Source organism: Pinus tabuliformis, chromosome 1_1 (genome assembly GCF_031772625.1).
Source record: "Pinus tabuliformis cultivar Carrire ecotype Pingquan chromosome 1_1, CPIR1, whole genome shotgun sequence".
Lineage (NCBI taxonomy): Eukaryota > Viridiplantae > Streptophyta > Pinopsida > Pinales > Pinaceae > Pinus > Pinus tabuliformis.
This window is the reverse complement of record NC_142297.1, coordinates 665,573,791-666,150,506: the sequence shown is the minus strand read 5'-3', so window position 1 is coordinate 666,150,506 and position 576,716 is coordinate 665,573,791. Positions and strand designations below refer to the sequence as shown.

Sequence of the window (576,716 nt, the reverse complement as noted above, 5' to 3'; positions counted from 1 at the left end):
TCTAGGTTCAAGTTTGCCAAGCTGTTCATCATTATTCTTAATATATCATTTGCTTCCAAAAATTTTGAAATGCTTTACCGAAGGAGTCTCACCATACCAGAGCTCATGAGGAGTTTGAGTGCTGTTCACTCGGACATTTGTTTTGTTGAGAATAACAACCGCAGCAAATGCAGCTTCACCCCAGAAGGTTGCAGGTGTTCCAGACTCATCAAGCATAGCACGAGCCATTTGTTGAACTGTTCTGTTCATCCTTTCCACCACTCCATTTTGCTGAGGAGTGCTAGCTGTAGAGAATTCCCTTCCTATTCCATGTTCTTCACATAAATAAAAAAATTAATTTGAGGTAAACTCCCCACCTCTGTCAGACCTGAGGGACTTAATTTTGTGATCTGATTCGTTTTCAGCCAAGGCTTTGAAAGATTTGAATTTTTCGAATGCTTCGTCTTTGTGTTTCATAAGTCCTAACCAAACCATCCTGGAGAAGTCGTCAATGAATAATATAAAGTACTCTTCTCCTCGAGGTGACCTTGTACTAAATGGACCACATACATCTGTATGGACTAGTTCAAGAGGCTTGCTGGCTGATCCTTCCTTCTCAGGGAAGTTAGTTCTAGTTTGCTTACCAAACTGACATGATTTGCATATGGTGTTGTCTAGAATTTTGATATCTGGAAGACCACGAACTGCCTGGTATTTGCATGCTTTCCTTATTTATGAAAAGCTTAGATGCCCCAACCTTCGGTGCCATAACAAGTGTTCATCATCCTTGCTCAAATAGCATTGTTGTTGTCCTTCTTCAAATATGTATAAATTATTTGGAGTTCTTCTGCCTTTGATCACTGTTTTTCCTGTATCAAGATCACGAACACTACATCCATTTGATCGAAATATTACCTCGGTTCCTTGATCGCACATCTGAATGACACTCAGTAGGTTATGCTTCAAGCCATCAACATACAAAACATTTCCAGCTTTGACCTTTTCTTTCAACTGAGCAGTGCCTCTTCCTTTTATGACTGCAGGGGTATCATTTCCAAAAGAAACTTTCTTTCCCTTTTCTAAAACACTATATGATTCAAGTTTTTCTTTATCACCTGTCATATGCTTCGAACATCCGCTGTCGATGTACCATTGATTTTCCTGTCCTTCTGCATAAAAAGCTATCCCACATCTTTCTGGTTGTGGTTCCTTTATTCTCCATGTTCTGGTACTTGAGGCTTGTTCCTTTGTCTGCCAAAACCTGCTCCTGCATTCAGAATCTTCATGACCAAAGTTATTACAAATAGAACATTCAATTTCATTTTCAAGGGCCGAAAAGTTGTTATAGGTCCTTTTCGTGATCCCAGTCATACTTCTTTGTTTTTGAGCTTCTCTAGTCATGATTGTTTTATAGGCAACACATTGAGCTGCTTTGTGGCCAAAGTTATGGCAAGAGAAACATTGGCCATTGAAGAAACTTCTGCGATTATCAAATCTACCTGCCAAATGATTGTAGTTTCTATTGTCATCCATTCTTGAGGCAAATTGAGAAGATTTTACCTGTGGCTGGTTGTAGCTTTTGTTCATCCTTAAGGTGGATTGCCCCTGATTTACCTGGTAGTCTTTGTTTATTCTTGATGTAATTCATCCCTGTTTTACCTGGTGATCTCCATTGGGCTTTTGCTCATTCCTCCTTGCTGCATCGAGATAACTCTTTGAGGTGGATGCTTGAGATGCTTCTCCATTATACCCCAGACCTGTCTTGATTAGTGGAGAACGCTATACATTGATAATCTCATCCAGAGTTTCAGATCCTTTAACAAATTTAAGATTAAGAGCCTTTGTTTTCTCAATTTCTTTTCTAAGGCCAACAATTTCACATTCTAACTTCTCAAGAAATTTTTCTTTTTCATCAAGTTGGAATTGTAGAGTATCAATGATCACATTCTTTTCTTGTAAACATGTTTTGAGTCTAGAAATCTCTTCATAAAAGCCATCCACATCTATAGCATCCATGTAATCATCATCTTCAAAAGCCATTAAAATTTTATAGTTATTACCTCGTTCATCTTCATCACTATTTGAAAGACCATCACTATCTTCATGAGTGTAGTAACTTTTCTTAGTTGCATTCTGTTTCTTGTTCCATCTAACAGGTTCCTTCCCTTTGTCATTTTATCCTTATGAGGACATTTGGCAGCATAGTGACCGACTCTCCCACAAGCAAAGCATTTGAAAGGTAACTTACCTCTGAATCTTCCAGTACCCCGTTGAAGGTTTTTGACAAAATTTGATTCTTCTTCCTCTTCTGACGCATGTCCTAACTCATAGTAGTCTCCTTTGCCTGAAGCCTTGAAAGCTGCTTCTCTCCTGTCTGATGGTCCTCCTTTCCTCATTTCATAAGCAGTTAGAATCCCGTGTAGCTGTGACATGGTAAGGTTTCGAAGATTCTCCTTTTCTTCTATTGCAGAAACTTTAGATTCAAACCTAGGGGACAAAGATCTTAGAACTTTTTCAACCACAACAACCTCTTTTATTTCTTCACCCAAGTTTTTCATACAATTAACAATCTCATCTACATGAAGGAAATAGTTAGCCACACTTTCATCATTGTGCATTCTGAGATTTTCATACTGAATCCTGAGGGTTTGAAGTTTTGCTCGTTTTACCTGTTCATCTCCTTCATAGCTCAGAACAATCTTGTCCCATATTTCTTTTGCAGATTTATACTGCATAACCTTGACGAATTCTGATTGAGATAGGCATCCTAATAAGGTATTGACTGCTTTTGCATTTGTTTCATATTTCTTCTTCTTGGCCGGATCTTTAGGAGTTGCTGAAGGAAAAGTGTACCCTGTATCTATGATATCCCAGACTTCTGTACCAAGTGATTGAAGATAGGCAGTAACTCTTACCTTCCAATATACAAAGTTTGTCCCATCAAAAATCGGTGGCCTGATAGATGCTTCTCTCTCGTAGTTGCTCATGATGATGGATCTTCCTCCAAGTGATCAAGCTTCTTCAGAAGGACCTGCTATGATACAAATTGTTGGAAATAATACTGAGAGGGGGGGTGAATCAGTATTATCAAGCCAAATATTCCCTTTTAAAAATCAGAGGATATACGCTACTTTAGTTAGTAAAACCCGCGTATACAATGCAAACTTATGATTTACTTTATCTTTCAGATGTTGATTATTAATCTGTGTATCTGAGTGAAATAAATAGTAACCAGACCAGTAAAATAGAACATAAGACAGTCACACACAAGAACACAAGATATAAGGTGGAAACCCAATGTGGGTGAAAACCACCTGCTGCAATTCGTCTCTATCTTTCTTTAATTAGAAACTTCCTTTTACAATGTATTGGTGCAGTCCTTTACCAGTACGCAGGCTACAACCTGCAGAGAGCTACAACCCTCTCTCGTTTTCCATCTTCTCCTGGAAGGGAGCTACAACCCCCTTAGCTCTTGTACTAGCCAAGATACTAGTACGTAGGTGCTGGCCTACTGAAGGCTACAACCTTCTCTTTCTTCCAGGGACCACGTTTCATAAATTTTCAGACTGGATCCATGAACATCAATCAATCATCAAGATTTCTGCTTCAACCAATCTCCTTTCCACCGAACAAAACTGATTCACAATAAACACTTCTCTGACAGCTGTACCCCGACCACAGTAACAGTAACCATATACCAAATTCTGAACCCAGAACACTGCAGCAACAAACAGAGGCAGCTAGATCACAATAAAATATGTATACGCTACTTAAACAACCTGAAACATGCGTGCATACGCTCTTGTGTGTGGAGCAACCTGCGTATACGTAGTTTTCCTTTACTGAACCTGCGTGTATACGCGTCTTCGCTTCACTGAACCTGTATACAGATCTATAAAGGAGAATTTACTCTTTCAAACAGTCAAATGCTAAATAACCCAGATTATCATATTTATAGATCAAGCATGCGCCACATATAATAGATCAAAATCATGCAAAGATATTATCATTCAAGCCAAAAGATTATGACCCATCAATAGAACTTATCCTTCTTTGCGCTAAGGTTCCTCCTTCATTCAGATCCAGATCTGCACCATAACCCCAATCACCAGTATTTCAGATCTCACACTTATTAGATATTCAATTAATTCCGATGATTCTTTGCCAAATGATCTCCTTCCTCTTTTATAGTCTTAGGCCTTTCTCAATACCATGGTCCAAAACCATAATAACACAATACCAAGGACCCAATACTTGGGATCAACACTTCTGATGAGATACCATGGTCCAAACCGTAGGTTCAAATACCAAGGACTAACTACCACGGACCAAAGGTAAGTTTTCAAACATATACGTGCTTTTCTTTGCATGAAAGTGCGTGTATACGCATACGCGCCTTCGAAATGTCTAACCTGCGTGTATACGCGCCTTCGAAATGTCTAACCTGCGTGTATGAGTTTTTCCTCATTCTGAAAGCTTGAACTGAGATCTGTCACTAGATAGAGTTTCCATCAAGGACAACACTTGTGCCATAATGCCAACAAGGACTATTGCAGATCTAGGGAATTGAAAGATGAAATATTCCAGATGATAGAAAGACCAAGTGAAACATTAGAAGAATATGTGGAATGATTTCAATATAACCTCCAGCAGTCTCCCTATGCAACTCTGCCTTTACCTGATAATGTGCTGAAAACTATACTAATTAAAGGGATGAAGGAACAATGGGCAGAAACATTAAATATTATTGGTAAAGGTGATTTATATATCAGGAGAATTATGCTGACATCATCAATTTGTATATTAGGTGTTCAAGAGGCAACACGAGATTGAAGCCAGCGAAACGCGACATGACCACAAGGGACAACAAAATCTCTGGTGGAGGCATAACTTGTGCAGAAATTGGCAATCTACTAGAGGATTTCAAAACTGATATTTTAGGGACTCTGACAACACAATTGGACATTATGCAAGCCAAACAAAAGCAGGCAGAAGCAGAACAAAACTTGGTGATATTCTGTCCTAGATGCAGAAAGAAGCATAGTCACAAAGAGTGCCCGTTGGATATGGTGCAAACCTACACTATATGTACAAAAGATCACGCTACAGAAAGCTGCCCATCACTCCCAGGGCTAAAAGCAGTCTATAAGGAGGTAGAAGAAGATACAGAACCAGTCTACCTATTAAATCAGTGTTGCTAATGGCAACCACGACAAACAGGTACGTTGACTGATCCATCCTCTTTTTTTCAAATGATGCAATATAATTCACAACAATACCCGGGAACCATGTGGCAGAACTAGCCATCTTTTTCCAACTGGTCACAACAGCCATTCCCTATGCCACCTTGGCCCAACCAATCAAATCAAAATAACAACTGGTCAATTTCCTCTCACTTCCCACCATTTTGGCAAAATAATGCATATCAATCCCAATGGCCACCCCAACTTCACAGAACCAGAACTGGCAGTCAAGATGGCAGAGACTTACAAATTAGCCAGTAGGAACAATCCCCCTACCCCAACCCACACTGCTAGCACCCTACACATTGCAACAGAACCCTCAGAACAACTTAAGATCGCAGCTCCCAGCCAAACCCAACCTGAACCCCACCAACAGACCGGTTCAATTTGTGCAAATTATTGAAGGACCAGAACGAAAAACCTAGTTAACGGAGTGCAATGACCTTCAATTAAGATCTGGGCAGATAATAGAATTAGAGGGGGATAAAATTGTTCAAATTGAAGATTCGTTACCTATAGAACAAGCACCACCAGATGAGAACATAGTTAGACAGAAAACTCATGATCAAGAAACCACCTCTTCTCCTCCATTCCTAGAAAGATTAATCATACCTCGTCCAATTGAACATCCTGATTTCGATCTTCTGGGAGAATTGAAAATTTTGTGTATAAAAATACCACTCCTCTAGGCTATTCAAGACATCCCAATTTATGAAAAAACTATTAAGGAATTATGTATGAAAAAGCCAAAGAGGAAAATACAAACAAATCCAACTGTCCATGTTGTCGGTACCTTATCTGATTTACTATCAGGAAGAGAAACAACTGTAAAATATGAGGACCTAGGAAATCCTATAGTCACGGTGCAAATAAATGGATGCTCCTTCCCCAATGCCTTAGTCGATTTAGGAGCAGCAATCAATATTCTTACAACCACAACTTGTCAAAATCTTGGCATTACATCCTTGGACCCAACCACGACCTTGTTGGAATTGGCTGACCGATTGGTAGTCAAACCAGAAGGCACATTATAGGATGTAATGGTGTTTGTAGAATCTTGGGAATACCCTGCAGACTTTTTGATCATCAATCCTAGAAACCGACTCGATGGAAATCCCTTAATTCTAGGTAGACCTTGGCTAGCAACTACGGATGCTTACATAAGCTGTCGAATAGGCAGCATGACTATAGCAAGAGGAAGCAATGTAAAGAATTTAGCCTTATATCCTCCAGCTCAGCCAAGTTTAACAATAATCAAAACCAAAAAAAACCTGTATCATATCTAACTGAAAATATTAGATCACCACTAACCATAGAAGATGCTCTCAAATTTAAAGATCAAATAGAAGATGACATCATTAACACCTACATTAACCAACCAGATGCCGGATCCCATCTAAAATGTCACATGATCGAAGCAGCATTCAATAGCGAAATAGAAGAAGATCCCCTAAAAGATATTAATGATCAATCAATACCAACTACCTTTGTTTATAACAACGAAACAATAGAAATTGAGCTAGGAAAAACTTTGAATATTAACAAAAACCTGACTGTTGACCAGGAGCAGAAGCTTGTCCAACTTCTGAGAAAATATAAAAAGGCCTTTGCATGGGATTACCCGGACACGAAAGGGATTGATCCCAAATTATGCATGCACCACATTTATACAGAGAAGGATACCAGGCCCGTTCGACAACCTCAACGGAGGTTAAATCCTCATCTTAAAGATATTGTTAAATCTGAACTACAAAAATTGCTAGATGTAAACTTTATCTACCCAACATCTGACAACAAATGGGTCTCTTGTTAGGGTCTAACCCTAAATCCCTTATTTATGTAATAGGATCGAGTCATATTTATAGTTAAGTAAAGAGTTAATAAAGCCCATATTAATAATTGTAAGTGGTTGACCAGCATTTAAAGAAGGGACTACAGTTGTAAATGGGCCATGGTATTAGATAGATGGTATTAATAAGAACCATGGTATTGACCCATGGTATTGCATGTATGAATCCTATATAAAGGATAGAGACTCCCCTCGAGGAGCATCATGTCTTATTTTGTAATTGAGCCCAGCTCTATTAGAGGTTGCCCCCTCGAAGAGGCAAGTGAACATTACTTTCTGAATAATAAAATACTTGCTATTATTTCTTATTGTTCTATGTTCTGGGTATATTTCTTCGCATATTTTGTATTCTGGTATCTTCTCACAGGTCAAGAGCATAACAAGTGGTATCAGAGCACTTTCCAGGGCCGGTGGAATCTCCAATTTTAGCAAATTGTTTTTGGTTAGAGACGTGTTCTGGCATCTTTAAACCATGGGATCTGTCATTGAGCGCATAAACTTACGGATTTGGGGAGGCATGCATGCAGGAAATACAAGAGTTGGTCACGCTGGTTGGACTCCCTTGTAACCCCTGTGGGTACCCCTTTGAGTAGTAGCACATTAGAAAGAACCGCACATGGACTGTCTTCCAAGTACCCTCTAGGTATATCGGAAGCCCCATAGGCTCTCTTGAAACCTTGCCATAGATAAACCATCAGCCGTCTTGCTGCTACCGTACACCAAGAACAACACTCAGGGAGATTACTCGCGTGTACGATAGGGTAGTCGAGTTGTATGGCTAAGGGTACAGTTGATCCTCCTTGGTTAGTGCCCTAAAAGATTGGGCTGAGTACTACTGTCAGACACTTACGTATATTGTGATCTGTAGCACCTGACACTCCTTGAGACCATAGTTGCCGTGTCTCTCTGGATCACACATAATCTTTACTAGATTAGATCTAGTAGGTGGGGTTTTGTCACAGCAGCAATAATCAGTTCCGCCATTCAGATCTATCAAATCCGCCATTCAGATCCATCAGATCCGCAAATCAGATCTATCAGATCTGCCATCCCAATCTAGCAGTTTGGGTTCTGTAGCAGTCGCAACAATCAGATCTGCCATTCAGATCTAGGAGAATGGGTTCGATCACTGCCATTTTCCTACTCATACTCTGCAGTCGAGGGTTTGCCGACAGGTCTGACTATTTGTGTGGCCTCATATACGTGGGTGTGATTCTCATAGGACTTTGAGCAGCATTGACTTTTCTGGGATTTGACTACTACAGTATTCCTAAGAGAGGAGTAAAACTTCTTTTGGATGCTTATAGGAGACTTAGCCCATAAGAATGAGGTCGACGAGCTAACAAAGGTGGTACCATTCAATTATTAGCATCAAAAAAATTTCAAGCGGTCCCAAATTTTAAGTGCATCGGATCGGTGGATGGTACAAACTAGAGCTCAAGCTATGGCCAATGAGAAGATTGATAGCATTGAATCAAAGTTGAAAGAAGTACTGTCATTGTTGAAGACCTTAACTGACACACTCCCAAAGGGCAAGATGGAGGAATGCGTGAAGGCATATATTTTCAATGAAAACATTGAGGGAGAGTCTAGCCATTCTCTTCACCTCTTTGGCAACCACCAACAATCCCAAACATGACCACCCAAGCTGGATATGTATAAATTTGATGGCTCTCATCCGGCCACATGGATAGCACAAATGGGGTAATATTTCACACTGAATCACATCAGAGATGGTGCGACTCAACTTAGTGTGGGTAGCATATACTTGGACAATGAAAGATGGCAATGGTGGCAGTGGCATTAATGTTGCTATGGAAGGCCCGTGACTTGGCAGACTTTCACAAAAAATCTTACGGATCGCTTTGATCATGAATCTAACTTTTTGGGTCATCTCACTAAGCTCCGATAGATAGGAATAGTGAACAAATATATTACAGCCTTTGAAGCCTTAGCTTTCTGCACAGGAGGTCTACAAGATTAGTTCTACTTGGAATGTTTTGTCAGTGGTCTCAGAGAAGCCATACAAGCCCACGTCCGACTGCAACACCCTATCTCATGGCTAGATGCTTGCAAGATAGCTCGTGAAGTAGAATGTGCATTAGCAGCCCAATCCAATTACCCAAATTTCATAGCCAAGAGTCACCCCACCCAAGCTCAAAGCACTACCCAAACACTCAAGGTTGAAAAGGTGTCACCAGCAAAAATGGCGGAAAGAAGAAAGCAAGGATTGTGTTACTACTGTGATGAGAAATACTCCCCCGGGCATAAATGCAAGGAGCCCAAATTCTTTCAAATTGATGCTACTGATCACAGTTCATCAGAGGAAGCCCCACCACTTGAGGAACCAGAGGAGGAAGACGAGGACAACCAGCCGGACAATGTACCTGAAGAACCAGTTATCTCATTGCATTCTTTGGCAGGGATTTATTCTCCCCAAACTCTCAAAATCAGAGGTTTTATTAAGCATCGCCTGGTAGTAGTCTTGATTGATAGTGGTAGTACACATAACTTTATCCATCAAAGAGTATTAGAAGTAGTGCATTGTTTTGTCAGAGCAAGCTCTAACTTCCAAGTCCAAATTGACGATGGGGGTACAATGAAATGTGAAGGCCGCTGTGAAAATGTCAAACTTCAAATGGGGGATTATCAGTTAAAGACCCACATGTTTTCCATACACATGGGAGGGTGCGACATTGTCCTGGGTGTTGAATGGCTTCGCACACTTGGCCCAATCACAATGGATTTCCAGGAGTTATATATGAGCTTTAAGCAGAACAACCACACATACCTTCTGCGGACTCCAGGTGGGTGATCCCTCTGTCATCAGCTCACATAGGATGGAAAAATTATTAAAAAAGGGCCACCATGGAGTTATAGCCCAATTTAATGCCATCCAGGCCTTCGAACCCACTTCTCTTCATATTCATCCTAAGATGCAACAAATCTTAAACAACCATCTGCTAGTATTTGACAAGCCTCATGAGCTTCCACCCTCGAGATGGGAACATGATCGTAGCATTACTTTGATTCCAGGGCCCAACCACCAAATGTGCACCCATATAGATATCCGTTCACCCAAAAGAATGAAATTGAAAAGATCATCAAGGAACTCTTGGAAGCAGGCATCATTCATCCCAATATTAGTCCTTATTCATCGTCTGTGGTCATGGTGCTCAAGAAAGATGGGGAATGGTGTATGTGTCCAAAATTCAGGGCCCTTAACAAGTTGACGATCAAAGATAAATTTCCCATCCTGGTTTTTGATGATTTGCTGGATGAACTAAATGGGGCTCAATTCTTTACTAAGTTTGACCTTCGCTCGGGCTATCACCAAATTGGCATGAAAGAAGTAGACATTCAAAAGACTGCTTTCTGAACTCATGAAGGCCATTATGAGTTCCCGGTCATGCCATTTGGTCTTTGTAATGCCCCATCCACTCTTCAGATCCTTATGAACCACCTACTCAAACCATATCTCAGAAAATTTGTCCTTGATTTCTTTGATGACATCCTCATCTATAGCCGCACCTGGGCCACACATCTTCAGCATGTAGATTTGCTCTTGCAAGTGCTCCGGAAGCATAAATTATTTGTCAAGATGTCTAAGTGCTCTTTTGGCATGGAAGAAGCTGAGTATTTGGGCCACAATGTGGGGCGTGAAGGTGTCAGGGTGGACCCCAAAAAGATCCAGGCAATGCAGGATTGGCCTCAACCAAGACCTTGAAGAGCTTGAGAGGATTTTTGGGTTTCACAGGTTACTATTGCAAATTTGTCCACAATTATGGTTGCATTGCTAGATCCCTCACTCAACTCCTTAAGAAAAATTCATTTATTTGGAATGATGAATCACAACAAGCCTTTATAGCTCTCAAACATGCCATGTGTTCCACTCCCGTATTAGCACTACCCGACCTCACCAAATCTTTTATGATTGAATGTGATGCTTTGGGTACGGGTATTGGGGCAGTCTTAATGCAGGAAGGTCGACCCTTGGCCTTCACTAGCCAACAACTAAGTGGTAAAAATCTGGGAAAATCTACCTATGAGAAGGAGATGATGGCCATCTTACATGTAGTGGATACCTGGCGACCATACTTATTGGGGCGAAATTCCCAAATCCGCACAGACCATCAAAGCCTTAAATATTTTTTGGAGCAACGCCTATCCTCGCCACAACAAAATAAATGGCTCGCCAAAATGCTGGGATATGATTATGAGATAATTTACAAGAAAGGGCATGAAAATATCGTAGCAGATGCATTATCACACCAATTTGAGGAGGAAAGCACCCTACTCACAATCTCCCTTCCCATTCTAGAATGGATTGAAGAGGCTCCTAAGGAATGGTTTTCACATCCCTAGCTCTCCCAACTCATTCATCAATTGCAGGTAGATCCAAATTCCACAGCAGGCTACTCTTGGTAGTATGAGATTCTTCGCTACAAGGATAGAGTCGTGATATCACCAACATCCACCCTCAAAAGCTGTATTTTGGCGAAGTTGCACTCGTCTCCCACTGCAGGAATTCAGGCTTTTAGAAGACTTATGCTCGCACTCAATGATCATTCTTTTGGACAAGCATGAAAAAGGACATTCTTTCTTTTGTAGCTGAGTGCGACGTATGTCAGCGCCACAAAGGAGAAACAATCAAATCCCCAAGCACATTACAACCATTGCCCATCCTGGCCTCAATCTAGATGGAGGTTTCTATGGATTTCATTATGGGTCTTCTGAAGTCAAGAAACAAGTCAGTCATCATGGTGGTTATGGACAGACTTTCTAAGTATGCTCATTTTTGTGCCCTACCCCACCCTTTTACACCAGCTTTGGTCGCTCAATCTTTCATGGACCAGATCTTCAAATTGCATGGCATGCCCACTTCCATTGTGTCTGATCGTGACTCGATCTTCACCAGTGACTTTTGGCAAGAACTCTTCAGGTTACAAGGTACCCAACTACAACTCATTACTTCCTATCTTCCACAAATTGATGGTCAAACTGAAGCAGTCAACAAATGTCTGGAGACCTACCTTAGGTGTTTCACTTCAGAAAAGCAACATCTATGGGTATAGTGGTTACCTCTAGCTGAATGGTGGTATAACACCAACTATCATGCCACCACCAAAATGACTCCATATGAAGTAGTTTATGGTCAACTCCCTCCTTCACCTACTTCTTATATCAAGGGATGCTTGAAAGTACAAGCAGTGGATCAACTCCTACAAAACCACACAACCATGCTATCCCACCTTAGAGAGAATCTTCATCAAGCCCAAAACCACATGAAGCAACAGGCAGATCAACATCGCTCAGAATGCCAATTTCAAGAAGGGGATGAAGTATTTTTGAGGCTGCAACCATATAAGCAAACATCACTCAAAGAAAAGGGTTGTCAAAAATTATCTCCAAAATTCTATAGACCGTATTAAGTACTTTAGCGCATTGGAGAAGTCGCCACCCACTACAAAAATCCATCCAGTCTTCCATATCTCATGCCTCAAGAAAGTGATTGGGAACCATTGTCGAATTCAAACTAGTCTACCTGAATTGGATGAAGAAGGGTCAATCTGGATCCAACCTGAATAGGTTCTTCACACACGAGAATGGCACCTACGTGGCCACACGATCAAGGAAGTCCTCGTCAAGTGGAGAGACACCTCTCCGGAAGATGCAACCTGGGAACCAGCCACTATCGTTCAGAAGTTTCCGCAGCTTCAGCCTTGAGGACAAGGCTATTCTTATAGGCAGGGGCATGTTAGGGTCCAACCCTAACCCCCTTATTTATGTAATAGGATCGAGTCATAGTTATAGTTAAGTAAAGAGTCAATAAAGCCCATATTAATAATTGTAAATGGTTGACCGACATTTAAAGAAGGGACCACAGTTAGTTGTAAATGGGCCATGGTATTAGATAGATGGTATTAATAAGAACCATGGTATTGACCCATGATATTGCATGTATGAATCCTAGATAAAGGATAGAGACTCCCCTCAAGGAGCATTGTGTCTTATTTTGTAACTGAGCCCAGCTCTATTGGAGGTTGCCCCTCAAAGAGGCAAGTGAACATTACTTTCTGAATAATAAAATACTTGCTGTTATTTCTTATTGTTCGATGTTCTAGGTATATTTCTTCACATATTTTGTATTCTAGTATCTTCTCGCAGATCAAGAGCATAACATCTCTCCATTAATAGTGGTGCCGAACAAGAATGGAAAGTGGCGTATGTGTGTTGACTATAGAGAGCTTAATAAAGCAACCCAAAAAGACCATTTTCCCCTTCCGTTCATTGACCAGGTCTTGGACATATTTGCAGGAAAAAAATTCTTTTCTTTCCTAGATGGCTTCAGTGGATACAATCAAATTTAGATTGCCCCTGAAGATCAGGATAATACTACCTTTACTTGCCCTTGGGGAACATTTGCTTACAGGGTCCTACCTTTTGGGCTATGCAATGCACCTACCACATTTAAGAGGGCTATATTCAACATTTTTTCAGATCTAATAAATGAAGGGCTTGAGGTGTACATGGATGACTTTACAATTTACGGAGATGACTTCGAGCCAGCATTACAAACATTAGAGAAATTGCTGCAAAGATGCATTGCCACCAGACTCTGTTTAAGCAATGAAAAATGCCACATGATGATGATCAAGGGCCTCATCCTGGGTCACTATATCTTAGCTGCTGGAATCCAATTAGATCCAACAAAAATTCAGATAATTCTTTTAATACCTACTCCTTCCACAAAAACAGAGGTATGCAGTTTTTTGGGATTTTTCTGGTTATTATAGAAGGTTTATAAAGAATTTTTCTCAGATTGCTGCACCGTTATATGCACTAACAGGAAATATTGATTTCATTTGGACAGATAAATGTGACAGCGCTTTTGAAGATTTAAAACGGCTTGTATCAACAGCCCCAGTATTAAGGGGCCCAAACTGGGATTTTCCATTCCAGATTTCATCCAACGCTTCAGACACAGCCATAGGAGCAGTTCTCAATCGGGAAGAAGATAAAAAACCATATGCAATATACTATATTAGCAAAAATCTATCTCCTGCTGAATTAAATTATACTGTTACTGAAAAAGAATTTTTGGCTATAATCTATGCTATCAATAAATTCAGACATTATATAACAGGATACCCTGTGGTTTTATACACTGATCACTCTGCTATTAAATATCTAGCCAATAAACCAGTTACAAATGGAAGAGTGACAAGATGGTTGATTCTTTTGCAGGAATTCGATATAAAAATTAAAGATCAGTCAGGAAAAGAAAATCCAGTAGCAGAATTCCTTTCATGAATGTCAAAGACAGATGACTCGGCAGCAGTAGAAGACCAGTTTCCATATGAACATTTATTTGCTGTAACAGTGAAAACACCGTGGTACGTGGATGTTGCAAATTATTTGTCAATGGAAAAATTACCCAAGCACCTGATGCCTAATGAAAGAAAACAAATAGTACAGTGCAACACATGATTCTCTTGGATCAAGGGCTATTTATTTCATACAGGATATGATATGCACATTAGAAGATGCGTCACGGAAGATGAAGTTTTTGACATTCTGAAAGTGTGCCATGACGGGCCGTGTGGCGGACATTTTGCAGATCGTAGAACTGGTCACAAAGTTTTATAGATGGGCTATTATTGGCCCACCATTTTTAAAGATGCCAAGAAGTTTGTCTAGGCATGTGACAGTTGCTAGAGAATGGGACATCCCGGGCAGTCGGATGAGATGCCCCTGCACCTGCAAATAGTCATTGAACCTTTTGAGCGATGGGCATTAGACTTCATTGGACCAATAAATCCATCCTCTAATCAAAATACATATATATTAGTTGCAACAGAGTATGTGACTAAATGGGTGGAGGCAGAGGCACTACCCAGGGCAACAGAGGATTCGGTAATCCACTTTCTTTTCCAACTATTCGTGCAATATGGCTTGCCTAGAGAGGTAATTATGGATGGAGGGCCACAATTCATAGGCCATAAGTTCGCTGCAACATTAAAGAATTATCATATCATGCACAAGATCATGAATCCATACCACCCACAGACAAATGGCTAGGTAGAAAGCACAAATAAAGTGATTGAGGCAATACTCACAAAGACAATTGCATCACATAGACATAACTGGGCTACCCGATTGCCAGAAGCCCTGTGGGCATACCATACGACATGGAGAAATACCACGAGATATTCCCCATACCAATTAGTGTTTGGTAAAGAACCTATCTTCCTAATTGAATTTGAAATCCAGACATTTAGAATAGCTCAGGAGGTAGGCTTGGACTTAAACAAGGCACAAATTAATAGGCTACATCAAATCAATGAATTGGATGAAATCCGGCTATCAACTCTTCAGCACACTGCATTGATCCAACAGCAAAGAGCGAAATGGCATGATGCCCTTATTAAAAAGAAGATCTTCCATGAAGGAGATTGGGCACTCCTGTATGATTCTAGGTTCCAGGATTTCCCCGGAAAACTCTAGACCAGATGGTTAGGACCTTATGAGATACAAAAGGTGCATGATAATGGCACCATCACATTAGCCACCATCGATGGATCTAGCTATTCTTTTAAAGCGAATGGACATCGAGTACGACTTTATCACAAACTGCTTATCATGGAGTCCTTTTACCAACAGTTACGGGAAGATTCCACCATACAAATTCTCACTGAGGAGGACAACCCATCCTTAGCATTGACCCAGTAAATAATTCATTTATTTTTTGAATTTTGTACATAGTTTTTTCTTTCTATTTTGATTGAATTTGCTTGTATAAACTGTAAATAAACTCTTTTTTTCCTTTTTTGTTCACTCTAAGGAACAACTATTGTTCCCTCCAAAGAACAACTGTTGTTCCCTCTAAGGAACAACAATTTTGTGTACAGATTTTCAAGCTATTCCCTTAAAGGAACAACTGTTATTCCATTTAAGGAACAACTACCATTCCATTTAAGGAACAACAATCTCCTGTCTATTTAATTTTCATGTTGTTCCATTTAAGGAACAGCTGTTGTTCCCTCCAAGGAACAACTACCATTCCATCTAAGGAACAACAGTTCCCTGTATATTCGATTTTCGTGCTGTTCCATTTAAGGAACAGTGGCTGTTCCCTATAAGAACAATGTTCGTTCCCTCTAAGGAACAACAGTTTTGCATGCGTTTGTTTTTTGCTGTTCCCTTTAAGGAACAGTTGTTGTTCCCTCTAAGGAACATCAGCCATTCCCTCTAAGGAACTGTAGTGTCGCATGCATTTTCTTTTCGTTGTTCCCTTTAAGGAACAGTTGTTGTTCCCTCTAAGGAACAATAGTGGTTCCCTCTAAGGAAAAATAGCTATTCCCTCTAAGAAACAACAGTGTTGCATGCATTTTCTTTTTGATGTTCCCTCTAAGGAACAACAGCCATTCCCTCTAAGGAACAACGGTGTCGTGTGCGTTTGTTTTTTTTTGTTGTTCCCTTTAAGGGACAGCTATTGTTCCCTCTAAGGCACAACAGTGGTTCCCTCTAAGGAATAACAGTTTTGCGTGTGTTTGCTTTTTGTTGTTCCCTTTAAGGGACAATTGTTGTTCCGTCTAAGGAACAACAACCATCCCTTCTAAGTAACAACAGTTCCGTGTGTATTTGCTTTTTGCTGTTCCCTTTAAGGAACAATTGTTGTTCCCTCTAAGGAACTGCAGTTTCTTTTGGGTTTGTTTTAATACTATTCCCTCTAAGGAAAAACAGTTTCGTTTGCATCTGTTTTTCCACTGTTCCATCTAAGAAACAACTTTTGTTCCCTTTAAGGAACAACAATTTTGCGTCCAATTATTTTTCTTTCTTTTCACTGTTCCTTATAAGGAACAACTGCTATTCCTTCTAAGTAACAACTACTGTCCCCTCTAAGGAACAATAGTTTTGGTGTGTAGTTTTTTTTGTTGTTGTTCCTCCTAAGGAACAGCTGCGGTTCCCCTTAAGGAACGACACCTTTTTGTGTGTTTTTCTTGCTGTTCCCTACAAGGAACAACACTTTTTGTGAAAGATTTTATTTAGAAAATAAGTACCTTGTGAATATTATTTCACTCTTTATGATCCTCTATAGGGCAAGAATACAAACATATATATAAGGATACAAATTTGAAGATTACTGGAACAAGAAAATCGAATATTATCATATTTAATGAGATTTATTTGTATTGATTAAAAAATGGAAGGACACAACCATCTATATCACTTTGTTGTCCCTATCTTTACTATAAATCCAATATTTGTACCATGCTGGTTCATATATAACCCCTCTAATTCTCTCTGCTCATTATCATTGAATAAGAGTAAGGGCATATTTTTTTTCTATTGGTATGATCAGACTTCTTCCACCATCCCTACTCTTAAGGAGTGTTGAGCCACCCTCTACATATAAATAGGAAGTGCTATCTAAAAAAATAAAAATATACATATGTTTACTAACAATTTTATGATTTGTCAGATGGAGGATAGGGGGTCTCATTGTGAGCCAGCCTACCATAATCATAAGAAAGAAACAAAGTGGCATTCCCACTAAGGCCACCACACCAGGGATATGATCCAATGGATGCATTAGAAAAATAAAGTCCTTGGAACAGGAGGTCTTATCATGAGCTGGCCTGCCTGGTTTTTGCTCCTCCCCAGTGAATGGCATTGTGATTCATCTGGTCATCAAGCTAGCTCAATGGCCTCCATTCTGACATCATAAGGCACTTTCCTAATTATACATAAAGGATCATGGTTCCAAAGGGTGAAAAAAGCAACTATGTCAAGGTTATAAACACATGTGGGAAACAAAAGCTCTGTGGATGGTATTGGAGTCATATTTTCAACATCAATAGTGATTATAACTCCCTTTTCTTATTCTTTATCTTTATTACAGAAATCTTATATTCCTAATTCATTTTTGAACCTCTATGCATGAGATATCTTTTAAGAAGTCAATCATGGTGGTTTAAGTGAAATAATGACCACAAAGCATCTTTTCCACGTCATATGTCCTTTCTCCCTTTTTGAATCACTCCACGACATCTCCACATTTATTCATAATTCTCGTTTTATGCATCGATTTCAATACCCCAATATTTTTGTGATCCTATCATAAATATGTATACCTTGCCATTTTTGCCACTTCTTTACGCCGCCGCCAGTACGTCATTCCTTCATTTAACTGGTCGAAGGTGAACTATCATTTTAAGGGGGGCAAGGGTGACTCCCAAAGCACTCATTCATGTGTGTTAGTCCCTTATTTGGTTATACCGGACTATATGACATTCCATAATAGCAAGTCTTTAATGGTATCTATGCTGAAAAGTTTCATTCAATATTAACAACTTCTTGTTCCATTGCTGGCTCTGTCTATTGTTGTGTTACCTGTGTTAAGCTAATAGTGTGTAGAATTTAGGCAAAATGGGAGGAAGAACAGTGCGTAGGGAGCCGTTGATACTAGTTATTTCCAATACTGCCAGAGAAATTCTAGTCCGAGCCGGATGGGTTGCATATTTCACATGAATACATCAACCAAATGAAGCCATTTCTATCGAATTCTTATAGAATTTACATAATGAACATTATACGATAAGAGGAAGGAAAATTACAGTGATAGATGCAGTAATAGCTGAAGTGTCCAAATTACCAGCAGTCGAACCCATATGGACTCATAAAAAATTGAGGTTGCAGGATGCTATTGCAGTCTTTCGGGATGAGGGACAGGACCTAATTGTCAAAGGCAAAGGAGTTCAACCTTCATCCCTTGGAGAACCGTGGACAGAACTAGCTAGAATCGTTCAGAGCTATATCACATGCGATGGAAGAAAAGATGTGGTAAGGCCATGTCACCTTAAATTATTAGTAGTTCTGAAACAGAAATGTTTTGTAAACTTGCCTGTGTATTTGAATTTCTTATTGCATGACACTGCTCGAAGCATAAAAAAATCCTAGCATATAGAGACTATCGTGAGTCATCATTGCTTAATTAGGCTAATAGTAAGCTATAACCTTGCCCAGCAGCAAACTTGTTGGGAAGAATTAGTATTTACATAGAACGGGGGTTAGCTTTACCTGCTCCAAAAAGGAAAAGGACTACCAGCACAGCAAGCATTCCAAAAAAATGTAGACACTCTGCCAGATTAGAGACAAGCTTGGGAACAACTGAAAATCCCCAGGGTAGCAGTAGCCAACCCATAGAACTATCTAGTCTAGAAAATGAGCAACATTTACAGCTGGAAGGACGGGATGACCGGGAGTTAGAACTTGAGGAGGAAACAGAGCACTCTAGTGAAGAGGAGAGGAATGAAACATAACTCCCCTTAACACCCAACGCAAGTACCCCACAAGACTTATTTGATATTGAATTGGCCCAGATTTTGGCCAATATGAATGAATTTATACAGCTCGAAAGCCCGCTCAACTTTAATGTTGAGGCAACACAATCAGAAGAAAACTCTGCCCACAATAAAAGCATATCAGAAAATGTAATCGATGAAGAAGAAGCAGGGCAGAAGTCACTTAGGAAGAGGTGGACCAAACTAGTAATATACCCCCAACAGAACCCAGTCGAGTCTGTTTAAATACATAGGATGTGGGACAGACAGGAGAAATAGGAACAAGTCAGGGTAAGGACACAGCTCTTGTAGAACAAAACCCAGATGAGAAATTGAGCTCGCTAAGAGTAGGAATGATTAGTAGAACAGTTGTTCCTTCCAAAAAGAAGAAAAACAAAATTAAAAGGCTTTGAAAGGAATAGTAGAGGCTACAGAAATTAGTAAAAAGACTCAGGCAAAAGATAAGGACATTGACAAGGGGAAAATTTCAGGTAGAACCTCAGAAGCAATAGATGCAGCCATTCAAACTAAATTTCATGATACAAAGGTTATTGGGACTCAAACTAAGCCCATATTCACTCAAATTGATAAGGAACAACATGCAATTGTTGCAGAAGCAGCTGCCCAAACAGAGAGTGTACATTTTCGTAACCTAGCTATTCAAACGGAAGTGGTACCCTCCGACAATGCGGCCACACAGACAGAAAGATAGACTATCCATAATAAAAGTACATAGACTATAAGCATTCAGTCCCATAATAAGAACACGCAGACAATAAAAATCCACTCTCACAGCAAGAATACACAGACAGATATTCAAGCCGAAGACATTATGACAAGCAGCGACCCTAGTATAGCAAATCTTCAAGAAAATCTAGCACAAGCTCGGCTTACCATAGAACACCTTGAACTAGAAACAGTCCCACAGCAGAAATACCAGGAATTACAAAAGCAGCTTCGAGACATGAATATCTCAGAAAGTGAGGCATTTGATAAATACATAAAGGAAGAAGAGAGGACTGAGAAAATAAAGCTTAGATTGGAAAAGGTCAGGAGTCAAATGGATACTATTTGCTCCTTATATACTGACATATTGGCATGTATATCTCCTACCAATAACTATGCCCTATTTTTGATGGAAAGATACGTACAATTAAAGATCAAAGCTGTTAACACTGGAAAACCGATAGAGTTATAAACAATTGATGATTTTATAAACTGTTGTAAGCATCATAGGATAAAAGTACAAAGGCTGCTATATGAATTTTATTAATACAATTTTATATTAGAAGAAGAAATTGAAAAGAACCCTAGTCCTTTTATAGGAGATGTGCAGTTCCAGGCTTTCATTTCATTCGCTGTTAATCAATTGAAATGGTTCAAGGCCCATAACACTTTCCAGAGGCAGGAAAATGGACTGGACCTATGGGTCAGAGGTGAACCAAAGCACCCATTACAAATGCTGGCCAGACACAAAAGTCTGATGAAGAGGGAAGGAGTAATCCAAATCCTGGGGCCCATTCACAAAGAGATTGTCCATAAGGGAGTAGAATACTTCCTTTCTATTCAGGAAAGCTCCTTGGCTACAACCAAGTTGAGGTGGACAGTTTCTAATAGCAATGTAAAAAACAAGGAGCCATTCAATTATAAAAACTTTAAGCTTGCTGCAGAATGCTTTGTTACTTAAAGCAACCTCATGTTAAGGGAAGGACCTTATTGGCTGGGCTGTAGGTTTTGTAGCCCTATTGTTTGGTACCCTGCCGAAGGTTATAAAGCCATATTTGAACTACCTGAAGGGCAGACAGGGCCTATCCTTGAGCTCTTGGCCAAAAATCATGGTTTCAGACTGCTTTATGACATTCCTTCTCCAGCTTATTCCTTGACTGCTCTACACACGAACTACATGGTTTTCATGAGGACATGAAAAATGGTAAATAGGGGAGTATGTTGAGTCATGGAGAACTTATGCATATGTTATTTATTTCATCATTCTTTTCCTTTAGTTCTATCCCTTTTATATCCTAAAATGTAAATAAATCAAAGGATTATGGTAAGAATGAGGAAATTATCTGTAATCACAATTTGGCTGACCATTATCCTTCTTTATGCAGGAAAAATATGAAAAGGGACAACTGCTGTTCCCTAACCAAGGAACAACAAAATAGCAGCAAGCCAATGAAGGAGCATGATAGTTACAGATAAAGACAAAACAAATCACAGGGATAAGTGCAAGAAGGAAAAATGAATGAAGTTGGAAAATTACGCGAATCCCTCAAGATCTCTTGATCCTGAGGGATCGCTTTTATTAGTAATTTTTTTACCTCTTTCCCTTATAAAAAGCAACAATTGTAAGTAGAACGGGAGGAGAATTACTATTGAGAAATTGTAAATTTTATCACTGACTCTTGTTGTTGAGCAGAGCACAAACTTATTGTAACACTTATGCAATGATTAATATATAAAATAGTTGTTGTTCCTTCGCATCTCCTGAAGTAATCCGGTGGTGTTCACTGGTGGCTAAGGGCCCGGCCCTGGTGGATTCACTTGCTATTCCTGTATCATGCATTTATGATTCTTGCAGTGTGATGGTTTGATTGAATTTCTACTTTCTGCAATTGTATCGCTTTGCTATTTCCTATTTTCCAATCTCAACGGAATTGTTCTATTTATATATTTTGCAGTAATATAATTGATTCAGTTTATTGTTATTTCAGATCTAGTTATTTAGTTAAGCATTCTGTTTTGAGATCATCTACTGTAAAGAGCATTGACTACTATTGTCGAAGCTCTCAGATTGAGGTCATCTGCTACTTATATTAAGAATTGTGTTTGATTGAGAATAAATGAGTTATTACTACTGGATTCTCGATTGATGATTGTTGTTACTTTGATGAATGTCTGATTTAGTTTCATTAGAGGATTGAGTTTTCTTTTAATTGCAATTAGAATTTACTTGCTGCATCTATTTACTCTTATATTTGAAAGAACTATACTGCAATTTAGAACATTACTCTATGAGTTAAATAGCCGCCACATACTGTGTACACTCTTGAAATAGAAAGACTTGCTCGGATTGATAATTAATGTGAAGATAATTAGGAGTTAAAAAGGCACCTTTTGTCACTCAACACGTGGACCGAAGTATCACCCGAAGCAGTATGGGGGGATGTTGGAACCAAGTTTATGCACCCTAAGATGTTTGTGATGTCGTTTGATTCCCTCTATCCCTGCCTTCGCGTAGGTCGCTTCACTCTAGGGCTTGCAAGATGAGCCCACTATTCCATCCTTCAATACTTCCATGAAAGGGTATGATCCACATTCGTGTAGCCCTAGCCTGTTGCTCAGGTACTTTCGTGCTGCTATGGTAGCATGTCGTGCAGATTTCGAAATTAATCCAAGAGACTTGCTTATCTTATTAAACAATTATAGTTAACACCGCGTAAACAAATATTCGTAAATTCGTTCAATTATTCAATGTAATTGCACTCATTCACGCATCATATAGGCATAATAAAGGAAATTCATACATAACATATCAAGATGCATCAACAAAACAAAGACACAAAAATTGCCGAATATTTCCCTTTATTGATAACTTCCAAGTGATTACAGACTTTATCCACCCTACACACACAACTACAGGGGTCTGCACACTCAGCTGCAAACTTCTACCCTAGGCCTCTGTACACTCAGCTGCAGAGCCTCTACCTACGCTATGACCCAAGACTTAGACTTCTTACTTTAGAGCTATGACTCCCTTACATCATTGATCATTGTCTCTCTAAAACTACTTAGAGTTTAGCTCTTTTTATACAATCCCATGGTCCGCGGATCATGGGTAGATCTCTTACAACCAACTTTACTTCACAAAACTAAGGGCGGACTACCCTTTTTGACACATGACACCTTCGCGCTTTGTGACCAAAAAATGCGGAGTCTTTATAATCTTATTACAAAATTTGACTCAAACATGGGCTTTTAGCCCCAAATATTCCCTTGGGGGATCCCGCTCCCAACAATATAACATTAAGATATTCAATGCAATGAACATAACCATCACGCATATGACCAATCCAATTCACAACATCAAGATCTCAATGAAATAACCCTAATCCTTAGGTTAATAACATAAAACAACAATAGCAATGCATACAACTACAAGTTACTATCATTCTTGACTATTTGACACATGTGCATATAACCACATTATTCATCTAACATCTATCATGAATATAACCATAACATCAAATACATGTTCATAAATCTAATGTATATATCCCTAATGCATATTACAATCCTTAACTTACATACCTGCATGCTGAACATACAATACATGTATGACGATTTGCTCTTACCCAAAAGTCCAATGTTGCAACCTCATTATGATGATCTACATCTCCTACTCTATCTCAACCAACACATTAGAATCATAAAAACCAATATCATCATGATGACCTAAATTGCATACAATGACTTCACAAGGCATGTTTGACCTACTATACATGCATAATCATAGCCACGACCGTACATGCATAACAACAACCATTACTCCATTGTACACATTGCCACATGCAACCATCAACATGCATAAGCAATGCCTAATCAACTACCAATACGCATAACTGCATGTAGTCGAACATAATTGATCAGTTATTGTAATCAACCTACAAGACTGATGCATGTAATCAAAATATTCAAAAATGTAACCTAACATACAAGGATGTAAGTAGGTATCATGAAATCAACATGTAAGCGACATATAATTCATACACAATCAGTCACATGTTCCAAAAATCAAGACATCATGTCTATTAATTTGAAATCAGCATTCACCAATACTAACAACCTATAAGCATACCCCCTTACTATCCATGGTCCACACTAAGGTAGAAGGAGGAAGCTACTATAATGGCCCAATCTCCAATGTCCAATTATGGAAATGGGATCTCCAAAGCTCTACTAAATTTAACCACACTTGAAAATAAATTTGATTTTATTTCTCATACATTTGTATGAGACTAAGTCAAAACATTGCACTTATTCCACTTGTAACATAATAACTAAAAAATGCCACTTTTCCATTTCCTTACATGCAACTTTTCAAATTCCTTGCATGCAACCTTTCAAATTCCCTACATGCAACTCTTCAAATTATTTGCATGAAAATAGGCATTGATCAACTACATCCATATTATCATACTATAATACTGTCCCATCCAAAAAAATGACATTTTCTTCAAACAATTACCATACTTTTACATTTTTCTTCAAACAACTACTATACTATTACATTTGCATGTAAGCATTTCTTGAAACACTTTACATGCAAACTACTATAGAAAACTATTTGCATACAAGTAAGCATATATAAACTACAAGAATACTATTACACATCAATACTATCCCCAACCATAGACATCATACTCATTGGGGCATTTTATCAAACAGTGTGTATGAAATTAATCATTGAACCATTTAAGCATTTCATCAAACACTTTGCATGCAAACTAATATAGAGAATGATTCAATGCATATATCCTAACATGTAGTAGTACAACTTATGGAAACTGAACCATATGATCAGTGATATTTTTCCTCACTATGGTTCAATTTTCAACTTCTGAGATTTCATAGATGAAACGTTATAACAAAAATACCAACACAATCATATTTGGTGCACAATTCTAGGAGTATCCATAAATCTCGACTTTAATTGATCATATCTCCTAAAATATAGCGAATAAATGTCTGAATTTTTTATCAAAATATCAGTGGGATTTCCCCTCATTGTGGAAATTTTTTTAGCTCCTGAGAGTGCCCAGAAGAAAAATTATAAAAAAATATCAGCATGACCTGTTTGAGGTCTGATTTTAGGAGCATTCAGAAGGCTCGACTCCCTCTACTCATATCTCCTAAACTATTGCGACCTAGTATCTGAAATTGCTACTACATAATCATTGGTATTTCCCCTCAATGTGGACAATTTTTTATCTTCTGAAAGCCTACATAAGAAAAGTTATTGTAGAAATTCCAACGTGGCTTGTTTAAAGGTGTATTTAGGAAGGTCATCTTCCTTAGATCATAATCCCTAAAGTATTGTGAACCAATATATAAAATTTTTACCACATTATCAGTGGGATTTAGCTTCAGTATGGAAATTTTTTTGACTTCTAATATTCCCCAGAAGAAAATTTGTAACATATATGACAGAAAGGGCTAAAATTTAGCCTTTGTTCTTCATCTCACCTATGATAGAACGCATCCAGTCCAAGTGTTTGAACCTGGCTCTGATACAAATATGTAGCAACCTCCGTGGTAAATGTGAATATTAAAAAGAAACATAATAGGAACAAAAATACAATAAACATATCAGCCATCAAAATCCATATATACATCAATACATTTGCACATGAAAATCAAGGGAATGAATGTTTCATTAATAAATGCAATGAACCAACCGGTGATGGGACTACCATGTTCCACTCGACCATAGATTGGCTGAGCCAAGTATCTCTTTACCTAATCACCCTTGTGCCATATTCCAAGCATGAATGTGGGATCTCATAGAACAAATCAATCAGAACTCATCCAGGGCTTCTAGAGGCAACCCACCTCAACCCATCAAACAGTGATTCCACCTCACGGTTGGACATCACCAAAAACCATCATCAGATTGGTCTCTATCCAAGCCTTCCAGGGCTTCCAAAGTGTTTGTCCAACCAAGGCTTCTAGAACTAGTAACTCAACCCACAACTTATACAGGGCTTCCAGAGTGTTTGTCCAACCAAGGCTTCCAGGACTAGTAACTCAACCTGCCAAGGGCTTCCAGAGCGGTTGTCCAATCAAGACTTACAAAACTAGTAACTCAACCCAATTTTTTATAGGGCTTCCAAAGCATTTGTTCAACCAGGTCTTTCAGGACTAATAACTCAACCCAAGCTAAGGAAACATGAGAACTAACAAAAACAAAGCAATAAAAGTAAACCCACAAGCACCATGGCTATCTAGGAAATGGCAAGGCTAGGCAATCCACTATCGATGTAAGCAATCCTCCATGCGAATGATAGATCACAACCAAGAAACCACATGCATGTGCCATGCATGCCAAAACTAGTGAATAAATCATACATGCAACTCGATACCTGCAAGGAAATCTAATGTAGTTGTTGATGTCGATGCCTTCTTGCTCTTTCATGTTCTTCCTTTGCATTCTTGCTTCAAGAATCCAAGTATGCCACACCCTCCAAGAGTTTTCCAATAAAAATCGAAGTCTCCAAGAGTATGAGAGAGAGAGAGAATAATGATAGAGCTCCAAAGCTAAACTGACCAAGTCCTACCCTCTAATCCTCATAAGCCTTTTTATTAATGAGGCCTATATTTTATTCATTTTCCATTATTTTCCTTCAATTTCCTCCTCACATGCAAAATGTGACCTTTCATCTTCCTTTTCTTTTAATATCCATTATTTTCATGAATCAATATGCCAAAATACCTTTTTGCCTCTTTAATGCCTTAGCCATTTCCTTTGCCAATTTCCTTAGCCATAAATAACCAAATGAACATACACCAAGATGTCTTTCCCACCATTCAGCTTGGAATACATGTCCCATCATCCGTGGTATTTATATATTTTTACATGGAATTTTCACAAGGGTTGTTACAGCTGGACACCCAGGGTAGCGTCATTCTTTGGCATTGTTGGAGAGGGCATACTTTTGGGAGAAGATGAGGGAGGATGTAGAGGACTATGTACATACATGCATCATTTGTTAGGAGGAAAAATTGGATAACCAGAGACAAGGAGGATTTTTGCAGCCTTTACCGATTCTAGAGAAACGATGGATGAGTGTTTCGATGGACTTCATCACTCAGTTATCACAGGTGCAGGGGTATAATGGAGTTATGGTCATTGTTGATTATTTCTCTAAGTATGTCGTATTCATTTTTATGAAGATACCATGTGGGTGACAAGAAAACTCCTGAGCTATTCTTCAAGAATTTTGTGAAGTATTGGGGAATGCCATTGAGTATTTTGTATGACCAAGATCCATGATTTATAGGTAGATTTTGGACCACTTTGTTCAAGTTGGTCGGGATGGAGTTCCTGTAGAGTTTGAGTTACCATCCATAGATAGGTGGGCAGACTGAACTAATTAATGCACTGCTGGAGGACTGCTTGAGACATTACATGAGGGATGATTAAAAGAATTGGCTTGAACTCTTGGATGTGGCTCAATTTAGCTACAATATGTAGAAGATTTCCACAATCAGGTATATTCCATTTAAGTTGGTCAATGGATAGGTGCAAGTTGCTCCACACATTATGCTACTAAGAGGATTTTTTAGGAGTCCACATGCGAAGAGATTCTTGATAGTATGGGAGGAGTCTTTGGAGTTAGCATGGGTGCACTTGCATGATGTTGCAAGGAGAATGAATAAATGGGCATATAAAGATAGGTGGGACACACATTTCGATGTTGGGGTATGTATTTTCTAAGGATCACCAGAGATCAGTTTCAACCATCGAAAGTGATTGCGAGGTATTTGAAGAGGGAGTTTTAAGGGCCATTCTAGGTGAAGAAGTGAGTTGGGGAAGTTGCTTATGAGTTGGAGCTTCCGAACCACATGTGTTTGAAACATACTTTGTTCCATATGAGTCAGCTCAAGAGATGTAGACTTAATGCACATCATCCTAAGAGGAAAAAACCACTGAGAGGACCAGCCATGATTATGGATAGGCCACATTTGATTTTGGATAAGATCTTGGATCTTAGGACTATAGGTGTTGGGTGTGGTGCACAAAGGGAGTTATTCGTTCGATGGAAGGATGCACTAGAGGAGAGTGGTTGGGAAATAGACGATTCATTGTGGAGAATTAAGAAGGAGATTGCAAAGTTTGATGATGAGCTAATGTGGTCGATAGGATTGTCGGGGACGACAATGACTCATGGTGGGGGAGGATGTCATGACCTCGAGTCTACATCACTGGCCTTGGGTGAGTCAGGCACCCAACATGGGCGCACATAACCAAAAATGTGAATTGGGAAGTCATACGATGAGTGGGCATGACCAGGTGACCCAACATGGGCCTATGCCTAGGCGAGTCAACACGGGCGACTTGGTGGAGCAATTGGCGATGTGCGACGGGGTTGCATACCCAGCACACACAAAACCAAAGTGCAATGAACCAAAAATCGGTTAAGTGTTGGATAAGTGTGATGGAGCCGACTTATATGATGTAGAGGACAAGCTTGGGAACATGCCAATCTACATTACATGGGTGTGTCATGTTTGATGGGCAGGTCGACTTGGTGGGCCGATGCCCCAAGTGACATGAGCCTTTAGATTTCCAAAGCAAGGGCAACGTATATATGAGTTGGCTGAGTAGAGGAGAAGGACACTCGGACTTCCAACATAGTTCGTAGTGTAAAGCTTGGGAGTTCGGAAAAAATGCAAAACTATAGAAGTGAAGTTCAGGGATGAGGCCGCAGGGTGGGCATATCGGTTTATAGCATTTTAGAGTTTGGCAGGTCGGGTGGTGGCTGTAGGGAAGTTGGATCATGGACCTATGCAGTGGTAGGCATGGTGGTGGCATTCAGTACAACGTGTTGGCACGACAAGGTGCCGAGAGTAACTTGCAACGGAAAGTCACGACGGTCAGCATTGTGGGTGATGTGACACGACAATGATTGTGCATGGTGGATGGTGTAGGTTGTTGGGTGTGTGTTATATTCTTTCCATGACTAGCCCCACACATAGGGGGTCATAGGGCGGACGATAGCCCCATTTTTTTGTTGCGTGGGACACAACAGTGGGGTCACAGGGGGGGTGATAGCCACCCTGTCGAGGAGTTTGCAGGGGGCAGTAGCCCCTGTGCACGGGATCTGAGGAAACACCCCAAGAATTTTTTTTGGACCCTATATTAGGTGGGAAAACCTACCTATTATTTTGTGCATGGGGTGTGCACATGGTTTTGGGCATGATGGTTTTTTTCCCATGGTATTTTATAGATCAAGTCAAGGGAACTATAGTTATGTTCTAATCCAGGGTTAATGAATTGGGGTTTATGAATGCTTTGACATGTATATATATGTATTGTAACATTGAAAGGAATATAATGAAAAATCAATCTAGTAGTGCGGGTTCGGGATCCAGGGGAAAATCTTTGTGTATTTGTTTTGTGTTTCTCGCCATTGTATATTTTCTATGTTTTAAGAATTTGTTTGTAGGTAATTTTTGTACAAGGTTAAAACCTACATCTGGTATCAAAGTTGTTTCAGCTTCAAGGGGATGCTTTTATTGCTTAGGGGCTTTGCTTGTAGGTTTTAACCTCGTACAGAAATTACCTACATATGAATTCTAAAACACAGAAAATAAACAATGCGAGAGCATAACACATAAAACACATATACACAGAGATTTTCCCCTGGATCGCAAAATTGAGACTACCAGCTTGATTTTTTCATTATGTTCCTTTCAATGTTATAATACATATTTATACATGATGAAGCATCCAATACCATGGACTGAAAACCATCATGTCCAATACCATGGACCGAAAACCATCGCATCCAAAAAAAATGTGTGAAAATCATGCAAAAAACCATAGGTGGGTCTGCCCAACCTAACATAGGTTCCAAAACCAAAATTTTCCAAGGCACTGCCCCGGACCCCATAAAGTGGGGTTATGGGTACCCCTCAAACGCCCTGTGAGCCCCCCTCTAACACCCCGGTTAACTACGTGGGCTAGTCATGGAAAGAATATAACACAACCCAACATTCTCCCACTTGTTGTTTTCTTTCCACAAGGGGCCACAAGAGAGCTTAGTCATTTTTCTAGCCCTGAAACACCCATTGTCTCTCTATACCAAGAGAACTTCTCAGAGCTCATAGATTTTGTCAATGCATCTGTAGTATTCTTCAAAGTGTCCACCTTTACCAGCAACACGTTTTTGTCTTCTATCATATCCCTCACAAAGTGATACTGAACATCAATGTTCTTTGTCTTTGAATGATATGTGGGGTTCTTTTCTAAGAAAATTACACTTTGGCTATCACAATCTATCCTTATAGCTTCCTGTACTAACCCCATACTTGAACAAAATCTCTACAACCAAACTACTTCCTTGCTTGCATGAGTGGCTGCCATGTATTCTGCCTCTGTAGTTGATAGTGCCACCATAGATTGTTTCTTACTCATCCAACTGATTGCACCTCCAAATAGGTTAAACACATACCCACTTGTAGATCTTCTCTGATCCAAATCTCCAGCCCAGTCTGCATCAACAAAGCCATGAATATCCAACACTATGTCCAATCCTAGCCTTCCTTGGTAGCACAAACCATAATCACTAGTGCCACACAAATACCTAAAAACCCGCTTCACTACTGTCCAATGCTCCTTTCCTGGTTTTGACATAAACCTGCTCAATACTCCCACTGCATGTGCAATGTCTGGTCTAGTACAGACCATTGCATACATCAGGTTACTAACTGCACTTGCATATGGAACACGGGACATTTCCTCTTCCTCTTCTTGTGTCTTGGGACACTGTTCAGCAGATAACCTCACACCTATAGGAATAGGAACCTTCACCGGTTTACTATCCTGCATATTAAACCTCTGCAGTATTGTCTCGACATACTTCCTCTAGTTTAACCAGAGCTTCCTCTTTGCCCAATCTCTTTTAATTTCCATGCCCAAAATATAGTTTGTAGCACCAAGATCTTTCATGTCGAATTTGGAGGACAATTGGGTCTTCAAATCCTGGATAATTTCTTTGTCATTTCCAACCAGCAACATATCATCCACATACAAGACTAGATAAATAACACGGTCACCAATTAATTTAAAATACACACAGTGATCTGCTTTGCTTCTGGTGAAGCCAAGTCCCCATGTAAATGTATCAAATTTCTGATACCACATCCTTGGTGACTGTTTTAACCCATACAGAGACTTGTTTAACTTGCATACTAGTTCTTTCTTACCCTTCACCGCAAAGCCTTCAGGTTGCTTCATGTAGATCTCCTCTTCCAGATCCCCGTGAAGAAACGCTGTCTTCACATCCATCTGTTCTACCTCAAAATCCAAAGCAGCAGCAATAAATAAAAGTAATCTAATAGAGTTTACCTTGGCAACAGGAGAAAAAATATCACCAAAATCAATTCCCAGCACTTGGGAATAACCTTTTGCTACCAACCGAGCTTTGTATTTCTCCACCTTTCCTTCTGCATTTGTCTTCTTCTTGAACACCCATTTGCTGCCAATGGGTTTCCTTCCAGCCGATAACTACACCAGATCCCAAGCCTCATTTTTGTGCAAAGATGCCATTCATCAGCCATGGCCTCTTTCTAGAGTTTTCCGTCCTTTGAATCTACTGCTTCCTTCACAATTCTGGGATCATCATCTGTAATAGATAAAGAAAAATTTGAATAGAAAGCAAATGGACTATACCTTTTTGGCTGCCTTCTTTCTCGAACTGATCTTCTCATAGCTGGAGTTTGTGGCTCTTCATCTTCTGATTCCTCCTCCGTTGTAGAGTTTGATTCTTCCTCCTTTAGCTCAAACTCTATCTTTTCCGGTTCCTTTGGTTGAAATTCATGTTCAATAACATCTTTCAGCTCTCTGAACACCACATCTCCGTTGTACACAACCTTCCTTGTTACTGGGTTCCAAAGCTTATAACCCTTTAAACCATCCTTATACCCAATAAAGATGCACTTTTCAAATTTACTATCCAACTTGGTTCGTTTCTCCTTTGGACATGTACATATGCATCACATCCAAATACCCTGAGATGTGAAAGAGAGGGTCTCTTACCAGTCCATACCTCTTGTGGAGTCTTATCCTCCAATGCTGATGAATGTGACCTATTGATCAGGTAACATGTAGTATCCACCACCTCTGCCCAGAATTCTTGTCCTAACCCGGCACCACTAGCATACTTCTTGCCCTTTCCATCAACGTCTTGTTCATTCTTTCTGCTACTCCATTTCGCTGAGGTGTATATGGAGTAGTATTCTGCTGTGCTATACCACACTTCTTACAGAATTCTTCAAATTCCTTGCTGCAAAACTCTCCACCATTATCTGTCCTCAACACCTTTATCTTCTTCTTTGTCTGATTTTCCACAAGAGCCTTAAATTCTTTAAACCTGTCAAAGGCTTCGGATTTCTTCTTAAGGAAATATATCCATGTATTCCTTCAGAAGTCATCTATAAATGATACATAGTACATAGACTTACCCAGTGATGGAACCTTCATTGGTCCAAACACATCACTGTGCATAAGTTTTAATATCTGTTTCGCCCTCTTACTACCAGAGGGGAAACTCACTCGATTCTGCTTCCCATATACACAATTTTCACAAAAATCAAAATCCATAGAGCTATTACTCATAACTTCTACCATACCTTTACCATGAAATATTCGAAGGCCTTTCTCTCGAATATGTCCAAGCCTTTGATGCCACAGTGTGAGTCACAATATAACCCAACCGACCTAACAATAACAATATAAAGCCACAAAAATAACAATAGAGGGATTCTATGGGGCACAGTAATAACAATATGGGGAAAATAGGGGCACATCAATATTAATATGGGATACAACTACAATAGTAATGGGGTAATCACTAGTATTATAGGGACCTAACACACAACATGGTCTTCTCTCCAGAGACCACTAGATTTTCTGCTCCACTTTCAGGAACCACAGAACTGTTGCACCCATCAACAACCGTGCTACCTTGCAGCTTGTACAGAGTTTCAATCCGAACTCCCTGCATCAATACCAGTGCTCCTTAAACCATCTTGCAGGTATCCTTCTCGAACACTGTTTTTACACCTGCATCATCCAGCTTGCTTACAGAAATTAGATTTCTGGCTAATGCAGGAATATGCAGAACACCCGGAAGTGTTTGAACCCTTCGACCTTGGAACTTCAACTTTACTTTTCCACGACCAATGATTCTAGCCTTCCTATCATCCCCTAAGAAGACATCACCACCATCGTATTTCTCATACTCGGAGAACCACTCTCTATGGGGAGTGAAGTGAAAGGATGCACCTGAGTCAATCAACCATGCCTCATGATCTACATGTGTACTTGAAGAAGCCAAGTACACATCCCCACCTTCATCTGAGGTGGTTTCTGCCTCTGCAGAAGGAGCATCATAAAATCCCTTTCCTTTGTTAGGAGCTTTAGATTTACAGTCCCTTTTGTAGTGCCCTTCCTTTTTGCATTTCCAGCACAACACCTTTATAGGTTTTCCTGGAGATTTAGATCTCCCTCTAGATTTAGATCTCCCAATCGATGACTTATTTTTGTTTCTGTTCTGGGACTATCCTCGTACAGACAAGGCATCACCATTCTGGCTCTCCATATTTTTCCATCTCATCTCCTCCATCAGCAAAGCTGAGACTATTTCATCAAACTGAAAGGCAGTTGCATTGCTACCTATTGCAATAACTAGACTATCCCATGAATCTGGTAGAGAACACAACAAACTGATGCACTTATCTTCATCTGAAATTTTAATATCAACGGATGCTAACTGGCTTACCACAGTATTAAATGCATTTAGATGCTTTGTCACCGAGTCTCCATCTTTCATCCTCAGGTTATACAGCTTTTTCCGTAGGAACAGTTTATTCACGAGAGACTTAGATTGGTACAAAGTCCCTAACTTGTCCCACAAAGCCTTCGTCGTAGCTTCCCTTGATACATTCAACAATACTGAATCTGAGACACACAATCGTATTGTGCTCTTTGCCTTCCGATCCAACTTCTTCCATTCTTCATCAGACACTCCCGTTGGTTTAATACCCGGATCTACCGTGATCCATTGATATTTATCCACCAACAGATCCTCCATCTTGAGTTTCCAGAACTCAAAAATTTGACCATGAAATTTCTCGATCTCTATCTTTCCACTGCTCACCATCTTCTTTCAAAACTAGAATCGATCTCACAGATCTCCCACTGAATAGGGTCTACCACAGGCCTGAGCGAAACCCCTCAGCAACAAAGGTGTCCCCTTGAAGCCAAAACAGCTCTGATACCAAATGTAGGTTTTAACCCCATACAGAAATTACCTGCATATGAATTATAAAACAAAGAAAATAAACAATGCGAGAGCATAACACATAAAACACATATACACAGAGATTTTCTCATGGAACCCAAAATCAAGACTACTAGCTTAATTTTTTCATTATGTTCCTTCCAATGCTATAATACATATTTATACATGCCGAAGCATCCAATACCATAGACCGAAAACCATCGCATCCAATACCATGGACTGAAAACCATCGCGTCCAAAAAACATGTGTGAAAATCATGCATAAAACCATAGGTGGGTCTGCCCAACCTAACATAGGTTTCAAAACCAAAATTTTCCGCGGCGCTGCCCCAGACCCCATAAAGTGGGGTTGCGGGTACCCCTCAAATCCCTTGTGACCCCCCCTCTAAACCCCCGATTAACTACATGGGCTAGTCGTGGAAAGAATATAACACAACCCAACATTGGTCGTTCCTATGGTAAACCCTGTTCAGTGGGAGATTTGCAGGATCGATTCTTACGGTGAAGGAATATGGCAAGTAATGAAAATATATAGATCAAAAAATTTAATGGTCATAGCTTTCAGTTGTGGAAACTCAAGATGGAGGATCTACTGGTGGATAAAGATAAGTGGATCACATTAGATCCAGGTACTAAACCAACGACAATGTCAGTAGAAGATTGGGAGAAGTTGGATCGGAAGGCAAAGAGCACAATACGGTTGTGTATCTCAGATTCAGTATTGTTGAATGTATTAGGGGAAGCTACAATGGAGGCTTTATGGGGCCAGTTAGGGACTTTGTACCAATCTAAGTCTCTGGTGAACAAACTATTCCTATGGAAAAACATGTATAACCAGAGGATCTAGGATGGAGATTTGGTGACAGAGCATATAAACACCTTCAATACTGTTGTAAGCCAATTGTTATCTATTGATATAAAATTTCAAATGAAGATAAGTGCATCAATTTGTTGTGTTCTCTACTAGATTCATAGGATAATCTGGTTGTCACAATAGGTAGCAATGCAACTACCTTGAATTTTGATGAAATAGTCTCATCGTTATTGTCGAAGGAGATGAGAGGAAAAAATATGGAGAGCCAGAATGGACAAGATTTGTCTATATGATGACAGTCTTAGAAAAAAAAAGTCCTTGAGTGGGATATCTAAATCTAGAGGGAAATCTAAATCTTTAGGAAAACCTTTAGAGGTGTGCTGGAAATGCAGAAAGGAAGAGAACTTCAAAAAGGATTGTATATCTAAAGCTCCTAAGAAAGGAAAGGGATCTGATGATGGTCCTTCCGTAGAGGCAAAAACCACCTCAGATGAAGGTGGGGAAGTGTACTTGGCTTCTTCTTCAAGTACACATGTAGATCATGAGGCATGGTTGATTGACTGAGGTGCATCCTTTCACTTCACTCCCCATAGGAAGTGGTTCCGCAAGTATGAGAAATATGATGGTGGTTATGTCTTCTCAGGGGATGAAGGCAGGCTAGAATCATTGAACGTAGAAAAGCCAAGCTAAAGTTGCAAGGTGGAAGGATTATAACACTTCTGGGTGTTTTGTATATTCCTGAATTGGTAGGAAATATGATTTCTATAAGAAAGATGGATGATGCAGGTGTAAAGACAATGTTTGAGAAAGATACCTACAGAATGGTTCAGGGAGCACTGGTATTGATGTGGGGAGTTTGGATTGGAACTCTGTACAAGCTTTTGGGTAGCATTGTTATTGATGGGGAAAATAGTTCTGTGGTTCTTGAAAGTGGAGCAGAAAATCTTGTGGTCTTTGGAGAAAAGACGATGCTATGGAATAAAAGGGTTGGACATATTGGAGATAAGGACCTTCGAATACTTCATGGTAACGGTATGGTGGAAGGTATATCTAATTGCTCTCTGGATTTCTATTTTTGTGAACATTGTGTATATGGGAAGAAGAATCAGGTGAGTTTCCCCCTCTAATGATAAGAGGGTGAAAGGGATATTAGAGCTTGTGCACAATGATGTGTCTGGGTCTGTGTCAGTTCCATCAATGGGCAAGTCTACATACTACGTTTCATTTATAGATGACTTTGTTGAGAAATGGAAACAAGAAATTCCAGTTTAATTTGTCCTTGAATTAAATTGAGAATTAAAATCGAATTCTATTTTCATAGCAACTTGTAAATAGTTAATTAAGTTTAATTAACTTAATTAGTTTAGGAATTTCAAGTTGGAATTTGTTTATGTAGTCATGTATATGTTTTAGGGGTCTAGTATGAGTTTAAATTGAGTTGTAAATTATATCACTCAGTTTACTGAGTTAAGTTCAGTTAAATCAGTTCCAAACTATTTGAGGAACTAATAGAGAGTTAAGAGTTAGTTGGTGCACTAGTGCATCCACAGGTGTCACCCTAGTTAACTGAATATTCCCTCATTAGAAAATCATGCACGTCAATTCTAACAATGAACTAGTTGAGACTAGAGTCCAGGGACAATGTATTATCAGTTGTATTATTTACTGGAGTGTAAATATCATGCACACATCAGAGATTGATCTTATGTTTGGATTGCATATTTTTAGAAGAATGGATTCCCTTTAAATACAGGCTATTCATCCTAGGAATTACGCAAGATATTGGGGGCTTGGAGACCTACATAATTGGTTAAATGTTGGCCAAGAGCTAACTTGCGAGCTGAGAGAGTTGAGCATACTTATGCAGAATTGTTCTAGTGAGAACAAGATTTGTATCTTCACTCATATTTATGATATATGTGTTAGGATCCCATATTGTCTATTTTTGACCTTATATTTTGTCATAATATTACCCTCTTCAACCCATAATTGAAAGCCTTTGTTAGTATTTTGACTTAATCATTCCAAAGGTATACAGTAACTCTCCTCATTGCTATATGTTTAATTATTCAACACATAATCATGCTATCTTTATAATTGATCCTTGAAGTTGACTAAGTTGCTGAACAATTGTTGAAACTGCCTAAAGCTGGCAGGACCATATTTTGCAGTTGCTGAAACAGTGGAAACAACACGAACCGTGAAGCTGAAACAGCAAGAACAGCACGAACCTCGAAGCTGAAACAACAAGGACAACATGCGAACCTCGAGGAGACAGTTGAGATTTGTGTATCAGATCTGCAATAGCAAAGGAATCCAATCGATTATTACATTGGTCGTAACGATCATGATCCACATTACTGTAACAGCATTCTGTTAACGGGAACTGATTTCCCTATTTTTGGTACAAAGGGTCGAACTAGAATGTATAATGAAAATCTTTTGTAATAGATGTCTCCTCTATAAAGAGGAGACATCTACATTAGAGGGGGGATAGATAGATGTATGGAGAGAAGGTGAACAAGTTGTGACACAGGAATTGTAGTGAAAGAACGAGACTGAATCTTTCTTGTAATATGGTATATTGATAGATGAATAAAGTTTTGTTCTGAGTATTTCATCTTAATTTCCATGTCCTGGGGAATCTTCTGAGAAGGACAAGGCCCACCTTCATCACAAGACTCACCCATCTTCTTTCTCTTGTGTGTTGTGTGTGATTTCTGTTTATACCTTATTCACGAGTACTCCTTCTAATGATATTTTACTTTTGCTGAGACTCTGTTTTCCTTTTAACTGATTGATGCTGTATATGAGTGCCTCACCGGTGATTAGGATTTACAGAGTGTATTGGCGAACTGGATAACAGAGGTAGGTGCTGAATGTTCCTACTCTTGCGATAGGGTCCTGATCCTTTGTTACAGGACAGCCATCACTTCCTTTTGCAGATTTATTTTCTTTAATTAATCATCTGTTCTTATTCCATTCCTGCAATAGACTATAACTGCTGTAACACAGAGTAGGGGTTTAACAGAGAGTGAATTGTTTATACTACAGCTTTTAATACTATTAAAATCGAGTACATACAGTACGTAGTCACCTTTGAAATAATCAGACTTTCCTGGGTTGACAATCTATGTGGCACTCGACTGTTTAATTAATAAACAATTAAAGTGACCAACATTTTGGTGTCGTTTCCGGGGAAGGCGACCGAAGATTTTAAAAGTATTAACGATTTTCTTTTAGAGATGCAGGATGCATGAGAGGACACAGGAAGGCTAACCTTACAGGTGGCAAGGGCAAAGGAGGAGGAAGAAAAACTTTCATTGACGATATTATTTCAAAAGCTGAGACATCCCAGAGGTTAAGCTCTCGAAGGCCACAGACCCAACACTCTTTCCAAACAGACTATCAGATAGAGGAAGTAGTGGGACCAGAGAGGGTTATAGAACCATCAGAATATACTGAGGAATCGGTGGAAGAAGTCGAAGGACCAATAGAGGAGCCAATAGAGGAGATTAAAGTGGAGGAACCAGTGCAGGACATTGAAAGTCCAACAGAAAACTCCGAAGACCGGGCAAGCGCATCAGGAAAACAACCAATGGAGGATAACAATGAAGGACTTTTCGGTGGAGGTCGCAGAGTAGAAGGAAGGGGAGAAAATTCTCTCTCCACCCTGGAATTCCCTATTGGGGATCTCCCCAGAGGAGCAACTCCTATGAAGAATATCCCACTTTCAGCATTACCCAATTTCCATGGTTTATCCTCAGAAGATCCTGATGAATTTCTTTTTGAATTTGATATATTGTGTAGAAGCTATGACTATGTTAATGCTGCTCAGAAATTGAAGTTGTTTCTAGCTACACTAAAAGGGAATGCACTAAAATGGTTTATGAGCTTGGGAGCTCATGTAATTACGACATGGGACCAGATGAAGGAGAAATTTCTGGCCAAATACCAAGATTATTGCCGAACAAGAGAAAGGAAGGAGGAATTATTTAAGATGACTCAGAAGGAGGACGAAAGTCTGGAGGATTTCGTGGAAAGACTACAGTATAATTTGCAGCGATCTGATCATCCGGATATGAGTAAGGATATTCTTAAGTCAATACTGCTAAAAGGGGTACGAGATGATTGTTTAGATATGTTGAATATGCTTGGAAAAGGGGACATATCTAAGGAATCATATGATGAGATTGTCAACCTCTGTAAAAGATGTTCAAGAGGAGCAGCAAGCAGACCAAAAAGCAAAGATAGTACATACTCAAGAGTCCAGAAATCAGCAAGTGGAGGAGCAACACGGGCCGAAATAGGTAACTTACTTGAAGAATTTAAAACTGAAATGTTAAGCTCTTTTGCTTCACAAATTGATACCTTGCAGGTTAAAAAGAAGCAGGCAGAAGCAGAAGCTGCTCTGGCTATTTTCTGCTCTAAATGCAGAGAAAAACACCCACTAAGGGAATGCCCACTGGACAAGGTACCAATTTGCACTATCTGTGAAAAGGACCATGAGACTCAACAATGCCCTTCTTTGCCAGGAATAAAAGCAGCACTGCAGCCAACTGAAGAAGAAGCTGAAGCAGTGTACCTGCTGACACAGAGGAGGCAATGGCAACCACGAGGACAAGGTACGAATTCTAACATGCCATTTAATCGTTGGAATAATCATCCTCCTTTTCAAGCAAATTACCCGCCCTTCAATCAAATGCAGTACCCACCCTTTAATCAAATGAATTTCCCACCCATGCAGCAACCAAATCCTCCTTTTGTTGATCCTACGATATGGAATCCCTGGGCTCTACAGCAATCCTATTTTAATCAATGGAACCCAAATTGGACAACTCAACAAATCCCATTTCCAAACCAATTTCCTCAGTATCAGCAATCTCTCTCCTTGCCATCAAATGATCCACCCAATAATTAGAGAATGAGACCCCAGCTGCCTGTACAACCTAACCCCAACCCAAATAACAATAAAGCTCTGCAGGTAATTGATATTCAAAACCAACCTGTTTCCCCTATGCAATGTAATGATATTCATTTATGCTCTAGGAGAATAGTTGAACCCATTATTGATGACATTACTTCTTCCGATTCTGATAAAGAAGAAACTGGAAAAGAAAAGTCATCTAATAACAATGCTAAAACAATTGAATCATCCTCTAATAGGAATGCTGAAACAGTTGAATCATCTTCTAATAAGACTGCTGAAGTAGTAGAGCCACCATTCCCTGAATGTCTGGCTCTTACCAAAACACTTGAGCCACCTACTTTTAATCTTTTAGGAGAACTGCAGAATTTATATGTTAAAATTCCACTCTTACAAGCACAGAGAGATGTACCAATTTATGCTAGAACTGTCAGAGATATTTCTATTAAGAAACCTGGAAGAAAAGCTAAAGATCCCCTCACAGTTCATGTGATGGGTGATCTAGCTACTCTAATGTCAGAAAAAAACCCTCCTGTGAAATATGGTGACCCTGGTCATCCTACGGTCACAGTACAGGTTGGAAAAACTTTTGTTTCTAGAGTTCTAGTAGATCTGGGTGCTGCAATAAACATCATGACACTTGAAACCGCACAATTACTACAGTTAAAGAATGTAACTAGGGAAACCCCAACCATTCTAGAGCTAGCTGACCGCTCCACAATCAAACTTGAAGGAGTAATTGAAGACTTGATAATTTCAGTCAAATCTTGGAATTACCCAGCTGATTTTGTTGTATTACAGACCAGAACAAAGTTGGGGGGTCATCCATTGATTTTAGGGAGACCTTGGCTGGCTACAGCAGATGCCTTCATCAGCTGTAGGTCAGGTTCAATGACAATTTCTAATGGATTGTGAAACCAAACAACTTACTCTTTACCCTCATGCTACACCTATGATTAATAATGATAACTCTGTATGGTTAGATTATGAGGATGATGAGACCCAACCCATCTTGACTGTCGGACAAGCTTTAACTTTTAAAGATTCAACCGAAGATGAATTAATTAGCAACTTTATTTCTAAACCTTCTTCGGTTAACTCTGAATTACATGATCACTTGACTACAATCTTGGAATCTGAATCCCAGCAAAACCTTAGAACTGAAGATTTATCTCAGACATCAGCTGGTATCTCCTCCAAAAGTATAGCAGTAGAAATCGAGCCTGGCAAAACATTAAATATAAACCCTAACCTAACAGATGCTGAAACACAACAGTTAATGAAGCTACTCCGTGAGAATAAAGAAGCATTCGCATGGGATTACACATATATGAAGGGAATCTCTCCTGAATTATGTACTCATCGTATTTATATTAAAGAAGGATCTCGTCCAGTCTGTCAACCCCAACGACGAATGAATCCCAATTTAAGGGAAATTGTGAAGGAAGAACTTCAAAAATTGTTGAATGCAGGATTTATATATCCTATATCTGATAGTGAATGGGTTTCACCATTAGTAATTGTACCCAAGAAAAATGGGAAATGGAGAGTGTGTGTAGATTATAGAGCTCTAAATAAGGCCACTCAGAAAGACCATTTCCCTTTACCATTTATTGATCAGGTACTAGACAATTTGGCAGGTAAGAGATTCTTTTCCTTTTTGGATGGATTTAGTGGATATAATCAGATCAAGATTGCACCCCAAGATCAGGACAATGCCACTTTCACTAGTCCATGGGGGACTTTTGCCTATAGAGTTCTTCCATTTGGACTATGTAATGCCCCAGCAACATTTCAAAGAGCAGTGATAGGAATTTTTTCTGATATGCTTAATGATTCCTTAGAGATATTTATGGATGACTTTACTCCTTATGGTGTGACTTTTGAAGATGCATTACAGAACCTTGAAAAAGTACTTAAACGATGTATAGAAGCACATCTTGCCTTAAGTACTGAAAAATTCCATATGATGATGAATCAAGGTATTGTATTGGGACACTTCATCTCATTCCTAGGAATTCAAGTTGATCCGGCTAAAGTACAAGTAATTCAGACTCTTCCTATCCCTAAAACACAAACTGATGTAAGAAGCTTTTTAGGACATGCTGGATATTATAGAAGATTTATTAAGGATTTTTCTAAAATAGCTTCTCCTTTGTTTGTGTTACTTATGAAAAATGCTGAATTTAAGTGGACTGATGGTTGTCAAAAAGCATTTAATGAACTTAAACATCAATTGTCTACAGCTCCCATTTTAAGAGGACCTGACTGGGCACTCCCCTTTCATATATCCTCTGATGCTTCAGATACTGCAATTGGAGCTGTCTTGGGTCAAGAAGAAAACAATATTCCCTATGCTATCTATTTTATTAGTGAAAATATGACCCCTGCTGAACTTAATTATACAGTCACCGAGAAAGAATTCTTAGCAGTCATTTATGCTATTAATAAGTTTCGACATTATATTACCGGTTACACTACTTTTGTTCATACTGATCACTCGGCCATTAAATATTTAATGAACAAATCAGTTACAAATGCTCGAGTTACCAGATGGTTATTATTATTACAAGAATTTGATATCACAATTGTAGATCGACCAGGTAAAGAAAATGTAGTTGCTGATTTCCTTTCTCGGTTAAAAACTGATGAAAATATTCCAGTAGATGATTCTTTTCCTGACGAATATTTATTTGCAGTATTTGCTCACTCACCTTGGTATGCAGACATTGCCAATTATTTAGTTGCAGGGAAACTACCATCACACCTATCGCATAGAGAGAAAAGAAAGATCGTTCAGCAAAGTGCTAGGTACAGCTGGATAAGCGGGTGTCTTTTTCACACAAGACTCGATCAGGAAATTCGGAGATGCATCAGAGAAGATGAAGTTTATGATATCTTGAAGGCTTGTCATGATGGCCCTTGTGGAGGGAATTTTGCGGATAAAAGAACAGCACACAAAGTTATTAGAATGGGTTATTATTGGCCCCCACAAAGTTCAAAGAATGGGCCAGCCTAATCATAGGGATGAAATGCCACTCAACCCCTAGGTAGTACTTGAACCTTTTGAAAGATGGGCACTAGATTTTATAGGTCCCATCAATCCTCCATCCAATCAAAGAGTTTATATACTGGTTTGCACAGATTATATGACTAAATGGGTAGAAGCTAAGGCACTCATCAAAGCTAATGAAGAATCAGTGTTAACCTTTTTGTTTGAAGAAATCTTTGTTAGGTTTGGTTTGCCTAGAGAGATAGTTACAGATGGAGGACCTACCTTTAACTCTCATGGCTTCAAAGATACACTCCAGAAATATCACATTAAGCATAAAATGACTACACTTTATCACCCCCAGGCAAATGGGCAGGTGGAAAGTATGAATAAAGTCATAGAAGCCATTTTAACAAAAACAGTAAAGGAAAATAGAAGGGACTGGTTTCAAAGGTTGCCTGAAGCATTATGGGCTTACAGAACTACTTGGAGGAACACTACGGGTTTTTCACCTTATGAATTAGTTTATGGTAAAAGTGTTGTTTTTCCTGTGGAATTTGAAATCAAAACCTTAAGGACTGCTTTAGCTGTTAACCTTGACTTGACTGATGCACAGACAACTAGGTTGCAGCAGCTTCAGGAATTGGATGAAAAGAGGTTGGATGCCATCCATCAAACAACCATGATACAACAAAAAAGAACCAGGTGGCATGACAAAACTATTAAGCATAAGAAGTTCCAAAAAGGTAATTGGGCTCTACTGTATGACTCCCGTTTTGAAAATTTTCAAGGTAAATTAAGAACAAGGTGGCTAGGACCTTATGAAGTAGATATTGTTTTTCCAAATGGAACAGTCAGACTCCTAACGATTGATGATAGTAGAACACCATTATTAGTGAATGGGTATCGACTCCGATTGTATCAAAAGCCTATTTCTAAAGAGGATTTCAAAGCTACTTGCATGACAGACATACACTATGTCTTTTTGGGGGAACCTGCTATCCCTCAATGCACTTAATTTTCTGTTTATGTATTTATTTTTAGATTAGATTTCTTAACCAATAATCCCTGTCGAGGGTTGCCATGTTACAGTTAATTATTTTGCAGATCTTAGCTTCGAAGGGTGGCTGAAAAGAAAAATTCCAATATAGGGAGAACTAATTTGCGGCTTGGGAAGCATTTCCATGTCACTTCAGATCATAATTCATTCCCTCTTACATTTTTCTCCACCATTTCCCGTTGCTGAAACACCATTTCCCGTTGCTGAAACACCAAATCCCAGTGCTTAAACACCAATCTTTTCCATTTTTCCTAAAAAAAGCACCAATTTCCCCATTTTTGTTCCCGAGAATGAACTATTACTCCGATAGAAACATATCATTCTTTATTAAAGGAATCAGCCAATCATCCTGTTAATTACGTTCCTTCACTACTACTTCCTGTGAATAATGAAAACCTTGTGTATAAAAACCCTCATACTTTACAGACCCTTTCTATAATGATCATCGAACTATTAAGGATGAGATAACACTTTTTGGCGCAACAACCAAAGGTAAATGTAAAGGTATGCGTGTTTAAGTGTGAATATTAAATTGTAGTTAATGAGGAGATAATTGATACGACTGCCAGAAGCGTCGTACCACCAACCATATCATTTAGCCGCAGTTGGGGGGGATTACCGAAATATTGTAATCATTATATGACACGCCAATCACCGCCATCTCTATTTCTCGCGGTAGTATCTAAGCCACCTCGTCTGTACCTTATCATGTCATAATTTCATTTGTAACGTTCTGCTCTGTTTCGACCTCGGCAACTCGGCTCTACACTTTGTATTTTGTCTGAACCAGTAACTATGGGAGGAGATGCTATTAGACATGAACCTGGCTCGACGACATTACTGGAACTCTACCAGGAGGCATACCAAATATTTCTACAAGCAGGATGGGTGGATTACTTCAGAAGACTTCCGGATTTTGATTCACAGCAGGTTCTGCAATTTGCATGCAATTTGAGGGAAGGATACTCCACTGTCCAAGGGGTGTGAATTCCAGTAACAGAGGAGGACATAGCACAAGTTTCGGGACTTCCAACCAATGGTACTCGCTGGTTCAGCAGGAAACACCTCATTCTCAATGCACAGCAAGATTTTCTGTTACCAGGGGAGCACGTTGAAACCAAAGGCAGGGGTGTTGCACTTCGATCACTACCACCACCATGGCCAAAGGTTGCAAAATTTGTTAAGCATTATTTCACCTGCGAGGGTCGTTATCAGGTAGTCTACCAACACGACTTTGTTTTATTAAATCATTTGCGGCATGGTCATCTAATAAATATGCCCTATTATCTGCTTGGCTGTCTAAAAAATATGGCACACTATACCGTGAACGCAAGGCACCAACTCCTCTCCCTCACGCACCATCGTTTGGTCCAGCTCTTAATAAATAGAGGCTTTGCCCTGCACAATCCACCTCCCCTCAATAACCCCCCTCAGCAAGCTGAAGAAAATCCTCAGCAAGACGAAGAAAATTCCCAGCAATCCGAGGAAAACTCCCACCAAGCTGCCAAAACTCAGCAACTAGCAGCAGAAACACCCCAATTGAGCACTAAAAATCTTCAGCAGACCCCACCCCTTAATAAAGCCGAACCATCCACTCCCATAGTCCATATCCTTACCGATGATTCAGATGATAATACCCCCATCATTTTCCTTAAGAGGAAAAAGCAACAGAAAGCTGCAACCCCACTAAAAAGAAGAACCAGGGCCTTAGTTAAGGAAGCCACCATTTCTGATAATTCCCCTACCCTGAGGAAAAGTGCTCGTAAGAGAAAAACTACTGTTTCTCCTGATTCTTTACCACGGCAATGAACAAGGTCGTCTGCAGCAACTGAGGCCATTATCCCAAATTCCCCACCTATCATTCTAAATCCCCGTATCTCGCCTAGCCCTGAACCTTCACCTTCCTCACCCTCGAGTGCCGAAATGCAGAGCGTTCACGATTTTGTGACATCATTTTTTTCAAATGAGGCAGCTGCTCCACAAGAACCAGCTGCCGATATATCTAAAGTAGACACCCAAGATGATATAGGGCATGTGGCTGTTACACAAGAACCAGCCACTGACCCAATAGGTGCCACACAAGAACCACTTGTTGGAGAACAAAAAGAAGATGACCTGCATGTGGCTGTTACACAAGAACCAGCCACTGACCCAACAGGTGATACACAAGAACCACCTGTTGGCGAACAAAAAGAAGATGACCGAGATGTGGCTGTTACACAAGAACCAACCACTGACCCAACAGGTGATACACAAGAACCACCTGTTGTGGACGCAAATGATGAAGTTGATGCCGAACAACAATTCTCTCCTCCATTGGAACCTGCAATTACAGAAGCCCCGGTTACTTTAGCTTCCCTGCAGGAAGAAAATGAGTTTTTGAAATCGGAAATTAAGGCTTATCAGCAAGAGTTAACAATGGCTAGGGAAACCTATGAAAAGGAACTCAATCTGTACATGTTAGCTCATGTAGCATCTACAGCTGAAAAGAGTGCAGAAAAGGATCAATACAGTGAATACATGTGCAGTGAATGTGGTGATCTCTATACTCGAGCAGGTTATAAGATAGTTGAAGTTCCGTTGTCTGGAGCCAGTCCAGTACCTTCTCCTGTTATAGTAAAAAAGGAACACCCTGCTGTTACACAAGAACCAGCAGGGTCTTCAAGAATTTTAGAGGAAGAAACAAAACCACCCCAGCCTACCCAAGTTGTTACAGAACAGAAACCAGTACCAAAGTCTTTTACAACTATGTATACACAGACTGAACCTTCCTGTGTCAGCAATGCTCACACACAGACTTCCAGTTTTCAAGAACTAAGTGACACATGGAAGACAGAATATGAGCTCTCACAAGGAAAGGCATTTTAGCAACATAAGTCATTATGGCTCAACTATGCATACAGAAATTGGGAAGTGCTTGAACAGTCTCGTGCACAACATAAGGAGAATAAGAAATTAAAAGCCAGACTGTCCCTCATCTTTGACTTGGTCCAGCGGTTACTCGCTACAAGGAAGCCCTCTTTTAACTATTCTGTATTTTTGAGAGAACGCTTAGCGTTCCTCCAATTAAAAGCAATCAAGGATGGAAGACCCCACCAGGTCTCTACACCACAACAATTTATTGAGACCTTTGCAGAAGCACCAAATAGTGACCAGAACTTGCTGTGTGAACTCTATCTTCACAATGAGGCTATGCCTGAAGATAGAAAGATTAGTTTACTTCCTCTTGTTGGTGATATCCAAATAAGAGCCTTTATTTCCTTCTTGGCCAATCAGCTTACTTGGCAGAATGCTTTTATGTCTGCAGCACACAATGAGGAGAACTGTCTTCTCTGGATACGTTCTGAACCACAGAATGCAACTATCTTCATTGCAGAACATCAACGAATCCTACGAGAACCAGGGATGACTGATCATATTAGGAAACTGCAAGCAGCAGTCTTGGAAGACTGCCAACATTATGTGAAAACTAAAGGAGCTCTGGCTATAAAAGCAAATAATCTATTCTGGGAACATTGTCCTAAAGAAAGACGGGAATATCATCCTTACAATCCTCTCAATCTTCAGGCGGCAATCTCACGCATACCTGAATATGTTAAATGCATTAGATAGTGCGCTGAACAATGGATTGGTTACCACTTTCATTTCCCTCTCTTATGGCTTCCTGGAGAACAATATAAGGCTCAATTTAAATTAACCAAACAGGAAGAGTTGGCAGCATGGAAGAAACTTCAGAGTGTCCATGGGTTTAGAGACATGGTTGACAGCACCTTCTACAGTTACTGCATAAGAAATTTACACTATTCATCCTAGTATTCCGACTCAGATTCAGAGTAGGCGTTGCATGCGGACATGCAACATTTTCAGTTGGGGGGGATGTTAGGATCCCATATTGTTTATTTTTGACCTTATATTTTGTCATAATATTACCCTCTTCAACCCATAATTGAAAGCCTTTGTTAGTATTTTGACTTAATCATTCCAAAGGTATACAGTAACTCTCCTCATTGCTATATGTTTAATTATTCAACACATAATCATGCTATCTTTATAACTGATCCTTGAAGTTGACTAAGTTGCTGAACAATTGTTGAAACTGCCTAAAGCTAGCAGGACCATATTTTGCAGTTGCTGAAACAGCGGAAACAACACGAACCATGAAGCTAAAACAGCAAGAACAACATGAACCTTGAAGCTGAAACAGCAAGGACAGCATGCGAACCTCGAGGAGACAGTTGAGATTTGCATATCAGATCTGCAATAGCAAAGGAATCCAATCGATTATTACATTGGTCGTAACGATCATGATCCACATTACTGTAACAGCATTCTATTAACGGGAACTGATTTCCCTATTTTTGGTACAAAGGGTCGAACTAGAATGTATAATGAAAATCTTTTGTAATAGATGTCTCCTCTATAAATAGGAGACATCTACATTAGAGGGGGGATAGATAGATGTATGGAGAGAAGGTGAACAAGCTGTAACACAGGAATTGTAGTGAAAGGACGAGACTGAATCTTTCTTGTAATATGGTATATTGACAGATGAATAAAGTTCTGTTCTGAGTATTTCATCTTAATTTCTGTGTCCTGGGGAATCTTGTGAGAAGGACAGGGCCCACCTTCATCACAAGATTCACCCATCTTCTTTTTGTTGTGTGTGATTTCTGTTTATACCTTATTCACGAGTACTGCTTCTAATGATATTTTACTTTTGCTGAGACTCTGTTTTCCTTTTAACTGATTGATGTTGTATATGAGTGCCTCACTGGTGATTAGGATTTACAGAGTGTATTGGCGAACTGGATAATAGAGGCAGGTGCTGAATGTTCCTACTCTTGGGATAGGGTCCTGATCCTTTGTTACAGGACAGCCATCACTTCCTTTTGCAGATTTATTTTCTTTAATTAATCATCTGTTCTTATTCCATTCCTGCAATAGACTATAATTGTTGTAACACAGAGTAGGGGTTTAACAGAGAGTGAATTGTTTATACTACAGCTTTTAATACTATTAAAATCGAGTACATACAGTACGTAGTCACCTTTGAAATAATCAGACTTTCCCGGGTTGACAATCTATGTGGCACTCGACTGTTTAATTAATAAACAATTAAAGTGACCAGCAATATGCAATAAAAATAACAGGGTTTTTAGCAGTGGCTTTCCCTAGATACACCGTGTTTTATGTGCCATTAATTTATCTTCTCCTTGTTCATATTGTTTTCATCGATCTATTCGCTTTTTTGCCGGTTGAAAGTAGTAGATTCTTGCCCTATGATTTAGTACATTGCACGAGCTTATGAATCTACAAGATTTTCTACATGGTATCAGAGCTGAGAATAATATACTAGAGGAGATTTCAATGTTTTCAGTTTTGGGTTATAGGAGAAATTCAAATTTGCAATACATACTTCAGGATTGATAGATGTCATTTTACGATTTGCGGCTCGAGTATGCCTCAAAAGGAAACTTGAATTTTATAGCCTGGAAGGATACAATGGAGGTTGTGCTAGAGGATAATGACTTGAAGGAATTCATTGATCAAGAAATTCCTAAGCCAACAACAACGAATGCACAAAATTTGGCCGAATGGAAGAAGTGTGTGGCACAGGCAAGATGGATAAACCTTGAGGGAGTTTGAGACCACATTGTCTCTAGTATCCATGGAAAGGAACTCCATATGCTATGTGGAAAACATTGATGGACTTGTATCAGAACAAAATTGACCAAAGGAAATTGGCACTGAAGGACAAACCTCAAAAATCAAAATGGAGAAGGGCGAGACGATTCCAAAATACTTGACCAAGTTCACTTAGTGTCGTGATGAACTTGGATGTGTTGGAATCATGGTTACTGAGGATGATATGGTGAGTATTTCTCTTCTAAGACTCCCAAAGAGTTGGCATAGTTATCAGGGCTCTGTCAATGGTCAGGAGAAACTGCCAGATTGGGAACAACTGTGGTCAGATTTGATGCAGGAGGAGATTAGGAGGAACACCAAGGATGGCTCTTCATTAAAGACTGATGATGGAGAGAATAATGCCTTAGAAATTAAGGAAAAGAAGGGGAAATGGAAAGCTTCCCATTCCAAGTTTGATTCTTATCATGGAGGTACAAAGAAATACATGACGAAAGTTAAGTGTTTTCATTGCCATGAGCTGGGTCATTTTGCTACAAATTGTCCACTGAAGAAGTCTAAGAAGAAGTCCTCAGGAGGAGCGACGGGTGAGGCTTTGGCCTCTCAATTTGAATTGGAATTTTCCTTCATTGCATGCATGGCATCATCAATGATGGGAAGTGTATGGTGCTTAGACTGGTGACAAAGATTTATTCAGTGACTTGGAGGAGAAATATCTCCAGATGCATATCGAGATGGGTGACGACGGGAAGTATAATGTTGCTGGATTGGGCACAATTAATTTTTAGAGGTAGCATGGGGCTCCACTCACCTTGAATACTGTTATGTATGTGTCGAGCTGAAGAATAAATTGGTATCTATTGCCATGCTTTACGATAGAGGCTATGATGTGATATTCTCGAAATGAAAGGCGTTCCTTCGACACATAGCCATGAGTCAAGTAAAGAAGATACAGATTTAGGTGAAGAATCTCTATAAGCTGGAGGTAGAGGAGTGTGTTGCTTTGAAAAAAAAAGTAGAAAGGGTGCAGAGCCAAGATGTTGGCGATTTGTGGCAAAGGCGATTGGGCCACTTGCATCACGGGGCTTTAAAGATATTGTAGTTGATCTCTAACGATATTCCCAAAGGTACGCTTGAGTAAGCTGATACATGAAAGGGGTGTACTTTGCGAAAATACACCAAATATTCCTTTCATGGCAGAGATAGTCGAACATAGGCTATTCTAGAGTGAATCCATTCAGATGTGCGTGGACCATTATCGAGAACATCCATGGCCAAACACAAGTATTATGTTATATTTGTTGATGACTATTCTCATAAATGCTGGATATTTTTCATGTAGAAAATGATCAAACCTTCACAAAGTTTTGTGAGTTTAAATCATTGTTGGAGAAAGAGTTAGGCAAGAAGGTTAAATCTCTATGGAGTGATAATGGCAGTGAGTATGTCTCAAACGAGTTTAAGAACTTCTATCCATCAAAACGGATTAAATGGGAGTTGACAACACTGCATAACCCTTAGCAAAATGGGGTAGTCAAGAAGAAGAACAAAAGCATAATAGGGGCAACGAGGGTGATGTTGCGTGATCAAGGCCTACCACTACACTTGTGGGTTGAGGCATGCAACACATTGGTTTATGTTCAGAATGGTAACCCACATCGGATACTTGAGATGAAGACATAAGAGGAGGCTTATTCCGGGAAGAGGTCAGATGTTGGTCACTTCAAGATATTTCCATGTGACCAAAGATACATGGAAGAAGCTTGAGTCTATAGTAGAGTTGGGGATATTTGTGGGGTACATTGATACACCTCAAAACTATCGGTTGTACTTTCCGACCAACAGGATGACAGTGGTCCACAGGGATGTTAGATTCGATGAGGAGAAGGCCATGCGAGTTTCCCTTGAGAGGGAGATTGAGCTACATACAGATGAGGATATTTTAGCTCCTAAGGTTAAGGAGTTGTTGTACTATGAAACAACCCCCCCATTTCTAAATAACAATAGCTAAGGTTGGAGATATAAATGGGGACCCTTTTTAAATTTTTAGTCTTAGGATAATAAAACCTAACTCTAAGAAATTACCTTAAGAAATCTTGCAAAACAACCCAAGGATGTGATCCTCATCGCAAAACACAAATTGCACTTTTCCATGTAATGATCATAAAACACCTTTAAAAAACTGCAATGCGCAATCAAACCTCCCGTTGCGATATCTTGAGCAAAAGCACCTTGTTATTTCACAAATAGCACTTCACAAAAAATCACAAGTAATTAAGCTATGGCACTACGACATCCATTAACGATTCGCAAAACGTGATATTGCAACAATCGCAATTGCATTTCACCTTATTAAGCAGGCAACACTATATTGGATCCTTTTAAACATTGCGATGTGCAAATAAGAGTGGTAAGTGTGTGAAATAATTGCATTTTAATATAAAAATGAATAGATTGACAGGTTAATAAATGTTTAGCAGCTTGAGGAGAGGGAATGATTTTCCAAGTTATGGGTAGTTAACATTGAGTATCTCATTTAAACCTTTCTCATGATCCAAAGTAATTTGATAAAAGCTTTCAGTCTTAGTTGCCCGACACTACCTGCGCTGATATATCTTCTCCATTTCAGGCAAGCTACAAAAGACATGTTATTGAGGAAGGTGATGCTGAAATAGAAAAAGCAGAGTAAATCCAAGTTTACAGAGATGGCTCCTATATTCTCTAATATAGTCTACAACGCTGATAGAGGAGCAACAACTTGGGAGGTCATATACAATAGGCTTGAGGATGAGCATCCCAAGATTACTATCACAAGAGCAACAACTGACTCAACAAGACCTTTGAGACTTTAATTTAAGGATGCTGCCTGTTCTTTCCTTCATAGGATAGGAGCGAGGGCTAAAATCCTCCCATACACTAATATGATCAGGTGGGTGGTAAAAAACCTCACCATTGAAGATAGGAAATTCAAGAATTCAAGAATGGAACTCATGGGGTCATTCAGAGCAGAGGACTTGAAGAAAATGTACCATATACCTAACCCTTAGGATATATATGACAAGACATACGTGGCCAACTTCGCAAAGAAGAACCCATACCCATTCAAGCTGATTCAGGGATGGGGAGTATTAGAGAACAAATTCAAATTTGAAAAATTGGGTATGTATGCTATAGCCTCTTTGGCAAACCCCTACAACTATGCCACTGCTACGTTATGTAGATTATATGGGTTACCCAATAATTCTAAGTTTTCGATAAAATGGATTCCTCTGATTGATGCTTGCATTAATTCCTACATCACGAATTGGGCCTCCATCGTATCTGATAACCTAGCCACCATCATTATTGAATATCGACAGAAGAGATCCTCCTCTCCAGAGAACCTTCCTCCATTCTATTTTAGTGCCTACATTATGGACGCCATCTGTTTCTGCACTACATTTCCAACCATGGCTTGGAAATGGACCGTATAGGACCCCTACCCTATCCATCTCAATCATAAGAAAATATGAGAATCCCATTATATACCCCATTTCTATAAAATATGTCATGTTGTTAGTTTTCCCCGGCATCAAATAATTTTCAATAAGAAAGCCCCCAGGTTTTCCCAAGAAGTCGCTATAGAATTTTAGTAGTCGGAAAATATTTTATTGAAGAATGGTTTGCTTATATTAGGGTTTTTGGTAGCACAACTGACCCACATGTCCTTGCTTTGTATGTTTCTGATAAAATGTTGGCAAGGGAAATCGCCCACTAGACCGTGGGAAGAGGCCTAACTAAAGTTCTCAAAGAAAGCTAAAAGTTATTATGGCCCTCTTTTCTTGTCAAGTGCGGTTATCTTTCTTTAGAAAATTTTAATCATGTGATTACGGAGTCAGTAAGCATGGAAGCCCTTAGGCTTCATACTTTTCCCAAGAGGCAATTTGATCTAGACCAGGTAACATATAACATCACTACTACGACAAAGCTTAAGCCATACAACCATGAGGATAATGATTTTGAAGACCTGTTTCAGTCATCTAAATCCTTCGAACAAGCGTTTGAATGGGCTAACACCAACCTGAGTCCTGAAGATTTTGGAAAATTTTGAGAATTCTGAAATGAAAGGATCGAGGTAATCCCAATGCACTTGTTGAAGATCGAAAATAAGCCTACCCCTAGTGTGACAATGGTGAAGGACCTAGTTCTCACATAGAATCTCATGTTAATACTGATAAAACACTAGGTACAGGGAAGGCCCAAGACATAGATAATACAAAAGAGTCCAACGGGAAATCAGCTGAGAAACAGTTTATGAGCACCCCACCTAAAGAAATTAGTTCAGAGGTCAAAAGCAATAGTTTGGAGCAAGAGTGGGATTAGTTTAATCAAAAACTGCAAGACACTCCCAAAATGACAAATACCCAAGAAACAATGGAGTGTCGAACTCCTCTACATATTCAGGAGAATACAGAGTCCATGTCTATGGACGAGCATTCCAAATCCATGGATGAGCAGTCGAAGCCTATCGATGAACAGGCGACAACATCCCAATAGACTGAGATTATCCCTGCTCTTCCCACATCAGAGATCATCTTGAAAGTAACTAAAATCCCTCCACTTAATGTTTTCTATAGCCCGCTCCACAAGGTTGCAGTAAGAAGACATAGGAAAAGGAAAAGGGAAGAAACACCCGAGCTCCCACCTAGATATGAGCCAATGGACATAGTTTGGAGGGATATTCCTTTCAACCTAGCTGAGAACTTGACTAGATTGTCATAGTTCATGGGAGAAAATGCAACAACCACCATGGAAAAAGCTACTGAAGTCTCTACTTTGTTGAGAGAAAATGAGGAGAGGATTGCACAGCTCGAGTAGTAGCTCGAAACAGAGAAAGAAAGTGTGAACAAGCAAGCAGCTAAGCAACTTTCCTAATTGAAACAGAGCATGGAGGTCTTGAAGATAGGCCATGAAGCTAATATATCGGCCAAAAACATGCAACTCCAAGAATTGCAGCAAGCCATAGAAAGATATAAGGAAGTTCCTACTACTGAGGAATTCATTAAAGAGGTATTGGAATTGAATTCCCTCCTGATGAAACAAGAAGAGCACTTTTGTCAAAAGATGTCACACATTACTCCTTATCTGATCACTAGTGACCAGCTAACAGATAAGGCGATCGACCAGAGAATCGAGTTTACTGATCTAAACCCAACCGAGTTTACTGATCTAAACACCATAATCTTAGAGTTCATCGAATGGCAAGAAACAGAAGATGGAAGGAAAGCCATTCTGCCTGAGATTGAGGAGACACACAAAGACATTCTTTTCATGGATTGGGATGCGAGAATCAAGCAAGATGAGCTAGTAGTGGCAAGGGCAAGTAGGGTATCGAATAATATAATCAAGGTGGTGAACCATGCTCTGTTTGTCACCAACTTGGTAAAGGGAGGCAATCTAAAATAAATGCCCGATTTAGGTGCTTTGCATAAAGGCTAGCAGAATAAAGGCAGAGACTCAAAGGGAAGCAATCACAAAATTGACTAAGACTGACTGGGATTCATATTGGAAATACCTCGTCAAGCCGCACAGTAAAATCATGATCCTTAACTGCTCACTTCATTTGACTCAGTGGATGCTGCCACCTCTTACTGATGCGATTTTCGAAGGACAACTCAGGATACATGTTAGGGCACCTCCTTAACTCAAACCAATGACTGATATATGCGATTTGAAGGACAAGCTGGAAGACAACAAATAATCATCTTAGCCACTGCTCATCAAGCCACTATTTATTTTTAGAGTTAGTTAACTAGTTAGGAGGAAGGTTGTCTGAAACCTCCTCAAATTTTTGTATAATCTATTTTTGCACATTAGTTAGAATAGTATTTATACCCTTCTCATGCATTTAGAGAAGGGTCCAGAATTTTATCAAAAACATTTGCAAAGAATGCACTTTAGTAAGTTTGTGAATGCTTTGGTGAAATTATGGAACATGATCATTTCTTTTAGATATCAGACTACTTTTCTTGATTGATGCACTATTGTGTTCTTGGGAGATAATTTGATTTGAAGAAAGGAGTTGATCCATGTCATTAGTCAAATGAGAAGAACTTCACACACATGGTACTATTATCTTGTATGATTGATTCTGTTTTTGTTTAATTAGTGACAACGGTTTACTTTCGTGAATTGTATGTGAGATTTATCCTTTCTGTTAAGTGTTAATTGCACTATTGTATGATGCCTAGCTGAAATTGTTGATTTTAATATATAACTTATCATATATGCGATATATTTTATAAATTTCTTTGACTAACTATTTAGTCAAAGAAATTATCTTTATACGTTATCATCTCTGTTTATGCATGATGGATCTTTATTATCACATGTTAAGAAGATATCTTTATAGATCGCATACAACACAAAAATACCCGAGTTTATATTAGAATAAGTCAGTTTAGAGATTTGCATGATAGAATAGGTCATTTAGATTATCATTATTCTATTGCAACTATTCGTGAACCACCCACTCTCATCTTAAAATCCACACTGGGAAACTGGTCCCATTATCCCCAGTCGGAGCCATCACTTTAAATGGTAGAGCTATCTTAAGGTCTGGACAGTGTGGTTATCCCCCATGTTGGGGTAGCAGAATTCTGAGGTCACAACATTTTGGTGCTAGAAGGAGGGCCATGTGACTATGAATGGCATATAAACCTAAATATCAATAGATAAACATTCATAAGAGTCAAAACCCCTCCACAACTTCTACACCTTCTATAGCTCATTCAGAATCTCCTGATCAAAAATTTGAAGTTATAGAAACATCTCCCTTGTCTCCCCAAGTAATAAGACAACCACCTTCCCTAGATTACATTCCCAAGTCTCCCGAAGTCCATTATTTGATATAGAAATTGGAACAAATATCCATTTCTACTAAGAAATTAGAGAGGCTCGAAGTTTCCAAAGAAAGTGTTACTTCCTTATTACAATAAACAGGTGTGTTAACTAGATTTCAAAGTGAAAGGCTTGGAGTAACCCCTTTTGAGTTCCCCATCCCTCCATGATGTAGGAAATTTACCTCACCAAGATCTGAATCGGGTACTAGCGATATCAAATCACCTTTCCATCCATTCACTTCCCCATTCACTTCTACTCAATCCACAACTTCTAGATTATCCACTTCTCCAATTAATACTACCACTAGTAGTACTAACCCAGTAGTAATTTCTTCACCATCTATACCTACTTCTAGACTGACCTTCCCATATTCTTAGTATCCAACTCAAGTTATGGCCAATCAACCCGCTCAACCTTGGACAAACCCTAGTGCTGTCCTCGTCACAAATCCAAATGCACTCTTAGCAAACCCAGAAAAATGGCTACCAAAGTACAATCCCAATGATGGTCTTCCAGCCAAAGAACATCTAAATAAATTTATGTTAGCCATGAATCTTAATGGAGTTACACATGAAGATGTTGTAATAATACTGTTCCCTTATACCTTCCAAGGATCTGCTGGATCTTATTATTTTTCCCTTCCAGCAGGTTCAATTAGGGACTGGTATACTTTTCATGAGGTATTTCTTGAAAAATTTTGTGATGACAAGACCATAGCATCCCTTATCAATGATCTTTCTAACTTAAAAGCTAATTCAAATGAAAGGATCAAAGACTTCAACTCCAATTTTAACAAATTCCTAAATAAATTCCTAGCTGCCTCAAAACCGGTAGTAGATGTACAAATAGAATGGTACATATTGTCTCTTCCTTCTAATATTGCAATTTTTGTAAATAGAGCCAATTGTTGGGTTGTGTTATATTCTTTCCATGACTAGCCCACGTAGTTAATTGGGGGGTTAGATGGGGGATGGAGCCCCCCCTTCGTTGCGTCGATTGCGTAGCGAGGGGGGGAGGGGAGTCACAGGGGGTTTAGGGGTGTAGGTAACCCCACTCTATGGGGTCCGTGGCAGCGCCCTAGAAAATTTTGTTTTTGGACCATATATTAGGTTCAGTGGACCTACCTATGGTTTTGTGCATGATTTTTCGCACATGGTTTTGGATGCGATGGTTTTCGGTCCATGGTATTGGATGCTTCGGCATGTATAAATATGTATTGTAACATTGAAAGGAACACAATGAAAAATCAAGCTGGTAGTCTGAGTTTTGGGATCCAGGGGAAAATATCTATGTATGTGTTTTATATCTTATGCTCTCGTATTGTTTATTTTCTGTGTTTTAGAATTCGTATGCAGGTAATTTCTGTACGAGGTTAAAACCTACATTTGGTATCAGAGTTGTTTTGGCTTCAAGGGGATGCATTTGTCGCTGAGGGGTTTTGCTCGGACCTATGGTAGACCCTGTTCAGTGGGAGATCTGCAGGATTGATTCTGGTAGTGAAAGAGGATGGTGAGTAGTGGAAAGATAGAGATCGAGAAATTTAATGGTAAGAGTTTTGAGTTATGGAAACTCAAGATGGAGGATCTGTTGGTGGATAAAGATCAGTGGGTCACGGTAGATCTAGGTACTAAACCAACAGGAGTGCCCGACGAAGAATGGAAGAAGTTGGATCAGAAGGCTAAGAGCACAATACGATTGTGTGTCTCAGATTTAGTATTGCTAAATGTATCAGAGGAAGCTATGGTGAAGGATTTGTGGGACAAGTTAGGGACTTTGTACCAATCTAAGTCTCTGGTGGATAAACTGTTCCTACGGAAAAAGCTGTATAACCTGAGGATGAAAGATGGAGACTCAGTGACATAACATCTGAATGCATTTAATACTGTGGTAAGTCAGTTATTATCTGTTGATATTAAAATTTCAGATGAAGATAAGTGCATCAGTTTCTTGTGTTCTCTACTAGATTCGTGGGATAGTCTGGTTATTGCAATAGGTAGCAATGCAACTGCCTTGCAGTTTGATGAAATAGTCTCATCCTTGTTGACAGAGGAGATGAGACAGAAAAATATGGAGAGTCAGAATGGTGATGCCTTGTCTGTATGAGGACAGTCCCAGAATAGAAACAAAAATAAGTCATCGAGTGGGAGATCTAAATCTCCATGATAACCTGTAAAAGTGGTGTGCTGGAAATGCGAAAAGGAAGGGCACTACAAAAGGGATTGTAAATCTAAAGCTCCTGACAAAGGAAATGGATCTGATGATGCTCCTTCTGTAGAGGTGAAAACCACCTCAGATCAAGGTGGGGATGTGTACTTGGCTTCTTCAAGTACACATGTAGATCATGACGCATGATTGATTGACTCAGGTGCATCCTTTCACTTCACTCCCCATAGAGAGTGGTTCTGCGAGTATGAGAAATATGATGGTGGTGATGTATTCTTGGGGGATGACAGGAAGGCTAGAATCGTTGGTTGCGGAAAAGTAAAGTTGAAGTTTCAAGGTGGAAGGGTTAGAACACTTCCGGGTGTTCTGCATATTCTTGCATTGGCCAGAAATCTGATTTCCATAAGCAAGCTAGATGATGCAGGTGTAAAAACAGTGTTCGAGAAGGATACCTACAAAATGGTTACGGGAGAACTAGTATTGATGAGAGGAGTTTGGATTGGAACTCTATCCAAGTTGCAAGGTAGCACTGTTATTGATGGGTGCAACAATTCTGTGCTTCTTGAAAGTGGAGCAGAAAATCTAGTGGTCTATGGAGAGAAGACCATGCTGTGGCATCAAAGGCTTGGACATATTGGAGAGAAGGGCCTTCAAATAATTCATGGTAAAGGTATGGTAGAAGGTATGAGTAATAGCTCTCTGGATTTTGATTTCTGTGAAAATTGTGCATATGGGAAGTAGAATCGAGTGAGTTTCCCCTCTGGTGGTAAGAGGGTGAAACATATATTAGATATTGTGCACAGTGATGTGTGTTGGACCTATGAATGTTCCATCACTGGGTAAGTTTGTGTACTATGTATCATTTATAGATGGCTTCTCAAGGAATACATGGATATATTTCTTTAAGAAGAAATCTGAAGTCTTTGACAGGTTTAAAGAATTTAAGGCTCTGGTGGAAAACCAGACAGAGAAGAAGATAAAGGTGCTGAGGACAGATAACAGTGGAGAGTTTTGCAGTAAGGAATTTGAAGAATTCTGTAAGAAGTGTGCTATATCACAACAGAAGACTACTCCATATACACCTTAGCAAAATGGAGTTGCAAAAAGAATGAACAAGACATTGATGGAAAGGGAAAGAAGCATGCTCAGTGGTGCCAGGTTAGGACAAGAATTCTGGGTAGAGGTGGTGGAGACTACATGTTACCTGGTCAATAGATCACCTTTATCAGCATTGGAAGATAAGACTCCACAAGAGGTATGGACTGGTAAGAAACCTTCTCTTTCACATCTCAGGGTATTTGGATGTGATGCATATGTACATGTTCCGAAGGAGAAAAGAACCAAGTTGGATAGTAAATCTGAAAAGTGTATCTTTATTGGGTATAAGAATGGTTTAAAGGGTTATAAGCTTTGGAACCTAGTAACAAGGAAGGTTGTGTACATCTGAGATGTGTTGTTCAGAGAGGTGAAAAATGTTATTAAACATGAAGTCCAACCAAAGGAACCTGAGAAGAGAGAGTTTGGGCTAAAGGAGGAAGAATCAGACTCTACAACAGAGGAGGAATCAGAAGATGAAGAGCCACAAACTCCGGGTGTGAGAAAATCAGTTTGAGAAAGAAGGCAGCCAGAAAGGTATAGTCCATCTACTTCTGTTCAAATTTTTCTTTATCTATTACTGATGATGATCCCAGAACTCTGAAGGAAGTAGTAGTTTCGGAGGATGGAAAACTATGGAAAGAGGCCATGGTTGATGAAATGGCATCTTTGCACAAAAATGAGACTTGGTATCTAGTGGAGTTGCCGGCTGGAAGGAAACCCATTGGCAGCAAATGAGTGTTCAAGAAGAAGACAAATGTAGAAGGAAAGGTGGAGAAATACAAAGCTCGGTTGGTAGAAAAAGGTTATTCCCAAGTGTTGGGAATTGATTTTGGTGATATTTTTTCTCCTGTTGCCAAGGTAACTTTTATTAGATTACTTTTATATGTTGTTGTTTCTTTTGATTTTTAGGTAGAACAGATGGATGTGAATACAACATTTCTTCACGGGGATCTGGAAGAGGAGATCTACATGAAGTGACCTAAAGGTTTTGCGGTGAAGGGTAACAAAGAACTGGTATGCAAGTTAAAGAAGTCTTTGTATGGGTTAAAATAGTCACCAAGGATGTGGTATCAGAAATTTGATACATTTATACAGGGACTTGGCTTCACCAGAAGCAAAGCAGATCACTGTGTGCATTTTAAATTAATTGGTGACTGTGTTATTAATCTGGTCTTTTATGTGGATGATATGTTGCTGGTTGGAAATGAAAAAGAAATTATCTAAGATTTGAAGACCCACTTGTCCCCCAAATTTGACATGAAAGATCTTGGTGCTACAAACTATATTTTGTGCATGGAAATTAAAAGAGATCGGACAAAGAGCAAGCTTTGGTTAAACCAGAAGAAGTATGTCGAGACAATATTGCAGAGGTTTATTATGCAGGATCGTAAACTGGTGAAGGTTCCTATTCCTTTAGGTGTAAAGTTATCTGCTGAATAGTGTCCCGAGACACAAGAAGAGGAAGAGGACATGTCCCGTGTTCCATATGCAAGTGTAGTCAGTAGCCTGATGTATGCGATGGTCTGTACTAGACCAAGCATTGCACATGTAGTGGGAGTATTGAGTAGGTTTATGTCAAAACCAGGGGAGGAGCACTAGACAACAGTGAAGCGGGTTTTCAGGTATTTACATGGCACTAGTGATTATCGTTTGTGCTACCAAGGAAGACCAGGATTGGACATAGTCTTGGATATTCGTGGCTTTGTTGATGCAGACTGGGCTGGAGATCTGGATCAAAGAAGATCTACAAGTGCATACGTGTTTAACCTATTTGGAGGTGTAGTCAGTTGGATGAGTAAGAAACAATATGTAGTGGCACTATCAACTACAGAGGTAGAATACATGGCAGCCACTCATGCAAGAAAGGAAGTAGTTTGGTTGTAGAGATTGTGTTCAAGTATGGGGTTAGTACAGGGAGATATAAGGATATAGTATGACAGCTAAAGTGAAATTTTTTTAGCAAAGAACCCTGCATATCATTCAAAGACAAAGCACATTGATGTTCAGTATCACTTTGTGAGGGATATTATAGAAGACAAAAAGGTGTTGCTGGTAAAGGTGGACACTTTGAAGAATACTGCAGATGTGTCAACAAAATCTGTGAGCTCTGAGAAGTTATCTTGGTGTAGAGAAACAATGGGCACTGCAGGGCTAGATAAATGACTAAGTTCTCTTGTGGCCCCCTGTGGAAAGAAAAAGACAAGTGGGAGAATGTTGGGTTGTGTTATATTCTTTCCATGACTAGCCCATGTAGTTAATCGGGGGGCTAGAAGGGGGACAGAGCCCCCCCTTTGTTGCGTCAATTGCGTAGCAGGGGTGGTCACTGGGGGTTTAAGTGGTGCAAGTAACCCCACTCTATGGGGTCCGGGGCAGCGCCCTGGAAGATTTTGTTTTTGGACCCTATATTAGGTTCGGTGGACCTACCTAAGGTTTTGTGCATGATTTCTCGCACATGGTTTTGGACGCTGTGATTTTCAGTCCATGGTTTTGGATGCGATGGCTTTTGGTCCATGGTATTGGATGCTTCGGCATGTATAAATATGTGTTGTAACATTGAAAGGAACATAATGAAAAATCAAGCTGGTAGTCCCAGTTTTGGGATCTAGGGGAAAATCTCTGTGTATATGTGTTTTATGTGTTATGCTCTCGCATTGTTTATTTTCTGTGTTTTAGATTTGATATGCAGGTAATTTCTGTACGAGGTTAAAACCTACAGCAATAAGGCTACCCTTGTAGAAAACATGAAAGAAGCCCTGTCTGTAGAAAGAAGGATTATAGATTTGGAAAAGAGATCACAAATAGATGAGAGGAAGTCAAAGAAAGTAACATTTAAGGATGATTCTAAAAAGAAAGCTTCAAAGGACCCTTTCGATCTTGAAGGCCTTCAGAAAGTGTTAAAAACAATGTCTAATGAAATGGTCGAAATCAAGAAATAGGTTATAGAATCCTCTGCTCCCAAGAAACCTTTTCACTCGTTTAAAAGGAATCCTTCTTCTACATCACAACCCCCAAACACCATTTCAAATGCTGAGTCTGATCAAGAAGCAGAAGAAGACTCACCAGCCGAAGAGGAAGCTAAAATGAAAGAAGAAGTTGAATTAAATGGAATGTGGGATTTCATCCTCCCAACTAAAGAAGAGGCACAAGCTATGCCAGTGACTACAAGAAGAAAAAACTCTCCTGACATGTCTATCATAAATCAAAAACAAAAAACTGCTACTCCTGTAAAGGAGAAAACAGTAAGTAATAAATCTAAGACTACTCAAACCGATCCTATTCCTCTAGATCCTCCAAATACTTCCAAAACATTGGTAATCTCAGACACAATGGAATACAATATAGTCGAAGACATGAAAAAGACTAGAGCAAACATTTCATTGCATGAACTCACTAAACTTAAGCAACAACAGAAAATTTTATTAAGAGAGTTAAAAGCAGTTCCTGTATCCCCTCTGCCATCTGTTGTAGTTACCCAAGCTGCCTGCGATATGGGAAAACCTCCATCATCTTCCAACAAAGTAGATCCTTCAGATTTAGTCCTAATTGGTGATAGATCTATTTCTCATATTCCTCCATTTCTGCTCACTTACGAAATTTTCAACAGAAATGTTCATAACTGCCTTGTTGATTCAGGAGCCTCTTCAAATATTATGCCAAGAGATGTGTGCACCAAATTGAATATTACACGTAAAAAATATGCAGTAGACAGAGTTCAATTAGACATGACAAAAGTATAGGTACTTGGAGAAATAACATCAGTTTCAATTAGGCTTTCCTCTAATCCAAAAGTTTCCCAAATAATTGATATTTTAGTGGCTGATATCCCTGAATTTTATGGTTTAATCTTAAGTAGGGATTGGTCTAAAAAGTTGCATGGTTACTTCACAACTAATTGGTCTCACATGTGGTTGCCACATAATGGTAAACTAAACCAAATCACGGTAGATCAAGAAAAGTTCATGAAATATACAACTGTTGACCTTAAGGGAAGCAATGAACCTATTGCCTTCACTAATAACATCATTGGAAATTACTCGACTAAATCATTTTTGGGATCCTTTAATGCTTAGAGGTCTCCCTTTCCAGATAACGCCGTAGTGTCTCAAATATAATTTTTTTCACAAACAAATGCTTCCAAGTGTGTAAATTTACTAGATAAAATTTCAAATAATTCTTTGTTCTAGACTCTCTATTTTGACGGTTCCAAATCTGAAGATGGTGCATGCGCAAGATGCATTCTGATCAATCCACAAGGAGAGAAAACCATGTTAGCATGCAAAATTGAATTTCAGTGCACCAATAATATCGTTGAATATGAAGCATTGATCTAAGGACTGTATAAAGCCATTGGCCTTAATGTCAAATATATGCAACTCTATGGTGATTCTGAAATAATTGTGAAGCAGGCAAGACTTAAAATTCATTGTGTCTCTAGGCACCTTAAACATTATCAATCATTAGCCCAGAATTTGACTTCTCACTTCTCTCCCTTTAACATTTCTTCAGTTCCTAGACTGAAAAACACAAGTGTTGACTTACTTTCTAATGTGGCATCCAAGATTTTACCCTCAGAAGATATCAGTCCAGATAGATTTTCAATAGAGTTGATATTTAGGCCATCTATTCCCGATAATGTAACAAATTGAAGAGTATTCAATAATGATGCAGATATAGTTAATTTCCTTACATCAGAAGGGTCCTGTGAGGAACAGATCATAGATGAACAAGAGCATGATCAACAAATTAAAAATGATCAGAATCAAACCCAATCCCGAAGTCTGTAGTTAAGATGGAAGATCTCTATGATCTAAAGGATAGATTCAAGAAAGTTACTAACTCCAAATCTCAAAGTTCTACTTTTAGATTTGAAGTAGTAAACTTAGGGTCAACTGAAAAACCTCAAAATGTCAAACTAAGTCTTGGCCTATCATTAGAAGAAAGAATATCATTTATTAGGCTGTTGAAAACATACAAAAATGTCTTTTCCTGGGATTATGCAGATCTCAAAACCTATGATATCTCTATGATTCAACATACCATACTTATGACTTCAAATTGAAAGCTAGTTCAACAAAAGCTTCACAAAATTCACCCAAACCTTGAGAGTCAAATCAAATCCGAATTGAACAAGCTTCTGAAAGCCAAAATAATCTTCCCTGTTAGACACTCTAAGTGGGTATCAAATATGGTGCTTGTAAGGAAAAAGAATGGTGATATTAGGATTTGTATTGATTTTAGGAACCTGAATAAAGCTTGTCAAAAAGATAACTTTCCTTTGCCTACCATGGAGCAGATATTGCAATCAGTTGCAAGTTCCAAATTAATGTCTTTTCTAGATGGATTCTTAGGATATAATCAAATTCTTGTACATCCTGATGACAGATTAAAAACAACATTCAAGATCAAGTGGGGAACATACACCTATCAGAAGATTCCTTTCAGACTCATTAACACAGGTTCTACATTTCAACATGCTATGGATATTACTTTTAAAGGTCTAATTAATAAATCATTTGTTATTTACTTAGATGAAATCACAGTCTATTCTAAGGATAGGAACAATCATTTAAGTGACTTGAAGCACATTTTTGAAAGATGCAAGAAATATGGCATTTCCTTAAATCCCAAAAAATCTTATTTTTCTTTACCAGAAGGCAAACTCCTTGGGTTTATAGTGTCCAAAAAAGGGATTTACATTGATCCCGATAGAGTCCTAGAGATCAAAAATATTCCTCTCCCACATAGCAAGAAAAATTTGCAATCATTCTTAGGCCAAATTAGTTTTGTAAAAAGATTTGTTCCAGATTTTTCTCAGATCGTCTTACCCCTTCAGACAATGATATGAAAAAAACGCAATTTTCAAATGGGGCAAACATGAAAGGGAGTCATTTGAGTTGATTAAGAAAACCATTATTAATGCTCCTTTGCTGACAACTCCCGACTTTCTCAAACCTTTTTTATTATATACTTTTTCATTCGATACATCATATGCAACAGTTTTAACACAACTAAATGATGAAAATATCAAGGCACCCATCTCTTTTTTCAGTTGTAATTTGCAAGGTGCCGAGTTAAATTATTCAGTTATTGAGAAACAAGCATTTTTTGTTTTTAAAACCTTTAAACATTTCAGACCTTTTCTTCTCAAAGCCCATACAAAGATAGTAGTATCGTACCCTGCAGTAAGACAGTGACTAATCCAAAGAGCAGTAGGGGAGAAAAGAGCCAATTGGGTTACTGCGCTTCAAGACTATGATGTAGAAATCCGGCCAGCGAAAATTGTTAGGGGCCAAGGTTTTTGCAGGATGTTAATAGGAGCTTCCCAGTTGTCAGCAGAAGAAGATCAAGGTAATGAAGTGAAAATATCAGAGGTAATCCTCAATGATACACAATCATAATATGCTGATTTGAAATTTTATTTGAAGAACCGATATGCTCTTATGCATCTTAATTATAAAAAAAAACGTGCCTTAAGGTTGAAATCAAATCAGTATGAATTACTCAATGATATATTGTTTAGAAAAAATTATGATTTAGTATTTCTAATATTCTTGGAGAAACCTGAAGCTGAAAAGGTCATGCAGGAATTACATGATGGAACAACTAGAGGACATTTTGAAGGAAATACCACAACTCACAAAATCCTACATGCAGGATATTATTGGCCAATGATATTTAAGGATGCACATGAATATGCAAGAAAGTGTAAAACTTGTCAAATAATAGTGAGAAGAGAAAGGAAGCCAGCATTCTCTTTGCAACCAGTAAACATCCAACAACCATTCGAACAATGGGTATTAGACATAATTGGTGAGATTGTTCCTAACTCTTCCAAACAACATAGATTCATCCTTACAGCTACTGATTATTTTACAAAATGGGTAGAAGCTATCCCCTTAAAGATAGCTAATACAAAAAGAATTATGGACTTCATTGATCAGTACATAATTACTAGGTTTGGGTTACCCTCAGCTTTAATGTTTGACAATGCATCTTACTTTTATGGAAATGAAATGGTAGAATTTTCTCTAAAGCGAGGTTTTAAATTAAAATATTTAGCCAACTATTATCCATAAGGTAATGGATTAGCAGAATCAATGAACAAAAACCTCATCAAAATTATCAAAAGGACTATTGACCAAAATCATAGGAATTGGCACAAAGCATTGACATTTGCTCTATGGGCAGACAAAATTACATAGAAGGCCTCTATCGGTTCTTCTCCTTTTGCTTTAGTTTATGGAAAAGAATTTGTTCTTCCCATAAACATAACAATCCCATCCATTGCCCTAGTGCAATTCATCGATGAAAACCCTTTTTCCTCTCTCCAAGCTAGACAGTTTCATATAGTTAAGCTTGAAGAAGAATCAGAAAACGCCAAAGAAACCCACTTCCATCATCAACAATTAGTCAAAGCCTCTTTTGATACAACCTCTTCCAGTCAAAAAAAATTTCAAGTAGGTGATCTGGTTTTGAAATGGGACAAAGCACACGAGGAAAAAGGTAAACATACCAAATTCCAAAGACTATGGCTTGGTCCTTTTCAAATCATTGAGAAAATTGGATAATCAACATTTCTTCTACAAGACTTGTCCGGTAAGATGGATTATTTGCCCGTTAATGGGAAAATCATGAAAAAATACTTTTCTTAGAAGATAGCCTCTTCCAATTTTGTATCATATAGCCTTTAAGATTCTTAGGTAAATAAAGGTTAAGTAGTATTTACTTTTGGCTTCTCAAAATAAAATCTTTGATCATATTTCTGGTTTTTCGCTTCTATAAGTAAGTAAAGGTTAAAAGAAATAATTAGGACATTTGAGTACCAAATTAAACCTGATTTCTTTGGAAAAACTTGATCTTACTAAAAACATTTATTCTATGAACAAACTCTTATCTTTTTAGAGTATAAATGTTTTGTTATCAGTCAAGAAAATAATCTTTAACCTAGTAGGGACTTTTTGCAGATGAGTATCTTAAAACTCTATCATTATCATCCAAAACTCCTGAAAGAGCCAATGATTCAACACATCTGATAAAATTTCCCTTTTTCAGAGTGTAATTCTAAAATGTACAAAACTTAGAAGATAAAAAGTCTAATTACGAGCTTGTTTACCATGGTCATAGGGGAATAATTAAATTGATATTACCAATACTGCATATCAACACAAGGTAATAGCCAACGATTCAATTGATTAGAAGACAAAGGGTCTCATCAAGAGCTAGCTTGTTCAGTTCAGTTACAACCAACGAATGGCATTGTCATTATTAGGTTACCAAGCCTAGACGATGTCTTTTAAGAAATCTAAAAGAAAAAATTATATTAAAAAGGAAAAAGGGACAAGATCCAAGTGAGATTCAAAGCAAGTGAATATCATTTTGAAATTTGAAAATTGCTTCAGATGGGACAATGAATCATTGTTGGTTAAAAGATAACCCTGTCGAGGCTATGAATTCCTACTATAAGCGAAGGCTCTATCAATGATAAATGAGTAAACACCAAAAAATAATCTATAGAAAACACTTGCCATATCACTTTAAATCTTATTATCGAGTGATGTAAACATTTGTATTTTTATCATTACAAGAGTAAAGTAGTTCAATAAATAGATTAAGTGATTACAATTCTAAAGAAATGTTGTTTACTTTATAACTCATGTAATTATTATTTCTATAACTCTAATTACTTTGAAAGTACTAGAAATTTCAAAAAACTACTTAGAGATCACTAGTTCTCCCAAGTGAATCATCGATTGTTGTACTATGAAACAACCCCCCCATGTATGAATAACAATAGCTAAGGTTAGAGATATAAATGGGGACCCTTTTTAAATTTTTAGTCTTAGGATAATAAAACCTAACTCTAAGAAATTACCTTAAGAAATCTTGCAAAACAACCCAAGGATGTGATCCTCATCACAAATCGCAAATCACACTTTTCCATGTGATGATCATAAAACACCTTTAAAAAGCTGCGATGCATGATGAAACCTCCTACTACGATATCCCGATCAAAAGCACCTTGTTATTTCGCAAATCATACTTCGCAAAAATCGCAAGTAATTAAGTTATGCCACTATGACATCGATTAACGATTTGCGAAATGCAATATTGTGACAATCACAATTGCATTTCTCCTTATTAAGCAGGCAACACTATATTGCATCCTTTTAAAGATTATGATGTGCGAATAAGAGTGGCAAGCGTGTGAAATAATTGTGTTTTAATATAAAAACGAACAGATTGACAGGTTAATAAATGTTTAGCGGCCCGAGGAAGGTAATGATTTTCCAAGTTATGGGTAGTTAACATTGACTATCTCATTTAAACCTTTTTTATGATCCAAAGTCATTTCAGAAAAGCTTTCAGTCTTAATTGCCCGACACTGTCTGCGTTGATATATCTTTTCCATTTCAGACAAGCTACAAAAGACATGTCATTGAGGAAGGTGATGCTGAAATATAAAAAATAGAGTATCGCTGAATCCGAGTTTACAGAGATGGCTCCTATATTCTCTGATACAGTTTGTAGCACTGACGGAGGAGAAACAACTTGGGAGGTCATATACAATAGGCTTGAGGACGAGTGTCCCAAGATTACTGTCACAAGAGCAATAGCTAACTTGACAAAAACTTTGGGACTTAAATTTAAGGATGATGCCTATTCTTTACTTCATAGGATAGGAGAGAGTGCTAAAATCCTCCCATACACTGATATGATCAGGTGGGTGGTCGAAAACCTCACCATTGAAGATAGGAAATTCAAGAATTCAAGAATGGAACTCATGGGGTCATTCAGAGCAGAGGACCTAAAGAAAATGTACCATATACCTGACCCTTAGGATATATATGACAAGACATACGTGGCCAACTTCACAAAGAAGAACCTAGACCCCTTCAAGATGATTCAGGGTGAGAGAGTATTGGAGAAAAAATTCAAATTTGAAAAATCAGGTATGTATGCTACAACCTCTTTGGCAAAACCCTACAACTATGTAGTTACTATGTTATGTGGATTATATGGGTTACCCAATAATTCTAAGTTTTCCATAGAATGGATTCCTTTTATTGATGCTTGCGTTTATTCCCACATCATGAATTGGGCCTCCATCATATCTGATAACCTAGCCACTATCATTACTGAATATCGACAAAAGGGATCCTCCTCTCTAGAGAACCTTCCTCTGTTCTATTTTAGTGCCTACATTATGGACGCCATCTATTTATGCACTACATTTCCGACCATGGGTTGGAAATGGACCTTACAGGACCCCTACCCTATCCATATCAGTCATAAGAAAATATGGGAATCCCATTATATACCCCATTTCTATAAAATATGTCATGTTGTTATTTTGCCCCTGCATCAAATAATTTTCAATAAGAAAGCCCCCAGGTTTTCCCAAGAAGCCGCTACAGACCTTCTAGCTGTCAGAAAATATTTTATTGAAGAATGGTTCACCTATATTAGGGTTTTTGGTAGCACAACCGACCCACATGTCCTTCCTTTGTATGTTTTTGATAAATTGTTGGCAAGGGAAATCACCCACCAGACCGTGGGAAAAGGCCTAACTAAAGTTCTCAAAGAAAGCAAGAAGTTATTATGGCCCTCTTTTCCTGTCAAGTGTGGTTCTTTTTCTTTAGAAAATTTTAATCATGTGATTAAGGAGTCAGTAAGCATGGAAGCCCTCAGGCTTCATACTTTTCCGAAAAGGCAATTTGATCCAGACCAGGTAGCATATAACATCACTACTGCGGTAAAGCTCAAGCCATACAACCATGAGGATAATGATTTTGAAGACCTGTTACAGTTGGCTGAATCCTTTAAACAAGTGTTCGAATGGGCTAAATCCAACTTGAATCCTCAAGATTTTGAAAAATTTCAAGAATTCAGAAATGAAAGGCTTGAAGTAATCCCAATGCACTTGTTGAAGATCGAAAATAAGCCTACATCCAGTGTGACTGTTAACAGTGAAGGACCTAGTTCTCACATAGAATCTCAGGTTAATATTGAGAAAACACTAGGTACAGGGAAGGACCAAGACACAGATAATACAACAAAGTCCAGCAGGAAGTCAACTGAGAAATAGGTTATGAGCACCCACCTAAATAAATCAGTTCAGAGGTCAAAAGCAATGGTTTGGAGCAAGAGTGGGATCATTTCAATAAAAAAATCCAAGACACTCCCAAAATGATAGATACCCAAGAAACAATGGAGTGTCGAACTCCTCTGCATATTCACTAGAATACAGAGTCTAAGTCTATGGACAAGCAATCCAAATCCATGGATCAGTAGTCCAAGCCTATCGATGAGCAGGTGACAACATCCCAGTAGACTGAGATTATCCCTGATTTGCCAACATCAGAGATCATCTTGAAAGTAACTAAAATCCCTCCACTTGATGTTTTCTACAGCCGCTCCACAAGGCTGTAGCAAGAAGACAGAGGAAAAGGAAAAGGGAAGAAACACTCGAGCTCCCACCTAGAAATGAGCCAATGGACATAGTTTGGAGGGAAATTCATTTCAACCAAGCTGAGAAATTGACTAGATTGTCACAGTTCATGGGAGAATATGAAACGGCCACCATGGACAAAGCTAGTGAAGTCTCTACTTTGTTGAGAGAAAAGGAGGAGAGGATTGCACAGCTAGAGCAACAGATCAAAACGGAGAAAGCAAGTGTGAACATGAAAGTAGCTGAGCAGTTTTCCCAATTTCAACAGAGCATGGAAGTCCTAAAGATAAGCCATGAAGCCGATATATCGGCCAAAAACATGCAACTCCAAGAATTGCAGCAAGCCATGGAAATATATAAGGAAGTTCCTACTATCGAGGAATTCATTAAAGATGCGTTGGAACTGAATTCCCTCATGATGAAACAACAAGACCAATTCTGCCAAAAGATATCACACATTACTCCTTATCTAATCACTAGCAACCAACTAACAGATAAGGTGATCGACCAAAGAACCGAGTTTACTGATCTGAACACCAGAATCTCAGAGTTCATCGAATGGCAGGAAACAAAAGACAGAAGGAAAGCCAATTTGCCTGAGATTGAGGAGACACACAAAGACATTCTTTTCACAGATTGGGACACGAGAATCAAGCAAGATGAGCTAGCAGTGGCAAGGGCAGCTAGGGTATCGAAGAATATAATCAAGGTGGTGAACCACACTCTGTTTGTCACCAACCTGGTAAAGGAAGGCAATCTAAAAGAAATGCCCGATTTAGGTGCTTTGCATAAAAGCTGGAAGAAAAAGCAGAGACTCAAAGGGAAGCAGTAAAAAAATTGACCAAGACTGACTGGGAATCATATTGGAAATACCTCGTTAAGCCGCACAATCAAATCATGACCCTTAACTGCTCACTTCGTTCTACTCAACAGATGTTTCCACCTCTCACCGATGTGATTTTCGAAGGACAACTCAGGACACATTTTGGGGCACCTCGTCAACTCAAACTAATGACCGATATATGTGATTTGAAGGACAACCTAGCCGAAAACAAATCATCATCTTAGCCTCTGCTCATCAAGCCATTGTTTATTTTTAGAATTATTTAACTAGTTAGGAGGAAGGTTGTTTGAAACCTCCTCAAATTTTTGTATAATCTATTTTTGCACATTAGTTAGAATAATATTTATACCGTTCTCATGCATTTAGATAATGGTCCATAATTATCAAAAACATTTTCAAAGAATTCACTTTTGTAAGTTTGTGAATGCTTTGGTGAAATTATGGAACATGATCGTTTCTTTTAGATATCAGACTACTTTCCTTTGTTGATGCACTATTGTGTTCTTGGGAGATAATTTGATTTGAAGAAAGGAGTTGATCCATGTCATTAGTCAAATGAGTAGAACTTCACACATATGGTACTATTATCTTGTATGATTGATTTCGTTTTTGTCTAATTAGTGAGAAGACTTTACTTTCATGAATTGTATGCGAGATTTATCCTTTCTGTTAAGCGTTAATTGCACTATTGTATGATGCCTAGCTGAAATTGTTGATTTTCATATATAACTCATCATATATGCGATATATTTTATAAATTTCTTTGACTAACTATTTAGTCAAATAAATTATCTTTATATGTTATCATCTTTGTTTATGCGTGATTGATCTTTATTATCACATGTTAAGCATATATCTTTGTAGATCACGTACAACACAGAAATACCCAGGTTTATATTAGAATAAGTTAGTTTAGATATTTTCATGATAGAATAGGTCATTTAGATTATCATTATTCTATTGCAATCACTCGTGAACCACCCACTGTCATATTAAAACCCACACTGGGAAACTGGTCCCATTATCCCTAGTCAAAGCCACCACTTTAAATGGAAAAGGAGTTTTCTTAAGGTCTAGACCGGGTGGTTATCCCCAATGTTGGGGCAACATAATTCTAAGGCTGCAACAGGATCCTCAAATTGATGTGGAGCAACCACATGTAGAGGATCTGGGAGTGGAGACATCCACTCAAGAAGAGTCTTCCAGAGAGGGAAGAAAGCGCACTAGAGAGACTGACAAATTTTTGGATGATGTACGGGAGAATGAGGGAGCACCCACTTCTCAGCATAGGTAGAGGAGGTCACCTGAGAGGTACACTGGATACATGACTCTTATGGGAAAATGTGTTGTGACAGAACCATCTTCCTTTAAGGGAGCAGTGCAATAAACTCTACATTAGAACATGATTCAGAAGATGAAGAGCCACAAACTTGAGTTGTGAGAAGATATGTTCGAGGAAGAAGGTAGCCAGAAAGGTATAGTCCATCTACTTTCTATTCAAAATTTTCTTTATCGATTATTGATGATGACCCCAAAACTATCAGGAAGGCAGTGGATTCAGAGGATGGTGAACTCTGGAAAGAGGCCATGGCTGATGAAATGGAGTCTTTGTACAAAAATGAGGCTTGGGATCTTGTGGAGTTTCCAGCTGAAAGAGCAAATGGGTGTTTAAGAAGAAGATGAATGAAGAAGGCAAGGTGAAGAAATACAAAGCTCAGTTGGTAACTAAAGGTTATTCCCAGGTGCTAGGAATTGATTTTGGTGATATATTTTCTATTGTTTCCAAGGTAGCTTCTATTAGATTACTTTTATCTGTTGTTGCTGCTTTTGATTTTTAGGTAGAACAAATGGATGCAGAGAGAACATTTCTTCACGAGGATATGGAAGAAGAGATCTACATGAAGCAACCTGAACTCTTTGCGGTGAAGGGTAAGAAATAACTCGTATGTAGGTTAAAAAAGTCTCTGTATGGGTTAAAATAGTCACCAAGCTATGGTATCAGAAATTCGATACATATATATAGGGACTTGGCTTCACCATAAGAAAAGAAGATCACTATGTGTATTTTAAATTAATTGGTTACTGTGTTATTTATTTGGTCTTGTATGTGGATGATATGTTGTTGATTGGAAATAACAAAGAAACTATCCAGGATTTGAAGACCTAATTGTCATCTAAATTCGACATGAAGGATCTTTGTGTTGTAAACTATATTTTGGGCATGGAGATTAAATGAGATCATGCAAAGAGGAAGCTTTGGCTAAACCAGAGGTTGTATGTCGAGACAATATTGCAAAGGTTTAATATGTAGGATAGTAAACCCATGAAGATTCCTATTCATGTAGGTGTAAAGTTATCTGCTGAACAGTGTCCCAAGACAAAAGAAGAGGAAGAGGACATGTCCCATCTTCCATATGCAAGTGCAGTTGGTATCTTGATGTATGGAATGGTTTGTACTGGACCATACATTTCACATGTAATGGGAGTATTGAGCAGGTTTATGTCAAAACAGGGAAGGAGCATTGGATAACAATGAAGCGGGTTTTCAGGTATTTGCGTGGAACTAGTTATTATGGTCTATGCTACTAAGGAAGACCGAGATTAGATAGAGTTTTGGACATCCGTGGCTTTGTTTATGCAGACTGGGATGGAGATCTAGATCAAAGAAGATCTACAAGTGGGTATGTATTTAACATGTTGTTGGGTTGTGTTATATTCTTTCCATGACTAGCCCACGTAGTGAACCAGGGGGTTAGAGGGGGGGGAGGAGCCCCCCCCCCCTTCGTTTTGCTGATTGGGCAGTGGGGGGGTCACAAGGAGGGTGGGTAGCCCCCCTCTACGGGGTCTGGGGCAGTGCCCCAGGAAATTTTTTTTAGACCCTATATTAGGTTGGGCAGACCTACCTATGGTTTTGTGCATGGTTTTCACACATGGTTTTGGACGTGATGGTTTTCGGTCCATGGTTTTGGACGCGATGGTTTTTGATCCATGGTATTGGATGCTTCGGCATGTATAAATATGTATTATAACATTGAAAGGAAAATAATGAAAAATCAATATGGTAGTCCTGGTTTTGGGAGCCAGGGGAGAATACCTGTGTATATGTGTTTTATGTTTTATGCTCTCACATTTTTTATTTTTTGTTTTTTAGAATTCGTATGCAGGTAATTTGTGTACGGAGTTAAAACCTACATTTGGTATCAGAGCTATTTTTGCTTCCAGGGGATGCATTTATCGCTAAGGGGTTTTGCTCAGGCCTGTGGTAGACCCTTTCAGTGGGAGATCTGTGGGATCGATTCTGGTGGTGAAAGAAGATGGCGAGCAGTGGAAAGATAGAGATCGAGAAATTTAATGGTTAGAGTTTTGAGTTGTGGAAATTCAAGATGGAGGATCTGTTGGTGGATAAAGACCAGTGGATCATGGTAGATCCATGTACTAAACCAATGGGAGTGTTCGATGAAGAATGGAAGAAGTTAGATCGGAAGGCAAAGAGCATGTTGAAAATAATACTTTGGGGGGGGGGGGGGGTGAATCAACATTAGCAAGTCAATATTTCATTTCCATAATCAGATTTATATACGCTACTTCAGTTAATTAAACTTGCATGTATACGCAACTGTATGTAAGGCAACTAACGTATACTCTTCAAACTTATAACTTAGTTAATTCATCATATGTTGATCTTTAATCTGTGCATTAGAACCATATAAACAGTAAATAGGTGCAGTAAAAACAAAACAGACAATCACACACATGAACACAAGATATATGGTGGAAACCCAATGTGGGTGAAAACCACCTACTGCAATCGTCTCTATCTTCTTTTAATAAGAAACTTCTTTTTACAATTTTTGTACTGGTGTAGTCTTATACCAATATGCAGGCTTCTACCTGCAGAAGGCTACAACCTTCTCTCGTTCTCCAGCTTCTCCTGGAAGGGAGCTACAACCCCCTAGCTCTTGTACTAGCTGTTGTGTTTACTAGTATGTAGGTGCAGGCCTACAGAAGGCTACAACCTTCTCTTTTCTTCTAGGGACCATGTTTCATAAATTTTTAGACTAGATCCATAAATAACTTCAATCAACCATCTGATATATCTGCATCAACCAGTCTCCTTTGCATTAACCAAAACTGAATCAATCAATCACTTCTTAGAATGTTGTAACCAGAATACAGTAATAGTAACCAAAACCCAAGCCATAACTTAGAACACTGCAACAGCAAACAGAAGTAGCTAAAGCATATTTTATTAGGTATATGCTACTTCAATGTGTCAAACCTGCATAGATACGCTGTTTTCTCAAGGCTAACCTGCGTATACGTAATTTTGATATGTAGAATTAGGGTGTATACACACCTTTGCTAAAGTGAAGCTGCGTACAGATCTATAAATGATAATTTAAACTTTACAACAATTTCAGATGTCAGTTATACCCAGATCATCATATTTTCAGATTACAACATGCGTTAGTTATTAAGATAAAAGATCAAAACCACAGAAAGATACTTCTCTTCAAGCCTTAAGATATTGACCCATCAATAGAACTTATCCTTCATCAAGCGCTCAGGTTCATCCTTGATTCAGATCCAGTTGTGCACCATAACCCAATAACCTGTATTCTAGATCTTGCTCTTCATTAGATATTCAATTCATGAGTGTCTTTGCCTAATGATCTTCTCCTCCTTTTATAGTCTTAGGCCTTACTCAATACCATGGTCCAAAACCACTTAGAACCAATACCTTGGACCAAATACCTAGGGTCAACACTTTGGACAAGATACCTTGGACCAATACCATGGATCAAAATACCATGGACCAAATACCACGGACCAAAACTAAGTTTTCAAACATGTATGCGCCTTTCATTCCGTGAAAGTGTGTGTGTACGCTATACGCGCCTTTTGGTCTGCGAACCCATGTGTACACGCGGCTTGGTCAATGGGTAACCTGTGTATACCTCTCTTTCTTCATTCTGTGAGTTTGAACTAAGATCTGTCATCTAAGTGAGTTTCCATCAAGGACAACACCTGTGTCATAGTGCCAAATCTGTATCATAATGCCAACAATCTCCCCCTTGGACTTGATGGCAACCCCAAGTCACTCTTCCCCTTTGTCATCAAGGGCAAAGGGTTATGCTCCCCCTGAGTACATGCTGAATTCTCTGATATGCTGAAGTGTGCTGATTGAGTTTCATGCTCGAGTTCATGCTCCCCCTAAATATAAGCAAGGTCTGCAAAAATATGACTTTATACATACATCATAAATGACCTTCCTATCACCAATGACTCATACATACATCCATCTACCAACCAAGTGGAGATATAACAAGTTTGACTCATCCACCCAACCAAGTGGGTAGATACCAAATGTTTATACATGTCAAAACAAGAACATTACGTCATCCATCCCATGCATAGTGGGGAAACAAAATAGGTCGTTTTATGACCTTGACATTAAAAGATATACATGACATAGAGACCAAATATCTAAAACAAGACTATGATAGTTATCAGCAATTGTCATCAACAACATCTGTCAATCACCATCCAGACCAACAACCATGATCTCCCCCTAAACCCGTTCCACTTGAATAAAAAACAACTGTGAATTTGTACCAAGATCTTCTAAGATAATGCCAACAATGCATTACTGTAAGTATACACTCCCCCTAAACATGTGCCAGATGATCACTGTCAGACCCATATCAGACACCTTTCATCCACTGTTTTTCTTCAAACCAACATATACGCAACTGTATACACATGAGCTGGTGTATGTACATGGATACGCTTCATGAAACTCGCATACAACCACTTTTCTCTAAAATAGATAAGTTTTAACAGCAATATGATGCATCAACTACTCTTAGCTTCTGTCTGAGATATTCAAATGTCTCTCTGGGCAGTGGTTTGGTGAATATATCAGCAACTTGTTCTTTGGAGGGAACATAGTCCAATTTGACCTTTTATTCAAGCACTTGTTCACATCGAAAATGATATTTGATGGGTATGTGCTTGGTCTTGGAATGCATGACTGGATTCTTTGAAATACTGATTGCACTTAATTATCACATAGAATGGAGATGGGTGGAGTACATGTGATTTGAATGTCTTGCAATGTTTGCATCATCCAAAGAAATTGTGTGTAGCAAGATGCAGCAGCCACATATTTTCTTCAGCTATAGATAATGCAATTAAACTTTGTTTCTTACTGAACCAAGACACTAATCTAGAACCCATATAGAATGCACCACCACTAGTGCTCTTTCTGTCATCCACACTTCCTGCCCAATCTACATCTGTATATGCATGAAGTGTAAGATCTATATCCCTAGGATACCATAAACCAAAATTCTGAGTTCCTTGAAGATATTTGAAGATCCTTTTGACTGCCTAAAGGTGGGATTCCTTTGGATTTGCTTGAAATCTTCCAACTATTCCTACTTCATGCATGATGTCTAGTCAGGTATCTGCTAGATAAAGCAAACTGCCAATCATGGATCTGTAGTTTGGTTGATGTACTGCTGCTGATTCATCATTTGAGCTGAGACTGCATCCTGTTACCATGGGGGTACATACTAGTTTAGAATCTTCCATGCCATATTTTTTCAAGATCTGCTTGAGATACTTGGTTTGTGATAGAAAAATACCATCTTTATTTTGTTGACCTTGTAGGCTGAGAAAATATGTGAGCTCACCAAGCAGGGACATTTCAAATTCTTACTGCATAACCAAAGCAAAGTTTCATCTCATGGCTTCTTCATTGCTACCAAAAATGATATCATCAAAATATACTACAAGTATTAGCAATTTATCATTATCAATCTTTGTATATAGATTTCTATCTGCTGATCCTTTAGAGAAACCTTGTTGATGGAGGTATTTGTTAAGATGGTAATACCAAGCCCTTGGAGCTTGTTTTAGACCATAGAGAGCCTTTCTGAGTTGGCATACAAGTTTTGGATCATTTCCAAGGATGAATCCATCTGGTTGCTCAATATATACATCTTCTTCTAAGTCTCCACTAAGAAAGGCAAATTTTACATCCATTTGGTATACTTTGAATTTCTGAAAGCTAGAAAGAGCAAAGAACATTCTTATCGCTTCAAGTCTAGCAACAAGTGCAAAAGTTTCTTCAAAATCTATACCTTCTTGTTGAGCATATCCTTTACAAACAAGTCTGGCCTTGTTTACGATAACTTCACCATTTTCATTCATCTTGTTTTTAAATATCCATTTGGTCCTTGTGATATTCTTATCATGAGGTCTAGGAACTAATTCCCAAGTATTATTCTTTTCAATTTGCTCAAGTTCTTCATTCATGGCCTTGACCCAACATTCATATTTGCATGCTTCATTTACATTTTTAGGTTCGATGGAGGAAAGCAATGCTAGATAGCTTGAAGCTTCTATAATAGTTCTTCTTATCTGCACAACTGCCTCTTTCTGTCCCAAAATTTGAGTCTCTGGATGATTTTTCTGAACATACCTGGATGGAGTCTTTTCTTCTGCCGTTATCTATTCTTTTGGTGCTTCATTGGTTTCTTCTTCTTTAGAATTAGTCTGATTTGATGTGGAAGGATAATCCTCATCTTCTTCACACTCTTCGGTTTTTACCTACTTTGGATTTTTGCCTGCTTCATCAACCACAACATCAATACTTTCAATAATTTTCCCAAGTCTTTTATTATAACACTTATATCCTTTACTTCGAGAAGAGTAACCAAGGAGAATGCCTTCATCTGCTCTAGGTTCAAACTTGCCAAGTTTTTCATCAGTCCTTTTGATGTAACATTTGCTTCCAAAAATTTTGAAGTATTTTACAGTAGGAGTCTTACCATACCAAAGTTCATGTGGAGTTTGAGTGCTGTTTACCCGAACATTTGCTTTATTGAGGATAGTGACAGTACAAAATGCAGCTTCACCCCAGAAGGTTGCAGGAGTTCCAGACTCATCTAACGTGGCACGAGCCAGTTGTTGAATAGTTTTGTTCATCCTTTCTTTTGTTGAGGAGTCCTTGCGGTGGAGAATTCTATTTTTATTCCATGTTCTTCACAAAAGTTGAAGAATTAATACGAGGTAAATTCCCCTCCTCGATCAGATATGAGGCATTTGATTTTGCGATCTGATTCATTTTCAACCAAAGCTTTGAAGGTTTTGAACTTTTCAAATGCTTCATCTTTATGCTTTAGAAGTCCTATCCAACACATTCCGGAAAAATCGTCAATGAACAATATAAATTATTCTTCTCCACGAGGTGACTTTTTCCTTGATGGACCACATAAATCAGTGTGGACAAGTTCAAGAGGCTTACTAGATGATCCTTCCTTCTCTGGGAAATGTGCTCTGGTTTGCTTACCAATTTGACATGATTTGCATATTGTATTTTATTGAATGCTGATATCAGGAAGATCACGAACAACCTGGAATTTGCATGCTTTCCTTATTTGAGGGAAGCTTAGATGCCCCAATATTCTGTGCCATAGCCAGTGTTCATCACTTTTGCTTAGATAGCAATGTTGTTTTCCTCCCTTGAGTTGTTGGAAATAATACCGGGGGGGGGGGGGGTGAATCAGTATTATCAAGTCAAACAATTTTTCATTTTCAAACACACACACACACACACACACACATATATATATACGCTACTTCAGATATGGGAACCTGCATATACACGCAACTGTGTCTAAAGAAACTAGCATATATCCAGTAAACTTAAGATTTAGTTAATCCATTAAATTTTGATCTTTAATTAGTGCACCAGAACTTCATTAACCATAAGAATAGTAAACAAGTGTAGTAAACAGAATAGATCGTCGCACACATGAACACAAGATATAAGGTGGAAACCCAATGTGGGCGAAAACCACCTGCTGCAATGCGTCTCTATCTTCTTGTTAATAAGAAACTTACTTTTACAATATTTTTGTACTGGTGCAGTCTTATACCAGTACGCAAGCTTCTACCTGTAGAAGGCTACAACCTTCTCTCGTTCCCCAGCTTCTCCTGGAAGGGAGCTACAACCCCCTTAGCTCTTGTACTAGCTAATGTACTAGTATGGAGGTGCTAACCTACAGAAAGGCTACAACCTTCTCTTTTCTTTCAGGGACCACGTTTCATAAATTTTCAAACTAGATCCATAAATAACATCAATTGTATCTACATCAACCAATCCCCTTTGCACCAACCAAAACTAAATCAATCAATCACTTCTCTAAATGCTGTAACCATAATACAGTAATAGTAACCAGACACCAATCCTAAGCCCAGAATACTGCAGCAATAAACAGAAGTAGCTAAAACATATTTGATGAGATGTATGCTACTTCAAGATGAAGAACTTGCATGCATACACCTCTGTATTAAGGAAAACCTGTGTATACACTGTTTTGAATTATCAAACCAGCGTGCATACGCGCCTTTGCTATGCTGAACCTGCGTACAGATCTATAAAAGATAATTTACCCTTTTCAATTATTCAGACATCAGTTATACCCATATTATCATATTTATAGATCAAGTCATGCACCAAATATAACAGATCAAAATCACACAAAGATACTTCTATTCAAGCCTTAAGATATTGACCCATCAATAGAACTTATCCTTCTTCTAGCGCTCAGGTTCCTCTTTGGTTCAAATGTAGCTATGCACCATAACCCAATGACCAGTATTCTAGATCTTGCTCTTCATAAGATATTCAATCCTTGAGTGCCTTTGCCTAATGATCTCCTTCCCCTTTTATAGTCTCAGGCCTTACTCAATACCATGGTCCAAAACCACTTAGAACCAATACTTGGGTCCCAATACCTGGGTTCAACACTTCGGACAAGATACCATGGACTAAAACAAGTTTTAGCACATGTATGTGCTTTTCCTTGCATAGAAGTGCGTGTATACACATATGCGGCTTTGAATCGGTGATCCTGCATGTACATGCGTCTTTGTTAAGTGGTACCTATGTGTATCTCATTTTCCTTCATTCTGAGAGCCTAAACTATGATCTGTCATCTGAGTGAGTTGCCATAAAGGACAACACCTGTGTCATAGTGCCAAACCTGTGTCATAATGCCAACAATCTCCCCCTTTGGACTTGATGGCAAACCCCAAGTCACTTAAAGTCATTCTCCCCCTTTGTCATCAAGGGAAAAGGGTTATGCTCCCCCTGAGTACATGCTGAAATTTCTGCTCTGCTGTGTTGTCCATGCTCCCCCTGACTGTAGGCAAGGTCTGCAAAAAAGATGTTCTACAAGAAAGAACAGGACTCTATACCTCATTAATGACCTTCCTATCATCAAAAACTTATACATACATCCATCTCCCAACCAAGTGGGGATGTACCAAGATTGACTCATCCACCCAACCAAGTGGGGATACAAAATAAGTCGTTACATGACCTTGATGATAAAAGATATACATAACATAGAGACAAAATATCTAAAACAAGACTATGATAGTCATCAACAACTATCATCAACAGCATCTGTCAATCATCATTTAGACCAGTAACCATGTTCTCCCTCTGCACCTGTTCCACCTGAGACCAAAAATAACTGTGAAATTGAACCAAGATCTTCTAAGATAATGCCCACAATGCATTATTAGAAGTATATGCTCCCCATGAACTTGTGCTAGATGGTCTCTATTAGACCCATATCAGACTCTTTTCATCCTGAGTCTGGCCCACTGTTTGTCTTCAAACCAACATATACGCAACTATATCCACAGAAGAAAGCGTGTGTATGCGGATGCTCCTTATGAAACTCGCATACAACCACTTTTCTTTGAAACAGATAAGTTTCAACAGCAAGATGACGCATCAACTACTCCCAGCTTCTGTCTGAGGTATTCAAATGTCTCTCTGGGCAGTGGTTTGGTGAATATATCAGCAACCTGTTCCTTGGAGGGTACATACTCCAATTTAACTTTTTGTTCAAGCACTTGTCCCTGGAGAAAATGATATTTGATAGGTATGAGCTTGGTCTTTAAATGCATGACTGGATTCTTTGAAATACTGATTGCACTTGTATTATCACATAAAATGGAGATAGTTGGAGTACAAGTGATTTGAAAGTCTTGCAAATTTTGCATCATCCAAAGGAGTTGTGTGTAGCAAGATGCAGCAGCCACATATTTTGCTTCAGCTATAGATAATGCAATTGAACTTTGTTTCTTGCTGAACCAAGACACTAATTTGGAACCCATAAAGAATGCACCACCACTAGTGCTTTTTCTGTCATCCACGCTTCCTGCCCAATCTGCATCTGTATATGCATGAAGTGTGAAATCTGTATCTCTAGGATGCCATAAGCCATGGTTTTGTGTTCCTTGAAGATCTTTGAAAATCCTTTTAACTGCCTGAAGGTGTGCTTCTTTTGGATTTGCCTGGAATATTCCAACTATTCCCACTGCATGCATGATGTCTGGTTGGGGACTTGTCAGATAGAGCAAACTACCAATTATGGATCTATAGGTTGGTTGATGTACTGCTGCTGAATCATCATTTGTGCTGAGGTTGCATCCTGTTACCATAGGGGTACATACTAGTTTCGAATCTTCCATGCCATATTTCTTCAAGATCTACTTGAGGTACTAGGTTTGTGATAGAAAGATACCATCTTTGTTTTGTCGGACTTGTAAACCAAGAAAATATGTGAGCTCACCAAGCAGGGACATTTCAAATTCTTTCTGCATCGCCAAGGAAAAGTTTTGACTCATGGCTTCTTCATTGCTACCAAAGATTATATCATCAACATACACAACAAGTATTAGTAATTTATCATTGTCAATTTTTATATATAGATTGCTATCTGCTGATCCTTTTGAAAAACCTTGTTTATGGAGGTATTTGTCTAGATGATAATACCAAGCTCTTGGAGCCTGTTTAAGACCATAGAGATCCTTTTGGAGTTTGTATACAAGTTTTGGATCATTTCCAAGGATTAATCCATCTGGTTGCTTAATATACACTTCTTCTTCTAAGTCTCCATTTAGAAGGGCATATTTCACATCCATTTGATATACTTTGAACTTCTGAAAGCTAGAAAGAGAAAGGAGCATTCTTATGGCTTCAAGTCTAGCAACTGATGCAAAAGTTTCTTCAAAGTATATACCTTCTTGTTGACCATGCCCTTTACAAACACGTCTGGCCTTGTTTCTAATAACATCTCCATTTTCATTCAGCTTGTTTTTGAATATCCATTTGGTCCCTATGACATTCTTATCATTAGGTTTAGGAACCAATTCCAAAGTGTTATTCTTTTCAATCTACTCAAGTTCTTCATTCATGGCCTTGACCTAGCATTCATCTTTGCATGCTTCACTTACATTTTGTGGTTCGACGGAGGAGAGCAATGCTAGATAGCTTGAAGCTTCTGTTATAGTTCTTCTTGTTTGAACACCTGCCTCTTTCTGCCCCAAAATTTGAGTCTATGGATGATTCTTCTGTACGTACCTGGATGGAGTCTTTTCTTCTACCCTTATCTGTTCTTCTGGTGCCTCATAGGTTTCTTCTTCATCATTAGTCTGATTTGATGTTGAAGGATAGTCCTCTTCATCTTCAAAATCTTCAGTTTTTATCTGCTTTGGATTGTTGCCTGCTTCATCAACCACCACATCAATACTTTCAACAATTTTTCCAAGTCTTTTATTGTAACACTTATATCCTTTACTTCGGGAAGATTAACCAATGAGAATGCCTTCTTCTGCTCTAGGTTCAAATTTGCCAAGATTTTCATCAGTCCTTTTGATGTAACATTTGCTTCCAAAAAATTTGAAGTATTTTACCATAGGATTCTTACCATCCCAAAGTTCATGAGAAGTTTGAGTGCTGTTTACCCAAACATTTTTTTTGTTGAGAATAGTAAGGGCAGCAAATGCAGCTTCACCCCAGAAGGTTGTAGGAGTTCCAGACTCATCAAGCATAGCACGAGCCATTTGTTGAACTGTTCCATTCATCCTTTCCACTACTCCATTTTGCTGAGGAGTCCTTGCAGTAGAGAATTCCCTTCTTATTCCATGTTCTTCACAAAAGTCAAAAAATTCATCCGAGGTAAATTCCCCTCCTCAATCAGACCTGAGGCATTTGATTCTGTGATCTGATTCATTTTTAGCCAAGGCTTTGAAAGCTTTGAACTTTTTGAAAGCTTTATCTTTATGCTTTAGAAGTCCTATCCAACACATCCTAGAAAGTTGTCAATGAACAATATAAAGTATTCTTCTCTTCGAGGTGACTTTTTCCTTGATGGACCACATAAATCAGTATGGACAAGTTCAAGAGGCTTACTAGCTGATCCTTCCTTCTCAGGGAAATTAGTTTTGGTTTTCTTACTAAACTGACATGATTTTCATATTGTATTGTCTGGAATTCTGATGTCAGGGAGATCATGAAATGCCTGATATTTGCATGCTTTCCTTATCTGAGGGAAGCTTAGATGCCCCAATCTTCTGTGCCATAGCCAGTGTTCATCATTCTTGCTTAGATAGCATTGTTGTTGTCCTCCCTTGAGTATGTATAAATTATTTGGAGTTCTTATGCCTTTGATCACTGTTTCTCCTATATCAAGCTCACGAACAATACATCCATTTGATTGAAATATTACCTCATTTCCTTGATCACACATTTGGCTAACACTCAATAGATTATGCTTTAAGCCATCAACATACATAACATTTCCAGCTTTGACTTTTTCCTTCAAAAGAACAAAACCTTTACCTTTTATGAGTGCAGGGGTGTCATTTCCAAATGAGACCTTCCTTTCCTTTTCTAAGGCACTATATGACTGAAGTTTTTCTTTATCACCTGTCATATGTTTCGAGCATCCACTGTCGATGTACCACTGATTTTCCTGTCCTTCCGCATATAAGGCTATACCACATCTTTCTGGTTGCGGTTCTTTCTTTCTCCATGTTTTGGGACCCAATGGAGCTTGCTCCTTCTGAGATGTTTGCTAAAACTTACTCCTACATTCAGAATCTTCATGACTGAAGTTGTTACAAATAAAGCATTCTATTTCATTTTCAAGAGCAGAAAAGTTATTGTAGGTCCTCTTCATGATCCCAGTCACACTCCTTTGATTTTGTGCTTCTCGAGTCATGATGGTCTTGTAGGCAACACATTGAGCATATTTGTGTCTAAAGTTATGACATGAAAAATATTGGCCATTAAAGAAATTCCTGTGATTATCAAATATGCTGACCAGGTGATTGTGGTTTCCATTGTCATTCATTCTTGAGGCAAATTGCGAATGATTTACTTGCAGTTGGTTGTAGCTTCTGTTCAACCTTGAAGTAGATTGACCACGATTTACTTGGTGATATCTATTCATCCTTGATGTAGATTGACACTGATTTACCTGGTGATCTGCTTTATGCCTCTACTGACGATTGTCAACCTGTTCACTTCTCCTTGTTGCATCAAGATAACTTTTGGAGGTGGATGGTTTCTATGCTTGAGATGCTTCTTCAGTATATCCAAGACCTATCTTGATTAGAGGAGAACGCTGCACTTTGATAATCTCATCTAAAGTTTCAGATCCTTTAGCAAATATAAGATTAAGAGCTTTTGTTTTCTCAATATCTTTTCTAAGTCCCATAATTTCACATTCTAACTTTTCATTGTGTTTTTTCCTTTCAGCAAGTTGGAATGTCAGAGTATTTATGATCATACTCTTTTCTTCTAAACATATTTTAAGTTTAGAAATTTCTTCATAGAGATCATCTTCATCTATAGCATCTAGGAAATCATCATCTTCAAAAGCCATCAAAAGTCTATAATCATTACCATGTTCATCTTCATCACTATTTGAAAGTCCATCGCTGTCTTCATGTGTATAATAAATCTTCTTACTTACGTTCTATTTTCTGTTCCATTTAATTGGTTCCTTACCTTTATCAAGCTTATCTTTATGAGAACATTTGGTTGCATAATGACCGACTCTTCCACAAGCAAAGCATTTGAAAGGTAGCTTACCTCTGAATCTTCTAGAACCCCGTTGAAGATTCTTGAAAAAGTTTGATTCTTCCTCTCCTTATGACGTATTCCCTGACTCATTGTATTCTCATTTTCCTGAAGCTTTGAATGCAACTTCTCTCCTATCTGATGGACACCCTTTTCTCATTTCGAAAGCAGTTAGGATTCCGTGTAGCTGTGACATGGTGATACTCTGAATATTCTACTTTTCTGCTATGGCTGAAACTTTTGATTCAAACTTAGAAGACAAAGATCTTAAAACTTTTTCAACTAAAGTAACTTCTTTTATCTCTTCACCCAAGTTTTTCATGCGATTAACAATCTCATCTATACATAAGAAATAATTAGCCACACTTTCATCATTATGCATTCTGAGAGTTTCATATTGAATTCTGAGAGATTGTAGTTTTGCACGTTTTACCTGATCGTCTCCTTCATAGCTTAGAATGATCTTGTCCCATATTTCTTTGGTGGTTTTGAGTTGCATAACCTTGACGAATTCTGATTGAGATAGACTCCCCAATAGAGTATTGACAGCCTTTGCATTTGTTTCATACTGCTTTTTACCAGCCATATCTATAGGAGTTGCTGATGGAAATGTGTATCCTCCTTCCACGATATCCCAAACTTCTGTACCAAGAGATTGCAGATAGGCTGTGGTTCTTACCTTCCAATAAATGAAGTTGCTCCCATCAAAGATTAGTGGCCTGATGAATGCCTCTTTTTTGTAGTTGCTCATGATGATAAATCTTCCTTCAAGCGATCAAGCTTCTTTTGAAGGACCTGCTCTGATACCAATTGTTGGAAATAATACTGAGAGGGGGGGTGAATCAGTATTATCAAGTCAAACAATTTTTCATTTTCAAACTTATATATATATATGCTACTTCAGATATGGGAACCCGCGTATACACGCAACTGTGTCTAAAGCAACTAGCGTATATCTAGTAAACTTAAGATTTAGTTAATCCATTAAATGTTGATCTTTAATCAGTGCATCAGAACTTCATTAACCATAAGAACAGTAAACAAGTGCAGTAAACAGAACAGATCATCACACACATGAACACAAGATATAAGGTGGAAACCCAATGTGGGTGAAAACCACTTGCTGCAATGCGTCTCTATCTTCTTGTTAATAAGAAACTTATTTTTACAATATTTCTGTATTGGTGCAGTCTTATACCAGTACACAGGCTTCTACCTGTAGAAGGCTACAACCTTTTCTCGTTCTCCAGCTTCTCCTGGAAGGGATCTACAACCCCCTTAGCTCTTGTACTAGCTAATGTACTAGTACGTAGGTGCTAACCTACAGAATGCTACAACCTTCCCTTTTCTTCTAGGGACCATGTTTCATAAATTTTCAGACTGGATCCATAAATAACATCAATCAAACATCAAATGTATCTACATCAACCAATCCCCTTTGCACCAACCAAAACTGAATCAATCAATCACTTCTCTGAATACTGTAACCATAATACAGTAACAGTAACCAGACACCAATCCTGAACCCAGAATACTGCAGTAATAAACAGAAGTAGCTAAAACATATTTTATGAGATGTAAGCTACTTCAAGATGAAGAACCTACGTGCATACGCTTCTGTATTAAGGAAAACCTACGTATACGCTGTTTTGAATTGCCGAACCAGCGTTTATACGCTCCTTTGCTATGTTGAACTTGTGTACAGATCTATAAAAGATAATTTACCCTTTTCAATTAATCAAACATTAGTTATACCCAGATTATCAGATTTATAGATCAAGTCATGTGCCAAATATAATAGATCAAAATCACACAAAGATACTTCTATTCAAGCCTTAAGATCTTGACCCATCAATAGAACTTATCCTTCTTCTAGTGCTCAAGTTCCTCCTTGGTTCAAATCCAGCTATGCACCATAACCCAACGACCAGTATTCTAGATCTTGCTCTTCATAAGATATTCAATCCTTGAGTGCCTTTGTCTAATGATCTCCTTCCCCTTTTATAGTCTTAGCCCTTACTCAATACCATGGTCCAAAACCACTTAGAACCAATACTTGGGTTCAACACTTCGGACAAGATACCATGGTCCAAAACCATAGGTCCAAATACCAAGGACTAGATACCATGGACTAAAACAAGTCTTCCCACATGTATGCGCTTTTCCTTGCATAAAAGTGCGTGCATACGCATATGCGGCTTTGGATCGGTGATCCCGCATGTACACGCGACTTTGTTAAGTGGAACCTGCATATATCTCTTTTTCCTTCATTCTGAGAGCCTGAACTGTGATCTGTCATTTGAATGAGTTGCCATCAAGGACAACACCTGTGTCATAGTGCCAAACCTGTGTCATAATGCCAACAATCTCCCCCTTTGGACTTGATGGCAACCCCAAGTCATTTAAAGTCATTCTCCCCCTTTGTCATCAAGGGCAAAGGGTTATGCTCCCCTTGAGTACATGCTGAAATTTCTGCTCTGTTGTGCTGTCAATGCTCCCCCTGACTGTAGGCAAGGTATGCAAAAAAGATGTTCTACAAGAAAGAACATGACTCTATACCTCATAAATGACCTTCCTATCATCAAAGACTTATACATACATCGATCTCCCAACCAAGTGTGGATGTATCAAGATTGACTCATCCACCCAACCAAGTGGGGATACAAAATAGGTCGTTACATGACCTTGATGATAAAAGATATACATAACATAGAGACAAAATATCTAAAACAAGACTATGATAGTCATCAACAACTATTATCAGTAGCATCTGTCAATCATCATTCAGACCAGTAACCATGTTCGCCCTCTGCACATGTTCCACCTGAGACCAAAAATAACTGTGAAATTGAACCAAGATCTTCTAAGATAATGCCAACAATGCATTATTAGAAGTATATGCTCCCCCTGAACCTGTGCCAGATGGTTTCTATCAGACCCATATCAGAATCTTTTAATCCTGAGTCTGGCCCACTGTTTGTCTTCAAACCAACATATACGCGACTGTATCCACAGAAACAGGCGTATGTATGCGGATGCTCCTTATGAAACTCGTGTACAACCACTTTTCTCTGAAACAGATAAGTTTCAACAGCAAGATGATGCATCAACTACTCCCAGCTTCTGTCTGAGGTATTCAAATGTCTCTCTGGGCAGTGGTTTGGTGAATATATCAGCAACTTGTTCCTTGGAGGGTACATACTCCAATTTGACTTTTTGTTCAAGCACTTGTTCCTGGAGAAAATGATATTTGATAGGCATGTGCTTTGTCTTTAAATGCATGACTGGATTCTTTGAAATACTGATTACACTTGTATTATCACATAAAATGGAGATAGGTGGAGTATAAGTGATTTGAAAGTCTTGCAAAGTTTGCATCATCCAAAGGAGTTGTGTGCAGCAAGATGCAGCAGCCACATATTCTGCTTCAGCTATAGATAATGCAATTGAACTTTGTTTCTTGCTGAACCAAGATACTAATCTAGAACCCATAAAGAATGCACCACCACTAGTGCTTTTTCTGTCATCCACGCTTCCTGCCCAATCTGCATCTGTATATGCATGAAGTGTGAGATCTGTATCTCTAGGATACCATAAGCCATAGTTTTGTGTTCCTTGAAGATATTTGAAAATCCTTTTAACTACTTGAAGGTGTGCTTCTTTTGGATTTGCCTAGAATCTTCCAACTATTCCCACTGCATGCATGATGTCTGGTCGGGTACCTATTAGATAGAGCAGATTACCAATCATGGATCTATAGGTTGGTTGATGTACTACTGCTGAATCATCATTTGCGTTGAAGCTGCATCCTGTTACCATAGTGGTACATACTGGTTTCGAATCTTCCATGCCATATTTCTTCAAGATCTGCTTGAGGTACTTGGTTTGTGATAGAAAGATACCATCTTTGTTTTGTTGGACTTGTAAACCAAGAAAATATGTTAGCTCACCAATAACACATCCATTTGATTGAAATACTACTTCATTTCCTTGATCACACATTTGACTGACACTCAATAGGTTATGCTTTAGACCATCAATATACATAACATTCCCAGTTTTAACCTTTTCTTTTAAGAGAACAAAACATTTACCTTTTATTACAATAGGAGTGTCATTTCCAAATGAGACCTTCTTTTCCTTTTCTAAGGCATTGTAAGACTGAAGTTTTTCTTTATCACGTGTCATGTGTTTTGAGCATCCACTATCGATGTACCACTAATTTTCTTGTCCTTCTGCATACAAGGCTATATCACATCTTTTTGTTTGTGGTTCTTTCTTTCTCCACTCAATGAAGTTTGCTCCTTCTGAGATGTTTGCTGAAATTTACTCCTGCATTCAGAATCTTCATGACCAAAGTTGTTACAGATAGAGCATTCTATTTCATTTTCAAGAAGCGAAAAGTTATTGTAGGTCCTTTTAATGATCCCTGTCACATTCTTTTGATTTCGTGCTTCTCTAGTCATGATGGTCTTGTAAGCAACTTTGTGTCCAAATTTATGACATGAAAAACATTGGCCATTAAAGAAGTTCCTACGATTATCGAATCTACTGACCTGGTGATTGTAGTTTCCATTGATATTCATTATTGAAGCAAATTGAGTATGATTTACCTGAGGTTGGTTGTAACTTCTATTCATCCTTGAAGTAGATTGAAACCGATTTACTTGGTGAACTGCTTTATGCCTTTGCTGATGATTGTCAAACTGTTCACTGCTCTTTGCTGCATCAAGACAGGTTTTAGTGGAGGTTGATGACTTTTGAGCTTGAGATGCTTCTTCAGTATATCCAAGACCTGTCTTTATCAGAGGAGAATGCTGCACCTTGATAATTTCATCTAAAGTTTTTGATCCTTTAGCGAATCTGAGATTGAGAGCTTTTGTTTTCTCAATATCTTTCCTTAGACCCACAATTTCACATTCTAGTTTTTCATTATGTTTTTCTCTTTCAGCTAGTTGGAATGTCAGAGTATCTATAATCATATTCTTTTCTTCTAAACAAATTTTGAGTTTAGAGATTTCTTCATAAAGACTTTCTCATCTAAAGCATCGAAGAAATCATCATCTTCAAAAGAGATCATAAGTCTATAGTTATTATTATCTTCATCACTATTTGATAAACCATTGCTATCTTCATGTGTATAGTAGCTCTTCTTACTTACACTTTGTCTTCTATTGCATTTTGCTGATTCCTTACCTTTATCAAGCTTATCTTTATGAGAACATTTGGCAGCATAGTGACCAACTCTTCCACAAGAAAAACATTTGAAAGGTAGTTTACCTCTGAATCTTCCAGAACCCCGTTGAAGGTTTTTGACAAAGTTTGCTTCTTCCTCTTCTTGAAATATGTCCTGATTTATTGAGTTCTTCTCTTCCTGAAGCTTTGAATGCGGCTTCTCTCATGTATGATGGACCTCCTTTTCTCATTTCGAAAGCAGTTAAGATTCCGTGCAGCTGTGTCATAGTGATACTCTGAAGATCCTGCTTTTCTTCTATGGCAGAAACTTTTGATTCAAACTTAGTAGACAAGGATCTTAAAACCTTTTCAACTAAAGTAACTTCTTTTATCTCTTCACCCAAGTTCTTCATGCAATTAACAATCTTATCTATATGTAAGAAGTAATTAGCAATGCTTTCATCATTGTGCATTTTGAGAGTTTCATATTGAATTCTGAGATATCATAGCTTTGCACGTTTTACCTGATTGTCTCATTCATAGCTTGGGTCCGAATTATCCTTTAAAGACTCTATGAACACATCAATCCTATGCTCCTCTGGAATATCTTTTACCCCTATGTTCAATTTTTGGAACTCCTCAATGTGCTCCATTACTGAACCCTTTTGTTTGAGACTTATCAGTTGGCTAAAAAAAGTGTTGCTTTTTGTATCTTCATAATGTGCTATCAGTTCTTCCGTAAAAATTGCCCAAGTGATAAATTGTTTACGAGAGCAAAGCCATTGATACCATACAAACTGATTTGGTTCCAAATATACAGTTGCCATACGTACCTTTTGTGCATTTTGCACATTATTGAGATCGAAGAATTGCTCCATCTGTAATATCCATGTGGCGGGATCCTTGCCATCAAACTTCCTCATATCGATTTTTGGAATATGGTGATTCTTCAATCCAACATTAGCGTCTATGGAATCATGATTAACATTTCTTTTGTTCTCATCATGAGTTTCCTTTACTACCTTTTCACCATTAGTGACCCTTTCTTGTAGCAACTTCTTCAATTCTTCCATGTCTGTCTTCAAATCTATCTTCAAATTTGCCATCGAATCCTCCATCTTATCTTCCATGCCCTTTATCTTAGATTCCACGCCACTTATCTTAGCTTATGTTAGCTTTTGTGAGCGTGACATTTGTTGCACTTGTTCTTGTAATTTTGATATATCATGTAGCATTTCTTCCTCTTCTTCATGAGTCATGCTAGAGCTTTCAAGTTCCTTACTAGGTGTTTGCATTTTCTTTCCTTGGGGCATCAGTTACTGATAATAATTCTTTACTATGCCCTTTGAATTCCATTAAACCAAGCTTACACAAAAATTTAAAAAAAAACTACACACCTTTTTTCACTTTATAGAAGCCTGATATTGAATCTGATGTATCTCTATAATTTCGGATCATCCAGTTCTGAAATTGCTACCTGTAGTAGCCTTCTACGTCCTCTTTCCAATGCCACAAGTCTGAGCCAAATTGGATTCTTCAGGGAAGAGTTATGTGAAATCTCCCACAGTAACTTTCTTTTAGAGTGGTTCAATAGAGCGAACTTGTACGACGTGCCACGAGTCACTGTTTCAACCTTTGAACCTGAAACAAACACACAAGAAACTAAAGTCCATCCTCTTTCTCTACCTTCTTACGAAATTTCAATCCGATCCCCAGAGAGAAAGTTATGACGATTTTCCCCAGGTCACCTATTTTGAATGTAATTCAGGAGTTTGCAAAAAGACCAACTTCCTCAGATCATATCTCCACAAATATCGCGCGAACAGCTTTGAAATTTGGACCCAAGGTTCAGCGCGATTTCTTCTCAAATGGGTTTTTTTTGTGACTTTTGAAACGTCACAGAAAAAAAGTTATAGAGAAAATTCCACGATGACCTGTTTGGAGCAGCGAAACCCTAGAATCCAAAGCTCTAATACCAAATGTTATGGAACCAGCTCAAGAAAAGATAGAAAAGATAGATCAACGCCTTAGAATTCAGCCTCTTCGAGGGGGCAACCTCCTTTACATTACATAAATGAACAATTCTTGGATGATATAAATGACAAAACCTCCTTTCTATATATAGGAGTCTAAGGAGTCACAATATAATCCAGCCGACCTAACAATAATAATATAAAGCCACAAAAATAACAATAGAGGGATTCTATGGGGCACATAAATAACAATATGGGGGTAATAGGGGCACAACAATATAAATAAGGGGTATAACTACAATAGTAATGGGGTAATCACTAGTATTATAGGGACCCAACAGACAAGTTAGGGACTTTGTACCAATCTAAGTCTCTGGTGAATAAACTGTTCTTATGGAAAAAGCTGTATAATCTGAGGATGAAAGATGGAGACTCAGTGACAGAACATCTGAATGGATTTAATACTGTGGTAAGTTAGTTATTATTTGTTGATATTAAAATTTCAGATGAAGATAAGTGCATCAGTTTATTGTGTTCTCTACCATATTTGTGGGATATTTTTGTTATTGCAATAGGTAGCAATGTAACTACCTTGCAGTTTGATGAAATAGTCTGATCCTTGCTGACGGAGGGGATGAGACAGAAAAATATGGAGAGCCAGAATGGTGATGCCTTGTCTATACGAGGACGGTCCTAGAATAGAAACAAAAATAAGTCATCGAGTGGGAGATCTAAATCTAGAGGGAGATCTAAATCTCCAGGAAAACCTGTAAAGGTGGTGTGCTGGAAATGCAGAAAGGAAGGGCACTACAAAAGGGACTATAAATCTAAAGCTCCCGACAAAGGAAAGGGATCTGATGATGCTGCTTCTGCAGAGGCAAAAACCACCTCAGATGAAGGTGGGGATGTGTACTTGGCTTCTTCAAGTACACATGTACATCATGAGGCATGGTTGATTGACTCAGGTGCATCCTTTTACTTCACTCCCCATAGATAGTGGTTCTACGAGTATGAGAAATACGATGGTGGTGATGTCTTCTTAGGGGATGATAGGAAGGCTAGAATCGTTGGTCGTGGAAAAGTAAATTTGAAGTTGCAAGGTGGAAGGGATAGAATACTTCCATGTGTTCTACACATTCTTGCATTGGCCAAAAATCTGATTTTTGTAAGCAAGCTAGATGATGCAGGTGTAAAAATAGTGTTCGAGAAGGATACCTGCAAGATGGTTCTGGGAGCATTGGTATTGATGTGGGGAGTTATGATTGGAAATCTATACAAGCTGCAAGGTATCACTGTTGTTAATGGGTGCAATAGTTCTGTGGTTCCTGAAAGTGAAGAAGAAAATCTAGTGGTCTCTGGAGAGACCACCATGCTATGGCATCAAAGGCTTGGACATATTTGAAAGAAGGGCCTTCGAATACTTCATGGTAAAGGTATGGTAGAAGGTATGAGTAATAGTTCTCTAGATTTTGATTTCTGTGAAAATTGTGTATATGGGAAGAAGAATCGGGTGAGTTTCCTCTTTGGTGGTAAAAGGGCGAAACATATATTAGAGCTTGTGCATAGTGATGTGTTTGGACCTATGAAGATTCCATCACTGGGTAAGTCTGTGTACTATGTATCATTTATATATGATTTCTCAAGGAATACGTGGATATATATCCTTAAGAAGAAATCTGAAGTCTTTGACAGGTTTTAAGAATTTAAGGCTCTGGTGGAAAACTAGACAGAGAAGAAGATAGAGGTGTTGAGGTCAGATAACGGTGGTGAGTTTTGCCACAAGGAATTTGAAGACTTCTGTAAGAAGTGTGGTATAGCACGACAAAAGACTACTCAATACACGCCTGAGCAAAATGGAGTTGCAGAAAGAATGAACAAGACATTGATGGAAAGGGCAAGAAGCATGCTTAGTGGTGTCGGGTTAGGACATGAATTCTGGGCAGAGACAGTGGAGACAGCATGTTACTTGGTCAACAGATCACCTTCATCAGTGTTGGAGGATAAGACTCCATAAGATGTATGGAATGGTAAAAAACCTCTCTTTCACATTTGAGGGTTTTGGATGTGATGCATATGTACATGTTCCAAAGGAGAAAAGAAACAAGTTGGATAGTAAATCTGAAAAGTGCATCTTTATTGGGTATAAGGATGGTTTAAAGGGTTATAAGATTTGGAAACCAGTAACAAGGAAGGTTGTGTAGAGCCGAGATGTGGTGTTCAGAGAGGTGAAAGATGTTATTAAACATGAAGTCCAACCAAAGGAATCTGAGAAGATAGAGTTTGAGCTTAAGGAGGAAGATTCAGATTCTACAATAGAGGAGGAATTAGAAGATGAAGAGCCATAAACTCCGAGTGTAAGAAGATCAGTTCGAGAAAGAAGGCAACCGGAAAGTTATAGTCCATCTGCTTTTTGTTCAAATTTTGCTTTATATGTTACTGATGATGATCCCAGAACTGTGAAGGAAGCAGTAGATTCAGAGGATGGAAAACTTTGGAAAGAGGTCATGGTTGATGAAATAACATCTTTGCACAAAAATGAGGCTTGGGATCTGGTGGAGTTGCCGGCTGGAAGGAAACCCATTGGTAGCAAATGGGTGTTCAAGAAGAAGACAAATGCAGAAGGAAAGGTGGAGAAATATAAAGCTCGATTGGTAGAAAAAGGTTATTCCCAAGTGCTAGGAATTGATTTTGGTGATATTTTTTCTCTTGTTGCCAAGGTAGCTTCTATTAGATTACTTTTATATGTTGCTGCTGCTTCTGATTTTTAGGTAGAATAGATGGATGCGAAGACAAGATTTCTTCACAGGGATCTAGAAGAGGAGATCTACATGAAGCAACCTGAAGGCTTTGTGGTGAAGGGTAAGAAAGAAATGGTATGCAAGTTAAATAAGTCTCTGCATGGGTTAAAATAATCAGCAAGGATATGGTATCAGAAATTTGATACATTTATACGGGGACTTGACTTCACTAGAAGCAAAGCAAATCACTGTTTGTATTTTAAATTAATTGGTGACCGTGTTATTTATCTGGTCTTATATGTGGATGATATGTTGCTGGTTGGATGATAAAGAAATTATCCAGGATTTGAAGACCCAATTGTCCTCCAAATTTGACATGAAAGATCTTGGTGCTACAAACTATATTTTGGGCATGCAAATTAAAAGAGATTGGGCAAAGAGGAAGCTTTGGTTAAACCAGAGGAAGTATGTTGAGACAATATTGCAGAGGTTTAATATGCAGGATAGTAAATTGGTGAAGGTTCCTATTCCTGTAGGTGTAAAGTTATCTGCTGAACAGTGCCCCAAGACACAAGAAGAGGAAGAGGACATGTCCCATGTTCCATATGCAAGTGCAGTCAGTAGCTTGATGTATGCGATGGTCTATACTAGACCAGACATTGCACATGTAGTGGGAGTATTGAGCAGGTTTATGTCAAAACTAGGAAAGGAGCATTGGACAACAATGAAGTGGGTTTTCAGGTATTTTTGTGGCACTAGTGATTATTGTTTGTGCTACCAAGGAAGACCAGAATTGGAAAGAGTTTTGGATCTACATGGCTTTGTTGATGTAGACTAGGCTGGAGATCTGGATCAGAGAAGATCTACAAGTGGGTATGTGTTTAACCTATTTGGAGGCGCAGTCAGCTGGATGAGTAAGAAACAATATGTAGTGGCATTATCAACTACAAAGGCAGAATACATGGCATCCACTCATGCAAGCAAGGAAGTAGTTTGGTTGCAGAGATTGTGTTCAAGTATGGGGTTAGTACACGGAGTTGTAAGGATAGACTGTGACAGCCAAAGTGAAATTTTCTTGGCAAAGAACCCTGATTATCATTCAAAGACAAAGCACATTGATGTTTATTATCACTTTGTGAGGGATATGATAGAAGACAAAAAGATGTTGTTGGTAAAGGTGGAAACTTTGAAGAATACTGCAGATGCATTGACAAAATCTGTGAGCTATGAGAAGTTCTCTTGGTGTAGAAAAACAATGGGCATTTTAGGGCTGGATAAATGACTAAGCTCTCCTATGGCCCCCTATGGAAGGAAAACAAAAAGTGGGAGAATGTTGGGTTGTGTTATATTCTTTCCACGACTAGCCCACATAGTGAACCGCGGGGTTAGAGGTGGGGTGGAGCCCCCCCTTCGTTGCATCGATTACGTAGTGGTGGGGTCATAGAGGGCCCGGCAGGCCCCCCTGTCCGGGGGGTTCGAGGGGAGTGGGCAGCCCCCCCATATGGGGTCCAGGGTAGTGCCCCTGGGAAATTCTTTTTTGGACCCTATATTAGGTTGGGTGGCCTACCTATGGTTTTGTGCATGGTTTTCGCACATGGTTTTGGACGCGATGGTTTTCGGTCCATGGTTTTCGAAGCAATGGTTTTCATTCCATGGTATTGGATGTTTCAACATGTATAAATATGTATTCTAACATTGAAAGGAAAATAATGAAAAATCAATCTAGTAGTCCCAGTTTTAAGATCTAGGGGAAAATCTCTATTTATATGTGTTTTATGTATTATGCTCTTGCATTGTTTATTTTTTGTGTTTTAGAATTCGTATGCAGGTAATTTTTGTATGGGGTTAAAACTTGCACCTGTTTGGAGGTGCAATCAATTGGATGAGAAAGAGACAATTTGTAGTGGCACTTTCAACTACAAAGGAAAAATACTTGGCAGCCACTCATGCAAGTAAGGAAGTCGTTTGGTTCTAGAGATTATGTTCAAGTATGGGGTTGGTACAGTGAGATATAAGGATAGATCGTGACAGCCAAAGTGAAATTATCTTGGAAAAGAAACCTACTTATCATTCAAAGACAAAGCACATTGATGTTCAGTATCACTTTGTGAGGGATATGGTTTTGGACAAAAAGGTGTTGCTGGTAAAGGTGGACACTTTGAAGAATGTTACAGATGCATTCACGAAGTTTGTGAGCGCTGAGAAGTTTTTTTGGTGTAGGCAATCAATGGGCATTGCAGGGCTAGATCAATGACTAAGTTATCACGTGGAAAGAAAAAAACAAGTGGGAGAATGTTGGGTGTGTGTTATATTCTTTCCACGACTAGCCCCATGCGCGAGGGGGGCCATAGGGGGGCGATAGGCCCACCCGTTCATTGCGTTGGTCACAGTACGGGGGAAGCAACCCCCTTGTCGGGGAGTTTGTAGGGGGGTGGTAGCCCCCCTACACGGAGTTCGGAGCAGTAGCCCAGGAAATTTTTTTTTGGTGCTCCCCTACATGGAGTCTGGAGTAGCGCCCTAGGAAATTTTTTTTGGGCCGTATATTAGGTGGGCGGACCTACCTATGGTTTTGTGCATGGGTTTCACACATGGTTTTGGGCATGATGGTTTTCTGCCCATGGTATTTTGTAGATCCAGTCAAGGGAACTACGATTATGTTCTAATCCAGGGTTAATGGATTGGGGTTTATGAATTAGGGAGAATTTTAAGAAACTCCCCAAATTTATATGTATAATAAATGGGTGAATCCCCATGGTATATAGAAAAATGTATAGGCTATTTTTCATTGATATAATATACATATATAATTTTTTGGCGAATCTTTCACTAAATTATAAAATTTTGTTAAATCTTAGCGAATTTTTCACTAGGTTATATGGTATTGCAAATTCTTTGCTAATCTTCTAAAAAAATAGAAAACATTGTAAAATATTGGTGATTCCTTGATAATGTATACAAATATATATAATAATAAGAAAAATATTTAGTTAAATTATAATATACTAATTTTCCATGTTTTGGAAAAGAAAAATCATGAGTAATGTTGCTCTAGGTTCTTATTATACACTATTGCAAATCTTTTTTCATGTTTTACCACAAAGGTCTTATCACATCCCAAGGGGAAACTAGTTGGAAAGGCACCCCCAAAGGCATGTGATGTTGAACTAAAGAAATTATTTTGCTCAAACTTGGTCTTGATGCATCTAGATAACTCAATCATATTTAATGTAATTCATATTTTGTAGGCTTCACATGAAAATAAGGTCTATGAATAGCTATATCAAAATCATGAATATTTACATCAAATTATTTTGTTTTCTCATACATCGCTTTTCTAAAAGGTAGATACTTCTCCAATTCCTCGAGTTCAAATAAACCAACAAATTTAAAATATGGTGCTTCCTCGTCATATGTAGGTTTTTCACCTAATTTTTGGATCATAACTATTGTAGTAGTTGTTGCACTTTATTCTACAATTGAAAACTCTAATAATGTTGAATTGGTAAACAATTATTTGAAATTGCACAAAATGAAAAATGAAAATGAATGGAAGATAAATATGTATTGAAACTTAATTTCCTACACGATGAAAAAAGAAATAAGGTAATAACACAAACTCATTAAAATACTATAGTTGGTGAGTTAAAAAATATAACACAAATATAAACAATAGTCTCTGCATGTTCATTATTTGGAAAAATATGTCACAAAATAATCATCATCAAGGAATTTTTCACTTCAAGAATGGTAGTGCACTAAATAGTCTATCATTCTCATCTAATAACATGTGATGCTTTTTTTATATTGGTATCAAAGTATAATTTCATTAGATGAATGTTAGTCTCATGATAATAGGACTCCTATGATGAACACATAGGATCCTAGTGCATATAGCATTTTTCTCTTCAGTTAACTAAGCAGATCTCATTTTCCTTTCTTAAAAAACAATAAGTATTTTCAAATAAAATATAAAATAAACATAGTAGATTCTAAAAGGCGAAGATTATTTTGTGACACCACAAAGTGAAAGGGAAAAAAAACTTTCCTTAAATAATCAAATATATAAAGAAAATAATTTATCTTTTATGGCTCAAATTTCTCATAATATCTACATTATTCTTTATATGATTTAAAGATATTTTCCATTCCTTGGAACCCATTTTCTTCTTTCATGGTTAACTCCTTTCCGTTACCTTTATATTCTCTTTTCATTACTAAACTCACTTCATATTTTATTTCTTTCTTTTTCCTTGACGATGGGTGGAGTGTCCACTCGAATATTGGACATTTTGAATATCGACACACAATTTATTCCAAAAAAAATACCAACAATGGTTGAAAATGTTGATGATGAAGTGGCCTATGATAGAAAAACTTGTGAAAAGGATAAATATGACAAGATTATTTTCAATAGGTTGGTTAAGGCATCATGTGAGTTCCCACAAGACATCAACTCATCAAGTAACATCACGAATGATGAAGGAAACTATCCAAGTATGAAAATTAATTGTGCCAATATATATGACTTGAAATGATTGGAGTAAGGATTCCTTTAAGTATACTTTATATATTCATTTAGTTTTTTTATGATGGAATTCATGTATGATAATGATACCTAGGTGGGATATAATGAAGGAAGAAGTTTTATGAATGACAAGATTGTTATAATCCTTTTGATTCAATCATGAATTAGTATCTCACGATTAAGTCACATGACAATGAGTTAATGGGTAACATAATCATATTATGAATTTGTATAACACATGAAAGTGAATGCTAATAGAGATAATGTGTGAGACCATATTGTTGATGGATACGGCAGGATATAATACCACACAAGTGTCCAATTATCTCCCTGTTGGCATGAAAGAGTCATTAGGGGAAAATACCATGGGTTCAGGTGCAAAGGGCCAACAATGGTCTGGTGTAGGACAACGCCAACATTTTCACTTTACCCAAAGGGTAAGGAGTCTCAACCAAGGCGTGTCATGACCGGAAATAAGAAAGGTTCAACATAGGGTCAAGGGAGCACTAACCGAGGCATCATCCAACAACAAAAGTATATCCATTACATGTGAAACAAAGATAACATCATAACAACGATTACACAAGAACTACTAAATACATGCATTTGATGGAACATTTAAATTTCTTAGAAACTCATCACACCAAGGGATCCATATATATCATGATTTACAACTAGTCTAGCTTTTGATGTATTAACTTAGCAATAAAATAGTACAACATATATTTGGAATTCGCCATAAGAAACTACAAGGAATACCCTGATCAGATCCATGAATTCGATCTCGACCTCAAGGGCCCAGTTTGCATGGACTCCTGCATCCTGCTACCCATCTACCACAACCAAATATCTGCCTGCTAGCTCCAATAACCTTGCCGATTATCCCATTCACTAGCCAACCTCTCTTGTTTTCTAGCCCTCTCCTTTTATATTCCTTTCTACCACCTAAACTGACAGTTCCTACTCAGCTACTCTTTCACCTTCCTACCCACTCGGCTGCCTTTGCCTTCTGCTGCCACCTTGCCGCAACTCTTGCACAACTGCATGTTCCTTCCTTGCTGTCCAGCTGACTCTTTCGCAAGCTAACCGTTGCTGCCACCCACTTCCTTCTCATCCTTCGGTCAGCCAAAATTGGTCAAAACCTTTTCAAAATTAAACGAAGGCCCCAATAGGCCTTGACCACAATCCTTTGACTCATCCTTGAGTCAATTCATTTCGACCTTGGTCATTTCTACTGGTATTTCGATTGGCTCTACATGTGGTGGTCGTACTGTCAACTATGCTGGTTCTATTGATGGATAGTTTGGTGCTTCTTTTTCCTCGGTCATTTCTCGTGAAGTGGCATTTGTCTCTACTATAGTTTCCTGCCTCTGAGGGTTCCTCGTTCCAATAGAAGGCTCCAACTCTAGAATAGTGGCGGTGGTTTGCTACCTGAAATCTCAGTATCATTGAATGCTAGTGTCCCATCGGGTGAGGATTGAGTCAACACATTGAGTGAATGCCTCAGCCAATTTTGACATTAGCTGTGTGGGTCGTTGGTTTTGTAGGTCTCTCCATTATTGTTCGTTGGAGTCACACACCTCCTTTAGGGTCAGAACCTGCATCCAAACCAATGGTTGCAGATCTATGATTACCTTTTTCGTCTTTGTAGACTCCTCCTCAATATGATCAACTTGGACCTGAATGGTGTCAATCTGATCGTTGATCTACTGTAGTTGGGAAGGGTCTGTACAGTCCTTTGTGCTGGAAAATAGGGTCTGTATTTTCTCTCTCATCGGATAGACCGAGTGATTCTTTAGCATGAGGCTTCCTAGCCAATCATGGACTTTGTTCATTAGAGTGTAGCCGTTAGCGAGGGCATCTTCTAAGGCTTGTTTCTTTGCTTCTCCTTCGGTAATTTTTCCCTCGACCGTTCTCGTGTAGATCTCCACTGGGTCTGGCAGTGTGGACCTCACCATCTCTAGCTTCTTCTTCATGTCATTATTGGTAGCTACCAGGTTCGAGCATGCCACCTGGATGTGATCGCAACATTTTACCAGCATGCATGTCGTGATGTTCTCCAGCACCTCTGTGTTTGCCTCAATGATTGCTAGCCACAATGTCTGAAACCGCTGCATGATTTGATCAACCTGGGCTTGCAAATCTAAATTTGCTTGCCGCAGGTGATCACACTCTTTTGTTACTTCCTACAACTACCTTGCTTTCTGTTCATGTTCCTTGGCCAGATCCTCATGGATCCTTTCAGCCCTGTGTGCTGCTTGTTGTATAAATGTAAATAACTGGGCCAACAACTAGTGCTGGAGTGTGTCGGCCTGCATTGTCTTGGGTTTAGGGAACTGTTGTTGGATGTGTAGGCCGCTGGCGATGGATTTGTCAGAGTGGGATCCGGGCTATTAGGTGCTAAAAGGTGTCTTTTAAAAATCCTAATTTCCTCACATTAATTATCAACTTGGGTAAGTCCTCTTATTTCAAGAGTGTACACAATATGTGCACGCTATAATCCCAGAGAGTAATGTTTCTTAAAATGTAGTATAGATCTTTGATACAAGAATAAACGGATGCATCTAATAAACTCAAATTGCAATTATTAAAGGAAATATGACATCTAAGCTTCAAAACTCAATCCTCTACTGAAATCGTAATCAAATCTCACACAAGCAATTTAATCAACAATAACATTAGCTGAGAGCATAGTAGCAATAACTCATCTCTTCCTAGCTGATTCAATCTAAATCATACTCAATCTCTACGAAGCAATCCAGATGGAAATGATATCAATTTGAGAGTTCAATAGCAATAACCAAACTCTTTACAGTTGATTAAATCAATCCAAATAATTATCTAAGTAACTTAATCTACAATGAATGTAAACGGAATCAAACGATAGTGCTGTAAATCATATAAAGCAAAGATATTCCTTCAATACAGGAAAACAGTAAAAAGCGCATAAGATGGGAAAATTAACAAATTAATCAAACTTGCAGAAATCAAAAAGATATAATACAGAGAAGTAGCTTAATCCACCAGAGGCCGGGCCCTTATTCGCTAGCAAACATTGCTGAGCTACTTCAGATAAGGCGAATGAACAACAACCTCAAATTATATATTAATCATTGAACTTGAGTAACATTACAATATGATCGCGTTCTCTTGACAACACAAGTCTGTAAATTAAAATTATAGTTTGAAATAACAAGGATTGATCCATCCCCTTTCCTCCTATCCTATCCTATCCTATCTCTAATAATCCCTATAATAATCTCTCCCTCTCTTTGATCTCTGTTCTGATTTAAATACACAGAGAGAAAAGAGAAGTTACAACCGAGATGATTACAATATGATTCCCATTACAAAATTGGATTGTTCACAACAAATTGATCAACAAGATCATATCTGAAATATCTTTCCATCAGCATTCAATAGGAACAGGTCGAATTTGGTATTGCAACTGAGATAATTTGGAAATCGGCCGCAATAATGAATCTAAGAAAAACACCTTTAGAGAACCTTCCATTTCTCTTAATACGGATTGAATTTGGGGAAAATGCTCCTTATAAAACTCATTCGGTCAGTTCTAAACAAAACCCATGTTTTAGATTTTCCAGAGTCTTCTCCATTTGCCCGAAATGTCCAATGCAAAATTGTCACTTCTTATTCCAACAAATTTCTGAGTTGGCACATTTAATGATGAACTAGAGATCAAATCTGCAATATGGAAAATATCTTGGAGGCTAAAATGGTAAGTGATGTTACAACAAATTTATTAATAAATCATCATTGGTAAAATCATGCATAATAATCATCAATTTATTAAAAATAAAGGAGAAGAAATAATATTTATCCATAAAAGCATAAATAATTATATAACAGAATTATATGATAAATCATGATAAATGATGTGATAAAGAAGGGTATAAATGGATGAAATAGGCATTAAAGAGTGATAATAATAATGACAAACTAGCAGCCCAACATACCCCCAAACTGAATATATTGCATGTCCTCATGCAACCCAAAGACTCTGTATTAACCAAGCAATAATACAAAAATTGTTCATCCCAACTCATGAAATGGATGGAACAAATGAATTCTTCCTCAAATAATGAATATTCAATTTTAGCAATGTTGATGAAAGCGTAACAATTTTTACATTGACGTTCAACTATATGTATATGAAGTTGCAGCAAAATATGATATAGGTAACAACAAACTCCATTAACCATTTTCTCAAAAACTACAAACCAGATTTTGCTGAAATTTTGCAAGTAGATTTCTACTATATTAATGCTTCTATGATCCAAAAATCAGATCGTTTTGATGCATGGATCATGAGATATAAGCAAAATGGTTGTAGGTGATAGTGCATGATATCTTAAATTTGACAAACTAATTTAACTTGAAATTTTCTGGGTTTGTGTATTTTAATGATACCTCTTTGTTATCCAAAAATCACAAGAATTCAATTCATAGTTTTAAAGATATACGCCAATCAATTTCTGCACTGTATAAAAATGAAATTGTATGCCTTAAATGAGAAATAAAGTAGAAAAAATTCATCATGTGTAGCAATTCCTCCCCCAAACTGGAGAATTAGCATGCCCTCATGCAATGCTAGAAAAAAAATTGAGGTGGTCGCTACCATCTGTTGAAATCTATGCTTGGTGTAAAACAACATGGAATAAGGGAGGTGTTGAGAATGAATAAGAAGATCAATGGATGATAAAGAATATGAATGGCATGGTCATAATAAATAAATAAATGAAAGGTGGAATGAGAAGGCACCACGGAAATTGGAGAAAATACTGAGAAGGAGAGCTAGGGTTTGCAGCAGGAGTTAAGCATTGGTCACCATGGAGGGGAGTAAGGGGGGGAGTTCCACTCCCTCCTACAGTTAGGAAGTCTCCAATCAAAGCAAGAAACCTTTTGAGGCTAAAACAGGTATTTTAAGCAGAGGGAAACAAAACAACAAAAGTTCACAGGAACAGGAAGACAAGCGGGAAGAAGTCAAAAGAGAAAAAAAACAGAAGAAGAAAACCAAAAGGTAGACAATAGAAATCGAACAGGACCATGTAAGCCTAGGACGACTATCACACCCAGAGTGGCGTTAAGTGATCTAGCGCTACAGGCGCATAGGGAACACATGGCGACGTACGCAGTCATTTGTAAATTTATGGGGTTATGGCCCACGAAGAGAGCTTTATAGGCATGGATAAAGAATCACTGGAAACCTAAAGGGGGTATAGACCTACACCTTGGTTCAAAGGGTTTCTTCACTATGGTCTTCAATAACATTGAGGATAAAGACAGGGTGTTTGAAGGAGGGCCGTACTTCTATGCTGCGGCGGGCCTCTATATGCGGCCTTGGGTGATGAATTTTGTCCCGGAGTGCGAGACATTCACCTCGGTCCCAATTTGGGTAAGACTTTACTCCTTACCTTTGGATTATTGGCAACTAGAATCATTAACAACAATAGGAAACAAACTAGGGCACTTTGTAAAAATATCAGAGGCCACTAGGCGGGGAAAGTACACATCCTTTGCCCACATATGCGTAGAGATGGATCTCTCGGGAGCTCTACTAGATGAAGTCATCTTGGAAGTTTTAGATGAAGAATGGGTACAAGTGGTGGATTATGAGCATTTTCCTTTTAGATGTTGCAGATGCCATGAACATGGGCATCTATTCAGGGACTGTCGCTTAAACAAAATGGAAACCAAAACTAAAGCTACCTCAGGGAAAGGTACCAATAGCTTTAATAAAGTGGAAAATAGAGGCAAATGAGGGAAAAAGTATCAGAAAAAAACAATGAGGAAAAGCAGATAAATCAGAATAGGTACAAGGTTCTAGAAGAAGATGAGGAGCTAGATAAAACAAAACAAACTATGGACGGTGGCTCTAGAGAGAAGGATAAGGAAGAAAGCATGGAGGTTAACCATAACAACACCCAACACAAGGAGGATCTGTTGAATACCATGGACCTCGATAGGGACCAAGAGATGACACTGAGCGAGGTGGAAACAGAGGATCATGAACTGTAGGATATTCTTTATAGGGAGCATCTAGATCTGGAAAAATTCCTAGAGCAGGGAAACACCAAAGGAATGGACTTGCTACCACAAGAGGAGTTCAATAGAGTGCAACAGTTTTTTCTATGGAGAACTAAGGCAAAAGGGTCGGGAGTCAAAAGAAACCATGATAGTCAGGATAACGAAGGGGTAACAACTTTGAAGGCCACATCAGGACTAGCTCCTCAAAACCTAGGCAGGAAAAGAGGTAGGAAAAAATAGAATGAGTTGCTGAGAGAATGTGGAAAACTGATGATAAATTCCAGTAAGATGAAAGATCTAACTAGTTACTCATTTACAAATCTTTCTTAATGAAGCTCACAACATGGAATATAAGGGGTCTAGGGAGTAAAAGAAAACAAAGGAATCTTAGCAACATAATGAAGGAAGAAAAACCAGACATGATTTTCATCCAGGAAATAAAATGTTCAGTAGAAAAAATAAGGGAAATTCATAGTAAATGGATAAGTAGGTATGAATATCTAGAAGTCAAAGAAGACAAAACAACTCGGGGTATACTCACGCTTTGGAGCCCTCAGAAACTAGGTATCCTGGATGCTAAAGAATCTAGGAACTACTTATTAGTGGTTATTCAACCATTGGGGGATAAGGAAGTTTATTTAATCACAAATGTTTATGGCCCATAGAAGCCTGAAGACAAGCTTAGATTGCTTACTTCATTGGAGGATTTAAGAGACAGACATATGGGTGTCCCATGGATTCTAGGAGGGGACTTTAACATGATTAGGTCCCTGTTAGAAAAAAAAGGTGGAACCAGATCACTTGGCAGAGAGTCCATAGCATTTCAGAATTTTATAAACAATATGAGGCTAGTAGATACAAAGACAAGTAATGGCATCTTTACCTGGAATAACAAAAGGGGAGGAGAGTCTCAGGTGGCATCAAAGCTTGACAGATTCATTCTCTTGGAGGACCTTATCCTCACAGGCCTGGAAATGTCAGCAATGATACTCCCTTTTGGTGGTTCAGATCATTGGCCTGTGCAACTTGAAGCGTCCTGTATAGGCACTCCAAAAAACAGACCTTTCAGGTTTGAAAATATCTGGCTCACCCATCCAGAATTTAACAGCAATATAGAAAAATGGTGGAATGAGGATATACAGGTTCAGGGGATGAAAATGTTCCTCCTGCATAAGAGATTGAAACATGTCAAAATCAGGCTCAAAGATTGGAATAAGAATGAGTTTGGCAATATTTTTGAAGCCAAAAAAGTAGTGGAAAGGAAGCTACAGGAAATTAATCAGATCCTCATCATAGATGGCTTCAACAAAAGAAGTAAGGAACAAGCCAACAACCATCAACAAGAATGGGAAGAGTTATGCAAACAAGAGGAAATATTCTGGAAATAGAAATCAAGGGTACAATGGTTAAAAGAAGGGGAAAGGAATACAAGGTTTTTTTCATAAATCAACCATGGATCACAAGTCCCATAACAGGATCTCAAAAATCAAGGATCAACATGGAAATCAACTCAATACCCACAAAGATATAGAAACAACTCTAGTTCAACATTTCCAGGGCATAGCAGAGGAACTTCTCTTTGACAGATCATAATTAATTAATGACTTCACTAAGCACATTCCTAAGCTTGTGACAAGAGTTGATAACTACAATCTAAATAGGCCTATGAATGAAGAGGAGGTTAGAAAAGTTATCAAAGAAATGCAAAATGGTAAGGTGCCAGGTCTGGATGGTTTCAATGTGGACTTCTTTAAAGCATGTTGGGGCATAGTCAAGCAGGATATCCTTGATGTGGTGGAGGATTCCAGGAAAAACAAAACTGTTTTGAAAGCGCTCAACACATATTTCTTATCCTTAATACCAAAATAGGATAATGCTATGACACCAGACAGATTCAGGCCTATAGCATTATGCAATGTGATGTATAAAATTATATCCAAAATAATAGCAAACAGGCTTAAACCCCTTCTACCAACCCTTGTTTCTGAGGTGGAACAGGGTATGTGGAAGGTAGACAAATTCTCAACAACATCATACAAGCTCATGAGGTGGTTCACTCTCTTATAAGCAATAGGCAAGTAGGTATGATCATGCAACTTGACCTTGAAAAGGCTTATGATAAGCTCAATTGGGCCCACATAAGGAAAGTCCTTTTAACTTATGGTTTTTATCATAACTGGGTAAGATGGGTAATGGCCCTTGTCACTTCTTCTATTTTTTCAATCCTCTTAAATGGCTCACCATCCAAGACCTTTAATCCTTCGAGAGGTCTCATGCAAGGAGATCCCCTCTCTCCCTTCCTCTTCATACTCATGATGGAAGGTCTAGGCCTAGCTATCAAAGACGCCAAAGCAGAAGGAAAAATCTAGGGACTCAGATTAACCGGGAATGGTAATGCTTTAACTCATCAATAGTTTGTGGATGACACTATGCTATAGGGCATACCTACAGTCAAGGAAGCTCTACCATACAAACAAATCCTGAAAGACTTTGCAATGGCGACAAGAATAGAGGTAAGCCTCTCCAAATCAAAGATTTTTCTTTTCAATACTAATATTGTTATTCAAAGAAATATATCCAAAATTCTTGGCTTCCAAAGAGAAATTCTACCTTCCAAATATTTGGGAGTTCTGCTAACAAACAAACCTCTGAGCAAGAGAATTTGGGAGCCGGTGAATAATAAGCTGCAGGACAAAACTCGGAAATGGACAAGTAGGTCTCTAAACTTAGCAAGATGGCTAGTGCTCACTAAAGCTGTACTTCAAACTATACCCATATTTTTGTTTTCAGCCCTTCCAGCCCCTAAAGGAGTCTTGCAAATATGCAGAAATATCCAAAGAGATTTTCTTTGGGGTAAAGGTGAAGAGAAGAAAAAATGGGCCTTGGTAGCCTGGGAAAAGATATGCAAACCTAAATCACATGGAGGTTTGGGACTGGATGATCCTACAGTACTAATCAAAGTTTTGGGGGAAAAATTATGGTGGAGATGGATAAAAGACTCGGCTTCCCCTTGGGCACAAATTTGGAAATAGAAATATGAAAATAATTGGCAAGATAGGGATCACATTAGAATGTTTGGGATTATCAAAGGCTCCCACATCTAGAATAAAGCTTGGGAAAACAGAACCATTATTCAAAAACACAGTTTCTGGGAAATAAGAGATGGAAACCTTGCCTAGTTTTGGGAGGATATGTGGCAACAGGAACCTAAGTTTTCAAGAGAAGAATTGGCATATCTAAAGAATGATACGGACAACAAAGGGTTACTCAGAGTAAATGAATTTTGGGATCATGCAAACAGTGGAGGAAAATGGAGGATATGGAAGAAACTAGTTTATAGGGATAACTCCCCCTTGAAGGCACAGGCAGAAGCTCTAACAGCTATCCTAGAACAAAAGAAAATCCTGGTATCAGAAGATTCTGACCAGCTGAGATGGGGTAATAACAATGAAGGCACCTTTAACCTTAAAGAGGCTAAACGTATAGCCCTTGGGCTTGACTTCACAAACCCTGATTGGGTTTGGAAGGACCTATGGCAGAACCAAGGCTAGATGAAGATCAAACTGTTCATGTGGCTTGTGCAACATAAGAAAATTCTCACCTGGGACAACCTATGGAAAAGAGGGGTTTCGGGTCCTTCCAAGTGCCAGCTATGTGAATCACAAGAAGAAACTATGGAGCATCTTCTCAACCTCTGCCCTTTTACCTCCACATTGTGGAGTGTGATTGCTTCAATATTCAGACAAATAGATAAGGACAAGGGCAGCATAACCAGCACCTTAAAGAAATGGAGGAAAAAGTTCTCTGATTATGAAACAGTCAACAAAGCTTGGGCTTTAGCTCCAAGCTTCCTTATCTAGGATGTCTGGAAAGAACGCAACAATAGAATTTTCAATAATAGGAAAGGTTCTACCCAGGGCATCATGGATCAGATTTTAAAACAGATCAAGGAGACAATCGGAACCCTCATCAAATCACCCCCTATGAATAACCCTTCAGATACTGATGTTCAGATACTACTAAAGTTGGGTCTGCAGGGGCTCATTCCTCAGGGAAATATCAAAAAGTCTCATCAAATTTCTGCTGTTAAAGACTTTTGGCATCCTCCCCCTCAAGGTTTTAGGAAATGCAACATAGATGGGGCCTCAAAAGGGAACCCGGGCATGGCTGGTTATGGTGGAGTGATAAGGGACGAGAAGGGTTGCATAGAAATCATTTTCCATAGCAATTTGGGGAAAGCCACTAACAACATGGTAGAGCTCATGGCCCTTGAGAAATGCTTAGAAATCCTAAGAGATTCAAATTTTCATAACATTATTATAGAGGCAGACTCGGAGTTGGTGATCAATTCGGTCAAGAAAATCAGCTATGGCTCTGCTCCGGAAAAGGTTTCGAGGCATTGGAGGCTTATTCAAGTGTATCATAGGATCCAATCCCACCTGCAAAATATGAGAACCATTTGATTCATGCATGTAGGCTGGACAACCAATAAATTAGTCGGCATCTTAGCTAACGAAGGAGCACACTGTGCTGTTAACAATGGTAAATATAATTGGACAGAGGTCCCCCAGGGCAGATTGAGGGATGTGTGTCTCAAACAGGCGAATGAGGACTGTGAGCTCTATCAGAACAGGGGTTCCTGACAGAGCGCAGAATTGGGGAAAGAGTGGCTTTTTAGTCCACATGAAAAAGCAGACCAGGGATTGCGAACCAGAACACTACAAACCCAGAAGGCTCAGGCGAGGGGGGACTGATAGCATAAGGAATGCCATAAATTTCTTATCAAAGCGGCGTGGCAATTTACACAGGTGGGTCTTGCAGCTGGCAGGATGGAATTGGGTAAAGACAAATCACGCTAATATGAGTGTGGCTACAGGTAAAGTGGTTTTCAGAAGCCCTCAAAACCCGAAGCAGTTTTATATGAATGCGCTCGAAGCCATTAAGCATTCAACATGTGGATCTTGGAGGAGTGAGAATACTATCCTCATCGGGCAGGTAAGCCTCATACTTCTTTTCCACTCGATATTCATTATAGCCGTCGGATATTATGGAAGCAGATCAACGGCTAGGGTTCTTTGTGCAAGTTGGGTTAACTTCCTCGCTAGTTTCTCCTTAGGGCTGGGTTTGGAGGAGCTTGGGTGGACTACTTGCTTGAAGGTTACCCCCTGGCGGATTTCACTTTTGTTTATGCAGTCTCTATTTCCTTGTCGGGTCTGCCTTTTAACTTTTAGAGGTCACTTGTTTTCTTTCTGCTTTTTTCCTCTGCCTTTTGTATTCGAAAGCCGGCTCGAAAAGTTTAGGCAGTGTTTTGTGATGGGCGGGCCCTTAGCCAGGCTCTGGAACCATCGGCTCAGTTCCCAAAGTTCAGGGTGATAGGTGCTTTATGGTGCTCTTCTCCTCTGACTTTGTTGTATTTTATCTAACCTATTTTCAGCTTTAATTGATTAGAAGGACCGACTCTTACTTAAGCAAAAAAAAAAAAAATTAAATGAAAGGAACACTCCTCCAAACTAAAAGAATCTATGTCTTTGAAAAATGGGAAGTGGTAAAGATGTGGAATGAATGATAGTAAATAGTGCTTAATGGATTTTCATAAAATTCTCCTAAATTCATAATAAATCAGAAAATTATGCTATTTTACCTCAAGTTTCACCTCCGAAAAAAAAAATTGTGGAATGACATGTATGGACTGGCATTTGTTGAAGCTAATGTAGGCTGAGCGGATACTGAAAGTGATGCAAAAGGTGGAATCCAGGCAAACACATCATGTTTGATCAATTGTTTGCATTCGTGGGTTTCTCGAGCCTCTTCTGTTAGTTGCAATAGTGTGGTTGTGCTACAAATAGAATTCTGCCTGTACTTGTTGTTCTCCTGTAAACAATTCACTATTTGAAATGCAATTTTCTTGAATCCACTGTGTTAGTTTTGAATAGAAACAGATAAGATGCATGCAAGAATTTCAATCAGAATAACTTTTGTATAAATGAAATACTAATATTTCTTCAAATCATCAAGTTATGGCAGAGTTCAGTAATTATATCGCATGCTATTCCATAATGCATACATTCCCCCCTCCAATTGGAAAAGGGATTCCATGACCATAAAGAATATGAAAGGTGTTGTGCTGACGGCAAGGCAAGGGAATGAACAATATGACAGTTAATGAAGTAGAGTACACATATCAATGATAGGACGGCGAGAGGTATGGTTATAATGAGAGCAGAGTGTGTAAACATAGTTATGAATAAGAGATAGGACACTTTGGATTGATGATAAGTTATGTGAAAAAGAAAAAGGACAGCAATATGGCAAAAAGATGCTTTGTTGATGGTATTCTAGCTGAAAGTGATGCGATTGATTAGAAAACAATTTCTCATGCGTAAAGGTTCAAAACAGAGAAAAATTAAGGAAATAACTTCTCCAATAAAAAGAGAGAAATAAGAAAAGGGTATTATAGTAATAATTGATGATAAGATATAACTTCAATACCATAAGCAGAACCTCTGTTTCCAGCAAGAATCCATAGCCTCGGCAAAGTTGCTTTTTAACCCATATGACCTAGGATCCTCAATTTATAAATGGAGAGTTCCAGTGTTGTTCTACAGAAGAGATCAGTGTGCTGGCGTGGTAACCAGATAACCACACTGCCATTCACTAGGATGTAGCAAAAGTGATCAGGACAACTCGTGATGAGATCTTTTGTTCCAAGGATATTTTGGCTATCCAATGGATCATAACCCTGGTGTGGTGGCCATAGTGGAAATGTCACTTCGCTACATCCTTATGAACATGGTAGGCTGACTCTTAATGAGACCCCCTATCCTCTATCTGTAGGCAAAATTTTGTTCTTATTACACATTTTTATGATAAATAGAGGGAGGCTGAGTACTCCTTAAGAGTAGGGATGGTGGAAGAAGTTGAATCATGTCAATAGAAAAAAATAGACCCATAATCTCATTTATTACAGACAGAGAAGATTATAAGCAGGAATGGTGGAACCAACATGGTATTAAGATGATCAATCAGTATCATGTACAGTAGAAAACAATGCAGTAAAGTAGTATATAAATAACTGTGTTCCTTTTGAAAAGAATCTATAATCAAGGAGTTGTCTTGTTAAAGATCATAACGTGAATGATATTAAATCGCTTCAATAGAATCCATAATTCTTATCCTCATAAAAGTAGAGTACTTCATTCCATGAAAGGGAATCAGTAAAATGTGGTTGAGATGAACTAGGAGTAATTCTACAAGAGGAAGCAAGGGTTGTTCTCGAAAATACTCCCAAAGTGTTGTTCCCTTGAAGGAACAACAAAAACACTCGAAAAAGTGTTGTTCCCTTGAACAGCAAAAACACTCAAAAAAGTATTGTTCTTTGTAGGGAATAGCAAAGGAAATGAACGCCAATAAGTGTTGTTCCCTATAGGGAACAACAAAAAATGCATACGAAAAAGTGCCATTCCCTATAGGGAACAACAAAGAAAATGCACACGAAAAGTGTTGTTCCCTGTAGGGAACAAAAAAAAAATGCATGCGAAAAAGTGTTGTTCCCTATAGGGAACAACAAAAAAATGCACACAAAAAAGTGTTGTTCTCAAAAGGGAACAGCAAAAATATACACACGAAAAAGTGTTGTTCCCTGTAGGGAACAACAAAAAATGCACGCGAAAAAGTGATGTTCCCTATAGGGAACAACAAAAAAATGCACACGAAAAAGTGTTGTTCCCTATAGGGAACAACAAAAAAGTGTTGTTCCCTATAGGGAACATCACAGGGAACAATAGTTGTTCCCTATAGGGAACAGCAGTTGTTCCCTGTAGAGAACAGCAGCTGTTCCCTATAGGGAACAACAAAAAAATGCACGCAAAAAAGTGTTGCTCCCTATAGGGAAGACCAAAAAAATACACGCAAAAAAAGTGTTGTTCCTTATAGGGAACAGCAGCTGTTCCCTATAGGGAACAACAAAAAATACATGCAAAAAAAGTGTTGTTCCTTATAGGGAACAATAGTTGTTCCCTATAGGGAACAACAAAAAAATACACACAAAAAAAGTGTTGTTCCTTATAGGGAACAATAAAAAATACACACAAAAAAGAATTGCTCCTTATGGGGAACAACAGTTGTTCTCTATAGGGAACATCAAAGAAAAATAGGAAAAAAACGACAAACAATAATCTCTACTGCTTTATGTAAATACAATCGAATAGGGAAAAAGGAAAAATAATTGTATGTACAAGTTTCAAAAATAAATTCTTTACAAGACTAGTGCTGTCAAAGAGTGACCTTCTGCAGTGAGAATTTGCATGGTGGGGTCCTCATCGTTCAATCGCCAATGGAGTAGAAACTACAATTTGAAGTAAGCAACACCTGAAACACAAAAACATAAGAAAAATCAGAAAAGAAACAACACTTTATTTAAAAACAGTATGCAAATAAATAAATTAAGTTACCACAGCTATGATGTTATCTCCTAAGGGAATATCAATCTGTCAATGGCAAAAAATGATATCTTGGAAAAATGTATTGGCAGCAGTGACATGAATATTCGAATGGAAATCAATTCCTTATTTCTTCTATATGAATCCGTTAGGTAATGAATTGGATGAAATGCCCTTGTTTCATTAAAATTTCTTTCAAGAATCGCTCGTCCATAAATTGACCTTCTTTATTCTCCTAAGACCTGCAAAAAACGAGTGTCTACGTGCAATAAAACATTAAATCATGGAGAAAGAGAGGTGATAAAGATTCCCTAATCCAAGAATTATGCAACAAACTAACAAGTAGTTACTCTGTAAAACAAATCTACGGAAAAAAATAGCAAAGTAAAATTTATTTGTCACCTGCGGGAGAGTAGTGGTTGACCATACTAACCAGCAGTGTTTCGATCACAACTCCTTTGTTTTTGGTCCGATTCGAGTGATTCAAAAGCCAAATGAGAGATAATTCAAGGTTATATCACCAATAGAAACAGGTTTTGAAAATTCCATGATATGATATGTCAATTTTACTTAGAACAACCTACATAACAAAGTCATTTTCAATTTCCCCACTTAGAACAACAATGGATATTTTAAGCACAGATTTTTCGTTTGATGACGGATTCGAATGATTTATATTGGAAATGAAAGTAGATTCATTTATTTATCTCCAATAAAAATAGCTTTTGGAAACAAGAAGAATTGATGGGTCAAATACACAAGAGAACAACTAGAAAAACAGATTTTTAAGAGTGCTGATTTACAATAAACAGTCAGTATTTTGGTCATAACTTTCTCATATGATATCGAAAATGAGTGATTCAAATTGCCTTGTAAACTAGATTCATAGGGAAATATACCATAGGTACAGGTTTTCAAAATATAGTTATTTAGGCCTCCAAAAACTGACTGTCCCAACTTTGTTCCTGAGCTGCATACTAGACATCCTCTCAATGCTTTGGTTATAAATTTTTCGTTTCAAATCAAAATTGAGTCATTCAAATTTTTTTGGAAAGTAGAAATCGAGGGATACTTAGGATAGAAATATGTTTTAAAAATATAGTCATTTAGGCCTCCAAAAACTAACTGTCCCAACTCTGTTCCTAAGCTTCCTACTAGACACTTTGTCAATGTTTTGGTTATAACGTTATCGTTTCAAATCCAAATTGAGTGATCCAAATTGGGTTGGAAAGTAGACATCAAGGGAAACTTAAGATAGAAACAAGTTTTAAAAATTTTCCCTTTTGGTCCCTCAAAACATGATTGTCTTGGCGGTGTTTTCAGAAATTTCATCAAGCCCACAAGCCAAAAAATATGATATTCAAGCATTTTTTTCAAATCGGTGATAAAAATGAATATGAGTGTTTGTAGAACTGTTATTTCCATTATATTTCATTTACATACACAAATGAATTAAAAAATTTTATCACCGATGTTGATTTCCACAGTGTGTTGCAACAAAAAGCAACTATTTTTACATAAAATGTATTTATGTCCTTATTTATTTTATTTTTCTACTAACTCACTTTGATTTGAAAAATGAATATAATTACGTATAAGAGTACTTCAAGTGGAACCATTTTCAAAATAAAGCTTCAAGTATGTACATACCCAAATTTGAAAAATGCGTGTTAATAAATATTAGGGTATAAGAAGCCAACTTCCCTTGAAAAGATGGTGTCAAAAATTGTTGAAGTATGGAGTGATGTTGCAAACAAATGATGAAGTGAAACCAATCTTCAATATATCCTTTACTTTCTTGATTTCCCATAGCCATCATATCATGAAGTTCTTGAGCTTTTAAAATGGTTTGTTGATGCAAACTAGAAGAAACCTCATTTTTTTTCCATAACCTCTACAATTTTTGGATTTGAAACATTCTGAATCTCAGTATAAATTTTATCCAATGGTGCATGTGAGATAGAATGGTTGGGATGGGTGGCTAAATTTTGTAGTTCAACAATGTAAGCATGTTGTACTGGTTTATTATGGTGAGTGTGTGGAATGAGTTGAGTAGAAAACTGTGTAGGGAATGGAGCATTTTGATGATGTAGTTGATTGGGTTGAGTGGATGATTTTGATAGGCAAGCAAGATGTTGTGGAAGAGCTAGTGAAGAATATGGAGGATGTGTTTGTGCTACAAGATGAGGAAGAGTAGTCATGAAATCATAAGATGAGCCATGCCAAACTTGTAGACAAGATTTGTGGGGGTTATATTGAGATTGACATGGCTGCCCTAACACATGAGTATTCCATAATGGATTATGCAAGTAAGAAGATGGAGAGGAGGTGTTTTGAACCATACCTGTAGGCCATGGTTTCCATGGTTTTGAGCTTGTTGCAGCTTCCCCATCTCTTTGATATGCTACTTCCATCCTAGATAAGGAAAGACAACTATCTATGGGATGCTCCTTTCAGTAATGAGGGAAAAACACTTCATCAAATTCTTGATTTTTCTGAACTTGCAAAACATCCAATTTTGAATTTAGAGAGCTAATAAAATCAACTTTAAAATTTTCAAATAAAACATTGATTTCAGCTCTTATGTCTCCTGTTCTTGTAGCAGATTTGGAAAAAAAAGAAGAAAATTCTCTAGAATTCTTATCGGCCTTAGAGATTCCTCTTGAATACCTTATGCACAATTCACAAATATCATCAATGACAACTGAAAAGCATCACCTTTTCCTATCAGATTTAAGAGTTCTAAAAATTCATCTTTGATTGCTTTAATGAGTGTTTTTAAGATCTCTTTTTCCAAATACTTATGCTTTGATTTTTGAATGTTATATTGAAATCACTCCACATAGTCCTCCAAGCTTTCATCTTCCCCTTGTATCATATCAAAAATATATTCATTGGATTTGCGGTAGTCTTGGTACTTCTTCAAGAATATGTTCTTCATGTCCTCCCATATTTGGATTCAGTTCCCACCTAGGCTCTTGAACCATTAGAGAGCTGCTTCTTTTAGAGTAAGAGAAAACATTTTCAACCTTTGAACATTAGTACAATAATCATATCCTCTAGAAAGTATTTCGAACTCAAATAAGAATGTATCTGGATCTTCATTTGTCAAACCATGAAAATTTGGTAGAGAAGATGGGGGAATTGTGCGCATTTGTGTCACTCCTCCTAGAGCTTTGATAGGGAATTCAAAAGTTGCAATGTGAGTCATTTCTTACCATAATAGAAGATGTTCTTCAAGTGTTTCTTTGAGGCTCCTCCTTCAAATGTTCATGTCAATTGGTTAGTGAAATGGGTGGTGCTTACATCACCACTCGAGTGGAATTATGAGATTTTTTTCAAAAAATCTACCTCTGAAATTCCTACGAAATTCTACTGAAAAGCGGGCGGAGGAGAAAGCACTTTACTTGCTCGTTACGTAGGTTCTTACCTTTCCTTCTTAATACCCAATTCTATCACAACAGACAAACATCAAACACCTACTTCAACTTCTATGCAATTGTGCTGAAAAGCGGGCGAAGGAGCAAGCACTTTACTTGCTCGTTACGTAGGTTCTTACCTTATGTTTTAAATACCCAATTCTTTCCGAGCAGTAAATATCAAACATACATTACTCTCTGTGAAATGGCAACACTCTCCTCGAAAATGATGCCAAAATGTTGAGTGCTAAAAGATGTCTTTTAAAACTCCTAATTGCCTCACATTAATTATCAACGTAGGTAAGTCCTTTTATTTCAAGAATGTACACAATATGTGCATGCTATAATCCTAGAGAATAATGTTTCTTAAAATGTAGTATAGATTTTTGATACAAGAATAAACGGATGCATCTAATAAACTCAAATTGTAATTGTTAAAGGAAATATGACATCTAAGCTTCAAAACTCAATCATCTACTGAAATTGTAATCATATCTCACACAAGCAATTTAATCAACAATAACAATAGCTGAGAGCATAGTAGCAATAACTCATCTCTTCCTAGCTGATTCAATCTAAATCATACTCAATCTCTACGAAGCAATCTAGATGGAAATGATATCAATCTGAGAGTTCAATAGGAATAACCAAACTCTTTACAGTTGATTAAATCAATCCGAATAATTATCTAAGTAACTTAATCTACAATGAATGTAAACGGAATCAAACGACAATGTTGTAAAGCATATAAAGAAATGATATTCCTTTAATACAGGAAAACAGTAAAAAGCACATAAGATGGGAAAATTAACAAATTAATCAAACTTGGGGAAATTAGAAAGATATAATACAGAGAAGTAGCTTAATCCACCAGAGGCCGGGCCCTTAGCCGCTAGCGAACATTACTGAGCTACTTCAGATAAGGCGAATGAACATCAACCTCAAATTATATATTAATCATTGAACTTGAGCAACATTACAATATGATCGCGTTTTCTTGACAACACAAGTCTGTAAATTAAAATTACAATTTGAAATAACAAGGACTGATCCATCCCCTTTTCTCCTATCCTATCCTATCCTATCTCTAATAATCCCTATAATAATATCTCCCTCTTAGATCTCTATTCTGATTTAAATACACAGAGAGAAAACAGAAGTTACAACTGAGATGATTACAATATGATTCCCATTACAAAATTGGATTGTTCACAACAAATTGATCAGCAAGATCATATCTAAAATATCTTTCCATCAGCATTCAATAGGAACAGGTCGAATTTGGTATTGCAACTGGGATAATTTGGAAACCGGCCGCAACAACGAATCTGAGAAAAACGTCTTCAGAGAACCTTCTGTTTCTCTTAATACGAACCAAATTTGGGAAAATTGCTCATTTCAAAACTAACTCAGTCCGTTCTGAACAAAACCCATGTTTCGGATTTTCCAGATTCTTCTCCATTTGCCCGAAAGGTCCAATGCAAAACTCACTTCTTATTCCAACGAATTTCTGAGTTGGCACATTTAATGATGAGTTGGAGATCAAATTTGCAATATGGAAAATATCTTGGAGGCTAAAATGGTGAGTGATGTTACAAAAAATTTATTAATAAACCATCATTGGTAAAATCATGCATAATAATCATCAATTTATTAAAAATAAAGGAGAAGAAATAATATTTATCCATAAGAGCATAAATAATTATAAAATGGAATTATATGATAAATGACGTGATAAAGAAGGGTAGAAATGGATGAAACCATATTAAAGAGTGATAATAATAATGACAAACTAGTGGCCCAATACAGATGAATGAGCTTGTTGTGACTGTGGGGTGAATTGTGGAGTGAGTGGAATGATGCTAAGGTTTGGGACTACTATGAGCTTTATAGGGAAAGGTGGCATGTATGGTTCAATTCTTGCTTCCTGCAAAATAGTATCTAGGCTTACCCCTTGTGGTGGGTTTGACCCAAGCATTGGTGATGCAAGTGATGTTGGTTGCATTCCATTTGCAGGAGTGGTTCTCTCTGTCTGCCCGACTGATTGAACTTCCATTTACACAATTGTCTTTCGCCAGCCTGCCAGGAGGGTCTCTGACAGGGTTGCGGAGGTGGAGGTTGTTTGTGGGGAAGACTCCCATGACTGAGGTAAAGTAGTGGAAATGGAGGGGATCTCCTCAACTATGGGGGTTGCGGAGACTGAATGCTTGGTCTCGCCAGTAAGGTCGACAATCAGGGTTGGTGCGACAATTTTCGGCTTTTTGGTAGTCGGACTGCAGACAACTTGTTTTTTCTTTTTCTTAGGGACTGTTGGATGGGAGGGAGCCTAAGCTACTTCGGTGGGGAGTTTCATGGCCAGCGGGGTTGTTATAATAGGAGAAAAGATGGTAGAGCCCTAAAATTAGGTAGGATAATTTCTCTCACCTAATTCAAAACTGATAATTGTTTGTCTGAGTTCAAACATCTTCTCCTCCATCTGAAGCGCCATTGGTTGGATTTCATCATCGGCTTGCCGCTTCCTACTGCTCTCCACCACATCTCCCCCTTGCACTTTTTTCTTCAAGGCTCTGAAAATATGGTTGTATTTCCCGTTTGTGATTTCGCAAGCCACTCCCGACCATGATCCCACCTCTTTGTGCAACGCTTCTGCCATTAGTACAAACCTTTGTGGCCTCATCTTAAATGTCTTTGGGTGGACACACCGCGGCCTCAGGTAGGTGTGTGCATGTGAGGCCTCGAACTAGAGCTCTTCTGAGAATTCATCTAATAGAGTCTTTGGTATCCTCTCCATCAACCTTATCGTCACCAACATCTGCTCGTACCAATCCTTGAAAGCTATTTCATTTATCTCCTTTGTGATGGGGTCTCCCGATGGCCCCCATGGGTCATAACAAAGTGCTATTGGTTGGCCTTCGATGACGGTTTCCAATTCCCTCTCCTTTAGTGGCCTCCACTTCCACATTGCCAACGACATCAAAATGTACCCAAATACGAAATTGGTACCTCGCCTGTACACGTATTCAAAATCTTCAAATAGCTTGTTGAGAACAAATGCATACCAGTTCAGTACCTCTCCCCGGCAACAATGTTCCACCACCGAAATGGCATCCATTGTGCATTCGTTCTTCATAAAGTGATGCATTGTTTTTCCTTCTATGAGGTAGCAAGCAAACCTGATGTCAACCTTGTTGATTATATTCAGCTTCGCTCCTCTCCCACCCCGCTCAGTCGCATATCTAGCATAGATATTATCCTTAGACTACTTCTTGGCTCTCTTAGCCTCTGTATGGAATGTTAAGCTAACTGCACTCCCTCCCATAGACAACCCTGTCAGTCGACTAATATCCTCCACATGGATGGGATACTCCTTGTCCAACCACAGTGATCCTCCATGCATCCTTCTCGTCAAAAGTTTGGTACACTGCACTACAGCGAATTGGGTGTCAAACACAAGCAAATTCCTTAAATTGAGTAACACCAATATCTGTAGCCCTTTAAACTCCTCCCTGACCCTAGAGCTCTTGGTGCCATCCTCCTTCTAGAAATCCTCTGCATAAACTTCTCTTTTCATGGCTAGGAACTCGAAACAATCTGTAAAATCATTGTCGACCAAATTCGCCTTGTCATATTTTCCATACAGGTTATCGACCATTGCAATTCTTTCATCTAATGTGTCCTTCAGGACGGATACAATTCCTTTCACCATCTCCTTTCACATGTGATAAATAATATGCACCGGAGGTTTCCTACTTCTCTGTCTCTGTAACTGTTTTTCAGAGCGGCCTTGTAATTCTTCTGCGATTGAACTTTTGGAATGCCCTTCATTATCCTGCGAATTTAAGTAGCCAGGAATGACACGACGTTTCCTGACTGACTGGTCCTTAGCAACTAATTACTCTGGAAACTTTCCCATGTGTTCTAGCTATACCTTGCCACCATCATTCGACCTAGATGTGACAACCATGACATGGACTAGGAAAGTACAGAGTGGGCTGCATGGTGTATTTATTTTTCCGTGATGGGGTTATTTATTAACTAATTTTGTACTTAATGGGAAAATATTTTGCGGCTCCTAATTTGATAGTTGCATTATTAGTTACTTAATATGGAAATGGCAATCGATACGATGGAAAGAACGGGTACATCGTGTGATCATAATGTCTGGAAAAAGTGCATGCCCACATGTACCTTGCTAACAGGGATTACATGTGTGACTACTAACTCTACCTCTTTCTTCCCCCCCCCCCCCCCCCCCCCCCCTGACCACAAATGGGTTGTGGCATGCTGAAGTTGTTGTTGCAACCTTATTGTCCTTCTGCTCATTTTTATGACATGACTAGACTGAACCTAGTGGCTTTTTTTTTTTTTAATTATGCGTTGCGGAAGGGCTTCAGGTGTGTGCCATTCACCCATCCATGTAGTAGGACTCCATCTAGTTGTGCGAGCCTTACTTCTCCCAAATCTTTGATTTCTATGACTATAAACGAGCCTAACCAGTGCATCTGCAGTTTCCTTGGGAACTTCTGGAACTTGCTGTCATATAGGAGTACCTGTTCCCCTATTTCAAAAGACTTCTTCTTGATATGATTATCATGCCAAGCTTTTTTCCTTCTCTACTCCACTGACTGATGAAACTTGGCCAAGAAGAGGGTTTCGTCAAGTTTCAACAGATTAACCCAGTCTGTCCTGCAAGGATATGTTGTCTGTCATTCCTCTGGCTTCAGATATGAACAGACTTGGTAATATAAATTTCGCTGGAGCCATAGCTTCCCTTATGTATACTAGATGAAACAGAGTTTTCTTATGAAGTCTCTTTACTGTTGTCTTGTATGCCCATAGAGTTTCGAGTATTCTTTCATCCTAGTCATCCCTGTTGGCCAACACGACCTTTGTTAGCCCTTTCTCTAGGATTTTGTTGAATGCTTCCACTGCGCCATTGGCCTATGGGTGATAGGGGCTACTCTTGTTAGTTTGAATCATGAAGGTCGTCTGCAGAGTCTCTATGGTTTCACTCAGAAATTTTGTTTCCTGGTCGCTTGTGAGGCTCCTCAGGCATCCAAACCTTGAGACTATTTTCTCAAAAATAAATTGTGTAGTTGTTTCTGCTGTACAGTCTTTGACGGCTGCTGCTTCTACCCACAGGGTGAGGTATTCTGTTGCTGTTATTATGTATCTTGCTTGCGAGTGCCTCGCCGGTGGTGTACTATTTCCCATTTATCAAAGATTTTCATTGTGTGGGCATGGTATAGGGGAAACTCATCCCGTCGCAAAGGCTTTCCGACCCTTTGATAGACGTCGCAGCTCCTAGCAAATTCTTTAAAATCTTTATGAATAGTTGGCCACTAGAGTTCTGCATGTAGTGTCTTTCTTGCGGTGGCTTTACCTCCCACATGGCTTCCTGTAACCCTTGCCTAGCATTCCCATAACACATCATTTCTTTCATGCTGGAGAATGCAACGCTTCAGTATCTAATCTAAGCCCATCTCCTAGAGGTGTCCTACGATGAACTGGTAATCTGCTGCCCTTACTACCAAGCGTCATCTTTGTGCTACTATATATCCTTCTGGGAAATGAACTATTTTTAATAATGTGGTGATCTCTTCCAGGTGGTCTAGGATTCCCTCTATTCTGAATAAGTCAGTGTCAGGCAACTGATCATCCAGTTCTCCTTCATTCTCCCCTATCTCAATTAGCGAGAGGTGGTTTGGTCCCACATTCAGTCTGCTGAGTTTTATGACCACCTCGAAAGTGAATTCCTGGAACATCAATAGCCATCAGCATATTATCCCTTCTAGTAATGGCTTTTTACCAAGTATTTGAGTGCGGAATGGTCTGTAAAGAATTTGAATGGTGCGCCTGATAAATAATGCTTGAACTTTTGGAGAGAATAAACCATTACTAGGGCTTCTCTCTCGGTTGTTGTGTAGTTTCTCTCCGCAGTTGACAGCTTTCTACTAGCATAGTACACTGGGTGGTCCATATTCTTCTCCCCTGGCTGCGCTAAGACCGCTCCCAGTGCTATACCTGACGCTTCGATGTGCACATGGAAAATTTTGTTGCAATTGGGATATATGAGTATCAGTGCGCTTACCAGTCTTTCCTTTAACTTATTCAAAGTTGTCTAAAAATCCTCATTCCAAATGAACTCCTCTGTTCTCTTCAGTAATTTTTCCAGTGGGGCTATGATTGATGCGTAGTTCCTGCTGAATCGTCGGTAGTACCCTGAGTGACCTAGAGTTGATTTTAGTTGTTTTATGTTCCGCGGTAGTTCCATGAGGACAATTGCCGCAACCTTCGTTGGGTCTACACATACTCCATCCTTGCAGACCATATGGCCTAGTAGTGTTCCAAACGAGACTGTGAAGATACATTTCTTGAGGTTTAAAGAAATATGCAATTTCCTGCACCTTTCAAACATTACTCTTAATAAGTTGGTGTGTTGTTTTAACAAACTATACATTGTCTAGTCATCCATGTACACCTCTAGAAATTTGTGAATATAGTCTCAGATTGCAACTATGACAATCCTTGAGAAGACTATTGGTGCATTCTTTAGTATGAATGGCATCACATTGTATGCATATGACTCCCACTCAGTAGTGAATGTGGTTTTTATTTTATCCTCCTCAGCTATTCTAACTTGGTGGTACCCTGAAAAGCCATCTATGAATGAATATGCTTCTTTCTCTGCCACATTGTCTAGGACTTCATCACTGAAAGCCATTGGGAATGGGTCATGCACACATGCATTGTTAAGGCTTCTATAATCAACACATACTCTAATCTCAGTTGCTTCCTTCTTGTTCTATATGACTATCGGGCTTATCCACTCAGTTTCATTTACCAGGAATATAATTCCTGCTTCTAACATTTTTTCGATCTCTTTCTTAACTCTCTCCTTCACCCTTGGGTTTAATCTGTATGGTCTGTGCTTTACTGACCATGCATCCGGTCTCAATACAATCTTCATCTCCCATATATTTCCTTTTATCCCCTTCAACTCTGCTACTAAGGCTGGGAACAGGTCCTAATATTCCTATAGTAGGTCAAAAATCTCTTTTTGTTAGAAAAATATTATATATGATAGAGAAATGCAAGACATATAATATGCGGAAAAACACAAACACATAAAACTAGAGAGACACAGATATACGTGGTTCACCAAGTTTGGGCTACGTCCACCCCGAATGGCCAGTCCTTCCTTTCTATTATCCAGCAAAATGAAGAGACACAACCTACAACAGATCCACTGTAATATCCTTTGTTTTCTCTCACAATCTCACCTCTTTGTTTCTCACTCGGAGGATACACATTTATAACATAGCCTCAATACAATGCCATCATACAAAGAGAGAGGTTGCCTTCTAGGGCAAAAAACCATAAACTAAACATAAGTTCTACCGTCAGATCATCTGCCTAATGAACGGCCCAGATTGACTAGAAATTACTATACTTTTACAAGGCAATTTTACATTTGTTTTTATCTTGCCGGGGGATCCCTGGCCCCTGGACCCCCTAGCCGGGGGGGATTAGCCCCCCCGGACCCCCTTGGGGAGGACAAGTCCCCTCGGCACCCCCCCGCGTGGAGGGTTATACAATCTTCCTGGGGTATACATCCGGTTGAAACAAAGACCTCTAAATAATCATGCTCCACACCCAACACTTTTGTGGTCTATTCGTCCCAATAGTCTCCCACATATGCTATTTTTGGCTTATCCTCCATCCCAACATTTTGTTTCCTTAGTTTCACTGGTATAAGGTGGGCACCTCCTATTGAGGGGCTTTCCCGGATGTCCCTCTCTCCTTCTGTTTCCCTAAAGGTTAGGTGTCTCATTCCATCCAACCCATCCTCCTCTGGCTCTACATCCACCTTGTCGCAAGTCGCATATCCTGGTGACTCCATTCCATATAGATATTGCAAAAAAATTTCCTCGGGCCCTCCTTCAACCAATGGCTCTCGGGTGAATAGAACCCTCTTTATCACTTGAAGTGCCTCTATCATGTGTGCCTCATTACCTCTGAATGAAAATTTTCTAACAAATTGTGCCTCCAAAGCATCCCAATCTGTCGTCTGTCGACGGAGCTCCTCTTATACATACCAAGCTCTGGGGACAATTTTGAGGGTATGTATGAATGTGTGTACCCATCAATCCTTCAACATTCATTGGCTCTTCCAATTGGTTATGCAATCTTTGATGTGCTTCTCAGGACTTGAATCCTCGTGGTAGTTTGCCTTATCCTGTGGCGGATCTTCCTCTTAGGAAAATATTTCCTTCATGGCTTGCTTGATGCTCATCCAGTCTCTTAGTGCATTGCGGTGCGTCTTCCACCATCTTGTTGGTGTTTCCATGAGGGTGATATCAAGAAAGGAAATCTTTTGATCCTCCATTATTTCCTAGTCTATCATGTTCAAGAAGGGGACCACTGGTTCAAGGACATAATATTTGGGATAGTTGCCCATCTCCGTTCCTATCCAATTTACTCATGTTACCATTGCACAACACCTAGTTTTTAATCCATACCTCCCTTGCTGCCATGCATCCCATGCAGCTTCTGAGCCAGTCTCTAATCTTTGGATACTTCTCCAGCTGACGAAGCCTCTTACCGTGGGATTTATATAATCTTCCGTCTTCCCCGCTGCGAGCATGTAAAGTTCGTCTAGCATTCTTGGTTCATCACTATCATCAACTAGCTCTGTGAACCTAGGTCCTTCATAGAGTTCCAAGGGTTGGATCACCCTCAATCCTTCTGCATAAAAAATCATTAGTTCTTTCTTTAGGTCGATGACAACATAGTTTTCGTAGGCCCAATCGATCCCAAGGAGCATCTAGTATGGGTCCTTATCCCCCATGATGTCAATCACCTCGAATTCAGTGTGCGTCTTCACCCCCGCTACATTGACTTTCACGTTCTCCAACCTCCCATTGGGCAGTATACAATATTGATTTTCCATCCTTAGTTAAATTGGAGACTATTTTAGTTGTGGCTTCCTCATTGCCTCCCATGTTTTTATAGGTATGATGTTTACATCCGACCCCAATTCTAACATTATGTCTCTTATCTAGAACCCTGCAACCTGCGCATTGATTCAGAACTCCTTCCCACTTCTCCTTTTGTTTCATTTCACTCTTCTGGAGTTCTTTTTTGGCAAATTTGTGAGTGATTTCTCCACTTCCCCTTCTTCTATGGATACCGCAGCCTTCAAACTTTTTCGCAACTCCTTCAACATGCCTTCATCCTCAACAATCTTCAGGAATAGTTTAAACCATTCTTCAATTGTCTGGTCGTGCTCAAGCAAGTGATCCTACAATTTCTGGTTGTCTCTCTTCTTGGTCACCTCCTCGAATAGCTTAGCTGCCTCATGATAATACTGCTTTTGGCGTTCGAGCTGATGTACTTTCTGTGGAGACACTTCTTTAACAATCGAGGGTGGGTCCATTGTGCTACGATCCTCCCCTATCCTCTTTCCTCCTCGGGTGACTATATTAATATTGGTTGCGGGAAGACCGTCATCAGTTTGTGGTTCGACATTAACCAGGTTAGCCCCCCTCTGCCTGGTCCTTTCTTCCCACTTTGCAATGAGTTCCGGAAAATCCTCTGTGGTGTGGGTATTAATCCTACACTGTGAGCACCAAGGTCTCCTCGGGAGTGGGCATTCCCTGGCGACATGCCCTTCCTGGTTGCAGTTGTAACACCTCACGGGCCCTCTTCCTCCAATTCTCCCTCCTTGCCCGTTTCCTCCTCATCCTCCCCGATTTGACTTATTAATTCCGAACATAGACCTGACTAGCCATTCTGATAGAGCATCCAGTGCTCTACACTGATCAGTGTGATGCATTGTAGATGCGCAGAACTCATAGTAGTTGTTATTGGGGATGTTGGAGTATTTATGTAGTATTGGGCACATCTGTGGTAGGTGTCTGTATGCTCTACAAATTTCACAAAAGTCTTGGCTATTCCTTCCCGGGAAAGCTCCTTGCACTCCTATTGCCGCAACTCCTACAGTTGGTGAGGCCCCTAACGACCTCGTGACTCCCCCTAGATGATTAATCCCTTGCAACCTGGGGCATTTTGTCGCAACGTGCCCTTCCACCATGTAGTGGGTGCACCATACATTGGGCCTGGCTAGTCGTACCAGTTGAAGATCCTCCAGCTTCTCCATTACGTTGCAATCTGGTTCTAAAGACCCATGATTGACGGGTCTTGCAAGCTCATCCCTCCCTTGTATTCATGAGGATACCCAGCCATGGCCTCTATTGATGATGCTTGCTCCAACGCATCTTGGAGGGTTCCTGTTGGGTCCCTATAATAATAGTGATTACCCCATTACTATTGTAGTTGTATCCCTTATTAATATTGGTGTGCCCCTATTGTCCCCATATTGTTATTACTGTGCCCCATATTGTTATTACTGTGCCCCATAAAATCCCTCTATTGTTATTTTTGTGGCTTTATATTATTATTGTTAGGTCGGCTGGGTTATATTGTGACTCCTTAGACTCCTATATATAGAAAGGAGGTTTTGTCATTTGAATCATCCAAGAATTGTTCATTTATGTAATGTAAAGGAGGTTTCCCCCTCGAAGAGGCTGAATTCTAAGGCGTGGATCTATCTTTTCTATCTTTTTCTTGAGCTGGTTCATAACATTTGGTATCAGAGCTTTGGATTCTAGGGTTTCGCTGCTCCAAATAGGTCATCGTGGCATTTTCACTATAAATTTTTTTCTGTGACGTTTCAGAAGCTAAAAGAAAAACCCATTTGAGAAGACATCGCACTGAATCTTGGATCTAAATTTCAAATCTTTTTGCACTATATTTGCGGAGATATGATCTGAGGAAGTTGGTCTTTTTGCAGACTCCTGAATTACATTCCAAACAGGTGACTTGGGGAAAATCATCATAACTTTCTCTCTGAGCATCAGATTGAAATTTCGTAAGAAGGTATAGAAAGATGACGGACTGTAGTTTCTTGTATATCTTTTTTAGAGCCAAAGGTCAAAACAGGGACACGTGGCACGTCGTACAAGTTCGCTCTACTGAACTAGTCTATAATCAGGTCACTATGGGAGATTTGACATAACTCTTCCTTGGAGAATCCAATTGGGATAAAACTGGTGGCATTGGAAAGAGGAGATAGAGGGATACTACAGGATGCAATTTCAGAACTTGATGATCCGAAATTACAGAGAGACATCAGAGGCAATATCGAGCTCCTACAAAGTGAAAAAAGGTAATGCGTTGGTGGGAATTACCACTCCTCAAACCATCAAGATAGAAGGACAAATCAAGAAGAAAAAGGTAATAGTGTTGATTGATTCAGGAAGTACCCACAATTTTATTCATTTTAAGATAGCAAAATAATTGAATTGCTTCTTATATCCAGCACCAGAGTGTCAAGTGATAGTTGCAAATGGAGGAACGATAAATTGCTCAGGAAAGTGCCATAATATCAAGCTATCCATGGGAGAATATGTATTGACTAGCCCAATGCTTTCCATTCCAATGGGAGGTGCTGATGTTGTACTAGGAGTCCAATGGCTAGAATCCTTGGGTACAATAGCTTTTAATTTTCAAGAACTTTTCATGAAATTTTCTGTGGAAGGAAAGGAAGTTGAATTAAGGGGTGTTGCAGGGAAACTGGGAAAGATAATCAGCTCTAATGGTATGACAAAGCTTCTAAAAAAGGAACAAAGAGGTGTAATTGCACAATTATGTTCGCTAGATGTTTCCACATTGGAATCATCTATTTCTCTAGATCTCCAGAAAGTCTTGGACAATCATTCCAAGGTATTTGAGACTCCTAAAGGTCTCCCACCTATTCGTGATCATGATCATGCTATTCATCTGATTCCAGGAAGTGTTCCTCCAAACATTAGGCCGTACAGATATCCCTATGCCCAAAAGAGTGAAATTGAATGTATGGTTGCAGAAATGCTAGAGGCTGGTATAATTCAATCGAGTCAAAGTTCTTTCTCTGCTCCAGTAGTATTGGTGCACAAGAAGGATGGATCATGGTGCATGTGTCCGGATTATAGGGAGCTCAACAAGCTCACTATTAAAGATAAGTTTCCCATTCCTGTCATTGATGAATTACTGGATGAATTGCATGGATCAATTTACTTCACCAAGTTGGATCTTCATTCAGGATATCATCAAATCAGAATGAAGACTGAAGACATTCCGAAAACAGCATTTAGAACTCATGAGGGTCATTATGAATTTTTGGTCATGCCTTTTGGCCTTACCAATGCACCTGCAACATTTCAAGGGTTGATGAATTCCATTTTCAAACCATTCCTTAGAAATTTTGTGTTAGTATTTTTTGATGATATACTAATCTATCGCAAGTCTTGGAAGGATCATGTTGAACATATTGACAGCGTGCTACAACTATTGGAAGAGAAACAATTATATGCAAAAAGATCCAAATGTTTCTTTGGAGTACAAGAGGTGGAATATCTGGGTCATATTGTATCTCATGAAGGAGTTAAGGTAGACCCTAGCAAAATTAAATCCATTAAGGAATGGAAAATCCCCGCATCCATAAAGCATCTGTGAGGATTTCTCAGGTTGACAGGGTATTATCGCAAGTTTGTTAAGAATTATGGGAGAATAACAGCACCTCTGACAACATTATTGAAGAAAGATGCATTTTCATGGACTCCAGTAGCAACAAAGGCCTTCGAACATCTTAAAGAGGCAATGTGCCAAGCACCGGTCTTAGGTACACCAGACTTCACAAAAACCTTTATTGTGGGATGTGATGCTTCAGGAAATGGAATTGGTGTTGTTTTAATGCAAGATGAAAGACCCATTGCTTTTGAAAGTCGTCCAATCAAAGGAAAGCTTTTACACAAAGATATTTATGAGAAGGAAATGTTGGCAATGCTCCATGCACTTAAGAAATAGCGACCCTACCAAATGGGAAGACACTTCAAGGTAAAAACGGATCATGATAGCCTTAAATACTTTTTAGAACAAAGATTATCCTCTAAAGAGCAACAAAAGTGGATCACAAAGATGTTGGCTTATGACCTTGAAATCATCTACAAAAAAGGGAAGCAAAATGTGGTGGCTAATGCACTCTCAAGAAAGGATGAGGATGTGGAAGCATTGTTAAGCACCATTTCTATTATCCAACCAGATTGGATAAACGAAGCAAGGGAGGAATGGAAGAATGACGAAGAAGTGTGGGTACTTATTCGAAAGTTACAACAAGATTCTAGTACGTCTAATACATTTAGCTGGAAAAATGATTCGTTATGGTACAAAGATCGCTTATACCTCTGTAAGAATTCCCAGCTAAAACAAAAGATTCTTATGGAACTGCACACTTCTCCCTTAGGAGGGCACTCAGGATTTTTAAAAACTTACCACAGGGTTAAGAAGGAATTTTTTTTGGGATGGCCTTAAATCAGATATTCAAAAGTTTGTGGCGGAATGTTTGGTATGCCAACAAAATAAAGTTGAAACAATTAAGACACCGGGTCTATTACAACCTTTATCCATTCTAAGCCAACGTTGAGAGGAGGTTTCAATGGATTTTATCACAGGTTTACCCAAGTCTGAGGGAAAGAGTGTCATCATGGTGGTAGTTGACAGACTTACCAAGTATGCACACTTTTGTGCATTATCACATCCATTTAAAGCCAGTACAGTTTCTTCTGCATTTATAGAAACAATTCAAAAGCTACATGGAAACCCAAAGATTATTGTAAGCGACAGAGATCCAATTTTCACTGGAAATTTTTGGACAGAATTATTTTCTTGTCTTGGTACTCAGTTAGCTCATAGCTCATCTTATCATCCTCAATCTAATGGGAAAACTGAGATAGTAAACAAATGTTTGGAAGCATATCTTCGTTGCTTTGTATCTGATAAACAAACACAATGGGTCAAATGGTTGCCTCTGGCTGAATGGTGGTATAACACTTCCTTCCATACAGCAACAAAAATGACCCCATTTATGGCACTTTACGGATATCAACCACCATCCATCACATCATATTTAAGAGAAAATTCTAAGGTTCAAGCAATGGAACATCACATCGAACATCAACAACAAGTCCTCCAACTCTTAAAGGATAACCTTGTGTTGGCATGGAATAGTATGAAACAACAGGCAGATCAACATCGCAGCGAAAGAAGTTTTGATGTAGGTGATTGGGTATTCCTACGGCTACAACCATATAAGCAAATGTCCCTCAAGCAAGCTAAGAAGGATAATAAATTATCACCAAAGTATTATGGTCCGTACAAGGTATTGCAAAAGATTGGTACCATGGCATACAAATTGGAGCTTCCTGCAGCTTCTCGATTGCACCTAGTTTTCCATGTTTCATGTTTAAAGAAGGTTATAGGTGACAAGCTCCCAGTTCAAACAATATTGCCAGAACTTGACGAGGAAGGAAAAATTATATTGGAACCAGAAGCAGTCACAGAAACAAGAACTCGACAGCTACGAAATCAATCAATTTCGGAGTATCTTATCAAGTGGAAGAACTTATCCATTGAAGATTCCACATGGGAGGATTAGAATTTTATACAGAAGCATCCAGAACTACTCAAGCATTGAGGACAACACTTTTTTGAAGGAGAGGGGCATGTTGGGTCCCTATAATACTAGTGATTACCCCATTACTATTGTAGTTGTATCCCTTATTAATATTGTTGTGCCCCTATTGTCCCCATATTGTTATTACTATGCCCCATAGAATCCCTCTATTGTTATTTTTGTGGCTTTATATTATTATTGTTAGGTCAGTTGGGTTATATTGTGACTCCTTAGACTCTATATAGAAAGGAGGTTTTGTCATTTGAATCATCCAAGAATTGTTCATTTATGTAATGTAAAGGAGGTTTCCCCCTCGAAGAGGTTGAATTCTAAGGCGTGGATCTATCTTTTCTATCTTTTTCTTGAGCTGGTTTATAACAGTTCCAATTTTCTGTTGCATCAGTGACACTCTAATTAGGGGCAAGAGTGCCTTGATAAACTAGTCTCGCTGGTGATTTGGGTCCAGGGTGTAACTCAATTTTGCAATGGCATCCATAAACCTTTGCATGAGCTCCCAGGCCATCTCACCCTTCTTTTTCTTAATTTCCCACATCTCTGACAACCCCTGTTGGTCCATTTGTGGTACTTTGAATTCCTGCACAAATCCTCTTTTGATATCATCTATCGTGGGGTTCTAGTTTTGCTCCACCCATTTTATAATCCAGCGCAAAGTCCTCTCCCTCAGCGTGGTCTGGAATTCCATTGTCTTGACATTGTTTGGAGTCTGACATGCTCTCCAAATAGCCTCACAGAGATACCAGTGTTGCTCCACATCCTCGTTTCCCCTTCTCGCAAATTTTAGATATCTGGTAAAAGACCCCGCCATACTCACTTGGGTGTAAGCTAATAGCACAAACCCTTTATTCCTAGGCTGGTGGGATCCCTGCAATCCTAATTTACTAATACTGTTGGCTCCTTTGTTGCTCCAAATATTAAAACTGGCTTTGTATTTTTCACACACACTATGTACCTGTACTGCCTTGCCTAAGCTAATAACAAATTCCTCCGGATTGTAATAAGGTACCAAGGGAAGATTGGGTGAAACGCCACCGGTGTCTTAGGGGTATTGTTTTTGATTCTTAAACGATGCTTCTCTTTCATTAAATAATCTCCTTATCGCGTCACCCATTTCTTCTTCTCTTTCGTCTCCATGCCCACTCGACCTTTGCTCTTGCGATCCACCTTCCACAACCTATAGGGAAGCTACCTCTTCATTCCTTTGACTCCTACATCTCCCGTCACCACTTTGGCTCTTCCCAACATCTTCCTCTCCTCCCTTCTCGACTCAGGGTTTTCCCATCACCACTCCTACTTGGTGGGGGCCCATCCTCCTCTTCCCAAGAGTCTTAATCACTCTCGTCTACCACTTATCCTCTAGCAGTGCTCTCCTCTATGCTCTGAGATTTATTGCTTTCTTCAATTCTTCTGCATCCATCCCTTCAACAGAATCTCTATTACTCAAATGGTGGCATTCCCCCCTCTACATCCTTCCCCCGGTAATGAGGTTTTACGCTGCCATCCCCACGGTGGGGGAGGGCAATAATCCTTCTTCTACCATAAACATCTTAATCCACTTTGGTACTTCCTTCATCAACCTTCCTCTTAATCCGGAGCCGAATACAACTTCTTCCCTTGAGAAAGACTGATAACTCTTCGCAGCAAATTTGACTATATATCCTTCCACCATAGTATTTATCCAAAGATCGACTACTCTAGTCAGATCGTTGTCCAATTGTTGGGGCAGTGCAATATCCAACAAAGTCTAGTTGCGGCTAACTGCCATCGATCCCCCTGACTGGTTCTGCCCCTTCAGCCTTCTTAACGAATTGTACAGGTCTTCTGAAAACTTGCACTAGAAAATATCATACTGATCATTGGTACCATCGACATATAAAATCCCCTCACATATCTTTCCCGTCGTTTGATTTCTACGGGAATCTTGAACATGATCTACTTTATGATACCACCAATCCCTGATCTCTCTCTAGAATATCCTTGACACCATGTTCCGAACCAATTCTCGTAACTTCAGGTCCTGGCAATGGAACCATTTGTTGGCATGAAAGAGTCATCAGGGGGAAATGACCCTGAGTTTGGGCGCAGAGGGCCAACAGTGGTCTGGTGTAGTCTAGGACAATGTTGGCATTTTCACCTTATCCAAAGGGTAAGGAGTCTCACCCGAGGCGTGTTGTGACCGGAAATAAGAAAGGCTCAGCATGGGGTCAAGGGAGAACCAATCGAGGCATCGTCCAACAAAAAATGTATATCCATTACATGCAAAACAGAGATAACAACATAACAATGATTACAAAAGAACTACTACATACATGCATTTGATGGAACATTTAAATTTTTTAGAAACTCATCACACCAGGGGATCCATACATATTATGATTTGCAACCAGTCTAGCTTTCTCTCTATTAACTTAGCAATAAAACAATACAACATATCTTTGGAATTCGCCACAAGAAACTACAACGAATACTCGGATTAGATCCATGAGTTCAATCTCGACCGTAAGGGCCCAATTTGTATGGACTCCTGCGTCCTGCTACCAGTCTACCGCAACCAAATATCTGCCCGCGAGCTCCAACAGCCTTGTTGATTATCCCATTCACCAGCCAACCTCTCTTTGTTTCTAGCCCTCTCCTTTTATATTCCTTTCTGTCACCTGAACTAACAGTTCTTGCTTGGCTGCTCTTTCACCTTCCTACCCACTTGGCTACCTTTGTCTTTTGGTGCCACCTTGCCACAACTCTTGCACAACTGCCTATTCCTGACTTGCTGTCCAACTGACTCTTCCACAAGCTAACCATTGTTTCCACCCATTTCCTTCTCATCCTTTGTGATGAGCCCCAATTTTGGTACAATTTGGGCTCATTTTTGGCCTATTTTGCTTGCTCAAACCATTCATTTTTATTGTTTATGCATACACTTCTTAGTTTATTCATGTTGTTTGTAGGAGAAAGGATAGGCACTTTATCTACGTAGCTAATGCATTGTGATTCCAGGTTTTGGCATTAAAAGGGAGCAAAAGACAACGAAAAGGTGGCAAGGAGACAACGAGTTGGCATTGCTGACGTAAGGAGAGGTTGTCCACGGTCTTGGGGGACATTCCTCGTGATCCTCACCAAGAACTCCGAGCCCCACTCCATCCTCCCTCCGAGCTTAATACACGGCCAGCTGTTCTACAGGAACAGCAGTTCAAAACTGCTCTACAGGAAACAGCATTTATGATCATCCTACAGGATCAGCAGTTAAACTATAGATTGAACAGCCGAGCTCCTAGAATCATGGATACTTGTTGGAGCATCGTTTTGTATAAGTATAGAGGCCTTAGCCTTGGTTAGGTTGTTGAAACTCTCGTATTACTATTGTAATTTTGGAGCACAGCTCAAGTTTCGTTCTCTTTTGTAAGCCAATTTGGCATGTTATCTGATCATGAATAAAGAAGGCCACTTTTGAGTTAGTTCTGAGTTTTCTCAAGGAGCTATAGCTCTCAGGTTAGGGCCCAACCTGAGAGCCATAGACCTCCTCAGTGTTGTAATGCATTTACCATTAGTTCCAGCACCTGAGTTTGTTTAGTTTCCTATGCAATTCGGATTTCCAGCTTGTTAGTTTAATTGTTTTCATTAGCATAGATAGGACTGGTATGATGCTTTGCTTTCAGTATTCAAGTTTGATAGGTTGGTAGAATAAATCTCTTGGAGCTCCAACAAAAACAGGTTGTAAAGGCTCACTGCCATCTCACTGTTTGGGATTGGGGTGTAGACCATGATCAGCCACCAAAAAGAACAGCAGTCATTTCATCTCCACGCAAGCTGCAACATGAACGTTTTTATTGAAGATCCATTCATACATTCTCGACATTGATCCATACTGCACTCTCACGCATTAGTTTCATTTCTTGTTTTCCATTTCGGATTTATAGGTCTCATGGCATAATAGGTTAATGAATTTCTTGTTTTGATGCACAGGTCATTTGTTTTATTTACACTGCTTTTGCTCAAGCGATTTCCTTCGTCGTTTTCTTCATCCACCTGCAAGTTCTATTCACCCTCTATCTCACTCACTTGCCCTCCAACTCTCTCATTTCACGTACAGCTCCATCTCCTTCACTCTCGTTGATTCCACCCTTCCAAAACATCAACCCATTGCATGCACCCTTCCTTCGTCTGACTTGCCATTTCCTAAGACATCATTAGGTCCATCTCCATCTCCCTTAGCCTCCCACACCACTCCAACACTCCATCAACTCCTAAAAACCTCCATGGCCAACCATCCTATAGACGTGCACAGCCATCCTGTAGAAAACAGAGTATCCTGTAGGATCCCCTGCAGCCTTCCTGTAGGAGGCCATTCACTTCGTTGCCGAGCTTCTGAACGTGAGGGACCTCTGTGGATGGGTGCTAAGGATCCTTAGGAACCTTTCCTAGCCTCCCCAACCTGTCCCACACTTTCCTTCCTTCTACATCCCACCTGCACAATCAACCCTAATTAGGTCAAGTTCGCACTCATTCCACACACCTAAAGAAAAAACACAAAAACACATTTCTCATGATGCAAGTAGCTTAGACCCATGCATTTACACTTGTTAGAGGTAATGACAGCATTCATGGGAGTTGCATCCACATTCTTTGCATTATAGAGGGTAGACTAGTTAAATTAGGGTTTCATAGATTTACATGCTTTAGATTGCCTTTGATTCAGTTTGTCAAGTAGAGTAGCCTTCCTTTGAGTTAGCTTTCGTCCATCATTGATAAAGCTTCTTCTGTGAGCCTATAGAAGTTGGCTTAAGCCCTAGTGGACTTGTGCCAGCTGACCAAGTGACAGCTGCGACAAGGGCTAGTACTTGTGCATACAGCGCCGTCGCTTCCAAGTTTGTACGAACTACCGGGTTGATAAAATTAAGAGACAGGAAGCCCCAGGAGTGGTAGCATTATTGCTACAATACTGGAGCTCACCACTTTGGTCAGCCAAAATTGGTCAAAACATTTTCAAAATTAAATGAAGGCCCAACACTCCTTGCTTATATTAGTGTTTTACACATTAACCTTCTTGCAAATAGTGAGAAGCACCTATAAAGGAGAGGGTTACTAAGGTAATATAGAGTAGAGAAGGAGAGTTCCTTGTAGTATTCCTAAGGTATGGATGGGAGGTGACTAGATGATGTGTTGAGGTGTTGGCTAGAATTTCCAACTAATGATGGTGGAATACATGGTACAGAAATGTAGTATTTTGATATCAAGTGAAAAAGATAGATTGAGTAGATGTGATCATGAGAATTGAGACATGGTTTATTGGAATAAATATTTAGTATCATCTTGTAATGGTAGGTATGTTAATTACCCTGTATATTGAATCATAGTTTTGTTTAATTGAGTATGATTAACAACTAAAAACGATTGAATTATTACTTTGTCAATATTATTTTGAGAACATCTCATGGATGGTAGTAAATATTGAAAGAAAGGATTATATGCATAGATACTCATTTTTACTTGGTTGATTGAAAAGTTTAGGTTGTAGGTAGAAAGGTCTCAAATATGAAAATGAGTATAATTCTGTAAGAAAGATTAGGTGCTACAACAAATAAGAGGCAAACACTATGAGAATGAATCTCATACTTATGAAATATGATATTCTTTATGAATTAGACTTAGAATTTATAAGTTGTATTATTATGAATATATCTATGTTAATTGTATGTGTATGATCCATGGTCAATGATGGCTATTGAAGATGGAAACCCTCGAAGAAAGGCCATTGTTAGGACAAAGGAACCCTGTGATTGCCACACATTATATACCACTGGTGGATGTCCAGTGGTAAGTTAGTGCTCTTCTTACATGAGAATTCCATGACAAGATGGATCACCTAAGGGAATTTTTAGTAGATAAGGGGACATTTAAGCCTATACGGTGAGTGTATCAGGGAGGAGGAAACTTAAAAGTTCATGTGGAATGGTGGCTAGAATCTTGTGGGTGAGTTAGAAAGGATAATGAAATTAATTATTTCCTATGGAAGCCATTATATGGGATATATTTTAATATATGTTTACATCATGGAATTGATAAATCTTGTGCATAAGATAAGTGTTTCTTGATAAGTTCTATAATATGTATGCTTAATTGATTACTATTGTAGGCATATGTTGGAATGTTGAAGTCTGGTGGTATACTAAGATAGTGAATAGGATGGCATTGCAAATACAATTGAAGAATGAGGAAAATAAGTGTTGTTGATGTGAAGAGAATATTTATGATTGTGTTATGTGAAGGGGTATATGATAGAATGTTCTAGTATTAGATCCCATTGATTAACTATACTTAATTATGATTAAATGTTTGATTTTGTTTAGCATGTATATTTTTATTACCATGCTTTATTTACACCATGAGAAGAAATTTTATGGTACATTGAATAATGTAAGTATTATCTTTCTTGAATTTAATAAAATAATAGAACTACATGAGATAGGAGGACGTAAAAAAGGGGTTATGATAGCAAGAGATGGGAAGGATGAGAGGGTCCTAGTGGGTTCTACATACTGAATAATCCTTAGTTTTCCATTTTTCCAAACTTTACTTTGTTTCCTTCATCACCATGTGCATTACTAAAAATATAGAAACCTTAGCTACCAATCATGGAACACATGTGGTGGTTGTGGATATGTACACCTTCCATAATTACAAAATCAAGGCGATAAGTACCTTCATCATGGGAATTGAGAGAGGAGTGATAAAACCTAGATTTTCTCCCATTTTCTTTGAAACAAATCATGTCCCCACAATCAGGGGAAAATGATGTCTCATGGGGTGTTGGGGACGAGGTAATTATTTTATTCATTCATTCATCATTATTCCCCCCACACATGTGGTTGATAGGGAGGGAACAAAAGGACGATTGTATGTAGGTAAGTGACTATAGAGAGGCAATGATTCATGTAGTCTTAGAGGCATGTATGTGAATAGTTGTAGGGAAGAAATAATGATTCATTATTGGTCATTATTGGACTAAGACAAGCAACATAGTACAATACAATGATCACCTAAATGACATAATTAATTTTGGTTCTAAGGTGAATGGTGGAGGCCATTTCACATTCACATGAATGGTGTGTGACCATTATGAACTCATGCAAAGAATATTGAAGAGAGATGCATGGGGCTAGACACAATAGAGAAGGAAAATCAAATGGAAGAGAAGTAGGTTATAAGAGAGAAATAAATAGAGGGAGAGGTAAATTCATTCTCTCTTGGTTGATGCTAACATCCATGAAAGTAGTTTTAGAGGTATTGATTCATACTAGGAGGTTGATCAAGGAATGATAGAGACCATTTTGAATTCATGTGATGAGAACTACAAAAATATGTATAGATTATGAAAATAGATAAGGAAGATATTCAAATGGTTAGAAGCTAATTCCTTGGAAAAGAAGCGAATTCTAGAGAGGGAGAACATAGAGAGATTCAAAAATTGGGTTGGAAAGGGATCCAGGAAAGATATCAAGCTATGTGATGGAGAATCCATGGATATAATCTAAGGAGGAAATCATAGTGTGGGTTGAATGACCAAGCAAGGAAGCCTTTAACACTTGAAAAAGTTCAAGAACTAAGTAAATGTTGTTGGAGTTAATGGATAGTATCTAAACTCTTTATGCACACATAGAGGGAGAGATCAGAGATTTTTGAGGGAATTTTGAGTAGATAAGGAAGGTATTCTCCTTTTGCTATGTAAGGAAAGCAATGTGTCACCAAAATTGTTGTGTTGTTCCAAGAAAAAAATTAGTGGTGAGACAATGGGATAGGAAATTTTTTGTCCTAAGATAAAAGGATTTCCATAAAAATGTTCTAATTTTCGTCAGTGGTATCATAGCCTCAATTGGGGTGGCCTAGTATAAAAAGAATAAGCGCAATAGAGTGTATGGCTGTGTGGAGCATTTATCTACCTAAGTTAGTGTTGGCCTTCAACTTTCAAATAGATAAGTTTTTCCTTTAGTTTGTTTATTCAAATGATTAATACAATTCACTTTGTTGGAGTATTTTAGTATTTTCATGTTGAATATTGAATATTGCTATAGTTTTACTATTTCTTCATAAGGGGAAATCGATGTTATATGTGCCAATGTAATTCTTGTAAATGGAATTTTGATGGTACACCATTTTTACTAAGTATCATTATTTCTATTTATTTTTCGATGTGAGTGTGCTAGCAAAATTCCATAACATTATAGCGTGTGATGAACATATGTGAATCGATATTATGGTTATAGGATACCATTAGGGAATACAGAATTGTAGATGGAATATATGCTTTCTTTGCTAATGTTATGCATGAAACTAGAGGTATATATTCTGCCTCGTCTACTTAATCATATTCATTTAACTTGTAATCTTTTTTTATTAAAATAAGAACTCACTTATTATGCACTAAACTAAAGGTAAAACAAAATATAGACCATTTTCAATAATTTTTTGATTAAAAATAATGTAACAAATATTTAGATATAAAATATAATTGTGTAAGGGAAGATTCCAAAAGGCATAATTCCTCTATACCCCAAGGTTTTGAAAACTAGGCTATCAATAAAGATTTTTATTTCTCTAAGTGCTTCTTGAGCATTTTAGATAAAAATCCATATGTACAATGCCTCAAATTCTTATTGAGCGATCACGGTAATTTTTTTGTTTCCACGTATGTTTTCATCCGTGGGATATGAGGACCAACTCTTTAATTAGAAACTTAACTATAATACTTGGAACTAATAGCAAATTTGTGAACACATGATCAAATCAGTGTACACATACATGTTTGTATTGGTTTAGATTGGATTTCAATCTTGCAGAGAGAGTATATAGGATTTTTTTGGGGGAGCAAGACAATTTTGTAGCTCCAAGGAAAATCTCTTTTACAGAGAAAATTTTGACTAAAAAATATGGAAATCCAATATATATATATATCTATATCTATATATATATATATATATATATATATATATATATATATAGTTCAATGTCTTCAAAAATTACTTGACAACTTGGATTGTGTAAACTACATAGCTTAAACTTGCAATTCTAACACATCTTTACTTGATTTCAAACAAAATTGACCAAAAAATATTCTTAAAAAAGGGCCACAATGAGACTACTTAAAATGTTTTAGCTATAAAAAAATATTTTTTTCAATTGCTTTATATAATGAATATATAGTTTTTTTAATCATATATAATAGATGGATATTTAAATATTTTTCTTGAAATATTTTATCTATGGAATATATTTTCCACATTAAAATGAGTTTTATGTTCCTAATATATATTTTTAATACATTTGAATATTTTATTTATTAGTAGTAGTGAATATTTTATTATTAATTATATATTTTTGAATGTTTCATTTTAATTTGATATTAATAATTAAATAAAATACATGGCTCCGTAACATTTTTACTTTTAATTACTCCCCTTAGAGCATTGAAATATTTTATTTTTGATCAACATTAAAATAATTAGTCATTTACACTCTGTCCATATACATATGCATGAAGTTGGGATTCAAATAAATTGTTCGACATGCATATTTAAAAACATTATTTGTTTTTTATGGTAGGTAAGCACCCATAGAGGATTTGAACCAGTGACCTATCGTAAGGGGACTCTTAACAATGCACCCATTCACAATCAATCCAAAGCCACGTGGACTTAACATATTTAAAAACATTATTTGAGTCATGTACTAAAAGATTTTTTAAGTCAGGTACTAAAATATTTTTTTAGAAAGCATAGGAATTATACAATTTGTTGTACTCAAAAGTATAACATTTTTTTATTACTTTTAGTTACTTTATTTCTCTATAAAATTGGTATGAGAGTATGATAGTTCATATGGACATTGAAATATTTTATTTATGGTTGAGAGTAAGAGTACAGCATGTATATTCTTTTTTTTATAGCCAACATTTTTTATTTACAACGAAAAATTTGACTAAATAATTTGCACACAACAGATCTAATCCCTCTAAAAACAATATATATATATATACACACACACACACACACACACACACACTACATGTAATTTTTCATTGTTTAAATTATATTTTTGAATGAATAAAATGGATTCAATGTTTACAAAATCGACTGTGAAAAAAATGACTTTGCATAGAACATATTTAATCCCTATAGAAACCTAATAGATCTGTAACTAATATATAAATATATATATATACCACTTGTACCATTTTTAATATCTTCAATTTTTTTTTTTAATGTCTTCAAAATGTTAAATCTCAATGATTGTTGATGTTTATAGGCACCTAGTAAATAAAAATTGCAATGCATCTATGCATAAAAAAACACTCAAAATCTCTCCTCCATCTTCATCTTTCTAACAAAGTTTATTTGAAATAAATAGTTTCAAATTTATTATTCATTTTCTTAAATTCTCATTTTAATATAACTTTTTTCATTTCAATCTTAAAATTTTGGATGACATGTTTTGATAATACATCTATTTTAAATATATTTTCTTATCTTTTTTTAATAAGATGTCTTCATACATCTATGAATTTTTGAAACAGCCAACACCTTACTATTCCAAGAAGAACAACTACTTTATCAATTCCTAGTAGAAACATAATTGATAAAATTTAAACAATTTTAGCGAAATTTGATTTTTAATAGGGTGTCTTCCAACAAATGATTTTCTCATGAAGTTTTAAAATTGTCAACACCTTGGCATTCAAATAGTAACAATTACTTTGTCTTCTGGTAGAGTTTTTCAAACTGTCAACACTTTGGTATTCAAATAGTAACAACTACTTTATCATTTCTTCGTAAAAACATAACTTACATAGAATGTACTTTGAAGATAAAACATATGCAAACTTAGAATATGGAAAGAGAACTATTCAATATTTAATTATGACTAAATAGATGCAAACTTGGAAGATGGAAAGAGAACTATTAAATATTTAAATAGACATGACAATAAGAGACTTGAATTTTTAAATAAAAATGAATTATTCTTTTGTGACCATTTTGGTGACCATCTTTTCCAAAAAACGAGGGTCATTTTCTCCAAATTAATTCCAATACCATGAAATAAAGACGAAACATTTTTTACACCAAATGGGGAAGGGAGGGCGAAATAACTATCATAAATACCTATTCTTGAAAATTAGGGCAAATAGAATAAAAGGTTGTAACTCCTAATTTCAAGTGATAAATTTACTTTTTTTTACCCTCTCCCTTAAAATAAGGTGGGCTAACCTTCATACCTAATTTTTTTATAAAATAAATTTGAGGCGATTTGTAACACTGTACTCTAATACAAAATATTCACCCAATAAAAATTTAAAACCCCTTAATTTCGCCCAAGGGCCAAAATTCACCCCTAAAATTTTCCTTGTTATGAATGTTTCGACACGTATATATGTGTATTGTAACATTGAAAGGAATATAATGAAAAATCAATTTGGTAATCCTGGGTTTGGGATCTAGGGTAGGGAAAATATCTGTATATTTGTTTTGCGTTTCTTGCCATTGTATATTTTCTATGTTTTAAGAATTTGTTTGTAGGTAATTTTTGTACAGGGTTAAAACCTACATAGGGACGACATAGCGTGCATGCCGAGACACAGTGGACAGGTCACTGATTTATTGTATAAATGGGTAGAGGCCAGTGAACCATCCTCCCCTATAAAACTGTAAATTATGAAAAGTTTAATTTTATAAATGAAGTTATAAAATTTGTCTATCTCAGGTTGGTTTCATTGCACATTGTTGTTATCGCTATAAGTTTATGATATTTTTACACATAACTATAACTAGCATTTGCACCTAATGTTGCAAAGGAAACGCCGTAAGGCATAGTGTGTGGAAGAATATTGAAATGTGAATGGGCTTTTTTGAAAGCAAGGGTCGATGATAATGAGTTTGAATTGAGGAAGCCATGCCGAAAACCCTATTCGGGGGTTAAAGTGGCTATGAAATAGAATAAAAGTAGTCATAAATATCCATTGAACTTGTTTAGATACCTTAAAGATTGCCTAGTTGAAGGTGAAGTTAAACAAATGAATTCACGTGAACAACAACTAGGTATCCATATCGATATACAAGGCCACCAGACATGCTTTGAAACACGGGGATAAAGAATGGGACCAGGTAAAACTTTCTATTTCCCTTTTCCTTTTAGTTTCATTTTTTAATATAGCCTCTCCTCTGGATATGTAGAGAAGTCTTATTCACTGAAATGCTATAAACCACCTTAACTCAGGGTTTCGGAATGCCAGACATGCTCTGAAACACAGGGATAAAGAATGGGACCAGGTAAAACTTTCTATTTCCCTTTTCCTTTTAGTTTCATTGTTTAATATAGCCTCTCCTCTGGATATGTAGAGAAGTCTTATTCACTGCAATGCTATAAACCACCTTAACTCAGGGTTTCGGAATGCCAGGGTCTTGGGCATTATGGGCTGCAACAGAGTTGTTTACAACGGTGGTCCCCTAATCCATAGTTTTTGTTGAATGTTGTTGAACAAATATACTTGGCAGATTATAGTCATGACAAGGCAGAGCAGTCTGTTCTGTGGACCTTAAGTGCAGATGTTGGAAATAGGTATCAATGTCTGAGGCCTATGAACAACATTAATTTGAATATGGATGCGAAAGCTGCAGATAGCCATGTTGGAGGAATACGTGATGGAAATCAACTCATCCTCTTTGAGTGGAAGAAACAGAGCAACTAGAAATGAAGCTCCAGCCCAATCTATTGTAAGCAATCTAACAATAACAAGTTGTCTTTCAAGCTCTTTATTGAAATTAGCATCATTTCTGTAAGTTTATCAATAGAAAGGACGGAGGGTTCATGCTACTTGAAAGTTTATCATTTCTGACATTTTCTGTAAGTTTTTCTGGCATCATTTTCCACATTCTTTTGTTTGCAGGTTTGGGTGTTCATCATAAGTTTGCTTGGCCTTGCACCTCTTGCTGAACGTATAGACTTTGTCACCGAGTAAGTGAAAAATTGCATGGTATATGTACATAGGTTATGTGTAATCTATACCTTGTACTGCAATTGTTTATACACTTGGAATGGTCACTGCAGTGCAGTGACTTCATAAAATATTATGTTTGTTGGTTTTACAATCTGATGTTTTGCTGTAAATTGTTGCAGACAAATTGCATTCTACACTGGACCAACAAGTGAGATTCTTATATGGCAATGGACTATGTACTCATATTTGTGGATACAAAATATGAGCTAATTGATATATATGAGAAAGTGTTTGACATTTCAAAGTAACTGATGCAAATATATTGTTAATTAATTCTCCTATAGTTAGCGGGCTGCTCAACGCCACATGTGGAAATGCAACAGAGATGCTCATTGCAGTGTTCGCACTTTACCATGGCAAGACCAATGTGGTCAAGTATTCTCTACTAGGCTCTATGCTTTCCAACTTACTTTTTGTGCTTGGCACATCTATCTTTTGTGGAGGAATTGCCAACATGAAAAAAGAACAACGGTTTGACAAAAACTCACCTTTTCCCAGTTATGGTTAAAGAATATATCTCCTACCAAAGCCGCTTCCACTAAAATGAGGAGGACTATGAAGGTGGAATACTATGTTCAAGTGAAGGACAACAAACATTACAATTTAGACCAAAATCAAAATGAAGTATTCAGCATCAGCCATCCTGACCTCTTAGACTTAGTTTTCTGTTACAACAGTATGAATAGAAATATCTTGAGGCTTAAGTGATAAAATATAAAGGATTTGTTTAGAAGTAAATGTTTTCTAATTTTTGGGGCTGAAACCAATTTTTTCAGTATGCACCAAGATGAAAATATTCCACACAGATTGAAAACACAGGATACACAGCAAAGACAGAAGCCATTGGTAATCTCCGCAGCAACATGACCAATACAAGTAATCACACACACAATAATGCCGATTCCAAGAAATGTGTAGATAAACCTGCCACAAAACAGTGGAGTACATCAGTTTTAACCTGGGTAGCAATTTGATATCTTATTATCAGCATACTGACAAACAACTTTTCTCTGCCATGTTTCAACATGGATAACAAAATAAAATTAGTATATTGTACAGCAGGGATAGTTTTTAAACAAATGGTAAATTAAAATGATAATACAGAGAAAGGCTCATGATAAACTTTTCATATGCGAGATAGCAAACAAATAGTAGAAAATTCACAACAAAACCTAGTCATGCAGAGTCCTTATGTGAGCTTAGAATAAAAATAAATTCCAAGGAAAACCTTGCAGGAAAATCCAGGGAAATTCCCGACATTACACAGATGGCACTGACTGTAAACACATTGGCACTGATTACAGCCCCTTACACAGTAGGGACATCAATTGAGACATGCAATACAGGCAGCCAGCCTGGGGAATCAACCACAAGACCTCCTACATTGAAGCTCAAAGCACTAAACCACTCATGCTATCCCACCATGCTACAAGTCTGCATACTTACGATCTCTAAAGGAAGATTAGCATCCTACAAATTCATTAATTTTTATCAAAAATATAGAAGTAGAACTTCATTTTCATTTTCAGAAGTCAATTTTAAAGCATTTCATCCCACCAATGTGAGGTCTACCCACAAGCAACAAGGTGTTCAAGCTCATATTAATGAAAAGAACCATGTTCAAAACCACCAAAGTGTGTTGCAGACATGGCCAGATGCAAGTCCTGTGTAATTTGACAGCCTAGAAACACCCCCAATGCATAGCCGCTCAGTCAAAAGGCAGTTGTAAGCTAAGTTGCACTGAAACGGATATGGATACAGGGTTTGAAACGGATATGGCAAATTTTCAAAAAATCCAGATACGATACGGCAAGGAAACAACGCATATATATATATATATATATATATATATATATATATATATATATATATATATATATATATATATATATATATATATATATATATAACAATTTCGTATTGCCATTCATGTTTTAGAATCTAGATTCACAAAAATCATCTAGCATATCATTCACAAAAAATAAGTGTTGGAGAGTGAATCTTTCTTAAATTTTAAATTTTATTTACTCGTGGATTCCGAAATTCACTCGTGTCATAAGTAAACTTTTAGGTTTGTTGAAAACTTAAAAGTCCGACAAAAATAAACCTAAACACCATTTCATGCACTCTGACAAATTCACATTTTTGCTCCTGCATAACACTAGGTTGCTTTTCTTTTTGAAAGAATGTTGGACATGTGGAACAAACTTCACATGCAACAATACATTGCATTTGACATTTTTTCTTCAAAAATAGTTGGATCCAACCAGTGGAGATAAAAACCGTAGCTATTATTTGACCTAATTCACTAACATGTTAAGATCCTTGTGAGCACACCTGTAGAATAACAAGCAAATATTCTTGATTCAAATATAGAAAAAATCTTGGGACGTCACCCAAGTATATTCCATCAAATAAATTCTCTCCTTTGCAGCTTATGAAATGAAAAACAAATTGTACTGAACAGTGGAAGTATGCAGAACAACAAAGTAATGCAGTCTAATCATGGTCAGCAAAACACATTGGAGATGGCTGAAAATCTGATAAGGATACAGGTTAAGGGTTAACCGTTATTGACTAATTTTTAAATTATTTGGCAAAAGACATTCAATTTCACTATATTCACAGAAATTAGTTTGGTTTGATCCTATATAAATACACCATATAGCTCAGCAGGAATTAGGCAGTAGACATTTCTCCACTAATAGCCTAAAAGTGGCCCACAATCCTATACTGACAATTTTCAATGTAGATTAAACTTTGCACATGAATACAAAAGCCTTCTTCCCTTGCCCTTAGGCTCAACCATTTTTTTTGGTTTCCTCAGTTATAGTTGTAGGTCCGATCTATTTGTTACTCCACACCCTTTCGTGCAATTTCAACAGAGCTGTAGACAAGTACATCCAAGTCAAAAGATCCCAAGGCAGTCAACCACGTTTCCCATACAACCATGACAAACTTGGAGCAAACAGGATGGAACATGTATACCATGAATCCTACCAACTTCTAGTTTAACCAAATCAAAATTATATGTCACATTCAAAATCAATTAGACTGAAGGCAATGATCCAGAAGAGAAGAAAGCACTGAAACCATCATTTATGCAATGAGCCAAGGCCCAGGTCTAGGACATGCCGTCTTTTCAAGATGCAACAAGGTGCGCTTACAGGCTTTTACAGGTTAAACAATAAAATTCAATTCAGGTAGGAGTCAGGACAGGTACATCCAAGGCATTGGATCATGTGACACTCAACCCAGGTTTGAATATAACCACAACAAAATGGGGCAGCCAAGAATAAAAACATGTCACATGCATGATTCCTACAACTTGCAGTAAACGTTTTAAAATAAGGCAATGATTTTGTAAAAAAAAGGATGAGAAGTCCCTATCAAAATCATTTTAACCTTAAGGCAATTATTCCAAGGAGAAAAAAGAACAAGTAATTACTTACTAAATAAACTTGCACAGACTAGAGAATGTCCTCTGTTTCAAAGCACGTACAGGAAGACAAATAGTCATTTTATGCTTCAAACCATTCCCCCTAGCCCACTCTTTCAAGCAGCATATAGCTGGATCCTTTCAAGAAAAGTGATTTGGAGGCTGCACCAGTTCACCGGCACTGTTATCTCTTTTTATGCCTAAATCATCCCCCTCCCCCCTCTTTCAAGCAGCACTTTTGGATCCTTCTAAGAAAAGTGATTTGGAGGGTGAGAGTTTCCCAGGACTGACATCATTTTGTAAAAAAAAAGGATGAGAAGTCCCTATCAAAATCATTTTAACCTTAAGGCAATTATTCCAAGGAGAAAAAAGAACAAGTAATTACTTACTAAATAAACTTGCACAGGCTAGAGAATGTCCTCTGTTTCAAAGCACGTACAGGAAGACAAATAGGCTTTTTATGCTTCAAACCATTCCCCCTAGCCCACTCTTTCAAGCAGCATATAGCTGGATCCTTTCAAGAAAAGTGATTTGGAGGCTGCACCAGTTCACCGGCATTGTTATCTCTTTTTATGCCTAAATCATCCCCCTCCCCCCTCTTTCAAGCAGCACTTTTGGATCCTTCTAAGAAAAGTGATTTGGAGGGCGAGAGTTTCCCAGGACTGACATCGCTTTCTACGGTTCAAACTATCTCACTCCCCCTCTTTCAAGCAGCACAGTTGGATCCTTCTAACCCCAGTTCACCAGACTGCTATCAACGACATCATACAAAGATAAAATGTGATGATTCTAAATGTGTAAAGTGCTAGCGAGGGCCTTCTAGGCCACAATGGCGAGATGGGTGCCTAAAATAATTATGGAGTTACGCTTGAGCCCTGAGCTTTGTCAGGGAAAAGCCAAAAAAGAAAATATATGACACCTTAGACACAAGAAAACTGTGACAATACCTAATGAGTACCGCTCTTAATGGCTCGCCTTCAAGGTAAGGGAGAATGCAGCATGCAGGTGTGCACACACCACAACACCTCTAATTTGAAACCTTTACTAAGTAATTTTTCACAAACATGGACACCTATCCCGTTTTATTATTTTTAAAACAGAAATTTTAAATGAAACAACAAAAAAACAAACAAACGACTTACCAGGGAGCAGGAAGGCTCATAGCATCAAGATCCACTCCAGCCACTATACCAAAAGAGTGTTGTCCAAGTTTCCGAAACTGAGTTTGATCTGCCCTCGAGATCGTTTGAGGATTTGAAAACGGAACATCCAGTTGTTGCCCCACTGAGGAATGAAGGGACATTAATTCTGCTGGTAAATTATACCATCAACATTGTTGGGTGTAGGTGCAATCGGAGGAGGGCGAACATGAGAATTCCAGTGGTTGAGCATCCATACTGCATACAGAATCATCGACGCTCCAATAAAAGCTTGAATGAAATTCAAAAACTTCAGCAGAAATGCCACGAATACTCGGCATCCCAGGCACCCCATTTTCAAGAATCCTTTCTCCTACAAACCCACTTCAGAAAACAAACTCAATTTCGCAGAAACGGGATCGGAGTTCGCAACACGAATGCAGGATTGGTAAATCGCAGACCCAATTCAGAGAGGACCTAACTGGGCAGAAATCGAACCAGAATTCACAGCCCAAGCGAGAATTTCCTTGGAGTTATGCCCGTCCCATTCTTTATCCCGCCTGGAGAACTCGAAGAGTCCATGGCCATCCCACACCATTGGAGAAACCCTACCTCTGGAATGGCGATTGGCACTCTGCGCTCTTCATTACCCGGACCGTCTGAGTGACATTTTTGATCGACGGTTCTGGTGCTTGCAATCGTCTAACATCTCATCGTACAGCGTCAGAGGAGGACTTGCAGTAAACGTTTTAAAATAAGGCAATGATTTTGTAAAAAAAAGGATGAGAAGTCCCTATCAAAATCATTTTAACCTTAAGGCAATTATTCCAAGGAGAAAAAAGAACAAGTAATTACTTACTAAATAAACTTGCACAGGCTAGAGAATGTCCTCTGTTTCAAAGCACGTACAGGAAGACAAATAGGCATTTTATGCTTCAAACCATTCCCCCTAGCCCACTCTTTCAAGCAGCATATAGCTGGATCCTTTCAAGAAAAGTGATTTGGAGGCTGCACCAGTTCACCGGCACTGTTATCTCTTTTTATGCCTAAATCATCCCCCTCCCCCCTCTTTCAAGCAGCACTTTTGGATCCTTCTAAGAAAAGTGATTTGGAGGGTGAGAGTTTCCCAGGACTGACATCATTTTGTAAAAAAAAAGGATGAGAAGTCCCTATCAAAATCATTTTAACCTTAAGGCAATTATTCCAAGGAGAAAAAAGAGCAAGTAATTACTTACTAAATAAACTTGCACAGGCTAGAGAATGTCCTCTGTTTCAAAGCACGTACAGGAAGACAAATACGCTTTTTATGCTTCAAACCATTCCCCCTAGCCCACTCTTTCAAGCAGCATATAGCTGGATCCTTTCAAGAAAAGTGATTTGGAGGCTGCACCAGTTCACCGGCACTGTTATCTCTTTTTATGCCTAAATCATCCCCCTCCCCCCTCTTTCAAGCAGCACTTTTGGATCCTTCTAAGAAAAGTGATTTGGAGGGTGAGAGTTTCCCAGGACTGACATCGCTTTCTACGGTTCAAACTATCTCACTCCCCCTCTTTCAAGCAGCACAGTTGGATCCTTCTAACCCCAGTTCACCAGACTGCTATCAACGACATCATACAAAGATAAAATGTGATGATTCTAAATGTGTAAAGTGCTAGCGAGGGCCTTCTAGGCCACAATGGCGAGATGGGTGCCTAAAATAATTATGGAGTTACGCTTGAGCCCTGAGCTTTGTCAGGGAAAAGCCAAAAAAGAAAATATATGACACCTTAGACACAAGAAAACTGTGACAATACCTAATGAGTACCGCTCTTAATGGCTTGCCTTCAAGGTAAGGGAGAATGCAGCATGCAGGTGTGCACACACCACAACACCTCTAATTTGAAACCTTTACTAAGTAATTTTTCACAAACATGGACACCTATCCCGTTTTATTATTTTTAAAACAGAAATTTTAAATGAAACAACAAAAAAACAAACAAACGACTTACCAGGGAGCAGGAAGGCTCACATCATCAAGATCCGCTCCAGCCACTATACCAAAAGAGTGTTGTCCAAGTTTCCGAAACTGAGTTTGATCTGCCCTCGAGATCGTTTGAGGATTTGAAAACGGAACATCCAGTTGTTGCCCCACTGAGGAATGAAGGGACATTAATTCTGCTGGTAAATTATACCCATCAACATTGTTGGGTGCAGGTGCAATCGGAGGAGGGCGAACATGAGAATTCCAGTGGTTGAGCATCCATACTGCATACAGAATCATCGACGCTCCAATAAAAGCTTGAATGAAATTCAAAAACTTCAGCAGAAATGCCACGAATACTCGGCATCCCAGGCACCCCATTTTCAAGAATCCTTTCTCCTACAAACCCACTTCAGAAAACAAACTCAATTTCACAGAAACAGGATCGGAGTTCGCAACACGAATGCAGGATTGGTAAATCGCAGACCCAATTCAGAGAGGACCTAACTGGGCAGAAATCGAACCAGAATTCACAGCCCAAGCGGGGATTTCCTTGGAGTTATGCTCGTCCCATTCTTTATCCCGCCTGGAGAACTCGAAGAGTCCATGGCCATCCCACACCATTGGAGAAACCCTACCTCTGGAATGGCGATTGGCACTCCGCGCTCTTCATTACCCGGACCGCCTGAGTGACATTTTTGATCGACGGTTCTGGTGTTTGCAATCGTCTAACATCTCATCGTACGGCGTCAGAGGAGGACTTGCAGTAAACGTTTTAAAATAAGGCAATGATTTTGTAAAAAAAAGGATGAGAAGTCCCTATCAAAATCATTTTAACCTTAAGGCAATTATTCCAAGGAGAAAAAAGAACAAGTAATTACTTACTAAATAAACTTGCACAGGCTAGAGAATGTCCTCTGTTTCAAAGCACGTACAGGAAGACAAATAGGCATTTTATGCTTCAAACCATTCCCCCTAGCCCACTATTTCAAGCAGCATATAGCTGGATCCTTTCAAGAAAAGTGATTTGGAGGCTGCACCAGTTCACCGGCACTGTTATCTCTTTTTATGCCTAAATCATCCCCCTCCTTCCTCTTTCAAGCAGCACTTTTGGATCCTTCTAAGAAAAGTGATTTGGAGGGTGAGAGTTTCCCAGGACTGACATCATTTTGTAAAAAAAAAGGATGAGAAGTCCCTATCAAAATCATTTTAACCTTAAGGCAATTATTCCAAGGAGAAAAAAGAACAAGTAATTACTTACTAAATAAACTTGCACAGGCTAGAGAATGTCCTCTGTTTCAAAGCACGTACAGGAAGACAAATAGGCTTTTTATGCTTCAAACCATTCCCCCTAGCCCACTCTTTCAAGCAGCATATAGCTGGATCCTTTCAAGAAAAGTGATTTGGAGGCTGCACCAGTTCACCGGCACTGTTATCTCTTTTTATGCCTAAATCATCCCCCTCCCCCCTCTTTCAAGCAGCACTTTTGGATCCTTCTAAGAAAAGTGATTTGGAGGGTGAGAGTTTCCCAGGACTGACATCGCTTTCTACGGTTCAAACTATCTCACTCCCCCTCTTTCAAGCAGCACAGTTGGATCCTTCTAACCCCAGTTCACCAGACTGCTATCAACGACATCATACAAAGATAAAATGTGATGATTCTAAATGTGTAAAGTGCTAGCGAGGGCCTTCTAGGCCACAATGGCGAGATGGGTGCCTAAAATAATTATGGAGTTACGCTTGAGCCCTGAGCTTTGTCAGGGAAAAGCCAAAAAAGAAAATATTTGACACCTTAGACACAAGAAAACTGTGACAATACCTAATGAGTACCGCTCTTAATGGCTCGCCTTCAAGGTAAGGGAGAATGCAGCATGCAGGTGTGCACACACCACAACACCTCTAATTTGAAACCTTTACTAAGTAATTTTTCACAAACCTGGACACCTATCCCGTTTTATTATTTTTAAAACAGAAATTTTAAATGAAACAACAAAAAAACAAACAAACGACTTACCAGGGAGCAGTAAGGCTCACAGCATCAAGATCCGCTCCAGCCACTATACCAAAAGAGTGTTGTCCAAGTTTCCGAAACTGAGTTTGATCTGCCCTCGAGATCGTTTGAGGATTTGAAAACGGAACATCCAGTTGTTGCCCCACTGAGGAATGAAGGGACATTAATTCTGCTGGTAAATTATACCCATCAACATTGTTGGGTGCAGGTGCAATCGGAGGAGGGCGAACATGAGAATTCCAGTGGTTGAGCATCCATACTGCATACAGAATCATCGACGCTCCAATGAAAGCTTGAATGAAATTCAAAAACTTCAGCAGAAATGCCACGAATACTCGGCATCCCAGGCACCCCATTTTCAAGAATCCTTTCTCCTACAAACCCACTTCAGAAAACAAACTCAATTTCGCAGAAACAGGATCGGAGTTCGCAACACGAATGCAGGATTGGTAAATCGCAGACCCAATTCAGAGAGGACCTAACTGGGCAGAAATCGAACCAGAATTCACAGCCCAAGCGGGGATTTCCTTGGAGTTATGCCCGTCCCATTCTTTATCTCGCCTGGAGAACTCGAAGAGTCCATGGCCATCCCACACCATTGGAGAAACCCTACCTCTGGAATGGCGATTGGCACTCCGCGCTCTTCATTACCCGGACCGCCTGAGTGACATTTTTGATCGACGGTTCTGGTGTTTGCAATCGTCTAACATCTCATCGTACGGCGTCAGAGGAGGACACGTAGGCAAAAAGGGGGATGGATCTCAGAGGGAAACGCCTTACGGCGTAATAAAGAAAGATAAAGATAAAGATGATGTTTATAAGCGTTGTCCGCGAAACATGAAAAAAAATAAAAAAATTATGAATGTTTAGCTAGTAATGCACGACACTCCAAACAAGAAAACCAATTTAGGGCCGTGACAATGTATGTATCACCCTGCATCACGTCAACTACAAAAAGTCGCTAGACTACTCCGTAACCAAGTCACGTTAGGACCGTATACCCATTTAAATGAACAATCATTGCATACATACGTCGCCTGGCCCTCGGTTAACAATCCTTTTCCCTGATTTGTGAAGAGACAGGTTGCATTCAATTATTCGTAGTTTTGGGCACTGCGAGATTTACTCCTACGTTCAGGTTCAGATTCGTGTTAGTAAAAAAGTAGAACACTCTCCGTTGTTCCAAGTAAAAATCCTATTACACCACACTGCATTTAAACTTATTTTAAAGTTTCATGTGAGCACACATCAAAATAGCTAAATTAACTATACGGGCTTTGCCAAAGGGTTCTAACAGTTTTAGAAATGGCATTTAAAACTAGGATACCTTGGAGGAGGTAGGGAACAAATAAGTGAATCAAGATGTTTTTCTAAAGATAAGAAAAGTATGTTGATGGTTAATGCATAATTAATAGATAATTTATTTAATAGAGTCCATGAATAATGTGTTTAATAATATTTTAGATAGTTAAATATTGTCATATTTGAATGGATATTAAAAGATTTTCTCGGAGAAACCATGTTTTTATTTGCAATTGATTTCCATTAAAAGTTAAACAATGAAACTGGAAGTGAATCAAGACATTTCTCTAAATATAAGAAAAATATGTTGATGGTTCATGCATAATTAATAAGAATTTATTTAATAGAGTACATAAATAATGTGTCTAATAATTTTTAGATCATCAAGAATTTTAATAGTTGAATGCATATTAAATGATTTTCTAGGAGAAACCATGTTTTTTATTTGCAATTAATATCAATTAAAGGTTAAATATTGATGATAGTCATGTGCAAGTAGTTCTTATATGAGAAAATGGCTAAGAACTTGGTGTGGGTCTTCCAAATGGACATATGACCATAAAGAATATTACACATGTTGATCATTTTATGAAAAACAATTTTCCAAGAGAATAATGATTCCTTGATCACCATTGGATTACTTGACAATGTATGATAAATTTAAAAAAAAAATGAGTAGCCTTCACCAAGTTTCCATTTAATTTTTCTACATTCTAGTAGTTCGAGGAGATGGAGCAATGGATTGTTGGATTATGAATAAATAGGTAGTGATGATACTTTGTGATGAACATAAATGAATACTTGTGTTTACCATATATGTGATGTCTATGTTTTTTCCATATGGGTCTACCATGTGAATTCCATGTCACCTCGTAGTCCACATTTTTGACGAGTGTGGGCTAGAATGAACTTATCTACTTCAATTTTGATTAGTTTAGGAAAATGAATTGTTTTCTCTCTATGTATAATTAATACATTTGAAATATAGAAGGAGGACTCTTGATCATCTTTCACATTAATATTTTCCCTTATACTATCACTACTCCAAAATTCTTGCTTGCTTATGTGGGAAATTACTGTGCTACTTAGCCTGTAACATATACAAGAAAACTTGGGCAAGATCTAGATTAAACTTGTTATAATATGGCATGAGATGATACATCAAGAGGGTGTGAATCCTAAAACAACTTGAAACATGATATAAAATGCATGAAATAACCAAAATCATAAGAAACGAGACATATCTATGTGAAATGTGAAAATTGAAAAGGGCATTGATCATACAAAGCAAAACTATGTTGAAAAATGCATGAAATTTAACATTTGTGATGGAAGATAAAGTAATTTTTCACATGCATCCCTTATTCAATTACTTGGGCCAACATATTAGGATGTATTACTAATGGATGTTCTTCCTTCTATTATCTTCGTTTATAACAGATTTTGCAATACCCTTTATCTAACAAAATAGAAACATTCGTAAGTTTTAAAATTAAACAATTAAAAAAAAGTAACGTAATCATGAGTACATAAAAGAAACCATTCAAAAAAAGTAAAAGAGTAGAAAACCACAGAGAAAAAGTAGTTGAAAACTGAAAATAAATCATTAAAATAAATTGTAGAGCATAAAGTCACAACCTGAAGAAGGGAAATTCATAAAAGAACACATGGTAAAATAAAATGAAAAAAACTAATTTATATTGTATTTTTGGTATTGACGAGGCATGGAATGCTAACAGGCTAATGCAACTTCAACTTCCATCACAGACATAATATCCAATATCAGCAGCACACGCCATCTTTTGGAGTGCAATGTAGATGAAATTTTCGATCCTTTAATTCTATTGCACATTGGTACTAGGAAATGAAAGTTCTTTGAGTAGGCCATAATCAGGATAAAGAACTCATAGTTTTCAAATTGGCTAAAATAGCACTTGTACTGAATCCCCATTTAAGGCTTGGTTTGGTAGTGTTTTATGTGTTCTTACTTGTACCAAATGTTAAGTATGACATGGCCACTATCTGCTTTGGATTATGAAACCTTCCAGCAATCAAAAGCTCAAAACCGAGAAAAATCCCATCACACCATGACTATCTGAAAATGGAAAGGCTAGGCTAAAATCTATTATCGAATCCCAAAAAAACCCATGCCAATGACATCAAAAGAACCATATACCAACATGAACATACCATGCATGTAGAACCAGCTAGGAAATCACACATGAAATTTGTTACCTACAAGTATCCTCGCTGAAGCTGATTGATCCATGCCTTCCTTTGCTTTCCTTGTCCTTCTTTTCCTTTCCTTTCCTTTCCTTTCCTTGCTTGCATACTTTCTTTCTCCTCTTGGTGCTCTTCTCCTATTTGAAGCTAATTCCAAAACTAAACTAACAAAAAGCCATCAATTCCTACTCTGAGGTATTTTTATTGATGAAGCCTCTAATTTCTTCAATTTTCCATTATTTTCCTTCATTTTCCTCCTCACATGAAACCTGTGACCTTTTACCTTCCTTTTCTCATAATTTCCATTATTTTCATAAATAATGTGCCAAAATACCTTTTTTCCTTTCCAAAGCCTTAGCCATTGCCTTTGCCAAATTCCCTTTAGCCATAAACACATCAAGTGATGCCCACTAGGTTATTTTACCCAAGATTCAGCTTGGAATATGTGTCCCTTTCTTGTGGCCTTATTTTACCTTTATTAACTTTTATTACATGAAATTTTTACCTGAGGCTATTAAAATTATTTTCATAGGGTCCACCAATTAATGGAAGGGCATACCTTCATGGCTCAATCCCTTTAGGACAATGAAGAAAAGTGCCTCAAGCTTCACTAATGGCTCAATCACCGAGAAAAATAGTCATCCTTGTTGGTCACCATATTCACCTAACTCGGTGAAAAAACATGGTAGAATTTTGGTTTCTGCTACTATTGGATCTTAAAGGAAAACCTCATAAATGTTACTAGTTTGGATTTTTTCTTAGCTATTAATGTTTGACATTGGTAAGACTAACCTTCACTTATATTTTAGTATCAAAATTCTATTTTGATATTAAAATTTTACTATTAGGCGTAGTTTCCTTATGAATAGGAACCCATCATTTTTCATGCCTCATAAGTTATAAGTATGATGACAACTCTAGAGGATTTCTTATTAAATTGTATAGAAATGTTGTGATAACATTAGCATCGTGAGATTTTCTTGAGAATATATATGTACTCTTATATATTTTATTCTCTAATATAATAGAATAGAATTATAAATAGTTACCCATAGACAAAATATATGAGCATATACGAAAATTACACATATACAAAAGTTTTGCGCATATACAAAAGTTGTGTATATATGGTGGTTGCCATATATGCATATTACGAAATTTGCACATTACTTCTTTATATCCGCAAGTTTTGTATATGTGCATATACAAAATTTGCACATATATGGAAAAGATGTGCATCTATGGAAGATATGTGCATATATGAAAGTTGCACATATACAGAAGATCTGTGCATATACTGAAGTTTCACATATACAAAAAATATGTGCATATACGAAAGTTATGCATAACTTCAACCTCTTTATAGGTGAAACTTATGTATATGTGCATCTTCTATATATTTTCATATCTTCTATATATGCTCAAATGGATATGTGCATGTACTGAAGTTGCGCATATACGGAAGCTGCGAATATACAATGACTGAAGTTGCACATAAGTTATGTATATGCACATTTTTCATATATGCGCATCTACCATGTATGCGTAACTTCCATATATGTACATATACAAAAGCTACACATATGCAAAATATGTGCACAACTTCAACCTCCATATATACGTAACCTTCGTATATGCAATGTTGGAAACAATCTTGATAATAAGATGGGGGTGAATCAGTATTAAGGCTAATTCAATTTTTTCTACCAGTTATATTTAACATTTGGACTTGGAAACCATCCATATAACCATCAAAAACATACCATGTGGAAAAAATATGAAATCAGCACATGAACACACACCATGAGCATCATACATATTGGACACAAATGTTTAACGTGGAAACCCTTCTGGGAGAAAAACCACCAAATATTATTTTTTATTATGATGTAAATAAGAGAACCTACTCTATTACATCAATTTTTTCTTGAGATCCACCTCTCACAGGAAGCACCAACTCCCTTTGATTGTTTGCTAACACCCACTAGCATGAAGCACCAACTCCCTCATTTTGCAGATACTTGATCAACTTACCAGAAGCACTATATGAAGCACCTAATTCATGGATTTGTTTCAATTACCCACTTGCAACTCCTTGGATTTATACCAGAACCAACTTGTAGGATGCACCAACCCCCAAGCCTTCCTCAAATGCCCACTAGATATGGAAGCACCAACTTCGTTTATGTAGGCTCCAACCCACACTCAGTTAGGAACTAATGTTATCTATAGATGGAAACCAATCTGCCTGATATCAACTATGTTCTCCTTTGCATTCGTCTCTCTGTTCTGCTCAATAACAATCACCCATCACAAACCTCACAACACTCTGTCTCTACTCTACACACTTTGCAACAACACATTGTACTCAACCCTCTGCTCTCAATAATATACACTCAACTCTCATACTTCTTCTTCTACTCAGACACTTTCAGCCTCTTTCCTCTGCATAGGAACTCTTAGCCTCTTCTTCACAACACATGATCACTCAACCTCTCTTCAACAGTGCACACACACAAAGATATCCTCACAACATTATCAACAATGTTACATTACTCCAGTTTCAAAATTACAATCCTAAGTTTTGTTCCATTGTTGCACACTTATCGATGTTGTCTCTGATGTCATCCACACAAGCCAAGTAACTCCATGCATGGCTTCCCATACTTCATAGGACAAATATTCCTGATCAATCTCATCTTTCTATTATATCAAAATTAGTTGGCCATTACAGCTGAATTAACTCAAGGAATGAGCACTTCAGTGTTATTCCAAAATCCATACTAAGAATTAATTCTTAGTTTGCAAGATACAACAAGGCTCTACATGCTTCTTGATTGCCCACATAGACCAAAATTTAATTCAGCATGGCTTCTCTAAGCATGGCCTGATATCATTCATTTCCATGAAGTGTGCAAGAAATACCAAGTATAAATGTTCTGGAGTCAACTATCGGGCCTCTGCAAATCATGGTCCTCTCAGTCTTAGTCTCCTGCCTTTGATGGTGATGATTGAATCCATTACAACATCTATGCAATTGTAGTCTTCACTTCCTTGACTCAGTGCTCTTTGCAGTTTCCATTACACCAACTACCAACTCATCCATGCCTACATAATAACCTGTAGAGGTCCTCCAAATAAGGAATAAGTGCTAAGCTTGGCCCAAGGCACTAAAGCGGTGCAAAATATAACTTTGCAGTTGTTTTTTATTATAGCCCTTTTTTCTTAGGCCCATTAACCATTTTCTACCATAGAACCAAGTCTCCACGACCATTGGCTAGGCCTTTGGACGCTAAGTCACTCTACATCCTTTGTGGGATAAATTCCCTTTTCTAATGGCTCCACGCCATTGGTCTCATTTCTATGCGAAATGGCCAAGGGTCAGGGCTTAGCTCGTAGCCCTTTCTATCCCAACACATTAAGCATGTGCCTCTTTATACCCCCGCCAAGGTCATGCCGCTAGGTCGACATGTCCCATGGGGACTGCCCAACCTCATTCTCATTTGTTGTCGCTTTGACACAAATCTTCCTATTAGTCCTCCATGTACCGATGCTTTATATTCAATCATTTAATTTAGTTTCAAATATTTTAGCTAGAATGACATAATCTTATCTAAACACTTTTACACCTAACACACTTCATTCATATATGAGATCTTTAGCATGTGTTCAACTTCTGTATATTCTCATATATGGAAGTTGTGCTTATACAAAAGATATTCACATATACATAAATTTTGTACATATATCCCTTAGGGATACAAGACAATTAGGGGCCAAAGGACCACCCCAGGTGACCAAACCCTGAGCTAGGGCTATTTTTCATTGACCTAGGCTCCCAACCACACGCATGAAAATCCCTGAGTGAGGTTGAATGCCTCCAACCACATTCACAACACTATATGAGTGCGGTTGTGACCCAACTTGCTTAGTTCAAAAGGTGCAATCCCGAAATCTGAGCCAAATTATAAGCCAACCTCCAGACCACTACCCATAAATTCCCAATACTTTTTGGAATCATAAATGACATAATGACAGTCTTTTTCATACAAAACTTGAACAATAACATGATATAACCAGGCCTAACCATGACAATCATTTTGTCAAGCATATGGGAAACATGTAAGCTACAGGTCATGAATGCATATCTGATCATATGAGTTTGAAACTTATCTGAGAATCACCAAGAAGGTCTAATTCCCTCTCATAATAGTTGAAATAACATTTTTTAGTCCATGCATTCATCAACCATTCATACATTCACCAAAACATGTCAAAATGCATAAGTAATTTATATCACATAACCAACAAATAACTAGAAAATAAACCATGACAACTCAACCATAATATCTCCAACATAATTGCTACAAATGCTCATAGATCACAATAAGAAAATGTCTCATATTAACATATAAAAATACCAACCAAGTTAGGGACTTCCAAGAATGAATGTGGGATTATAGAAATTGCAAGAAACTTGTTATTGCTAATGAAATCGAACTAAAATTAAGAGACATAAATTTCTTCTACTATTATGTGGAAAGGAAAACACATGATAGAAACACATGTAATAAGATGAAACCATTGAAACACAAGGAACATAATGATTTTACAAGGGAACCCAACTTGGAAAACTCCTCGCTTCTTTTCATTAATTTAGATGAGAATATGGATCAATTTCAATGTCTTGCTTCAATCCTGAAGCACACCCTGCACTGCAATTCTAATCTCATTCTCACTGACCTTCTCTAACCAACACAGCCAAAATAGGCCTAAAAATTCTTCCTATTTCCTTGTGCAATCCTTGAGGAAATTATCCCCTAAAAGATAGGATAATTCCTTATTTCCTTCTACAAATTCTGAAGGAATTGATCACCTGTTGTGATGGAAAACTTGTACGCTCAGCTAATATCTAATTAACAATTAAAATGTGCCTTTTCCTTCACTCAACTTAAGAATTTTGAATTCCAAGCATGACCAGGACTAATTTTAGTAAATTGACCAGTTAATTGAGAGATCAGTGAGTTAATAATGGTTGTTATTGCTCCATTGAACTCTTATTGAATCTACTAATGACTAGATCTCATATAACTGAGTTTAACTAACAATAACTCCACTATATTGTTATATTTTAGAATTCAACCCATGCACAGCTCTACTTCTAGCCTACAAACCCAAATTTACTAATTTAACTCGGAGACAAGGTCATGCCACTCCAGCTAACTACTATCCAAGTCATCCTACTGATGTGGAAAATTAAATTTCTCCATTTGAATAAGGCACAAGTCAAATTGAGCCTTTTCTTGCTACAACTTTAAAACTCCCTCTTAGCAAGAAAAGGGGCCTGTAATACCCCAATCCTATTCCTATGGAGGTATTTATTGTAACAAAAATCCCTCTGAATGTTGTTGAGGCCTCTATTTTCTTCATTTTTCTCTATTTTTCCTTCAATTTCTCTCTCATGTAAATTTTTGTCTCTTCACCTTCCTTTTCTCCTATTTTCCTTCATTTAATAAATAAGTGCTAATTATTGCCTCTTTTTCTTTTCCAATGCCTTTGCCAATTTCCTTAGCCATTAATAATCTAAAAGTGACACCCACGAGGATGCTTTTCCCAACATTCATATTGGAATACATGTCCCATGACCTTGGTCTTATATTTTATTTACATAGAAAATCAAACAAGGGATGTTACAGAGGGAGAGTATAATGTTGCTAGCTTGAAGTGAATTAATGGCACAATGAACAACCATGATCATCGTAGAGCCCCAAGACACCAACCAATGAACTATTATATATACTTGTATGATCCAGGTCTTAGGAGGCTAAGATATAGGTACCATGAATGCAACGAGAATGCTATATATTTATACCAAACATTGAACCGAAAACACACATTGAATGCCTTCAAACACATGAAAGAAAGTACCTCAAGAAAATATCTCTTTATTAAAACAAAGGAATCATTTAATACTACATTTCCCTCCCCCCTCGGCTTCCCCCCCAGCTTCCCCCACTCACCCCTTGTTACAAATGAGGCACATTATTTATAGTTTTTGTGTTACAATACCATGAGTAAATACCATGGGTGGATGCCACTTTCCATTTGGATCATTCCCTCCCCCTTATGAAGTAATTGTCCCCATTGCATAGAGTTACTCCTAAGAAGTCATTGTTGAACATGAAAAAATGAGTGATGCAGGAGCATTTAGACCTAGTCAGCAATGTGATGGAATGATCACATGTTGTGACTAACAAGGGGTTGGAAGATAAGAGATTAGTTAATTTTATTTATTTAAATGTGTGAGAGTGTTTATTTATTGTCAAATATGAGAAAAGGGCATAGTGGCTAATTGATCCTCCTTGTGTGGAGATCAGGCCAAGCAGTTAGATTTATTTGGTTTTGAATAGGATATGAGGGATTTGAAAGCTTAATTTAGCATTTGTTTTAGAAAAGAGTGGAGTTGAAGAGATTCCTTAGGAGAGAGCGAGAGATTTCTGGATCTAAACCAAAATTGGTTCATGAATCCACTTTTGTATAAATATAGTCTTTTTGTATAATTCAAGGGTTAGCTAGGTTAGCTGAAGAGATCAGCTAAAGGTTAGGAGAAAGAGGTTAGCTAGGTTGGAGTCAAGTAAGAGAGAGCGAGGATTTCAAGATAGACAAAGGGGTTTTTTTTATTGTTGTAATCGAGCCAAAGGGTCGAGACCCTGTAGCTTTATTGTATTGAATAAATAATTCTGTGTGCATAAATGTGTTATTCTCTTGAAACCCTTCGCTTGTCTCTGTATATTTTCTTGAGGAACAATTTGAGCATTCTTCTCTGTTTTTATGTCTTAAGTTATAAATCACAGCATTCAAGCATAATTGGGGTCCTTAGTGTTAATAACAGTGTTTGAACCGCTTTAAAACCCAGTCATCGATCAAAGATATCACAGAGAGTTTATATATGGAGTTGTGGTTGCGAAACAAAGAATGGCAGAGAAACTGTGTTAAAGCATAAATTCACCAAATACAAGCAAGATCGAGTCCAAGAGGCATAGATGGATCAATGCAAAATGATCGTTGGATCTTGGAGATCAATGGACGAGGTCAAAGGAATTGAGCGGCTAAGATAAAGTCGCGTAGGATTGAGTTAAAAGATGAATGGTGGAGATGAGTTTAAGACTTAGTGGAAGAGGAATCCAGAGGAACCGTCGATGGTAGAAGATCTACAGTCATCGGGCATTAACAAGCTCAGATGTTAGACACAAGAAGGACAGATTTAAAATTATGAGCGGGTTATCGGGTGGAGCAAAAGTGGTAAGTGGTATTAAAGATTAATCACCCGATCCCACTCTTCGGTTGACACGTAGCACAAGGGTGGAAATAGAAAACCGCTTTATCGGGCTGGTTTTCTCCATGCTTGTGTCTCATCGGACGTTGTCGTGGACCCTCAGATCCATTAAGTGCAAATCCACGGTGGAGGATTGTCGCACAAGTTTGATTGATCAGTGATTGGATATCAGAGAAGTGAAGGACGGTGGAAGGTCGGCATGTGATGTGTCAAAACTCCGATATAGCGATAGGTGATTTATGATGAAGCATCGATCGGAGATCAGAGATAACAAAGGTAAAGAGGAATAAAGCAGAAAGTTTTGGTATTAGCGAACCCGAGAGATTTTTATATGCAGTTTTAATGAATTTGAAGTCCTGTTTATGTGTTCAGAGTGGCTTTCCCATGTATTCCTTTGTATTCCAAGTTTTTGTATGGTTCAGGTTTTTAATGTAAATACACACATAAACACTTCCGATAGGTGATTGTGGCATAACCACAAGGTCCAGGTCCGATAGTTGCTTGTATATGGAGGGAAGTTGCCTTGGTGATTGGAACCCGCCATCAAGTGGTATCAGAGCTAGATCAATGCTCTGTAGAGATTGGTTGAGAGACTGAATTTTAATTCCAGCATATGTATAATTGCACTGAAGTGAATTTGATACAGATGGGGATCAGACTACAAAGGACACTGAGATCAGAATGGGGAAGCAGTGAACTTCTGATGAAGGTTTGGTAAGAATGTTTATTTTGATAATTTTGCAGAGATGTGTTTTGAATGTCTAAAGAACAACAAGGGATTGAAATTTCAAAGGAGAAGATGTTTTCCTTTCAGGAAAATGAAATTTCCATGTAAGTTGATTGAATGATTGGTTTGATTTAAAAGGTAAATTGAAATGAAAGGTTTAGAAGTTAAAGCTAAATAGAAGAGTGGTTTGCTATGGCATTGAAGTCATTTAAATGATTTGAAGAATTTTGTGAAAACTGAGAATGATTGAGGATTGCTTAAAGAATTGTTGAAGACAATGATATCGATAGATAAAGGAACAGTTAGACTGAAGGTTGGATTCAATAGATCTGAAAAGAGAGTCATTACAAGGAATGAATTTTGGAATTTGTAGAAGCAAAACAGGATTTGCTTATAAATAGGTTATCAGAAGGAATTGATAGTGTCTATCATGAATTGGTAAAAATAATTGAAATTCAGATCTAATCTTAATTGATCTTGAAAGCTGAAGAGTCCATTATGAAAAGTAAAATGGGAAATAGTTGTTGGCTGTATGGAGCCTTTTGAATGCAAAGTCTAAATGAAATAGTGAACAGACGAATATTTTGGCAAATATTTAACTGATGGAATGTTAATTAGTTTTAAGACATATTTGAAGGAAAAGTTGCAGGTTTAAAAGGTTACTTTGATGTATCTTGAGATAAGATTGTGCAGGTCAATAGAAGCAATGGAATTGATGAAAGGTAGAATGAGTTGTACCAACATCATAGCATATGAGCTATGTTAAAGAAGATAAAGCAAGAAGAACTCTCATATGAGTAAAGGTGACAGTACCCAACAGTGAATGAACTTACTGAATGAAAGAAGGAAGTGAGTAATTGAAGATGGAGAGCCTAGAGTAAGGAGTGTTCAAGAGGAGATGAGAACAACTTCCAACTGTGGTTGGGTAGAAGTTGTTGAGGAAGCTCCACTATTGTGATTGTGGGTAGAGTTGTCTTAAAGATAACAATTCCAACAAGAGGAGTGCTGGGTAGAATTTTTAGTCAGTGAAAGGTTCGAGGAAAGAACCAATAGGTGCCAAAAGGTTGAACTCAGAAAAGTTTGGTGAGGCATGAAGGAGACTTGTTACCGATGAAAAAGGCTAGTTGCAGCTCACTAGTGAACAAGGAAAGTTCACCAAAGGAAGAAATGGAACTGACTATTGGTAGTTATGATAGGGGTATAGAGGAAAGTCAGAAGCAGAGGAAAAAGAGTGCTGAAGCAGTTGGAGTCAAAGGAATGAGTAAAGAAAAAAGGAACATAGCATTGGCTAAGATGAAGATAGAACTCAGTCATTTGAAGAAGTTGGTATTGAAAGGAATTAGAGAAAAATGGAAACAAAGATTTTATGTGGGAAAAAGAGTTAAATGGCCTGTCAGAGAATTGTTTACTGATAAATTAATACTCCGAACAGTTGAGGATGAAGGAGTAGAATACATCTATGAACTAGAGAAAGGATCTCTCCTTGGGGAAAGAGACAATGATGACAGTGATGAAGAATTGATCTATGTAGATCAGAATGAGAGGAATGTGTTGGTAACATCTTCACAGACAAGAGAATCTCATATTTTTGGGATTAATTATTTTTGTGAATGTAAAATTGCAGGTATGTATCCTAATGAAACTGAACCTGTGTATGAAAAGGTGAAAGAGGTAGAGGCAAGAAAACCACAAAAGGAGATGCATAAAGACTTTAAAGACTTCAATTGGTGGAAGAAATTAAAAGGTATGGCTGAATGGTTGTGTATTCTCTTAGTCAAAACTTATTGGATCATGTTAGAAGGAATTTTAGCAGGGATAGAAGACCAAGGGGAAATGGAAAAAGGAAAGGAAATAAATGCATTACAGATTTGTGAAATGAAGAGAAGAAGAGCTGACACAGAGAACTCAGCTGAAGAAGTTAAGTTAAGGAAATATTTGAAAGATCAAAGTCTTATCATAGAAGAGGAGAATACATTGTTATCTTATTTGGATAAACCGAGTGTTGGAAGAAATTGTGTAGAATAGGAAGGTATTCTACAAACTTATGATGAAGTTGCCAAGCATAGTCAAGAAGTTGTAGTCCTAGAAGTTTTCTTTGATGAGGAAGGAATCAAAGATGTTGAGGAAGAATTTCTCAATAACTTAGTGAACTATCAGAACAGTTTAGAGAAGCATGAGGAACTGATCATTGAGGCTTCAAATGAAGAGCCTTGTATTTTTGAAAATGACATGTTGTGTATATTTTCAGGTTTGATAGGTAATGAACAACAATTGGACAACATGCTTATGCATGTTGATGAAGAAGTGAGATTACTGGAAGAAATGGCTAAAACAGAAAGATATTTTGAGCATGTATTTAATAATTTTGAGAATGATGGTATTGATAAGGAAATTGTCATGATTAAAGAAGCTGAAGATAAGAAAATGAAAATTTGTGATGATAACTAGAATGAAGTATTTGCAGTCAAGAATCAAAATGAAAGTTACCATGGAAATTATGAAGGAATATAAGATGATGTTGACAGATACAGAAGTTCATGAATTCTGTGATTTTAAAGTGGATTATTTTTATGAATGTGTAAACCATGAATAAGTCTTAGAAAACCAAAATTTTGTTTAAGATGTAGGAGAATATGAAAGAACATCATCTTGTTGCAATAGTATAAGTATAGAAGAGGAAAGGGTACTTCATAATGATATGCTCCAAGAAATCCTAGCTATTGAACTGTTGAATGATAGTCTTGTGTCAGAACAAGGAACACTGTGTAATGCAGAGGAAAGTATTGGAATGAGAATTGATGACAATTTCATAACTTTTGTAGAAGGACAGTATAAAGATTTGATGGCAGAATTATCTATGAAGATTGAAAACTATAGTTATTTTGAATCTGACAATTGTGATGGAAATACTATCTTATACAGGAAGGAGGAGTCATATGCAAATGACATGCTTATTGAATATGAAGGAAATGGCATTTTGTTAGAAAAGTTATTAGATGAACCTGATAACATAGAGGAAAAGATTATCTTTAATGATAGTGAAAGGGAAGCTGTAGAGTACAAACAACAATTTGTAAATGACAGGGGCGAAGAAGAATTGGACAAAAATTTCATAATTTCTATGGTGAGGAGAAATGTACAGCAGGCAGATGTTAGTGGAGTTCAGTTGAGAACAAATTGTAAAGAGGAAGTTGAGAAATTGTGGAAGATGAAGACAGTTAAAAAGAGGGACAGCAAGGAAGAGAAATTAACAAAAGGAATTTGTATCAGCAAGGAAAGAGGACAACAACAAAATAAGATTTGGAAACCTGGAGGAACAAAAGTGACAGTGGCAGAAGAATTGAATCAACAACATGATGAAAGTGATGACCAATTACAAAGTAAAGTTTGGGATACTGGATGATCAACAGAAGAAACACATGACTAGGAGGTCATGAAAACTTTCAACTTTGGGAGTCTGATGCAGGAGCATTTAGACCTAGTCAGCAATGTGATGGAATGATCACATGTTGTGACTAACAAGGGGTTGGAAGATAAGAGATTAGTTAATTTTATTTATTTAAATGTGTGGAAGTGTTTATTTATTATCAAGTATGAGAAAAGGGCATAGTGGCTGATTGATCCTCCCTGTGTGGAGATCAGGTCAAGCAATTAGATTTATTTGGTTTTGAATAGGATATGAGGGATTTGAAAGCTTAATTTAGCATTTGTTTTAGAAAAGAGTGGAGTTGAAGACATTCCTTAGGAGAGAGAGAGAGATTTCTGGATCTAAACCAAAATTGGTTCATGAATCCACTTTTGTATAAATATAGTCTTTTGTATAATTTAGGGGTTAGCTAGGTTAGTTGAAGAGATCAGCTAAAGGTTAGGAGAAATAGGTTAGCTAGGTTGGAGTCGAGTAAGAGAGAGCGAGGATTTCAAGATAGACACAGGGGTTTTTTTTATTGTTGTAATCGAGCCAGAGGGCTGAGACCCTGTAGCTTTATTGTATTGAATAAATAATTCTATGTGCATAAATGTGTTATTCTCTTGAAACCCTTCGCTTGTCTCTGTATATTTTCCTGAGGAACAATTTGAGCATTCTTCTCTGTTTTTATGTCTTAAGTTATAAATCGCAGCATTCAAGCATAATTGGGGTCCTTAGTGTTAATAACAGTGTTTGAACCGCTTTAAAACCCAACCGTCAATCAAATATATCACCAAGAGTTTATATATGGAGTTGTGGTTGTAACAAAGAGAATGGCAGAGAAACTGTTTTAAAGCGTAAATTCACCAAATACAAGCGAGATCAAGTCCAAGAGGCATAGATGGATCAATGCACAGTGACCGTTGGATCTTGGAGATCAATGGACGAGGTCGAAGGAATTGAGCAGCTAAGATTAAGTTGCATAGGACTGAGTTAAGAGATGAACGGTGGAGATGAGTTTAAGCTTTAGCGGAAGAGGAATCCAGAGGAGCCATTGATGGTAGAAGATCTATGGTCATCGGGCACTAACAAGCTCGGGCTTTAGACACAAGAAGGGCAGATTTAAAATTATGAGCGGGTTATCGGGTGGAGCAAAAGTGGTAAGTGGTATTAAAGATTAATCACCCGATCCCACTCTTCGGTTTACATGTAGCACAAGGGTGGAGAGAGAAAATGTTATGAAACCAGCTCAAGAAAAAGATAGAAAAGAGAGATCAACGCCTTAGAATTCAGCCTCTTCGAGGGGGCAACCTCCTTTACATTACATAAATGAACAATTCTTGGATGATTCAAATGAAAAAACCTCCTTTCTATATATAGGAGTCTAAGGAGTCACAATATAACCCAGCTGACCTAACAATAATAATATAAAGCCACAAAAATAACAATAGAGGGATTCTATGGGGCATATTAATAACAATATGGGGATAATAGGGGCACAACAATATTAATAAGGGATACAACTACAATAGTAATGGTGTAATCACTAGTATTATAGGGACCCAACATGCCCCTCTCCTTCAAAAAAGTGTTGTCCTCAACGCTTGAGTAGTTCTTGATGCTTCTGTATAAAATTCTCATCCTCCCATGTGGAATCTTCAGCGGATAAGTTCTTCCACTTGATAAGATACTCTGAAATTGATCGATTTCGTAGCTGTCGAGTTCTTGTTTCTGTGACTGCTTCTGGTTCCAATATAATTTTTCCTTCCTCGTCAAGTTCTGGCAATATTGTTTGAACTGGGAGCTTGTCGCCTATAACCTTCTTTAAACATGAAACATGGAAAACTGGGTGCAATCGAGAAGCTGCAGGAAGCTCCAATTTGTATGCCATAATACCAATCTTTTGCAACACCTTGTACAGACCATAATACTTTGGTGATAATTTATTATCCTTCTTAGCTTGCTTGAGGGACATTTTCTTATATGGTTGTAGCCGTAGGAATACCCAATCACCTACATCAAAACTTCTTTCACTGCGATGTTGATCTACCTGTTGTTTCATTCTATTTTGTGCCAACACGAGGTTATCCTTTAAGAGTTGGATGACTTGTTGTTGATGTTCGATGTGATGTTCCACTGCTTGAACCTTAGAATTTTCTCTTAAATATGATGTGATGGATGGTGGCTGATATCCATAAAGTTCCATAAATGGGGTCATTTTTGTTGTTGTATGGAAGGAAGTGTTATACCACCATTCAGCCAGAGGCAACCATTTGACCCATTGTGTCTGTTTATCAGATACAAAGCAATGAAGATATCCTTCCAAACATTTGTTTACTATCTCAGTTTACCCATCAGATTGAGGATGATAAGATGAGCTATGAGCTAACTGAGTACCAAGACAAGAAAATAATTTTGTCCAAAAATTTCCAGTGAAAATGGGATCTCTGTCACTTACAATAATCTTTGGGTTTCCATGTAGCTTTTGAATTGTTTCCATAAATGCAGAAGAAACTGTACTGGCTTTAAATGGATGTGATAATGCACAAAAGTGTGCATACTTGGTAAGTCTGTCAACTACCACCATGATGACACTTTTTCCCTCAGACTTGGGTAAACCTGTGATAAAATCCATTGAAACCTCCTCCCAACATTGGCTTGGAATGGATAAAGGTTGTAATAGACCCAATGTCTTAATTGTTTCAACTTTATTTTGTTGGAAAACCAAACATTCCGCCACAAACTTTTGAATATCTGATTTAAGGCCATCCCAAAAAAATTCCTTCTTAACCCTGTGGTAAGTTTTTAAAAATCCTGAGTGCCCTCCTAAGGGAGAAGTGTGCAATTCCATAAGAATCTTTTGTTTTAGCTGGGAATTCTTACAGAGGTATAAGCGATCTTTGTACCATAACGAATCATTTTGCCAGCTAAATGTATCAGATGTACTGGAATCTTGTTGTAACTTTCGAATAAGTGCCCACACTTCTTCGTCATTCTTCCATTCCTCCCTTGCTTCGTTTATCCAATCTGGTTGGATAATAGAAATGGCGCACAACAATGCTTCCACATCCTCATCCTTTCTTGAGAGTGCATCTGCCACCACATTTTGCTTCCCTTTTTTGTAGATGATTTCAAAGTCATAACCCAACATCTTTGTGACCCACTTTTGTTGCTCTTCAGAGGATAATCTTTGTTCTAAAAAGTATTTAAGGCTATCATGATCCGTTTTTACCTTGAAGTGTCTTCCCATTAGGTAGGGTCGCCATTTCTTAAGTGCATGGAGTATTGCCAACATTTCCTTCTCATAAATAGCTTTGTGTAAAAACTTTCCCTTGATTGGACGACTTTCAAAAGCAATGGGTCTTTCATCTTGCATTAAAACAGCACCAATTCCATTTCCTGAAGCATCACATTCCACAATAAAGGTTTTTGTGAAGTCCGGTGTAGCTAAGACCGGTGCTTGGCACATTGCCTCTTTAAGATGTTCGAAGGCCTTTGTTGCTTCTGGAGTCCATGAAAATGCATCTTTCTTCAATAATGTTGTTAGAGGTGCTGCTATTCTCCCATAATTCTTAACAAACTTGCGATAATACCCTGTCAACCTGAGAAATCCTCGCAGATGCTTTATGGATGTGGGGATTTTCCATTCCTTAATGGCTTTAATTTTGCTAGGGTCTACCTTAACTCCTTCATGAGATACAATATGACCCAGATATTCCACCTCTTGTACTCCAAAGAAACATTTGGATCTTTTTGCATATAATTGTTTCTCCTCCAATAGTTGTAGCACCTTGTCAACATGTTCAACATGATCCTTCCAAGACTTGTTGTAGATTAGTATATCATCAAAAAATACTAACACAAATTTTCTAAGGAATGGTTTGAAAATGGAATTCATCAAACCTTGAAATGTTGAAGGTGCATTGGTAAGGCCAAAAGGCATGACCAAAAATTCATAATGACCCTCATGAGTTCTAAATGCTGTTTTCGGAATGTCTTCAGTCTTCATTCTGATTTGATGATATCCTAAACGAAGATCCAACTTGGTGAAGTAAATTGATCCATGCAATTCATCCAGTAATTCATCAATGACAGGAATGGGAAACTTATCTTTAATAGTGAGCTTGTTGAGCTCCCTATAATCTGGACACATGCGCCATGATCCATCCTTCTTGTGCACCAATACTACTGGAGCAGAGAAAGAACTTTGACTCGGTTGAATTATACCAGCCTCTAGCATTTCTGCAACCATACGTTCAATTTCACTCTTTTGGGCATAGGGATATCTGTACGGCCTGATGTTTGGAGGAACACTTCCTAGAATCAGATGAATAGCATGATCATGATCACGAATAGGTGGGAGACCTTTTGGAGTCTCAAATACCTTGGAATGATTGTCCAAGACTTTTTGGAGATCTGGAGAAATAGATGATTCCAATGTGGAAACATCTAGCAAACATAATTGTGCAATTACACCTCTTTGTTCCTTTTTTAGAAGCTTTGTCATACCATTAGAGCTGATTATCTTTCCCGATTTCCCTGCAATACCCCTTAATTCAACTTCCTTTCCTTCTACAGAAAATTTCATGAAAAGTTCTTGAAAATTAAAAGCTATTGTACCCAAGGATTGTAGCCATTGGACTCCTAGTACAACATCAGCACCTCCCATTGGAATGGAAAGCATTGGGCTAGTCAATACATATTCTCCCATGGATAGCTTGATATTATGGCACTTTCCTGAGCAATTTATTGTTCCTCCATTTGCAACCATCACTTGACACTCTGGTGCTGGATATAAGAAGCAATTCAATTCTTTTGCTACCTTACAATGAATAAAATTGTGGGTACTTCCTGAATCAATCAACACTATTACCTTTTTCTTTTTGATTTGTCCTTCTATCTTGATGGTTTGAGGAGTGGTAATTCCCGCCAATGCATTACAAGATATGGTTGGATTCATTTCTTCTTTATCTAGGCTTTGTTCTTGGAGTATATCCTCTTCTTTTGACTTTTCTTGCTCCTTTTCTTCTTCCTCTTCACAATCTATGTAGAATAATTTCTTCTCAGCACACTTATGACCTTTGGTGTATTTGCTATCACAACTGTAACAAATCCCTTTTGGTCTTTTTTCTTCCAATTGTTGTGGTGTCAACCTTATAGGTTGTGGAAGACTAGGGGCAACAACACTTCCATCTTTATAGTTGTGAGTGGTATGCTTCCTGGTTGCCATAATTTTGCTTTCCATTTTTCTTGCTAACCTGAATGCCTTCTCTAATGAATCAGGTTCCCAAAGGCGAACATCATGTTGGATATTATCCTTTAAAGTCCCTATGAACACATCAATCGTATGCTCCTCTGGAATATTTTTTACCCTTATGTTCAATTTTTGGAACTCCTCAATGTGCTCCATTATTGAACCCTTTTGTTTGAGACTTATCAATTGGCTAAAAAAATTGTTGCTTTTTGTATCCTCATAATGTGTTGTCAATTCTTCCGTAAAAATTGCCCAAGTGATAATTTGTTTACGAGAGCAAAGCCATTGATACCATACAAACTGATTTGGTTCCAAATATAAAGTTGCAATACGTACCTTTTGTGTGTTTTGCACATTATTGAGATCGAAAAATTGCTCCATCTGTAATATCCATGTTGCGGGATCCTTGCCATCAAACTTCCTCATATCAATTTTTGGAATATGGTGGGTCTTCGATCCCACATTAGAGTCTATGAAATCATGATTAACATTTCTTTTGTTAGCATCATGAGTTTCCTTTACTACCTTTTCACCATTAGTAAGTATTTCTTGTAGAAAATTTGTCAAATCTGTCTTCAAATCTGCCATGTCTCTCTTCAAATCTGTCTTCAAATCATCAATATTAGCTTCCACGCCCTTTATCTTAGATTCCACGCCATTTATCTTAGCTTCTATTAGCTTTTGTGAGAGTGAAATTTGTTGCACTTGGTCTTGTAATTTTGATATATCATGTAGCATTTCTTCCTCTTCTTCATGAGTCATGCTAGGGCTTTCAAGTTGCTTACTAGGTGTTTGCATTTTCTTTCCTCGGGGCATCAGTTACCGATAACAATGCTCTACTATGCCCTTTGAATTCCTTCAAAATAATTTTTCAAACCAAGCTTAAGCAAATTTAAAAAAATCTACACACCTTTTTTCACTTTGTAGGAGCTCGATATTGCCTCTGATGTCTCTCTATAATTTCGGATCATCTAGTTCTGAAATTGCAACCTGTAGTATCCTTCTGTGTCCTCTTTCCAATGCCACCAGTCTGATCCCAATTGGCTTCTCCAAGGAAGAGTTATGTCAAATCTCCCATAGTGACCTGAGTATAGACTAGTTCAGAAGAGCAAACTTGTACGACGTGCCACATGTCCTTGTTTCGACCTTTGGCTCTGAAAAAGATATAAAAGAAACTACAGTCCGTCCTCTTTCTACACCTTCTTATGAAATTTCAATCCGATGCTCAGAGAGAAAGTTATGATGATTTTCCCCAGGTCACCTATTTGGAATGTAATTCAAGAGTCTGCAAAAAGACCAACTTCCTCAGATCATATCTCCGCAAATATAGAGCGAAAAGATCTGAAATTTAGATCTGAGATTCAGCACGATGTCTTCTTAAATGGGTTTTTTTTAGCTTCTGAAACATCGCAGAAAAAAAGTTATAGTGAAAATGCCACAATGACCTGTTTGGAGCAGCGAAACCCTAGAATTCAAAGCTCTGATACCAAATGTTATGAAAGCAGCTCAAGAAAAAGATAGAAAAGATAGATCAACGCCTTAGAATTCAGCCTCTTTGAGGGGACAACCTCCTTTACATTACATAAATGAACAATTCTTGGATGGTTCAAATGACAAAACCTCGTTTCTATATATAGGAGTCTAAGGAGTCACAATATAACCCAGTCGACCTAACAATAATAATATAAAGCCACAAAAATAACAATAGAGGGATTCTATGGGGCACAATAATAACAATATGGGGACAATAGGGGCACAAAAATATTAATAAGGGATACAACTACAATAGTAATGGTGTAATCACTAGTATTATAGGGACCCAATAGAAAACTGCTTTATCGTGCGGGTTTTCTCCGTGCTTGTGTCTCACTCGACGTCGTCGTGGACCGTCAGATCCGTTAAGTGCAGATCCATGGTGGAGGATTGTCGCGCAAGTTTGATTGATCGATGATCGGATATCAGAGAAGTGAAGGATGGTGGAAGGTCGACATGCGATGTGCCGAAACTCCGATATAGCGATAGGCGATTTATGATGAAGCATCGATCAGAGATTGGAGATAACAAAGGTAAAGAGGAATAAAGTGGAAAGGTTTGGTATTAGCGGACCCTAGAGATTTGTATATGTGGTTTTAATGCATTTGAAGTATGGCTTAGGTGTTCGGAGCGGATTTCTCGTGTATTCCTTTGTATTCCGAGTTTTTGTATGGTTCGGGTTTTTAAATTAAATACACACATAAACGCTTCTGATAGGTGATTGTGGCATAACCACAAGGTCCGGGTTCGATAGTTGCTTGTATATGGAGGGAAGTTACCTTGGTGATCGGAACCTTCCATCAATGAGGAGAAGGGTTTTGTGAGGTTGACTGATAACCATGTTGAACAAATATCCAAGGATAGAGATACCCTGTAATGCTTGTGGTCCAACTGTGGTACTGACAGTATCCGACCTAACAAATGGATTTCGATCGAAAGGGTTTTGTGTGGTTAACGCATAACCATGGGTTTGTAGATGACCCAAAAATCATGACAAATGAAGATCTGAATATAGAGATACCCTGTAGTGCTTGTCGACTAACTGTGATACTAATAGTGTGTGGCCTAGAAAATGGACTTTGATGGCAAGGGTTTTGTGTGGTTGACCAATAAATGTGGGTTTTTGGATGACTCATAACCATGATTGGTTTGAGGATAGAGATACCATGTAATGCTTGCAGGGCAATTGTGAGACTAACAGTGCATGGCCTAGAAAATAGACCCCTAGATAGTTCACTTGCTCGTCTGCTTGGTACAAATCTAGTGGCTTGTTTGGTGGTATACTTTCGTAAATTTTCACAAAACCCTTTGCAATAAATGTATTAAGAAATCCAAGCACCTCTACTATGCTTAAATGGAACAAAATTTCTAGGTAATCCATACAAGATGAAGTTGGGTCCCCTCCATTTTTTGATGCTCATGAAGCTAGCATGAGATCACCATATGAATGCTCTGTTTGTAAAAATTTCTGATGCTCATGAAGCTAGCATGAGATCACCATATGAATGCTCTATTTGTAAAAACTTCAAGGCCCTGACTTTCTTGTCAAGATGAATTGGAGTATCCTTCTTCTCTTTCAATGGAAATATAACAAAAAAATATTCAACCTCCATAAAATTGTGGAAATGGGAAAACATGCGACACATGTGCTTCAATAGATATATTGTTCCCCATGGTTGATCATAGTGTACATGGGGTACTACATGATAACTGGCTGAACTAAACTATGAATAAAAACACCAAGTTTCCATTAATTGTTGTACCCTATGAAAATAATAATGGAGCATTTCTATTTATATTAGCCATGGCATGCTTGCATGACACTAGTGAAAATCTATCCACATAAATAACTTGTATGTGTTGAATGTGTATAGGAAGCTCTCCAAGCATCTAGACTGTGAAGCAACTTGACTTATTCCTACCCATGACTCTTTGATTGCATTGTAGTAGTTCATGCTCACAATTTTTTAAGTCTTCTATCAAAACACCATAATAAATTTTGTAAGGTGAAATAGAGGATAAGTGTTGAAAGTGCCCGTAATAAGCAAAACCAAGCAGCTAACATTCCACCATAAGATTCACTGGGAATGATGATAGGGTAGTTCTTTTTAGAAACTTTTTTCTTCAGTTTAATAATTACTACTAGGTAATCAACCGGTGCTTGTGTAGAAGTGAAGTAATCGAGTGTAGAGACATCCCTAAAATAATATTCTAAACTCCCAGGGGGCATCAAAGATCCATATACCCAACGAGTGCTTGGAACTGAGGAGAAATATCAATAACAAAAGCACCCATTAATAGAAGAAGGAGAAGCACTATGCAAACAATTCCCCAAAGAGTCATAGCTACTTGTCGATGTAGGTGATCACGAATTGTGGCATGACCACATACTTCATATGGTCTTTTCCATGCTGGCGACAGAACTCCACATTGTTCCTATAGTTGGACTCTAATGGTGATAGGACCTAAGGCATTGAAATCCATGAGAACCTTGTCAGCTATCATCTTAAGCCCTATCTCTAATTCCACCTCAAATAAGGTGTCCACAACTTCCATGTGTGACAAACCAAAAATGAGCATCATTGTCATGCCATTACGTAGAAGCTCTTTAAGAAAATGACTAGCCATAGTAGAGTCGTGGGCACAGTCAATGAAACAAGCCTCAATAAGAAAGAAGTTGTTTTGGATCCAATCTAGGAGCTGGTGGTCATATGAGGACACAAATTCAAGCCGTGGGAAGTAAACGTGGGCCACAAGGGGTTTCATTGGGGGAGGAATACCATACCACATGCATTCATATTGGGGGATACATATTAAGGAAAAAAAGACACAATATATTGAGCATATAAAGGGGGGTAAATGGTTTTTGTATTGGTAGGTATAAAAAATGGAGCTCAAATTTAATGAAAAAATATAAAGGAGTATAAAAAATTTTAATGAAAAAATGGATGCCTACAATAGCTAGTGATAGTAAGGGATTTTTAAACTGGGAAGGTGTATTTGGTTCGTATTGGTAAGGGGTTACATAATGTGATTTTAGAGGTATTTTCCTATATGTATTCAAATTAAGGGTATTGTTTAAAATGCCATGAACAAACATGATATGTCAGAAGTTCATTGAGTGAAGCCCCCATCATGTGGGCATCAAGGGAGTCCTTGTAATCTATTTCTTTGGTTCCATTTCGCAAGCTAGGAAGTAGATCGTGGGCATGGCCTGGGCCTTGTATTTTCGCGTCAGAGTCCACAAGGAGGTTTTCTTCGTAGTGCCCATTCGGAGGACACATTTGAGGAGTCCCATGGTAACCAATGCTATAGTAGTTTGGAATTTTAGAGGCATCACTAGCACTCTTTCAAGAAATGACTTGCCCGTCACTGCCCCTGACGCTAAGTGCTATCAGGCAACTGTTCCAAAGATCTATGAGGCACCTGACCATCCGACAATCCCTAGTGTCTCCCACAACACTGATACTCAATGGGAAGCTATAGCTATCCATAAGACTCACATTGTAGAAATTATTCTTGCTACCAACATTGTTTATGAACCTTGCCATGGATATTGGTGATAGTCAACCAATGTTATGACACTCTTGACACAGGAATCAATGCCCAATGCATTGAAGGCACCACTTGTGTGGTCCCATAAGCAGCCAGACCAGCTGGTCGAGACCTGTAGCAGCGTGGACTAGTCCGCCGGGAAGGAAAATCCACCTCCAACGAGGGACAACCCACCGCTCCCCGTTAGGACTCCCAACCAGATCATCTCCGCGCATCAATTTACCAATGTGATCACCGTTCCACTAACTCCACCACCCCTAAGTAAGAGTGCCATTGTTAGCATTGTGATTCGTCCCTTAGAAGCCATGTGAGTAGAAACTAACTGATCTGAGCTTCTTTGGAAATATATTGTTGTAGGATCAAAGCTCAACAATGATTATATATACTTTCTTGACCTATCCTTGTCGAAACCTGGTGTTTGCAAGAAGGACTGGGAAGTCAAAGACAATGCAAATTATAGTAGAGTAATATTATCCACACTTAAAGGGGAAGTGTTTGCCTTGTTCATGATCAAGGATTAGTAGGTTTGTACTCTGTTATTGCATGCCATTTCATTCGAACAATTTATCTACTTCTTTTCTGGCAATTAAAAAAACTGTTTCTTGTTCCTACTGGGGTGAGCCACCTAAAAAGCGAGCATAGTCGTAGCAGGGCCTCTGAACTTCATCGGTTATGCAATGGTTAGATTTATTATGGTTGTTTAGTTCCTATATGAGATGATTGTGTTATTGATTCAATACTCGAAGAGAATGGCTAATAAAACCTTGATTTTCATGAAGTTGTTACTTGTTATGATACCACTAATCTGGGTCTTAGGATGCTAAGATCTTAACAACATGAATGTAGAGAGAAGTCATATAGATTTGTCCCAAACATCGAGCCAAAAACACAAAGTGAATGCCTCCAAACATATGAAAGAAAGTAACTCAAGAAAATAACTTTTGATTAAAACGAAGGAATCATTTAATACTATATTTCCTTCTGTCCTCCCCCTTATTACAAATGAGGCTCATTATTTATAGCCCTTTTTGTGTTACAATACCATGGGTGGATTCCACTTTCCATTTGAATCAGTGTAGCAAACTGTTTAAGTCCCCTACCATCAAGGTAACACAATGTTAAATGTCAATTTGGAAAGCACCTCATAGAAGAAAACTTGCAATATTTGTTTGATAAATTAAAAAATACAATTTTTTTTTACAATTCCTCTATTTGAAAAAAAAAATATTTTTATTAAAAACATTTTAATTTTTAATTAAAAAAAACACAATGAATAAATTATAACTCATAAGTCAATTGATTAGGTACCATCATAACTAGCAATTGCACCACATGTTGCAATGGAAATGCCGTAAGGCAAGAGCCTAGGAAAGAGAGAAGATGGAAGTCAAAATTATATGCAATTTTTCCCAACACCGCTTGTAAAACTGTTGCTTCCTATTGAGAGAGAATATGTGAAGGGGGACAAATATTGTAGGGCAAAAGCTAGTTACACATTTTAATTGATTAATACTGGTTTTTAATTTTATGGTAGATAATAATTCAATAGTCTAACACCAAAATCAACGGTTCAAAATGGGACAAGTAACATAAGAGGGGAGTTTTCAAAATGGGACAAGTAGCATAAGGGGGGAGTTTTCAAAATGGGACAAGTAGCATTAGAGGGGAGTTGTTCTCAGAGGGAATGCCTTATGGAGTAATTATTATTATTATTATTATTTTATCTAGAGGAATATGCAAGTGGGACGACTAGAGCCTATAAGAGAAAAATCTTATGAGTAAGTAGGTAGAAAAATCACATTTATGAGAACATAGGTAGAAAAATCTGAAAAATCTTGAATCTTATGAGTAAGTAGGTAGAAAAATCACATTTATGAGAACATAGGTAGAAAAATCTTGAATCAATTGGTAGTCAAAGGGTACAAGGGTATGAGTATGGTAGAAATGTTGTAATGTAATGTTTAACATTCTCACTAAGTCAAAATACTTAAAATAAAATAAAACAAAATTATTAATGTAATGTAAATTTTTTAACTCAAGTCAAAATAAAATAAAAATAAATAAAAACAAAAGTAACCCTATAAAACTAAAATAGTAATAAAAAATAAAAATGACCCATAGTATTTGTTGTACATGTTTCCCATAGGTAGTCCTTGGTTGCAAAAACTACGGCAGGAAACCAACTCAACCAGCCTTTAGGTTCAAGTTGGCCCTTGGACTAGAGGGGGCTCCCTCAATTGTTAAAGGCTTTGTTTAACGTTGTTCAGTGAATGGCCAGATTTATGGTTTTAATTGGGGGTGGTAGACGATCAATGAAAATTCTTATTTATGATTTAAAGGCTCTCTCACAGGGTTCCCTTTGAAAGTGTCAGCTTCCAGCCTAATAGAATGACTTGATTTGTATAAGAATTTGGCAAAAGAATGTAAGGAGATTCCTAATAATTGAGTAGCCAGACTAATTACTTGACCACTAGGAAGATTTGGATGCATGTAGAAGATTTCTACAACCCAACAAAATAGATTTAAAGGGAAACAGAATGGCCAGACTGAAACCAATTCTAAGAGGAGCTATTTTAGACAAATAACCTAATAAGTTAATCTCTATTAATGGTTGTCAGAAAGCACAAAACAAAAACCAGTTAAAGAGGAGTTATGATAAACAAACAGTCCAATAAACAAATCTCTTTTTAAAGATAATGATTTTGCAGACCTTCCTATAAACACTTTTATCATGTGTAGAAATAAGATATGAAAGACTAGAAAAACATATTTGAAGCACAAAATTTTGTCAAAACTAGAATCGTAAGGCTTTCATTAGAAAAACCACAATAGAAGATTTATTACAGAGTCAAGATTTTTGGCATCAAAAGTCCACAACAATTACTTCAATTGATGAAGTATTTATACAAATTCTAAACTAAAATATCTTGAAAAAATATCAAGATTTGTTTACAAATATCTTAAACTGTTTTACACAAATAGAACTGAAATATAGGACATTAAAAACTAATGTATCTATTTGGCACTATCATTATGCATTGATGTTTACAAAAAAGAGAAATTCGAATTGAACTGCAACTCTTAGTTGATGAGGTGGCCTAAATTTCTTTTAGCATTTCCCTCCTGAAACTATGCAAAATAGGGTCCCGTCATTCCTTTGTACATCTCAATCTGAGATATTTCTGTACAAATTGAGAGAGGTTATTGTAGATAAACATGTTTTTGAGATAAAACTCTCTCTGTTTCTCAAAATTCGGCTCCCTCTGTTCACAATACGTTCTGAAAAAAGATGTCTAAAAATGAATTTACATAGTCCGAAAAATAAGTTGTGAATATGTACTTTTATCCTTGGTTATGTAATAGATGTGTAAAATATGAAGTATATTATTGTACTTTAGAATCTTAGAACAAAAACCTCCTTCAGTTTCTCAAGAATCATCTTTTATTGGCCACAATTTGTTTTGCACAAAGGTGACTGAAACAGGAAATTTCTAGAAAATATGCCTCTAAAGATGCATTTGTATCTCCCAAACCATAATAGCTATTAGAAAAATGAGAGAGGTTTTTGTACAAGAGGAGGTCATAAAAAAAAAAACCTCTTTCAGTTTTGGAAAATCCATTCTCAGCTATTGGTAAACCATGTTTGAATTTACTTTATTACATCATTTAATCATGTTTAAATGCATGATTAACTAAATCAACCATCTAATGAAACTTAAGTTTACATTTCGAGGGTGCATTTACTCTTGTAGGCCCATTTATTATTTATAAACTAATAAAACATATTATATCATAAAATTTAAATTATCAAAGCTAATCATGTTACAACATCGGCTCTAATGGGGACTGCTTCCCCTTGTGGGATGCAAAGAACTAGTAGACCAGTTGTCTTTAGTGCTAGGCATGGAGTCATACCATAAAACCATCAATCACTGATCTGCCATCATGTAATTTATAACCAATCCCCATCATATAGCTACTACATATTAAACCTGCATCAGTGAATGGAAACCATATGCCTGCACTAATTCAGATACTCTTTCATACTGAAATATGAAATTTGAAAACTACTAAAGTGAAACAACTGACACTGTAATTGGAAATAAGCACAAGAGTGCCTAATTCATGGGCTATGGATTTAATAAATTAATCCCTTGGAAGTCATTGCACTCAAACAAACCAAACTTAATACTGCAATCTTGAAATATAACTGAAACAATTGTAAATCTACTGCACCTTGAATCTGAAAGTAGCTAATCAATCCCACGCCTCTATCTAACTGAACTGAAAAACTTTACAGTGTTAGGTGTAATCTTCTTTACAATGTAACCAAGTGCAGAGTGGATTTATTGACAAACCACGTTGCCAATAGCTGAAAATATGAAGAATATATACAATATGAACATAAACTCCATTGGAAAACCTATACTCATAGGTGTACTTTAAAAGATGCATCCTCTGTAGACATTGTAGATTTCTGATCAAGGCTGAGAGGAAGATACATATACTACTTACTGCAAGAATCAACAAACCTCGCATAGCAGTAAAGGCAGCTGAAATTTAAAAACAAGAATGGGATCGGTAATCGAGTGGAATCGCCATCTGACAAAGTGGAGTCGCCAGGTGAAAATAATGAAACCAATACAAATGCCTATTGTTGGGCTGTGCAATAGGTATCCATTTACCCTTGATTACACTATCTTTTGCCTCCTTTTTTATGCATTTGTAGCATGATGTAATAAGGTTTTGATAAGATTTCGATAGAAAATGAATGAAACTGCATTTGGTGCGATTGGCTGTAAAAACTAACTTTCGTTGCTTTTTATGTAGAAATTAGTGAATGGAATAGTCGTTGTTGAAACTATTGAACAACAAAGGCTAAACAGAGAAAAAAACACGTGTCTTGTGCGGTCAAATTGAGAAGTGAATCAGGAGGATCAGCGAAAGATAGAAGACCGTCTGATAATAACATTTAATTGTGAATTCCTCAGGATCTCCTGATCCCGAGGAATCACATTTATCTCTTTTCCTCTTTGAATATATGAGGGGAAAGATGAATAGAATAAGGGACTTAACTTTTCTCCTTTTTACTTCAGTTGTAATTTTAATATACAGAGTGTTATTCTGAAGGATACATCGTGCTATAATGACATTTGGATTTGATGAATAATATGTAATTCGCGTTGTTGTTCATTCGTGATATTCTAAAGTAATCAAGAAGTAATCACTGGCGGCTTGGGCCCGGTCACTGGTGGATTTCACTGTTGTTCCCTGTTTTATAGTTTATCTTTCTTTTACTGCAAGTTTAATTACTCTGTTTTATAGCTTTGTGATTGATTTACATTCACTAGTGTTGAGTTTGTGTATTCATTGCATTAATTCTTATTTCAGTTGATTGGCTTCATTTATTTATGTCGTGGATTGATTTGATTGTTAGATAAGAAGCATTTCTTGTTAATTGAAAGCTAGAGTTTTATTGATTATATCAGGTGTATTACTTTCATGCATAAGTCTTGATTCAGTTGAAATAGCTTTGTTATCGTTACAGTGCACTCGGTTGATGTAATCGCAGTTAGATTAAGATTGAATTTGGTTTTGATTAATATTGAGTTTTGATGTGTGAATAAGTTAATTTTCTTGAAGTTACAAGTTGGTGGTTTATGGTTTGATCCGTTTACTCTTGTATTGAAATCAATAAGTTATTTTAAAGCATTACTCGCTATAGATTGAATGATTTACATCACTTTCACATATTGTGTACACTCTTGAAACAAAAAGACTTACCCAGGTTGATAATTAATGTGAGGCATTTAAGAGTTCTAAAAGACACCTTATTTGCGCCCAACATTTTGGCATCGTTGCCGGGGAGAGTGTTTCCATTTCACAGAAGAAGATGTGTTTTTTATGTTTGTGTGCTGTGAAAGAATTGGGTATTAAAAATGGAAGGTAAGAACTTGCGTATGAGTAAGTAAAGTGCTTGCTCCCTCGCCTACTTTTAAGCACAATTATGTAGGAATAGATGTTTGATGTTTGTTTGTTGTGAAAGAACTAGGCATTAAAAATAGAAGGTAAGAATCTGCATACGAGTAAGTAAAGTGCTTGCTCCCTCGCCTGCTTTTCAGCAAAATTGCGTAGGAATTAAAGTAGAAATAAATGTTTGAATTTATGAGTGAATGACTAAGAAGAAAAGAGTAGAAAAATATTTAATTCCTCTGCCTAGATCTGAAAAATCTAAGGGATCGGTGCCCCTTGGACGATCAACCTTCATCGACGAAATCATAAGGAAAGCTGAGTCTCAGTCATCAGTAGGACCCCGAATCGTTTCTACAAGAAATCCTACTATAACCCTTCAGGCTGCAGGATCACCATTTGCAGCTGACGCTGAGATTCACATCAAGACTAAGGGGTCTGAATAGAGTTTTCAAAACAATGAAAATTTGCAGTTTAGCCCTTTACAAGAAGGGAATTCTTGCAACCTCCATGAAGGAGAAGGAGAAACAGGTAGTGCTGAAAAGATTAATTCATCAAAACCCAAATCTCCTGAAGTAGTAGTTGAACAAAGGATACCTAGTATTCCAGACCAAGGTAATGCTATTAAAATAATTTTAAAAGTCTCTTCTAGCTCCCCTAGAAATAGAGTTCCCACTCTAGAAATCCCTGAAGAATATTGGCATAGTTTTGACCAAATGACCAATAATCCGTGACAGCCTTAAACCTCTACATTACAATACCCTATTGTTGATACAGTTTTCAATGCTCCCATGAAAGCCATTCCATTACAGAATATTCCTACCTTCCATGGGATAACTTCAGAGGATCCGCATTCCTTTTCGAATTCGATGTTTTATGTAGGGGATATGATTACACTACCAACCCCCAGAAGCTAAAATTGTTCCCCTCTACTCTGAAGGGAGCAGCTCTGTGTTGGTTTATAAGGCTAGGTGAAGGTACTATTAATGACTGGGACCAAATGAAAACAACTTTTTTAAAAAAATACCAAGATTATTTCCGAACTAGAGAACTGAAGGATGAAATATTTCAAAGGGTAGCTAAGACTAATGAGACTCTTGAAGAATATGTAGAACGTTTTCAATATAATATGTAAAGATCTCCTTATGCAAATTTGCCTACTGAAGTTCTTAAAACTACGATGATCAAAGGTATGAAAGACAAATGGGTAGAAACATTAAATTGAATGGGGAAAGGTGATATTTATCAAGAGGATTATGAAAATATTATACAGTTGTGCATCAGGTGTTCCGGAGGTGGTATAAGGCTGAAACCAACCAGACATGATGTGATCACCAGAGACAACAAAGCCTCAGGAGGAAGCATTATAGGAGGTGAAATCAACAATCTATTGGAAGATTTCAAGATTGATATCCTAGGGACCCTAACCACACAATTGGATATCATGCAAGCCAAACAAAAGCAGGCCGAAGCAGAAAAAAATCTGGCTACTTTTTTTCCACACTGCAGAAAGAAACAAAATCATATAGAATGTCCGTTATATACGATTCAAACATGTGCCATTTGCACTAAGGATCACACTATGGAAAGCTGCCCGTCGCTTCTTGGATTAAAGGCCATCTTCAAGGAAGCAGAAGAGGAAGTGGAACCAGTATATCTGATGAACCAACATTGTCAATGGAAAACACATTCGACATGTGTGCCTACAGAACCATCTACATTCTTTCCTTCTTCACAATTTAATTCTCAGTAGTATTCAGGAGCAGCATGGCAAAACTAGCCACCTTTCTCTACTTTGCCACATCAAGAATTTTCTATGCCACCATGGCCTAACCAATCAAATCCAAATAATAATTGGCCAAATTCCTCTTACCCTCCACCTTTCTGGTAGAACACCCCCTATTCCTCTCAATGGTCTCCTTTTACCTTGCAAAATCAATACTGGAAACCAAATTAGCAACGATCCTCACACCAGCCTATGGGAACAGTTCCTCTACCTCAACCAACCTTACCAGCACCTTACATGTTGCAACAAAATCCTCAACCTAATATACGACTGCAACTCCCAGCTCAACCCAACCCAAATCCTAACAACAAACCAATCCAGTCAATCCAAATTATTGAGAGTCTAGACCCTGAAGTTGAGATGAGAGAATGTAATGAACTTAAGTTAAGATCTGGACGCGTAATTGCTCCAGATGAGGACAAAAATCTACAACCTGAAGTTAAAGAAACATATTTGAATAAGCCTTCAACTGTAGATGACCAACAAATAAAACAGGGAAGAGATACAATCAAGCAGAAAGATCCCGAGCAAGTTATAATTACTTCTCCCCCATTCCCAAAAAGATTGATAATACCTCGACCTATTGAATATCTTGACTTTGATCTTCTGGTTGAACTCAAAAATATATCTATAAAAATAATCCTCCTCCAGGCCATTCAAGACATTCTGATATATACTAAAACCATTAAAGAATTGTGTGCAAATAAGTCTGTGAGGAAAACAAAAATAACATCAACTGTCCATGTCATTGAAACTATGTTTGATTTATTACTAGGCAAAGAGACACCTGTAAAATGCAAAGACTCGGGAAATCCCATTGTAATACTACAAATAAATGGTCGCTCTTTTCCCAATGCTTTAGTTGACTTAGGGGCAACCATTAATATTCTTACAATAGAAACTTGCGAAGTGCTTGGTATCACAACCTTAGAACCAACCACTACCTTACTGGAGTTGGCTGACTGTTTAGTAATTACGCCAGAAGGAACATTACAAGTTGTGATGGTTTCTGTGGACTCATGGGAATGTCTGGCATATTTTTTGATTATTAACCCCAAAAATTAGCTAGATGGACATCCCTTAATACTAGGAAGGCCTTGGCTAGGACCAGCCGATGCTTATATAGGCTACCAAACAAGAAGTATGACCATAACCAGAGGGAATGATGTAAAGAATATAGCTTTATACCCTCCTGCTCAGCCAAGCCTAACCATTGCAAAAGCTAGGAAACAACCAGCAACATATTTAAAAGAAAATATTCATTCACCATTGACTATGGAAGATGTGCTTGAATTCAAAAACCAAACAGAAGACAATGTCATTAGCACCTTTATCAATCACCTTGCTACAGTGTCTAATTTGAGATGTCACATGATTGAAGCAGTCTTTGATAATGAGATTGAAGAATATTCCTTAAGAGACATTAATGACCAACCGATACCAACAACCACTGTCTATAATAGCAAGCCTATTGAAATCGAGCAAGGGAAAATCCTGAACATTAACAGTAATTTGAGTAATGACTAGCAACAAAAACATATCCAAGTCCTTAGGAAATATAAAGGGGCTTTTGCATGGGATTACCCAGACATGAAAGGGATTGACCCTCAGTTGTGCATGCACCACATCTACACTGAAAAAGATGCAAGACCCATTTGACAACCACAACATAGATTAAATCCTCATTTAAAGGATATTGTGAAAGAAGAGCTTCAAAAACTGTTAGATGTGGATTTTATTTATCATATATCTGATAGTAAATGGTTTTCTCCATTAGTAGTTGTCCCCGAAAAGAATGGAAAATGGTGGATATGCTTTGACTACAGAGAACTCAACAAAGCAATGCAAAAAGAACATTTTCCCCTTCCATTTATCGACCAGGTCCTAGACACACTAGCATGGAAGAAATTCTTCTATTTTCTAGATGGCTTCAATGGCTACAACCAAATTCAAATTGCCCCTGAAGACCATGATAAAACTACTTTCACCTACCCTTGGGGAACATTTGCTTATAGGGCATTTCCTTTCGGATTGTGCAACGCACCTGCTATATTCCAAAGAGCTATACTCATTATTTTTGCAGACTTGATAAATGAAGGACTGGAGGTGTAAATGGATGGTTTCACACCCTATGGAGATGACTCTGATCAGGCATTACAAACATTGGAGAAAGTACTAGATCGATGTATTGATACTAAACTATGCTTAAGTCATGAGAAATGTCATATGATGATGAAAAAATGTCTGATTCTGGGTCATTACATTTTAGTAGCTGGATTTTAGGTAGATCCAGCAAAGATAAAGGTAATCCTCTTATTAGCTACTCCCTAAACTCAAACAGAGGTACGTAGTTTTATGGGATTTGCTGGATATTATCGCAGATTTATAAAGAACTTTTCACAAATTGGTGCACCATTATATGCCTTGACACGAAATGTTGATTTTATATGGACTGATAAATGTGACATTTCCTTTACAGATTTGAAACGGTTAGTATGGACAACACCAATATTACGAGGCTCGAATTGGGATATACCTTTCTAGATTTCATCAGATGCATCAGATACAGCTATCGTAGCTGTTCTTGGCCAAGAAGAAGACAAGAAACCCTACGCTATATATTACATTAGCAAAAACTTAACTCCTACTAAGTTGAATTACACAGTAACAGAAAAGGAGTTTCTAGTTGTTATTTATGCTATCAACAAATTTAGACACTATATAACTGGATACCCTATATTTTTGTATACTAATCACTCTGCTATTAAATATTTAGCCAATAAACCTAATTACAAATGGAAGAGTGACTCGTTGGTTACTACTTTTGTAGGAATTTGACATAACTATAAGGGATCAACTAGGGATGGATAACCTCGTGGCAGAATTCCTCTCCTAAGTGCCAAGAATAGATGATACCATGGTGGTAGAGGATCAGTTCCCAGATGAACATTTGTTTGCTGTGGCCGTAAAAAAGCCATGGTATGCAGACGTAGCGAATTACTTAGCAGCGGGAAAATTGCCCAAACATCTGACATCCAGAGAAAGGAAATTGATTGTGCAGCGTAGCACTCATTTCTCCTATATTGGAGGATACCTTTTCCACACGAGAGTTGATATGCACATCTGCATGTGCATCAGGGATAATGAAATTTATGATATCTTAAAAGCCTACCATGATGGACCTTGAGGTGGACACTTTGCAGACTGCAGAACTGGACATAAAATTTTACAATTGGGCTACTACTGGCCCACTATTTTTAAAGATGCTAAGAAATTTTTCCAAGCATGTGATAGTTTCCAAAGGATGGGTCACCCTGGCCAATCTGATGAAATGCCCCTGCATCCACAGCTGGTGATAAAACCCTTTGAGCGTTGGGCATTAGATTTCATTGGGCCGTTCAAACCACCATCCAACTAGAAAAAGTATATATTGGTTGCAACAAATTACGTAACTAAGTGGGTGGAAGCAATAGCGTTACCAAGAACAACAGAGGAAAATGTTATTTTCTTTTCGAAATTTTTGTGTGGTAAGGCTTACCCAGAGAAGTAATTACTGATGGGGGACCACAATTCGTGGGTCACAAGATTGTTGCTACACTGAAAAATCATCACATCACACACAAAATTATTTCTTCGTATCACCCGTAGGCGAACGGGCAGGTGGAGAGCACCAACAAAGTTATCGAAGCTATTCTAACAAAGATAGTCTCATCACATTGACGAGACTAGACTAATCGACTACCAAAGGCCTTGTGGGCATATCGTACAACTTGGAGAAACACTACTGGATACTCACCTTATCAACTGGTATTTGGTAAGGAACCCATTTTTCCCATTAAATTTGAGATACAAACACTAAAGATAGCCTAGGAAATAGGACTGGATTTAACTGAAGCCTAGGTTAATAGATTACAGCAGATGAACGAATTAGATGAAATTTTGCTACCGGCTCTACAACATACAACACTTATTCTACAGCAAAGAGCCAAATGGCATGATGCCCTGATTAAGAAAAAGACATTTCATGAGGGCGACTGGGCACTTCTTTACGATTTCAGGTTCCAAGACTTCCCTGGAAAACTACAAACTAGATGGTTAGGCCCTTATGAAAAAAAGCAAGTACACGATAATGGCACTCTTACGCTGGTCACCATTGATGGGTCTGGTTATTCTTTTAAAGAAAATGGGCATCAGGTGCGCCTCTACCAAAATCTAGTTACCAAAGAATATTTATATCAACAGATATGTGAGGACCCCACCATGCAAGTTTTCGCTGCAGAAGGAAATCCTTCGGCAGCTTCATCTTTATAAATTTTATTTCTTCTCTGTAAAATATGTAAATATGATTACTGATTTGATTTGATTTTCTTTTATTTTATTTCTTTTTCTCTACTTGTTTTGCTGTTCAATTTATTGAACAACTTTTGTTCAATCTATTGAACAACATTTTCTCTCTTTTCTTTGTTTTGTTGTTCAGATAATTGAACAGTTGCTGTTCAATCCATTGAATAACCGCCGTTCAATCTATTGAACATCACTTTCTTTTCTTTGCACTGTTTTGTTGTTCAATCTATTGAACAGCTACTATTCAATCTATTGAACAACTGCCATTCAATCTATTGAACAACACTTTCTTCTCTTTGCGCTATTTTTCTGTTCAATCTATTGAACAATTGCCATTCAATCTATTGAACATTATTTTCCTTCTATTCATTGTTTTGTTGTTCAATTTATTGAACAACACTTCTTTTCTTTTTACGTGGTTTTGTTGTTCATTTAATTGAACAGCTGCTATTCAATCTATTGAACAACATTTTCTTTCTATTCGTTGCTTTGTTGTTCAATTTAGTGAACAGCTACTGCTCAATCTATTGAACAACAATTTTCTTCGTTTGCTTTGCTGTTCAGTGAATTGAACAACTACTGTTCAATCTATTGAGCAACACTTTCTTTCTTTTTGATTATTTTGTTGTTCAATCTATTGAACATCACCTCTTTTCTTTTGCATTGTTTCGCTGTTCATTTAATTGAACAGCGGTTGTTCAATCTATTGAAAAACTACTATTTAATCTATTGAACAACACCTCTTTTCTTTTGTGTTGTTTTGTTGTTCATTTAATTGAACAACTATTGTTCAATCTTTTGAATAGCCACGGTCCAACCCAATTGAACAACAAAATCTTTCTTTTGTGTGATTACTCTTTGCTTATCTCAACCCCATTTTTCTTTTGTTTTTCATTTTGTTTTCTTTTCATGGCATGAAGTACACTGCTTTTATGAGGACAAAGAATTTATGGATTCTATTGAAAGGAGTTAATACCATTAACATTATGATATTTAATAGAACAACTTATTGATGATAGATTCTTTTCAAGAAAAGGGACACAGTTATTTATATATTACTTTACTGCATCGTTTTCTGCTGTACATGATACTAATTGATAATCTTAAAAACCATGTTGGTTCCACCCTTCCTGGTTATAATCTTCTCTTTCTATAACAAATAAGACTATGGGTATACTTTTTCTATTGACATGTTCAACTTCTTCCACCATCCCTGCTCTTAAGGAGTATTGAGCCTCCCTCTATTTATCATAAAAATATGTAATAACAACAAAATTTTGTTTTCAGATGGAGGATAGGGGGTTTTCATTATGAGTCAGCCTACCATGTTGATAAGGCTGTAGGAAAGTGACATTCCCACTATGGCCACCATACCAGGTTTATGATCCATTGGATAGCTAAAATATCCTTGGAGCAGGAGGTCTCATCACGAGCCGACCTAATCACTTTTGCTACATTCCTGTGAATGGCAGTGTGGTTATCTGCTTACCACGCCAGCACACTGAACTCTTCTGTAGAACAACACTGGAACTCTCCATTTATAAATTGAAGATCCTGGCTCATATGTGTTAAAAAGCAACCCTGCCGAGGCTATGGACGCCTACTGGCAGCAGAGGCTCTGCTTATGGTATTGAAGTTATATCTTATCATCAATTACTACTATAATACCCTCTTCTTATTCTTTCTTTTTATTGGAGAAATTATTTCCTTAATTTTCCCCTGTTTAGAACCTTTATGCATGAGATAATGTCTTTCAATCAATCATATCATTCTCAGCTAGAATACCGTCAGCAGAGTACCTTTTTGGCATATTTCTGTCCTTTTCTTTTTTGCATAACTTATCATCAATCCAAAGCGTCCTATCTCTTATTCATAACTATCGTTACACACTCCGCTCTCATTATAACCATACCTCTTGCCATCCTATCATTGATATGTGTACTCTGCTTCATTTACTGTCGTACTATTCATTCCCTTGCCTTGCCGTCAGAACATCACTTTCCCTGTCTACTTGGTCGTAGGCGACCTCTCTTTTTAAGGAGGGGGAAGGATTTCCATTATGCCTTTGCATGTGCTATATTTATTCCGCTTATTGAACTTGATATGTTGCTATGATATCCCATGATCAAATGACATGTGGTAGTATGATAGTCCGAGAATTAATATTATTAATTATCATGGACATTTCGCTTGACATTATGGAATTTAGTTGTTACGTCTACTTGCTATTCCATTTTTACCAAAGCAATTTTTGTTCTCTGTTACATCTTTCTGTTGTGTTAATCTTTGAAATTGTAGGGCGAATATAGGAAGAATTCGAGCATTATGGGTGGAAAATCAGTTTGCCGAGAACCCTTAGTGTTGGAGATTTCTGCCAGAGCTAGGGAAATTCTGGTGCGTGTAGGATGGATATCATATTTCACCAGACTTCAGGCCCCTAGCGAAGAAATCGCTATCGAGTTTTTACAGCACTTACAAAATGGGAAGTCCATAGTAAAAGGCATAAGAATAACAGTATCAGAGGTTGTGATAGTTGAATTTTCCGGGCTGTCGGTAGAAGGAGCAGTATGGCCTAAAAAGCACATAATGTTGCATGACGCGGTGGAGATTTTCAGAGATGCAGGTGAGGAATTAACACGAAAAGGCAAGGGCATTCAACCATCCTCTTTGGGAGAACCATGGCGCGAATTGGCAAGTGTCATCCAGAAGTACATCACTTGTGATGGTCGACGGGATGTGGTAAAACCACGACAACTTAAACTCTTAGCCATTTTAAAGCAGAAGCTTACTGTCAATTTACCATTTTTCTTAAATTCATTATTGCATGACACAGCTGATAGAATAAGATGGGCTAGACATCCTGAGACTGTAGTTAGTCATCATGGTTTGATCAGACTAATTGTTAGTCACAATCTTGCCCAACAAAATTTAATTTGGGACAATTTTATAGCACTGCTAGAGATAGGGACAAACCCTATAGTCCAAACCCCTGCAACCATGGAAATTGAACAGCAGAACCCTGTTCCAAAGAGGAAACGAACTGCTCATACAACAATAGGACCCCATAAGTGCAGGTGTTCAACGAGGATCAACCCAGTTCAAAGGACTTTCGTAGATCCTCAAGGTAGCGTCGAATGGCCAACAGAACCATCTAGTCCAATTACTATGCAGGAATTTGAACTAGAACCAGAGGAAGAAGGTAATTCTGAAGCAGAACAAGAGGAAGAACCTAATTCTGAACAGGAATAGGAGGAGGAACCCAACTCTGAACCTGAACAGGAGAAGGAATCCAATTCTGAACCGGAATAGGAGGAAGAACCTAATTCTGAATCAGAACCTGAGGAAGAATGTAATTTTGACCCAGAACAAGGGGAAACACAAGATTCTTTTCAAAATGATGATGAACTAGAAAATGAAGCAGGGCCTTCTCAAACACCACCAATGAGCCCCCAAGATAATTTCTTGTAGGACTTTGAGGAAGGGATGGCCCAGGTTCTTGCAAATTTGAATGCATATATGCAACCTAGAGAATCACTTGACCAGAATCTGAACAAAGCTCAATCCTCAGAAGATTTTGGTCACATAGAAATTTTTCCTTCCCCAAAAGCTACACACCCAGAAGAGGAAGTGGACATAGAAATAATGCATGAATCCGATAGCCAGTCAGGTGACACGGTTATATTGGAGCATAGCCAAGATGAGCACCAGGAACCTTTATATACAGAGGTTGTTGATAAACCTGTTTCTATATAGGATGCTCCTCAGAAGAAGCGAGTAGCCGAAACAAAGTTAAGGAAGTTGAGAAAGAAATACAGAAAGCTCCAGAAGACAGTTAAGCGGCTACATCAAAAATTGAAAGAGACTACAAATAGGGAAGCTCAGAGCACTACTACTGAGTTAGTCACCGTCGCCACACAAATAGAAATATGTGAAGGTAAGGCAATAGGAACTCTGACCGAATCCATTTCTACTCAGACGATGGTCACACAAACAAGCTTTCACATAGAGTTGATAGATAAGTCTACTCAGACCAAGGGTTTACCCTCTCACAATAAAATCACCCAGACAGAAGAAATAATCAATAACGCTCCATCATGCAGTGAGCATATTCTTTCAGAGTTACAAGAGAAGCTAGCACAAGCCTAGCTTGCTTTAGAGAAAAATATGAAGGAGACAGTTCCTCTGCAAAAGTATCAGGAGTTGTAGAGGCAATGCAGAGAATTGACCATAACTGAGAATGAAACTTTTGATAAGTTCAGGAAGGAGGAAGAAAAGCAGAGGAAAGTAAAAGCCAAGCTAGATAAGGTCGTGGGCTAGATCGATGTTATTTGCTCTTTATACTCTGATGTCTTATCTTGCAGGTTTCCTGCTACAAATTATGCTATGTTTTTATTAGAAAGATATTTGCTGTTGAAGATTAAAGCTATTAAGGCCGGAAAGTCAGTTGAATTGAAGACAACTGATGAATTCATAAATTGTTGTAAGGAGCATGGGATAAAAGTCCAACATCTCCTCTATGATTTACTCAATTTTGTATTAGAAAGGGAGGTGGATAATTATCTTAGCCCTTTTGTTGGGGATATTCAGTTCCAGACCTTTATTTCTTTTGGAGCAAACCAAATCAAGTGGTCTATGGGTTATAACACCTTTCAAAGAAAAGAAAATGGACTATATTTGTGGGTAAGGAGTGAACCTACGCACCCCTTGCAACTTTTTGTTAGACACAAAAGGCTCATGATAGAGGAGGGTGTAACTAAGATTTTGTGGCCTATACATAAAGAAATCGTGCAAATGGGAAGGGCGTATTTCTTATCCATTTAGGAAAGATCCTTGCTTGCATCCAAACAGAGATGGAAAGTCTCAACCAATAGTGTCAAGGACAGAGAACCGTTTAATTACAAGAATTTTAAAGCTACTGAGGGCATTTTGTCACTTACAGCAATATTATCTTGAGGGAAGGACCATATTGGCTAGGATGTCGATTTAGGAGTCATATTATTTGGTACCCACTTGAAGGATACCATTCTGATTATGAGTTGCCTGAAGGTCATGAAGGGATAGCCTTTGCAAATTTAATACAAAAGCGCGGTTTTAGGTTAGATACAGAAGAAGTCTTTCTTGCTTACTCTTTAACTACATTACATAATAACTACTTATGTTCTCGAGGACATGAAACAAGGTAAGCAAGGGAGTATGTTGGGCCATACAACAGGAATAAATTTACCCTTGATTACAATATCTTTTTCCTCCTTTTTTATGCATTCGTGCCATGATGTAATAAGGTTCTGATAATATTTCGATAGAAAATGAATGAAACTGCTTTTGATGTGATTGGCTGTCAAAACTAACTTTTTGTTGTTTTTTATGTTGAAATTAGTGAATGGAACAACTGTTGTTCAAACTATTGAACAACAAAGGCTAAACAGAGAAAACAGTCTGCGTCTTGTGCGGTCAAATCAAGAAGTGAATAAGGAGGATCAGCGAGAAGACTCTATGATAATAGCATTTAGTTGCGAATTCCTCAGGATCTCCTAATCCTGAGGAATCACATTTATCTCTTTTCCTCTTTGACTATAAGAGGGGAAAGATGAATAGAATAGGGGACTTAACTTTTCACCTTTTTACTTCAGTTGTAATTTTAATATACAGAATGTTATTCTGAAGGATACATCGTGCTATAATGACATTTGGATTTGATGAATAATATATAATTTGCGTTGTTGTTCATTCGTGATATTCTGAAGTAATCAAGCAGTAATCACTAGTGGCTTGGGCCCGGTCACTAGTGGATTTCACTACTGCACGTTTAATTACTCTGTTTTATAGCTTTACGATTGATTTACTTTCACTAGTGTTGAGTTTGTGTATTCACTGCATTAATTTTTATTTCTATTGATTGGATTCATTTATTTATGTCGTGGATTGATTTGATTGTTAGATAAGAATCATTTCTTGTTAATTGGAAGCTAGAGTATTATTGATTATATCAGGTGTATTACTTTTATGCATAAGTCTAGATTCAACTGAAAGAGCTTTGTTATCGTTACAGTGCACTCAATTGATGTAACTGCAGTTAGATCAATATTAAATTTGGTTTTGATTAAGATTGAGTTCTGATGTGTGAATAAGTTAATTTTCTTGAAGTTACAAGTTGGTAGTTTATGGTTTGAACCATTTACTCTTTTATTGAAATCAATAAGTTATTTTAAAGCATTAATCACTATAGATTCAATGATTTACATCACTTGCACATATTGTGTACACTCTTGAAACAAAAATACTTACCCAGATTGATAATTAATGTGAGGCATTTCAGAGTTCTAAAAGACACCTTATTTGTCCCCAAAACCTATTCCTTGTTCACCAGCAAGAAATAGATCTAAACTTTATCGTTCCTCAGAGAAATATTTTTACTTTGCTCCCCGACAATGGCACCAAATGTTGTACATGTTTCCCATAGGTAGTCCTTGGCTGCAAAAACTACGTCAGGAAACCAACTCAACCAGCCTTTAGGTTCAAACTGGTCCTTGAACCAGAGGGGACTCCCTCAGTTGTTACGAGCCTTTGTTTAACGCTATTCACCTATCACTAAACAATAACCTTTGAAGCACAATGGCCAGATTTATGGTTTTAATTTAGGGTGGTAGACGATCAATGACAATTCTTATTTATGATTTAAAAGCTCTCTCGCAGGGTTCCCTTTGAAAGTGTCAGCTTCCAGCCTGACAGAATGACTTGATTTGTATAAGAATTTGGCAGAAGAATGTAAGGATATTCCTAATAATTGAGTAGCTAGACTAATTAATTGACCACTAGGAAGATTTGGGTGCGTGTAGAAGATTTCTACAACCCAAAAAAACAGATTTAAAGGGAAACATAATGGCCAGACTGAAACCAATTCTAAGAGGAGCTATTTTAGACAAATAGCCTAATAAGCTAATCTCTTTTAATGGCTGTCAGAAAGCACAAAACAAAAATCAGTTAAAGAGGATTTATGATGAACAAACAGTCCAATAAACAAATATCTTTCTAATGATAATGATTTTGCAGACCTTCCTATAAACACTTTTATCATGTGTAGAAATAAGATATGAAAAACTAGAAAAAACATATTTGAAGCACAAAATTCTGTCAAAACTAGAGCCATAAGGCCTTCATTAGAAAAACTACAATAGAAGTTTTATTATAGAGTTAAGAGTTTTGGCATCAAAATCCTACACTAATTACTTCAATTGATGAAGTATTTATACAAATTCTAAACTAAAATATCTTGAAAAAATATCAAGATTTGTTTACAAATATCTTAAATTTTTTTACACAAATAGAACTGAGATATAGGACATTAAAAACTAATGTATCTACTTGGCACTATCATTATGCATTGTTGTTCACAAAAAAAAAGAAATTCGAATTGAATTGCAACTCTTAGTTGATGAGGTGGCCTAACTGTCTTTGAGCATTTTCCTCCCGAAATTATGCAAAATAGGGTCCCGTAATGCCTTTGTATATTTCAATCCCAGATAGTTATATACAAATTGAGAGATGTTATTGTAGATGAATATGTTCTTGAGGTAAACCTCTATCAGTTTCTCAAAATTCGGCTCCCGCTATTCACAATACCTTTTGAAAAACATGTCTAAAAAAGAATTTACATAGTCCGAAACATAGGCTGTGAATATGTACTTGTACCTCTGGTTATGTAATAGATATGTAAAATCTGAAGTAGATTATTGTAATTTAGAATCTTAGGAACACAAACCTCCTTCAGTTTCTCAAGAATCATCTTTTATTGTTCACAATCTCTTCTGTACAAAGGTGACTGAAACAAGAAATTTCTAGAAAATATGCCTTTAAAGATGCATTTGTATCTCCCAAACCATAATAGCTGTTAGAAAACTGAGAGAGGTTTTTGTACATGAGGAGGTTATCAACAAAAAACTCTTTTAGTTTTGGAAAATCCATTCTCTATTTGTAAACCATGTTTGAATTTACTTTATTACATCATTTAATCATGTTTAAATGCACGATTAGCTAAATCAGCCAACTAATGAAATTTAAATTTACATTTTGAGGGTGCATTTACTCTTGCAGGCCCATTTATTATTTCTAAACTACTAAAACATATTATATCAAAAAATTTAAATTATCAAAACTAATCATGTTACAACATCGACTCCAATGGGGACTGCTTCCCCTTGTGGGATGTAGAGAACTAGTAGACTAGTTGCCTTTAGTGTTGGGCATGGAGTCATACCATAAAACCATCAATCACTGATTTGCCATCATGTAATTTATAACCAATCCCCATCATCCAGCTACTGCATATTAAACCTGCAACTGTGAATGGAAACCATATGCCTGCACTAATTCAGATACTCTTTCATACTGAAATCTGAAACTTGAAAACTGCTGAAGTGAAACAACTAACACTGTAAGTGGAAATAAGCACAAGAGTGCCTAATTCATGGGCTATGGAGTTAATCAGTTAATCCCTTGGAATTCATTGCACTCAACCAAACCAAACTTAATACTGCAATCTTGAAATATAACTGAAACAATTGTAGATCTACTGCACCCTGAATCTGAAAGTAGCTAATCAATCCCACACCTCTATCTAACTGAACTAAAAAACTTTACACTGTTAGGTGTAATCTGCTTTCCAATGTAACCAAGTGCGGAGTGGATTTATTGACAAACCACATTGCCAACAGCTGAAAATATGAAGAATATATACAATATGAACATAAAATCCAATGGAAAACCTATACTCATAGGTGTACTTTAAAAGCCACATCCTCTGTCGACATTTTAGATTTATGATCAAGGCTAAGAGGAAGATACATATACTACTTGATGCAAGTATCAACAAACCTCATGTAGCAGTAAAGTTCAAAACAGGAGTGGGATTGGTAATCTAGTGGAATCGCCATCTGACAAAGTGGAGTCGCTAGGTGAAAATAATGAAACCAATACAAATGCCTATTCCTTGTTCACCAGCAAGAAATAGATCTAAACTTTATCATTCCCCAGAGAAAGATTTTTACTTTTCTCCCTGGCAATGGTGCCAAATGTTGTACATGTTTCCCGTAGGCAGTCCTTGGCTGCAAAAACTATGCCAGGAAACCAACTCAACCAGCCTTTAGGTTCAAGCTGGCCCTTGAACCAGAGGGGGCTCCCTTAGTTGTTACGAGGAATTGTTTAACATTGTTCAAATGTCACTGAATAGCAGCCTTTGATGCACAATGGCCAGATTTGTGGTTTTAATTGGGGGTGGTAGACGATCAATGACAATTCTTATTTATGATTTAAAGGCTCTCTCACTGCTATAGGATAAAATGCACGGTGTATGGAGAATGAAGATACCCTCAGACCCATTGCCCTGTGCAATGTGGTCTACAAGATAATATCCAAAGTTGTGGCCAATAGACTCAAACTTCTTCTCCCCACCCTGGTGTCGGGGGAACAATCTGGATATGTGGAAGGTAGGCAAATCCTCGACAACATAATTCAAGCTCATGAGGTGGTGCATTCACTAACAAGCAAGAGGAAAGATGGAATGATCATGCAGTTGGATATAGCCAAAGCTTATGATAAGCTGAATTGGAACTATATCAGAAAAGTTCTCATGGATTTTGGGTTTGATCACAATTGGATCAGATGGGTAATGGCCCTTGTAACTTCTCCTAGCTTTTCAATCCTTGTTAATGGTTCTCCTTCCGAGATTTTTATTCCTTCAAGAGGCCTCAGGTAGGGATATCCTCTCTCTCCCTTTCTCTTCATTCTCATGATGGAAGGGTTGGGTAGATCTATCAGGCATGCTAAAGAAGTTGGTAAAGTCAAAGGTCTCAACCTTACTGAAGATGGTCAAGCCTTAACACATCAACAATTTGTGGATGATACCATGCTACAGGGCATCCCCACGGTCAAAGAAGCTCTAGCTTATAAGCAAATCTTGAGAGACTTTGCCATGGCTTTAGGTATGGAAGTTAATCTCTCCAAATCTAAGATTTTTTTTCTTTAATACTCACATTGCTATTTAGAGAAATATTTCAAGAATTTTGGGCTTTCAAAGGGAGATCCTCCCTTCAAAATATTTGGGAGTCCCTCTAATGGCCAAGCCTTTTCACAAGAGCATCTGGGAGCCAGTGATTAGCAAACTGCAAGATAAGATTAGGAAATGGACTTTCAGATCTTTAAATTTGGCTGGTAGGTTGGTGCTAACCAAGGCTGTCCTTCAATCAATCCCAGTCTTCATGCTATCAGCTCTCCTAGCCCCCAAAGGTGTTCTGCAGCAATTTAGAAACGTGCAACGAGACATTCCTTGGGGCAAGGGGGAAGAAAGAATGAAATGGGCCTTGGTAGCATGGGAAAAAATCTACAAACCCAAAAACTATGGAGGACTCGGTCTGGATGATCCTGAGATTCTAAGTAAGGCTTTAGGAGCTAAATTATGGTGGCGATGGGTTAAAGATATTGAGGCACAATGGGCAAAGATATGGAAAGAAAAATATGCACACATGTGGCAAAACAATGATCTAATAAGAATGTCAGGATATAATAAGGGATCTCACATATGGAATAATGCCTGGGACAACAGGGGCTTAGTCCAAGGAAACAGCTTCTGGGAAATCAGAGAAGGAGACCTTGCCCTATTCTGGGAGGACAGATGGCAACAAGAATCTATTTTGTTAAAAGAAGACTTGAGGGATCTCAAGGAAGATACAGATACTAAAGGGTTATCTAAAGTAAAAGGCTTTTGGGTCGAAACCAACAGTATCGGAAAATGGAGAAACTAGAGGAACTTTGAGTTCAGGGATGAAAGCCCCTTGAAGGCTAAAGTAGAGACTCTAAAAAATATGTTAGAGGAAAGGAAGATTTTGAAATTAGGGGAGCAAGATCAGCAAAGATGGGGCAACAAAAGTGAGGGTACCTTTAATCTCAAAGAAGCAAAACTCATTCTCCTTGACCTTAACTCACAAGCTCCAGATAAGACTTGGCAAGACCTATGGAGACATCAAGGATGGATGAAGATTAAACTCTTCATGTGGCTGGTTCAGCATAAGAAAATCCTGACTTGGGATAACATCAAGAAGAGGGGTGTCTTGGGGCCTTCCAAATGTCAGCTTTGTGAAGCCCAAGAGGAAACTATGGAGCACCTTCTCAACAATTACATCTTCACCTCCAGTTTGTGGGATTCTTTTGCCACCATTTTCCAACAGATTGACAGGGACAAAGGGAGCATCATCAATACCCTAAACAGATGGAGAAGAACCTTTTCAGACAATGAGATTCTTAGCTCAGCATGGGCCATCATGCCAAGTTTCATTATTTGGAATGTCTGGAAAGAAAGGAACAACAGAATTTTCAAGAATGAAAAGAGGCCATCCCAAAGCCTTTTTGAGCAGATCTTAAAACAAATCAAGGAAACGGTTGGCACTATTGTGTGAAATCTCCCCAAGAACCCTCCTTTAGCTGCGGATTTGAAAACTCTTGATGATCTGGGTTTGCAGGGACTTATACCTCAGGGATGGGATAGGAAAGTTATCTCCTTGGATTCTAAGCAAGATTTCTGGCATCCTCCCCCCAAGGGCTTTTTGAAATTCAACATTGATGGGGCTTCAAAGGGAAACCCGGGCTCTGTGGGTTATGGAGGTGTGTTAAGGGATGAGAATGGTGGAGTACTTTTCATCTTCTACTGTCATTTAGGAAGAGCCACTAATAACATGGCGGAATTGATGGCTATGGAGCAGTGCTTAGATTTCCTGAAACAGGATAATTGGCAAAATGTGATTGTTGAAGCTGATTCAGAGTTAATCATCGAATCAGTCAAGAGGATCAGCTAGGGCACAAGGCCGGAAAAAGTCTCAAGGAACTGGCGTCTGATCCAAGGCTTTCAATGGATTCAGCAGCACCTCTAGAGCCTTTGGACTGTTAGCTTTAAACATGTAAGAAGATCGACAAATAAATTGGCTGATCTTCTTGCCAATCAAGGGGTGATCAGCACAGAGAACAGGGTTGCATTTGGCTGGCAAGAAATGCCTCAGAGTAGGTTAAAAGCGAAATGTTATGACCAGGCAGATGAAGACAGGATTGTGTTTCAGAGTAGGGCCATGGAGATGGAATCCAGTTGATTCAGGTGTTCTATGTTTCTTATTTTTTCTACTTTCAGGTCTTCAGGGGGTTGCAGTTCTTTTTTGACCATAGTAAAACAAGTCAGCATTGTTTTTGAGATTCCAATGGATACTCAGTCGGGCAGCCCTGGTTCATCTAAGAAAGACCAGTTGGTAGGAGTTTCATCCTTCCTGGTTTCTGGCAGAGAAAACAAAACGATAGGTAGGATCCTGAGAACTCTCGGCAACCGCAAAACCAGGGGTTTTCCATCTGGGATCGGTTTACCGGGCTGGGAGAGGTTTTTAGGTGATCGCGGCCCTCACAAGCAGGAAATGGTTTTGCTGAATTTGAAGCGATTCCATACAAAGGGCTACACGTGGCGGTGGGGTCGGCTAAAATACCGCCCTCATCGCACACTAATGTTCAGTGAAATTAGTCAGTGCGAAATGATCCTCAACCGTCAGATCATGCAAAGCGTTTCAACGATAGGGATTGATCGTGCAGGTTATCGGTCTAGTTGGTGGGAAGCGCTAATGTTCAGTGATATTAGGTAGTGCGAAATGATCCTCAGCCGTCAGATCATGTGAAGCGATTCGACGGCTAGGATTGATCGTGTTGTTCATCAGTCTAGATTGGCGGGATTTCCGGTAGCGACAATCTCCCTTCAATCCACTTTCAAAATGGAAAACCATGTACAAAGCAGTTTCCAAGTGATCACATGGCTCCTGAGTGGTAAATGGTATTGGATTTTTGGAAGCGATCCCATTAGGCTTCCTACACGTGGTAGGGGAGTGGTAAGGAATACCGCCCCCCATCGCACAGTAACGTTAGGTCATCATGGCAGCGCGATATTGATCTGGCTATTGGATCTAGCCGTCCGGATCTATGGTCAGAAATGACCGTGCTGTTTTTGTGGGGCAAGGTCTTTTTCTCCACAAGTCTTATTAGGGCGCTTTTTTCCTCAGCTAGTGGTTGGCGCGCGAAGTATGGTTAGTGGCGACTGTTGCTGATTTTCCGGGCAGTGGGGGTGGAAGGCACTGGAGTTTTCCACGTGGTTGGAGAATCATTTAGTCCAAATTTTTGTGTAATTTGAGAGTTTGATAATAACTGTTGTAGGGGGGGTCATGCCTATGGCAGGATGCCCTTTGTTTTTCCTGAGTCCATGAAGATGGACGGTTTTTTGTATATTTTGTAACATTATTTCTGTTTTAATGAAATAGAAGGATTGTCTCTTGCTTCAGCAAAAAAAGAAGAAGATACCATCAAAGTTCTTCCCGAGACCTTCGGCAGACTATAAGATTATCTGCAACCGTCACAAAGTTACATGCATGTTCATAAACAATAACTAACTATCAAAGTAGGAGAAGTAGATTACCTCAAGCCTCCATGTAGATTTTTTGGAGAGCACAATGCATCTAGGTGGAAGTCCCCTGAGCTGACTCTAGATCAAGTCCTGCACATAGAAGAGACAAGCGTAATCACAACATACAACTCTGATAACTAATACATGAATACATAAAAGAACATCTAGTTACACATAACTAAGCTACTCATGCTAAAAGGTATTGGAAAAACAACTAAATGAATGATAGTACCAACACCACGAAGTAGACAGTACAACTACAATTCTATATTAATGTTGGAAGAGTGATTACAACCATCTGTTGCATCAGCCTTCCTTTACCCCTCCAACTTCTCTCTCTCTCTCCCTTCTTGCCAACTTCTTATGATTTGAGACAATGCTCAACAGTCAAGTATGCTATCCTTTCAAATGCTCTGACCTCTATCACCATAGCCCTAGCTTTGCTTATGTAGCAATTGAGTTAGGGTTGCCAAGTTCCTCCTTGAGTTCCCTAGGGTAAAAGCAATGAAGTTGCCATGCTTTTCAGCTCTTTCCCATTTGCCTCCAAATAGGTCGAATTTGGATGTTTCCTTGCTTTTCTTGAGTAATTTTAGGAAAAATATCTAGATATTTATGAGTAAATTCGTTCCTTTGACCCTTAGAACTTCACTAGGATTCACTAACGTTGTTCTCATTCTAGAAACTTGAGTTAGTAGGGCCACTAACACACACTTAGGCTTGCAGAGAAGCTTTATAAAGCAGGTTGTCAGTGCATAGCCAACGTTAGTGTGGAAACAAGGCATGTGATTTTGGTATTTGCTTCAGCTATCATGTCTTTCCCCTCTAAGTTGGTGAGGAGGTCAATTTGTTGTATAACATATGCTCCCTAAAGTATGAGATCAGAGGCTGCGACGATGGTCAAAATACATTACTTAACTGTAATTTTACTTCAAAAAGAGAGAGAGGATCAGAGCTTCGGGTGGTATGGAAAAATGATACAACACATATATATAAAACTACTAAAATCATGTCCGGAGTCGGGCACTCCCGTGCTCAGTAGCTATGTTAGAGTGATTTTCTCCAAAGAGATATGACGATGTTGGCCGCCGATAAGAACAATGCGAATCCGGTGTCATAATAGGATCATCCTGATAAGATGTCTCCAAAAAACAATATATGCAACTTGGGAGAGGAAACAAGGCTAAGTGATGCAAGCCTCTAACCAAGGTCTTGATTTTCGCTTCACCGAACAGCATAGATCGATACATGTGAATATATGCATTGATGTCAAACATGCATGAAATCATCTGATTACTAGTCAATAATGGAGACCATTAACAGATGCGAGGAAGGCCACCAATAATGGTGATGGTCTCCAAGATGCACAATACAATCTAATGAGTGTGAAAGATGTTTTTGTCGTCGAACACCTGTAGAACCGTTTAACCAGGAGCCAATAATGAGAACCCTTGATCAAACAGAAGGCAACCTGCCACTAATGTCTACAAGTACCAAGGCACTGAATGTGTTTCTGGGTTGTCTTCCTAGATAGAGCGTTGAAGTCGATAGGAAGACACTTGTCGAAAGGTAGGCAATAATGTGTCCTACATCAAGCGACACGAAACGGGACAAGAATGATTTTTTTTTTGAGGAATCTTTGAGCATTGGGTCTAAACAATAGAGGGCATAATGAAAGGATATGCTTGATGGGTTGATGGAGGAAACAAAAGGTTAATCCTTTGAACAAAATAAGGCATGACAACGATTTTAACCATGGAGCACTAGACTCATGAACACGAAAGAGTGTTAGGATACAGAGATGCAAGAACATCGGTGTATATAGGCTAAACTCATAGGATGGTAGGATTCATATTGAGAGGCCGTCACAAGGAAGGTTTATCTGAGGGAGTTCTATGTTCAAGGGAATGACTGCTGCCAAACCACGCTTTCTAATACTGAATGCAGTTGTATTGTCCACTTTCCCCGTTTGATTAGTTTAGCGAGTCTAGACGGGTAAACTTGTCGATATTTTCATATTTTAAGACTCTAAAAAGGACTGCAAAAAGAGCGACTCTGTGCCATATCTAATTAGTTTAATGAGTCCAGATAGGCAAACTCGTCGATTTTTTCATGTTTTGAGAGTCTGAAAAGGATTTTAAAAAGAGCGACTCTATATCTTGTCTGTGTAATTTAAAGAGTCTAGACTAGACAACTCGGTGGTCTTTTCATATTTAGAGAGTCTGAAAAGATCATAAAGAATGACTCCATGGTGGTCCCTTTGTCATAGTTGTTAACCAGGTGCGACAAAAGGTTAATAGTATACCCGGATCAGTTACTTTTCCATGAGTTAATCTATTGAATCCGGATAAAGAGAAACCTACGTTCAATAGATGTCAACCTCGTTTTGTTATGAGTACGAGGAGACAGACTAAACTCATTTTTTGTTGTGAATTTTTAATGAGTCATGCGATGACAAACTCAATACCTTCATCAAATTTTAATGAGTCAAATGAAGAAAACTCAAGGTATCTTTTTCAGTTTAGTAAGCGAGGAAAAAGAGGTAAAAGAATTGCTCATTCCTTCTTCGTAGATTTAATGAGCCCGAAGGAAGGGAAAAACTTGGTGATTTTTCGATTTCTAAGAGCAAGAAATGGTCCCAAAAAAGCAAGTGCTCTTGTTGCTGCCATATATTTTTAACGATCCAGGTGACAAAAACTCGAGATTTTTCAGTTTAGCGAGTGAGAAAAGTACCTAAAAGAATGCTCGGGTCATCTCTATAATTTTTTAAGGAGCCTAGGGACAAAACTCAGGATTTTGTCAGTTTTATGAGCAAAAGAAAAGCACCTAAAAAGAATACTCTAATAGTATTTTTCAGTTTAATGAGCTAGAAAAAGAGCGAAAAAGAGTTGCTCAAACCATCATCGTATATGTTTAACGAGCCCAACAATGACAGACTCGGGGATTTTTCAGTCTTTAGAGTGAGAAAACATCCAATAAAAGAAAAGTGCTCATATCTTTGGAGTAGTTTAACGAGCCCAAAGAAGGAGACTCGAGGATTTTTCAATTTTTTTAGAGCAAGAAAATATCCCATAAAAGAAAAGTGGTCTTTGATAATTGCATGCAACTTTTACTTCTTTTCATTCCTGAAGGTACTTTCATCAAAAGTAGAAAAAGTATAAAAGGTAGCAATTCCTATCATATGGGTTCATGCATGATAAAAAATCATGGAAAATGGACTACTTCCTCTTTAAGGATTTCAAAAAATCATGTCTCCAAAAATAAATATAAGGAAATGTTTTGAGCTTTCACATTCACCATTTTCACTATTTGAGATTTGTGAAGGCATTTTGGAGCTAAAGAGGAGCAGATTTTCCGTCGACCATTGTAGGAGATTCGGGTGACCATTCAATGTGCCATTAGTCCCAGGTAGAGGCTGAAACCATCCTCTATGCATTTCTTAACCTTTCTTGATAGTTTCAGGGGTAGAATTTTGTAGATCTGATGTTCCCTAAAGCCCTGTTTGTGCACTAACACCCTCCAGATGGCCTGTAGGGAGCGTTAAATGCTCTGTATGAGCTACTGGAGGGCGTTAATCCTCCTTGTGTATCACTAGGGGTAGCATTAGAGCTAAAGGGCATAGTTAAAACCCTCATGCAAGGATTCCTGAAGCTATTTTCCCCATTTTGACTGTTTTTGGGTTATTTTGTGCAGGTTTCAGGCCATAATGACTAGCCTATGGATAGAACGGGCCCATGATAGCCAAGACTTACTGATGCGAAATGATCCAGCATGCATACTTCCATTGCACTTTTGCGGTTTACTGAAGTATGCAAAGCTGGAGCTGATGAAAGGGCAGGAGGATTTATTGAGATGGATTATCTAGTGCTGGGATGAATATGAGAAAGTGTTCAAGATTGGAGATCAGGTTCTGGTTATTGACCGTGATGACATATATTTTTTGACTAGTTTGTCGTGCCGTGGGGCACAAGCAAACCTCACCAGTGGTACGCCAGATCCACGATCTACCCTAGAGCTGGTGTAATCCTACTGCATCCCTAAGAGCGGACTAGTCAGCAACAGAGTCCGCATATAGAGGATAAGGTCCAGGTCTATGAGGGCAATTTTATGGTTGATTGTGCATTTGGTGGGGTCAAAGAGTCCCCACGTTGCGACAAAGGTCCAAAAGCTGCTTGCAATTGATTGTGTCTAGCCACAAATGTTCAATTGGTGTGAAGTAGTGCTTCTCCAGTTGAAGGCAAAGTTAACGACATGCAAGACTCATACCCAACATAGTTTTGGGTATGGTACTATCATAGTTTCATTCTTTCTTGAGAGGGTACCTGTTATGCACCCAAGGATGAGCTTAGGTCCCCTTGATCTGAGGGAGCCGAGGCAGGGTCGTTGGTCATCACTCAATCCTCGCACAAGAGAAGGACTGATCCGACATTTCTTCAAGGAAGATTTCTTCCAGTGGCTTCATCGCCAAATTGTGATGATTAATGACTATGCTTATGAGGGCATGGACTTTACTGGTGACCCGGACTTGATGCTACTACTTAGGACCAACTGGGGTCCTCAAGGTGAGAATGATTTTTTACAGTACTTCAAGTATTTTTTAGCTTTTGAATGTTTATGTAATGTTTTTATAGGTGAAATAAGAACTGACATGAAGTTTTATGCTTAACACAGATGTGGCACCATTACGATGTGAAGGCAAACCCCGCCATTGCGACGAGGAGGCCAACTACCTGCTGGAGGGGGCAATTTCGACAGGCTCTGCGAGGTTCTTAGGAACTTGGAGGGTTTGACCATGGGTGTCCCCCCCCCCTTACTATGAGGGAGATTCCCGTTCATATGCAGTGACACACAGTTGGTGTACTTGAACGGTTTCTTGTTCCTCTTCGGAGGATAGCTAGAACAGTTTTAGCATTTCAGGAGTAATAGCCTCTTTTTAGCAGGTGTTTTGGAGTAGCCAATGAGTGCTTGTAGCTGGGCTTAGTAGCCATTTTGTACTTAAATCATCCAAGTTTTGGAATATTTTGATGTAAAAGAATAGATTTTGATCTATATATATATATATATATATATATATATATATATATATATATATATATATATATATCTATATATATATATATATATATAGATATACAAACATTTTGGTATTTTGATGGTGTAAATGTTTTTTGTAAAATTTTTAACTTAGTAAATTTTTACTTTTCATGCATGCTTCTATAAAGAATGAGACAGATGCCAATCTAATACATAGTTAGCTAATGAATCAGCAACCGCATTAAATTCTCAAGGAATGTGTTCATATGTGATTATTTCAAATTGACGTTCCAGGAGTCGTACCCTTAGATAATGATGTAACAAGGTTGGATTACGAATGTGATAACGATTTGTCAATTTCATAACGACTAGCTGGGAGTCTAACCTAACCACCAGATTAGAGATGTCCCTTAATGATGCTTTCGTGAGAAGTGAAATTACGGACATGTACTCGGAAATATTGTTGGTGGCAGTACCAAGAAAGACTCCTTTGGAACAAAATATCTTCGACTGGGGTGTGTAGATGACCCAAGCAGCTGATGCAATGTGCCGTGTGTGACAATTGGCACCATCCACATATCCTACGTATGTTAAGGGTAACAAAGACATCTGCGTTGTGAGAAGAATGTATGAGACAAATACTCCACTAAATATCAAAAAAATCCAATCACACCAAAAAGAGAAACAAAACTTATGAATACATAAAATTACAAAGCACATGCCTAGTGTAATATTAGGCATAATTTTTTTTTCAGATAGAGCCCATTTCTGGGCTCCACGAGCGGGACTCCTTCCCAGTCCTATAGTTCATATGCCCCTTTTGAGAGGACTTTCTTGATGACATAGGGACCTAGCCATAAGGGTTGAAGTGTTCCTGCCCCCAAGAGGTCATGTTTTTTATCATAAAGCAAAACAAGGTCTCCCTCTTGGTAAGAATGAAGCTTAACCTTTTTGTCGTATTGGGATTTTACTCGACGCTTGTGAGCCTTGAGTGCCAATTCGGCATCTCGACGGGTTTCATCCAGCTGATTAAGGTATAGTAAGCGTTCTTCTTCGGCAGTAGTGCCAGGCAGGAGTTCAACAACTATTTGCAGGGATGGGATCTAACACTCGATGGGTTTTGCATTGTAGTAAAGCTTGATATCATGCTCGACAATGGATAGATCTATGTCGGGCATTTCCTCATAAGACCAGGTGAATACATCACAGAATTCCTTAAATAGGTAGGTGAAGCTTGCAATTTCCTCAAGATTGCAATCGGCTCAAATCTGGATATTTTCCACGATGCTTGTCTTGACAGAAATATCGATGAGCAATGTATTTGAAATATTTCCCATGTTTCCTTCCGCCTCCAAAGTTTGGATGGTCGTATAGGGTTAGGAAACGATTTCTGGTATATAAGGGGCTAGGATTTGAAGAGGCATCGTGTCCAAATCAGATATCGAAACACGATGGTGCCAATCCTCCTAAGGTCGCTCTTCTAAACTCATGATTTCTCGAATAGCTTTGTCCCTAGGTAGGACTTGATTAAGTAGATCAAAAGAAGGAGCGTTTATGGGAGGGGAAATGGTACCGTTGGCAGTAACCAATATGACTGGAGATGCGGATGCAGATTGAATGGCTTGGTAGGCCAATTCAACTAGTGACAATGGAATTTGTTCTCCACATGTGTCAAGGTCTGAAGGAGCCGGTAGGATCCATGGATCAGTCTATTCATGAGGAATAGATGAAAGCATGTTGACCGTCTATGAAACCTTCGGCGGTTGAAGAGGAAAACAAACCATGAGGGAAGAAGCCTTCAATAGACTAGTACGGAGACTGACGTAAGAGTCAGGTACACCACCTACTAGGGGTACGGAGCCACTTGGTAACATGGAATAATCAGGGGTATAGAAAGACAACTGATCTACTATAACTACCTTTCTAACCAATGGAAATAGGATGATGCAAAAGATAGTAGATACGATGGTCGTCATGGCATATGTCCAACTGCAACCCAGCAAGAGATTATAGTCGAGTTTTTTATCTACAACTTCTATGTCCACCGTCACCATACAAAGTGATGGGGTAGCTAGCTAGGTAACCTTTTGGGATGAAAGTGTGGCCATCGAAATATTTAAGGGAGTTCGACAGTGGGGATAGGGTTGGAGAACCCAGGGCGAGCCAACATGAAGCCAACATGACGCAGGTAGAAGCACCTTCGCCAATGACAGTTCTGTGTATACTTTTACCTTTCGAAAAAATTTGCACTTGAAATGCAATCTGGTGAGAAAGAGGAGGTTTGCACTTTTCCATGTCAAAAATTGCAGGAATGGAATCCTATGGGTCGATACCACCAATAGCCGAAAGCAAAGCTTTCCTTTGTGTTGGGCATGTTTTTAATACATCGAGCGCCGACACAGCCGATGACGCTTGCGCCAAGTCTTCCACAATGTTGTAGTTTTGGGTGGCACATGCAGATGTATTGTGCATTGTGCGTCGAAGTGCGCCTTTGGGGGGGTGAATTACAAGGTCAGTAACCGGCCTCTCGATATGCATATCGTTGGGTGGCGGTGGGTTTTGACTTGAGGAAGGTTCCTCTGCATGAGCAATAGGAGCTCCATAAGATTTGGCTCTTGTTTGTAGATCTACCATTTTAAAGGTGTAAACGGTAGAAGATCCTTCACCAGCTCAAGGATGTTGTGAACCATCGTTTCCCCCTTGTGGAGGTTGGGGTTGGTTTGCAATAAGGTTTTGTTGTTGCTGAGAGGGAAAAGGATTTTTGAGGATAGCGGGGATCTGGCCAGTATCCTTTTTAGCAATTTATTCTGCACATTCTTGAAGACGCAGATAGCGATAGGTCATGTGGTCTTCAACACAGATTTTGTAGGGAAATTTGGTGGGTTTATCCTTTTCATCATCAGGAGGCGCAACGGCCTTCTATTTTAGGTTTGGTTGCTTTGTTGACTGCTCCTTAAAAGGAGCGGTCTTTTTCTTATTCTTCTTGTTCTTACCATCGGGTTTTTGCATAGACTGCACTGAGTTTATCATGGTGATAGGAAGAGTAGTCAATTTGGTAGAGGGGTCCACTATCATCTGGGCAATGTGATCACTGAGTTGTTTTACATCGGCCCCAGAGGTTATGCCGACAATCCTGACAGCGTGCGCTCTAGGGTGCTAAGTAGCAGAGACATTGGAGTTACGAGGGGCATTGGGGATTACATCGTAAAGAGTGCCAGACTGTGAATATATCATATCTAAGTGCTGGGCATGACGTATGGATTGGTCTTCTGTGACCACACCACCTAAAGTGACATCTTTAGTGATTTGCGGGAGTAAGGACTTGCAGAACCAGTCCGCTAAGAGATAGTCTAGGAGGGGAGCTTTGACTAACCTCCACCTATGTCTCCATTCATGTATATGATCGGAGATGTGGGTGGCGGTATCTTGACATAATGTGGTGAGGGGCTCTGTCCCAGTCTCATAGCGGATGGGTAGCTGGAAGTGCTTTAGGAATTCCATCGCTAAAGCATCAAAGGTGTTTACTAACATGCATGGTAACTAAATGTACCATTTGGCTGCGTCGTCAGTGAGGGTGCGGAGAAAAAGACGTAACCGGACACTATCATCCACCATGGAGTTTGAAACACACCAAAGATGGTAGGTGGTGATATGGGTGCTCGAATCCTCCCCTTGCTTTCCTTCGAACTTGGGGATGTCCGTTGGTATCTTATACGGGATCGGCAGCCAAAGTAAGTTGTGGTAGATGGGGTCGTTTGTGAGTTTGTATAAGTCGGGTATATCCAACTTTGCCAAGAAAGGCAAAGAGTGTGGTGCCCCCGACTCAGACCAAGGTGATGACATATGACTTAAGGAGCCTTGTGCTCCTACCATTGTTTGAGTCCCAATATTATACATGGGCTACATGGTATAGTAGTTGCCTTGAGGTATGGCATTGTAGTGTGAATTTCCATGGGTATTTTGATACTGGGGTATAGAATTGCCCCTAGGATAAGCGGTTCCCCCTTGACTCATTTGAATTTGTGAGTAGGGTGCCCCCATGGATTGGTTGGGACCTCCTTGAGGATTCCCGCCTGTCACAGAATTAACCATTTGTCCTTGGTTTACATAAGGAACGCTCATGTCAATCAGCAACTGACCGTGCATGCCTGAGAACAGAGGGGGAACTGTTATGTTCCCTACAGGCATGTGCATATTGGGAATGCCCCTAGATACTTGAATCTGGGGGTTTGCACTGTACAATGGTGGCTGACCATATTGTTGGTGGATGGGAACCGCACCCATATTGCTATATTGAGCGTTATAGGGAGCGTTGTATGTAGTGTTGGCATTATGAGACAAGTGTTGTCCTTGATGGCAACTCACACAGATGACAGATCATAGTGCAGCAGATCAGTAGCAAAGAATTGATGATCAGACGACAAATAATGAAGAAAGAAGAGCATATATGCAGACTCGGAGTCACTATATACCAAGTAGGGTATACACGCAGGTTATACGCAGGTTCACTATGTACCAAGTCGCGTATATACGCAGGTTCACTATATACCAAGTAGGGTATACACACAGGTTATACACGTAGGTTATCTACATACAAAGACGCGTATACACGTGGGATTGTTGATCAAAAGTCGCGTATGTGTATGCACGCACTTTCATGCACGGAAAAGCGCGTACATGTGGGATAGCTTATTTTTAGGTCCGTGGTATTTAGACCTATGGTTTTGGTCCTTGGTATTGTGTCCGAAGTGTTGAACCCAGGTATTGGGTCCCTAGTATTGGTTCTCAATGGTTTTGGACCATGGTATTGAGTAAGGCCTAAGACTATAAAAGGAGAAGAAGATCATTAGGCAAAGGCATGGAAAAAGTCTTGAATATCTAATGAAGCATGAGATCCAGTATGTACGTTATGGGTTTATGATACATTGCTTGATCTAAGCTAAGGAGGAATCTCAACGGTTGATGGAGAACAAGATCCAAGGATAGATCGGGATCAAATGGTTTGAAATGAACTATCTCTATATGGTTGATTATGCTTATTCTAGATATGCATACTGACGCATGTAATGTTCTATAAATGTTATGGGTATGACTGATGTCTGGTACAGCTACAAAGTTATGAGAAAATATTTGTAGATCTGTATGCGGGTTGGCTTTGGCGAAAGCGCGTATGTACGCGGGTTTGATTCATCATAGTAGCGTATACTTTATGAAGTATGATGTTTGAAGTTTTAGTTGGGTCTGATTGCTATTGCAGAGTTCTGTTGTCTGCTCTATGTTCTGGTGACTGTGTTGTTGATAGGGTTTCAGTGTTTTAGTGATTCAGAAATTGATGATGCTAGTATTGATTGTTTTGTGCTTCAATGATATTGATGGGTCTAGTATTAAAATTGGATGAAACATGGCCTTCAGATTATAGTGTTGTGCTTCAGGAGTATCCAGTCTGAAAATGTATGAAATGTGGTCCCTGGAGGATGAAAGGAGATTGTCGGCCAGCGCCTACGTACTAGTACATCAGCTAGTACAAGAGAAAAGGGGGTGGTAGCTCCCTTCCAGTAGCAGCTAGAGAATAAGTGAAGATTGGAGCATTCAGTAGGCAGGCACCTACGTACTAGTAAATGGATCAGCTAGTACAAGAGCTAAGGGGGTTGTAGCTCCTAGCCAGGAGAGTCTGGAAAACGAGAGAGGGTTGTAGCCCTCTGCAGGTAGAAGCTTGCATACTGATATAAGACTGCACCAGTACAGAACTATTGTAAAATGAAGTTTCTTATTAAAAGAAGATAGAGACGACTTGCAGCAGGTGGTTTTCACCCACATTGGGTTTCCACCTTATATCATGGTGTTCATGCGTGCTTCTTGTGTGATGATCTATTCTGTTTTACTGCACCTGCTTATTGTACATATGGTTAATGAAGTTCTGATGCACTAACTAAAGATCAACATTTAATGGATTAACTGAATCATAAGTATTCTGGATATACGCTAGTTGCATTAGATACAGTTGCGTATACACGTGAGTTCCCTTAATTGAAGTAGCGTATATGTATCTAAGTATGGAAATGAAAAAGTTTTATTGATTTGATAATACTGATTCACCCCCCCCCCCCTCAGTATTATTTCCAACAATTAGTATCAGAGTAGGTCCTTTGGTAGAAGCTTGATTGCTTGAAGGAGATCCGTGGAACTATGGGAAAGAAGCTTAAGAAGAAAGCACCTAAGAAGAAGAAGGCATCTCAGAAGAACTATGACAGTGGGTGTATCGATTGGGGAATATGTGGAAGGAGCACATCCGATTCAGAATCACTTCATAATGAAGATGAACAAGATCTATCAGGTATGAATTTGTTATCCTCTGGTGATACATCTATTTATCCTCTTAAAGATGATGAATGTGATAGCGAAACAACTGAATTTGCACTTATGGGTGAGCAAGAAAGATATCAAATAGAGGCAGAATTTAAAAGGCTTACAGAGAAAATTAGAGATCAACAAGATCTATTGGACAAAAGGGAATGTGCTTTCAAAGAAGAAGCTACCAAACTAAAAGCTCAACTAGAGGAAGGAAACAAGGTAAGGAAGTTATTCAAGAACAAGGAAGACCAATGTCAAAAGTTGTAGGATGAAGTGACATCATTAATAAATGAAGTCAATGAAAGGAGCTCAATCATCAAGAAACTCAGAGATAGATCTAGTTATTATGAAAGGCTTGAAGCTATGATCCACTCACTAAAGGAAGATCTTGAAGAATCAAAGAAGCAGAATGAAGATCTACTCCAAAAACAAGAAAACGAAGTTCTTGAATTGAGGCATCAGTTGGAAGAAGGAAGGAAAGTTGAAGAAGACATGAAGAAGCACTATCGTGAAAAGGAAGAGCATCTTCAGGTTGAGGTAAATATTCTAAATGATAAATTAGAAGAAAAGGATAAGCTCTTACGATTTCACGATAGTACTAAGATCTTGGATGATATTCTTAGTAGTCAAAGGTCTCCTGCTATCAAAACTGGTCTTGGTTTTTATGAATCCACTAAAAGTGAATCTAGCTCACAAGGAGAGGCAAGAAACTCTAATGAGAAATCTGAAATGCACAACAAAGAGATGAGAAGAAAACCCCATCAACAGCCAAGGAAAGAAATTCTTCAAAGGAAATCTTTTACTCCTCCAATGCATAATGTTGAATGTTATATATGTCATAATCTTGGACATGTTGCAACTAGATGTAGAAGAAGAATGGTTAAAGATCATCGCACAGAAAGATCATCACATTCCAGGTACTTTCAGGGATATTGTTTTTCTTGCAATATGTTTGGTCACAAAGCTGTTGATTTCTACAGAAGGAATATGAAACATGTAAGATGCTATGCATGTAACAAGCTTGGACATAGAGCAAAGGAATGCAGGAACAAAGTACAGGGACCATACCAAAAGGAGAAAACATCATCACGCTTGAAGATATGGAAGAAGAAGGAAGTACAGTCAGAAAGATGTGGCATAGCACAATATACTTAGACACAGCACATCACAGACATAATAGACTCAGGGGGAGCTGAAAGTGTAAAACTTCAGTGTCCTAAATCTCATATGCAAGTTTCATAAAGGGAAGTCGCGTATATATGCAAGTTAGACACTGCACAGTCGCATATATGTCAGTCTGAGGAAAAGCAGTGGGGACAGGCTCAGAAAAAGGGTCTGATATGATTCAGTCCATTATTTGCTCTATTGGTTAATAGTTACAGTCTGCTGAGGATGTGTGGAAATGTCTTGATACTTGTAAGATGTTTAGAAGTGTTTTGATCCTAACTTGATGATGATGATGTCTTGATGCTTATTGCTGATATATGCATGATCAGATCTAACAGTAATCAGATGGCACAGGTTGAGGGGGAGAATATGCCTTTAATAATGCATTGTTGGCATTATGGTTAATAGTCCTTGGTGATGATGCTTATATGGCTAAATGATATATCTTGCTATGATGTGGTTATGAGTTGTCCATGATAAAATCTCATATGATTCTTGGGGTTACATAGTTGATGTTCAGATCATATTTGTGGATTGATTCTTAGATGGTGCATATATGATGCTTACATGGTGATCTTCATAAGGATAAGGAGAAGTACAAAGCTTGAATACACAACTTCATTACTTGATGATGAGTCACTCATATGCTGCTGTCGTCATATGCATAAAGATCATATAATACAGTTATGATGCAGGATTCCTATAGTTCTTGGTGCTCATGTGGATGAGGATTGTTGAAGTTTATGATTTAAAGAAGCCTTGACAAAAGATCTTGAGCTCAAGATACATAGTGCTGGATACATGAATGATTACTCAAAGTTGCATTGTTGGAGACATGATGATGATGAGTTCTTACCTATATATTGATAGGTTGATACTTACATATGTTGATTGATGCAGATATTCCCAAGTGATGATACATGGATGATCTTGTTGATAAGATGACTATGGTGTTTTACACATAATGATTTCTTGATGATGTTTAAAATGATGAGTTGATATCTATATGCAGACATACCTTGTCATAGGACATTTACAGGTTGCTGATCTGGAAATGGTTGTACGCGAGTTTCATAAGGAGTATCCGCGTATATACGCTTGTTTATGTGGATACAGTCGCGTATATGTTAATTTGAAGGAAATCAGTGGGCCAAACTCAGAATGAGAAGAGTCTGATATGGGCCTGACAGAAACCATCTGGCACAGATGGAACAGGTACAGAGGGAGAACATGATTGCTGGTCTAGATGTTGTTGAAAGATGCTTATGGAGCAGATCATACATTATGTATGATAGTTGCTAATGACTATCATGGTCTTATTTAGATGTTTGGTCTCATGTAAAGGTCATATCAAGACTCATGATGTAATAGTGTGTCTCTATATATTGTAGTCATTTGATGAAATCTCTTCTAGTCACATGATGTAATTTGTAACCCCTCTATGCATAAGAAGGATGATGAAATATTTCAATCATGTATCAAGGTCATGTAACGGCCTATGTTGGTTTCCCCACTATGCCTGGGATGAATGATGTTTGGTTGGGAGATGGATGTGTGTATGAGTCTTTGGTGCTAGGAAGGTCACTTATGATGTATAGAGTCATATTCTTCTTGTAGAACATCTTTTTGTAGACCTTGCTTACAGTCAGGGGGAGCATGAATGACACACTTTAGCAGAGCAAAAATTTCAGCAAGTACTCAAGGGGAGTATGGACAGTGAAATGTTTATCAAGGAAAGAGAATATCTTGGTCCGCCCTTTGCCCTTGATGTCAAAGGGGGAGAGTGATTTGGTGTTGTTGCCATCAAGTCCAAAGGGGGAGATTGTTGGAATTATGATGCATGTGTTGTACTTGATGGCAACCCACTCATAGAAGAACAACTCACTTATATACATATAGATGAATCTACAGAAGAGATATCAGATGTGACTGAATGCATGGGATGCAGGACAACTCAAAGGAATCAGATGACAATTCTCAGTATGACAAGTTAGCTTTGCCATCAAGTCCAAAGGGGGAGATTGTTGGCATTATGAGACAAGTGTTGTCCTTGATGGCAACTCACACAGATGACAGATCATAGTGCAGCAGATCAGTAGCAAAGAATTGATGATCAGACTACAAATAATGAAGAAAGAAGAGTATATATGCAGACTCAGAGTATATACGCAGGTTCACTATATACCAAGTAGGGTATACACACAGGTTATACGCAGGTTCACTATGTACCAAGTCGCGTATATACGCAGGTTCACTATATACCAAGTAGGGTATAGACGCAGGTTATCTACATACAAAGATGCGTATACATGCGGGATTGCTGATCAAAATTTGCGTATGCGTATGCACGCACTTTCATGCATGGAAAAGCGTGTACATGTGGGATAGCTTATTTTTGGGTTCGTGGTATTTAGACCTATGGTTTTGGTCCTTGGTATTGTGTCCGAAGTGTTGAACCCAGGTATTGGGTCCCTAGTATTGGTTCTCAATGGTTTTGGACCATGGTATTGAGTAAGGCCTAAGACTATAAAAGGAGAAGAAGATCATTAGGCAAAGGCATGGAAAAAGTATTGAATAGCTGATGAAGTATGAGATCCAGTATGTAGGTTATGGGTTTATGATGCATTGCTTGATCTAAGCTAAGGAGGAATCTCAACGGTTGATGGAGAACAAGATCCAAGGATAGATCGGGATCAAATGGTTTGAAATGAACTATCTCTATATGGTTGATTATGCTTATTCTAGATCTGCATACTGACGCATGTAATGTTCTGTAAATGTTATGGGTATGACTGATGTCTGGTACAGCTACAAAGTTATGAGAAAATATTTGTAGATCTGTACGCGGGTTGGCTTTGGCGAAAGCGCGTATGTACGCAGGTTTGATTCATCGTAGTAGCATATACATTATGAAGTATGATGTTTGAAGTTTCAGTTGGGTCTGATTGTTATTGCAGAGTTCTGTTGTCTGCTCTGTGTTCTGGTGACTGTGTTGTTGACAGGGTTTCAGTGTTTCAGTGATTCAGAAATTGATGATGCTAGTATTGATTGTTTTGTGCTTCAATGATATTGATGGGTCCAGTATGAAAATTGGATGAAACGTGGCCTTCAGATTATAGTGTTGTGCTTCAGGAGTATCCAGTCTGAAAATGTATGAAATGTGGTCCTTGGAGGATGAAAGGAGATTGTAGGCCGGCGCCTACGTACTAGTACATCAGCTAGTACAAGAGCAAAGGGGTGGTAGCTCCCTTCCAGTAGCAACTAGAGAACGAGTGAAGATTGGAGCATTCGGTAGGCAGGCACCTACATACTAGTAAATGGATCAGCTAGTACAAGAGCTAAGGGGGTTGTAGCTCCAATCCAGGAGAGTCTGGAAAACGAGAGAGGGTTGTAGCCTTCTGTAGGTAGAAGCTTGCGTACTGGTATAAGACTGCACAAGTACAAAACTATTGTAAAATGAAGTTTCTTATTAAAAGAAGATAGAGACAACTTGCAGCAGGTGGTTTTCACCCACATTGGGTTTCCACCTTATATCATGGTGTTCATGTGTGCTTCTTGTGTGATGATCTGTTTTGTTTTACTGCACCTGCTTACTGTACATATGGTTAATGAAGTTCTGATGCACTAACTAAAGATCAACATTTAATGGATTAACTGAATCATAAGTATTCTGGATATACGCTAGTTGCATTAGCTACAGTTGTGTATACATGCGAGTTCCCTTAATTGAAGTAGCGTATATGTATCTCAGTATGGAAATGAAAAAGTTTTATTGATTTGATAATACTGATTCACCCCCCCTCTCAATATTATTTCCAACATGTAGCACTTGTCGAAGGTATGCAGTTTGACACTAAAGCGGTGGAACCTGGCACCGGCTAGGTACCACTCGTATAGGGTGCCATGTGAGTGGTTGTAGTTGGGACAAATGGGATAGCGGGGTTCGACATCGATGGTGTTGTGGTGGCTGTCGACTAGGGAAGTGGCGGAGGACCAAAAGTGTCCACAAAATTCCACGACCTGTTTGTCGTCGACGTGATGGATGGAAATGTTCCACCTATAGAAACAGGAAGTACAGGTGCCGCTGGAATCAAAAGTGGGTCCAATGGATTCATGAGCAGAGGGTTAAAGTGAGGAAGAAATCCTTCGATAAAGAAATCCTCCAGCAAACTTGAATCGTCGGTTGTCCAAACAGATTCCATGTGAGATCTGGGAGATTGATTCCCCGAAGATGGGGAATCTGGTTCACTGGAGCTCGACGGATCTTCCAAAATGAGAGGAGGAAGTCCTATCAATCATCTAGATTGATGATGAGGGTCGAATGTAGCCATGGTGACCATTGATTTTTATCAATAAATTTTATCGTGATATTTGTTAAAGTCTCAAATGATAACATGTGGGTGCCTAAAAAATATAAAAAATACACTAAGTTGATCAACCAGCAAATAGAGGGAAATGACCCTGTCTGGTGAGCACTGATCACTGGAGATGAAACCCAGTATCTCAATGAATAATAGAGAAGGTTGGCCAGATGTACAATTACGATTACTCTAGAGCTTTGCCTAAACCTCAGCTTGAGGGGCCAAGTACTCTCGTGAAGACGAGCACCCTCTCAAAAATTGAAGACAGAGTAGATATATCTGTGTTAGGTACCAAGGCAGCCCGCCCTAGTCACTTTGTGTAAGTCCCTAAATGTTTGGCCACTAAGGATACCTCGGATCACAGACACCACCGGGGGGGACATAGTCGCAGATAGCACCCTGTGTGGGCAGGATACCTGAGTCCCTGACTCAGCTCGGAAATCCTCGAAGGCATCCCCAATACACAGAATACCCAAAGGAGTTGTAAGAGAAGGAGAGCTACCTTCACTTACAGTCCGATGTTGTCTCTTATTTAGCTTTGCTTTTACTAGAGTGGTCCCAGTAGTATGAGTGTAGAAGGAATTTTCTCTTTTTTAATGACACTAGTTTGGTGTTCGATCTTGGATAGTTTACTCATACTACCCATCCCAAGATCCTAGCCTGAACTAATATTTGTTTACTCAATAAAGAGTTACTGATTGATTTTAGGTAAATTTTATGTGTACTTTTTTATTGTCCTCGGTAGGGGAGTTGATGTATGAAATGTGATGAGACTCTGACTAAAAAATCATGCACAAGACAATGCTTTAAAAAAATTTCAATTTGATGAAAACAAGTTGTATTCTACAGGTGAGAGTTTTTCACATATTCATATTCTTTCCATGCATCTTAGTCATTTAACACATGCATAACCAATGGAAATATTTCCAATGTTTTCTTAACAACTACTTGAAACCAAAAATAGAGTAGCTTTTAACTAGCTAAATAGAAGAGTGAATAAAAAATGTGGATCTTTCTTTCATAAAAAATGCTTTTAGGAAAGAAAAACAAAACTTATTTCCCAAAAATAAACTTTTAGGACACCTATTTTGCTAACAAAATGTAGTAACAAATCCTCTTTCAGTCCATGAGCAGGTTTCCTATCCCTTTTGGTTTGCAGACACAGCTGGAAATCAAGTTATTGGGAGACTAACGCTCTGTAACAGTGGCCACAGAGAGTTAATAGGTCTACTAACGCTGTCTGTATGTAGACATAGTGCTTTATAAAGCACTGTGTAGTCTGCTAACCTACGTTAGTGTGGAAAAACAATAAAAAATAGGGCTTCTTAGATCAGATTCAGTGATGAATAAATGTAGGCAAGATGCAACAAGGTTTTTGGTGCGTCAGAAAGGGAATGCAGAAGTATAGAGAGCTCTTAAAAGGAGGAGAAAATTGAGAACTGTCCGGGTAAACCGAGAACTAGATGTATAATCCCAAGCGGAGTTGCCAATTCTGCTATAGGATAAAATGCACGGTGTATGGAGAATGAAGATACTATCAAAGGTCTTCCCGGGACCTTCAGTAGACTGTAAGATTATCTGCAACCGTCACAAAGTTACATGCATGTTCATAAACAATAGATAACTATCAAAGTAGGAGAAGTAGATTACCTCAAGCCTCCATGTAGATTTGTTGGAGAGCACAATGCATCTAGGCAGAAGTCCCCTGAGCCGGCTCCAAATCAAGTCTTGTACATAGAAGAGACAAGCGTAATCATAGCATACAACTCTGATAACTAATACATGAATACATAAAAGAACATCTAGTTACACATAACTAAGCTACTCATGCTAAAAGGTATTGGACAAACAACTGAATGAATGATAGTACCAACACCACGAAGTAGACAATACAACTACAGTTCTATATTAATGTTGGAAGAGTGATTATAACCATTTATTGCATCAGCCTTCCTTTACCCCTCCAGCTTCTCTCTCTCTCTCCCTTCTTGCCAACTTCTTATGATTTGAGACAATGCTCAACAGTCAAGTATGTTATCCTTTCAAATGCTCTGACCTCCATCACCATAGCCCTAACTTTGCTTATGTAGCAATTGAGTTAGGGTTTCCAAGTTCCTCCTTGAGTTCCCTAGGGTAAAAGCAATGAAGTTGCCATGATTTTCAGCTCTTTCCCATTTGCCTCCTTCGTTAGGATTAGAAATCCTCCAAATAGGTCGAATTTGGATGTTTCCTTTCTTTTCTTGAGTAATTTTAAGAGCAAATATCTAGATATTTATGAGTTTCCTTTGACCCTTAGAACTTCACCCATGCTAGAAACTTGTGTTAGTAGGGTCGCTAACGCACCCTTAGGCTTGCAAAGAAGCTTTATAAAGTAGGTTGTCAGTGCATAGCTAGCGTTACTGTGGAAACAAGGCATGTGATTTTGGTCTTTGCTTCAGCTATCATGTCTTTCCCCTCTGAGTTGATGAGGAGGTCAATTTTCTATATAACACTCACAGGGTTCCCTTTGGAAGTGTCAGCTTCCAGCATGATAGAACGACTTGATTTGTATAAGATTTTGGCAGAAGAATTTAAGGAGATTCCTAATAATTGAGTAGCCAGATTGATTACTTAACAACTAGGAAGATTTGGATGCATGTAGAAGATTTCTACAGCCCAAAAAAACAGATTTAAAGGAAACGGAATGGCCAGACTGAAACCAATTCTAAGAGGAGCTATTTCAGACAAATAGCCTAATAAGCTAATCTCTTTTAATGGCTGTCAAAAAGCATAAAACAAAAACTAGTTAAAGAGGATTTATGATGAAAAAACAATCCAATAAACAAATCTCTTTCTAAAGATAATGATTTTGCAGTCCTTCCTATAAACACTTTTAATATGAAAAACTTGAAAAACATACTCGAAGCACAAAATTCTGTCAAAACTAGAGCTGTAAGGATTTCATTACAATAGAAGCTTTATTACAGAGTTAAGGGTTTTAGCATCAAAATCCCACACCAATTACTTCAATTGATGAAGTAATTATACAAATTATAAACTAAAGTATCTTGAGAAAATATCAAGATTTGTTTACAAATATCTTAAATTGTTTTACACAAATAGAACTGAAATATAGGACATTAAAAACTAATGTATCTACTTGGCACTATCATTATGCATTGCTGTTTACAAAAAACAGAAATTCAAATTGAATTGCAACTCTTAGTTAATGAGGTGGCCTAACTATTTTTGAGCATTTTCCTCCTGAAATTTTGCAAAATAGGGTCCAGTCATGCCTTTGTTTGTATATCTCAATCCAAGATAGTTCTATAAAAATTGAGAGAAGTTATTGTAGATGAATATGTTCTTGAGATAAACCTCTCTCAGTTTCCCAAAATTCGCCTCCAAATGTTCACAATACTTTCTACAAAAATATGTCTAAAAAGGAATTTACACAGTCTGAAAAAAAATAAGCTGTGAAGATGTACTTGTATCTCTGGTTATGTAGAAGATGTCTAAAAAGGAATTTACACAGTCCGAAAAATACGCTGTGAATTGAAGTAGGTTATTGAACTTTAGCATCTTAGGAACACAAACCTTCTTCAGTTTCATTTTTTATTGGCCACAATTTGTTATGCAAAAAGGTAAACAGGGAATTTCTGGAAAATATGCCTTTAAAGATGCATTTGTATCTCCCAAACCATAATTTGTTCTGAGCTGTTTGTAAACCATGTTTGAATTTACTTTATTACATCATTTAATTATGTTTAAATACATGATTAACTAAATCAACCATCTAATGAAACTTAAATTTACATTTTTAGGGTGCATTTACTCTTGCAAGCCCATTTATTATTTCTAATCTACTAAAAAATATTATATCAACAAATTTAAATTAACAAAACTAATCATGTTACAACAGTATTGACACATGGTATTGAGAACCCATGGTATTAACCCATGGTATTCATGTAGAATTCTATTTAAAGGGGGGAATTAATCCAACCTATTCCATCTTAACTTTGGATCTACCAAAGCCATGAGAGCGATCAAATCTCTTTATCTCTTTAGGTTTTGCATATGAGGGGAGGTTTGCATATTTGATCTCTCTAGGGGCTTCATATATCCAGAGTTAAGATGGATCTAGGCTAGTGGCTATAAATTGGAGAAATGTGGCCATTTAAGATGGCATCTAATCATTTTTTTCTCATCAACTTTTCACATTAACATTTTTCTTTCTATTACCTCATAAGAAACAAATAACCTCATTAATATCAAAATTGATCTATCATGCTCTTTCTCATCATCCACTTTTCACATTAACATTTTTCTTACTATTGCCTCATAGGAAACAAATAACCTCATACATATCAAGAAAGTCGAAAAACAAATAGCAAGAGGATTTAACTGGTTTAACTAACTAAGAGAGATGAGTAGGATTGAAATAGTGGTGATAAAAAAAGTGAAAAATATGAGTAGGATTGAAATAGTGGTGATAAAAAAAGTGAAAAATGATGACAGTTGAAGAACGAATAGCAAGTTGATTTAACTAACGAAGATGAGTAAATCAAGAAAGTCGAAGAACGAATAGCAAGAGGATTTAACTAACGAAGATCACATTAACATTTTCCTTTCTATTGCCTCATAGGAAACAAATAACCTCATACATATCAAGAGAGTCGAAAAACGAATAGCAAGAGGATCAAGAAAGTCGAAAAATGAATAGCAGGAGGATTTAACTGATTTAATTAACGGAGATGAGTAGGATTGAAATAGCGGTGATAAAAAAAAAGGATTTAACTAACAAAGATGAGTAAATCAAGGAAGATTTAACTAACGAAGATGAGTAAATCAAGAAAGTCGAAAAACGAATAGCAAGAGGATTTAAACTGATTTAACTAACGGAGATGAGTAGGATTGAAATAGTGGTGATAAAAAAAGAGTTTAACTAACGAAGATGAGTAAATCAAGAAAGTAGAAAAACGAAAAAGTGAAAAATGATGACAAATAAAGAACGAACAGCAAGATGATTTAACTAACGAAGATGAATAAATCAAGAAAGTTGAAAAATGAATAGCAGGAGGGTTTAACTGATTTAACTAATCAGAGATGAGTAGGATTGAAATAGTGGTGATAAGTTTTTATTTCAATATTATCTATTTTCTATATAATTTAAATCTTAATTTATAAAATTTGATATTACAATTTTTTTAATAAAATATATATGAGTTTAAAGATCATTAAACTTTTATGTATTCTGACATACATAGAAAGAATTGGGCTTTTATGATATTTGTTCTAATATAATAGTGAAAAGGAAAACTATAAAACTATACATCAAATATTTTTGATGTAACACAAAATGAAATATTTAAATCTATTAATAGAGAGTATAATCTTTTTAGTACAGTGGTGAAGCAATATAATAAATATTTTTTTAATGAAAAAACATTTACTCGGTCTATTTTAATAACTTTTTTTTATCAATTTAATATATTTTCTGAAAAAAACAAAGGTTGTCTTACAAAAGTGTTGCTACCAGTTTTAATTTATGGGACATTGAATGCGTGTGATTTGTAAGTTTCACTACCACTTTTTTCCGAAAATTATGATGTAATAAAATATTTCCGAAAATTATGATGTAATTAGGCCGATAGGCTTTCCTTTGAAAGAGCTTTTCGTCGTCCTTTTGATTCTCAGATAGACATCTCGCGCATCTGGTTTAATTGACATCTGGCCTGTGTTTATGTGCTCTGATTAACATCTGTTCAAGTTAAATATCTCATATCTTTGTGACATCTGTACACAGATTTCTTTCTGACATCTATACACAAATTTCTATTGACATTTGTGCGCACCGCCGGACTTCCGAATCAGTTTGAATTCATTATAGAGTTTGTTTTTGCTATGAGTGCTTCTTGGTCAAGAAAATAACAGGATCGCTTTAAAATGATATCCTGGTGCCGAGAATAGCGGGTAATCTGTTTTTTTTGCAGAGCTTTAATCTCCAGCAATTTCGATTAGGGAAACTTAATACAGATCCTGGGAGATTTTTAGTCAAATTCAAGCCAGACTTAAGCCACAAGATCGGTGGGCGATTTTTAGTCAAATTCAAGCCAGACTTAAGCCACAAGATCGGTGGGTGAGGAAATAAATCAATGCCTATATTTGCCACTCAAATGCAAACGGCATAAAGTTTTCACAATCTGGTAAAGGAAACAGACCCGTTTTTAAAGCCACTGTAAATAACCCTCATTTGCTTTAGAATGGAAATTTTCTTTTTTTTGGTCGGTAGATTGATTAAACTCTTGGGTTTTCTACCGTAAATAACTATGTTTTCCTTTGGAAGGAAATTCCTTGTCCGTGGATTGCTTGAACTCTATTGCTTTTCCTGGTGTAAATAAGTTTCTGTAGGTTTAGAAGATAATCCTCTTTTTCCTCCTTTTCTTTTGGAAGAAGCATCCTCTTTTGATAGGTTGAACAAATTTGATCTGAGAAAAAAAGACATCTTATCAGTCGGCTCTGATATTTAGTAGCTTTCTTCTTCTTTTTCTGAGAGTCTTCAATTAGGGAGCATTCTCAAGGGTTCGCCCGCTATAGCTGGATCATTATTATTTAAGAAATATTTTCAGCGCCAGAGCAATTTTAAATCCGGCGAACTGTAGTTTATCTTCATTATTTTCCGCAGATTTTGAGAAAAAATTTCAGATACATATTTCAATATAGTGTTTTCAATCTTTAAAGAACAATGGATATCGTTGATAATTTTTTTAGATTTGCCGATTTCATTTTGATTCTTGAAAGTAAACTAAATGTGATATTTACAGATTTCGTTTTCTTTACGCAGATGTAAGAGATTCAATACTCTAGGCCGTCAAAGCTTCCAGCTGGTCAAGAGGTGCGCACAATTTTATGAAATGATGGGCCGAAGTAGGAAACATCAAAGCCTACTACACTCTGGGCATGGTAAGCGCACCGATTCTTTAATAAAAGTCCGCGTAGTAGCCCATGAGATTACTTTATTTAAACTTTTACGATTCCAGAGAGCCGCCTTAATTTAATCCCCCTTCATGTGCAGATCTGATTCTACTGTCTTGAAAATCGAGGTGGCGGAGCATCATTGATGGCCAAGGCCGCCATTTCATTACACGCCGCAGCCCTATACTCCCTATCCATCATTCAATTCAACGGCAATGGAGGCACAAAGAAAGACAAGGATTTCAAAGCCGGGGAAGCCCTGTGCACCAGGTCAGCATTTCTTGGCCACGTGAACACCTTGCGAGAACTCGGCCACTGCCTGCAGGATGGTTACGGCGTTACCAAGAACATGGCCGAAGGAAGGAGCTTTCTCGTCCAGGCCAATGCTTGGGAGCTCACCTCAATCTTGCCCGCCCATTACTTCAGAACACATCAAGATACACGGTTCCAACCTTTTGAACCATGGCTCAAGAACCTAAATGGCGGCAACAGACGGCAAAATCATCTCAATCCTATTGATTTATTTTGGTCCTAAGTTGAATGCAAACAGAGATGGATCCACCAAATTTTTTGACAAGTTTGGATCTGAATATGGGGAAACAATTTATGAGAAACCTAAATATTAAGAAAAATAGACACTTGGACCAAGAACATAGAGAATTCATATTTCTTTTATCTCTTTTGCTCCGAATCACTCTCACAAATCTAAAAAATGCGAACTGCAATGAGAAACATTGATTGTGTACTTTAGGATGGGGAGGGGGGTACTTTATACGCAAAAGATAGTGTTTTAAGGTCCCACACTTTGACTATTTTATTTTTTATTTTATGTTTTTTCATGTGATTTTAACCTAAATGATTTTCTTTGGAGGATCAGCCAACCCAATGTTTCTAGCAAGTTGAAAAAAGGACTCCAGCAGAGCCTTCAATGCTTCAGTTCAATGCTTCAGTTCAGAAACATATCTAAGTTAGGGCTTCATTATCTTTTTTGCATAAATAGTGGTTTTTGTAAATTATATTTCAGATGTTTAATCAACAAAGTTTCTCTCAGATATCTCTTCCTCCATTAGAATCGGATTTGCAGGTGCAATCTACTTGGTTGTGACTTGTGAGAGTGTTCCCAATACTTATTTTATGCTTTTAGCTCTTACTTTTGATATTTTGAGCTTCATGTCTATTATATTTCTGCTTTTACTTTTAGGTCAAATCAGTATTGAAGTATTTCGCCATTTGCTTTTAGGTACATTACAGTCCTAACAACAAACGACTGGTAGCAGAGAAATTACACAAGGTTTATCCAGGCCTTCTATGTCTGCCATACTTCTAAAGCATACATAAAAAACATTACTCTTTTCACATAGCAAAAAAGCTAAAGAAATCTAATAAACCTTTTCGGCCAGTACCAGCACACAGGATCTCACAAGACCAGAGGTTTTGGGAAGATTCTGTCATCACCTGGAATAATCAATATCCAAGCTCTCTCAAGGAAAAATCTTTCATTTCCAAATTATGGAATCTGATTCCAAAGTTTGTCACTTGGAAAATTTGGAATAAGATCATCTTCCATTAAGGCAAGGGAAGCCATGAAAGCAACGGTGTTCATTAGTGAAAAAAATAGGGCCTGCTACAAAAGATCAAAATGAGGCAATCAATTATACAGACAAGTAATTGCAATGGGTGAAAGGTTGGGGTCTTGAAGAGTGGACTCAATTTTCAGACTCCCCACCTGAGATTCTTTCCCCAGTTCAGCCCACTCTCTCATGTATATGGTAATATATTCTTCCTTGATGGGAGAGCAAAATGAAACCCAGGCAGAGCATGGGGAGGTTGCTCAAAGGACCCATGAGAAAAGACAAGACTAAAATTTGCTCAAGCATGAGCATGTGACCAAACCACAAATAATATTGCAGGACACATTTTATGCAAAGGCCTAAAACTAACATCCAAATTAGAGATTTGAGACATCAAAATTGCAGAGGACTCCAAAATTATCATTGATATTATGAATGGGGTGGCCTTCCCCACTAGCATTAACTTGTCAAGAATTATTACTGAAGATAAATCATTGACCTCAAACTTAAAAATAATAAGTTTTATGCAAGTCTATATAACTTTTAACTCATAAACCAATGCACTTGCTTATAAGGGGGCTGATCTCAGCACAAGAGATTCAGAGATTCAGATGAACAAATCATCTTGCAGTAATACTCTCAACATTAAGTAATATCTGGCACAATCTGAGCAAGATCATTCTCCCCCAGTGCTCCTAGTAGTTTTCCTTGTTAGCTTTTGATTTTTTGTGCTCACATCAGGTGTTAGTGACACAGTCCCATACTTCATCACTGAAAACTCCTGATTACCATTGATTTCGTTATGCTGCCACTCTTAGAACTCCAAGACCTCAACTAAAGGGTATGCTGTGAAGTCCATCTACAATATAACTCTAATGGCATTTTCAGAAGTACCAAACTAGCTGATTTTTCCAAAAAGAATCTCCCTCACCACGCAGATCAAGGAACTCACAAAGAAACTCTGTGACTACAAACATTGGTTGTCAGCAGCAGAGGCTCAATCTGTGGGCCTTGTAACAGGGCAACAGGTGACTAATGAAGAGGAGTACTATAACAACACCTACCTTAGGTCTTGTGAAACATGTGGCAGTTCTGCAGCACTCATCGAAGAATGAACTCTAAATCATGACACTGGTGGAACGTCAAAGGGGAGAAACGATATTCGTTATGGACAATTAGGGCATGGATAGCTAAGAAAATAATAATTGAACAAAAACAGCCTTCCCAGTACTTAGCCTTCAACAATCCCAACATGCCACCTTCGATCCACAGACTCCAGTTCATGCAGACTCTTTTCACTTTGTTATTTCTTAATGTGTGGCTGGGTTGTACAATTTTGTTCTTATGGGATATACAACACAAGAGTTGCCAACACTATGGTCACCTTTAAAGTCATTTTCAGTTGTAAAGCATACAACCTTTTGTAACCATACCAAGTTAAGTAAATACATCAGCATTGCAAAAACTTAGAGGAAAAAGCTAAAGCAAATTAGAGGTTGAGGAAGTAAAATAGAAAAAGGAAATTAAATCAAAATGCTTTGAAAAGATCAGCTCTGATTGCCCCACAATTATGGCTGCTCTGATTTCCACACAGTTATGGCCACAGGCCATGTGACATTCTTGTGAGATGAATGAAATTTATCTTGTGTTGTTGAAAAAATGACAACTTGTACAAACTGCAAGTAACCATGAACTAGTCTGAAGGACAGCACATAAATTTTCAGTAAATTATGGAATGATTTCAATTAAACGTTTTTAGTATTTCTTGTAATGCATTGGTCTCAGATACAATTGAGAGTCTGAGACATTATCAGAACATTACCTCCTACAGTTTTGCAGATTGTATTTGCATTGATCTATCTGTTATATCTATCTCAATCTCTATCTCAATCTCATTATTCTACTTGGGAGTCGAAACAAAAAACAGTAACCGAAAATAGCATATGAAATACTGGTGGAAATGTCCAAGACTGAATTTAACAAGAACATACCATGGCCTTCAACTTTAAGGCAAATGTCATGGGATCATAATGATGAGCTCTCATTTCAGCAACTAGATCATTGAATGACTCTGGAACTACCATTCCTTCCGGAAGTGCTTTACTTTATTGTTTACTTGGAGGAGAACACCAAAAATCTCTTTAGCCATTCTCTGCACCATACATGTGCCATCTTCAAATGTCAATGAATTGAAAACACCAATGAGTAATAGAAGCCATTACATAATGGGCGAACATATACAATTATTCCCTTCTACAGAACCATAACCACAATGTGAAAACAATATCACATGAGTTGGACTCAGCAACAATTTGCATGGACAACAGGAAAGCTCAAACGGGAGACTCGACCCAGCAACTCAGCTAGATTTTATCTAGCACTTTATTATTATTATTATTCTATGGTAATTTTAAATCTATTATTAAAACTGCATAGTGGCAATTATGTAGATAACGTTTCAAGAAATAATTGTAATAAGTGGATTCGAGTTACTGGATTTATGAGTGTGTATGTTAGGGTACAATTCAAATTCAAAATAGTAAAAATTAGCAATTGTTTTTAAAAGTGTAAAGATACATTGAAGGTGTGGAAGATTTGGGAAGATTTGTCTTATAGTTATGCATATAACATTTTAAATGAATTATCTTCAAAATATGTGAATTCTTGTTAAGATTTGGGAAGATTAGTCTTATAGTTATGCATACAACATCCTAAATAAATTATCACCAAAATATGTGAATTGTGGTAATCCATTAATATATTTGTTCCTATTAATTGCATGTGGATTACTAAGATAAAAATGTGAAAATCCTGATTTTTAAGATATATATACTTGTAATACAAGTTTAGAACCACCACTTCAAATCTCATTTCTAATGGGCGTGTATGTTAGGGTATAATTCAAATTCAAAATAGTAAAAATTAGTAATTGTTTTTAAAAGTGTAAAGATACATTGAAGGTGTGGAAGATTTGGGAAGATTTGTCTTATAGTTATGCATATAACATTTTAAATGAATTATCATCAAAATATGTGAATTCTTGTCAAGATTTGGGAAGATTTGTCTTATAGTTATGCATACAACATCCTAAATAAACTATCACCAAAATATGTGAATTGTGGTAATCCATTAATATATTTGTTCCTATTAATTGCATGTGCATTACTAAGATAAAAATGTGAAAATCCTGATTTTTAAGATATATATATACTTGTAATCTATACAAGTTTAGAACCACCACTTCAAATATTTCAGGGATCCACAATAAATAAACAAAATACAGGTAATTTATACTAAGACATCATATGTAAAATCACTTGATAGATAAAGCTTATAATATTTCAGTGATCCACAATAAATAAACAAAGTAACATTATAATTTATGCTGCAAATATACAGGTAAATGCTGCAAATATACAGGTAATTTATACTAAGACATCATATGTAAAATCACTTGATAGATAGACTGGAACAAAACTATAAATATCCTGAGCAGAAGCATTGAATAGATTTTAAATATCTTGAGCACAAGCATTGGATAGCTTTTGAAAAATATGGCTGCAACAAAACTATAAATATCCTAAGTAGAAGCATTGAATAGCTTTTAAATATCTTGAGCACAAGCATTGAATAACTTTTGAAATATAATTAGTGTACCAAAAGATTGGAAAGCAATCTAGAATGGAATTGGAAAGCAATATAGGATGTAGTTCATTTCAATTAGACAACAATGGAGTTTCAAGGTGTGTAAACTAAGTTTCAAGGTGTATAAATTTTTATAATGAACAACATTTCTAAAAACAAGTGTGAACTTTTATAATGAATAGCATTTCTAAAAACACTTTCTAAAAACAGCTATTGCAATGGCTATAATATAAGAGCTTTTAAAGTTTTAATTCTTTTTTCTTTTTCTTTTTTCAAATTAGTAATTATGATATATATAATTGAAAATAAGTAAGCAATAATTTTAACTATATCAATAACGATGATATATTATAGTTTTGTGATGGAGGAGTTTAACTATATCAATAATAATGATATATTATAGTTTTGTGATGGAGAAGTTTGATGAGGAGAAACTGCAATCAAGATATACATTTAAAAGCAATTATAAATCAATTTTAATCAATTTAAAAAAAATATTAATTAATAAGATAATAATATAATCTAATTATTTTAATTGAATTTAAATGGTGATTTTTAACATTCTCTATTTTTAATATTAAAATGATGGTTTCTAATATTTTCTATTTTTAATATTTTGTTATAAGTATATAAATTATTGTTTATATATATATATATACAACTTATTACATATAATAAACATTCATAAAATTAAAATATCATTTTTTACAATATCTGTATAAGATTTAAATTTGCCAATATATATGGTATAGGGCATACATATTGTATCATTTTTCCAATTTAAAAAATTTATCGGTCTCTCTTTACACTTTTTGGGACAATTGCTAGTAAAATATTACTTATTATAATTACACGATAGACTCTCAGAATATGAGAAATTTTGTTTTCGCTGTCTGTCGCACCTGAAATCTCCTCCAGCAGTAGAAAGATTTGGTTGGACCAAACATCAAACATAATCCCTTGCTCGTCCCTTGCAACCCCAGTGATTCAGTCTCTGCCCTTCCGATTTGCAAATGCTCTGTTGTGATTACATTCACAAGGGTCTCTTATACCACTTGCCTTTCGTCGATCATCACCGATTCGTTTTTCCAGTGGAGCCTTTGAAACAGTCATCCATCACTTCCTCGGATGGTATTCTGTACATTGACTGCAACAATGGCGGCGCTGATTTGATCGAAGCATCCGCTTGAGGTGTAAGGGGGTTGGCGGTCGGTCCAGTCGTTCGCCGGTTTTTTGGCGCAGTCAATCCGAAAATAACAACGGAGTGAAATGGTGCCTTAGCTGTTACAACTCGAATGGAAACCAGATAATGATGTGTTGTGTGAACTTTGGTTGACAACACCAACTCTGATAACAAGTAGAATATTAAAGTCATATTCTTTACCTGGCTATAGAAAACTGGAGGAAAACTTATCCGATTGAAACGTGCAATTATTGTGTTAGAAATGCACCAAATAGCGATAATATGTGTACACATATAGGAACACAAAATTGTAAACCGGTAACTATTGTTGAACCGCACTTGAAAGAGGGAAGAGGCGAGGTATTGGAACGTGGGGAGCAAACAACCAAAACCTCCGTAGGAAATTGCTAAAAATTGCCACAGCCATGGCCAGTACCTGTCAATGAAAACAAATAATGTTACTTGAGTTTTAAACCCAAGGTAATAGTCAGAGGAAAACGGAACCGAGGGAAGGATTACCTAGAGGGTGCTTTTGTTCTCCCTGAAGCCCAAAGACCTACCGAAGAATTTATCAATAAAGACAGATTATTGATTGGAACATACGGTTGTAATGAAAATTACCAGTGGATGAGTAAACCCGTAGTAATTCCATGTAGCAGAGACAAAATTTGAACCGTAGCTACGCTCGATAATGTTAACAATTTGTTGAAGGTAGGGTATGAGCAAAGTCATAAGATAATAAATCCACAGCCCGAGCACCGGCACCACCTGTGGGCAGAGGGGAAGCGCTATAAGATAATAAATCCACAACAACAAAGAAGTAAAAATAAAAATCCTGAAAAATCAGTGTGCCAAAATAACTTAGTTACCTGTTGGAAAACCTTGGCTTTAGTGAAATTCTCTGCCTCTCGGATGCCTGAAGAAAGGCCTAGGGTTAGTCATCAACCCAGATTAAATTAGATGCATTAAACCTATGTTCAGAATAGAAAAGGAACGAGAACGGAATCCATTCGGGGTTTCAGGGTTAAGGAGCCTCCTCCAAAATAGTTCTGTGCAAGTGAGAACCTTGTCAGCGGAGCAAGGGAGGAGACAGTTACCCTAACTACCCAAGAAGAATTACCGTCATTAGATCGAGTAAGAATTTGATCGACAGACATGCAGCCCTCTCGTCCAATTAATTCCCTCTCGCCCAATTAATTCTGTGTATCCTAAACGAGGCAACTCGACTAACGAAGGTTCTGGAAAAGTCTATGGCGGGTTTCATAGCCATATCAAAATTACGATGAACTAGGGCCTCATCCGATCTTGCGCTCTGAAACAGAAGCCATCGTTATTGCCTACCTATGATTCATGTGACACCATCGAATTCTGAAAACGAACAAAAACCTCGGAGAAAGCTTTTCCCAAGATGCTAACAATCTTTTTGCTCATATGCGTGTCAAAAGGAAGTAGTTAATAGTTAAATATTATTAACTATTAATCGATTTTTAACATGAAATTATTATTAACTATTAATTTGAGATTGGATTATTGTTCAATTATCTAACATTAAATATGAAGGTGGAGAATGGTGCAAGGTAGCACTTAGGAGAGTTGGTTTCAAAGAGGAATGCCTTACCGTATAATTAAATAATAATAATAAAAATAGAAAATAATCTTAAAGTTTATCAATTTGAAAGAAAATAATCTCCTAATAAATAAAACAAATTTAAACGGATTAAATTTTATGATTATTCTAATTTAAATACACATTCTTCTAAATATAAACTTAAAAGAAATATGAATAATAAATTGTAATTCGCCACATATTGTATTAGATATCATAGTAAACATAAATCTCTAATAATATTTAGAAAAATGATTATGAACATAATTACTATTAGAAAATGAGAATAAATAGGATTACAATATAATTAATAAATTAAAATAATATATTTTATTAAAGAAATAAATGATAAAGAAAATAATTAATAATTGAGTTAATTTTTATTTTTAATTAAATTTTACATTTTAATAAATATAAAAAAATATTATTTGAATATGTTTTTACTAAATTAATGTATATTTTATCTATAACTAAAAAATATTCTATAATGATAATTAATATTCGTTAAAAAATTATTTGATTTATCAAATTTTAAAAAAATGTAGTGATTATTTAAATACCTAAAAATATTATTTTTATATTTAGAAAATAAAAGTTTAGATTATCATATTTATGATAACTTTGAAGATTGGGAATCTTAATAATGGAAATTTTGAGTTTAGTTCTAATTAGACTATATGCAAGTCATTTTAAGAGAAATTGTTTTTCACTCTTAATCCTCTTGGTATTCTTGATTTCACTATGTTTTGGAATTTACCCAACTAGTGGTTTTGCTATCTAAGTTGTGGGAGTTGGTTTGTAGTTTAACAATATTGATTTTTTACTTTATATTAATAAAAAATGAGATATACCATTTTGATTTTTTAGAGTAAGTTTAACCACATCCTTATAATATCTTAATTTCCTTTTATTTTTTAACTCTTCATTATATCAAAAATTTATTTTTAATTTATATATAATAATATTTTAAATATTATCTTAATATTACATGATGACATCTTTCTATATTTCCTAATAATTTAATCAATTCTTAAATTTTTTTTTTTGTCAAGTGATCTATGTTTATCTAAGCTTGATCTGTGGCTTGAGAAACTATGACCCAGGGGCATCTAAGCCGTCAAAATCACCCGGGGATCACGCCCGGCCTGGGCCACACCAACCCTAGCCTGACTAGATTTTAGTGTGTCTCCTCCCCCTAGCATGGGCGCAACAACCTCCGTGAGATTTGATCCTAGGTTGCCTTGCTAACCTAGGACCCATCCTCAACCAATTGTGCTAGTGAGACTTGACAATCAATTCTTAATTATTAATGTCATCCTCACTTTTATAAAACAAATTAATTCTAATAAAATAATATATAAAATCAAAAACTAAATTTATTTACCCAAACCTGCAATATGAAATCTCAATACATCAGACTAATAAACATGAAAACAACACATTTATTTATCATTCTTATTATCACATACCAAAAAAAAAATACCCTAAAATTAATCCTAACCACTTTGGGGGAAACTTCCCAATCGACATTTAAATGAATTTGAAACATCTGGGCCTATTACAGATCGAGGTTTAATATATATATCAATCCTGTTCAATAATGGAATTGATTGAAGTAATAAAGATGATAAAACAACAATATTATCACTGAAGAGGTTATAGAGTTTTATTATGAGATCGTCCTCTTTTTCAGAGAAAGTTGTACACTTGAGATTAGCACGTAGAAAATCCTCCCACGTTGCAGCAACCCTGAGATCCCTGTGGATTTTTGAAATCTTTGCATGTTTTTTCCACACTACCCTCCTCCCTTTCATTTCAATTTTTTGAATTTCCTGTGCAACTGGCCGAGTTATTTCCATCCCACCCCATTTTCATTTCAATTTTTAAAACTTTTAGCACCATTGGCTGAGTTTGAAATAGAGTGGGATGCTAGAATTCCATGCAGGTTCCGCCAACCACCCTTAATTGCATGCATTGTCTTGGCAGGACAATGGCAATGAATGGCGACGTGGCTCGTATTGAGGCAATTAGAAAGTTAGGCAAGACATTGACGATTTATGATACCATGTATGTCAGGGCCTTGAGTTAACGAGTGACGAGAGAGTTTAAAAACCAATGGTTGCGGTTAAAGGTGACTCAGAGGTGGACTTTCAGATGTGTGATGGGTTGTACGAATAGTCGGGCGACCCATGGAATGATCGGTGGATGACCCGTGGTGATGAGATGTACGAAATCGAAGTAGGGAGGTCGAGCGGATGGGTGGCAAGGCCGACTCGAATGGAGCAACGACTTATACACGGGCAACGACATATGTGTCATTGAATGATAGACTTATGCATATTTCATATGGGTTGAGTTGATATATGCGTTGGGCAGACACATAAGTGTTCAGGTTGATGTATCATTTAGAGGTTGGGCCGACCCCTTGGTTGGATGAAAATTTGGGTCCCTTGGAGTTTATCATGGCATAACATGGGTAAATATTGGAGGAAGGCAATGGCCATCAAAACCATCATCAAACAATTCGAAAAACAGAGAAAATGGAACAAGGAAGATGAGAGTCGAAGCTATAGGCAGAAGTGTGAAAGGTAGGACCGAAGTTAGTAAGGCGGAGTTCAGGGTTTCTTTGGACTGGATTGAGGCACACCACAAACAACCGCACTACATAACTATGTTGTAGGTGGGTGGACTGCCGCAGTGCATTAGAATGATCGGGTCAGGTGTCGAGGGTGGGTGTTGGTGGTTTGATTGGGTGTGGGCAGACTATGACCTGAGGCCACTAAGGCGGACTTGCGGGTAGAAAACGGCCACGCAGTCGTGTAACAGGGTTCGGTTGAACGGAGGGCGCATGGTGCTGAGAGTTGTAGGAGATGTGCAAAATTGCGGCAAGGCGTTCTGAGGGCATAATGAAGCCGAAAACAGTGAATGGTGGGCACGGTAGTGCCAAGGCAGTTTGGAGTTTCGGTGAACGTGCATGGAGGCATGACTTGGAGATTTTTACAAGCACGATTTTGTAAATAAAGGTTGTCTAGGCCAAGGCTTGTTGGTAGCACTGAATTATATTAGTTTAATGTATAATTGAATTACAAAAAATTTATATATATTGATATCAGGCAGACTCTAATTTATGGGAGTTTCCCCTCCCACTTATGATGATGTGTTGATGATTTCCATTGTGCATTTATATTGATGAATGGTTAATTGAAGAGTTTATTTCCACTACGATATAACACTTGAAGTAAATAATTGGCTAAGTGTTTGGTTAGGCGTAGTCTGTACATTTGAGTATTGGTAAAAATAAAAAGTGTAGCAGTGTCGCACCTACCTATGTGTGGTTGAAAGACTACCACTGGGATAGGGGCGTGATAGTTGGTATCAAAACCCACTTTTTGTAGGGCTTTGATTGAAGTTGAAAAAGTTCGACATGGACAAGTTACAGGGTCAAAGTTGAAAATATTCGTGTATGGTCTTGAGAAGATCACAAGCAAAACTGATGACAGATAACATAGAGGAACCTCAGGTAACAGGTGAATCTAACAGGGATGTTAGAACAATTTTTATGGAGAAATTATTGGACCGAATGGAAGAACTTGCTTCAGAGATTGCTTCGTTGAAGGATGAGAATGCTGAAATTCAAGAAGGATTCATGAAGTTTGAAGAGGAATATGATAACCTCAAGTTTGATACGATTATAGTGAATGGAAGTTTATACAAACAGAGAAAGAAGTCAAGGACATTGGGGCTGCAAGAGATCAAGGTTTGGGTGAAATCTTGTAGTTACATGAATCTCTTGATGATGCTCGGAATGAAATAATTGTTTTGAAGAAAGTGGTTGGGTAGGGACTGATTAGAGGGACTGCTCATGTGAAATTCAAGGAACTTGATTCTTATGATGGGATGAGGAGTGCCAAAGCACTTGGCAATTTCTTATGGGATATGGAGTAATACTTGGAGGGATTGGGGATTCCTAATGATGAAGTCAAGGTCAAAGTAGTTGTGTAATGTCTCAAAAAGGAAATAACAGTGCTAAATAGGAAAAACACACATATGACATATAAAAATTCAGACAATAATTAAACACCCATAAAATTGTACTAGAACTATGCCAAACTGAGTCATTTTATTATTAAAGGAGAGTACAATCCATGGAATGTGTGCACCTGGCTTGCAAAAGCAAGATAGACAATCCTAGGTGAGAAAATTGTTGGCTGGATGCAAAGGAAAGACTTCTCATCAATGTTTTGCACTGGTCCTAAAAATTCTACAACTAGTGGCTGAAAGAAACCCCTATTTGTGCCTCCAAAAGTGCTCATAAAATTATGCCAAAAATAATCGTGAACTCTCCAGCACAAACCCAGAAAAACCCAGAAAGGGTTTGGCCTATCTCAAAACCAATGTCGAACCCACAAAATGGTGCAAATTGCCTAGCTAACTAGCAATTCGCCCTGTTATAAGAATTAGGATTTCAGGCCCGAATATTGCCTAGAAATTTCTAAAATTTTAGACATATACTTCCCTCACAAAACCCATAAAAACCCATAAATAGTTTGGCCTGATTTGACCTCCCAAAATCGACCCCTAGAAGGCACTGCACTGCCCCCAACAATTCTATAATGTCTGTTGCAAATATACGATTGAAAACCCCACCTCTGGTGCTCAAAAAAATATGCAAATTTATATCTATGGTCCTTGTCAAAATCCCAAAAAACCCCACAAATGGTTTGGCCTGGTTTTGACCTTCCAAAATCAATTCCCAAAAGGCCCTATGCCCTCCAAATTTGTTGAAGCACACTATCTACCAATACAATAGAAAAATTCTTCTCAAACACTCTGGAAATGTAGCAATCAACTCCACCAATACTTCCCTTATTTCTCCCGGTAAACAATATCCCTCTGGAAGAATGTTGCAATGGCCACATTAGATACACTAATGTGTCCTCCAGAAATATACATCGCTAGGGCAAAATGAATACAAATGCTAGAAATCTCTCTCTACAAATATCCTATGGATAATAATGGATGAACCTCTCAAGGGTGGCACTCGAAGTCCCTCGAAGAAAGGGTGAGTTCTTTGCTTGGAAAAATCTTGCTAAACAACAAGTGACCTGACTAAACAACTTGAGCAACATAATCAAATTCAATAAGCCAAGAATTCCAAATGAAATGTGTTACCTTACTTTTATTACTTTTGGGGAGCCTTTTCTTCCCGCCTTTTCTTTCCTCTCATGCATTTTGAATCAATCTCTTAGGGAGTGTGTGTTTATTATGTGGGTGGTCCCCCCATATCATTAACAAAACAAACCAAAATAAAATTAACTTTCGTCTAACTCCTAAGTCTTCTATCAAAAATCAAATTGGCCCCGTCTTCACCAAAATTGGCCCCCAAAATGTAGAAATAAATATTGTTCCACAATAATTTAAGAAAGGAAATTACAGTCCTCCCTGCCAAAAATTGCTTGTCCTTAAGTAATTCCTAAACAAGTGTTGTCTTTGACTATTCATCACCACTGTAACCACCAATAATACTAGGGTCCCAAATGTACCACTTATTCATCCCCAATCTCAACACTGTCCCAACAGGAAGGAATCCCTCGATACCACGATCCTAAGCCAACCTAATCAATGTGAAGCACACCTTGCTCCACTCGCTATCCAACAAGATACATGTACCAAAATCCCTTTGCATACTAGAAATAAGTAGAGCATCATGATAATGTAGGACTCTTCCCAACTCCCCATGAAATTTCCCTATTGAGTACCCCATCTCATGCACTACAAGAGTAAACTCCTGAAGATGCAATCCAATCCTAGTGGTATTGAACCCTCATCTACCTGGGCCTCCCCTGATATCCTCCTGTAGATCGCCTTGCCACACCAGTGAAGTTCCCCACACCATCAACAAATCACTAAAACCAAATGGAATATTTGGATGATCCTCCCTGTAGAAACCAACTCACCTCTACAGGTAGCTGAACTGCTCAGCCTTGTTATGCCAAAATCCTCTGCTCCGCACTGAAGGAACCTATCATGCTGACATCGTGACACTCTAGTCATGACTGACTACCTAGCATGCTCATACCAAAGCCTCCTCTCTCATAACCCTCAGCCATAATCTATGTGATGATCAAGGCTAGGCAAATCTTGCCAAAGCAACTCAACAGTGCTAATGCTTATCACTCGATGGCTAGCCCCAATCCCAAGAAAAAATATACCTCGCCCTATGGTGAGGGCTTTGGTGATATCCCATGTGTCTGAACGTGAATGAATCAGTCTGCCTGTAATCCTAACCATGCTCACTGAGGAGTGGAGTATCCCACCAATCCACTGGATCCCTAGATCCCATAACCACACTGGAGGTCCACAAACCCCAATCCTCTTTGCCTACCGATGTTATATGCTACTAGCTATTGGGACCTCTATGTGTCCCGTCTCTGCCTCCTTGATCTGAATTTAAACAAGAATGCAAAAAATTACAGATATAACCATAAATACAAAGATGGGGCAGAAATAACACTTCCTTTCATTAATATCAAATAATGAAATATGCTTACAAAAAGAATGGAAATGAGACTAGCTCAGGCAATGGTAGCTTATCTCTAAGAGGAGATGTGGTGGCTACATGTCTCTGAACTAAGTTAAAATGAGGCTTAAGGGCCTTTTTATTATTGAACAATAAGAGAAACCCCTAAACAACCAAAATGCTAACTCGAGGAGATGTAACACCAACAGTTTATGGGTACCGTTGGGGTTAGTTGGGCAGCCAACTTCCCGGGTTCGTAACTTGGTCATATTCTCTTTGTTTGATGTGCATGATACCTCATTGGAAATATCTCTCCAAGGACTAGGACTAAGAATATGATTTTGATGCAATCGCTGTTATGAAACCAGCTCACAAAAAGATAGAAAAGATAGATGAACACCTTAGAAATAAGCCTCTTCGAGGGGGCAACCTCCTTTACATTACACAAATGAACAATTCTTGGATGATTCAAATGACAAAACCTCCTTTCTATATATAGGAGTCTAAGGGGTCACAATATAACCAAGCTGACCTAACAATAATAATATAAAGGCACAAAAATAACAATAGAGGGATTCTATGGGGCACAGTAATAACAATATGGGGACAATAGGGGCACAAAAATATTAATAAGGGATACAACTACAATATTAATGGGGGCATCACTAGTATTATAGGGACCTAACATGCCCCTCTCCTTCAAAAAAGTGTTGTCCTCAATGCTTGAGTAGTTCTGGATGCTTCTGTATAAAATTCTCATCCTCCCATGTGGAATCTTCAGTGGATAAGTTCTTCCACTTGATGAGATACTCTGAAATGGATCGATTTTGTAGTTGTCGAGTTCTTGTTTCTATGACTGCTTCTAGTTCCAATATAATTTTTCCTTCCTCATCAAGTTCTGGCAATATTGTTTGAACTGGGAGCTTGTCACCTATAACCTTCTTTAAACATGAAACATGGAAAACTAGGTGCACTCGAGAAGCTGCAGGAAGCTCCAATTTGTATGCCATAGTACCAATCTTTTGCAACACCTTGTATGGACCATAATACTTTGGTTACAATTTGTTGTCCTTCTTAGCCTGCTTGAGGGACATTTTTTTATATGGTTGTAGCCGTAGGAATACCCAATCACCTACATCGAAACTTCTTTCATTGCGATTTTGATCTGCCTGTTGTTTCATTCTATTCTGCGCCAACACGAGGTTATCCTTTAAGAGTTGGAGAACTTGTTTTTGATGCTTGATGTGATGTTCCACTGCTTGAACCTTAGAATTTTCTCTTAAATATGATGTGATGGATGGTGCCTGATATCCATAAAGCGCCATAAATGGGGTCATTTTTGTTGCAGTATGGAAGGAAGTGTTATACCACCATTCAGCCAGAGGCAACCATTTGACCCATTTTGTTTGTTTATCAGATACAAAGCAATGAAGATATCCTTCCAAACATTTGTTTACTATCTCCATTTTCCCATCAGATTGAGGATGATAAGATGAGCTATGAGCTAACTGATTACCAAGAAAAGAAAATAATTCTGTCCAAAAATTTCATGTAAAAATGGGATCTCTGTGACTTACAATAATCTTTGGGTTTCCATGTAGCTTTTGAATTGTTTCCATAAATGCCATAGAAACTGTATTGGCTTTAAATGGATGTGATAATGCACAAAAGTGTGCATACTTGGTAAGTTTGTCAACTACCACCATGATGACACTCTTTCCCTCAGACTTGGGTAAACCTGTGATAAAATCCATTGAAACCTCCTCCCAACATTGGCTTGGAATGGATAAAGATTGTAATAGACCTAGTGTCTTAATTGTTTTAGATTTATTTTGTTGGCATACCAAACATTCTGCCACAGACTTTTGAATATCCAATTTAAGGCCATCGCAAAAAAATTCCTTCTTAACCCTGTGGTAAGTTTTTAAAAATCCTGAGCTCCCTCCTAAGGGAGAAGCATGCAATTCCAGAAGAATCTTTTGTTTGAGTTGGGAATTCTTACAGAGGTATAAGCAATCTTTGTACCATAACGAATCATTTTTCTAGCTAAATGTATCAGATGTACTAGAATCTTGTTGTAACTTTCGAATAAACTCCCACACTTCTTCGTCATTCTTCCATTCCTCCCTTGCTTCGTTTATCCAATTTGGTTGGATAATAGAAATGGCGCACAACAATGCTTCCACATCCTCATCCTTTCTTGAGAGTGCATCTGCCACAACATTTTGCTTCCCTTTTTTGTATATGATTTCAAAGTCATAACCCAACATCTTTGTGACCCATTTTTGTTGTTCTTCAGAGGATACTCTTTGTTCTAAAAAGTATTTAAGGCTATCATGATCCGTTTTTACCTTGAAGTGTCTTCCCATTAGGCAGGGTCGCCATTTCTTAAGTGCATGTAGTATTTCCAACATTTCCTTCTCATAAATAGCTTTGTGTAAATACTTTCCCTTGATTGGATGACTTTTGAAAGAAATGGGTCTTTCATATTGCATTAAAAGAGCACCAATTCCATTTCTGGAAGCATCACATTCCACACTAAAGGTTTTTGTGAAGTCTAGTGTAGCTAAGACCGGTGCTTGGCACATTACCTCTTTAAGATCTTCGAAGGCCTTTGTTGCTTCTGGAGTCCATGAAAATGCATCTTTCTTCAACAATGTTGTTAGAGGTGCTGCTATTTTCCCATAATTCTTAACAAACTTGTGATAATACCCTGTCAACCCAAGAAATCCTCGCAAATTCTTTATGGATGTGGGGATTTTCCATTCCTTAATGGTTCTAATTTTGCTAGGGTCTACCTTAACTCCATGCGATACAATATGACCCAGATATTCCACCTCTTGTACTCCAAAGAAAAAATTGGATCTTTTTGCATATAATTGTTTCTCCTCCAATAGTTGTAGCACCTTGTCAACGTGTTCAACATGATCCTTCCAAGACTTGCTGTAGATTAGTATATCATCAAAAAATACTAACACAAATTTTCTAAGGAAGGGTTTGAAAATGGAATTCATCAAACCTTGAAATGTAGAAGGTGCATTGGTAAGGCCAAAAGGCATGACCAAAAACTCATAGTGACCCTCATGAGTTCTACATGCTGTTTGCGGAATGTCTTGAGTCTTCATTCTGATTTGATGATATCTTGAATGAAGATCTAACTTGGTGAAGTAAATTGATCCATGTAATTCATCCAATAATTCATCAATGACAACAATGGGAAACTTATCTTTAATAGTGAAATTGTTGAGCTCCCTATAATCCAGACACATGAGCCATGATCCATCCTTCTTGTGCACCAATACTACTGGAGTAGAGAAGGAACTTTGGCTATGTTGAATTATACCAGCCTCAAGCATTTCTGCAACCATACGTTCAATTTCACTCTTTTGGGCATAGGGATATCTGTATGGCTTGATGTTCTGAGGAACACTTCCTGGAATCAAATGAATAGCATGATCATGATCACGAATAGGTGGGAGACCTTTGGGAGTCTCAAATACCTTGGAATGATTGTCCAAGACTTTTTGGAGATTTGGAGCAATAGATGATTTCGATGTGGAAACATCTAGCGAACATAATTGTGCAATTACACCTCGTTGTTCATTTTTTAGAAGCTTTGTCATACCGTTAGAGCTTATTATCTTTCTCGGTTTCCCTGCAATACCCCTTAATTCAACTTCCTTTCCTTCCACATAAAATTTCATGAAAAGTTCTTGAAAGTTAAAAGCTATTGTACCCAAGGATTGTAGCCATTGGACTCCTAGTACAACATCAGTACCTCCCATTGAAATGGAAAGCATTAGGCTTTTCAATACATATTCTCCCATGGATAGCTTGATATTATGGCACTTTCCAGAGCAATTTATCGTTCCTCCATTTGCAACCATCACTTGACACTTTGGTGCTGGATATAGGAAGCAATTCAATTCTTTTGCTATCTTACAAGGAATAAAATTGTGGGTACTTCCTGAATCAATCAACACTATTACCTTTTTCTTCTTGATTTGTCCTTCTATCTTGATGGTTTGAGGAGTGGTAATTCCAGCCAATGCATTACAAGATATGGTCGGATTCATTTCTTCTTTATCTAGGCTTTGTTCCTGGAGTATATCCTCTTCTTTTGACCTTTCTTGCTCCTTTTCTTCTTCCTCTTCACAATCTATGTAGAATAATTTCTTCTCAGCACACTTATGACCTTTAGTGTATTTTCTATCACAACTGTAACAAAGCCCTTTTTCTCTTTTTTCTTCCAATTGTTGTGGTGTCAACCTTATAGGTTGTGGAAGGCTAGGGGAAACAACACTTCCATCTTTATAGTTGTGAGTGCTATGCTTCCTGGTTGCCATAATTTTGTTTTCCATTTTTCTTGCTAACCTAAATGCCTTCTCTAATGAATCAGGTTCCCAAAGGCAAACATCATGTTGGATATTATCCTTTAAAGTCTTGTTGAAGCCCCGAAAATCGTGTCTACAACAAGGGGGATACCCACCAGGTCCGGACCTTGGTTAGTAGCTCCTTTTCTGTTTGGTATAGTGGGTCCGACTAGGGATATGGGACCAGTTTCCCAATCTATATGTGTGTGTGTTGAGAATTGATATTTCCTTTCTAATAATTCTAAGTAAAATGCTTTTATTCTAAATCTATTCTAACAACATGAGATTGTATTCTAATAAATAGAAATATCTAATTCTAAACTAACCCGGGATTTAATCTTTCAGTTATGCGATCTAAAATGATTTCAAATGGCAATTGGTAATAAAGATCATTCAACTACTATGAGAAAAGAATTCAATAAAGATAAACCATTTCATATAAAAAGTTAGACGAAACAATTGTGAAAAACATATCGCATAATAAGTCACTCATATATTAAGCATAAATAAATAGCTATCATCGTACAAAAGTTCCAAATGATAACTCAAGCATTCAAGCATTCATATATAAATAACTGAACATGAATATCACCTTAACACATAAGCAAAAATAGTTAAGAGATAAAAGTACCATTTATAACTAGTTCTACTCATGAGCTTCAAGCAATAATGATTTATCTCTTCTTAATCCAACATCCACTAAGAGTACAGAAGTGCAACATCAGTAGTAGATATTGAACGCAGATATCAATAAATCTTGTTCCATTCATTCATCAAAACCTCCTTGGAGGGTGAAAAAGTGCATGTTCCAAGGACAAGTTTTTGACAAATTTCAGGACGCTTCTCTAAATGCATGAGAAGGGTTTAAATACTACTAGCTAAATCTAAAAATAGTTTGTTACAAAAATATAGGATGGGGTTTAAATGACCGTCCTCATTTCAGTCAAAAATAAAGAAAAACTAAATCTAAAACTAAAATTAACAACTAACTATCTATGTATCTGTTCCTTGTAGTCACAAGTGTTCAACATTTGCTTGAGGAGAGTTGGCTGGCCAACTTACGACTTTAACTGTCCTGCGAAAACGAAATCGGCAAGAGCTGGCGCCATCTTCTCGGCAGAATTAATGATACATTTGAGAGCCATGCACTGGTTGTGTGGTTTTACCAAGTACGCCCAGTAAGAATCCCAAATTAACTTGGTTAACCTTTTGATGGACTTTGTTCTTTCTTGAGCCTTCTGCTTCGAGCTTGTCTGTAGATGCTGTACATTTGGTAGATATCCTGGAGTGGTCTCTGAGATCAGATTTGCCTTGTGTAAATTTTCATTGATGCAGTCAATGACGTTGTTTGCTGCTGTGGCTGCTTCTTCTGCTGCTTGTTCTGCTTTCCTGATCTGTGCATCCCACTTATTAAAGAGCATTTCTTTGTGGGTGTCATTAATTATGGGTGCGCCTGCCTTTTTCCCTTCCTCTGATTCTTGCCAAGCCAAATATTCAGTAACTCTTTTATCAATTAAATCATAATCATGTTGCATGTCCATGGCTTGATTAATAATTCTATCGCTTATTTCGCAATAAGAGCTCCACTGTGATATTCTTTGGCACAATGTTTCTTGCTGCTGCATGAGTTGATCATTTAAGGAAATGGATTCTGTGAAGAATTCTATAAGCTTAGGATCATCCTTGTGCATCTCTTGCATAGCTTGTAGCTATTTTTCTCTTTTGGACAAACTGTTCTGGTATCCTAGCTGCATTTGTTGAAAGTTCTGCTGTAGTCTTTCAAGCTGTTTCTGTGCTTCGCTGTTGGTGTTGGCTTGTTGTAGCTATTGCTGCAAAACCTGTATTTGATCTTCTTTTTATTTCAGTAATTGTTGTACCTTAGATACTTTATCAATGGTCGCAAAAGCATATGCTCCTGCGATCTGAGATAATTTAGTGAGATTTTCAGTGGGATCGATGGTAGGATCTTGCCATAGGATGTCTAATTGCTCTGTATCATGAGAAAGCATGCTTTCCAATTTCCTTTTCTTTCTTTGTCTTCTCACCACAGCCTTATGCTGCGGACTATAAAATACATCAAGAGGATGAATTTCCTCTATTTTGAGCATAAGTTCAGAAGATGGGGTAATGGGAATATGTTCCATTTCTGGGACATTGCTGATTGTTCCTGTGACTATTTTATCCACTGTTTGTACATTACTTTCAGGTGTTTTTGTGCTCTGTCCCTCAATATTGATTAAATCATTGAATGTCTCCATTCTTTATCTAGCTCAGTTCTGACTGATGGTGGCTGGACGATGAGAGGGGGAGGGTATAGCTGTGAAGAAGTCAAAACCTGTTGTTCTAGGTGCTCCTTAGACTCAGCAGTATCCCTTACTGACCCTTCGCTTTTATTATGTTCACTCTCGGACTTCTTGGAGTGTTCTGACGTTTCTTTCCCAGACTTAGATTTAGATCTGTCTGTGCCTGAACTTCCACTGAGATTGATACTTGGAGTTGGTTCCCTCACGGGTTCCAAGTGTAATTTATCCAAAGGAATATTAGCTAACCTCCTTTCTCTGTACATTTTGAACTCTTGAAATTCTGCTAGAGGAAATCACATTTGGGCCGAATGCAGAACTTCTTTAAGTGTACTTTTCTGTTGAAACATATCATCAAAAAGATCATCTTCTTTAGAAAACACTTTTATTTTGACTGCAGTAGTGAAATTCTTAACGATATCAGAAGGGTCGAACGGTCTTCCTGGAAATTTGAACAATCATAGAAATAACATGTTGTTTACTTATTTGAATGCATGGCCTACATCAAATAGTGAAAAGGCCCCACAGGCCATAGGAAATTGTGGCTAAATGGCCTTCTTCTTGTCCTTCAAATCTTTACTCATACCTCCTTCTCCGCAGGTCTGATAAGCAATCTCTCGTGCTAGTAGTTTATCAGGAACATATAAAGGTAAGACATGAGGGGAAATGAGACTTCCGAATACCCTGACATATGTGAAAAGTTCTCTGAACCATCTCATGACAGGGAGCATATCGACCTCCACTTCGAGAGAAAATCTTGGAGTGTCTTTATCATACAACATTTTGTGCAGAGGTAACATGATTCCATGACAAATCTTGTAGAAATATGGAATGAAATTGGAATCCCATAATTCTTTGTGATAAATATGAATGGGTAAGGGGTCCTGAATAGTCCATTTCCATCCCATTAAAGGAAACTTGGAAATATAACAGATTGCATCCATCACATAAGCATACAAGTAGAAAGGGGGGTAAATCCTCTGAGTAGTAGTTCTTTTGGACCGATAATTCAAAATGGTTGTGGCTAAATTGTCGGACAATATCTTAGCCCAATCCAAAATAGTAGCATTAGTGGTAGCATTCAATAATGGTAGCCATTCAGATGAAAATTTGTTAACGTCTGGCTTTCCAAAAAGTCTACAGAGCATAGCAGTAGCAAAGCAATATGGGGAGGTGAGAGAACCAGTACTATACATATCATGCTTATCCTTTTTTAGTGGTTCATCCCTTCTTGACCAGTCCTTGGTGCATTCTGCCAAATCTTCATTTTCTTTAGCGAACTTCTCCATGAACTGTTTGTTATAAGTTGCCTGTGGCTCTGGTAGATGATACATGAGCCTCAAATCTTGTGGAGTGAACGAACCAATGAGTCCTTGACCGTGAGTCTTAAATTGTCTGTTTGTGATATTAGCACTATCCAGTACTCATTCGACCATGTCTGTGTATGAAAGAATTTTGGGCCTCGCTGCTATCCGATGCAAGAACGAACATGATAGTTCTGTAATTGACGCCTCAGAAGACCCGTGTGAGCCTGCAGTAGCTGTAACCTCCATTATTATGGGATTTTCTTCCTCGAGTAGACTGTACATACCTTCCCAAGTGGTAATGCTAACATCTTTGCTATAGGTGATGTCTATGTACAAGGGCGTCATTTATTTATCTTCAGAACTCGGAGCTCTACCCTTCTTCCCCATAATATCCTGAACACTGCTATGTATACTTCTTTGCTTTTTGTTCCTGTAGTTTACAAATGAGGTAAGAGTAATGATAAGAAAAAGGTGATGCGAAAGCTTTAAATGTCGAAAACATATAAAATACATCACCTTACGTGAAATGGCTCTTCGATCAGATCAAAACCATATTTCATTAATGATTGCCAACTAACTCGTTAATTAACATTAACACACATAACTGGGCATCGGTTTATGGAAAAAACTTTTTCGAATGGCGTGCCCTGTAGATCTGTGATGAGGCAATTTTGCAATTTGCTTCGCAATATCGTAGATCACAATATCGCGGAATTGCAATATCGCAATATCGCTATTCCATTGCGTTTGGCAATCATCTATTAACGTGTTTTCTGCGAAATTCGATTTGCGATATACGCCATCGCATATCGGCGGTTTGAGGCATTTCTACTTTAAGTGATATTCGAGGCATACGATGCGATGAGTGTCTTCTAGCGCGTGATTTCGCATCACGATTTCGCAATCTTAGGATTCCACTTGTAGGAAGGTATCCATTACCTTTTTGCGATGCGATGATCTTTATTGAAGGAGTGGTTTTGTTCAAACTTTACCATAAAACTTAAGTGTTTTTAGATTTTTCGAGTAATCTCCTAAGTTTATGATAGTAAGTTTTATTCAAAAAAAGGAATACAAGCACTAATTTATTTTTTTAAATTTTTGAATAAGGGTCCCCACTTATTTAGTATTAATAATAAAACTAAATAAGAAGGGGGGTTGTTGCTAGCCACAACAAGTCCCTATGAACACATCAATCCTATGCTCCTCTGGAATATTTTTTACCCTTATGTTCAATTTTTAGAACTCCTCAATGTGCTCCATTATTGAACCCTATTGTTTGAGACTTATCAATTGGCTATAAAAAATTTTGCTTTTTGTATCCTCATAATGTGCTGTCAATTTTTTCGTAAAAATTGCCCAAGTGATAATTTGTTTACGAGAGCAAAGCCATTGATACCATACAAACTGATTTGGTTCCAAATATAAAGTTGCAATATGTACCTTTTATGTGTTTTTCACATTATTGAGATCGAAAAATTGCTCCATCTATAATATCCATGTTGTGGGATCCTTGCCATCAAACTTCCTCATATCGATTTTTGGAATATGGTGGGTCTTCGATCCAACATGAGAGTCTATGGAATCATGATTAACATTTCTTTTGTTCTCATCATGAGTTTCCTTTACTACCCTTTCACCATTAGTGACCATTTCTTGTAACAACTTATTCATATTTATCTTCAATTCTTCCATCTTATCATCCATGCCATCCATTTTAGCATCCATGCCATTCATCTTAGCTTCCATTCCATCCATCTTAGCTTCTACGCCTTTCTTTAAACAATCCATCTTAGCTTCTAAACCTTTTTTAAAACCATCCATCTTAGCTTCTACATCTTTCTTTAAACCATCCATCATAGATTCTGTTACTTTTTGTGCAAGTGACACTTGTTGCACTTGGTCTCGCAATTTTGATATATCATGTTGCATTTCTTCCTCTTCTTCATGAGCCATGCTAGAGCTTTCACATTGCTTACTAGGTGTTTGCATTTTCTTTCCTCGGGGCATCAGTTGCCAATAATAATGCTTTACTATGCCCTTTGAACTCCTTCAAACTATTTTTTCAAACCAAGCTTATGCAAAAATTAAAAAAAAACTACACACCTTTTTTCACTTTGTAGGAGCTTGATATTGGATCTGATGTGTCTCTGTAATTTCGGATCATCCAGTCCTGAAATTGTGACCTGTAGTATCCCTCTGCGTCCTCTTTCCAATGCCACCAGTCTGATCCAAATTGGATTCTCCAAGGAAGAGTTATGTACAATCTCCCAAAATGACCTGATTATAGACCTTTCCAGAAGAGCGAACTTGTATGAAGTACCATGTGTCACTGTTTCAACCTTACCCTCTGAAAAATATATACAAGAAAATACAGTCCGTCCTCTTTCTATATCTTCTTACAAAATTTCAATCCGATGCTCAGAGAGAAAGTTATGATGATTTTCCCTAGGTCACCTATTTGGAATGTAATTTAGGAGTCTGCAAAAGGACCAACTTCCTCAGATCATATCTCCATAAATGTAGCACGAAAAGCTCTGAAATTCAGACCGGAGGCTCAGTGCGATTTCATCTCAAATGGTTTTTTTTTCACTTCTAAAATATCATAGAAAAAAAGTTATAGCGAAAATGCCATGATGACCTATTTGGAGTAGCGAAACCCTAGAATCCAGAGCTCTAATACCAAATGTTATGAAACCAGCTCACAAAAAGATAGAAAAGATAGATGAACGCCTTAGAAATAAGCCTCTTCGAGGGGGCAACCTCCTTTGAATTATAGAAATGAACAATTCTTGGATGATTCAAATGACAAAACCTCCTTTCTATATATAGGAGTCTAAGGGGTCACAATATAACCAAGCTGACCTAACAATAATAATATAAAGGCACAAAAATAACAATAGAGGGATTCTATGGGGCACAGTAATAACAATATGGGGACAATAGGGGCACAACAATATTAATAATGGATACAACCACAATATTAATGGGGGCATCACTAGTATTATAGGGACCTAACAATCGGCCAGAGGAATATTTCCAAAAAAAATCATTTAGGGCCTCAAAACGGCTCTAGAAGTTTAGGACTCGAAAAATTGCCAAAGATAGTAAACTGTGCTACAATAAAAGAAACTAAAAAACTAAAAGAAACAATGGTGAGGGTCTAAGTGGAATAGACAGGTGGCCACCAATATCCACTTGGATCATTCTTGCCCCTTCAGGAAGCAATGGTCTTGTTAGCACCCCAAGAAACTCTCCTAGGTTGTAAATCGGAGATGTTCGGGAACATTACAAACTCAACAAATTGTTAATATCTTTCTCTGAACTATGGGAATAAAAGATGGTTTGGATCAAGCCAAATAACCATTTCTACTCTATTTTTTCTCAAGACATGCATGAACACCCTTCACTTTACAAGGCTTTAGACCACTAATGCTCAATAGTTTATAGATTTAATGAATGGATGGAGAATACCTACTGTATTAGCAGATGCATATATAAACACATATGAATGGCCAACTACAGGAAGTAAAAGAAACTTGCAAATCTAATTTATCAACACAGTGATAAGATGACAGTTATCTGGCATTAGACATAGAAGAAACATGAACAACCTGTTCAAGTGCAAGCTTGGAACAGAAGAGAAAATGGATATTGAGCATATAACAGTAAAAGAAGCTTATATTGCTAGAATGAAGATGAGAAGCTTGAGTAGCAAAGTTTCAATAGTCTCTAGAAGTTGAACCCCTATTACATCTTACTAACAACTATTTATATCCTGTTTACAATGCTCCTGAGCTCTCTAGAAGGCTCAGAGTCTTAATCTTCCTGATCTGTTCCCTTACTGTCCAATTCCCTCTATTGGAAATCATGGCTCGGTGGTTTCTTCTTCTGACAAAAGACTAACCATATTCAGATATTTTAGGCTGTGTTGGCAGGGAGCTCTCTCGTGCCAGATATGCTCCATAATTGATTATGTCGGTTGCTGAGCTGTGCTGTCGATGCCCATGATCGCTTCTCGGCCTCTGTCTCCCGTCAGTTATTTCTCGGCCTCTGTTTATGTGATAGAATGGTTACAGTGCGTGGATTGAACAGTGGGCAGAGAGGTCAGGTGGCGAAGCAATATCGGTCTTTGGATTGAATGAATGAACGACGGAGATCGTTTTACAGAGCGTATCGGGCGGAAACGGGAATGGATGAACGTGAGTCGTCGGATCGCAGGTAGATAGATCTGACGGTGATCGGGCGGAAGAGTTGCGTTGGGATTAATGGCCGGGGATGGTACAAAGGGTGATAAGCGGCATTCCCCACACTGCTTACGGGGGTCGGGTAGTAAACGTACGTAGGCTCATGATACGAGTCATCGCGCGACGCATGGCAGAAAGGACTGGAGGAAAATCGCTTTCCCCGCGAGTTATCGTGTGGGTAGTTCGAAGGCGCGGGGCTTGTGACTACTGTTGGATCGCAAGGTGGAGGATCGGATGGCGGGGTTTAACTTCACATGCTTTTTGACTGATGTGAAGGGGAAAGGTTTTGTGGGTAGCGTTTTTTGCGAAGGCGCGCAGTTATATGGGTTTAAAACCTTAGCGCTGAGAGGCTTGAAGAAAAAGGGGCTTACAGAGGGTTTTAGAAGCAAAACAGAGGTAGCAGAGTTTATAAGAGCGTAAACAGAGTGAAGGGGAATGGGCGGGATGGCTGCTGCAAATCTCTTTTTGATCATAGACAACCTGATCAGGCCTGCATTTGACCTTCAAATGTTGAAATAAATAGTAGAGCTAACACTGGCTCCTTCTGGGGATGAGATCCTCCCTGTGAGGTCTCAAGAACCTGCAGATCAATGCCTTTCTGATGAAAACAAATTAGCGAAATTCCTAGTGTTCCATTGGGCATGGAGTCTAACTGATCCTACACTAAAACTAATAAAATCAAATATTTACAATTTTAAGGCCAAAAGACCTTAAATCACATAAATTTTCAGAAAACACCCATTAACTGGGCCATCAAAAACTACCTCTCCTCCCATACTTTTCAGTATGAAGGTGTTGTTCCCTTGGATTTGAGAAATAATAAAAGGCCCTGTCTAGAAAGCATCAAACTTTCCATGGTTTCCTTTCTTCTCTTTTAGTGCATCCCACTTCAGAACCAAGTCTCCAACCTGAAAATTATCTGATTTTGTCCTCCTGTCAAAGGCTTCCTTGATCTTTTTCTGATGTGCTGCAGCCTTTTCAACCAGCTGTTCTCTGATCTGATGTACCTCTACTAAATCAATGATCCTTTTTGCCATGTCTTCTTCCTCATTCTACTCTTCTTGGAGGAAATTTTCCACAGGGAGGGTTAACTATATTGGGAACACGGCCTCAGTGCCATATACCAACTTGAATGGAGAATTCCCTGTGGACTTCTTGATGGTCACTCTATCAACGCACAATGCATATCTGAGCTTAGAATCCCAATTCTTCTTGTTGTCCTCCAACAGCTTTTTAATTATCCTTATCAGACTTTTGTTGGAGGATTCTACTAGACCATTGCCTTGAGGATAATATGAGGTGGAATGAACTAGTTTAATGCCCATTGAATCGCACATATCCACCAATTCTTTTGCCCTGAAGGCTACTACATTGTCTGTGACTAATTTATGTGGACAACCAAATCTGGTAAAGATATTCTCTGTCAAAAACTTCATGACCACATTATGATCAGCCTTTCTAGTAGGGATTGCTTCAATCCACATGGTAAAATAATCAGTGTCCACTAATATCCATCGGTGCTGGCCACTGGAATGTGGATTGATCTCTCCAATGAAATCCAAGCCCCACTACTGAAAGGTCCTTTTGCATGTATTGGTTTTAAGGGCAGGGACTTCAATTGTTGTTTCCCTTCGAATCTTTGGCACCTGTCACAAGATTTAACAAATGAAAAGACATTAGAAAATAAGGTGGGCCAATAGTACCCAGCTCTGAGGATCTTGTGGGCTGTAGTTTTCCAGTAATGATGTCCTCCACACATGCTGGAATGAAACTGCTGCATAACTTCCATTGACTGTTCTTTGTCCAGACACCTCAAAAGCATTCCAGATGGGTCCCTCCAATAGAGCAGATTTTCATGGATGCAATATTTTTCCGCCCTGAGTTTAATAGTTCTAGCCTGACTTTGAGTAAGGCCTAGAGGGATTTCTAGCTTCAGCAAGAAATTAGCTATTGCAGAATACCAATCACAAGAAACTAGATCCTCTGTCACTGGCTACCTTTCTCCTAGTTCAGCTGCTTCCTCTTCTTCTGTTTGACCATTTTCTGAATTCGAACACATGAGGTTCATGTCCAATGTTCAGCAATTTCCTTCAGCTAATAGTCTGGCAAGACCCTAACCTCTAACAAGCTTAGTGGGCTTCAGTTCTATATTAAATTCAATTAACTTTGTGATCCATTTAGTCCTTCTTCCATCAGCATCAGGTTGTGTTAAGACATCTTTTATTGCAGTAGAGAGTACATATGCAACTGTTTTGGAATGCAAAATATAGACTCTGAAAGCTTTCAAAGACTTGATAAGTGCGTATGCTTGTTTCTCAATAATATCATACCTCAGCTCAGCATCCCTTAAGGTTTTACTGAAAAATGCCACCGGATGCTTTGAGCCTTCTTCATCTGCTTGCAATAAAACTGCTGCAAGGGTGTCAATAGAGGCAAAAGAAAATATATGGAACTCCTTGCTGTAATCTGGACTGATTAAAGTGGGAGCCTCCATAATAGCTTGTTTAATGGACTCAAAGGATTTTCTTACTATGCTAGTCCATTTGATTTCTGACCCCTTTTTCAACATAGAGGTAATATGTTTCACAATTTCTGCAAAATTTGGGATAAACCTCCTTACAAAATTAATCTTGCCCAGAAAGGACTAGATGTCCTTCTTCGATCTTGAGACAGATAAGGTCTGTATCGCTTTTACTCTTTCTGGGTCAATTCGGACACCTGCAGCAGAAACAATATGTCCCAACAACTTGCCTTCTTCTAAAGCAAACTGTGACTTCTTAGGATTTACTGAAATCCCAAACCTTCTGCACTTCAAAAACACTTTCTTCAAATGTTGCACATGGTCTTGATGGCTGCTGGAGTATATTGTTATATCATCAAGGTAGATAAGGACAAATTTATCCTTCTCTCCCACAAATGCTATATCCATAGCTCTCTAAAAGGTGGCTCCAGCATTCATCAACCCAAAAGGCATCTTGGAATACATAAAAGTGCCCCAAGGAGTGGTAAATGCAGTCTTCTCCTGATCATTTGGATGCATAGCAACCTGATTATACCCTGAAAATCCATCCAGGAAAGACATTACTTTGGCTCCTGAGACCTTTTGCAGCAAGTGCTCCATCTTGGGTAGAGGATAATTGTCTTTCTTGGAGCATTTATTTAAGTTTTTGAAATCAACACAAAGTCTGATTTCTCCACTTTTCTTCCTCACCACTACTAGGTTGGCTACCCACTTGGAATATCTGAGAGGGACTATGATTTTGGCAGCCAGCAACTTTTTTATTTCTTTTTCAATCAGAGGGAGGAGCATAGGATTTATTGGTCTCAGCTTCTGTTTGAAAGGTATGGTGCCTTTCTCTAAAGGGATTTTATGCTGGATGATATTCTTATCATATGTTTTCAGGTCACTATATTCCCAGGCGAAGACATCAGCAAATTGCTTCATTAATTTGCAGTATTCAGAACTTTGGTCAGCAGATAGATGAGAAGATAGATTTATGTATCTAGGTTGACCTGGACTCCCTATATCATGCTCACAGACTACAGATTGATCTTCTTTTTGGGCAGCCTTATAAGGTACATCGTTTTGGTCAAACAGTCTTTCTAGAGGAATTAGACCCTTAGGAATATGATTGTTGGGAAGCTGGACAATGCTATCTTTGCCAATTTTGTTTCTAAGCTGGGATTGGGGGCTTTCTTGCAAGGCTTCATTCTCTTGGTCAATTTGCATTTCAGAAAATTCATCAATGACTTGCAAGAATCTGTTCACTTCATCATCATCATCAAAAACCTTCCAATGGTGGACATTATCAGGCAAGGATGGTCTATACTTCATTTGGACTTCATAAACTAGTCTGAGAGGCATGGGGGGGATAAACATGCTAGCAGACACAGCAAGGGAATCAGCAAGCTAATTTTTGGCTCTAGGGATATATGAAATACGGAAATTATCAAAAGAATCTTTGAGTCTCCATACCTCATCTCTGTATGCTTTCAGCCTTGGGTGCTTTGCTTGAAATGTTCTATTTACTTGCTGAATGATCAGATCAACATCTCCAAACACCTTTATGCTTATGATTCCTCTGTCTTTAGCTACACTAAGGCCCAATATTAGAGCCTCATACTCTGCTATATTGTTAGTGACTTGAAAAGCCAGCTTAAAAGACAGATGTGTGCATTCTTCTTTTGGAGATATCAGCACCACCCCTGCTCCTGCAGTCTCCTTGGAACATGCTCCATCAAAGAACATCTCCCAAATCTAACTTCCTTGCTTCTCCTCGGCCTGAACAATTGGTTTCTTGAGCTACAACGAGGCCTTATGAGATTCTTCAATTTGGAGGATACATGCTCCAAAATCAGTGTCCACCGCATAAATGGGATGATTAGAAGGATTCTTCTCATCACTGATGATATATGCCAGTTGTGCTTCTCTATACAATCTCCTACTTTCTCCTCCAAAAACTGGGACAGTGGCATAAGATAGGTCATTCTGCAATGTCCCACCTAGTCTCTTAATCCACCCTCTGGACAACAGCATGCCAAACTTAGGAGGGACATCTACCACCACAATATCCATCATTATGCTCTTCATGGGCAGCTGAGTTAGGGTAATGGCTAAATCTTTAATCAATCCCAGACATTTCACCTTTCTTGAATCAAATGAGAATAGGTCATGATATGGTCTGGTGATGTCAAGGCCTAACTCTTCCATGACAGTTTTAGGCATCAGATTGTGACTGGCCCCTATATCTAGCAGGCAGTTGTGGAGAATTTTGTCATGAATGGTCAAGGAGACATAAAAAGATAGAGAATTATCATTAGCAGGTTCAGTCATTAGACTTAGCACAACTACAGGCCTATCATCTTGCAAATTGATAGATGCAGTGGTGGTTTGTGTGGTTTTTAGCTCAAGAGCTTCAAGGATAGGATTTCTAAACACTTCACTCTTCACAAGTTCTATCAGAGGCACAGATATTTTTAACTTCTGAACTTCTGATTCACAGCTGAAAAAGGGAGGTAACTTGTCAGAACCTTTTACCTCTTGAATTGGTGCTTTGAGGATGACTGGATCAGCTGCTGATCTTCTCTGTCTGCTATTTTGTGACTCTGTTTGGACAACAACTCTTTGGGTAAGATTCTCCTTGACATTATTTGCATTTGACCTTAGATTATATCTTTGCTTCTCCTCAGTTTGTAGAACAGCCTCTCTGTCCCACCTTTGACTGTCTTGCTCCTGCAGCAAAGACTCTTCGTATGCAGCCAATGTCAAAAAGGCAACACTACCTTTATCTTCCATACAGTGAATTTCATCCTCATCTTCAATATGTTCCTCCTCCATGACTATATTTTGGAAAGGAGCTTTAACTCTTTGATCCTCATTAGTTTCTTTACCCTTCTGAATGATTTGCATTTGCTCATTTGTTCTTCTGAATGGATTTGGATTTCTTGGAGCAAATGTATTTGGGAGCCTTTCCTTCCCAGAGTTCTGTTCAACCTTTAGCTTGGATATCTCAGCAGCTAATGACTCTATCATTCTAGTCATTTTATCTAATTTAGGCTCTGAAGATGAAGCAGAGGAAGAAGAAGCCTCACCTCTCTGCCTCCTTCTATCAGCATGACTTTTGAGCTTTTCTGCAACCATAATGTTAGATTCTACCTCTAGTGTTGCATCCTGCATTTCAGCTAGGGTAGCACATCTTCTTTCTCTCAGCAACAAATAGAAATTAGAGTCAAAGGCACTGGCATAGGCAAGTTTGGCAGAGGTGGGGGTAGGCTTTACCTGAGCTGGTATCTTACTATACGTACGATTGAATCTTTTATTAAAATCGGGCAAGGATTCCCCATTTTCCCCCTTCAGGTTTCTAAACTCCGTATGATAGTATAGCAGGTCCTTCTTATCTCCCCAATGTTTTAAGAATGTATCATCTAAAACTTCGATATCCGCTATAGATCTTGGGGCTTGTTCTCTAAAACATTTTCTAGCCTCCCCATATAGGCTTTGAACAAAGACTCTCATCCACACATCATCTTCACTAATATCTAGATTATCAGCATAGCTATAAAATGACTCAAGGTGTTCTTCAGTAGTGACACCTTCAATCCCAGTGAACTTAGGCATATACTTCTGATATTCTCCAGTGGGCATAGCATTCAAAGGAGTAGGCAGTATTAGAGGTCCATACCTAGCGGCTATGATTCTTTCCATTTTGGTGGGTGCTTGCGGACCTGCCATAACTGTGGTGACTAAAAGAGTACTAGAAGTCTGAATGACAGAAGGCGGAGGAGTGATTGACGAGACCAAAGGAGTATGGTGAATAGGAGGTGAGGTTCCCTTTGGGCTAACAACAAAAGGAGAAACTAAAGAATAAGGAGTTTTATGAATTTCTGAGAGCTTTTCTTCACTGCTAGCATTAGAATCTGTACTCTCAACATGTATTTGTTCTATTGCAGGATCTTCTTGAAGAGATATAGAATATTGTTTAGGTTTACCTGAACCCGATGCTCCTTTCTGCAATACTTTCTTCTCCTTGATGGTCTTTTCCGGGTCAGGTAATGGGTCAGCTCGTGATTTCTGAGGATTTCTCCGAGTATGCCTCACAAACTGAGCCAGAATTATGGAGTGGAGTCGCCAAGAGGTTCGGTCTCCAGTAGAGTTGCCAGATAGATGATTACAACCAAAAATGTGCCCAGACTTTGTTTATCATCAAAGTTGGGTCTATGTCGTTTCCCAGGGAAGCAAAGCTTCAGTTTCCTCTCCCTGACAATGGTGCCAATTAATGTTAGCACCCGAAGAAACTCTCCTAGGTTGTAAATCAGAGATGCTCGGGAAAATTACAAATTCAAAAAATTGTTAATATCTTTCTCTGAACTATGGGAATAAAAGATGATTTGGATCAAGCCAGATAACAATTTCTACTCTGTTTTTACTCAATACATGCATGAACACCCTCCGCTTTACAAGGCTTTAGACCACTAATTCTCAATAGTTTATAGATTTAATGAATGGATGGAGAATGCCTACTGTATCAGTAGATGCATATATAAACACATATGAATAGCCAACTACAAGAAGTAAAAGAAACTTGCAAATCTAATTTATCAATGCAGAGATAAGATGACAGTTATCTGGCATTAGACACAGAAGAAACATGAACAACTTGTTCAAGTGCAAGCTTAGAGCAGAAGAGAAAATGGATATTGAACATATAACAGTAAAAGAAGCTTATATTGCTAGAATGAAGATGAGAATCTTGAGTAGCAAAGTTTCAATAGTCTCCAGAAGTTGAACCCCTATTACATCTTACTAACAACTATTTATAGCCTGTTTACAATGCTCTTGAGCTCTCTAGAAGGCTCAGAGTCTTAATCTTCCTGAACTGTTCCCTAACTGTTTGATTCCCTCTATCGGTAATCATGGCTCGGTGGTTTCTTCTTCTGACATAAGACTAACCATATTCAAATATTTTAGGTTGTGTTGGCAGGGAGCTCTCTCGTGCCGGATATGCTCCATAATTGATTCTGTTGGTTTATTGCGCTGTGCTGTCAATTCCCATGATTGCTTCTCGGCCTCTATCTCTCGTCAATTATTTCTCAGCTTCTGTTTATGTGATAGAATGGTTATAGTGCATGGATTGAACAGTGGGCGGAGCGGTCGGGTGGTGGAGCAATATCGGTCGTTGGATTGAATGAATGAACGGCGGAGGTCATTTTGCAGAGGGTATCGGGCGGAAAGCGGAATGGATGAACGTGAGCCATCGGATCGCGGGCAGACAGAACCGACGGTGATCGGGCAGAAGAGTTGTGCGGGGATTAATGGTCGGGGACGGTACAAAGGGCGATAAGCGGTATTCCCCACATTGCTTACCGGGGTCGGGTGGTAAACGTATGCGGGCTCGCGATACGAGTCATCGCACGATGCATGGCAGAAAGGACCGGCGGAAAACCGCTTTCCCCACGAGTTATCACATGGGTGGTTCGAAGGCACAGGGGTTGCGACTGCCATTGGATCACGAGGTGGAGGATCGGACTGCGGAATTAACTTCACATAATTTTTGACTGATGTGAAGGGGAAAGGCTTTGCGGGTAGCGCTTTTTGCGAAGGCGCGCAGTTATATGGGTTTGAAACCTTAGCGCTGAGGGGCTTGAAGGAAAAGGGGCTTACACAGGGTTTTAGAGGCAAAACGAAGGTAGCGGAGTTTATAAGAGTGTAAACAGAGTGAAAGGGAATGGGCGGGATGGATGCTGCAAATCCCTTTTTGATCATTGACAACCTGATCAGGCCTGCATTTGACCTTCAAATGTTGAAATAAATAGCAGAGCTAACAGGTCTCAATTGCGTTGAGTTCCTCCATGAGATGAGGAAACTTTTGCAGAACTTGGTACCTAGTGAGCCTTTTTCCTTGGTTCAGGAGTTGGTTGACTTTGACAACTCGATACAGTTGCATCTTCTACTGGTGAGTGTTCTTGATCTGCATGTCCATGATCCAATTAGTTGCAGCTTGTTCCATGCAGTCTGGATTTAACTCTATTGGTTTGAGCTTTTCTGCAATGTTAGATGTGTCCAATAATGGTGGAAAGTATGGCCGAAGGCGATCCACATTGAACAATGGGTGCAGGCCATGGAATGGGGGAATGTTGAGCTCAAAAGAATTATCTCCCATAACCTTGGTGATGGTGTATGACCCATATAGAAGAGGGTGAATCTTGCGGTGGGGCCCACCGAGGCACTCCTTCTTCAAATGTAGCCAAAATTTGTCACCCACCTGGAACTTATGTGGCACCTGATGTTGATCATGCTGCTACTTGTACTCAGCATTGGCTTTGTCCAATATGTCATGGACCTGTTGGTGGATGTGTTGAATGTGCTCAATGAATCTATTTTCCTTGTTGGCTTCAAATGAGACATGAGCCAAATCTGAGTGAGTCACTACAAATGGTATGGTCACATCAATGGGATGGAGTGGCTGGAATCCTAAGCCCACCTGAAAAGGGTTGTGGCCAGTTGAGCTGTGGAGAGCTCAGTTGTAGCTATGTTGCCCATAGGGGAGGCTCTCATGCCATGTCCAAGGATCATTTGAGTTGTACATGCACAGAATGTGTATGATCATCTTGTTGACGACCTCTGTTTGGCCATCAGTTTGGGGATGGAAAGTTGTCGACTTAGTGATCTTGGTGCCCAGCATCAATTAGAGACTTGACCAAAATGTACTGAGGAACCTACTGTCCTAATCTGAGATGATAGATTGTGGAATCCAAAAGTGTACCCACACTCATTCAAAGAAGAGTTTAGCAGTGGCTTCTGTTATGATACTCTTCTTGCAGGCCTCCATAATGGCCATCTTCGAGAATATGTTGACAACCACAAAAACACAGTTGTTTCCATGCATAGTAGAAGGAAGTCCTGACATGTAATCCATGGACATGGATTCCCAACGTCGACTAGGGCTAAGAAGCAGAGTATAGAGACCTTGCTTCTTGATGGCCAGTTTGGCAATGGCGCAGGTAGTGCATGATCTGATGTACTTCCCAAAATCCTGTCGAAGATTCAGCTAATATAAATACTTTTGCACTACTACCATTATTTTCTCGACCCCAAAACGCCCAGTGGCCCGACTATAGTGCACTTCCCAAATCATATTCGCACGCTCGCTTGAAGGAACACAAAGGTGTCCTGGGTGGAATAACAGAGCATCTTGGAGGTGAAAATCTGGAACTTGTTGACCCTCCAAGAGCATATGGTATGTGTGGCTGAATTTTGAGTCGCTTTTGTAGAGAAGTGGCCAATCAAAGGTCTTGTGCCCACAAGAGTTGAGCACGGTGGTTAACGCCATGATCAGTGGTTAGATGAGGTAGTCTGTAACATTATTTGTGCTTCCCTTGCACCTAATATTCAAAAGGAACTATTGCAGGCATGTGGACCACTTCTGATGGTGATCATTATGCAACTTCCCTTGTGTCTGTATGAACTCCAGGGGTCGGTGGTTTGTGTGGATGATCGTTTCCTTCCCCAAAATGTAATGCTTCCATTGTCAGCAGGCCTGCACAATGGAATACATCTCTTCATCATAAGTGGTATACTTCTGGACTGTGTTTGAAAGTGTCTCATTGTGATATGCCACTGGATGTCCCTGTTGAATAAGGACTGCCCCAATAGCATAGTCAGAGGCATATGTCTCGATCTCAAATGGTTATTGCAAGTCTGGTAATGTGAGCACTAGTGTAGAGAAGAGGTGATGCTTCAACTCTGGGAATGCCTTATGTTGAGATTCAGACTAAAAGATTTTTTCTTTCACTCCTCCTTTGGTCACTTGACTTAAGGGCCAAGTGATATGAGAGAACCCCAACACAAAACTGTGATAGAAATTGGAAAGACCCAGAAAGATGCAAAGCTCTGTCAAAGTGGTTGGGGTTGGCCAATCCCAAATGACTTGGATCTTGGCTGGATCCACATGCACCCCCGTTCATGAATAATATCTCTCATATACTGAACCTGCATCATGCCAAAAGTGAATTTCTCCAAATTGGCACACAACTTGTGTTTCTGTAGTGTTTGGAGAACCTGTCAGATGTGGTGGAGGTGCTCTTCCCAACTCTAGCTGAATATCAGGATGTCATCCAAGTATACCACTAAAAATGAGTTGGTGAATGGCCACAATATGTCATCCATTAGCCTCATGAAGGTTGTAGGAGCATTGGTAAACATGAAAGGCATAACCAACCATTTGAAAAGGCCCTCCTTGGATTTGAAGGAAATATTCCACACATCGGAGGGTTCGATTGGTACCTGGTGATATCCGGAATTCAAGTCGATCTTGCTGAAATATTTTCCCCGCTTGAGTTGGTCTAGAAGGTCATCAATCTATGGGATCAGTTACCTATTCCGGACAATGATCTTGTTCAATGCCCAATAGTCAATACAGAATATCCAATTCCCATCCTTCTTCTGTACCAACACGATCGGGCTCCCACAGGGTGATGAACTCAGCTGAATGTGACCTTTCTGCAGCAGCTCCTGAACTCCCCTCTTGATTTCATCATTCTCCAGAATGGAGCATCGATAGATTGGTCCATTGGGTAATGATGGACCTGGGGTTAGATCGATGGAGTGCTTGACCTGACAGTACAGAGGCACCCCTGCGAGGGAGGTGAAAATGTCTTCATACTCCTCCACAACCTTGTCCATCTGTTTTTGTCATGCAGAGGGGCCCTATTTGGAGGTTGTGGCCACCATATTCTTCTTTCCTTGAGGGTGTATCATGAGGAAAACAAATTTCCTGGTTTTTGAAATGAGCTTACTGCATTGTTTTATAGTATAGAGAGAGATGGCGGTAGGTGGTGCTACCTCCAACATCTTATACAACTTATTTCCCAATGTAACAATAACATCTTGAGGCCTTGACTCATACACAACGTGTCGCTTCCACAAGTATGGTTAGCCTAATAGTACATCACAAACATCAAGGGGAGCAACATCACATAATACCTCATCCATGAAGGGCTTGATTCTATAGGGAAGGCAACATTGTTGGCTCACACATGTTGGGAATAATACTGAGAGGGGGGTGAATCAGTATTTACAAATCAATAGCTTTTTCATTTCCATAATCAGATTTATATATGCTACTTCAGTGAAGGGAACTCGCCTGTGCACGCAACTATTCTTAAGGAAACCAACGTATATCAAGTGAACTTATGATTCAGTTAATTCATCATATGTTGATCTTTAATCAGCACATCAGTACTTTATTAAACAGTAACCATGTGCAGTAATAACAGAATAAACCATCACACATAAGAAACACACATGAACACCAAGATTTAAGGTGGAAACCCAATGTGGGTGAAAACCACCTGCTAATGTCATGTATGTCTTATTTTAATAATAAGAAAATATGTTTACAATATTTTACTGGTGTAGACTCATGCCAGTACACAAGCACCCACCTGTAGAAGGCTACAACATTCTCTCGTTCTCCAGCTTCTTCTGGAAGGGAGCTACAACCCCCTAGTTCTTGTACTAGCCGATATGTTTACTAGTACATAGGCTCCGACCTACAGAAGGCTACAACCTTCACTCGTTCTCCGGTTGCTACTGGAAGGGAGATACAACCCCTAGATCAAATTACCACCCACTACTGGCAGAAAGCTTTGACTTCCTCACTGAAGGCTCCAACCCTTAGTATCCTCCAGGGACCACGTTTCATAAATTTTCATATTGGATACTCGTGGTACACAATACTACAATATGAAGGCCACATTTCATCAAATTTTCACACTGGACCCATTAGTACCATTGAAGTTCAAAATCAATCACCACTATAATACAACCATCAAATACATTTGCATCAACCAATCATTGAAACCCAATCATCAATCTCTGATATAACTAAAACAATCAATCACTGAAACCTATGAACAACATTCATTCAAACTGAATCAAATTCAACCAATCAATTGGAACGGACATATCATTGTAACCAGTACACAGATCTGAACCCAGAACACTGCATCAAGAACCAAAATTAACTGTAACCTCAAAAGGCATGTGTCAGAATGTATACGCTCCTTCAATGAAGTAAACCTACGTGTATATGCTACTTCCTTTTGCCCAACCTATGTATACCTCTAAAGATACTGAATCATAAAACCTCTGAACCACAAACTATACCAATCAGTGACATTATGAAGATCTACTTTCATATTGCAGAGTTCTAAGAAGATCGCAACAAGGATCACCCTTCTTTCTCAATCAATCAATCAACCAGACTCAATCTCCTTATACAATCAATTTTATTTTCAGATCTAATGAAGACATCATTTACAAACAATAATAAAACAACAACACTGATATGATAGATTAAACATCACTGAACATCAAGATTTTCTTTCTCATACACTGCTTGGAAGAGTCGAACCAACATGTATACACACCTTCACCAAAGCGAACCAGTGTATAGATATGCAAATACTTATAACTTCGATGCAATTCACGACTTTAGACATAACTAGATCATCACATATAAAGGATAAAACGTGTGTTAGCAATCAGATCTAGCCTATCCATTATCATATCACATAATGATAAGTCATTATGATCCTAATCCATCATCAAACACTCAGGTGCATACTTAGTCTAGATCAAGAAAAGCATCAGAAACCCATAACATGCATATTTTCTTTTCATCTAACACTTCATAAGATATTCATTCCTTGTGCACTTAGCCCTTTGATCTTATCCTCCTTATATAGTTTTGGCCTTTCTCAATAACTCGGACAAAAACCACTTAGGACCAATACCTCGGACCAAATACCTTGGATCAAATACCTTGGACCAAAACCTCAGAGCAATACCTCGGACCAAAAACCTCAGACCAATACCTTGGACCAAAAACCTCAGACCAAAACCTTAGACCAATACTTTGGACTAAAAACCTCGGACCAATACCTTGGACCAAAAACCTCGGACAAAAAAACCTCAGACCAAAAACCTCGGACCAATACCTCGGACCAAAACCACACTTAGGATATGTGGTATTCTTGGACGAGATCAAATAGTCATTACTCTGCTTAATATTGTGGGATAATACCATGGTATTGACCCCTAGTATTCTCTACTCTTGAAATTCCTTGATTTTCCAACCTATACGTGATTTTCCTCTTGTGAAAGTGCGTGCATACGTATACGCCCTTTTTGTTCTGTGAACCCGTGTGTATACACTACTTGGACAAGGTGAACCAGCATATACTTCTTAAACCATTTTCTTTCTCCAATTTCCTGATTCTGATTTGTAGTCCTTTGTTCCTTCATCCTATTATTTTGTACCATTACTTTGTTCCCTTTGAATAGACTTGTTATAATGTAATTTGCCATATTACTTCTGAAATGATTCCTTTGAACTTCCCTACATTTTGTCACATCTGTAAACACAATTGGCGTGCATTTTGTCACATTTGATATCTCTCCTGTAGATTCATCTAGTTACATAGATTCATCTGGTTACGTAGATTCATCTAGTTACCATAAACAAGTGAGTTGTTCTGCTACAAGTGGGTTTCCATCAAGTACAACACATGCATCATAATGCCAACAATATCCCACTTTTGACTTGATGGAAACCATGTTGGTGTTGATTACTGCAAGCTATAGTAACTATTAGAGATAACAATCAACCCAAAATACTCTCCCCCTTTGACATCAAGGGAAAAGGGTGGACCAAGATACTCTCCCCCTTTGATATCAAGGGAAAACGGCTGACCAAAATGAAGAATTCCACATCTAAATAGCTGAACATTGATCATGCTCCCCCTAGGCACATGTTGAATTCTCTGATTAAACTCCCCCTTTATACATGCTGATATGCACTCAGTCGTCCATGCTCCCCTTGAGCACATGTAGAGTCTGCAAAAATATTTTCCAAAAGAATAACGTGACTCTCTAACTCAACTATGTGAGTATGACCTTTCTATCACCAATGACTCATACATACATCAATCTCCCAACCAGGTGGGGATATACAAAATTTGATTCATCTACCCAATTGAGTGGGGATATGCCAAATGTTTATACATGACTAAAATATAGCAATTATTACATCGTCCTTCTCATGCATAGTGGGGGTATAAATTACATCATATGACCAAAAAGGACTCATTAAAAGACTATGATAGACAGAGACATATGATTACATCATGGGTCTTTACATGACCTTTACATCAAATGATATACATGACATTTATAACAAAGACCAAAGATCTAAATAAGACCATGATAGTCATTAGCAACTATCATACACCATATATGATCTGCACCATAAGCATCTATCAGTAGCATCCAGACCAGCAACATGTATATGTCCATCATCAGTTCCCAAGATATGACAATGTAAATATCATCAACCTGTGACAAAGTATGCCGCATATAGATATCAACTCATCCTCTTGATCTCATCAAGATAAACTTGCTCTGTTTCCTTAGTAGAAAGAGCCTTATCATAACCTTCCATGAATCAATTAGGAATATGCCATATCTCCAAGCAGTAACACAAAATCATTCACATCTTATCATATATATGTGAAAACACCATAGTCATCATCTATGATCATAACATCATCATCAAGAACTACACGGTCTTTCCACAAGAACCCTCAATTCATCAACCATGTATCATCTCTAGGAAACATCCCACATCTGATAAGAATCAACCATGATAATCAACATATGTGAGTATTAAACCTATCATCATAAAGTAAAAAGTCATCATCATTATGTGACTAAGTGAGCCATGTCTCTGAATATCCATGTCTTCAAATAGCTACCATTCTCTTGGCCAACCAACAATATTTATCAATATGCAAATAAGTAATCATCCATGTATCCAGCATAATGTGTATCCATCAAAGAGATAGCAATATGTGTCTAGCAAACCATGAGCTCATAGTCATTCATCAATATTTCTTGATACCATGAACAACAACAATCCTCAACCATATGAGAGCCAAGAAATATAGGAATCCTACATCATAATTGCACCATATGAACTTTATGCATCATAAAAAGTTTATCCACAACCATCCATAAATCTGATCCGAATAACAACTATGTGGATCAAGCAATATAAGTATCATCTAAGATTTCATCATAGGCAACTCATGGATATAGCATAGCATGATGTATCATTTAAACACTTCAACAACATAAGTACCAAAGACTTCTAAACATAATGCCAACAATGCATTATTAGAAGCATAACATATTCTCCCCCTGAACCTGTGCCAACTGTTCACTGTCAGATCTGATCATTGCATATATCAGTAAGGATCATCAAGGCACCATCATCAGCTAGTTATACATTAATTCACCAACAACTTATGAGGGTCAAAATAATTTCTACATATCATTAACAGACTGTAATCATTATCAATTAGAATAGAAAAGATAATTGATAATTGATTAAACCATATCAGACCCCTTTTCCTGAGTTTGTCCCATTGCTTCTTCATCAAACCAACATATATGTGACTATGCAGCTTCTAACTCACATATATACGTGACTTGTCTTCATTGTAACTGCGTATGAAAGTTAGAGCACTAAAATTTCATACTTTCAGTTCCTCCTAATTCTATTCTGTCTATATACAGAGCTATGCCACATATTTCTGACTGCACTTCCTTCTTCTTCCATACCTTGGAGTGTGATGAAGTTTGTTCCTTTTGGTATGTTGGCCGAAATTTGTTCCTACATTCTTTTGCTATATGCCCAAACTTGTTACACGCATAACATATTATATGTTGCATATTCCCTCAATAGCAGTCAATGGCTTTGTGACCAAACATATTGCAAGAAAAACAATATCCCTTAAAGTACCAGGAGGCTGATGATCTTTCTGTGTGACGGTTATTAGCTTGAATCATTCTACTTCTGCATCTGACTACAACATGTCCAAAGTTATGGCATATAAAACATTGAACATTATTCATTCGAGGAAAGAACTGATTATCACTTCCATAGTTAGGAGTAAATTATTTTCTTTGAAGACTTTCTTTCCTTGGTTGTTGATGGGGTTGACCTCTTAGCTTCTTGTTGAGCATTTCAGATTTTGCATTAGAGTTCCTTGCTTCATTTTGTGAGCTAGATTCACCTTTAAAAGTTTCGTGAAATCCAAGATGAGATTTGATGGCATAAGACCTTTGAATACTAAGAATATCATCCAAAATCTTAGTACTATCTTGAAATCGTAAAAGTTTATCCTTTTCTTCTAATTTACCTTTTAGGATATTTACCTCAATCTAATATTGCTCTTCCTTTTCCAGATACTACTTCTTCATGATTTCTTCAGCTTTTCTTCCTTCTTCCACTTGTTGCCTTAATTCGAGAACTTCTTTTTCTTGTTCTTCAAATGCTTGGACTAGTTCTTCATTCTTCTTATTTTAATTTTTGAGATCTTCTTTTAGAGAAATGACCACAGCTTGAAGACCTTCATAGTAGTTGGTTCTTTCTATAAGTTCCTTGGTTGTTGTGTCCTTTCCATTCACTTCATTTCTCAATGATGTCACTTCATCGTGCAGCCTTTGACTTTGATCTTCCTTTTCCTCGTGATGTTTCCTTACTTTATTTCCTTCCTCTAATTGAGCTTTTAACCTTGTAATCTCTTCTTTGTAGGTACACTCCCTTTTGTCCAATGGATATTGTTGATCTCTAATCGTGCCTATGAGCTTTTAAATTTTGCCTCTATTTGATTTCTTTCTCTTTCACCCATAAGAGAAAATTCAGTTGTTTTGCTGTCACATTCATTATCTTCAAATGAATAGAGAAATGTATCACCAAAGGACAACAAATTCGTACTTGATAATTCTTTTTCTTGTTCATCTTCAATTTGAGGTGATTCCGAATCCGAAGAGTTGCTTTGACATAATGGCCAATCGTCTCTCTCGCTATCACAGTTCCTTTGAGATGTCTTCTTCTTTTTCTTCTTTCCCATTGTTACTACGGATCTCCTTCAAGTGATCAAGCTTCTGCCAAAGGACCTACTTGATACTAATTGTTGGGAATAATACTGGGGGGGGTGAATCAATATTTACAAATCAATAACTTTTTCATTTCCATAACCAAATTTATATAAGCTACTTCGGTGAAGGGAACTCCCGTGTGCACGCAATTGTTCTTAAGGAAACCCGCATATATCCAATGAACTTATGATTCAGTTAATTAATCATATGTTGATATTTAGTCAGTGCATCAGTACTTTATTAAATAATAACCATGTGCAGTAATAACAAAATAAACCATCACACATAAGCAACCCACATGAACACCAATATTTAAGGTGGAAACCCAATGTGGGTGAAAACCACTTGCTGCCATCATGTTTGTCTTCTTTTAATAATAAGAAAATATGTTTAGAATCTTGTACTGGTGCAGACTCATACCAGTATGAAGGAACCCACCTACAAAAGGCTACAACTTTCTCTTGTTCTCCAGCTTCTTCTGGAAGTGAGCTGCAACCCCCTAGTTCTTGTACTAGTTGATATATTTACTAGTACGTAGGCTTCGACCTAGAGAAGGCTACAACCTTCACTCGTTCTTCGGCTACTACTGGAAGGGAGCTCCAACCCCCTGATCAAATCACCAGCCACTACTGGCAGGAAACTTCGACTTCCTCACTGAAGGCTCCAACCCTCAATATCCTCCAAGGACCACGTTTCATAAATTTTCATACTAGATACTCTTGGTACACAATACTACAATATGAAGGCCACGTTTCATCAAATTTTCACATCGGACCCATTAGAAACATTGAAGCTCAAAATCAATCACCACTGCAATACAACCATCAAATACAGCTACATCAACCAATTACTGAAACCCAATCATCAATCTCTGATATCATTGAAACAATCAATCACTGAAACCTTTGAACAACATTCATTCAAACTAAAGCAAATTCAACCAATCAACTAGAAAAGACATATCACTGTAACCAGTACATAGATCTGAACCCAAAACATTGCATCAACAACTAGAATTAGTTGTAACCTCAAAAGGCATGTGTCAGAATGTATATGCTCCTTCAATGAATCAAACCTACGTGTATATGCTACTTCCTTTTGCCTAACCTGGGTATACCTCTAAAGATACTAAATCATAAAACCTCTAAACCACAAACTGTACCAATTAGTGACATTCTAAAGATCTATTGTCATATTGCAAAGTTATAAATAGATAGAAACAAGGATCACCCTTCTTTCTCAATCAATCAATCAACCAAACTCAATTTCCTTATACAATCAATTTTATTTTTAGATCTAATGAAGACATCAATGAAAAACAACAATAAAAAAATAGCATTGATCCGATAGTTCAGTCATTGTTGAACACAAATCTTTTCTTTTTCATACACTACTTGGAAGAGCCGAACTAGCATGTATATGCACCTTCACCAAAGCGAACCATCATATAGATATGCAAATACTTACTTATAACTTCGATGAAATTCCTGACTTCAGACATAACCAAATCATCACATATAATGGATAAAATGTGTGTTAGCAATCAGATCTAGCCTATCCATTATCATATCATATAATGATAAGTCATTATGATCCTTATCCATCATTAGATCTCATGCATCATCAAACACTCAAGCGCATAGTTAGTCTAGATCAAGTAAAGAATTAGAAACCCATAACATGCATATTTGCTTTTGATCTAACACTTCATAATATATTCATTTCTTGTGCACTTAGCCCTTTGATCTTCTCCTCCTTATATAGTTTTGGCCTTTCTCAATACCTCGGACCAAAACCACTTAGGCCAAATACCTTAGACCAAATAACTTGGATCAAATGCCTTGGACCAAAACCTTGGACCAATACCTTGGACGAAAAACCTTGGACCAATACCTTGGACCAAAAACCTCGGACCAATACCTTGGACTAGAAACCTCGGACCAATACATTGGACCAAAAACTTCAGACAAAAAATCCTCGGACCAATACCTTGGACCAAAAACCTTGGACCAATACCTCAGACCAAAACCACACTTAAGATCTGTGGTATTCTTGGACGGGATCAAATAGTTGTTACTCCACTCAATATTGTGGGTTAATACCATGGTCTTGACCCCTGGTATTCTTGACTCTTGAAATTCCTTGATTTTACAACCTATAAGTGTTTTTCCTCTTATGAAAGTGCGTGCATATGTTTACACCATTTTTGTTTTGTGAACCCACGTTTATATGCTGCTTGGACAAGGTGAACCAGTGTATATTTCTTAAACCATTCTATTTCTACAATTTCTTGATTCTGATATGTAGTCCTTTGTTCCTTCATCCTATTATTTTGTACCATTACTTTGTTCCCTCTGAATAGACCTGTTATAATGTGATTTTCCATATTACTTCTGAAATGATTCCTTTGAACTGCCCTGCATTTTGTCACATCTGTAAACACAACTGCCATGCATTCTATCACATCTGATATCTCTCCTGTAGATTCATCTAGTTACCATATATAAGTGAGTTGTTCTGCTACAAGTGGGTTTCCATCAAGTACAACACATGCATCATAATGCCAACAACGTGCAGATCTCGTCCTTGGTGAAGCCACTCGATGGTGTATGGTTGTGGATGTGTTATGGTTGGTAAGCCAAACCGCTTCACGACCTTTGTGCCAATGAGGTTCTTTTGGCTCCCGCTATCGACAATGAACTGTAGTGGGGAACCTTTTACCCACATCTGGGAGTGGAGGAGATGCTCCACCTCCTATGGATCTTTGGGTTACTCCTTCTGGATCTTTGTGGTGGTGATAGTGGAATTGGGCTCCACATCCATAATCTGCTTCCCTTTGTCATTCCCCTTGTCGGGTTCTGACTCAGAGTCGGAACATGCATCTGATTCTGAAGCCTTCAGCTTGGCCACCAGTGACTACTTGGCCCGACACTCACTTGTGTTATGCGTGGAGCTCGTATGGAATTCACCCCACTTTCCGTGTCCTTCTTCGGCTTCGAAGTGTTTTTCTTTTCTTGTTGCCTTGGCGGGTTGTCTTGGGCCATCCCGCCTTGGCTTTCTCCTTTGTTCTATGGTTTGGGGGCACCTTTCCCTTGCTTTGGATTTGAAGATCCAAAGTCTTGTGTGAGAGTGAAGAGGGAATTATAGTGGATCTACTGTAGGTTGTAACTCTTCAGTTTGTTAGATAATATAAAAGGAAGGACTGGTTGTTTCCCATGGATGTAGCCCAAATTGGGTGAACCACGTATATATGTGTCTCTCTTGTTTTATGTGTTTTCTATGTTTATATTTCTGCAATATATTTTATGTGTTTCATTGCTCTGTAATATATAAATTTTCTAACAACTGGTATAGGAGTCGAAGGTCTATTTGGCTAATAAACTTGTAGGAGAGAAGGATTCCTGGTTTGAGTAGGAGCAATGGAAAAATATGGTAGGTTTAGGGTCGAAAAATTTAACGGCCAAAACTACCATCTATGGAAGATGCAGATGGAAGATTATTTGTACCAGAAAGATCTGTACCAACCATTGAGAAAAAATACAAAGGAGCCGACGAGTATGACAGACACAGAATGGGATATTCTCAACAGAAAGGCACTTGGAACAATATGGTTGTGCCTAGCGGCGTCGGTAGTCTTTAATATTTCAAAGGAAACAACAATAGACTATTTAATATCAGCATTCACCAAACTATATGAAAAACCCTCGGCCTCAAATAAGGTATTTCTTATGAAGTGTTTATTTAATATGAAGATGTCAAAAGGTGGATCTCTTACTGATCATGTAAATGAATTTAATACAGTTACAAGTTAGTTAAGTAAGGTAGGGGTAACTTTTGATGATGAAGTTAGGGCTCTATTATTTCTGTGCTCATTTCTAGAAATTTGGAATGGTTTAGTTATGGCCATTAGTAACTCTGTCTCTGGATCTAGTACTTTAAAGTTTGATGATGTTGTCGGTGCAATCTTTAGTGAGGAAATGCGACGGAAAAGCTCCCGTGAGACATCAGGTAATGCTTTGACTGCAGAGACTAGGGGAAGAAAAATGGAAAGAGAAAAGAGCCCAGGATATCACAGTAAGTCAAGGAAAGGTAGATCCAAGTCGAAATCAGGGATAGTGTGCTAGAAATGCAGGAAGAAAGGAAACCTGAATAAAAACTGCAAGTATCGGAAGGGAAAAGAAGGAGACACGTAACCAGAAAACAATCATGAAGTGAATGTGACAGGTGACATGTTTCAAGATGCTTTGATTCTTTCATTAGAAAATATTATTGATGCCTGGGTGGTAGATTCAGGGGCCTCATTCCATGCCACACCTAATAGGAGACATTTTCATGATTATGTTCAAGGAGATTTTGGACAGGTTCTATTGGGTGATGATAAATCCTATAAAATAATTGGAATGGGTACAGTTTTCATAAAACAATAGAATGGAAATCAGTGGCTATTGAAAGAGGTAAGGCATGTTCCAGATTTGAAGAAAAATCTGATTTCAACAAGGCAGTTGGGAGGTGAAGGTTGTGTAAGAACGTTTACAGATAAAACCGTGAAGGTCACTAAAGGAGCCCTGGTGTCATGCGGAAAGAGTCGATTTTGCGGACAAAACCAACCTCCCTAGAAGCTTAAGGCTTTCTAGTGACAAACAAGACAATTAAGAGCAATCCTTCTCTAAATATGCATTTATCATACAAGAAATCAAGTGTTTAGATCCTACCTGTAGTCCAACGCTGTTGTAGTAGTCCAGCCTCGCCGATCCGGATGAGCTCCTCCTTCTCTTCGAAATCTGCATTCACTAACAATCAAACGATTAAATAGCACCTGAATATCTCATAAGATAAAACATATTTAACATACAGACCAAGGAGTATATGAAACAACTCATAAATAACAAATTGTTGAGAAGAATGGACTTATTTGTATTAATAGGAAACAAAAGAAACCATTACAACCTGAGCCTTGGTGTTGTGCAGGTCCCTCCCAGGGTCCAGCAAGAGTTTTCCTTTACTTTGATAAGCTCACCCACTTCCAAATGAAACAAGAAAGGATGGGAATCTCTCCTCACAAGCTTCTACAAGGAAGTCCTAATTCCAGTAGCATCTACCCTTAGGAATATTCAGCTTTCAACCTCTCCTCCCTCTGGCCCAATGCCTGTATTTATAGTGCTCTAGAGGAAGTTAATCAGGTCCACCATCAATGGGATAAGCCCCTCTTTGAATGGGATAGCTCCCCTCTTGATGGGATAAGTTCCTCTTTCATAGGGATACATGAACCATCTGGAGGCGCTCAATACACGTCAAACAAACTTCTAGAATGCTCTAGAATCGACCACAAGTAACTTTTTTGAAGTGAAACTTGCGCCTTTTGACCTTTACAGGAGTACGCACCCACCCCTTTACAGACAGAGCGTACAAGTACGCAGGTATTGTGAACTTGGGGTGCGTACACGCAGGTAAGGCTAAGAGAAACTGCGTACCCAGAGTTATTTGACTTTTTAAGGACTTTCTCTCTTTCTTGGAGTTTGACATGAGGAGCAGAGGTATGAGACTTGCCAAGGAGGATAGTATGACAGTTGATAGAGCCATACTAACTGCAAATAGTCATGGTGACAAATTTTAGTGTAACAGATTGCCCCCTAAAGTGCGAAGCCTGTAGTAGATTAGGGTTTCATATCATCTAGGAAGGGTGAAGTACTTTATCATTTCAAGGATTATCTTGTGGAGAGCCCAGTCGGAACCTGCAAGTATTCAACACAAAATACATATATAAGATCATATCATCGCTGAGGTAGGCATTCCCATACTCAGATCAAAAACTTTAACTAACAAACTAACTACTGCTCTGATACAGGAATGATTTTGCAGTACATCATAATCATAGAATTGTGTAGACACAGTATGGATGCAACCATCTGTTTATAGTTGGTCTATTATACAATGAATACAAAACTCCTCGCAGCCTGGATGGTGGAAACTAGATCCAGGGTCTTCATTTCTACTTCCCGAAAAGGTACGATCCTATCCATGCGAATAAATGAGTTGATGTCGAGCATGGTAGAAACCACTTGATTACCAGTCGATGATGTAAACTGTTAACAAGTGTGAGAGAGACCACCAGTGATGTCAATGGTTCTCAAAGTACCCAGTACAATCCATGAGATGTGAATGAATGAGTTGATGTCGAACATTTCACGGAATCCTTCGATCGAAAGTCAATGATGTAAACTGTCGTCAAAGGCGAGAAACCTGCCATTGATGCATGGAGATTTCAAGGTACTGATGATTTCTAGGTCATCTTTCTAGATAATGTGCTGATGTCGATAGAAAGCGACCCGTTGCAGGGAAGCCCACAACACGAAATCATAGATCAAGCTGAAGAAATGTAGCTGTAAGGACTGACTCAGGGATGGTCGAGATGGATGACAGATATTTTGCAGATGAATGGTTTATTTGCAGTGACCTCTTGAACACATAACGAAACAACAGATGGCTTGGTGACATTTGACCCAAAGTTAATACCCGACTGAAGACTTTCAATGTGGTTTGATCAACTGTTAGGTAAAGGATTTCCCAACCCAAGTGAATGAAAAGTGTCATGTTCAAGAGTGGTGATAAGGCTTCTTCTGAGACAAAGGATAACAAATAGGCTCATTTTTCTCTCTTTTCCCCCACCATTTCTGGCAAGTACCTCTTTATTTTTTACAAGCTTGAGGAGGATAACATATGCTTGATTATAAGCTCATCCTTCGGATGAGTCCAACTTAGTTTTGATTCGAACCCTAAGAAGGAGTGGTTCGTTCCTATTTGTAATCGAACAGGTCCTTTACTGTGAAATTTTAACGAGTCCAGTATAGGAGAAACTCGGCATTTTTCAATTTTAGAGAGTCTGAAAAAACTTAAGAAGACTCCAAGGTTGAACGTTTTCGTAAATTTGTGTCTCCCAAGCCCGAAAAAGTATAAAATAATACTTGAGAGAACTGCTTGATCTTGCGACCAAGGAGTACTTTCATGATTAGTGTCTTTGACCTGAAAAGTAAAAAGCGATCAAGGACACGTCGTTTTATTTCCAATATCGAATTTGAAACGACAAAAATCCGGCAATCTTTTCATGTTTTTACGGTCAGAAAAGGGCTATAAGGGGACCGTCTTTTAATTCCGTTTTAACGAGTGTAAAAGAAACGCTCGGCAATCTTTTCATGTTTTAGGAGTCAGAAAAGGGCTTAAAAGATGACTCTGAGGTTTCACTTTTTCGTAAGTTTTAACGAGTTCGAAAAAATGATAAAAATGTACTCATGGTTTTCATTTTTCGTAAGTTTTAATGAGTTCGAAAAAATGATAAAAATGTACTCATATGGCCAACTTTCAATTTAATTTACGAGCAGGAAAAGACGGAAAGAACTCGGCATTTTCATTTGTTTTACGAGAATGAAAGATAGCAAAATAATCTCGGGATTTTCATGAGTTTAACGAGTCTTGAAAATAACTGAAATTGACTCGAAATAGGTTTCATTTTTACAAAAGCTTGAAACAGAGAAAAACTATGCTTCAAAGTAGTTTCATTTTTACACAAGCTTGAAACAGAGAGAAAACTGTGCTTAATGCCCCCTAAGCATAATTGCTAGAGCGCATGCCCCCCAGCTTCATTTCATTCAACTAAGTACAAGCTGGATGGAATGAAGGTTTATGTACGAGATCATTTGAAAGACCCGACCTAAACTGTAAGAAAATTATGCAAAAAACTGAAATAACTAACCTAAATATACAACTTAACATCTATGAGATCTAGTCAAACTCTCGAATCAAAATAGAGGAGGATTTGTTTCATTTTTTAACGAGCTTGACACAGGAAAAGAACTATGCTCGGATTCGGTTTCATGTTTATGCAAGCTTGAAACGAAAAACTATGCTTGTTATAAGTTCACATGCCCCTAGCATAATGACGCAAAACGAGGTACATGCCCCCCAAGCTTCATTGCATTCAATGAGGTGGATGGAATGAAGCTTTACTTTCAAGATCTTGGAAAGACTTGTGGGAGTTGTTTCATTTTTTAGTGAGGTTGACACAGGAAAAGAACTATCCTCAAAACCCTTGTTTCATTTTTAAACGAGCTTGACACAAGATAAGGAACTATGCTCATAACTACTCTCTACAATCTACCTAACAAAAAACTCTACTCTAAAAACCTTGATTCATTTTCTAACGAGCTTGACACAAGACAAGGAACTATGCTCATGACTCCTTGTTTCTTTTTTTTAACGAGCTTGACACAAGACAAGGAACTATGCTCTAAAATCCTTGATTCATTTTTTAACGAGCTTGACACAAGACAAGGAACTATGCTCATAACTAACTGATTCATTTTTTAATGAGGTTGACACAGGAAAAGAACTATCCTCATTTCTACTCTCTACAATCTACCTATATAACCTATAATCTACCTGATTCATTTTTTAATGAGGTTGACTCAGTAACAGGAACTATCCTCGCACACACTGATTCATTTTTTAACGAGGTTGACACAGTAAAAGGAACTTTCCTCACATACTGATTCATTTTTTAACGAGGTTGACACAGGAAAAGAACTGTCCTCATAATCACTGATTCATTTTTTAACGAGGTTGACACAGTAAAAGGAACCTTCCTCGTACCAACTGATTCATTTTTTAACGAGGTTGACACAGTAAAAGGAACTTTCCTCGTACCAACTGATTCATTTTTTAACGAGGTTGACACAGTAAAAGGAACTTTCCTCGTACCAACTGATTCATTTTTTAACGAGGTTGACACAGTAAAAGGAACTTTCCTCATACCAACTGATTCATTTTTTAATGAGGTTGACACAGGAAAAGAACTGTCCTCATACTAGCCTGTTTCATTTTTTAACGAGGTTGATATAGGAAAAAACTATCCTCGCACTCACTGATTCATTTTTTAACGAGGTCGACACAGTAAAAGGAACTTTCCTCGTAAAAATCCTTGATTCATTTTTTAACGAGCTTGACACAAGACAAGGAACTATGCTCATGGCAGCCTGTTTCATTTTTTAACGAGGTTGATACAGGAAAAAAAAAAACTATCCTCGCCCTTGTTTCTACAATCTACCTAACAAAAAACTTTACTCTAAAAACCTTGATTCATTTTTTAAACGAGCTTGACACAAGACAAGGAACTATGCTCTAAAATCCTTGATTCATTTTTTAATGAGCTTGACACAAGACAAGGAACTATGCTCATAAAATCCTTGTTTCATTTTTTAACGAGCTTGACACAAGACAAGGAACTATGCTCATAACTACTCTCTACAATCTACCTAACAAGGAACTATACTCTAAAAAAACCTTGATTCATTTTTTAACGAGCTTGACACAAGACAAGGAACTATGCTCAAGAAGTTCGCATGCCCCTAGCATAATGATGCAAAGCGAGGTACATGCCCCCCAGGCTTCATGCGGAAAGAGTCGATTTTGCGGACAAAACCAACCTCCCTAGAAGCTTAAGGCTTTCTAGTGACAGACAAGACAATTAAGAGCAATCCTTCTCTAAATATGCATTTATCATACAAGAAATCAAGTGTTTAGATCCTACCTGTAGTCCAACGCTGTTGTAGTAGTCCAGCCTCGTCGATCCGGATGAGCTCCTCCTTCTCTTCGAAACCTGCATTCACTAACAATCAAACGATTAAATAGCACCTGAATATCTCATAAGATAAAACATATTTAACATACAGACCAAGGAGTATATGAAACAACTCATAAATAACAAATTGTTGAGAAGAATGGACTTATTTGTATTAATAGAAAACAAAAGAAACCATTACAACCTGAGCCTTGGTGTTGTGCAGGTCCCTCCCAGGGTCCAGCAAGAGTTTTCCTTTACTTTGATAAGCTCACCCACTTCCAAATGAAACAAGAAAGGATGGGAATCTCTCCTCACAAGCTTCTACAAGGAAGTCCTAATTCCAGCAGCATCTACCCTTAGGAATATTCAGCTTTCAACCTCTCCTCCCTCTAGCCCAATGCCTGTATTTATAGTGCTCTAGAGGAAGTTAATCAGGTCCACCATGAATGGGATAAGCCCCTCTTTGAATGGGATAGCTCCCCTCTTGATGGGATAAGTTCCTCTTTCATAGGGATACATGAACCATCTGGAGGCGCTCAATACACGTCAAACAAACTTCTAGAATGCTCTAGAATCGACCACAAGTAACTTTTTTGAAGTGAAACTTGCACCTTTTGACCTTTACAGGAGTACGCACCCACCCCTTTACAGATAGAGCGTACAAGTACGCAGGTATTGTGAACTTGGGGTGCGTACACGCAGGTAAGGCTAAGAGAAACTGCGTACCCAGAGTTATTTGACCTTTTAAGGACTTTCTCTCTTTCTTGGAGTTTGACATGAGGAGCAGAGGTATGAGACTTGCCAAGGAGGATAGTATGACAGTTGATAGAGCCATACTAGCTGCAAATAGTCATGGTGACAAATTTTAGTGTAACACCTGGTAATAGAAAAAAGACAAAAGGTTGGTACATTGTATTTATGCAGTGGTATTTCTAATTCTGTTAATGCTTTAACCTCTACAGGAGAAGATACGACATTATGGCATCATAGGCTCGGGCACATGAGTGAGAAGGGGATGCAGATTCTTCACCCAAGAAATTTGTTGCCAGGTTTGAAGCATGTTGATTTAAAATTCTGTGAGAATTGTGTTTATGGAAAACAGAAGAGAGTTAGATTCCTTAGAGTTGGGAAAGAAAAGAAGAGTGAAAAATTAGAGCTTGTGCATACAGATGTATGGGGACCTGCTCAGGTATCATCTCTCAGTGACTCTCGTTATTATGTTACTTTTATTGACGATGCAACCAGAAAAACCTGGATTTATTGTATTCAAGATAAATATGATGTATTTGATACTTTCAAGAAATGGAAAGCTTTGGTTGAAAATGAGACAGGAAAAAGGTTGAAGTGTCTTAGATAAGACAATGGAGGTGAATATTGTAGCAAAGAGTTTGATAGGTACTGTTCAGAGAATGGAATTCGCAGAGAGAAGATAGTTCTAGGAACAACACAAGAAAATGGTGTGTCAGAAGGGATGAACAGGAAAATAATGGAGCGTGCAAGGTGCATGAGATTGCATGCAAGATTTCCTTTACAATTTTGGGTAGATGCAGTAGATACTATTGTTTATCTAATAAACAAAGGGCCTTCAAGTTCCTTGGATGGTGGTATTCCATAGGAGGCATGGATAGGTAAAAAGGTAAACTACTCATTTTTAAACACTTTTGGTTGTGAATCCTTTGTCCACATTAATAAAGAAAATAGAACAAAGCTTGAGGCAAAATCAAAGAAATGTACCTTTATTGGATATGGTGTTAATGATTTTGGTTATCACTTTTATGATTATGAAAAACACAAAATCATTAGGAGAAGAGAATATTCAATGAAAAGGTTTTGTATAAGGATCATATGCAGGAAAAGAAACAGGAAAAGGAAAAAAAAGAATACACAATCCTTGGTGACATCACGGAAAAAGTGAAAGTGCTTGAAAATAATAATGATCAACAGCCAGAACAACAACAACAACCACAACAGCAACAAGCACCTCAAACACCTAAAAGTGGTGTTAGAAGATCTACCAGGATAAGTAGACCCCCTGAATGATACTCTCCTTCATTATATTATGTATTGTTGACTGATTCTAGTGAACTAGAATGCTATGAAGAAGCACTGTAGGTAGAAACTAGGAAGAAGTGGGAGTAAGCCATGAAAGAAGAGATGGACTCCTTAACACATAACCAAACATGGGACTTAGTCAGGTTGCCTGCAATTAGAACAACATTGCAAAATAAATGGGTTTACAGGTTGAAGGAAGAAGATGGAGGTAGAAAAAGGTATAAATCTAGACTTGTGGTGAATGGCTTTGCACAGAAAAAGGGTATAGATTTTGATGAGATATTTTCTCCTATTGTTAAAATGACTTCAATTATAACTATTTTAAGTCTAGTAACAACTGAAGATTTTCATCTTGAGTAGTTAGATGTAAATACATCCTTTCTCCATGGGGATTTGGAGTAAGAGACATATATGCAACAACCACAAGGATATGAGGTAAAAGGGAAGGAGAAACTAGTGTGCATGTTGAAGAAGAGCTTGTATGGCTTAAAACAGGCTGCAAGGCAATGGTATCTACAATTTGACAAGTTTATGTCCGAACAAGGTTATACTATATGTCACTTTGATCATTGTGTTTATCTCAAAAGGAAAATTGATGGCAGCTATATTATATTGTTATTGTATGTAGATGACATGCTTGTTGCAGGTTCTAACATGCAGGAAATAAATGTGCTCAAAATAAAATTGGTGAACTCATTTGCAATGAAGGATTTGGGTGCTGCAAAACAAATCCTTGGTATGAGAATAACTAGAGATAGGAAGAATCGAAAATTAACATTGGCTAGGAGTGAGTACATAGAAAAGGTGTTGAAAAGATTTAATATGCAAAATGAAAAACCAATTAGTATACCTTTGGCTAGCCATTTCAAACTAAGTAAGGAGGTGTGTCCCAAGACTCAGGCTGAAATGGCTGAAATGTCTAAATTACCATATGCATCAGCAGTTGGAAGCTTAATGTATGCAATGGTCTACACAAGGGCTGATTTTTCACATGTAGTGAGAGTTGTAAGCAAGTACATGAACAATCCAGGAAAAGAACATTGGATGGCAGTGAAGTGGATTCTCAGGTATTTGAGAGGTACCACAAATCAAACATTATGATTTGGTGGTTCAAACATTGCTCTACAGGGATATGTTGATGTAGATATGGCAGGTGATAGAGATAACAGGAGGAGCACAACAGGGTATGTGTTTACTGTAGGTGGAACAATTGTCAGTTGGGTTTCAAAACTGCAAAGTGTTGTTGCACTCTCAACAATGAAAGTAGAGTATGTTGCTGCTACAAAGGCTAGTAAAGAAATGATTTGGTTACAAAGGTTTTTGGATGAATTGGTTAAGAAGCAGGAGTTGGGCAGGTTATACAGTGACAGCTAGAGTGCCTTACATCTTACAAAGAACTCTGCATTTCATTCCAAGAATAAACATATAAATCTCAAGTACCATTTCATACGGCCAATGTTGGAAGATGGATAGTTGAATCTGGAAAAGATACACACTAGCCAGAATATTGCAGATATGTTAACAAAAGTTGTAACCAGGGAGAAATTGAGATTCTGCTCAGTTTCAATTGGTATTCAAGTATGATGAATAGATGAGAAACAACTAGGTCCAAAGTGAGGTCATTGTCCAGCAAATGAAGCAGCGGTGGAGTTTCTATAATCAGTCTCCAAGTGGGAGATCATTGGGTGTGGAGCCTGATTATCTTCTTTATTTAGAGGTATCACCGCATTTGACCCCAGTTCATAATGTGGCGACAATCTAGGCCGTTCATTAGGCAGAGATATGACGGTAGAAGTTATGTTTAATTTAGGGTTTTTTTCCCTAGAAGGCAACCCCTCACTATATATGGGTAATTGTATTGTGTCTATGTAGATATGTATTCTGAGTGAGAAAGAGAGAGGAGATTGTATGAGAGTGAAGAGGGAATTACAATGGATCTGTTGTAGGTTGTATCTCTTCAGTTTGCTGGATAATATAAAACGAAGGACTGGCTGTTTCCCGTGGACGTAGCCCAAATTGGGTGAACCACATATATTTGTGTCTCTCTTGTTTTATGTGTTTTTTTGTTTATATTTATGCAATATATTTTATGTGTTCCACTACTCTGTAATATATAAATTTTCTAACAAGCCTCGCTTCTTTTGTTTAAACTTCTGCTCGATCTTGATAGTGTATCGGTATGTCGTGCTGAGCAAGGAGATGTCCAAGAACTCCATCTCATTCTGGATGTATCTATGTAGGTAGCCATGGCACTCGAGTACCAAATGTTTCTTAGAATCCTTAATAACCAACTTCGTACAAAGAGTATGAAAAACATTGGTAAACTTCGACACATGTTGGTCCCTTCCCGGTCGCAGCGTGGTCGACTTTATGTATTTGTCCTCATTGCTCCTGACAGGGTAGTAATGCTCCTTGATGGTGTCTCAGAATGAATTCCAAGTGGGAGCGACTGAAAACAGTGAGGTCGTACTTTCATCCATCTGCTCACAATAGGTTTCCCACTAGTCCTTGACGTGGACGGTGGCTTTTAGAGAACAAGTAATCTTTTCTCGGCTGGAAAAATCATGAACAAAAAAAATATTCTTCTAGCAGATTCAACCATTTATCTACATCGTTTGCATCTATTTGGCCCTAAAATATGGGAATGTCAAAGTTTACTTGTATCTTAAAAGGTGTGGAGCCTCCAGAGTGGCTGTTGGATGTGGATGCACCGCCGGTGGGCAACCATTGAAGGATCTGGGCAAAGTTATCTATGATTGCATTCCTTTGTTTCTTGAGGGCCTCCTCGAGCAATATTTTGATAGGATCTCCTACTCCCTTGTCTTTCTTTTCTTCCCCCATGGGAGGCCATCGGGATTTACGATGCTGGCCTTGTAAAGGTTCAATGAGTTCGAGCCCTAACTCCTTATATGACGACCTCGTTGGGGACATGAAAAGAAAAGTAGATAAAGAGCAGAAAAATCTGATACCAATGATCTGAATTTAAACAGGAATGCAAAAAATTATAGACATAACCATAAATATAGATATTCGGCATAAATAACACTTCCTTTCATTAATATCAAATAATGAAATATGCTTACAAACATAATGGAAATGAGACTAGCTCAGACATCTTATCTCTAAGAAGAGATGTGGTGGCTACATTCCTCTGAACTGAGTTACAATGAGGCTCAAGGACCTTTTTATTATTGAACAATATGAGAAAACCCTAAACAACCAAAACCCTAACCCGAGGAGATGTAAGACCAAGAATTTATGGGCCCAGCTGGGGTTCATTGGGCAACCAACTTCCCAAGGTATTAACTTGGTCATATTATCTCCATTTGATGCCCATGATACCTCATTAGAAATATCACTCTGAGAAATATGACTGCAAACATGATTTCAATGAAATCACCCAAAGTAATATTTCCAAAAAAATGTTATTTAGGGCCTTAAAATGGATCCAGAAGTTGAGGACTTGAAAAACTGCCAAAGATAGTAAACTGTGCTACAATTAAGGAAGCTGAAAAAATGAAAGAAACAATGGTTGGGGTCCAAGAGGAATAGGTGGGTGACCACCAATATCCACCTAGTTCATTCCTCCCCCCTTAGGAAGAAATGGTCTCAATTGCGTTGAGTTCCTCCATGAGATGAGGAAACTTCTACTGAACTTGGTCCCTCGTGAGCCATTTTCCTTAGTGCAAAAGTTGGTTGGTTTTGACAACTCGATACAATTGAATATTCTTCTGGCGAGTGTTCTTGATCAGTGTGTCCATGATCCGATCAGTTGCATCTTGTTCCATGCAGTCTGGATTTAACTCTATTGGTGTGAGCTGTTCTGCAATGTCAGATGTGTCCAGGAATGGTGGAAAGTATGGCCGAAGGATATCCACATTGAACACTGGGTGTAGGCCAAGGAATGGGGGAATGCTGAGCTCAAAAGAATTATCTCCCATAACCTTGTTGATGGTGTATGACCCATATCGAAGTGGGTGAATCTTGCGGTGGGGCCCAATGAGGCGCTCCTTTTGCAAATGTAGCCAAAATTTGTCGCCCTCCTAGAACTTGTGTGGCACCCGATGCCGATCATGTCCTTGCTTTTACTTAGCATTGACTTTGTCCAATATATCATGGACCTATAGGTAGATGTGTTGAATGTGCTCAATGAAGCTATTTTCCTTCTTGGCTTCAGACTGGACATGAGCCGAATCTGCCCGAGTCACTACAAATGGTATGGCCACATCAATGGGACATAGTGGTTGGTATCCCAAGCCCACCTAAAAAGGGTTGTGGCCAATCGAACTGTGGAGAGTCTAGTTGTAGTTGTGCTGGACATAGGGGAGGTTCTCATCCCATGTGCAGGGATTCTTTGAGTTGTACATGCACAGAATGTGTACGATCACCCTGTTGACGACATTTGTTTGGCCATCAATTTGGGGATGGAAAGCTGTGGAATTAGTGAGATTAGTGTCCAACATCGACCAGAGATTGGACCAAAATGTATTGAGGAACCCGATGTCCCGATCTGAGATGAGAGACTATGGGATCCCAAAGTGTACCTGTTGAACCTCAGAATTAACCTCTCCTTGAAAATTTTTTTCTCACCTTTTTCTCTCATTTTCTCATAAGACTACAGACCCAATCAATGATAAATTCTAGGTTTTGTCTTATGAAAAGCATTAAAATGATCGCCATATTATATTTTCATGTTCTTGCTACTTTAATATTTTTTTGCAAATTAGCTACAGAATGCAGCCTATTCTATAGCTAACTGTGGATTCTATAGCTACTCTCATGGTTTGGTAGGTTCCAGGTGTCAAATGAAGAACTGGACCACATGGGTATTTATAGAATCATCTCCACATGGATTCTATCATATTCACTCGGTCCAGATCGACGGAAAAGCAAGCCTAAGGTCATGGTCAAAGATGGAGTCAAGATACGTTATCTAGGAGCAGTAGGACTCTTGATTTTCTCTTTCGTAGATAATCAAGAGTCTAATAGTTATGTTGAAGATTTAATTCGAATTACCCATCTGTAACTGATCAGAATTTTAAATAGTCCTATTACAATTTGAATTAAGCCACTTGTAGCAAGATTTTCTCATAAACAATTACGTTAAATTTAATTCGAATTAGCCACTTGTAGCAAGTTTTTCTCATAAAACAGTTATGTTATTTTCCTATAAATATCGGTTGTATGGACAAAGAAGTAGTTGGAAGTTAGAAGGAAGTACATTAAGTTCAGGGTTTTTGCTGATACTCTGTATCCAGACTTCGTTTTGTCCATAATATAAACTTCATGTTGTCAAAGATGGTTTAAAATGCATCCTTAACTAGCTAGCATTCTGGCCACATCAGTTACAGAGGGCCCCTGCACTGAAGGAGGTTTTTCATTTGTTGTTTTTAGTTTAATTTCTATTACTCTGTTTTCAACAAGTCTATTTTCTAATTTAGAATGATATTTCATTTCAATTTTTAACCAATAGTGTAAGGATAAAATCACAACTGTGCAACCTTGTTCTTCTAAGATATTTCATGGAAAAATGACTTTGTTTCCAAACTGAATTGAGAATGAAATAATAAGATTACATAGTTGCTTAGTTCTCTTACTATTTTGTTATTCATTCTCTTAGAACAGAATTGTCAATTAACTATGTTAATGGATCTTTTCAAAAACCATTTCAAAATGATGATGACCCTAACTTAAATGGTTAAATATCTAATTCATACAGTGATTTAATTTACTCATTACATTGTTAATTTTACATGCTTTTACCTTTTTTTTCTTGCTTTCAGGTCCTTACTTAGTTGCATCATTGATATTCCAAAAAATTCATTTCAAGGAGAATGATTTAATCATATTCCAAAATTGAATGGTTGGATGTTTAAATGAATGCAATTACTGAGTTATCTTCTGCATCAATATCACTCTTGGTTTTAAGAATTAGATCCATGGATTAGGAGTAATGATAAGATAAGATAGATGCTCTGTTTTCTTATTAGGTTCTAACTAGCCAACAGTTCTTGGTCCATTTTTAGGAAATTAGATTAACTTAAGAACCTTTCCTTTCCTTTAAAATTCATTTGATCCACTTAAATTTTCTCATATTTTCAGGTTGTACATTCTTAAGACATCAAAGAATAGAAACCTCCAAAACAAACATAAAAAACAAAACAACGAAGTAAGAGAAAAGTTAACTAAGCATATATAGTGCATCACACTTCATCAATTTACAAACCTTGGTTGATAATTTATGCAAGCAATTTAGGACACTAAATTGACTAAACATTTTGGCACCGCTGCCAGGGAAGTGTAATTAGGTAACTTCATCTCTTACATAAAAAAAAAATGATATGCGTAGAGAAAGAGATTCTAGGAGTAGATTCATAGCTAGAGGCAGGAGTTTAATTCCTACAACACCACTTACTCCACCAAGACTAAGAAGAGATACACCTCCATCTCAAACTCATATTCCTAGCCATAGACCTCCTGAAGTTCTAAGGTCAAAAATCCAATCAAGAGGATCTCCTACTTCATCTACTGAGGCAGTCCTAGAGGAAGAAAATATTGGATCTCCAACAGAAGGAGTAGCCTTTTTCACCTCTACAGGGGAACATATTTTAGTTGAAGAATTAAGAATACCTAGTGGAGAGGGAGAAGTAGAACCTTTCTTCCACATACCATTGATAGAGGAACTAGAGGAAGAGCAATTAACCTTGCAGGTTGAATCTTATATTAACTGAAGAAACTATAATGGCAGGAAGAGAAGAAGAAGGAGAGGATGGAGAATTTTCACTATTTGGAGGAGGAGGAGGTAGAGGAAGAGGTAGAGGAAATAATGGAGGAGGTAGAGGAAATAGGGAAGTTGATAATTCTTTTGGATTCCCTATAGTTGATGAAGAAACAAATGCCACAATGAAAAATATCTCACCTTCTATCCTCCCAAATTTTTATGGATTAAAAAGTGAAGATCCAAAAACCTTTTTATTTGAATTTGAAATCTTGTGAAGAACTTATGATTATTTACAAGACTCTCAAAAACTCAAATTGTTTCCTTCCACATTGAAAGGAGCTACTTTAAAATGGTTCATGGGATTGGTCACTCGGTCTATTAGAACATGGAATGAAAGGAAGAAAGTGTTTTTGGACAAGTATTTGAATTATTGCATGCCTATCAATCACAAAGATGAAGTGTTCCAAATGATGCAAAGAGAGGATGAAAATTTGGAGGATTTAATTGAAAGGTTCAACTATAACTTAAAAAGGGAAAAAATGGATAACTTAGATCAAGATACTTTAAAAGCTCTTTTATTAAAAGCCATTAGAGATGAGTGGATAGACATCCTTAACATGATGGGGAAGGGAGATGTCTCTCAACTCTCATTAAGTGACATTGGAGAATTATGTGTTCATCTCTAAAGAGGAAAGTCCAAAACTGGGAAAGGTCCAAGAGATCCTTCTCTTGTTAGATTGAATAAATCTGCAACTGGATCAGTGAGTACGGTAGAAATTGGAAACAGGCTTGATGAATTTAAAACAGATATTCTAGGGAGCCTTAGTGAACAGATAGACACCCTTAAGTTACAAAACAAGTAGAAATCCGAGACTGATGCCTTAGCTATTTTTTGTCCCAAATGTAGAAAGAAACATGCTTTGAGAGAATTCCCTTTGGATGCAAAAATCATAGAGACTTGTGTGATTTGTTCAGAAAACCATGAGACCAATAGTTTTCCTTCAATTCTTGGTCTTAAGGTTGTTTTTCAAGAGGAAACAATTTCAAATCCTACATAATCTCTTTGCTTTTTCTCTAGAAGACCTTGGCAGGGGCAAAAAAACTAGGGTTTTAACAACCAAATGTATATTCAGCCCCCACCAAATTGGAATTCTTGGCAGTAACCATGGTGTCAATCTCAATCTCAATCTCAATCTCAACCTTGGGCTCAAGGAATGAAAAATCCCTTTGGAAGATTCTCTCCATACTATCAATATCCTCCATCATATCCAAACTATTCTCTGCAACAAATTCCTCAACAAAATCAACAACCCCAACTTCAAAACCAAAACACTCAACTTTCACTGCCATTCCCACAGAGACCAAATCAGTTACTTGCCCAACCATTACCAAACCCTAACAATAAAAATCCTCAAAATACCTATATGGTGGAAGGACAATAATTTCCAACTTATATGATCACTCCTTTAGATCTCAATGATGTCCAACTGAGATCTGGTAGGATATTAGAAAAGAAAAAGCCTTCTATAGTTATTCAAGAACAAGACAATTTTGAGGAAGATTCTCTACAACCAAATAAAATTTTTGAAGGAACATCTCCTCAAAATCAGAATATTGAAAATGAAAAACAAAAAGAACCAATAAACTTAACCCCTATCATAGAGCAACCACCAGTATCCACTTCTACACCTCCTTTTCCTGAAATATTACAAGTTGATAGAGGGGTAGAAAATCATATTATGTTGCCTAATTTTGATTTCTAGATGAATTGAAAAATGTCAGTATCAAAATCCCTTTGTTACAAGCCATTAAGGAGATTCCAATTCTAGCTAAAACAATAAAGGAATTGAGCATGAAGAAACTAGGAAGAAAAACAAAAGAAGTAAAAAGAATTCAGTTGGCAGGAAAAATAGTAGACATAATGATGGGAAAAATTGCCATACAAAAATATGTAGATCCAGGAAGTCCAGTTGTAAAAACACATATCAATGGAGTTGAAATTCCGAATACATTGATTGATTTAGGAGCAACAATAAACATCATGAGCAAACAAACCATGGAACAACTCAAACTTCCTAATCTTCTTTATACACCTACATTACTGCAATTGGCAGATAGATCTGTAATCAAACCAAATGGTGTGTTAGAAGATATTTCAGTGTCCTTAGACTCTTGGGAGTACCCTATTGATTTTATGATCTTAACCCCAAAAAACAATGTAGGAGGACATCCACTTATATTAAGAATACCTTGGCTGGCTACAGCTGATGCTTTCATTAGCTGTAGATCTGGTGATATGTATATCTCTGATGGTAATTCAACTAAGAAATTCACTCTATATCCTCCAGCAAGAACAATCACAGAGATAGATGAAAAAGAATGGATTGATGATGAAAATGATATTCAACCTCTCTTTACTATTTCAACCATTAGTGAAGATAGTCAAATCTTAAATATAATGGAAAATTTTGAATCATCTACAGAATATGAACATGATCAATTTCAAGAAAAATCCAATATTGAATATTTGTCATCTAGGAAGATGTATCTTTATTCTATGGAAGAATTTGGTAGCTCTACAGTTGAAATCTTTCCAGGAAAAACATTGAACATAAACAATAACTTGGAAAAATTACAACAAGAAAAGCTAATCAAAACATTACAACAACATTCTTCTGCATATGCATGGGAATACACTGACATGAAAGGAATTAGTCCTAATACTTGTATACATCACATCTACATTGAGGAAAATTGTAAACCTATGAGACAACCTCAAATAAGGATGAATCTAAATCTTAGGGAAATTGTGAAAGAGAAGTTGCAAAAATTGCTAAATGTAAACTTCATTTACCCAATTTCAAACAACCAATGCGTTTCTCCTCTAGTGATTGTGCCTAAAAATAATGGTAAATGGAGGGTATGTATTAATTATTGAGAATTGAATAAAGCTACCCTAAAAGATCATTTTCCTTTTCCCTTTATAGATCAAGTATTATATAAATTAGCAGGTAAGAAGTATTTCTCATTTTTGGATGGTTTTAGTGGTTATAATCAAATTCAGGTAGCACCTGAAGATCAAGATAAAACTACATTCACCTGTCCATGGGGGACTTATGCCTACCAAGTACTCCCTTTTGGATTGTGAAATGCACCTGCAACATTCCAAAGAGCAGTACTAGGAATTTTTTTTTAACTAATACATGATTGTGTAGAGGTGTATATGGACGACTTTACAATTTATGGGAATACATTTGAAGAAGCTTTAGAAAATTTGGAAAAATTTCTTAAAAGATGTAAGGAAGCAAACCTTTCACTAAGCCATGAAAAATGTTTTATTATGTTTACGGAAGGGATTGTTTTAGGACATCACATTTCAGTCTAGGATTCATAGGATACTATAGAAGGTTTATAGAAACTTTCACTAAATCAGCACCCCCACTCTTCAAATTACTCACCAAAGATTGTGAATTCAATTGGAATCTTGATTGCCAGTTGGCATTTGAGACTTTAAAAGCAAAAATTTCTGAAGCACCCATCTTAAGAGGTCCAAATTGGAAACTACCTTTTCACATTTCAACAGATGCTTCAGATACAACTCTGGGAGCTGTATTAGGACAAAAATATTTGATCCCCTATGCCATCTATTACACAAGAAAGAATTTGACTCCCACTGAGTTAAATTACACTGTAACTGAAAAGGAATTCTTAGTTGTTGTTCATGCTATCAACAAGTTCAAACATTACATAACAGGCTATGAAACCTTTGTTCATACAAATCACTCTGCAATTAGGTACTTAATGAATAAACCTATTACTAATGGCAGATTTACAAGATGGTTATTACTTCTACAAGAATTCAACATTACTGTTCTAGATAGACTTGGAAAGCAAAACACAATTGTTGATTTCTTGTCTAGAATTCAAAATATCAAAGATGAAACTCTAGTTGAAGATAAATTTCCTGATGAATATCTTTTTGTAGTAACTGCTCAGACCCCTTGGTTTGTAGATATTGCCAATTACTTAGTCACAGGAAAATTACCTTAACATTTGTTTCCTAAGGAGAAAAGAAAATCATTCAAACAAGTGCAAGTTACTCATGGATTACTAATGAATTTTATAAAACAGGTCCAGATCTTATCATCAGAAAATGTGTTTGAGAAGATGAAATGCCTGAAATTCTTAAGGCATGTCATGATGAACCTTGTGGTGGACACTTTACTGACAAGAGGACAGCCCATAAAATCCTTAAGTTAGGATATTATTGGCCCTCCATCTTCATAGATGCCAAAGAATATGTCAAAAGGTGTGATAGCTGCCAAAGGGTAGGAAAACCTGCTCCTTTAGATGAAATGCCACTACAAACTCAGGTACTCATTGAACCTTTTGAAAAATGGATCTTGGATTTTGTTGGACCAATTAATCCTCCATCTAAACAAAAGAAGTATATTTTGGTATGCACTGATTATGTCACCAAATGGGTAGAGGCTAAAGCATTACCTTTTGCTAATGAAAAATTTGTAGTTAATTTTCTTTTTGAGGACATCTTCACTCGTTTTGGTGTTCCAAGAAAAATTGTGATAGATCAAGGATCTCAATTTACATCTAAAATGGTGGAAAGACTTGTGGAAGAAGACAAGATCAAACATAAAAAGTCTACTCCTTACCATCCATAAGAAAACGGTCAAGTTGAATCTACCAATAAGGTGATTGAAGGAATTCTCACTAAGACTGTACATATACATAGAAGAGATTGGGCAGAAAGGCTTCCTGAAGCCTTATGGGCCTATAGAACTACATGGAGGAACACAATAGGACATACTCCCTATGAGCTTTTTTATGGGAAGAAAGTCATATTCCCTATAGAGTTTCAAATCAGAACCTTCAAAATGGCAGTCCAATTGGGACTAGATCTATCAGAAGCACAAAAACATAGATTGGAGCAACTCAATGAGCTTGATGAAATCAGGCAAGATGCAGTTCAAATAACCAGTTTAGTATAGCAGCAAAGGGCTAAATGGCATGACAAGTATATCAAGGAGAAGAAGTTTCAAGCAGGGGATTGGGCACTTTTGTTCGATTCAAAATTCAAAGATTTTCAAGGAAAGTTTCAGACTCATTGGCTTGGGCCATATGAGATTGAAGAAGTATTTAATAATGGAGCAGTGAGAATAAGGAATATAGATGAAAGGAAGGTACCTCTTCTTGTGAATGTCATCGGTTGAACATATATCATAAGCCAATTTCAAGATAGGATTTTGTCAAAATTTTCCAAGATAACACTGAAATGAAGTTGGTGAAGAAGAATTCTTCTTCTCCACTAACTTAGTTTTTTCCTGTATATATATCTATAAAATTAAAAAATAAAAACATAAAAAAAATAATAATAAAATGTATAAGTATGAAAACCAATTGCTCATTGGCATACTTATACAGGAAATACATGGTGAAAATCAGAGATTTCTGACATCTTATATTTTCCATTTTCTTTCTGTAATAAGTAGTGACATAAAGCTACATTCATTTGCAGTTCCTAATCTACAAATTCATTTCATTTCATTCCATCTCACTTCACTTTCATTCCCTTTCACTGTCATATTCCATTTCCATTTCATTTCAAATTCATGTTCCATAGCCATACTTCATTTTTATCATGTTCTGCAGCTAATTCCATTCTGTAGCTAATTTGATTCTACAGCCATATCTCATTCAGCAGCTTTGTTCCAAACAAATGATGATTGCAGGGAATTGAAGAATCTTGTTTTTGAAGACCAATATGCTAAAAGGGTATCTGCGAATCAGCATCAAAGAAAACAACAAACGAAAAGGTTAAGTTCTAAAAGGTAAAGTGAAAAAATTTATTTTAAATAGCAAGGTTAAAACATAAAACATATATAATATGGATATTCATATGTTTCCTTAACAAATCATCATTTGATTTGATTGCAATCTCCATCATACTACATATCCACCACATCCTCCATATTTTGTCACATAACGGTCCATAATTAACTCCCTCATTGTTTTTAATAGTCATGACTACGACGTGACATACTTGTCCACGTTTCTCCAAAACCCCTACCATCTACTTATTTCATACAAACCCGCAGTTCCTTTCACCATATTCGCAGTCAATCCATTTCATAAAACCAGGAAGGGTAATTCTGAAGGTTGAGAACTTTGCGTAGTAGAAGGCATGGGGCTAATTGTCAGATTAGAACCGGTAGGAGCAAAGTACATGGAAGGATACCCACAGCTCAAGGAAATGTTGCAGAAAGATGGATGGCTTAAATTCATCGAGAAATTTGATGGTTTTCATAAGGAGATTACAAAATCCTTTGCTCGATATTTTGTTGGCATAGAGGTAGAAATTGGAGATATTAAGTTTGCAGTCACTGAGTCATTCATAACCGAGGCTACAAAACTTCCAAGGAATGGTGAAAGATGGTTCAAAAACGAGTTCCATAGTGAATCATGGAAAGTAATACTCAAAAACCCAGGTATGGATGTATCTGTTTTTAGGAAAGGAATTCCCATTTCAGCTCTTAAAAGTAAGTGGAGGAACATGCTCTTGATATTATAGAAATTTATCTCCTGTGAGGGGAGATTTGGTTGCATGTATGTCTACCATATCTGTTTACTGATGAATTTCTTAGAAAATGGAGAAATCAATCTTTCTTTATTCCTTCTAAATAATTTAAGAAGGATGGCCTCAAATGTGGAAAATAAAATAGAGTTCATAGATACAACCATGTATCATCATGGGCTGATAAAGGTATTGAATGAGTTTCATTTAAAAATCATAAGAGATACCTGGGAGAATTTCGTTATTAGAAACCATTTCCAAGAAGCACCAGAGTCACCTAAAGAAGATAATGTCAGAAGAAGTAAAAGAAAGAAGACTGGTATAACTATTGAAAACAGACCTGAGTCTTCATTACAGAAAGATGATGAAAAATTAATCTCTAAAGAACTGACAAAAATCAGGAAGCAAATCAGGGCAAGAGGAAAGATAATAAAGGAGAAAAAGGTCACAAATGAGGAGAATGTAAATCCTCCACAACTTAGAAGAAGCTCTAGACTCCGAGGTTTGGTAAAGAAAACATCATCAAAAGGGACAGAGTTTATAAATTTAGATGAGGAAACCCCAGAAACATCTCCTGTTAACATCTCTTCTGCACACAGTCCTCAAAATTCTCTTGTTCATCATTTTGAAGCTAGCCCAAGCAGAAGATCTCCAGGCATAGACCTAGTACAGCAACAAATATATGATTATATAGAATCAATGGAGAAGAGAAGTGCCTCAATGAACCCAAAACCTTCTGTCAATCCATAAGAACCTCTAATTGATACTCTCAAATAGGAAATTTATGAATTATAAATATTGAATAGACATATCAAACATGAGAATGAAACCTTAAAGGAACAAAATAAATTGGACAAGGCAATTCATGATAATACCATTCTACATTTAGGACTGTGGTATAATAAAAATAGGAAATTGAAAAGAAAGAATAATATTATGAACAAAGTAGTCATTAAACTTAAGTACATGCTTCTTATGAGAAAACCCAGAATGACAGTCACTTCAAAGAAGAGCAAAAGAGGGAAATTGGATGTACTAGCAGAGGTCTCTGAGCAAATGCATTAGGGAGGAAGAACTCACATTTTTGGCAAATTGCATGAGGACATGCAATGAGTTTGCAGTGGGGGTATGTTGAACCTCAGAATTACCCTCTCCTTGACATTTTTTTCTCACCTTTTTCTCTTATTTTCTAGTAAGACTATAGACCCAATCAATGATAAATGCTAGGTTTTGTCTTAGGGAAAGCATTAAAATGATCACCATATTATATTTTCATGTTCTTTCTATTTTAATATATTTTTGCAAATTAGCTATAGAACACAACCTATTCTACAGCTAACTATGGATTCCATAACTACTCTCATGGTTTGGTAGGTTTCAGGTGTCAAATGAAGAACTGGGCCACATGGGAATTTCTAGAATCATCTCCACATGGATTCTATCCTATTCACTCAATCCAGATCAACGGAAGAGCAAGCCTAAGGTCATGGTCAAAGATGGAGTCAAAATATGTTATCTAGGAGCAGTAGGACTCTTGATTTGCTCTTTCATAGCTAATCCAGATTCTGACAATTATGTTGAAGATTTAATTTGAATTAGCCATCTGTAGCTGATCAAAAGTTTAAATAATCCTATTACAATTCGAATTAAGCCACTTGTAGCAATATTTTCTCATAAACATTCATGTTAGATTTAATTCGAATTAGCCACCTGTAGCAAGTTTTTCTCATAAAAAAGTTATGTTATTTTCCTATAAATATCAGTTGTATGGAAAAGATAAGTAGTTGGAAGTTAGAAGGAAGTACGATAAGTTCAGGCTTTTTGTTAATACTCTGTATCCAGAATTTGTTTTGTTCATAAAACAAAATTTGTGTTTTCAAAGACGATTTAAAGTGCATCCTTAACTAGCTAGCATTCCAACCACATTGGTTGCAAAGGGCCCTTGCACTGAAGGAGGTTTTTCATTTGTTGTTTTCCGTTTAATTTCTATTACTATGTTTTCAACAAGTCTGTTTTCTAATTTAGAATGATATTTCATTTCAGTTTTTAACCAATAGTGTAAGGATAAAATCACAACTATGCAACCTTGTTCTTCTAAGATATTTCATGGAAAAATGACTTTGTTTCCAAACTAAATTAAGATTGAAGTAATAAGATTACAAAGTTGCTTAGTTCTCTTACTGTTTTGTTATTCATTCTCTTATAACAAAATTGTCAATTAACTGTGTTAATGGATGTTTTCAAAAACCAATTCAAAATGATGATGATCCTAACTTAAATGGTTAAATATCTAATCCATACATTGATTGAATTTACTCAGTACATTGTTAGTTTTACATGATTTTACCTTTTTTTTCTTGCTTTCAGGTCCTTACTTAGTTGCATCACTGATATTCCAAAAAATCATTTCAAAGAGATTGATTTAATCATATTCAAAAATTGAATGGTTGAATGTTTAAATGAATGCAATTACTGAGTTACCTTCTGTATCAATATCATTCTTGGTTTTAAGAATTAGATTCATGGATTAGGACTAATGATAAGATAAGATAGATGCTCTATTTCTTATTAGGTTCTAACTAGCCAACAGTTCTTGGTCCATTTTTAGGAAATTAGATTAACTTAGGAACCTTTCCTTTCCTTTAAAAATCATTAGATCCACTTAAATTTTCTAATAGTTTCAAGTTGTATATTCTTAAGACATCAAAGAACAGAAACCCCCAAAACAAACATAAAATACAAAACAACGAAGTAAGAGAAAAGTTAACTAAGCACATATAGTGCATCACACTTCATCAGTTTACAAACCTCAGTTGATAATTTATGCAAGCAATTTAGGACACTAAATTGACTAAACAGTACCCACACTCATTCAAAGAAGAGTTTAGAAGTAGTTTCTGTCGTGATACTCTTCTTGTAGGCCACGATAATGGCCATCTTCGACAATCTGTCGATGAAAAAAAAACACAGTCCTTACCATGCTTAGTAGAAGGAAGGCCTGACATGTAATCCATGGAGATGGATTCCCAAGGTCAACTAGGGGTAGGCAGCAGAGTATAGAGACCTTGCGTCTTGATGGTCGATTTGGCAATGGCATAGGCAGTGTACGATCTGATGTACATCTCGACATCTTGTCAAAGATTCAACCAATATAAATACTTCTGGAGTACTGCCACCGTTTTCTTGATCCCAAAATTCCTAGCGGCCCGACTGTAGTGTGCTTCCCAAATCATCTTCGCACGCTTGCTTCAAGGAACACAAAGGTGTCCCAAGTGGAATAATAGAGCATCTTGGAGGTGGAAATATGGAACTTGCTAGAGCGAATGGTATGTGTGGCTAAATTCTGGGTTGTTTTTGTAGAGAAGTGGCCAATCAAAAGTCTCTTGCCCACAAGAGTTGAGCACAGTGGTTAACGCCATGATCGGTTGTCGGCTAAGGCAGTCTACAAAATTATTTATGCTGCCCTTCTTGTACTTAATATTCAAATGGAACTATTGTAGGTATGTGGACCACTTCTGATGGCGATCATTCTGCAACTTCCCTTGCATCTGTATCAATTGTAGGGGTTGGTGTTGTATGTGGATGGTCATTTCCTTCCCCAAAATGTAATGCTTCCATTGTCAGCAGGCCTCCACAATGGAATACATCTCTTTGTCATAAGTGGGATACTTCCGGACTGTGTGTGAAAGTGTCTCACTATGATATGCCACTAGATGCCCCTGTTGAGTAAAGACTACCAAAATAGCATACTCATAGGATTAGGGGAATTTTGAGGTTTAAAATGGGCTTCCTAAGTAAATTATAAAATAATAGTGGAAATAATGAAACAAGATTATATTACATCATCAAAGTTTAGAGGGAGAAAAGAAAAAACTACTTTTCACCTCATATTTTCAACTTATCTCCCTATGGGTTTACTCAAATTTTGAGTGCTAACTCTCGTTGGATGCATAATTTGATTCCTCATCCATGGAGTACCCATGTTGCATACTTTTGATCGACCTTGCTACAATAAAAATGATAAATACATGAAAATTGTGATAACAATCATGTTTTTTCACGTATTTTTGATTTTTCGTATAGCAGGGTCCATAGAAAGTATGCAACATGGGTACTATTTCAATGAGGAATTAAATTTTGTATCCAACTAGTACTCCCATTTGAAATTTTTGTAAAACATAGGGAGATAAGTTTAAAATACGAGTTCAAAGAGTAGTTTTATTATTTTATTATTTTTTAATCTTTTTACTTTTTTACTCCAAAAATGGTGAATCATCCCCCATGGTTGAGATCATCATATTGAATCCTATTGGTTTTTATAAAGTTTATTTTGGTTGTACATTTTTCTTAGGAGGCCCATTTTAGACCTCAAAATTCCCCTAATGGCATATGTCTCAATCTCAAATGGTTGTTGCAAGTCTGGTAATGTGAGCACTAGTGCAGAGCAGAGGCGATGTTTCAACTTTGCAAATGCCTTCTGCTGAGATTCATACCAAAAGAATTTTTCTTTCTCTCCTCCTTTGGTCACTTGACTCGAGGACCAAGTGATATGAGAGAGCCCCAACACAAACCTGCGATAGAAATTCGCAAGACCTAGAAAGCTGCAGAGCTCTGTCAGAGTGGTTAGGGCTGGCCAATCCCGAATGACTTGGATCTTGGATGGATCCACATGCACCCCCTGTTCATCAATAATGTATCCCAGACAATGAACCTCGGTCATGCCAAAAGTGCATTTCTCCAAATTGGCACACTTGTGTTGCCGCAGTGTTTGGAGAACCTGTCGAATGTGGTGGAGGTGCTCTTCCAAACTTTGGCTGAAGATCAGGATGTCATAAAAGTATACCACTACAAATGAGTTGGTGAATGGCCGCAAGATGTCATCCATGAGACTCATGAAGGTTGCAAGAGCATTCATTAACCCGAAAGGCATAACCAACCATTCTAAAAGACCCTTCTTGGCTTTGAAGGTAGTCTTCCACACATCGGAGGGTTCGATTGGTACCTGGTGATATCCAAACTTTAAGTCAATCTTGCTGAAATATTTTTCCCGCTTGAGTTGGTCTAGAAAGTCATCAATCCATGGGATCAAGTACCTATTCCAGATAGTGATCTTGTTCAACGCTTGATAGTCAATATAGAGTCTCCAAGTCCCATCCTTCTTCTGTACCAAAACGATTGAGCCACCATAGGGCAATGAACTCGACCGAATGTGACCTTTCTTTAGTAGCTCCTAAATTCGCCTCTTGATTATATCATTTTCCAGAACAGAGTGCTGATAGATTGGTCTATTGGGTAACGATACACCTGGGGTTAGATTGATGGACTGCTTGACCTGACAGTGCAGAGGCACCCCTGTGGGGTAGGTGAAGATGTCCTCATACTCCTCCATGACCTTGTCCATCTGTTGTTGTTGCGTGGAGGGGTCCTGTTTGGAGGTCATGGCCACCATCTTCTTGCCTTGAGGGTGTATCATCATGAAAAAAAATATCCCAGTTTTTGAAATGAGCTTACTACATTGTTTTGTAGTAATCAGAGAGATGGTGGTAGGCGGTGCTACCTCTGGTATCCTATACAACTTATTTCCCAATGTGACAATAACAATGTGAGGCCTTGACTCATACACAAAATGTCACTTCCACAAGTATGGTTGGCCTAATAATACATCAAAAACATCAAGGGGAGAAATGTCACATAATACCTCATCCGTTAAGGGCTTCATGTTGTATGGAAGGTGATATTGTTGGCTCACGCGTAGATCTCGTCCTTAGTGAAGCCACCCAATGGTGTATGGTTATGGGTGTGATGTGGTCAGAAAGCCCAACTACTTCATGACCTCCACGTAAATGAGGTTCTTTTGGCTCCTGTTGGGAACGGGTACCCTGGGGTCAATGTTGGGGTTAAAAACCCTATTTTTGGGGAAGAAGGCCTGAATTTTGTATAAAGAAATGTAAAGTCTCCACATTTTGTGGTCGTGGAGCATGAAGATATCAAGAGTCAAAAAGGGTTTCTGCCCTTAGTCTAGATAGGTTGTGTCGGCTTGATGAGATCCGCCCTTGGTCCGCGGACCATGGGATTGTATAAAAAGGAGGTCTTAGAGGAGTCTAAGGAGTTAGTTCAGTTAAGTGGAGTCATTGATGAGTCTGTAAAGGAGCTAAGAGTAAGAGTCTTAACATAGTAAGGAGGCTCTATAGTTGAGTGCGCGAAAGCCTAGGGTAGAAGTCCATAGCTGAGTGCATGGACCCCTGCAGCTGTGTGTGAGAGGTAGTCAGAATCTGTATTGAACATCTGGATCATCAATAAAGAAGAGTATTTTGAAATTGTTGTGTATTTTACTTCTGTCAATTGCATGTGATTATGTTATGTTAAGCACTGAGTTTATGTTTTATTGCTAAATTGATGTGCGAATCTATATGTTTTCCTCCATTATATGAACACAAGTAGAGATATATGTTTACACAAAAATAATCTAAATTGCATGACAGAATTGGCAAACACTTAAGATAATTCATAGAACTATACAACAAAGTAGTTATAGAGGTGTCTAAGTACCGAGATCACTTGTTAAGGTTACGTGAAGGACAATCACATGCCTTCACAGAGGTTCTGAGAGACTAATAGAGAAGTACATTGATAAACCCTAAAGGCTTACCAATCTACGCGAAGGCAGAGTTAAGGTATAAAACTGACATCACAACCATCTCATGGTGCAGAAAATTGGTTCCTACATCCCCCCATACTTCTTCGAGTGAGACTTTAGTCCACGCTCTACGGATTGATGCCAAAAGGGCCAGTAGTGTAGGAATTTGCTTGGTTGACTAACGCTTAACCTGGGTCAGGGCCCATTAAACCAACAAATGGTTCTGTTGCCAGGACCAGGATCTGCATAACGAGATGTCTGATGTCACATCATTGGAATCCAACTAAGAAGGAGATTGAAGACTGGTTGGATAGAAAGGTCCACAAATTCATGGCACAAGAAAACAGGAATCCGTGATTGACAAAGGAACAGTGATTGGATAGATATTTGTACACATAAATTCATGAAATATTCTTCTATTCTTTCCATACGAGTGGATTGCGAAGTTGGCAGATGGCAAGGGAAGGTGGAGTCTTGACGGTCCAATTGTTTGGACCCCAGAGTTAGTAAGGAAATTGGAAGCATCTGAAGATAAGATTGCACGTGTTGTCGATCATTGGCTTGACCGTATCATAGGAAGGTTTGTGACAGAGTTTGTGGTCAATACTTCGGTTAGTTATAGTGAAGCAGAGCACCGCTTCTTCAAGGGGCCATGAGGTAAGTACTTGAAATCATTAAATACTTGGATTAATATGCTCTTATGTGAAAAGTAGGTCATGCAGTTACCTTGATGGTTTGGAGCTACACGAAGTGGAAGGTCTTTCAAGGATGGGGGAAGAAAAGGTCCTGAGTACAACTTGCTAATTAAGCCTCCTTTGAGTGACGATAAAGGAGCAGTGCAAGCTTCTTTGCTAAGAGCTATTCAGTTGATAAGACAAGGGTTTTTGAGAATACCTACACCACCTCCATCCTCATCCCATCTATCCACACCACCTCCATCCTCACCTCCACCACTTACTCCATTGCCCACACTTCTACCACCTCCACCACTATTCAACATGGCGAACTCCGTAAAGCTACCCGTATTCAAGGGCGTAGGAAATGAAGATCCAGACCAGTTTTGGTTCGTCGCGAAGGCTGTATGGGAAGCTCAGGGTATCACGGACGATCAAATAAAGAAAACAACGTTGGTAAGTGCTTTGCAGGACAGCGCACTAACGTGGTACATTAATTATAGTACTAATAACCTAACGTCCGAGTTGGTAGATATCTAGACTGCGCTGAATAGGGAATTGAGTAGACCTAAGTCTCAAGTACAATCCATTGTGGGATTCAAGGAGATCATGATGAAGCCTGGGGAGACACCCTAGGATTTGGATCAAATATTGAAGTGTATGATCCATGAAGCCAACATGAACCTAACTTATGGGCAGCACCGTGAATGGTTTGTGGCCTCGCTCCTACCTCACCTAAGGGTTGTGCTATCACAACAGAAGATTGGGACCCAGGTGGAAGCTCTAGAAATCATGATGAGACTACACGAGACAGCAACGTAGGATGCTAATATGGGGGTTCAACAGATTCACATGCAGTTGTAGAACCTTTGCCTCACAATGCAAAGCTTGAAGAAAGACAGAACGACTTGGGCATAGGCACACGAAGAAGTCTGGTGCCTGAAATGCAAAGGTTAGGGGCATGACAAGGATCACTGTCTAGTCTTTGCGAATTATGTTGCAACAGGGGGGCCAATGCCTCTAACGCAGAGTCTGTAGTAGGGCCAAGTACAAAGCCCACACTATGGTGTGCTATATGCCAAGTAGTTAGGAAACATGCAACTGACAATTTCCATTTTCTGCAGAAATTCATGCAGACGCCATAACAACTTTTCTACAATTTCTATCAGTCAGTAGGTCATGATGAGCACAATTTCCATAGTTACAAATTAATGATGGATATGACACCTGCATATAGGGTGCAATAAAAAATGCACCCTCCAGACCAAGGCTCTGGAGGAGTGTGAGGTGAGTATCAGAGGTAAGACTGAGGCCGAGGTGGAGGAGGAACTGGTAGAGGTCGAGGTCAGCTTATTTGTTACAATTGTGGAGGACCAGTACACTATGTGAGAGACTGCTTGACTTTGACGCGACTATCATGCTACTATTGTACTCAGTTTGACCATGCAACTGAGGATTGCCCTATATTATTGGCTAAGATTCGTGAAAAGGGGGCGCAACCTCCACATACGACTTAGAAACTATAGATGATGAGGGTTGAGCCTTGCAAGGAAGACCCTAAGGTAAACATTATGCTACAGAGTGGAACGACGACTGGTGAGGATAAGGGGAAGCAGCCTGTAGAGGGTGAGTGGGTCTGTAAAGCACCAGAAAAGGAGACTGGGTTTGATCTAGAATGCGCAAAAGAAACATTTATGGAAGAACATAAAAGTTTTGCTGAGGCCTCTACCTCAAGAAGTTAGGAGAAACTGGTTGAAGAAATGGACCCATCCATGATTACCATGTTCTTGGAGACTTGCATGAAACTAATCTGTGATAGTAAGGTTATGAAGGGACTGCAGGAACTGATCAATCAGTGCGCTGACAAGGAGAGAGATACCAGCGAACCACGTGTAGTTAGAAAGCTTGTTAAGCATAAGGCAAGGACTGGCCGTGAGATGAGACTCACTGCGTAGATAGGGGAATACGAAATGGACCAAGTTATCTTGGATCTGGGGTTCGACGTGAATGTTTTGCCAAAACAAACATGGGAAATAATGGGGAGACCTGTGCTCTAGTGGTCTTCGATCTAGTTAAGGATGGCGAATCAACAGAAAATCATCCTAATGGGGAGGTTGCAGGGGGTAACAGTTGACATCGAAGGAGCAAGTGCACTAGCGGATTTTGAAGTAATAGAGATTATGGATGATAGAAATCCCTACGCCGCACTCCTTGGGATTAATTGGGCCACTGACATGAATGGGGTAATCAACTTGAAAAAAATGAAAGATGATATTTGAGAAGAAAGTGCTCCACGTAGTGGTGCCACTAGATCCTGCAGAAGGACCACACTATACAGAACCGGTCCACAATTATGAAAGTGATGACAATTTGGACAAAATTTACAAGATAACCACATGAGACTAGGACTGGGTGAATCCGACAGTAGACAGATGTATTGCATGGGACCACAAGAGCTCCTACACATGAAGTATCTACGCTATGCTAGAAAATGATGACCAGGTCATTGCACTGTGTATCATCAGAGGTAAGAAATCTGCCTCACTATGATGAGTTAACTGACGTTGATCGCCTTTTGGATGCATTTGAAAAGGAAGTGCCCGAGAAGCATCACTTCCAGGCATTATATTGGGCGTTGCGTGCTACACCTGCAAGATGGTGGGGTACACATAAGGACATTTTTGAGGATTGGCATGAATATAGAAGGATGATGAGAATACGCTTTGGCCACCTAAAGGTATGACTAACAGAAAAGTATGATGGGAGGAATGATCCGCGTGATCGTTTGGTAAAATGGATTGAACTATATGTGACAAAGCCTCATCTGGAGTGGGTCCATCTATTTTGTCATACCTTGGATGTCATACCAATTAATTGGTACTTGGAGACAGAACTCTATCATGGCACTGAAGAATGGGATGTTTTATGCCAAGGATTTTTTATGACTTTTAGTTTCGAATATGGATTTGAATCTATAGATGATGCATTGTAGGAGGTGAAGACAACCATCTTTAGGATACCGTAGGATCCTCTAGACCTGATTCAACCTGATTGGACTACCTCGCTGAGCCACGCGCTAGAGTCTTCCAATGTAACAAAAGAAGAATAAGACAAAGACCCGATAAATATTAATATCTCGAAAACAGAAGGTCACCACAGAATTGAAGGACCACAACTAGAGAACCCAGACATAACTAAGCCGCTCAAGACTAGGCAAGTGAACATTGGCATGGAGGCAGAGTCGAAGTTTGCAATGATTGGGGAATATTGGGACAACGTGATAGTAGATAAGGTTATCGAACTGCTCCGCGTCTATCAGGACTTGTTCGCCATGAATATTTCCGTTCTAAAAGGGATAATAGGAGACCTGGGTGTCATGAAGATCATTCTAAAACCAGACACGAAACCTATGAAACAAAGACCTTACCGCTTCAATTCGATGTATAAGGAAAGGGTCTGCGTTGAGTTAGATAAGATTCTCGCAGTAGGTATTATTGAACCAGTAGAAGAATCTGATTGGGTAAGTCCTATAGTGGTTAACGAAAAGAAGAAGAAGGAAAAGATAAGGATATGCGTAGACCTCAGGAAGTTGAATGGTGCCTATGTGCATGAGCCCTTCCCAACCCCGTTCACCAATGAGGTCTTGGATAATGTTGGCAGCCAAGAATCATATTCGTTCATTGATGGATTCTCTGGGTACCATCAAATCAAGATCGCGCCGGAGGATAGAAGTAAGATGACTTTCACAACTGAATGGGGATGCTTCCAGTATACGGTGATGCCTTTTGGGTTGAAGAACATGCTAGAAATCTTTTTGTGCATAGTCATCGCGGCAGTCAAGGATTTTATTCATAAATTTATGGAAGTATACTTCAATGATTGGATAGTGTTCAGACTGGTGAAGCACCATGTGGCAAGTCTGCGCTTGATGCTAGATACATGCTGGAGATACTAGATCGTGCTCAATCTGAAGAAATTTTTGTTTTGCATCCCTTTTGGGATCTTGCTGGGCCATGTGGTATGCAGAAAAGGCTTGATGGTAGACGCGGATACGATCGCGGTCATAATCAACTTGGAGGCGCTAAGGAGTGTGAAACAGCTGCATGCAACACTAGGGCATACAAGATACTATAGGAAATTCATCAAGAGATATGTCTAGATTACTGCGTTGATGGAAAAATTGTTAAAAAAATGATGCTATGGTCTGTTGGAATGAAGAATGCTAGAAGAGCTTGGATGTGCTGAAGGAGAAGATGGTCACTATGCCATTCCTAGTATTCCTGGATTGGAAGAAGGAATTTCATGTGCATGTGGGCGTGTCATGTATTGCACTGGGAGCAGTACTAACATAGGCTGGTGAAGGGACTTGGATCATCCTATAGCGTTTGCAAATAGGAAGTTGTCCAAATCAGAGAAAAAATATTCCACAATAGAGCATGAAGGCATAGCTATGGTGTACACGCTCTAGAAGTCTAGGCACTATTTGTTGGGTGGACACTTTAAGATGTATACAGACCATTCCGCATTGAAATACTTGGTCAACAAGCCTGTGTTGGGTGGAAAGATATGCAGGTGGTTGTTGTTGTTCTAGGAGTATTATTTTGAAGTTATTGTGAAACCAGGACGTTTGAATACCGGACCGATCATCTGTCGTGCATCAAAATAGGAGAGGAACCTATTAATTGTTGAAAAGTGTGCAACAAGAAATGCTAAATTTAGAATGTGCTAAAAATAGACTTGCTAAAAATAGCATGTCTAAAAATAGCAGTTTGGCCAGTGAGGTCATTGGCCACATTGGGTGAGAGGTGAAATTGCTAAAAATAGAAAGTTCTAAAAATAGCATTTCTAGGTCCCTTCCTATTTATAGTAGTCCCTAGTCTATCTATAGGAAGTAAAATTAATTTTGGTCTTAACAGCAGTTGGAAATATTAATTAATTAATTCAGTTGAGTTAATTAGTTAAGGAAATTCGATTTTGAAGTCTTTGTGAGCATGCACATGAGTTGTCCCACTCATTGAATAATTTATCCTTAATTTCCTCCACTCATTGAGGGAATAAGTATGAGTTCTATAATGAGAGAATCAGTTGACTTAGTTCTAACTATTCAAGTCTAGTTAGATTATTTTAACAAGTTGTTAAAATAATAAAATATAGTTTGTTAATGCTTGCATGCATGTGACAACTATTATTTTAGATAACTGATAATTCACTCATGGATAATTGTTGCATGTCAGTTCTGTCAGAGACCCAGTTGAGATCAGATGTGGGACAATGTACTATCATATGCTTGACTATTTCTAGTAAGTAGTTTTTGCATGGTTGAGGAACTAGTGTCCTCAAGGATTGCGTAGTTGGACCATAGGTTGACTTGGTATGTTTGGAATTAATTGCATATGCTTTTGCTATTATTTCCTAAGAAAAATGCACAAGGAAATAGGGATTGGACCATAGGTAAAGCCTTTATATACAGGGCTTGGTTGGTTCATGAGACATATCTTCGTATCTTCATAGTTCATTGAGAACTGAATAGCTTGAGAGCTAATTCTTTTTGTATTGTGAAGAGGATTTCCACTTGATTGATAATACATGGTTGGGGTTTTATGCTGGTGCTTTCCCCTGGATATATCTTGTGTTATGTGTGATTATTTCTCTTGATCAGTTATGCATGTTTCTACTTGATGTTGCTCATGAATTCGATTATGCTTCCGCTTAATGTTTTGTAGAAGTAGAACAAGTATTATTCTTTAGGACATTACATATATCGGTTTGTTCTACAGGTGAAATTTCTACATGGTATCAGAGCACAGGTGATCAAGCAAGAACAGTATACTAGCAAGAGGAATTCGAAGTTTCTTATTCTTGATATAGATCTCAAGTTCTTATCACATCTATTTCATCGATGGCGTTTTATGGTTTGAGGCTTGAGTATGCCCTTGATGGCAGCTCAAACTATATAGCTTGGAAGGATCGCATGGAGGCAGTTTTGGAAGATAATGGCCTTAAGGATTTCATTGATCAAGAAATTCCTAAGCCTACTGACAAGACTGAGCAGGTGGAATAGAGGAAGTGTGTGGCTAGAGCTAGGAGAATTCTCTTGGAGGGAGTGCGAGATCACATTGTCTCGAGCCTCCATGGGAAGGAGACTCCACATGCAATGTGGAAAACATTGAAAGATTTATATCAGAATAGCAGTGATTAAAGGAAGCTGGAACTGAAGGACAAACTTCGAAAGATCAAGTGTGAAAGGGATGAGACGATCTCTATGTATCTAACCAAGCTCATCACATGCAGGGATGAGCTTGCAAGTGTAGGGGTCGTGACATCGGATGAGGATATGGTGAGTCTAGCACTCCTTGGCCTTCCTAAGAGCTGGCATAGCTACTAGGACTCGCTGAACGGAAGGGAGATATTGCCAGATTGGGAATGACTATGGTCGGATTTGATGCAGGAGGAGATCAGACGGAGCACCAGAGATAGTTCTTCATCCATGCATGATGAGGAGAACTGTGCCTTAGTGAGTAAGGTGAAGAAGGGGAAGGAGAAGGTTTCTCTTTCTAAATCCAGTTCTTCCAATGATGGGAAGAAGGTTGACAAATCAAAAGTGCGATGCTTTCATTGTCATGAGGTGGGCCATTATGCTACAAATTGTCCATGGAGGAAATCCAAGAAGGGATTCGGGGAAGGATCTGAAGGTGAGGAACTTGCTTCACAGTTTGAGTTGGATTTCACACTCTTCGCATGCATGGTTTCATCCATGGTGGGAAGTGGTTGGTTTCTTGACAATGGAGCTTCTTTCCACATGACCGGCGACAAGAGTTTGTTCAGTACTTTGGAGGAGAAAGATCTCCAGATACTCATAGCGATGGGTAATGATGAGAAGTATAGTGTCTCAGGTGTAGGCACATTTATTTTTTAGAGGGAGCATGGATCTCGCCTTACCTTGACTGATGTCAAGTATGTACTAGGACTGAAGAGAAACTTGGTGTCGATCGCGATGCTAGAAGACAGAGGCTATGATGTAGTCTTTAGTAAGGGAAAGGTTTTCCTTAGACACATCATCACTTGATAGGTGAGGCAGATTGGTTCACGGGTCAAGAACCTATATGCTCTTGAGGTTCAAGATGCATACAAAGCCTTGAGTAGCAAGGCAAGTGATGGAGACTTGGTGGTTGAGAGGGAGGGTATATTAACTCTCAACATGTAGAGCCAGAAGAAGTCTCAAATGATTGTGGAGGAGCCACGATTGGTGCAGCAGCTTCAGGAGGTTGTGGAGTAGCCACAACAGGGGAAGCTGAGTGGAGATCGAGTAGAGACATCTACTTATGCAGAGACCTCTAGTAGGGGGAAACTTCAAGCCAGGTGGGCTGAGGGATCACATGCAGCCATACCTCCAGGTAGGAGGTGGGGCGATATAAAGTGATCGTCCCAAGGAGGAGGCGCAGGATCCTTGAGGTACCCAACCTCTTGGATGAGACCTTGCTACGGGAGCCCCGATGTGGAGTAGCAGGAACTAACTGATTGGGTAGAGACAGATGCGGATGGAGCGACAGAGAGAGCGACAGTGCAGGGAATCCCAGGACAGCGCATAGCTAGCAGGCTGCAGCAATGCAAGAGGCACAAGTGTTTTGCATAGTGCTAGGTGGCACAGAGAGGTGTGCAATGGTGCGAGATGCATGGAGATGTTGCAGTAGCGCAGATGTCAGAGAGGGAGCACTTGTTAGCAGCAGGTAGAGCTTTAGCATCAGAGTATGTTCCTAGCCCAAAAGAGTGGTCAGTTGGGAGTGTTTTTGTTCCAAGTGTTGTTGGAGCAAGTGGACCAGGTAGATGTGTTGCATGTAGAACATTCCAGAGTTACAGGATCGGGTTTGAGAGAAAGATTTTCTTGCTGAGAGGGAGTGTTGAAAAGTGTGCAAAAAGAAATGCTAAATTTAGAATGTGCTAAAAATAGACTTGCTAAAAATAGCATGTCTAAAAATAACTTGTCTAAAAATAGCAGTTTGGCCAGTGAGGTCATTGGCCATATTGGGTGAGAGGTGAAACTGCTAAAAATAAAAAGTTCTAAAAATAGCATTTCTGGGTCCCTTCCTATTTATAGCAGTCCCTAGTCTATCTATAGGAAGTAAAATTAATTTTGGTCTTAACAGCAGTTGGAAATATTAATTAATTAATTTAGTTGAGTTAATTATTTAAGGAAATCCGAATTTGAAGTCTTTGTGAGCATGCACATGAGTTGTCCCACTGATTGAGGAATTTATCCTTAATTTCCTCCACTCATTGAGGGAATCAGTATGAGTTCTATAATGAGAGAATCAATTGACTTAGTTCTAACTAGTCAAGTCCAGTTAGATTATTTTAACAAGTTGTTAAAATAATAAAATATAGTTTGTTAATGCTTGCATGCATGTGACAACTATTATTTTAGATAACTGATAATTCACTCATGGATAACTGTTGCATGTCAGTTCTGTCAGAGAACCAGTTGAGATCAGATGTGACATAGTGTACTATCATATGCTTGACTATTTCTAGTAAGTAGTTTTTGCATGGTTGAGGAACTAGTGTCCTCAAGGATTGCGTAGTTGGACCATATGTTGACTTGGCATGTTTGGAATTAATTGCATATGCTTTTGTTATTATTTCCTAAGAAAACTGTGCAAGGAAATAGGGATTGGAACATAGGTAAAGCCTTTATATATAGGGCTTGGTTGGTTCATGAGACATATCTTCATATCTTCATAGTTCATTGAGAACTGAATAGCTTGAGAGCTAATTCTTTTTGTATTGTGAAGAGGATTTCCACTTGATTGATAATACATGGTTGGGGTTTTATGCTGGTGCTTTCCCCTGGATATATATTGTGTTATGTGTGATTATTTCTCTTGATCAGTTATGCATGTTTCTACTTGATGTTGCTCATGAATTTGATTATGCTCCCGCTTAATGTTTTGTAGAAGTAGAACAAGTATTATGCTTTAGGACATTGCATATATCAATTTGTTCTACAGGTGAAATTTCTACACTAATTTGGAGGAGGGGCTACCTGACATGCAACTCCTTGTAGTGTGCATTGTGGACAGTCACTTTGAAGATATTATACACTTCCTAACGACAGGTACAGCTCCGAAAGGATATACAAGCCAACAAAAGAAGGAACTAGTGGTGCGCATGACAGAATTTTCTGTCATTGTAGGGCACCCTTAAAAAATGGGGTCAAATGAAATATTGTGATGCTATGTGCCATAGTTTGAATGAAACAAAATCCTCGCTGAGGCTCATGACAGAACCGCAGGAGGTCATTATGCAGGAAAAGCAACAACACAGAAGATCCTACACGTTGGGTTATGGTGGCCAACCTTGCATAATGATTCAAAAGCATATTGTAGGGCATACGACGCATGCCAAAGGACGACTAGATCCTCGCGCAGGGATGAGCTACTACTGAATCCACAAGTATCACTACATCCCTTCGAGAAGTGGGCGATTGAATTTGTAGGACCAATTCAAACGCCAGGAAAGAAGACGGGTGCATGGTACATCATCACCATGACTGAATATTTAACCAAATGGGCAGAGGTGTAGCCTATGAAAGAGTGTACGAGCACGACAAAAACAGAATTTATCTTTGAGTACGTGCTAACAAGGTTTGGTTGTCTAAAAATCCTAATGAGTGATCGCGATACACACTTCCTCAATGAGATAATCAGCACAATGACGGAGGAATTTCAGGTGTACCATCAGAAGAGCACACGCTATCATCCGCGCCTAATGGGATGGTAGAAGTGTTTAATAAAATATTGGAGAGTGTGCTCACAAAGGTTTGTAATGCTCAAAGAAACGATTGGGATGTTCGTGTACCCGCGGTGCTATGGGCTTATAGAACGACTTGTAAGAAGTTGACTGGAAAAACATTGTTCAGACTAGTTTATGGTGTGGAAGTTGTGATGCCGATGGAATACATTTTACCTAGTCTACGCATAGTGGTATTCACAGGAATCGCGGATCACGGAGCCCTGGAGGAGAGGCTCACGCATCTAACAGAGCTTGAAGAAGATATATTTCTAGCTGGATTCCATCAACATGTACAAAAGGAGCGCGAAAATGCATGGCACGATCGAAACATCAAATTGCGCACCTTCAAGGTAAATGATCTGGTTTTGTTATATGACAGCAAGGTTGATAAATTTGCAAGGAAATTTAGGATGCATTGGCTCAGGCCCTATGTCATCAAGGAAATTACCGATGGTGGAGCAGTTTAGTTGGTAAAATTGAATGGAGAACCATTCCCAAGACGAGTGAATGGCAGCCGATTGAAGCCATACATCGGTGATCCAGCTAGATGACTACATGATGGAAGCACAATCTTAGCACTCCAGGTAGATAAAAGGAGGCGTGGGACTATAAACGACATTTCCCGAGTTGGGGAGTTGCGTGATTGGGTAACTGAGTGAAATGAAGGAATGTCACAGTGTCAACAAACAAGTGCAGGGAGCTGCACTACCTGAGAAGGGACCACGCAGGGTAGCCAGAAAGTGACCGTTATGGTCACTATTCATGACTTGATAGTCGAAAAACGACCAAATGGAGCGAGGGGGACGACATTTAAGTCAGAATTTAAGGACGAGATCTATGAAAATCTTCTGCCAATCCAACATTTATGAACAAGTTATGGGGGCAACAGTCAGATTTGAATTCAAAAATGCCTATAAATTACAGGTGGCTGCCCAACGAAAAACACTTGGTATTTTGAGAATTGAGGTATTAAGCTCTCAGGCGCGTATGAACCCTAAGCTCTTTGAAGCCCTAATAGCGAATTTAGTCTTTGAGAAGTTGCCAACAGAGATGCAAGTGTTGTTGTCTAGCATAATGTCGGTGCCCACAGAAACCATGAGTGCAGGAGAAGCAATGGCAGCCGAAGGAACTACCCTAGAGGTTGTAATGGCAGCTGAGGGAGTTGCCTCGGAGGTTAGAACTGTAGAAGTATAGAAGAAGTTCCTAAATCCCCCAGGACACCCAGGTCGAGGCCTATGCCAACCCAGGAGGGTCCAAAATCAAAGAAGGATAAGTAAAAAGTGCAACAGTTGGTGCACACATCACCCAGAAAGCACCCACAGACAAGAAAGCCCACTGTGCAGGAAAAGGGTAAGGTGATTGACCTAGAGCCTAAAGCCGAGGTTGAAGAACTCCATGTGGGTGCGAACGATATTGATATGGAGGGGGTGGAGGATGTTGATGTGGAGGGGTCTAGCCCCATTTCTAAACTGCCCGAGTGCATGCCTCCATGCAGAGGCAAGACGAAGGTTCTGAAGGATATTAATGAAAGTAAGGTCACATTGCACACACCCTTACTCCCAAACCAAATTGTCTTTGAAGGACCGTGCCTCGGGTGCATCTCCTTGTTAAAACTGGAGGACTAGGATTTCGCTGATGCAGAACTCTTTCCCCATTTAACGATGGACCAGCTCATGCATCGTGTCTTCTACAAAGACTCTGGTGTGACTGCGTTGTAGCCAAGGAAGTGGATAAAAGGGGAGGATAAGGCAGGTCTATTAAACATGTTGTGGGTACCGTATTATAACCATACACCCATAACCATGGTCGTGATCAAGAAACTGTTGTGCTTGGTGCACGATGGGTGTCTGTGGCTAGAAGAGCTGATACCCATCACTCACATGCTGATCCATAGGATCACTCGACTGTCATACTATGGAGAAAATACAAACATGGCATTTGGCAGAAATCTAGGTGAGCACGACCTCACTGAAGCAATGAAGGAAAAATTCAAACCCGTTAAGAAGTCACACAACTATTCCATCACAAGTATAGCTAACCCCGCGATCAAAGTCTCTATGTAAATCTTAGCAGGAAACATTATGCGAAAGTGTCACGTAGATGAAGTGTTAGAACCAGTGGTAGCCTTAGCAGTCCAGTGTGCAAAGTGCATACATTTTAATTAGGTGCACTACCTCTGTGGAGAGTTCCTCGTGAACTACAGAGAGGCATAGGATCACAAAAAAACATTCCACTATGCCTGGTTGTTGTTGTCCATAGTGCTGATCACATGGGATTTACCCAAGGATAGCCAATTTCCTCCAGTCATGACCGACCTACCAAAGGCAGCGAAGTTTGCTTCATTATGGGCTATAAAGGACCCTCAAAGGGTCAAGGACAGCAAGGTCTTTTGGATCTTGATGGAGATGAGCATCCATATGGCCATCAACCACAAACCATGACTGTCACCAATTATGTTTGAGAGTTGCAGGAGTATGCGGAATTCAAGGCCGACTTCCACCGAGTCTCGATACATGTGTACAAGGACCCTGAGCAGAAATGGTATGACCCACCATACCTAGCCACAGACGACATAATTATAGCGGTCCTCAACCACTGACCGATATATTGGCAGACTGCCTCGAACTTGACAGCTGGGTCTAGAAAGACCATAGCACAGTAGAAAAAGGAGGAGGCCAAGCTGAAGATGGAGCAGTCAGCTACAAAAAGAGAAAAGGAGGTTGAGGACAAGGCCAAGGCAGTGCACGCCACTACGAAGCAGATGGGAGGACAAGCGGAAGAAGAGGAGTGTGGTTGTGATAGGAGTCAGAAGTCGCCTTCTTCAGAGACCGAGGACAAGGAACAATATTTAGACCAGGGAAGAGCAGACCTAGAGACCACTCTATTCTGTGTTAAGCACAACAAAGATCCACAGAAGGTAGGGCTGTGAAAGAAGTCTAAGGCCAGCAATACTTCTCTCGATCTGATCACCTTAACAAAAGGTGATTTAAATGATATTGGTGATACGGTCAGAGATACCACCGCGGAACTGTTGCAGCAGTTTGAGCTACAATAGAAGCAAGCCTTGGGGGCCATTCATATGGGTCTGTGCAAGTTGCAGATCCAAGCGTCGCAGGTCCAGACCAGTGTGGCACAAAGTAGCGTGGCGTCAACTAGTTTGGCGCCCGACACATTGGAAGTAGCAGGGATGGTACACACACTGGATCCCTGGGCAATACTGTTGCTAGAGGGAGTGCTAACCACAGAGACTGAAGCTGACAGGCCTGCTGCCAGTGCCCTCAAAGGAATTGGGGTCAATTTGGCTGCGCTTCCCAGTGAGGTGCTTGACAATTTGCAGGATGGCGTGATCATGGAACTTTGGGCCCACAAATAGTGCACGTTACAAGTAGTTAGTGAGCACAAAGTCAACAATGTTCAGATAATGGTACAAAGAGGTTCTGCTATCAACCTCGTCAAATCCATCACAAAAAAAAATGAGCGCACGACCAAGGTGGTGGCTGAGGCATGTAGGTCTGTCCCAGAGCTAGCCATTCCAAATGATGAGCTAGTAGATGTGCAGATTTGGAAGCTTGTTGCTGGAGTGTACAACACCAGAATAGAGTTGGTGAAGGTTCAGTTTAACTTGAACCTCAATATTATAGAACCGCAGTTGAAGGCCCAGTCTTCAACCTTGGCAGAAGTCAAAGAGCAATGCAAGACAGCTGTGAAATACATCGTGGCAGTAGTAAACAACATCGTAATGGAGTGCACCATGTGTGAGAGCCTAGATTTACCTCAGGCTGAAAAGTCAAGATTCTAGGTCCACATCAAACCACGCTCACCCTCGTAGCTAGCCCTACGAGGACAGGAGAGGGCTCTCTCCGGGTCAATCTCAGCAAAAAATAATCAATGGGGCTTGAGATGACTGAAATAAAAGCTAATTTTAGGCTAGGTATGAAGTGCAAGGATTTAATTTGATTTTTTTTGGGGGTTTTGTTGGAAAAAGGGAAAGGCAAATTTGGGTCCGGGGATGAGGCCAAATTTTTGCAGAGTTCCGGTTGGGGCAAGGTAGGCAGTAGTTTTGATGCTTTAGATTAAATGAATGGATGGAAAAGACCACTGAGGAGCTGAAGAGGGCAAGAGGCTACAAGAATCCTCTCCAAATAGATGAAAACATGTAAAACTAAACAAAGTTTAAGGCAGAGCACAAGAAACTCATGAATTCTACCTTTGTCACTCAATTTGTTTAATTTCAGAAGTAAAGAGAAGGGAAATGGCATAAATAAAACATCAATGAACTTACAATTACATGAAGAAAAACACCATCAAAACACAGAGCCACAAGGATCCCAACAAGTGCTGCAAAACCCTAGTCTTTCCTTTGCCAAAAATGCAGAAATCAGATGTACAATGGAGTGCCAAGCAATCCCAAGTGTCCAACCCTGAAAATGACTGAGAAATTACATAATATAGACAAGCCTAACTCCTTCCCATGCCTCTAGGGGTCGAGCTCATCATTCTAGGAGCTGTTTCAACCATATCTAAACAAGGAACTGAAAAATAGGCAATGAAACAACTTGCCTCTATATAAAAGGAAACTGATTCATTCAGTTGTTTTTCACTTTTTAGTGAATGAATCTACTAAAACAAGTAAAAATGTGCCCAAAATTACATCATGGTCATGAAACTACATCAATTTAGATCAAGAGTAACATCAAAAAGTGAAACTAGTCAAAACTGGCCGAAATTCTGCGCTGCTGAGTGAAAAATAGGGCAAATTCCTCTATGCGTTGCGCCTGAAACCTGTATGTGTAGCACAACTTTGGAGCTGATTTTTAGGCACTTCCTGAAGTCCAAATTGAGCCCAAGATAGCTTGTTGGAAAGCCATACCTATCTACTTTCCAACCCAAGTGGAATTTCTAGATTTGGATGTCATTTTCCCCTCCAAAATGCAATCTCTCAAGACTACTTCCTGTGGGTGCAAAAGGTGGCAGAGAGGTCATTTTTAGGGTGTTTTTGACCCTTTAGAAAACCCAGAACTTGATGAAATCCTTAGGTAATCCATGAGCATGCATAAATTTTTATGAAAAATCCAAAAATTCAAAGTTTTCCTCCAGATGATCTCCCAATTATAAGCGCGCGCCAAGTAGCGCTACACGTTGGGCAGAAAAACCTGTTTTGAAGCCAAAAAATTCAAAATTGACAAAATTTTCTCCAAATTTGTTGAAATTTGGACTGAAGGTCCATCATCAAGTATCATTCTTAGCCAAAGAAGCTTCGGCCAAGATTTGGAGCCTATCATGTCTTTTGTGTCGTTTTAGCGCCCTCCTTAGTCTTGCCTTCAGGATTTTGATCCTCGCTTTGCAAACATGATTTCGTGCCCAATAATGATTTTTCATGTGCCTGAGCATGTCTTTGTCCTTGTTTACCTTCGCCAACAGCTTCTCAAGATGAATGTTGACCCTCTCGAGCCAAATCTCTTGATCAGCCTCTATCTCTTGCTGAATGGGTGTCATCTCATTTACGCTTCTTTGGGCAACCTGCCGGTCTTCACGGATGTTTTGCAACTCCATGGATGAGTGGGACTGATGAGGGGAGGATTTGAGGCTAGCTATAGGGTTTTGGGATTGCAATTATGGTTTGGGGATATTTGACTAGGGTTTGGGAATAGTGGGATTAGGTATTAGGGTTTTTAGTTTTAGGGATAAGGGGATAGGTGTATGAACATCAGGATACAAGTTTTGCTGATGATTTGACCATCCAAGAGAAATTACCTTCAAAACCCTAGGAGAGGGAAATGAACCTTACCTAGACACAACTGAAGCATGAACAAGGTGTAAAATGACCCAGTGGAACTTGACATGATGATGACAACCCTCTGAATGATGGTACACTCAGCTGAATGGTGACATGGACCGACATTTGGACAACTTTGAAAGGAGCAAAAGAAAACCATAGACCTAATGCCTAGTGACCAAATTTTGCTTGAAGACTCATCGAAATGACAAAATTTGACCTTGACACCTCAAAATCATTTTGTAAGAGCATGTTTGATCACTGGAGGAAGGCTGCAAAGATTGACACTAACACCATGCTCTTCGCACAGGCGCTCTAAGTGGTTACCAATTTGCAGGAAGATCCAACCTTGTAAAGGTTGGAAACGGAGGCCCGGGAGCTCCAATAGTGATATGATGAAGTCAAAGAGAGAACATGCACTGTTGCCCTTACACAAAGTCTAGCCAAACTGCAGGAGGAAAATGTACTGAAGGAGCAGGTGGATGCAGCACAGTGCAAAGAGAGCATCCTGAAGGCCAGAATAGGGCCTCGGCTTAATGAAGCCTATGCGCTCACCACCACCATCAAAGGAAAGCTAGCTGGTCTACAAGTGACTCAGCAGAAAATACAGTTAGATAGAAAAGGGCCAACAACGGAGCACCTAGTTGAGGAGATGATGCAAGTGGCAACATAGTGCACTGCCGAATTTACAGTAGTCCAAGTAGAGTTGTTAGGTCTTCGTGACAAGATCTCTGCGTTGGCCGAGTGACTCGATGGTGAGTCACCATGTTTGTGTTGGGGGCCTATTGGAAACGGGTCCCCTAAGGTTAATTTTGGGGTTAAAAACCCAAGTTTTAGGGTAGAAGGCCTGAATTTTGTATAAATAAATGTAAAGTCTCCACATTTTGTGATCGCAGAGCACGAAGATATCAAGAGTCAAAAAGGGTTTCTGCCCTTAGTATAAATACGTTGTGTTAGCTTGATGAGATCTGCCCTTAGTCCGCGGACCATGGGATTGTATAAACAGGAAGTCTTAGAGGAATCTAAGCAGTCAGTTAAGTTAAGTGGAGTCATTGATGAGTTTGTAAAGGAGCTAAGAGCAAGAGTCTTAGCATAGGAAGGAGGCTCTACAGCTGAATGTGTAGAGGCCTAGGGTAGATGTCCACAACTGAGTGCATGGACCCCTGCAGCTATGTGCACAGGATAGCAAAGTCTATATTGAACATATGGATCATCAATAAAAAGGAGGTCTTAGAGGAATCTAAGGAGTCAGTTAAGTTAAGTGGAGTCATTGATGAGTTTGTAAAGGAGCTAAGAGTAAGAGTCTTAGCATAGGAAGGAGGCTCTAAAGCTGAGTGTGCAGAGGCCTAGGGTAGATGTCCACAACTGAGTGCGTGGACCCCTGCAACTATGTGCACAGGATAGTCAGAGTCTATATTGAACATCTGGATCATCAATAAAGAAGAGTATTCTGAAATTGTTGTGTATTTTACTTCTGTCAATTGCATGCGATTATGTTATGTTAAGCACTGGGTTTATGTTTTATTGCTAAATTTATGCGCAAATATATATTTTTTCCTCCGTTATATGAACGCAAGTAGAGATATATGTTTACGCAAAGATAATCTAAATTACATGATAGAATTGGTGAACACTTAAGATAATTCAGAGAACTATACAACAAAGTAGTTACAGAGGCACGTAAGTACCAAGATTGCTTGTTAGGGTTATGCGAAGGATGATCGCATACCTTCGTGGAGGTTCTGAAAGACTAATAGAGAAGTACATCGATAAGCCCTAAAGGCTTATCAATCTACACGAAGGCAAAGTTAAGGTATAAAACCAACATCACAACCATCTCAGGGTGTGGAAATTTGGTTCCTGCATCCCCACATACTTCTTCAGGTGAGACTTCAGTCTACACTCCACGGATTGATGCCAAAAGCACTAGTAGTGTAGGGATTTGCTTGGCTAACTAATGCTTAACCTGGGTCAAGGCCCATCAAGCCAACAGCTCCCGCTGTCGACAATGAACTATACCGGGGAACCTTTTACCCACATTTGGGAGTAAAAGATATGCTCCTCCTCCTCTAGATCTTTGGGTTCCTCCTTCTGGATCTTTGTGGAGGTAATGGTGGCATTGGGCTCCGCATCAAGAATCTACTTCGCTTTGCCATTCCCTTTGTCAGGTTCTGACTCAGAGTTGGAACATCCATTTGACTCTGAAGGCTTTAGCTCGAACACTAGTGACTGCTTGACCCGACAGTCACTTGTGTTGTGGGTGGAGCTCTTATGGAACTCACACCACTTTCCCATGTCCTTCTTCGGCTTCGCAGTGTTTTCCTTTTCTTGTGGCCTTAGTGGGTTGTCATGGGCTATCCCTCATTGGATTTTTCCATTGTTCTATGGTTTGTGGGAGCCTTTCCCTTGCTTTGGATTCACAGATCCAAAGTCTCACTTCTTTTGTTTAAACTTCTCGATATTGACAACGTATCAGTATGCTATGCCGAGTGAGGAGATGTCTAGGAACTCCATCTCATCCCAAATGTATCTATGTAGGCAGATGTGATACTTGAGTACCAAATGTTTCCCAAAATCCTTGATACCCAACTTCATGCGAAGGGTATAAAAAACATTGGTAAACTACGACAAATCTTAGTCCCTTCCCTGCCGCAGTGTGGTCCACTTTATGTATTTGAGCTTGTAGCTCCCGACAGGGTAGTATTGCTCCTTGATGACTTCCCAGAATGAATTCCAAGTGGGAGCATCTGAAAACAATGAGGTTCTACTTTCATCCTTCTTCTCACAATAGGTTTCCCACCAGTCCTTAACGTGGAGGGTGGCTTTGAGAAGAACAAAAGTAATCTTTTCTCAGCTGGAAAAATCATGAAAAAAAAAATATTCTTCTAGCATATTCAACCATTTAACTATGGCGTCTACATATATTTTTCCCTCAAATATGTGAATGTCAAATTTTACTTGTATCTTAAAAGGTGTGGAGCCTCTAGAGTGGTTATTGGATGTGGATGCGCCACCGATGGGCAACTCTTGAAGGATGTAGGTAAATTTATCCATCATCGCGTTCCTTTGTTTCTCGAGGGCCTCCTCAAGAAATATTTCGATAGGATCTCTTACTCGCTCTTCTTTCTTTTCTTGCCCAATGGGATGCCATCAGGATTTACGAGGCTGGTCTTGTAAAGGTTTGACTAGTTCGAGCCCTAACTCCTTATATCCCGACCTCGTTGGGGACATGCAAAGAAAAACAGAAAAATAGCAGAAAACTCTGATACCACTGATCCGAATTTAAACAGGAATTCAACAAATTATAGATATAACCATAAATATAGAGATGCGGCAGAAATAACACTTCCTTTCATTAATATCAAATAATGAAATATGCTTACAAACAGAATGGAAATGAGACTAACTCGGGTGATGGTCGCTTATCTCTCAGAAGAGATGTGGTGGCTAAATGTATCTAAACTGAGTTACAATGAAGCTCAAGGGCCTTTTTATTATTGAACAATAAGAGAAAACTTTAAACAACCAAAACCCTAACCCGAGGAGATGTAACACAAAGAATTTATGGGCCCTGTTGGGGTTAGATGGGCAGCCAACTTCTGGGATCATAACTTGGTCATATTATCTTTGTTTGACATGCATGATACCTCATTGGAAATATATCTCTGAGGAATACGATTGAAAATATGATTTCAATGAAATCACCTAAAGGAATATTTCCATAAAAACGCCGTTTAGGGCCTCAAAACGACTCCGAAAGTTCAGGACTCTAAAAATTGTCAAAGATAGTAAATTGTGCTACAATTAAGGAAACTGAAAGACTGAAAGAAAAAATGGTGGGGGTCCAAGTAGAATAGGCGGGTGGCCACTAGTATTCACTTGGATCATTCCTCCAACCTTAGGAAGCAATGGTCTCCATTGCGTTGAGTTCCTCCATGAGATGAGGAAACTTTTGCTGAACTTGGTCCCTAGTGAGCCATTTTTCTTGGTGCAAGAGTTGGCTAGATTTGACAACTTGATACAGTTGGATCTTCTGTTGGCGAGTGTTCTTGATATGCGTGTCCATGATTCGATCAGTTACAGCTTTTTCCATGCAGTCTGGATTTAACTCTGTTGATGTGAGCTATTTTGTAATGTCGAATGTGTCCAGTAATGGTGGAAGGTATGGATGAAGGCTATCCACATTGAACACTAGGTGCAGGCCAAGGAATGGGGGAATGCTGAGCTCAAAATAATTATCTCCCATAGTCTTGGTGATGGTGTATGGCCCATATCTAAGTGAGCAAATCTTGCAGTGGGGCCCAATGAGGCGCTCCTTCTGCAAATGTAGCCAAACTTTGTCACCCACCTCGGACTTGTGTGGCATCCGATCCAGATCATGCCACTCCTTTTACTTAACATTCAATTTTCGAATATGTCATGGACCTATTGGCGGATGTGTTGAATGTGCTCAACGAAGTTATTTTCCTTGTCAACTTCGAACTAGACATGAGCTGAATCTACTTGAGGCGCTGCAAATGGTATGACCACATCAATGGGACATAGTGGCTGGAATCCCAAGCCCACCTGAAAATGGTTATGGTCAGTCAGGCTATGGAGATACAAGTTGTAGTGGTGCTGTACATAGGGGATGCTCTCCTCCCATGTGCGGGGATGCTTTGAGTTGTACATGCACAGAATGTGTACGATCATCTTGTTGACAACAACCTCTGTTTGGCCATCAGTTTGGGGATGGAATGTTGTGGACTTAGTGAGCTTGGTGTCTAGCATCGACAAGAGACTAGACCAAAATGTACTAAGCAATCTGTTGTCCTGATCTGAGATGATAGACTGTGGGATCCCAAACTATACCCACACTTGTTCAAAGAAGATTTTAGCAGTGGCTTCTGCTATGATACTCTTCTTGCAGGTTGCCATAATGGCCATCTTCAAGAATCTATCAACGGTAACAAAAACACAGTCATTTCCATGCTTAGTAGAAGGAAAACCTGACATGTAATCCATGGAGACAGATTCCCAAGGTCGAGTAGGGGTAGGCAGTGGAATATAGAGACCTTGCTTCTTGATGGTTAGTTTGGCAATGGTGCAGCGAGTGCAAGATCTAATGTACTTCCTGAAATCCAGTCGAAGATTCAGCCAATAGAAATACTTCTACAGTACTACCACTATTTTCTCGACCCCAAAATCCCCAACAACCCAACTATAGTGCACTTCTCAAATCATCTTCACATGCTCACTTGAAGGAAATAAAAGGTGTCCCAAGTGGAATAACAAAGCATCTTGGAGGTGAAAATCTGGAACTTGGTGACCCTCCAAGAGCATATGGTATGTGTGGCTAAATTCTGGGTCAATTGTGTAGAGAAGTGGTGAATCAGAAGTCTCGTGCCCACAAGAGTTGAGCACGGTGGTTAACGCCATGATCGGTGGTCAGCTAAGGCAGTCTGCAACATTATTTGTCCTCCCCTTCTTGTACTTGATATTCAAATGGAACTATTGCAGTTATGTGGACCACTTCTAATGGCGATCATTCTACAACTTCCCTTGTGTTTGTATGAACTACAAGGGTTGGTGGTCCGTGTGGATGACCGTTTCCTTCCCCAAAATGTAATGCTTCCATTTTTAGCAGGCCTGCACAATGGAATACATCTCTTTGTCATAAGTGGGATACTTCTGGACTGTGTCTGAAAGTGTCTCACTGTGATATGCCACTGGATGCCCCTGTTGAGTAAGGACTACCCCAATAGCATAGTATGAGGCATCTGTCTTGATCTGAAATGGTTGTTGCAAGTCTGGCAATGTGAGAACTGGTGCAGATGAGAGGTGATGTTTCAACTCTGCAAATTCCTTTTGTTGAGATTTATACCAAAAGAATTTTTCTTTCACTCCTCCTTTGATGAATTTGAGACAAGTGATATGAGAGAATGCCAACATGAACTTGTGATAGAAATTGGCATTAATGAGAAAGCTACAGAGCTCTATAAGAGTGGTTGGGGCTGGCCATTCTCGAATGGCTTGGACCTTAGCTGGATCCACATGCACCCCTGTTCATCAAAAATGTATCCCAGATACTAAACCTGAGTCATGCCAAAAGTGAATTTCTCCAAATTGGCACACAACCTATGTTGTCGTAGTGTTTGGAGAACCTGTCAGATGTGGTGGAGCTGTTCTTCCCAACTCTGGCTGAAGATCAAGATGTCATCCAAGTATACCACTACAAATGAGTTGGTGAATGGTCACAAGATTTAATCAATCAACCTCATGAAGGTTTCAGGAGCATTCGTCAACCTGAAAGGCATAACCAACAATTCGAAAAGGCCCTCCTTGGATTTGAAGGTAGTCTTCCACACATCGGAGGGTTCGTTTGGCACCTGGTGATATCTGGGCTTCAAGTCAATCTTGCTGAAATATTTTGTCCCCTTGATTTGGTCCACAAGGTCATCAATCCGTGGGATCAGGTACCTATTCTGGACAGTGATCTTGTTCAGCACCCAATAGTCAATACAGAGTCTGCAAGTCCCATCCTTCTTCTGTACCAACATGATCGGGCTGCTAGAGGGCAATGAATTCTACCAAACGTGACCTTTCTGCAAAAGCTCTTGAATTTTACTCTTGATTTCATCATTCTCCATAACGAAGTGATGATAGATTGGTCCATTGGGTAACGTCACACCTGGGGTCAGATCGATGGAGTGCTTGACCTAACAATGCAAATGCACCCCTGCGAGGGAGGTGAAGATGTCCTTGTACTCCTCCACGACCTTGTCCATCTATTGTTGTCGTGTAGAGGGGCCCTGTCTAGAGGTCATGCCTACCATCTTCTTCTTTCCATGAGGGCGTGTCATCAGGAAAACAAATTTCCTAGTTTTTAAAATGAGCTTATTGCATTGTTTTGCAGTAACCAGAGATATGGCGGTAGGCGGTGCTTTTTTGGGTATCTTGTACAACTTATTGCCCAATGTAACAATAAAAATGTGAGGCCTTGACTCATACACAGCATGTCACTTCCACAAGTATGGTTGGCCTAATAATACATCACAAACATCAAGGGGAGAAATGTCACATAATACCTCATCCGTGAAGGGCTTGATGTTGTATGGAAGGTGACATTGTTGGCTCATGTGCAGATCTTGTCCTTGGTGAAGCCACCCAATGGTGTGCAGTTGTGGGTGTGATGTGGTCAGTAAGCCTAACTGCTTCACAACCTCTACAGAAATGAGGTTCGTTTGGCTCCTGCTATCGATAATGAACTATAGCGGGGAACCTTTTACCCACATCTGGGAGTGGAAGAGACGCTCCTCCTCCTCTGGATCTTCGAGTTCCTACTTCTAGATATTTGTGGTGGCAACAATGGGGTTGGGTGTCGCATAAATAATATGCTTCCCTTTGTCATTTCCCTTTTTAAGGTCTAACTCAAAGTTGGAACATGCATCTGATTCTGAAGCCTTCAGCTCAGCCACCAGTGACTGCTTGGCCCAACACTTACCTGTGTTGTGGGTGGAGCTCTTATGGAACTCACACCACTTTCCCGTGTCCTTCTTCAACTTCACAGTGTTGTCCTTTTCTTGTGGCCTTGGCAGGTTGTCCTGGGTCGTCCCATGTTGGCTTGGTCTTTTGTTTTGTTATTTGGGGTCACCTTTCCCTTGCTTCGGATTCGCAGATCCAAACTCTCACTTCTTCTATTTAAACTTCTAATCAATATTGACAGTGTATCAGTACACCATGCCGAGCAAAGAGATTTCCATGAACTCATTCTCATCCTGGATGTATCTATTTAGGTAGCCATGGTTCTTGAGTACCAAATGTTTCTTAGAATACTTGATATCCAACTTCGTGCGAAGGGTATGAAAAACATTGGTAAACTCGGGCACATCTTGGTCCCTTCCCTACCAGAGTGTGGTCCACTTTATGTATTTATCCTCATAGCTCCCAGCAAGGTAGTAATTCTCCTTGTTGGCGTCCCAAAATGAATTCCAAGTGGGAGCGGCTAAAAACAGTGAGGTCATACTTTCATCCTTCTTCTCACAATAGGTTTCCCACCATTCCTTGATGTGGAGGGTGACTTTGAGAAGAGAAAAAGTAATCTTTTCTCGGTTGGAAAAATCAGGAAAAGAAAAATATGCTTCTATCAGATTCAACAATTTATCTACGACATCTACATTAATTTGGCCCTCAAATATGGGAATGTCAAAGTTTACTTATACCCTAAAAGGTGTGGAGCCTCCAGACTGGTTGTTGGATCTGGATGCACCGTGGGCAGGCAATCGTTGGAGGATCTGGGAAAAGTTATCCATCATCGCATTCATTTTTTTCTTGAGGGCCTCCTTGAGCAATATTTTGATAGGATCTCCTGCTCCCTCATATTTCTTTTCTTCCCCCATGGGAGGCCATAAGGATTTACGAGGCTGGTGTTGCAAAGGTTTGACAAGTTCGAGCCCTAGCTCCTTATATCCCAACCTCGTTGGGGACATGCAAAGAAAAAAGAGAAAGAGCAAACAAATATGATACCACTAATCTGAATTTGAATAGGAATGAAACAAATTACAAATATAACCATAAATATAGAGATGCAGTAGAAATAATACATCCTTTCTTTAATATCAAATAATGAAATATGCTTACAAACATAATGGAAATGAGACTAGCTCGGGCGATGGTAGCTTATCTCTAAGAATATATGTGGCATCGACATAACTCTGAACTAAGTTACAATGAGGCTCAATGGCCTTTTTATTATTGAATAATAAGATAAAACCCTAAACAACAAAAACCCTAACCCGAGGAGATGTAACACAGACTTTCTGGGCCCCGTTGAGGTTAGTTGGGCAGCTAACTTCCTGGGGTCGTAACTTGGTCATATTATCTTTGTTTGACATGCATGACAAAAAATGCGATTTCAATGAAATCGTCCAGAGGAATATTGCCAAAAAAATGTCGTTTACGGCCTCAAAACAGATTCAAAAGTTCAAGGCTCGAAAAACTGCCAAAGATAGTAAACTGTGCTACAATTAAGGAAACTGAAAAAATGAAAGAAACAATGGTTGGGGTCCAAGTGGAATAGGCAGATGGCCACCGATATCCACCTAGATCATTCCTCCCCCCTTAGGAAGCAATGGTCTACATTGCATTGAGTTCCTCCATGAGATGAGGAAACTTCTGTTGAATTTGGTCCCTAGTGAGCCATTTTCCTTGTTGCAGGAGTTGGTTAGCTTTGACAACTCGATACAGTTCAATCTTCTTCTGGTAAGTGTTCTTGATCTGCATTTCCATGATTCAATAAGTTGTAGCTTGTTCCATGCAATCTAGATTTAATATTGTTGGTGTGTGTTGTTCTGCAATGTCAGATGTGTCCCGTAATGGTGGAAAGTATGGCCAAAGGCGATCCACATTGAACACTAGGTGCAGGCCAAGGAATGGGGAAATGTTGAGCTCAAAATAATTATCTCCCATAGCCTTGGTGATTGTGTATGACCCATATCGAAGCGGGTGAATCTTCCAGTGGGGCCATTGAGGAGCTCCTTCTGCAAATGTAGCCAAACATTCTCGCCCACCTGGAACTTGTGTATCACCTGATGCTGATCATGCCACTTCTTGTACTTAGAAATGGTTTTGTCCTATATGTCATGGACCTATTGGCATATGTGTTGAATGTGCTCAATGAATCTATTTTCCTTGTTGGCTTCGGACTGGACATGATATGAATCTGCCTGAGTCGCTGCAAATGGCATGGCCACATCAATGGCTCATAGTGGCGACAATCCCAAGCCCACCTGAAAAGCTATGGCCAGTTGATCTATGGAGAGCCCGGTTGTAGCTATGCTGGACATAGGGGAGGTTCGAATCCCATGTGCGGGGATGCTTTTAGTTGTACATGCACATAATGCGTACGATCTTCCTATTGAAAACTTTTGTTTGGCCATTAGTTTGGGGATGGAAAGTTGTGGACTTAGTGAGCTTGGTGTCTAGCATCGACTAGAGACTTGACCAAAATGTATAGAGGACCCTGCTATCCCAATTTGAAATGATAGACTGTGGGATCCCAAACAGTACCCACACTCGTTCAAAGAAGAGTTTAGCAGTGACTTCTGCTATGATACTCTTCTTGTAGGTCACCATAATGGCCATCTTTGAGAATCTATCGACGACCACAAAAACATAGTCATTGCCATGCTCATTAGAAGGAAGGGTTAACATGTATTCCATGGAGATCGATTCCCAAGGTCAACTAGGGGTAGGAAGCAGAGTATATAAACCTTACTTCTTGATGGTCAATTTGACAATGACGCAAGTAGTGGAGGATCTGATGTACTTCCCAACATCCTGTCGAAGATTTGGCCAATAGAAATACTTTTGCAGTACTTCCACCATTTTCTCGACCCCGAAATGCTTAGCAGCCCGATTGTAGTGTGCTTCCAAAATCATCTTTGCACACTTGATTGAAGGAACGGAAAGGTTTCCCAGGTGGAATAAAAAGGCATCTTGGAGGCAAAAATATAGAACTTGTTGACCCTCCAAGAGCGTATGGTATGTGTGGCTGAATTCTGGGTCACTTTTGTAGAGAAGTGGCCAATCAGAAGTTTCATGCCCACAAGAGTTGAGCATGGTGGTTAACACCATGATCAGTTGTTAGTTGAGGCTATCTGCAACATTATTTGTGCTGCCCTTCTTGTACTTTATATTCAAATGGGACTGTTGTAGGTATGTGGAACACTTCTGATGGTGATAATTATGCAACTTCCCTTGTGTTTATATGAACTGCAGGGTCCGGTGGTCTGTGTGGATGACCATTTCCTTCCCCAAAATGTAATGTTTCCATTGTTGGTAGGCCTACACAATGGAATACATCTCTTTGTCATAAGTGGGATACTTACAAATTGTGTCTGAAAGTGTCTCACTGTGATATGCCATCGGATGCTTCCATTGAGTAAGGATTTCCCCAATAGCATAGTATGAGGCATCTGTGTCGATCTCAAATGGTTGTTGCAAGTCGGGAAATGTGAGAACTGGTGCAGAGCAGAGGAAATGTTTCAACTCTGCGAATGCCTTCTGTTGAGATTTATACCAAAAGAATTTTTCTTTCGCTCCTCCTTTGGTGACTTAGGGCCAAGTGATATGAGAGAACCCCAACATGAACTTGTGATAGAAATTGGCAAGACCCATAAAGATGTGGAGCTCTGTCAGAGTGGTTGGGTTTGGCCAATCCTAAATGACTTGGATCTTGGCTAAATCCACATGCACCCCCTGTTCATCAATAATGTATCCTAGATACTGAACTTGAGTCATGCCAAAAGTGCATTTCTCCAAATTGGCACACAACTTGTGTTGCTATAGTTTTTGGAGAACCTATTGGATGTGGTGGAGGTGGTCTTCCCAACTCTGGCTGAAGATCAGGATGTCATCCAAGTATACCACTAAAAATGAGTTGGTGAATGGCCACAAGATGTCATCCATCAACATCATGAAGGTTGCAGGAGCATTCGTCAACCCGAAAGGCATAACCAACCATTTGAAAAGGCCCTCCTTGTCTTTGAAGGTAGTCTTCCACATATTAGAGGGTTCGATTGGTAATTGGTGATATCTGGACTTCAAGTCCATCTTGCTGAAATATTTTTCCCCCTTGAGTTGTTCCAGAAGGTCATCAATTTGTGGGATCGGGTACCTATTCTGGACAGTGATCTTGTTTAGCACCCGATAGTCAATATAGAGTCTCCAAGTCCCATCCTTCTTCTATACCAATAGGATCGGGCTCCCACAGGGCGATGAACTTGACCAAATGTGACCTTTTTCTAGCAACTACTGAATTTTCCTCTTGATTTCATCGTTCTCCATAACAAAGTGCCAATAGATTGGCCCATTGGGTAATGTCGCACATGTGGTCATATCGATGGAGTGCTTGACCTGACAGTGCAGAGGCACCCCTACGGGGGAGGTGAAGATGTCCTTGTACTCCTTCACGAACTTGTCCATCTATTGTTGTCATGAAGAGGGGCCCTGTCCGGAGGTCGTGGCCACCGTCTTCTTATTTCCTTGAGGGCATATCATCAGGAAAACAAATTTCCCAGTTTTTGAAATAATCTTACTGCATTGTTTTGTAGTAATCGGAGATATGGCAGTAGGCGGTGCTACCTCGAGTATCTTGTAAAACTTAATTCCCAATGTAAAAATAAGAACGCGAGGCCTTGACTCATACAAAGCATGTCGCTTCCATAAAAATGGTTGGCCTAATGATATATCACAAACATCAAGGGGAACAACATCACATAATACTTCATCTGTGAAGGGCTTGATGCTGTATGGAAGGCGACATTGTTGGCTCACGCACAGATCCCGTCCTTGGTGAAGCCACCTGATGGTGTATGGTTGTGGGTGTGCTGTGGTTAGTAAGCCTAACCACTTCATGAACTCTATGGAAATGAGGTTCTTTTGGCTCCTGCTATCGATAATGAACTATAGGGAGGAACCTTTTACCTACATCTAGGAGTGGAAGAGATGCTCCACCTCCTCTGGACCTTTAGGTTCCTCCTTCAGGATCTTTGTGGTGGTGATGGTGGGGTTGAGCTCCGAATCTATAACATGCTTCCTTTTTCATTCCCCTTGTCAGATTCTAACTCATAGTAGGAACATGCATATGATTCTGAAGCCTTTAACTCGGTCACCAATGACTGCTTGGCCCAACACTCACTTGTGTTGTGGGTGGAGCTCTTATGGAACTCAGGCCACTTTCCCGTGTTATTCTTCAGCTTCGCAGTGTTGTCCTTTTCTTGTGGCCTTGGCGGGTTTTCCTAGTTTGTCCCACATTGGCTTGGTCTTTTGTTATGAGGTTTGGGGGCACCTTTCCCTTGCTTCGAATTTGCAGATCCAAAGTCTCGCTTATTCTGTTTAAACTTCTGCTCGATCTTGACAACGTATCAGTATATCGTGTTGAGCGACGAGATGTCCAGGAACTCCATCTCGTCTTGGATGTATCTATGTAGGCAGCCACAGTACTTGAGTACCAAATGTTTCTCAGAATCCTTGATACCCAACTTCGTGTGAAGGGTATGAAAAACATTGGTAAACTTCAGCACATCTTGGTCCCTTCACTGCCGCAGCGTGGTCCACTTTATGTATTTGTCCTTGTAGATCTCGATAGGGTATTACTGCTCTTTTATGGCATCACCCAATGAATTCCAAGTGGGAGTGGCTAAAAATAGTGAGGTCATACTTTCATCCTTCTGCTCACAATAGGTTTCCCACTAGTCCTTGACGTGGAGGGAGGCTTTGAGAAGAGCAAAAGTAATATTTTCTTAGCTGGAAAAATCATGAACATAAAAAATATCCTTCTAGCAGATTCAACCATTTATCTACCATTTTTGCATCTATTTGGCCTCAAATATTGGAATGTCAAAGTCTACTTGTACCTTAAAATTTGTGGAGCCTCCAGACTAGCTGTTGGATATCGATGCATCGATGGTGGGCAACCGTTGAAGGATCTAGGCAAAGTTATCCATCATTGTGTTCCTTTGTTTCTTGAGGGCCTCCTTGAGCAATATTTTGATAGGATCTCCTTCTCCCTCATATCTATTTTATTCCCCCATGGGAGGCCGTCGGGATTTATGAGGCTACTCTTGCAAAGGTTCGACCAATTCGAGCCCTAACTCCTTATATCCCGACCTCGTTGGGGACATGCAAAGAAAAATAGAGAAAGGGAAGACCATTCTGATACCACTGATCTGAGTTTTAATAAGAACACAACAAATTACATATATAACCATAAATATAGAGATGTGGCAAAAATAACACTTTCTTTCATTAATATCAAATAATGAAATATGCTTACAAACATAATGGAAATGAGCCTACCTCGGGCGATGGTAGCTTATCTCTAAGAAGAGATGTGGTGGCTACATGCCTATGAACTATGTTACAATGAGGCTCAAGGGCCTTTTTATATTGAACAATAAGAGAAAACACTAAACAACAAAAGCCCTAACCTGAGGAGATGTAACACCAAGAGTTTATGGGCCCCATTGGGGTTAGTTGGGAAGCCAACTTCCTGGGGTCATAACTTGGTCATATTATCTCCATTTTATGCGCATTATACCTCTTTGGAAAGATATCTTTGACGAATACGACTGAAAATGTGAATTCATTGTAATCTTCCAAAGGAATATTGCCAAAAGAACATCATTTAGGGCCTCAAAACAGCTCTAAAAGTTGAGGACTCAAAAAACTGCCAAAGATAGTAAAGTGTGCTACAATTAAGGAAACTGAAAAACTAAAAGAAACAATGGTGGGGGTCCAAGTGGAATAGGTGGGTGGACACCAATATCCACCTAGATGATTCCTCCCCCCTTAGGAGTTGGTCGGCCTTGAGAACTCGATACAATTGGATATTCTGTTGGCAAGTGTTCTTGATCTGCATGTCCATGATCCGATTAGCTGCAACTTTTTCCATGTAGTCTAGATTTAACTTTGTTGGTGTGAGTTATTCTGCAATGTCGGATGTGTCCAGTAATGGTGGAAAGTATGGTTGAAGGTGATCCACATTGAACACTGGGTGCATGCCAAGGAATGGGGGAATGTTGAGCTCAAAGTAATTATCTCCCACAGCATTGGCGATGGTGTATGACCCATATCAAAGTGGAGAATCTTTCAGTGGGCCCCTGCAAGACGCTCCTTCTACAAATGTAGCCAAAATTTGTCTCCCACATGGAACTTTTGTGGCACCCAATGATGATCATGTTGATTCTTGTACTTAGCATTGGCTTTGTCCAATATGCCATGGACCTATTGGCAGATGTGTTGAATGTGTTCAATGAAGTTATTTTCCTTGTCAGCTTTGGACTGGACATGAGATGAATCTGCCTGAGTCACTGCAAATGGCATGGCGACATCAATGGGACATAGTGGATGGAATCCCAAGCCCACCTGAAAAGGGTTGTGGCCAATCGAGCTGTGGAGAGCCTTGTTGTAGTTGTGTTGGACATAGGAGAGGCTCTCATCCCATGTACGAGGATGGTTTGAGTTGTACATGCGCAAAATGTGTACGATCATCCTATTGAGGACCTCTATTTAGCCATCATTTTGGGGATGGAAAGTTGTGGACTTAGTGAGCTTGATGTCCGGCATTGACCAGAGACTGGACCAAAATGTACTGAGGAACTTGTTGTCCTGATATGAGATGATAGCCTGTGGGATCCCAAAGTGTACCCGCACTCATTGAAGGAAGATTTTAGCAGTGGATTCTGCTGTGATACTCTTCTTGCAGACTTCCATAATGGTCATCTTTGAGAATCTGTCGATGACCACAAAAACACAGTATGTATGAATATTTCTGAAATGTGTTGTTGGTTTAACCATCACTTTGGATTTCTTGCTAACTCACTTTCCAGCTGGTGATGCATCTTTTCTCGTGTGTGTTCTTCCAAACTAAGTACTATTATAGGTTTCCAAGGGGAGTGCTCATCTCAACCCCCATGTGTTAGAACCTCGAATGCAACTTCCTTGACTCACTGCAGCTGTCACCCCATTGCTATCAATAGAGTTATCTTACTTGCCTCTGTACAAAATCATAGTCAAGGCATTACCGTACGACCCACTACTAGGACTCCTAAACCAAATGGTCTAAGGTCTAATTGGGACTTCTGACGAGGGAGATCCCCTTACATGTTGGCGGGTTTAGCACCTTAAACATTTTGGTGCTAGAAGGAGGGCTAGATGACAAGCTGAGTCCTCACATCTGTTTTGAATCTCTACACATCTATCATGACTCACTATCGAGTTGCTCTTCCAGAATGTATGTCTTATGGAAACAATTACACTATCTCGGAAAATCTCTCGGATAACTTTTCTCATAACCCATTTGATGGTGGAGGCTACATAGACTTGGTTAGGCTCTCGGTAAGCATTATAGGCTCGTGCGAAAGACATGGATTCTTTGAAGAATACATGAGATGCATGTTGTTCATCTACACGCTTCAAAGGCACCTAATGCACTTGTGTGACACACTGCTTGAAAAATATGTTCATTCTCTTGTTCATCTGGTCACAGAGATAGATCGTGCTTTCAATCACTTTGACCATGAAGCATTTGATCAAGAAATTATGAAATTACAAAAAGCACATGATGAATCCGTTGATTAGTTTTAAGCACGCTTTTGTAATCTTGCATGCCGATTTCCTGAAGATGAAATTGATTGGGAATTTCTTTATGGAAGATTTGAGTATATTCTTCACATATTTGAACCCCACTCAGCACACTTCGATGATGGAGTTATGAAATCATGAGCAGGCACAGTCGCTGTCACAAGTGACTATCCAACTTCACCTCATCAAACAACGCCACCATCGTGGAGTGATGTGGGAGATTGTGCACATACCTCTGTTGAACTGTCACATCCTCCCACCCCACCTGCTCTTGATATTTGCACAGATTTGGCTTGAAAGCATGTTGGTTGTCACACAGACTCATTCCCTCGACCTCCGTCCTCACATTCTGTTGATCCTCCATATTGTACTGTCTTATGTTTTCCCATTTCGGACTCCTCACTTGCTGTGAACGGGGATCATGTTGTTGACGGAGTTGGTGTTATGCATCAAACCTACGCCATCATTCATGATGAGCATGTGTAGGAATCTAAAGAAGAACCCGCGGTGAAGGATGACTCCCTTCAAGCCGCGCCTCATCTTCTTCATCCTGACATCCCTTGTGATTCCGCATCTGCTGATTTTCCCTGTGAAAACCCATTTCCGGATGTTTCTACTTCCGATCATTCACAAGACATGTCGGATGTCAGTCTATCATCATAGTGTGGAAAGGACACATATTCCTCCAAAAATCCATCCAATATGTCATCTATCATTTCTGAAATCACAGAGGGTGAACATATTTTCTTCTCATCTACCCCTTTGCACGATTCATAAAATCATGAGGATGCTGACAAGCATCCTGAATTTTTTGATCTTGGTTGTCATGATCTATTCACTTCCTCATCCAATCATGATGTTGATTAAATCGTTTTTAATCTGTCTAAGACACTGGTCTACAATGATCTATCTGTTAATGAACTCGAAACTCTGCAGGTTGCCGAGGCAGTTTAGCCCAAGCTGATGGTTATGTCAGGCCCTCACTGTCCTGAGGTTGGTTTCACTTCTAGTCAGGAAATTGTTGAAACGCTAAAGGCTCCTCATCATTCTCTGCTTTGCATTGAAGATCAACCAAACACCCAGATCTTGCTTCCTCCACTTGAACTACAAGATCCCATCGCTCATGCGTTGGAGGAATGTTACACAACAAGTGCACATACACAACATAACTGGTCTACCTTTCTCACGTTTGCTTCCATGTCATAGTCAAGAGAATGCATACAATCAACATCTGCATGCATTGTAGCACAACATCATGAAAAAAACACAGAATGCATGTCATGCACTTTCACTCATCTTTGTTCTATGGTCGCTTGTAAGCTCAAAGTGTGTTTGTCTTCACTGTTACATCTTTCTTGTTTGTTGGTTCATACAGTTGTCTTGTTTGCGAACCAGGCCTTCACCAGCATGGGTTCAACCAATGCACTGGTGGTTGCATTGGAGGTATCACTTCACGTGAGATGGCCCATTCACCGTTAGCATAGGAGTAGGAGTAGTGTTTGCTTTCTTGCATGTTTGTTTGCTTATTTGCTTTGTTTGTTTGTTTGCTTGCATGCTTGTTTGCTTACTTTGTTTGTTTGTTTGTTTGTCGACTTGCTTGTTTGCTGAATCGCTTTGCTTTTGATTTTGCTTCTACTTCTTCTTTGATTTTTTGTTTGTTTGCTTATTTTGTTCATAGGTTAGTTTCGCATGAAACCATGTATGACTCTTGAAACAAGATGGGTAAAGTATAAGAGGACTTGTACAACTACCAACATTTGGTTATCTACTTTCCGCTCTCTTATGTAATAAATTCTTGTCTTTAGTCCATGACACATCAATGGAAAATATGTACTGTTCGAAGTAAACCATGGTGAAAACACAATGCTTGCGTGCTAACTAGTATCACCTACTCTAGTCGGTTGTTTTTGGGTTAACCCTTGTCAGCCTAGTCAAGTAGAGTAAGGTAAGGGGAAAACTTTAACAAGTACATCAGAGGTATAATAAACTACTTCTCTACAGGAACAACCTCTTCTGCTCTCACTAAGTCAGGATCCCTCTTCCGCCTCTGAAATGAATAAGTGCTATGCACAGTTATGAAGATGAAAAATGAAAAAATGAAAAAGTGAAAAAAAAAAATTTGAAAAAATGAAAATGAATAAGGCGAAAGAAGAGAAAGGATTCTTGCGCAAAGAGTTGATGCAAGTAACTCCGCCTGGGTACTAACAAGGCTCACTGGAAACGTTGTGATGCTTATGTTCCTATGTGGCTCCGTCAGGGTACTGTCCAGGCCTGCTGGCAGTGGAGAAACACCAAAGATGAAACTAAGACTCTGATGACTATACTCCTTGTGCAGCAATATACCCATCAACCCCAATCGAAACAACTATCTTTCCTTGGCTTGGAATGTGTGTCAATCGACTAAGAGCTTGGCAGATGCTACATATTACAATCAAGCTAGTGTGGAAACCAAGAGGAGTTGAGAACTAAACAATCCTTCCTGAGGTGTTAGACTTTCTTTTCATGAACAAGGTCCATTTAGAGAGTTGGATTTCTACTAGTGTGTCACCACGTGTTGTAGTGGCTACAACCACCCTCGAAAATTTTTCCTTAGCTTCGTTTTGGAGCCTCCCTACCAACCTTCATAGCAGCATGTCTTTCTTCATCAAGTACACAAGCTCCAATGATTTTCTTGCAGAAAGACAGCTTGTTGATCAAATCTTGATGCATTCCCTTCATAGGTTATTCATCCGGACTTGGTCCAGCAACAGGCTGAGTAGATCCTTCAAGAATTTGCACAAATCTAGAGGGCAACCAACCTTCCCTGCGGAAATTGCGCAATCCTGACTGGCAGCCGGCAAGGCCCTAGAATTGCGTAATTATGTTGAGCAAGCTTCACATAGAAAATTGTGCAATCCTTCCCAGCTAGGATGCTCAGCCCAGAATTTGCATAAATCTAGGTAGCAGTGAGCTGCTCTGCCTAGAAATTGTGCAAATCTTCTGAGCAGCCAGCTAAGCTCCCAACCAAAAATACGCATTTTCTCCCAGCAGTTGAGCAACCTCTTGCATGTGCAGTTGAGTTGACCAGTTCCCTCTGGGACCGAGAAAAATAGACTTGCATGCATGGGCTGCTTCTCCCAAGGCAACATGCAAAGGCATCCCTTGTTTCAGGGATCTATTTTTGGAATTTGGAGGTTACATGTAAGGATCAGTTCAGAAACCTCCCACAAAGTATTGCTTTCCCTAGATTTGTGGCATGTGTGTCACAACCTCGATTTTATCAAAAATCATCAACTGGATGCTACAGAGCTCATTCCTCACATCAACCTTGTAGCTCTGACACCCCACATATCATCTAGGAGTTTTCGGCACATTCAACTTAGTTGTTTTGGGGTAAGCTCGCTTTCCATGTCTTGTGTTACATTTTTGGTGCTTTTTGTGTTTCGCTCCATATGAACGATATTTGCTTGATTTCAGTGAGCACTTGTTGTCATTTTGATACATACTAGCTTGTACCAGCATTGTTTTAGTTTTCGTTGCTATCTCATTGCTGTCACATGCATGAAACTATTTTGCATGAACGATCACTGATTCAGTGACTAGCTTCACCCACATGCATCTTGATCTATTTACTGAATCTTTCATTCAATGTTTGCATGCATGATCAATCACTTCTGATTTCACTTAGTGTCACCATGCATTCACTTCCACATTTTCTTTTAGTTGCTCGTCGACGAGTCTAGCCAACCTTGGACAGAACTCTGCCTTCACTGAGACAACATTGCATAATCCAGGGAAGAAAGGCTCTGTCTTCCTCTCTAATAATGTGTATTTCTACCCAGGCCTTGTCCTCCAAGACTGTTTTGCACATTTCTGAGGGACAGTCACTGCTGGCCCAAAAAATTGCACAACGTAGTCCCTCAGCTTGTAGTCACTCCCAGATGGAATTGTGCGTTACGTAATCCCAACAGTCATCAGTCAACCTGGACTATGCATTGTGCAGTTCCAGTAATTATTCAACCTCCCAACATCCGATACTGTGCCTTGCGCAGTCTTGGAAGTCAGTCTCCTGACCTGCTGATGGGAATTGTGCAACCTTCATGATCAGTCACACAAGTATGTTGAAAATCGGTTCTCAAGTTTATTTTGGTTTTCAACTGACAGATTGCTTGCCATGAGTGTTGAAGTGTCTCTAGTTATCGCAGGTGTTCACCTGCCTCTTAGCAGTACAAGTACAATGGTTTCCAAGAGAGCAGAGTTGAAGACACCGTTCAGAGCACACTTGGGGATGCAGTCGATCAAGTGTCTTTAGACTTGCCTACCCACGAAGACATCAAGTTGTTCGTAGACAAGGATACCAAGATATAATGGCAGCAACATCAAAGGAGTAACATCATGAACAACAACTGAAGGTAGCATAATGGATGTAGTGAATTCAAGAGGAAGGTTGTTGGAAACACAGAGGCAAAACAAAGTTACAAGCTCAAGTAGATCCACTGGTGATGAAAGCAACTTTGGAGACTCAGGCTATGAGGTGACGACGCGACATGAAGATCATGCAATGACAGAGAATGGAACAAAGAAGGAGTTTCATGTGCTGAAGCAGCAACTCAAGGAAGAACACGAGCTACGCAAACAAGCAGATGAGTTGCAGCAGGAATAGGAACAGTAGGGGTGCAACATGCACTCACAGATGAAAATGTGCCCGTACAAGTTATACATCCATCCCAACAGCTGGCACGGAGTAGACATGGTGAGCAGTGTTGTTAATCACATGCAAGGGATTCAACAACATGCGTATCATTGTGTGCACGCATGCAATCCAACCCATTCAGCACACTCACCAAGGCGAAGACAAGAAGCAAGTCCAACTAGAGTTGAACATGTAGTTGACAATTGATGTGCATGACCACCAGCACACACTAGACGATCAGCACACACATAATGCAGCGGTGTGTTTCCGGTTCGTCTGCATCCAAGAAGACCATGTGCATGTTAGCAGATGGGTGGGATGGAGGATTCATACCAATGCACCCGGATGCAATGGAGGCAAGAGTTCGCTTCAGCAAGTTATCACCTTGCACACCATCATGGATGACCAAGCTTGGCATCAGCTCACCACCTTCACCATCACAAGTATGTCAAAGAGTTGGTCTCACCACAACAGACTGAGTGTCAGTGATGTCTTGCACGACTTTCTCAAGCCATTTTGTCTCACATGAGCACATGTGCATTGTATTGTAATGTCATGCCAAGTGTAAGTCAAGTGTCAATAGTTGGATGTAACAGTCATAGAGTATATGAAGAGTCATGAGTGTAGATGAACAGTCAAAAAGGGGAATGTCAAGGGTCACCCCACCTTTTGCTATAAATAGAACCTCATAACTCATTAGAGAGGCTTTTGGTCAACCAAGCTTCCGATAAGACTATCTTGGAGAGAGCTTAGACAATATTGTAATGAGCCTTGGCTTCTCCACTGCACAGAGCTAGTACATCTCTTTGGAGGAGTAGGCGGATGTGGCTGTAACGTTCCACTATTGGGACTAGTGGTTCGACATGGATGTATTGTATGACTGGACTTATATAATAAGAGCCAACACGTTTCATGCATATGTTGTATTTTATTCTATGCTACCTTTTTTACTCTAAATGATATATGTATTTGCTTTTTTATGCATGCATGTATGGACTATTCTGTATGAGTATGTATGAATCTTTCTGAAATATGTTGTTGGTTTAACCATCACTTTGGATAGCTTGCTAATTCGCTTTCCAGCTGGTGATGCATCTTTGCTCATGTGTTCTCTTCTAAGCCGAGTATTATTACAAGTTTCCAAGGGGCACACTCATATCAATCCCGATGTGTTAGAACCTCTCATGCACCTTCCTTAATTCACTGCAGTTGTCACACCCTTCCTACCAATAGATTTATCTTACTTGCCTCTGTGCAAAATCGTGATCAAAGCATTACCGTATGACCCACTACTAGGATTCCTACACCAAACTATCTGAGGTCTAATTGGTACTTCTTACCGGGGAGATCCCCTTACATGTTGGCGGATCCAGCACTGTCAACACAACCATTCAAAAAGGCCCTCCTTGGATTTGAAGGAAATATTCCATACATCAAAGGGTTCGATTGGTACCTGGTGATATCTGAACTTCAAGTGGATCTTGCTGAAATATTTTCCCCCCTTGAGTTGGTCTAGAAGGTCATCAATCCATGGGATCATGTACCTATTCCAGACAATGATGTTGCTCAGTGCCTGATAGTCAATACAGCGTCTCCAAGTCCCATCCTTCTTCTGTACCAACACAATCAGGCTCCCATAGGACGATGAACTCGATTGAATGTGACCCTTCTATAGCAGCTCTTGAATTTTCCTCTTGATTTCATCATTCTCCAGAATAGAGCACCGATAGATTGGTCCATTGGGTAACGATGCCCCTAGGGTCAAATCGATGGAGTGCTTAACCTGATGGTGCAGAGGCACCCCTGCGGGGGAGGTGATGATGTCCTCGTACTCCTCCATGACCATTTCCATCTATTGTTGTTGTGCGGAGGGGCCCTGTCTGGAGGTCGTGGCCACCGTCTTCTTCTTTCCTTGAGGGTGTATCATAAGGAAAATAAATTTCCCAGTTTTTGAAATGAACTTACTGCATTGTTTTGCAATAACGAGAGAGATGGCAGTAGGTAGTGCTACCTCTAGTATCTTGTACAACTTATTTCCCAATGTAACAATAACAACACGAGGTCTTGAATCATACACATCATGTCACTACCACAAGTATGGTTGGCCTAATAATACATCACAAACATCAAGAGGAGAAATGTCACATAATACCTCATCCATAAAGGTCTTGAAGCTGTATGGAAGGCAACATTCTTGGCTCACGTGCAGATCCCTTCCTTGGTGAAGGCATCTGATGGTGTACAATTGTGGGTGTGTTGTGGTCGGTAAGCCCAACCACTTCATGAACTCTATGGCAATGAGGTTCTTTTGGCTCCCATTGTCAATAATGAACTGTAGTGGGGAACCTTTTACCCACATATAGGAGTGGAAGAGACGCTCCCCCTCCTCTGGATCTTCGGGTTCCTCCTTCGCGATCTTTGTGGTCGCGATGGTTGCATTGGGCACCACATCAATAATCTACTTCCCTTTGTCATTCCCCTTGTCAGGCTCTAACTTAGAGTCAGAACATGCATCTAATTCTGAAGCCTTCAACTTGGCCACCAATGACTGCTTGTCTCGACACTCACTTGTGTTATGCGTGGAGATCTTATGGAACTCACACCACTTTCCCATGTCCTTCTTTGGCTTCATAGTGTTGTCCTTTTCTTGTGGCCTTGGTGGGTTTTCCTGGGTCATCCCACCTTGGTTTTGTATTTTATTATGTGCTTTGGGGGCCCCTTTCCCTTTCTTCGGATTCGTAGATTCATAGTCTCGCTTCTTCTCCTTAAACTTTTGCTCGATCTTGACAACGTATCGGTACACCATGTCGAGCAAGGAGATGTCCAGGGACTCCATCGCATCTTGGATGTATCTGTGTAGGCAGCCGCGGTACTTGAGTACCAAATGTTTCTCAAAATACTTGATAGTATACCTAGGGGGGATAATATGGGGTATAGAGGGAGGTACCCAAGGGAATAATGTAATAATGGGATGGGCCATAGTTAATAAATAAAGTGGTTAAGCCGCATCATGTAAGGGACCACAAGTGGTTAGCAATAACGTGATAAGACCATGGTATTAGATGGATGGTATTGCAAGAACCATGGTAATGACCCATGGTATTGTATGTATGAATCCTATATAGAGGCTAGAGACTCCCCATTGAGAGATGTCAAGGAATATTGTATGAACAAGCATATGGCTTGTGGAGTGTTCTCATTCCTTAAGGAGTGATTGTATGGTGTTATCTTATCTCAAAGGTTTTATCAATAAAGAAACATTTCTATCTATTTCTATCTTGTTATTTCTAGGTATATTTGTATTCTCATATATTTCTAGGTCAGATCTATTACAAGTGGTATGAGAGCACTTTCTTGGGCAAGCGGAGAGATATTTTTTTTATATTTTTTGCGGGAAATTTTTGGGGCGGCGAGTGTGAAGATCAGATATGAAACTTCTAGTGCAAAATTTGCAGAATTCAATTGCATATCTAGATTATCTGTGAAAAAAATACCCAATTTCAAAAAATAAATCGGCCGAATCAGAGTCCAGAGGGAGATATTGCTGATTTAAAAATCAGTCGTGTTGCAGAAATTTTTTGACGAAAATTCATGGACAGCGGATCTCCAGTTAATTTTTGTCATTTTTGTGGGGAATTGTGAGAAAATCATTGCAGATATGAGATCCTCTTGAAACATTACCCAATTTCAAAAAACAAATCGGTCGAATTAGAGTCCGGATGAGGGAGATATCACTGATTTAAAATCAATTATATTTTCAAAAAATTTTGTGACGACAGATAGTTGCAGCATGAATTTGAAATTCCAGCTCCTAGATCAGGGTTTCTATCACATGAGAAGATGAAAAATGGTCGTTCCATTTATGAAAACATGCCATAATAGGGATTCTAAACAATATTGACCGAGTGATGGCCATTTTAAATTTTCACCAAGTAAGTGATTTTTTCAAAACCCTCTTCATGGCTTCTAGCAAGGATATTTTTTTACAAGGAAAAATGATGGCCCCACTATTGAAGCATTCATAAGCAAAAAAAATCTCCTATATGGGAAAAAGTGGAAAGAGTTAGTATGGCTTGGTTTGCAGGATGAGGCTACCAAATGGTTTAGATCACTCGACAACAAGAAGTTGTACAAACTTTTAGATGAAGAGTTTGAAAGTCCTTTTAGACAAATGATCTCATGCTAGAAAACAAGAGAATGAGACATGTAAGGGGTTATTTTATGATGGTATCTCCTTATTACAGATTCATGGATGTATTTAGAAAGAGAAGATAACTATGTCTATCAATCCTAGTTGCAAGTATAATTTTATTAATGTTCATTTGGCTAAAATATTGCAAGTCCCAGCCAAACAATTGGAGCACACAAAGGTTAATAATGAGAGGGTGCAAGTTTATAAAGATTTCAATATTTCTATGGATAAGTATGTATTGTATTCTAATTTTTATGCTTCAGATATGGCTAATGTGGATGTTGTTTTGGGATACCCTTGGATGGAATCTGTTGGTACTATCAATATTAATGTGCAGAAGAAATTCCTGAAGCTCTGGTATAAAAAGAAGAAAATTATGTTGCAGGATATTTTCATTAAGACCCAAGGAGAGACTATGGAGGTAGAAGCACAAAGCTCTAATGACACTGACACATCAGATGATGAGCCTTTGATGGTTGAAAACCAAACAAAAACATCAAACCAGGTACCAGAAAAATAGGTAGAGTCCAAGGAAGTTGAAGCAAAAAATGTTACAGGTACTGATACATCAGATGAGGAATCTGTGGTTGAAGTAATATTGGAAGATAAGCAACAACAGCATGAGCCACACCATGTACCAGATACCAATCAGGCTCTGATAGGTGGTGAATTAAAGAAAGATACACCGTTGGTTAAAACTTCAGCATATCACCACCCACATCACCACGCAAGAAAATAACCAACACGATGGCAACAAATTAGCCACAAGGACAACAACCTCTGCAGGACAGATAGAGAGGGACGATGATCCACCCAGAAGAGGCACCAGGATCAACTTCGATTTCAAGTGAGTGAGGGATGAGCTAGATCGAGGGTTCACCTTTCTCTTAGATGGCTAGATGCACGTGCATGGTACCAGTGGACTACTCTTTTGAGTAGGTCTTATTATTTGTGTTCTTCTCATGTTTCGGGAACGAAACATGTTTAAGGGGGGTGGAATGTAGTATACCTAGGGGAGATAGTATGGGGTACAGAGGGAGGTACCCAAGGGAATAATGTAATAATGGGATGGATCATAGTTAATAAATAAAGTGGTTAACCCGCATCATGTAAGGGACCACAAGTAGTTAGCAATAATGTGATGAGCCCATGGTATTAGATGGATGGTATTGAGAGAACCATGGTAATGACCCATGGTATTGTATGTATGAATCCGATATAGAGGCTAGAGACTCCCCATTGAGAGATGTCAAGGAATATTGTATCAACAAGCATATGGCTTGTGCAGTGTTCTCCTTTCTTAAGGAGTGATTGTATGGTGTTACCCTACCTCAAGGGTTTGATCAATAAAGAAGCATTTCTATCTATTTCTATCTTGTTATTTCTAGGTATATTTGTATTCTTATATATTTCTGGGTTAGATCTATTACATACTCTATCGCGTCCTAGATGTATCTATGTAGGCAACCGTGGTACTTGAGTACCAAATGTTTCTCAGAATCCTTGATACCCAACATCGTTTGAAGGGTATGAAAAACATCAGTAAACTCTGACACATCTTGGTCCCTTCCCTACCACAGCATGGTGCACTTTATGTATTCATCCTCGTAGCTCGTGATAGGGTAGTACTGCTCCTTGATGGCATCCCAGAATGAATTTCAAGTGGGACCGACTGAAAACAATGAGGTTGTAATTTCATCCTTCTGCTCACAATAGGTTTCCCACCAGTCCTTGACATGGGGGGCAGCTTTGAGAAGAGCAAAAGTAATCTTTTCTCGGCTAGAAAAATCATGAACATAAAAATATCCTTCTAGCAGATTCAACCATTTATCTATGGCATCTGCATCTATTTGGCCCTCAAATATGGGAATGTCAAAGTTTACTTGTACCTTAAAAGGTGTGGAGCCTCTAGACTGGCTGTTGGATGTGGATGCACTGTCGGTGGGGAACTGTTGCAGAATCTGGGTAAAGTTATCCATCATCGCATTGCTCTATTTCTCGAGGGCCTCCTCAAGCAATATTTTGATAGGATATCCTACTCCCTTGTATTTATTTTCTTCCCCCATGGGAGACCGTTAAGATTTACGAGGATGGTCTTGCAAAGGTTTGACTAGTTTGAGCCCTAACTCCTTATATCCCTACCTTGTTGGGGACATGCAAAGAAAAATAGTGAAAGAGCAGACAGCTTTGATACTACTTATCTGAATTTAAACAGGAACGCAACAAATTACTGGTATAACTAGAAATAAAGAGATGCAACATAAATAACACTTCCTTTCATTAATATCAAATAATGAAATATGCTTACAAACAGAATGGAAATGAGACTAGCTCAGGAAATGGTAGCTTATCTCTGAGAAGAGATGTGGTAGCTACATGCCTCTAAAATGAGTTACAATGAGGTTCAAGGGCCATTTTATTATTGAACAATAAGAGAAAACCCTAAACAACCAAAACCCTAACCTGAGGAGATGTAACACAAAGCGTTTATGGGCCCTGTTGGGGTTAGTTTGGTAGCCAATTTCCCAAGGTCATAACTTGGTCATATGATCTTCGTTTGACACACATGATACCTCGTTGGAAAGATCTCTCTGAGGAATACGACTACAAATGTGGTTTATATGAAATTTCCCAAAGGATTATTTCAAAAAAATGTTGTTTAGGGCCTCAATACAGCTCCGGAAGTTCAGGACTCAAAAAACTACCAAATATAGTGAATTGTGCTACAATTAAGGAATCTCAAAAACTGAAAGAAACAATGGTGGGGGTCCAAGTGGAATAGGCAGGTAGCCTCCAATATCCACCTAGATCACTCTTGTTGGTATCAAATAGGTAGGCGCCAAGCATCGATAACCAGTGATATCTAGTTGCTCTATGCTTTTGGGTGAGCACCAGTATTGCAGAAATAATGCTACAACTCCTGGGGCTTCCTACTTTAGTTTTATCAACCCGGTAGTTCGTAACAAACTTGGAAGCAATGGTGTTGTATGCACAAGTACTATCTTTTACTGCAGGTTGTCACTTGGTCAGCTGGCGCAAGATCTCTAGGAGCTTAAACCAACTTCTATGAGTTTCCAAAAGAATATTTTAACTGTGATGAAAGAAAGATAACTCTATAGAGGCTATTCTATTTGCAGAAAGAGAAGGAAAACTAAAATATAACACAAACCCTAGCAAACCCTAGCAAACCCTAATTTACCCACTAACCCTAATTTTGCAGGAAAAGAGATGAAAACTGATGAAATGAGTGCCATTGACTACTGAAAAGGTAAATTGCATTTATTCATGCTACTTCTGAAAATAAATGAGAAGAAAACATCTTTTTGTGCTTTTGAGAGTTTTATGTGAAATTATTATACTTGTGATTTATCTCGTTGTGACTATGTAGGGGTTTGGTGGCGAAGGAAGATGGAGTTGGCTTTTGTAGAGGTGGAGGAAGGTATGGAAAGGTCCTAAGAATCCCCTAGTACCCTTCTAAAGACTTCCATTGCAATCGGATTTCGAAAAACCACTTACAAGGAGTTCTACAGGAGGTTGCAGGGGATCTACAAGAGAATCTACAGGAGGAGGCCGAGAGATATTTTTGGAGTTTTTGAAGGTGGAAAAATGATGGGAAAGGGTAACTGAAGGCTAGATGAAGGTGTTGAGGTGTCTGGAGCTTGTCAAGGAAGATCAAGAGGGAACATGATGGTTGGATTTGTTCAAATGGCAAGAGGAAAGCTTATGGAAAAAGTGCAGAAATTAGGGCAGATTGGCAAAATGTTTCGAATGACTTGGGAAATCTGTGAAAAGTGAGCTGGTTCTGGCTGCTTTATGGATGTATGGTGAGCTCAGGTGTCATATAAGAGATCTGCACATCTACTTACAAAAACTGATCAAAGAAAGGACTAACTATACCATGAAAACATAAATTTCTCTAGCTTGACCTAATTTTTAACCTACAAACAGAAAATACTAAACAATAACCTTTGAATAGAAAAGCATGCAGAGAGATCTATTGTAAAAGAATAGGAAATGATCTAGGTAACTGAATCTGATTCAATATATCAATCTTTCCAAATCAAGTCATCACACTAGAAGTTGCATGGAAGAGCAAAACTGTGTTTTTGGTGGCAGCAGTAGTGCCTTAACCTCAAGACATAGTCCCAGAAAGGGAGAAAGGAGATCAAGACCTACTGTTAGCCTTTTTGAATCTTATTTTGTCATTGCATTAACCTAATTGAGCAACTGAAACAAAATTAGCTATGTAAACCATCAAAAGCAACCTAGTCTAACAAAGTAAAATGAATCTATGTAACAGAAATTAACTCATGAACTGAAGCAACAACATATAAGTACAAAGCAAGAGGTGTTGGGCAGCTTGGGCTAGACCTTAACCCAAGAGCTTCAGCCCTTTGAAAGAGATCAGTGTTGGCTCAAAAACTGTTTCATCCTCATTATCAAAAATAATAGTCACATTACATAAACTGTTCTCAAAATGGAACTCGAAAATAAGTTGAACAAGTGCTGTGCAAAAGTGCGAAAATTCTACTAATGACTGGCTAACCTACTAAGGCTCTAAGCCCCCTTATTTATACAAATGGATTTCTCCAACACTCCTCCTAAAATCAAGGAGCTCGACTTCCCAGAACTGGAGATAAACAGTAGTCCTTCTTTACTTGCTCGGTTGTCCCTTGGATGCATCGATGTGGACCTTTGTGCTCCGAGTTGCTGATGGAGGATTCGAGGAGAGGGGTCATAAATGAAGGAGACACCCCCCTACAAATCCTCTTCCCTGTTTTCCTCGAGTATTTGTTGCCATTTGCTCATAAATCCCTTGACTTTGTCCAAAATTGACCAAAAAATCTGCATAAAGCACACATTAGACTACATGGCAAAATGAGTAACCCAATTCACTCTATTAGCATAAATATATTCAAAAACATGCAATAAACTAATGAAAACGGTGGATTAAGTTGAATTAAGAGGAAAAATGAGCCTATATAATTACCCATTTCTGGGGCTCATCATCACCCCCCTACTGAATGGGTTGCTCATCCTCTAAGCAACTAGTCTAACTCTTCATCCTTGATGGCTCTGACAGATTCCCTGACATCCCATGCTGCTGATGTGATATCTTCCTCTTTATCATGGAATCTTGCCTTTTTATCCACCTCTTTCCACTATTTCTGTTCTTCCTCCTGTTTTACTCCTTCCAGCAGTCCTAGCAGCAGTGGAGGACTGAATTTGAGGCCAATCTAGTTGGCCTTCAAACTTTTCATAGAGTGCTTATACAGTGGCACTCTCCTCATGGCTTCCCTCATCCTGTTTGGGGAGTGATACTCCCTGATCCATAGGTTGTGTGGCAATGTGTTCCACCTTCTCATGCAGGCATGAATGCAGTCATCTCTAAACAATCTCTCCATGTCCTTGAAATGTGCAATAGCCTGGACCTACTTATCAACATAGTCAGGGACAACTTGAGGATTAGCTGCAAGGTGTTGGTGGGCATAGATGAGAGCCATGGGTTCTGCTAGTTCTACTCTAATCATTAGGGGTTCATTAAGCTCTTTTTCTATCATTTTCTGGATCTTTACTGCCGTTTTCTCTTCATGGCTCATCCAAGATGTCATGGCCATCAGCTGCAAGTCTCCCAACGCAGCATTGGGATCCCATAGGTTCATATCATTAAGGGCCATGTTGTGCAAGTAAAACTCTACTAGCTTCGCTCAGTCCTCAGCTGAACTGTGATCACATAGATGCATGAATTGGCCATAATCCTAAAAAGGTATTGTGCCCCTCTGGGCCAGTGTCTTCATTTGAAATTGGAGCCACTGATCCTTGAGGTACACTGTATATGATTTGGTTGGCTACCTACACTGTCATGATTCATAGCCTAGCTGGCCATGCAGGCTAATTGGGCTTCCTTTTCCCGTAGCTGCCTTCTCAAGATCAACACCTCATTTTCTACCTAGGATTCCCTTTCCTGTTGCTGTCTTATTAATGTCTCACTGTCTGCCTAGGGTTCCTCTTCCTGTTGCTGTCTTTTTAAGATTGACACCTCATTTCCTCCTTGAGGTTCTCTTTCTTGCAGTTGCTTCTTTAACATTTCATTTTCTGCCTCCAATTGAGCTCTTCTGACGCTTTCTGTATGCCTAACCATGCTCAATCCTTTGCCCATTTACCTCAATTTGTTTTCCATGTGCCCAATGTCTTCCACCCCTTTTGATTTTGCAATCTGTAGCCATGTACGGGTCCTTACTCTTTCCTTTTCCAGCTCAAAGAAAAGAGGGACTACAAACTTTTGTGGGATGATCTTCCCCCCTTCCAGAAGGTTGTAGTAAGAGCCTAAGTTAGGTTGAGGTCCAGGCTCTGGTATCTCTTTTGCCTTATCTTCCTCCTTGGTCTGTTCTTCTACCTTTTTTTCAAGTTTTTCAGTCTCTTGGAGCTTTGCCAATGTCTCCTGTAGAGAGGTTTGCGCCTCCTGTAGGACTGTTTTAGAGTCCATTAGTTTGATCCTTTCTTTCCAAGTAGAGGTCTTAGGACTTCCTCTTTCGTAAGTGATGGGGGTTTTGGATGGATATTCCTCCTTTGTTGTAGTAGGGACATCCTCAATGATGATGGGCTCCTTTGAAGGTGGCTGAGGCTTCCCCATCTTTATTCTGGTGCTCTTTTGAGCCTTGAAGTACATAGATGGTTGTCTCTTCCTTTCTCCTTTGGGCTTGGCTGGAGTACTAAGTGCAGCAAGAATAGTTGCTGCCTCTCTTGCTAGTGTCTCAGGAGACACTTCTTCTTGCTTTGCTTCTTCTTCTTCATCTATTGTTTTTCCTGTTTCTGTTGGTTTTGCTTCTGCTATCTTTGATTTTGTTTGCTCCTCTGCTTGCTTAGTTTCCGCCTTTCTTGTGGCAACCTTTTTCTACACTGTCTTAGGTTTCTTCCTTTCAGTTCTTGGTCTCTTCTTTTTCTCTGCTATGGTTTTACCCTTTTCTATTTTTGATTCTTTCTTCTTCTCTGCTTTAGGCTCATCTTTGGTGGTGTCATGTTTCTCCTCTCCTATCTAGTTTCCTTCTTCTTCTATGTGGGGTTCCTCTTCTTCCAATTGAGTGTTCTTTTCTTCTTCATGGATTTCCTTCTCAGCTTCCTCTTTTTGTTCCTCCTCTTCACTTTTAGATGGACTAAGGTCATCAGTGAGAGCTTTTATATCATCCTATTTAGTTATGTTCTTGAAAATCTCCTAGGCTATGGGGATTGTGAAAGTGTGGAGGGCATCCTCCACCAGCAATTTAATTATCCCATGGTGAGCCAATTAGTCTGGAACCACTGCCTTCAATTTGGTTCTAGACTCTATCAAATATTGGGGGAGAAAATATGGAATACTGAGTTTTCTAGATGCAGGAAGGTCCATGCCATATCGTAGTTCATGTAGCAATCTGAAATGATACCCATAAACTATGCTATATCTTCCTTCATAGGATATATATTTCATGATCTGATAACTGACCTCACCCCATGGATAAGGTATACTTGTCCTCCTGATGCCATTCTTATCCTCCACAGGATGTTCATTAGGCTGGAAAAAGGTCTTCTTGGCAACCTGCCCCAGTGGTTTTTGTTCTTTGCTCCAAGGTAGCCCAAGTGGGAGACTGGTGACCCTACTGATGAATTCCAGTGTGAGTTCTATGGTTAGACCCGTAAAACTGACAGTGGCATGGGTTTCTAAGTGAGGTTTTAAAGATAATAAAAATTCCTCTGTGACTTCCTCATCATACCCATGAAATTTTTCAAAGAAAGGCATCCAATTTGCCCTGGTAAATAGGGCTACCACTTCTGGATGTTCATGCAGCTTAGTTGAATTCAGAGGCTCCTTCCTCATAAAACCCCCTGTCATGATGTTTAGAGATTGCTGGAATATCTCAGGTGAGGAGGAAGGCAACAAATTTCAAACTCGAAAACAGAGGAACAACTGAGGTTTTCTTTCTGGAACCAGAGAGAGAGTTTTTCATTTTCTTCCTTTTTAACAAAAAAAAATTGCAACTTTCCTTCCTTCCAAACTCTGTTCTTAAACTTAATTTACTTCTCGGTCTGTTTGAGGGAAACAATATCTTAAAAAGACAGAGAGTATACAAGACAGTGTTTTTTCCCTTCACAAAATAAGCAGACTACCCAATGCAAATTCACTTTTTTACAGGCTTAATTTTTTGAAGTTGCATCATCTCTTTACACAGGAGAATACCACGGAGGAGAAAGAGATAGTATTTCAATGCAAAGAGCAAATGGAGAAACTGTATATATATATTTTAAAAAAACACAGGCAGACTCTGTTCTCACTTTGCTTCCCTTTTTCAACTCAATACCTCGCTTGAAATCACACTACCCTTTATAGAGATGGAAATGCAGAGAGGGTCTACACAAAGCCTACCTCTTCAGGCTTTAATTTGCCATAAAATCCCACATTTTCCTCTGCAATGCTGCTCACTGGCCCTCCCGTAGAAAGGCTACTGTAAGACTCTATTTCCGCTCCTGTAGAGTCCAATAATGCTCTTGTAGAGCTCGATAAGTGGAAGGGTTCTGAAACTGATAGAGAGCGACTGTTTCAAGGCTCTGGAGGTGGTAGGTAGGTTGCTACAGTCGAGAGCTCGTCGATACAAATGAAAACAAAGGTGGTGAAGGTGGTTGACTGTAGCATACTTAAGCTTACAGGAGTGTTCTGCGGTGACAAGGTGAGGTGGCAGGAAGGGTATGTTACCCTCATCTAGATCGTTGGTCCCTACTTCAGTGCCATTATGAAACTTCATGCCGCCTACCTGCAATCACTTCCATCATTCCCGTTATACGCCGCCACTACTTGTTTTGAGTTTTTTTCCAAGTTGACTGAACACACATGCCGATTAAACCCACTGAGCGTTGTTTGAACTGGACAAGGGGTGCTATTTGAACTGGACGAAGGTGGCCAGTTAGCTAGCCACCGATCTCATTTAATCGCAACCATCTCACTTGTCCATGCAGTTTTTAAATTATACTCATGCAACAGAGGAATGGGTTTAGTCACTTACTTGTTAGTCACTATCGTGTTGTTGCATGCTCAAAATTTGGCATTCTATTCATGGATTGTTGCTACTGACACCCATGGCTTCTAAATTGGTGGCTCGGCTACCTTGTACTAGTGATCTTAAATCAGGTCCATCTCCTTACGTGTTTTATACATCTGTGGCTGCACTGACCCTGCCTCTGGAGCTCGATTTTTAAGGGGATCAACTGCTATAGGAATCCTACAAGATTTCCTGTAACTGCTTCTCCCTCTAAAAATTTTGGCTGAGGCTTGAGCAGGGACTGGAGAGGTAGCTGAGGAAGGTTCTGTTAGTCAAGGAAAAGCATTTGGTATGCACTAGGGAAGAGATAAGTTAAGGTTGCTGCTGTTTTATTCTTCATTTTTTTTTAAACAAAAGAAACAGGATTTTTGTGTTTTCTATGCAGGGAAGAAAGAAGCGAGTGGAAATGCAGTGGTGCAGGTATGGAATGGAGAGTTAGGAGGATGAATGGTGGCAAGGGGGTCCACAGGTCTTCTGGACAAGTTTCTAGCCCTTTGATCCTTTTCTTGACTTGATTTCGAGCTTTCTGTGGTTTCTACAAGAGCCTCCTGTAGAATGCACAGAGCCTCCTGTAGGATGCATAATTTCCAGAACAGGTGAGACTAGGGACTGGGAAAAGACAATAGTGATGGAGAAATGGTCTATCAGAGGTGTATTTGGCTTGGCCATGTCCCTTTTTCTTCTGTGGCCCTCCTGCAACCTGCAATGCATTCAAAAGAAGTTAATTTTTTTTTCCTATTTTTTATTTTTTCCTCTTTTTTTTTTTTTTGAGACAGTTGGGGTGCCTCTAGGAGGTTTTCACCCTCACTCCCTGCCCTGGGTGCCTCCAAGGGAAGATTTTCACCCAGGGATATTTTATTCTCCTCATTTTTTTTATTTTTTTTAGGGTGTGGTTGGAGTGGAGGCAGAGACCTGCTCCACTACCAACATTGTTTTACTCAGACTCTCAATGACTTCTTTCTTGGAGAGGGGCTTCCTGTAGATTTTCAACCTATGCCCATTGACAAGCATGAGGATGGCTTCTTCATCGATGGTCTTGATCAGAACTGAGCCATTGTCATTGCACCTTTCTATTGTGTACGGTCCCAGCCATCTTGTCCTCAGTTTGCCCTTGAAATCTTTATACCTTGAATCATACAGCAGTACCGAATCTCCTTCCTAGAATTATTTCCCTTTGAGGTGTCTGTCATGCCATATTTTCCTCCAAAGTTGGACTAGCTCTGAGTGGAGAAGGGCCTGCAATCTTTGTTCATCCAATCCATTTAGCTGAAGTAACCTTTCCTTTTGTGCGTGGCTGAGATCTAGGTCCAGCTGAGCTGCCATCCTTAGTGTGTTATATTCAAATTCTATTGACAGTAAAGCCTTCTTCCTATGATGTAGGAAAGTGTTCCCTCTGCGGACAGACGCAACCCCTCTAGCCCTAGAGTGGGTCTAGTCACAAACAAGGACAGATCAACGATAGCTTTCCTTAAACAGTCATAGTTGGAGGCCTACCTCAACCGGTGGTCGATGGAGTTCCGTTGCTCTACTTCAGCTTCCACTTCCTTCTCCTAATGAGTGATCAACCTGAAACAATGTAAAGGAAATACAACAAAACATGTAACCAGAAAACAACAATGATCTATCTACTCACAAAGTCAAGAAGTCATAAGCTATCAAGTACATTGCATACAAGACATAGGAAAACATCATTAATTGTATTAATAATGAAATAAGAGCAGGCTTACAACCAAAGTCTTGACATCACAAGCCTTCTCATAGGAATCCAACCAGCATGTTCTTCAAGCATTCACCCTTTGAAGATGGATCTCCCAACAATACAAAGTTCTCTCTTGCTCATAAGTTTTACACAAAACTAAGGGAACTTCACAACCTTCCACAAGCTATCAACACTCTCACACTTGTCACACCACACCAGCTATCTATCAAAAGCACTAACAGCACTGTTCAATCCAATAATTTCCCAACTAACCAATAGCTGATCATATCAAAGGTGAGTGTTTAAATAGGAGAAGGAGTCTCCATCAAAGGTGGAAGGGAGAGCTTATCACCAAGGAAGGTAGCACAATTGATGGCACTGCCACACTAGGGAAGGAAGGGCGACACAAACTAAGCCAACAACTAGGTCTAGAGTCATCCAGAAAGCCGAATGTTGGAACAAATTCGCCCAATCTAGATCATCGCGGTTACCTAACTGAGCTTCAGCACTGACATCGCTAGTGAGCAGTGTAGTTATTCAGATCGTCGCTGAAGATAATAAGCAACCTCGCGATGGAGCATGAAATCGGACCATTGCAGGAATCAGATGTACTTCCACACTGGCAGCGCGGCTGAACCGTTTATGAGCACCCTTAAGCGCGTATATTAAGTCCATAGTCGCGATGAGGTAGATAAATTAGGAAAAGTGGGTCAATTGGCAGCATAAGAGAGCATTTGTTCAACATGAGCATGTTTGACTTGGACACATGACACAGTAGATGGACTGGGAGTGAAGACAGTGAAAAATTACTGTGTAACACTTCCCATAGACCAGCTCATAGGGTGTGAACCCTGTGGTGGTCTTCCAGGTGGTGTTATAGGCCCAGGTGGCCTCAACAAATCGATCTGCCCAATCTTTTCTACTGCTGCTCACTACTTTGGTCAAAATCCCTTCCAAAGCTCTGTTAGTGACTTCCACTTGTCCATTTGCTTGTGGATGGTAAGGGGTGGAAGTTATGTGCTTAATTTTGTGATGTGTGAGCAGGTCTTCAATCAGATTGGAGGTAAACTGACTCCCTTGATTTGTGACTAACTCTCTTGGATATCCAAACTTGTAGAATATATTATCTCTCAAAAACTCAGCTACTTTTCTTCTGTTGCTGCCTTGATCACCTTTGTTTCTGCCCATTTTGTCAGATAATCAGTGCACATGATGATGTAATATTTTTGCTTTGAAGGAGGGTTGACAGGACCCACAAAGTCCATGCCCCACTTCTCAAATGGCTCGAAAGTCACTTGAGGTTGCAGGGGCATCTCATCCATTGGAGTAGGTTTCCCCATCCTTTGACATCGGTCACATTGGCTGATATATCTCCTTACATTTTGATGAAGAGTGGGCCAATAGTAACCTGCTTGTAGGATTTTGAAGGCAGTTCTCTTTGCTGCAAAATGGCTCCCACAGGGCCCATCATGACAGGTTAGGAGAATGTCAAAAACTTTCTCCTCCCTGACACATCTCCTCAAAACCTGATCTGGGCCAAGTTTGAAGAGATTGCCCCCAATCCAGGTGAATGGGGCACTTTTCCTCACGATCTTGCTCTTCTCTTTTGAGGACAGGTGTGGTGGGAACTGTGTGGAAACTAAGTAATTTGTTATATCAGCAAACCATGGAGAGAGTACTGAGATAGCAAATAGGTGTTCATCTGGCATTTTATCATCCACCATTCCTTATTCACCTGCAGGCAGATCTATTCTATACAAAAAATCAGCAACAACATTTTCCTTACCCAACTTATCAACAATGGTTATATCAAATTGCTGCAATAAAAGCAACCATCTAATAATGCGAGCATTTACATCTGGTTTGTTCATTAAATACCTAATTGCAGCATGATCAATGTGTACAAATGTTTGATAGCCGGTGATGTAGTGTTTGAACTTATTTAGGGAATGGACTACAGCTAGGAGCTCCTTTTCGGTTACAATGTAGTTTAATTCTGCCTTCGACAAGTTTTTACTTACAAAATATATGGCATAAGGCAACTTCTCATCAACTTGCCCTAAGGCTGCTCCTATCACTTTGTTCGAGGCATCTATATGAATGTGGAAAGGTAGGGCCCAGTTTGGACCTCTCAAAATTGGGGCAATCACCAGTTTACTTTTCAAGGTATCCAGAGCCTCTTGATAGTTGTTAGTCCATATGAACTCAACATCTTTTCCCAAAAGACCAAATAATGGAGAGGCTAGCTTACTGAAATCCTTAATGAATCTTCTATAATACTCTGCTAAACCTAGGAAACTTCGAACATCTCTTACCATTTGAGGAGGTGGGACCCTTTGGATGTTTTGTTGGGGTCCACCTGTAATCCTTGCTGAGAGAATGCATGACCTAGCATGGTCCCTTCAGTCATCAGGAATTCACATTCTTTAGGACTGAGGGATAGGTTCATTTCAATACACTTGTCCAAAACTTTTCCCAGGTTAGACAAAGCTTCCTGGAAGTTAGAACCATAAGGGGTAAAGTCATCCATATAGATTTCCACTACATCATGAACCAATTCAACAAATATACTCAACACAACTCTCTGGAAAGTGGTGGGAGCATTGCACAATCCAAAAGGAAGGACCCGTATGCAAAGGTACCCCAAGGACAAGTGAAAGTGGTTTTATCTTGGTCTTCCGGGCTTATTTGGATTTGGTTGCACCCGCTAAACCCATCTAGGAAGGAGAAAAATTTCTTCCCTGCCAGGCCATCTAACACTTGATCTATGAAAGGCAAAGGGAAATGGTCCTTCTTCACGGCCTTGTTTAGTTCCCGATAATCAACACAAATTCTCCACTTCCCATTTTTCTTTGGCACTAGAACCAAAGGAGAGACCCATTCGCTATCAGAGATAGGGTAGATGAATCCTACATCCAGTAACTTTTGCAGTTCTTCTTTGACAATGTCCTTATTGGATGGATTCATCCTCCTTTGAGGCTACCTCATTGGTTTGCAATCTTCCTTAATGTAAATGTGATGAGTATAGACTGAAGGGTGCACTCCCTTCATCTCCTTATATCTCTAAGCAAAAGCATCCAAGTGGTTTCTTAATAAGCTACACAGTTCTTTCTCTTGAGAGGTGGATAGGGATGAGTTGATCTTCAAGGTTCTTTTTGGGCCAAATTCCACATTCTTAACTCGAAGAGAGGTCGGGTCAGCCACATAGAGATCAACTAAAGGATTGGCTTGGGTTTCTTCCACCAGTTCTTCTAATGGCAACACACTGGGGGGTGGATTTTGAATCAAGTTTTTAATAAGATCATCCTCGGTTTGTGCCCCCCCTCCCCCATGGTAGCTTCCACTGCACATAGTGGTGCGAAATAGACTTCAACCTCATCTTCCTCCTCCAACTAGAGGGGTAAATCATGTACTAACAAAGGTTGGGCATGAGGATATAGGACTAGCTGCATGGACATATGCCCATTCTTGATTGTCATGTTCCCAACTCGAAAACTAATGTAGGCATCTGCAGTAGCCAACCAAGGTCTTCCTAGGATGAGAGGATACCCAGTGAGCTTTGCCTTTGGTTGGAGAACCAAGAAATCAGCAGGGTACTCCCAAGAATCGATGGAGACTATTACATCTTCCACAATTCCTTCAAGGGTCACCGTGGAGCGGTCTGCTAATTGTAGTACTGTTGTGGTAAGGTTGAGCTTGAGCATAGTGTCCTTGGTCATCACATTAATGGCAGACCCTAGATCAATCAGGGTATGGGGGATTATGGTGCCATTGATGTGGACATCAACTACAGGGCTTCTAGGGTCTAGATATTTCGGACAGATTACCTGCCCCAACATCAGGTCGGACAGTTGTCCTATGACATTGATAGTTGGAGTATCTCTCCTGCACCTGCCTGGGTGCCTGAAGCACTTCTCCTTGATCATTTTGTTGTATATAGGCACATCTTTTATGGCTTGGAGAAGTGGTATCTTTATACATAGTTGTTTCAATTCTCCCAGAAGTTCAGTTTCTTCTAGGGTAGGTTGTGTTGTTCCAGATAATCTCTCAGGAAAGGGTGGAGTGGCTTTTGGTTCACTTTCCTCTTTTTCTTCCTCATCCTCCTTAGGGGGAGGCTAGTTATTTGGGAGAACCTTCCTAGATTGTAGGTTAATCTCCTAAATCTCCACAGCATAGGTCGGGCATGATGTTTCCCCACTATATACCTGTTGGGCTTGTCTGTTATTCGGGTTCGGGTTTGGTTGAGCAGGTATTTGGCGTTGCCTTGGTGGAGCAGGAGGCAATGGTTTTGGTTGAGCAGGTGGTGGAGGCAAAAGAACGGGAGGAGAGTTGTACTGGGGCCTCCACCCCTGATGAGGTGCATTCCACTGAGGCTGTGGCTAAGGATAAGAGTGAAATGAATGAGCAGCTGGTTGAGCATGGTATTGAGATGGATATGACCAATGAGGGGGTGTGGACCAAGAAGTATGAGCAGGGGGACCCCAAGAAGGCATGGAAGTGGCTTGATCAGGGTTGTAATATGTCTAGGATGTCCCTTACATTCCCTGCTGGTAAGGTCTAGACCCATGTGGCCTCCTCTGGTTCATGAAACAGAGTGGTTCAATGGCTCCTTCGGCCCCCTGGTATGTAGCTTTAAGTCCAGGAAGGGAAGGGCACTGATTCGTAGAATGGTCTTCTTCACAGAATAAGCACACTTCTATAGATTTTAATGGACATTTGTTCCTAGGATGCCTTCTGGTGCACCTAGGACAAAAAATGGCCAAAGCCCTCTCTACTTCCTCTTGTTTTCTTTTGATATGCAAGGTATCCATTTGCATGGCAAGAGTCTGCATCATCTCGCTCTTGAAATCTTCCAGCAGATTTCCAAATTCACCTCTAAGGGATGAACTGGATGAGGATGTACTGGCTAAGGGTTGACTTCCCCTACCTCTCTTTCTGGCTGCCCTAGAATGGTTTCTAAACATAGTCTTTATGTCTTCATAAGGTAGTTGGTAGATGTCCCCCCCCAGCCAGCAAATGGAGGGTATCTAGAAGGTCCTTCGGGACCCCTTTGAGCAGGACCAACTTTAGAGATTCGGGGTCAAGTGTGCACCTGGCCCTTTTATAACTGAGCTAAAACCTCTCTTCATAATCTTCCAAGGATTCATCGCTTCCCATGGTCATCCAGAAAATTTCTTCCTTGGTATCCTTTGACCTACTGTAGTCCTGGTATTTGTTATTAAAGGATTGCTACATCTGAGCCCAAGTTGTAATTCTGTTTCCAGGTAAACCCATGAACCAGTGCAATGCTGCATCCTTGAGGGTAGAAGGAAACAGTTTCAACTTCTACTCATCTTCTGCATAGTCATAGGTTTGATAGATAACAACAAATTCAAACAAAAAGGTATCAGGATCTTCGACAGTCAACCCATGGAAGTGAGGTAAGGCTGAAGGACTTATGTTCTTCATTTTAGTGTCCCCATTGGTCTCTCGGATAGGAAAGGTACCCTCTACTCTTTCCGCATTCCCTCTAACGTTTCTGTTTTCAGCCATGGTCTCAAGAGGGATGGTTTCTTGCTCTTCTTTTCCTATAGGATCTTCGTATATCTCTAGTGGTTCACCTATAGGTTCTTCTGGATCACAACCACCGAAGAAGAAAAAAGGGTGACTTTGTGATGTGGTCGGGGTGTTGGGTAGGAATTTCCCTAAATTATCTCTGTTCCTATGAGGCATGAAAGGAAATCTCTTTTTGGGTGATTTTTTTTTTTTTTGCTTGTACCTACAAAACTGAAATGGATTGAACAAGAAATTGCAACTAACTGAAATGAACTTGCTGAAATGAAATTGCAGAATTGAAATGAAAGCAAGGAAATGACTAATCTACTTTGCTGGAATGGAAATTGCAGAATTGAAAGAGCTAATCTACTTTTGTTGAACTGAAAATTTCAGAATTGAAATGAAAGTAGGAAATGCCTAATCTACTTTGTTGAAATGGAAATTACAGAATTGAAATGAAAGCAAGAAATGCCTAATCTACTTTTGCAGAATTGAAATTGCGGAATTGAAATGAAACAACTACTCTACTTTTGCTGAAATAAACTACTTAGCAGAATGTTGCGGTAGAAAATAGAAGAAAGCAGTAATCACAAAATACTTTGATGCTTCCCCAGCAATGGCGCCAAAAAAAGTGGTGAGCACCAGTATTGCAGCAATAATGCTGCAACTCCTGGGGCTTCCTACTTTACTTTTATTAACCCGGTAGTTCGTAACAAACTTGGAAACGATGATGCTATATGCACAAGTACTAGCTCTTACTGCAGGCCATCACTTGGTCAGCTGGCGCAAGATCGCTAGGAGCTTAAGCCAACTTCTATGAGTTTCCAAAAGAAGCTTTTAACTATGATGAAAGAAAGCTAACTCTACAGAGGCTATTCTATTTGCAGAAAGAGAAGGAAAACTGAAATATAACACAAACCCTAGCAAAGCCTAGCAAACCCTAATTTACCCACTAACCCTACTTTTACAGGAAAAGAGATGAAAACTGATGAAATGAGTGCCATTGACTACTGAAAATGTAAATTGCATTTATTCAAGCTACTTCTAAAAATAAATGAGAAGAAAACATCTTTTTGTGCTTTTGAGTGTTTTATGTGAAATTATTATGCTTGTGATTTATCTGGTTGTGATTGTGTAGAGGTTTGGTGGCAAAGGAAGATGGATCTAGCTTTTGCAGAGGTGGAGGAAGGTATGGAAAGGTCCTAAGAAGCCCCTAGTACCCTTATAAAGACTTCCATTGTAATAGGATTTCGAAAAACCACTTACAAGGAGTTCTACAGGAGGCTGCAGGGGATCTACAGGAGGATCTACAGGAGGAGGCTGAGAGCTATTTTTGGAGGTTTTGAAGGTGGAAAAATGATGGGAGAGGGTAACTGAAGGCAAGATGAAGGTGTTGAGATGTCTGGAGCTTGTCAAGGAAGATCAAGAGGGAACATGATGGTTGGATTTGTTCAAATGGCAAGAGGAAAGCTTATGGAAAAAGTGCAGAAATTAGGGCAGATTGGCGAAATGTTGTGAATGACTTGGTAAATTTGTGAGAATTGAGATGGTGCTAGATGATTTATGGATTTATGGTGAGTTGAGGTGTCCTACAAGAGATCTGCACTTCTACTTACAAAAACTGATCAAAGAAAGGACTAACTATACCATGAAAAAAGAAGTTTCTCTAGCTTGACCTAATTTCTGACCTACAAATAGAAAATGTTGAACAGTAACCTTTGAACAGAAAAGCATGCAGATAGATCTATTGTAAAAGAATAGGAAATGATCTAGGCAACTGAATGTGAATCAATATATCAATCTTTCCAAATCAAGTCATCAAACTAGAAGTTGCATGGAAGAGCAAAAAGTGCGAAAATTCTACTAAGTCTGTGGCAACGGTGCCAAAAAAAGTGGTGAGCACCAGTATTGCAACAATAATGCTGCAACTCCTGGGGCTTCCTACTTTACTTTTATCAACCCGGTAATTCGTAACAAACTTGGAAGCGACGGTGCTGTATGCACAAGTACTAGCTCTTACTGGAGGCTGTCACTTGGTTAGCTAGCACAAGATCGCTAGGAGCTTAAGCCAACTTCTATGAGTTTCTAGAAGAAGATTTTAACTATGATGAAAGAAAGCTAACTCTACAGAGGCTATTCTATTTGCAAAAAGAGAAGGAAAACTAAAATATAATGCAAACCCTAGCAAAACCTAATTTACCCACTAACCCTACTTTTGCAGGAAAAGAGATGAAAATTGATGAAATGAGTGCCATTGATTACTGAAAAGGTCAATTGCATTTATTCAAGCTACTTCTAGAAAGAAATGAAAAGAAAACATCTTTTTGTGCTTTTGAGTGTTTTATGTGAAATTATTATGCTTGTGATTTATCTGGTTGTGATTGTGCAGAGGTTTGGTGGTGAAGGAAGATGGAGTTGGCTTTTGCAGAGGTGGAGGAAGGTATGGAGAGGTCTTAAGAAGCCCCTAGTACCCTTCTAAAGACTTCCATTGCAATCGGATTTCGAAAAACCACTTACAGGGAGTTCTACAGGAGGTTGCAGGGGATCTATAGGAGGATCTACAGGAGGAGGCCGAGAGCTATTTTTGGAGGTTTTGAAGGTGGAAAAATGATGGGAAAGGGTAACTGAAGGCTAGATGAAGGTGTTGAGGTGTCTGGAGCTTGTCAAGGAAGATCAAGAGGGAACATGATGGTTGGATTTGTTCAAATGGAAAGAGGAAAGCTTATGGAAAAAGTGCAGAAATTAGGGCAGATTGGCAAAATGTTGCGAATGACTTGGGAAATCTATGAGAAGTGAGTTGGTTCTAGCTGCTTTATGGATGTATGGTGAGCTGAGGTGTCCTGCAAGAGATCTGCGTGTCTACTTACAAAAACTGATCAAAGAAAGGACTAACTATACCATGAAAATAGAAATTTCTCTAGCTTGACTTAAGTTTTGATCGACAAATAGAAAATGCTGAACAGTAACCTTTGAACAAAAAAGTATGCAGAGAGATCTATTGTAAAATAATAGGAAATGATCTAGGCAACTAAATCTGAATCAATATATCAATCTTTCCAAATTAAGTCATCACACTAGAAGTTGCACGGAAGACCAAAACTGTGTTTTTGGTGGTAACAGTAGTGACTTGACCTCAAGTCATAGTCCCAGAAAGGGAGAAAGGATATTAGGGCCTGCTATTGGCCTTTTTGAATCTTATTCTGTCACTACATTAACCTACTTAAGTAACTAAAATAAAATCATCCATGCAAACTGTCAAAAGCAACCTAATCTAACAAAGTAAAATGAATCTATGTAATAGAAATTAACTCATGAATTGAAGCGAAAACATATAAGTACAAAGCAAGAGGTGTTGGGTAGCTTGGATTGGGCCCTAACCCAAGAGCTTCAGCCCTATGAAAGGGATCAGTGCTGTCTCAAAAAATGTTTCATCTTCATTATCAAAAATAATAGTCACATTACATAAACTGTTCTAAAAAAGGAACTCGAAAATAAGCTAAACAAGTGCTGCACAAAAGTGCAAAAATTCTACTAATGACTGGCTAACCTACTGAGGCTCTAAGCCCCCTTATTTATACAAATGGAGTCCTCCAACAGTCCTCCTAAAATCAAGGAGCTTGGCTTCCCAGAACTAGAGATAAACAACAGTCCTTATTTACTTGCTCGACTGTCCCTTGGATGCATCGATGTGGACCTTTGTGCTCCGAGTTGCTGATGGAGGATTTGAGGAAAGGGATCATAAATGAAGGAGACACCCCCTTACAAATCCTCTTCCCTATTTTCCTCAAGTATTTGCTGCCATTTGCTCATAAATCCCTTGACTTTGTCCAAAATTGACCAAAAAATCTGCATAAAGCACACATTAGACTACATGGCAAAATGACTAACCCAATTCACTCTATTAGCATAAATATATTCAAAAACATGCAATAAACTAATGAGAATGGTGGATTAAGTCGAATTAAGAGGCAAAATGAGCCCATATAATTACCCATTTCTGGGGCTCATCACTTTCCAAATCACACAATGAGATTTGCTATCCCAACTCCTAATGATGTGCTTGGGTACTACCTGAAACCTTGGCATCATCCTGCCAACAAGGACTACTGTCCTCCCCACCTCATGCTCACCTGATGCCTTGAGTTGTCTAGTTGAAAAAGCACCATGTAACTCCCTCTCGATCACCTCCCCAAGTGTGAGCCTAAGGGTGGAACATATGCTACCTCGATAATCAACCATGCAATCCTTAAGCCTATAACTATCAACTCGTGCACCTACCAAGTGTCTCAATTGGAGAGTCTCCTCTTGGCCCATGACACGTGGTGTCTCATCCAACTACCTAGGGTGAGCCTCCCATGCCTTGCTTCTTGAATGGAGAGTGTCAAAGGGCAACAACCATAGCCTCTGTGACTGTAAGCAACATTGGAGGATGATGGGTGGGTATTTCCTAAAGAGTATGATCAAGAGTCTATCAGAATTCTCAAGAGTAATCCTATGAATGACCCTCTCTCTGCCTCAGATCTGCTAATAACCCCCTTGAGTCCTTGCCTCCACTAAATATGGTGTCCCCATATGCTCACCAATGTCCTTATCGATCCTAGGTGAGTTGCGTCAAATGATACACATATTGTCCCTATCCATAAGTCTCCCTAGAGGTAATGCTCCAAGAGCCCACTGTGTTGCATCACGTGTCACTGCATACCACTAAGTACCACTGCACTCCATGACATGCCACTATACATCGCAACCTATCCCTGTACACCACTAGATACCCCCCACTATGGCTATACCATCATGTACCATCATGTGTCCTACTTGTGTTACTGCACCTGTCAATCCCTACATGTTCTCAATGCGATGTGAGTCACTCCTCCTAGCCCATAGTATAAACCAACATGTTGTGGTATACAAACATTCATCTCCATGCTCCTCTGCATGTCACTGCTCCTCGTTGCATAGCCCTGCACACGATTGGGTGCTATGGCCTACAAATTGGCTATGTATGCATCAGGCCACATCCCTCTATATAACACTAGAAGCTACGACCTAACTTTGTGCAATCTTGTGTGCCACTGCCAACTGTCATACCACCCTATAACATATTGTATCCCACATGTGCCAAAGTGTCTGCCACTTTGCTGGTGACCCCACCATGACACATATCATGTCCCTTCATCCATCCTGGTAGATTTGAGCACCCTAATTCCACTCTTGCTAGAGGGGGTATCTCGGTTGTGACGATCCTTTGTGGCCCCTGATTCCTAGACCTTAAGGGGAGAACATCGTCTCCATACAATATCCAGCCTAGTTGCCTACCCATTCCACCTCCTCCAACCAAATCCTGTTAGAGAATGCTAATCATCATGGGTCCCCATGCACAACCAACATGCCAAAACAACCAATGGAGTCTGCTCACAAACCACCTAGCCACTAGCACCGAATGGAATTCCCTTAAGGAATGCATGCACTCAGGCACTGGGTTGACTACCTCATTAATTCCATATCCATCCTGTATGTTTGTTATCGAATAGGAAACCTCGCCTGGATCCCAATTCCAACTAGGGCTTCCAATACCCTCGATGTCTAAGAGCTCCCACTGAGCTTCACTTTGGACTATGACCATCTCCATGAGTCTATTCCACTCCATCGAGTACCAACTCAAAATTTCTTGCCATCCAACCCCAAGAGAGGGATCGACTACATAAACTCCAACACAGAGAAAAATCCCTCCATCCTGCAAGTGTTTCACCCTATGTAGCTCATGACACCTCAACTCATCATCTTGGTCAACATATAAAATTTATCGGGGGGTCTCTACATCTCTCTCTCTCTCCGTGGTGCAAAGGTAATCTAGCAATGTTGTGAGCCCCATTTATATAAACCCAAAGAGAGCTACTATCTAGGAGTACTACAATTATGTTGGCGGTTTGTGCATCTCTCTACCCTAAGTCAGTAGTTGGCCCCAAAGAAGACTGCTTATCCTCCTCCACCATGGGCTCAACATGAGTCACAAATTTCCCCTCCATGACTAGCTCACACCCCTCTATGTTCTCTCCATGTTGTTGTAGGTGACTATCAACGTACAACTTTGTTGTAGATCTAGGTGCCTCTGTACCTATCGACTCCTCATCAAGGGTGGTGATGTCTCTCATCACCTCATCATCCTGTCGTGTGCTGCTCTCACCCGAAAACTCAGTCATGACCTTGGATAGCTCATAAATGGATACCTCAATAATAGATGTCACCTCCTCAATGGTGGAAATGTCTGTGTCTCCTGGCACCTCATCAATGGATGGCCCTATGGGTGTATGCTCTACTCTCTCCCCTAAGGTGTCAACTGGTGCTATCAAAGAGGCCTCCAACAATGGTGACTCTTGTGCCACACTGGTTATACCAATGTGCTCCTCACACTCCCACATGTCCTGCCCCTCATGCTCAATATCCTCCTCAGGCCCCTCATATCTAAAGCCATGTCTCCACCAACAGAAGTGCCTCCTAGTCTCACCCTCTAACTATTCTTGTCCTGTTTGCTCCTTTCAAGGAGATCTAGTGTCCTGAGTCTGTCGATTTACCCCACATGGTGTAGATGGTTGCACCCCCATGGTCTGTGTACCTCTAGTGTCTTTGCTGTAAGGATGAGGATGGGTTTGGTCTGTCACCCTCCTCAACTAGGCCAACCTCTCATTGTCCCAATGGATTCCACCCCAGAATTTATGCACACTGAATTTCTCTTGAGCCATGGGTTTGTCTATGGTTTCACCCGTTACTATGCCTACATACCCGAATCTTCCATGATCTTACTGGTTACCCACAGCTGGGCCAAGATCATGCTATGATACCATTGTAATGTTCCAAAAAGTAAATAACAGTGCTAAACAAGAAAAATACACATATGACATAAAAAAATTCTGACAATAATTAAACAGCCACAAAATTGCACCAAAAATGTGCCAAAATGAGTCATTCTATTATCAGAGAGTGCAATGCATGGAATGTGTGCACCTAGCTTTCCAAAGCAAGCTAGACAATCTTGGGTGAGAAAAATGTTGCTCGGATGCAAAGGAAAGAATTCTCCTCAATGTTCTGCACTGGTCCTAGAAATTCTACCAATGCTGGCTGGAAGAAACCCCTGTTTGAGCCTCCAAAAGTGCTCAAAAAATTCCACCAATTTAATCTTGAGCTCTCCAAAAAAAACCCAGAAAGAGTTTCACCTATCTCCAAACCAAATTCAAACCCACAAAATGGTGAAAATTCCCTAGCAAACTAGAAATTCGCCCTGTTATAAGGATTAGGATTTTAGGCCCGAATATAGCTCAGAAATTTTTGAAATTTTAGCCACGGACTCATCTCATAAAACCTACAAAAACCTAGAAATAGTTTGGCTTTATTTTTACCTCCCAAAATAGGCACTATGCAATGCCCAATAATTCTACATTGTCTATTGCAAAGATACGACTGAAAACCCCACCTTTGGTGCTCAGAAAATTCTACAAATTTATATCTGAGGTCCTTGTCAAAAACCCAGAAATGGTTTGGCCTAGTTTTGACCTTCCAAAATCGACCCCCAAAAGACCACACACCCTCCAAATCTGCTGAAGCACACTGCCTGCCAATACACCAACAGAATCCTTCTCAAACACTCTAGAAATGTAGCAATCATCTCCACCAATACTTCCCTTATTTCTCCCAGCAAGAAATAGCCCTATATAAGAATGTTGCAATGGCCACACTAGATACATACCGCGTCCTCCAGAAATACACATTGTTGGCCCCGACGAACTGAATCCAAATGCTAGAAATCTCTCCCTACAAATATCCTCTGGATGATAATGGATGAACCTCTCTAGGGTGGCACTTGAAGTCCCCCAAAGAAAGGGTGATTTCTCTGCTTGGAATACTCTAGCTAAACAACAAGTGACTCGACTAAACAACTTGAGCAACATAATAAAATTCAATAAGCCAAGAATGCCAAATGAAGTGTGTTGCCTTCCTTTTATAACTTTTAGGGAGCCTTTTATTCCTGCCTTTTTTTCCCTCTCATGCATTTCGAATCATTGGCTTAGGGAGTGTGTATTTCTTATGTGGGTGGTCCCTACATATCACTAACAAAAAAAAAAAAAACTAAAATTAACTTGCTTCTAACTCCTAAGTCTTCTATCAAAAATCAAATGGGCCCTATCTTCACCAAAATTGGCCCCCAAAATGTAGAAATAAATCTTGTTCCAAAATAATTTAGGAAGGGGCATTACAAGCTGCTCAATTCCTTACTAAGGATGCTAAGATTTGGTGGAGATGAAAGTTGGATCAAATCACCAGTGGTGATGTTGATAACATAAAGTAACTTAGTGAGATAAAGTAATTTTTCATGTGCAACCCTTCTTCACGGACTTGTGCCAACATATTAGGATGAATTACTAATGGATGTTCTTCCTTTCTTCTATTATCTTTGACTCTAACAGATTTTGAAATACCCTTTATCTAACAAAATAGAAACATTCGTAAGTTTTAAAACCAAACAATTAAAAAAATAGTAATGTAAGCATGATTACATAAAACAAACCATTCAAAAAGTAAAAGAGCAAAAAATCACAGAGAACAAGTAGTTTAATACTGAAAACAAAGCATTAAAATAAACTGTAGAGTCTAAAATCACAGGATGTACCTTAGTTTCTTACCAGAAGAAGGGAAATTCATAAAACAACACATGGTAACATAAAATGAAAAAAGTAATTTATATTTTATTTTTGGTATTGACGAGGTATGGCATGATAGCAGGCTAATGCAACTTCATCTTCCAGCACAGACATAATATTTGATATCAGCAGCACATGTTGTCCATTTGTAGTGCAATGTAGATGAAATTTTCCATCCTCTAATTCTACTGCACATTGGTACTGGGAAATGAAAGTGCTTTGAGTAGGCCACAATCAGGATAAAGCACTCATAGGTTTAAAATTGGCTAAAATAGCACTTGTGCTGAATCACCATTTAAGGCTTGGTTTGATAGTGTTTCATGTGTTCTTACTTACACCAAATGTTAAGTATGATGTGGCCACTGTTCGCAGTTTCATGCATCAAAATTTGGAAGGCATGTGCTACTTATCAAACATATTGAATCATAATAAAAATAAACAACTCAAAGATGCAAGTGTAGAATTCTAACATATTTATTATATCATAATAAATATACATGTTCTTGATCAATGATCAACCAATGCATTATGAATTGAAAAGGCCCATTACCATGGAAAGTGTGATAATTTACAAATAAAAACCATACAAGCTGTATTATTCCATTTGTAACCACACTTCATTACCTACACACCAATACAAATATTATTCTAGATATGCTTTCACCAAGTGATGTGTTAGAACTATTAGATGATTTTTCAAACTGTTTCTCATAATTATTTTTAAAATGCATCAAATATTTCATTAGTGAACAAAATAAACCACATCATGCAATCCACATCATCATGCCAAAGATTTAATGCGAAATCTTAAATGCAAGAGACAACATGTCATCTTTGGCACCAACTCCAAGTCAATCTAACAGTTTCTTTGATTTAATGAATCTGAACATTGATAAAGCATTTCTACTTTCACATGGTATCAATGTCCAAATAACCTTTACCCTGAAAGTAAGAGCTCATTTTCTAGCCATGTTAGTTGTTTTTTTTGTGAAAAATTTGTATATGATAGATCCAAAGCAATGATTTCATTTGAAGGCTTTACAACCCTTCAAAATCCATTTCACAGATCATGAGTAAAACAAATAATGGCCTTTGTAATAAATCCAAGACTATGGATATGCTTGTCAATATTGCAGTATGAATTTTATTTTAGAATCAATATGCAAAGTTATACAAAGAGTGGGTGTGATCCATTATTTGGTCAATCACAACCAAGAACTCCATAAGACATTGGGAGGTCAACTACAATTATAGTGAATACTATATTTATATATGGAGCAGAGCTTGTCTATGCACAAAAATATTTAGTTTTACCCTAGGGGGGAACCTTTATTGAATCAATAATATGCATTCTTTTTGTAGCTTCATAATATTTGGTGCATTCTAATCCCAAAGAATCCATAATGGAAAGTGACATTATGTTATTTGTAGCACCAATTTTTTTTTTTTAACAAGAGTGAGTAAAATTTCAATTAAATATGTGCCCGGTCACAAAGTATACATGGGAAAAATTACAATAAGAGCATCATCCTGTAAGTCCATACAACTAAATAGTGTTGATGTCATGCTTACAAAATTACACGTTGTGTCAAATTTCAAATTGTTCCTGAAGCTATATATACGACAAAAGTTGCCTAGAAAGAAGAAAGAATTACATGGGAGCATAATTCAATGGCATTTGTTATCCTCCCCATTGGCTGGCCTATTAAGGTCCATATTTTGATATTTTTGAGTCTAGTTTGCATTGTCTCTATCACTAAGCCTAACCTTTATTAGGTTAAATTGGTCATGGAGCTCCACAAGATGAGTACGTAAGGCCTCCAGTTCATCATCATGAGGGTGTTTGAATGTGCAATGAAATTATAGTCAGTGTTTTGACATGGCGTAAATTTTAGCTATATAATGTTTGATATAGTCTTTATTTTGATGTTGATTATATATCCTTTCTGCAAAGGAGTGCACTAGAGGTCCAAGCTATTTTTTATTGAGTAGGATAATTGATTATGAATCGATGAATCTCAGGGCTTGTCTGTGATTCCCATGATCAAGAAGCATATATTGGCCTACTCAAATATTTAAATCTGAAGTTGGAGGTTGTACTTGGTTCTACCAAATTGTGATGCATGAGTTCTGTTCTCAGATGGATGTCTCCTAAAAATATTTAGCAACTTGAAAGCACATGAGAGCATAAGATACAAAATGCTAAAGTGTCAATAGGGTTAGACACCAAATGTTTCCTTGTTGTTATCCTTTTGGAGCACTACTTTTACCATTTACAATTGAGTTTAGATGTGATAGTGATGGACACCAAATAGTGCTACTTTTATTCTTCTAGAGAACTAATTTTACTTTTTGTACAATTGAGTGTAGATGCTACGTTTTTACACCTAAGCATAGATGTAAAATAACTCAAAATCAGGTGAAGATATCTCAAGATCTATGGTTCATATTTTTACAGATGTAAATGTCATTATTTCCTAGGATATCAGCCTCAACTCACCTAACTTTCTCCCTGGGAGCAGTATTACAAAATAAGAAGTTTTTACCCAGTTATTTACATAGAATTTTTCAAACTATGTTGGTGAGTATCACATATTCACTATTAAAAGGGTTTATTTTATGGGTTAAATTTTTTAGACATGGCAATGTCATTTGGTGATCAAATTTTTCCTTGATTGGATCTGAATGGCTACATATTCATCTAGCAAATGGTGAAAATAATAAAATTGTGAAAGTTGGAGGTATATTAGAATCTATCTAATTAAGCTCTAAAAATTAAGACTAAGATGATTTTTCGATCCAGTTATGATAAATTTACAAATTAAAAATTAAAAAAAAATAATTAAAAAATACACCAAAAAAAAGCTTAAATATAATATATCAATTATTTTTTGATTGATTATGGAAACCAAAGTACATCCCGACTTTTATATATATATATATATATATATATATATATATATATATAGATATATATATATATATATATACCATTTTTATAAAATGACATCCCATATTGGTTGGCCCCTCGACACACTGGACCTTTGAAGAGATACCCGATCTCTGAGCTCGTTCGACCAACCGACCTTTGATCCCATTTAATCACTTGATCCTCGACCTCTAGTGAGACATTAGACACTCTTCTATTTCAAATGTTATTGTATATATATTTGAAGGGTAAAAAAAAGGAAGACATTATCCGCGTGCCCTTTGTGCCAAAAGGTGCAAATTCGCACCGATAGTGAGAGTTGAATTGGTAAGTCATCCTAATCTCATTGTAAACATGTGTTTTTGAGAACTTAAATTATTGGTGGCTTATTATAGTTTTTTAAATTGTATATATTTCCTTTTGTTTCCTTTCTCTGGCATATGTTCATGTTGGTTTTCTGTATTTAAAAGTTGTAACTATAATTTAACATGACCCTCTTACGAAAGAGAGAACATTTAAATATTTAAAAGAGGGAATTGTTTAAACCTTGAGAGTCACTAATGGTCAATGTTGATGGTATCAATAACAATCAAGACTTCTATAAAAAATTACTATTAGCTTGTAGTATGCTACATGTAGAGATGGCCATTCATAATTTCAAGATGAATTTTCTATATCAACTTATTCTGTAATACGAATACCTTCACCATATTTTTGAAAATTTATAAACTATTCTGTAATTTACCAATTTTATGGTTGTTGATTTTTCCCTTGAAACATGATTATTATTCTAGTTAACCAGCAAAACTACTGACATCAATAATGTTCCTTTGCCAAATTTCTTTGCCAATTCAAGATGGCTTAAATCACAATTGGAAAAATTCAGACCATGAATGTCCAATAACTTTTCAAATGAACATATTATACCAATTTCAGGGGTGATGACAAATTCATCAACAAATACAAAAATAAAGATACATAACAATAAACAATAATTTCCGTGTTAATAATTCCCCTTACAAATAATTTACCTCATTGAATCTCCCTATACTATGATATATCTAATAAGATTTTAACCATCATGTTCTAAAATGGTGCCTACAGGACCACTTAGATTCTTCACAAGAAGGATGTACAATTTAATTAAAGAATCAAAAGATCAACTTCAAAATTGGTAGTGGGATGAGCACATATAAATATGTAGAAGAAAAAAAAAACAAAAGCTTGACATTTCAAGGTATCATATCTGAGATTTAACATTTATTTTCAAGTTGCGATATATTAATATTATTATTCTACATTATAGGTCATTATAAACTATTTTTTATATAAAACCATTACATATTAAAGCATAAAAAGCATATATTTCGTAAAATATAATTTCACTTTACACATTGTATATATTATACGAACCATTATAATTGTGAAATTGATTTAACGTAAACTCATCTACCATCGTGGAGTCTAGCATCACATTTTTTATGCCTTCTAGTAAAAGAGTTACGATCATACATGAACCTAGACATAAATAATGAAAGATAAAAAAAAAATTAGGACAAAGAAACCTTTGTATTACTAAAATGACATAACAATGTTAATATTCTAATCCTATAGATAAGAAAATATTAGGAACATTATAACTTTATTGCTTTAACTGTTGGAAATAATAAGAGGTGGGGTGCATCAATATTTCGTAATTTAAAAAATTTAAGTATCAAAATAATTAACAGTTAACATCACATCAAATGAATACAATATGTGTGTGTGTGTACAAAAGGAAGCTACAAATTTTGGTTTACTAGCTACAACTAGAACGGTTGCAACCCAAATATTTACCATCTACTAGTAGAAGGAGGCAACAACCTCCTGAAGGAATCTACATCATCCTTCCCTAGCACCACCCTACTATCCTCTAGAATAAAAGATAGAATAATTTCTTCTAAGGCTCTTGTACCAAGGACAATGGCCCAATTAAAACAACATTCAAACAACTTTAATTCAACGCCTTGTCATATTGGTAGTTCAACTAAGTGCATGCCTTAGATAATCAAAATCCCAAGTGATATTGCCCCAACTTGATTCAAGATAAATATGAAAATATGCCTCTAAAATATTCTCCAAATACCTCTCAAAGATGTTTCAAATGTTTCTCCAAGAAGTCTTCAAGATTTGCTACCTAATGTCTTGAAAGCGTGTGACATCCAAATGTTCATATTTCTCCATTGTAAATAAATTGTAATTAACTAAAGGTTGAGATAAGGGACACATATTCCAATTTCTTGGGGAGGGAGATTGCTTTAGGAAATGGAAAAATTAAATATTTCAATCGTGGGTTGGTTGATAATCTGAACATATCTAATTGTGCAATAAATTTAATTGAAAATACGAGGACATGCCCAAGTGTCCTTCAAATCCACTAAAAAGCAAGAAGAGGACAAAAACATTTAAGGGTAGCATGGGTTGTGGTGTCCAAGCAGTTGATTGCATGCAACCATGGAAAACAATAAATGGGGGTTAGTTGGAAACGACAGTTGGAGTATGGAAGAGGGGGTGACACTCACACATATGCATAGGCAGGCGAGAACAGACTCTCTCGTATTCGCTCCCAGGTGTAGATATAGTGGAAGAAGGGAACTCATTTTGTTTACTCTTTTGTTCATATCCTCAAGTAGCAGCAAAGAGGACGAAGTGAGAACATTTCAGGAAAATTTTCTCCAAGGGTGGAGGTGAGATGATAGTGAGAGAGCAGTGATCAAATTGGGTAGAAAGAAATTTATGGAGAGATAGGAACCAACTGAAGAACCTTCACCAAGTATTGCTGGGAAAAATCATTATAGAGAGTAGTTGCTTGCCTATAATGCTGAATAAACCACTAGAATTTTGTGAATTGATGAACCTACTCATTTGGGAAGTGTCACTTAGGTGCTTGTGAAGGTTGTTGAACCACCAAGAATTACCTTGGGGCGGAATCTATAGTGTTTGAATCATTGATGAACCACATGGAAAGGTGATATATTACCCATTAGTAGCTTATCCAATGAAGAACCTTCCTCAATGTTGACTCTCTTCTCCTGAAAGTGAGTTGAGACTCTCTGCACTATGGTATCTTGGCATGGATGTTAATTATGTATGAAAGAATAGAGTGAAACTTGTTTAGTTGGTGAATGAAGGTAGTGTGACCTTGTGGGATATTGTTTCAATTGTTCTATTGGTTGAAATTCCTCTTAATAAGCACTCCACCTCAAGCACTGGAATCTAGCTCAGAGATGAAATATACAAGTAACTGTGGTTGTAGCCTATCCATGGTTGGGTAGAGAGTTAAAGTTCCACTCTCAGTTGAAAAATCATTATGTTGCATAAGATAAGTGTTTATCTGATCCAGATTTAAATAGGAACACAAAAAATTACAGAGATAACCATAAACACAAAGATGCAATGGAAATAATACTTCATTTCATTCATGTTGGATGTGCTCAATGAAGTTGTTTTCCTTATCTATTTCGGACTGGACATGAGCCGAATCTACATGAGTAGTTGCAAGTGGCATGGCCACATTAGTGGGACATAGTGGTTGGAATCCCAAGCCCACCTGAAAAGGGTTGTGGCCAGTCAAGCTGCGGAGAGCCCGGTTGTAGCTGTGTTGAACATAGGGGAGGCTCTCGTCCCATGTGCGTGGATGCTTTGAGTTGTACATGTGTAGAATGTGTACAATCATCCTGACAACCTCTGTCTGGCCATCAGTTTGAGGAAGGAAGGTTGTGGACTTAGTGAGTTTGGTGTCCAACATCGACTAGAGACTGGACCAAAATGTACTGAGGAACCTGCTATCCCGATCTGAGATGATGGACTATGGGATCCCAAAGTGTACCCACACTTGTTCAAAGAAGAGTTTAGTAGTGGCTTCTGCTGTGATATTCTTCTTGCAGGCCGCCAAAATGGCCATCTTCGAGAACCTGTCGATGACTACAAAAGCACAGTTGTTTCCATGCTTGGTGGAAGGAATACCTGACATGTAATCCATGGAAATGGATTCCCAAGGTTGACTAGGGGTAGGCAGGGGGTATAGAGGCTTGCTTCTTGATGGTCGATTTTGCAATGATGCAAGCAGTGCATGATCTAATGTACTTCCCGACATCGTTTCAAAGATTCAGCCAACATAAATATTTCTGCAGTACTGCCACCATTTTCTTGACCCCGAAATGCCCACCAGCCTGACTGTAGTGTGCTTCCCAAATCATCTTGGCATGCTCACTGGAAGGAACACAAAGGTGACCTAGGTGGCATAACAGGGCATCCTGGAGGTAAAAATATGGAACATGTTGACCCTCCAAGAGTTTCTAGTATGTGTGGCCAAATTCTGGGTCGCTTTTGTAGAGAAGTGGTCAATCATAAGTCTCATGCCCACAAGAGTTGAGCATGATGGTTAACGACATGATTGGTGGTCGTTTGAGGAAATCTGCAACATTATTGGTGCTGCCCTTCTTATACTTGATATTCAAATGGAACTGTTGCAGATATGTGGACCACTTCTGATGGCGATCATTCTACAATTTCCCTTGGGTTTGTATGAATTGCAGGGGTCGGTGGTCTATGTGGATGACCGTTTCCTTCCCCAAAATGTAATGCTTCCATTGTCGGCAGGCCTGCACAATGGAATACATCTCTTTGTCATAAGTGGGATACTTCCGAACTGTGCCTGAAGGTGTCTCACTGTGATATGCCATTGGATGCTCGTGTTGAGTAAGGACTGCCCCAATAGCATAGTTAGAGGCATCTGTCTTGAATTCAAATGGTTATTGCAAGTCTAGTAATGTGAGCACTAGTGCCGAGCAAAGGCGATATTTCAACTCTGTGAATGCCTTCTATTGATATTCAAACCAAAATAATTTTTCTTTCGCTCCTCCCTTAGTGACTTGACTCAAGGGCCAAGTGATATGAGAAAATCCCAACACGAACCTGCGGTAGAAGTTGGCAAGACCTAGAAAGTTGTGAAGCTCTATCAGAGTGGTTGGAGATGGCCAATCCCAAATGACTTGGATCTTGGTTGGATCGACATGCACCCCCTATTAATCAATAATGTATCGCACATACTAAACCTGGGTCACGCCAAAAGTGTATTTCTCCAAATTGGCACATAACTTGTGTTGTCACAGTGTTTGGAGAATGGTCGCAAGATGTCATCCATTAGCCTCATGAAGGTTGCCGGAGCATTCGTCAATCCGAAAGGCATAACCAACCATTCGAAAAGGCCCTCCTTGGCTTTGAAGGTAGTCTTCCACACATCGGAGGGTTCGATTGGTACTTGGTGATATCCTAACTTCAAATCGATCTTACTGAAATATTTTTCCCCCTTAAGTTGGTCCAAGAGGTCATCAATCCGTGGGATCGGGTACTTATTACGAATAGTGATCTTGTTGAGCACTCGATAGTCAATACAGAGTCTCCAAGTCCCATCCTTCTTCTGTACCAACACGATTGAGCTCCCACAGGGTAATGAACTCAGATGGATGTGACCTTTCTGTAGTAGTGCCTAAATCTGTCTCTTGATTTCATCGCTCTCCAGAACAGAGTGCCGATAGATTGGTCCATTGGGCAACGATGCACCTAGGGTCAGATCGATGGAGTGCTTGACCTGACAATGCAGAGGAACCCCTACGGGGGAGGTGAAGATTTCCTCGTACTCCTCCACAACCTTGTCCATCTGTAGTTGTAGTGCGGAGGGGCCTTGTCTTGAGCTTGTGGCCACTGTCTTCTTCTTTCCTTTAGGGCATATCATCAGGAAAACAAATTTCTCGGTTTTGGAAATGAGCTTACTGCATTGTTTTGTAGTGACCAAAGAGATGGTGGTAGGCAGTACTACTTCCGGTATCATGTACAACTTATTTCCCAAAGTAACAATAACAACACGGGGCCTTGATTCATACACAGCATGTCACTTCCACAAGTATGGTTGTCCTAATAATACATCACAAACTTCAAGGGGAGCAATGTCACACAATACCTCATCCATGAAGGGCTTGATGTTGTATGGAAGGAAACACTGCTGGCTCACGTGAAGATCCTGTCCTTGGTGAAGCCACCCGATGGTGTACGGTTGTGGATGTGCTATGGTCAATAAGCCTAGACGCTTCGTGACCTCTGCCGAAATGAGGTTCTTTTGGCTCCCGCTGTTGAAAATGAATTGTAGCAGGGAGCCCTTTACCCACATCTGGGAGTGGAAGATACACTCCTTCTCCTCTGGATCTTCGGGTTCCTCCTTCTGGATCTTCATCGTGGCAATAATGGCGTTGGGCTCTGCATCAATAATCTACTTCCCTTTGTCATTCCCCTTGTCGGGTTCTGACTCAGAGTTGGAACATGCATCTAATTCTGAAACCTTTAGCTCGACCACCAGTGACTGCTTGGCCCGACACTCACTTGTGTTGTGAGTGGAGCTCTTATGGAACTCACACCACTTTCCTGTGTCATTTTTCGGCTTTGCAGCGTTGTTCATTGCTTGCAGCTTTGGCTGGTTATCTTGGGCTGCCTTGCCCTGGCTTTGTGCTTTGTTCTGTGGTTTGGGGGCACCTTTCCCTTGCTTCGGATTTGCAGATCGACAATCTCACTTCTTATGTTTAAACTTTTGTTCGACGTTGACGACATATCAGTATGCTGTGCCAAGCGAGGAGATGTTCAGGAATTCTATTTCTTCATGGATGTACTTGTGCAGGCAGCCGTGGTATTTGAGTATCAAATGCTGCTCCAAATCCTTGATACCCAACTTTGTGCAAAGGGTATGGAAAATATTGGTAAACTCTGGCATGTCATGGTCCCTTCCCTACCGCAGCGTGGTCCACTTTATGTATTGATCCTCATAGCTTCCAACAGGGTAGTACTACTCCTTGATGGCATCTCAGAATGAATTCCAAGTTGTTGCAGCTAAAAATAGTGAGCCTGTACTTTCATCCTTCTACTCACAGTAAGTTTCCCACCAATCCTTGACGTGGGGGGTTGCTTTGAGAAGAACGAAAATAATCTTTTCTCGACTGGAAAAATCATGAACAGAAAAATAACCCGCTAGAAGATTTAACCATTTATCGACGGCATTTGCATCTATCTGACCCTCGAATATGGGGATTTCCAAATTAACTTGTACCTTAAACAGTGTGGCGTTTCCAGAGTAGCTATTGGAAGCCAATGCGTCGCCCCTAGGTAACCGCTGAAGGATCTGGGAAAAACTGTCCATCATCGCGTTCCTTTGTCGCTCAAGGGCTTCTTCGAGAAATATTTTGATAGGATCTCTTGCACCCTCATCTTTCTTTTCATCTTCCATGGGAGGCCATCGGGATTTGCGAGGCTGGTCTTGTAAAGGTTCAACCAGTTCATGCCCTAACTCCTTATATCCTGACCTCGTTGGGGACATGCAAATAAAAACTGAGAAAAAAACAGATTGCTTTGATACCACTGATCTGGATTTAAACAGGAATGCAATAAATTACATAGATAACCATAAACACAGAGATGCAACAGAAATAATACTTCATTTCATCAATGTAAAATACTGAAATATGCTTACAAACAGAAATGGAAATAAACCAGCTAGGGTGATGGTAACTTATCTCTGAGAATAGATGTGGCGGCTACATGCCTCTAGACTGCCTCACAATGAGGCTCAAGGGCCTTTTTATTATTGAACAATAATAGCAAACCCTAAACAACTACAATCCTAACCCGAGGAGATGTAACACCAAGAGTTTATGGGCCTCGTTGGGGTGAGTTGGACAACCAACTTCTCGAGGTCGCGACTTGGTCATATTATCTCCGTTTGACGTGCATGATAACCCGTTGGAAAGATCTCTCCAAGGGCTACGATAGAAAAGACGATTTTAGATACAAAATCGTTGGCTGTAGATTTTCAAAAATGCGTCGTTTAGGGCCTCAAAATGGCTTCGGAAGTTTAGGACCCGAAAAAACTGCTAAAAATAGTAAACTATGCTACAATTAAGGAAACTGAAAAACTGAAAGAAGCAATGGTGGGGATCCAAGTGGAATTGGCGGGTGGCCACCAATATCCTTTAATTTAAATGTTTTGTGTGTGTGTTTAACATTGTTTAAACGTTCCATTCATGATATGAAATTGGGACTCCATTAATAAAAGAGGAATGTCAATACTTTTTGCAATGACTTTTAGTGAAAAAACATATTTTTCTATAATTATTACTTGGATTGTAATTTGAACTTAATAATTGGTTAAATGTATGGGTGAGATCTCTTGTTTAGATGATCTCTGTGTTTATCCTAATATTGGAAACTTAGTCTAGTGGTGTACATGTAGCCTTTCAACATGGATAAATATGTGACTACATGTAATGCGCTACATTTTTCCCATTTAAGATTAGAAGAGATAACATTGTGTGTGTGTGTGTGTGCGTGTACATCTCTATGATCATGCACATACAATGGCATATGACCACGACTATGTTTTGCTAAATATTGGGAGGGATAAGTTAGAAGAGCCTTTGTATGCCCTGTGTGTCATTAACTATGTATAGGAGGCTAGAGCAAAGGCCTTGTATGTTTAATAAGTGGTCACTAAGTGCAGGGATAGAACTCTTTTAATCCCAAAGCACAAGGTCTCAGAAGGAACTAGTTTAACCCTCTTCACTCCTTTGGCCAGCTGTTGTGACCAAATTATTATGGCAAGATAAATTTGGGTAGTCGATGGGGAAGCACTCATGGCAATTATATGACCTTGGAATCTTGGTACCTTAGAAGTCTCAAGGGGAACACCAAAGGAAATTTTCGGGGTAGTATGCTTAGGATGACTTGACATGTGGGGCATGTTCTGTGGGAATGAGTGCCCTAGGGCATGAATGGGTTCACAAATCGGTCAAGACTAAGGTTGAGCTTAGTGTGGAGCTGGCACTAGCAACATAGCCCATTTTTTTTTCACCGGAAGCTTTTTGCAGGGAGAAGCTTCAAGACCTGCAAGGATTCAACTCCTAGGGTAATGTTACCATAAAGGGCCAACACGTGTTTAACCATATATTTCTATGTATGTGAATTGATTGGTTTGGAAGGGTAGGATGTATGAGCATGTGGACAACTTGTGTGTGTGTGTGTGTAGGATCTCTAACATGAATGGGTCAGAAGCTGCTATGTGGCCTATGACATGGACAGTCACGTGGGTTCCAAGTTGTAGATTTGACAACATGGAATAATCCGATTGGTCAAACTTTAACTAGCCATATCTTTTGATCTAGATGTAATATTGAGGAAAAAAGTTTTTGACAAGGTGAATGTGATGGTATCATCCATTTTGATCTTCTCAAGATATTAAAAAAAACAAAAAAAAATTAAACCCCATTTCCATAACTGGACCATGGAGATTGGGTCAGCATAGTAACCACCTCTTACTAACCTTATGTTGATGGTGTTGGACCTACTAACATTCAAGGGGATCTCCCTGGTAATAAGTGCCAACTAGACCTCAGACCATTTAGAGTAGGAGTCCCAATAGTGGGTGGTAATATAGTGCCTTGATCGCGGTAGCACACAGTGATAAGTATGATGACTTTGGTCAGAACAAAGTGTGTGACCTTGCATCGAGTCAAGTGAGATGCATGGGGGTTCTAACACATGGAGGGGAAAAGGAAGTGTGTCCCTTAGAAGCTTGTAATAGTACGCAACTTGAAAGGGGCACACGAGAAAAATGACATCATAAACTAAAATGATAGTCCACAAAACAAATCGATGGGTTAATCCAACAACATGAATTCAACAATATTCATACAATTGCATACAAAGTATTTCATAAGAAAATACATAAGTTAAACAACGTATATTTCTAAATCAACTAGAATAATCCAACTATGATAACAACATATGCATGAAAATGTGTTGGCTCAATTATTATTATTATAAGTGAAAGTTCCGTACATACATACACCATTGACAACCACTAGCCCCAATAGTGGAACATTATAGTCAATAACACCCACTCCTCCAAAGAAGTATACTTGCTCTATGCTATGGTGAAGCCAAGGCTTGTCACAATACTCTAAAGCCTTCTCTAAGCCTAAGCCTAGCCAAAATCCCTTTATATGAGTTATGAGGTTCTATTTATAACAAAGGGTGGAGTGACCCTTGACATTCCCCTCTGTGACTGTTTGATTACCCTCATGACTCTTTAACTTCTTTACAAATAACTCATTACATTACATAGTGATTGTTCACCTTCCACTAATTGACACTTGGAATTTCACTTACAACATATCTACAAATAATATACATTTTCCATATGTACCCTATTATCTCAAAATCAGACCCTGGAAGGCTGCTGACCAGGAAGACCTTAAGTAACTATTTCAAACCTACTTTAGGCTGAGGCTTAGCCTCCCCAACCTGAGAGGGCTCTCTCAAAGGATTAATGTTTTTTGATTATGATTAAGATGGCTAACTCTTGTGAAACAAAGATAGAAAAATGAGAGTGGTTGAAACACAATTAGAAGGTATCCATTGGGCTTATGGAGTCACAATCGTTTCAGTATAACAATGATATCAACCTTACATAGAAGTCAGGGCATTTAGATTTCTACCATTCAGAACACACCAGAAACATATAGGGCAACACAGTTTATAAATATGTGAAGGAAATTAGAGCACAATCAGTGATTTCTAAGTAATCACACATCTATACCACTACAAATATTGAAGAGAAGATAATACACAACATTCTAAACAGTAAACTCCTTCTGATTCCTGAGAAGTAAAGCCAAGTCTTGTATTACTAAAACAGAGTCATATACATAGCACAATAGTTCCAATTTCTCTGAAATTTTCCAACCCCAAGTACATTGCTGTTTCTGCTATATATAGAATTCTTTACAAAGCCGAGATTCCTCCTCCAGCATGAGGGGAACTCGAATTCTGCTTGCTATGACACCTATTCAAACTTTAACTACTTATTAAATGCAACAAACTGCTAACTAGACGTTTTAGAAACCTAAAACAATTAGGAGTCTAACTCCACATCATGCTGGTAATAACATTAATTACAATCAAATCTTGTTCTCTGACAAGTGGTCTCCTTCAATTTAGTTGTGGTGGATGTTCGAAGCTCCTTACTGGTCCTTAATGTCTTATCCCTTTACTGCTGCTGAGAAGTAGGAAACTGCCCTGTTTTTATGCTTTTGGTTTCCTCAAAGATATTCGGAACCAATTAACCATGTTGATCTTCTTTAATTACCCAACCATCTATTTGAGTGCCACGTTCTTCATGTGCTGTAAGCCTTTCCCATATACATGTGTGATGACAAAACCCCTTTTAAAGCTGATTGAAAAGTCATTTACAATACTATCATTTGTATAACAAAAAGTTTAAAATTCATATAACTTCTTTCCGCTTGTTTTGTCGTGGCTGATTTCTTGCATATTGTAAATGATCTTTTCTGAGATTTCCTTTCAAAAATGTCCCCTTGGTCCCTCAAAATTTGGTCGACTGAGCTTTAATTATGCAGCTACAGCAGTTTCGTAGCGCGCTATGAAACTGTTGTGCATTATGCGTTCTTTTCAGCAGTTTCGTAGCGCGCTACGAAACTGCTGTGTAATCACAAAACACAGTTTAACCCCAAAATTTGACTGACTTGAGCCTCTTTTATCTTGACATATCCCTTTCAACTGCCCTGAAGCTATCAAAACTGAGTAGAGATGTATCATTCTTCAAGAAACTGTAACAAGGTAAATCATCAAAATTTTGAATATAACCTTACTTGCTGTGTGGTTTCCTTAAGGAGATCTTTCCCGTTGGCTTAACTGCAGCTTCAACTCTTCAATTTGTCTCTTCATAACCCTGTTCCCAGCTCTAAGTTTCATATTAACTCTCCTGATGAACATTGCTTCCTTTATTGCAGGGACTGACCAGGTATAATATTGTGCATTACAGTTGACCACCTCGGGTATTTGGACTATTTTGTCTTCCCACAAAGCTTGCATTTTTTCAAAATGAGCTTCCCTGATTGCATGCTTCCTAGAGGCTTTCTTCAATCTAGCAATTTCAAGATTTGCTAACCTCAACTTATTTTTCAATTCTTCAACACTATATTCCTCTTGCGAGATGATTTCCTTTCCTCTATCTTCTTTATGCAGCTGTGATGATGATTGTAACGAAGTCACAGGTCTTTCATGAGTTTTTATGATCTCCTCTGTTTCACCTATTTCTCGCAGCATCTCATGTATCTGTTTGAAATTCCTCGTCATGGGTCTTATTGGCTTAAAGACAAATTGAGCAACCTTATCATCAAACTTGAGCTTTTTCGATGCTTTGGTTCTTTTAGTCTTGTCTTTACCTGATTCTATCAAATATGCTTGAACCAGGGGAGATTCTTCAATATCAATGGCTTGCAGTAAGTCATTCAAGTTTCCCTTTGAAACAGGGTTTTCCTCAGCAACCACCTTCTTTCCTTTTTCCTTAGCTAATTGACTCTTGGTCATTCTTCTCTGGACTACTTCTCCTGCAGATGATTCACGTCTACCTTCTTCGATCTGAGTTTTCTTTTTCATGGACTGTGGGGTGTGTCTTGGATAACCATTGATCTGGCGGGCTCCCTTACTTGTTTCCTAGCTTTCAATTTTGTGAATCTCTTAGATCTTGTTTTTGTATGATGACCAGTTGTTGGTGGAGAATTTTTCATAGCTTGGGGGCTGAGACCAGTTTCATTTTTAAAGCCAGACATAAACATAAACGTGGGCCAGTCCCTACCTACTTTCTGGAGTTCATGCAGAACGATCAACTTAACTAAGCCATGGTGAAACAATGAGGTCTCATAGGCTTCTTTCCTTAGCTGCACCTTGTCACACATTTTGCTTAGGCTACGAAATAAGTAGAAAGGTAAATCAAGAGATATCTTTCCTGTGAAATGCAGCAGAAGTTTGAAATGATAGGAATACACCTTGTTATATCTCCCTTCACAGGTAAGGTACCTCTGTATGCAGGTAAGCAAATTAGCATATGAGTCCTTGACATAATTTCTAGGCACAGACTTGTTTAAATCTGAGTCAATGAACTCCATCTTCAGAAATTCTTTGCAGGGGGTCATATCAAATTTGAAATTTTTAAACCAACTTTCTTGTCCCCTAGGAATCTCAGTAACTGTGGATATTACCTCTGGTGAGATTTTCAATTCAAGCATCCCAACCTTTGAATTCATTTCTGTGAAATTCAAGGCAAATTCCTTGGTGATTTATGCATGACCTCCCTGGAGTTTCTCGCAAAAATTCCAACATCCAACCTGCTTGAATGCATGCTCAACTTCTCTGTTCCTCAAGATAATGTCTACCCCTTCAGATTCGTTCCTCAAACATCTACCTGACCTGTGCTCTTTTCTTTATGGAGATCCTTCCATGAGACTTCAGCATAATGAAGGTTTGAAATACTGGCACTACTCAATCTTCGATCCCTGCCTCGCTTGATGGCTGCCTTGCTTGATGTACAATGCATTCAAATTGAACGCTTGCAGATTTGTTCCTCATGCCATGAATACAATCATAATTATGATAGTGAATGTCTGGCTCTTCTTGAAACTTGCAATCCAAGTGTACCAAGGTACCTAACGACTATAATAATGAAGATAAGCAGTTGGACATGATATGTGAAGTGTATAAGATGACAGTGGATGATGCAACCATAAATGAACTTGACAGATATGACAGCCAAGAAATATTTGCTACGGATTGCACGAATCTCTGATTTCGTAGCGCAGCCAGTGTAAAATCTGGGTTATGTGCTACGCAATCACCTAAACTACGCTGCGCTACAAAAACACCTAAAGCATTTCATAACACTTAATAACCTTTACAACGAGCTTGATACAAATATTCTATGTAAGTTATGAGACCAATGGTGAATGAGAACGGACTATTGACTTTTATTTAACCATTCTACCAAGACTCTCAAGACACTAAGACTTTCACACTAAAGTGAACATGGAAAAACTAAACTTTGGACTAACACCTAACCTTCACAAACAAACTGATGTGAACATTTTAGAAATTTCTTCTTTAAGTGATAACATACCCATGTGAGACAAAATAGGCTAGAGACAACCTAACAAGACAAAGCACTATGAATCAGAAGTTTGGGGAAAGGCCAACTTGGCAACCCCCACTTGATGATTATCAGTGACGTACTGATACCAAGCTTGGTACTATGCTATGGTGTCCTCGGACTTCTTGATAGCATCTTTCTGATAGGAAACTCTTGCCTCCATACCTTCTGGGTATATGGTATTGGAATCTTTGTCCAACTCATCCTGAAGCATGTGAAACATGGTCTTCACTACATCGGGACCACCAATGTACTTTTGCATGTTTTCTGTGCTCAACTCCAAGTCATCGTTGGTGGCCTCTTGCCTTAGTTGATCCATGTACATGTCAACCTCTAGTTGGACTTGGTTCTTCTCGTTAGATTTGGTGAGGGAACTGATTGACAAGATCCTATGGATTCTTACCATGACCTCTAGACTCTTATACAACCGTGCATATGAAGCTTGAATGTTGGTGATGAATGGGGCAAGCTACTCATAGTTTTGGATCAAAATCCAGATATTTTCTTTGTTTAGCTCTATCCACGGCTTCATCATCTTATGCAAGTAAAGATGGGATCCCTTGTACCTCATTGTCCATTCCTGCACATGGGCGATAGCAACATGTATGTCCTTGAGAGTTTGGACAACCTTTCTGCTCCACTACTGAAAATCATATAGATGGACAACTGCCTTATGCACAATAACAAATCCGTCATAGAGTTTCTAAATGGTGGCCTCAAGAGTTGATACTTCAACAAGTATCACTTTCCTCATATCTGCTATTGCGGATCCTGCGGATTTTTCTACCTTATGCCTGACCGCTTGCCAGTTCTTTGCCATCTATTCATTCTCTGCTAACAAGAACTTGACATTTGAGCCTGTGGCTCCTGCATAAGACATAGTGGCAATGACCATGGTGACTGGATGTTTTTTGAAATTTGACACTATCACCCTTTCCTTCATAAATGTAGGTGACACGTGATCGTCCATGAAATTATTTTTCCACTCCTATACAATCTTTTGTTGCAACTCGTCAAATGATAAATTATACACATCCATCACCAGATCATCATCAAGGAGAACAACCTCTCCTTGCTCACTCGGGACTGGTTCTGATACTGGAGGTGGTGGAGACTGAGGGGCGACCTCAGGTGCTCTCGACATGAGGTCAGTATCTTGGTCCTGTGGCTCTTGTCCCAAACTCCATGTCTGTTACTTCAAACATTTTCTCAATCTACTGAGTAAGCTCCCGATCCCACATCTACTCACTCTCTTCTTCATATGCTGGTTGTTCTGACTCCTCAACCCACATGGGCACAATTTTCTATGTCATCGTGACTTCCCTTCTTCTTGTTCCTATTTATGCTTCTCTTCCCTCTCTCTCCTTCTTAGCTCCTCCTCTTCCTTCAATTTCTTCTCTATTTCCTGCAACTTCCTTTTTGCTTCCTCCAAAATTTGTTTTCTCTCTTCTTTCGCTTTGCTCTCTTTATGAATTATTTCCTCTTTGCCTCTAGTACCAAAGGTGATTTCTCAATGAGAATATCTTCTTTGAACTTGTAGCTTTGCTCAGCCTGTGGGTTCTTGACAATCTTCCTCTTACCCTTGTCCTGTGCTAGTTTGTTGCTTATTGTTGTTGTTTTTTTTGCTTCATGTGGTGTTGCTGCCTGCAGAGTAGCTTTCCATGCTGTGGCTATACTGGTTGGTTCATTGAGCTTGTATTAGTTGTAACAATACCTCCAAGGGTCCTCCTCTATGAAATGACATGTCCCGTGGATCCATGGATATTACACCTTCGCAAAGTGGTCCTTGCAAATACCATGGGGATCATACGGATTGAAGTCTTTGGTGCTAAACTCAAACTTCGCTATCTCCTCAACTGTGACATTGAAATATTTCAAGCTCTCAATATTGTAAAATACAATCCGCAAAGGGAGAGTGGGCCATGGTTCCTTCTTCCTCCTATGCACCCCTACTGATAGCCTTGTGGAGATGTGATATGAGACCTCTTGCATGACCAATTTGTCTGTGGCATACCTTGGTAGAACATGTAGAGGATTCTCTCCACCAAACATCCTAATGAAGGTTCCACCGAGTGAGGCACACCAATATGAAATTTTAAATATTGCCTCCATCGCTTCTTGGGACATGCAAGGTGGATCCTGCTCAAAGATCAACTTGTACACTGGGATGATGAAATGGTCACCTGACCTCGCCATAAATCCTCGGTATCTGCACTTGGAAATCCACTTGAAATAAATATTGAAAACATTCTCTTTGGGTGTCCATGTCCAACCCATGCTAGGAAACTGATGCTGGGCACGGGTTACATCAAGTAAAGACACAAACATGTAGAATCTTGCTTGCTCATCCTTGGGTGGATTTCGAGTGTTATTCACATGGGCTTTCAATTGAAGAGCCAACAAATCTAACCAGTTGAATGGCCTTTTGTCATTCGCCAACTGGTCCAACACAACCACCCAATTCTCTAGAAAGGTCTCTGTTCTCTCTTGATGGTATAATCAACATGCAAAGATGATCAAGAACTGGTAGGCCTTTCTGAGTATCTTTGTCTTGTAAACATGAGTGGGTGTCGCTCTAAATTTCGACAGCTCTTTCACCCAATGATTTACAATATCTCTGGTGTTTACAAAACTGTGGGTGGCATAGAAAAGTGTATCCATGTGGTTCACTAACTGAGGTAAGTGATACATATGATGATAGTTCTCCATCCTGAAGGTAGCAAGTTGTGTCCCACTAGAACTGCTCAATGCTATAGTATCTGGATTTGTGTGAGAGACAATCTAGTGGATGATGACTGCACAAGGGAAGGTAGGGTACCTCCTTGCACCTTATGTAAGCATGGTCAGTCAATATTGACATACGCCTGCTGATCCTCTAGGTCTTCCTTGAAGTCCCCTGCGAAGATATAATTGATTTCCTGCCACGTTAACTTCATGCCCTTCTCAATGAAAACTAATTGTTTACATAAACTAGGGAATACACTGACACCTGCTCAACTTCTTCCCTAGTGCTACTCTTGACAATATCCTTTGATGTAACTCTTTTAGAAGCCATATTACCTATCACTATTAGAGAGTTTCTCAACAACTGTTGTACCTAGAGACAAAGAGGACAGTCATGGAATGCAAATGTTTGCTTGAAACCAAAATCACTTCAAGAACATACCAAACAAAATACTGGGCAACTGTTGGTAAGAATTACACAATGCTAGCTCTTAGAGGTGATTGACTGCTAGCTGGTTCTACACCTTTCATAGTCCCAACTTCCAGTAGGGAGGTCTTGCTGACTTGAACTGCGCAATGCGCAGTTCAGTTAGGCTTAGGCCAGGTGACACTATGCATTGCGTAATCCCAATGGCCAAGGCTCAGGGTTGGCTCCTAGAATTACATAGTGTGTAGTTGGAGCCAGGCCTTATCAGCCTCTGTGTAATTCCTAGAGCCAAGGTAGAGCTTTGAGATCCAAAAATGTGTAGTGCATGCCAAGGAGGAGCAAGATTCGGGCCAAGGAAGCCCATATTTGCCCAATGGGATCATGAAAATGAGAAAATATGAAGGTGGAAGTGATGGTGGGTGTAGATCTGAGTGAATGATGATGCATGCAAATAAAATGAGTGCAAGATCAATCAAACGAAATAACAGTGAAGCATGTGGAGAGATTCACTGCAACGATGACCATTAGTGCAAAAACTAGGAAATGCATGCTACACTTAAGAAAGGCAATGCAAAAATTTTAAAAACACTTCTACAAGCTAAATTAAATCATAAGACCAATGACCGCTCAATCAAATGGGTAATAAATCACTCTCACAAGACAAACAAACAAAAGCGACATAAAAAACAACAAAAGACTAGAAACGAAAGACGTACCTGAAAACGCTGCGATGAATGTGTCGAAGGTGCTTTGATCTCCTCGAGAATGCCAAAGCTCTAAGAATGAATGTGAAAATGATCTCTGGTAGAATCCATTAAATAAATTTGGTTGATTTAGGGTTTATGACATGAAGATCAAAAATCTAGGAAAATGCGACACTTGGCGGCAGTTTCCAAAATAAATCTAGTGTCTACTTGGGGCTGCTAAAAATAGATCCCTATTTTCTAGGGATGCATTTTCTCTTTTTTGATTCTTTATTTTTTTAGAAAAATTGACATGCATTGCCTGGATAGATTGCATAGTTCTGGGGAGAACTGGGCAACTCAATGGCTCATGCATTGGGCAACTTCTGAGGGAAAGCTTTTGCACAATTTCTAGGCTGAGTGGCCTTGGATTCCTCTCATGCTATACACCGATTCCCAGCTAAAGACTAGCTTCCAGCTAGCTCTTCAGAATTCTAGAGTTGAAGGCTCATTTCTGGCTTGGACTATGCAATTCTCAAAAGCAAGTCTCGTTTCCCTCAAGGATTGCGCAGTTCACTAAGGCAAGTCTAGAACCAGGTTGAAACCAAGTCAAGAGATCAACTTGTGGGTTAGACAGTATTTGAAGTAAGGAAACACAAGCCCAAACAATAAATCTCAATCAATGCACAAGTACCTGGGTCAGTGCGAGATAAGCTACTGCAATTTAGGAGGGAGGCTCCAAAACGAAGAATAGGCAAAATTTTGGAGTGTGGTCCTAGTTGCTACAACATTGGTGACACACCGATAGATCTCCAACTCTCTGTATGGACCTTGTCTCGTGTAAAGAGAGTCTAACTCTTGCAGAAGGATTGTTTGATTATTTGATCATCATGGCTTCCTCACTAGCTTGATTTAAATATGTAGTCCCTACCATTCCCTTTATCGAAAACACATATACCAATCCAAGTCAATTAATTTGTTTCGATTGGGGATGAGGGGTATATTGATACATAAGTAATATATACTATCAGAGTTTTAGTTTTATCTCTAGTGTTTCTCCACTGCCAGTAGGCCTAAACAATACCTTGATGGAGTCACTTCAGGAAGACAAGCATTTCTCTGTTTCCAGCGAGCCTAGTCAGTACCCCAGTGGAGTTACTTGTGTCACCTCTCTAAGTAGGAAGTTTTTCTCTTATTTTCCCTTTATTTTTTTTTTCATTTTCAAAGAACTATGCATAGTCACTTATTTATTTCATGAGGTAGAAGAGGGATCCTGACTTATTGAGAGAAAAATAGGTCATCGTTGCCCCTTCAGAGAAGGATGTTTATATATACCTATGACATACTTGTTAAGGTTTCCCCCCTTCACCTTACTCTACTCGATTAAGTTGAAAGGGGTTAACTGAATATAGAAAATTGATTAGAGTAGGCAGTACTAGTTAAAAGTGCAAGCATTCTGATTTCACCAAGACTCACTCTGAAAGGTACGTATTTCCATCAGGGTATCATCAACTAAAAGAAACGTAAGATATTCATAAGGAGAGGGGACAGACAGATAACCAAATATTGATAGTTGTACAAGTTCTCTTGTATTTCACCCTGCTTGTCTCAAGAAACCAAACATAGTTTCCTGGGGAAACTAATCCTATGGGTGCACAAAACAAACAAACAAACAAAGGAAAGAAGTAAGATGAAAGAAAAAAAAGTGCAAAGACAAAACAGGGAAGAAAACACTATTCCTACTCCTAAGCTAAGTAGGGCATGGGCCAGCTCACATAATGTGATATTTTCAATGTAGCTACTAGCGCATTGGTTAACCTATGTAAGTGATGGCATGAATAACAAGAAATATATTCAAGAAAACCAATAAACAAGAAAGATAAATCAATGCAAACCAAAACGTTCGAAGCTTGAATGTGTCCGCAAAAAAGAAATGATTGAAAGCACATGAAAGGCACTGTGCCGACGTATCATGGTGTTGTGTCACATTGTGCATGGATGACAAGGATGCACAATCTTTCAAATGTGACAAATGAGAAAACATGAAAAAGGAATAAAATTTTCATTTTGCAATGGTGCTTGCTACGTATGACTCCTCCAATGCATGAGTGATAGGATCGTGTGGTTTTTGTGGAGGACAAGAAAGTTTTAAACTAGATTGATTTTCAATGGAACAAGAGAGTGATCAGGAGCCTAGGGAGGTTTAACATATTTATGATCGGAGGTGGAACTGACCTCAAGGATAAGAGAAGATGACATAACCATCATCTCGAGCCGAAGTTCTTCAACAACTTGAGGGATTTCCACTTCATTAGAAGGTGGATCATCAAAGGCTAGTGGCTTAGAAAGATCAACAGTAGGTGAATCAGAATCGTAATCACGTGAATGTGTGAAAATATCACAACACCCACGATAAAAAAATTTGAGATAGACATCAAAATCCTCATGATATGACAAATCATACAAAGGGGTTGATGAAAAACAAAAATTTTCACCCTCTGAATTTCCGGAAATGAAAGATGAGAGATCGGGTAGATTCGGGAAGAAATATTTGTCTTCTCTGAAATCAAATGACAAACTGACATCCCATGTGTTCTTTGAATGATCAGAAGTGGAAACATCTAGGGATAAATTTTCACAAGAAAAATCAGAAATGACAGAATTGCAGAAGATGTTAGGATAAAGGAGACGAGGTGTGGGCAGAAGGAGGTCATCCTTCACTGCAACTTATTTTTCATATTCCCACACATACTCATAAAAATGACAGCGCAAGTTGGTTTCCCAACACCAACTTCATCCATAACTTAATCCTCGTGAACATCACATGTGGAGTCCACAACGGATGAACACAACACACCAAAATTTGGAGGATCAAAGGAACAAATTGACTGAGGTCGAGGGGATGAGACCACACGACAACCATCAGGCTTGTAGTCGAAAATTAAAATCTACACATAAATCTACAGTAGGTGGGGTGGGAAGAGATGGCAGTTCAATAAGAAGGTTCGTAACTTCTCCAACCTCATCATGTGGAGCTAGAGCTGTTTGATGAGAAGGGGACAAAGGGTCACTTTGGACAACAACCTTGTCCGTCTCATATTTATAAGATCTAACACTGAGGTATGTTGGGAGGGGTTCAAAATATTTTAACTCATGTGGATTTTTCGAGATGTGAATAAGATACTAAAATATTTCAGTCATAAATTTCCAGTCAACTTCATCTTCTGGAAATTAAAAACAGTAATGATGGAAACGATCATAAAAGTGCACAATAGATTCATCAGGTGCTTTTCGTAATTTTAAAATTTTTTGATTAAGTGATTTATGGTAATAAAAGAAGAAATCATGACCTAACTCTCTCAACATGTGGTTGAAAGAGTGTATAGAGGCTGCGGGCAATGTGAGACACCATTGCTTAATGCGCCCTTCGAACGTGTAAGCAAACAAACCACATGCAATGTTGTCGGAGGGGACATCATTCCTATCACAAAAACCCAAAAAGGAAATTCCACGAATCAACAGGGATGTTCCACTTTCACCCTTATATTTAAGTCATGACAATTCATCTATAACATCCACCGACACATCAAAATCAGAAGCGTGATAAAAACATGTTGGGGTTGAGATTGTGATGGAAGTCATGAATTATGTTTAAAGATTCGAAATAAAATTTGAGGGCTCAGCTTGTCATCTGGCCCTCCTTCTAGCACCATAAATATTGACAGTGCTGGACCCACCAATATTCAAGGGGATCTCCCCGGCAAGAAATCCCAACTAGACCTCAAATCGTTTGGAGCAGGAGTCCCAGCAGTGGGTGGTAATGTAGTGCCTTGACTGCGATAGCAAGCAAAGATAAGTATGATGACTTTGGTCGGAAGCAAATGTGTGACCTTGTAGCAAGTCAAGTGAGATGCATGGGGTTTCTAACACATGGAGGGGAAAAGGAAGTGTGTCCCTTAGAATCCTGTAATAGTACGTTGCCTGAAAGGAATCACAAACTGAAATGCGGAATAGTCCACAAAACAATGTGGCGGGTTAATCCAACAACACACATTCAACAAGATTCATACAATTGCATACAAAGTAGTTCATAATAAAATGCATAAGTTAAACAAAATATATTGCTAAAGCAACCAGAATATTCCAACTACAGTAACAACATATGCATGAAAGTGTGTTGGCTCAATTATTATTATTATAAGTGAAATTTTCGTCCATACATACACCATTGAAAACCACTAGCCTCAATAGTGGAACATTACAATCAAGAACACCTGCTCCTCCAAAAAAGTATACTCATTGTACCCTATGGAGAGGCCAAGGCTTGGCACAATACTCCCAAGCTTTCTCTAAGTCTAAGCCTCGCCAAAACAATTGGTTCCCGAAAGCCCTTTCTATGAATTATGAGGTTATTTTTATAACAAAGGGTGGGGTGACCCTTGACATTCCCCTTTTTGACTCTTTGACTAGTCTCATGACTCTTCAACTTCTTTACAATCAACTCATTACACTACGTAGTGACTGTTCACATTCCACTAATTGACACTTGGAGTTTCACTTACAACATATTTACAAATAATATGCATTTTCCACATGTACCCATGTGAGACAAAATAGGCTAGAGACAACCTAAAAAGACAAAAAACTATGACTTAGAAGTTTGGGGAAAGGCCAAAACAACAACCTCCACTTGATAATTCTCAGCAACATACTGATACCAAGATTGGTACTGTGCTATGGTGTCCCCAAACTAATTGATAGTGTCTTTATGATAGTGGACTCTTGCCTCCATAACTTCTAGGTATATGGTCTTGGAATCCTTGTCCAACTCATACTAAAGCATGTGCAACATGCTAATGACTATGACAGGACCACCAATGTACTTCTGCATGTTTTTTGCACTTAGCTCCAAGTCATCACTGGTGGTCTCTTTCCTTAGTTGATCCATGTACTTTTCAACCTCTAGTCGGACTTGGTTGTTCTCATTAGCTTTGGTTGAGGGAACTGATTGATAGGATCCTGTGCATTCTTACCATAACCTCCAGACTCTTATACAATCATGCATATGAAGCCTATATGTTGGTGATGAACAGGGTGAGCTGCTCAAGTGAATTTGGGCTTCTTAGTACCTCATTGTCCATTCTTGCACATGGGCAATAGCAGCATGTATGTCCTTGAGAGTTTGGACAACCTTTCTGCTCCACTGCTGTAAACCATATAGATGGACAACTACCTTATGCGTAGTAACAAATCCGTCATATATTTTCTGCATGGTGGCCTCAAGAGTTGATATTTCAAAAAGTATCGCTTTCCTCATCTATGCCATTTTGGATTCTACAGATTTTTCTGCCTTCTACTTGGTTGCTTACAAGTTCTTTTCCATACGTTCATTCTCTACTAACAGGAACATGACATTTGAGCTCGTGGCTACTACATAATCCATAGTGGCATCAACCATGGCGACTGGATGCTTTATGAAATCTGACATTATCACCTTTTCCTTAATAAATGCAGGTGATATGTGATCATCTAGGAAATTCTTTCTCCGCGCCTGTACAATATTCTACTGAAACTCTTCAAAAGATAGATTATACACATCCATCATCAGATCATCATCAAGAATAAAAACCTCTCCTTGCTCGCCTGGGACTCGTTCTGATGCTGGAGGTGGTGGAGACTAAGGGGTGACCTCGGGTGCTCTCGACATGAGGTTGGTATCTTGGTCCTATGGTTCCTATCCAAAGTCCATGTCTGTTACTTCAACCATTTGCTCAATATGTTGAGCAAGCTCTTGATCTTGCATTTTCTCACCCTCTTCTTCATCTGTTGGCTATTCTGACTCCTCAACCTATATGGGCACAATTTTCTCTGTCATCGTGCCTTTCCCTTCTTCTTGTTCTTGAAACTGCTTCTCTTCCCTCTCTCTCCTTCTTAGCTCCTCTTCTTCCTTCAATTTCTTCTCTATTTCCTGCAACTTCCTTTCTGCTTCCTCCAACCTTTCTTTTTCTCTCTTCCTTTTCTTTCCTCTCTTTATGCGCTATTTCCTCTTTGGCTCCGCTGCCAAAGATTATTTCTCAATGAGAGGATCTTATTTGAACTTGTATCTTTTCTCAGCCTTTGGTTTCTCGACAATCTTCCTCTTACCCTTGTCCTGCACTAGTTTGTTGCTCATTTCTGCTATTGTTGTTGCTTCTTGTGGTGTTGTTGCCTTTAGAGCATCTTTCCATGCTGTGGCTATATTGACTGGTTCATTGAGCTTGTAGTAGTTGTAGCAATAGCTCCAAGGGTCCTCCTTTGCCCAATTACATGTCTCGTGGATCCATGGATGGTACACCTTCGCACAATGGTCCTTGCAAATACCATGGGCATCATACATATTGAAGTCGTTGGTGCCAAACTCAAACTTCGCTATATCCTTAGCTTCAAAATCCGCATCTTTCAAGCTCTTAATCTCGTACAATTTGATCCACAAAGGAAGAGCGGGCCATGGTGCCTTCTTCCTCCTATGAAACCCTACTGATAACCTTGTGGAGATGTGATATGAGACCTCTTGCATGACTAACTTGTCTGTGGCATACCTTGGTAGAACATGTAGAGGCTTCTCTCCGCCAAACATTTTTGGGCATGGAATCCCCCCAAGGCATGTTTTTTGGCTTAAGGCCCAAGTTTTGACCAAATCTTGTTGTAAAGCTTTGTGAATTATGGGCGCGGGGCGTGAAAGTATGATAGAGTCATAGGGTTGTCTACCCTAGTCTTGTAATGTTATGTCGGCTAGAGAGACCTACCCATGGTCCACGAACCATGGGACTGTATAAATAGAGCGAGGCTTTAAGTGTAGATGGGAGATAAAAGAATATAAGCATGAGAAGAGAAAGTGATTGAGTCGAAGTGTGAAGTATGTCTTTGGGTCGTAGAGTAGGAGAAGGCTCTGCAGTTGAGTGTGCAGTGGCCTAGTAGTCCACAACTGAGTGCACGGACCCTTGCAGCTGAGTACGCAAGGTGGAGTCGAGTGTGTAACCGAAGAAGGAATTAATAAAGAGAATTTTTGTCATAATTCTGTGTATCTGTACTTGGGTTAATACATGTTTGATATACTTTGCAAATATACTATTTATTTATTGCGCACACTTTTATGAATGATTTATATTGTTAAGTATAACTTAAATCATGCAAGTAGGCTAAGATAATCAACTAATATTGGAATACCAGTAAGATCTTGGGTAATAACGTAAAGAGCAGTGTTTAGCCCCTGGGTAGGGTTGCATGAAGGCAGTATATCAAGTTGCGAGGTGCGGGAAAGTGCGTAAAGCAACCTACGCATAGGGTCAAACTGCGGACCACATGACCTCATTAGATATCTCCAAGGTGCAGAAACCTGGTTCTAGCACCCTCTCATACTAATTCGAGTGAGGCCTCAGTCCACACTCTGTGGATTGGTGCCGAAAGAGCCAGTAGTACCAGGATTTGTTTGGCTAAATTAACTCTGAACCTGGGTCAGGCCCCAATAAGCTAACAAATGGTTATATTGCCGGGACCGGGATTTGCATAGAGATGTCTGATGTCATATCACTAGAATTCGACAAAGAAAGGAATTGAAGAGTGGTTAGACAGAAAGATTCATGAGTTCGCAGTGCAAGGAAACAGGAATCCGCAATTATCAAAGGAAGAGTGGTTAGATTGCTACTTATATACAAAAATCCATGAAATTTTCTTTTCATCCTTCCCCTCTGAGTTGTATGAGTGGATCATAAAGCTAGCAAATAGTTAGGGAAGGTGTAGGCTTGACAAACATATTGTGTGGACTCCAGAGTTGGTGCGCAGACTGGAAGCATCGGAAGATGAGATTGCATGCGCTGTGAATCATTGGATCGATCGAATTATAGAAGGATTTATCACCAAGTTCGCAGTAGATACTTCAGTCAGCTATAGCGAGGCGGAATGACACTTCCTCAAAGGACTGCGAGGTAAGTACATTAAATCTTTGAACAGTTGGATTAAAATGTTACTGTGTGAAAAGTGGGTTATGTGAATAAATTGATGTTTGGGGCTACGCGAAGTGGGATGATATACGGAAACGAAGGTAGCACAGAACTAGAAACTAGCCCCTTGATTTCACCTCCACAAGAAAGCGAGGAAGAGTTCACGAAGGTTTCACCAAGTAGTGCGATCAGTTTGATAAAGCAACGAATTTTGCACATACCACTTCCACCTACAACACCACTAGTTTCACCATCTTCACCCCCATCTTCATCCACACCACCTTTGCCACCACCAAAATTCAATATGGCAAGCGCAATAAAGTTGTCGGTGTTCAAAGGAGTAGGGAATGAAGATCCAGACCAGTTTTGGTTCATGGTAAGGGCTGTATGGGAAGCACAGGGAGTCACAGATGACAACATAAAGAAAGAAACGCTGGTTAGTGCTTTGCAGGATCGCGCACTGACATGGTACATTAAGCATTCCAATGACAATTCGAACGCAAGGATCGCGGATATTTAAGCTGCGCTGAAAAAAGAATTTAGTAGGCCAAAATCAGAGACACAGTTGATCAATGGATTTAATGAAATCGCGATGATTCTAGGCGAGACTCCCTGGGAGCTGGATCAGAGACTAAAGTGTACAATTCGTGAAGCCAATATGACCTTGATGGATGGGCAACACCGCACATGGTTTGTAGCATCACTAACGCTACATCTAAGGACCGCATTGTCACAGCAAAAGCTAACCACTCAGGCCGAGGCCTTGGATATCACAATGAGACTGCACAAGAACCTGATACAAGATCTTAACCTAGGAGTTTAATAGATCCACATGCAGCTAAAAAACTTGTGCCTTGAGATGCAAAGTTTGAAACAAGACAGGACGACTTGCCCAGAAGCGCGCGAAGAGGTATGGTGTGTAAAGTGCAAAGGCCAGGGACATGACAAGGACCATTGTCCAATCTTCGTGAATTACCTGGCGGGAGGAGGACCAATGCCATTGAGACTGAAGGCACAAGCAGGACCAAGCGTGACGCCTGCATTATTGTACGAGATTTGTTAGATAGGAGGGAAGCATGCTACAGATAACTGCTATCTATTACAGAAGTATACGCAAAACTCCTAACAATTGTTCTATAATTTATGTAGGTTAGTAGACCACGATGAGTGCACCTATAGAAGTTATGAACTGATGATGGATCGGACTCCTACCTACAGAGTTCAGACCGAAAAACGGGCCCTTGATCAAAATGCAGGGATGGTGCGCACTGGATTTCAAGGGTGCGGATGAGGTCGAGATGGAATGGGACCAGGAAGAGGTCATACACAACTGATATGTTACAATTGTGGAGGGCCTGGGCATTATGCCCATGATTGTACAAGTCCAACGAGACCATCATGCTTATATTATACCCAGTTTGATCATGAGACGAAGGATTGTCCCATCCTGATAGTGAGGTTGCGCGATAAAGGAGCACTCTAACCTCCCCCGACTCAGAACCTGCAAATGGTAAGGTCTGAGCCACGCGAGGAAGACCCGAATTTAAATATCATGCTCTGTAGTGGTATTACAATAGGGGATGACAAAGGTAAGCAGCCTAAAGAAAGTACCTGGGTTCGCAAGGCTCCAATAAAGGAACCAGAATTTGATCTAGAACGCGCTAAGGAGACATTCATGGAAGCTAAGAAGAGCTTCGCCGATGCCTCCACTTCAGGAAGTAAAGATAAACTGGAACCGGAAATGGGCCCATCAATGCTCACTACATTCTTGGAGACATGCATGAAGCTACTGCACAACAAAAAAGCTGTGAAGGGGCTACAAGAACTCATCACTAGATGTGCTGGAACCACACCAAGAGAATTGCACGTAGTCCGGAAGCTTGGGAAGCACACAATGTGAATAGGAAGAGAGATGAGATTAACCATGCAGATCAGGGAATATGAAATGGATCAAGTGATTTTGGATCTAGGGTCGAACGTGAATGTCCTGCCAAAGCAGATGTGAGAGTGCATGGGTAGGCATGCGCTGTAATGGTCTCCTATTCAATTGCGAATGGTGAACCAACAAAAGATCCTACCTATGGGAAGATTGCAGGGAATAACGGTAGATATCGAAGGTGTGAGTGCACTGGTAGATTTCGAAGTGATGGAGATTGTTGATGACAACAATACCTATCCCGCGCTACTCGGAATAGATTGGGCCACTAACATGAATGGAGTGATAAATCTAAAGAAGTGCAAGATGATTTTTGAGAAAAAGTCACTGCATGTAGTGGTACCTTTAGACCCTATAGAAGGATCGTGCTACACGGAGCCAATGTGTGACTACGATAGTGACGATGATCCAGACTGTATCTACAATATAACCATGCGGGAGCAGGACTGGGTAAATCCAACCATGGATGGCAGGATTTCATGGGAGCGCGAAAGCTCCTACGCCTCAGATTTAGACGAGGAAATAGAATGATGGCAGAACCAGTTACATGAGGTAACCACGCTCAATTGTAACATGATGACAAGGTCACTGCGTTGTGTGGCAACAGAGGTAAGAGATCTACCTATATATGATGGGTTGAGCGAGGTGGACGATTTCCTAAACAAATTTGAAAGAGAAGTACTGGAACAATAGCATTTTGACGCTCTAAAATGGGTACTGCGCGCTACACCCGAAAGATGGTGGGGTATGCACCAAAGAAGTTTTGAGGACTGGCGCGAATGCAGGAGGATGATGCACATGCGGTTTGGAAAGCCTTAGATGCAGATGAAAGCCAAGTATGACTGACGAAAGAGCCCGCATGGCCACATTTCTAGATGGGTACAGGCATATGGTGCGCAACCTACATGAACACACATCATCCTCATGATAGGAAACACAAACGACAAGCTGGAGCAGGTAAGACAATGGCGTGAATGACCCCTCTAGCTAGGACCAGGAAGTATTGTAAAACCAAGCACATGGAAGCATATTCACACAGAAGCTTTTGAAAAAGTATGCGAAGCATTGAACATGGTCCACCGTGTGAAACAAATTGACTGGGACTTGCGCGTACCAGTGGTTCTCTGGGCTTATAGGACCATGTGAAAAACCATGACCGCATAGGCACTTCCGAAGCTAAAGTATGAAGCGAATGTTGTAATCCCTATGGAGCATGCACAGCCTAGTCCATGCATAGTAGCACCAGTAGACATGAGGGTTTGCGAAGCTCGGAATGAAAGGATCACATAGCCATAAGAAACAGAGTGCATGGGACTTGAGGAATAAATCCAACAGGGAAACCTTAGACTCCACACACTTGAAAAAGAAATAGTACGGTTAAGGAAGAAAAGTGCTTTGATGGATGCAGAAGTCAAGAAGATGGAGGACGTAATAAAGAAAGATTTTCTCGGTAGAAAGACCAGAATGGTAAGACAGGGGGCATGCAATCCCGATGATGGGGTTAAGGCCTATTTCCATGAATTGATTAGTCTGATGCCTTGGCTTGGACCGCATATTTCTAAACATACTGACCAGAGTAGCGCATTGCAAGTAATAAAGTACGCAATGCCAACCATAATAGTAAAAGCACAAGATTCTCTAGGCAACATGATGGATGATCGGATGAAACTGTTCACGGGCGGTACGACCACCTGACTAGCCGAGGGAAGGACAGTCTTAGCGATCCAAGCAGTTGGAATGGAGCGCGGGACTATAAACTATTTTTCCCGGGGGTTGCGTGATATGGGAGATGTGCACAGAAGCAAAGAGTCACAAGGTCCGTGACCACACACGGGGGGTTGCGTTGCCATGCAGGTTGGCCAGAAAGTGACTGTTGAAGTCACTATTCATGATGGGATGCTTGACTTAAGGCCAAATGGAGTGGGTGTCAAGCATTTAAGACACGATTTATGGGCAATATTTTATGAAAATCTGCCGCCAAGAAAGCACTAATGAACCAGAATTGGGGGGAACGGTTGAATTCGAATTCAAAAAGTGCTATAAAATACAAAGGGCTGCCCAGGAACCAACACTTAGTCATTTGCAAATTGAGTGATTGAGCAAATCCTTGAGCGTTGTGAGTAGAGCGTTGATTGAGCCTTGACTTCGCGAGTGATAGATTTCCAGATGAATATGATGGCAACTGCTCAGGATGTTATGGACTTACCAGAAGTGACCGGTGAGGAGGCCGCACAGACCCCAACTGTGAGGAATGTTCCAAAAGGTGCCAGGATTGTGGCAGAAATCCAAAAATCACCATGCACGCCAAGACCCAAGAAGGACAAACAAGCAATGGCTCTCGTACGCGTGTCCCTACGGAACCCGCTGCGCAGCAAACTATCGATGGAGGAGAAGGGGAAAGTCGTCACTATAGAAATAGATGAAGAAGAAGAAGATTTGCAGGCCCTTATCATCGCAAAAGAAGAGGATGAAGGCATGGAGGTGGATACTCAGCCCGCCTATTCCCCCCCATGAAAAGGGAAGGCCAAAGTGCCCAATGACCTGGATGAGACCAAGAGCTCACTCCAGACCCTACTCCTCCCAGATGGCATTATGTTTGAAGGAACGCACCTGGGCTGCATGCTAACCATGAAATTCGAATATTGGGACCTTGTTGACCACGAGAAGTTCCCTCACCTTGAGACCGGAAACTTCATGAAGCATAACACCGCAGGGGTGGTGACAACATTAGAGCCGTGGAAGTGGCTGTGTGGAGTGGAAAAGGCTGGGCTGCTGAACCTACTATGGGTGCCGCATTTCCACCGTGCCCCAATAACCATTTTTGTCATCGGGCAACTGCTCTGCCTGGTGCATGATGGGTATTTATAGATGGAGGAGCCCATCCCTATCATGGTAGACCTGATTCATCGAGTTTCTTGGCTTCCATACAAAGGAAAGGACCCTGTGGCCATATCAGAAGGGAAGTGCAGTGATTTGGCCCTTGTGGAGACCATGAAGACAAAATACAAGCTAGAAAAGAAGAAGAGGGGCTACGCCATCTGTAGCATCAAGGACAAAGCAGTATGCGTGGCAACCCAAATCTTGGCAGGAAAAGTTATGTGCAAGTGTCATGCAGATGAGGTACCTGTGTCGGTGACCGTACTGGCTGAGCAGTGCATGGAGAAGGTCCAGTTTAACTGGTTCGTATTCCTTTGCATAGAATTTTTAGAAAATTTTCGCAAAGCCCAGGAAAAGGGAAAAAAGTTCCACTATGCATGGCTGTTGTTTTCCATAGTGCTTGTAGCTGGGGAATTGCTGGAGGATAGTCAATTCCCCATAATTGATAGAGATTATTGGAGGCCGCGAAGTAAGCTTCACTCTAGGCCATGAAGGATGTGAAAAGGATACGCGACAATAAGATCTTCTAGGTGCTCATGGAGATGAATATCCAAATGTGGATCAACCATAAGTCGCAGTTGTCACCCACGGTTTACAATAGTCTACAGAGTTTTGCAGAATTTAAGGCAGACATGCATAACATATATATTAGGGTGCATAAGGACCCAATGAAGAAGTGGAAAAAGCTACCCTTTGTAGCCAGTGACGATGCCATTTTCAATGTCTTGGAGGCATGGCCGCCAGAATGGCACGATCCAGAAATTGCAAAAATCGAGAAGTCTACAGCACAAAAGAAGAAAGACGATGCCAAGCTATGCATTGCACAGTTGGCTGAAAAATGAAGGAAAGAAATAGTAGCAGCAGAAGTGCGGGTAGATGGGACGTGACACAGAAAGTAGCCATGAAGGCGGGCGAGGGCCAAACAATGCCTTCACAAGGGCAGGCAGCAAAGGAAGTAGAAATAGAAGAAGGAGGTGCGGACCCACAAACCGCATCCACACAACTGAAGTGCCAATACCCAGCAGAGCGGGCAAGATCACGGAAGAAGGTAAAGGCCTTTAAATTGTCCATTGACCCGATCACCCTAACCGAGGGTGATCTACATGACATCGATGAGACGGTGCACAATTTCACAAATGAGGCTCTCTAAGATTTCATGTAGGAGAACCAGACTATGTTGGGGGCCATCAGAGTGCAGTTGCAGGAATTATAGGCATGCCCCCCTCAGGTTGGTACCCTTTCGACCAACCTCACAGTCGGATCCACGGCAGCAGAGCAGATGTTGCGCGCGCAAATGACAAACACAATAGTTCTGCCGGAAGGGGAACTAGTGGCATCAAATGAGGCTGACAGGCCTTCGGTTAGCGCAATGAAAGGTCTCGGTGTCAATCTAGCTACCCTCTTGCGTGAGACATTATATGTGTTACAGGATGGGATAACTGCAAATCTGCGAGCTAGGGAGAGTCGCGCACTCCAAGTCCTCGGCGAGCAGAAAATAAATATGGAACAACTAAGCTTGTAGCATGAAGAATTGATGTCACAGAGTCAGTAGATGGTATAGGTGATAGATGATGCTTGCCAACGTGTCCTGGAGCTGGCCATCCCAGCAGATATACCAGCGGAGGCACAGATCCACAGGTTAGCAGCAGGGGTCTGCGAGGCTAGGGAGGAAATGACAAAGGTTTAGCTGGAGCTGAATCTTCAGATCGCCGAGCTGCGATTAAAGGTGCAACCATCCACTCCCCTGGAAGTCAGAGAACAACGCACTAGTTCTATCACAGTGGGATTGGAGGAAATCGGAGGTGCAGTGTGAGACTGCACCAACATGTTGGAAGAATCACTTGGGGTCCTCACAACTCTGTAGGAGGATCCCAACATCCAGCGCTTAGAGATAGAGGCACGAGAACTCCAACAATAGTATGACAGTGTTCGAGGAACTATGCAGACGGTGATCCTCACCCAGAGGCTTGCGAAAATGCAGTAAGCTAAAGCACTGAAGGAGCAGGTGGACACGGCATGACATAAGGAAGCAGATCATGCATCTAGTCGATGCCTTCCCCATCACGACAGATATCGAAGACAAGCTCGAACACATGCAGGGGATGCACACATTGATGGAGAGAAGCACTCCCGATACAAAGGTCTCAGAACAACGTATGCAACAGATCCAACAAGCAGCAGCTCAGTGCGCTGCCAACCTCCACGTAGTTCTAGAACAGTTGGAGGGACTTCGCGCATAGATTGTCACGCTGATAGAGTGACTCGAGGGTGAGTCATGATGTTTGTGTTGGGGGCCTGTTGGGCATGGAATCCCCCCAAGGCATGTTTTGGGCCTCAAATCCCAAGTTTTGACCGAATCTTGTTGCAAAGTTCCACGAATTACGGGTGCGGGGTGCGAAAGTATGATAGAGTCACAGGGTTGTCTGCCCTAGTCTTGTAATGTTATGTCGACTAGAGCGAGGCTCTAAGTGTAGATGGGAGATCAAAGAAGATAAGCATGAGAAGAGAAATTGATTGAGTCGAAGTGTGAAGTGTGTCTTTGGGTCGTAGAGTAGGAGAAGGCTCTGCAGCTGAGTGCACAGAGACTTAGTAGTCTGTAGCTTAGTGCGCGGTCCCCTACAGTTGAGTGCGTAGGGCGGAGTCGAGTCTGTAACCGAAGAAGGAACTAATAAAGAGAAGTTTTGTCATTATTCTATGTATTTGTACTTGGGTTAATACATGTTTGATATACTTTGCAAATATATTGTTTATTTACTGTGCGCACTTGTATGAATGATTTATATTGTTAATTATAACTTAAAGCACGTAAGTAGGCTAAGATAATCAACTAACATTGGAATACCAGTAAGATCTTGGGTAATAACGTAGAGCATAGTGGTCAACCCCTAGGTAGGGTTGCGCGAAGGCAGTATATCAGGTTGCGAGGTGCGGGAAAGTGCGCGAAGCAACTTGTGTGCAGAGTCAAACCGTGGACCATGTGACCTATTCAGACATCTCTAGGGTGTGGAAACCTAGTTCTAGCACCCTCCCATACTACTTCGGGTGAGACCTCAATTTGCGCTCCGTGGATTGTTGCCGAAAGGGCTAGTAGTACTAGGATTTGTTTAGCTAACTTAACTCTGAACCTGGGTCAGGCCCCAATAAGCTAACAAACATACTAATGAAGGTGCAACCAAGTGAAGCATACCAATCTACAATTTTGAGTATTTCCTCCATTGCTTCTTAAGACATGCAAGGTGGATCATGCTCAAAGATCAACTTGTACACTAGGATGATGAAATGGTCATCTAGCCTCACCATAACTCCTCTGTAGTTGCACTGAGAAAACAGCTTGCAATAAATATTGACGACATTCTCTTTGGGTGTCCATGTCCAACCCATGCCAGGAAATTGATGTTGGGCACATATTGCATCAAGTAAATACATGGACATGTAGAATCTCACTTGCTCATCCTTGGGAGGATTCGAGACATTAGTCACATGGACTTTCAACTGAAGAGCCAACAAATCCGCTCAATTGAATGACCTTCTATCATTCACCAACTGGTCCAACACAACCACCCAATTCTCTAGAAAGGTCTCCATGCTCTATTGACCTTATAATCAACATGCAAGGATGATCAAGAAATGGTAGGACTTTCTGAGTGACTTTGTTTCGTAAAAATGAGTGGTGTCGCTCTGAATTTCAATGACTCTTTCACCTAGTGCTTTATAATATCTCTAATGTTTACAAAGATGTGGATGGCATAAAAAAGTGTATCCATGTGGTTCATCGGCTGAGGTAAGTCAATACATTTGATGATAGTTATCCGTCTTGAAGGTAGAATGTTATCTCCCACTGGCACTGCTCAATGTCATAATCCTTGGATTTGTGTGAGAGACAATCTAGTGGATGATATCCGAAAAAGGGAAGGTGGGGCATCTACATGCAACCTTATGTAAGCCTAACTGGTGGATATTGACATACAACTACTAGATCTTCCTTGAAGTCCCCTGCAAAGATATCCTTGATTTCCTACCATGTTAACTTCATGCCCTTCTCAATGAAAAACTGAGTGTCTGCATAAATTGGAAAATTCACTAACACTTGCTCAACTGCTTCCCTAGTGCTACTCTCGACAATATCCTTTGATGCAACTCTCTTGGAAGCCATATTACCTATAGCTATTGGATATTTTCTCAACAACTGTTCTACCTAGAGACAGAGAGGAAACTCATGGCATGAAAATGTTAGCTTGAAACAAAAAGAACTTCAAGAAAAGACCAAACAAAAAATTGGGCAACTTCTAGGAAAAATTGTGCAATCTTGGCTATCAGAGGTGACTCACTGCTAGCTGGTTTTGCAAAATTCATAGTGCCAACTCCCAGTGGGGAGGTCTTGCTGATTGGAATTGCGCAATGTGAAGTTCAATTAGGCTTAGACCAAGCGAGACTGCACATTGCACAATCCTAGTGGCCAAGGCTCAGACCTAGCTCCTGGAACCGCATAGTGTGCAATTGGAGCCTAGCCTTTGTAGCCTCTGTGCAATTCCTATAGCTAAGATAGAACCTTGAGATCCAGAAATGTGCAGTGCATGCCAGGGAGGAGGAAGATCTAGGCCAAGGAACCCAGATATACCCAATGGGATTATGAAAATGAGCAATATGAAGGCGGAAGTGATTGTGTGTGCAGATATGAGTGAATGATGATGCATGAAAATAAAATGAGTGTAGGAATGAATCAAATTGAAGAACAACAAAGCATGTGGAGAGAGTCACCACAACGATGACCGTTAGTGTAAAAATTGGGTAATACATGCAAGACTTAAGAAAGGCAATGAAAAATTTAAAACAACACTTCTACAAGATAAAAATAATCAAAACGCCAACACTCGTTCAATAAAATGAGTAAAACAATACGCTCAAGCCAAAGAAACAAAAGTGACATAAAAAAAAACAAAAGACTAGAAAAGCAAGACTTACTCGGAAAAGTTGCAACGACTGTGTCGAAGGTTCCTTGATCTCCTTAGGAATGCAATAGCTCTAAGATATAATGTTAAAATGAGATTTGGTAGCATCCATTAAATGGATTTAGATGATTTATGGTTTATGACGTGAAGTTCGAAAATCTAGGCAAAGCAACACTTGGCGACAGCTTCCAAAATAACTCATGTGTCTCCTCCAGGTTGCTAAAAATAGATCCCTTATCTCTAGTGATGATTTTTCAAATTTATACTTTTTTAGGAAAAGTTTTCATGCATTTCCAGGAGAGATTGTGTAGTATCGGGGAGAACTGGGCAACTCACTGGCTCATGCATCAGGCCACTGTTGAGGGAAAGCTTCTACGCAATTTCTGGGTTGAATGGCCATATCTGCCTCTCATGCTCTGTGCAGCTTCCTAGCTGAAAGATGGATTTTAGTTGTCTCTATGTAATTCTTGAGCTGAAGGCTCACTACTAGCTCGGACTGCGCAATTTCCAAGAGCAAGGCTAGTTGCCCTCAAGGATTGTGCAGTTCACTAAGGCAAGCCTGGAACCAGGTTGAAACCAAGTGAAGAGATTGGCTTGTGGGTTAGACAATAAGTCAAGTGAGAAAACACAAGCCATAAAGAAAAATATGAAGCTCAATCAAAGCACAAGTACGCGGGTCAGTGCGAGATAAGTTGTTGTAATTTAGGAGGGAGGCTCTAAAACGAAACATAGGAAAAATTTTGGAGGGTGGTTGTAGCCGCTACAATACCTTGTTAGGGATAGGTTTAGTAAGGGGTATGTTACAAAGTGGTATCAGAGCCTCCAGTTTCAACACTTGGACTAGAAGGTCATCATCATAGAACTGATAATTAAGGGTTTGACACTGGACTTTGTGAGATCCAGTGAGACCTAAAATCCTCGTGGTGAGAATCTGCAATATGGTTGTTTTCAAATTGATTTTGTGTGCTTATTTGTGTATTTTATCATGTTATTTTCATGAGGCATAATATGGATGATTTATATGGTTTACTAATTTTAATGCACTAACTGATGTGTAGTGTTGCAGCTAGCTATGCACCAACAAATTTCCATCAGCAAGCCGTTAGGTGATGGTGTTTATTATGTAGTTATGTTTTATTAAAATATAACAGTTAAGTGTGTGTATGAAAACACATAAAACACACTAAGGCTCAAAGAGATGAAGTTTAAATACCACTTGAGAAACAATGAGTGGTATAGGCTAGAAATAATTGACTAAGGAAAGAACAGTAAAATGGAATAGTATAGCTTCAACCAATCACAACATGGACATGAAGAGGAAAGATCAATTGAACAACAAGGAGGGGAAAACTATCTTAATTGGATGGACACATTGAGGAGCCTAAGAATGGAGATAAGGAGTTTTATAACTGACAATGAAAGGCTTGTTAGAGCGCAAGAAAGGAAAGTTGATGTCAATTTAGTCATATTGCAAATCTTATTAGACTTGCAAAGGCAAGGGTGGCATGAGTTGGGGATAAACCATAAAGACATGTGAAGCCCATTATGGAAAGAAGAAATAACTAATATATTGAATGAGAGAAAATCTAGAAAGAGGCAGTGGTTGTCCAATGAAGAAGCCATGAAAAGAGGCACTTTGTTAAGTACCCCAAAATGAAACTCAATCACCCATGAATAGTGGTACGAGGAAATTCATACAAGACTACATTATTATCACTATCATCATCATAATCATCATGGGATAATAAGGGAAAGAGACTATATATCAGAGGAGTTTAAAAAGGCTAAGCCTCCTACCTTTGATGGAGAAATGAGGAAATTAGAGGATGTCGAAGCCTGGCTACTGGGAATGAAGAAGTTTTTCCGAATCTATGATTACTAAGAGAACACAAAGGAAAAGATAGCCACTTTCATCCTAAGAGGAAAGGATGATATATGGTAGGAAGATATAAAAAATGTAAAGGTAATAAGGGAATAATAATTATCCTTGATGTAGAAAATCCTATAGATTCACAAGCTCATGCAATTTACTAAAAAATGGGACAAGAATCTACTTCTACTTTAAACTAGCAGAAGCCAATAGATCGATGAAAACAATAAGAACAAGAAGAATATAAATCAATGGCATATAACACAAGATGTATATGGGGAAAGCCATTGCTCAAAACCCTGTTATCTCTATTGCATATATCAGAAATATGAGTGAAGATACAAATCTTGTTCTCACTAGAACAATTCCACACAAGTATGCTCAACACTCTCAGCTCACAAGCAAGCTCAAGCTAAATCCTTAGTCTATTCTGTAGCTCTCCAAGCCCCTATTTTCTTGTGCAATTCCTATGGCTGAATAGCCCATATTAATGGGAATCCAGTGTTTCCAAAACTACGTGATCCAAACTAGGTCCTGTTCCTAATTGCATGCATGATCTATACAACTCATTAAATCATACAACTGACATTACATTGTCCCTGCACTCTAGTCTCAATTGGGTCTTTCTCTGAACTAACATGCATGAGTTTCTCATGAGGAAATATTCAATTAACTGGAGTAGCACTAGTGGATGCATTAGTGCACCAACTGACTGTTAGTCCTCTATTAGTTCCAAAAACAATTTAGAACTAATGTAACTGAACTTACCTCATTAAACTGAGTGATATAATTTCCAACTCAATTTAAACACATACTCGACCCCGAAAACTTAGGGAGAACATATACATCACTACAGAAAGACTTCCAACTAAATTCCTAAGCCAATTAAGTTAATTAAACTTAATTAACTATTTACAAGTTGCTATGAGAATAGAATTTGATTTTAATTGTTAGTTTAATTCAAGGACAAAATAAACTGGAATTTCTTGTTGCCATTTCTCAACACTCAAAGGATTTTGAGGAATATTTCAGAAGAAAAAATCTATCTGAGAGTTACTTTGACAATAAGGAGAAGGAGTTCTATGAGCTTAGATTGGGATGAATGATAGATGATTAGTACACCACCAATTCTAGAATTTCTAATGTATGTACCCTACCTTAAGGAAGAGAAATTAAAGATTCAAAGGTATGTCAATGGACTGCCACAACCTTTAAAGGATATAATCAATTTTGATGAGCCTAAGTCACTAGAGGATGCAATTCAAAAACTGAATCATTGTATGAGCAGTCTAGGCACAATCCTAGATATAAATAAAAATGGAGATTCAAGGGAAATTCCAAATTTAAATGGAAAAGGAAACAAGAAACCAAGGGAGTGAGTGCAACCACTGTTAATCAAGAAAACCAACAAAAGTACAACATTTCCAGTAGAGGTAGTTCTACCCAAGATGATGCCAAAATTTATGATAAGGGTCCATACAAGTGTTGGGCTTCTGGAGGAAATCACCCAAGGAAAGATTGCCCATAACACAAGAATGTTGTCCCAAGACTGTACAATGCATAGGAGGCAGAGATAGTTAAGGATGTGGCTCAAACGGTGCCCATAACTTACCTAGCAGTGGATAATCACCAAGATAATCATCATGCACTGATTATAGAGATGGAAGATATGCTCCATGACCAAAAAAATTCAATTTTGATTGACCCTGGTTCAAATGTTAGTTACATCAGTCTCATCATTATTGATAGATGCACATTAGAGAAGGAAGTACACGACGAGTCTTGGCTAGTTCAACTAGTCACAAGGATGAAAATAAGAGTGGATCATTAGGTGAGGGCTTGTCTAATCGAGTTGAATGGGATGCCAACAATTGCAAATCTCAACATACTGCCATTGGGAACATATAGAATTTACTAAGAATGGATTGGTCATGTGCACATTGAAAAATGGTTGAATTATTTGGGAAGATAGTTGAATGCCTTGATGAAGTCAAAAAGCATATAATATTGTGTGGAAAGAAAAAACCCACATTGGTGAGATTAATCTCAGTCATGCAAGCTAAGAGAAGTCACCAAAAGGGATTTCTTTTATTTGTTGTGTAAATATCTAGCAGTGGTGGAGCTAATCATAGTATTGAGAATGATGATAGTGATATCTTAAGGAAATAGCCTACTTTACAAAAAAAATAGATCTATTCCATGAAGAAATTCCTAGTTTTCCTCCTCAATGAGGAGTCAAATTTTCCATAGAATTAGTGTTAGGGGAAACTCCATATAGAATGAGCACTCCAGAATTAATTCAGTTGAATTTGCAGCTTAAGTGGATGTTGGATAAGGAATACATAAAGCCAAGTGTGTCTCCATGAGGACCAGCAATTCTATTTGTTAAGAAGAAACATGGCACACTCAGGTTGTGTCACTTTATTATCAACAAATAAACAAGGTGACCATAAAAAATAGGTATATCTTAACATGAATCGCTGATTTATTCGATGAGTTAAGAGGAGAAACAATATTCTCTAAAATTTATATGAGATTAGGTTATCGTCAAGTGCATATAAAGGATGAGGAAATGCATAACATTGTCTTTAGAACAAGGTATGGACATTATGAATTTATGTTAGTTCCCTTTGGGATTACCAATGCACCTAAAAATTTTATGTGCCTCATGAACAACGTGATGTGCCACTTTTTGGATAAGCTTTTCATATTCTTTGCTAATGAAATTTTGGTCTATTCAAAGACCAAGCAGGAGCATCAAGAACATATTGTCGTAGTACTACATTTTGAAGAGAGAATAAACTTTATGTAAAGCTTAGTAAGTGTAACTTCTTGTAATCACAAATTCATTACTTGGGACACATTGTCTTAAGCGAGGGAGTAGAAGTGGATCTGAAAAAAATCAAGGCCATAATGGAATGGCCAATGCTTAAGAATGTGGCTAAAGTTAGGTCCTTCATGGGACTGGAAGGTTATTATAGGAGGTTCATCAAGAACTTCTTTAATATTTTCCACCCAATTACTACTCTGCAAAAGAAATGGAAATGTTTGAATGGATAGCTAATTGTGTTGCAAGCTTCAATCAACTTAAGCTATTGTTTACCAATCCACCAATGTTAAGAATAAAAAATCCTAAAAATGATTTCATTCTATACATAAAAGCTTCCAAGGAGGGACTTGATAGAGACTTGATGCAAGAAGGTTGTTGTGAATCCCAAAAATTAGATGAACATGCACAGAACTACGTGACTCATGATCTAGAATTGGCTTCCATCATTCACATACTAAAAATATGGAGACATAACCTTCTTGGTAGAAAATTTACTCTAATGACCAATCATGGAGTGCTGAGATATTTGTCTGATCAACCCAAGCTAAACATAAGGCAATCTAGATGGTTATCCACACATAGTGAATTTGACTTTGAAATCAAATATATAAAAGGAAAGGAGAACATTGTGGCTGATGCACGTAGAAAGAGAGTGAAAATACATCATGTATCAGTTATAAGTTCCTACATAACTAATCTCGAGGAAAATATTAAAAACACTAGGAAACAAGATGAAAAGTATCAACAATTAAAGAAGATGATACAACCAAGCTTGCAGGGCAATGAAAGAAAGAACTATTACCTTACAAAAAAGGGGTTGATTAAATTCAAAAAAGAAATATATGTCCAAGTAGTAGTGACTTGAAGAGACTCATATGAAGAGTGTTTCATGTTAATACATATTCTGGCCATATAGGAGAACAAAAGACTCTAACAACCATCTAGAAGTTTTATTGGTGGCCAATTTTCAAAAGAGAGGTGGTTGATTTTATCTCCAAATGTATAGGATGATAACAAGTAAAATCTGAGTGCAAGAACCCAATTGGCTTATTGCGGCCCATTCACATTCTAAAATGGAAGTGGGGGCTGATTTCTATAGATTTTATTACAGGGATGCCAAAGACTCCAAAAGAACACAATGCAATCATGGTAGTGATTGAAAACTAAGTAAAGTGGCTCACTTTGTAGTTGTTAAATCTACAAATTTAGCCAATTAAGTGGCTCAAATTTTCATTAAGGAGATAGTTAGATTACATGGAATTCTTAAAAATATTATCTCAGATAGAGATTCCATGCTTACTTCAATTTTTTGGAAAGAACCATTTGCAGGCTTGGGAATAGAGTTGGCTTTTAGCACAACATATCATCCTCATTCCGATGGGAAAATATATATAACAATTCTTGAAGACATGCTAAGAATTTATGTGATGCACCAACCCAAGAAGTGGGGAGAGTACCTTCCACTTGTGGAATTCACATACAATAATAGGTATCAAGATGAATTAATAATGATCCCATTTGAAGCATGTTTTTGGGAGGAGTTGTAACACTCCTATTAGCTAGAGTTATCTAGTGGATAGGGTGCTTATTGGGCATGTTATGTTCAAAGACATGGAGTAGGAAATGCAAATAATCATAAGAAATATAAAAGTGGCACAAGATAGGAAGAAAAGATATCCAGACCATCATATAATGAACAAAGAGTTCCAAGTAGGGGAACATGTATTCCTGTGAGTTAGACCCAAGAAGAGCTCCTTGAAATTTAGGTCATGTTTCAAGATGGCACCATGGTTTTATGGGCCATTTAAAGTGCTTGACAGGATAGTTCCAATAGCTTATAGGTTGGAATTACCACCATTAGTGAAATTTCATGATGATTTCCATGTTTCATTTGTTAAAAGATATGTACAGGATGCTACTCATGTAATTGATTAGTTTATGTTATAGTTAGAACCAGAGGGAGAGTTCCAACCAAAACCTCTATGCATCCTAGATTGGAGGGAGCTCATGCTCTAAAATAAATCAATGGAGAAATTCAAAGTGTAGTGGAGGAACTTTGGGCCAAAATAATCCACCTGGGAAATGGATGACTAGATGCAAGCAACATATCCTTTCTTATTTGTTGAGTAGAAGAAAATGCAAATACAATGTAAATGATGTATAGACTTGTGTATATAAAGATTCATAATCAACAATTATTGTTCTAAAGCATTTTTTATTGTATATGGATATTAAACACCAAGGATGTTGTTTCCCCCCAAGGTGGGGGGGGGCATGACATCCCCAGGTACATATTTATCTATTGTAAATAAATTGTAATTAACTAAAGGATGAGAGAAGGGACACAAATTTCAGTTTCTTGGGGAGGGATATTGCTTGAGGAATTGGAAAAATTAAATACTTCATCCATGGGTTGGTTGAGAAACCTAAAGGAGTTGATTGTGCATTAGATTTAACTGAAAATATGAGGACAGGTCCAGGTGTCCTTCAACTCCAACAACAAGAAAGAAGAGGACAAAAAATTTAAGGGTAGCATGGGTTGTGCTATCGAGGAAGTTGACTATGTGCAACCATGGAAAAATAAAAACAAGGGTCGGTTGGAAAAGGAACTCTCATGCATCTGCATAGGCAGGGGAGAAAAAAAATCTCTTGGATTCTCTCTCATACATAGAGATAGTGGAAGAAGGAAACAATTTTTTTAACTCTCTCATGCATATGCTCAGGAAGAAACAGAGAGGACACAATGAGAACACTAGAGGAAAATTTCCTCCAAAGGTGGAGGTGAAAAAAAGAGAGAGAAGTGATATGATTGGGCAGAAAGAAAGATATGGAGAGATATGAACCAACTAAAGAACCCTCACCGAGGCTTGTTGGTTAAAATCATTATAGAGAGTAGCATGTTTCCTATAAGGCTAAAGAAGCCATTGGAATCTTGTGTATTGACGAACCTACTAGTTTGGGAAGAGTCACTCAGGTGTTTGTGAGGGTTGTTGTGTAGATTTTCTTGTAGATTCACAAGATCATGCAATGTACTAAAGAAAAAGACATGAATACACTTCTACTTTCAACTAGCTGAAGCTAGTAGATCAATGAAAACAATATGAACAAGAATAAGATAAATCAATGGCACATAACACAATAAGTTTATCTAGGGAAACCCCTACCATCTGTATTGCATTAATCAGAAATATGAGTGAAGATATAAATCTTGTTCTCAAAAGAACAATTCCACACAAGTATGCTCAACTCTCTACCTTAAAAGCCCGCTCTTAGCCAAAACTTAGCTAATTTCCACCGCCTTCCAAGCCCCTATTTCCTTACACAATTCCTAGGATGAATAGCCTGTATTTAAATGGAATTCATGCTTCCAAAATTGTGCAATCCAAACATAGGTCCTTCTCTGATTGCATGCATGATATTTACAACTCAGTAAATCATAAAACTGATAGTACACTGTCCCTGCACTCTAGTCTCAACTGGGTCTTTCTCTGAACTGACATGCATGAGTTTCTCATGAGGGAATATTCAATTAACTGGAGTAACACTTGTGGATGCACCAGTGCACCAACTGACTATTAGTCCTCTATTAGTTCCAAAAACAGTTAGAACTAATTTAACTGACCATAACTCAATAAACTGATTTAATCTAATTACAACTCAAATAAACTCATCCTAGACCCCTAAAACTTAGAGAGAACATATACATGACTATAGAAAGACTTCCAGGTCGAAATTCCTAAGTTAATTAAGTTAATTAAACTTAATTAACTATTTACAAGTTTCTATGAGAATAGAAGTCGATGTTAATTCTCAGTTTAATTCAAGGACAAATTAAACTGGAATTTCTTGTTGCCATTTCTCAACATGTTGAACCACCAAGAATTTCCTTGGGGTAGAAGGCTTGGTGCTTGAATCATTTATGAATGACTTGGAGATGTGATATTTTACCCATTATTAGCTTATCCACTGATGAACCTTCCTCAATTTGGACACTCTTCTCTTGAAATTGAGCTAAGACTCTCTACACTGCGGTATCCTAACATGAATGTTAATTATGTCTAAAAAGGAAAAGTGAAAACTTATGTAGTTGGTGGATGAAGGAAGTATGACCTTGTGGCATCTTGTTTCATCTATTTTATTTGTTTAAATTCCCCTTAAGAAGCACTCCACTGCAAGCACTGGAATATGGCTCGGGGATGATGGATACACGTAACTGTGGTTGTAGCTTGTCTATGGTTAGGTGGAGAGTTAGAATCCTACTCTTAGTCGCTAAATCATTGTGTTGCATAAGATAAGTGTTTATTTGTGCTCCTTTTCGTAAATGTTCTATGTGTATGTTTAGCATTGGTTGAATGTTGCATTCATGATATGAAATTTAGGCTCCATTCATAAAAGAGGAATTCCAATACTTTGTGCAATGATTTTTAAGGAAATAATTGTTTTTCTCTGATTATTTATGGAATGTATCGTAACCTTAATAATTTTTTAAATGTATGGGTGAAATATATTGTTTAAAATATCTTTGTGTTTAGCCTGAGATTGGAAACTTAGTCTAGTGGTGTATATGCAACCTTTCAATTTGGAGAAATATGTGGCTACATGTAATGGGTTACATTTTTCCCTTTTAAGCTTAGAAGAGATATATTGTGTGTGTGTGTGTGTGTGATCATGCACGTACAATGGCCTATGACCATGACTGAGTTTTTCTAAAGCTCATGAAGGATAGGCTGGAAGAGCTTGTGTATGCCTTGTTTGTCATTGACTATGTATAGGATGTCTGAACAAAGGCCTTGTATAGTTAATAAGTAGTCTCTAAGCTCAGGGATAGAACTCTTTTAAGCCCAAATCATAGGGTGCAAGAAGGAATTGGTTTATTTCTCTTCAACCCTGTGACCAGGCGTTATGACCAAATTCTCACAGCAAGAGAAATTTGGGTCATCGATGGGGAAGCCCTCATGACCGTTGGATGACTGTGGAAGCTTGGTATCCTTGAAGTATCAAGGGGAGAATTATACAAAATCACTAAGGTATTATCCCCGGGATGACTTGGCATATGGGGCTTGTTTTGTGGGGATGAGTGCCTTGCGATGTGAATGAGTTCACTAGTCACTCAAGAGGGAGGCTGAGCATAGTGTAGAGCTGGCACTACCAACATAGCTCAGAAGTATGTCCCAAGAAGCTTTCTATAGGGAGAAGTGTTAAGAACTTCATGGATTCAATTCCCAGGGTAATGTGGCGATAGAAGGTTTGCACCTGCTTAACCCTATATGTCTTTGTATGGGTGTTCATTGGCTTGGAAGGGTAGGATTTATGAGTGGGTTAGCAACTTATGTATATATATATATATGTGTGTGTGTGTGTGTGCATATATGTATATATGTATGTATTTATGTATGTACACACACACACACACATATATATACATACATACATACATATGTGTGTGTGTGTGTAGGATATCATACATGAACATGTCAGTAGCTTCTATGTGACCTATGACATGGATAGTCATGTGGGTTCCATGTGGGGACTATGTGGGTGCCAGGAGAAAGATCTGATGATGTGGCATAATCTAATTGGTCAAAATTAACTTGCCATAGATTTTGATCAGGATGTCAGATTCAGACAAATTTTATATCGATGGAATTATCTCGACGAGGAAAATGCAATGGTATCATATGTTTTGAACTTCTCGAGAGGAAGAAAAAATTAAAAAATTTAGACCCCATTTCCATAACTATACCATGGAGATTGGGTTAGAAAAGTAACCACCTCCTACTAGCCTTGTTGGGGTTGGGTTTAGTAGGGGGTATGTTACAAATTTTTCTACATAAACTCTAGAAAGGCTACTCCAAATATGGTCTTAAATCAATTCCAAATATTGCCTCAAATCAACTCCAAAGTGGTCTTTAAAATTATCCCAAAATAATTCCAAACTCTGCCCCAAAATGTCTCCTAACGAAGACCAAAAATAAAGAAAAATGATTGCTCAAAGTCTCTTACAAAAGGGAGGTTGAGAATGCCTTTATTGTAAGGTCGAAGTTGATTGAGAAAGGGTTGAGTTCTATACTAACCACGGGTACAAATTACCTCATATCCGAGTCTTGCAAAGGTCCATAAATCTAATTTTCAGAGTCCAAGTTTGAGACCATGATCTACTCCAAAGCTAGGCCAAGTTCTACTTCAAAAGTATGTTGAATCTTGTACCAAAATCCAACTCAGAATATACTTCGTCAAGTATGTTATAGGTCTCCACAAGAGTGGATGAATATGAGACTAGAATACAGTTCCTCCACAGGTTGAAATTTGCTTCACAAATGAAGGTCAAAATCAATCTTAAAGGAACTAATTTCTGTCCTTCAAAAGTAGACTGGGATAAAGCTATAAGAGAGGACAACTTTTTATTCAAGGATAGTTATATTTTTCCCAAAAATATGATCAGAGAGTTTACCAAAAGACCATTACCTAGAGATAGAGACAAACATAAATATCCTTTCTTCTTCAATTGATCTTAGAGTTCATGATTTATGAACTTATCTTCTAGACTAAATTTCCTCATCTACTCCAAACAAGACCAACTTATGAATGGTCATGATTTTTCTTGGAGTAGACCTAAACTCTTATCAAGATAAACTATATAAGGATGACACTCAAAAATCAAAATTTTCCTTTCTTGTAATCTCCCTTCAAGGCATGTCTGAACCTATGAATTTAGTCTTCTTAATTTATTAATTTTGACCTTTCTTTTATGGAAGGAATGAATATAAAGGCCAAAAACCCATGGGGAAATGTGTTGGTGAAAAACCCATTGATTTGGGGATCAATCCTTAACAATTAATATCTATCTAACCATGAGGACCCACAAAATGTGTCACTTATCAAATGAAATAGTATGATAAGGACTATCACTCTAAGAGGTCCTTGTAACCAAATTCGTTGAAATGTGCATGAAAATCATCAAGCAAGTACTAACCCATTCACCCTTTGATGTTAATGAAAAATTCTTCCAATAATCTCCCCCTTTGTCTTTGATATCAACACGCATACACCACATGTCATCATTCTCCCCCTATCTCCATGCTTCACTTCCTTCATCTCCATTCTACACTTCCTTTTCTCTCACCCCTTGACATTGATGGAAACGGGTGATCCTTGTGTTTGGGGCTGCTCCCCCTAAATATATGACACTTAGCATGAATTTTGTCTTCTTATTCTTTCCTTATTTGTTGTTCTTATGATGTTTTTTTTCTTGGCTGTAGTTTTCTTTTTCATTTCTTGGTCTAGAACATATATGTTGTTTTGTCTTCTTATGGTTGTTGCAACCAATCTTTGTATGTCTTCTTCATTAGTTTCACACTTCCGAGAGTAAAACAAGATATTTCACCCTTGATCACACATTTTTCCAACATTGAGAAGATTGTGATTCAAATCCTTATCTGGAAAAATGTTTTGAGCCTTCATATTTTTGTTTCTAAGACTTACCACACCTTTTCCAAGTATATTGATAGAAATATTACCTCTAAATGCAACAAATGTTGTGCTTTTCTTTTAAGCTAGAAAATATGTTTTGATCTCTAGTCATATGTGTCAAGCATCCACTGTCTATGTACCATTCATCTTTTTTATCTTTAACGATCAATGATAAGTTGCAATATTCCTTATTTTTCCTTTCCCATTTCCTAGTTGGATCTTCTATCTTTATGTTTGGAGTATTTTCAAGCTTGCAAACTTATGCCTTATGACCAATATTATTGCATTTTCAGCACACAATATTTTTATTCACTAGCAATTCAAATGGATTGTAGTTTCTATTTGTAGATCCATGAACATTTCTTGATCCATTCCTTTCATAATCATTTTTTCTTCTTGCATAATTTTATATTGTATTGATTTTACAATGGATTGCTTTATGCCCAAAATTTCCGCACGAATAATAATAACCAAGAAAATTATTTTCATACTTAGGAGAGTAGGGTGATCTTCTAAATTTGTTCTATCTTGAAGGTTTTTCAATTGATTGTTATCTTAGATGTTCTTGGGAACATGGGAAAAACTTCTTAAGGTAGCAAAATTTCTAAATTCCCCTTTAATTTCCTCCTTCAAAGACCTGGAGCTCGTGCCTTCCTTACTTGAAGATGTGCCTTCATAACCAAGACATGTTTTATCACTTGGATATATTTGACAACTAAGAATGTTATCTAGCATTAGTGAACTATTAAAGTTCTTATTAAATCAAATTCAACCTTCAATGTTACAACTTCCTCTTCAAGCTTCTTACACTCTTCTTCATTCTTAGTCATTTGGATCTTCATCACTTCCTCAATTAATTTTGTTTCATCACGATGAACTTTTAAAGAGACAACTTCCCCATCATGATTTTCAAGAAATTTTCTCCATTATATGTTTTAAGAGTGCTATGTAATTCTTCCATCGTCATCTTGGTCAAGCCTTAGGTTTCTTCTATAACATATACCTTAGCATCGTATTTCAAAGGAAGCAATCTCAGGAACTCTTGTAAAACCAGAGTATATTCAAGTTCTTCTCCTAGTCCTATGCTAGAGTTGACAACTTCATCTACTCTGAGTAAGTAAGTTGCAACGTCTTTTTTTTCATCCTTTTTCATATTTTGAAACTAATTTCTACACTTTTGAAGTTTGGTCTGCTTGACTTTATCTTCACCTTCATACAAAGTTCTAAGTTTATCCCAAACTTATTTGGTTGTGGTACATATAATCACCTTGGACTTAATGGTTCTTGACAAACCACCCAGGATAGTATGAAGAGATTTTGAATTGCAACTAAAGAACTTCTTCTCATCAGGATTGGCTAGAGGATTTTTCCATCAAACCGTTGAAAATTCAATAGGGAAATAATTATGTTAATTCTCTTAAATTAATAACTATTTGTGTTACCTTTTTACTTAATATATTTGTTCCTTATTATAATAGTGTGACATACGCCAAACAACTACCAAAACAATAAGAACAATGACACAATATATAGGCTACAAGATAGGGCCAAAACCCCCCCTCTTGAGGGAAAAACCCGTAAATATATTCTCTTATTATAGATTCTTCAATTCATAAATACCATGACCTAGTAGCTTAGACAAATACCCTCAAATATCAAGATTAACTCAACCTCTTGCTGCTGTGACTTCTACCTCTTACAATAGATCCAAAATTCTATCTCACGATAATTGTTGCAACTGTTGCTTCTCCTCCTAGAGACTTCGATCTCCCTCAAATAGCCTTGTCTTCTTCTTCGCTTGCCTTATGGTGAGACTTAGGGATAGTGAATCATCCTAAGTGACCTTCACTTTCCTTTCCTTATCTCTTTCCTTTAAGATCGAACTAGAGATATACCCAACGTAAAAACCCTAACTTTGACTTCATAAGGGAGATAGATCTAGCCCAAGAACTTTGACTTCCTAAAATTTCTCTTCTTTGTACCCTGTTCTTTGACTTTTTTCTACCTCTTATTCAAATAGAGAATGATATTAGTGATTTTTTCTAATGGAGGACGAGTTCCTCTCTATGTATAGTCTCTTATAAGAGTGGACTTGGTTCTTCATCTAGGCCGACTTGACAACTCCTTAGGCCTACTTGATCTTGGAGGTATTTCAACATTTAAAGAAATACAATGTTCCCATATGGTCTTCAATAAATGAAATTGACTCTTAAATTTAGGACAAACCCTAGAAGCACTCAATGGGTGCTTGACCTATAAAATAAAAGAACTTGAGCATGAAACCCATGCTCCAATAATAACAATAAATTATTTTTCATTTTATAATTTACAAGCATACATTTCATACTTACAAAGACTGAACCTAGTTACACATTTTTCAAAACTTCCTCTTAACTAGGGAGGTATTCATAAGAGGTACATGGTCATTTTCAATCTGAAGAGATCTCATAAAAATTGTCGGATTGGTAACCCATCTGTCTAGCATCATATCAATCAACAGTGTTACATATAAAGGCATTGACTAACAACTCTATACATATGATCAGAGCACAATGCTGGCGAGACCAATGATTCATAGACACCAAAATAATTGCCTCTTAAGGTACACATTACACCCAGGTGTTCACAGAGTATGATATTCCATTGGACTTGTTAGCTCTGCTACATGTTGCTGATTTTCAAAGAGTGGAAGTAAGCTCGATCCTTGGTTTCTTGCTCAGAAGAGGTCTACACCGGTCATCGTCTTCCTTCTCCTTCACCTCGCTTACTCCCTTTCACCCCGCTACCTCCATTTTTTCCTTCACTCCGCCTATATTCTTATACTCGCACGCCTTCATAAACCTTCCGCCGATGCGATATTGCGATGCGATCTGATCGCATTGCAAATCACATACATATATAAAGGCTACGCCCTTGACTTCCGCCGATGCGATATTGCGATGCGATCTAATCGCAATCGCACATTAACCCCTGCGCATCTTCCGCCCCCGATGATCATTGGATCCGCCCATATTTAATCCAACGACATTCGCTCATCCCGTGTCCTCAAACTACCCGTGCATTAGCTTGCGGGGAAAGCGGTTTCTATCCTGTCCCATCCGCCACGCTTCGCACGATGATTGTGATCACTCGGCTGTGTACCTTTACTGCTTTCTCCCCAACGGTGGTGCGATCAATACTGCTTACCGCCCGTTCGCCCGTCCCCGCTTGTTATCTCCCATGTAACTTTCCTACCCAATGGACATCGAATCTGTCCGCTAGAGATCTGACGGCTCAGGTTTGTTCGCTCCCATTTCCTTCTGATATCTCCCGCCAAGTCATATCCGATGTTCATCTAGGTGATCCAACGACTGATATTTGTTCCCGTCATACTCATGCCTCCGCCATACTGTCCGCGTCCATAGCCTGTCTCGTGCATCTGAAAGGACGAAGGTGGCCAATGTTTATTACCCGACACATTTCATCTCCAACAACTGCATTCAAGAAATAGAATGGCCGAGAACGAGAAGGACGCACCTCGAGCAGATCAGAGCATTTATCAGTTATGGAGCTTCTTTCTTGCAGCACTCCACCTGTTCAGGAAGGACAACAGAGCATCCAAGAAGATCAATTTCGTTCACTGAAGCAAGATGATTGTAGTAGAGACTCCATCAGAGAGTTAAAGCGATTGGTGGTCCATTATGACCCATCCACGCATAGAACATCAGAATATCTTTGTAATGAAACTCTATATATACCCACAAACAAGATGTAATCTAGGAGATGGATTGATGGTTGTGTTTTGATGTAAGGTTCAACTTCTGGAGACTGTAACTACTTTGATACTTGCAGTGTCTGGTCTTCATTTTCAGCTAATACAAGCTTCTTTTGTTGTTAATTGCTCACTGTCCACTTCTATTCTGTTCTAGGCTATGCCTGTTATGCATTTGTTCATGTGCTCTTGATATTTAGCATTAGAGGAGCTATCATCCCACCTCTGTGTTGAAGTCTAGTATGTATCATTGAAAGTGTTATGCAGGTTTCTGTTTACTTAGTGCCAGAGAGCTGTCATCCTGTCTGTGCATTAGGAAATAGATTTTGCAGACCTCTTTACTGGTTGCAGCCAGCCATCACAGGGTCCTGTGCATCTACTAGTGTGGTCAATATTCTCCATATTCACCTAATCTTCAAACTGTGAGTAATTGGTGGTCTAAAGCCTTGTAGTCTGGGGGTTTTCACCCATGTCTAGAGTTAAGCATAGTAGAAGTGGTTATCTAGCTTGGGCAAGCATCATTCCTTCCATTAATCCATTTCCAACATCTTGTCGAATTTGTAATGTTCCCAAGCATCTCCGAGATACAACCTAGGAGAGTTTCTTGGGGTGATAACATTAATTGGCACTGTTGCCAGGGAGAGGAGATTGAAGCTCAGCTTCCCTGGGAAACGACACAGTTCCAAACTTTGATGATAGACAAGGTTTGGACACATTTCTGGTTGTAATCATTTATCTGGCGACTCCACATTATAGTCCTGGCTCAATTTGTGAGGCACACTCAAAGAAATCCTCAGAAATCACCAGCTAACCCAGTCCCTGACCCTGAGAAGATCGTTAAGCAGAAGAAAACATTGCAGAAAGGAGCATCAGGATCAGGTAAGCCCAAGAATTCTTGTGTATCTCTGCAAGAGAAGGCTATGGTTGAGAATATACAATTTGAAGATATACAGCCTAGTACTGCTAGAGAAGAATCAGCTTCAGAGATTCACAAAGCTCCTTGTTCATTCAGTTCCCCTTTGGATCTTAGTCTGATGAGAGCATACAGAGAGGGGACAAAGTATAAACCTTCTCTACCTGACAAGGTCAAATGCCCTAAATTTTTTGAGGTAGAGGATCAAATCAACCCCATTTTGCAGATTTTTGATGAACCGGCTGACAGGCAGGTTCATCAGGAGAAGGGGAAACAATTTTGATAGCCCAGTAAATGGGCAATTTTTTAAGATTTGGGCTTTCGATGTGTTCTTTTTAGCATAGACTTAATTAGAATCCATGCCCAATGGAATACTAGGCAATGTTTTTAATCTTGTTTTGTATGAAGGCATTGGTCTACAGTTCTTGAGACCTCACAGGGAGGATCTCATCCCCAGAAGGAGCCAGTGTTAGCTCTGCTACATGTTGCTGATTTTCAAAGAGTGGAAGTAAGCTCGGTCCTTGGTTTCTTGCTCAGAAGAGGTCTGCACCAGTCATCATCCTCCTTCTCCTTCACCTCACTTACTCCCTTTCACCCCATTGCCTCCGTTTTTTCCCTTCACTCTGCCTATATTCTTATAATCGCATGCCTTCATAAACCTTCTGCCGATGTGATATTGCGATGCGATCTGATCGCAATCGCACATTAACCCCTGTACATCTTCTGCCCCCGATGATCGTTGGATCTGCCCATATTTAATCCAATGGCATTCGCTCATCCCGCGTCCTCAAGCTTCCCGTGAATTAGCTCATGGGGAAAGCGGTTTCTGTCCTGTCCCATCCGCCACGCATCACGCAATGATTGTGATCACTCGGCTGTGTACCTTTACTGCTTTCTCCCCAACGGCGATGCGATCAATACCGCTTACCACCCGTTCACCCATCCCCACTCATTATCTCTCATGTATCTTTCCTGCTCGATGGCCATTGGATCTGTCTACTGGAGATCTGACAGCTCACGTTTGTTCGCTCCCATTTCCTCCTGATATCTCCCACCGAGTCATATCTACTGTTCATCTGCGCAATCCAACGACTGATATTTGTTCACGTCATACTCTTGCCTCCACCATACAATCCGCGTCCATAGCCTGTCTCGTGCATCCGAAAGGATGAAGGTGGCCAGTGTTTAGTACCCAGTGCATTTCATCTCCAACAACTGCATTCAAGAAACAGAATGGCCGAGAACGAGAAGGATGTGCCTTGAGCAGATCAGAGCATTTATCAGTTATGGAGCTTCTTTCTTGTAGCACTCCACCTATTCAGGAAGGACAATAAAGCATCTAAGAAGATCAATTCCATTCACTGAAGCAAGCAGATTGTAGCAGAGACTCCATCAGAGAGTTAAAGCAGTTGGTGGTCCATTATGACCCCTCCACACATAGAATAGCAGAATATCTTTGTAATGAAACTCTATATATACCCACAAACAAGATGTAATCTGGGAGATGGATTGATGGTTGTGTTTTGATGTAAGGTTCAACTTCTGGAGACTGTAACTACTTTGATACTTGCAGCGTCTGGTCTTCATTTTCAGCTAATACAAGCTTCTTTTGTTATTAATTTCTCACTATCCACTTCTATTCTGTTCTATGTTGTGCCTGTTATGCATTTGTTCATGTGCTCTTGATATTTAGCATTAGAGGGGTTGTCATCCCACCTCTATGTTGAATTCTAGTATGTATCATTGAAAGTGTTATGTAGGTTTTTGTTTACTTAGTGCCAGAGAGCTGTCATCTTGTATGTGCATTAGGAAATAGATTTTACAGACCTCTTTACTGGTTGCAGCCGGCCATCACAGGGTCCTATGCATCTGCTGGTGTGGTCAGTATTCTCCATATTCGTCTAATCTTCAAACTGTGAGTAATTGGTGGTCTAAAGCCTTGTAGTCTGGGGGTTTTCACCCATGTCTGGAGTTTAGCATAGTAGAAGTGGTTATCTGGCTTGGACAAGCATCATTCCTTCCATTCATCCATTTCCAACATCTTGTTGAATTTCTAATGTTCCCGAGCATCTCCGAGATACAACCTAGGAGAGTTTCTTGGGGTGATAACAGGACTATTCTTATCTTGGGTAACTAATCCTCAAAGAATATTGTTCCATGACTATTCTTGTCTTGAATTCCCAACCACATTCTGAAAGAGTATCAAATGTCAGATGGTTACCCAATCCTCCATTCTTTCTTTCCAAGTGAAGAAAAGAATGTAGTGTTTATCTCTCCTTCTCAATTAGGGAGGATATATCAACCAAACCAAGATCATCTCTCAAGTATACAATATTCTTGTTTGGAAGTCATTTCGTCAATATGTCAGCTACCTACTCATCAATGGAGATATGCCTTAGCTACAAACCATTTTGCATTGGCTCTTGAATATAGTGATACTTGTTGTTTATATTCTTTGTCTTTCCATGAAATAATAAATATTTAGACAAATGTATACAACTGGTGTTATCATAACGTGTCACTATAGGGTTCATTGGTCCTTCAAACAAGTTGGATAGCAGCTTCCTCAACCATACTGCTTCACTGTGTACTTCACATGTTGCAACGTATTCAACTTTAGCACTACTCAAAGCAATTGTGCCTTGCTTTCTGCTCATCCATGAGATCATGGAGGATCCCAAACCAAAACATCCTCCCATAGTGCTCCTTCCAACTTATTCACTACCTCCTTAGTCAGAATCGATATATCCAATCATTTGGACATCATTTCTTCAATCATACTTCGGACATTAGTGGATGGTTACTTGCATATATCTCAGAATATGTTTCACTGATACCCAATGATCATGCAAAGCATATCTCTAGTCGAATATTCACCAAGTACATCAGTGAGCCAATGAGTTTCCTATATTTGGAAGGATCCACAAGGCTATATTCAGGAATTCTTAGTCTCTTCAAGTTTGTGATCATTAAAGTAGAGATAGGTTTGTAATCCATCATGTAAAATCTTTTCAGTATCTCGATCACGTATTTTCCTTGACCCAAATAGACTTCATTAGGTCCTTTCCAGACTTCTAGTCTCAAGTAGTAATGCATCAGCCCAAGACCCTTTGTGTCAAATTCTACTGCTAGTTTCTTCTTACATTCTTCAATTTGACCTTCTACACCCATCAAGAGAAGATCATCTACATATAGAAGAATGATTAAAAGTTCACCATCTACAACCTTGATGTAAAGGTTTGAATCAATAGATGTTTTTGTGAAGCCTATGCTTTCAAGGTATGAATCCATCCTAACATACCATGCCCTTGGTGCTTGTTTGAAGCCATATAGTGCCTTCTTCAACCTGCACACATATGCCTTTCTATCTTTGATTTCAATTCCCAAGGGTTTCTCTATGTAGACTTCTTCATCTATTGTGTCATTCAACAAATGCAGTCTTCACATCCATTTAGTTGATGTTCCATCCCATCGATGCTTCAAGAGAGAATAATGATCGAATCATTATATATCTTTCCTTTGGAGCAAATGTCTCTTCATAGTCGATGCCTTCAAGTTGAGAGAAGCCTCTAGCCACAAATATTTCTTTATACTTATCTATACTTCCATCGGTTGCATGTTTGATCTTATAGATCCACTTGGAAGTAACTACAAATTTGTCTTCGGGTCTATGTACGATCTCCCTGTTGGAAATACTGAGAGGGGGGTGAATCAGTATTTCTTATTTTTCTTTTTTTTAATTGTTCTAGTGATTGCCAGAAGCATATATAGATAAGCATATGTATATACAGAACACAGAAATCAACAGTTGGAATTCATGCTTTTATTAAAAACTTAAGACAGTGCAATGAAATAAATACAATATAAATATATATCTGATTGTGAATAGTTGCCAAGCTCCAACTTGGACTTCAGTGAGGCTCCAACCTCCAGAGCACCAACTGTGTTTCACCAAGACACCAATCTTGGACTTAGGAGCACCAACTCCCAAGGACTTCAATCCTTCCTACTTCTGAGGCTCCAACCCAACTTTGGTATAAACAGGTATGTTGCTGCACTCTGATCAGCTGAGGTTCTCTCACTCCTACTCTCCTGCCTCTACTGCTTCTACTACCTCTTCAGCCTTCGCTGCTTCTACTGCCTCTTATGCCTCTGCTGCTTCTCCTGCCTCACACTCTGGTTCTTCACCACTACAATAGCAGCAACAGTTCTCTGTTTCTACTGCTTTTATGCATCTTCATGCCTCTGTCCATTCATTTTCTGCTTACTCGCTGGCTCTTTGGCTTCCTCCTCGCTCACTTGAGCTTCCTCTGCGCTGTGCAAGTTTTTAGACTTCCTAAGGACACGTAGATTCATTAGAGAGGTCCAAATAATCCACGAAGACCACATCTTCACGGTTATAAATGTAACAGTGCTCTTTTGACAATGATTGCATACACAGAGTTTTCTAGTTTAATTGACTTGCCGCGTCCTATTGCAATCACAATCGGCTTGAGTCATCTCATTTAACTGATGTTCAATCTTCTAAAAAACCATCGGACACAGCCATCGTAAGCCTTTCGGCTTAAAACCACCTCGCAAGCAGAAACATAGTTACACAGGAAATTTATGAAAAACAGGCGAAAAATTCTAATGGCAGACTTCAAATTAATTCACCCGCAACTATTCCTGTATCGGGTCCGCAACTCAAATCGCAATCGGCGATTTGAGGCTTCCAGGGGTCTTTTATATATCGACCCCATGACATCGTCGATGGCCGATGGCAGATCCACTTATGGATGCGATATTACATTGAATCATGTTGTAATCAGACCATCGGGTCCGTGACTTACATCGCAATCGGCACTTCCAGAGGTTCTCCTATAAGTCAAGCCTAAAACATTGCCGATGACCGATGGCCGATACTCCACTGCTCCGATGAACCGGATGTGATGTTATATTAAGCCATGTTATAATGTCACATCGGGTCTACAACGTTCATCGCAATCGGTGCTTGGGTGTGGCAAGGCTTCATAACATATGTGATGGGCGGATGCGATATGGCATTAAACCATAGTTTATATTCTCATCGGGTCTGAAACCTTATCGCTATCGGCAATCGCAAAGGGGCCACTTACCACTGTATGACCTCCGCTCCGAACTCCCGATGCGATGTGCCGGACCCGATAGGATCCCAACGCTCCCATTCATAAAAATTCAGGTCCGCTTTCTGCCTCCGATAGTGTATTTTCCTATGTAGATGCCTTGGCCTCCGTTTGTGGCTCCGATAGTGTTAAACACATATATGCATGGTTTTTGGCTGCCGATAGCTCCCGATAGTGCTATGGACTCCCGATAGTGTTTAAATGCATGCATATATATATATAATTACGCTCCGATAGTTCTGTTAAATGCATGCATATAAGCTCTGTCTTATTTTCATGCCTCCATTTGCTCTGTCTGCTCTTTGCGCTGTTTGCTCCTCTAGTGGCTCCATCTCCTCCTGTTTGCTCCTCTTCTTTGGGATATATATATATATATATATATATATATATATATATATATATATATATATATATATATATATATATATATATATATATATATATATATATATATATATATATATATATATATATCTATATATATATATATGTGTGTGTGTGTGTGTGTGTGTGTGTGTGTGTGTTCCTCTTGGCTCCGATATGCCTCCTTGCTCTGATATGCATGTTTTGGCATATATATATATATATATATATATATATGGCTCCTCCTGCAGCTCCTCTTAGTCCAATGTGGCTCTGTCTTGCTTGCTCTGTTGCTCCGATGGCTGCTTGCTGCTCTTCTTTGGCTCTCTCTCCTTCCTTGAATATTGCCATATTGACATCAATGACAATCTATGTCCAACAATCTCCCCCTTTTTTATTGATGGAAATATTCTTTTTCTCTCTCCCCCTTTGACATCAATGGCAAAGGAATGGATATGGACTCCCCTTGTCAAATGGCTCCCCCTGTCCTGCTGCATCTTTATGAATGAACTTGAGTGATGATAAAGAAATAACCCCCATCTTTTGACACAGATGTTCGAATGCTTCTCGAGGAAGAGGTTTTGCGAAAATATCAGCTATCTGTTCCTTAGTACTGATATATTCCAGGAAGATGTTTTGTTCAGATACTTGCTCACGCAGGAAATGATACTTGATTGGTATGTGTTTGGTTCTTGAGTGCATCACTGGATTTTTGCTGAGACGGATAGCACTTGTGTTGTCACAATAAACGGTAATTGGTGGATCTGCACATATGTCGAGGTCTTTTAGAGCTTCCTTCATCCATAGTATCTGAGTACAGCAGTCTGCTGCAGCAATATATTCGGCTTCAGTTGTCAATAATGATATGGATGACTGCTTTTTGCTGAGCCAGGATACCAAACAATCTCCTAGGAAGAATGCATTTCCACTAGTACTTTTCCGATCATCTATACTTCCAGCCCAATTAGCGGTGGTGTATGAAGTTACAGTCAGTGTTGAGTTCTTTGGGTACCAAAGACCGTAATCAGAAGTTCCCTTCAGATATCTGAAAATTCTTTTTATAGCTAATAAATGGGATTGTTTGGGAGCAGATTGAAATCTTCCCACCATTCCTATTGCTTGCATTATGTCTGGTCGTGTAGCCATTAAGTATAGAAGGGCTCCAATCATTGACCTGTAATGAGTTGCATCTACTAGAGGGGAGTCATCATCTTTGCTCAGTTTGCAATTTGTGGTCATAGGTGTGCTCATGGGTGCATAGTCCTCCATTCCATATTTTTTGAGCATATCTTTTAGATATTTGGTTTGAGATATACACAATCCTACTCTAGTTTGAGATACTTGAATTCCAAGGAAGTGGGACAGCTCTCCTATCATTGACATCTCAAACTCTTTTGACATGCTTTGAGAAAATTCATGGCTCATTTCATCATTATTACTAGCAAAAATCAGATCATCGACATAAACAAGAGCAACTAGTAACTTACCTTGATCTGTCTTTATATATAGATTGCTTCCAGCCACTCCCTTTTTGAAGCCTTGTTGTTGTAGATAGTTATCCAGTCTTGCATACCAAGCTCTAGGAGCTTGTTTCAACCCATATAAGGCCTTTTTCAATTTACAGACTAAGTCCTTTCCTGCGGTTAGCTCAAAACCTTCTGGTTGCTCCATGTAGACTTCCTCCTTGAGTTCCCCATTTAGAAATGCTGATTTCACGTCCATTTGGTAGATTTTGAATCCTTTTGAGCAAGCAAATGCCAAGAACATCCTGATAGCTTCCATACGGGCCACTAGTGCAAATGTCTCTTCAAAGTCAATTCCTTCAATTTGTGAATAGCCTTTGCAGACAAGTCTTGCCTTGCTTTTGATAACCCATCCTTCCTCATTCATTTTATTTTTGAACACCCATTTGGTTCCTATTATGTTTTTGTCCTTTGGACGAGGTACCAGCTCCCATGTCTTGTTCTTCTCAATTTGGGACATTTCTTCTTCCATGGCTTTTACCCAATGAGGATCCTTACTTGCTTCTCCAAATGTTTCTGGTTCTATCATCAATAGAAGGGCAATGACTTTTCTCTTGGGTGTGATTTTTATCCTTCTTCGGGTCTGCACACCTTCATCTCTATCGCCAATGATCTGTTCTTCTGGATCATATCTTTGGACATAATTCTTCTTTGAAGGGGTATTAGATGGTTCTCTTTCCTCTTCTTCTTCTTCTTCTTCCTCACCTATTTCTTCTTCTTTAGGTTCTTCTTCTTCAATGAGAGAGTCATCTTCATGTTCTTCAATTTCCTTTTCTGGAAGATCTTCATCAACCTTTACATCAATGCTTTCCACTATTTTCTTTAGTCGATAATTGTAGCACTTGTAAGCCTTGCTCTGTGTAGAGTATCCAAGAAATATCCCTTCATCAACCCGAGAATCAAACTTTCCAGGTGAGCCATCATTTATTTTTATGAAGCACTTGCTTCCAAATATCTTGAAGTACTTCACCAAAGAAGATCTTCCTTTCCATAGCTCATAAGGAGTTTTATCACAATTTGGTCTTAATTGAGTTCGATTCAGTGTATAGACAGTTGTCCCTACTGCTTCTCTCTAGAATTTAGGTGGTAAGTCTGCTGCTAATAGCATAGTTCTTGCCATTTCTTGGACTGTTCAGTTTCTTCTTTCAGCCACCCCATTTTGCTGAGGTGTTCTGGCAGCCGAGAATTCCCTTTTAATTCCGTGAATATTACAGAACTCACTAAACTCGTTTGACGTGAATTCTCCTCCTCTGTCTGTTCTAAGGAACTTAATTTTTGAATCTTTTTCATTTTCTACAAGGGCTTTTAGATTCTTAAAACACTCAAAAGTTTCAGATTTATACTTTATGAAATATATCCACATCATTCTAGTATAATCATCAACAAATAACACAAAGTACCTTTCTCCTTGGAGTGCTTGATTTCTAGTTGGCCCACATACATCAGCCTGGATGACCTCTAAGGGCTTCGATGTACAGTGTTCCTTTGTCTTGTGGTTGGTTCTGGTCTGCTTTCCATGTTGACATGGACCACACACTGCTTGATTTGGTTTGAACAGCCTTGGGATGTCTCGTACAGCTTTAATCTTGCTGATATTGATCAGATTTTCGAAGCTTGTATGTCCAAGTCGCTTGTGCCACAGCCAACTCTCATCTGTCTAACTCAAGTAGCATTTATTTTCTTGTATCTTGTTTAGAATGTAAATGTTATCTGATGTTCTCACCCCTTTTACCATAAGTTTCCCTGAGGCAGATTTCCTTATTTCACGATCTTTGATGCTGAAGACAACCTTATGTCCTTGATCACAGATTTGGCTGACACTCGGAGGTTGTGTTTGAGTCCGTCAACTAGCAGAGCATCTTGAGCTTTTCCTTTTCCATTGACCAGAGTAACTGTCCCTTTTCCTTCAATTCTGCCAGATCCACTTCCAAAGGACACATTCCCTTCCTTTTTGCTCAGTGAGACAAACTTCCTTCCGTCTCCTGTCATGTGTCTGGAGCACCCACTATCTATAAACCACTGGTTTCCATTATTTTGAGCATATAGAGCCAGGCCGCATTTGTCCATGTTGGAGTTCTTTCTACTCGTCTTTCTTCCTTTGAGTGGGCAGTCTTGTTCATAGTGTCCATTATTGTAGCAGAAAGAGAAAATCAGGTCAAATTTGGTCAAGGGATCAAATGAATTGAAGGTTTTGATTTGTCCCTGCCTTTTGGGAGCATATGAGTTGATTGTTTGGTCCTTTAGTTTTGTCCTTTCACTTCTGCGAGCCATACAGTGTCTGGCTTGATGACCAAAGTTTTTACAGTGAAAGCAGTGTCCAAGAAAGATGGTTTTGTACTTCTTGAAGCAACCATGGTTTGAGTCGATTTCCTTCCTGGGAATTATTCCTCCCTCTTTCTTTGGATTTGCGATGGGCCCTTGGTGGAGTACAGGTTTGTATTTGCTGTAGTGTCCATGATTCGACTCTACATTCTTCTTTGGAGTAATTCTCTCTTCATTCTTGGGATCTGGGATGCACTTTTGATAACATACTTTTTCATCTTTTGGATTGCTGGAAAGTGCATCGGCATAGCTTTTCATACTATTATTAGTGCTTGAGGATTCTCCTTTGAAACCTATTCCAAACTTGTCATGTTAAGGTTTTTGATTTTTCAGAATAGTCTCAAGTATTTTAGAGCTTTTACAACCCTTTTTAATTTGCTCCAACTCCTTTCTCAGAGACACTATTTCAGCCTCACGTTCTTCACAAGTCTTTTCTTTTTCTTTAAGCTTTTCTTCCAAGAGATCTTCTCTCCTTCTTATTTCCTCATTCTCCACTTTGAGAGAAATGATCTTGTTCCATAGATTCTCATTTTCTTCAATGGCACTTATTAACAGTTCATCTACATTTCCTTCCAGCCCTGAGTCATCATCATCCGTGAGTGCCATGAATAATGCTTCTTGGCCTTCATCATGATCACTTTCCTCATCTGATTTCTTTTTGATGACCATAAACTCATCCTCATCAGACTCATCTTGCTTGGAGAAGAAGTTTTTCTTATTGAACTCTTTCTTTTTGTGTGCCATTCTTTAGAATTTCCTTCATCATCACTGTCATGTTTATGAGGACATTTTGCTGCATAATGACCTATTTTACCACATTCAAAACAGATAAGTGGATACTTGCCTTTAAGCTTAGATCCTCTCCTCATCTTTCGTACAAATTGAGCCAATTTAGATTCCACATCTGACTCATCACTACAGTCATTCCTTTCTTTCTCCTTCTTTGAATTTGAGGCCTTGAATGCTGCATCTTTGGAACTTGGGCCACCTTTCCTCATTTCATAGGCAGTGAGAATTCCATGAAGTTCATCCATTTTGAGGGTATCTAGATCCTTTGCTTCTTCTATAGCACTTATCTTGGAGTCAAATCTGTCTGGAAGAGACCTTAATACCTTTTGAACAATGGTACTTTCTTCAACTTTTTCATCCAATCCTTTCAGGGAATTTACCACTTCAGCTACTCGGAGGAGGTATGCTGCAATATCTTCTTCATCTTCCATCTTCAAACTTTCAAATTGCCTTCTGTGAGTTTGAATCTTTGCCTTTTTTACTTTTGAGTCTCCATCGTACAAGCTAACTAGCTTCTCCCACATTTCTTTGGCAGATGTACAGTGCATGATTTTTGTAAACTCGGAATCAGTGATTCCACTAGTGATGGAGTTCATGGCCTTTGCATTTTCGATGTAGGCTTTCCTCTCGTCTTGGTTTGTTGGAAGAGTGGTAGTCGTTTTGTATTCATTTTGAACAAAATGCCAGACTTCAGGTCCAAGGGACATTAAGTAGTAGGTCATTCTTTTCTTCCAAAAACCAAAGTTAGTGCCATCGAACAAAGGAGGTCTTCCTGATGCTTCGTGATTTTGCATCATGGTTGTGGATCCTTATTCAAGTTGTTAGGCTAGTATGAAGAAGCCTGCTCTGATACCAATTGTTGGAAATACTGAGAGGGGGGTGAATCAGTATTTCTTATTTTTCTTTTTTTTTAATTGTTCTAGTGATTGCCAGAAGCATATATAGATAAGTATATGTATATACAGAACACAAAAATCAACAACTGGAATTCATGCTTTTATTAAAAACTTAAGACAGTACAATGAAATAAACACAATATAAATATAAATCTGATTGTGAATAGTTGCCAAGCTCCAACTTGGACTTCAGTGAGGCTCCAACCTCCAGAGCACCAACTGTGTTTCACCAAGACACCAATCTTGGACTTAGGAGCACCAACTCCCAAGGACTTCAATCCTTCCTACTTTTGAGGCTCCAACCTCTTGGGCTCCAACCTAACTTTGGTATAAACAGGTATGCTGCTGCACTCTGATCAACTAAGGTTCTCTCACTCCTACTCTCCTACCTCTGCTGCTTCTGCTACCTCTTCAGCCTCCACTGCTTCTACTACCTCTTATTCCTCTGCTGCTTCTCCTGCCTCACACTCTGGTTCTTCACCACTACAACAACACCAACAGTTCTCTGTTTCTATTGCTTTTATGCATCTTCATGCCTTTGTCCATTCGTTTTCCACTTACTCGCTGGCTCTTTGGCTTCCTCCTCGCTCGCTTGAGCTTCCTCTATGTTGTGCAAGTTTTCAGACTTCCTAAGGACACGTAGATTCATTAAAGAGGTCCAAATAATCCATGGAGACCACATCTTCCCAGTTATAAATGTAACAGTGCTCTTTTGACAATGATTGCATACACAGAGTTTTCCAGTTTAATTGACCTGCCGCGTCCTATCACAATCACAATCGGCTTGAGTCATCTCATTTAACTGACGTTCAAACTTCTAAAAAACCATCGGACATAGCCATCGTAAGCCTTACGGCTTAAAACCACCCTACAAGTAGAAACACAGTTACACAGGAAATTTATGAAAAACAAGCGAAAAATTCTAAAGGCGGACTTCAAATTAATTCACCTGCAACTATTCCTATATCAGGTCCGCAACTCAAATCGCAATCAGCGATTTCAGGCTTCCAGGGGTCTTTCATATATCAACCCCATGACATCGCCGATGGCCGACGACGGATCCACTTATGGACGCGATATTACATTGAATCATGTTGTAATCGAACCATCGGGTCCGTGACTTACATTGCAATTAGCGCTTTCAGACATTCTCCTATAAGTCGAGCCTAAAACATTGCCGATGACCGATGGCCGATACTCCACTGCTCCGATGAACCAGATGCGATGTTATATTAAGCCATGTTATAACGTCACATCGAGTCCGCAACGTTCATCGCAATTGGCACTTGGGTGTGGCAAGGCTTCATAACATATGTGATGGGTGGATGCGATATGGCATTAAACCATAGTTTATATTCTCATCGGGTCCGAAACCTTATCGCTATCGGCGATCGTAAAGGGGCCACTTACCACTGTATGACCTCCGCTCCAAATTCCCGATGCGATGTGCCGGACCCGATAGGATCCCAACACTCCCGTTCATAAAAATTCAGGTCCGCTTTCTGCCTCCGATAGTGTATTTTCCTATGTAGATGCCTTGGCCTCCGTTTGCGCCTCCGATAGTGTTAAACACATATGTGCATGGTTTTTGGCTGCCGATAGCTCCTGATAGTTGTTAGATGCATCCATTGGTTCTTCGATGGCTCCCGATAGTGCTATGGACTCCCGATAGTGTTTAAATGCATGCATATATATATATATATATATATATATATATATATATATATATATATATATATATATAATTGTGCTTCGATAGTTCTGTTAAATGCATGCGTATAAGCCCTGTCTTATTTTCATGCCTCCATTTTCTCTGTCTGCTCTTTGCGCTATTTTCTCCTCTAGTGGCTCCATATCGTCCTGTTTTCTCCTCTTCTTTGGCATATATATATATATATATATATATATATATATATATATATATATATATATATATATATATGATATATATATATATATATATATATAGATGGCTCCTCCTGCAGCTGCTCTTAGTCCAATGTGGCTCTGTCCTGCTTGCTCTGTTGCTCCGATGGCTGCTTGTTGCTCTTCTTTGGCTCTGTCTCCTTCCTTGAATATTGCCATATTGACATCAATGACAATCTGTGTCCAACACTCCCAAACTCAATTCTTCATTATAGATTTTTATTCTTCATTCATGGTATCCTTTCATTCTCGATTATTTACAACCTATTAAAACGAGGATGGTTCTGCTTCTATTAGTTTTGTCATGTATGCAACATATCCATAATATCTCTTGGGTTTATTTCTTTCTCAATGAGCTTGCTGCTCCACAACCTTCTTCATCAAGTAGTGTAGATTTCAACCAATAAGTTCTTTTCCTTGTTTCAGGGATGACCATAGGTTGAATAGGTTCATAGGGACATTCTTCTTCATGGTGTGATTTTTATTTTCCTTGGTCAACTTCCTCCTCAATTATCGGAAGTTATTCATCATCAGAGTCTATAGACAGTTCCTTTGATTTCTTGAATGCTATTCTTTCATCAAATATGACATCATGACTGACTTCTATGTGATGTTCGTCCCTCATGTAGATCCTATAAGCTTTTGATGAGTTTCTATACCCAACAAATGTTCCTTTCATGCTGGAAGGATCCAACTTATTTCCTTTTTCCTTTGGTATATGCATATATACAAGACACCCAACTATATGGAGATGATATACAGATGGCTTCTTCCTAGTGAACACTTATTACAAAGTTTTTTATCTAGAGATTTGTGGGGATTTCGATTTTGGATTTAGACAACTATCTTTCTAGCTTCTCCCCACAAAAACTTAGGTAGATCTTGATCATGTAACATTTCTTTCACACTTTCTTCAATGGATCCATTCTTTCTTTTTGCAACTCTATTTTGTTCAATATTTAATATATGGAATTATCTACTTCCTCTTAATCCCAGACTCCTTTCAGAATGCTATAATATATTTGGATGTATATTCTCCTCCATTATCAGATCTTAGTATTTTGATTCTTCTTTCTGTAAGGTTCTCCACTTCAGCTTTGAATTCTTGAAATTTTGTAAATAATTCGTCCTTCGTTTTCATTAAGTAAACCCAAGTCTTTTTTAAATGATCATTTATAAATGTGACATAATATAGATTCCCTCCAAGTGATTTAGGAGTCATAAGACCATATGCATCAAAGTGAATGAGATCAAATATTTGCTTTGACTGTGAGGCACTACTTCCAAATGGTCTCTTTGTATTCTTACCTAATTCACATCCCTTACAAACACCTTCATGATACTCCTTAAGATTCAGAATTCCATCTACTATGGAACTTAGTGTTGGATGAATTTTGAAATGTATATGACCAAATATTTGATGCCAAAGTTCAGATGGGTTAATTTCAATGTGAACTAGGGCTTGGGCCATAGGAGATATCAGTCTGTAGAGTCTTTTCTTGAATTCCTATAAATTTGGCTTGATATATACTTGAGTATTTTCCCCAAACAACGACCTTTCCATCAATTAAGGCTATTCTATCACCCTTATCTTCTAGACTTGAAATAGAAAGTAAATCCTTGTGCAAACTGGGAATGAAGAGAATGTTGTTGAGGTGGATGTTGCTTTCGTCTTCTAGCTTTATGGAGGTTGATCCAATACCTTTCATGGAATAGATCTTGTTGTCTCCAAGTTCCACTGAATAAGTAGACTTTCCTTTTGATAAGGTCTTCAATCTATTGGAATGGCCAGTCACATCCCTTGATGCACCACTATCAATTACCCAAATGTCTTCATGTTGAAATGTGCCAAAGAGAGCCAAGAAGAGAACTTCATCACTTTATTTGATTGATACCTTATTTGTAGAGAATAATAAATTCCATTCTTCCTTAATACCTTTCTTAAGATGGCTTGCAATCTTCTTGATGAAATTGTTCACTATAGAGGAGATCTCCATGATGCCCTTAGCAAACCTTAGCTCTAATACCATGTTGACAATTCAATAGAGTAGTAATTATGTTAATTCCCTTAACTTAATAACTATTTGTGTTACCCTTTTATTTATTAGTTTTTTTCCTTATTATTACAGTGTTCAATACATTAAACAACTACCAAATAATAAGAACAATGACATTGTATATAGGCTGCAAGCCAGGGCCAAAACCCCTCCTCTTCAGGGGAAAACCCATAAATCTCTTATCTTCTTATAGAATCTTCAATTGATGAATACCATGACCTAGTGACTCAGAAAAATACCCTCCAAGATCAAGATCAACTCGGCCTCTTGCTGCAGTGACTTCGACCTCCTACTGTAGATCTGAAATTTTGTCTCCCAACAGCTGCTCCTCCTAGAGACTTCAGTGTCCCTTAGATAGCCTTCTCTTCTTCTTCGCTTACCTTCCCTTGAGACTTAGGGATAGTGAGGTTCCATAAGTGACATTTTCTTGCATTTCCTTCTCTCTTTGCTTCAAGATTGAACTAGAGATATACCTAGTGTGGAAACCCTAACTTCGAATTCATAATAGAGATAGATATAGCCCAAGCACTTAGACTTCTTTGAATTTCTCTTCTTCATTCCCTCTTATTAGAATTATTTATACCTCTTCTTCACATAGAGAATGATATGAGTGAGTGTGTTTAATGGAGGATGAGTTCCTCTCTATAGATGGGCTCTTCTAAGAGTGGATGTGGCTCTTCATCTAGGCCGACTTGACATCTCCTTAGGCTGAATTTATCTTGGAGTTATTTTGACACTTTAAAGACAAAAATATTTTTTCTTTACAATATCTAATGTGCCCATAGGGTCTTCAATATATCACAATGATTCTAAAACCTAGGACAAACCCTAGAAGAACTCAATGGGTGCTTGACCTATAAAAATAAAAGAACTTGAGCATGAAACACATTCTCGAATAATAATAATTTCATTTTCATTTTATTATTTACAAGAGTACATTTCATACTTATGAATACCAAACCTAGTTACAAATTTTTCAACACAAACAACTACTCCATTGTGGATAATCATTTCCATCAAACATCAGAATAGTTCTTGAAGCGATGCCTTCCATTTCTATATTTTCTCAAGATCTTCCCTCCATTGATTAGAGTGTTAGATGGTAACCTTCTCTAATTCTAATTGTTGGAAATACTGAGAGGGCAAGAGAATTAATATTTAAGTATCAAAACAATTAACCAATAATATCACATCAAATGAACAATATCTATATATATATATGTATATGTATATGTATATGTATATGTATATGTATATGTATATGTATATGTATATGTATATGTATATTACAAAGGAAGCTACAAATTCCTCCCCTAGCACCAGCCTGGCACCCTTTAGAATAAAATATAAAATAAGTTCTTCTTGGGCTCCTGTACCAGGGACAGTGGCCCAATTACAAGAACACTCAAACAATTTCAATTCTACCCCTTATCATGTCAATAGTTAAACTAAGAAGTGCATAACATAGATGATAAAACTCACAAGTGGTCTTACTCCAACTTATTTCAAGATCAATATCAAAATTTTCTTCTAAAATATTCTCCAAAGAATTCTCAAAGATGTTTCAAATGCTACTCCATGAAGTCTTTAGGATCTTTTATAAAATATCTTGAAAGTTTTCTACAAAAACATAGAGAAATGATAGCTCAAAGTCTGTTGCAAAAGAGAGGTTGAGTCTGCCTTTATCACAGGGTTGAAGTCCACAGAGAGAGGGTTGAGTTATATACTAGCCACATGTCCAAATTACCTCTAATCCAAGTCTTGTAGGGGTCCACAGGTCCAAGTTTCATAGTCCAATTTTGAGGCCAATATTTACTCCAAAGCTAGGCCAAATTCTATTTTACAAGCAGGTTGATGTTTGTACCAAAATCTAGCTTAGAAAAAACTAGGCTCAGTGTTCTCTAGGTTTCCACAAGAGTGGCCGAAAATGAGACTAGAAACTATCTCATCGAGAAGCCAAAATTTGCTTCACAAATGAAGGCCGAAATCAATCTTAAAGGAACCTAGTTTTTTCCTTCAAAATTAGGATGGGATCAAGCTATGGGAGAGGTCAAATTCCACTTCAAGAACTGTTACAGGTCTATTTGGGCACATCACTCCTGACATTTAGATCAGTGCAATTAGGGCTCATCAAACCCTAATTTAGTTGCTACATGCCCTAGACAAGTCATCAAATTGAATGCTTCTATCCATGAAAGTTTCCTAGTTTGAAACCCTGCTGAAATGCCTCCTTAGGGTACCAGCGTAGCCTTGGTCAGGGGAAAATGTGCTGCAGAGTAGGTAGGCCCATTCAGGCCTACACTGTAGTGCACTTAGGCCCACTTACACCTACACTGGGCGAGAATGAGGGAAATTTGCATAGGGTTCTAGGAATATTCCTTGATTCTAGATCATTGTAGAAGGATCACAGCTCTTATCCCATCCTATGAGCTCGATTTTGGATAGGCTATGGATCAATTAACCCTCTATCCTCTCATCCCTTCCTCTATGGAAACTAACTCCAATTTTGGAAAACCATTCAATGATCCGTTTATGACAAAACCACTTGAATTTACCTATATATTGACCACTCATCATGGTGATCAAGGGACTAGAATTTGGATATTATAGAGAAATATTGTTGGTTTGAGATTTGAGATCATTGTCAAGTAATGTTATGCTATTGGATTGATGTTCTATTGGTGTGATGAGGGTTTGGACTAAAGCTGGATGAGTGACATAGGATTGAACCACATTGGGTGTAACTTCTCCTTCTATCAATCAATAAAATTGTTTGCTTATTTTCCCATACTCTTGCCAATTTCTATGATGGATGCCTGTTCAAATGGTGTCGATTCCATTTGTTTATAATAGATATATCATATGCTTTGATTGTTGTTGCCTTTTGTTTATGATTGCAGGTACCAATTGAATGGATTCAATTTGAGCGGGAGTGACGGGAGAAACTCAAAGGAGATCAAAGGAAGTGAAGGATCACAAGTAGGTTCCTTCATATTATCTATCTATTGCAAGAAAAGATTAAACACCTTTAATTCTGTTGTTCTAAGTGTAACAACCGACATAGGGAAGATGTACTTATCTATAGGTATAAAGTCTGTATAAAAAATTGGCGACTCTGTTGGGGAACGACTGTCATTCCTGGTAGTTTACCCTTATCATATTGCATCCTAGTAAACTTTACTTGACTTCATTTATCTCTTTTCAGTCATTTTGAAGCTTTTTTGGTCAAAATTTGCACTAGAATGCCTACTCTAGGAATGTGCTGTTACCAGTGCACCCTTGGTCAGGGGACAATGCATTGCAGTGTAGCCTTAGCTTAGAGATAGTGCACTGTAGTGCACTATCTCCCACTCAGACCTACACTGGTCCCTCTTAAAAAACCCATCTTTTGCTTGTTTTTCTCCAAATTTGCTTATGATGTTGTTTGCTGAAAGATCAATGTTTCTTATGGCTCTGAAATCAATTTGTGTTTCCTCCCCTAGCCCTACTTTGACCTTGATTTTTTAGTGTTTCTTAAGATATTTCTTTATCATTATCAATTCATTGTCAAAGTTAGATTGATTAGTCTTTACTTTTCTGAAAAATAATAGTTAAAGTCTTCATTTCTTTGAAAAAGAAACTGTCGTAAAGTCTTTGTTTCTTGTGAAAAGCATTGATTGATTGTTTGTGCATTTAGTTTCTTTACGTTCATCTAAAAATTAAAGGAATGAAAAAAAAACATGCATAGTGCATTTAGAAGTTTGTGTGTGCTTGCAGGAACAGTATAGGGAAAGTTGCATTAGATGTGCTCTATGCTCTTTGTTTAAAGATTCTGATTGCTCTACACCTTTTAGTTACAGTTTTCATTGTTTGAATCAAATGAAAAGAATGTTTCTCATCTTAGTTGCATTCTAGGAGTTTCAGAAACATCATACGGTGAACCTGAAAGGCAAACTTTTAAACAAGATCAACTAAAATTTATCTCAATTAACCTAATGGAGCATTGTAACTTAACGCATAACATTTAGAGGTCTTAGCTAGAGACGTGTTCCGACGTCGTTAAACATAGCAGCTATCACTAATGGTCTAAGATACATTCCGAGTGTGATATCTCATTCCAGGTATGTAAGTATATCATAGCTCATCCACATACTTTTAGGTATATAGGGGGATGTTATAGTACGAAAAGTATAAAGGAATGTTCTCACTATGCGGTTTCGCATTAGACAGCACTAACACGGATTGGGCCTCCACGTACTTTCAGGTATATTTGGGAGGACTACATTAGGTTTCTATCCATCCATAGGTAAGAGAGTTGGGCACCTTGTAAACTGTGATACACCGAAAACAACATTCGGGGAGATTGCTTGCACATATGTTAAGTCCTTGGTTTACTGAGGCAATATATTGCAGTTCATTGTTACTTGGTAATCCTTTTGCCTTGATTATCCCTATTTTGTTTTGTTATGTTATTTTGATTAAAATAAAATTAATTGACTATGGATAACATCCTCCACATCACTCCTTAGTTGATCTTAGGTTGAGACATATGGAAAAAACTCCAGATTCCATCGATCAAGGAATTCCTTTTGATGGGAATCCTAGTCCTTTTCCTCCTTTCGGAAATATTAGTGCTCCTTATATGGATACATTATCCCTTTCGAGACTTACCATCAGCTTTCTAGTATGGTTTTTCTCAACCTCCTTGGCCCCACAACTAAATATTCCTACAACTGGACAAAATCAACTTCCAGTTGATCCTAAAGTTGACCCTTTACCTTCTTCGTCAATTGTTTCTTCCTCCCCTTCTTCCTCTTCTCCTAGTGAAAGTATTGACACTAGTAACTAGGTGGATAAGAAGAATAAGAAAGGGAAGAAGAACAAGAACAAGAAAATTGAGCAGGGGGGCAATCAAGTAACCATTGCTTCAAATGCAACTTCTGATGAGAAACCGTCCGATAAGCCTCACAAACTTCGATATCCTTGCAAACCTTGTACGGGAGACCATCTTCTTCGAAATTGTTATGGTATTCCTCAGATATTAGAAGAATGGTCTTCTCATTTACATCATCATGTGTCATCGACTTCTGGAGATCATACTGGTGACACACCATCAACTAGTGGTAGTAAATTTCATGGAAAGAAGGTAAAATTAAGTTTCCCTGTAGGTTGTACAAAGGGAATCACCCCATTCAGAGTTTTCCCTATATGGATGAAGCCCAAAAAGTGTTGGCTAACCATCCTGCTTCTCTGCAGCGACTTCCATCTGGTTATAGTAGACTCTCCCTTAATCCTTCACTAGTTGATGAAGTGACTAACCCAAATCAACCGTCAGTCAAACCTACTCTCTCTGAATGTGAATCCCATGAGCCTATACCTGACCAATCACAAGTCGAGGAAATAGTTGACCCGATTTCACCTTCAGTTAATCGTACCTTTCCCATGGAGAGTGAGTATGATACCACTCAAGTTATTTTCCTTTCTTCAGATTCCAATGAGCTTGGAGGCAACCCTCCCGTTCCATCAAGAAAGGAGGAAAATCCTCCCGTTCTCGTAACTCAAGGGGGTAATTCTCCCATTCTAACGATACGCCCTCCAAGTAGTCTGGTCACTTCCTTTGATTGGAATCGACTGGCAGGATGTCATCTTCCTTCTTATGTGCCTTTTTAGATCATAGTACAGGTTGATAATATGATTGTATCTAGCACTATTATAGATGAATGTGCATCTGTGAGTATCCTTTCCTCCACTGCTTGGAAAGCGCTCGGTTCACCACCACTTGTGCCTGTTACCCAGAATCTGTTGGCTTTTAATAGAGGAACTAGTCAACCATTAGGGATCCTTCCTCAGTTGCCTATTACTTTGGGAGGAAAAATTGTTTATCTCAATTTGATGGTAGTCCCAAGCCCTTTAGATTACAATTTACTTCTTGGGTACGACTATGTTTATGACATGGGAGCTATTGTTTCAACACTCTTTTGAGTGATGTGTTTCCCGCATGAAGGCAGAATTGTCACCATTGACCAGCTTTCATTTCCCGTCCAAATATGGCTTCTAGTCAACCATATTCCCTAAATGGTCCTTTTGTCCCAATGGTATCTTCCCCACCATGGGTCAATTATGTGGTAACCCATTCCATGCCTACATCATCTGATGATCAATTCTGTGATGTTGTGCATTATGTACTAGAGGCATTGGAACCAAATATATCTAATGGATTCCTTGCTACATATCCCTTCCAGAGAATTATTCTCCAATCTGATGAGAACCTCTTGGAAGTCATGACCTCTTATGGGTTGTGATCAAGGAATCATGAGGACAATTTTTTTACTATGTCAACCTCATTAAAAAATGAAACAGGTTCTATGAGGATAGTTCTTGGTCTTGTGTCAACCTCGCTAAAAAATGAAACAAAGGGTATGAGCATAGTTCCTTGTCTTGTGTCAAGCTCGTTAAAAAAATGAAACAAGGAACATGAGGATAGTTCCTGGTGTGTCAACCTCGTTAAACAATGAAACGAAGGGTATGAGCATAGTTCCTTGTCTTGTGTCAAGCTCATTAAAAAATGAAACAAGGAACATGAGGATAGTTCCTAGTCTTGTGTCAACCTCGTTAGAAAATGAAACAAAGGGTATGAGCATAGTTCCTTTTCTTGTGTCAAGCTCATTAAAAAATGAAACAAGGAACATGAGGATAGTTCCTGGTCTTGTGTCAACCTCGTTAAAAAATGAAACAAAGGGTATGAGCATAGTTCCTTGTCATGTGTCAAGCTCGTTAAAAATTGAAATAAGGAATATGAGGATAGTTCCTGGTCTTGTGTCAACCTCGTTAAAAAAATGAAGCAAAGTGTATGAGCATAGTTCGTTGTCTTGTGTCAAGATCGTTCAAAAATGAAACAAGGAATTTGAGGATAGTAATTTTACTGTGTCAACCTCATTAAAGGAAATAGGTCCCAGATCATAGTTCCTTGTCTTGTGTCAAGCTCGTTAAAAAATGAAACAAGGAATCTGAGCAGAGTTCCTTGTCTTGTGTCAAGCTCATTAAAAAATGAAATAAGGTCCCTGGAGAAAAGTTCCAATTTGAGTCTTTGATTAGATCTTGTAAAATCCTGGTCGAGTCTTTCACTTGATCTCGTATATGAACCTTCATTCCATCCACCTGATAGCCATGAGTAGTCTACATAGGTGAATGCAATGAAGCTTGGGAGGCATGCACCTAGAATCAAGTCATCATGCTAGGGGCATGTAAACCAATCTCAAGCATAGTTTTTCGTTTCAAGCTTGTGTAAACATGAAACTAAATCCAAGTATAGTTCCCTATGGTTCAAGCTTGTGTAAAAATGAACCCATTTCCATTTTAACCCTCATGATTTCCATTCTATCAGCCTCTTCCATCAGATGAGCCTTGGCTTTTCTCCTTCCATCGTTACTATCTACTTGGCCGATCATACACTTTCACTTGGATGTTTTTCCTTTCCTGGGGGACTGCAGCAATGAGTGGTTTTATTAGCCAGCATCTTGACCATTACATGTTTTGTGCAGTTCCACCATTTCCAGAACTAGTTTCCACCCTTTATACCACTCGTTCCTCTAGGACAAGTCACCTTTAAGCTCTTTTCTGACTCGTAAAAAATGAAAAGATCACCAAGTATTTTCCTTTTTGACTCGTTAAAAGAAAATAAAAACAGGGGGTCTTCTTTCACGCTCTTTTCTGACTCTTTAAACATGAAAAGATTGTTGAGTGCTTATCCTTTTCAGCTCATAAACGAATTGGAAATGACATCTACTCAGTATAAGTTTAACCCTTTTCTAGGCTGAGATAGATTACTTGCGCAAAAGGAATACATTGATCAAACATGGTCAATAGGTTCTCTCTTGTATTATTTTATGCTTTTTTGGAGTTGAGAGACAAATTTACGAAAAAGAACTTCTGGAGTTTTCTTTTTTCCCTTTTCAAACTCTCTAAACATGAAAAGGACCGAGTTCTCATTGTCCTTAAATTCATTAAAACATCAAATAGCGACAAACTTGTCCATCACAAAAAGACCAAGTTTCACCTTCTCTAGACTCGTTAAAACATCACATAGTGATGGATTCACCCAAAGGGTGGAATTATACAACAAGAATATGTTATCCTCGTCAAGCTTGATAAAAAATAAAGAGGTACTAGTTAGCAATAACTCAGGAAAATTGGAAAAGGGGTAAATGACTTTATGGTAGCAAGTCACTCTTGAACATGACACTTTCACTTCATCTCTGCGACTATTGGGTTGGGTTATCTGCTTGATGGTTATCATACCTATGGTCTATCACACCATCCATCACTTTTGTTTTGGGTCAATGCTTCCAATTCATTTAGTGTTGCCGACATGTTCAAGAGAAGTCACTCAGTAAACTTCATCATTTGCAATACTCATAAACCTTCATTTTCATGACCGCCATTCCTGAACATTATGTCTTCAATTACATTATGTCTTCAAAATCATTACACTTGGTCGTGTCATTGATGGGGGATACATCAAGGCCCTCTTGCGATGAGTCGCTTCTTGTCAACATCAGCACATTATCCAAGAAGTTGACTTAGAAACACCCTTCCAGTAACTTGAAGCTTGCATACATCAATGGCAAGTTTATTGCTTCTGCGACAGGTTGAAATCACTGGCCTTCGACCAAAAGACTTTGTATGGTATTCGACATCAAAATATCTATTCACACAATGCAGAATGTACTGTAGTACCTTGAGGATCGTTATCATTATCAGTGATTTCTCTTGTGTCTATTAATGGATTACATCATTGGCTGGTAATCAGACGGTTTCTTCCCATGTTCGATTTCAGATCACATTTTCACATGGTTAGACTCGTACTTGAGAAAACAATTGGATGAGATAGAAGACCCCGAATCTAGTTTCATCAATCCGGGCTGCGATTTTAGGAAAGTACTAAATCATTTGTACGATGGATTTACACAGATGGTCATCCTATCATAGGTCTATATCTGTAAAAGATTATCTTATTTATGTACATGTAATGAAAAGTTTATATGTTGAGTATGGGTATGCCTTCCCTCAGCGATTCATGAAAAATTCAAAGATATCATGATATTATGTATTGTAATTGATGCAAGTCACCATCCTCTTCAAATCCTCCTCATCACATCATAAATCATCTCACTCGACATTATCATTTTCGACTTCATCCTTTATGAGGCAACTGTTATAGGTCTATTTTGGCACATCACTCCCGACATTTAGATCAGTACAATTAGGGCTCATTAAACCCTAATTTAGTTGCTACATGCCCTAGACAAGTCATCAAATTGAATGCTTCTATCCATGAAAGTTTCCTGGCTTGAAACACTGCTGAAATGCCTCCTTGGGATACTAGCGCAACCTTGGTAAGGGGAAACTGCACTGCTAAGCAGGTAGGCCTATTCAGGCCTGCACTGTAGTGCACTTAGGCCCACTTACACCTAGGAAAGAATGAACAAAATTTTCATAGGGTTCTACGAATATTCCTTGATTCTAGATCATTCTATAAGGATCCCAACTCTTATCCCATCCTATGAGCTCGATTTTAGATAGGCTATGGATCAATTAACCCTCTATCCTCTCATCCCTTCCTCCATGGAAACTAACTCTAATTTTGGAAAACCATTCAATGCTCCATTTATAACAAAACCACTTGCATTTTCCTATAAAATGACCACTCATCAGAGTGATCAAGGGGCTATAATTTGGAGATTGTAGAGAAATACTGTTGGTTTGAGATTTGAGATCATTGTCAAGTAATGTTATCTACTGGATTGATGTTCTATTGGTGTGATGAGGGTTTGGACTAAAGCTGGATGAGTGACACGGGATCAAACCAAGGATAATTTTAGGGGCGAATGTTCGCCCTTTGGCGAAATTAAGGGGTTTTAAATTTTTAGTGGGCGAATATTTTGTATCATAGTACATTTTTACAAATCACCTCAAATAGCCCACCTTATTTTAAGGGAGACGGTAAAAAAGGTAAATTTAGCCCTTGAAATTAGGACTTACAACCTTCCATTCGCCCATTTTCAAGAATAGGTTTTATTTAAGTGAATCCATTTGCCCATTTTCAAGAATAGGTTTTATTTAAGTGAATCCTATGGGCCAAATACCATATTTATAAAAGAGGTATGGTAAATTAATAAAAATATAAATAAATGAGAGGTATGGTAAATAAATAAAACATTTTTTATATTTACTCCATAAGTCACCTTATATACATGTAAGGGTGTAAACAAATGAAAATATAAGTAAAGTGGAGGTATGGTAAATAAATAAAACGTTTTTTATATTTACTCTATAAGTCACCTTATATACATGTAAGGGTGTAAACAAATAAAAATATAAGTAAAGTGGAGGTATGGTAAATAAATAAAACGTCTTTTTATACTTACTCAAAAGGTATGGTAAATAAATAAAAATATAAATAAACTAGACGTATGGTAAATAAATAAAACCTCTTTTTATATTTAGTCAATAACCCTCGTTCTATTTATGAAGGCTCAAGAAAGAGGTTTTATTTAAGTGAATCCTATGGGCCAAATACCATATTTGTAAAAGAGGTATGGTAAATTAATAAAAATATAAATAAACGAGAGGTATGGTAAACAAATAAAACATTTTTTTATATTTATTCCATAAGTCACCTTATATTTACGAACACTCAAAAAATGGGTTATATTTAGGTGAAACCTATGGCCAAAATACTATGGGACAAATACCATGGACTAGATTGTTATTAATACCATGCAAAAAACCATTATTAACCCTAATATTAGAATTAATAAAAACAAAAATGGCACATGGTATTGACCCATGGTATTCACCAAAATGGCACATGGTATTGACCCATGGTATTCACCTGGAATGTAGCCTATTTAAATGGGGGAATTAAACCAGCATGTAGCCTATGCTAAGATTCACTAGGACTTTAAAAAGTTTTATTATTTAGTGAAAGACTCGCCAAGATCTTACAAGATTTTATAATAGAGTAAAATATTCGCCATGCCTGGTGAGAGACTCGCCAAAAAATTATATATACATATTATATTATTGATAAAATCGCCTTCCATTTTTCCTATATACCATGGAGATTCGCCCATTTATTATATTTATAAATTTAGGGGGGGTTCTTAAAATTTTCCCTGGATCAAACCACATCGGGTGTAACTTCTCCTTCTATCAATCAATAAATTTGTTTGCTTCTTTTCCCATACTCTTGTCTATTTCTATGATAGATGTATGTTCAAATTTTGTTGATTTCAATTGTTTATAGTAGATAGATCATATGCTTTGATTGTTGTCATCTTCTGTTTGTGATTATAAGTACCAACTGAATGGATTCAGTTTGAGTGGGAGCGATGGGAGCAACTGAAAGGAGATCGAAGGAAGTGAAGGATCACAATTAGGTTCCTTCATCTTTTCTATCTATCGTAGGAAAAGATTAAACACCTTTAATTCTGTTGTTCTAAGTGTAACTACCCACTTAGGGAAGATGTACTTATCTGTAGGCATAAATTCTGTATAACAAGAATGTATAAGCTTTTAATAAAAACTTGATAAGAGAGTTTACCAAAAATCAATTACCCAGATATAGAACCAAAAAAAAATATTATTGCTTCTTCAATTGGCCTTAGAGTTCATGAGTTATGAACTTATCTTGTTTAGATTGAATTTCCTCAACTAATTATTTTGCATGTGCTTAGACGAGTGGAGCTTAAATGAGGTTGGATCATTCCTTAATTATACTTGTTGATCTACTCCATACAAGGATGACTTTTGAATGGACATGACTATTCTTGGAGCCAACTTGAACTCTTATCAAGCCAACCTATACAAGGAGGACACTTAAAAATAAAAAATTTCCATTTCTTGTAATATCCTTTCAAGTTTGACATGAACCTATGAATTTAGGCTTCTTAATTTATTAATTTTGACCTTACTTAGGGTAGAAATGAATGTTAAGCCCAAAAACCCTTGGGTAAAATGTGCTTGTGTAAAACCAATTGATTGGGGCATCAATATTTAAAAATTAATATATTTCCAACCAGGAGAACCCACAAAATGTGCCACATATCAAATGAAATGGTATGACAAGGAATATCACGCTAGGAGCTCCTTCTAACCAAATTCGCTGACATGTGCACATAAATAGTCAAGAAAGTACTAGCCCATTCATTCTTTGACATCAATAAAAAATTCTTCCAACAATTTCCCCCTTTCTCATTGATGTCAACACACATGCTCCCCCTATCTCCATGCTTCACTTCCTTCATCTCCATTAGACACTTCCTTTTTTTCTTCCCCTTTGACATCAATGGTGGTGACTATATATTTTGGTATTTTTATTGCCTTGTTTTAACCCCTTTTATCCTCAAGTTTGAGCTAAAATTATTCCTTTTTACCAATTTCTATGAGGATAATGGCATAAAATGGTTATAGTAAAGGTAATCATTTTTTATAAGTAAGCTATTCTCTTTTTAATTCATGAATATTAATTTGTGAAACAATAATCTATAGGAATTTTTGTAATTATAAGATATCAACAAAAGTATAATTCCTGTAATCTGTCCAAAATTTATGGGGTTCCATGTCAGCCAATATGATTCTACCAACTGGATTATGTTCAAAATATTCATCTAATGGATAATTACCAATTTATCTCCCTTATATCTCATCACAAAACCCTATTCAACTACTGGTCAACGTAGCATGTCTTCTCAACAATTCATCTCGTTAGTTCAAGAAATCACCATAATCTTCTCCATTAGTTGGAATTTGAGTAGTTAGACCTAGAAATTCGTATTTGACTCACAAAAGATCAAGAACTATATTGGATCACTACTTTTATTTAAAGATATTGTATTTTTGGTTGAAACTCTTAAATAACCTCATGTTTGGAAAAGTTCAATTTTAGTTTCATAATTTCTCTATAAAAATAGATGAAAGTGAGGAAGAAATAGGCTAGGCATGTATTTTCATCTATTATCTCTTAACAATATTATTGTTTTGTACTAGGTTTGTGGACTACATTTATACAAAGATGACTTCTTTGATATGGTGTACAATTTCCTTTAACTTATGAGTATTTTCTTTGAAATCATATCTTAGGAGGCCCCCTTGATTTGTGTTGTTATTCTTTTTATCATGTATTTTATCAGTTTTGTTATTCTTTGAGTTGGTTTTCTGATTATTTCTGTTATATTTATCTAAAAATGTGAAAGCTCTATTTTCGTGTAAGTATACAAATTCCTATAATTTTCCAGTGGCTTTTTGAATTTCCTATAATTAAAAATCTATTTTCCCAGTGATGATACAATTTTCATGACAAAATGTCAGTAAATGGCAAGATTTAGAAGAAATTGATTATTATTGTGTTTGAAAGTTAATCATTAGAGTTAGCTAGAGTTAATAATGCTTAAATTAATGAGTGGACTCATGATTGAAGGATTTTAGTTTTGAACTTAAGCGTAATTGTCACTAGAGTGGTGTGAATTTTTTTATTAGCTTGAAAACACTAGTCTTCCTAAAAGCTTCTTTTGTCTCACATTTTCAGAAAGATAATTTAATGTGATTGAGTAATGTGTCTCTTTGAATATGCAATATTACTTCAACTAAGTCAACAAATAGATTTAAAGTCATTGAAATCGATTTTCATTTTGAATCAACTCTAAGATTTACTTGTACTTGGTTTGTGCTTTATTTCTGCATAAGAAAACATCTAGGTATCGAGTTTATGCATATTGTGTTTCACCTCATAGTTTACTTACCTTGGTTTGACAAATAAATGTTAAAGCATTTATCCCACTTTATGACTTGACAAATGGAAAAGGGTGGCTCACGTCCTTAGTGATGTTCCCCCTAAACATATGGCACTTAGAATGAATTTTGTCTTATTATTCTTTTCTTCTTTGTTGTTCTTACAATTATTTTTCTTGGTTGCAATTTTATTTTGCTCTACTTGGTATAGAACTAATACGTTGTTTGGGCTTCTTGTGGTTGCTGCAACCAATCTTAATAAGTCTTCTTCTTTGATTTCACACTTTTGAGAGTCAAACAAGAGATTGTACCCTTGATCACACATATTACCAACACTGATAAGGTTGTGCTTCAAATCCTTAACCAAAAAAAAGTTTTGAGATTTCATATGTTCACTTCCAAGACTTGCCACACCTTTTCCAAGTATCTTTACAGAAGAATTAACTCCCAATGTAACATTGTCTCTCTTTTCTTTTAATCTGATAAATTTGTTTCAATCTCTAGTCATATGTGTAAGGCATCCTTCTTTTACCTTACCAATTTCATAGTTGGATTTTTTGTATTTATGATTGGAGCATTTTCAATCTTGCAATCATGTGCCTTGTGGCCAATATTATTGCATTTGTAGTGCACAATATTTTGATTTTATTGTAGCTTCTACAAACACACCTCCAAAATGTTTCCCATGCATTGATTTTGGAGTGTACCTTCTATCTACAGGGACTCATATTTCACTGTCATTAAGTATTCATGATGATGTTGGAGACCTATATTTGCATGCAGTTCTTGTGATGCTTTGTTTTTCCCTTGATCTGAACTTTTTCTAGCACAAGCCACCCCCTTCATTGACCTTGTAATATTCTCGGCCTTCCCTCTTGGAACTATGCAGTCCACTGTCTCTACAAATTACGCTGGGACTTGAGGATCACAACTACACAATCATGGAATGTAGGCCAGCACTGAGCTCATAAATTGCGCAAGAGCTTCCCTTCTTCTATGAAACTGTGCACTTCACTAAGGCAAGGAACTGTGTAATCCCTTGAGCCTAGGAATTACACAGTCCCTTCTATTAGTGTGAATGGGCAGTTTCCTAAAAAATCAGAGTTAGCATTCCTAAAAAATAGACGTGTTTGAATTAATGCCTGGTTAAGTCCACCAAGTTGCTAATTATGACTTTGAGATAAGTGGCACTTTTCCTTGTTTTAGGCATGCGTGTCAGAAAACATAACTCGACCTAATCTCTATAATAGACACCTACAAAGCTCATTTTCACATTCCATATTGGGGCTTTAGCATTCCCAACAAGATCAAGGAGCTTTTGGATAAGTTAGTGACACTTTTCCAGGCAAGTTTTGCATCTTTCAATTTTTGTCACTTTTTGTGTCACTTTTGTCTCTTTTGCTTCTATGAGTGCTATTTTGCCTATTTATTTTCATAGTAGCTGGAATTTTAACTAGTATTATATTATAAAAGTGTTGGTTTAGTCTTTTGTTCATATTTTCTAAGTGTTTCATTAACTTCTGTCTTTTTTCCCACCAACAGTTTTCGTTGTTGGGTCACTTAGTGCATTTTCATTTTTCCTTTTGCATGTTTGTTTCTGGCACTTAATTTTCATTGATATATCTTTCCCTTAGACCAATTTACATTCCTTCCTACCCAAACATTAAGATATAATCTCTTTTTCTCTCCTTCCTGGTAAGTTTTGTGCAATCATAGCCAACAGTTGCCCTCTCCAACTACGTAATTCACAATCTCAAGGTTCAAGCTTCGAACATGGCCTCTGGGACTGCACAATGTGTAGTCACTCAGTTTCCCAACTACACATTACATAGTGTGAAGCCTCAACCCTCAGCCCTAGCCACTAAGACTACGCAATGCGCAGTCTCTTCCTTAAGTATGCCTAGCTAGGACAACACGTTGCATAGTCTAAAGCCTGTGGCTATCACCTTGTCTGCTGATACTATGCAATGCACAGTTTATGAGCCCAATATCTCACCCTTAGTCCAGAAATTGTGTAATATTTCCCTTCAGTCCTAAAATTTTTATCTTGATATTGCAAAATAGAATTATTTGCATCAGTTAATTAATTTTTCAATGAGTGCAGCTTGTGAAGCGGGTACTAGAGATTTTGAGGATATCTCTCTCTATCAATTGTTGGCATCATGGCACCAAAGAGATCTACCTCTAAATAGACCAGAAGAAACAACATCGGTGAAGCAGTTGAAATCACCCCAATCAGCATGCCAATTTTCTTAGGAACTCAAATGTTCATTGAGAAATATTCAGACATAACATTGCATAGAGTGAAGGATGCATTCATGGAAACTAATTACAAAGACGATCCTGAGGAAATATAGGTTTATATTAATGTTCGAAAGTCAAGAATACATAAGGTTTCATGCAGACATCCAATTTTCCCTTGCACAAATGTTATGAAATGGAACCTGTCACATACAAATTCAAAGAGCACGAACCTTAGTAGTGCCAGTGGACAAAGGCTTGCCCCCTTCATGGCACATGATTTTCAGCTTATGTGTCATTTACCTTTGCTAGAATTTTACATGGATTCTCACTTCTACACAGTCACCAGCTACTTGAGCATTAAAGATGTCATCAAAGGTTGGGTGAAAGAGCCATCCAAATTTCTACAGACACCCAACAACACTTACAAGAACAAATCTCTCATAAAATCATTCAAGTACTTGGTAGTTATATGTTGTCGAATCTACGGTCAAAAGAGTACTGGGACCTTTCCCAAAGGATGGGAATTCTTATTAGGTGGTGAATGATGGGAAGGAATTCAATTGGTAGAACTTGTTCAATCAATAGTAAAATATCCATGTAACCAATTCCAAGAACCCTCCTAAGGGTAAGAAATCCAGTTTCTACATATCTTCTTACTTGCTAGATGTGATATGTTCTCAAAATGCTTTTCCTGGCATGAGTTGAACTTGGTCACTAAAGGAGCTTGTTGTACACATTTACTACAAGTTGATTCCAAAATGAAGCTACAAAGGAGTCATGGAGAAGCTGACTAATCACTTCCTCATACCACTGTACAAGATTATCTTTAAGGAAGATCCACCTTGCATGTTCCAAAGAGGCAATGGAAGCAGTAACGAAACTTGTCCACTGGTTTGCCTCACTGGATGGAACTTACCTTATGGTGTTTGACGATTAGAAGTCTCCACATTTGTTTCCCAAGTATGTCACTAAAAAATTGATCATGCAAGAAGTAACTTATCATATTTCCACAATTTTATTAGGAGTGTTGCAGAGGAAGAAGAAAGCACCTTGGCCCACTCTTCCTTTGTAAATTAGATTCTATGAGATCAAGAATCTAAAGGTTGTTGAGGCCGAAGGAAAAGAGATAGAGAAATTCACATTTGATCACATGGAATACCATCTATACGATCCCAAGAGTGTTCGCAAGCAACACTGGGCAAAGACATTTCAGTTGGTTGAGTGGGACTTATTCCAGACCTAAGGAGGAAAAGATTAATAATTTTTATAATGCCTCCAAGCCCCATTCCCCAATCATATTTATAGTCACGTCATAGGTTACTCCTTAAGAGGAAGCAACTCCAGAAGTAGAACCATCAATTAGGTGCAACCTAGTGTGTGAAAATGGGAAGCAGAAGGTTGTGCATAGTTCAACAGAATAATAGAGTCACAAATGGAAAACAAACCCAATAATCTCGAAAGTGGACATAGAAGGGGAATGAAAAAGGAATCATGAGGAAGAATTAAGGTAGAAGTAAGAGAAATAATAGAAAGAAAAACGAAGAGAGGAAAAGAAAAGGAGAATAAATGTGGAAGCGAGAGGAGGAAGAAACAACATTGAAGTAAGTGAAGAAGAGGAGCAAAGTTGGCTACTTAAAGAAGAAAGAAAGTACCTGCAGGACAAAGAAATTGCCTAAGAAATCAAATATCTGATAGTGATCAAAGATATGGAGGTGGAAACAGAGTAGAAAAATCAAGATGTTGATCTCATGCCTTCCACACAACAGATCACCACTCAACCTCCATCTCCTCCTGCGAAAGGGCAAGCTCTAGGTGAGGAAGAGGAAATTCTCCTCTTGATGAAGGTCTGGTGATGGATATATATAGTTTGATTTTTGATGGGATACATAATAATATTTTATAGGAAATGAAGAAACACCTCTCAAAGAACCTCACACATTCTACTTTTATCAAAGAAAATGTGATCGTGGTGGATACCAAGAAGAATCCAGAAGCTATTGTTGCAACCAACTTTTCCTTCATAGGAGCCTCCAAGTCAAACACTGAGTATTTGATGGACAAGAATAGGTAGATGGCAAAGAAATTAGAGGTTGGAAAGAAATAGATTGAAAACTTCAGGTAGAGATTTAGAAAGGAACTCCCAGATAGATGTAATTATAATAAATCAAGGCAGTCATACACGATGAAGTATCACCATTGGGAGACACTATGAGGAACCTCTGTGAGTATCTAGTCACAATGCACAAAGCAATTTTCTACCTTCACGACATGCAGTAGAAATGTAAAGACAATGCTAAATCTCTCAAGGTTGTCCACATAGCCATTGATGCTAAGCAAGAGTAGGGAATGCAGTATAGAGGTGAGCCTCCTAAGTTGGTGAAGAAGACAAGGTAGCAAGCTGAGTTGGAGAAATACTAAGTTCATATGCTTATTCAGAGCAATAGGAAACTCGACACTTCCATCAGCAACATTCATTCCTCTTAAACATAGTTATATAATAGTGTGGATTTCATGGTGAAGTCACACAAGATCCCTTCAGTCAGCACACTCACCGAAGCTAAAGGCAGAAACAAGGTCAGATAGGAAGTGGAGGAATACTTGGACCAATTCAAGTAGATCGATATCAATGGAGATATACTAGTGAACAAACATGATATATAGAAGTACATTGGTGGCCTTGTAAAGATAAATTCCATGTTGTTCTTGTTAAATAAGGAAACAAAAATTGGCTCCAAGACCGTGTACCTAGATGCAATGGAGGCAAGAGTCTACTTCTAGCCTTATCCTATCACAAAGTTTGGGGAATTCATCACACAGTACAAATCTTGGCACCATTATGTGACCAAGAAGCTACAAGTTGAAGTGGTTGAGCTAGAGTTTCCCCAAACTCAAGCTTGAATTGTTGTTGTCCTATTAGGCCTATTTAGTTGACTCTACCCAATTTTGTATTATATGGGTGTGAGAAATATTGTAATATTCTATTTTTAATTCATTTGTAAGTGAAATTCCAAGTGTTAGTTGTGGAATGTGAAAAGTAATTTTGTAATAAAGTCTAAAGGTCACGGTTGAAAGAAGTTAAAGAGTCATGAGGGAAGTCCAACAATCACAAAGGGGATATGATTAGTCATTTAATTTGTTATAAATATACCTCCATAACTCATTAAAAGGGATTTTAGCCAAGTATTTGGCTAGGTTCGAAAGCTAGGAAGTTTTTGTTGAGAGCCTTGGCTTCTTTGTTAGCATAGAGGGAGTATATTTCTTTGGAGGAGAGGGTGTTGACTTCATATTCAACTATTAGGGCTAGTGGTTGGCCAATTGTATATGTATGTTTGAAAATTTTACTTTAATAAAAGTTGAGAGCCAACATGTTTTCATGCATATGTTGTGAATATAGTAGGACTATTCTTATTATGTTTGCAGTATATGTTATTTCATTTACACTAAAGCTTATGAACTAATTCGTTTGCATTAGTATGAATCTTGTTGAATGCAAGCTATTATTTATTTCAATCATGGTTATCTTGTGAACTATTTTTCAGTTTAACTTATGATTCCTTTTATGCTCGTGTGTTCCTTTGAGGCTATGTATTATTTAGGATTTTAAGGGGCTCACTTATTTCCCCCTTTCTTTTGATAGAACCTCTCATGAATTTCCCTTGACTCTGCATAGAGTTATACACTTATTTCACCAAAGTCACGATTAGATCATTCTATGCAACATCGCAGCCAAGACATACCACTAAAACCCACTACTTTGACAACCGGGCCATATTCTGGATGGGGATCCTACTCCAAACAATGTGAGGTCTAATTGGGACTTTATATCGGGGGACCCCGTGAATATTAGCGGGTCCAGCACAGTCAAAATTTTGAGCGCTAGAAGGAGGACTAGATGACAAGCTGAGCCCATGAAGTCTGTTTAAACTTTCTTTATCATTAAATGGATTCTTCCCAAATCTTAACTTCGACATGTTTTTCCAAAACCGCAAATCTAAAAGTTCCCGTGGGAATAATTCATGACTTGTCTTATTTAAAGTTTGGCGGTAGGGGTGGAACAACCATTCTCGAATACACAAATCATTTTCTTGAATTCTACACCCACCATAAAATTCATTGTGAATACATCGCTAGCAGGTTGTTCGTCCTTAAATTTGAAGCATGTTTTAAGGAATGGTAGTACATGTTTTTGACTTCTTAAATTAACTATTTTAAACTTATTGTGAAGGAGATTCATCGAACCTTTGATAGGTATGACTATAAATATGTTTACAAGAAAATTGTGCATCTTATAAAAGCACATGATGAATCTTTTGAAGATTTTCATGGTCGTTTCATTAATTTATGTTTTAAATTTTCCGAAGATGATATTTACTGGGATCTTATGAAAGAAAAGTTCAAATTTCTTATTCATATTTCATTAAACCTATCAAAATATGAATCTTTCGAAAGTTTCCCAACATATAATGGTTATGGAGCACTTAAATCTGCGACGAAAGAAGTTGATGTCCCAAGTGACTCTTCGACTTCTCCTTATTAAACATCTCCATGCATGTAGGATGAGGTTGGAGAATTTCTAAGTTCATCTGTTGATCTACCATCATCCTCTCCTACTTCATATGTCCAAGATCTTAGTACAAGTTTTGATTTCGAAGTCAATTTGGCTAGTGATATTCTTTCTTCCCATCCTCCACCAGCGATTTCCTTTGAACCTCCTAAGTTTGAGTTGTTACATCTACTTGTTTCAATCATTTCTTCTGATGTTCATGCAGATCAAGTTTAGGATGGAGTCAGTGTGAACCATGTAACTTGTGACATCATTCATAATGACTATGTGTGGGATTCTATTTCTGAACAAGAATCTACAATGAAAATTGATGTTTCTCCTTTCTCACCTCACTCTCATTATCCTGACATCTTCCATGATTTTGTCATACATATTGTGTCTTTCGAAGAATCAATTTCTGACGATGTTAATCTGATCAAACTCAAGACCAGTGGAATGTTAGTTTTACATTAGAATAGGGTGAGGGAAAACCTTCTCTTTGTGATCTCCCTCACGGTAGTCTAATCAATCTTCAGAAATAGAGAGTGAAATTTCTTGTTTTCAATCACCACCTTTCTATCATTCATAAGAGCATGAGGACTCTTTTTTTTCACACGAGGAAAATTTTGATCATGGATGTCTTAATATTTTGAATGGATCATCTGGTGGTGAATTTGTATTTTCTACTATCGATTATTCTAAGCCATTGGTCTTTGATCACCTTCCTTCTGATATCTTGGAGCTACCTCAAGCTTTTACGGCGCTTCAACATGCGCTAATGGTTATGTCAAGTTCGCGCAGTCTTGATGCTAGCCACAAGCATGATCAGTGTTAGCTTCCTATGCTAGGAATCAAGCTATAGCCTGTTACTATCTCATTTCTATGCCAATATAGCTTATTTATTAGTGTATGCCAATAGGAAAAGTTTTTTTATCAAAAGAGTCACTAGTTTCATGAGGCTAGTCAATCCGAAATTGGGAGGGGTTTTTGCCTGTAATGTATGACTTAGTTGATATTGCTGGTGAAATCATCAGATCGAGTTCAAAACCAACTTTCCAATGATATGTGGAGCTCCCTAAATGGACCTCTAGATCGAAAGTTAGAGAAAATCAAAGTTTCCCTTTACAAAGAAAAAAAACAAAGAGAAAAATGCCTAAGAGAAGTTCTAGATCCTGCATATTGGAGGTTCAAGGAGGCAGCCATATCGCATATCGGTAATCAAAGGTCCAACAATCTACATTTCAGAAGTGTATGGCATATAGGTGACTCTTGTATTAAATTGTTGGGATTGCGAGATAATATGATTCTAATGTTAAAGTTTTGGGAGGGCCTGAAAGCAATTTACAGAAGATTTGCTCACAAAAACAGTGAAGGTTAGGCCTTTTATCTCTCCTCCCAAAGGGACGCGTGGTATTCAAGGATTGGTTCTGATGAGGGCCACGTGGAGGATGATGTTAGCAATGATGTGGCCATACGGTGGACATGTGGCAGGTGGATTTCGCATCATTGCGAGTTAGGAGGGGCCAAAAATGGGCGACACGTGTTACCACTCACAGAGCAACATGTGGTAGTATTGATGTTAGAAATCACAAATCGATCATCAGAAGGTTGAGGCACATCATATCATAAGTTGGAAACACCAATTAGAGAATGCTGAGAGAGGAGCTGCAGCTGTGAGGGCTAAGTCATGGTCACATATAACTTAGAGAATCAAGAGGCCATCGACAAAAGGCGCGCAATGAAAAAAAGATGTGAATATGTGGTTTTTTGTTAAAGTCATGAAATTGAGCGGAAAGGGTTAATACAAGTTATTGTGTTAAAACAAGGAATGTGACCACCCTCATCCATTTTACACATGGATCAGGCCACGTCATGGATTGGAGATCGCAAATTTCAAAATGTTCAACCAAATGTAACATTTTGAAATCATTGAATGCCAAAGTTCTGAATCTAAAGGGACCCAAGTGCATATATGTGTGGTGCTATGGCTTATATGTTCATAATGTGATATTACAAAGAATAGGCCCTCATTCCAACCAAAGGGTTTAACCCCTAAAAGGGCTTCACCCTAAGTTCTCAAGCTCAGATCATAGAGGATTTCACCTAAGCCCTGAGGGCTAGGCATATCGCAAAAACTCCATCCTTGCACAGTCCACAATAATACTCAAGCAGGAAACTCTGATTTGTTAAGGTGCTGATATATTGGCCCTAGGCTTCACTTAGGTCACAGAAAATAATAAATGTACCAAAACATGCTGAGAAGTATTACCACACAATTACAGTGCATAATAGAGGAGCCAATATTTCCTCTTTTTCATCTTAATGATAGAGGGACATGATAGAATCAAGAAGAGGGACTTGATAAGTTTGAAGAGATAAAAAAGAAGGAAATAAATGAACCAAGGCATCCAGAGAACTTATTCTATTTCTAATAGGGTTTTTAGCATGATGGCAGAGAATTGCAGTTTTTTCCAAAGGAACCATTTCAAGTTGTTGTGTCTAATTTTTTATGTAAACACTGAGTTTTGTTTTCCTGAGTTTCCATCTATTTTAAATGGATAACTCATTCATTGAATCTATTCATAGGATATTTCATTTTGTAAGCCTATTTAAGATGATGAAAGGCAATGTAGAAAGGTTTGGTTGGTTATTGATTGATTAGTGCTAGAAGAAAATAATTATATTTAGTATGTTCAAGTATTTTTATGTGAATAAATTAGGCCGAGGGCATTTTTCCGGGGATTCTCATGTTAGATATCTGTTGGTATTTTTGTTATCTCCGTTACCGTTGTTACTTATGTTTCCATGATGTTAAGATAGTTCTTCATGCCCAGCTAAGAGAAACTTGCAGAATTCACTTTGTGATATGCCTCGTATTTGCTGAAAATTGATGTGTTTCCATTTCTTCTAAAGGAAATTTGAATTCATCCCAGATTGATGCTCTTTTTTCCACCTTTAATGTTATTTCATCTATTTACTACAATAAAATTTGTTAATAACCAACATAGCTACCTATCTTGCCCCTTCTCAAATATATCATCATTATCCCTTATTCACTTGAATCATTAAAAAGATGAGCCTGTTCAAAGTGGTATTTCCTTCCTTAACTTACCTTCAAATCACCACTTAAAATTATCCTTTGATCATCATAGCTAGCTTGAAATCCAAACTACTCAGCCAGTTCATTGACTGAAAATCATATAGAGAGAACCCTCTCTAAAGCTAGAAGGGATAGATTCTAGCTTACAAGTGGTTTGTGGTTACCTCTAGGTTTCCTTACTACAACATAAGGAAATTACAGAGTGCTAACATTCTGGCACTGTTATCGGGGAATGAAAGCTAAATTTTCCCTGGGAAGTTACATTGTTTTGAGATTTTTATCCTAGTCCTCTAGGTGACATGATGCTAGGTATTTATAGGCTGTGACATTGAAGATCACCCAATTTTGTGTTCAAGTTGCCTGCATGCAAACCTGTCTAAGAAAATTTGGCTTCTAAGGGGTATACTAGATGAAATCTTGATCCAAACCCTCCCATGATTGTGAATGATCCTAAAAGACTGGCTAGGAAGGAAAGAACTTTTGTGGAGAGTTAAGCAAGTAATATCACTTTGGAGAGATCTTCTTCTTTGCCAAAAATTTCTATTATAGCTGATAAATTACATCTTTCCTTTGAGGATTCTTTGCCCATAACTAGATTCGAGTCTTATATTCCCGAAGCTTTAGTGGATCCATCCATTACTAGTCCTCAAATACCACTTATGGAATCATATTTTAGCAGATATATATCACAATAATTTAGTAAACTCAAAGGTCTAGTCAATAAAGTTCAGCAAACAACTCGAAAAACAATCCATTCACAAGATGCAACCCCTATTACATTGGCAACTCCTACCAGTTTAAATTTTAGTGCAGTTGTTTCATCATCTGTTGCTCCTGCATCATCTGTTTTAGCATCCATCCAGTAAGCTATTCCATCATATTCTATTTCATTTACATCATCAACAAGCTCCTCAACTACCCAAGTGGTAGTTATGGTAGTAACATATTCCCACCTGGTTCTACCTGCTTAGTTGCATGATTTACCCTAGAATTATGGCCAGAGACTTCCCCAATATGATGGTACAAGAGAGATAACTACTCAAAAACATGTGGAGGAAGTATATGATGAAGATGTTATAATGAGATTGTTTGCTCAAAGTTTTTCTAGTGAGGTTAAGAAGTGGTTCAGAACAATTTGTGCTGGAACCCTTGCCAGTTTTCAAGAGATGGAGGATTCCTTCCTCGCTAGATGGTGTGAGAAGAAGAATCTGCTACAAATCCTTGCTAAGTATGATAATCTGAAAAGGCAACCTGGTGAAACCGTCCAAGATTTCATAGCATGTTTCAACAAGGTATACAATTGCATACTTGTAGACGTAAAGCCTCCTCTTGGACTAGCCTTTCTCCATTATCCAAATGATTTTGATCCAGATATGGAATACTATCTTAGGGAGGTAAATCCACCGAAACTAGAAGACATGTAGAACGTTCCAGTTAATGTAGAGGACAATTTATTGGTGAAGAAATCCAAAATGAAGTCAGAAAGGAAAGTAACTATAAAAGAAGAGTCTACTTCTTCAGCTGATTAAAATTTTGACACCTTGGTCAAAACAATGAACAAGATGATGGAAAAGATGAAATTAATTGATTGGGTTGCTATTAGATAGCCTCAAGCTGGTCCCCATATTCAAAATCCTAATTTCAGGAGACAGACACAAATGAAAAACAAGAAAAGGGATCAGAAAGGTCTAGAGCAATCACAACAACAAATAAGGCCACCTTTTCAGTAGAACTATGCTCAAGAATAGGATGAGGAAGATGAACAATGTTATAGCTCCAAATCTCACTCTTGATGTTTGTGATGTTGCACTCATGGCCTAGGGAAACCCCTCCTTCCAGACCTGGTCTAAATATTTAAAAATAGTGTTTTACTCCCTGTATGCGACATTGCCCTGAGCTAAACGTGTGTGTACACGGGTCTGTGTATACCCAACCTATGTATATGTCTTAAAACACTTAAAAAAATTAAATCTCATTAATTTCGGGCGAAGATCATGGGTTTTACCTGTTGATTACCTATTAGTTCCCGTGGCCCAACTGTTCCCAACGAATTCCCAACTAAAAAACTACTTTGGGAGAAGTATAAAAAGGCTTCAATGGGAAGGCCTAAGGGAGGAGAGAATAGAGAGAAAATTCACTCTACTGAGATTATCCCTTATCAGGTCTTAGATCCTTGTGCTTCCAACACTTCCCCCATTACAGGAAACCCTTGTTTCCTTGAGTTATGATGTCTTTCCATTAGTTGAGATATCCTTGAGTGAGTCATGGAAGGAGCTTGTTGAAGACTTGGGATTGGATGAATATGGAGGACGGTTTTGCTTGGAGCCTGTGAGAGGAAGATTCAAGTGATATTATTCCTTGTTTTTACTTTAGTTATCTGCAATAAAGAACATTTGTCTTGTTCCTAATATTAATCTTCTTCATGGTTATGATATTAATGTTATTATTTACATATGAATAGTTGTTTCAATTGTATAACTAACTACCTTTCAATATGCTATGAAGTTGATTTCCTTATGATGCTTGGTCCATGTACTGCTATGCTTCCTTGAATTGATTGTTTTGCAGGTTGAAGGATCGAAAGGAACTCCAAGAGGGTTTGGACCCTGGCTAGATCTACCCAAATGAAAGACCCCCAGGTGCACCTCTCTTCGCGTAGTTTGCTTATATTAGTATCATGGTTGTATGGAATGCTTGTTTTTCATTGTAGATAATCCCCGCTCTGCTAGGGTATTGACCCAAGACCCTAGGGGACTTTGTCCCTCAACAAAATTGGTGACTCCGCTGGGGACAACAGTGTTGTTGTTCCTAGTTTGGGTTAATTTAAGCCAATCAGGGCTCAGCCTTTGATTTTCTTGCTGTGACTGAGTTGTCTATTCCTATAGGAACTCAGACTTTAAGTCTGAACATTTTCTTCAGACCCCTTTTTTGCTTTTTCTTGTGAACTATTATATACGTAGTTTTTCTAGGTTACATAGGCGTATGTACACAAGTTTCCTCAAGTGAACCCACATATACACAGCTTTCCTTGGGTTGAATAGAGTATACATGCAGTCATGCATTGACACAGTCACGCATTCCCTAATTTTCCAAGATTTTTTCAAATCTTTCTTGTTCAGTAAATTTGTTTGCTGGTCTGAGTGCTTCCTGAGCAGTCAAGTTTGGTTGTCAGTCTCTGTTTTTACAGCAAGTTTCTTGTTTCGAATTCTCTCCATTTGTGGAAAGTTTTGGTCTTGTTTTGTTTGGTTGCAAGTGTCATCATTTGTGTTTGAGCACACGAGATTTCTCTCTGAGAATCTTGGCTATTCTGGTCTTCTAGAGCAGAAATATTGTTTTCAATCTTTGTGGCAAACTTTATCTTTGTGATCTTCTTGCTTTCTGTCAAAACTGCACTTTGTGGCCATTTACTTTTCTTGCTTTTTGAAAGTTGTTGTGTGACAATTTTGAGAGTTTTGTTTCTTGATCTTTTGATTGTTGTCATCAAGCTCTTTTTTGCTACTTTTTGATTGTTGAGAGCATCTTGAAACACCTATTTTGTTGAGTTTTCGCCCATTTTGAGTTGATAACTTGCAAAGTGTTTTGGTTGCTTATTCTTTGGTCTCAAAGTTTTCAATAGTATTTGGAGCACTTTTGAAAAGTCATTTTTGTTTTTTCTTTTGAAGAAAACTTCTTGAAAACTTGGTTTTTGCTTTCTTTGGCCTTGTTTTGATTTAGTTTCCTTTTTGCGAGTGAAAGTGCATTTTTGTTTGTCTTGAAATTTGCTTTTAGTGTTTGGATGAAAATGAGCATTAGCAACTTATATTCTATCTAAACATCTTAAGTGGCTAATTAGAATTGATAAACAAGTTACTTTCGTTATTTGATTTACAGTAGTCTTAAGTTTTGCATCAGCATGTACTCATTGCATTAGGATAAATTTGTGCATATTTTAGGGCATCCATAGTTTTGTTAATTTTTGTGAGTGTGAAGCTTGAGTAAAAGAAAAGAAAAGAAAAATTTATTGCTTTCTTAGAAGTTCCTCAGAACCTAGTAGAAATTTCTTTCATCGAAGAACAAAACGAGTGCATTTGCATATAGTTTGGTTTTTATTAATTTCTTTTGCATCAAAACACCACAAGTTTCATTTCTGCTTATCCCTTGACTTAAGAACAACCCATTTCAAAATAAGCACTAATTAAAATACACTAGAACTTTTTTATAATTGTCAATTTAGACACCAACAAGTTTTAGGATATTTTAGGGCCTTGGATTAGGCGTGTGGAGAGAAAACTCTCCAAGGCCATTTAAACTGTCAAACATAGGAGTCTGAATAGTGAGTACAAATCCAATAGTGTTAGGAAGACCAGGAAAGCTCTAGATTTGGGAATTAAGCACGAGGGTTTTTGAAGATAAGGAAGAGAGATACCCCCTCTCCTACTTTTTAGATCTTACCTCAAGACTATTCTGCCTGGCTTCTGACATGAGTTGGTAACCTTAGTTGCTTCTCCTAGGGATCTACATAGGTGGCTGCGGAGTGGATGTTAAGAAATTTACTGCATAACATAAATAATTACTGAGAGGAATAAATATAAAAATAACTAGCAACAACCATAAACACATAAACACAAATGTTTATTCGCGAAAACTCCAAATCTTGAGAAAAACCCAACCTAATAAGATCTCATTAGCATTGGCCAAAACCCTGGCCAATTCGACCAAGTGAGCCTTCACCGCTCACCTCCAGGTCTTGCATTACAATGAAGTCCTTCCAGCCTTTTTTAAGCTCCATTACATATAATACCACGGGCAGAATACTATGGGTGCACAATTCCATGTGCCCCAAAACTGTTCAACGTGGTCAACTTTGACTCTATCCTGAGTCAAGTTTACCTAACAATTCCCCCCTTAAACTTGACTTGGGGTTCCTTGACTAACTCCAGCTAAACCTGCTAAGTGAGACAATCCCGCTCACTCTAGCTCTTACCACCCTCAGAGTTTTTACCCGAGGTATTGTTAACCCGACATCCCCCCTATCACTTAGGTCTAACCCAGACTTTACCAGTGATCACTGAGGGGTACACATGCCTTACCAGGTCTTACAGTAGTATGCCCATTTACATGCAATAATTTTGACTTCATTAATTTTTTTTTGTTTATTGCTACTGCGATTCTGATCCATCATCTCTCAATTTGATTTGCTCAAAAACTTCTATCAAACCGCTCCAACTGTGAGCTCGATGACAACCTCATAGATTCCAGCACCGGTGACCTCACGTAGCAAAAAACGAACAATTTTCGAAGCTGCATGAATCCCAAACAATTCGTCAGCATGTTCCAAACTGGTAAATATCGCAAATGCACTGCGATCCCTAGCAGTTACAACACTATCTTCTACACATTTTCCTCAAGGTTCTTCCGTGTACGATTGTTCCAACATTATTTTCAGACCCAAATTTGTAAAAAGGTTGCATTGATCTCATCAGGCACTATAAAACCCTAGCATCAAAGAATCCCTTTGAAGCCAATATCTGGCTCTGATACCAGTTGTTAAGAAATTTACTGCATAACATAAATAATTACTGAGAGGAATAAATATAAAAATAACCAGCAACAACCATAAACACATAAACACAAATGTTTATCTGGGAAAAGCCCAAATCCGGAGAAAAACCCAACCTAATAAGATCTCATTAGCATTGGCCAAAACCCTGGCCAATTCGACCAAGTGAGCCTTCACCGCTCACCTCGAGGTCTTGCATTACAATGAAGTCCTTCCAACCTTTTATAAGCTCCATTACATATAATACCACAGACAGAATACTATGGGTGCACAATACCACGTGCCCCAAAACTGTTTAACGTGGTCAACTTTGACTCTATCCCGAGTCAAGTTTACCTAATAGGGGAATCCCGTGGCACCTGAGGTCAATGTTGTATCACTCTCAATGGTACTACTGGAGGGCACCCTTGCGAAGTTTGGGGGCTTGCACCAGTGCAGGCTATTGTTGGGAGGTCAGTGTAACTTCCTCTGTTACCTTTGCTGGTAGGACTGGGCCATCATTATCCCAGACTATCTTCGAAAGGCCCCTTACTTCACTTTCTTGTATTTTGGTGTCCGGTCCTCATCACCCGAAGTGGAAATACTTGAAAGTTGTTTGATTGGCTGACATCTTTTAGGGACTTTTTAGTGTGTGCTCTGTGCTCTTAGTTGGCCTAGCTTTCATTTTTTCTTGAGTCTTTAATTAGATCTTAATAAAAAATTCAAAGTGGCTGACCGATCGCCTAGACGGTCTTGAAGACTTCATGGTCTTTCACCACCAAGTTTAGAGCCTTCTCTTAGAAGGCACAGAGGTAATACTGCCGGTGGGTTTCATCCCATGGCATCTGACATATCGGGGATTGATCCTCCCCTCGAGGGCATTAGTGTTCAAGATAGGCCTGGTATTTCTGCAGAACTAGAGAGGAACACTCCAGTTCTTTCTCGAGTTCTCTTTCAATCGAAAGATAACATAGAGGTAGAAGAACTCCCAGAGTTGTTAGCGGCTCCAAATTCTCCTCTACCCTGTAACCATCCAAAAGTATTACAATACGTTGGGACTCCGACGCATAGACCATCAAGTCCAATTCATATTACGCACTTACCTTCGATGACCACCACTAGAAGCATGGCTTCTACCACAAGTGCTACAACCATGCAGACTCCAACATCAGTACAAGGGGGAGGAACTATTTGCATCCCCTCTGCATCTTTATTTGGGTCTTTTTCTAGCACATCCTTAGTTGGGTCTACCTCCATTCCTTCTATGAGTGGAAATTCCCAAGCCAATGCATCTAGTTCTAGATTCTTCCCATTTGGCACCCATTCACAAGGTATTCCGTCAGTTCCATTTAGTGCCTCCACATCCATGATGGGTGGGTCAGCTTCATTTTAGGGTTTTCCTTTTGGAAGTGGTCATATACCACATTCCAACTCGACGATAGGATCTATGCCCTTTTCTTCTATAGGACAAGGTAGCAATCTCTTTCAAGGTTGGACTAACCCTGCAGTTAGTGGCATAGAAACTCGGAATCTGTTTTTTGACCAACAAGGGAATAGGCTGTACTCCATAGTTAGTTCATTTCGAAGTATTCCTCCCTTAGCTTCTGCTGGAATCCTTTTCAGGGGTTATCGACTCCTTATAATCCTTTAGGAGGGAGCTTCGCTGGTTATGGAGGTTTTTCGGTTGGAGTTGGTCAAACTCCGAGTTTTGCTAGATCACAAGGTTTGCCTTTTGGTTCAGCTGGTTCCACTGGTTACTTCGGGCAGCCTGGTGCCTTTCAAAATCCAGGCCAATCTTTTCAGAACTTTGGGAACCCCACCCAATCTGGGTGGAATCCCCAGGATCCTCCTAGGCTTCCTTTTCTAACAACTTTGAATTTTCCAGATCTCACGAAATTAACAAACAATCCAATCAAGTACAATCCGGCCTAGCCTCCGGTCCCAACAAAACTCGCTTCAGACATTCCAAAGTTCGAGGGGAAGGGCAGTGAAGACCCGGGCGACCACGTAACCACATTCCATTTGTGGTGCTCATCAAATTCCCTTATCTATGACTCGGTTAGGTTGAGACTTTTTCAACGCACCTTGACTGGCAATGTGGCCAAGTGGTATATAGAGTTTCCAGGGGGCAGCTTTACATCTTTTGCTGATTTGGCTAATATTTTCCTAAATCATTTCCAGTTGCCTATCCATTATGATGCCGGAACTGAACTTCTGGCCAATTTTCGTCAGGACATGGCAACTCACATTTCTGATCATATTCAAGAATGGAGACAGAGAAAGAGGCTCATTAAAGCCGAAATTCCTCTGGAATACCGTCTCAAATGGTTTTTGAAATCTTTACTACCTAAAATGTCTAAGGATGTTTCTCTGTTCGGAGTCTATTTTGAGGAGCAAGCTATTTTTAGGGCCCAGCAGTTAGAATTGATTTATTCTCAGTCTGGGATTCTACAAAAAATCTTGCCTGATGCTCCTGGGACTAAGGTTGATATAGCCAAGTCGAAGCTAGGTCCCCATGCGGATGGTATCGTTGGATCCATAGACACAAATGCGGTGAACCTGTTAAGCCAATTGCAGCAGTTGTCTTTACAAATTGCTCCTAACAATCAAGTCACATCGTCTAACCCTTCATCTTCTCAACCCTCTTCTGTTAATGCCATCCAATCTTCCAACCCCAAAGGAAATCAAAATTCCAATGGGAAAAGGAAAGGACAAGGTAAGAAAAAAAGTCAAGATGGGAAGACTGACGCAAATAATCCTGGAAATAATGCTAGTGGTGGTGGAAATGAGTCTAGAAAGAAAGTCAAGTTTCCTTGCAAGCTATGCAGTGGAGACCATTTAACTCATCTCTGTCCAAAGATTTAAGACACTCAGCGCTTGTTAGGGCAGCAAGGGACTTCTAGCTCTCAAGCTGTGTTAACCAAACCTTTTCCACAAGGGCAGCAAATGCTTGCTGGCACGAGTTTAAATCCTGGTACCTCTGTAGGGGGCAACCAGGAAGGGGATAAATCATCAAATGTTTTCATTATGGGTTCCCACGCTAATGTGGCCACACGGTCACATGATTATGGTGAAGGTGAAACTTCCAAGGATAAATTAGTTCCCGAAACTACCAACCCACTTCATATTGAGTGACCCTCTGTCGAGACTATACCTTAGATACCGAAAGGTTCCACTAAACGCACAACTATCAACCCTAATATTAGGGCAGCGTAGAATTACTCCATTGTTGAGGATCTGGCACAGAGTCCATGTGCTATGTCTACTTTAGATGTGCTCCAGTCGTGTCCAGCTCAAAGAAGTGCCTTGCTGTCGGCAATGGGGGCAATGGATCCAAATAATTCTTTAGCTCTCACTTTTGATATGCATAATGTCAAAAAGAGACTTCCTCATCATATGGCTTTCCAAATAAAGTCTACTTACCAGAAAACTAATATTTTTCAGACAGCTATAGATGAGGGAGCTTCCACGTGTGTCATTTCTATGTCATGTTGTTCCTTCACCTACCCTCTTGACAGCATTTGATGGTCATTCTCATAGGCCATACGAGATTATCCCGACTTTTCCTATATGTGTTGGAGGAAAGGTCATTAATATCGAAGTAGAAATCATCGATGCTAACCTAGATTACAATCTCCTTTTAGGAAGGAACTGGATATATGAAATGGATGCCATTGTTTTGACCCTGTTTCGTGTCATTTGCTTTCCTCATGAGGGGAAAATTGTTAAGGTTGATCAATTGGATTATTCTCTAGTTGATCCTCGAGCAACTTCGGACTCTACTATTCCCTTAGTGGATAACCCCCGTCCGCCTACTGAGAATCTAGGAGTCGGGATGTACTCCTCATTGATGGGTATGTTTGATCTTCCCCCTCCTACAGTTAGAATAGATACAATTTCATCCTCCAAGGACCCTATACGAAAAGATTTTGTTCAAGCTCATTATTTTTCAGATCCTAGAACCTTATCTTCACCTGTGACCACATCAGATGATGGAAAGGTGGGTGGAAGAATCTTTTATGTCTGCAACAGAGCCTAGATGTGAATCTATCAATAACTCTGCAGACGATCATCCTACTCCTTCCTCAGAGAAAGAGTTAGATGGTGATGTGGCTCATATTCAGACCCTTGATTCCACTTCTGCGTTGGATTGCTTGGATATTGTTTTTCCATCAGATGAAGCGATATTCGAAGCAATGATGGTTGTAGATCAACCTTTGGAAGATTTGCATCATCGTTCATGTTTTCATCCTCCTTTGCATGAAGTTGAATCCAGGTCCTCCAATCTGACTAGCGATGTTTGTACGGTTTCTTTGGCTCCAACACAGTTATTCGCCGAAGGATGTATATTTATTGGTTCGATAACAGTACCTATAAAAATCCCTAGGAGCAAGTTGGCAAAGCCCCCTGATCATCTCTACCTTAAGAAGTACTTTTCTTAGCAACTAGGCAACAACTTCTTTGTACATTTATTGACACTTTTTGGTCTACTGTGGCAGGTGTTGATGGATGACTTGGTCTATTTTGAATTCGCCAATGGTGCTAGTCGGCACACTCAAAACCTCGCTTCTGTAGCTTGGGTAATCTACTATCGAACTGGTCAGTTGATGGTGTCAAGGGGAGTGTGCATTGGTCCTACTTCAAACAATATGGCTAAGTATACTGTCGTCATTAATTTACTATCCGAAGCAATTTCTTATGAAATCGATTCGTTGGTAGTCTATCTTGATTCACAATTGATAGTCTCATAATTGAATAACATTTATCGGGTGAGGGATCCATGTTTATATCACTAGTATTTAAGGGTGAGGTTGTTGCAAATATCATTTACTTACATTAATTATTTGCACATTCCAAGATCTCATAATTGGTTAGCTGATTCTGCCATTAATCAAGCATTAGACTAGCACATTATTCATTTATCACAATAAAATTAAGCATCAAAAAGTTGAAACTATATATATATCATAAAATATCTCGAGTGTACATAAGTGTGTCCAAAATAATTTACAAAAATTGGGACTCAAATGCCTATAATCATGTCCAGTACATCTAATGCCCCAACTCGGGATGAGTGGCTAAGTATGTGACTACTCCTTTGGCCACACGCCTAAGAGTGTGAACCCAGTCTTGTGGCATGCCAACCACATGACGCTGCATGTCTATAGGGAGATCCTCTACAGCCTCCATCGGTACTCGGTGAGTTAGTCTCACCAAGTGCCACTAAATTGTGTATAGAAGTCGCTCTGTGTCCACAGCCGCCTCTTCAGCACCTCGACCGCGACACCCATGTCATGGGAACCCATCTGGTCGTACTGGCCCAATATCTGGAACATGATCATCATATTAGTCATTTGAATCCCATCAAAAATAATTTTCAAAATTCATTATTATATTTGAAAAATCATAAAAATCGTAAAATCAAACACATTTTTTACCTATATTGCCCCATGCTACGATTGGTGGTAAAGCTAGATCAGGATCTCCTCAGAAGTCCAACCCAGCATAGGGGTAGTCATCTACAACGATGATCTACTGCTCCCACCATGAGAAGAAGTCATCATCGAAAGCAATCTGTGGAACGTCCTCACCTCCTAGTCGTTTCATCAAGTTAGCCCACCTGCCCATTCGTGGATCTCGTGGGGTGCTGATTGAAACTGATACTCTAGGACAGAGTGCTGGGACCCTCTCAAAGAAGAAAGAGCACAAAATAGTTCCATACCCGAAGTTTTTGGCCTGCCCCTTCTTGATAGAAGTAAGTTGGCTCTTCAAGTTGGTGAGAAGAGGAGTACACCAATCAAATACTGTGGTGAAATAGTCTACCGCTAAGCTCATGGCTAGCCGTGAAGCCTAGTGTAAGGAAGCTGATCCGTTCACTCTGGCTATAGTGAACAGGATGATCCTCAATGATAAACTCTCCACGTGCTTGATTGGAATTTGACTTCCAACCTTTTCTGGATGACCTGGGAAATATATTTACACATAGTCCTCGATAGAGAGACTGCCTCGTGATCTGCCCATGGAATGTACCACCTCTCCCCTCTGAGAAAGGCCTATGATGAAATAAATATCCTCAACCTCTATCTTGAGTGGCATTTGATCAATCATAAATGAGTCATCCTCGATGCTCCAGTAGTGAATGAGCATTTCGAGCAAGCGAGTGTTTGCTTTCATGTTTGGCATTTTAAAGAACTTTAGCAAACTGCATCCTCTTAAGGCATCTAGGGCATTAGGATCGTTCATAACCTCATCATCCACTAAGGAATTCTCTCTTTCCCTCCAAGTGACTGGCATCCTGAAGAAAAAACAAATTTGGACTGTTAGATTTTTGTTTTGAAGTTTTCGTGGCGTATACACGGGCTCGTTTCATACACAGTCGCATCTAGGGCCTGCGTATACGTGTGTTGCACATAGCCAACCCGCATATACACCACGACAAATTTTTTGACAATAATTCAATGGTGAAACTTGAATTAAAAATTTTAAAACCAATCACAATTGAATGCAAGATAAGTTTAAGGGTTACCTGGTGATTTTGGGAAGATTTGAATGGTCAGATTTGGTGAATGGCAATGCTTGCTCCTTTTGCTTCACTCCTTTGCTCTCAAATCAAATGGTGATAATGGTGAGTCGAAAAACTATTTTATAAGCTTTGAAAATGTCAAATTTTTTCAAAACTTGATTTTGTTTTGTCTCATGTAACTTTTAACTTGGGAGCTTGGAATGTCGAGAATGGTTTGATTTTCAGGACATTTTGGACACTTTTTCGATAGTTTTGAGATGGTTCCATGACTACTGACCTGTCATGGCAGGTATCATTTTCTCACTGGCATATAGGTTAGGGAAGCCATTTTTTCCGTTGCATTATGCATACTAGCCTCCATTTGTCAATACACTTGCCATAGGGTCGATCCCATCGTGTTATGGTTCGTAAACCATCTTCACTCGCCAATTTTTAAATCATGACACGATGGTAGAGCCATCCTTTTCATGGGCATCGTAGTTAGCACCTCACTGACATTTGTTGCCCATGCTGCTTCGATTTGAGTAGGCTCAGGAGTCCTTTGTAGTCTCGCCATGACTTATGCACTGAAGACTCATTCCTCTTTGCTTCTTCGCTTTGTTCTGGCCTTATACCCTAGAGGCTCCTTTGTGTTGAGTTGTACTACTACATTGCATTTTGACCATTTGCATGTTTTGGCCTTGAGCCAGCTTCACTTGGACTCGTGTTTAAGCCAACTTTTGACCATGACGACTGCAAAGTCAAAATTGCATTCCCTTGACTTCTGCAACTTGACACACCTTGACCCATGGAAGGAACACACCTTTGAGTGTCTTTGACCAGTTTTCACCTCCCTGCATTGAGCATAGGATTGTTCCAATCCCAGGAACTAGATCATTTGTTTCACCGACACTCGTTCTTTCCACTGTACTATAGCATTCTTTTATTCTTTTTCCAGCTTAAAGAAAAAGACAAAAAATATATATATTCCAAAAAGAGCAAGAATGGGACAATATTTCCACTTATTTTTGCCAGCTAGAGTCAGTCGTGTCACCCTTGAACAAAGCACTCAAAACAAAGTCTCCTCCGTTTGGGCAGGATTTAGTTTGACTTAGGTACGCCTTAACCTTGTTATTGAGTTAGTTCTCCCCTGATTGGTTATCTCTTCCAATCATATGGAGGGTTCATTCATGCCTCCTGCATGACGAATGTATAGAGAGTCATCATATGCTGCCACATAGTCACATTGAGTCGTGCTTTTGTTCAAGGGAAGTTAGCCTGATTTGGCCTCTCTGTGGTGTCTCTTGACTCATTTCTTAGTCAGAAATCCCTGGTTGTCAGTGTCTTGTCTATCATCACATTAGTTATATTGGTCCTTTACTCGTGCCGGTTTGAGAAGGTCTCCATTGACTTCTTGTTGGCGGGTCTTGTCCTTATCGATGACGACATCTTGCTCTGAGGACAGGCCTAGAGCCGCACCCTGGCCCTATTTTCATTATTGATAGGTCACCTTGTGCTCAACATCGATCAGTATCATGAGTCTTTGACTGAGTGGTTTCCCTTGTGTTCGACATTAACTTACATTATCACACATTGGGATTTGCGCAGTACCTTGGTTTCCATTTGACCCTATTGGTGGATACCTCGCCTCTGTGTCAGCTTTCATTATTGGTTGGTTCAAAGGGTTTCTGTTGTGCACTAGCCACATCTTGTGTACGCCGGAAACATGCTTTGGTCGGGTTACTACATCTTTTTCGTCTGATTCCTTCCACATTATTGGCTTACGGGTTACACTCGCGCTAGATTGATGAAGGATGCCTTAATGCCTTCCTTCTAGCGGATCTTTCCCTGTCGACTATGACTCATTGCTCTGGGACAAAGATATAGAGTCCATTTGGTAGTACCTTGGGTTTTGCAGTCATTAGTGGCAGATCCTTCGCTATCGACAGTGGGAAACCATCATTGTCTCCTCATTGATAGATTCTTATATGTGTTCGACCCCATCTCATCTATTCACATTTGTTAGATTGTACTGGGTACCTTGACGCTCATTATCATTATCGATGAGTAATCTCGCGTTTGTTAATGGTATACATCAATGATCGGTAATCAAACGATTTCTCACATGGTCAACTTCAAATCATTTATTCCCATGGTGTAGAAATGTACCACGACAGTCGGTGAAGACCTTAGGTTGCATCAGCATTCATTGGTTCACTTGACAATTGCTCCTGTTGCTGCTAGTTGATACCACTCCACCTTATATGTTGCAATCATTCATGGTGACATTCTATATGCTGGCACCTGAGTTTGCAGTGTAGTGCCATCTTACTCCATCATGTTCATTTGGTACTTTTGGGATCAGTTTTTGATATCAGTGATTAGCTTCATCCTTCAGCATCATTGACATTCTTATATGTGATATTCAGACATGTACTTGTTTGATTGTGATCATATGATCCATTATGCATTTTCCAATCTTCTATACTTGTATACCTAGTGGATCCACTTGTACTTGATATGCGGACATGCTTTACTTTCTCTGAGCATGGGTATGCCCGCCTAAGACAGTGTTTATTTCTGATCTCCTTTTGTGGCTTGGCAGGCTGAACTCTAGTGAAGTCCTCAGTTTTTGATAGGTTTCCTTTCCATGCACTTACTTAATACATTTCGGCCATCATGTACCCCTTATGACCTCATATATTAGGGGGCATCTGTTATAGCTCCAAATCTCACTCTTGATGTTTGTGATGCTGCACTCATGGCCTAGGGTAACCCCTCCTTCCAGACCTAGTCCAAATATTTAGAAACAGTGTTTTACTCCCTGTACACGACATTGCCCTGAGCTAAATGCGTGTGTATGCGGGTCTGTGTATACCCAACCCACGTATATGTCTTAAAACACTTAAAAAAATTAAATCTCCTTAATTTCGGGCAGAGATCACGGGTTTTACCTGTTGATTACCTATTAGTGCCCGTGGCCCAACTATTCCCAACGAATTCCCAACTAAAAAACTACTTTGGGAGAAGTATAAAAAGGCTTCAATGGGAAGGCCTAAGGGAGGAGAGAATAGAGAGAAAAATCACTTTGTTGAGATTATCCTTGATCAGGTCTGAAAATCCTTGTGCTTCTAGCACTCCCCCATTACAGGAAACCCTTGTTTCCTTGAGTTATGATATCTTTCCATTAGTTGAGATATCCTTGAGTGATTCATGGAAGGAGCTTGTTGAAGACTTGGGACTAGACGAATCTGGAGGACGGTTCCACTTGGAGCCTGCGAGAGGAAGATTCAGGTGATATTATTCCTTGTTTTTACTTTAGTTATCTACAATAAAGAAACATTTTTCTTGTTCCTGATATTAATCTTCTTCATGCTTATGATATTAATGTTATGATTTACATATGAACGGTTGTTTCAATTGTATAACTAACTACCTTTCAATATGCTATGAAGTTGATTTCCTTATGATGCTTGGTCCAAGTACTGCTATGCTTCCTTGAATTGATTGTTTTGCAGGTTGAAGGATCGAAAGGAACTCCAAGAGGGCTTGGACCCTGGCCAGATCTACCCAAACGAAGGACCCCCAGGTGCACCTCTCTTCGCGTAGTTTGCTTATATTAGTATCATGACTATATGGAATGCTTGTTTTTCATTGTAGATAACCCTCGCTCTGCTAGGGTTTTGACCCAAGACCCTAGGGGACTTTGTCCCTCAATAAACAACCACCAGAGGAGAAAATTCTTTGCTTTTGCGATGGACAAGAGACTATGTATGTGACCAAGGAAGAGGAACAAGAGAAAGAGTAGTGTGCAAATCTTATGACAAAATAGGAAAAAATGTTGCTTGCTTAGTCTCACAATGACATGATCATGGCTGAATCTGAAGAGTACAGAAAGGGGTATCAAAACACCATCATGCAGGTCCAAATACAGTACAATATGAGAAGTATAAATGTGGGAAGTAGTGCAAACAAAGACACAAGAAATAATGTAACAAAGAAATATTCGCCAGCCAGCAATGTGAAGAAATATGTCCCAAGTAGCAGCATTCAAAAGAAAGATCCTCTGATCAAAATTTTGTAGAGGAAAGAGAATCCTCCAAAGGACACTGTAGATAAGAATGATGTTGTTCCTAAGGAGGCAGAGAAAGCATCAAATCCTTTTAATGTTGAGACTGAGCTTGAAAGTTGAAAATTTGTATTCCCCTTTATGAATTGTTGAGAAATGATCAGTACAAAGCTCAAATTCTAAAGGCACTGAGAATTGATAAAGCTTCTGATACTATCAACATAGCTGATGACCATCCAACTATCATTTTTGGGCCAACGATTGATGAAAGAAGCCGGGATAGGGATGTGCCTCCATTTTATGTTATTTTCAATGTCCATGATCATATATTGCACAATGCTATGTTGGATTCCAAGGCTTCACACAATTTTATGCCAAAAGTGATTATGGAGAGTTTGGAACTAGATATCACTAGACCTTATAAGGACTCATATTCTTTTGATTCAAGCAACGTGAAGTGCCTGGGATTGATCAAGGACTTGTTCGTCTCTTTAACTCAGATTGCTTCCAATATTATGGTGATGGACATCATTGTAGAAGACATACCTCCTAAATTTGGTATACTCCTATGAAGGTCATGGATGGCGAAGCTACATAGTGCATTTCAAACTAATATGTCTTACCTCACTCTCTCGGTCTTTGGTGGTCAGAAAAGGAGGTTGTACAGAGAACCACTCATGAAATATATGATCAACAGTAAGGAGAAGCCTACAAATCATCTAATATATGTTGTTCATTCTGATTTAGATTATTTTATTTTATTTAATTATAGTTGTTCTGATGTAGAGGAGAAAAATATAGTTTTGTTATCAGAGATAGAAGAAGAAGAGAATGTAGAACAGATCAACAAGCAAGTTGAAGAATAGAGTAGAAAAATGGTTCAAGAAGAATTTGAAGATTTGAAGGAAGAAGAACCCAAACAACACCTCTGGACCATGCATTTTGATGGAGCAATAAGTAGAGAAGGTGTTGGTGCTGGTGTATGGATAGTCAGCCTAGTAGTAAAAAAGACCAGACTCTATTCATACAAGTTGGTTTTTGACTGTACCAACAATGTGGTGGAGTATGAAGCACTCCTTTTGGGTTTGCAAGCTTTGAATAATTCAAGAGCCAAAATAATATATGCCTATGGGGATTCAGAGTTGGTCATCAGGAAAGTCAGAGGTGAGTATCAGACAAAACATCCCTGGATGCATGCTTACCGCAATGTTTTTGTAGATTGCTTGCAAAGTTTTTCTGAGTATAGTTTTTCAGTTGTTCCTAGAAAAGAGAATGCAATTGTAGACACCTTAGCCACATTGGCCTCTAATTTTGAGAATTCTAGAAATGTGAAGGGAAAGTATAAGGTTGAAGTGAAACATAGGCTAACTATCCCAAACAATTTGAAGTATTAGCAGGTTTTTGAGAATGATAAATAGTTAGAAAAATTCCTACTAATGAAAGAAGAATTTCCCAAGTTAAATATTGAAAATGAATGTGATATAGAGTAAGATGAAAAGCATAGCTATATAAATAAAATTAAGGAAGATCTCGACAGACAGGGGACATAATTGAAGGTGCTACAACTGAAACATAATATTGTTCCAAGGGGGCTGGTACCACTAGAGGATCTCTTTTGCTAGAATGATGTTGCCAAGAGGCCAAAGATGATGCCTACCAAAGATGGAGTGGAGAAATGTAATATAGGGAAAGCGGACCAGCCAAAGATTATCAAGTTGTCCAAGACCCTAAGCCTAGAAGTGAAATAGAAGTATTTGGACATGTTGAAAGAGATTTTTGATGTTTTTTCCTGGGGGTATCAAGATATGAAGGTGTACAACAAAATCATCATCCAACATATAATACTGGTCAAGAAGGATCATAAACCATTTCAACAGAAGCTACAGAGGACAAATATTTTTCTACTACCCTTGATTGAAAAAGAGGTGAGAAAATTATTTGATGATGATATCATTTTTCCCCTTAGGTTTTCTTAATTTTTATATAATCTAGTTCCATTCAGGAAGAAGATAAGAGAAATTAGATTGTGTGTAGATTTCAGGAACTTGAACAAGATGTCCCTCAAGGACAAGTACCCGTTGCACAAGATGGATCATATCCTTCATAAAGTGGTGGGTGCAAGGCGGATGTCACTGTTGGATGGATTTTGGGCTACAATCAATTTTTTGTTCACGTGGAAGATCAAGATAATACTGCATTCACTACACCTTGGGGGACTTTCAAACTTGCAAAAATGCTCTTCGGATTGATGAACACAAGTGCTACTTTTCAGTGAGCTATGGACTTAGCTTTTGTGGATAAGAAGGACAAGTTTCTGGTGATATATCTAGATGATATAATTATTTATTCCTAGTTAGATGAGGAGCATTTGCAGCACCTAAAGGTTGTTTTTATAGAGTGCAGAAAGTATGGCATATCACTCAACCCCCAAAAATATCTTGTTGGGCTAGAATAAGGGAAATGTTTAGGCCATATTATCTCTAAAGATGGTATTAAAATCGATTCGAATAGAATTTCAGCTATTGAGAAGATGGACACTCCTAGAAACAAGAAAGAGATTCAGTCCTTTATGGGTAGAATAAATTTCTTGAGAAGGTTTATTCCCAAGCTAGTTGATATTTTGAGGAAGATCACAAACATAGTGAAAAGGGAAAGTGAAGTAAAATGGGATGAAGAAAGCAAAAAATCCTTTAATGAATTAAAAATTATGTTATCTTGTGCTCCTGTGCTTGTTTGTCTAGACTACACACATGATTTTATTATTTTCTCTTTCACCTCAGAGCATAGTATTGCAACTGTTTTGATGCAGAAGAATAAGCAGGGAGAAGAGAATCCCATGGAATTTTTCAATAGAACACAGGATGCTTCTCTCAAGCATAATATTATGGATAAATAAGTATTTTCTATGGTGAAGGCTCTGAATGATTTCTGAGTGTATATTTTACACTCAAATTTTATTTCTTACGTGCCAAGTGTTGTTGTCAAAGACATTCTTACACAGAATGACCCAGAAGTTTGGCATGGAAAGTGGATTGTTGTCATACTTGAGTATGATATTGCAATCAAGCCCACAAAGTTTGTCAAGGGACAAGGGTTGGAAAAAATGAGGGCAGAGTCAAATCTACATGCTCTAGAGATAAAAAATTTAGTTGTCTTGTTAGAAGAAGATGAGTCGAGACCAATCCAATAGGTTGGAGAGACGTTTGCTATCTCTCCATGGAATGCAAACATCCTGTATGTATTGCAGCACCTACAAGCACCGTCAAGTTTGACTAAGACCAAAGCTAGGTTTTTGAAATTAAAAGTAGTCAAGTTTTTTATTATAGATCAATTTTTGTACTGGAGGATCCTAGTGGAATTTTCTTGAATTGTCTATTGGAGGATGAAGCTCAGAAGATTATGGAAGAGTTTCATAAGGGTGACTGTGGTGGGAATTTGTTTTGGAAAACCACTACAAACAAGATTCTGAGGGCTAGTTTCTATTCACTGACTTTGTTTGTTGATGTGTACAAAAGAGGTTTTAGTTGTCGAGAATGCCAAGTACTTGAAGGTAAGAAGAAATTACTCCCGCTGCCCTTGAAATCCATAGCACTAGAGTCACCATTCTAGCAATGTGGACTGGATTTTATAGAAGAAATTCATCCTGCTTCTTCAGGACAACACAAGTGGATCTTGACAGCTACTGACTACTTTACCAAATGGATTGAGGAAGTTCATACCATACATGCTACAAAGTCAGTGATCATTCAATTTTTGGAATCTAATAATTTGTCTTGATTTGGTTGCCCATAGAAGATCATTACAGACAATGCAACTGCTTTTAAATCAAAGAAGATGGTATATTTCTGTCATAAGTATAATATTTTTATGGGTCACTCAACAACTTATTATCCTCAGGGCAATGGCTTGGATGAATCTTCCAAGAAGAGCTTGGTCAATATTATGAAAAATTTGTTGCAAGAGAAAAAAATAAATTGGCACAAGAAACTAGTGAATGCATTGTGTGCCAATCAGGTGAGCACCAAAAAGTCAATAGGCATGTCTCATTTTCAACTAGTTTATGGAACTGATGCAGTCTTTCCTTCTTCACTAGGGGCTCTTGTGATGAAATTGTTGCAAGAAGCAGATGTGGAGCCAAATGATATACATATGAGAATAAATCAGATGATCTATCTTGAACAGTCAAGAGAAGAAGTATTTGGAAATAATCAGCTGATACATGACAAAATCAAGAATATTTTTGAAAAAATAACTAAAGCAACTGATATCTAGATTGAATATTTGGTACCAAAATGGGAAGCCTGAAATGAAGAGAAACACAAACATGGGAAGTTCGACAGCTTGTGGAAAGGTCCATGGGAATAATGTTTACCTTTTGAAAGATCTGTCAAGAGAGTTACTTGGAGGAGGGCCTGTCAATGGCAAGTTGTTGAAACATTTTCTTCTTTAAGTTACAACTGACCTCACAGTTCATTATATATATCATTTTACTTTTTAATATTGCAAGTGTGGGAAATTGTCATTAGGATTTGAAGTCCAGAGTGAAGGCACTAAGATCTTGATGAACTACTACCATAAATATTTCAGTGAGTCAGTTAGTTTTATTTTATTTTAGTTATTTCAGTGAGTTAGTTAGTCATGTTTTCAATTATTATTTTGACTCCATTACCCAATGATCTGAATAGGCTACTAGTATGCTTTATGTTCTTGCGACATCACTGCGAGGTTTCCATCCCCATTGGAGCCGATTTTAGAGCCCTATTCTAGGAATCAATCTATAGCCTCTTACTATTTAATTGTTGTGTTAGTATAACTTATTGATCAATTTCTACACATAGCCAAAGTTTTTTCTGTCAAAAGAGTCACTAGTGTCATGAGGCTAGTCAATCCAAAGTTGGGAGGGGTTTTTCCTGTAATGTTTGGCTCAATTTATCTTGCAGGTGAAATCATCAGATGGAGTTGAGAATCAACTTTCCAATTATATGTGGAGCTCCCCGAATGGACCTCTAGATCAAAATTTAGAGAAAATCAGATTTTCCCTTTGAAAAGTAGAAAACAAAGAGAAAAATGCCTAAGTGAAGTCTCGGATCCCACATATCAGAGGTTCAAATAGGCATCCATATTGCATATCAAAAATCAAAGGTCTCACATCCCATAGTTCAGAAGTGTATGGTGTATCGACGACTCTTGTATTAAAGTGCTGGGATTGCGACATAATATGCTTCTAGTGTGAAAGTGTCCAAAGGGCCTGAAACCAATTTACAAAGGATTTCCTCACAAAAATAGCAAAGGCTGGGCCTTTTTTCTCTCCTCCCAAAGGGGCACGTGGTAGTTAAAAATTGGTTCTGATGAGGACCACGTGGAGGATGGCATCAACAATGACGTGGCTATATGGTGGACATGTGGTAGGTAGATTCAACTTTTTTAGGAGTCAAAAGGGGCCAAAAATGGGTAAAACATGTCACCACTCATAGGGAAACATGTGGCAGTACAAACGTCAGCAATCACAAATCGACGATGGCAAGGTTGAGGAAAATCACAGCATAAGTTAGAAACACTGATTAGAGAATGTCAGAAGAGGAGCTCCAATGTGAGGAATAACTCACAGTCACAAAGAAATCAGAGAATCAAGGGGCCATTGGTAGAAGGCGCACAGCGTAAAAAAGATGTGAATATGTGGTATTTGTGTTAAAGTCATGAAATTGGACGTAAAGGGTTAATACAGGTTATTGTGTTAAAACAAGGCATAGGCCCTCCCTAATCCATTTTACATGTGGATCAGGTCATGGATTGGAGATCACAAATTTGAAAATGTGCAACCAAATGCAATATTTCGAAATCATTGAACGCCAAAGTTCTGATATCCAAAGGGGCCCAGGTGCATATATGTGTGGTTCTATGGTTTATATGCTCATAACGTGATATTACAAAGAAGTGCCCCCCATCCCAACCAAAGGGTTTAGCCCCTAAATTGGATTTTCCCTAAGTTCTCAAGCTATGATCATAGACAATTTCACCTAAGCCTTGGGGGCTAAGCGTATCCCAAAAACCCCATCCTTGCACAATCTACAGTAATACTAAATCAAGAAACTCTAATTTGTTAAAGTGCCGATATATATTCCCTAATATTCTCTTAGGTCACAGAAAAGCAGAAATGTACCGAAACATGCTGAGAAGAATTACCACATAGTTACAATGCAGAACAGAGGAGTCGTGGCTTCCTCTTTTTCATCCTAATGACAGAGGGACCTGATAAGTTTGAAGAGCTAACAAAGAAGGAAATAAATGAACCAAGGCATTTGAAGAATTTATGCTATATCTAAGAGGGTTTTTAGCACGATGGAAGACAATTGTAGTTTTTTCCAAAGGCACCATTTTGAGTTGTTGTGTATAATTTTTTATGTGAACATTGAGTTTTGTTTTTTTGAGTTTCTATCTATTTTGAAAGGACAACTCATTCATTGAATCTGGTCATAGGATATTTCATTTTGTAAGCCTATTTATGATGAAAGGGTTATTTGGTTATTGATTGATTAGTGCTGGAAGAAAAGACTTGTATTTTGTATGTTCAAGTATTCTTAAGTGAATAAAAGAAGGTCGAGGGTATTTTTCCAGGGATTCTCATGTCAGATATCTATTGGTATGTGTGTTATCTCTTTTATTATTTTTGGTACATTAGATAAACCAACACTCCTCGTGTGTTTCATGACATGGACTAACCGCCTCTCGTGAATCCTTATATCTAGTGATGCAATCATTTATTAACAACAATCATGATTCCCAACAAGTGGTATCAGAGCATAGGTCACGAGTTTGATACACACCCGACTCGCGTTGGGGGGGAGATTGTTGAACATTGGATAAACCAATGCTCCCCATGTGTTTCGTGACATGGACTAACCGCCTCTCGTGGATCCTTAGCTTTGGAAATGCAATTGTTGAATAACACCTATGGGTTTTGGTCTAACAACAATTGTGATTCCCAACACTATTTTTACTTATGTTTCCATGATGTTAAGATAGTTCTTCATGCTCAGCTAAGGGAAACTTGCATAATTCACTTTATGCTCTACCTTGTATTTTCTGAACATTTATGTGTTTCCTTTTCTTCTAAATGCAGTTTGAATCCATCCCAAATTGATGCTTATTTTTCCACCTTTAATGTTATTTCATCTATTTACTACAACGAAATTTTTTAGTTACCAACAGAGCTGCCTATCCTGTCCCTTCTCAAATATATCATCATTATCCCTTATTCCCTTGAATTATTAAAAATATGAGCTTGTTCAAAGTGGGTTTTCCTTCCTTCACTTACCTTCAAACCACCACTTAAAATTATCCTTTGATCATCATAGCTAGCTTGAAATCCAAACAACTAAGCCAATCATTGACTGAAAATCATATAGAGAGAGCCCTCTCTAAAGCTATTAGGGCTAGATTCTATCTTAAAAGTGGTTTATGGTTACCTCTATGTTTCCTTCCTACAACCTAAGGAAATTACGGAGTACTAACAATCAGGATGGTATTCACAGTCTTGATACTAACCCCAACTGTGATCAGGATGGTATTATTTCTTTCAAGAATCCTCATCATGCGATTGCGAAAGCCGAAAATCAAACTATCTCTCCATATTCAAATCCTTCAATGATTTTTCACAATCCTATTGCTCAGTCATTGGAAGAATCTTACCTCACAAGATTGTTCATGAAATGGAAGTTTTTTTTAACTTTTTTCATGCTTGCCAAGTTTGAAAGTTTGGAAGAATATTTTGGCATGACAACTTTTTGCGTTGTGCACAAAACCAATAATGCATCAGTAGAATGTGTGGAATATGTTTTCTTGTTATATTTTTCTACTTGTGTTTTTTGTCTTCAGATTTTGAAGTGTTTCACATTTTATCTTTCTCGTCGGTTGTTACTCTCGATGATATTTCTTGCCATTGATAGCCTCACCCATATAGGTCAGTCTATGCTTCAGTGGTTACATTAGGAATTTCATTTTACTTGAGCCTAGCCTATTTTTGAGTTATTTTAGGAGTAGGATTAGTTTTCCTTCATTTGTTTTTATTGATTTGGTGTCCTACCATTTCTTTCCTTTCGTTGTAAATAAAATTTTGCATGAGACTGTGGCTGAGATTTCAAAGCAAGCATGGTGAAGTTCAAGAGGAGCTTGTGCTATTATCAACGCTTGGCTTTTTGTTATACCTTCCTTTTGCATGGCCTTTGCACCTTTTAGTTAATGATACCTTGATGGAAAATACATTCTTTCTCAGAGAGAGCCTTAGTGGAGTTGTGATGCTTGAATATATAATTAGTACCATCTTCTTTAATCTGTTTTATGATTGGTTGGTCTTGTCTTGTCGACTAAGCTGAATAGAATAAGGAGGGGAGGAAACTTAAACAAGTCAAATGAATTTTAGAGGTGTATATATATCCTTATATGAAGGGACAACCTCCTCTTCTCCAAATAATTCAGGATCCCTCTTCCACCCCATGAAATAAATAAGTGCCAATGGATAGTTCTATGAATAAAATATATAAGAATAAATAAAGCGTGAAAGAAGAGAAAGGATTCCTGTGTAGGGAGGTGAAGCAAGAAACTTCACTTGGGTACTGTCTAAGCTCACTGGCAATGAAGCAATGTTTTTGCTCTTAAAGTGACTCCATCAGGGTACTGTCTAGGCCTACTGGTAGCAAATCAACACTAGAGATGGAAACCTAGATTCTAATAATCTTATTTCACTTGTATATCTATATAGTCTGTGTCCCCAATCGAAACAACTAAATTTGACTTGCTTTTATTAGTGTGTCGCCAATGAAAATAATGATAGGGGATATATACATAACTCAAGATAAGTAAATAAGCTATGGTGATCGATTAAATGAATAATACTTCCTGAACAGTTAGACTTGGTTTACAAGAGACAAGACCCATATAGAGAGATGGAGTTCTACCAGTGTGTCGCCAAGTGTTATAGCTGCTACCTCCACCCCTCCAAATTTTTTCCCATGCATTTATTTTTGAACCTACCTTCTGTCTACAGGAATCATCTTTCATTGTTGTGAAGTATTCATGTCAATGTTGGAAACTTATCTTTGCATGTAGTGCTTGTGATGCTTTGTTTTGGCTCTGATCCATACATTTTTTAGCATAATCCACCCCCTGCCTTGACCTTGTAGACTTGTTGGACTTCCCTCTTGGAACTGTGCAGTCCAATGTCTATGGATTTCGCTGGGATTTGAGGATCACAGCCGTGCAATCATGGAGGTAGGTGAGTCTTGAGCTCAGAAATTGTGCAAGATCTTCCCTTTCTCCAAGAAACTGCACAATTCACTAAGAGAAGGAATTGTGTAATCCCTTAAGCTTGGGAATTATATATCCCCTTCTCTCAATGTTAACAGGAAGTTTCCTGAAAAATCATAGTTTTCATTCTTAAATAATAGGAGTTGCCCAATTAATTTCCGATTAAGTCCACTAAGTTGTTAATTATGAATTTCATACAAGTGGCACTTTTTCCTTGATTTTAGGCATGTGCATCATAAACCCTAACCCAACTAGATCTATATAATAGATGCCTCTAGAGCTCATTTTCACATTTGATCTTTGGGCTCTAGCATTCCCAATGAGATCAAGGATCTTTCGGATAAGTTTGTGGCACTTTTCCTGGTAAGTTTTGCATGATTCATTTTTTGTCATTCTTCCTGTCGCTTTTATTGCTTTTGCTTCTATGATTACATTTTTTTCTATTTCTTTTCATAGTAGTTGGTGTTTTAACTAGTATTATCTTGTACACATGTTGGTTCATTCTACCGTTCACATTTTCTAAGTGTCACATTAAATTCTTCCCTTTTCCCACCAATAGTTGTCATTGTTGGGTCACTTAGTGAATTTTCATTTTTCCTTTTGCATGTTTGTTTCTGGCACTTAGTTTTCACTTATCTATCTTTCCCTTAGCCTAATCTATGTTCCTTCCTGCCCCAACACTCAAATTTTATCTCTTTTTCTCTCCTTCCCGAGAAGATTTGTGTAATCATGGCATCAATTTTCCTCTCCAACTGTGCAATTTGTAATCTCAAGGCTCAAGCTTCGATTTTGGCCTCTAGAATTATGCAATTTGCAGTCACTAGCTTCCACAAGTACTCATTACGTAGTGCCAAGCCTCATCCCTCAGCACTAGACACTGAGACTACACAATGCATAGTCTCTTCCTTTAGTCTTCCTAGCTAGGACTGCACAAGCCTCTTGCTATCACCTTGTCTACTAAGATTGTGCAATGTGCAACTCATGATCACAATCTCTCACCCTCAGTCCAAAAATTGAAAAATATTTCTCTTTAATCTTTGATTTGTTGTCTTGATCTTGCAATATAGACTGTTTCTCTTGAGCTTATTGTGTTTTCCATGAGTACATCTTGTGAAACAAGTACTGCAACGTTTAAGGTTATGTCTCTCTATTAGTTGTTGGCATAATGGAACCAAAGAGATATGCCTCCAAAGACACCATAAAAAGTAGCATCGGTGAAGCAGTTCAAAGCACCCTAGTCACCATGCCAGGTTTCTCAGACACTCAACTATTCATTGAGAAATATTTAGGCATAACATGGCACATACTGAAGGATGTATTCACGACAACTAATTACAAAGCAGATTTTGAGGATAGACAGGCTTATATTAATGTCCATAAGTCAAGACTGCATAAGAATGCATGCATGTATCCAATTTTCCCTTGCACAAATGTTATGGAATGGATCCTATCACATACAAATTCAAAGAACATGATCCTCAGCAGTTGCAGTAGACAAAGTCTTTCCTCTTTCATGGCACATGATTTTCATCTTATGTATCCTTCGCCTTTGCCAAAAGTTTAAATGGATTATCACTTCTACAGAGTCACCAGCTACCTAAGAACTAAATATGTTGTCAAACATTGGATGAAATAGCCATCCAAACTACAACAGTCACCCAACAAAACTTACAAGACCAAATCTCTTAGAAAAGCATCTAGTGCTTGGTATATCTATTTTGTCGAATCTACTATCAAAAGAGTAATGAGATCTTTCTCGAAGGCTGGGCACTCTTATTGCATCAATTGGTGAATGATGGGAAGGAATTCCTGAATTGTTATCTCAGCAATTAAATATCCATGTAACCAATTCCAAGAACCCGCCCAAGGGTAGGTAAAGAAGGTTATACATGTTTGCTTACTTTCTAGATGTGATATGTGCTCATAACGCTTTTCCTGGCATAAGTTGGACTTGGTCACCAAAGAAACCTGCTCTACACATTTATTGCAAGTTTATTTCAAAATGTAGCTACAAAAGGGTCACAGATAATTTGACTGATCACTTCCTCATACCACTATACAAGATTATCTTTGAGGAATCTCCACCTTGCATGTCCCCCAAGGCAATGGAAGCAATATAAGAACTTGCCGACTAGTTTGCCTCACTAGATAGAACTTACCTTAGGGTATTTGATAGTCAAAATTATCCACATTTGTTTCCCAGGTATGCTACCGAAAAACTAGTCATGCAATAAGTATCTTATCATATTTCCATAGGTTGATCGGAGTGTTGCAGAGGAAGAAGAAAGCACCTTGGCCCACTTTTCCTTTTCCAATTGGATTGTACGAGATCAAGAATATGAAGGCTACTGAGATCGAAGGCAAATAGATAGATAAATTCACATTCAGTCACATGGAATACCATCCGTACGATCCCAGGAGTGTTTGCAAGCAACATTGTGCAAAGATATATTTCAGTTGGTCGAGCGAGACTTACTCTAGACCTAAGGAGGAAAAGATTAAGAATTTTTATAATGCCTCCAAGCCCCACACCCTAGTCATCTCTACAGGAACATCTTAGGTTACTCCTTAATAATAAGCAACTCTGGAAACATAACCATTAGTGAGGCACAACCCAATGTGTGAGAATGGGAAGTGGAATATTGTGCACAATCCAACAAAAGAATAAAGCCACAAATCGAAAGTAGACCCAATAATCTTGAAAGAATCCATAACAGCAGAGGAAGGAGGAATAATTAAGGAAGAAGGAAGCATAGGAATAGAAAGAACAAGAAGAGAAGAAAAGACAATAAGAATAAAGGTAGAAGAGAGATGAGGAAGAAACAACATTGAAGCAAGACAACGAAGAGGAACAAAGTCAACTACTTGAAGAAGAAAGCAAGCAACTACAAAACAAATAACTTGCCAAGGAAATAAAATATTTGATAGTGATCCAATATATGGATGTGGAACTGGAGAAGGAAAATCAAGATTTTGATCTCATTCCTTCCATGCAACAAATCACCACTCAACCTCCATCTCCTCCTATGGAAGGGAAATATCTAGATGAGGAAGAGGAAATTGTTCCTCTTGATGATGGTTCGATGATGGATATCTACAGTTTAAATTATGATGAGTTGCAGAAAAAACATTGTACAAGAAAGGAAGAAACAATTCCCTGATGACCTCAAACATCTTGAATTTATCAAATAAAAGGTGATCGTGATGGATACTAGGAAGAATCGAGAAGCTATTGCTGCAACCAACTTGGCCTTTGCAGAAGCCTCAAAGTCAAACACAGAGTATTTGATGGTTAAGAACAGATAGCTAGAAAAAAAAACATAGAGTGTAACACCCTCATCCCACATCTACCCAAGCTATTAAGTTGACCAGGGTAAACAGGTGACGAAGAGTTACTATGATATGATTCAACTCCCCATGTATAGTTAAAGAAGTCGAATCGATAATACAAGACCAATATGAACTTCCTCAGAAGCTACAGAACCTTTAAGAACCAACCAACACCTTTAGGTGTCCAACCCTTGAGACAACTTGATGTTTTTATGAACTAGACCCCCAAACGCTCCCATGATAAGCCCTCTATGCTACTAAAACACTCCAGCCACTCCCATAACAAGGCATCCATGCAACTAAATATTTTGAAGGCAATTATGTGGCAAAGACCTTGAATTATGAGCCACATTTTCAGGGCTAGGACTCAAGCCTCTTCCCAAAAATTCATGAGACTTCCAAATATGATAAATAACATTGAAAGAAAGCTACTAATGCAAAAAATAGAGCAAGGACTTAACCATACCCCTACCAACCATAACGAGCATTTCGTCAAACATATTGTAAACATGTAATGTACATGTCATAAATACACATCTGAACATATGGGTCTTGTACTTATTTGAGAATCGTCAAGGAGGACTAAAGTCTCCTCACAATAGTTGCATGTGTATCTATTAGGCCATTCATTCATTATCATTTCATCTAGTAACCAAAACATGATGAGAGCCATACTTCAAGACTGTCATAAAATATGCTTATAACTAGAAAAAAACCAGAGATATATCAATGATGAAATAACCATTAAAGCCACATAATGACAAGCCCATTTAATCATGAAATATAAAAACAAAAGGAGATCTTATTAACATATGCAAATCCAACCAAGTCAGGGACTTCCACGTGCCACCCGACCATAGATTGGGCTAAACCAAATCTCTCTTTCATCCAATCACCCTTGTGTCATATTCCAATAATGAATGTGGGATCTCATGGAATAAATCAAGAAAACCAAACCTGGGCTTCCAGAGGCCAAAGTACCTCAAACCTCAACCAATGATTCCACCTCACGTTTGAACATCACTAACCATCACCAGATCAGTCTCTAGCCAAGTTGTCTAGGGCTCTAGAGCATTTGTTCCAACCAAGGCTTCCAAGACTAGTAACTCAACCCACAAATCCTACTGGGCTTTAGAGCATTTGTCCAACCAGGGTTTCTAGGACTAGTAACTCAAACCACTAAGGGCTCCAGAGCATTTTTCCAACTAAGGCTTCCAAAAGTAGTAACTCAACCCAAGCTGTTATAGGGCTTCTAGAGCTTGTATCCAACCAAGGCTGTAGGAACTAATAACTCAACCCACAACCATATGGAACATGAGCTCCAACCAAAAAATAAAATGGTAAAACCCACAATGCCATGGCTATCTGGGAAATGGAAAGGATAGTCGAAACCACTATCAATCCAGGAAATGGAAAGGATAGGTGAAACCACTATCAATCCAGGAAATCCTCCATGCCAATGATATATCATAACCAAATAACCACATGCATATGCCATGCATGCCAAAACTAGCAAGTAAATCATACATGCAACTCAGTGCCTGCAAGAAAAACCCATTGTAGCTGCTAATCCCGTTGTCCCCTTGCACTTTCCTACTCTTCCTTTGCCTTCTTGCTCCAATTAAAAAGTATATGACACTCCTCCAAGAGTGCTCCAAGAAAACTCTAAGTGTCTAAGAGTATGAGAGAGAGAGAATAGAAGAAAGAGCTGGAAAGGAAATGAGGCTTAGTGCACAAATAGGAGAATATGATGTGAACCAAGTTATTTTAGATATGGGATTTGAAGCTAATGTCCTGATGAATAAAACATGGGAACTAATGGGTAACCTGAAGTTGCAATGGTCACCTATTCAGCTGAGAATGGCGAATCAACAGAAGATTGTTCAGCTAGGAAGATTATCAAGAATTACAGTGGACATTACAGAAGTGTGCACTACTACAGATTTTGAGGTAATAGAAATTGTCGATGATAGTAGCCCCTATCATACATTACTTGGATTGGATTGGGAATTTGTTAACATGGATATAATAAACTTGAAGAAGAGGCAGATGATATTTGAAAGAAACAGTATGGGAGTCATTATTTCATTAGATCCATAAAAAGGAGAAATGTATATTGAACCTATTAAAGCGGAGTACAACGCAGTTGACATAGATAACATCTATCGAATGATAGTCAAAGAAGGATAATTTATTAATGCCACTACAGATGGAAAGTTGAGTTGGGAGCATAAAAACTCATGTGCTTCAGATTTAGAAGAAGAATTAGAAAATTAGCAAAATAGGTTACATGAAGTGTCTACAAGACGATGTGCAATAGTGACTAAATCACTTCATCGTATAACCTCCGAGTTATGTAATTTTCGTTAATATTATTGTTTGGGTGATATAAATAATTTTCTTGAAGAATATGAAGAATTGGTACCAAAATGTCAAAGATTATTAGCCCTGGATATAGCCCTAAGAGCTACTCCTGCTACATGGTGGGGTACACATAAGAAGAACATAGGAACTTGGCAAGAATGTCGAAGGTTGATATGGGTAAGGTTTGGTCAGGTAGACATAGAATTGAAAGATAAATATGATGGTAAAAATGATCTTAGAGAGTACATCCAGCTTTACATGACAACATGGAAAGATATTCCATGAGAATAATGGGTGCATGGGTTTATCCATACACTAGAGACAATTCCTCAAAATTGGTATTTGGAAACAGAACTGCAACATGGTACTGTGAGCTGGATAGAGATGGTTGATAATTTTATATTTAAATTTAGCTTTTAATATGGCTATCCATATATAGATTCAGGCCTTCAAATAGTTAAAAGGAAGATTTTTGAGAATGAAATTCCACTCACTTGGAAACCTGATTGGGTTGCGTACCTACAGAATGTACTAGAATGATACAACATCATGGCAGAAGAAGATGAAGACCCTCACAATATTAACATAACAGAATTAGAAGGTTACCACGAAGTGAACAAACATGATTTAGAGATGCCTAATATAATGAAGCCATTAAAGACAAAGAAAATAAATATAGGGTCAGAAGAAGAGCTGAAGTTTGCAACCATAGGAGATTATTGGGATGAAGACACAGTCAACAAGGTAACAGATCTTTTGCATGAATATTAGGAGTTATTCCCCACTAAGTTTTCAGATATGAAAGGCATAGTAGGAGACTTGGGAGTTATGAAGATTCCTTTGAAGCCTGATGCGAAGCCAGTTAAGAAAAGGCCTTATAGACTGAATCCAAAATACAAAGAAAAAGTGAAGAAAGAACTTGAGAAAATGATAGCAATTGGAATCATTGAACCTGTGGAAGAATCAAAGTGGGTAAGTCCTATGGTAGTACAAGAAAATAAAACACAGGGTGAAATCAGGATTTGTGTTTATTTAAGGAAGTTAAATGATGCATGTCTACATGATCCATTCCCTACTCCTTTCACTGATGAAGTATTGGACAATGTAGGAGGTTAGGAAGCCTATTCATTTACAGATGGATTTTTAGGATACCATCAGATTAGAATTGCACCAGAGGATCGACATAATAACACCTTCACTATAGAATGGGGTTCATATCAATATATAGTAATGCCTTTTCGGTTGAAGAATGCACCTTCCATATTTTCAAGAGTAGTGGTCGCAACTTTCAAAGAATATATTCACAAGTTTTTGGAAGTATACTTCAATGATTGGACAGTGTTTGGGTTATTGAAGAAACATGTCATGAGCTTAAGGCTGATGCTCGACACATGTAGGAAATATCAGATTTCTCCAAATATCAAGAAGTGTGTATTCTATGTACCTTTTGTTATATTGTTAGGACACATTTTTGGCAAGAAATGATTGATGGTGGATCTTGCGAATATTGCTATCATTGTGACTTTACCTCCATCGAAGATAGTTAGGTAGCGTCGCACCACACTAGGACATACAGGATGTTACAAAAAATTATCAAGGGATATGCACATATCACTACACCAATGGAAAAATTGTTGAAGAAAGATGTAACATTCCTATGGAACAAAGAGTGTCAAAAGAGCCTCAACACACTAAAAGAAAAGATTGAAATTGCACTTAATTTGGTTTGCCCATAATGGAATAAGGAATTTCATGTTCATGTGGATGCTTCATGCATAGCTTTAGGAGTAGTACTCGCATATCTTGGTGCACGAGAAATAGATCACCCCATAGCTTTTGCAAGTAGTAAACTGTCTAAAGCAGAAAATAACAATACAACTACAGAAAGGGAAGGTCTAGCTATGGTATATGCATCATAGAAGTTCAGACATTATTTGCTAGGATCACATTTCAAAATGTTCACAGATCACTCCACACTAAAATATTTTGTAAACAAGCTTGTTTTAGGAAGGAAAATTTGTAGGTGGCTATTACTATTTGAGGAGTATGAATTTGAAGTTATTGTTAAGCCAGGAAGACTAAATGTTGGACCTGATCATTTGTTGAGGATAGAAACAGGAGAAGAACCAACAAATATAGAAGATAATCTTCTTGATGCGCAACTGTTTTCGATCAGAGTAGAATATGAGCACTTCGCTGATATTATCCAGTTCTTAACCATAGGAATGGCCCCCTTGGAATACACTACGCAACAAAAGAAAGAGTTGGTGGTTAAGGAAACAAATTTTTCCCTGATAATAAGACATTTGTATAAATTAGGACTAGATGAAATATTGCGTAGGCTTTTCCTTAGCATGAATGATAGATAATTTTGATAGAAGCTCATAGTGGCATAGTTGGTGGAATTATGCAGGGAAAGCCACTTCGCAGAAAATTTTAAGAGCAGGACTATGGTGGCCTACATTATAAAAAAATGCCAAGAAATACTGTCAACCTTGTGATATTTTCCAAAGAACAGGAAAACCTTCAAGAAGAGATGAAATTCCACTAGTACCTCAAGTAACATTGCAGGATTTTAAAAAATGGGCTATTGATTTTGTGGGTCTGATCAATCCACCAGGAAAAAAGACAGGTGCAAGATATATAATCACTGCGACCGATTATCTGACTAGGTGGGCTGAAGCATAGCTTGTGAAGGATTGCAATGTAGAAATTGTTGCGAAGTTCATATTTGAGTATATTTTTTCTAGATTTGGGTGTCCAAAGATATTGATGAGTGATCAAGGGTCACATTTCTTGAATCAAACCATTGAAGAATTAACTGAGGAATTTCAAGTTTACCACCAAAATAGCACTCCTTATCATCCTCAGGAAAATGGAACTGTGGAAGCATTCAATAAGATTTTGGAGAATGCACTCACAAAAGTGTGCAATGTGAACATAAATGACTGGGATCTAAGGATTCCAGCGGTGTTGTGGGCATATAGGACAACATGCAAGAAATTGACTGGACAGACGCCTTTTATTTTGGTATATGGACAAGAATATATCATGCCTATGGAGTACATTGTGTCAAGTTTAAAAATTACAGCCTTCACAGACATGGAAAACTCTGATATAATGGAAAAATGGATGGCACAATTATTTTCTCTTGAAGAAGACAGGTTTCTAGCAGGTTTTCATTAGAAAGTCTAAAAAGCAAGGGAGAAAGCCTAGCATGATTGGCACATCAAGCATAAGACATTTTGGGAAGGATATCTTATACTTTTATATGATACAAAATTCGTGAACTTCCTAGGAAAATTTAAAACACATTAGTTAGGACCATATATCATCAAGAACATCTCTGATGGTGGTGCAATTCAGCTCGTGAAGTTAAATGGTTAGTTGATTCCAGGATGAGTGAATGGTAACAGATTGAAGGTATATAAGGATGACTTTGTCCCTAGAGCTTCACACTAAAGGACGAAAGGAGAAGAGTCTTAGTGCCACCTACAGTTGAAAGTGGGCACTGGACTATAAACTACTCTGCAGAAGGGAACTTCACCAAAGGAAGATTATTGCATGATATTCAGGAGTATGTCGAAGTTTGAAAGAACCATGACGAAGGAAGGATTGTTGCACCACAAGGGAAGGTTCATCGAATTTCGTTGGAAATATGACCGTGGGAGGAAAAATTTGTCGTTAAAAGAAATTTTCCATTAAAAGGCGCGGGAGAAACACATTTATGAAGCATAACTGGCTGGATATAGTGCCATATCTACATTGAATGAGAAATATATAAGCTAATCATGGGGTTTGAAATTCAAATTCACTATAAAATCCATGTCTTGCTCCACATTTTACACTTTTCTATCTAGAGAATTCAGTTTGAGAATTTGTGACCAAGTGTGAGACAAGTGTGTTATTGTATGTCTGAGAAAAGTTTTGAAGATAATGCTAAGGAGTTTGCAGAGAAAGGGCTAGCAGGTGTCATGGAAGCATATAATGGTAAATCTGTAGCATCAAGCGCCGCTGTGGCCCCAACTCACGTGAGGTCACTGTGAAAAAGTAGCCATGGAAGAACAACCACAAAGAAGACAAGAAAAGAGATCAGTTGAAGCCTCTGGAGTAGAGCTAAGGAAATCCCTGAGAATGAAGGTAGCGAACGAGCAGCAAAGAAAGAAAAAGTAGGATAAGAAACCTGCGCAAAAGGTGAAGAAACCAATGCTTCAGAAAGAACCAAAATAAATCCATGATAGTGAGGAGGAAGCTAAAATGCCCTAGATGGAGATAGAGGGCACATAAATGCCCTCTCTATTGCCACCATATTTTCCACCAAGGAACTAGATTCCAAGCCAGTTAAAGATTCCAAAGACATAAAATTTGGCACTTTCACACCACTGATACTTGAAAAAGTGTTGTTCGAAGGAGAATTGTTGGGAAACATTTCGCAGTTAAAAGTGGAGGATTGGTACTTCAATGACCGAAGTAAGTATCCACAGTTCGAGTTGAGAAAGTAACTACAACATGTATACTATCTAGAGAGAACAATTACAAGGTTGGAGCCACACCAATGGGCTTAGGGATTGCAGATATCAGGCTTGCTAAACATTCGAATTCAATATTCTGTGATCCATAATTTTTTAATTCATGAAAATTTTCAGATTTTTTTTCAGTAGAAGCACATCTAACACACCCTATGTTTTATAGTTGATGGTATTAGTGCATGATGAATGCCTCTACCTGGGGAAGAGGATCCCGATTAATGAAATGTTGATAAGAAGGATTACTGGATCGCCCTATCGAGGAAAGGACCCCATCGAAGAGTTCTTTGGAAAAAACCAAGACAAGGCAGTAGCACAAGCCATGAAGGACAAGTACAAGCTAATAAAAAATTTGTGATATTTTGATATTAACTCCATCAATGACTAAGGGGAGTGTTTTTCCACACAAATCTTAGCCATAAAGATAATGAGGAATTGTAGAGCAAAAAAATTCCCTGCGACCATGGTTTCCTTAACCGAGTTGTGCAACAATGGGGCTCAATTCAACTAGACCAAGTATTTATGCTGGGAATTTTTGAAGAACTATCGAGAAGCATAGGAAGAGGGTAAGACATTTCACTATGTGTGGTTGATATTGATCATCATGCTGTTAGTATGGAAGGAGACAAAGGATTCATGGATTACTCCAATCGAAGCAGATATATGCGAAACCGCATGGTATGCCTCACTCTCGCATACCAAGGAGCCATTGCGTGCACAAGAGAAAAAAATCTTCTTTGTATTGTTTAACATGGACTTGCACATGGTGATGAACCAACATCCCAGGCTATCACCAAGTTTGTATGAGAAATATCACAATATAGTAGAGTTTAAGGCAGACTTTCACATGGTATATGTAAAGGCTCGAAAGGATTTGATGGAGACATGGCATCCTCTGGCATATTTGGTCACCGAAGATGAATTTATCGGGATAATATAGCACTGGTCAGCATAGTGGATGAATCCAACCATAGAAGACATTGAAGTAGAGAAGGACACCACGCAAGATGCGGGTCCAAGTGGAAAGGACAAAGGAAAAAATGCAGAAGAGACAGAGCCAGAGCAGGAACAAGGTACTCAGGACCCTCTGAGCGATGAAGAGTAAGAAGAGGAATCATCATTCATCATTAAGAAGAGGGCACCTATAGTTCCTACCGTGAGCACAAGGAATAAGAAAAAGGCAGAAAAATCAAAGGGTGCAATACCACTTGTACTTACTGATGGGGACATCAACTAAATTGGACATAAAGTCCAGGAAGTAACAACAAAAACCTGGGACAAGATTAATAATCGTTACAAAGAGCTCTTGGCATATGTTCAACAAGGTATTGCAAAATTAATGGCATTGCCGCAGATAGTCAAACAACTGGAACTGACGAGTCAACCACTTCAGTTAGAGCGATGGATATAAACAACATTTGGATTAAGCATCATGCAGATACTACATGGATCATTACAATTTGAATCAGTTGAAGACAAATAGTGAGAAAAAGGGTGGGACTGTGTCAACACAAACATCACCACACCATGAACTTAGATATTGCACGAGTTCCGCCAAGGTATAACAACTAAACTACAAAAGTGAGAACAATGCACTCCGCTATTAAATATTCAGGTGGAGTAGGAAAGAGCTTCGCTGAAGAAGGAGATCAATTAGTTGGTTAAGGAAACATATGGAGCATGCCAACAAAACTAACATCTAGAGGAGTCCATCACAAAAACTTGTAGTATAGTTCCGGACGTAAAGATTCGTGAAGAAGAATCACCAGCAGAGAAGGTTGCGAAGCGCAACCTCACAATAAGGGACTCAAAGAATAAGTTTGAAAAAATGAAGTTTGAGTATGAAGTGAATATTACTAAGCTGCAAATGAGGTTGCAACTAGTCATGCCACCAGAAGTACGTAAGCAGAGGGAAATGGATCTAAAATATACACTGAAAGGCATCTCTGACATAATGGCGGACTATGGAAAACTACTAGATGAAACTATGCAGATTTGGACCTCACTGTAGGAGGATCCAAACATTCATAGGATTGAAGAGGAGCTCTAGATGAAGAAGAAGCAGTTGGAAGAACTTTGAGAAACTGCGAAGACCTTACCAGTCTCATAGAGGCTTGCCAAAATCACTGAAGGACAAACTCTTCAAAAGAAGATTGAAGACCTTCAGAGAAAGGAGAAAATTTTGATAGAGAGGACTCATACATGGCAAGATGAGGCCCTTCAATGTTTGCAAGAAATAGACTATAGGCCCAAGGAGCTATGACAAAGGGAGAAAGAAGTGTTGTAGAATATTTTTGGACCAACAACAGAGGCACTACTAGAAGAAGTGTGTTGAGAGGAGAAGCAGGTAGCAGAAATACTTCAACAATATAATGCCACCTACATGAGCATTGCAACAAAGATTCAGGGCACAACAGCTGAGTGACTCGGGATGAGTCACATGTGAGTGTTGGGGGGCTATTTGGCGCAACCCAACTTGGCTATATTTTTTACAGATTTTGGGTAGAAATCCAAGTTTTGTGGTAGCGCACAGTAGAAACACTGTAGTAGAGTACAAAGTGAATTGTGCAATAGAGCAGTGGAGCATGATGAAGACTACGTAGGAAAGTCACCGAGTAGTATCGGGGCTTTGCGGTGAAGCCCCTTCCCTTTTATAAAATCATTAAAATATTGTAAAATTGTTGGTTTTGGGCTGTAGCCCCTTGTAATTCGGAAACCATGGTGTCTTGCCCATGGTAATGTAACGATGTAAATCCCTCATGTAATAGTAAGTATAGGGATGAATAAATAAGGAAGGAATCATCGAATTGGATCAGATTTATGTTAATGTAATACTTTTGTGGTATGTATTTTGGAGGACAGGAGAGACTCCGCAACTGTGTGCGCAGAGGATCAGGTTTGTAGATTCGTGTGTAGACCGTCTGCAGCTTAGTGTACAGACACCCTGCATCTATGTGCGCAAGGAAGAACAATTTGTTGTACCAAATTCATATTATAAGAAACAATTCTTGCAGACATAGTCCGACATTGGGATGAACCACAGTAAATTTTGTGTCTAGGTGTTCATTTTCATATTATGTCGATTTTATTTTAGTAGTATACAATTTATGAATGTTTATTTTATGCTTTAGCGATGAATGTAACTCCGCGAGGTAAAGTATAAGTGTGAAATAGTTTATGAATGCTAGAAAATTATATATTACAGAGCAATGGAACACATACAATATTGCATAAATATAAACATAGAAAACACATAAAACCAGAGAGACATAGGTATACGTGGTTCACCCAGTTTGGGCTACGTCCACCTCGAACAGCCAATCCTTCCTTTCTATTATCCAGCAAAAAGGAAGAGACACAACCTACAACAAATCCACTATAATATCCTCTGTTTTCTCTCACAGTCTCACCTCTCTGTTTCTCGCTCAGAGAATACACATCTATATCGCAGCCTCAATATAATGCCGTCATACAAAAATAGGGGTTTCCTTCTAGGGCAAAAAACCCTAAACTAAACATAAGTTCTACCGTCAGATCATTCGCCTAATGAACAACCCAGATTGACTAGAAATTACTATACTTTTACAAGGCAATTTTACATCTGTTTTTAGCTTCGGGGGTGCTGCCCTCGAAACCCCCACTAGGGGACCGCTAGCCCCCGGACCCCCCAGCCAGGGGGGGATTGACCCCCTTGAATCCCCATGGGGGGGGACAAGTCCCCCCTACATGGATGGGTGTACAAACTTCCTGGGGTATACATCCAACTGAAACAAAGACCTCTAAACAATCATGCTCCATACTCAACAATCTCCCACTTGGAGAATGATTGTAGCAACTCCACTGCTGCTTCATTTGCTAGACAATGACTCCTCTTTGGACCTGGTTGTTTCTCATCCTCATCGTCATCCTTGAAGACCAATTGAAACTAAGCATATTCTCAGTTTCTCCCTGGTTACAATTTTTGTTAGCATATCTGCAAGATTCTGGCTAGTGTGTATCTTTTCCAGCTTCAACTCTCCATCTTCCAACACTGATCGTATGAAATGGTAATTGAGCTGTATGTGTTTAGTCCTAGAATGAAATGATGGGTTCTTTGCAAGATGAATGGAACTTTAGCTATCACTATATAACGTGCCCATATCATGCTCTTCACCCAATTCACCCATAAACCTTTGTAACCAAATCATTTCTTTACTAGCCTCTGTAGCAGCAACATACTCTGCTTCTGTTGTTGAAAGTGCAACAACACTTTGGATTTTTGAAACCCAACTGACAGCTTTTCCACCTATAGTAAATACATATCCTGTAGTGCTCCTCTTGTTATCTCTACCACCTGCCATATCTGCATCAACATATCCCTGTAGAGAAATGTTTGAACCACCAAAGAATAATGCTTTATTTGTGGTACCTTCCAAATATCTGAGAATCCATTTCGCTGCCATCCAATGTTCCTTTCCTGGATTGTTCATGTACCTACTTACAACTCCCATTACATGTGAAATATCAGGCCTTGTGCAGACCATTGCATACATTAAGCTTCCAATCGCTGATGCATATGGAACTTTAGACATATAATCCATGTCTTCTTGGGTCTTTGGGCACATTTCCTTACTAAGTTTGAAATGGCTAGAAAAAGGTGTACTAACTGGTTTAACATTGCATATTAAATCTTTTCAACACCTTTTGTATGTACTCATTCTGAGAAAATGTTAATTTACGATTTTTCCTGTCTCTAGTTATTCTCATACCAAGGATTTGTTTTGCAGCTCCCAAATCCTTCATTGCAAATGAATTTGCCAATTTTCTTTTGAGCACATTTATTTCCTACATGTTAGACCCTACAATAAGCTTGTCATCTACATACAATAACAATATAATATAACTGCCATCATTTTGCTTTTTCAGATAAACACAATGATCAGAGTGACATCTAGTATAACCTTGTTTAGACATAAACTTGTCAAATTTTAGATACCACTGCCTTGGAGCCTATTTTAAGCCATACAAGCTCTTCTTCAACCTGCACACTAGTTTCTCCTTCCCTTTTACCTCATATCCTTGTGGTTGCTGCATATATTTCTCTTCCTCCAAATCCCCATGGAGAAAGGCTATCTTTACATCTAACTGCTCAAGATGCAAATATTCAACTACTACTAGACTTAAAATACTTCTGATTGAAGTCATTTTCACAACAGGAGAAAATATATCATCAAAGTCTACACCCTTTTTCTGTGCAAACCCTTTCACCACAAGTCTAGCTTTATACCTTTTTCGACGTCCATATTCTTCCTTCAACTTGTAAACCCATTTATTCTACAATGTTGTTTTACTTGCAGGCAACCTGAATAAGTCCCAAATCTGGTTAAGTGCTAAGGAGTCCATCTCTTCTTTCATGGTGTGCTCCCACTTCTTCCTGATTTCTACCTATACTCCTTCTTCATAACATTCTAGTTCACCAGAATCAGTCAACAATACATAATATAATGAAGGAGAGTATCGTTTAGGGGCACTACTTATCCGGGTAGATCCTCTAACACCACTTTCAGGTGTTTGAGGTGCTTATTGCTGTTGTGGTTATTGTTTTCGCTGATGATCATTATGATTTTCAGGAACCATCACTTTTTCTGTGATCTCATCAAGAACTGTGTATTCTCTGTTTTCTTTTTCTTGTTTCTTTTCCTGTAGCTGATCCTTATACAAAACCTTTTCATTGAATATGACATCTTTGCTCCTAATGATTTTGTGTTTCTCATAATCATAAAAGCGATAACCAAAATCATTATCACCATATCCAATAAAAGTACATTTCTTTGATTTTGCCTCAAGCTTTGTTCTATTTTCTTTATTAATGTGGATAAAGGCTTCACAACCAAAAGTTTTTAAATAAGAGTAGTTTACATTTTTACCTGTCCATGCCTCCTCTGGAATACCACCATCCAAGGAAATTAAAGGCCCTTTGTTTATTAGATAAACAACAGTATCTATAGCATCTGCCCAAAATTGTAAAGGAAATACTGCATGCAATCTCATGCACCTTGCACGCTCCATGTTTGTCTTGTTCATCCTTTCTAACACACCATTTTCTTGTGGTGTTCCTAGAATTGTCTTCTCTCTACAAATTCCATTCTCTGAACAGTGCCTATCAAACTATTTGCTGCAATATTCACCTCCATTGTCTGATCTAAGACACTTCAACCTTTTTCCTGTCTCATTTTCAACCAAAGGTTTCCATTTCTTGAAAGTATTGAATACATCAAATTTGTTCTTAATACCATAAATCCAGGTTTTTCTTGTTGCATCATCAATAAAAGTAACATAATAGCAAGAGCCACTAAGAGATGATACCTGAGCATGTCCCCATACATCTGTATGCACAAGATATAATTTTTCACTCTTCTTTTCTTTCCCAACTCTAAGAAATCTGATTCTCTTCTATTTTCCATAAATGAAATTCTCACAAAAGTCCAAATCAACATTCTTCAAACTCGGCAACAAATTCCTTGAGTGAAGAATCTTCATCCCCTTTTCACTCATGTGTCCAAGCCTATGATGCCATAATGCTGCATCTGCTCCTTTGGAAGTTAAAGCATTAACAAAGTTAGAAATACCATTGCATAAATACAATGTACCAACCTTTGTGCCTTTTGCTATTACCAGGGCTCTTTTGGTGACCTTCCAAACTTTATCTATGAAAGTTGTCACACAACCTTCACCACCTAACTACCCTATTGAAATCAAATTTTTCTTAAGATCTGGAACATGCCTTACCTCCTTTAGTAGCCATTGGTTTCCATTCTGCTGTTTTACAAGAACCTTACCCATTCCAACAATTTTACAGGGTTTATCATCACCCAAATGAACTTGTCCAAAATCTCCTTGAACATAGTCATGAAAATATTTCTTATCAGGTGTGGCATGGAATGAGGCCCTTGAATCTACCACCCAGGAATCAGTAATATTTTCGAAAGAAAGAATCAAAGCATATTGTAACACCTCACCTGTCACATTTGCTTCATGATTTTTTTCTTGTTGTGCATCTCCTTCTTTTCCCTTCCGATATCTACAATCTTTCTTTAAGTGTCCTTTCTTTCCGCATTTCCAGCACACTGTCCCCGATCTGGACTTGGATCTGCCTTTCTGTGATTTATTGCGATATCCTGAGCTCTTTCCTCTTTCCATTTTTCTTCCCCTAGACTCTGCACTCAAAGCATTACCCGATGTCTCACCGGAGCTTTTCCGTCACATTTCCTCACTCAGGATAGCACCGACAACATCATCAAACTTTAAAGTACTAGATCTAGAAACAGAGTTACTAATGGCCATTACTAAACCATTCCAACTTTCTGGAAATGAGCACAAGAATAACAGAGCTCTAACTTCATCATCAAAGTTTACCCCTACAGAACATAACTGACTTGTAACAGTATTAAAATCATTTAAATGGTCTGCAACAGATCCACCTTCCGACATCTTCATATTAAATAACCGTTTCATAAGAAATACCTTGTTTGAGGCAGAGGGTTTTTCATATAGTTTCTCCAACGCCTTAATCAAACCCTCTATCGTTGTTTCCTTCAAAATGTTGAAGGCAACTGATGTTGTGAGGCACAACCGTACTGTTTCGAGTGCCTTTCTATCGAGAAGGTTCCATTCTTCATATGTCATACCCGTCGGCATTTTTGTTTTTCTGCCCAATGGTAGGTACAGATCTTTTTGATACAGATAATCTTCCATCTGCATCTTCCACAGTGAGAAGTTTTGGCCGTTAAATTTCTCGACCCTAAACTTACCATCTTCCTCCATTGCTCCCACTCAAATGAGGAACCCTTCTTTTGTGCGAGTTTATTAGCCAAATAGACCTTCGGCTCTGATACCAGTTGTTAGAAAATTATATATTACAGAGCAATGGAACACATAGAATATTGCATAAATATAAACACAGAAAACGCATAAAACCAGAGAGACACAGATATATGTGGTTCACCCAGTTTGGGCTACGTCCACCCTGAACAGCCAGTCCTTCCTTTCTATTATCCAGCAAAAACAAAGAGACACAACCTACAACAAATCCGTTGTAATAACCTCTGTTTTCTCTCACAGTCTCGCCTCTCTGTTTCTCACTCAGAGAACACACATCTATATCACAGCCTCAATACAATGCCCTCATACAAAGAGAGGGGTTTCCTTCTAGGGCAGAAAACCCTAAACTAAACACAAGTTCTACCAACATATCATCTGCCTAATGAACAACCCAAATTGACTAGAAATTACTACACTTTTACAAGGCAATTTTACATTTGTTTTTAGCTTCGGGGGCACTGGCCCCGAAACCCCCACCGGGGGATTGCTGGTCCCCAGACCCCCCAGCTAGGGGTGATCAGCCCCCCCCCCCCCGAACCCCCGTGGGGGGTACAATTCCCCCACACCCCCCCGCGTGGAGGGGTGTACAAACTTCCTGGGGTATACATCCGGCTGAAACAAAGACCTCTAAACAATCATGCTCCATACTCAACAATGAATATGAAGTAGTAGATAAGTATTAAATCATTAAAAGAATATAATAGTTCCATAGTGTAGTATCACTTGGGCTACAAAAACCTAGTTCTGCAACCTCCCATAATCACTTTGGGTGAGACTGCGATTTGCTTACAGATCATTTCCCAAAGGGCCAGTGGTTAAGGGTTTTTTTGGTGTGCAACACACTTTGAACTTGGGTCCAGCCCACCTAACTCAACATAACCCCTAGTCACTCTCTTTTTATAGGCATGACAACATCTAACAACCCAAAATCTCTCTCATAGGCCTCTGTGCCAATGACTATGAAATTTTCTTATCAAACCTGTGCCAACGACCCCGAGATTTCAACCACTTTTCTAGCCTAGAATCCTGGCCTCTGCCCAGAACTTTCTCCAACCTTAAGAATCCATCAAAGACATGATAACAATGCTAATAAATCAAAAATAAACCTCAGGACTAGGCTTAAGCATCCCCAACCATGACTAACATTCTGTCAAACACTTGATATAAATGCAATCTACAGGTAGAGGATAAAAGAAATAGCATCAATGACTAAAAGAACTTATGAAACATAACCAAAAGGATCACCTCCTTCTCCATTGAGCTATTATATCATAAATTAGGTCTTGTATCCATCCATTTAACAACTACAAGTAAATAGATGAAATAACAATGACATGAACTAGTCATTTAACCATGCTTATAACCAACATAAAACCATATAAATATCAGAGATATGAAAACCATTGAATCCACACATAAACCAATCCAAAAGTAAGAGAATTTAGCTTTTATTAATTATAGGAAGATCCGACCAGGTTATGGACTTCCACATACCACCCTACCATAGACATGGCTGAATCAAATCTCTCTTTCATCTAGTCACCCCCGTGCCATATTCCAAGCACGAATGTGGTATCTCATAGAACAACCAATCCAAGAACAACCAAGGGAATACAAATGTTAAACCACCTCCATCCTCACTGGTATTCCAATCACAACTGAACTGAACTTAGAATGCCATCCGAAATCCATCACTATCCTTGAGAAAGTTTTCCTCTCCTTATCTCTCAGGCTTTACCTCAATCCAATCTCGTATCACTAGGCCCTAAAACGAGACCAGTCTCTCAGGATTTACTGCAATCCAAACCTAGTTCAATGGGCCCTAAACCAATACTTCTCCCTCATGATTTATCATGTATTCCACCAAAACTGGTCAAGGGATTCCTAGGCCTCTGGGAATGAAACTTGACACCACCTCTACCCTAGATTCTGAAATCCATCTGGCAAACCAAATCTTAAAAACCAAAATAAACATCCCAACACCATGGCATCCGGAAAAAGGAAAGGCTAGGCTGAAAACCTTTGTCATAACCTAGCAAAACCATGCCACCAACAACAAGAGAAAAATACACAAACATGCAAATCCATTCATGTCCAAACCAGCTAGGAAATCACACATGCAAAAGGTTACCTACAAGTATTCCTACTAAAGTTGGTCGATCCTGTTTTCCTTTCCTTGATCCTTGCTTTCCTTCCTTTTCCCTTGCCTGATTTTCCTTCCTTGCTCCAAAGTTAGAGTGTTCCAAGAAAACTCTAAGTGACCAAGAGTGAGAGATAGAGAGAATAATGAGAGAGCTCCAAACTTAAATTGAACAAGAGCTTAACACTGAGCCCCAAAATCTTGCCAACCGATATTCATAAGTATTTTTATCAATGAGGCCTCTATTTTCTTCATTTTCCATTATTTTCCTTCAATTTCCTCCTCATATGCAACTTGTGACCTTTCACCTTACTTTTCTCCTAATTTCCATTACTTTCATAAATAAATGTGTCAAAAATGCCTTTTTTTCCTTTTAATTCCTTTGTCAAATTCCTTAGCCATAATAAACCGAAATGAAACCCACACCACGATGTCCTGCCTAACATTCATCTTGGAATAAGTGTCCCTTACCTATGGTCTTAATTTTTCCTTTATTTACATTATTACATGGAATTTTCACCAGGGCTATTACAGAACCCTCTCCCTTGGGGAACACCATCCTCAATATTAAACCACACCAAGACCTCAACAAAACCGCTAAAAATAAAACATACTACCCATGGATATTTATAACTTAGCTCATTTCAGTATTTACAATGAAATACTTGTTCAAAAGTAAAACATCATGACAACCTGACCAGATAACAACCATATGGCATACTGGAGCTTTATAACACAACTCATTATGATATTTATAATAACCACATATACACATATGCACATTTGCTAAACCGGAAAATAAAAGGATACGATGCTTGTATCAATCTACAAGGGAATCTAGAGGATCACACCTCCACCCTCAAAGTAATACCAGGATTCACCTCTTTCCCAAGAAGTCCAGAATCTACTGCCATAGTCAAACCTACATTCAATGTCCAATGCTATAATCCTACAATACATGTCCCCTCAGTGAACAATTACCAACTCATTGTTCCAGGGTGCACTCCCAATGTGCATCTAATTCCATCTGGAAATGATAATGACCAAAACCAATATATATGCGGCGTTCCCTTCTCTACTACACATTCCCTTGGGAAATCTAGTCACCCCCTTCCATGCAGTCACTCACCTTCCAAGTTCCCCAGCATCCCCTATCTCGGGCGATCCATCCCTTGGCAATTCTTCCTCACATCCGAAGATCAAACAACCAAGGCATATATGTACCTTAACCATCATACCAGTCATAGCATGCTCATGGAAATCAATGGACATTATTGGGTACCAGTGTCCCAGAATGGCCCTGCTCCTAAAGTACTTTACCAGCATATTGTTGCATGTTCAAATTTCTTTTGTTGTTGTTGCCAATTCTTGCAGTCAATTTCAACCACCCAACCAGGCATGTTCATGTGTTCCTGTTCCAAGAACATAATTTCCATTAGATTCAAATAAATTAAAATAACCTCAAATCATACCTCATTGGTAGTTCGTCAATAAGGTATAATTGCAATCATGTTCGCTTCATGTCACAACAATTCAAACTAACTGTTTGATCAAAACATCATGTATGAACATATCACATCTGGTTAGCTCAAACACAACCATCATAGATTAGCATCATAAATCACATGTAACCATCATAAACCAGAATCATAGATCGCATATAATCATCATATACCATAGTAATAAATCACATGCATAATAAAACTAAAATAAAACAATGTTGACACTTATCCTTTCATCAATCCTTAGCTTCTGCCTTTATCTTTATTCCGTACACACTCTCAATTGGTTACCACACTAGACAAACACCCTGTTCCTTATCCTCAACCATGTGCGCATAAAAATAGTGTTCATCACACACATACAACTACACAAGTCATACAACACCATGCACTACATGCATCTACACCATTACCATATGTACCACATGTACACAGTACCACCTGTACATTGTAAGCACCTGCACGATGTGTGCATAACATGACATGTACATGGAACCACCTGCACAACATGTACACAATGCCACATGTACACTGCACCACTATACAACATGTACACAATACCACATGTGCATAGTACCACATGCACAACATGTACGTGACACCATATATACACAGTGCCACATGCACGACATGTATACAACACCACCTGCATGCAGCACCACTTGTATATGTACACATCACCACATGCACACAAAACCACTTGTATAATCATGCACACAACACCATATGTACATAGTGCCACATGTACAACATGCACACAACACCACCTATACATAACACTACATATCCAATACGTACATAGCATCATATTTACACAACACTACATATCCAACATCTACATCTCACCATCTATACCTAGCACTGCATATGCAATATCCATGCAACACTACATGCACATAACGTCACATATGCAACATGTGCACAACAATAGTACCACACATCCAAAACCATACTGTCTTTACCAGGAAACCTTTCTTCTAGTGCCTTATCCATGTTTTTCCTATCATGTTGTAGACCACACTGCTTTCATTTCGCTATTGTATCCCTCAGTATAACCTATCCATAACATAGACATAATATAATCAAATAATATCAACTCATAAACACATGATACTTCCCTCATATATTTAACAGGGCTACTCCTCTCCTATTGATTCCTCGTAAGATGAGGAACGTCTTCATGTCATTCACCTACGTAAGAAATCATTCCTCCACAAGAACTATTCTTGATGACCCTGTCACACAGTGACATAGATACATGGACACATACATACATATATATAAAAATTAGTATAAAACAATCATGGTCTTGTCAGAAAACGACATACGTACACACATATATATACATATAAATGTTAGCGTTAATAATCATGATCCATGACGACCCTGTCAAACATGACATAGATACACACCTACATGTATATATATATATATATATATATATATATATATATATATATATATATATCTATATATATATATATATATATATATATATGAACATCAGCATAATCATGATCATAACATAATTACCAGATATCAATGTCAAGGTTAAGAGAACTTCCTTTATTCATGCACAACATGCATGACATTGAGAATAGTCATTCCCAACATAGCCAAGGAATCTAATGCCTCAAATCTATTTACTTTACCTTTTTTGGTTACCTTTCTCATGTTTGTGCTGCCACCATCCATTTACCTCAATGGACCCAACCAGTCCAACCGAATGTCATAGTCTAACCTTCCGTTGTGCTTACTCATGCACTGAGCTTCATCTGAGTCTTACATTACCTATTGGGTACCACACATCTCTCCCCGAGCTCCATTAACTTTCCTCTTTTTTGACCAATTCCCAAGGCTCAAAACATAAAAGGAATCCCAAGAAATAACAATAATAAAATTGTGGAAAACCAACAATAATATGACACTGTGAATAAAGTGGCATAGTTATGCACCAGACACACGCAAAATTGCAAATCAAGCACAACAATCACAAAAGACCAAAAGAAAAAGACTAACCACACACACCATGACTCAATTCCCATGTTTCCTAAGGAAAGCTTGACCTGAGCCTCCTTCAAGATTTCATGGAAATTTATCTTTCTATGCAACTCCCTGCATCACACTATCATAGGCACATAATTGTCAATGAATAAATAAACATAGCAATACACCAGTTATATTATCTTGTTGTGCCAGACTCATTATTTGCAACTGAACGCATCCACACCATATCTCAAGGGACTCCAATCCCCTTGATAGATTCATCTCTAGCTAATGTACCTATCAAGTACATGTTCATGAGTCTAGCACATATCCATATAATGTTAGACAAAATCAAGGTTAAGAAGACTTCATGTATGCAAAGCACTCATTCATTTGGAATTAGGGTTTCTGAACATAGCCAAGGGAATTATTTCCCAATTCCTTCCTTTTACCTTTTTTGTAATTTGTTGGAATCGAGGCTTACTATGTACTCTCACATCACCCAACTTTCAGCTAGATAAACACATCAACCAAGGAAAATTTTAAGGATGGAAGTTTATCTTAAAGTTTAGAAACCTTGGTGAACCTTATTAGTCTCTAATAGACAAATTATTAAATATTTGGTGATATTTTTGTAAAAATATCAAGATTTTTTTTATTACATTATATTAATATATATAAAATATTGGTGATTTTTAAGGTAAAATAATTTTATACTATAAAACTTGGGTGAATTATTTATGGAAAAAACGGAAATTGGCGAATCTATTTTTTGGAAGTATAGAAAATTAGCCCAAAAATATCAAGATTTTTTTTACATTATATTAATCTATATAAAATCATGGCAATTTTAAAGGTAAAATAATTTTATACTATAAAACTCGGGTGAATTATTTTTAGAAAAAATGGAAATTGGTGAATCTATTTTTTGGAAGTATAGAAAATTAGCCCAGTTGCGAATATTAGCCCCTAAAATTTTCCTTAACATCAACTATTACCTTGTCATGCTAATACCAAGCATGTTTCCTGCAACTACTCACACATGTCAACCACAAGTTCCAAATATCAAGACAATCATATCTATCAACTTGAAATCAACTTCTACAAACAATCATGTCATAATCCATAATCAACTCATAGTCATTTGACATAATGCTACAACTGTCAACTACATTCAAGTACATATCAACTATCTCAACACATATATGTTAGTACAATCATCTTAAAACAAAATCATTTGAACATATACTCATATTATGCAATTCATCAAACATTCAACCAACTTGTAACATACCATGTTAAATAAATTAACTAGACGACATTATTATTGATTTTTTGTGTAGCTTGGGAGGTACTCCAAGCCCTAGCATTCGAGGGTTGGAGATCAAAGCACCACAAATGGTATTGTGAGCTTGAGGACCAAGCTTGGGGGTTTTGGCACCCATCATGTTTTGGGACAAAATCATGATGATTTAACGACATGTGGTGCATGAGGATGATAGTGCTCAAAAGGAGGATTCCAAAGCATTGAAAATCGGTTGAATCTGAGTTGTGGTTTGGGAGAAAATGAATTTTGTAGTTGACATGGTAATTATGGGTTTTTTCAAGTAGGCCGACTTGAAGTAAATCACAATTAGACGTGTTAGTTCAAGTTTTTTTCGTGGAGGCCTTGAAAGGATATATAGGAGACATGAGGTCTCATTTTTGAATCCATTGTGACAAATACATCTCAAGAAGAGCTCTGAAATTAGAGGAGGCTGTGCTGCAACTAGAAAGGGCCAAAAGGACAGTGTAGAGGATCCTAAGGAGCAGTGTGGAGTTCTGTGTGGGGATCATTTGTTATAGGTGATAGATAGGTTGTTTTAGGGTTGTCTTGGGTGTGTTCTAAGGGCTATTAAAGGGCCAATTTTGCTGGGCAGGAAGGCCGCAATGATGGAAGAGCTAACGTTGTTGTTTGAAGGTTGTTTTGAGGAGGATGAGGAACTATTTTGAGGGCCGCAACCATGATCTTGAAGGCCAAGGATAAGGGGATTGTTTTAGAGTTTTCTGGAAGGTAAAATGTCCTCCTAAGAGGCTACTGCAAGCCTAGTAATGGACTTGTAGGATGCTACAGTTACCTTGGGAGGGACAGGCCTGTGCATTGGGCTTGTAACTACCCTATAGGTGCAGCATAGAGGGAAAATTATTTTTGGAGGATAGCCAAAGTAAGGAGAAGATATTATGGGTTTGTTGTTGAAATGTGGCAAAAAGAATATTCCAATTTTAATTTGTCCTTCAATTAAAATTGAGAATTAAAATTCGAATTTAGTCTCTCTAGCTGCTTGAAAAATAATTAATTAATTCATCTTGAGTTAATTAGTTGGAGAAATTCAAGCTATAAGTCTTTGTGAAGTCATGCAACATTTATCCCTTAAATTAAGGAGATTATCCCATAATTAAGGAGATAAGGATGAGTTATATTTGAGTTGTAATTAATTAGCTCAGTTAACTAAGTTAAGTCCAGTTAAATTAGTTCCAAACTGTTTGAGGAACTAATTGTGAGTTCAGTCAGTTAATGCATGCATGCATCCAACTAGTGTACTCCAGATAACTGAATATTCTCTCCTCGATAACTCATGCATGTCTATTCTGAGAAAGACCCAGTTGAGATTAAAGACAGGGACAGTGTACTATCAGTTGTATGAGTTTTCCTATAAACAAAACTTGTGCATGTAGAAGGAATTCATTCCTTGAGATTTGCGCAGTTTTACAGGGTGTAAGATCAGTGTGAGTGATCAGTGTTACACTTGGTAATAGTTGGATCACCCAGGAGAAACTGCACAAGGAAATAGGAGCTTGGAGGGCAGAGGAGAAGGCATATGAGCAGTCTATTTTGTATGTGAGCATTTGTGAGGGATTGTACTAAGAGCTGGCTAGCTGTGAGAGATAAGGCTTTGTGTAATCCTGATATATTTCCACTTGTATGGTAATACAGATAGCGGGGTTTTTAGCTGAGGCTTTCTCCAGAGTATTCTTCTATGTTTCATGTGTATTGATTTTTCCTCTAGTTATATGTGTTCCGCTTGATCTTTCTCAAATCTATTAAGCTTCCACAAGTTTGATTGTAGAAGTATATTAAAGTATTTTGCTTTAGTTATATTGCATTATCAGGTTAATCTATAGTCAAAATTTCTACATGGTATCGGAGCAAAGGTTATCGGAGCTGTGAACAGTATACTGAGAAGAGAATTCAAAGTTTGATGTTCTTGGTTGCAGGTGCAAAATCGAATTCTTATTATACTTCAAATTTGGCCAATGGCGTTCAATGGCTTGAGACTCGAGTATGCCTTGGATGGTAGCTTGAATTACATAGCATGGAAAGATCACATGGAGGCTGTATTAGAAGACAACGACTTGAAGGAACTCATTGATCAAGAAATCCAAAAGCCTACTTCAACTAATGCAAAAGAGTTTGTTGAATGGAAGAAGTGTGTGGCAAAGGCAAGACGGATCATTTTGGAGGGAGTTCGAAATCATATTGTCTCGAGTCTCCATGGGAAGGATACTCCATTTTCAATGTGGAAGACATTGAAGGACCTCTACCAGAACAGTAGTGACTAGAGGAATTGGCGCTCAAGGATAAGCTTTGAAGAATCAAGATGGAGAAGGGCGATACTATTTCCACATATTTGAACAAGCTCACCACCTATAGAGATGAGCTTAGTAGTGTGGGAATAACTACTGTCGAGGATGATATGGTGAGCCTCACTCTCCTCGGTCTTCCAAAGAGCTGGAATAGCTACAAGGACTCTATGAATGGAAGGGAGAAACTGTTGGATTGGGAACGACTATGGTTAGATTTGATGCAGGAGGAGATCAGGAGGAGCACAAGAGATGGTTCTTCATCTAGTAATGATGATGAAGAAAATCTTGCCTTTGCAAGTAATGCAAGGAAAGGGAAAGGGAATGCTTCCCATTCCAAATCAAATTCTTCTCATGGAGGGAAGAAGGTTGACAAGTCTAAAGTGAGATGCTTTAATTGTCACAAGATGGGATATTATGCAACTAATTTCCCATTGAAGAAGTCCAAGAAGGGATCCTCAAAAGGATCGGAAGGTGAGGCATTAGCCTCTCAGTTTGAAACGGACTTTACCCTCATTGCATGCATGATTTCATCGATGGTGGGTTGTGTTTGATATCTTGACAGTGGAGCCTCATTCCACATGACCGGCGATAAAAGTTTATTCAGTATCTTGGAGGAGAAAGACCTCAAGATGCGCATAGAGATGGGTGACGATGGAAAGTACAGTGTTTTGGGCACGGTTGTTTTTTAGAGGGAGCATGGATCTCCTCTCACCTTGACAGATGTGAAGTATGTGCCTGGACTGAAGAAGAACTTGGTATCGGTCGCGATGTTGGAGAAAAAGGGCTACAATGTTGTCTTTAGTAAAGGAAAGTCATTTCTAAGACACATAGCCATGGGTCAGACCAAGAGGATTGGGATTCGGGTGAAGAATCTATATAAACTAGAGGTAGATGATTGTGCAGCATTAAGTACAAAAGCAGAATTGGTGCAAAGCCAATATATTGACGAGTTGTGGCATAGGTAGTTGGGCCATTTGCATCATGGAGCCTTGAAGATAATGCATCAGATCTCTACTAGACTTCCCAAAGGTAAACTTGAGCAAGCTAACACATGCAAAGATTGTACCTTGGGAAAGTACACAAAGTCTTCCTTTCATGATCGAGACAGTCAAGTCGAAGCAATCTTAGAGCGAGTTCAAATTGATTTGTGTGGACCATTCTCGATGGCATCCATAGTGAAGCAAAGGTATTATGTGATTTTCATTGATGATTTTTCTCGTAAATGCTAGATTTATTTCATGTAGAAGAAGGACCAAACCTTCTCAAAGTTTTGTGAGTTCAAAGTTTTAGTCGAGAAAGAATCTGGGAAGAAGATCAAGGCCTTGAGAAGCAACAATGGTGGAGAATATGTCTCTCAAGAGTTTAAGGACTTCTTTGCAACGGAAGGAATTAAACGGGAGTTGACGAAACCCCATAACCCACAGCAGAATGGGGTGGCCGAGAGGAAGAAAAAAACAATTATAAGGGCAGCACGGGCGATGCTACATGACCAAGGCCTACCACTTCACTTGTGGGCCGAGGCATACAACACAGTGGTCTATTTGTAGAATAGAAGCCCACATTGCATACTTGGGATGAAGACACTAGAGGAATTTTTCTTCGGTAAGAGACCAGATGTGGATCACTTCGGGATCTTTGGCTCATCGGTATATTTCCATGTGACCAAGGATGCACGGAAGAAGCTTGAGCCGACAACAAAGTTGGGGACACTTGTGGGGTACACTGATACACCTCATAACTATAGGGTGTACTTGCCTACCAGTCGGAAGACTGTGGTTCGCAGAGATCTCAAGTTTGATGAGTAGAAGGCCATGCGAGTTTCCCTTGAGATGGAGCTCTAGCTACAGGTTGTGGAGGAACTATTGGTTCTTAAGGAGGAGGAGCCTCAGACGGATGTGGAGTAGCTACATGCAGAGGTTTCAGGAGTGGAGACATCCACTCAAGTAGAGTCTTCCAAATATGGATGGAAGTGCACAGGAGAAGCTGACGGATTGTTGGAGGATGCGAGAGAGAATGTGGGAGCACCATCTTCTTAGCGCAGACATAGAAGGTCACCTGAGAGGTACATTGGATACATGGCCCTTGTTGGGGAATGTGTTGAGACCAAGCCATCTTCCTTTGAGGAAGCAGTGTAGCAGCCAATTTGGGTTGATGCTATGGTCAAGGAGTATGACTCCATAGTTTAGAACAGTGTTTGGGATGGGGTTCCAAGATCAGAGAACAAGTCAGTTGTGAGTTCTCGTTGGCTTTACAAGGTAAAACAAGCTGTTGATGGTAGTGTGGAGAAGCATAAGGCAAGATTTTTTGCTTGTCGCTTTTCACAGGTTGAGGGGATAGACTATGATGAGACTTTTGCTCCTATCGCAAGGTACTCATCTATCAAATCGATGTTGGCACTATCAACACAGATGAGTTGGAAGATCCATTAGATGGATGTGAAGATTGCATTCCTCAATGGTAAGATTGAGGAAGAGGTGTACATAGAGTAGCTGGAAGGTTTTGAGACCTTTGATCGTGAGTCACATGTGTGCTAACTCAAGAGAGCTTTGTATGGGCTGAAACAAGCACCTCATGCTTGGTACACCAGGACAGACAACTACTTCATCAGGTTGGGCATCACAAAGAGTGAAGCAGATGCAAACCTGTACCACATCATGGTGAAAGGTAAGTTGTTGATCATTGTACTTTATGTTGATGATCTCATATTGACAGGTGATGATCAGTTGATCATGTCTTGAATGGAGGACCTTGCAAGAGATTTCGAGATGAAAGACATGGGTCTCATGCATTACTTCCTTGGCATGGAAGTATGGGAGAAGTATGGGGAGTTGTTTGTGTCTTAGGGCAAGTATGCCAACGAGATACTCAGGAGATTCCACATGGAGAAGTGCAAGCCCATGCAAACTCCTCTAGTAGGTAACTGGAGGAAAGAGGATGCTACTTTAGGAGAAGTAGTAGAGGCTACTGTGTATAGGCAGCTTGTGGGTTCATTGATGTACATAGTGAACACACAACCAGATTTGTGCTATGCGGTGAACCAACTGAGTCAAGCTACGGTTCAGCCTACCAAGATGTTTTTGAAGGTAGCTAAGCATGTTTTGAGATACCTCAGAGGCACATCTCAGTATGGATTATGGTACAGATGGACAGAGGGAGTGAAGCTATAGGGCTTCACTGATGCAGATTGGGCAGAAAGTCTATTAGATCAGAAGAGCACATCAGGAGGAATTTTCAACCTTGGGTCAGCGGCAGTTTCTTGGTATAGTAGGAAATAAAGGTCGGTTGGACTCAACTCGGCAAAGGCTGAATACATGGCTGCAAGTCAGGCAAAATGTGAGGCCATCTAGATGAAGAAAATTCTAGTTGGTTTGTTTAATCAGAGGATGGATCCAACTGTGATCTATTGTGATAATCAGACTTGTATCAAAATCTCTGAGAATCCAGTATTTCATGATAGGTCCATGCACATCGACATCCGGTATCGTCATCTCAGAGACTACGTAGTGAAGAGGATCATGTTGTTACAGTGTATTTCGACTAAGGAGCAAGATGCTGACATTTTGACAAAGGCACTGTCAAAATGTAAATTTGAATTCCATAGAAACAGGATCGAGGTGGCAGATAATCCCTTTCTTGTTGAGAGGCAGTGTTGAAATGTGGCAACAAGAATATTCCAATTTTAATTGGTCCTTGAATTAAAATTGAGAATTAAAATTGGAATTTAGTCTCACCGGCTACTTGAAAAATATTTAATTAATTCATCTTGAGTTAATTAGTTGGAGAAATTCAATCTAGAAGTCTTTGTGAAGTCATGCAACAATTATCCCTTAAATTAAGGCGATTATCCCCTAATTAAGGAGATAAGGTTGAGTTATATTTGAGTTGTAATTAGTTAGCTCAGTTAACTGAGTTAAGTCCAGTTAAATTAGTTCCAAACTATTTGAGGAACTAATTGTGAGTTCAGTCAGTTAATGCATGCATGCATCCAACTAGTGTACTCCAGATAACTGAAGATTCTCTCATCGATAACTCATGCATGTCTATTTTGAGAAAGACCCAGTTGAGATTAAATATAGGGACAATGTACTATCAGTTGCATGAGTTTTCCTATAAACAAAACTCATGCATGCAGAAGGAATTCATTCCTTGAGATTTGCGCAGTTTTATAAGGTGTAAGATCAATGTGAGTGATCAATGTTACACTTGGTAATAGTTGGATCACCCAGGAGAAACTGCGCAAGGAAATAGGAGCTTGAAGGGTAGAGGAGAAGGTATATGAGCAGTCTGTTTTGTCTGTGAGCATCTATGAGGGATTGTACTGAGAGTTGGCTAGCTGTGGGAGCTAAGGCTTTGTGTAATCCTAATATATTTCCACTTGTATGATAATACAAATAGCGTGATTTTTAGCTGAGGCTTTCCCCGGAGTATTATTTTGTGTTTCAAGTGTATTGATTCTTCTTCTGGTTACATGTGTTCTGCTTGATCTTGCTCAAATCTATTAAGCCTCCGCAAGTTTGATTGTAGAAGTAGATTAAAGTATTTTGCTTTAGTTATATTGCATTATTGGGTTAATCTACAGTCAGAATTTCTACATTTTTTTGAGGGTTGTTAGGGACTATGGATTGGTGCCCTAACCAGTCCCGAATTGCAACAACCAAGTTACCCTAAAATAGTGAGCCAGTGAATACATTTTGGAGTACACTTTGTGTGTGTTGGGTCACGATTTGGTCACCAAATTTGGATCAAGGTAAGGCAGCTGTGGGATTCAAGGAGAGGGTGCAAATATGTCGATCAAATGCCCTAGTGACAGATCCCATAGAGATAGTGTAGCGTGGTGAATAACAATGTTATTAGAGGTGTATTAGGTAAAGGGTTGACTCTTGCAAGGATCTGTTTGATGTTCCAATTGTAGTAGCCCTTAGGAGTTGTTTGGTGGATCCCACGTGGACTGTTGGGAGGCCTACCAAGTAGCCAAAGTGACGGCAGTCACATTATATCAAGAGGCAAGAGGACAACAACAAGTTATGTTGCATATCGACTCATGTACAATGGATTGATGGTGTCCTAGGTGAGGACACATGGCAGATTGGTGTAGTCTATGGGTAGCCATGTGTAAGGGTATCCTAGGTGTGGGGATGCCCTAACTAGGAGCAAATGCTACAACATTAACTTGGTCTCTCAAGGACTATTGGAGGGAAGAGTGAGATAATACCAAGTGTGGACGAGATTGGACACTGATGGTCTACCGGAGGACATCATGACAGTGTCCATGTTGGATCTGAAGTGTAGTACCTTGATGGACAAAGGTGACAACTAGCCTGACAGTTGTTGTTGGAGCTCAAGGGTCTAGTCAACTAGGAGCAAGGTTGAGTAGTCCGAGACTTGCGTGTGGAGAAGGAATTCTATAGCTGATGATGGACAATCCTCCTAGCTGATATTCATTGCGGGAGATGGACATCTTGTAGTGATAGTTGGCATTCCTCCATGCCATATGTTGATCTTGATCGATGCAGCACAGGAATACCATAATGGGCTGAAGTCCTTGAATAGCTGAGGAGCAGGAGGGAAGATTGAGAGTTATTCATAAGTGGAGCTGTGAACAACTCAATAGGAGTCTCGATGAGTTGTGCCCTTGATGGACGAAGGGACAGCTAGAGAGAGTATGGGATAGCCAAGATTTAGTGGCCAGATGGACTTGGAGCATTGATAGAGGTAGGAGTTGCAGATCGGGAGCCGAATGACCAAGCAGGTACAAGGTACGACCAAGAGGATCTGTTAGATGTTACAACCAGATGGTCAGAGTATCTTGTCTTTTACTAGTGGATGTATGAGGGTTATTATCCTTGGTATGGGATCCCTAGATTGTTGTATTATATGTTGTTAATATAGCAAAGATGGGTTGAAAAATTAAAAGGATGTCTATGTTATGTGCATATGTGATTTACTACTTTATATTTCCACTGTGCAAAGTAGTTTATGGTTGAGATTCTTGGTTGGTAGCGTCAGTGATTTTTAGACTCTAACCTAGACCCAAGGTCATGGAAATTCAACATGGCATTAGAGCATATCTGAGCTACTTTGGAGCACATTTAATCAGAGTGTGCACAACTAAGAAACACAGAGGAAGTTATGGGTGTCTATATCATGGAGTAGAGGGTTCCACTGAAGACATGGAGATGTGGCCTTGACTGGCTTGGCAGTGAGATTGGTTGAGAGTTCTGGTGGATTGGTGGTGAGCCTAGTCAACAACAATTTGATGTAGGAAGGATTGTTGATCAAGGACTTGTGTTGATGTGCCATGGATGGTTGGGACAACTCGAGGGTTTCTTTGGCATGGACGAGATCAGGTTGATCGAGATGGCTTCATGTGATGGACTAGATTTTGGTAGGCTAGGGTCTTCATCGGATCGCAGTGTTGCATATCTAAGATTTGTGAGATTTGCATGAGTGGTATTTGATCTAGAAGGAAGAGTGCTTGTGGACCTAGGCTAGTGGAGATTGTATAGACTTAGAGGGATTATAACCTCAGAGGGAGAATCCCTATGGAGGATCAACATCTTCAGGTTCATATATGATGAGGAAGAGGCACTACCGAGATTTTTGAATTCATCTACAAGGTATGTTACAGTGATGGATGCCAGGTGGGCTAGTGTCATTGTCGGATTACTTCCTAGCCTTGGAAGTACCTCCCTCGCTAAGAGGGAGTGTTGATTTTTGTGTATCTTGGGAGGTACTCCAAACCCTAGCATTCAAGGGTTGGAGGTCAAAGCGCCATAAATGGTCTTATGGGCTTGAGGACCAAGCTTGGGGGTTTTGGAACCCCTATGTTTTGGGACAAAACCATGATGATTTCATGACATGTGATGGATGAGGATGATAGTGCTCAAAAAGATGATTCCAAAGCATCAAAAATCAGCAAAATTTGAGTTGTCATTTGGGAGAAAATGAATTTTGAAGTTGACATGGTAATTATGGATTTTTTCAAGTAGGCTGACTTGAAGTAAATCATAATTAGACGTGTCAGTTCAAGTTTTCTTCATGGAGGCCTTAAAAGGCTATATATAAGAGACATGAGGTCTCATTTTTAGCAATATCCATTGTGGCAAATACATCTCAAGAAGAGCTCGGGAATTAGAGGAGGCTAAGCCACAACTAGAAAGGGCCAAAAGGACAACGTAGAGGAGCCTGAGCAGTGTGGCATTTTTTGTGGGGACTATTTGTTGTAGGAGGTTGTTTGAGGGTTGTCTTGGGTGCATTCTAAGGGCAGTTCAATGGCCAATTTTTCTAGGCAGGAAGGCTACAATGCTGGCATATCTAATGTTTTTGTTTGAAGGTTGTTTTGAGGAGGCCGAGGAGCTATTTTGAGGGCCACAACCCTGATCTGGAAGGCCGAGGATAAGGAGACTATTTTGGGGTTTTTTTATAGGGTAAAACATCCTCCTAGGAGGTTGTCGCAAGCCTAGTAATGGACCTATAAGATGACGTAGTTACCTTGGGAGGGACAGGTCTGTGCATTGGGCTTGTAACTACACTATAGGTGCAACGTAGAGAGAAAATTATTATTGGAGGATAGCCACAGAAAGGGGAAGTAATTCTGTGTTTTTTTGAGGGTTTTTAGGGACTGTGGATTGGTGCCCTAACCAGTCCAGAATTGCAGCAGCCAAGGTACCCTAAAACAGTGAGCTAGTGCACACATTTTGGAGTGCACCATGTGTGTGTTGGGTCACTATTTGGTGACCATATTTGGATCAGGGTAAGGTAGCTGTGGGATTCTAAGAGAGGGGGAAGATCTGTTGATCAAATTCCCTAGCAATAGATCCCACAGAAATAGTTCAGCGTGGTGAAGAACAACGAGCTTAGAGGTGTATTGGGTAAAGGGTTGACTCTTGTAAGGATATGTTTGATGTGCTGATTGTAGAAGCCCTTAGGAGTTGTTTGGTGGATCACACATGGACTGTTGAGAGGCCTACCAAGCAACCAAGGTGACAACAATCAAATTAGATCAAGAGGCAAGAGGAAATCAACAAGGTATGTTTCATATCAACTCATATATGATGGATTGATGGTGTCCTAAGTGAGGACACATGGCATATTGGTGGAGTCTATGGGCAGCCATGTGTAAGGGTCTCCTAGGTGTGGGGATACCCTAAATAGGAGTAGATGCTACAACATGAACTTGGTCTCTCTAGGACTGTTGGAGGACAACATGAGAAAATACAAAGTGTGGACGAGATTGGACACTTATGTTCTACTGGAGGAAAATGTGAGAGTGTCCATGTTGGAGCCAAAGTGCAATACCTCGATGGAAAAAGGTGACTGCTAGCCTGGAAGTTGTTGTTGGAGCTCAAGGGTCTGATTAACCAAGAGTAGGGTTGACTAGTCCAAGACTTGCGTGTGGAGGACTTTTGCAACTAATGATGGACAGTCCTCCTAGCCCATGTTCATTATGGGAGATGGACATATCGTAGTGATAGGTGGAAACCCTCTGTGCCCTATGTTGATCTTCATTGGTGCAACACAGGAAGACCATAGTGGGATGAAGTCCCTGTGTATCTGAGGAATAGTAGTGGGAAAATTGAGATTTTTTCACAAGTGAAGCTGTGGACAACTTGATATTAGTCTCAATGAGTTGTGTTGTTGATGGATGAAGGGAAAACTAGAGAGCAGATTGGATAGCCTAGATTCAGTGGCCATATGTACTTGGGGCATTGTAGCGGCAAGAGCTACATATCAGGAGCTAAAGGACCAAAAAGGTACAGGGTACAACTGAGAGGAGTTGTTAGATTCTATATCTAGAAGGTCAAAGTATCTTTCCTTGTACTAGTGGATGTATGAGGGCCATTATCCCTGGTACGGGAGCCCTAGACTGTTGTATTGTATGTTGTTAATATAACAAATTTGGGTTGAAAAATTAAAAAGTTGTCTATGTTTTGTGCATATATGATTTACTACTTTATATTTCCACTGTGCAAATTATTTTATGGTTGAGATTCTTGGTTTGGTAGCGTTAGTGATTTTAAGATTCTAACCTAGGCCCAAGGTCGTGGAAATTCAAAAATTCTCGACTAGTCAAGCACCAAATATACTACATGACTAGTATAAAATGATGAAATTAGTGACTAGGTGATTCAAAATGTTAGTCACCGTAATTATTTCAAGTGAATTACTACTAAATTTGAGCAATTTTAAGTGACCGAACTAAAAATGACTAACTTAAATTGCTAATTTAGTCTAGGGATAAAATATACAACTAGATAATAAGTGACCAAACTAAAAGCGACTAACTTAAATGACTAATTTAGTCCAGGACTAAAATATATGACTAGATAATAGGTGATCAAATTAATAATGATTAACGTAAATGACATATAGTCCAAGAATAAAAATATGACTAAATAACAAGTACAACAAGTATATGAATTACTCATTTATATTAGTAATTTTTAGTTATGTCACTCCGAAAATGGAAAATTGCAATTTCGATACTGAAGTGTTACATTTCACTACAGGGGTCTCTAAATCCATCTGCAGTGTTAAATTTAGAGACAAAGGGGTCTTTGAATCCATCTACAGTGTTAAAATTATGAATACCCTTTTGTCTCTAAATTTTAACACTGCAGATGGATTTAGAGACGCCCTTCTTTGAATCAATCCGCGGTGTTAAATTTTGAGACAAAGGGGTCACTAAGTCCATTTGTAGTGTTAAAATTTAGAGACCCCTTTAAGAGGATCTCTAAATCTGTCTGCAATGTTAAAATTATTTAGGTAGATGGATTCAATGACCCCCTTAAAGGGGTCCATGAATCCATATATAATGCTAAAATTATAACAATTTTATACAATATAGAGTATAAGTTTACAATATATAATAGTTTTATACTCTCTTTGGAAGGAGGGACAATAAAGAGAGATGTAATTCTTAAATACTTGTTCAAGAAGATTGATCATGGGAATATTCAAATATGACCCAAGCACCTTATGATTCTTCTTTTACCATGGTTAAGACCCCAAGTTCCATACATGGTGCAAAAAAACTCCTAATGATATTGAGGCCAAACTTAGAGGCCCCAAGACCCAACTATGGCACACAAAACCTTCAAATAACACCCATAACACACTTGAAGGCTAGATATATCTTAGATAAGATATGTGTGGTGGTTTGAAGCCTTATTCATGTCCATTGAACTACTAGAGAAATTTTGTTTAGGGACTAAGGATCTTATTTTCCTTCCCTATCCATCGTAAAGGCCATAAAACCCATTCTTATTATGCAAAACATACTAATTGTGCTCATATTCCCATTATAATATTTTGTTCATGGACATTAAACATGAGAAATAATTTTTTTAGGCCTAAGGCCCTTTTTCATTCCTTGGTCAAGATATAAGCCCTAACTCCCATATATGATGTGGAAAACCTCATAATGGAGCCCTTATCCTAGATGGAGGCCTAAAATCCCTCAAAGATGATTTATATTGTTCTTTATGGTCTTTTTCATGCAGTGTAAGCTAAAGAAGTTTCATTTTGGGCTTGAGGCCATTGTTTTCATTCCTTTTCCATGGTACAAGCCTAAGACCCATAATTCTTACTATGTAAAACATACCAATGACACTAAAGATCCCCCATAGAGGCCTAAGATCCCCTATAGAGGTCGTGTGTGGTTCTTTGAGAACTACTTCACAAAGCTTAATCATCAAAGATTCAAATAAGGCCTAAGCCCCTTATGTTCCTATTTTGACCAACTCTACACTTGTAAGCATCATATGTGATTTAAAAACCCCCTAATTTCATTAAGGTCCAATGATGAGGCTCCAAGACCTAATCATGGTGTGCAAAACCTTTTAATGGAAGACACATCCCTCATAGAGGCCAAAGAATATCCCTTAGAGAATATAATTAATGTGGTGGTTTGAAGCCTTTTTAATGGCCACTAATTATTTAGGACTTAAGTCCCTTTTATAAAATTTCCTTCCTTGGCCATAGTAAAGGCCATGAGACCCATTCTTATTATGTAAAACATACTAAATGTCCATATTCCTAGCTAGGGATGTTTTTCATGGAATTTGAGCATGAGAAATATTAATTTAGGGACTAAGGCCCTTTCTTTACTCTCCCAATCATAACATAGACACTAACTCCCATATGTGTTGATAAATACCTCTTATGGTGCCCATATACTGACTTAAGACCAAAGATTCATTAAAGAAGATCTATGTGGTTTTTAAGTCTAGCTCATAGCCCTTGAGACCAAAAAGCTTCTTGTAAGGCCTAATGCCCTTGATTACCTCCCCTACCCATGGTACATTCCTTGACTCCTATACATGGTGTGAAAAAATTCCTAATAGAATTGATATCCCATATTATCCCTAAGATTATTTAGAGATGATCTATGTGGTTGTTCAATGTCAAATTCATGGCCCTTCAGTTTAGAAGTAAAGACCATTTTCTCCTTACCCCATACTAATTTTTATTATGCAAAGAATAATAATGATGCCCATATTCCTAGTCTAAGGCCCTTTTCACGTCCATTGGTAAAGGCCTTGAGAATTATTCCTAGTGTGCAAAATGTGGTAATATTAGTAAAGATAAAGGCCCCAGTAGAAATTTCTCCATAATGTTAAATGTGGGCGATTGGCATCATTGTAATAGGAGGAAGCTTAATTCAAAAAAATAATAATTGTCAAAGTTTTAGGAGGGGGCATGTTATCATACATTTCGTCTATGTTGAAACAAGAAGAAATATTGACATGATTTTAATGTTGAGTCTTTTAATTTATCTCAATACATGAAAAATGGTTGGCACATAAAAACAATTATACTCTTTGACACATATAAATATCATTGCGTAGAACCACCAATTACATTGATTAAAACTTAAATTTTACATATTAAATAGTTTATATACAACTTAATATCGTGTTTATTTTTATTAAAACCTTAAATTAATACTATGTATAATTTTTTTAAATATTATTATCATATTTAATTTTTTATTTTAAATAGTATATATATAATAATTAGCCCCAAGGGATAGCTCAAATGGTCGAGTTCCCGTTGCTAAGCACTTTCCCAGTTGGGAGGTCACGGGGTCAAATCTTCTCGACGCCCTCAGGGTTAGGCCTGTTAAGATTGGCCGACGGGCAGATCCCTTCGGGTGGAACTGCCTCGATATTTACCATGGATGTAGCGGCCACTCAGTGACCGTGAACCACAACTTAAAAAAAAAGTATATATATAATAATTATGCAGTTACTCCACATATAAAACCCAACTATAATTGCAAAAGCTTTTGCAATAGAAAGAGTGGGAAATTGATTTTAAAAGATTTTGCAATAGAAAGAGCAACAATTTATTTTAAAGCATCATCAGATCTCGGACAACGGAATTGTGAGTAGCACTGGTGCCACCTGGATCTAGGACTCGTCCAAGCTACTTGACATCTTACGTAAAACCATCTCACAACATAAAATTTTCCATCAAAATGTGTTGCTTTTGAAGGGCGTAGAATGCAGTGACTAAGACGATGCATGGACTCTTTCAAAAAACCCCAAGACCTCCACAATTTTTACACCTGATCAAATTCTTTCCTACCACCTCCATATATCATTCTTGAGATACATTACACCAATGATACCCATCTGTAGTTATGAAAAGACATGTTATATGAACCCCCCAAAATCCATGCCCACATTATTTATCGCACTTTTGGGTCCCTTCACAATTCATTCACTTAGACTAGCAAAAGCATTCCTTATACAAAATTTCCTTATAGCCTGTTGGACTCTGAGGCCTCTAGGTAGAAGACATTGTTCCCACCAGAACCATAACTTTGTTAATAAAATATGTGAAGATATCATGCAGGGTAGATGGGATATCTTACAATAGGATTTAGTGCTTTCCACATTACCCCCATTGGCGATCACACAAGTTCTCTTGAGAACACAATTAGAACTAGCAATGGCCTTACAATTCTTCAGCTGGGCAGAATGGAAAAATGGAGTAAGGCACAGTTTACAGAGCTGGGGTGTCATGGTCAATATTTTGAGCTTTGCCAGAATGTTTTCAGATGCAATGACCCTGATTCGCCACTCGATATCAGTCATGAAACCTGCAATGAGGTATTTGATGGGCTTCTAGAGACCTCAAATTGTTGCAATTGGAATCCTGTGGTGTTTTATATGCTCATCAAGGATTATGTCTAGCTTGGGAGGGCACAAGACGTTGCTCAGATATTCAAGCTAATGCAAGTTATTGATTCCGTTCCTCACATCGTTGCCTGCAATATTATTCTGAATGATTTATTGAAGTCCAATTACATCAATCTATGCTGGGAAATCTATATTGAAATGGGTAAGAGACAAAATACCTCCCAATGCTTTTACTTTCAATATATTAATTCATGCTTTATGCAGAGAAGGTAACTTGGAAGAGGGCTTTCAGTTTAATATTGTAACATATAACACTCTCATTGATGGGTATTATAATCCCTCTCCACTATATAGAAGCTACAAGAGAACCCTCCAGAATATGGTACGCCATGTGTTCGACATGGAAAATTTTAGGGGCTAATATTCGTAGGTGGGCTAATTTTTCATGGTTTTTCAAAAAAAAAAAGATTCTCCAATTTGATTTTTTCCTAAAAATAATTCACCCAATTTTTATAATATAAAATTATTTTACCTTAAATATCGCCAAAATTATATAGAGAGTATATATAAAAAGTAATTAATTTGACTGTTTTTACAAAGATATCTCCAAATATTTTATAGTTTTCATATTAGTTACTAGCAAGATTCGCTAAGGTTTCTAAACTTTAAGATAAATTTCCATCCTTCAAATTTCCCTTGGTGTTCGATAGAATTGTAGTCACACACTTCATGCATGGGGTGGAAAGCCTCATCACTCCCCTCTTTAATTGCATGTAGAGTCAATGGGGTGAGGGGTAACCTCCCCAGAACCCATTTGTCACTTGTGTATCCACCCCATCAGGGAATAATTAAATTGTATTTTTAATAATATTATCTAATTGCATTGATAAGAATATGTTTGTGTGTGTGTGTGTGTGCGTGTGTGGTAAAAAAGTGATAATATGTAGTTCACTCATGAGCGCACATAGTAATATGCTTATGCAATAAAAACATGTTCGCATTTTAAAACTTATATTTGTGTCATTTCTATGCCGAAAAGTGTTTTCTCTATGGAATTGGTTGGGAAAACACTATTCAGCCCAACCAATCTCCCTACTCCCTTTTCGTCGTTCCCTCTTGTTGTGGCCACCAACAACCCCCCTCTTTGTTTGGTATTAGCAATAACACCAAGCAAATGGGGACCCTTAATAAAAAATCCAAAAAACATTTTATGAAAATTTTTGTATTTCAACTCCTTAAAGCTGTATCGCATCGCGAGAAGAGAATGAAACGTTTTCTTATGAGCATAATAAACTGCGAAGAAGCGACGCGAAATTCATCGCATCGCATACATTATGAAGCGCTCTTAAAAGAAAAATCTTAAGAAATCTCCGACGGCCGATATGCGACGTCGCATATCGCAACATCGCGTAAGCAGCACACAATGATTGAATGACTAAGCGCGATCTGCGATCTGCGATAAATGCGATTTGCGATAAATGCGATCATGAATTTCTGCGATGACACATCTTGACGATGCGATCTGCGATGCTGCGATGCAAGTCGCAAAAATCACCCATCGCAAATTTTCCTCGGCGCAGTATTCAAGGAAAGCTGTCCGTAAACCAAAATTGGGCGCGCGCCTTAAAAGAAATTAATGATTGTACGCCAAAGTATTCAAGAAGGACAGTTTTGTGTTTTTCGAAGAGTCAGTTAGTTATGGGTGTCATGATTATGCATTCATAAGAGCTTAAAGCTTTCATGTCAATCTTTATTATCATTACTCTTTTCCTTTGCGTAAACTGTAAGACAGGAAATAACATGAAGCAATGTGCAGGAAACATCTAAGGAAAAGGGGAAAGCGTCAATGCTCGGAGAACAGAGAAGAGATCCCTTCAGAAATGGATGCCGCATGCAACAGGACCACAGATTCCAGAGTATCACTCAACAGATGCTGATGTCAATAGGCCATCCAATGCCCAGAGTCAAAAGCGCACAAAAGCAGCATGTTTACAAAAGATCCTGAAGCTTATGCTGGGTAAAGCAAAAAGAAAAAAGGCGCTAAAGAAGGAAAACGCACCAGAAAAGCCCAGAACAAAGAATGGAGGCAGTTTTCGATGCAGAAAATTGTTCAGAAAGCAAAGTCCCTAACTTATTCAGTCATTCGCAAGGCCGGAAACTGAAATAGCAAAAGCAGAATCAGTTTGAAAGAAATTTGGGTTATTACCAAGTATACACGCAGTGAATACACCCAGCCAGAGGAAGATTCTCGAAAATATCTTCTAGTTTACCAGAAAGTGGTTCCAACGCTTGTTATTTCTATTTTCATAGCTCAAACGAAAGCAGAAGGCGACCAGCCGACTCTTCCTAGGCGAATGTTGCATGCTTGCAACACTAAGGAGCAAATACAGAAATGGTTAGGAATTAGATTCAATTTTTAGAAATAGTTTTGCTTTAGCAGAAGGGCGGTCATTTAAAACCGTATCCTAAATTTATGTAATTAAGTTAATTAGTTAGCAGTATTTAAACCCTTCTCATGCATTTAGAGAAGGGTCCAGAAATTTGTCAAAAAACATATCCTCAGAACATGCACTTTTGCACCCTCGGAGGGGGTTTTGATGAATGGATGGATCAAGGTTTATTAATTTTTGCATTTGATATCTGCTACTGATGTTGCACTTCTGTACTCTTAGTAGATGTTAGAGCAAGGAGAGATAAATCATTGTTGCTTGAAGCTTATGAGTGGAACCAGTCATAAATGGTACTTTTATCTCTTGACTGTTTCTGTTTATATTCTTAAAGTGATATATAGTTTTTAGTTGTTTATATGTTACTGCATGAATGTGTGAGTTACCATTTGGCACTTTTGTACGGTGGAGTCATTTATTTATGTTTGATATATGAATAACTTATTATGCGATATGTTGTTCACAACTGTTTTGCCTAACTTTTTATGAAAAGTGGTTTATCTTAATTGATTTCTATTCTTATGATAGCTGAATGATCTTTATTACCAGTTATTGTTTGAAATCTCTTTAGATCGCATAATAGAAGAAATTCACCCCGGGTTAGCGTAGATTAGATGTGTTGTTTCTCATTAGATTACAATAGCATAGAGTTAGTTTAGAAGTTTGAATTAAATTAGCTTTAAGTACTCTTAGATCAGCATCATCCAACTCTACACACACACACACCCTTAAATTGGGAAACTGGTCCCATTATCCCCAGTCGGACCCGCTATACCAAACGGATAAGGAGCTGCCAACCAAGGTCCAGACCGGGTGGGTATCCCCCTTGTTGTCGACCCGATTTTCGGGGCTTCAACATATTTGGCGCTAGAAGGAGGGCCCGAACTATGAATGGCACCTAAATCAAAATCTAAATACCATTCTAAGAGTAAATCGCCCTCATCAACTCCCCCGACTTCCCCAGTACGTTTAAATCCAGAGTCGGAAGTCGCTCGAGTATTAACCGCTGCTACATACCCTAATATTTCAGACCAATCTACCATTGAATCCCCTGAAGTTCAAACTCTGATTCGCAAACTCCAGGGATTTTCTATTTTTACACAGAGGTCTGATAAATCTCAAAGCAGCGTGACTTCACAGTACAATCCTGCTCATCCCCTGACCAGATTAAAGAGTGAAAAATTTGAAATCCAGCCAACTGAATTCCCTCTCCCCACCAAGAAAAGAGCAAGGAAAACACCACCAGAGTCTGACAATGAGACTCTTTCATCTACATCGTCCATTTCAACTCCCTCACCGCGAAGTCAGCCACCCACATCTTCATTCCAAACCACTCATCCATCTTCCACAACCCCTCTTCTTCAATCGTCTAAGATCATAATATCTTCATCTTCCCAGCCTCAGGGATCATCCTCTGCACTTTCATTTACTAGCAGCTCAATGATGACCCAGTCTCCATGGAACAATCCTGGGGCAGTTTTAATGCCTCCACCCCTGAGCCAAATACCGGCCCATCCTGAGAAATGGCTACCCAAATTCAATCCAGAAGCAGGCATGCTAGCTGAAGAGCACATTAACAATTTCATGCTTTCTGTCAATCTCAACGGAGTTACCAACGAGGATGCTGTTGTCCGGCTTTTTCCCTATACAATGCAACGAACAGCCGGGTCATGGTACTTTTCATTACCTTCCAGGTCTATCACAAGTTGGGACATTTTTCAAAGTCAATTCCTTACCAAGTTTGGTGATGACAGATCAACGGCAACGTTAATCAATGACCTATCCAATCTTAAAGCCGAGGCTAGAGAACCCATCAAAGATTTCAATTTACGGTTCAATAAAATCCTCAACAAAATTCCCACTGCTTCCCAACCCAGCGAAGAAGTACGATGTGAATGGTATATTACGGCCTTACCATCAAACTTAGCAATCTTCGTGGATAGGGCGAATAAAACAACCTTAGTTGAAAACCTGACAGAGGCGATAGCAGTAGAGAAATGCGTAGTAGCCCTGGAAAAGAGATCTGCGATAGAGGAGCGTAAATCTAAAAAAATCACCTTCAAGGAAGACCCCAAGAAGAAACAAACGAAAGATCCTTTCGATTTGGAAGGATTGCAAAAAGTATTAAAGACCATGTCCAATGAGATGATTGACATAAAAAAACAAGTAGCAGAAACTTCTTCAAAAAATCCCTACAGAGCTTTTAAAAGAGGCCCTTCAATGGATGTGAAACCACCCAACGCTATCTCAAATGTTGAATCCGAAGAAGAGGAAGAAGAAGAGAGTACCACTGAAGGGCAGACCGATGACGAAGAAGTTGTGGAACTACAAGGAATGTGGGATTTCATCCTCCCACAAGAAGAAGATCAAGAAGCATTTCTGGTTAGCACACGAAGCAAAAATCAACTTGATCCTCCCCTAAATACCCCTAAGCAGAAGGGCGCAAGCCCTGCAGCAAAAGATAAAGTCGCAACAAAGAAAACGACTGCTAAAGTGACTCAATCTAGCCCAGTCCAACCAGATCAAACACCTCCATCAAGAACACTGATAGTGTCGGATGAAATGGAATACAATATTATTGATGACATGAAAAAGACTAGGGCTAATATCACTCTTTATGAATTGAGCAAATTGAAACATCAACAGAAGATAATGATGAAAGAATTACATGTCGTGCCTACTACATCTTTGCCTACAGCTGTAGCTTCCCACAACATTGGAAGACCTCCAACCAACACGATCAATAAGATGGATCCAAATGACATCGCCTTGATTGGAGGAAGATCAAGGTCTCACACTCCCCCTTTACTTCTCACTTATGAAATTTTCAATAAAAATGTGCACAATTGTTTGGTAGATTCTGGTGCTTCAACGAATATTTTACCCAGATCAATATGTGCCAAGTTGAATGTTCAACCACAAAAATCCGCAGTGCGCATAGTTCAGCTTGATCGATCTCAAGTCGAATTGATTGGTGAACTTAATCAAGTGACCATAAGATTGTCGTCTAACCCGAAGGTATGTCAGGTTATTGACATTCTAGTAGCTGATATCCCAGAATTCTATGGCTTAATTCTTAGCAGGGATTGGTCCGAAAAACTCTATGGATACTTCTCAACCGACTGGTCGCACATGTGGTTACCCTACAATGGTAGACCGAATCAAATAAAGGTTGAACGAGAGTTACACCAGAAGTACATAGTGACGGAATTGGAGGGAGAAAATGAAGCAATAGCATATAACAGCAGTATCATAGGCAATTACTCGGTAGATTCTTTCCTCGGCAATTTAAATGCTCATACATCACCTTACTTAGAAAATTCAGTTTTGTCCCAAGTCGAAAATTTTTCCCAAACTGATAATTCAAAGTGTGTTAATTTTGTAGATAAACCTGTAAATACATCTTTGTTTTGGAAATTATATTTTGATGGCTCTAAATCTAACGAAGGAGCAGGAGCAGGATGCGTTCTGATTAGTCCAGAAGGAAATAAGACCATGCTTACGTGCAGACTTGAATTCGATTGCACAAACAATACAGCAGAATATGAGGCCTTGGTGCAAGGCCTATACAAAGCAATCGGGCTGAACGTCAAGTATCTTCAAGTCTTCGGAGACTCTGAGATTGTCGTCAAACAGGTACGTAACACCATACATTGCCTATCAGGTCATTTGAAACACTATCAATCTTTAGTACAAGATCTGACTGAGCATTTTATAGCATTCAATATTTCGTCAATCCCAAGACTCCAAAACGCGAGCGCAGACCTTTTAGCTAACGTAGCCTCTAGACTTATTCCCTCCGAAGATTTTAGTCCGGATAGATTCTCAATAGAATTAATCTTTACACCGTCCATCCCTGACAACATTAAAAATTGGAGAGTATTCAATGACGATCCCGATATTGTTAATTTCCTCACTTCTGAAGGATCCTACTCCAATCAAATAATTGACGAAGACCATCACGATCGACAAATACAACAAGATAGCACTAATAATGCTATACCTAAATCGATGGTTAAGTTGGAAGACTTATACGACTTGAAAAGTCGGTTTAAAAGGTCTACCAATTCGAAGCTCTACAGTTCAACTCTGAACTACGAATTAGTAAACCTAGGAACCGATGATAAACCACAAAACGTTAATCTAGGCCACGGCCTAGCCCCTAAAGAAAAACTAGCGTATATTCGTCTTTTGAGACAATACAAAAATGTTTTTTCCGGGAATTACGATGAGCTGAAGACATACGACACTTCTATCATTCAACATACTATCCCTATGATTGACAACGAAAAACCTGTCCAACAGAAACTTAGAAAAATCCACCCCAATTTAGAAAATCAGATAAAAACTGAGCTAAATAAGTTATTAAAAGCTAGAATAATTTTCCCCGTCAAACATTCCAAATGGGTCTCCAATATGGTACCCGTTAGAAAGAAACACAGAGATATTAGAATCTGCATCGATTTTTGGAATCTCAACAAAGCCTGTCAAAAAGACAATTTTCCCCTCCCACCTATGGAGCAGATATTATAGGCAGTAGCAGGCTCAGAACTAATGTCTTTTTTGGATGGATTTTCACGATACAATCAAGTGTTGGTACATCCCGATGATCAGTTAAAAACCACATTTCGAACTAAATGGGGCACATACGCATATCGGAAGATGCCATTTGGTTTGATCAATGCCGGCGCTACATTTCAGAGAGCCATGGACATCGCATTCAAGGGTTTAGTCAATAAATCTGTAGTAATTTATTTGGATGATATAACAGTGTATTCCAAGCAGCGAAGCAACCATCTCAAAGACTTGAAACAAATCTTTCAACGATGTTTAAGGTATGGGATTTCACTTTACCCAAAGAAATATTTTTTCGCATTAAGTGAAGGAAAACTTCTAGGATTCATAGTCTCAAAATCTGGTATTCACATTGAGCTGGACAGAATCAAAGAAATTTCTGAAATATCCCTACCTCATAACAAAAAAGCCATGCAATCTTTCCTTGGTCAAATCAATTTCGTGAAGAGATTTGTCCCAGATTTTTCACGAATTGTTTCTCCTTTGCAAACCATGATTAAAAAGAATTCAAATTTTAAATGGGGTCAAGATGAGCATGAAGCATTCAACCTGATCAAACAAGCTATCATTAACGCTCCATCTTTAGCAACCCCAAATTTTTCAGAATCTTTTATCTTATACACATTTGCCTCAGAGAAATCATATGCCGTGATTCTAACTCAAGCAAATCAAGAGAAAGCGGAAGCTCCATTCGCATTTTTTAGCTCGAATTTACAAGGTGCTGAACTCAACTATTCAGACGTGGAGAAACAGGCATATGCTGTTTTCAAAGCGGTCAAATATTTCAGACCTTTCTTACTTAAAACCCATACTAAGGTCATAGTACCATTTCCAATGGTAAGAAATATTCTAATACAGAAGGATGTGGGTGAGAAAAGAGCAAATTGGATCACTGCTTTACAAGAATACGACCTTGAGATCAAACCAGCAAGCATTCTGAGAGGTCAAGGCTTCTGCAAAATGTTGGCTGGAGCATCGCAAATTCCTGAAAATTCATCTGAAGAGGTACAAATGTATGAGGTAAGCCTAAACGATGCAGAATCATTATATGCTGACACCATTTATTATCTTAAGAACGGGTATGCTCCATCACACCTGGATCACACCAAGAAAAGAGCTCTGAGATTGAAAGCTAAACAATATCATCTCATAAATAATGTTCTGTTTAAAAAGAATTATGATTCTGTTCTTCTTAGGTGTCTTGAGAAAACTAAAGCCGAAAAGGTTTTGCAGGAACTCCACGATGGACCAGCAGGCGGACACTATGCTGGAGACGCTACTGCACATAAAATCTTACGTGCAGGATATTATTGGCCCACGCTGTTCAAAGACTCACACAGTTACGTGAGGAAATGCCAAGTCTGCCAAACTACTGTAGGGAGACAAAAGAAACCGTCCATGCCACTACAGCTGGTAAACATCGAGCAACCATTCAGTCAGTGGGGCTTGGACATAATAGGTGAGATCGTTCCTCACTCTTCTAAGCAACATAGATACATCCTCACGGCAATAGATTGTTTTACTAAATGGGTAGAAGCAGTTCCTGTCAAGACAGCTAATTCTGAAAACATCATTGAATTCATAGATCAATTTATAATCACTAGGTTTGGATTGCCAACGGCTTTAATGTTTGATAATGCCTCATACTTTTCTGGGAATGCAATGACTGATTTTGCACTTAAAAGAGGGTTCAAACTGAAATATTCGGCCAACTACTATCCGCAAGGTAATGGATTGGCTGAGTCAACAAATAAAAACCTAATTAGGATTATTAAAAGAACAGTTGACCAGAACCAAAAGAATTGGCACAATGCTTTGGTAAATTCTTTATGGGCAGATAGAATAACGAAGAAAGCTTCAATCGGCACTTCTCCCTTTAATCTAGTTTATGGGAAAGAAGTGGTTCTTCCAACTCACTTAGTCATCCCCTCTTTGTCTTTAGTACAATACATCGATGAAGTATCTACTTCCTCCATACAACTAAGACAAATGGAAATAATTAAATTAGAAGAACAACGAGAACAAGCTAAGAAAACCCATGCTCATCACCATGTTGGCATTATGATTCTGGTATGGCTCTATGTTACAGATGTTGTACTTGATGGCAACACCCTCAAGTGGCAATGCTCTGATCAGGCTCTCAAAATGTTGAAAATTAAGAGGTACGCAGGAGAATAGTTCAAAAGGTGCGTACCCGCAGGTAAGCTGTGAAGGGACTGCGGCCGCACACGCAGGTCACCCGTTCAGAAGGTGCGTACCCCCAGTTCACTTACTTCAAGGCAGGGAAGCGCGCTCACGTGGGGTTTCTTATGTTTCGGCCCATGGTATTTAGCCCACCGTTCTTGATTCTATGGTTTTGGCCCGTGGTATTGTTTTATATTATTATTATTATTGAGCCCCATGTTTTTGGGCCCCTTGTATTGGTTATCTATGGTATTGATCCATGATTTTAGTAAGAGCTTGCCTATATAAAGCAAAGGAGATCACTTGGCTAAGCATCTTTTGCAAATTGAATATCTTAAGATCTGAAATATTGGGTTATTGTTTTAAAAGCTTGATCTATATAAAAGTGAAGTTGAAAGCGAATCTATGAAGGGTGATCTCTCGAGCGCATGATCAGATCTGAGCATCTGACTATCTGTGGCACACTGGGGGACTGCCAATTCGGCCCTAATCAGAGGTACGCAGGTGATTAACGGTGCAAGTGCGTGGGTAAGCAGAGCAGAAAAAGGAGAAGTGTGTGGGTATGCAGAGCAGAAGAAGGCGCAGTGCGTGGGTACACAGCGCGACAGAGGTTCAGGTGCGTAGGCACAGGGAAAGTACGCGGCGCTTCAGAAGCCGCAGGTGCGTAGGTACGCGGCGTGATAGCATCTGTGGGTGCATGGCTACAGTAGCAGTACGCGGTGTGATAGTATCTGTGGGTGCGTGCGGTACGCTGTGAAGCAGAAGGTTCTCTGCGGGTATACGCAGGGGAACAGAAGGCTCTCTGCGGGTATACGCAGGCCAGAGAAAGGAAAACTGCGTATCTGTATTAAGGCATTTATTTGACTGACTTTTCTCTGTTGATAAGGTGTTCTGGGTTTAGTTTACTGTTACTATTTACTGCAGTTGACTGGGTGATTTACTTGTACTTGATGATCTCTTGATGTTTATGGATCCAGTTTGAAAATTTATGAAAAGTGGTCCTTGAAAGAAAAGAAGTAGGGGGTTGTAGCTCCCTTCCAGAAGAGACTGGAAAACGAGAGAGAGTTGTAGCTCTCTGCAGGTTGCAGCCTGCGTACTAGTAAAGGACTGCACCAGTACAAAACCATTGTAAAAGGAGTTTCTAATTTGAAAGAAGATAGAGACATATTGCAGCAGGTGGTTTTCACCCACATTGGGTTTCCACCTTATATCTGGTGTTCTTTGGTGTGACTATCTGTTTTTCTTGTTCATGCTCATTATTTTATGGTACTGACATGCAAAAATAATTCAAAGTATAAATAAGGAAGATTTATTAAAAGAACTTGATAATACTGATTCACCCCCCCTCTCAGTATTATTTCCAACAATTGGTATCAGAGTAGGTCCTTCAGAGAAGCTTGATCGCTTGAAGGAAGATCATTCATCATGAGCAACTACGAGAGGGAAGCATCAATCAGGCCACCAATTTTTGATGGGACAAACTTCAATTATTGGAAGGTAAGAGTTACTGCCTATCTTCAATCTCTTGGTACAGAAGTTTGGGATATCATAGATACAGGCTACACTTTTCCTTCAGCTACTCCTACAGATATGGCCGAAAAGAAGAAATATGAAACAAATGCTAAAGCAGTCAATACTCTGCTGGGATGCTTATCTCAAACAGAATTCGTGAAGGTTATGCAATATAAATCCGCAAAAGAAATATGGGACAAGATTGTCTTGAGCTACGAAGGAGATGAACAGGTAAAGCGTGCTAAACTTCAAACCCTCAAGATTCAGTATGAGAATCTCAGAATGTATAATGATGAAAGTGTGGCTAACTATTTCCTTCGGGTAGACGAGATTGTTAATTGCATGAAAAACTTGGGTGAAGAAATAAAAGAGGCTATTGTGGTTGAAAAAGTTTTAAGATCATTGTCCCCCAAGTTTGAATCTAAAGTGTCTGCAATAGAAGAAAAGGAAAATCTACGAATTCTTACTATGTCTCAGCTACACGGAATTCTAACTGCTTATGAAATGAGAAAGGGAGGTCCATCAGACAGGAGAGAAGCTGCTTTCAAGGCTTCAGGCAAAGGAGACTACTATGAAGCAAGTTACATGCCAGAAGAAGAAGAAGAATCAAATTTTGTCAGAAATCTTCAACGGGGTACTGGAAGGTTCAGAGGTAAGTTACCTTTTAAATGTTTTGCTTGTGGAAGAGTAGGTCATTATGCTGCGAAATGTCCTCATAAGGATAAGATTGACAAAGGAAAGGAACCTGCTAGATGGAGCAAGAAACAAAATGCAAATAAGAAAAGCTACTACACTCATGAAGATAGTGATGGTCTATCAAATAGTGATGAAGATGAATGAGGTAATGACTATAAACTTTTAATGGCATTTGAAGATGATGATTACATGGATGCTATAGATGTGGATAGCTTTCATGAAGAAATTTCTAGACTCAAGACATGTATAGAAGAAAAGAATATGATCATTGATACTTTACAATTTCAGATTGATGAAAAGGAAAAATATCTTGAAAAATTAGAAGGTGAAATGGTTGGTCTTAGAAAAGAGATTGAGAAAACAAAGGCTATTAATCTTAAGTTTGTCAAAGGATCTGAAACTCTGGATGAGATCATCAAGGTACAGCGTTCTCCACTAAACAAGACAGGTCTGGGGTATAATGGAGAAACTTCTCAAGCATCCACCTCAAAGAGTTATCTTGATGCAGCAAGAAGGAATGAGCAAAAGCACAATGGAGATCACCAGGTAAAGCAGGGACCAAGTACAAATAAAGACTATCAGGCAAACCAGGGGAAATCCGTCTTAAGGATGAACAAAAGCTACAACCAGCCACAGGTAAAATCCTCTCAATTTGCTTCAAGAATGGATGACAATAGAAATTACAATCGTTTGGCCGGAAGATTTGATAACCGCAGAAGTTTCTTCAATGGACAATGCTTCTCTTGCCATAACTTTGGTCACAAAGCAGCTCAATGTGTTGCATATAAAACGATCATGACTAGAGAAGCTCAAAAACAAAGAAGTATGACCGGGATTACAAAAAGGACCTATAACAACTTTTCGGTTCTTGAAAATGAAGTTGAATGTTCTATTTGCAATAATTTTGGTCATGAAGATTTTGAATGCAGGAGCAGGTTTCAGCAGACAAAGGAGCAAGCCTCAAGCACCAAAACATGGAGAATAAAGGAACCACAAACAGAAAGATGTGGGATAGCATTTTATGCAGAGGGACAGGAAAATCTATGGCACATTGACAGTGGATGTTCGAAGCATATGACAGGTGATAAAGAAAAACTTGAATCATATTCTGCTCTAGAAAAGGGAAAGAAAGTTTCTTTTGGAAATGATACTCCTACAGCTATAAAAGGAAAAGGCACTGCTCAGTTAAAAGAAAAGGTCAAAGCTGGAAATGTTTTGTATGTTGATGGATTGAAACATAATCTTCTAAGTGTCAGCCAGATGTGTGATCAAGGAACCGAGGTGATATTTAGAACAAATGGATGTCTTGTTCATGATCTTGATACAGGTAAAACGGTGATCAAAGGTAAAAGAACTCAAAATAATCTGTACATATTTGAAGAAGGACAACAACAATGCTATCTAAGCAAGGATGATGAACACTGGTTATGGCACCGGAGGTTGGGGCATCTAAGCTTTTCACAAATAAGGAAAGCATGCAAATATCAGGCAGTTCGCGGTCTTCCAGATATCAAAATTCCAGACAACACCATATGCAAATCATGTCAGTTTGGAAAGCAAACCAGAACTAACTTTCCAGAGAAGGAAGGATCAGCTAGCATGCCTCTTGAGCTTGTACATACAGATGTATGTGGACCATTCAGGAAAAGTACACCTCGAGGAGAAGAATACTTGATATTATTCATTGACGATTTCTCCAGGTTTGTCTGGTTAGGACTTATGAAGCACAAAGATGAAGCATTCGAAAAATTCAAATCCTTTAAAGCCTTGGTTGAAAATGAATCAGGATACAAAATTAAGTGCCTCAGATCCGACAGAGGTGGGGAGTTTACCTCAAATGAATTTTTCGATTTCTGTGAAGAACATGGGATAAGAAGAGAATTCTCTACAGCTAGAACTCCTCAGCAAAATGGAGTAGTGGAAAGAATGAACAGAACAGTCCAACAAATGGCTCGTGCTATGCTTGATGAGTCTGGAACTCCTGCAACTTTCTGGGGTGAAGCTGCATATGCTGCGGTTGTTATTCTCAACAAAACAAATGTCCGGGTGAACAGCACTCAAACTCCTCATGAGCTCTGGTATGGTGAGACTCCTTCGGTAAAGCACTTCAAAATCTTTGGGAGCAAATGCTATATTAAGAATACTGATGAGCAACTTGGCAAACTTGAACCTAGAGCAAATGAAGGCATTCTTCTTGGTTATTCTCCACACAGCAAAGCATACAAGTGCTACAATAAAAGACTTGGAAGAATTTTTGACAGCATTGATGTAGTGGTTGATGAGAAGGGATACATTCCTAGGCAAGTAAATCATGAAGATATCGAAGAAGATGAAGACTACCCTCAAAGACAAAATGATGAAGAAGAAGAACCTCAAGAAGAACCAGAGGAGCAGATAAGGATAGAAGAGAAGACTCCATCCAGATATGTTCAGAAGAATCATCCAGAATCTCAGATTTTGGGGCAGAAAGAAGCAGGTGTACAAACAAGAAGAATAGTTGCAGAAGCTTCAAGCTATTTGGCATTACTTTCTTCCACTGAACCACAAAATTTGAAAGAGGCATGCAAAGATGAATGTTGGGTGAAAGCAATGGATGAAGAACTTGAGTAGATCGAAAAGAACAACACTTGGGAGCTGGTTCCTAGACCAAAGGATAAGAACGTTATAGGGAAAAAATGGGTCTTCAAAAATAAATTGAATGAAAATGGAGAAGTAATTAGAAACAAGGCCAGACTTGTTTGTAAAGGGTATGCGTAGCAAGAAGGAATAGATTTTGAAGAAACCTTTTCTCCTGTTGCAAGACTTGAGGCCATCCGAATGTTCCTTGCTCTCTCAAGCTTTCAAAACTTCAAAGTATTTCAAATGGACGTGAAATCAGCCTTTCTGAATGGAGACTTGGAAGAAGAAGTATACATTGAGAAGCCAGATGGTTTTATTCTTGGAAATGATCCAAATCTTGTATGCAGATTGAAAAAGGCTCTCTATGGTCTCAAACAAGCTCCAAGGGCTTGGTACTATCGCTTGGACAAATATCTTCATCAACAAGGTTTTTCAAAAGGATCAGCAGATAGCAATCTTTATATAAAATTTGAAGACGACAAAGTGCTAATACTTGTTGTGTATGTAGATGACATTATCTTTGGGAGTAATGAAGAAGCTATGAGTCAAAGCTTTGCCTTGGTAATGCAGAAAGAATTCGAAATGTCCTTGCTGGGAGAACTGACATATTTTCTTGGTTTGCAAATCCAACAAAAAGAAGGAGGGATCTTTTTGTCTCAAACCAAGTATCTCAAGCATATTTTGAAGAAATATGGCATGGAAGATGCAAAACCAGTATGTACACCCATGGTCACAGGATGTAGCCTCAGTGCAAATGATGACTCAGCAACAGTGCATCAACCAACCTACAGATCTATGATTGGAAGTCTACTTTATTTGACAGGTACCCAACCAGACATCATGCATGCAGTGGGAATAGTTGGAAGATTTCAAGCAAATCCGAAGGAAACTCATCTTCAGGCAGTGAAGAGAATCTTTAAATATCTTCAAGGGACTCAAAATTATGGCTTATGGTATCCTAAAGATACAGATCTCACACTTCATGCTTATACAGATGCAGATTGGGCAGGAAGCGTGGATGACAGGAAGAGCACAAGTGGTGGTGCGTTCTTTATGGGTTCCAGATTAGTATCTTGGTTCAGCAAGAAACAGAGTTCGATTGCCTTGTCTACAGCTGAAGCAGAATATGTTGCTACTGCATCTTGCTGCACTCAACTCCTTTGGATGATGCAGACCTTGCAGGACTTTCAAATCACTTGTACACCACCTATCTCCATCTTATGTGATAACACAAGTGCAATCAGCATTTCAAAGAACCCAATCATGCATTCAAAGACCAAGCACATACCGATCAAGTATCATTTTCTCCGGGAACAAGTACTTGAACAAAAGGTCAAGTTGGAGTATGTTCCTTCTAAGGAACAAGTTGCTGATATACTCACCAAACCATTGCCCAGGGAGACCTTTGAATACCTCAGGCAAAAGCTGGGGGTTGTTGATGCATCATCTTGTTGAATCTCTTCTGATGGTTGGTTGTACGCAAGGCTCATCTGGGGCATATGCGTACATGTGCTAGGTTGCGGATTGGTTGAAGATCGAATGGCACAGGTTCAGGGGGAGCACATAATGCATTGTTGGCATTATGGAGGACGTACAGAAGAAGATCATGGATGCTGGTCTGAATATTGCTGCAATATGTCTCTATCTCCTTCATGGTCATTTATGGTGTTTTGGTGGCTTATGGTTCTTATTTGCAGATCTGGTTCATATTCAGGGGGAGCATGTTCTTACGGGGAGCATAACCCTTTGCCCTTGATGTCAAAGGGGGAGAATGACGTTGAAGATTTTGAGGTTGCCATCAAGTCCAAAGGGGGAGATTGTTGGCATTATGTTTCTGGTATGGCTCTATGTTACAGATGTTGTACTTGATGGCAACACCCTCAAGTGGCAATGCTCTGATCAGGCTCTCAAAATGTTGAAAATTAAGAGGTACGCAGGAGAATAGTTCAAAAGGTGCATACCCGCAGGTACGCCGTGAAGGGATTGCGGCCGCACACGCAGGTCACCCATTCAGAAGGTGCGTACCCCCAGTTCACTTACTTCAAGGCAGGGAAGCGCGCTCACGTGGGGTTTCTTATGTTTGGGCCCGTGGTATTTAGCCCGCCATTCTTGATTCTATGGTTTTGGCCCGTGGTATTGTTTTATATTATTATTATTATTGAGCCCCATGTTTTTGGGCCCCTTGTATTGGTTATCTATGGTATTGATCCATGATTTTAGGAAGAGCTTGCCTATATAAAGCAAAGGAGATCACTTGGCTAAGCATCTTTTGCAAATTGAATATCTTAAGATCTGAAATATTGGGTTATTGTTTTAAAAGCTTGATCTATATAAAAGTGAAGTTGAAAGCGAATCTATGAAGGGTGATCTCTCGAGCGCATGATCAGATCTGAGCATCTGACTATCTGTGGCACACTGGGGGACTGCCAATTCGGCCCTAATCAGAGGTACGCAGGTGATTAACGGTGCAAGTGCGTGGGTACGCAGAGCAGAAAAAGGAGAAGTGCGTGGGTACGCAGAGCAGAAGAAGGCGCAGTGCGTGGGTACGCAGCGCGACAGAGGTTCAGGTGTGTAGGCACAAGGAAAGTACGCAGTGCGATAGTATCTGTGGTTGCGTGCCTACAGTAACAGTACGCAGCGCGATTGAAGAAACAGTGCATGGGTACGCTGTGAAGCAGAAGGCTCTCTGCGGGTATACGCAGGGGAACAGAAGGCTCTCTGCGGGTATATGCAGGCCAGAGAAAGGAAAACTGCGTATCTGTATTAAGGCATTTATTTGACTGACTTTTCTCTATTGATAAGGTGTTCTGGGTTTAGTTTACTGTTACTATTTACTGCAGTTGACTGGGTGATTTACTTGTACTTGATGATCTCTTGATGTTTATGGATCCAGTTTGAAAATTTATGAAAAGTGGTCCTTGAAAGAAAAGAAGTAGGGGGTTGTAGCTCCCTTCCAGAAGAGACTGGAAAACGAGAGAGAGTTGCAGCTCTCTGCAGGTTGCAGCCTGCGTACTCGTAAAGGACTGCACTAGTACAAAACCATTGTAAAAGGAGTTTCTAATTTGAAAGAAGATAGAGACATATTGTAGCAGGTGGTTTTCACCCACATTGGGTTTCCACCTTATATCTGGTGTTCTTTGGTGTGACTATCTGTTTTTCTTGTTCATGCTCATTATTTTATGGTACTGACATGCAAAAATAATTCAAAGTATAAATAAGGAAGATTTATTAAAAGAACTTGATAATACTGATTCACCCCCCCTCTCAGTATTATTTCCAACACACCAAGCGCTAATAAAATCCTCTTTTGACTCGAGCATAATGACCAGAAAAAAATTTCAGGTGGGAGATTTAGTTTTGAAATGGGATAAGGCTCATGAAGAAAAGGGCAAACATACAAAATTTCAGAAGATGTGGCTTGGTCCTTTTCAGATTGTAGAAGTCATAGGCCCATCAACGTTTGTGTTGCAGGATTTAGCAGGTAGAAGGGATTCTTTGCCTGTTAATGGAAAAATCCTTAAAATATATTTTCCATAGAAGATTATTCTTCTATTCTGTAGGATAGTTTTAGTTTTTCTTTTTCTTTTTCCATAATAAAACCAGTTGTAGATGGTTACTATAGGGGCTCACGAAAAAGACACCAATTCTCTATCAGATTTTGATTTTTTTTTTGCTTGTACAAGTAGTAAAATTTTCGAAAAATCTGATCTTTACTATTGACAGATAGAGTTAACTTTAGCCTAGATATGATACTAGTTTCAACTTCAAAAAATTTGATGAAAGCAACCTTTAGCAAAGAAATTGTTTTATATCAGCACAATGAAAGGTATCAATAACAAAATAAATATTCTCTGTAAAACTGCTGTTTTCAAACTCTATTATTGTCGTCCAGAGCTTTCTTAAGGAAAAACAATGATTTCCTCCCTGCTAAAGAAAATCGCAGCATTCAGAGGAACAATCCGAGAAAACACTATATCTCAAAGAATAAGAGGTCTCATCACGAGCCGGCTTATCATGATCACAGATATTATAACTTGCTGACTTTGCCAATACTATCCACCAAAACAGGGCAACGACTCAAGATTGTTGCAATCAAAAGACAAGGGGTCTCATCACGAGCCAGCTTGTTCAGCAAAAGTGTAAATCAAGTGAATGACTGTGTCATAATTTGGCCACCAAACCAAGACATTGTTCTTTAGAGAATAAAAAAGGAAAAAAGTGTCAAAATGGGTTTTTCTCTGAAAAGTTGTAAATAGCCTTAAGCAGGATAAAGGATCATTGCTGGGTAACAGGTAACCCTGTCGAGGCTATGGACACCTGCTGGCAGCAAAGGCTCTACCTACGACAAATGAGCATATTTTAAAAGCCAGCACACAGAGAAGACCTTATTTTATCTTTAAAAGACCAAGTAATGGCTGATGTAAATGCAAGGACTAAGCCTGAGGAAGCAAACAATTGGAATAGGAAAAGGTTGAAACAAAATATCATTGATAGGATAAGGCATAATGTACTCTATCTGTCCATAACAAAATTTAGACTTATGAAAATTTTTCTGCTTTGGAAGTTAAAATTCAATAGAAAAGCAGAGATAACTGGTTCTTCCCAGTGAATCGCCATTGTTGTGGCCACCAACAACCCCCCTCTTTGTTTGGTATTAGCAATAACACCAAGCAAATGGGGACCCTTAATAAAAAATCCAAAAAACATTTTATGAAAATTTTTGTATTTCAACTCCTTAAAGCTATATCGCATCGCGAGAAGAGAATGAAATGTTTTCTTATGAGCATAATAAACTGCGAAGAAGCGACACGAAATTCATCGCATCGCATACATTATGAAGCGCTCTTAAAAGAAAAATCTTAAGAAATCTCCGACGGCCGATATGCGACGTCGCATATCGCAACATCGCGTAAGCAGCACACAATGATTGAATGACTAAGCGCGATCTGCGATAAATGCGATTTGCGATAAATGCGATCATGAATTTCTGCGATGACACATCTTGACGACGCGATCCGCGATGCTGCGATGCAAGTCGCAGAAATCACCCATCGCAAATTTTCCTCGGTGCAGTATTCAAGGAAAGCTGTCCGTAAACCAAAATTGCGCGCGCGCCTTAAAAGAAATTAATGATTGTACGCCAAAGTATTCAACAAGGACAGTTTTGTGTTTTTCGAAGAGTCAATTAGTTATGGGTGTCATGATTATGCATTCATAAGAGCTCAAAGCTTTCATGTCAATCTTTATTATCATTACTCTTTTCCTTTGCGTAAACTGTAAGACATGAAATAACATAAAGCAATGTGCAGGAAACATCTAAGGAAAAGGGGAAAGCGTCAATGCTCGGAGAACAGAGAAGAGATCCCTTCAGAAACGGATGCCGCACGCAACAAGACCACAGATTCCAGAGTATCACTCAACAGATGCTGATGTCAATAGGCCATCCAACGCCCAGAGTCAAAAGCGCACAAAAGCAACATGTTTACAAAAGATCCTAAAGCTTATGCTGGGTAAAGCAAAAAGAAAAAAGGCGCTAAAGAAGGAAAACGCACTAGAAAAGCCCGGAACAAAGAACGGAGGCAGTTTTCGATGCAGAAAATTGTTCAGAAAGCAAAGTCCCTAACTTATTCAGTCATTCGCAAGGCCGGAAACTGAAATAGCAAAAGCAGAATCAGTTTGAAAGAAATTTGGGTTATTACCAAGTATACACGCAGTGAATACACCCAGCCAGAGGAAGATTCTCGAAAATATCTTCTAGTTTACCAGAAAGTGGTGCCAGCGCTTGTTATTTCTATTTTCATAGCTCAAACGAAAGTAGAAGGTGACCAGCCGACTCTTCCTAGGTGAATGTTGCATGCTTGCAGCACTAAGGAGCAAATACAGAAATGGTTAGGAATTAGATTCAATTTTTAGAAATAGTTTTGCTTTAGCAGAAGGGCGGTCATTTAAAACCGTATCCTAAATTTATGTAATTAAGTTAATTAGTTAGCAGTATTTAAACCCTTCTCATGCATTTAGAGAAGGGTCCAGAAATTTGTCAAAAAACTTATCCTCAGAACATGCACTTTTGCACCCTCGGAGGGGGTTTTGATGAATGGATGGATCAAGGTTTATTAATTTTTGCATTTGATATCTGCTACTGATGTTGCACTTCTGTAGTCTTAGTAGATGTTAGAGCAAGGAGAGATAAATCATTGTTGCTTGAAGCTTATGAGTGGAACCAGTCATAAATGGTACATTTATCTCTTGACTGTTTCTGTTTATATTCTTAAAGTGATATATAGTTTTTAGTTGTTTATATGTTACTGCATGAATGTATGAGTTACCATTTGGCACTTTTGTACGGTGGAGTCATTTATTTATGTTTGATATATGAATAACTTATTATGCGATATGCTGTTCACAACTGTTTTGCCTAACTTTTTATGCAAAGTGGTTTATCTTAATTGATTTCTATTCTTATGATAGCTGAATGATCTTTATTACCAGTTATTGTTTGAAATCTCTTTAGATCGCATAATAGAAGAAATTCACCCCGGGTTAGTGTAGATTAGATGTGTTGTTTCTCATTAGATTACAATAGCATAGAGTTAGTTTAGAAGTTTGAATTAAATTAGCTTTAAGTACTCTTAGATCAGCATCATCCAACTCTACACACACACACACCCTTAAATTGGGAAACTGGTCCCATTATCCCCAGTCGGACCCGCTATACCAAACGGATAAGGAGCTGCCAACCAAGGTCCAGACCGGGTGGGTATCCCCCTTGTTGTCGACCCGATTTTCGGGGCTTCAACACCTCTTATCATAATTCAATGTTTGGAAACCATTTGTGAGTCACTTTGTACATGGTTCTTCGAGTCTCGTTTAATCCACATATAAAACCCAACTGTAATTCTAAAATCTTTTGCAACAAAAAGAGCGACAATTAATTTTCAAGCATCATCAGATCTCTGACAATGGAATTGTGGGCAACACTAGTGCCACTCAGATCTAGGACTCGTTCAATCTTCTTGAAGTCTGCGTTAGAGTTTTTGTCATCATGTCTAACATAAAACTTCACACACTTGAGAAGGAACACTGCATCAAGAACCACAAGCCACACCAAGGTTTCTTCCTTGTAGTCAAGGAACCTGTGGTAGCTGCTTCGGATTCACCATTTTTGCTTCCTAAACTCCTCCACAACCATTGAATCAAACTTGAGTCCGTTGATTCTTTTTGAAAACTACGAAAAATTTGAAGTTTGTAATGCTTCATGTCATAGGCTCAGATCTCCAGTGATGATAGGGTCCGATGGAAATGGACTGAGGAGTGTATGCTTTAGGTTTCACCGCCAATAACTCTTTGGGCACATTAAAAATGGACATACATAATTTCTTCACTTCTTCTTATTCTTCTAGATCAAAACTTCCCTTGATTTGAATAACCCAACCATTCTCATTGACCTTCAATTGAAAATCAATTGTGGAATCCATGTTTTTGAGTTAAAAGCAAATAGTCCCATAAGAAACAAAGGAGAAGAGGTGGGAAATATGTGATACAGTGGAGCAAATATGAAACCTTATATGGAGCTTCTCTGGTTAATGAATACATAGACCCGACTGGAGGAAATGGGTCCTAAAAAATTTCCTTATTTCCTTCCTTTGAAACATGACTTATATCATACTATCCAACACCCCACATGGGTCTTTATACAATCCCTCTATCGACAATATCTTTCACATGTTTAACACGATTTTTATATTTATGTCAAAAGGTCTTTTCTCTATAGAGTTGTCTGGGAAAACACTATTTAGCCTAGCCAATCTCCTCGGTCCATTTTTGTCGTTCCCTCCCATAAAAATTCAACACGTGGAAGCCATTTTTTCCTTGTCATGAGTTCCATCATCCAGAACAGGGTTCTTCAGGTCTCATTTACTCCACATATAAAACATATAGAATTATTGGCTCATAGGTTCTAGTGATATAAATTCCAACACCATTATTCAAACACCTTTTCACCTTCTGCTTGTTCCAACAAGTTCCAACAATTCCATGAAGATTATTGCGGAAGGAAGTTCCAACAATTCCATGAAGATTGTTGTGGGAGGGTTGCGAAAGGATAGATTCTTCCCAACACTGATCTGGACAATGGAGTTGCGAAATGTATCATTGGCTTTTCCCTATTTATACACCGAAAATCACCACCTATTCTTTTTTGTTGGACCCCTTGGGAGCCTTCACCTTCTTAGCAGCCTTGGGCCCCTCGACATTTGTTTCAGGCTTTGCCGTAACAACTTCTGCGGTGGTGATAACAACTCCTTCCACATGATAATTCTTGGTAGACGTGGGGGCCATGGTTGTGTTTCACATGATGCAATCATAAGAAAGTATCAAAAAATTAAAGGGAACTGACGAATCCAACACACAACAATGCAAACATGCCAAGACAATCAAAGAATGAGCATGTATAAATTCAAGAGAGTGATAAGTAAATTCAAGATAGCATAAGGAAGGAATTTATTAAGTGACTAATGTAGCATGGGTGTCTTCTGGAATGTAAATTAATGGAATGAACTAGCTTGAAAACCATGTGTGACAGTGAGGCAAATTTGTGAAATGCCATGTATGAACCAAAACAGAGGACAACCACCAGAATTTTGATTGCCAAACAATGCCACTGAGGTTCCTCTTCTTCACATCCAGCGCCAATACAAATTGAATCATTGAATGTATACTTTAGAGACATGAGGATTATTCAATGAAGAGCAAGTTGTGCTCTCATAGTTGTCCTCTGTATTCAATGCATAAGAGTCTACACTATCATGAACTCCTGTATCATTTAGTGGAACTCGTGAAGATTTCAACCGTTCTCTAAAATGTGAAATCTTAAAATCAATTTCAACACATGGTCATTAGTAGAGATAGTAGCTTGATTTCATGGTTTAATTTTGAGTCACGTTTCAAAAATATAGAATCCTAGTGTAGATATCAGGTCGATTGTTTACTACATAGCATGATATTTCTCTCACAACAATCGTGAATTAGACTTACACAAATTTGAAACGAGCTATTGATTTAGTGTCCAAGAGAGTTTCCACCATTAGCCACTCACCTCTCAGTTTAAATGGTAGATTCACTCATGGTCATACAATTGATTCATCAGAGGACAGTGATTGTATAACACACGAAGATTTTTAAAGTCCCCTGGAGTATGCAAAAGCTATAGGTCACAGGTATTCTAGCACTATAAACAAAGGGGAAATCTCTGCTGCAGGGAAAACCTTCAACAAGGAGGTGGATAAATGCAGTAAGGCTTCTATTTTTTCGAAAGGGATTCAAGGAAGGAGAGCTCTCAATCATTGCTTTGGTCCATATTGGACTCGAAGTATCGGGCAGGGAAGGCAATTCTACTATGTGGATAAATAAATTGTACAACACTTTAGACCAAGAGGGTCGCGACGATGGATTGACAATCCACGACACCTTTTGGTTATCGTATTTCTCAGCTTAGGTCTAGTTCTTACTATTTATTTCTCAAACTTGGAAACCATACCATATTCTCATCACAAACATTTCATTTTGATATCCAATGAGATGGAAAAAAAGATCGGCGAAAACAAATTTGCACAGGTGAGCCACTCTTCTCCTGATACCATTGGTGCTCTGTTATGGTAAAATGGTTGAAACTTGAAAGTATATATTTTTAGGTTATAAGTCTAGCTCCCCTCCATTTTCTGTTGGAGTTAAGGTAGTTCTCCCACTACCACTATATCGGTCTTCTAATTTCCTCTTTACCAAACTCCTCCAGGGTTGAGCTAACTGAAGTCTAACACTAATCTTTGGGGAAATAATTAAATCAGGCCCATTAAGATATAACTTGGTCTAGAGCATTGTCACAATAGTAAAATCATCTATAAAACTTTATTCTATCTCTAAAAGGAAAAAAAAAGTCGTTATCGTTGTTTATTTATTGAATTTCATAACTTGGTCTCATAACATATAGATGGAAAACCACCTGTCGATGCTATATAAAAAAATAAAACTCAAGTAGAGATCACATCCATTGACATGAACCATTTTGATTGCAAGGACTAGAGTGGTTCCTGCTGTTAGAGCCTAGATTTACCTCAGGCTGAAAAGGTAAGCTTCTAGGTCCACATCAAACCATGCTCAGCCTCGTAGCTAGCCCTACAAGGACAGGAGAGGGCTCTCTCCGGGTCACACTTAGTAAAAATAAACAATAGGTTCTGAGATAACTCAAAATGAATACTAATTTTAGGCTAGTAAATAAATATGAAAGAGATAATTTAATGAATGATTGAATTTTCAGGGATGTATGGGACAAAGGACAGCATGAGCGGAGAAATTAACTCAAAGACATAGAGTATTTCATGGGGCAAGATAGGCAGGAAGTTTAGCAATCAAATTGAAATAATATGGAGTGGAAAGACTGTTGAGAAGCTGAAAAGGGCATAACACATGAATCCTTTTCAAACAGAAGAAGACACACAAAGTATGAATGCTTTACAAGGTAGAGCATATAAACTGTATTCTACCTTTCTTACTTAAAAACATTCAACTGGAAATGTTTATGAATGAATGGTAAAACATAACGAAATACATATGAAACAGAAAGAAGAGACATATGCTAAACTCATACCACGTGGATCTCATGAATCAGAGCTGCATCATTTCATTAATTTCCTTGCCAAACTGTACAGTGAAGCGCTGAGTTTTTCTTCCACACTTCTCCCAGAACTCAGACCCTTTACAAATGATTTCCCTTCACATAAATAGGACCAATTTGCCAAAATATAGATTGACAGAAAGAGGAGCCATTACAACAGCTCAAGAACTGAAAACTTAAAGATAGAAAACAAGAGTCAAATAAGAAAGAGCTGCGTTACATGTGAAATCTGTTTGATGACCAATGAGGAGGCAGAACCTGTAGCATAGACCCTCTGAATCGTAACTAAAGACAAAAATAGGTCTCCAATCCTATTTCTCTGTTATGGTAGATATCTTCGTTATAAATTTAGGCTTTCGGTCTTGGGCTTTTCACTTTTCCTTTTGCCATTTGAATAAAAACCAATTTTTTAATAAAAATAGCTTTGAAGGAAGATTTCGCCTTTAATGAAGGGAAACAGAGTTCCGCCAATTCCAGTTGCAATTTCTCCTTTAATACCGAGGAACACATATCCAACAAGATTCGCAACACTCTCCATCGACTTTGACCACAAAAGCAACTGGTATCTCCCTACAACTTCATGTTTCTCCCTGGTCACTGCGGCATCAGCTATAAATGGATGACTCCGTATAATTCCCTTAATCTCAGCAAGAGCCACCTGAAATCCCTGGTATTTGACAAGTGCTTTAACTCGATCAACTATGAAAAGTTCTTCGTTACTGTCTATAAAACCAATAACACCAGTATGTAGCCACCCTTCTTCTTCTAATGTTTTGCTGGTGGCATCGGGATCATTAAGATATCCTTTCATGATTTGGGGCCCACGAATACAGATTTATCCCTTTGATTATGAGGGAGAGACTGCCTGGTTTTTAGATCAACAATCTTCATTTCAGAATTTCGGACCACTAATTCACATGAGTTGGACTTCACAGCGAAGGGTTGCTTGGCATAAGCTAAACTCATTGCTAACACCTGAGCCTCTGTCATGCCATAACCTTGGAGCATGGAGGAAACAATTCAAAAATTTAAGAACAATGGCAAAAACTTCGGAGTCAGCTCTGTGCACCGCGTGCACAACCCAGTGCACCGCGCCTGGTGAGTGCGCCGCGCCTGGTGAGTGCGCCGCGCACATTCAAATTTGAACTGTGTAAAGTGGCTCTATGCGCTGCGCATGCTATGTGTGTCGCACCTAACGCCCAGTGCGCCGCGTATGTGATCTTCAGCAAAATTTTGGCCTTCAACACGGTTTTGCTTCCTCCTTGTGTTGTCTTTGTTTCTTTGATAACTCTTGGTATGGGAATGATATATGAAGACACAAAAAATATCTTTATGACATGGGCTTTGATTTTGATTTGGAATAACCCACCTGCTAATGCTGTAGAACTTTTGGCACTTTCTCATTTTGAAATGAACTCTGTTTCGCTTGTTTCCTCTGAGTTTTGACTTGAATGATGAAACTTTGTCTATTTTACAGGGACAACAGGCATAGGATTTCGGCAAAGGATGACCAGGGCTGCGCCTGAACATCTTCAACTGAAAAACCTTGAAAATATACATGGCAATTATTACAAAGTACAAAATGACGATTTTCTTCAAAACAGAGTTTTGAAGAAAAGTCTCGATCAATGATTGCGATGATGAAATTTGCGATGAAAACTTATTTTGAAACCTCCCTCTGGCCTGCTGGAATTATTAAACATTTTGTAGATGAAACTCTAGACCTAATGACTGAAATGACTCTTTGCTGACCAAGAGACTAGAACAGGACTGCAAATGACTTAAAATTGATTTAATGAACTTCGATGAACAGACCTGAGCCAGCAGGTACAAGGCATGAGGGAAATGAGTGAAGAGACCCTTCCGTCAGATTATGGCATGCCCCTAACGAAATGCAGATGAATGAACGGAATGAGACACCTAAAAATGAAATGCAATAAAGATTTTTTGATCTCTGACGGAGGTATGACTATGCCGACTCTAACATTGGCTCCAATGGGGATGGTAGCTCCTGGGAGGTGCCAAGAACTGCAAATCTTTGGGAGAGCAGATAGTGCCTTCATCCATTGGGCAATGGAGTCACAACGCAAAAACTGACATTATGCAGACTGACTCTGACTCAAGGCTAAAACTAAAAACCATAACAAAATCAAACATGACTACAACATAACTAACAAACTGGAAAGATGCCCATATTTGAGCTTATTCATCAAACCTACTCTAATTACTCTTTTCACCACTCGATCAAGTGAAATGGAACAGCCAATGCAACCACGTAAGCATCCTGGCTGCTATTTGAATTCTCCGCAAGTGCTCGCTTAGGAACAGCAAGAGAAAACTATTGAACGGCAACTCCCATGGAAAGTCAGAATCAAGTTGACCGCTGATAAACTTGCAGAGCAGGAATTGACTGGATGACTTCAAGAATACTGCGAAAGGATCTTCATAAACATCACTATTGATTTCCATTAACACATTACTGCTCTGGTCCAAGTAATCTTCATAGCTGGATATTAAACTTTTCTTCACATCTGTACTGTCTTTCTCTGATGATTGTAGCAAGGTGTCAAAAGGACCCTAAATTTCATGAATAACCAAACTTTGTTGCTAATTCCAAACAGAACAAAAATATCCTTTATCAATCTCCTCATATGACTGCAAACCTTGGTATGGGGTATGCAATGAACAATCTGTTAAACAAGACAATGAAGGCGACTTTTGAATAAGATTATTATCAACATTCTCTTCTGTCACATGGTTAGCTGATGGAGAAGAACTTTTACAACAAACAGAATCCAACACACGAGCAATAGGATCATCAAAAACTTGAGAAGACTGTTGCGATGTATCTATTGAAACTGTATGACATCCTACTAGCTATTCATCTTTTCCTTTTGAGATATTACGAAGATTCTGCCTTATAAACTGAAATGCTTCGAAACAAAAGGGTACAAAATCCTCTTGCATCATTAGATCATGTGTTTCAGATTCCACGCCTTCATCTACAATCTGATCTTCAATTGCATTTGGTGGCTGCAAATTGGGTGTTAGGGAGGGTTTTGTATCCAAAATGATTTCATCAGTCATTTTAGGGGAAGATTTCTCATTAACAACTTGCTCAAGAATTTCACTATCTGTCTCATCCTCAACATTAAAACTGAGAGATTGTTGATTTCCTACAGGTTGCTCATTTGAAGATTTACTATGCAATTTACCCTTCAAAAACTAAAATGATTCAAAACAAAATGGTATGGCATCATCTTGTATCATTTGATCATATGTGCCAGCTTCCATGTCTTCATGTGCAATTTGACAATCAATGGCTCTAGGGGACTGCAAAGCTGAATAAGAGAAGTCTTGAACAAGGTTTTCATTGCCCTCAAGAGGGTCCAAATCAAGACTTGTTGACAACTGATTTCTGATTGCATGGAAGTTGTCTCTGATGAACTGAAATGAATCAAAACAAAAGGGCAAAGATCCTTCACTTACTTCAAAATTTGTTGTACTTTCCTCGTCATTTCCATAACTGATATGCATTGGCTGATCACTGTATTCGAGCTGCTAAAAGTGAACTTCCTCCTTCCACAAACTATCTGCTAATTTGTCTGCAAGATTAGCTTCTGTTTGGAGAACATAATCATCATCATACTGATCAAACTGAGGCAAATCATCGGTATAAAACATATAATCAAGCATACATGTAAAATCAACAAATCTCTCTTCTCCAAGATGATCTATAAAACAATCACTATGACAACTGGGATACGAAACAAAATGTTTTGGATCAGCAACTTGTTCATGAACATAATTTTCATTTTTTGCAGTCATTTTCCGCACCATCTTTTCTACTGCACTCACCAAAATGTCAAGCTTTTCCTCTGAAGGTGTCGTTTTCTCTGGATCCATGTTTTTCATCTCTTCTTCCTTCAACCTTGCCCTTCTGATCAGCAAATGAGCCTCTACATTTACTGCACTATTCTGCATCTCTTCAAGTGTTGCAAGATTTCTTTCTCTCAGCTGAAACTCCATTTCCGGATCAAAGGCACCCGGGTAGTGCAAGAGAGCGGATTTAGGAGAAGGCCTTATCTCAACTGGCATTGAACAATAAACTTGGTTAAATCTGGCAGAAAACTGTTGTACTGTCTCCCCTGGCATTCTTTTCAGCTGGTTATACTCTTCTATAATCAAGAAAAGGTTATGTCTGATCACCCACCTGTTGAGGAAAGCTTTGACGAACTGCTGGAAATCTAAGATGCTCGCATCAGGCAGGGCTTTGAACCAACTCTTGACTTTGCCTTGCAAAGAAAGAGCAAAAAGCCTAATACTAACATCTTCGTTATCAACTTCAAAAAGGTCTAGAAAAGTCTCAACATTCTGCACATGTTGCTCAGTGTTGACATTCTTACATTCACCGTCAAATCTCGGCAAATATAGGTAATAATTTGCAGGGAAAGCATGGAGAACAGAAGGTAAAACAAGAGGTTTATACCTATCTGGGACTATAAAAGGTGTAGGAGTATATACAAGAGCTACAGGATCAGTTTTGTTTTCTTTAGGCTCATCACTCTGAAGAGAGTCATCATAAGATGTGGGAAAAGTAAGGAGGCCAGGATCAAAGGGAAACTCAGTATTTACACTTTTTGAATAGGTCGAGTGAAGATTTTGATCACCTTTATCATACAACAAATTTTGAAAAACTTTCAGGACAGCTTCAAGAACAACAAAGAAGTAATTTACAAGAAAGCAGACTAGATCCTGAATACCATTCCACTTTGGATACCTGAACTTTGTGTAAGATCCTTCCATTTTCTCAGAGAAAGAGTTAGTCCTCCAGTGGAGTCTTTACAGGAGTCACCAGGTGAATGATTTCAGCCTTCTTATGTCTGATCGTTGTCCACCATCAACCATCAGATCTGAACTTGATACATGTACTGGGGTGATCGTTTAGATCAGATGTTCAGTTTATAAACTAGACCGGAGATTGACTGAAGCAGCTTTCATCTACTTTCGCTAATGCAAAGCAAAAGCGTTTCGAAGGCTACCTGGCTAACTTCAGGCTTCGTCTGTAGTCTACAAAGCCAAACAATGAAAATAAACTTTCTTCCCCAGTATGGTCGCCACTATGTTAGAGCCTAGATTTACCTCAGGCTGAAAAGGTAAGCTTCTAGGTCCACATCAAACCACGCTCAGCCTCATAGCTAGCCCTACGAGGACAGGAGAGGGCTCTCTCCGGGTCACACTCAGTAAAAATAAACAATAGGGTCTGAGATGACTCAAAATGAATACTAATTTTAGGCTAGTAAATAAATATGAAAGAGATAATTTAATGAATGACTAAATTTTCAGGGATGTATGGGACAAAGGACAGCATGAGCGGAGAAATTAACTCAAAGACATAGAGTATTTCATGGGGCAAGATAGGCAGGAATTTTAGCAATCAAATTGAAATAATATGGAGTGGAAAGACTGTTGAGAAGCTAAAAAGGGCATAACACATGAATCCTTTTCAAATAGAAGAAGACACACAAAGTATGAATGCTTTACAAGGCAGAGCATATAAACTGTATTCTACCTTTCTTACTTAAAAACATTCAACTGGAAATGTTTATGAATGAACGGTAAAACATAACGAAATACATATGAAACAGAAAGAAGAGACATATGCTAAACTCATACCACGTGGATCTCATGAATCAGAGCTGCATCATTTCATTAATTTCCTTGCCAAACTGTACAGTGAAGTGCTGAGTTTTTCTTCCACACTTCTCCCAGAACTCAGACCCTTTACAAATGATTTCCCTTCCAATAAATAGGACCAATTTGCCAGAATATAAATTGACAGAAAGAGGAGCCATTACAACAGCTCAAGAACTGAAAACTTAAAGATAGAAAACAAGAGCCAAATAAGAAAGAGCTGCGTTACATGTGAAATTTGTTTGATGACCAATGAGGAGGCAGAACCTATAGCGTAGACCCTCTGAATCATAACTGAAGACAAAAATAGGCCTCCAATCCTATTTCTCTGTTATGGTAGATATCTTCATTTTAAATTTAGGCTTTCGGTCTTGGACTTTTCACTTTTCCTTTTGCCGTTTGAATAAAAACCAATTTTTTAATAAAAATAGCTTTGAAGGAAGATTTCGCCTTTAATGAAGGGAAACAGAGTTTCGCCAATTCCAGTTGCAATTTCTCCTTTAATACCGGGGAACACATATCCAACAAGATTCGCAACACTCTCCATCGACTTTGACCACAAAAGCAACTGGTATCTCCCTGCAACTTCGTGTTTCTCTCCGGTCACCGCGGCATCAGCTATAAATGGATGACTCCGTAGAATTCCCTTAATCTCAGCAAGAGCCACCTGAAATCCCTGGTATTTGACAAGTTCTTTAACTCGATCAACTATGAAAAGTTCTTCGTTACTATCTATAAAACCAATAATACTAGTATGTAGCCACCCTTCTTCTTCTAATGTTTTGCTGGTGGCATCAGGATCATTAAGATATCCTTTCATGATTTGGGGTCCACGAATACAGATTTCTCCCTTTGATTATGAGGGAGAGACTGCCCGGTTTTTAGATCAACAATCTTCATTTCAGCATTTCGAACCATTGTTTCACATGAGTTGGACTTCACAGGGAAGGGTTGCTTGGCATAAGCTAAACCCATTGCTAACACCTGAGCCTCTATCATGCCATAACCTTGGAGCATGGAGGAAACAATTCAAAAATTTAAGAACAATGGCAAAAACTTGGGAGTCGGCTCTGTGCACCGCGCGCACAACCCAGTGCGTCGCGCCTGGTGAGTGCGCCGCGCACATTCAAATTTGAACTGTGTAAAGTGGCTCTATGCGCCACGCACGCTATGTGCGTCGCGCCCAACGCCCAGTGTGCCGCGTATGTGATCTTTAGCAAAATTTTGGCCTTCAACACGGTTTTGCTTCCTAATCGTTTTGTCTTTGTTTCTTTGATAACTCTTGGTATGGGAATGATATATGAAGACACAAAAAATATATTTATGACATGGGCTTTGATTTTGATTTTGAATAACCCACCTGCTAATGCTGCAGAACTTTTGGCACTTTCTCATTTTGAAATGAACTCTGTTTCACTTATTTCCTCTGAGTTTTGACTTGAATGATGAAACTTTGTCTATTTTGCAGGGATAGCAGGCATAGGATTTCGGCAAAATATGACCAGGGCTGCGCCTGAACATCTTCAACTGAAAAACCTTGAAAATATACATCGCAATTATTACAAAGTACAAAATGACGATTTTCAAAAAGTCTCGATCAATGATTGTGATGATGAAATTTGCGATGAAAATTTATTTTGAAACCTCCCTCCGGCCTGCTGGCATTATTAAGCATTTTGTAGACGAAACTCTAGACCTAATGACTGAAATGACTCTTTGCTGACCAAGAGACTAGAACAGGACTGCAAATGACTTAAAATTGATTTAATGAACTTCGATGAACAGACATGAACCAGCAGGTACAAGGCATGAGGGAAACGAGTGAAGAGACCCTTTCGTGAGATTATGGCGTGCCCCTAACGGAATGCAGATGAATGAACGGAATGAGACACCTAAAAATGAAATGCAATAAAGAGTTTTTGATCTCTGACGAAGGTATGACTATGCCGACTCTAACACCTGCGGTCTGGAGGTTAGAAAGGGTCTCCCCTTCAATGTGGCATTGTGCACCCCATAAGGTAAAATTGATGATGTACCTTGACATGTAGGACAAGGAGATAGTTTCCTTCCACATACTCAGCTCCTTCTTTCGGTATTCCATTACACCTCTTGATGCAATTTCTATTTCTATAAAAAAATTACTTGAGGTGGGCTTCACCCCATCCTATCCTAAGTGTTATTTTTGTTGGCTTCCAACAAATTACACAATGACTTCTAGGAAAGTTTTCCAGAATTTTGGGTGAGTTTTAACCATTCAAGCCGAGTTTTCACCTTGTTTCAAGAAATTATTCAACATGAATCATAAGTCTTTGGCAATATCAGTAGTCCATCGTGAATGATAGATTTGATAAATTTGTTGGTTCCACTCTTTTATAGCACAGGGACCTACATTGTGCATAGGAAACCCTCCACAAAAGGAAACAAGCAACCACAAACACATACCCTCCAGTCGCTCAAAACAAAGGATTAGCTTTCAAAGAAATAAAATATCATGAGATCAGAATTTTTATAGTTTGGCATGGTGATACGTCGACATTGCATCCATGAGACTAGTCTACGTGATTGATGAGCCTGTCCGTGAACAACTAGAAATGCTTGTTAGTGTGACAACCCTAAATCTTTCTCATAAAAAGTTGAGTGGGTGGTTGCCATAGAAATTCGGTATACATTCTAATGTTTGGCTGATCGATGTTTCAAGAAACGATTTTGAGGGCCTTGTACCTAGAAATCTATGTTGGGAGGAATGTTTTTTGAGTTGGTTATATTTGCGAACAATTTTAGTGGGAATTTGTAGCCCTTTGACTCTTGTATTAATCTGCAATATCTGAACATTGACAACAATTGGTTTAGCAGAATGATTTCTGCACAGATTGGAATTAGAGGAATCTCTTAAAGTTTAGTGCATGCAATAACCAACTATTTTGGCCTCTTCCTGACGAGCTTTCATACATTCCACACCTCTCGGACCTCAATCTTGCAAACAACTAATTAACAGGTTATATTTATGCATTGTTAGGTTCCTTGGAAAATTTAATCTTTGTCAAACAATCAACTTGAGGGGGACATTCCTCCTCTATTGGGATATCTAAAAAATTTAACCTTTTACAACATATCTGGCAGTAAGTTGTCTAGCTCAATTTCAGCTCGTTTCAAGAATTTGCATTATAGATATAGTTTTCTTGCCAATCCCTACCTATGCACGTATCTAACTTTGGGGCTTAGGGTTATACCAAAATATTAGGAAGAAGGTCCCCAGTGAAAGCACTCTCCCAGGAGACGGACTAGGTCCTCCAGACCTCAACAACGTGCATACTCCCCGAGGCAACGATTTATTGGACAGTCGGCACTTTCCACCGACCCTTCATCAGGCCAACAAACTTTGTAGGGTTTTCTTCAGTGTTCTTCATTCAACCTTGAATGTTAGGAGAGAAAGGATCACCTTCCAGAGAAATAAAAGACTGCGAAATCAAATTTTTTTATAGTTTAGCATGGGGATACTTCGACATTGCATCCATGAGACTAGATCGTGTGATTGATGAGCCTGTCCATGAACAACTAGAAATTCTTGTTAGCCTGACAACCCTAAATCTTTCTAATAACAAGTTGAGTGGGTGGTTGCCACAAAAATTGGGTACACATTCTAATATTTGGCTGATCGATGTTTCAGGAAACAATTTTGAGGGCCCTCTACCTAGAAATCTACATAGGGAGGAATTTTTTTTGAGTTGGTTATATTTGCGAATAATTTTAGTGGGAATTTGCAACCCTTGGACTCTTGTATTAATATGAAATATCTAAAGATTGACAACAATCAGTTCAACAAAATGATTTCTACATAGATTGGACAACTAAGGAATCTCTTAAAGTTTAGTGCAAGCAATAACCAACTATTTGGGCCTCTTCCTGATGAGCTTGCATACATTCCATGCATCTCGAACCCCAATCTCGTAAACAACTGATTAACATGTGAGATTATTGCATTATTAGGTTCCTTGGGAAATTTAAGCCTTCTATATCTGTCAGAAAATCAACTTGAGGGGAACATTCCTCCTGGATTGGGATACCTAAAAAATTTAACCTTTTATAGAGTATTTGGCAACCATTTTTCTCGCTCAATTTTATCCAGTTTCAAGGATTTGCATTATAGATTTAGTTTTATTACTAATCCCTACCTATGTGCAGATCTAGCTTTGGGGCTTAGCATTAGACCAAAAGATCAGGAAGAAGCTCCCTAGTGAAAGCACTCTCCTGGGAGATGGACTAGCTCCTCTAGACCTCAACAATATGCATACTCCCCCAAGCAACAATTTGTTGGAATATAGTCAACACTTTCCACCGACCCTTCATTGGGCCTGTTATCACCTAGATTGAACCTCAGGCTGAAGGAAGGCAATGTCGGGGTAACCATAAACCACGCTTAGCCAAGTAGCTAGCCCTACTCGGCCAGGAGAGGGCTCTCTCCGTAAGGATCTCAGCCAAGATGACTGGATCAAGAAAATGATATTAGGCTAAGTATAGTAGCACAAGGTTTGATTTTATTTTTGAATGGTTTTGCTGGATCAGGAGGAGCCAAACAGTTAGAGCAAGGAAATTAGGAAATTGCAGGGTTTCGATGGGGCAGGTAGGTGTTATCAGGAAAACTAGTGTCCATTCAGAGCTGCTAGTCCCACTAAGACAGGTAGCTATCTTAGAAACAAACAAACTAAAGTTACTTGCATTTTCCTTTATGAGAAGTAGATGAGAGAGAAGCAGAGAGTACCAACCTCAGTCTTTCACTTGGCTCCTTGCTTGTTTCCTCTCCCCTTTGACAGATCTTTGCCACTCCTTCCTCGCTTGTCTCGCTTCAAAGAACACCTATAGAGTCAAAGCAGCATAATACCATCAAAGCATAGAGATCTACAATCATAAAAAATATAAGATCATATATATATTGACCATAAAAATGCATATATCAACTCAGACATACAAGAATATGGAGGAAAACTCAAATAGATTTATTGATAAAAGTAGTAGAAGAGAGGATTACAACCCGTTGATCTGACCCAGCGGCATCTTCCCAGCATGAAAGCCCTTCTTCACCTCATGAAAAGCTAGATCACCCAACACTATGATGTTCCACAAAGAAACCAACAACACTTCCTTACAAGATGCAAAATTCCAGCCTCTGGATCTCTAGGATGAGGGATCCATATATAGATGTTTGCAGGTGGGTGAGTCAGCTTCTGGGTTTTTGATTAGTGTCATTTCTCTGATAGTTCTCAATTCCACTTGGAGATTTCATGATCTCTTACTCATCCCTGGGCGAATTCAGAGAGGCAAGTGTCACAGGAGAAGTTTTTGGAAGATTCCATGATCATCCACCTTGCAAACTGTCTCTGCCATTTGTCTACTCTCGCCCATTGCACCCCATAGAAGGGCTTTTCAGTATGCATCGCACCCCCCATGTGCATTAGGTTGGATGCATTGCACTTTGACCATGGAGCAAGTGAGATGGTCTAGTTTTGACCAGTTCTGAGCAGTTTTTCATGGAGAACTTCTGGGAGATGATGTAATCAGCTGACCTTGTTCCTTTAGGGTATGAAACAACACTTTTAGGGACTTAGAAGCCCTTGGTTTATGGACATATGTGATTGGGGTTGCAATGCCCAAATATGTCTATAACAGTTGTCCCCTAAAGCATGAGGTCGTAAATCTTTTGATGTCAGGTGAAATGCTTTATCATGAGCATCCAAGGTTTTTCGAACTGGAAGGTGACCTGTAATGAGATACAATACAATACATTATCTTCATAATATTTTCATGATCTAGCTAAGGTGGGCATTCCCATGCTCAGCTTTATAAATTCATTTTCATGTACATAAGACAGACAACCGTCTGTATGGCAGACTGATGACTTTGGTAGAGCCATCATCCTTTGGCTTGGATGATTATCTGTGCAGCTATGATGTACATTTTATGTCTTTATTTTCCTGAATATATCGCAGCCCGGATGGATGAAACTTGTCTGGGGTCTTCAAGCTCGTTCAATATTCACCTGAAGTACAGGTTGCTCCATGTGAAAAGATGTTCTGAAGTCGAACATGGAAAGACATCGCTTAATTACCAGCCAATGATGTAAGTTGTTAACAGGCGCGAGAGGAATCATCGATAATGATAATGACCCTCAAGGTAATGTAGTACAATTCACGTGGTGTGAAAATGGGACTTGACATCGAACACCACGTAAAATCTTTCGGTCGAAGGCCATTGATGTAAACCTGTCGCTAGAAGTGAGAAACTTGCCATTGAGGCATGCAAGCTTCAAAGTACTGAAAGGGTTGTTCCTAAGTCAAATTCTTGGATAATGAGCTGATGTTGACAAGAAGTGACCCGTTGTAGGAGGGCCTTAATGAATCCCACATCCACGACACGAAATAGAGCAAATGATTTTGTGGAGGTGAAAACGATCTGATGATACAAGGTTCAGGGTGGCGGTCATGAAAGAATGAAGGGTGAAGGTATTGCAGTGGATGAGACACAAGCTGGGTTGGTGAATTCTCTGAGTGACTTCTCTTGAACATATCGGCAACACTGAAATGGATTAGTAGCGTTAACCCCAAAGATGGATGGTATGGTGGACCAATGGTGATATGACTGGTGAACGGAATAACCCAACCCGACTCAATCATGGTGATGGAGTGAAAGTGTCATGTTCAAGAGCGACTTGCTACCAATAAAGTTCTTCAAGTTTTCTTCCCAATTTTTCCCCAGTCATTGCTGACTAGTACCTCTTTATATTTGTCAAGCTTGAGGAGGATAACATATGCTTGTTCTATAATTTTCCCTTCAGGCAAACCCGTCGCTATGTTTTAACGAGCCTAGCGACAGTGAAACTCGTTCTTGTCTACATGGACAAGTTTGTCACTATTGTTTTAACGAGTTTAACGACAAAGATAACTCAGTCCTTTTCAATTTTAGAGAGTCTGAAAAGAGTCAGAAAGGAAACTCCAGTAATCCTTTTTCATAATATAATCCCTTAAGTTCGAAAAAGTATAAAATAATACGAAAGGGATGACTTTTCGATAGTTTTAACGAGCCAAACAAGACAAGCGCTTGATCTTTTTGTGCAATAATCCCTCAGGTCCAAAAATATTAAAATCTAGAGGAGGGATGGCACTTCCAATCACTTTAATGAGCTGGAGAGGCCAATTGCTCGACAATCTTTTCATATTTTACGAGTCAGATGAAAAGAGCTTAAAGAAGACTCGTTTTTTGAGGAACGAGTGATGATTTTGGATAGCAGCTGGTTCCAGGTAAGGTTTGGAACTTTTCAATCATGGCAGTGTAAAGAAGATGGCTAATAGAATCACTCGTCGCAGCTGTTCCTCAAAAGGGGTAAGCAATCAAATGGAGGCATATGATCGACTTAAAAGAGTGGAGGTCATGGTGAGAGAACATGACCAAGGCTCAAAAGCTGATAATAATGCGATCGCAATGGTTATTTACCAAAGGTGGGTTCATTTTTTAATGAGCTTAAACTCTAGAGGAACATATGCTCATTGCTAGGTTTATTTTTTAACGAGCTTGAACTTCGCGTAAAACTACTCGTGCCAGTCATATAATAAGGATGTCTCATCGATAGGTTCATTTTTTAGGGAGCTTGCCCCATTCGAAACTTTGCTCCAGATCCTTTCATTATGCAATCTAGGAACAACCAATCCTACGAGTTTAAAGGGTTAAGAACCTACAAACTAAGAAAATAAATGGTTGCTTTTCACTTGCATGCAAAACGATTTGCATGCCCCCAGGTATAACGAAGTAGAGTTTCCAGGTTACCATTCAATTTGCAAACAAAACACTTCCTTGGCTCTATCAAGAAAGGCATACCCTCTGACGGAGGAATCTTATTCCAGTCTAATCCCATTTTCCTAAACAGACGGGTGTGTCAAACTAGTCATATTCCTACGTGGAAACCTACCTTATAACTAGGGTTTTCCTGTCGAAGCAGACCAGGGCACATGCCTCCTGGGTTTCAATCATAATCACCGAATCACTCGCACTCATTAGGTGGACAGATTAGAGATTGATGAGAAATTCCTTGTGCAAAAAGACCAGATAGGGATGGCACTTGACTATTAGCTATGTGTGAACCGAGGAATGAAATCTGGTCTACGAGCTGGACCACTCTGCGTTCATGCGGAAAACACATCACTCGAAAGAGTGAGGAGACAATAGCTCCCATGCTATAAATATAGTCACGCCCAAGGAGTAGATTGTAATATAAAGGTCCTTGGACTACCATTACATTCAGATAAACAGTTTTCCTTCTCAAAGTTATAGGCAAATTTGGAAGGATCCCTAACGGTCGACTGGTTCCTTTGTCGAAGCCTATCAGATTTCGCATCTCAGGTAGAAGCGATGGCGAACCAATCGCTTTCCAAGTAGTTGAGGAAAGGATACTCATAGAAGCCCTTTCATCTATGATAGTACCAACCATGACCATTCTATAATCTTGTACTATGATTAGGAATGGTACATTAGATGGTAGACAGGGTCTGCCTAGTAGATTCCAATCGAAGGAAACAACTAGGTTGCTTGGAGGTGGGACCAAACAAATGGCCGGATACATCTTTGACGAACTTCCTTCCTGTAGTAAAGGAATGGGTAGATTGCCCCAATGTTCATCGGAGTCTATGTTTATGAAAAGAATTTGAACGGTGTCGTTCTCATTCTCTTTGGTGACTGTATCATCTGAAGGTAGACCTTTTGAAGACAAAACTGGGTCGACTACCGTCTCGACCTATTAACTTTGGTCCAGTGTGGACTCAGAGGGTTTATCTTCAATGATAGATGCTTCGACCGACCACAAAGGTGTGTCAGTCGGATTCTCAACTAGTAATGGACTCGGCAAGAGTTTCTTGTATCCAGGAGGAAGCCATAGCGGTGAAGCAAGACAGTTATCCAAGACTCTTTTAGTTTAGTCTAGGAAGGGACAACGATGGATGGGATGATCACCTTCACACAGTCTATAAGGAATTTTAGATCTTCCTTTTTGTCCAGTGGCTTTGTTTTCACTAGTTGATGGTGTACTTTCAACATTATCATTAGAGGTTGAGGACACCGGATTGTGCAAGTGGGGAGACCAGTCCCTTAAGATCCGTGGGATGCAAGGACAATCTCAATGATAGTGGTCCCCTTTGCAAATGACACATGGAGATTTAGGTTTGGATAGTGCAGTGTGTGGATTTTCACTAGATGATGCTTGGTTGCCCCCCTTCACCGTTGGCTTCTTCTTCTTCTTCTTCTCCTTCCCTTTCTTCTTCTTCTCAGTTACTTGGTTTTTAGTTTTACCAGCTTTACCAAGCAAAGAGGAAGAAGGAGAGGGAAAAATAAATGAAGTAGAAGGTTGGGGGGTAACTCTAGTATCATACAGTTGCTGATTTGATTGCTCAGGAATCATGGTGCTTTGAATGACAGAGGTCGAGAAGAACCATACTGGCAGGCCAATTGTCAGTCCTATAAGGGACAATGTGGCCATATGAGGTGCACCAACATCTCCCCAAGAGGAGAAAAGACTAGGATTTCCCCCAAGGGGAAATCCTTGGTTGGTGGACTCCATTTTCTCAACCTAAGATCAATGAGGGAATAGTGATGTTATTCCAATTAAAATAAATTTTATGACGCTTTGACACAACTTGCTTTTTCAATTTTTAAGAGTTGAGAAAAAGCTAAAGATGACTCTAGTCGCCTTCAATTTTAATGAGCCTGAAGTGACAAGTGCTCAGATGGACCTTTTCTTTTAAGGAGTCTGAAAAGGAACGAAAGTGACTACTTTGGAAATCTAGACAGAGGGATTACCAAACCAATCGCAAAAATGTAGAATACTTTTTACGGTATGGCAGTCAATCTTCCTGAATGCTGTGTTCATTGCATTGCAATCGATAGGGCGGCACACACGGCTTCCTGAGGATAAAGGATATAGCCTATTGTGGTCTCCCAATATATACTTGACGATACGTGGGAGAAAAAGTCTGTACTGGCACTTGTCGTCTTAAAGAGGAGGAATCACCCAACCTATGATGAAAGCGATAGTTACCAAGCTTTACGACACTGGAATATGTCTCTAGCCTAGACTTCTAAATGTTGTGCATTAGGTTCCAAAGCGTTTTTATGTTCATTGAAATTTATTTTACAGTTGATCTTTCTTAAGAAGTTTGCCTTTAAGGTTCACCGCATGATGTAGATATACAAATCCTAAATATGTAATCTAAGATGATAAACAATCATTTATTTCTCTTTTTGCAATGAAAATCCTAGCTACTAAGGAAAGAGCAGCGAAATTCTTTCAACATAGAGCAGAGAGCACACACTAAGATGCACTGTCCTAAATCAATCTCTACAAGCAGTCTAAATGCAACTGCACATGCATGTATTTGTTTTCTGCTTTCTTAATGTGTGAATGACAAAAAGAATGCTAAGTACAAATCTAAATTATCTTTTCTTTCAAAGCGACAGTACTAACAATTTTCTTTTCAAAAACAAAAGGAAGACAAGGATGACACTTTGTGATTTTGAATTGAAAACTGCTTTCGACACTTGAAATACTATTAATTCAAATCAAATACGAGAGTAACAGTGTAATCGACTATCAAAAAGAGGAGGATTCTTTTCTTTAACTGAAAATGACACTTGCGACACTTTCAAATCAAAAGACAACAGTTTGATTAAGATACTGTTTGTAAAGGAGAACTGTAAATGGCGAAAAATACATAAAAACATTCACAATTCTTTGTACAATGGAGGCTGAATAATGCAAAGGAAGGGAGTTTCAACAGTGGTATACTGATCACAAACAGAAAAACTCCTGAATAAAGCTGAAGAGAGTGAAGAAAAACCAAAATCTGGAGGCAGAAACAGTCTTATTTGATCATTGCACCTGTAACACAGGGAAACAGGGATGCATCTCACCTACAGCACACGGGAGGTGCGATGCATCCAGACTGTCAAAAGGAGATAGTACGATGGTCCAGGGACAAGAGTTTAACTTGGTTTTTGGTCACAGTTTGTAGCTCAGTTTAGGGATTTAAGCTAAGCTAATGATAGTTAGTAAATACAAAACATAGGGGCTGATCTAATGAGGTTACTTGAGCCACCACCAGGGCACTTAGGATGTTTGCAAGTCAGATGTTTAATTCATAAACTAACCCAGAGATTGACTGAAGCAGCGTTTATCTACTTTGCAGTTGCATAGAAAAAGCAGTTCGAAGGCTAGCTGGCATAACTTCAGGCTCCGTCTGTAGTTTATAAAGTAAACAAACTAGAAACAAGAAAACAAGATATTCGCTCCCCAGTGGAGTCGCCATTTTGTTATCGGGAAAACTAGTGTCCATTTAGAGCTGCTAATCCCACTAAGACAGGTAGCTATCTTAGAAACAAACAAACTAACGTTACATGTGTTTTCCTTTATGAGAAGTAGATGAGAGAGAAGCAAAGAGTACCAACCCTAGTCTTTCGCTTGGCTCCTTGCTTGTTTCCTCTCCCCTTTGACAGATCTTTGCCACTCCTTCCTTGCTTGTCCCGCTTTAAAGAACACCTGTAGAGTCAAAGAAGCATAATACCATCAAAGCATAGAGATCTACAATCATAAACAATATAGGATCAGATATATATTGACCATACAAATGCATATATCAACTCAGACATACAAGAATGTGGAGGAAAGCTCAAATAGCTTTATTGATAAAAGTAGTAGAAGAGAGGATTACAACCCGTTGATCTGACCCAGTGCCATCCTCCTAGCATGAAATCCCTTCTTCACCTCATGAAAATCTAGATCACCCAACACTTTGATGTTCCACAAAGAAACCAACAACACTTCCTTACAAGATGCAAAATTCCAGCCTCTGGATCTCTAGGATGAGGGATCCATATATAGATGTTTGCAGGTGGGTGAGTCGGCTTCTGGGTTTTTTATTAGTGTCATTTCTTTGATAGTTCTCAATTCCACTTGGAGATTTCATGATCCCTTACTCATCCCTGGGCGAATTCAGAGAGGCAAGTGTCACAGGAGAAGTTTCTAGAAGATTCCATTATCATCCACCTTGCAAACTGTCTCTGCCATTTGTCTAATCTCACCCATCGCACCCCATAGAAGGGTTTTTCAGTATGCATCGCACCCCCCTTTTGCATTAGGTGGGATGCATCACACTTTGACCATGGAGCAGGTGAGATGGTCCAGTTTTGATCAGTTCTGAGCAGTTTTTCATGGAGAACTTCTAGGAGATGATGTAATCAGCTGACCTTGTTCCTTTAGGGTATGAAACAACACTTTTAGGGACTTAGAAGCCCTTGGTTTATGGACATATGTGATTGGGGTTGCAATGCCCAAATATGTCTATAAAAGTAGGAAAAAGGCTCAGCACTCTAGGGTTTGATGGGTGAAGTGATTCAAGACAGGTGAGGAGCTAGAAAGAGCATGTGAGCAACATGGATTCTTCCTAAACTAAAGAAAACATAGACTGTGAAATGTCTACCCAAAAAAGAGCATAGAAGCTATGGATTCCGCCTTTCGGACTTGTATACATTCACATAAAATAAATGAAATGATGAATGGAGTCAACAATACAATCTAACATATGAAAACATAAGAAAAACTGAACTGAGCATCATATCACATGGATCCCAGAGAAATAGCTACAACTTTTCATTAATATCCTGCTAAACTGATACAAAATGATGTCTACTCAAAGCATAAGCATCTAGCTGAGTCCAACCCATTACAATGAGAAAGAAGAAGAAGATATAGACATTGTTTCAACCTCCTCCCATCCTTAGGGGTTGAATCCCTAAGATGAGGAGCTAATCTAACCAAAACTAAACAAGAAACTGGAATCTAGGCATCCTAACAACTTGCCTCTAAAAGTGAGGAAACTGATTCATTTGTCCTCAAGATGACTTTTAATCTAATGAATCTACCTTCTAATACTTATTATCCATCATATTTACATGCCTAGTCATAATTTACATCAGTAAAACACCATCTATGAGAGGAAACTCAAAATTACAGTCAAGGCACAATGAAATAGACACTCAGCACAATTTTTGTCCTATGCGTAGCACCCAAGCCCTATGCGCAGCGCTTTTTGCAGGTCCATTTTGGAGGCCTTCCTGGAGATTGGTTATAAAAATCATGGTCAAATATGTGCTTGGTACAAGAAATCATGGGAAATGCCCGGGTTGGGTGGTTGAAATTGATTGCAAGAAATAGTAGCAGTAGTGAAAGAAATTGTAATAGGTAGCAGTATGCTGGTAGAGCACTTCAGGAGCACGGCCATTATGGGACACTGGTACCCAATAGTCTCCATTAATTTCCATGAGCATTTGATGAATGGTATGATGGTTTTGAGGTAGATATGTGCCTTGGTTGTTTGAATTTCTGATGCGAGGAAGCCTTGCCAAGGGATGGATCGTCCGGGATAAGGGATGCTAGGGAAGTTAAAAGGTGAGTGATTACATGGAAGGGGTGACCAGATTACCTGAGGGACTGTGTAGCAAAGAAGGGAAAGCCTAGGATGGATTTGTTTTGTTTATTAGCATGTCCAGATGGAATTAGATGCACATTGGGAGTGCACACTAGAGTAATGAGCTGCTAACTATTTACTGAGAGGGCAAGTAGCGCTGGATTGCA

The 576,716-nt window shown here is 38.8% G+C and overlaps 2 protein-coding genes and 1 pseudogene across 2 annotated transcripts; all 3 read right to left on the bottom strand.

Moving 5' to 3' along the window:
• Positions 1 to 147,394: 147,394 nt before the first annotated feature.
• On the bottom strand, positions 147,395 to 154,354 carry LOC149215153 (tetraspanin-20-like). Its single transcript, XM_089389637.1, has 5 exons — positions 153,835 to 154,354; positions 152,106 to 152,230; positions 151,850 to 151,991; positions 147,969 to 148,192; positions 147,395 to 147,821 (listed from the first exon to the last, which is right to left on the bottom strand). The coding sequence occupies exons 1-5, from the start codon at positions 154,185 to 154,187 to the stop codon at positions 147,697 to 147,699; spliced, it is 969 nt and encodes a 322-aa protein (XP_089245763.1). The 5' UTR covers positions 154,188 to 154,354; the 3' UTR covers positions 147,395 to 147,696.
• A 1,462-nt stretch (positions 154,355 to 155,816) lies between these two features.
• Positions 155,817 to 156,173, bottom strand: LOC149215152 (tetraspanin-20-like). The gene has a single exon (XM_089389635.1). The coding sequence runs from the start codon at positions 156,171 to 156,173 to the stop codon at positions 155,817 to 155,819; it is 357 nt and encodes a 118-aa protein (XP_089245761.1).
• A 407,377-nt stretch (positions 156,174 to 563,550) lies between these two features.
• Positions 563,551 to 564,070, bottom strand: LOC149215151 (4-coumarate--CoA ligase pseudogene; annotated as a pseudogene).
• Positions 564,071 to 576,716: the final 12,646 nt, after the last annotated feature.

What these genes read in the sequence shown, in the direction of transcription:
- LOC149215152 (XM_089389635.1), bottom strand. Translation starts at nt 156,173, where the DNA reads ATGGGGTGCCTGGGATGCCGAGTATTCGTGGCATTTCTGCTGAAGTTT.
- LOC149215153 (XM_089389637.1), bottom strand. Translation starts at nt 154,187, where the DNA reads ATGGGGTGCCTGGGATGCCGAGTATTCGTGGCATTTCTGCTGAAGTTT. An exon ending in GTGAGCCTTCCTGCTCCCTG is followed by an intron (nt 152,231 to 153,834) that starts GTAAGTCGTTTG and finishes TGTTTTCTGAAG; the next exon opens with TGGGTTTGTAGGAGAAAGGA. An exon ending in CTTTATATTTTATCACTTAA is followed by an intron (nt 147,822 to 147,968) that starts GCCTCAAGATAT and finishes CCACCTTCATAG; the next exon opens with TCCTCCTCATTTTAGTGGAA.